The sequence below is a fragment of the Lissotriton helveticus genome, chromosome 5_1 (genome assembly GCF_964261635.1).
Source record: "Lissotriton helveticus chromosome 5_1, aLisHel1.1, whole genome shotgun sequence".
Taxonomy (NCBI): Eukaryota; Metazoa; Chordata; class Amphibia; order Caudata; family Salamandridae; genus Lissotriton; species Lissotriton helveticus.
Genome location: NC_136065.1, coordinates 1,991,317,417 through 1,991,894,132, shown reverse-complemented (window position 1 = coordinate 1,991,894,132; position 576,716 = coordinate 1,991,317,417). Strand labels below are relative to the sequence as shown.

Here is a 576,716-nt window from a genome sequence, read left to right as displayed (position 1 = left end):
ATCCCACAGAGAGAAATGGTTCTACTCCTGGTTCTTTTTGGTACAGAAGGCTTTCAAGAAGTGGGGCCTATCTTAGACCTGAGGTCGCTCAACACCTATCTCAAGAAACAGTCCTGCACGGTCTCCTTGCAAGACATACTACTGCTTCTAAATTCAGGAGATTTCATGGCCACTCTAGACCTACAGGACGCTTATTTCCATATTCCCATTCATTCATCGCACAGGAAGTTTCTTCACTGTAGCCAAGAGCCACTATCAATACAAAGTTCTGCCTTTCGGCCTAAGATCGGCTTTCCTCAGAAGGCAACATCACCAGGTGTTTCATTACTTGGACGATTGGCTGATAAAAGCTCCTTCCATGGCGGTAGCCCAAGCTTCCGCGACAGCCTGCACATGTCTTTTCGAAAGTCTGGGGCTTGCCCTAAAAAAGGAGAAATCAAACGTACACCTTTTCAAAAGCACTACTTTTCTGGGAGCCATATTGGACACGTCTCCCAACAAAGCCTTTCCATCACTAGAAAGACAAACCAAACTAATGTCTATGGCTCAACCCTTCCTAAGAAAAAAGTAACTTTCAGTTTGCTGTTGCAAGTCCCTCCTGGGGTCAAAGTCATCCTGCATCCCCCTGATTCCCTTCTGCTGATGCACCCCCTTCAGGAACAACTGGACTTGCAGTGGCACCAGGTGAATGGGTCCTTCGAGGATATCGTCAAGGTAACTCCGCATATGCTACAAGCCATTTCTTGGTCGCCCCACCAGAGAAACATTTCAGAAGTTCTCTGTTTTCTGGCATTCCGGGCTCCGCGAGCAATAACGACAGATGCATCTCGGAGGGATGGTGAGCATTCCTACTAGAACTTCAGACCAGTGGTCATTGGCAGCAGGATCATCGTCTTCTCCACATCAATTTGTAGGAACTATGAGCAATTTGTTTCACCCCACAAGCATTTCTTCCAAGGATAAGAAACTCATCAGTACTCATTAGGACGTACAATACAACTGCAATGCATTGTGTCAACATGTAGGGGGGCACAAGGTCCCCTCTGTTGTCACTGGAAGCTCAAGGCATCTGGGAGTGGGCGATCAAGAATGGGGTTTTCTAAACGCAGAACATATTTCTGGGAATCTCAACGCAACAGCAGATACTCAGCAGGCTCAAGTCTATGTACCACACATTTGAGCTGCATCAGGAAAAACTGGACAGCATTTTTTGGCTGTGGGGTAAGCCATCCATAGACCTATTCGCAACGCCGGAGAACAGGAAATGCCGGTACTTCGCAAGTTGGCATCACCATCCGGGATTCTGGGGGAATGTGTTTTTGATGGCAGGGTCAGGCGCCTTTGCCTACGCCTTTCCTGCCATCCCTCTCCTGCCAAGACTTCTTATGAAGATGACGACAGAGCCCTGCAGGCTGATCCTCATAGCTCCATCTTGGCCACGCCAGTAGTGGTACACAGAGCTCCTTCTACTCTCGGAGAGACAGCCGATTCTCTTGGATCCCATACCATCGCTACTGACAATTTCCCGGGGTCAAGTGCTGCATCAGGATCTGGATCTCTAATCGCTTTGATTAGCTGCATGGCTCCTCAACACAGAGAGTTCGATCACCGGAGTCTATCCACAGAGTGTAAGGACTTTCTTTCTCTCGCCCGGGCTCAGAGTACTAACACAACATATCAAATTAAATGGAAGAGGTTTTCGTCCCTGGTGCCAGGAATTGGGCGTTCACCTTTTCTCTTCTTCAGCTCATGAGATTTTTCCTTACATTCTTTCATTGGCTAAAGCTGGTCTGGCTCATGCATCTATTAAGGTTCATCTTGCAGCTATTTTACGTTTCAGAAGAACATCTTCAGGCTCTTCTTTATCATCAGCGAGAATAATCAAACAATTTATGAAGGAACTTTTTAGAGTTTTTCCTCCGGTCACACCGCCTCCACCACTCTGGCACCTCAATGTGGTCTTGCCTAACCTCATGAAGCATCCCTTCGAACCTATCCATCAAGCGGAGTTAACATTTTTGTCATGGAAAGTGGCACTTCTTCTGGCGTTGACCTCTGCTAGAAGGGTTGGCTAAACGCAGGCCCTCACTATCCAGGAGCCTTTTCTTCAATTCAAAGATAACAGAGTAATGTTAGGTACCAACCCCAAGTTCAATCGGACTTTCATTTGAACAAATCTCTGGTTCTTAAGACTTTTTATCCCGCAACCTACACCACCAGCGGAGAGAGCCCTTCATTCTCTAGACGTTCAGTACTGTTTGAAAATCTATCGCCACAGAACTAAATCCTTCCGAAAGTCACCACAAATCTTTGTGGCATATAGTACTCCTCGTAAGGGCTGTCCCCTCTCTAAACTAGGCATTGCACGTTGGATTTCTAGTACCATCCAATACTGTCACCAGGCGGCTGGAAAGCCCATCCAGGGGAGAGTCCGTTCATATTCCAGTAGAGCAGTCTCTGCCTCAACAGCCCTTTTTGCTTGGGAACCTATCCAGGGCAGCAAACTGGAAGAGTATCCAAACCTTTACCAAGCACTACTGCATGGATTCTTCGGTTCGCAGTGATATGGCAGTGGGCCAAGCGGTCCTGAGGAGCCTGTTTCAATGACGGCTAGCTTTCTGTCTCATCCCTCCTTCCTTTCCTTTTTAGGAACCTTGCACATTCTTTTGCATTATTTTTTCTTACTCTATTCTTTTCATTTCTAATATCCACATTATGTATATTCGAATATGCATTTTTATATAGTTATGGATATTCTTATGTATATTTCGATGCCCATCGTTAAATGCTTTGTTTTAACAGGAATTCAAAGTTTGACTGTTAGTTTGCATTCTCTTTTATTTTTTTTATCATGTATATTTTATTCAGAGAAAATTAGAACAAAAATGTGCTCCTAACTGCTAACTACTCTGATTTAAGCATGTGAATCTATGAAAGTTCTAATACTGGAGTAAGAAAATAAGTTACTTACCTGTAACTTTAGTTCTCTAGTATTGGAACCTTTCATGGATTCACTTGCGACCCACCCTCTTCCCCTGAGAAAGCTCACCCTCTGACACCTTTATGGTTAAAATGTATTGCACTAGTGCTGCGAAAATATGAAGGTCTGAGGTTCTCTCTGGAGGGTTCTAGAAGGTGGCGTTGTTCTGATTGTCTAGGAACTTCTTTTGCTCTCTTTTACATAAAGAGAGGGATATGTTACAAAACTGAAATGGGCCTAGGCTTATTTTTCTAGTTTGTACTAGCTTTGCATGGCTGTTTTAATATACCGGGGACTCACATCTCAACGACACAGAATGATTCGAGCATGTGAATCTATGAAAGATTCCAATATTAGAGAACTAAGGTTACAGGTAAGTACCTTATTTTCTTCTGTGGTGAAAGTTCAAGGGGGTATGAAACCTCCATTGAGATGGCAGATTAGGTGTTGATTTTCACTGCCCACTAGTTCTATGCATGCAGCTTTCGGAAGGGTAACTTACATGATCTAACACCTGTGGGGGGCATGGATCTCCAGAGGATAGACGGGGCATATTCCTGGACAGCACTTCATTCAAATCCTGTAGTGCTGCGGAGGGCACAAAAACATTGATTAGGGCAAAATCCATGCCATCACTGAGAAACACTATGTTGGGCACACAACACTAAGGCCAAGAGTTCCAAACCTGTCGCATAACACAGCGCAGCATCCAAAGATGCGTGGGAGGAAGAGAGCAGGAAAGTGCCATGTCTACAGAGAAATGACACTTTCTTACTCTCTTCCTAGCGCTGGCGCACAATCAGGTTGCCGAGAGCTATGCAGACTCCTTTACACTACAGTGCCAAGCTGTTTGCTTGTGTCTATTATAGGTTTTGTACTGGAAAGGTACACTTTAAAACGTTCCCCACTTTGGATGTGTGCTGCACATTCAGCTCACAGGCAAAGTGGGAAACGTTAGGAGAAATAAAAGCATTTCTCCTTTTTAAAGCCTGCTTTCAAGTTGTTAGTTTTTGCCACAAAACCTCTTTCTACTATTTGTTAGTAAAGAATGAAGGATTTACCAATCTAACCCCACGTAATCTGGGCAATAAATATTGAAAACAAACTAGGTGGAATTCTGTAGATATCTCTAGTAGGAGAATCAATTTCCCCTACTCAGCCTGGCCGGGAGACCTAGGGCGTCCCACCTGGCTCCGATTTTTATGCGATTGTAGACTTTTTGTGACCCTCCCCCAGCTTTTAAGATAGTCCCTTCATGTTCTGGGTTTCTGGTATTGGGGCCCTGGCAGACCGGTCATCCACTCTGCTCCCACTGGCCCAGTGCTCGCTTCCTTCTTGTCTCCCTTGAATCTGCCCAACACTCTCCTCCATTATTGGCTTCGGAATTCACAGCAACAAAGAGAGGACAAGCCCCCCGAAATAGCACATCCTGACATCTCCTAGGTTTTCTGGACGACCAGACCTTTTATTTTTCTCTATGCCCCCCCATCCTTCAACACTGCACTAGAGAGATATGGCCCTAACTCATGGAGCATCAGGTATCCTAAAAATCTCTTTAATAATGCAAAAAGAATTGAAACGCAGCCTACTTAAACAACTACCGGAAAAACTAATAGCTGATACCGACTACAGCGGGGTCAATGGCAACAAGAACACCAACTTTGTCTTAAACTTGCGCCCTGCTAAGTGGAGAAACGTCTTCCTTCTCCTTCTATAGATTACCAAATCAATCAAAATCCCCTATGGAACTGAACTCACCACATCCCCCTCCCTAACCTTTAGAGGGGAATTCGCCATTTCTATGTATTTTCAGGATACGGAACATACTTCTACAAGCTACAGACCATAATCTCACCATCTTTGACCGACACTCTCCAGCCCTTCTTGCTACATTAAAACATCCTGACCGTGTGCCATAATCTCCCCTCCCTACCACCAAACCTGAAACTTCATACTCTACGGACTCATTACAAATCTTTTTTGAACCCTCTGGCACAACAAGCTACCTTGCTACCCCCCTCGAGACCTGCTTTAGCCAAGTAATCACTAGAAAGACTTCAAGGGCACTCAACCTAACCAACGATCATACGGTAACAAAACTCACTGACGAACACCTAAAGCACAACCACACCAGCCCTAACTCAAGACCAATTGTCACGGGGTCCCATATGGACTCACCCCTCTCAACTAATGCAGACCCTCCTCAGCCCACACAAAATGTCCGCCTCCCCAACCTCAATGGCACCGGCCCACCCTATAATGAAGCTCACTCACTCCCTTAACTACGAGACCTGACGCGTTTACACCCTCCATTAGAGTTCGAAACCTCATCGACAGACTGCCCCAGCTCCTGAATCGAATAGAACAAAATCATGATTCACTAGCTAAATTCATCTCGCATGTAAAAAAAAGGAGTTTCTGATCCAGGCTAAGTTAACATGCTTGGATAAGGGACCTCAAAACACACAAGATGATGGACAGAATGTTGCACGTCTGCGCCCGTCCGCGCCGGGACCGGGCCAAGGTCCATGCCCCCTGGTCCTTTAATGACAGGAGTCGTGATCTCTTACACCAGAGGCGAATTGATCCAGCTCCGCCCAGCTCTAGGTAGTAATTGCAAACGGGTGGAACCAGAGAACGTATTCAAGCTCAAGGTAACTAGATGCCCCCATTTGCAAGTCTAATTTGCCTCTTATTAAACACACCACCAATTCTAGCGAAGCAAACGCCAACAAAAGCTTTAACATAGTAACAGCACTCATCAACGCCCGCTCACTGGGCAAACACAGACAGGACATAGCAGACTTAATTGTTGATAGAAATATCGATATATTGTTTGTCACGGACACGTTGATGGACAATGCGTCTGAACCGGATCTGGTGGTTGCAGTACCAGAAGGTTACATGGTTCAAAGGCAGGACAGACCGAATAAAAAAGGCAGTGGTCTGGCGATCATCTCCCGGAGCCATCTTTCTGTAAGAACATCCCAAATTCCTTCCCTCATATGCGAAGCTGTTCACTTTTCTATTATGCTAACGCCCTCGTACAACTTTAAAGGAATACTCCTTTACAGGCCCCCAGGAGCACGTACAGAATTCTTGTCCCCTTTTAATACATTGTTAGAATCTTTAGTGATAGATGACTCTTTCACTGTCTTAGGCAATTTTAATTTCCATCTGGAAAAAACAGTAAATAATGAAACGCTGGCCCTATTGACCGACATGGAGACTTTAGCGCTCTCCCAGTTGGTCTCTTCACCGACGCATGAAGCCGGCCATACGCTGGATGGTATATTCTCCAATTCAAAGGAAATTCATGTTCAGGACATCCTTCCTCTTCCATGGTCAGACCATCACGCCATCATTTTTAATATATTAATTAACAGCGCACCACCAAAGAAGGCGGTGGAAATTAATCAATGGACATTTAAGATCTGGAAAGACATAAACAATACACATGCAGCACTCCTAAATAATACATCCCCGATCCGAACATTGCCATCAAGCAATACACGGGCTGGATAAGCAATGCCATGAACCTATTAGTGCCTAAGAAAACCATCTCTAATAATTGGTCCTCTCCTTCTGCCCCATGGTTCTCGGATTCCCTCAGAGAACAGAAACAGAAATGTAGGAATTCTGAAAGACACTGGCGCAAAACCTACACCATAGAACAAAAAAAGCGCTATAAAGAGGAACTTAAGTATAAAAAGATGATTATGGAGGAAAAAAGAAAATTTTACAGTGAGCAAATTGAAACTGCGAAAAATTCAAATAAACAACTGTACCAAGTAGTGAAGAAATTAGCGGGAAAAGCACCGGATGCTGCCCCTCCCCCCTCACAAGCACTGTGTGATGCCTTGGCCACCTATTTTCACGAAAAAGTTAATAACATCTACTCAGAATTCTCTACCATAGTTAAAACCAACACACAGTTAACCAGCTTAAGACCCTCCGATCACTGTTTGTCGCAATTCAAAGAAGTCAATGAACACCTTATAGCTGACATTATTAAAAGGATAAAATCAGGATCAGCTCTGGACCCCTGCCCTCCTAAAGTGTTCTCCCCTGTTATTGACTCAATAGCGCCAGTGATAACTCACATTTGCAATTCCATGTTTATGGCTGGGATTTACCCAAACACTTTAAAAAATACACTACATAAACCGCTCCTAAAAAAACCTCTTCCGGATTCGGAGGAACTGAAAAACTATAGACCCATAGCCAGCCTACCTTTTCTGGCCAAGGTGGCAGAGAGAGCGATGAACACACAACTCTCCGAATTTATCGAGGAATATCATCTGCTGGATGATACGCAGTTCGGGTTCCGCAAGCTTCATGGCACCGAACCTGCCCTCATTAAAGCGACCGAAGATCTAAGACTCATCAGAGACCAGGGAGGCACAGCAGTGCTCATACTGCTGGATTTATCAGCGGCTTTTGACACGGTCGATCAATCCATCCTGATCGACCGTGTCTCAGCTATGGGCATTCAATTTAGAGCAAAAAATCTTCTCGCCTCCTTTCTGTTGGATAGAACACAGGCAGTCACCTTGGGACCCTTTCAGTCGGATGAGTTAGCCTTACCGTGTGGAGTTCCTCAAGGCTCATCCCTAAGTCCGACACTTTTTAACATCTATGTGTCGGACTTAGCCAGAGTTATAAAAGCGTACGGGATGAGCCTTACTTCTTACGCAGACGACACACAGCTGGTGTTGGCAATAAACAATGACGGAGAGAAGGTAGCTGACCGCTTTCAAGAAGCCATGCTGGCCATCAAGGACTGGATGGCTAGCAACTGCCTCAAATTGAACTCCGAGAAGATGTAGGTTTTTTTTTTTTGGAAAACTATCCCCTGCCTGGTCAAGTTCCTGGTGGCCACCCTCACTGGGATCACTGCCCAATCCGGTCTCGAGGGTCAGGAACCTGGGAATCATGTTCAATGATAATCTGAATTTTGTTTCCCATGATAACCAAGTCGTGTCAACAGCTTTCTATAAGCTCAGACTGATTAAGATAATAATTCCCTACTTACCAGAAAGTGCAGGAAAAACATTGGTCAGCACACTGGTAATGTCATCATTGGACTATTGCAATGGACTGTTTGCTAATGCACAATGCAGAGTCATCAAAAAAATGCAAACGGTCCAAAAATGCAGCCGCCAGAATGCTTTCGGGGACAACAAAATTTAAACCCATCTCACAGGTTATCCAAAACTACCATTGGCTGGCGATCAAGAACGGTATAAAATTTAAGGCTCTCTGCCTTACCTTCAAAGCCGTACACTAACAAGGCCCCCTATTTCTGATAAAACAGCTAGCCTCCGACTGCCCTAACAGACAACTTAGATCTGCGAAGGCTCCTCAGTTGGTGGTACCACGCACAAAGACTGTGTCCTGGGGAGACAAACGCTTCGTGGTGACAGCAGCTAGACTCTGGAACGCTTTACCATTGCATATCCGTTCATGTCAATCCCTACTCCAGTTCCGCAAAATGATAAAAACATGGTTGTTCAATCAGTAAAATCAATCCTGAATCCGGCATGGAATCCTTAGCGCCGAGACACCTAAGGGCATTTGTTTGCGCTTTACAAATGTTAAAAATAAATGGCAAAACGTTCATACCCAGTCACAGATCTGGGTTTAATCCATCGTTATTTTGCTCACTAAGCCACCCCAGTTCAGACATGGCCATATGCAAATAAGGCTTGACCCTGTGCCTCATGGGAACAGTCCAACCCGAACTGCCAAGCCATGTCTTCCCAATATTCAATGGAATAACTCCGAAGACACCACTGCCCATTTCCTTACTAACCTTCCTGAAATCAATGACCTCAAACAATTCTGCAATGAACCAACCCATTGCAAAGGCTCCACTCTAGATGCTATAATCCGCAAAAATGAGCTGGTCTCACTTCAACCCATCACATCTATCAACTGGTCAGACCACCATCTCATTCTGTTTAAGTTTAAGACCCACCTTAGATTTCACACAGCCCCTTCCAACAAACATATGCATTGGGCTAGGAACATCAAACAAATCTCTATAACGGAATTGAAATCCAGTGTCCGGGGTCCAATTACAGTATCAACCTCTCAATCACCGCTGAGGACCTCACCGGCCACTAAAATACAGCGATGATTGATGTTCTTGACCAAATGGCAATGCTTAAACAATGAGAGGAGACAATTAAGACAGTCAGAAAGGATATGGAGACAGTACCCCTCTACAACGCACCTCTCACTCCTATTTAAGCAGAAGAGATGCACGCGTGCGGTCCGTAACGATTACCTTGCCGCGCTTTTCTATTTTGTCATTGTTGGCAGCAGCGTACATAGTTTTGTTTAGTAGAAGGGGAGAGAGTCTTAGGGTTTTAGGCTTTTAAAACTGGGCTAATGTTTTAACCTTATTTTAAACTAACGTTTAACCGCACTTGCATTTACGGCTATCAGACTGACCAGGGTGAGCCGGTGTACTCCGCCTGTAAGAGCGGGTCACCAAGCACACGCCATCCTGGTCAGCATACTAGTGTTTCACCCAGCACGCTCCTCCCTATTTAAGCACAGGAGATGCAAGCGCACAGCCGGCGCGTCGTAGGCACACCTAAGGCAAGCCCGTCCACGCACCGGGCGAGCTTAGCGCTAGCCATAACGCCAGCCGAAATCGGCTCCCCGCTAAGGATACCACCGTTTGCTGTTCGGGGGACTACCTCATGGCAATAGGTGGGCACAGCAGTGCGAGTAATGTAAGCACGGTGCGCGGGAAGGAGGGGCTTACACTTTTAGACCGCATGCAAAACAATTTAAAGTGTGGCCTTATCAATGTGAGATCGCTGGTACAACATTATCAGGATATCTTTGTCCTGTTAGAGGGCTATAACTTGGACGCACTGTTTCTTACAGGAACATGCACCTGACCAGGCTATAAGGTTTGCCACAAGCCTCGGTAAACCGGGAAAGGAGGGGGTGTGAGAGTGATGTACAATGAAAAATTGAATTTTTCCCCTTTTATGATGGACGAAGTGGAGGGTATTGAAATACTAGGCTTTTCCCTTAGGGAAGTTAAAGGACATCTGGTCTCTGGCATAGTCTGTTACAGACCACCTGAGGGAATAGCCCTTAGTGTCAAGTACTAATTGATACTCTTTTTAATATTGCCGTCACCCACTCCAAATTACTTATCTCAGGGGACTTTAATTTATGGAACAATGGGACCCTAGATTCAGCCCTGAGAGACTTATTTCAAGCCTGTAAGACCTGGAATCTCCAGCAATTATAGCAGCAACCCACGCAAAGGGAGGTCATACGTTAGCCTAATATTTGCCAACCATAATGAGGTAGAAATCACAGAATACTGCCTCTAGACTGGACAGACCACTTCTTAATACAATTCCAGCTAACACTTCACACAGCAAATAAAGGGGGTAACAAAGCTCACCAGTCTGGCTCCTGTCGTTATGTCAGGGAATGGAATAAATTGTTTGAAAATAAACACAGTTATTTTATCGATGGAAATAGCTTTGTTGACACCAGTAAATCAATGGGGGAAAACTACTCTAGTCTTTGTAGACCGATAAATCTCTCTTTGGACAAATGGGTCCCCATGAAAAAGATTAAGTGCAGGGACAAACCATCAGCTCCATGGTATAGTGAAGAGTTAAGAAGACTGAGGAAGGAGGGTAAACAGGCTGAGAGAAAGTGGAGAAGGGGGTACGGAGAGCAGGACAAAATCATTATGGAAAAGGCACTGAGTGCCTATAAAGTAGCTATTGCTAAAGCGGCATACTATGCTAAAACAATTCTACCATCACCCAATAGCACAAAGGCGTTATTTAATGTAGTAAATAGCCTTTCCAAAACGGAGTGCGTAAAAAGTAAAGTTGTGCCCACACGAGTTATGCAACAAGCTAGAAATGCATTTCGAAGAGAAGGTCAATAAAATCAGTGGCAGTCTCAATAGCAGCAAAGATGTTGAAATGAGCAGTCTCAAGAGCAGCAAAGATGTTGAAATGACCCATGGACATGATCCACTAGCCCTAAGCACAAAGGAAAAGGAGCTGTAAGAATGTAGAGTGGTTAATGGAGCTCAGGCCATCATGGATCACTTGCCGATCCCGACGGAGGGGAGTTTTAACAAACTTGCACTGAGTGTGTCCTCTGAATCCCCTCTTGACCCTCTTCCGCACAGGATATGGAGGGAATTTAACCAAGAGCTCTACCCCCAACTCCAACTGATATGCGGTCAATCGTTAAGTAGTGGTATAGTCCCTGAGTGTTGGAAGCAGGCTATTAAAAGGCCACTCTTGATCCCCTGTGTTTGTCCAACTATAGACCCATCTCCTTGCTGCCTTACCCGGTAAAGATCAGCTAGTCCGTCAAACCATATCCCTATTCTTGGAGGTAAACCGTCTGCTGGACTTCTGGCAATTCGGTTTCTGTCCGGCTCACGGAACTGAAACAGCTCTAGTGACAGTCCTTGATGGACTCTGAATGCGGGCTGACAATGGACATCCAGTAATATTAGTATTGCTGGACATGTCAGCCGGATTCGACACAGTCAATCACACTATCTTGCTGGAAAGGTTGACCGATGTAGGTATCGGGTACAGCACTGGAATGGTTTCGGTCTTATCTCTCTGGTAGAAAGCAAGCAGTGTCTATGCCACCTTTTTCCTCCAGTTATAGTTCCATCTTGAACGGGGTCCCTCAAGGCTCAGCAATAAGTCCCATCTTATTCAACATCTACTTGCGACCACTAATCTATATCATTAGATCTTATGGACGAGAACTTGTAAACTATGCAGACGACACTCAGCTCGTTTTCTCGTTGGAAGGGAATCAAGCGGTGTCACTGGAGAGATTTCATGAGTGCATGCTGAAAACTGCTGAGTGGCTTTGGGAAAACTTATAATTGAACGGGGAAAAACAGAGATACCACACTGAGCTGCTAGCAAGCCTCTGCATCCACTCTCAGCTGATTTCTGGCCTGTTCCCTCTGAAAAACCTGCGACGCCATCCCAATCTGTACGCAGTCAGGGGGTGATGTTTGATAACACACTACAGCTGGAATCTCAAGTAAACAAATTAGCTGGCTTGTGCTTATCGCTTCTTATAGCACTTCGGAAAATTATACCGCTTCTTCCGATCACAGCAAGGACACAGGTGGTGAGAAGCACCATTCTGAGCAGATTCGATTTCTGCAATGCCCTGATGCTTGAGGCTCCTATTACCTTGATAAAGAAACTACAGAGAGTTCAAACTTTGGAGGCAAAGCTCACCTTAAATAGACATCGTAAATCCTCTGCCTCTTCCGCTTTGAGGGAGCTTCACAGGCTGCCAATTCAGCAGAGAGTACAGTTTAAGTCACTGTGCCTGGTCTTTAGGGCAACATATGGATTGGGACCAAGGCCATTAAGGAGCAAGTTCACATGGAATACCCCATCTAGAAATCTTTACTCTGCTTTAACAAATGTGGGGTGTATCCCCAAAGTTAGAAGAACCAGGATGGGAGGTCGAGCCTACAGGTCCGCAGACTTGTGGCTGTGGAATGAATTGCCGACCGACCTTAGACAGACTAAGAATCTGCTATTTTTCAGGAAAAAACTGAAAACCTGGTTGTTCCCTAGGGGTTAGGACAGTAATAGATCACACTTTTTTCTTCCAGTAATGATCAGGTATAGAATTGTCCAATGCTGGTAATCGCAGCTCCAGGATACCCGTAGGGTGACAGTGCGCTATAAAAGTACTACCTATAATACAATACAATACTCCTAAGATCTGCACAGCCTTCATATAAGAAACATATCTTTAGAGAAAAGCCACCTTCTTTCGCAAAAAACTTGACTGCGCTAAGAACAGACCTAGGGAACCCTTCTTAGTATCAACCCATCTAATCACTTCAGCGACCCGCTGCCGCCGAACGTCCTCAAAGAAATCAAGGATGTCTTCATCCTCCTTTGGACAAAGATTGTCAACGCTTCATTATCACAAGGCACGAACCCCTCAATGCCTAAAAAGCTCAGGTCCCACCCATTCTTAAAAAAACCTAATGCAGACAGAACTGATCTCAACAACTTTCGCCCCATCTCCAACATCCCGCTCTGGCCAAGCTCCTAGAAAAATGCATGTAAAATCGCAACTTTGCATTCACAGATAATTTCCAACTCCTGGATCAACATCAATCTGGTTTTTGGAGTGGTCACAACACGGAATCGGCGCTCACTCGCATTATGGCTGACATTTTAAAAATGCTAGATCAAAATGAATCCTGCCTCCTAATCCTCCTTGACCTCTCTTCTGCGTTCAACACTGTTAATCACGACAATCTCGTCCATTTTTTAACCCAGTCTGGTATTGCAATAGATTTGGGCCTTGCTTCATAGTAGATCCCAAAGAGTCAAGGTGAATTAATCCCCGTCCCAGCCCTCTACAGTCTCCATGGGGGTCCCACAAGAGTCTGCCCTATCTCCCATACTCTTTAACATATTCTTGGAACCATTAGCAAATACACTGAACTCCATTAACATTCTTTTTCATATGTATGTGGTTGACACACAACTTTACTTGATATTCACCTCCCTCAACTCTACCCTGACGAATACCCAAAACTGGCTGACTGAGCACCACCTCCTGCTCAACACCACCAAAACAGAATTCCTTCTCATATCTCCTCCTAATCACAACCCAAAGATAGACCTCTGGATGAAACACTAACTGCCTTCAACTGCTCTCCTCGCATCATTGATTCAGCGAAATCTCTCAGAATCACCCTGGACGTACACTTGAACATAAAGAATCACATTAGTAAGGTGTGCAAAGGTGCTAACCTCAGATGAGGATGATTCTTAGAAATCTCAAACCATTCCTTCCACAAGATGACTTCAAGCAGGTGGTTCAAGCACTTGTCTTGCTGAGTCTAGACTATGGCAGCGCTACGCTCTGTGGCTCCACCAAATATACCTTCGCCCCACTAGGGCTTCCTTGAATGCCGTTGCCAGATTGATTACGTGTACAAAAAGAAATGCTCACATATCCCCAGCCCCAAGATCTCTAAATTGATTGCCCGACGAAGCAAGAATGCATTTAAAGATTGTGTGCTTGACTCACAAAGCACTCCATTTCAAAACCCCTGGTTACCTGGCTCAAAAGCTAGAATTATCTGGAGGCGGTGAACTATCAAGAAGTGCAAAGTCTCTCGTCCTAAAACCGCAGATATTTTGCAAAAAGAGAACGAGGCACAGAGCTTTCTCTGGCTCGGTGCCGAAGATCTGGAACTCTTTCCCACCCGAAGTCCGCAGAATCTCCTCTACGCTGCCTTCAAACAGGAAGTAAAAATAATCCTAATGAATAAGTTCTTGACTTAAATGGTCATGGCTCATCTGTTTTTCTCAATGCCCCTCTGACTTCGTTCTTTATTGGTATAACAACTGTGAAGCTCAGGGTCGTTTGATATACCTTATTAACTAATGTTTGTTGTCCCAGTACGATATGGTAATAGCTAAATATGAGGTTCTTTGTTAACCCCGTTGCCATTTTCCCTTTACTATTTCTTACTCTTCCAAAATGTGTAGCGCTGTGATACCCATCTGGGTTATGTTCGCACTATACAAAACTTAATAAATAAATAAAATAAGGGAGCTCTTCAACATCATCAAACAACAAACTTTCCTTACCTCCCCTCACGAAACAACAGCCACCAAGGAATGCTGTGAAGAAATTGCCAACTTCTTCACTGATGAAGTATCAAAACTTGAGCAATACATCTTCCAAGTCGAAAATCCGTCTTCCATACCAACCCACCGCACTGACTCATATTCCCCCACGATTGCCCCCACCCCAGATTTAACTATTGACCCAACGGCCCCAAGAACAAGCATTGAAAATGCAATAGGTCTCGCCTTTGATTAAGTTGATTAAGTTAAAGCCATTTGCGTTGTATAGCAAAGCAAATGGCTTTAACTTAATGAAAGGCAAGACCAGTTGCTTTTTTAATGCTTGTTCTCCCTTGTTTTCTCTTCTCCTCCCTCCTTTCTGCCACCCTCTCCACCATGGCATTGTACTTTGTTTTGTTGATAAAAAGGAGATGTGTTATGTTTTAATTGACTCATACTCCTTGTATGGGCCTCGCGCTGTCTTCCTGGTCGTGACCACTTGCCCAAGGTTCTATGATGTGCCGTGCATGCACCCTGGATTACTGTGCAGTATTCACTTACACAGAAATAGGTTGACCAGGGAGGGACGGTACGTGAAAGAGACCACTAGAGGCCAGAAGGCAGGCCCTTTTTATGGTTTCCGTCAACCTACACCTTATGTCTACCATCTCCGTACTATAAATGTATAACAGAATGTAGAGTTTGCAGGGTTTCACAGCACAGCCTTGCCCCTTTAAAGTCCACATCTAAATTCTGGTCAGTGTGTGCAATAGGACACAGCAAAATCTCAAAACGCTAACATTATATGAAAAACTTGGAATTCTAAACGGAGGCCGATGCAGGCGCTTGTCTTTCCAGATCAAGGCAGTGGCAGCTTCAGTTCGGTGTAAGCATGAGGGCACCTTCCTTCAGTAAATAAGAGGTGATGCATCCCTCCGCCCCACTGTCCACCCTTTGGCCGCACTGCCCACATTTGCACTCACTCGCCATCACTCATCACAAGCCAGAAGAACTAGGGTTCAAAGGATACTAGAAATGGCCAGGGGGTGGGCACGGCGCCTAGAAGTATGAGATGAGACGCACGCAATACAATAAGGGCTGTGACACAGGCGGTACCCGGCCGCGCCTAGTACACATGGATATATAAACACACACTTTACATTTGTCGTGCTCTAAGCGCTAGCTGTTTAATAATGTAAACACTATTTACATCACACAACTCAAGGAGGTCCAGCCCACCTGTTCTGGTATCACAGAATGATCGTCGGGCAAAATCCAGCGGCCCACACACTTGTAAAGCTAAGCAGGCGAGATTGCACCGGCGCGTACAAGGTATGTGTAAACCCGGCCCCTGCCGCCCTGGGGCATCCTAGGGGGCTGACTTTGAAGCTGGGGAACCGGGTCGGAGTTCGGCGGGAGGCTGGAGCATCCTGTGATTCTGGGCAAACCACTTCATCTCCCCGCACCTGGAAATTAATGTGTCCGTTTGTAACACGACTGGTGCTCGTGTAAAGCGCTCGGATACCTTCGGTTTGATTTAGCGCTACATAAGACTGGAGAGAAAAAATCCGTGGTTTAAATGTTGGGGTGTTGGGGCTCCCACTGCCCGCCTTTCGGGCACGGTGGTAGGGCTGGCAGTAAAGAGTGGAGAGAGAGACAGGGAAGGACAGGCGGGAGTCAGGAGGGTTGGGGTCTTCGCACACTTCGAGGATCTCAGAGATGGGTAATACGAGAGCGGGGGCTGAGCCGTGTCGGTGCGTGCACCGTGCACACTTCAACAGACCGCCCTCATCGCAGCCACCGATGACATCCGAGCCCTGCTCGACAACGGAGAAACTGCGGCCCTCATCCTCCTGGACCTCTCCGCAGCATTCGACACTGTCTGCCACCACACCCTGGTGCAGCGCCTCAGCAACGTCGGAATCCAAGAGAAGGCACTAGATTGGATCATCACCTTCCTCGCCGGAAGGACACAGAGTCCCCCACCCCCCGTTCAGATCAGAAGCCACTGAAGTCATCTGTGGCGTTCCTCAAGGCTCCTCGCTCAGCCCCACCCTCTTCAACGTCTACATGAGCCCCCTCGCGGCCATCGCATGCCAACACAACCTCAAGATCATCTCTTACGCCGACGACACCCAGCTGATCCTCTCCCTCACCAGCGACCCCGCCACCGCCAGAGCCAACCTACGCGAAGGGATGACAGACGTAGCCGAGTGGATGATGAACAGCCGCCTGAAACTGAACTCAGACAAGACGAAAGTTCTCATCCTAGGCCCGTCACCCTCCGCCTGGGACGACTCATGGTGGCCCACCGCCCTGGGCAGCGCACCCAAACCCACAGACCACGCACGCAACCTGGGCTTCATCCTGGACTCCTCCCTCTCCATGACCAGACAAGTCAACGTGGTCTCCTCGTCATGCTTCAACATCCTGCGCATGCTACGTAAGATCTTCAGGTGGATCCCCACCGAGACCAGGAAGACGGTCACCCAGGCCCTCGTCACCAGCCGACTGGACTACGGCAACTCCCTCTACGCCGGAACCACCGCCAAACTCCAGAAGAGACTCCAGCGGATCCAGAACGCCTCAGCAAGACTCATCCTCGACATCCCCCGACACAGCCACATTTCCGGACACCTAAGAGACCTGCACTGGCTTCCGGTCAACAAGAGAATCACCTTCCGTCTCCTCACCCACGCACACAAAGCTCTCCACAACCAAGGCCCAAGATACCTCAACAGCCGCCTCAACTTCTACACTCCCACACGCCAGCTTCGATCGACCAACCATGCCCTCGCCGCCGTCCCCCGCATCCGAAGAGCCACCACAGGAGGAAGGTCCTTCTCCTACCTGGCCGCCAAGACCTGGAACACCCTCCCGACCCACCTCCGCCTGACCCAAGACCACCTCGCCTTCAGGAAGCAGCTCAAGACCTGGCTGTTCGAGCAGTAGCGGACCCCCCCCTACCCAAGCGCCTTGAGACCCTCCGGGTGAGTAGTGCGCTATACAAATGCTTGATTGATTGATTGATGAATGTGTCCGTTTGAAACTCGACTAGTGCTCATGTGAGGCGCTCGGATACCTTCGGGTCGACTTAGCACTACATAAAACTGGAGAAAATAAAATCTGTGGTAAATGTTGAGGTGTTGGGTCTCCCACGGGCCGCCTTTTGGGCGCGGCGGTAGGGCTGGTAGTAAAGAGTGGAAAGAGAGACAGGGAAGGGCAGGCAGGAGGGTTGGAGTCAGCGTACTTCGAGGGTCTCAGAGAAGGGTAGTGCGAGAGCAAGGGCTGGGCCGTGTCGGTGCGTGCACCGCGCACACTGCAACAATGAATGTGTCCGATGCAGGCACTTCGAATCGCTTGTCTTTCCAGATCAGGGCAGTGGCAGCTTGAGTTTGGTGTAAGCATGAGGGCACCTTCCTTCAGTAAACAAGAGGTGGTGCACCCCTCTGCCCCACTGTCCACCCCTCCGCCGCACTGCCCACATCTGCACTCGCTCTCCATCGGTGACATGAGACTGGCCAAGCGGGGCGGATACCTTCGTAAAGAGTGGAGAGAGAGATACAGGGAAGGACAGGCGGTAGTCAGAAGGGTTGGGGTCTCAGTGCACTTCGAGGGTCTCGGAGAAGGGTAGTGCGAGAGCAGGGGCTGAGCCGTGTCAATGCGTGCACCGCGCACACTTCAACAATGAATATGTCCGTTTGTAACGCGACTGGTGCTCGTGTAAAGCGCTCGGATACCTTTGGGTCAACTTAGCGCTACATAAAACTGGAGAAAATAAAATCTGTGGTTTAAATGTTGGGGTGTTGGGTCTCCCACGGGCCGCCTTTTGGGCGCGGTGGTAGGGCTGGCAGTAAAGAGTGGAGACAGAGAGACAGGGAAGGACAGGCTGGAGTCAGGAGTCTCAGCGTACTTCGAGGGTCTCAGAGAAGGGTAGTGCGAGAGCGGGGGCTGAGCCGTGTCGGTGCGTGCACCGCGCACACTGCAACAATGAGTGTGTCCGATGCAGGCGCTTCTAATCGCTTGTCTTTCCAGATCAGGGCAGTGGCAGCTTGAGGGCACCTTCCATCAGTAGACAAGAGGTGGTGCACCCCTCCGCCCCACTGTCCACCCCTCCGCTGCACTGCCCACTTCTGCACTTGCTCTCCATCGCTGACGTGTGACAGGCCAAGTTGGGTGGGGATGATCATCAAGCAAAAGCAGCTGGCGCTGCGTGATGCCCAGGGATGCGGCGCTGTATGGAGTCCAGGCGCTGCTGCTGTATGGAGTCGAGGCGCTGCGCCGAGCGGCTGCGGGGTTGGATGAGCTGCCAGGAGAAAGCGGTCCTCGGAGATGTTGCCACACACTTCTATAGTGCAGAAGGCCAAGGAGAGGCGATGGCGGAGCCTGTTCCCAGAGGCTTCAAGGAACCCGCCCCGCACAGATACCGTGTGGGCGGCAGCAGAGGCGACGTAGAGTTTTCTGTTTTTGTCTGCCGTCCCACTTGGACGGACTGCCCTGCTGGCGTTAAAAGTTCCTTATCTTCTTTGTGGAGCCATCTGTTTCGCCCCATAAAAAAAGATAAGAAACTTTTTACCACAGCAGTAAGTCAAGGAAGCCAGTCTAAAAAGGACGGGGCTTAAAGAGAAAGAAATACATCACTGGGACCTCTTTTCCAATGGCTGGCCACCGTTTAGCATGGACGGTGAGGCCAGCCAATGGAAAAGAGGGGCGGGGCTGAACCCTCACTAGTGAAACTACCTCTATCTCATTAAATCTCGCAAGCTCCACTGCGCATGGGCGCAGCCGATGCCAGCACGACTTAAAAACTAATGTCAACTCTGATCTCCGTCAACTAAAACATGATGCTAATTGGTCTGACTTCAAACCCATGACAAAGTGAAATCTTCAATATAATTGCAAACTTGATGCCCACATCAATGATGCCCTCCCAGCCACATTAGTACAAAACATCAACCATATCATTGCCCCATTCTGGACAAAAATCGACACATCTTTCTCCTCAGGACATGTATCTGACTCCCTCCAACTAGGTCAAATCACACCATGCGTAAAAAAAAACAGAGCTGACCCTAAGAACTTCAAAAACCTCAGACCTATCACCAACCTCCCATACCTAGCTAAAACAATGGAGAAATACGGCCTTCTACAACTCAACCAACATATAGAGCAATTCCATCTCAATGACACCTTCCAGTCAGGATTCAGGAAAGGCTATAGCACAGAAACTGCTATGCTCAATATCGCAGATGACATTCGCAGATCCCTGGATGTAGGTGACATATGCCTCATAATCCTACTTGATTTATTTGCAGCTTTTGATACTGTTAATCACCCAGCATTAATTGAGACACTCGAGAACCGCAGTGGTATCAACGGCACAGTCCAACATTGCTCACAACAAATAAAAATCAACAACTTTCTCTCAAAACCAACACTAGTTCCTCATGGTGTACCCCCAAGGCTCAATTCTCTCCCCATCTCTTTTCAATCTCTTCATGGAACCCCTTACTGTTATCCTGAACCAAGCTGGGGTAAAATATCACCGTTATGCCAATGACACACAAGTTTAGTATAATATTAAATCACAGAGTGACATCATACATCTGAACAATACACTAATCAAGGTACAAACTTGGCTTAACATCAACCACTTAAAGTTGAAACTCAACAAAATTGAAATACTACTTTTCTCCCAAAACAACAACCCTCTACCAATCCATGATTGACTCACTAACTTGGAGGCCCTAAACTGTTCTCAACTCTGTAAAGTTCTTGGGCTTCACTCTGGACAAAAATCTGACAACTCAGCCAAAAGAGCGATGTAAACTCTTATAAATATCAAGAAAATCAAACCTTTCATTCCGCCTGGAGATTTTAAGTGCAGTCTCTTGTCCTCTCAAAACTGAAATATGGCAATGCCATCCTCACAGGAACTTTGAAAAAACACCTTTTTTCCCCTTGCAACAGTAATTAACAATGACTGCCCGGCTACTAACATGTGTTAAACGATTTGAGCAAATTTCACCGGCCCTCAATTGGCTGCCCATCGAAGGAAGATGCATCTACAAGACTGTATCACCCACAAAGCCCTTCACACTCATAACCCAAACTACCTAGGTTCAAACTTTCCAAAGCAGGAGGAGCCTGGGCTCTGAGAAGCTCCAACTCACTTCTCATTCCTCCCAAACTCAATTGGCTTCCATTCGAAGGAAGATGCATCTACAAGACTGCTTGCATCACCCACAAAGCCTTTCACAGTCATAACCCAAACTACCTATGTTCCAAACTTTCCAAAGCAGGAAGAGCCTGGGCTCTGAGAAGCTCTAACTCACTTCTCATTCCTCTCAAACTGAAAAAGAAATCCTCACAGACTCGCTCATTCTTTGGGAATGCCCATATGATCTGGAACTCACTCCATAGAGATCTCCGCTGTAACTCATCCTTTCCATGCTTCAAACGGGACCTTAAATACCTTCTGCTCAACAAATACTATAATACGCAAATAAACTAGGCTATGCACCCAATGATCACACCCAATCCTTTTAGACCCTTTAAGGTGAGTATTTGATTATTTATGCTTCTTCTTTGCCATTCATGCCATTAACTTGTCCTGTTCCAGTATCCTCTTTGTTTGTAACTACCGTGAATGCACAACATTTTCTTGGTCTGTATATATATATATATATATATGTATTTCTATGGAACAATCTGTTTATATGTATGTACTTTATGGAATGATCCTGCGGTACGTGTTAAGCGCTCTGATATGTTTGGGTCTAGTTAGCGCTATATAAAACCTATAAATCTAAAATAAATAAATAGGGATACATTCAGACAAAAAGTTCTTATACCACAGTGAAACAATTAATTTCCACTTGGATTTAAATTGTAATCAATCATAAGGTTTCTTATATAAATTCATTACATGTTCATCTGTAAACATTCCCAATTAAACGGTATTTATAGATCTCTGGAAATATGTCAAGAAAGAACATTCACAAATCTATAAACACAACAAATTGAATTTCAATATGTAACACAAATGGCCGCAAAGTAGCTCAAAGTCCACCTGTTCCTTTTACTTCCTTCTTGTTCTTAAAGATGTAAGGTGGTCATAGACTCTACTCCAGTATTCAATCCACCTGGAGGTAGTCACAATTTCAAAAGGAGACCTGGAAGTACAACCACTTACTTTCTCATATGACTAATCAAATTGAAGGACGATGTATGTTGTTGGACATCTCCCAACAAAAGGTCGAAGCTTTTCTAGCATAATTTTTTAAGGCCTCCTCAGGACTAAAGAAGACAAGAGAACTCGAGTCGTGCCGCATGTAAAAAACCTAATATTCTGCAGGTTCAATCAATCAATCAATCAGGTGTTTCAAAAGCGCTACTACTCACCTCTGAGGGTCTCAAGGCGCTAGTGGTGGGGGGATGCAGGTTCCAGTCCATCAAGGAGGGGGTCTGTCGAAGAGCCAGATTTTGAGGTTTCTTGTGAAGATGGGAAGCAATGTTGTCTGTCTGAGGTGGAGCGGAAGGTCGTTCCAGCCCTTGGCCGCGAGGCAGTAGGAGGATCCTCCCGATTTGGATGTGCGCGTGGGTGAGTATCTTGAAGGTGACTCTAGGCTCGATGGGGAGCCAGTGGAGTGTGCACAGGTGCTGGGAGATGTGGAAGTGTCTTGGCAGGTTGAGAACCAGTCTTGCAGCGGCGTTCTGGATGTTTTCTAGCTTGCGGTGAGGTTTGTATTTATTCCGGCGTAGAGTGCGTTGCCATAGTCGAATCGGCTGGTGACCAGGGCATGAGTGACGGTCTTTCTGTGTTTGAGGGGGATCCATTTGAAGGTCTTGGGTAGGAGGCGGAGGGTGTGGAAGCAGGAGGACGAGACGGAGTTGATCTGGCGGTCCATTTTGAGCTCAGAGTCCAGGATGATTCCTAGGTTGCGTGCGTGGTCCGTGCGGGTGGGCGGGTTTCCGAGGGCGGGGGGCCACCAGGTGTTGTTCCAGGCATCGGGGTTTGGGCCCATGTTGAGTACTAATGTCTTGTTCAGTGTTTAGTTGTAGGCAGCTGTTTTTCATCCATTTGGCGATGGCTTCCATGCCTTCTCGAAAGTTGTGTTGGGTTCGTTGGATAGGAAGAGGATGAGTTGGGTGTCGTCTTGTAGAAAAGTCAGCCCATAACGCCCCGGATGCCCAGGCTGCTGGCGCAGGGCGACTCTTCGTTTCCATCTTGAATAATTACCAAATAAAGAGACGGGCACTGGAAGTAGGAAAACAAGAACAGAGTTTATTACTCATGAGGAGAGCCTGTCCTTTGGGACACTCGCATAGTGTCTTCGGGAGGTGCTCTAACACGTTTCTCTGGGGCTTTGTCTTTTATACACAGGTTCAAGACATGTGTACGCCTTTTATTACAATAAGGGCATTTATGGAGCATGAGAATGACATCAGAACGATATCCCCGTCACCCCCCAGTTCCAGTTCATTCCAACACATGATAACAGTAGAGACTCTTTCCCCTCATATGATTGGGAGGGGCTACCACGCAGCTGAGTGTTGTGCCGATCTCTTTGGAATGTGTGCCTGATCGAATCTCCGGGGGTGGGGATGTCATGATCAATAGTGGCCTCTTTCAGGAGGGACGAGTGCATACAGTAGTGGGCAATAAACTGTATCCTCGGGCTAAAGGATGACCAGCGGTCAGTGCTGACGTGCAGGCTCAGAGGAAGGGTCATCAAAGGAGGGGTATTCATGGACGGAAAGGTGGTGTTGGTCAGGCGCGGGGTGCGATTCTTAGGGACAGAGTCATGCGGGAGGGGAGGGCTCCTGACTTGTGCATGAGAGAGCGGGGGCAGTCAGGGTGCATGGGGGAATGCTCGCAGGGTCAGGGAAGTGCGCTGATGAGCGATCGTGAACAGGGAGACCATGGTACCTAAAATGGCTGTCGTGTACGTGTGTGCATGGGTCTATGCTAGTGGGACAACACAGTCAGAGTCTTAGCGATATCCGTTCTGTTTACACCAAGGGGGTACTGTGAACACAAATGAACGCTGCTTATGTACATACACATTGCTATCTTTAACAGTTGTCCCCTTTTACATAAGCACGTTCAATTTCTACACAGTCGATGTGATAGGCAGAATACAATACATGTTAATTTACATCTGTTTGTTTTTCATACAAGCCTGGAAATCGGCATATTGTCTAGTCGGTGTAGGGTCAAGGAAAAATGTTCCGATACATAAAAATCAGTTTCACATTCTCTCTCTAGCGACATCAACATACAGGGAGAACGCTCAGATACCTTCCGGGTCTTGTCAATACTATAGGGGACTTTGAAAAAACTAACCACGTGAGTGACCGATGAAACATTTCTTAAAAGGCAATACAAAAATGGCTGAGGGAGGTATCCAATTCGATACAAGTTATTTAGTCAAGGGGCGAAATAGAAAGTTCTGGAAAGGGGGGAGGGTCTTCGTCGCAATGTCTTTTAACAGAGTCCGTCTTTTTTTTGGTGGCGCTGCTGAGCACCGGCGGCGGAGCTATAGGTCCAGCTCGGATTCGTCCTTACACGTTGCAGGGTGCAATCAGTCCTCTGCTATTAGATCACAGTCCTGTTTCCTAACTGATTTTCTTATGGGTGCCTTGTGCTGGGCACCTGCGTGTCTTTCTTTTCATATGACAAAGGGCGAGTCTGTTGGTTAATCGAGGGAGGAGAGGGCGGAGTGGGGCCAGATCTTCGAACACACCAAGGGACCAAGGGAGCAAAGGACAAATGAGCAGGCAGGCCCATCAGTCGGACTCAAAAAGGGACGGGGACTTCAGGCACGAGTGGGTCAGCAAGTCGAGGGCTTCAAGGCAGCCCCTTATTTCTTCTTCAGCTGAACTTGAAAGTTGTGCCTCGTCCCGCGTCTCGTTGCTCTGCGGCTCCACCTTTGGTCGTCACACGTGCTCCATGATCTGTGGTCAGGCTGTGCGCTACGTCCAGCTCCTCTCCTCCGGTAATTATATCTTTGAATGGGTAGAAAACAAGTTTTAGAAAAACTGGTCGAGAGAACAGATATACATCGCAATCCATCCCCATTCTTGAGTAGGTGGGGAATAGGTTCATCGGTCACAGTCAAAGGTCGTCACTAATGGAGTCTGGAGAAGGGCATTGCATATTGACTTTATAGGCTGGCTTGGCATTCATTCGTGACATAAGATAAGAGAAATTTGGCTTTTGTACACAAGGTATTATGTTACAAAAAATCGAGTTGTTATGTAGTGACTCGTTCTTCCCTTTAACCCAAGTATCGACAATACTACATCTTCCTTCGGGGTCGGCTAATTCTTGCAAGCGGGGGAGTTCTCGTCATGAAGAAGGGGGAAGGGGCGGATGTAAAATATGGCTTTCCTGGGGAATGACCGTTAATCGAGGTCTTCAAATTACATTTCGTGGGTAGCTGCATGGGTCTAGGGTTGATCGGGGGTGCGTGGGTGCTTTGGGCAGGGAGCTTAGGTGCAAGGGGGTGGGGCAATCGGGGCATTGGGGATCGTATTTCTAAAACAGAAGACCATTGACGTTATAGCTCCCTTTATAAACGGCCAGATTAGGGGACATCCGTCGTCTTACCTGTCCTTTCCTTTATTACCAACTTGGGTTCTATCGATTGCAGAAAGGAGAGGTAGTAATATGGCAAGTCACAATCGTTTTGGTTTTGGTCAATTTTGCTGAACACCTTTGCATTCGAAGAAACCCAATTATGTTTGTGCCGGAGGGGCACAACGTCACTATACGAGAAGAGGAAAACAGGGGGGGGGGTTTGGAGAGAGAGAGAGAGAGAGAGAGAGAAAGAGAGAGAGAGAGAGAGAGGGAGAGAGGGAGTTTGCACCCTAAACGGTCCACTCAGTACACGTATGACATAGAGAGAGAGAGAGAGAGACGTGTACAAATAATGGGCCGTTCAGTGCGCGCACAACACAGAACAACAGGGGTTAAGTAACACAAAAACACAGGCAGAGGGATGTCGTATATTCATGCATCACGTACACACAACTTCGGACGGGGGAGACAGTACATGTGTTACATACAGAAATGCAAGACAAAACAAAAAACAGTTATTAGCCAAAATTATCTTTTCCTGTACGCTGTGCGTTTTTAACATCCTAAGCTCTTTTTACCTGTTTCTTATCTTTTATTCGTTTGCTGCCTTTTACTGGTGGCTTTGATTGTACACCCTTACGCTTTTTGGCAACTGGTCATAAACTAACCTGGTCGGGCTAATGCTCACGGAGGTTTATTCGAGTCATTTTAGCAAGTGCGTTTCCAGGCTGAGACAACCGTTGGTGTCAATTGGAGGGCAATGGGGCAGCTTTTAGTTATATGTCTATGAGGATGTGAAAAAGGAGGTAGTAGGTTTTCAAATATTGGTAATATCCCTAGTCCTCTCGGCGGAGGATACTTGTGTAACCCTTACCTCGAAATACCCTAAACTTTTTCCTACTTAGTTAAACATAAGTATGCTCAATCATGTGTGCACATTATTTCCTATTTGCTTTATTCGGGGTTTGACGCGGCTAGGTACTATACTCAGACCCTTTTTCCTGTCTCGCCGTCCGCAGGATCATCATCTTCGTATATTTAGTCGGCATTCCGAGGTGACCTGCAGAGAGAGGGAAAAGAAGGGAGGGGAGAGCAGGAGGCTACATTGATACGCATTCGCGCGCACAAACCCAGAAAGACTTTTTACTTACTGCGTACTCGGTCTATTTCCACAGGATGCAGTCACTGCCAACTGGGGCGTTTAAGCCCAGGTGGACCCTTAGCATGACTTTTCTTATGTAGGTAGCATATAAAGTATAGGCGAAATACCAGGATCTTTAGCGGTTGCCTATGGCTGTATAAAAAGAAAAATACACAACTAAAATTTGACCCTTCCTATTTGCAATATTTCTACGTACTATACTTTTCAACTCTTTATCTAATCGGACTTTAGTCATTCCGCCTATATTTTAGTTATTTCGAAAAATAGAGATCATTCATTCAAGACTTTATCAATTTACACGGACAACTATAATTGCTTTCTCAAAAAATCTTTAATAAGAATGTCGGTGCATAAATACGGGCCTACAACCCCGTGGACCAGCCACGGAGCAGGCTGAAACTGTAGATGTGAGGACACTTTATTAGTAAAAGTGTTAATGGAGTCGGTGGTCGTTTATTTCATACATAATGGTGCGAAAGGCGCAATGAAATCATATTGAATCTTTTAGCGTGAGCGAATATCATAAACATCGAATTTCGAACTTTCAATAATCATGATGCGCCAAACTCAACAACAATTCATTGTCCGAATGTTCAGTCGGTACCCATCTTACGCAAATTCATTGTCCTTCGTTGTCCGAACACCAAATCAGTACCCATCTCATATCAATTCATTGCTCGAGCTGACAGTATACATCCTATATCAATCCATTGTTCGAACTCATAATCAGTACACATCCTATATCAATCTAGATGTTTAAAAACTTTATACATATCCTATGACACCAAGGCTGAGCAATCGGGGTACAATGAAGAGTCGAGGGTTTCATTTGCTTCAGCGCCATTTTGGGTGCAGTCAGGCAGAACCAGGCATAGTCTAAATGTCTGCAAACTCGTGGTTGGGCCCAGAGCTTCCTTTGGTAGTCCAAAGTTCCGTTAAAGGGCAGAAGAAAGGATCGGAGGTTTGAACCATCAGTCAAAAAGGGGAGGGAGGCAACAATGTTCCTACCGGGTCATACTGTGCTTTCACCGGAACTGATCCGAACTGTGGTCTGCAGGATTCTAGTCATTCAAACTGAGGCTGGCGCCAGTATGGGAGCGCCGACGACCTGCGGCTACATTTCCATCGTTCCGTGGGCAGTCATGGCAGTCATTCCCCATCGGGGGTATTTGCGGGAGTCGGGGACTCCCGCGGCTCCTCTAGAATCTTCAAGGTTGTGGAGAACTATGATGGTGGAGTCAACAAGGGACCAGGCCATACCTGCATGCTGGGCCCACTCTTGCCGGGCCGACCGCCATCTTGGGGGTTCGGCAGCCGCCAGCAATCGCGGGGTCAAACGAGCGGATGGGCTCCAACCTGCTGGATGAGGCGTCGCGGCATCGCCATAGTGGACGAACCCTTTTCCGGGCGCCTGGAGCGTTGAGGGTGCAACTGGGAGGCCTCCACCTGAGGAGGCGGGAGAGGCCTGTTCGCACCGTCTCTCCCTCCCAGTGCACCCCACGGCGCCTCGCTTGACATTTGTTATGGCCGGCGGCGATGAGGACGGGGGGGGGGTCGGAGGCATGTGCAAGACATCCCCCTCAGTGTTGTCGAGGCCATTTTTGAAGAAAGAAGTGGCGCCTGGCGTGTTGTTGCTGCTATTACGAAGGAGAAAAGAAAAAATGTCCCGTCCGTCTTTGGGCCGGGCTTCCGGTGGATGTCGGCCGGACGCCCCTTGCTCTGGCCCCATGAACGGGTTCCTTGGTTTATCGGCTGCAGCCGGATCCCATCGGCCTCGGCCCCCGGCCATTGGTGGCCGGACCGGGAGAGCATGTGGCGGGACTACCTGAAACTCTCAAGGGCCACCGCGGCCGGACTGGGGGAGAGAGAGAGGAGGGTCGAGGAGACATTCCCCCCCCTGCAACTCTTCAGCGTTGTAAAGGCAATCCCCTGGCCGGGTCCCGCTGGGCCCTGTCTCTCCTCCGGCTCCACCCTATGTTACGATTTCCTGGCCGACTGTTGGCAGCAGGACCCGTCTTATATGGGTTGCTTTCGGCTGGGCGTGGCCGCAGCCCTGCCCTACTTTGGAAGTTTCCAGAGTGGGGGCGGATGTTCTGCTGACTTGCTTTTTCTACAGTTTTACCGTTCTTATTTCTAACGTTTTATTGTTTCTAGGGCATTAATAGGTTTTATTATTACGTATTGTTACCGTTTCTAGTTCGTTATTTTTAAATAAAAGTTCGTGTTCATCAGTGGCCTACTGATTTCGTTTTCCTATTCCTTTCTTTCCAGGTTGTTTCATGCTAAAGCTTCTGTTAACAGGTTACAGTGATCACTTAGTTATTAGTTTATGTGTCCTTTTCACTAGGGGTGTTCTCTGGTCGGGCCGGATGATCTTCCTCTAGAAAATGGTCCGGGTAAAACTGGCGTATCAACCAGTGGGGAGTAGATAGGCATGGCAGATTACAACGGGGGACAAAGGTCCGCATTACCTACCCTTCACTACTTGCAAAGACTAGAGTATGGCGACTTCTGTGCTTGTTTGCAAAATAGAGAATACCTCCAAAAAGAACCAATTCCCAAACAGTCAATGTTTGGACAAACAATCAATCAATGAGGAACGAAATAGGTACGACGCGTTAAAGGTTTGCGTTACCCACCCTTCACTCTCTGCAAAGGGAGAGAGAATGTTGCTATTCTTCCCCGTTTGCAGGCCGAGAAGATCCTTTAAGAGAACCAACTTCGAACAATTCAATGCTCGATTCAATCAATCAATCAATGGGGAGAAAAAGAATAGGCACGACGTGTTAAAGTTTTGCGTTGCCTACCCTTCACTATCTGTAAAGACTAAACAGAGTATGGTGATTCTGTGTTTGTTTGCAAATAGAGAATCTCCCAGAAGCTATCAATAGGTAATACTAGTATTATCAAACAATCAATCAATCAATCAATGTCGCAATTTGTCGTGTGTCACGACCTTACTCGGACCGGACCATGTGGACAGTTCTTCGCCTTCCTTTTTCCAGCGCCCAATCGGTCTCTTTTCCCCATGTTTTTACCGCAGCATTCCTGTGGGATCCCAGTCAGGACAACAGGTCACTTGAGAGAGGTCCGTTCGGAATCGGTGAAGTTCATTCAATCGGCAGCCGGACGAGGGCCCTCAAGGCAGGTATACTCCAATCATTTAGATGTTCACCCCATCGTCTGGACCTCTCTTACCGGACCTTATGTCGCTGATGGGCCCCGCGTTTAGGGCGCCAATTGTAGAAAAGTCAGCCCATAACGCCCCGGATGCCCAGGCTGCTGGCGCAGGGCGACTCTTCGTTTCCATCTTGAATAATTACCAAATAAAGAGACGGGCACTGGAAGTAGGAAAACAAGAACAGAGTTTATTACTCATGAGGAGAGCCTGTCCTTTGGGACACTCGCATAGTGTCTTCGGGAGGTGCTCTAACACGTTTCTCTGGGGCTTCGTCTTTTATACACAGGTTCAAGACATGTGGACGCCTTTTATTACAATAAGGGCATTTATGGAGCATGAGAATGACATCAGAACGATATCCCCGTCACCCCCCAGTTCCAGTTCATTCCAACACATGATAACAGTAGAGACTCTTTCCCCTCATATGATTGGGAGGGGCTACCACGCAGCTGAGTGTTCTGCCGATCTCTTTGGAATGTGTGCCTGATCGAATCTCCGGGGGTGGGGATGTCATGATCAATAGTGGCCTCTTTCAGGAGGGACGAGTGCATACAGTAGTGGGCAATAAACTGTATCCTCGGGCTAAAGGATGACCAGCGGTCAGTGCTGACGTGCAGGCTCAGAGGAAGGGTCATCAAAGGAGGGGTATTCATGGACGGAAAGGTGGTGTTGGTCAGGCGCGGGGTGCGATTCTTAGGGACAGGGTCATGCGGGAGGGGAGGGCTCCTGACTTGTGCATGAGAGAGCGGGGGCAGTCAGGGTGCATGGGGGAATGCTCGCAGGGTCAGGGAAGTGCGCTGATGAGCGATCGTGAACAGGGAGACCATGGTACCTAAAATGGCTGTCGTGTACGTGTGTGCATGGGTCTATGCTAGTGGGACAACACAGTCAGAGTCTTAGCGATATCCGTTCTGTTTACACCAAGGGGGTACTGTGAACACAAATGAACGCTGCTTATGTACATACACATTGCTATCTTTAGCAGTCTGCGTATGACACAATGTTGAGTCCATAGGTTCTGACGATGGGGACGAGCGGAGTCATGTAGACGTTGAAGAGCATTGGGCTGAGGGAGGACCCCTGAGCGACACCGCTAGTGGTTGGTGTAGGTTCTGAGAGGAAATGGGGAAGTCTGACCCGCTGCGTTCTGCCGGAGAGGAAGGAGCGGATCCAGTTGTGGGCCTTGTCCTGGATCCCTGTGTCGTGGAATCTGCATATTAGGGTGTGGTGGGAGACTGTGCACTCTATAAAACGAACTCTATAAAGCTTGACCTGTTCCTGTACCATGCAGTACACCTGAAAACTATGAGATCTCAACCAATGACCTTACTTATCATATCGGAGGGGAAAAGTATCAATCTCTTTAAGGTGAGACCTATTGGCATTACCATTGCTTGTTTTTTATTGTATTTTATTGTATATATTTATTTATTTTGACAGAAGCGTGTATGCATTTATATTATACACATAATGTGATGGACTATAATACAAAAATCATACATAATTTGATATAACAATAAAGATGTGTAGTTACATTTGATAAGCTTACACGTATTCAGCACCCAATACGTTATGAGTATTTTTAGGGTATCCTGGTGCTATATCATTAATGAAGGACCATGACTCAATGGTCTCCATTTATTTATAAATGTTTTCTTTTCATGTTCTACTTTTAAAACGTGCACAACAGCTTTGATTTAGTATGTTTGGTAAATTAAGTTCCACCATTGCTCAATAGTCGGTGCACTGGGGTCAATTCATGCTAAAGTAATGCATAGTCCAGCAATTGCAGGTGAATAAAATGCGACTTCCAATATAATTGTTTTCAAAGCCAAATATAATCCATTTGGTAGTTAAGGTACAATCTATCTTCAACAAGTCAGATATCGCCCCAGCAATTTGAGTCCAGGATTTCACCAGGGCTGTAAGCTTGTCCGAGTCCACCATACTGCAGCGTGGATACTTAGGGGGATATTCTCAAGGACGTGTGATAACCATCGCAAAAGTAACTTAACGCAACTCTCAACATCGCAGTCTATCGAGGGAAAATTGCGTTGTGTCAACTAAGCATTCTCAACACGGCGGTACCATGCGGTATTCTCCAGATAACACGTCAACTGACCGCGTTAAAAGCAACGCCAAGCCGCAAAAATGTGAAATGCGAACGCAAAAAAAGCTGCGATGAGGCCAATCGCGATACAAAAATCCGCAAAAACTAGCTACAGGCCTGCAATCCACACGCGTCAGGCGGGAACAATCACCATAAAAGTAGAAAAAAGCATACAAAGAAATGCCAAACAACAGCGAAGAACCATGGATGTTGCCGGAAAAAGTACGGAGGAGAACCAGAACCCCACAAGCCCCCAGGAGGACCAGCCTGGGACCTCAGGGTCAGGGAAGGACAAGGACAAGAAGAGTAGGGAGATACGGTTCAGTCCGCAGGAAAACAGGATCCTGATAACGTAGGTGGTAGAACACTATCAACAACTGCCCGTCACCTACACTGTGTCATTGGCAACAAAAAATGGACTATGGCAGTCCATCGTGGACAAGGTGAATGCAGTCGGAGTGCTGAAGAGGACAATGGAAGAGGCCAAGAGGCGCTGAAATGACGTCAAGCGCAAAACCAAGCTGAAATTCACCAACAACCGGAAGGCAGCAATGCAGACTGGAGGTGGGATTCCTGCACCACAGGAGGATCTGGACGACATGGTGGAAATGGTGTCCACAGTCATCAATGGGGAGACGGTGGCTGGATTCGGGGGACTGGACACTGCTCAACAGGACCGGACACAACAGCACCAGGGTGAGTAACGACCGGGGGATGGGGAGAGATGGGCACAATGGCACACATGCACAATTGAGCTGAGCACATCTGCGGACAAACCATGCCCCTAGACCCACCTCCCACCAAGAGAACAATGTACCCAAGTATGCAACATCTCAGAACTGTATAAGCACAGAAGTCAGAGGCACATGTAAGGGATAAGGGGCAGCCAAATCAGAGCTGCAGGGGCGACTCCCCCAAAATGCAGCACACACACATCACATGCAGAGCACATCAATACTGACAACAATTTGGGACAAACTGCAACACGTCCTCAGCAGAACACAGGACACAACAGGTGCCAACTGGGTGTAGACCCTGGCCAATCACAAGTGGCATTGCAGGGAAATTTGAGTTGATATTGATGTACAAGTACGAACACACATCTGTGATGTTGTCGAAATGTCCACTGTCCCACAGCAAATGGGAAACCCCTCCGAAACAGCCACGATGTACACAGTCATGCAATCTGTATGTAAACATGTTCAATGCGACAACACACACGTGAACACATTGTTAAACTGCATCTCCCCTTCACATTGCAGAGGGACAATCAACACCTCCTGCAGAGCAGTCCCAACCTCTCTTCTCTGATGACGAAGAGGACCACCTCAGCTTCGACTCAGATGCACTCCAAGAGTTCATTGACAGGCTCCACAGCCCACCTCCAGGAGCTGGGCAGCCCAGCTGCAATGAGGACACCCCACCTCCTGCACAAACGGCACAGCAGACAGCACCCACCACCACAGCTGCCTCCCATGACCCCCACGAAGAACACTTGGCCATCGAACGCCGTGTGTTGGGATGCCAGGAGCAGCTGGCTGAACAGGTGCGGGTGGGCTTTGACCCCATGGCAGACAAACTAGATGCCATACGTGGGTGTCTAAGTCCCATCATGGACCACACACAGTCCCTAATGGACACCCACAGTCTGCTCCATGCACTCCAATGAACCATGGCTGACATCGCCAGAGTCCTGACTCTGAGACAAGAACGACTGTGTAGTCAGAGTGGCTCCAGCGAGCTCCTCTGGGAGTTGGGACTCGTGCGGAGGGTCATGGAGAACATGGAGTGGGCCGATGAGGAAAGAGCGGCTGCCACGGCTGCACACCAGCAGGTGGTAGCTTGATTCCACAATGACAACAAAACCATCCTCGTGGCATTGCTGCCACAAGACCGTTGCGCTGATGCATGCTGCTGCTAGCACTACATCCACATCACCGCTCCCTGAATGCTCAGTGCCACACAGTGCGGCAGACATGCCACCTCCGCCCCTGAGGTGTCACTGCCACACAGTGCTGGAGGAAGGCCAGCACCACCCACACATGAGGCACATGAAACAGCAGAGGACGAAGATGCGGATGAAACCACCCTACTGGTATGGAGAAAACTGTAGCATTCATCTCCGCCTCATGGCCGGTTTCAGCTTGGTTCTGCCCTTTGCATCATCACCTTCCACTGTCCCCCACTGTGCGACACTCACCATGCACCTCGCATGGGACTGCCATATTCTGTTTGATCGCCAATGACACAGCTATCAGACTGCGGACTAAACTCTTCCTCTTCCTTTGGACTTGTCATTCCCTGAAGGACTCTGGCTGGCCCTCCACAGGCCAACATTTTAAAGTGGGGTTTGCATGGCCCTGTACTGCTCCAGATGCAACACTCCACTGAATGTGCATTAAACATTCCGAATCACACAGATGTCGTCTCTATGGTCTTTCAAGTGTGGTAGTATGGATGACTGTAGGGTCAGTGAATTCCTCTTACGTCCACGTGGCTCATATTGTTGGACTTGGGTCACAGCGTCACACATTGCGGATTGTGGTCCAGGTGGCACCGACGCAACAACAGCGACACATGCAATTGTTACTTCCTTGTCCAGCCCCGTACGGAACGATGCACAGAGTCCCGGGGTCATTGCTCAAACCCTTGCACTAGACTGGCATACGCCAGGCCAGCCCACTCTGCTTACGCTCATAGGGGGGACGCCAAAGCTACATTTCCCAGGTCTTCCCTGTAGGGATCTACTACTCACAGGTCAGCATGCCACAACCACGCCCTCACGGCTGTGTACACCCACACCACACCCATCCAGCACACGCGTCACAGCAAATGTGACCCTGCCAATAAAAAGGGCTGGGCACACGTGCTCTACGCCATTTCCAACCTCTCTCTGGGTGTATCCATGTATTGTGCATGTATGCAAGAGGGCCCAGGACCTGCGACATCACATTCCGCTGGCACGGAGGTCACATGATGCACTGCGGCCAGCACTGGCACACTGCCACGGGACGGTGACTATCCGTGCACTGAGGTAGGGGCATTGTAAGTTCTGAGCGGGTGTGCAGCCTGCAATAATGCCCCGTCCCGGCGGTCCGGACTGCTCAGGCTTTGTGTGCCCTGCTGGACCTGAGTGTAGGGCTGAGCCAGCGGACAGCGGGGGCCTACCGCCACGTGGGGTGGCCTCGCGGGTCACAGAGTTAGTGGCACCTCAAGGGATGAGCGGGTGTGCAGCCTGAGATGAGGCCGGGTGCACTGGTATGTCCTCTGCCATGGCGAAATCAAGACCCAGCACCAAAAGTGAGACCTGGTGGCCTGCGGAGCGGGGCTGCATGATGTGGAGGGTGCCATGTCCGTGGACCCCGGGCTTGTGGCTTGCAGCGGCAAGTGGTGAGCCCTCATTGCTACACGCCAAGGGTGGAAGGTGAGCAGTGAGGCCTGGGTGCGCAGGGGCGGGCATGCACCGCTGGCCGGCGAGAGGGGCTGGGGTGCAGCTGCTTGGGTGCGCAGGGGCAGACAGACAATGATGTGTGCAATTGTATGTACTGTGCCATTCATGTATCAGGACTCTGTTACAGATGACTGGTCTGTCTCAGATGTGGGACCTGGTGAACTGCACTACATACCGTCATGTGGTTGGAGACACACAAGCGTCAGCAGGTGAGCATTGAGGTCTGGGTGCGAAGTGTTGGCACTCTCTCTCCTGCACCCTCTCTTCTTTTCTCTGTGTCTCTCCCCCTCTCTGTCCATCTATCTCTCTTGCCCCCTCTCTGTCCGTCTATCTCTCTCCCCATCTCTGTCCGTCTATCTATCTCTTCCCCTCTCTGTCCGTCTATCTCTCTCTACCCCTCTCTGTCCGTCTATTGCTCTCTCCCCCTTTCTGTCCGTCTATCTCTCTCTCCCCCTCTCTGTCCATCTATCTCTCTCTCTCTCCCTTTCTTTCTCTCTCTCCTTTGCTCTCTCTCTGTCCCTTGATGTGCCCAGGGCACACCTTCTCATCATGATTTTTGTCTTGCAGGCAGTGACCTACGGATTGTCCCGAGGGGAGCCACCATATTTCTTCTGTTCTGTTTATTTGAATACATTTTTGTTTGGTAATTCGAAGGTGAATGTGTGATGCTCATTTTTGTGACGACACATGCATGTCACCAGATGTGATTGTGCGACATCACGCGGAATATCGAAGGCAGATATGCCTACAAAACTGCCTGTATTACTCATAAAGTCCTCCACCAAAACACTCCGCAGTACCTCTCAAAGAAACTCCTCATTGCGGGTACCACATGACCTCTGAGAAGCACCAACACCCTTTTCCTAATCCCGCCACTACATAAAAAGAAATCCACACAATCACGCTCCTTCTCTGGTAATGCCCCCATCCTCTGGAATGCCCTCCCAATAAACCTGCACTGTAACCCCTCCTATTTCAGCTTAAAAAAGACCTAAAAATCCACCTCCTCAATTATTATTGGGGATCATAACCTGTGACCTGCACCTGATCTCCAATTCACCATGTTATATTAGTCCAGTAATATCTGTCCATTTCCTGAACATCACCTCCCTAATTACTTGATATGTATAGCTCTTGCCCCTGTTTATCTATTTGATTTTGTAAATTTCACATGTTGTATTCATTATCTTTTATCTAATTGTATGCCATGCTTGACCCTATTATTATTAGGGTCCTTAACCTGTAACCTGCACCTGATCTCCAATCACCATATTATATTTGTCCAGTAATATTTTGTCCATTTCCCGAACATCATCTACCTAATTACTTGAAGTGTGTAGCTCTTGCACCTGTATAACTATTTTGATTTGTATATTTCACATGTTGCTTCATTATCTTTTTATCTACTTGTATGCCATGTTTGCTTTATATTATCTTCTCATATAAGCGCTCTGATACCTCTGGGTCTAGCCAGCGCTATATAAAACTTTAAAAATAAAATAAATAAAAATACATGATTCTGTGTAGTTGATGTGGCATGTCTTTGGCCGGAGGGGTGCCGGGGAGGGGGGGTCCTCGGGGTGGGTGTTGTGGCCCTCTTGGGTGTCCAGCACACATGTTCAGTGGCTCCATTGCATCTGTTGTTCTTCAGGTGTGGCTCTGGGCTGGGCTCTCTTCTCTGGTGCAGGTTGTAGTCCGACTTTGCACCAGGTCGGAGTTAGTTTCCTGGTGCTAACACACCTAATCTCATGTTTTGTTTTCTTATCGCAGATCAGGCTGGTCGTTGAGGTGTGGTGTTGTCGGGGCTTTTTGCACTGGACGCCTACTCTGAATCTCATTAGCGATAGTTGCCGGGGTCATCTGTACTTTTTTTTTTGAGGATGCTATTGCTGGAAAACTGGTGATAGCAGGTGTTTGCACCAGCTTGTGAATGGGGCGGTAAATTTGTTGCAACTTTGGCTGCGGTAAAGTGCTGATAACTCGGCGATAGCTCCTTGAGAATATGTCCCTTAGAATCTTCACGGCATTCCCTTTTGAACAATTTGTATAGTGTATATAATACGTTCTGTTTAATATCTTAAATTAATGAAGTCGAAGACCTGCAAATTTGAATGTACTGTATCCATTATGAAAGTTTTCTACATCCATACGAAAAATGGCAAGCCTAAAATTCAAGAGTTTGATCAGTTTGATCATTTTTCACCGCACAAAAAAGGCCATATGTATTTGGCCACACTGCTCGTTAATATATATGATTAATAATAATGTAGTTGCCCTGCTTCCCTCTGAACCTCGGTATACAATTTAAAAAAAATTATAGTGAGTTCTGTAGGGAGACTCAATTGCTTTGCGTGTAACAATTGTTGACATAATGTACCTCTGTATAGGGACCAATGAGTGATCCGTAAAAACGGTTTATAAATATGGGCTCCTGACAACCAACATCAGGCACACCCAAAATCACTTAATGAATCAAACAACACACACCAACAACTGTATATTCTTAGTCATATGCTTAAATTATACAATTATCTTCTTGTTTTTAATACGACTGTTACATAAACAATGTACAAATAAAAAGTGACATTAGTGATAAAGTGACAAAGTGTGGACATATAAGTCTGACCATACAAAATAGTCTGAACAAAAAACACAAGAAAATTTAATGGAGAAAGGTCCGTTATCTCATTCAAAATTAGTTAAAAACGTAGGGCAGATATACAAGCCCCTTGCGCCTCTTTTACGCCGTCGTTGCATCACTTTTGTGACGCAGCGGCGGCGCAAAATATGCGCAATGGTGCGGTGTATGTACAACGTGATGCATCTGGGAAGTGCGTCAAGTTATAAAGCCCTACGCCAGAAGTAGGCGTTCCTGTGCAGGGGGAAGAGGGGGATGTTCCCGGCGCAAGAACGCCTCCTAAAAGTGGCTGACTGAAATCTACAAGATTTCATTAGTCACTTTTGGGCCCATGCTGCGTCAAAACCCTGCGCCTGCTTGAAGCAGGCGTAAGGATTGACGCAGCATTGTACAAATAGGGCCCCCCAGAGCATTGCTGGAGCTGCGTTGCGCTTGCGCCACCTTTACGGCACAGATGCATCACACATCTGTGCCAATTTTGCTCCATGGTGCACCGCATTCTAAATGCAGCGCATCCATGGTCGCGGAGCCGCGGCGCACAATAACTCACGCATCCCTGCTGATTTGCAGGGACGCGCCAGTTATTGTAAATCTAATCCCCCGTAGCCTATATTATTACTGGCAATTTTAGGTCTCGGCCTGATCCAGCCGAGACATTTAGTAGGTGCTCTGGAAATGCTACTTTGCTGGCGATCAGCTTGCTAAAACGCGCACAAAAGCTCGTGCGCGCATGCGCGTCATAGCAAGCTGATTGCCAGCAAAGTAGCACTTGCGGTGACGCGCGTGCGCAACACACGCGTCACCACTCGCGGTTTTTAATATATTTTTTTTCATTTTGCGGCCGCCAATGCTTGTTCACCCATGTGTCTCCCCTTCCCCTTTCCCCGTCAACCCTGTTTTGCTCCTTTTGGCCCCCTTTACGAATTTCGCCTTTCCTGCCCCGTGTAGCCGCACGCGCACACGCCGAACTCAGTGCTCTACTCAAGAAACCAACAGCGGACCCCACCGAACTCAAGAACTACCGCCCCATCTCGCTCCTCCCGTTTCCAGCCAAAGTCATCGAGAAGACCGTCAACAAGCAGATGGCCGCCTTCCTCGAGACGAATGGATCCCTCGACCCCTCACAGTCCGGCTTCCGAGCCAATCACAGCACCGAGACCGCCCTCATCGCCGCCACCGATGACATCCGAGCCCTGATGGACAACGGAGAAACAGCGGCCCTCATCCTCCTAGACCTCTCCGCGGCATTCGACACTGTCTGCCACCGCACCCTAGTACAGCGCCTCAGCAACGTCGGAATCCAGGACAAGGCGCTGGAATGGATCATCTCCTTCCTCGACGGAAGAACACAGAGAGTCCGCCTACCACCGTACAAGTCAGAGGCCTCCGAAGTCATCTGCGGCGTCCCTCAAGGATCCTCTCTGAGCCCCACCCTCTTCAACGTCTACATGAGCCCCCTCGCGGCCATCGCACGCCAACACAACCTCAGCATAATCTCCTACGCCGACGACACCCAGCTGATCCTCTCCCTGACCAACGACCCCGCCACCGCCAGAGCCAACCTACACGAAGGGATGAAAGAGGTAGCCGAGTGGATGACGACCAGCCGCCTGAAACTGAACTCGGACAAGACGGAGGTCCTCATCCTGGGCTCTTCACCCTCCGCCTGGGACGACTCCTGGTGGCCTCCCGCCCTGGGCACCGCACCCAAACCGACAGACCATGCACGCAACCTGGGCTTCATCCTGGACTCCTCCCTCTCCATGACCAGGCAAGTCAACAACGTCTCCTCGGCGTGCTTCAACATCCTACGCATGCTACGGAAGATCTTCTGGTGGATCCCCACCGAGACCAGGAAGACCGTCACCCAGGCCCTCGTCACTAGCCGACTGGACTACGGCAATGCCCTCTACGCCGGTACCACCGCCAAGCTCCAGAAGAGACTCCAGCGGATCCAGAACGCCTCAGCCAGACTCATCCTCGACATCCCACGACACAGCCACATCTCCGGACATCTGAGAGACCTTCACTGGCTCCCCGTCAACAAAAGAATCACCTTCCGCCTCCTCACCCACGCACACAAAGCCCTACACGACCAAGGCCCGAGCTACCTCAACAGCCGGATCAACTTCTACACTCCCAAACGCCACCTCCGTTCAGCCAACCACGCCCTCGCCGCCGTCCCCCGCATCCGAAGAGCAACTACAGGAGGAAGGTCCTTCTCCTACCTGGCCGCCAAGACCTGGAACTCCCTCCCGACCGACCTGCGCCTGACCCAAGACCACCTCTCCTTCAGGAAGAAGCTGAAGACCTGGCTGTTCGAGCAGTAGCGGCACCCCCCCCTCCCCTAAGCGCCTTGAGACCCTACGGGTATGTAGCGCGCTCTATAAGTGTCATTGATTGATTGATTGATTATTTCCTGTGATGTTTTATGCAGCCGCGGTGCGTCCAATGGGGCGTAGGGGCGGAGCCCCACCAGCCACATGGACCCGCATCGCGGCCGCCGGCCGCAATCCATTCCTATCTACATAAATTACTGTGACAGACAGACTCACTGTACATCACAAAACATAATACCAGCGGCAGCCGCCGGGAATTGCGCTGGGGGGGTGGCCTGCTGCAGCTTGAGTGACAGACAGTCCACACACTCAGGCTGCAGCAGACCGTAGTGCGCAAGTGCAAGTTGGTTTGCAACTTGCACAAGCATGCGCACTCTCCGCACTGTAAGGTCCCCAGCGGGACCTTGTTTGCCTGACACAGCCCGGGTTTACAAGGGGCGACAGGGCGAGCAGCAAATGTGCCACCCTAGCCAATCCTGGCACTGCATGCAGCGACAGGATTGGCTGGTCCACCGGCGCAGCATCCCATTGGATGCCGCGCTCGTGGGGGGAGACATCCTGTCCAGCAAAGAGCTCTGTCGCGGCCGGGGTTGGCGTCTCTTTCGTGTCGTGTGCTCCAGATTTCGGCCTTAAGATGCTGAGGAACTCAGGCTCGCACCGAGTGGAAGGAGACGAAGAGCTCCTTGGAATATGGTGAATCACTCTGTCGGCTAGCGAGGGTCACAGGGTGAGTGGTGAGGCACGGTGTTGAGAGGTACATAAAGATATGGGCACTGTTTGTTTGTGATGTGGACCGGGGTCATTAAAGCATGGGGGGGAGACGGGCACAGCATTGGTGGTGGGGACAGCGGCCATCTGGAAATTAAACTGCAGTAGTGTTTATAAAAGTGACATGGCGCCCCCCAGACGCCCGTCCCACCCCGGGCCCTGACCTCCCACGCGAATCTGGCAGTGATTACTGCGAGCCTGGCCGAACTCGGCGCCCGGCAGCTCCACGCTGAGAGCCGCTCAGAGTCAGGACATGTGCACTTCTCGTTAGCAGGCCTGCAAATGTCACCGGCTCCTGCTCTTAGTTGTCTGCTTTTTTTTTCTGTTAACTTAAAAAAGTTCAAACAGACCACCGATAAATTCCTAGCTGTGGCCTGAGGAAGTCAAGTCAAGTCAAGTCATAACATTTGTATAGCGCACTACATACCCAGAGGGTTTCAAGGCGCTTAGGAAGGGGAGGAGGATTATTTGTCAAATATCCACGTTTTAAGCTGCTTTCTGAACGCTAGGTGGTTCTGGGTGAGGCGAAGGTAAGCGGGGAGTGAGTTCCAGGTTTTACCAGCCAGGTATGAAAAGGATCTGCCTCCCATGGTGGTCTTGTTGATGCGAGGTACAGTGGCGAGGGCTTGGTTGGAAGAACGTAGTTGGCGGGAGGGGGTGTAGAAGGACAGTCGAGAGTTGAGGCAATCTGGTCCGATGTCGTAGAGTGATTTGTGTGCGTGGGTGAGCAGTCGGAAAGTGATCCTCTTATTGACGGGTAGCCAGTGGAGGGCTTTAAGGTGACCAGAGATGTGTTCGTTGCGTGGGATGTCTAATATGAGCCTGGCTGAGGCGTTTTGGATTTGTTGGAGTTTCTTCTGGAGTTTAGCGGTGGTACCTGCGTAGAGGGTGTTTCCGTAGTCCAGTCGGCTCGTGACCAGGGCGTGGGTGACTGTTTTCCTTGTTTCGGAGGGGATCCAGCGAAATGTTTTTCTGAGCATGCGAAGAATGTTGAAGCAGGAAGAGGATACGGCGCTGACTTGTTTGCTCATTGAGAGTGAAGAATCCAGGATGACGCCAAGGTTCCGTGCGTGGTCTGTCGGGATGGGTGCTTTTCCGAGGGCTTCCGGCCACCAGGAGTCGTCCCAAGCAGAGGGGGATGTGCCTAAGATGAGGACTTCTGTTTTGTCTGAGTTCAGTTTCAGACGGCTTTGTTTCATCCATTCGGCAACTTCTTTCATTCCTTCGTGTAGGTTAGTTTTGGCGGTGTTGGGGTCATTGGTGAGAGAAAGGATCAGTTGAGTGTCGTCCGCGTAAGAGATGATGTTGAGGTTGTGTTGGCGTGCGATGGCCGCGAGGGGGCTCATGTATACGTTGAAGAGGGTGGGACTGAGTGAGGATCCTTGTGGTACGCCGCAGATGACTTCAGAGGCCTCGGACTTGAATGGAGGAAGGCGGACTCTCTGGGTTCTTCCGGTGAGGAACGATGTGATCCATTCAAGTGCTTTTCCTTGGATTCCGATGTTATTGAGGCGTTGTAGAAGGGTGCTGTGGCAGACTGTATCGAATGCTGCAGAGAGGTCGAGGAGGATGAGGGCGACTGTGTCTCCATTGTCCAGTAGAGTTCGAATGTCGTCTGTTGCTGCGATGAGGGCGGTCTCAGTGCTGTGTTTTGCTCGGAAGCCAGATTGTGAGGGGTCGAGGGATTTGTTGGCTTCGAGGAAGGCGGCGAGCTGGTTGTTGACGGTTTTCTCAATGACTTTGGCCGGGAATGGAAGAAGCGAGATGGGGCGGTAATTTTTGAGTTCGGTGGGGTCCGCTGTTGGTTTTTTCAGAAGGGCGGTGAGTTCAGCGTGTTTCCAGTCTTCTGGGAAGGTAGCGGAGTTGAAGGAGCAGTTGATGACGTCACGGAGGTGCGGTGCTATGACGGAGTCTGCTTTGTTGAAGATGTGGTGAGGGCATGGGTCTGTGGGGGATCCTGAGTGGATGGAATTCATCAGGCGGATGGTGTCCTCAGTGGAGATTGGGTTCCAGGCGTTAAGTGTGTTCACGGGGGGAAGATGGTCAGCAGATGGTAGGGTGGGTTGGTTTCCGGGTTGGTTGTCGAAGCTGTTGTGGATGTCTGCAATCTTGTTGTGGAAAAAAGAGGCAAGTGAGTCGCAGAGGGTTTGAGAGGGGGTGATGTCGTTGGAGTTGGCCGAGGGATTGGAAAATTCCTTGACGATGTTGAAAAGTTCCTTGCTGTTGTGGGCGTTGTTGTCAAGTCGATCCTTGAATGCAGTTTTCTTGGCTTTACGGATCAGTTGGTGGTGAGTGCGGGTGGCGCTTTTGAAGGCGTCCTTGGTGCTGGTGGTTGGGTCTTTTTTCCAGGCCTTTTCAAGGGAGCGGCAGAGTTTCTTGGACTTCTTGAGATCATCGTTGAACCATGAGGCTTTCTTGCTGCCAGGTTTACTTTGACGTTTTTTCAGTGGAGCTAAGGTGTCGGCGGTGTTGGATAACCATAGGGTGAGGTTGGCGGCGGCTTCGTTGGCGTTAGAAGAGAGGGCTGGGGAGTTTCGAAGGAGCGATGCGGAGATTTGGTCCGTGGTGATTTTGTTCCAGTTTCTTTGCAGGGTAGGTTGGGAGTGGTTGATGGGTTTCGGCTTGTTGTAGGTGAAGTGAACGCAGCTGTGGTCGGTCCATAGGAGCTCCGTAGTGTGGCTGAAGGAGACATGTTTGCTGGAGGTGAAGATAGGGTCGAGTGTGTGACCTGCGATGTGGGTGGGGGAAGTGACTAGTTGTTTAAGTCCGAGGTTGGCGAGGTTGTCCACGAGGGTGGCGGTGTTGTGGTCGTTTATCTTTTCAAGGTGAAAGTTGAGGTCTCCCAGAAGGAAGCACATTTTTGGAAAGCAAATGTAAAAATGAAAGTCGGCACAAGACTCGTGAATGAGGATTGTTTTCCTCTCCACTGCCAGCCCGCCCCCATCCCAAATTTTCCAGTAAGCCTTGAACCGCTTTCCTGTAATAGAAAACTGCATAATGCACGTGTTGTTCTGCTGTGGTGAGTGACGGATGACTGTCATTTCAGTGGGTCATTTTCCCATTTAATAGCTAGACCTCGGATCACGTATTCCTGCGCTGTTAAACCGTTAGCATTGTTAATCTGATTTGGGCATTTAAGGCTGCAGCTGTCTCAAGTTCTCCCTTATCAGGCCTGTGTAGCTCCTTCAGATCGGTGTTGTTTTTTCTTTACATTCCTGCACCTGTCAGAATGCAAAGAAAACAAAATTGCTGTTACCGGGAGGAGGAGCTACGCGCGGACCCAAGATGGACGCGTGAGCAGAGGGTTCCCGAGACCCCTTCCGCCACCCTCATCTATCCTGCAACAAATCCTGATTTGGACGACGGGTATTTCTTGTTGATGCCCTGCTGATATTGAAAGCTTTTTCCAGAATTTGATTTGGCCGCCGGGAACTGGACTTGCTGCGCTATCCTGCAGGCCTCCCGCACTAATGGTCCCACTAAGTTTGAAAATGTATCGATTAGCTTCTATCCGGACTTCACTCAGGCAGTGCAGAAGCAGCGTATGGCCATTACGGGGATGAAACGACGCCTCAGGGACATGGAACTGAAATATGCCATGCTTTTTCCGGCTCGCCTGCGGATTGAGCATAACGAACGTGCATTTTTCTGTGATCGCCCTGAGGTAGCCAGTGACTGGCTGGACAGCTTGCCGACACAGCATGCCAACCCCTATAGTTCGAGAGGTGCCGAAGGCGGGCTGGAAGAACAGGAATAGTGAGTCGGTGCCGATGAGCCATTATTGGACGCTTTGCAGTGGCTCTGTGACTGCGATGTTTATATGCTGTGGATACCCGGGGGTGGGGGGGATTCGGGACTCTTCCTCCTCAGGGGACATTTTTCTCTCTCTTTTTGTAGGTTAGTGTAATGGGGCGACAGGCACACTGCAAGTTGGGGTGGATTTCTGGTCTACCGCAGGGGTGCAGGGTGGGGGGTTGCGTGTTGAGGGTTCATTGGGGGGAGGAGGGGGGGTCTTTTTTTGTTTGTTTGTTTCGAGGCTCTGATTTGGTCGCTATTTTATCCTTTGTGCCTGCTTTGTGGCGGGGGGGCTGTTGGTTTTTGTCTGGGATGGGGGGTAGGGGGCTGAGGGTGTTGAGCTGGAACGTTAATGGTCTCGGGGATAGAATAAAACGGGGGATAGTTTTACAGTATTTGAAGCGGCATATGGGTTATTCTGTGGATGGGTTATGTCGGCGTGGATGTGGTTTGCTTGCTACTTTCCTCCATATTATATGGGAATGCCCGGCGGTGGTGGTTTTTTGGAATCGAGTCCATGCGGTGATGAGAGAAGTGACGGGAGTCGGGCTACTTCCTGAGGCCCGACGCGGTTTGCTGAATGTTTGGGAACCGAATGACTGTACCGTTGCTCAGACTCAATGGGTCACGCTGGGCAACATTATCGCAAAAAGAGACATTGCTCAACTCTGGGGGTCTCATAGGGCACAGCTGGTCTCAGCCTGGGAGGAGAACATGGACTGGTGCATGTTTAGAGAAAAAATTGTATACATCTCCCGAGGTAGGCCCAGGAAGTGGGATAGGATTTGCGGTCAGTGGAACTCGTATCGTGGTGAGATTTGTGTTCCTCCCCTTGCAGAACCCCCTGACACTACAAGATCTCCTTGACTGTACGTTCCAGTATTTTGACTTTCTATTCTCTGTGAAATATTGCTCGCTCTTGGTCCCCGCTCCCCATTTCCATGATTTCCTGATGCTTGCTTTTTGTTGTCTCCTTCATGCCACACGTAGCGGCCCCTATATTGATAATTTTGCCTCGATTCTTTTTCTTGTGGGGTTTCTTGTTTGTTGTTTGTATGTTAAAAAATATAAAAACCTTTAGTTTATCCTCATCTGCCAGACGTTCCGAACCACATCATGCTTCTACGCTGCCGAACCCTCGGGTTGTCGGCTAATGAGCTGTGTACTGATTTCTTCTTTTTGCTTCGCATTACTGACCGGCCTTGGTGGTTGTAGGTCTGTATTTGTCTTCATTTTATACAATAAAGGTTTTTCAACAAAAAAATAAAAATAAATTGCTGTTACCAATCGTGACAACGTGAGGTCTCGGTGAGTAGTGCCCATGGTGCTGATTAAAGAACCTCCAGACCCCAGTTTATTTTTATTTATTTTTTTGTATAGCGCCGAAGTTAGCCCAAAGGCTGTCTGAGAGCTTTGCTTTTAAAAAGTGCGAAGAGAAAAACCATTTGAAAATCAAAACCACAATTTGCTTCAGTTATATAAAATAATGTCACAGAACTGAAATAAAGACAAATTATTGTCAATCAAGAATGAGCTGTTACAGTTACATTTATGAAATATATCCAGTGAGTTTTCGATTGATAGTTAGAAAAAATAGGAAGGTGGCAATGGAATATAAATGTAGAGCATGTAGTTCTGGCTTACCTGCCTGATCATATGTGAAGTTATGCAAATTCTCGTTGTATTACAATAGAATTAGATTAACATGCTGCTTGACAAGAACCACAATGTTTCTAAATCTGATCCCAGCTTTGGTATTTGGTATTTGGTATTTTGGTATGAACTGGATAAATGCAACACAATAGATTTGCGAGCACATTAAAAACCAAGGAAAGGCTGTTTACTTCACTTTGCATTTTGAAACACTTGAATGTAATTTTAGTTATCTTACATTTATAAGTGCAAGGTTACAACTACTAAAACTCAAATCAAGGCAAGGTCTACTCACTGACATGGGGCAAGCTGATATCTCTAAATGTAGGCTGTGATCTGTGTTTGCCGGATGTATGACATCACAACGCATACTTTCACAACGCATACCATTTCGACGCAACTTTTACAACGCATACCATTACAACGCATAGTGCTTTGGGGTGCTGGATAGTGAATAGTTTAATTTACAATTCCAACTCCAGACCCCGTGGATAGTAGGGAAGGTGTTGGATAGTAAATTAAACCTATTCCCTATCCTAGAGCGCCCCCCAGCGCAATGCGTTGTAATGGTATGCATTGTAAAAGTTGCGTCGTAATGGCACTGCGTAGTAAAAGTTGCGTTGTAAAGGTTGTCTCCCGTGTTGACCAGAATCTGGAATTGTGAATTTAGAGAATGGGATAATGGGAAATGTATTTTTACAAATTAACTTTCACTGACATGAAGAAAGTTTTAAGACAGTAAAATCTAGACTATCATTATTTTTTGCCAAACAAAACCACGGGTCTCCAATTAATGTTGACATGTTGCCTGTACATCTTGATATTTACCACGTCCACAACAGTCCTTTGCAATTTCGCTGTACTGAATGATCACATCATATTAGTAACATGTATAAATTCCTTTGAGGTGGCCCTGGAGAGAATATCCATACGTTCAATAATTACTCTTTGATGTCATTGACAGCTGTACCTGTTTTCTAACATAGTTCCAGAATTAATCAGTTTGTGAGAAAAATGCTAAGACTGAAATTGGAAGGGAGCCTAGTTTTTGAAAGTCTGACTACTTCAGTGTGTAAAATGTTAGCTGTTGTGATAAAAGTCAGTGTAAGGCAATAACTGTGCAGGATGCCGCTTGCAATCACTCAACTCTACGTTTCATAGGCCTGAGATCTGAGTGGAGAGCCAGACTGCCTCTTGGACTTGTTAGAGTCCCATAGGGGCATAGGAAGTAAAGCAGGTGACTCAGTAATAAAACATCAACCAGCAGGTTTAAGAATATTTCTGAGGCCCACAGCTGGAAGTGATATTTTAGCACCACTGCAGTCTAGGAGAGTATTTCAGGACTTTGATCTTGCTTTTGAAAGTTGTTGGCTATTTTTGAGAGTAAGACGATCCAAAGGAGGCAAAACACAATCATGTGTATATTGAAAATTACAGGTCTCTTGAAATTAGTAGCCATCTGCAGCCCAGTCACATTCTTTAAGAAAGTACACCTCCCATGTCTTTCTGGTAATGTGAGTTATGAAAAAACAGGACATACATCTAAAGGTAGTTTGTGCAACACAGGTTCCATGTGAACATTAAATTGTGAGTGTTTTGTATTTAAAAAATGCTTCCCTTCATTTATGAAGAAAAACCAAAGGTGGTGATGGACGGAGCGTTGACAATACAAACACTCACCCCCAGTCAACTGATCTGGGTTTAATCCATCACAGTTTTTTAGCTCACTCCGCCACCCCAGTTCAGACATGGCCATATGCAAATCAGTCTGACCCTGTGCCTCATGGGAACAGTCCAGCCCGAACTGCCAAGCCATGTCTTCCCTGGACTGGAATCAAGTTTCCCAGGACCGGTTTCTGGCATTACAGCCGTCTTCAGCCGGGCTTGCTTGACTCCAGTGGCAAAGTGAGCAAGGGACTCACGTCTGAGCATACCCTGCCAACTTTGCCTCAAGTTTGCCTCATTAGTATTGAACGACCACTGATCTCTCACTGGCTTGTGTGACAAGCATCAGTTCCCAAAGTGGATGTGGTTTTTAATGGGATGGATGGATGTATGCTTTTAATGGGATATGCTAAAGTATTACCAAAGTATTCCTAAGTGCCCCCGGCTCCTGGTTGTGCAAGCACACCCGTACACAGCAACCTCGAAATGGAAATAAAAAAATTTAAAAACTCAGAGATTGTGCAGGAGGCACTGAAAGGTTTGAAAAAAAAATGAAGAGGAGTGTTGGGAAAGGGTTAGAAGGCATGGGAAGGTGTGCCAGGCAACAAATGGCTAGGGGCTAATGGGGAAAAGGTGAAATATTTTATAATAAGTTGAGCTCGATGGGGACGAGCGGAGGAAGCTATGGACGAGTAGAGGGAAGCAACAATGAAAGTGACGAGGTGGGGGAAACTAAAGGGGAAGCAGCACACAGAGGAGAGAGCAAGAGAACACACACAAGAGCAAGAGACGGCAGCAACAAAATCTCTCAAAAGCCAGTGCTTCTCTCAGACCCAGAGCATTTCTGCTGCAGATACATGGTGGTGAATGCATTAAAACCACATAATCTTAGGGTCTCCCCCAGATTTGTGCACTGGTTCTTCCGGAGAGCCGTCCAACTGTGTTCATGGCTCTGTAGCCAGCCCTTGTAGTTCTTCTACCCTCTCTAGGAGGGAGAGCAGCCTACTGCTGGGTTGCTATTACATGCATATCTGATATTTTATTAATTTTACTGGTTTATCACAGCGTGATGAACCAGTAAAATAATAAAATATCAGATTTTGCTCTGTCATTTCGCTTTTTTGCCCATGTATGTTTCCTATTCCTCCCCTGTTTTTTGTTATTTGACTAGTTCATTCATCCCCTTTTGTATGCTTTAAGGGAGGGGTAGTTCCACTTGTTTTGTTCTGCTTTAGAATATGCTGTAGAACCGTGCATGGTCATTCTGTGGTTATACTGAATAAGCAGCTACCTATGTTATGCCATCTATTAATGTAATAACTGCACTTTCACAATTGCTTTATTAACCTTCTTCCTGCTTTCTCAAATTTGCTTGAAAATGCACGATTTTTCTTCTTTTTTTTTCCAAAATTTTCTTGGGGGGGTAATCCCCCAAACCCCACTTTTGGGGTTCGGGCTCGCTCGATGAGCTCGCTCGCTACGGTGCTGTATGTAAAGTAAAGTAAAGTTTATTTTGTTGATTAATTAAAACCATTACAAACAGCATAGAGCTAATTCAGTTTACAACCTGGTTTAAGAAAAAGCAATATAAACACAGACCCAAATTATCCAGCACTCATATACATACTTAGTTCAGCTGTAGTAGGATGATCAATAAGCAATTTAGCAGCAAATGTGAAATAAAGTGCAACAAGTTGTTAATGAATGAATTAGCAGCAGAAGTTAAATAAAGTGCAAAAGTGCACTCTAGTTCCATAAACAATACTTTAGATGCTAATCAAAGAATTCTGATAAAACCATTTTAATCTAGAATAATAATTAATATACTATCTCTCCACTAATTTGATGTACTTTAAGGTAACAAATTAGATGATCATGTACTTACAGCAAATATTATCTAGGAAATGACATAATACATGTATAACAATTAAATTTTAAAATTTCTATAAAATGTCCTCATGATCCCTAAAAACATTTACTATTATAGAGTCATTGACATTTTAGATAGCATTCATTACATGGATTTCATCGATTACAGTGTCTTCCTTACTTAATTTTGTTTCCACTGTAAGGATATATTTAACAAACTGATGAACTAATCTAGGTGTAATACCACTTAGACATACAATGATTGCAGTTCTACACGTTCTTACTCCCATTTCCTTAAAAAGCGGTTTTAAAAACATCTTTCATTCAACAAGCAATCTTGGGCACAAAGTTACAATATGTTGTAGAGTTTCTTCGTTTTTACCACATAATCTACAGACATTAGACGGCCAATTTTTTTCCCATTTTGGGATTCCATCTTTGGTTGGGTATCTCCCAAACCGTAGCAGCATAAATTTATTTTTGATATAAGGTTTTAGATAAAATTTCAAATAGGGCTGGGGATACAAATTGTTAAAAGAGTTTGCTATTGTCCAAAGATGTTTTTTTTCCCTTAAATCGTCTTTATCCGTTATACAAGACAACAGTGCTGCTGATTGATTGATTGTTTTTTTAAAGACCATTTTACACCTTGTTTCATCCTCTAAGTTCGGGCAATCAAAGGCAAGCAAGCACTCGTTTAGATAAAATCGCCAACTTCCCGAATAGGCCCCTCTTTGAATCTCTAGCCAACAAAGGTTGGCCAGCGAGCCTTCCTCTGATCTGGATAATAAAAGTAAAGATTTTAAAAATGTAGATTGCCTAACGAGACACTGTTTCTTCAATCCAAATTCTAGTCTGACATTCGCTCGACTGATGTTTTTTGGGATTCCAAATACCGACTTATATGATCTTATTTCAATATCATCTAAAAGTTTCGCATCTTTGCCCCGAAAAATAACAGAACCATAGTCCAATGAAGGAATTAACTTCACTTTCATGGCCTTCATGAAATGGTCATGATTTGGGCATAATAGCTTATCCCTCAATTGTCTAAAGGCAAATGTGAGTGAAGAGCCTTTAGCTTCTAGGTTATTAAAATGTTTCCTAAAAGATAAATTGTGATCAAATGTTATACACAAATATTTATAGGTTTTTACACAGTCAACAACCATACCGTTGATATTCCATTCTTTAACACCTAATTTACCTTTTCCCATGGTCATTATTTTTGTTTTTTTAATATTTATTTTTAGACCATTCCTTGCGACATAGACGTTAAAAGAGTCTATTAATCTTTTAAGGCCAATAACAGTCTGACTTAATAAAATAGTATTGTCAGCGTATTGTAAATAATTGATCTCTTGGCCCATCACAAAAGGGGAATGAGCATTAATATCCTTAAAATGGGCAGGGAGATCGGACATAAAAAGATTAAAAAGGCAAGGGGCCAAAACGCAACCTTGTTTCAAGCCAATGTTTGTTTCCAGGCGTCGGGTTATATGACTACCGTCGCCTACTTTAATCTGGACCCAAGTATCAGAATATAGCAGTTTAATCATTTTTAAAAGTGCGTCGGATATTCCCCAATTATCTAATTTTTACCATAATATGTTACGGGGCACAGAGTCGAAGGCGGCTTTTAAATCAATAAAACATATATACAAATTTTGTTTCCTAATTTCGGCTCTTTCGCCTAATAAAGTTAATAAAACTAAATTTGAGTAGGTTGATTCTCCCTTTCTGAAGCCAGTTTGTGAATTTGGTATCAGTTTTTCTTTTGAGGCCCATGATTCCAATTCCTCTAACAAGCAGGTTGCAAATATTTTAGCGTCAACATCAGTTAGAGCTATTAATCTATAGTTTGCTGTATGCTAATCACTTTGCGCCTCACCACTTTGAAATGTCACCCACCGCCCCTGGTTTTATGCCCCAGAATTTTTGTGTTCTCGCTGTGAAATAGCGGGGGTGCTCTGGGGGATTATAGCGGAGGCTTTGGATGGACATCTGTGTCTTGTGCGGTTTATCCATTTCTCTCCCATACCTGATACCCTGGCTGCCGGAGTGACTCGGCCTGAAAGGAAAGTGTCCCCTAAGCAGAGACAGTGGTTCCACTTCCCTGTGGCTCCTCCTCCTTCAGTGCGCACGTGACCCCTGGCGAGGGTGCGCTTGCTCCCAGATTGTTAGGGTGCTCGCGCCCCTAACCTCTAAGGCAGTGGTTCCCAAACTTTTGACTCCTGAGGACCCCCATTGAGTCACCACTGGAAGCCGGGGACCCTCAAGCAATTTTGTATGAGTTAAATTTTAAACATTGAAAAAGTAATTCAAAACAAATACTCAAAGTACTAAGGGTTTTGGGGCCAGATGTACGACCATTTCATTTAGCGCCTCGCAATTGGCGACACATTGCGAGTGGCAAATTGCGAGTTGCTAAATGAAAGGTACAATAGTGTATTTAACACTGTTTGGGATTCCCAATGGGGTCGCAAATTGCGAGGTTCATTAATATTAATGAGCCTCTCGCAATTTGCGAGCCCATTGGGAATGCCAGACTTCCCAGCGATGGTGGCCTGCTGGGCTCTGCAGGCCACCATGTCTCGGACTGCTTTTAAATAAAGCAGTTTTTTTGAAAAAAATGGAGCCTGTTTACCATGCATTTAAAAAAAAAAGAAAATGAAACGTTTTCGTTTCATTTTCTAAGGGCAGGCAGAGGCCCCTGGGAACACTGCCTGCCCTTAAAAAATAATTTTGCATGCATTTTCAAAGGGGAAGGGGTCCCCTAGGGACCCCTTCCCATTTGCGAATGCATTACCATCTACTTGAAGTAGGTGGTAATTGTGACTGTTTTGCGACTGCAAAACATTTGTACATGGCTTTGAGACTCACTATTTGGAAGGGGGTGCCCCTTCCAAATAGCAAGTTGCAAAACCTATTTAGAGAGTCGCAAACAAATTGCGACTCGCGAAATAGGCTATGTACATGGCTCAATAGGTTTTTGCATGCGCAAACGGGTTCGCGAACCTGTGCACGCATATAAAAACAGATCGTATATCTGGCCCTTAGTATTTTATATTGAAGTAATAGCCCCTGTGCCACATGTATTTCATTTGTTTTATAGCATCTCTCATACCATTGTAGGATGTCACGGCACTTTACATCACACACATATAGAGACATTGAATCATACATGTAAATCAGTGTGTATATAAAATGTTTAAAGAATGCTTGGTCTGGATTCAGAACATAACACAGTGGCTAGCATTGACTTTAACATTAAAAATGTATTTCCACCCAAATATATAATTTTAGCAGCATCAGGTTAATAAATAACTGGGACAAAATATAAGTTACTAACTGGTACCATGCAGTTTGCAAGCAGCTCTTTGATGACAGTTAATAGGTCCCTCTGCTAGATTACGATTGTCACTTATGAAGTGCACAGTAACAAAAGAAACTGTGACAAAAGCAGTAACCACGAACCTAGGCACATAAAATACTGCTTTTTAAAATGCATGCTACACGTTCTTTGCAGTAGGCACATTAACCCTCTGTGCTACATTAGTTATATTAAAGCTGCCACTGAACAAAACTCTCCTGCTCTCCAGCAGGTACATTAATCACTGGCATTCTCTTGACACTTTTATTGTTGCTGGAAAGCTGCTAATTATACAAGAAATGTTTCTGTGCTTTTAAAACTGTTGCCTACGGACCCCCTGGGAATGTTTCACGGACCCCTGGGGGTCCCCGGACCACAGTTTGGGAAACACTGCTCTAAGGCAGTGAGTCTGTCCGTGCTAGCCCACTACTGCAGTCTCATCAAGCACAGGAGGAGCTCAGAGCCCGAGGGGAACAGGGCATGTCAACACTGCAGGCCTGCTCCGGCTTTCTGTTCTGGTCAGACTCAGTTTGGCTCTCAAATTGCACGAATCACATGATATTGACACCCATTGCAGGCACCGCTGGAGTGGTCCAAGATGAGGCCTTGTGGTGTCAGCGCGTGTAATGGTCCCTTGCTTACAAAGGGGCACGAGCCGATCGTGTACAATCGGCTCAACGTTGTACAGCTATTGAGTGAACTTATTTTTTAGATTAATTTGAAAGTCAGCCCGGCTTTGTTGTTGATCTGCCACCACTCGCCTTCCCTAGATCGACTCCCACCATTCCGTAGGCGTCCCCTCCAATGTTTTTTTTGCCTATCCATAAAAAGCCTCAGTGTGTTCCGCAAATGAAGGCCACTCACTTTGCTTTGGCTGTTTCCTGTTTGCCAGTTGTTGCTGGTGCCGCGGGAGGACGGACCAACTCCCTCTCCGTGTTCCTAGGTGCTGCCTCCCCGAGGACTCGCTGGTGTGAGCGAGACCTGCAGTCGGCAGGCTCAGTCCAGCGCTCCCAGCTGGAGTCCTCAGGGTGAGAGGCCAGGGAAAGACCACACGCGCAGCCCGGGGGACTGCGAGGACCAGCGGCCCCTGCACCGACCAGCTGGTTCCTCTTCCCCCAGGCGCCACGCCCACCGGCGATTTGGTTAATAATTCGTGACACCCGCTTCGCGGGCGCCACTCACTTTGTTTGGCTGTTTCCTGTTTGCCAGTTGTTGCTGGTGCCGCGGGAGGACGGACCAACTCCCTCTCCGTGTTCCTAGGTGCTGCCTCCCCGAGGACTCGCTGGTGTGAGCGAGACCTGCAGTCGGCAGGCTCAGTCCAGCGCTCCCAGCTGGAGTCCTCAGGGTGAGAGGCCAGGGAAAGACCACACGCGCAGCCCGGGGGACTGCGAGGACCAGCGGCCCCTGCACTGACCAGCTGGTTCCTCTTTCCCCAGGCGCCACGCCCACGGACACGCCCACCGGCGATTTGGTTAATAATTCGTGACACCCGCTTCGCGGGCGCCACTCACTTTGCTTTGGCTGTTTCCTGTTTGCCAGTTGTTGCTGGTGCCGCGGGAGGACGGACCAACTCCCTCTCCGTGTTCCTAGGTGCTGCCTCCCGAGGACTCGCTGGTGTGAGCGAGACCTGCAGTCGGCAGGCTCAGTCCAGCGCTCCCAGCTGGAGTCCTCAGGGTGAGAGGCCAGGGAAAGACCACACGCGCAGCCCGGGGGACTGCGAGGACCAGTGGCCCCTGCACCGACCAGCTGGTTCCTCTTCCCCCAGGCGCCACGCCCACGGACACGCCCACCGGCGATTTGGTTAATAATTCGTGACACCCGCTTCGCGGGCGCCACTCACTTTGCTTTGGCTGTTTCCTGTTTGCCAGTTGTTGCTGGTGCCGCGGGAGGACGGACCAACTCCCTCTCCGTGTTCCTAGGTGCTGCCTCCCCGAGGACTCGCTGGTGTGAGCGAGACCTGCAGTCGGCAGGCTCAGTCCAGCGCTCCCAGCTGGAGTCCTCAGGGTGAGAGGCCAGGGAAAGACCACACGCGCAGCCCGGGGGACTGCGAGGACCAGCGGCCCCTGCACTGACCAGCTGGTTCCTCTTCCCCCAGGCGCCACGCCCACGGACACGCCCACCGGCGATTTGGTTAATAATTCGTGACACCCGCTTCGCGGGCGCCACTCACTTTGCTTTGGCTGTTTCCTGTTTGCCAGTTGTTGCTGGTGCCGCGGGAGGACGGACCAACTCCCTCTCCGTGTTCCTAGGTGCTGCCTCCCCGAGGACTCGCTGGTGTGAGCGAGACCTGCAGTCGGCAGGCTCAGTCCAGCGCTCCCAGCTGGAGTCCTCAGGGTGAGAGGCCAGGGAAAGACCACACGCGCTGCCCGGGGGACTGCGAGGACCAGCGGCCCCTGCACCGACCAGCTGGTTCCTCTTCCCCCAGGCACCACGCCCACGGACACGCCCACCGGCGATACGTATATAAACACCATCAACCCTTCCGCGACGCGGGACGCGCGCGGGGGCGGAGCACGGGGCGAAGCCCGGGCAAAGGGCGGGCCCTCTACGGCCCTCCAAGGCCAGACAAGGCTTGGCTTGGCCAACCCCCCCAACGTGAGTAGCAGCATACTTTTTTTCTCAACCACGATCATCTGAACGCCAGTATATTTTCATTTACTCATGGCTAAGCGTGCCACAGATGGTCATACTCCAACAGATGGGGGTTCCATCTTGGGCCCTCTGGACAAATTCTTTTTTAAAGCCACTGTTGAAGTAGACAAAGATCTGGCATTGGCTGAGCGTCGCATTGCTCGCCGATTATCCATTGAGCACCTTAAGAACACCATCTGTGAGCCTTGCCTCATAGTTACGCCTGAGGACTATTCTTTAAACCCTACCCAGGATAACATAGACATTGATACATTAAACACGGACAATATTCCCTTACTCTTTCAATCTTATTCGTCTCCAAAAAATGATAAAACTGGCTCACCTCAATTGGATTTCCCTACCAATACTAATATCTCAAGTATTGACCTAATAGATTTGCGTACTCCCAATTCACCGAAGGTTGCTGAGGATCTTACCCCAGAAATTGCAGAAGTGTCACCATCTGTGGGGGCCAACCAGCAAACACTGGTTCTTCCAGTGCCCCCTATACAAACACCAGACAAACCAGTAGACAAACCCGTGTCTAACAAAAACCAACCAAAAAAGAAACAGGTCATTATCCGATCACCTCCAAAAAAGCGCAGAAAAAGAGGCCCGGCCAAGGTAAACTCCTTAGCACAAAAACCTGCTAAGGATTTATTTACCAAAGACTTGCCATAAACATCAGAAGGGTCACTCTCTTTACCTAGAGATATACTGACCTCCAGTGTTCCACCCTCTATTAAAGACTTTATAGATGCTATGGAACATTTAATGAAAGCTCTTCTAACACCAATAGTTGAGAGATTGAGGAGTATAGGAAGTCAGTTGGATACCCTTATAGGAAGCTCGACCCAAACCCATCTTTCTAGCAACAATGTCCTAGCAAAGCCACCCAGCTCTAAAGAGGGAGAGAAAAAGTCAGACTCAGGAGAAATAATCATGGACCCAAACACTAGGAAGAACCCGAGTAGTTCAATTCAGCAAACTAGTACTACTACGTTAAGGCCATCAAATAAAGCTCTAGTACCTCCACCCAAAGCACCGTCTATAACACGGGTATACTCCCCACAAATAAACTCCCTCATGGCCTCCGCAAGAATGGGCACTACAAAAACCAAAACAGACATGATCAAAACTGTTTCTACATCTGGAAAACGCCCACTTGAAAGAAATGTAGACTTACCCCCAGCGGCATCTCAGAACGTTATTGTTCTAACGGGGGTACCATCATTACCGGCTACAGGGGGCTCTGAAAACCACTCCAGTCTTAAAAATAAGGCGATTTTCTGGTTTAAAAATAACAGGCCTTTACCTTCCCATATAAATGGTGAAATAATTACGGTGAGAAGAACAAATTGGGTGGGCATTCGCCCCAAAGATATAGAGGGCGATGTAATAATTGTCACATTTAAAGACCCTAGAGTTATCACGCATATAACTGATTGGTTCTCAGACCCAAACAGGGGATCCATAATACCTAAACCAGTCTCATACTTTTACCCTGAAGCTTTAATGCCCTTGAAGTCACACCAACCAAAACCCTATGCTGATAAGCTCCATTACCAACAGCCTAGAAGACCAGCCCAAAATAATTACCCCTTAGGGGACATAGCAAAGCCCTATACATTTCCTTCCTTTTCTTCTCATAACAGTTATCAAAATGGTAAATATATTCAGGAAAGTAGATATCCTATGACCTATAGATATGACCCTGTGGGTTATGGCCATCTTTTTCCACCTTCAACCCCACAATGGAACTATCCCTGTTACAATTACTATGAGCCACTCTACGGACTAGACGACGTAGAATGACTCACTCCAAAGAAAGTAGATTATCGGGGTAGCGAGAAATCATCTAGTATAAACACTAAGTTACCCCCAATACAGGGCAATCCTGACAAAAAGACTATTAAAAAGGGCTTAGAAAACGGGGCAGAAAAAACTGATAGCATGAATATTAGGAATACAACACTCCCCTTGAAGTCACATTCCACCTTAAATACAATTTCCACCCAGGTGGAAAACATGAACACCTCAGCCAACTTGCAGATTCTTACCTGGAACTTAGCAGGCCTTTCCTCGAAAGTGACACAACAGGACTGGTTAGACGTGATAAACAACTACTCAGTCCTGTGCTTCCAGGAAACGTGGGTGACTTCTCCTATTCACCTGCTTGGTTACCAGACCTTTCACTCACCGGCGATAGTGAGCAAGCAGGGCAGACACAAGGGGGGGCTTTGTACTTATATCAGTGTTTCTGTTGGGCATAGGATTATAAAAACGGTACTTAGGGTTTCATATCAAATAATTGTTATGAAGATTGGCCCTTCCCTGCTATTATTAATCATAATTTTTTACAACAATATGCCCCTAGAGCAGTTGGAAAAGATCATGGACGACCTACACCATGCTCTGATAACTATCAAAGAAACATCTGGGAGCGAGTGCGCTTTAGCATTCATGGGCGATTTCAACTGTCATATCTGCCCAAACTCACCGAAGGATAAGTGTGATATTTTCCACACACAGGAGTTTGATTGTGGTGAAGCTATACCCAACCACTTTTAACACTCGAAAACAGGGGAGTTACTAAATAATTTCATGGCTTCTTTCAACTTACACTATGCAAATGATTTACTCACCACCTTAAAAACTTTTAAACCGACTTTTCATGGTAGAGAAATAAATTCCATCATAGACTTTATACTCTTCACAAAGAACCATGCCACGCTAATATCCTCGTGGGACACTCTTGATCATCTATACGGAGACCATTATCCCTTGTCTTTATCTTTAATGTTTCCGCCCTCAACAACCTTTCAAAATAACCTTAAAGTCAAGTACGAACAACCCATCAAAGTGGGGGCTACAAACGGTTATACCATCAAATGGGACAAAATCAATCCAACCACTCTCCTCAAAAATCTACTGAAGCTGAGGGGAAAGGAGGTAAACATCTGTTTGTCCATGACCGAACGGCCCCATGCCATTCGTGAAGCTTTTTTGAAAATACAGGCCAGTTTGAAAAAACTTTTAACATGTCAGTTTAAGACAAGACCTATGGCCGCCAAAGGGTGGTTTGATAAAAACTGTTCCAGGGCTTTAAAGTCTCTAAAGAACCTGTTGCACATGACACCAAAACCTCTCACGGAGATACGCCAGGCTAGACTCCGTTATCGTTTAGCTACCAAAAACAGGAAAAAAGCACTAAAAGTGGAAGCTTGGCAGAATTTGGTGATAACGTCCGAAAAACGGGACCTCTCAGCGTTTTGGAAATTTATTAATACCCCGCTTCCTTGGGTAAAAATCCCTGAGAGGAGATTGGACCTTGCGATTGATGGTGAGACCTGGGCTGCTCACTTTCAACAGCTTTATAGCAAACCAACATCTTCAAAAAACCTTTTATCAGAGCGAATCCCTCCACCAAGTATAAGATCTCTCGACGATAGTCATTTTAACATCGTTTTCTCCTATGAGGAGGTCGAGTTGGCCATTAGGGAGAGTCCTACTGGAAAGGCACCGGGCCCGGATGCCATCCCAGCGGATGTTTACAAAGCAGAGATAGCCTTATGGGCCCCTTTATTGACTTCCGCTCTAAACTCTGTAAATATCTCTGGCCATATTCCATCTTGGGCCGAGGCAATAGTAATACCCATCTACAAAAAGGGAGATAGGCAATCTCCATCATGCTATAGGCCTATCTCCCTGCTTGACACTTTAATGAAGATCGCCGGCCGCATCATTTTGAAACGATTAACTCAGTGGATCGAAGAAGAGGACATTCTCTCAAACCTCCAATATGGTTTCCGATCCGGGAGAGGTACAGTAGAACAAACCCTGAACCTGTATCTTATTATGACCAAATATGTGGACATGAAGAAGGGCAGCCTGTACGTCACGTACATAGACTTAACCTCAGCTTTTGACTGTGTCCTCCATGATCAGCTTTGGGACATTCTTGAACATCTGGGGATAGATCCATCAATCCTCCTTTTCATCAAGTCTCTGTACAAAGATGCTGGAGCCAGAGTTAGATTTGGCCCAAAGGGTGAATGCTCCCCTAGATTTACCATCAACAAAGGAGTCAGGCAGGGGTGTATCTTAGCCCCTTTGCTTTTTTCGCTCTATATAAATGCTATAGGCGAGCACCTGAAAAACACTGAATGCGATTATCCAAAGGTAGGAGGTAAATCCATCCCGATCCTGCTATATGCAGATGATGCGGCTATCCTCTCCCAAACAAGAGTGGGGCTTCAAAAAGCTGTTACGGCATTCACTGCCTTCATGAACGAAAGGGGCCTTAAAATGAACATAGGGAAAACGTACTCAATGGTATGTAGTAAAAAGAACAAAAGAACCCCCTGCCCTATATTTATTGAGGACAAAAGACTGGAGACAGTGGAGAACTTTACCTATCTAGGTATATGTCTGCATCGGAAAATGTCCTGGCAGTCGGCAGTTGAAAAGAGGAAACTCACCTTTGTCAGAGCAACTGGTGGCCTTCGGGACTTTGCTGGAAAAATAGGGGGGAGGCCGGTAAAACAGCTTATCACAATATATAAAGCTAAATGCACCTCAACAGCTATCTATGGAGCCGGGCTGTGGGGTATCGATAATAATATCTCTTTGATACAAAAAGTGGAAAACAGCTTCCTAAGGTACCTACTGGCTACATCCAAAGCAACCTCTGTATATATGATGCATATTGAATTAGATCTACCATTCATATCAGATCTGATCAAAGTGGAGCCTCCGCTTCTCTGGCATAAAATCTGGACCACCCCCGAGACTGGTTTAAACAGGGAAGTATTATCAGATATTTTAAATAAGGAGGGGTCAAAACCTCTGAAAAATTTAAAATGGATGACCTATGTCAAAAACTTCTTAGACGACATTGGTCGTCCGGAGCTGTTCACAGATCCATCGCTACTGGAACACATCTCGAGGAAAAATCTGAGAAAGCTCCTAATGGATCACCTGGAACTTAAAAGATGGAATAAACAAAAATCAAATAAAACAATCCAGGCATATCAAAGGGTGACACCCCACAAAGGTCTTCAACTATATCTTTCAACAGACTTCTCCTGTTATACTAGAATGATGCTCACCAAACTTAGATTGGGCTCCTTCTTTCGTTTAGTTACATTTCCCAATTGTAATGACTGGTCCCGGAACTTGTCTACTTGTCCATGTAATGAAATTTCAGCACAATCTAATATACATATTATTTTATTCTGTAGATACTATGAGTCTCCTAGGAAATCTCTATTGAGACCCTTACTTAAGAGATGGGGTGTAAGGGTCTGTAAAGACGCTTTTGAACGTTTACTAGAGCTAGAAGACAGAGATGTGATATGCATCATGGAACATTTTTTAAAACTGCTGCTTAAACTTAGAAAATTGTTTTAATGATCTAGGCGACACCGAAGTTTAATCTGTTTTTCTTTCTTTGTTTGTGATTGTGCGAAAAATTTCTCTTATTATTTTTTAAAAAAATTACTGACTTTTCTTGGTTTTTATAATTATTGTAATGTATGCTTATATGATACTTCTTTTGGAATATCGAATAAAGCTTATTTTGAACCTTTGAACCTTTGATAATGCAATAATAATTCTGTTGTCGAAATGTGCTGCAGAGGAAGGGATTTTAAAACAAATGAGGTGTAATCTCTAATCTGCCCACTTTAATTGGAGGGTGACAATCAAAAAAGCTTACAAAGGGGCACGAGCCGATCGTGTACAACCGGCTCCACGTTGTGCAGCTATCGAGTGAACCTATTTTTTAGATTAATTTGAAAGGTAGCCCGGCTTTGTTGATGATCTGCTACAAACAGACGTAGCATTTTGTTCACAACGCCAGCAGTGATATTCAGGAAGCCACTGAAATGTGAAATGCCTTTAAAATGGCAGGGCACGCGATGGCTACACGGTTGCTTTTCTTCTCATTCTATCCAGCTGCTGAGTTTAATTCTGAACTTAAAAAATGCCATTCAACGAACGCCTCATCAGGGGTAGTAAGCGCTATATAAATGCAATTACAATACATTTTAACACAAAAAGTGTTTGTATTGTGATCCGTTCCGCTGCTAATAGATTCAGTGTGTTTGTTGAAGACGTCAATGCTTCTTTTGTTGAATGCAAAATGACCATTACTGGGGTGCTGGGAGTATCGAGACGGATGGTACCAATAGAACAAGTAATGAGCGCTGTGAATGGATGGCAACATGATGGTCGTCAGAAAAAAGACTTGTTTCTTCCGTGAGAAAAGGAGATGTGATTTTGCTCTGAATGATGATAGAACAATCCATACAAATGAACCAACGCCTCCGAAATAAATCACATGGAAATGCCAGGTAGTTGGAAACCCTGTGGAATGAAAACACCATCAAAATAAGATGTTTAAAAAAACATGTTTCTCTTCTGAATATTTATTTACATACATTGGATATGTCTATTACTGGGACTGCATAGAATTTGTAAGCCATCTAATCTTCAGTTTCTCCACGGAGTCATGCATTGTATACCTCACCTTACACCAACGCAAAAACTTGGAAATGCTCCTGAAAATATAACATTATGAGTTCAGCTACTGGCTGTGGGACTCAGCAAGGGTGTGAAATGGAATGTAAACAAGCAAGCCTGTGATCTGTTGTAGTTTAAAATATATCTTGTCGGTGTTCTTGATCAAGTAATTATTGATTGTCCCTGCTAAGAGATGTGCCCGATAAATGTTTAATTAGAATCTGTCTATCTGAAGAATGGCATTATTTGTGGTAGATGCTCCATCCTGAGCATGAGTACCAATTACAATACTTACTATTCCATCATTGTGCATTCTCCTCACCGACTACCTTTGGCCGCTTCGATAGTACCACCACCCACTCGCCTCCCACCCATCGGTAGGAATCCCCTCTACTGCTTCTTTTGCCTATGCATAGAAAGCCTCAGTGTGTTCTGCAAAGGATAATACCTCAATAATTCTGTTGTCGAAATTTCCTGCAGAGGAAGGGACTTTTAAACAAATGAGGTGTAATCTGCCCACTTTAACTGGAGGGTGACAAGCAAAAAGGGGACTAAGTGATGGGGCAGGGTTACAATGGGGTGTGTTGGACTTGGCCTTTTCCCCCCAAATTTTTCGCTTTTGCCCCCCCAATTTGAAATGTCTCCCCCATGGGATTAAACCTGTATAGGCCATGAGTGGTGTGAGACACCTTGTTAAAAATGTAATGTCATGTAATGGTGTGAGCACTTGTAAATTTCCCCATTTTAAAAATGCACCTGACTAAAATGTACTGTGTTTAAAATGGATGCCATGGGTTTTGCCACTGTACTGCCATAAGTCAGCAGTCTAGCTATTATTACCCAGCTACCCCTAGCATTTGGAGGGAAAGCCTGGCACCCAGGGTGCTCACCCGCTCCCCTTGAGCCAGTTTAGGCTAGTTTTGCCAACATTCTAGAAGGTTCTGGCACTGCCTGGGAGGAGGGTATAAGTAAGGGGGATGTGCCACCAGAGAGTCAGTCAGAGCTGGGACAAGAAAGAGAGGGGACCTGCTGCGTGGAGCTACCGCCACATGGGCCTGTGAGCTGGGCCCTGCACCCCTAAAACCCCCCTACTCTGCTGTCCCCTGGGCCCCTGAATTATGAGGGCCCACCCAGGTCCCTGTCACTATTAAGGGACCGTGAATTATGCCAGCACAGCGCGAAAGGAGCACCCAGGAGGTGAGGAAGGGGCCCCTGAGGATCTGTACTGGGACTGTCCGCCCCCCCTTGGGAAGTTGTGGCCCCTGTGGAAGCGCTGGACTGGGAGGAGCTGCCCGGGGAGGATTGTGCCCCCTAGGAACTGTGTCTCTTAATCTGCCCCTGGACTGCCTACCAAGCGCTGTGGGGAGAGAAGCGCTGGGGCTGGTGTGGCCCCCGGAGTGCTGCTGGCCCTGGAAGTTGTGTGGGCCGAGGGAGGAGCGGAGCGCTGTGAATAGCGCCGTTTTCTGAGGAGACTGTGGCAGCCTGTGAATAGCGCCGTTTGTGGAGGCGCGCTTCTGCCGATATAAGTAATTAAATAGAAGGGAGCCTACCCCCTATTGTTGCCATCGTCACCGCCGCGGCCCGGCGCCGCCAAGGAAACCCCCGCCGTGTTCGGCATCGTTGCGGCGGCCCCCGGTACCAGGAGTGGGCCGCCGAAGTGAAGAAGGGGCCGCGCTAGGCCCTGAGGCCGCGGCACTCGCGTCACGTGATGGGGGCGCCTGGCCGCGTCATCGGCCCGCCCCCGCCAACGCCGCGCAGGGATTGGCTATCGGCCCGGGCGGCCGGGAAGGCAGGAAGAAGCCAAGTCGAAGCCCCGGGTCCCCGTGAGGTAGGAGGGGGACCCGGGTGAAGCTTCGGTGCGGGGCTCCCGTGGTCGTGAGGGAGCCCCATGAAGAACGACCGGAGCGGGAGTCCACCCCGCCGGTCTGTGGCCCGGATTGAGGAGGCCGCGAGAAGAGACGCAAAGCCCTGGGTCCCCGTGAGGGAGGGGAGACCCAGGTGAAGCGCCGTTGAGGGGCCCCCGTGCCAAGGAGGGAGCCCCGAGAGAAGCGACCGGAGCGGGAGGCCACCCCGCCGGTCTGTCCCTCCACGCGACAGGCCGGTGAGGTAGGCGGGGCCGGGGCACACTGTCGGTGCCAGCCCCGCCTCCCGACCTGAGGCAGCCAGAGCAGAGTGCCGGCGGGGCTCCCGTGAAGGATGAGGGAGCCCCACTTGGATCGCCCAGAGGTGTAGTGATCCCCCCCGGGCCCCCGAGAGGAGGAGGGGCCCGAGTGACGCCGCGGGAAGGGAGGGGCCTCGAGGTACATTGCCAGTGCCTGCCCCCTCCCCCGGAAAGGAGCCCTGCGTCCTACGGTGGAGAGCCCCGGGACCTTGAGAAAGGGAAGGAGTCTAGAGGAGGCCCGAAGCCAGCAGGAGTTGTGTAGCAGGGCCCCCATAGTGAAGAGGGAGCCCCGGTTGCGACGCTGAGGCCTGAGTGAGGCCTTGTGGGCCCGAGTGACCACGAGTGACCACTCAGATCACCGGAGAGTCCCGCGACTCGAGGCACATTGTCGGTGCCTGGTCCCCCCCTGCAGAGGAGACCCCAGAGGACGCCTGCAGAACCTACTGAGCCCCTGCAGGAGCCATCGAGGAGAGCCCGGTGAGTGGGGCCTACGCTTAACTGTGTGGGGGACGGAGAGGGCAACGGGGTACATTGCCGGTGCCCGCCCCGGGGACTGTGTTGCCTTATCAGGTGCCCGTATGGCAGAGGGCACCTGTGACGTGGGCTCCAGATTTGTTGAACTGTCCTGACTTTCCTGCAACTAACTGCCCTACGAGACAACTCGGGAGCAGGCCGGTTGCCCTTGTTGCATATTTTGGGGTAGAGAGTCTTATTCCCCCTCATTGCAAATATGGGTCCCTACTGTATCGATTGCCCTGAGGTCCCCAGTTATTAAGGGATCCTAGAAGTAAAGAGGGTTGGCTGCTGTGTACACCCTGATGTTTGATACCCCTAGTTTGATGGTAGAGGGAGCCTAGCTGTTTCCTTACAGGTGTTCCTGGACTATGAGGAGGGCCCCTACCTGATATTACTGCTTGGTGAGGTATGTTCTGCCTAATGTTGGTCAATAGGTTGGCCTGACGTGTTATTCCAGGCCCTTGGTTATGCCCCAGGTTAATGGGCCAGCCGTGCTGATTTATTACAGGTGCTCCTATTTATGATGTACTGTGAAGCCCTGATGTTTTTCCCTTACAGGGGTTGGGTTGGCGTTATTGTGCATGATGTATATCTATGCTAATGTGGTATTTTGCAATTACAGCCCTCCCCTAAGGATGAGAGTCTGAGTTGGCCCCACCAGATTGGCCCCAGATCTAATGTAATTTTGATCCCATCCTTTTTCCTTTCAGCATGGACTTATAGACTCAGCCCTTACTTCCCATGTAAATAATCCCCCCTTTATACACTTGGCTCTGGCGCCATTTGGCGCCCTGGTGTGAGTCTACTGTTTTGCATTTTTTTTTTTTGCCTTGCAGGTTGGAAACACTTCTAAACTACTTATCTTTTTCCAACTCAAACTGGTGTCCTGCCTCTTTTGTGGTGTGCCTAGTGTGTCGTCTGTGGGTACTGCGTGAGTGCTTCACATGTCCTCGAAGTTTGGCCTGCCCGCTTGGTTCCATGCTACCCCCTTGGAGATTTGGGTAACCCCATTTCTTACAGGGAGGTTGTACTGATAGTGCAGCAGGATTAGCTGCCGCCAGGTCACAGTGGCGCCCAAGTGTTAAGTGGCGAGCAGGTTTATTAGGACAGCTTTAGAGACAATGAAACCTACATGTTGTACTAGTACAACCCAAGTCAACTCAAGTTTATTAGTTAATTGATTTAAACCTGGACTGTGGTCAAATATATAAAAGAGTAATACAACATATATCCTATATAAATAAAATCTATTGAACTCTGTAGGAATTCTTGCTATGAATATATAATTTTATATTGTGAATGTATTCTTCTGATGCTACTAATTTTATGACTATAATATAAACCCTCAGGCAACCAGTCTCTCTACTTTACAAATACAATATTACATGATTACCAGAACTCAACAACACATAACTATTAGAAACACTACAAACATATTTTATTATCAATATATAACAAACATGACAAATACATAAATATATAAAATACAGCCTAATATCATTGATGATATTAGGATATTGGAATTTCTGCCATGCGCCATATCTTGATCCATGCAAGACAATATATGTTTGAAGGGTTATCTTCCAGATCAGTAAGTGTATATCGACATGAGAATGATTTATAAACAATTTGGTAGTTCATTATTTGTCTATTTAGTGAAATCTATGACTGTGTATGAGTTATGACAGGTGTGGATGATTGTATTGGTTAGTCTTAGAGCTGCATTTTATATATTTATGTATTTGTTATGTGTATTGAATATCGATTTGTCAGTTATTCCTGGACAAACCATTGCCAATATCTTTGGTTACACACTTATAAGGTGCCAAAAAAACAAGACATTATAGCAATGCCAGTAGCTCAAAAATAAAATTAAAACTACCAAGCTCTAATTGGGTGTTTTATGTATGCAAAAAAAATATTACTGCACATTGCTCAAAAGGTACATTTTGTATTTTTAGACTTCCGGCTACTTTAGCATTAAAACTAATTGTAAAGGTGTTCCACATTTGCTTTTTTTTTTTTAATTCTTTTTTATTGAACATAAACAACAAAAAACAAACTGAAAATGACCATCGTGCCATAGGTATCTGCAAATCACAATCAGAGAATTTAGATTCCAACATTACAAAGATTATTAAGGAGTGTGAAAAGTGGACTCAGGTACCATCCAATTCCTCAAGAACTGGATCTATTTCTGGCGGTGTACATATATCCCCACGGTATGCATTCCAAACATCCCATATCTTCCCCCATTTGCGGGGGTCCCCCCTGGCCACATACACGGACCTCTCCCGAAACATGCACCAATCAAGGTCCTCCATCCATTTCCCAAGCTGAGGAGCTCGACCAGCACCCCATAATTGCGCAATGTTTCGCTTGGCAACCATACATGCAAGAGTGACCCACAGTTTACCATGGCTCGAGAGGTCGGAAGGTTCCCATACGTTAAGTAGGCAACGGCGTGCCTCAAGTGCAATCTGTACATCTCACTCATTTTCTCATGGATCTTGATCCAGTAGCCATGGATCTCTGGGCACTCCCACAAGATATGCAAAAATGTTCCAACCATACCACAACCCCTACGACAATCTGCGCTCGAAGCAAGCCTCATCCGACACAACCCTGGGCCCATGGTGTAGGACCGGTGAAGAATCCTAAGCTGCACCAGACGGAGTCTCATAGGAACCGCCACTACCCGAGGGGAAGACACAGCCTCCCCCCAGTCTTCGTCATCCAGGACCAAGCCATCTGCAACCCATTGTTCCCTAATTTTTACTAGGGGATTCTCAGTATGGTTGACCAATTTCTTGTAAACCAGGGAAATCGCCTTGGTAGGGAGGTACCCATCCAACAGTCGATCCTCCAACGGAGAGGCCACCGGCGGCTTCACATCACGTGGAATAGCCGCCGCCAGTGCATGCTTAATTTGTAAATAACTAAACCACTCACTCTCATTCAGTTGGTGTCTGGCTTGCAGTTCCTCAAAAGTTAATATCCCATTCTTACCCCACATTTCTCGGACCTGCGAGATACCGATCAGATCCCAGCGATCGAAACCCTTCGATTTCCACAAACCACCCAATGCTTCCGAGTTCCACAATGGCGTGGCCAATGTTATCTTACCCTCCCATTTAAGAGTACTGTTAGCCTCATGCCACACCCGCGTCGATACCGACGTCTGACCCAACAGAGGAAACATACCACGTCTAGCGTATAGGACCCTAGTGTACTCACCCCCCGGCAGCTGGCCATGATCCATGGCAAACCCGGGGTCAGCCGGAGAGCCGTAGATTGCATGGTTAATTGGAGCTAATTGGGAAGCCCAGTAGTATTTCCTGATATTAGGCAAACCAATCTCTCCGTCGTACCAGGGTAACATCAATTTAGATAGCGCAATCCGCGGTTTTCCGCCCCGGAGAAGTTGATGCTGCAACGACTCAATCTCATTGAAGTATGAAGGGGGTACGGGATCGAAGGAATTCTGTAAGACATATAATAGCCAGGGTAGTCCCATCATTTTAAACAAAACCGCCCGACCCAACAGGGAGAGCAGCAGCTCCCTCCATTTTGCAATATCGCAGCGCAGTCTGGCCAAGGGGGGAGCCAAATTAGCATTGAATTGTACTTTAGGATATTTGGAAATGTGAATTCCGAGGTAGCGGAAACTCACTAGTTCGACTTTTACCTGACAATTCGCTGGCATCCTAGGCGGATCACCGCTCAACACGAAGAGGACCGACTTAGCCCAGTTAATGGCAAAGCCCGAGTATCTCCCATAGATTTCTAAGATGTCCAGGAAAACAACCAGGGACTGTCGGGGGGAGGTCAGATACATAAGGATATCATCCGCATAAAGCGAAATGTTATTCTCCCACTCCGGTGACCATTGCAGCCCTTTAATTGATCTGTCCCAATGTACCCAAGCCGCAAGCGGCTCCAGGGCCAAGGCAAACAAAAGTGGTGAGAGGGGACAGCCTTGGCGGGTGCCCCTCCCCAGCTGGAAATCCCGGGACCTATGATTATTTACCACCACTCGAGCCAACGGAGCAGAGTAAAGAAGACGAATCCAACGTATAAATTCAGGTCCAAACTTTAGCTTCTCTAACACCGCAAAAAGGCAAGACCATTCCACCCTGTCAAAAGCCATAGTGGCGTCCAGCGACAGTAGCACCGCTGGTTCATGAATGCGGGAAGCACCCGCCACCACTCCATGGAGTCTACAAAGATTTAGAGCAGTATTACGGTGCGGCATGAAGCCGGACTGATCCGGGTGCACCAGCGCTGCAACAACCTTCACCAACCGATTAGCGAGTAACTGGCCAGGACCTTGGGCTCCGCATTCAGAAGGGAAATCGGTCGATAGGAGGAACACTCCAACCGGGGCTTACCCTCCTTATAAATTACAATGATATTGGCGATGCGCTGGTCATATGGCAGAACACTACTATCCCTACTCTCGACATACATGTCTTTTAGAAACGGAGCCAGACGGTCTGCGTGCAGTTTATACAGTTCTATGGGGATACCATTCGGGCCTGAGGCTTTTCCGGAGGGAACCCCCCGGATAGCCGTCGCGACCTCATCATTCGTGATGGCGGAGTCCAGAAACTCCCTATGCTCAACTGACAGGACAGGCATCGGAATATCCCGTATGACCTCCGCGTTATCTTCCACTGTATAGTCCCCCATCGAAGTATAGACCTCCTCGTAGTATCGGGCAAACTCATCCACTATAGTCTGTGGATCCGTCGTGACACCCGAGCCCGCAGTCTGCAGCTCAGGCACCAGACGTGACCCCCAATCTCCCTTCTCCAACCACGCTATCAATTTTCCGGCCTTATCACCGTGTTCGTAAATTCTACTCTGTGAGTTGGCATGCTGCTCCCTCGCCCTATCACGCGCCAGGTTTTTGTATTCATCTCTGAGGAGACTGAGGTGGTGTACCGCCCCCGGGTCCCCATCAGTAGACACCTCCCTCTCCACAAGGCCGACAGCTCGCCTCAATCCGTTCGATTTCCGCCCTACTCTTCTTTTTCTGCCCAGAGATCGGGGAGAGCGCCTCCCCCCTGACAACAGTTTTATAGGCCTCCCGAAGGGAACATTCAGAGTCGACTGTCCCTGCATTCTCTCGGAAGTAGCTATCCGTAACACATACTAGCTCCTTTTTTAGTAGCTGGGTCTCTCAAACGACAAGCGCTAATTGGGGCTATCCTAGCCACATCACCTTGTCCTATTTTCAGTTGAAGCCAAATCGGCGAATGATCAGACACACCTCTAGCCAGATGATTCTCTTCCTGAACAAACCTCGCCTGCGACGCAGGCACCAATACATGATCAATCTTGGAGAAAGAGTGGTGTGCTGCAGACACATGTGTGTATTCCGAGTCACCGGGGTGCCGTAGTCTCCACCCGTCAACCATGCCAGTTGCGGAGACAAAATCCGCCAACCACCTACGAGAGGGCAACAACACACGGGAGGGGTACCTGTCCAGCTCACCATCTATCACAGCATTAAAGTATCCTCCTAACACCATGATACCTATGGGCAATGACAAAAACACCCTACTCAGATCGCGAAAGGTGTCTACCTGCAACGCGGGAGGAACATAGATAGAAAGGAATGTAACAGTCTTATTCTCCCAGAGCCCCGAGATGCCGATATAGCGGCCCCGGTTATCAGACCAAGTCGCCTGCATAGTAAACGGAAAGGAGTTCTTCACTAGTATCCCCACCCCTCTAGAACCCGAGGTGAAACCTGCATTAGCCACCAATTTATAACCCCCCGGTGTAGCGCCATACATCGTTTACCCATAAGGTGGGTCTCCTGTAACAAAACCACATCTGGCGATCGTCGTCTGATTAGCTGTCCCACCATAGCACGCTTGAATCTGTCTCCCAAGCCATTCACATTCCAACTGAGGACGGATATAACCAAGCCCAATCTAACGGAAGCCATACTCATCTCCCGAGAATTCTGATGCATTCCGTGACACCCACAGCAGACACAGGTCATAAACAAAACACAAACCAACAATCAAAAAACCCCTAAACCCAACTCTCCAACCCCCCTCCCTGCACCCCTGCATTTAACATATGCACATCCCCAACTAGCAGTGTGCCGGTCTCCCCAAATCTAACTACAAATATCTAAACGTAGAAATCTGAGGAGGACCTTACAACAGGCCACCAGCCTCCACTATCCCCAACCCGATAGCGAACCCTCCATCAAAAATGTTCAATTAGAGTCCAAAAATGACAAAAATATCGGTGGGGGGAAAAAACGTCCCAGTCAAACCAGCACCAGCACCACCACCACCATTATCAAGTCGGCACAAACAGGATAAGAGTCACTGTTCCTCATTCTCCACCTGGGTGTCTCCCTCCATATCCGGCACCTGGACACTGTCCAGCCAGTCCACTGCTGCCGCAGGATTGTAAAAAAAACAAGTTTTTCCTTCGTGCTCGATCTGAAGGCGGGCCGGGAACAGCATGGAGTACTTGATTTCCAAGGCCCGCAGCCTCCGTTTAATTGCCATAAAGCCCTGCCGCTGTTTCTGGGCTGTCTGGGTGAAATCAGGGAAAAGGAGCAAGGAATCGATCTCAAATGCCAGCGGTCCGGAGGATCTTGCCGTCTGTAGGGTAGCGTCCCGATCTCGAAAATTCAATATCTGTGCGATAATGGGACGAGGGAGCGCCCCAGGCTTCGGGCGTCTGCCGGGAACTCTGTGGGCTCTTTCCACCGTGAAAAAGTTGCTAAGACCCTTGGACTTTAGGTGGTTAAGGATGAGATCCTCCACAAAGAGATCCGGGGCCTGTCCCTCCGACTTCTCCGGTACTCCTAGGATGCGAATGTTATTGTGCCTCGCTCGTCCCTCATACTCATCCAGCTTTCGGTCGCATTGAGACCGAGACGCCTTTAGGTCTCTCACTTACCGCTGAAGTTCCGACACATCATCTGTGAGGCTCGACGTTTTAATCTCAAGCGTCTTGACCTTCTCCGTGGTTTTGGTTAGGTCCGCTCTGATAAAGCCCACCTCATTAGACACTGTATCCAATTTGGAGTCCATCCTGCCCAGGGAAGACTGGACCCCGGTGATCGCTGCCATTAGATCCTTCATCGTCGGGTCCTCTCCGGAGGGGTCACTCTCCTGGCCTCCCATCTGAGCGCGCTTCTCATCCACCGGGGAACCCTTAGAAAAACTGTACTTTTCCAGTCTGTTGGACTGAACCAGTCTGGTAGTCACCGATGTTTTCGGCGGTGGCTTTTCGGGGTCCCCTCTCGCCGCCATTCTCGACCCCTATCCGGACACCACCTCAGCCGATCGAACAAGGCCGAGCCAAAGTGTCTCCAATGTCAATCAAAGCCTGTCGATCGCGGGGTGTTCCGTCCCGGCAGGAGAGTACAGTAAGCGCGAGTATTAGGGGGGGAATCGGAGGCACCTCAGATGCAACACTACTTCCGTGGACCGGGTTCTGACCGAGCACTTCCGGTCCAACTCGCCGATGTTATCGAACTCCAGAGCGGGCAGTGCCACATGCAGGGTCCCGGTGTCATTTCTAAAAGGCACCAAAGTTACAGACGACGGTATTATGTCATCGGAGCGCCCAAATCCATCAGAATTTCACCTGGTGGTTCAGGTGCTGGTCCCCCACCCGATGGTAGGGATGGGGCTCAGGATAATTTGCCGGATGGCAAGTCAGGATGTGGCGGCCGGTGGAGCCGATGCTCAAGTGGCCATCTTGGTCGCTGGCGCGGCTCCTCCCCACATTTGCTTTTTAAGCTAAAAAGCTAGAACTAAATTGTTCAGTAGCACACAATTCATTACTTTGTAGTAGTGTTTAGAAACATGGGGGCATATTACCAACGTTAAGCGATATTTATCGCTAACGATGCTTAGCAACAAATTTTTTAACGCTAAGCATCGTCAGAAATTATCGCAGATAAACCTTGCTATTATCAAGGTTTATCGCAAATGCGATAAAAAACGGCCGCAATCCATGAATATCGCTGAAAAGTCAGCAATTTTCATGCATTACAGATGCTAATGCTCTTAGCCATGTTATCCACCTCCCATTGGATAACATGGCTAAGAACTGCTCAGGGCAGGTGTTAGCTTTTGGAGATATTCGCGCTTAGCGCGAATATCTCCATAAGTTGGTAATAGGAGATAGCGATGCATGTCATTAGTGATAAATATCACTAACATGCAAAGTGGGGCCCAAGATGGTCGCTATCTCCTACTAGCTGTCGCTAACTGGTGTTAGCGACAGCTAGGTAATAGGGAGATAATTTTATCTCCGCTTTCTTGGCTTTTATAGCCAAAAAAGCGGATATAAACCCCCTTGATAATATGCCCCATAATTATGCTATAATAACATTGTCATAACCAAACGCCTCGCCTTTCAGAACATACAAATATTTAGTTATGCAGCACAATATCCTTGGAACAACAACATCAACTGTTGCATGGCTAAACACTTATAAGGTACCAAAGGCGAGACCTATTGGCTATGCCAATGCTTGTTTTCTAAGCTGGTTGACTGACAAAACAAATCAACAGTATTATCGTTGACGTTTCAACACCGTGGGTATCTGCTTCTGGTAGGACATCATGGTGGGTCTTCCTCAGGACTAAACAAGCACCAAAAACCTAGAGATAGGATGGCATTGGATTGGTCCTTAGCAACAAACAAGCTCCTCTAGGTCGGGATGGAGCTCAAAGCAACGATTAAAAGTATCTATCAATGTCACATATCCTAAAAGAATCACAGACCGCCTAACTCATAATGTTGTCTTCCCGCAGCACATGGAGAGTTCTTCCCACATTGCGGGAAGACAACTTCTTGAGTTTAGTCTGTGGAACAACCACTCGTTCCCAGAGGTTCGGGTGCAGGTCACTGTATAAAAGATGGGCATGCTCCCTGGCTAATTCCTGTGACTAAAGCTAGGGATGGATCTACACCACCAGATTAGGCACAAGCCCCAAACGGCCCATGTCTACCATACCTACTGGTCTGTCTGCGAACAGTCCCACAGGGCCTCACAAGCAGGAACCAGGTAGAACCTGTGCAGGATTGCCTAGCTTCAAAAGCTTAAGGAGCACATGCCAGGGTACCCATGTACCTGTTGCGTCTTTTGCACAACTTTCATTTATTTTCCACAACATTCCTTGAGAGAGAATTTGAAATGCGCCTTGAAAAACACAACCTAAATTCCTGTGGAAAAGTCCAGGGGTGTGATCAACATCTCATATAGCATTCTGTCCAGTTTTGACAATTTTGCTAGTTTTACTGTACTTCAGATCACTGTATTTTCTATTAATTCCAAACATACCTGGTGGTAGATTGATCTGATATGATGAAATATTAATAGAATGCACTGCATTATTAGCATTTTTAGACTATCTTATACCGTTATTTCAAACCCTGCTCAGAGAGGAGAACTCTGTGACCCTCTTCCAAGTTCCTCTTTTATAACGTTGTTGTTGGGAGCCATGCTCTCAGGCACACATACTTCTGGCTGCAGTTTCAGTGTGCAACACAGTAGCCCAGTTTTTCCTAACTGGGTTGGTCATCTATGAGTAAGGGAATCTGAACAGGAATTATAAATATGTCTGTAAATTAGTAGCAGATGCCACGGGTTAGACAACAGAGAAACTGGCCACTTCAAATCCATTGTCTTTGTGGGAACCCTTTCGACAGGAATGTAAACTACTGTAAATCAAAGCAGTCTAGATGAAAATAAAGTTCAAGAAATGAAAGCTTGGTCAAGCCTGCCTTCACCTCTGGTTTACAAGAAATGGATGAAGGAATCTCTAGCTTAGGTGCCAAGGACAACCTAACCTTGGGTCCAAATGAACCATTGAACTGGGCTTCGATTTTAAAAATGTTTATTTGATTATTGTTTAACTTCAGCTTAGAATGCCCTCCTTGGAAAGGAAGCTTCAGTATAACCATTTCTAAAACAGGAATAAAGGAAGACCTAAGACGCCACAGCGCGAGTGCTCTTTTGGATACTTTCTGTAAATTATTTACTTGACATCTTTGAAAACGTTAAAAATATTGGGCGGAGGAAAAGCTATAATTTTGGCATATTAGGCAACTTTCTAGAAGGACTGTGCAGGTATAGACAATTTTCCCGTCCACATTTTTTTCCCCTGAAAAATATACTGTTTGCAAGTATCAAATATTACATCGTATTTCAATCGACCAAGGTCATCTGTCCTTGATATGGTAGACAGACAGATGCTTTGGAAAAAACACTCTCAAGCTTTGGTGTAGCCCAAATTCTATGTTAATTGTTTTGCATCCAGATTCATCAGTGTGAGAACTTCAAAATGATGGACTCATTTGAGGAAAATTGCTGTGAACAATAGTCCTAAGCAGAGGTCTTGTAACTTTAGGCGTCCCCATTGTGGGCCTGAACTGATCACAATGGGAGTGCCAGACATGGGCCAAGTGGAGCATCATAGGGAAGGAAGGCTGTGCTGTGATTGTATTGAAGAAAAAAACAGAGTGGCAGGGAGTCGCCCTGTACTGGGCCATGTCACTTGTGTCCTTGCTGGGAGTAGGTGTCAAAGGGGCAGGGACTCCAACTGGCCCTTTTTGTAGTATTGTAGCTTTAAACCAAGCTGGGATACCCCTGCTTTGAGGGTTCACGCATGGTCACTCTGTGGTATTCTACTGCTGGATGCTGGCACAGGGATCTTACTGAGTAAAGTATCTTCATTCTCTAATCCTGGCTCATGGGGGGATTATTAATACATTTTTGGCAGCTTCAGAAGGCCATCCTCGTTGTGGGTAAGACCCTGATGGTGGTAGGAAGGAACCCAATTAAAATGACAGGACCTAGGCTAGCCCAGAACTGGCCCACCTAAGCAAAAAAAAAAAAAAAGGTTCTTCCACAACACGTGACAACTCCTTTAGGTGAGTTTTAGCTTTGATGACTAATCTGTGACTTCTTATTTTTATTCAGCCAATGTACATTGCCAACCAGTACAGAACCTACTTGTGTTCCAGAGCAGGGTTTGCGCTACAGTGATGATTATACCCTTGTTGTTTAGGTGGAGCATTATCTGCAAAAAAGGAACAGATTCTTCATACCCTGTAAGTGCACACAAACCATGTGATTGGGTGTTACACTTCTGTGCATCATGACGTTGACGAACCACTCGTCTTGAAATTGAATTGTTTCCTTCTTAATTCCGCCACTTGCTGGTTGCACACTCACTACTATGTGTGTTTAGTGCATCACCAAGTCTGGAATGAGTGTGTGAAATTAAAAATATATATATATTTTTTTTGTGTGTGTGCTGTGATCTCCAAAACTTAGACACTCTCGCTCAATCCTTGGAGCAGTAGCGATTGTTTTTTATATATCTTTGCAATCATGTGTGCACATACATTGTATTGTGATATCACCATGGATTCGGCTCAACTAGTCATTACAACTCCCAATTTTCTTCCCGAAGGAGGATCTCCAGTCACAGAGCGGGAGGAATGGATTGATCTTTGAAAATTATTTGGAAACAATGGATTGTCTCAACTTCCCTTCTAGCCATAAAATGCCATTGTTGCTTAGTGCTTTGGGAAAAGAAGGGCAGCATGTTTTTAAAATATTTGCCTGTTGCAGTTGATGGCTAAGATGAGGTTGGATGCAAGGTTTGCCACGTCAGTCGACGTTGCTATGACCAGACAAATTTTAAACACCCCCACAGAGGCATGGTGAGGTTGTTGATGAATTTGTGGCAAGACCAGTTGGGCGTGCCATAATGTGTCAGTTTGGTCCAATGACCGATGAACTTGTCAAGGACTAGATCATTATTCACTGTGCACATAGGTAAATGCAAGAACCATCGCAGGTAGCGAGCAACCCATCACTCAGAGACCTTTTTTTAATGCAAACGTCATAGAGAAATCTGAGAGCTGTGTGAAGGAGATGCAGCACCCGGAAGGAAGGAAGTGTCAGGAAATAGCATTTCTGAGCAAGAGTGGAAGTTGGCAGTTCAAGTGGATGAATCCATGCAACATGTTATTGGAATGTTAGGTAATGTTTGGATACCCAAGGGTGGTCAAGTGAATTCATTCAAACATGTTTTTCCGGAGTTAAGTTTGCATTCAGGCATTTTGAGAAGAACAGATTGGTTGGTTGTACCTATTTCTTTACAGAACAAGGTTTTGGCCTACGAGGGTCATGTGGGCATGAGGGCCATGAAAAGAAGAATTAGAGAGGTGTTTTGATGGCCTGGGATGGATTGTGCAGTTGAACATTTTGTCAGAGACTGTCTTGCATGTGCCATTAGTGACAAAACTCAAGTTACGTTTCCCAGTACAATTGAGGCTGTTCCTGTTCCTGACAAACCGTGGTTCAAATTACGATTAGACATTATTGGGCCATGTATGTTTTGGATGAATGGAATAGGTATGGTTTAGTGGTTGTGGATTATGGTTCTATGTGGCCGGAAATGAGATTTGAGAAGGTCTACGAACACTGAAGGAGTTATGGGTTTTCTCCAATCTTTATTTTTGAGGGAGGTTTAAATCCTGTCAAAAGAATTTCAAGTTTTTTTGTGTCATTGGGGCATCAAACACATCACTACTTCGCTATATCATCCCCACAGCAATGACCTAGTGGAATACTTCAACAGAGTCATAAAAGACTGCATTCATTTGTCCATGGCCAATGGATTGGATTGGAAACAGGAACTGGTGGATCAACTCTGGGCTTTGCGTACCACTACTAATGCTATTGTTAAATTATCGCCCTTTGCACTATTAAAGGGTAAATTCGCAGCCCCAAATTGGTTAGACCTTGGATGTGAAATCTGAACGTTCCCGATGTCAATCAGATTTGGTGAAAGCCAATTTTGAAAAAGCTCAGAGCAAGTATACTACCAGTGAGCCAATCAAGGGAAGGAAACAAGCTGTTTTCAAAGCAGGGGATTGGGTTAAGTGAAACTTCCTGTTTTTATTGTCAAAGGCCATTCCAAGTTTTCGTGTCCATTGCAGATCATTGCTTTGAGAGGGAGTTCTGTCAAACTCAATGATGGGAAGTGGTGGAACATGGAGAGGTTGTCAAAGCAGAGACTTGTTACTGTCCCAGTTCCAATCCTTCTGCAAGGGAAAGGAGACCTCCTGTTTGGCTCAAGGACTATGTTGAATTTTGATGTGTCATTATTGTTTTTAACTATATTTAATTCGATGTTCTTTTACTGTTCTCTTTTCTTGTTATTGTAAGGGGAGAGACGTGTTGGGTCTTGTTTCTTTAATGCCACCATTCTACCACAGAACCCGTGGTCATGGTGACATGTGGAATGGTCAGTCAGGCAGTTGGTGTTGGTCACTGCCCTCACCGGTTGTGTACTCCGCAGCTAAATAAAGGAAGTTTACTTACTTGGTGATTCCTGCCCTTCCTTTCATCTGTGTGAGGAGAATTTGCATGGATGGGAAATGGCATCTGGTATCATGTAGTTTGGTGGTAAACAAATTAGGTAAGTCACAACCTAGCCTATATTTGAAGAACATGCAAAACAAAATGCTATCACAGATGTAGCAGTTATCATGATCTGGAACCCAGGAACCGTTGTTACATCAGTAGGGAGTACAGGAGAAGTGGAAAAAGAAGACCCTTTACACATATGTGTTGTGATGGGAAAAACAGTCGCCTCTATGGAGAACGGGGGTTCTACTCAAAGGGTGTTGTGCATGGATGCACCTGAGGATGTACATGATAGATTGAATAAATCAGAGACCAAATTCTTTGCCAGGGGTGTGACGTTGTACTAATGTAGATGCAGGCTCACTATATACTATTGTTCCAAAGGATGTATTTGATGTGCCATGTCCTGTAGTCAATTTAAACCATGAAGTAATATACCCTACAAATGGGGGTGGGGTCGCACACTACTCACACACCAGCGGGATCGCCCTTAAGGACTGTGGTAAGTGTAGTTCGTGTTCCGCGATGCATCTTCTTTCGATTCTCTACTATCTTCGCTTTCTTCGCCATCCCTGGACACGTGTTTCGGGGTATTTACCCTTAGGGATTAGGCCATGTTCTGGGGTTGCCAGTGGCTGCCAAATATTGCCAGGTTTAGTACCACTCAGGCGTGCAGGTGCGGGGTCCCAGGCTCGTCAGCCAACTGCTCGAGGGAGCTTTAACATTACAAATGGGGGTGGGGTCGCACACTTCTCACACACCAGCGGGATTGCCCTTAAGGACTGTGGTAAGTGTAGTTCGTGTTCCGCGATGCATCTTCTTTTGATTCTCTGCTATCTTTGATTTCTTCGCCATCCCTGGACACGTGTTTCGGGGTATTTACCCCACATCAGCAGGGATTAGGCCATGTTCTGGGGTTGCCGGTGGCTGCCAAATATTGCCAGGTTTAGTACCACTCAGGCGCGCAGGTGTGGGGTCCCAGGCTCGTCTGCCAAGTGCTCGAGCGAGCTTTAACATTACAAAAGGACTGTGGTAAGTGTAGTTCGTGTTCCGCGATGCATCTTGTGGTCGCACACTAATCAGAATAGAGTTATGGATTACGTCCCTCTTACAAACATTAATGAAAGGGCGCAGGTGTTAAGCACTTCCTGAAGTTAGACTTGAGTATTTACCACCAAATTAAGCTGCACTGATTCCAAGGCATTCACATCATTCATAACTTCTGATGTGAAGTTTCAGCTTACCCTGCTTGTCGTTGGCTTGGTATCTGCAGTTAGTGTCTTTCAACGTACGATGACTCGAGTTGAAGAGTTTGCGTAATGTGGTTTTCATTCAAGACAACATTTTAGCCCTTTGTAGACTCTGTTGATTAACAGTGTGGGTTTGAGGGAAGTCTTTAGAAGATTAACAGAGGCAGGAGTAACATTAAAAAAGTAGTTTTCTTGAAGAACAGGTGCAGAACAAGAGTTAATCAATCTCGGCAGCAAGTGTCAGGGCAAAGGTTGATCTGGTGAGTGCCATTGCGCATGCTGATGTGCTTTCAGATAAGGAACAGCTTAGGTCCTTTATGAGCTTAATTGAATATTATGCCAAATTTATAAAAACTTTTTCTGAAAAGGCTGAGGATTTGAGACTTCTGATGAGAAAAGGAGCAGGCTTTGAGTGGCAAGAGCCACAGCAAAAAGCTTTTGATTTAGTAAAGCAGGCTGTAACTCAAGTGGGAATTTTGACACCGCTGATATCAACAAGCAGAACATCATGACACTGAATGCTAGGGACTTTGGGGAAGATTTACAAGCTTCTCACGCCACCAGTGCATCACTTTTTGTGAAGCACTGGCAGTGAATTTTACTGCCTCATATTTACAAGGACATGAAAAGCCACTGTGCGTGGATTTTCCTGTCCGTGTAAATAGGGCCCCTTTACACGTAGCACTTTCCGTGAAAGGGGTGTTCCATGGGTGTTGTTGTGGGTGTTCCCACGCAACACTAATGGAACCGGACACGTTTCCAGATTTACGAAAAATCGTAAACCTGGAAATGTGTCTGAATGCTACGCCTGCCTGGTGGAGGTGCATAGAGGAGAAATGTATTCATTTCTCCTCGGTTTTTTCCTTTTCTATACGTGCTGCATTCTTCAGTAGACATAGAAAGAGGAAATCACCTCTGGTGATAGTTTGTGTACTGGAAAGTGTCCCTTCCCGCACATAAACAATCATTAAAAAAAATTACGTTTTACAAGTTGTGTGTGTGCTAATGCAGCCCACATACAAGTTGAAAAAGACCATTTCAGATTGTTTATGTGCAGGAAGGGAACCCTCTCTTCATCCTATACTTTGTATGTACCTATATTGCTCACTCATTTTCACTAAATTAGGGATGAGGGAAGTACTGACATTATGTATGGAGAAGATATCGCCTAAATATGACTTTTATTAATACATGACTGAAAGCAAGCTTATCATCAAAGTAAAAATAATATTTTAATGTTGAGACCTCCATTGAAGACAATGGAGCAGCAGTGGTCTATATAAGCTGGTACAGGCCTGCTGCTTTCAACATCTTATTGTCCTAAAACATAGCCTCTGCCTTTCTCCTTCCTCTGCCTCTTGAATATACATTTTTTTTCCTGCCCGATTCAGTGTTGGCATGAAAACAGATGAAAAGTCCATTACCAGTGGGTAGGAGCATTTTTATGCTCCCGCTCACTGGGAGCGGACTTGGTGTTTGCTCCCTTTTGGCAGAAGTTTTGAAATTTCTCCCGCTAAGTGAGATGGAGGATGGCGTTTCCAGGGCTAAAACTGCCCTGGTGAGGGAGGCCATGTGCAGCCCCCCAAATATATATATGAATATTCCTCCCGGAACCAAGGTCCATCTGCGGGGCTTTAAAAAATAAAAAAATAAGGCCTGGTAGAACATGCTTTTTAAACATTATTATTTTGCCCACCACCAGGCCTAGGGGTCAGGGTATTCCTACCCGGCCCCCTTAGTGTTTTTTTGTCTTTTTCAGGCCAAGTCCTAAGATGCCTGCCACCACTTCCTGGAGCCAGACAATCAGATCTCAGTATGAGACCCAAGGACCCTCCGTGTCTATAGATATAAATACATCTTTTTTTTGTATTTACTCCAAAACTACAAAAAACACTTTCTGGACAAAGATCTAACTTTTTGCCAAATTTGGTGCAATTTCATTCAGCGATTTGGCTGTAGTTGTGTCTAAAATCACCTATGGGAAATTACGTGGGGAAAACAGGTTTTGGGACGCCCCGTCACCCCCGTTTTCTCAGTCCCCTCTTGACAGATCACCTCAAAAGTTTCCTAACAACATCTGAACTGACAGGCAAATTAGTTTTTAAAATATTGTGAAGATTTGTTAAATGGCGCCAAAGTTATTAGTTAAACAAAAAATGCTTTTTCTACGGAAACTTGATCCTAACTAAGTATATCTGGACGGTTGGCTCCGCGAGAGTGTAGATAGACACTTACTGGATCGCAATTTAAAAATAGAGTGTTCTAATTGCCTAAGGAGCTTTATTTCCCTTAGGCCATCTCACTTCTGCGGAAGTCGGACTCCTGTGGGAGCGAGCGCTCGGATTGGCAGCCAGCAACATGAGTAATAGTAATAGTTGCGGGCCGCCATTACAAAACTCTGGGACTTAATCCCCTGTCCTGAAGTAAAAAAAAAAAAAAGTAAGTGGGGGAGGTACGGATACCCTGAAAACCTAGGTCACATTGGAGGGTGGCCCAGAGGGCCCTCCTCCCCAGGGGCCAAAGAAAAGTCTACAAAAAATGCAGGACATTTGAGGATCAAATTGAGCCGAACCGCATTTATTAAGCTTCAGCACCGTGGAGCCCACCTTAGGGGCTGTATTTATAAAGAGGAGGGAGGCACTCCCTCTCCGAGCCATTAACCCGTTGGCTGCGCCGCCCGTTTTGCGGAAGTGCGGCACTTCCGCAAAATGGGCGGGCCGTGTCAGCCATTGGCCGACGGCAGCATCAGCGAGGTAGTGCTGCCGACGGCAGCATGGATAGGGTTAAAGGCCCTGGAGAGCCCACCCCCAAGGCCAAAATTACTTTATATCGGGAGAAGGGCATAAAATGGCAGCGAGATGTTCAGATTTATAGAAAACACCGTAATCAATTAGAAAAAACATGAATTTGAGTTAGAAGCCCTGACCAAGCTAATTTTTTTTATGTCAATACTGAATTCATTTTTAACTAAGACTTTTTTGATCATTGATTTGTTGTTAAACGTATCTCAGGGTCTCTCATGCTCGGTAGCATCGGGGTAATTGATATGCGCGTTTGGCAAATTCATTCTGTCTGTGATATGATTAAGGAGATGAAGTTTGTTCTTACTGTGATTATCGATCCTATATTGCCACCTAGTGGCTTTTGAGAAAACTTGTTTAATAGTAGAAAAAGATAGAATATGTATAGTTACATCCAATGCATCTAATGTCACCAGAGGTCACTAACACATTTATGCAGAAATCGGTATGTTCAATGCGTGGGTTCAAGGTTAAACAAATGGTGAAGTTTGTGTGTGCTACATACTTTATACCCTTCCAAAGGGTTTATCCATGTGTTTTATGCCTCTCACACACAGGAAAGGCATGCGAGTGTGTTGTAATTAAATATGCTTGTTTAAGGTTCTTACTAGAACCTTCATGTGTTGTCATAGTACCCTTGTGTAGGGTATTCCACAAATGTCAGTTGGTACCTCTCGCCTGTCCAGAGAGGAGCGGTGGCTCGCTAATCCCACAAATAAATCACAAGAAAACTTACCTGCTGTGTCCAGTGGTGTTATCCTGTGTCACTACATCATTTTTGGCAACGAGTGGGTGAGGCACCGCAACATTTTGAAGTAAGCAGTGTCCTGTCAGACCTCCGCATATAAAGAATCAGATTTGAGGCTCTCAAAAGGTTAAATTCCTGGCATCCCTGCTCGAACATCTTCCAAATAAATTACAAGAAAACTTTCCAGCTATTTTTTTAGGAAGAGACATACACTCTTAGATCTCCATCCCTTCCCTTAACCCCTCTGCTGCGGGGGTTATTCCCCCGCTGTGCTCGGGGGTAGGAGGGCGCGCACAGCGCCCGCATGCTCATGACGAGCTCAGCTCGTCATGAGCTACGGCGCTCCGGTGCAGGTGTATTGGCTCCCGTGGAACGCTCAGCACAGCGGGGGAATTCTCCCCACACCTGAGCGTTCCACGGCTCATGACGAGCTGAGCTCGTCATGAGCACCAGAGCGCCGTGGCTCATGACGAGCTCAGCTCGTCATGAGCACCGAAGGTGTTAAACTTGCTGACGTCTACGTCTGATCACCAGATCCCCTAACCTTTAAACTAGCAAGCTATCTCTCCCCCACTAGGATTACAACTTCCTGCCGGTGTATCACTCTCCACACTACCGGGGATTTACTTGCCTTGTCTCTCACACTTCACCTTACTCCTTCAGCACATACTGGACACATTCGCACCCAACTCATCCTCATGTCTCTCACCACTGACGTTGACTGTCCCCTTAAACTCTCTATGTTCAACACCCCTTATTACTCCGGGTCTCTTACCCCAACAACCCTCATTAATCCAGGTCTCATACCCCAACACTCCTTAATATTCCAGGTCTCTTACCATAACACCCCTTATTTCCCCAGCTCTCTTATCCCCTAACACCCTTATTAATCCAGGTCTCAGACCCCAATACTCCTTACTATTGCAGGTCTCCTACCCTTACACGCCTTATTACTCCTGGTCTCCTACCCCCCTAACACCCCTTATTACTCCAGGTCTCTTACCCCAACACCCCTAATTACTCCAGGTCTCATACCCCAACACCCCTAATTACTCCAGGTCTCTTACCCTAACACCCCTTATTACTCCAAGTCTCTTACCCCCAACACCCCTTATTACTCCAGGTCTCTTACCCTAACACCCCTTATAATTCCAGCCTCTTACACCAACTCTCCTTACTATTATAAGTCACTTACTCCAATACTCATTATTCCAGGTCTCTTACCCTAACACTCATTATTACCTCAGGTCTCTTACCCCAACACCCGATATTACACAAGGTCTTCTACCCCAACACCCCTTATTACTCCAGGTCTCATACCCGAACAACCCTTATTACTGCAGGTATCTTGTCGAACAACCCTTATTACTCCAGGTCTCTTAACCGAACAACCCATATTACTCCAGGTGTCTTACCCCAACACTCCTTACTATTCCAGGTCTCTTACCCCCAACACCCCTTATTACTCCAGTTCTCTTACCCGAACAACCCTTATTACTGCAGGTATCTTGTCGAACAACCCTTATTACTCCAGGTCTCTTAACCGAACAACCCATATTACTCCAGGTGTCTTACCCCAACACTCCTTACTATTCCAGGTCTCTTACCCCCAACATCCCTTATTACTCCAAGTCTCTTACCACCAACACCCCTTATGACTCCAAGTCTCTTACCCTAACACCCCTTACAATTCCAGTTTCTTAACCCAACACTCCTTACTATTCCAGGTATCTTACCCGAACAACTCCTATTACTCCAGGTCTCTTACCCCAACACCCCTTATTACTCCAGGTCTCTTACCCCAACCCCCCTTATTACTCCAGGTCTCTTACCCCAAAACCCCTTATTACTCCAGGTCTGTTAGAAGAGGCGATCCCAGAGGGCCAGGTTATGCTCACCCGACCACCCCGTGACCCACCTCTCCCACAAGTAATGCCGAGTCTTAACGTGAGATCCTCACCGGGGAGGACTTCGAGTCTAGGATCGTACACACTGAGCTCACACCACACTTACGAACGGGCACCACACCGTAGGTTTTCAGTAACAAGTTCTTTATGAACAGTAAAAAAGAATCAGCACTCTTATTTACAAGCGATCGAGGGATCGTAAAGTCTCAGGAATTCGGGAAGAGGGAATCGGGACCGTCTCAGTCTTTAGGTCAGTACGAAGCGTACCCTGCGCACAGCTCTCAATCCTCGAGCCGGGGGATACGGAAGGTGATGGTCGTACTGGCTGCTTCACTCACTTCGAGTCGACTCAGGTCGTGTTGGTAGCGTCGATGGTCCAGCCGGACCAGAGTACTCCTCGAGCCGCGACGAGGTCAGCAGGGCTCGATCTGGAGGTGTTGTTGGGGAGCCGGGACAGCGTCAGCAGGGCTCAGGAGGTTTCACGAAGATCTCTTTAGAGTTCAAGCTCGAGCTGCGACGAGGTCAGCAGGGCTCTGATGTTCTAGTTCCGTTCTTATGAGGACGAGCCACGACAGCGTCAGCAGGGCTCCAATGGTTCAGTTCCGTCGTTACGAGGAAGAGTCGCGACAGCGTCAGCAGGGCTCCAAGAGTTTGAAGGTTCAGTTTTTCCCCAAGGGTCAGCCGCGATCAGATCAGCAGGGCTTTCTTGTCCAGGATACAACTGCCCGCTAGTTGTTGGGCGAGCCTTGATATAGTCCAGTGGCCCTTTGATGTCCGGACCCTCGCCGGCGGAGGTCTCAGGCCTTGGGGGCTGGTCGTTGGAGAGGTCCGGCGGTTGGCTCTTCGATCCTTTTGAAGATGCGTCCGGGAATTCCCAGACGCCCAGCAGGGTCTGGAGCCAGCACTCGGGGAGGCCAGAGGTGCGATCGAAACCGGCCCGAGGGGGGAGGCCAGAGGTGTGAGAGAAACCAGTCTCTCAGGGGAGGCCGGAGGTGCCATCGAAACTCCCTGTCTTATCTCACTCGGGGAGCCCTTTACCCCCCAGCCGGTACTGGCGCGTCTGGAGCCTAGGTTTCGCTGGGGCCGGGGTGATGCAAGGCCCAAGGAGTCCGGGACCTCGGGAAGGTAAAATGGCTGCTGGGGCCCTGTGGGGGGGATGCAGGTTCTGGGCGCTCGGAGCCGGGAAGGGGACGCGGGCATGCGGGGCTGGTCGTTGGTTGTGGGGCGGTGCAGGGGGTTTGGGCGTACAGGAACAGGACGACCAGGGGATTCAGGGTGCAGGGCTACGCTAACGGGGTGCTGAGGAACGGGGGAAACCACACCACGAGGCCAGGTCCAACACGCGTCCCCCCCAGCTGAAAGGCGGAGAGAACTACCCATCCCCTTGGGGGTTCTCTTCACTGAGGCGGAAGAATCGGGACAGGCCGTCTGTGTTGGCGTGGTCAACACCAGGCCGGTGCTCAACAGTGAAATCCATCCCCTGGAGGGAGATGGACCATCGCAACAGTTTGGGGTTCTCCCCTCTCATTTGCATTAGCCACCGGAGGGGTCGGTGGTCAGTTTGGACCCGGAAGTGAGTACCGAACAGGTAGGGCCTCAGCTTCTTCAGGGCCCAAACCACCGTGAAGGCCTCCCGCTCGATGGTGCTCCACCTTTGCTCTCGAGGGAGTAACATCTGGCTAATGAATGCCACTGGCTGGTCTAGGCCTGTGTCATTCATCTGGGATAGGACTGCTCCGATGCCGTGCTCGGACGCGTCCGTTTGGACCACGAACTCTCGAGAGTAGTCGGGGGCCTGTAGTACAGGGGCAGTGCACATGGCGTCTTTCAACGCTTCGAACGCCTCTTGGCAGGCGGGGGTCCAGCTAACTTTCTTCGGCTGGTTTTTGGAGGTCAATTCCATGAGGGGGACTACGATGCTGCCATACCCTTTTATGAATCTTCGGTAGTACCCCGTGAGCCCTAGGAACACCCGCACTTCCGTCTGGGTTGTGGGGGCCTCCCAGGCCACGATCGCATCGATCTTGGGCTGAAGGGGTGCCACTAGGCCGCTTCCGACCTGGTGCCCTAGGTAGACCACGGACCCTTGTCCGATTTGGCACTTGCTGGCCTTAATGGTGAGACCCGCCCTCTGCAGGGCCCTCAACACGTCCCAGTGGTGCTGGAGTGCTCGGTCCAGTGGGAGCTGAACACCGCGATATCATCTAGATACGCGGCGCTGAATTCTTCCAACCCAGCCAGTACCTGGTTAACCAGCCTCTGGAAGGTGGCGGGGGCATTTTTCATTCCGCAGGGCATCACCTGGAAATAGTAGTGACCATCCGGGGTGGAGAAAGCGGATCTCTCTCTGGCCCCTTCTGTGAGGGCGATCTGCCAGTATCCGCTGGTCAAGTCGAACGTGCTGAGATAGCGAGCAGACCCTAGGCGGTCAATGAGCTTGTCTGCTCGGGGAATGGGGTGGGCGTCGGTTCTGGTGACTGCGTTGAGCCCGCGGTAGTCTACGCAGAACCTCAGCTCGGGAACAGCGCCGGGGCGGCCGCCTTCGGAACCAGAACCACGGGGCTAGCCCATGGGCTGTCAGAGGCTTCGACCACTCCCAGGGCTAGCATCTTGGAGACTTCGGCCTTTATGCAGGCCCGGACTCTGTCAGGGACGCGGTAGGCTCTGTGCCGTACTGGAGGGCTATCCCCGGTGTCCACATCGTGGACGCACCAACTGGTGACGCCGGGGACGAGGAAAAAAAAAAGGTCCGAGAATTGTGCCAGTAAATGGCGACAATCCTCGGGCTGTTCGGGGGTGAGGGAGGAGGAGAGACTCACTCCCTCTACGGAGCCATCTTTTTCCTTTGCACACAGGAGATCGGGGAGAGGCTCCGTGTCCTCTTCCGCTCCGTCGTCGGTGGCGAGGAGCAAACTCAACTCGGACCGCATGAAGTGGGGTTTGAGGTGGTTCACATGGAGGACCCGTAAAGGGTTCCGGGGGGACTGCACATCGATGAGATAGGTCACTTGGCTCTTGCGTTCCACCACCTTGAAGGGCCCGGTCCACTTGTCCTGAAGGGCACAAGGTTCCACTGGGGCCATCACCCAAACCTGCTGTCCGGGTTGAAACTCGACCAGAGTGGCATTCTGATCATACCAACGTTTCATCTCTTCTTGACTGGCCTCGAGGTTTGCCTCGGCCAGCTCTCGGAACTTCCGAGTCTGGTTTCGGAGGGCCAGGATGTATCGAAACACATCTGGAGGGGGAGCCGGGTCTGCCGTTTCCCAACCTTCCTTGACCAGGCTGAGGGGCCCCCGGACGGGGTGCCCGTAGAGCAGCTCGAAGGGGCTAAACCCCAAGGATTTCTGGGGGAATTCGCGGAACGCGAACAGGAGACAGGGAAGGAGAACGTCCCACTAACGCCTCAGGGGCTCCTCGAGACCCATGATCATTCCCTTGAGGGTCCGGTTGAATCGCTCAACCAGGCCGTTACCTTGGGGGTGAACTTGTACGTCACCCCACACTGCTGCCAGAGAGACTTCATGTACTTGGAGATGAAGTTTGTCCCTCGGTCGCTCACCACTTCTCGCAGGAATCCTACCCAGGAGAAGATCCCCAGGAGGGCCCGCCCCACTACGGGAGCCGTCACCGTTCGGAGGGGAATGGCCTCGGGGTACCGGGTGGCATGGTCCACCAGGACGAGGATAAACCGGTGGCCTAAGGAGGTCCGGGGGTCTAGAGGTCCCACGATATCTATTCCCACCTGTTCAAAGGGGGTACTGACCACGGGGAAGGGTTGGAGAGGAGCCTTGCGCCTCCCTCCGCTCTTCCCGCTGGCCTGACACGTGGGGCAGGACTTGCAGTGGGCCTCCACATCGGAGCGCATGCCGGGCCAGTAAAAGTGAGTGACCAGGCGGTGGTAGGTTTTGTCTTGTCCCAGGTGTCCCGCCAGGGGCACATCATGGGCCAGGTTCAGAAGGAAGCCGCGGAAGCGTAGGGGTACCACCAGCACCCGGGCTGACCCTAGCTCGGCGGACTTCTGTGCACTATACAACAGGCTGTTTTCCCAATAGACAAGGTGGGAGCCGGACGGGACACCAGCGGCCTGGGCAGCGGCCTGCTGCCGCGGCCCGACCAGGGAAGGACAGGAGGTCTGTTCCAGGCAGAATTCTTCTCGGGACGGTCCGCCTTCCTGGCGCCACTGGGCTAGCTCAGGAAGGTCGTCCAAGTTTGTGGTCTGTTCGACGACAGGGCCTAGGGGATCTGCGTCTGGGTCAATGCTCTCACTGGGGGGAACCTCGGGGACTTCGGATTGCCCGCTGTCCTCCGGGTTGTCAGAGACCGGGCGAGGGTTCTCGGGTTCCACCCCCCCGGGGGTGGATAGTCGGGCGGTCATGGGTCGGGTGCTCACGCAGGCCCACTCGGGCAGGCCCACCATCTCCAGGTGAGTTCTTCGCTCTACCTGCTTCCACGGGAAGCTCTCTAGGTCGGTACCCAGTAGGCAGTCCACAGGCATGTCGGTGCGGACTGCTACTCGTAACTCCCCGGAGAAGCCCTCCCACTCGAATGGAACCTGAGCTATCCGGCAGGTGCGGACGGAATTGTCAGCTGAGATCACCCTGCAGGAGGCGTGGGGTATAATCTGGTCTTCTGTGACTAGGTGACACTTGACCGCAGTAATGCTGGCCCCTGTGTCTCGGAGGGCCCCTATGCGGTGCCCGTTGACGGTCACCTGCTGTCGGTACTTCTCAGTATTGTCTGGCAGGGGGGCTCCGGGGACCATTTCTCTATCCCCCAGGGAGACTAATGTCATGGCTACTTGTTCCCACCCCTCTGGGTCCTCTAGCTCTTCCTCTTCTAGGGCTACTGTGGCTAGCTGGCGCGCAGGGGGGCTCGCAGCGGCTGGTTTCTTGAACAGGGGGCACTGGGAGTCACTGGCATAATGCCCTGGTTGCTGGCACCTGTAGCAGGCAGTGTTGATTCTGGGTCCTTGTCTAGCTGGGGGGAACCCTGCTCTCGCTGCGGGAGGAGAGGTTCCGGACTGATTTCTGGGGGGGCTTCGTGGGGGCCCTGCCTGGGACTCCCTCTGTCTACCCTGACCTCCCCCTCCCCTCTGGCGGGAATGGCCATAGTCTCCCACGGGACCCCGTGGGACTCTGGTGCTCACCCAGCGATCTGCTTCGACAGCCAGCTTCCGGAGATCGGCCAACTTGCTGTCCAGAAGGTGCTGTCTCAGCTCCACAAAGCAGTTGGTGGATAAATGTTCATAGGCGATGAGATCAATGAGTCCTTCATAAGTGGTCACCTTGCTGCCCTTGATCCAACCTTCCAAGGATCGGCTGTAAAAGTTCACGTACTCCACCCACGTGGTGCCAGGGATCTTCTTGCAGTCTCGGAACCACTGGCGATGCATTTCGGGGGTGAGTCCGTATCTCGCGAGGAGGGCCTCTTTCATGTGATTGTAGGAGGTCTGCACTGCGGACGGCAGATCGAGTAGGGTGTCTCTCCCCTCGCTCAGGGCATCGACCCCACAACCCGGCTCCAGAAATCCTTCTGCGGAACGCGGTGGGAGGTCATGGCGACTTCGTAGGCCTTGAACCATTGCTGGATATCGTCGTTCTTGTAGTACTCTTTGACCACATCCTTGGGGATGTGGACTTTTGGTTCCGCCGGGGGAACGGCTTCTCGGTTCTCCGAGGTTCGGTTGTCTTCGCTCCGGGCCTTGAGTTCGATCTCTTTCAGGCCGCGCTCATGCTCCAGCTGGAGTCTCTTGCCTTCATGTTCCCTCTGGAGCTTCTTCTCCTCCAGTTCTCCTTGCAGCCTTAACTGCTCGATGGCCAGTTTCTTTTCAGCCAACTTGAGCTCTCCTTCTATTTTAAGGCGTGCCAGCTCTAGCTCGTGGCTTCGATTGCGTTCTCGGTCTGTCATCTCTTCTGGTGACAGACCTCTCTCCATGCTGGGACTCCGTGTCAGGGGATCGGTTCCCTCACCCTCTTGAGCACGGGTTTCGGTCTGTGGCCCTCCCTCTCCACCGTCTTCTTCTGGCGGGGGAAGATGGGCTTCGGCCTCTACCCATGCTGTCAGGGCCTTTTGGAAATCTTCTTTGGTACTTAAACCAGTGGTAGCGATATGGAAGTCTTTGCAGAATTGCTTCCGTTCTCGGTGGGTATACTCTTCAAGAAGGTCCTTCTGGAATGTGGTCTTTTCGCTTGTTGCTGTGAGTCTCATGGTTGTTCTACGTTCAGGTAGTGTGTCAGTCGCTTTACTGTACGATCTCTAGACGTAGGCTCTTATCCCGTCGCTTTCCACCAATGTTAGAAGAGACGATCCCAGAGGGCCAGGTTATGCTCACCCGACCACCCCGTGACCCACCTCTCCCACAAGTAATGCAGAGTCTTAACGTGAGGTTCTCACCGCGGAGGACCCTAACACCCCTTACAATTCCAGTTTCTTAACCCAACACTCCTTACTATTCCAGGTATCTTACCCGAACAACTCTTATTACTCCAGGTCTCTTACCCCAACACCCCTTATTACTCCAGGTCTCTTACCCCAACCCCCCTTATTACTCCAGGTCTCTTACCCCAAAACCCCTTATTACTCCAGGTCTGTTAGAAGAGGCGATCCCAGAGGGCCAGGTTATGCTTACCCGACCACCCCGTGACCCACCTCTCCCACAAGTAATGTCTTAACGTGAGATCCTCACCGGGGAGGACTTCGAGTCTAGGATCGTACACACTGAGCTCACACCACACTTACGAACGGACACCACACCGTAGGTTTTCAGTAACAAGTTCTTTATGAACAGTAAAAAGGAATCAGCACTCTTATTTACAAGCGATCGAGGGATCGTAAAGTCTCAGGAATTCGGGAAGAGGAAAGCGGGACCGTCTCAGTCTTTAGGCCAGTACGAAGCGTACCCTGCGCACAGTTCTCAATCCTCGAGCCCGGGGATACGGAAGATGATGGTCGTACTGGCTGCTTCACTCACTTCGAGTCGACTCAGGTCGTGTTGGTAGCGTCGATGGTCCAGCCGGACCAGAGTACTCCTCGAGCCGCGACGAGGTCAGCAGGGCTCGATCCGGAGGTGTTCTTGGGGAGCCGCGACAGCGTCAGCAGGGCTCAGGAGGTTTCACGAAGATCTCTTTAGAGTTCAAGCTCGAGTCGCGACGAGGTCAGCAGGGCTCCGATGTTCTAGTTCCGTTCTTATGAGGACGAGCCGCGACAGCGTCAGCAGGGCTCCGATGGTTCAGTTCCGTCGATACGAGGAAGAGCCGCGACAGCGTCAGCAGGGCTCGAAGAGTTTGAAGGTTCAGTTTTTCCCCAAGGGTCAGCCGCGATCAGATCAGCAGGGCTTTCTTGTCCAGGATACAACTGCCCGCTAGTTGTTGGGCGAGCCTTGATAAAGTCCAGTGGCCCTTTGATGTCCGGACCCTCGCAGGTGGAGGTCTCAGGCCTTGGGGGCTGGTCGTTGGAGAGGTCCGGCGGTTGGCTCTTTGATCCTTTTGAAGATGCGTCCGGGAATTCCCAGACGCCCAGCAGTGTCTGGAGCCAGCACTCGGGGAGGCCAGAGGTGCGATCGAAACCAGCCCCGAGGGGGAGGCCAGAGGTGTGAGAGAAACCAGTCTCTCAGGGGAGGCCGGAGGTGCCATCGAAACTCCCTGTCTTATCTCACTCGGGGAGTCCTTTACCCCCCAGCCGGGACTGGCGCGTCTGGAGCCTAGGTTTCGCTGGAGCCGGGGTGATGCAAGGCCCAAGGAGACAGGGACCTCGGGAAGGGAAAATGGCTGCCGGGGCCCTGTGGGGGGATGCAGGTTCTGGGCGCTCGGAGCCGGGAAGGACGGGGGCATGCGGGGCTGGTCGTCGGTTGCGGGGTCGTGCAGGGGGTTTGGGCGTACAGGAACAGGACGACCAGGGGATTCGGGGTGCAGGGCTACGCTAACGGGGTGCTGAGGAACGGGGGGAACCATGCCACAAGGCCAGGTCCAACAAGGTCTCTTACCCCAACCCCCCTTATTACTCCAGGTCTCTTACCCCAACACCCCTTATTACTCCTGGTCTCTTACTCCAACACCCCTTATTATTACGGGTCTCTTACCTCAACACCCCTTATTACTCCAGGTATCTTACCCCAACACCCATTATTACTCCAGGTCTCTGACCCCAACATCCCTTATTATTCCAAGTCTCTTACCCCAACACCCATTATTCAAGGGCACTTATCCCAACACTCAATTCAATTTCAAAAGTGCTTTATTCGGTATGTATGAGTACAACCATATAGCAATAGTTCAGAATAAAATTGCATATACATCATAAAATTGGATCAGGCTCTGATTAGTCAAATACCAGCAATACTATATAAAATAATCGTTTACCGGCGCATGTGCAAATAGCAATGTTAAAGTGCATGTTGATGCATTCATCTAATAATACATGTGCAAACTAGCAGTAATAAAGTGCATATAAAATATGCTATTATATAATGCATTTCCAGCACATGTGCAAATTAGTGCATTATTGTTAGTTTGCACATGTATTATTAGACGATGTACCAATATGCACTTGCATATTGGTACATCGTCTAATAATACATGTGCAAACTAACAATAATAAAGTGCATCTAAGTCTGAACCATGTATTTAGTTCATACAGTAATTGATTTCCGTGCAAAAATAAATTTTAAAATATATGTGGCCACATAGAAACATATATCAGGGCTCTTTAAGTTAAACATCAATTGCATTGCTATTTTAGTACTGCGCGTGTTATATTTTAAAAGATGGGTTTCAGATAAAATTTTCTACAAGAAGTGTAAAATTTGCAAAACAACATAAAATGACAGCTACTCTGTTTAGACATACCATCACAGGGGCATAAACATGTTCCAGGTTTCTTAATTAATGGGAATGCCACTAAATGGTGCACAATGCCTAGGCGTAAACGGGATAATACAAAGCGGTGAGAGCTTTTAGTAACAACAGTGAGATATGATTGAAAACCTTCGTTAGCGCTATATTCTAGGTAAGAGTTGAAAGTGCTTTGTTTTGCATATTTGATCATTCTGGTACTTCTTGTATATTTCAGGAAAGTGACTTTAAGCTCCTTTTTGGATAGACCTATCCCCACTATAGGTTCTTCAAATATATCATGTTCATAAAGTGTCTTATACCAGGATTGAATATGGCGTAACCATGGTATATTTGAGCGATGATCGAGCTTTAAACAGTCATTAATCACATCCTGAGTAAATTTTGTTTCTTCTTTTGACCAGATTGATCGCCATAGGGCCAGAGGGTGTAGGGCAATTAGGTCCTTAACATGATTTAAGCCCACTTCCCTATGTACTAACTCGTTTGAGGCCGCAGCCGGGGCGCAAAGCAGTCTTTTCAAGAAGGCATTCTCCTCATGCTGAATTTGGTTGCCACTCTGGGTATGGTATCTCCATATCCCTGCCCCGTACAGGGCTGATGTTATACACCTCGAGTTGTATATGGACACCATCTCTTGAATTCTTCGGCCCCCTAATTTCGCCGCAAATCTAAAAATGCCACTAGTATTCCTTACCATTTTAAAACGGACACTCTCTTGTTCATTAACCCACCTACCATCTCCTGAGAATGTGATACCCAAATAACAGAATTTCCTTACGGTTTCCAATTTCTCCCCGTCCAAATGAAAGGTCCTGCTCTTTCTTGTCTTCCTACCACAAGACATTATAAAGGTTTTACCTTTATTAATTATCAACTTTCTGCTTTCGGTGAAAGTATTGAACTTATTAATTAAAAGTTGCAGGCCGTTTTGGGTCCGGGATAAAAGAACCGCGTCATCCGTGTATAATAAGATTGGAATGGGATTACCATTTATAATAGGGGCATCAACTTGGATTGTTCTTAGAATTTGATCTATCTGATTTATAAATAAAGAAAATAAAAGTGGGGCAAGAACATATCCTTGTCGAATGCCTCTATTAATTCTAAAAAGGGGTGTACATTCTCCAGCAGATCCAAATCTAACTCTGCTAGACAAGTTTTCGTACAATCTAGCCAAGAAGTGGATGATTTTGGTCGGGGCACCCATTTCTAGCAGGACTGGCCATAGGCGCGAGTGTTCCACCAGATCAAATGCCGAACTTAGATCGGCAAAACACAAATAGATTTCCCTCTTTGGCTTTTGTGTATTTGCCGATAATAAGTTCCAGGTTCACGCACTGCTCCATTGTCCCCATCCCCCTTCTAAACCCGTACTGCACTGGGGTTAAGATGTTATTTTCCTCAACCTAGGCTTCCAGTCTCTCTAAAAGGACTCGACTCAGGATTTTAATTGACGAGTCCAGAAGGGAGATGGGACGGTAATTACGTGCCTCTGACCTGGAGCCTTTCTTGTAGAGGGGTACAATAATGGACTGACCCCATGTTGGTGGGAGCCCATCTTCTATAGCTGCATTAAAATATCGTGTCAGTATGGGTGCCCATAAGTTCATTTCGTGTTTATAAAAATCCATGGGCACCCCATCTGGGCCTGGGGCTTTACCACCTTTACTATTTCTTATTGCCTCGGTAACCTCAGTTAGGGTCACAGATAACTGCTTTCTTTGCCATTTCGAACTGTGCACTATATCTATGGTTACAATTGGCCCATCTAAGTTAAAATCTGAGTTAAAAATCCCAGTAAAATGGGCAATCCAGGCGCGACAGCTTACATGAGAGGTAATATGAGGAATGTTATCGTTCTTGAGGAGTGGGCTATTTACAGTTTCCCAGAATAGTTTGTGGTTTTTTGTTTCCGCTGCCATATCCAAGTTAGACCAAACCTCGTTTTGGAGTTCTTTTTCCTGATAGCCAGGCAGGTCTTGTAATTATGACGCTCCTCTCTAATTTTAACTAAATCTCTGGGTTTAGTGTCAAGAGCTAACGTAAGTTTGTTTAATGACTGGGCACAATGCTTATCAAACCACACAACTTTCGACTCCTCACTGTAAGTGTGTCATCAACCACTTTAGTTATTTTTAAAAAGTTAGCGAGTAAATTACCTGGAGTCACTTCGGTTGCCAGACCGTAGCCAATTTCCCCTCTACATTTTGAGAGAACATCCATCATAAATTGGGCGGGATTTATTCTGATCCACTTTATTCTCATGCCGTTTGGTCTTTCGGCTGTGATCCCTTGGACAGGTCTCCCATAAATTTGGGTTTCTGGCCCCCAGCCTGATAGTAGCAGCGATATGCTGTTATGGTCGCTCACTGGCTGCTCAACTACCCATACATTGGAGTAAACTGATCCATTGGACACCAGAATGTGATCGATGTTAGAGTGGGCATCCCTCCCTCTAAATGATGGGCACTCCTCATTATCTTTGTTCTTTGTGCAATCTAGTAACTCGAGATCTAGTTTTGCTACTAAATTATTCAGGGCGCTTCCATAATTAGAGTGCGGGAAATGATTGTGAACAGTACTACCTCCGCTATGGTACTCCCCTCGATGACCACAAATCCCCTTCCGTGCATGACTACATGCTTGGATGTTAAAGTCTCCCACCCATATTATTACTGGGGGTTCGCTTAATAGCCCTAATACTCTCTCTATAGCCCGCTCTATGTCTGATACGATCATGCCCCGGTTGGTTCCAATAATATTGTTATAAAAATTTACTATGACTAGGTCCCTACCTTTACCATGTACTAGGCGCAGAATCAATGCATGCGCGGCCACCTCCACATAACTTCCAAAACTAAACTCAGTTAGTGTGGTTGATATCAGAGTCAATAGACCACCTTTTGCTCTTCCTGCTGAGGAAGCTGTTGCATCCACACTGTATGATGTATACCCCTCAACTTGTATTTAGGCTCTATGCCACGTCTTCTGGAGACAAATTATATCGTATCCATATTTATTGAAGCTGTTCCAGAAGGGCGTAGTTGTTTTAGCAGCAATTCCAGCTACATTCCAGGTAATAACCGAGAGGCCTTCAGCAGTATTGTCATGTATGGTATCATAAAGTGCAGCCGTTTCAGGTCTCTGTAAACTCTCACCTAGTGTTATATCTATAACAGGGGTTGCGTCTGACTGTACTATTTTGTCAATTATGTGCTGGTCGTTACTTACTGACCTTACTACGGTATCCCCTGCTACCCTATTTATGCCTGGCGATCCTTGATTGGTTTCGACCATTCCCCTAAGTACAGTTGCTTCAGAGTGAGGTAGTGTAGTCTGTTCCCTCAGTCAGTCATTCTCATCTAGTGAGCCAAACACCTGGAATCTGTTATAAGTCGGGATTGCAAAGTTGTCCCATGGGTTGTAAAGTGGAGCAGCATCATAAGCTATGTTATATTGATTAAAATAAGTAGCTCTATGATGGTCAGCAATCCGAGCTATGGCGTATTTTCCTGACTGACCCCTATAGAAGTAATCTAAAGGGAGCAAAGTTGTATTGAATTCTCGTTTAGAGGGTACGGGTGCATTTAGAATTGAATCTCTAGCCCAATCAGGGGTCCTTAAATTTATGACTATACAGTCTCCATTTATCTCCTTTTTGCTGGGTCCCAACCATCCTACTCTCTGTGTTGAAATAATCTGATTTGCCCCACACATTGGAAACCCACAGTTTTGGGCAAGCCAATGCAGTGTTTTATTCTTAAGGGTTTGCCGATTTTCGAATTGAGTGGGCTTAAGCTTTGGTACGTTAGCGAGAATGGCTACGTACGCACTACTTTCCGGTGGTAGGTTTATCGTTGCGGGAATTATGTTGTCAGTGTTCCGGACAGGTGCTGCCCTGTCCATGCTGTTAGGGACTAAACTCCCTTTCTCCCTTTGCCCCACGTCAGCTTTATGCCTCGTTGTTGTGTTAGAGGTATTAGTAGGTAATTTTATCGGAGCGGTAGTTGCATTTACCGTGGCCGAATGATTGGCTATTCTCGTTTCGCTGCCAGTCAAGATGTTATTAGGTTAAACCTTTGGGGCGTTGGTTGTGGGTTGCTTAGTTTGTGTACCAAGATGTTCTAACAGATCTAAGTTAGCTAATCCCAGCTTTTCTAAGTTCTCTACCTTATGCGTTAAGACCCTCAGTCTTTCAGCCATTGGTGTAATGTGAGATTTTACCAAGTGCTCTAGCTGTGATATAAGGCCCTCCATGTTAATGGGGAGTACATTTTGTTGGACAGTACCCTGATTTTCATTTGGTTGTAAATTGCTACTCTGCTGCAATGTGTCTCCCTCTCCCCTGGTTTCAGGGTAGTTTGAATTAACCTCTTCCTTTTCCTTCTGTATATCCTCCCATGTCTATGTGTAATTACCAGTTTCCTACTGGATGCTGATTTATGTTTGGACCGACCGGATCCATGATCACTCATACCATGTGATGGGCTCGTGTTGACTGTCTCATCTATTAAGTTGATATCATTATTAACATTATCACAGTCGTCTAACTCGACTCTAGCGTTAGATGCATCGATCACTGTGGGAGGGGAAAGGCAAGAGATCTCATTGGGCTGTAAGTTGGGAGTTAGTAACAGCCTACTTTCCCGATCGATAAACACAGTTGGTGGTGACTGTTGTAATACATCATGCTTCTGGCCATTCCCCGGTAAGTCCACATAAGAGTGCAATAAAATTGAGTCCTGTGACATAGCTGTTATTATAGATGTATTTACAGGTATATTGGCTCCTTGCGTGGAATTTATCAGGCACATGCTCGGTGGTAATGAGAGGCGTCTTTCGGTGTTTTCTATAGCAGTGACAACAACCCCAATAGTTTGTTGTAACATTCTGTCAATTGCAGTTAAGCTTGGGAGTGGGGTTGTTGCCTGAGCTAATTTCCTTGTCGTGGATCGGGTAGACATTGGTGTCTTTTTAACCATGATTCCACTTGGTGCCTTAATAGGTGCAATATTGGGCCGCAATTTAATCACACACAGTTCAGCAGGGGTAAGTTACCTTGGACGATGTCTTGCTGGTAAAACCAAGGACGTGGCCCAGACCAGACTCCTCAGGCCTAAGAGGGCCCGCCCTTTGCCCGAGCTTCGCCCGGCGTCCCGCGAGGCGGGGCGTACTCCGCTTTTATGCGCCTCCTGGCGCGGTCTGGTGATGCGTGAGCCACAGGGGTTGCTGGGAGTTGTGGTCCCCAGCCCGCACTCCACTCGGCGGTCGCACTGGCAAGGTGGTGGGACCAGCGAGACGGCGGGAGGCAGGCAGGGGGTTCCGATGGCAAGGAAATCGGCAGCAAACACCCAGAAGGCGCGTGGGCAGGTCAGTAGAGGTTCCCCACTCGGCAGGGGCTTACTCCGCTTTTATGCGCCTCCTGGCGCGGTCTGGTGATGCGTGAGCCACAGGGGTTGCTGGGAGTTGTGGTCCCCAGCCCGCACTCCACTCGGCGGTCGCGCTGGCAAGGTGGTGGGACCAGCGAGACGGCGGGAGGCAGGGGGTTCCGATGGCAAGGAAATCGGCAGCAAACACCCAGAAGGAGCGTGGGCAGGTCAGTAGAGGTTCCCCACTCGGCAGGGGCTTACTCCGCTTTTATGCGCCTCCTGGCGCGGTCTGGTGATGCGTGAGCCACAGGGGTTGCTGGGAGTTGTGGTCCCCAGCCCGCACTTCACTCGGCGGTCGCGCTGGCAAGGTGGTGGGACCAGCGAGACGGCGGGAGGCAGGCAGGGGGTTCCGATGGCAAGGAAATCGGCAGCAAACACCCAGAAGGAGCGTGGGCAGGTCAGTAGAGGTTCCCCACTCGGCAGGGGCTTACTCCGCTTTTATGCGCCTCCTGGCGCGGTCTGGTGATGCGTGAGCCACAGGGGTTGCTGGGAGTTGTGGTCCCCAGTCCGCACTCCACTCGGCGGTCGCGCTGGCAAGGTGGTGGGACCAGCGAGACGGCGGGAGGCAGGCAGGGGGTTCCGATGGCAAGGAAATCGGCAGCAAACACCCAGAAGGAGCGTGGGCAGGTCAGTAGAGGTTCCCCACTCGGCAGGGGCTTACTCCGCTTTTATGCGCCTCCTGGCGCGGTCTGGTGATGCGTGAGCCACAGGGGTTGCTGGGTGTTGTGGTCCCCAGCCCGCACTCCACTCGGCGGTCACGCTGGCAAGGTGGTGGGACCAGCGAGACGGCGGGAGGCAGGGGGTTCCGATGGCAAGGAAATCGGCAGCAAACACCCAGAAGGAGCGTGGGCAGGTCAGTAGAGGTTCCCCACTCGGCAGGGGCTTACTCCGCTTTTATGCGCCTCCTGGCGCGGTCTGGTGATGCGTGAGCCACAGGGGTTGCTGGGAGTGGTGGTCCCCAGCCCGCACTCCACTTGGCGGTCGCGCTGGCAAGGTGGTGGGACCAGCGAGACGGCGAGAGGCAGGCAGGGGGTTCCGATGGCAAGGAAATCGGCAGCAAACACCCAGAAGGAGCGTGGGCAGGTCAGTAGAGGTTCCCAACACTCATTATTCAAGGTCACTTATCCCAACACATTATTCAAGGTCACTTACCCCCAACACCCATTACTGTTCCAGGTCTCTTACCCCTACACCCCTTATTATTCAAGGTCTCTTACCCCAACACACCTTATAAATCCAGTTTCTTACCCCCAATACTCCTTACTATTCCAGGTCCCTTAGCCCAACATCCATTATTACTCCAGGTCCCTGACCCCCAACACCCCTTATCATTCTGTGTCTCTTACCCCAACACCCCTTATTATTCCAGGTCTCTTACCCCATCACCCCTTATTATTCCGGGTCTCTTACCCCAACATCCCTTATTACTCCGGGTCTCTTACCTGCAACACTCCTTATTACTCCGGGTCTCTTACCCCCAACACCCCTTACTATTCCAGGTCTATTACCACAACACTCCTTATTCCAGGTCTCTTACCCCAACACCCATTACTAATCCAGGTCTCTTACCGCAAAACCCCTTATTTTTCCAGGTCTCTTATCCCAACACCCATTACTAATCCAGGTCTCTTACCGCAAAACCCCTTATTATTCCAAGTCTCTTATCCCAACACCCAATATTACCCACCCGAACAAGCCTTATTACTCCAGGTCTCTTACTCGAACAACACTTATTACTCCAGGTCTCTCACCCGAACAACTCTTACTATTCCTGGTCTCTTACCCCAACAAGGGCCGGACTGGTACGTCCGGGCACCGGGCAATCCCCCGGTAGGCTGGATGGGGTGGGGGCCAGTTTTGGGACAGGGGGCCGGTTCTGTTGTGGACGATTTGGCAGTGTCGGACCGACTGCGTGAGACAGTGACATTAAGCACAACCAGGCACAGCGGGGATGGTTGGGCCTGATTGTGCTTAATGTCAATGTCTCGGACTCATGCAGTCGGTCCGACACGGGCAAATCGAGCCCAGGCCTGCCCTGACTACAACGATTCTCAATCTCTCCGCATAATGCTCCCCTCTCTTCCTATTATTCCATCTCTTTCTGTCTTGCTCCTCACTTACTGAAAACCGTGACTTGAAGAAACGGGTCACAACCTCTCTTTCCTTCGTTCATTTAGTTGCTTCCGTGTGAAATGGATCCAAAAAAGAAAAATTCTCTTGCGGGAAATGCCCTTTTTCTGACATTTTTTTATTCCACAGTGCAGCCTCGGGATAGAGAGAAATAAAAGGTTTTAAATATGAAAAATAAATACATAACTAAATAAAGCAAGACAGAGTAGTTGCGAAGTGGCCAGTTGGTTTTATTCACATCCAAACGCATCAGCCTCACTTCACAGACTTTGCAGTGAAACGCTACTTTTGTTTTCTTGTCTTTCTTTGAACAGCATTGTTGTCCCCAGGTGGGGAAGTGCACCATTCCTGGATGTATTGCAATACCTGGTTGATTGGAAAACAAAATGTGTACCATGGCTCTGTGTTTACGGATGTGGTATTTTTAAACCATACTGCTTACCTTTTGTAAGGATATAAGCAAAGGACATTGTAATGGTTCCCTTCAGGACCCTGTAGTCATGTCCTTAACTTTTCAGGTAAAACCACTCGCTGATTTCTGAATAGTGAGTGAGAGATCGTTAAGGTAACCATGTTTCTGCTTACGTTTCACATGCTTTACTTAATCTTGCATTCCCTATGAGAGTTTGCTTTCCCCCCTTTTTTTTTAGGAAGCATATTACTCTTATCAAGTGCATAATTTGAATTGAGCCACATCCAAGTGTTTATAGCAGGCACAATTAAGTTGTAGCTGAAGGCAGTGCGAGTTTCTCTCAGTGGGGCTGTAAGGTGTTCAGTGGGGGAGAGGATGTGGCACTTTGGCCAGAGCTGTCGAATTTGGAACTGGTGAACCGGGTTCATCCTTCATGACCAGTCCACCAGATCCCTCTCCTGAGGGAGCATATTCCTATGCTAGACCTTAGAATGCCCCACTAGACCTTAGAAGGCCTGATGTCTAAGCACAAGCAGGTGTACCCTAGTGGTGTTAATTGTGGGTTAACCTTGAAGGCCTGGCCACCACAATCCATACTAAAGTTCATCTCCAGTCTTGCAGGCATGCCTACGAAGCAGCACACCCTAGAGCAACTGTGACTGTGTCACTGAGATCACATGAACCTTGAGCAGGTTAGGGTGGTGCGTACGGTGTGACCGAACTGGGTACCTATTTCAGGTGCGTGCGTAGTGTTGCAAGTATATTATGGTTTTAAAAATACTTGCAGCCTCCTTCCTGGCTTCCAGCAATTTTCAGCATCAATAAAAATGTTATGATAATGTCAGTGATTAATGTTCTTCCTAGAGAGAGATCAGAGTTTTGTCTAGTGGAAGGGTTGACTCCTGGAAAGGCAGCACAGAGGGTTAACGTGCCTGCTGCAAAGAACATGTACCATACAGATCACAAAGTGCACATAATGTAACTAGGTTAGTAGGTTACTGCTTTTGTCAGAAAGATCCTTTTGTTACTTGCTGTTTATAAGTTAAAATCCTAACAGAACAGTGAGCTATTACACTATACTGCCTGCTAGTATGGTTGTCATGTGGCGTCTACACCTTGTAGTCCTTTGTCTTATGTAACATTTCATATACAGTGATTTACACACGTATAAATGATTGTCTCTGTGTAGTGTGTGTAATGTAAAGTGCTCTGACACTGTACACTGGTATGAGTGACCCTGGAAATCAAGTGAAATGCATCAGAGAAAGAGTGTGGTTATGGAGACTTGAGGGGGACTGTTAAAGGGTGGTAGTGAGGGAGTCAGAGGCATAGGTGATCATTGGGGGCACCAGCAAACATTGTTGCACAGGGCGCCACCAGCACTAAAGTCGACCCTACCATCGAGGCCAGTCCACCTCACCCATTGGTACCTCCATAGGCCTTGTTTCAGCAGTAGTAGCTGCAATTCACCAAGGATCGGCAATGCAGGATTTGCAGGCACACCAACCTAAGTTTGCAAACTTCACAGTCTCTTCATGCACAAGCACTTTTAACATGTGCTGCCTGCTCTGGAGCCACTGGAATTATGCAGCAATGGGGGACAAAATGATGCTGCAGCGTGACTAAATTATGCAACAAAATAAAGGCTGCAGTGTATTGTAATATATTTTCTTATACTTAATTATTTAGACATTTTTACACGTTAAGTCTCTGCAAAGATTCTGCTTCATTCGTATCAGTATAACATACAAATGCAGCAGTAAGAAAGGTGATCAGTCAACCTTTGCAAAGGGCCGTCCACTTTGCAGCAACTCAAGTCACGTTTTAGTAACCTTTTATCCGTTTGAGCTACAAAAATGATTAGTTAAAAACTGTAAGATTATACAGTGGATGATGTATTATGTGGCAAATATGGCAGAGCCATAATTATATAGAAAACATTTGCAAACTAGGATATTTTGCCATTCATGTTTGAACTTCTCTTGTGTAAGAAGGGAGGGGAAGTGCTAATAAGAGAAATGGCATGGCTTGGAGACAAATGGCTTATGATTCCACTTTTAAGCGTATTTGGGACATTGTGTGATTGGAAATATATCCCACTTTATGATGCATTTAAATGCCAACAACTCCAATTAAACCATAAATAATCAAGTGAATTCATTGGTTGAATTAAATAACACAATACGCTGTAACCGGTCGGTGAAATGCCAAAGACATCCCAAAAATTGGGATGTTTGGCAAATTCTGGCCACAAATTTGACTCCGCCCACTGATCGAATCCTTGAGTTAGCTCTGCCCTCGGAGTCTCTGCCCACAGTTCTCCTACTTTTTTCCCCCACTTCGACCACAGAGTATAGCGTTTATGCCGCGCCAAGCCATGCTGGAGGCGATGAGACCGGCACAGGCATCCGGTTGAGACAAACAGCGTCATTATTGTGGCTTGCCGTGTTTTGTTATGCTGACTTTAACACGTCAGCATGGCCCTACCTTCAAAGCATAATGAAAGGACTGCTTGGCAAAGAGGTGTGCAGTTATAAAGGGATGTGCGTCACATCAATATATTCAATGTATGCAAAATTTCATGCATATTCATGAATTTAAAAAGTTTTTGTATATGTTTTCATTTATTTTAATGATTTGCATAGCGCTGGCATGGCGCCTTTATGTTTCTCTGCAGCTAGGGAACCAGCGCAGGCCCTTGCGGTGATGTCGTTCCATCTTTAAGGGCCCCTAGTTCAGCCTCCATACTGCGAATGTGTGTGAGGTATGAGAGTTTGTGGCCCCTCAGCTTATTTTGCTGGGGGAGGGAGGTTTACGTCACACCACTATCTGCAGCTAGGTCTGTGTGATGAGTATCTATAGCGCTACCAAGAACAACGTGATGCCTCCTAGGCACTTGGCTAGTGAGGAGCTTAGGTCCTGGGGTATGAGGGAGTGCTGAGTGAGTGAGATAGCATCCCTCCTTTTTTAGCAGGTCAGTGTGTGACTAGAGATTTGCGATTTACCACCTCAGTTGTTTTACAACAACTTATCTTGCCCTGTTTTGCAGTTTATGTGCTTATACTTGTAGCCTGCATTCATAGGAAAATCTAAACTATACAAGCAGCTTGTGTTCTTCTTGTCTATTCGATATTGCATTCTGGTAGCTGAAGTCCTGCATTTGGAAAAAGAAAATCAAAATAACAGTGTGCATTGTTTTATATCATGCATGTACATTGAATATTGTATTCTGGTACATGGAGTCCTGCGTTTGGAAAATTAAAATAACATGTACAGTGTGTTTTATGCTATAATTGGCCTAGGATGCATTTTGATACTTGTAGACCTTCATTTGTAAATTGAAAACCAGCAGAACATGTACTCGGTGTGTACTATATAATACACGTAGGAGGAATATTGCATTCTGGTACTTGTACTCCTGAATTTATCAAATGAAAATCAAAGCAACATGTACAGTTTGTATTTTTGTAGGATATCTGTGCATGATAGATTTCACTCTGGTACTTACAGAACCAGAATGAAACTCAAAATTACATGAATTTTGTATATCATACCTTCTCATGGGATATTTCTTTATGGAACTTGAATTCCTGCGTTTATAAAATGAAAATCAAAACTGCATGTACAGTACGCATTGTTGTATATAGGACTTCTGCAAAGCAGAGTGCATTCTGGTACTTGCAGTCCTGTATTTATTTTTATATTGGTGTTTTGTTATGGTATTTTAAAGCAAAGCATTTATAATGAGAATTCAAACCACAGATGACGCTTGTATTGTGTCCTCCCACGTCTGTGTGTGGAAAGCTGTTTTCCTTGGTATGTTTAGCACGGATAGGGTGCTGGCCATGATTGACTTGCATGTAGTCTGAGCAGTTTAGGTGCTGGGGGTAATGTGCGTCTCAGTGGTTTAACATACTAGGCACCCTGCATGCTACATGCCCCACGAAGAAGAGAAGGTGGCATTGGGTTTGTGCGCACACACTGCCAGGCCAGCAAACCTTGTGACGGCAGATGCTTGGAGTGAGTGCTGCGAGAGGTGTACCCACATCTTAAGGGGTGCTCACACATGCAAGGGCAGTCTGATGTGTGTACCACAATGGGATGCCAGCTGGTTCAGGGGCACACTGCTGCTGGAGGGAGATAGGAAAGAAAGTTGGTGGCACCAGGAAAAGCCACTTGGTACCTGGCATCATGTCAGCAGTACCCTGTAGACTCAAGTATGTGGGCACACATACAGAGACTAGGTGTAGTGAGTGGTAGCTAATGAGGAGGCCAAAACACTGTCAAAAACATTTATTGTCTTCATTGTTCTCACCACTGGTTGATAAAATTGTGATTCGCTTTGAAAACCGACTGTAAAATGACTCTTGACGAGCGTGATGCTTTCACCCCATCTTGACCTTTTAGCCTCAGCACTTTGCATGAAAATTTAGACCCAGGCCCATAACTGGAAAAACAAAACTACATGTCCCAGAATGCAAGGTAATGTCTGGGAAACAAGAGTAGCGCCTCGCCTATTGTCATGGCATGTGGTCTTATGGTAGCACTGCAGTGACCACAAGCACCCAGCCCAGGAGAGACCATGGCACAAAGATGACGTTTTTAATTATTCTCTGGCTCAAGGGCATTGTGATGGAATCGTCCATTATACCTATGAACTGGCTCAGTTGTACATGGATGGCGTGATCAATTATTGGAATTGCCTCATTCGTTACAGACCTGGTGATGTCATCAGTGCGGTTTAGGAGAGAAAATGTGTTGAAAAATGCTTTGTTTTGGCCTTTCTGTCTCCAAACTTTTCTTGGGGGGGTGGTTGCTCACTGTGCTAGCTCGCTACACACCATGTGGTGGCTGGTCTCACTTTTACTTTGTTCTCTCTAATTCACTACTTGTCTATTTTTGGTGCTCCCTGAAAGAATGTCTATGGGTACATATGACTGGGTGGGTAACCTGGTGCTCTTTAAGGTCGTCTACTATTTACTGTGCTACGAAAGTTAATACAATTGAATATGTAATGAAAAATGCGCTGTAAAGTTTACCATTTTGGTCGGTCTTTTTTCCAAATTTTCTTGGTGGGAGAACGCCACCAAACTCCCCTAGTAGCGGTTGGGCTCGCTCGCTATGCCCTAGACAGGTGCTGGTCTGGCAAAATTTGCCAGGGCTGCTTTCAGTTCCCAGTCCGGCCCAGACACCAACACCACGTACTATTTCAGGTCTCTTACTCCCAACACCCCTTATTACTCCAGGTGTCTTACCCCAATACTCCTTACTATTCCAGGTCTCTTACCCAAACACCACTTACTAGTCTAGGTCTCTTACCCCTAACCCCCTTATTACTCCAGGTCTCTTAAACCAAAATCCTATATTACTCCAGGTCTCTTACCCCAAAACTCTTTACAATTCCAGTCTTTTCAACATACTTACTCCAGGTTTCTTACCCCTAACACCACTTATTACTCCAGGTCTTTTTCCCCAACACCCCTTATTAGTCCAGATCTCTTACCCCAACACCCGTTCTTATTCTAGGTCTTGTACCACAACAGGCGTTATTATTCCAGATCTCTTAGCCCATGACCCCTTATTATTTTGGATTTCTTACCCCAGAACTCCTTATTAATCAAGGTCTCTTACCCCAACACCCCTCATGACACTTGGTCTTTTACCCCAACTCCCCTTATTACTCCATGTCCCCTACCCTAACACCCCTCATGACCCTTAGTCTCTTACCCCAACACCCCTCATGACCCTTAGTCTCTTACCCCAACACCCCTCATGACCCTTAGTCTCTTACCCCAACACCCCTTATTACTCCATGTCTCCTACCCCAACACCCCTGATTACTCCCGGTCTCTTACCTCAACACCCCTTATTATTCCAGGTCTTTTAATCAACACCCCTTATTATTCCAAGCTTCCTACCCCACCACACCTTAATATACCAGGTCTCTTTACTCCAACACCTCTTACTATTCCAAGTCTCTTCCATCCAAACCAGAGTCCCACTTAGTTTTCTCATCACTCACTTTCTGGGCTTTCACCCCTAACTTTGTACTCCCTCCTTACACGTGTATTTTGTCCTCTCACATTCTGGCATCTCCGACTTTACTCTCAGATCTAACCCATCATGCTACTATGAGGGACATGTCTGCCTATGCCTAAAAATCCTGTAAAACAGAATGAGCAAAGTGACTGTCCCTCCTCACTTAAGAGTATAAACAATAGTGCTAAAGAAGAGGAAGACGATTTAGCTTTAGTGGAATGAGCACAAATACCGTCTAGAGGTTCTTTGTGTGCCATGGCATAGCAGATCTAAATACAAAGGATGACCATCGTGACATGAACTGCTTTTCCTTTCATTTTGGCAACGTATCCCACAAACAGTTGGTCATCCAGCCTGAAATCAAGGTTTCCTGTCCACCTAAAAATTAACAACCCTTTTGGGGTGCAATCGAAGAAGACTTTCCTCCTCTTTGGATGGATGTGGAAGAGGATAGAAAGTAGGAAGGGTGATGGACTGACCTAAATGGAAGGGAGTAAATACTTTTGGCAGGAAAGTAGCCCTGGCTCAGAGATTTACCTTATCAGGGAAGAAAGTCATGAAGGGAGGCTTCACACTTAGGGCCTGCAACTAACTCATCTAGCGGATGTTATGGCAACAAGATGAATTGTCTTAAAAGGAAGAAATCCCCAGGGACAACTATGAAAAGATTCAAATGGAGAACACATTAGATAAGTAAGAACTAAATCAAGATCCCACTGAGGCATGATGAACGGAGTGGGAGGGTATTGATTTTTAAGTCCCTTAATGAACCTTTAAGCTATAAGTGACTTAAAAAGCGAAGTTGAAAGAAACTCTGAAAGGGCAGCCAAATAACCCTTAATCGTGGCAACTGCATAGCCTTGCAGCACCGAAGAAAGAGCAATACATTAAATATTTGACAAATGTGCCTTTAAAGGGTATATAGAATTATCACTACAAGTTTAGGCCATCTGCCAGCATTAACCAATTCGGTGTAGTGCCTTCTGGACAATAAAATAACATTCACCACATCAGGCGGAAGTGAATAAGAACTCGGTTTGCCCCGTTCATTCTCAAGGCATATAGGTGCTGGCTATGGAGGTGGGGGTGTAGAACCTGTGACTGCGAGAGGAGGTCTGCCCTGTGAGGGAGAAGGAGGGCACAGGGAGAAGTGTAGGTCTGTGTACCGCGCCGTTTGAGGCCAATCTGAGGCTATTAATATGACTTGGGCCCAGTCGAGGCAAATTATCTTCTGAATCAGGGGTATGAGGTGGGGGGGAATGTGTAAAACAGCTGGGACTCCCAGTCAAATTGAAATGCATGCCCCCTGAACCGGATACTCCAGGCTGCAGAATGACGGGCAGTCTGTGTTCTCTTGAGTGGTAAAAGGTCTATCCATGGAGACCCCCATAAACAGAATATGTCTAGAACCACTTCCGGGTGGAGAAGCCACTTGTGGTCGGCTGAAAAACGCAGACAGGCTGTCTGCACACACGTTGAGAACTCCTGCCAAGTAATTTGCTATGACACACATTTCGGCAGAGAGGATGCCACCATACTCCCCCGTGCTTGTTGATATACCACATGGTAGTAGTATTGTCTGTTAAGACCTGTACCCTCAATTCCAACAGGCTGATATAACCCAATTGTTCCTCTGTAGACAAGAGTCCTTTGATATTCAGATTCCCCAAATGAGCTCCCCACCCTAGGTTGGAAGCATCCGTTAGAACTGTGGCCACTGGAGGTGGAGTGTGAAATGGCTTCCCTTGAGACAGATTGCAGAACACACACCACCATTGAAGATCCACTGCAGGGTCTGGAAATCTTGATCGACTCCTGGGGAATACCGCTGTGCTGAACCCACTGCTAGTGGAGGCACCACCTCATGTGTAAGAGTGCATGTGTGACCAGCAGAATGCAGGAGGCTAACAGACTGAAAAGGCGTAAGATCTTCAGGACTGGAACCATAGCTCCATTCTGAAACACCGGAAACATAGCCTGAATGTCCAGAATCCCTTGAAGATCAGAGAAGGCTCGATTTACTGTAGTGGCTCGAATTACTGCGGTGTCCAGTCGTTCCCCTATTAAGCAGGGTGCACTGAGAGAGCTCTAGGTGAGATTTGGGGTTGTTGATAGAAAAATCCAGGTTGACCAACTACTGAGTAATCAACTGCAAGTGCTGCAACACCAACTGCAGAGACTTGGCTTTGGTCAGCTAATTATCTAGGTAATGGAATACTGATATTCCCCACCTTCTGAGATGTGCTGCGACCACTGCCATCACCTTCGTGAAGAAGAAGTGTGGAAGTAAGACCAAATGGGATTACCGCAAACTGATAATATTAAGATCCCCAGCGTGAATCGGCGATACTGCCTGTGCAACTGTAGAATGTGGATGTGAAAATAAGCATCCAGCAAATCAATTGAAACCATCCAGTGCTTCCTTCTCCACTGTAAGAAGCACCTATACTAGGGTCAGCATTTTGAACTTTTCATGCTTGAGAAACCAATCGAAAATCCTGATGTCTAGGATCGGATGTAAACTACCGTTCTTTTTGGGATTCAGGACATAACGGGGATAGCATCCCTGACCCCGTTCCTGCTCTAGAACCAACCCCACTGCACCCTTTTGAAGCAAGCATTGCCCCTCCTGTCCTTGACATCCATCATCCGAAGCCAGTCGCAGAGACACCGACCTCGGCAACTCCTCTTTGGAAGGACAACATCGAGAAGCATGATGCAGCTTCTTCTTATGCTTCTTCCTTGCTGACCTCGATAAATCGGGGAAACTGAAGCTTGGATCGAGGACAAGACTCCGAATGATCTGTCTTCTCCTGCCTCGCTCTAGCCATGAACATCTTTGTCTCCCTTCCCTTCAAGGATTTAGGATTCAGGATTCATCTTCTGGTACAAAGAGGTGTCAACCTCATGATCCATCCCTAAACACCAAAAGCAAATATCATGAAGGTCAGTAATAGACATCCGACCCTCACAGTCTCTACAAGGCTTAAAAGTTGACTATTGCGGTGGAGACATTGTTACAAGAAATGCAACAATAAAAAAAAGGTCAAAAGACTACCACTCTTCTCTATTGGAGAGCCAAAGGAAACCGCTAGATGTCGAAGGCGTGGATAAAAGGGAACTGATGTCTGCATGCGAACGGGGGCTTCTTTTGGCTTCAGGGACGACCCTTGGTGCTGCGTTGCGGGACCATAGGCATTATGGCACCCTTGTCGACATGGGAGAGCTTTCAAGGAAGTTTCAGTGGAATGCTGGCACTTAGGATATTCAGAAGTGAGGGTTTCGCAGGTAGATGCACCCATCAAAAACGTATTTTCACTCTGGCATGCCTAGCTTTCCTATGTAGAAAACCAGAACACAGATTAAAATACCAACATTGTACCTCAGAAACAGGACCAGCTAGTAAAATAATTTAGCTACTTTTAGTAGTTTTAAAAAATCAAATTCAACAGTGATTTTTAGCAAATATTTAGGAAAAGTAAATATTAGAATGTAACCTATTCCCCGCCTGAAATTTCTGGAGGCTTAATTGCATTTGCTCTTCAGATCTTTCAAGCAGATAAATAACTTTCAATAGGTTTGAAATAACTCCAAGGAGCAGACACTAGGCTGATCTAAAAGTGCAGAGATGACTCCACAGATTACAGAGTGTGGGCTGTGCGCATCCTTTTTGACACTTCAGTGTAAAATCCTGCTTAACAAGTCTGTTAGATTCACATATAACACTTGGGACACACTTGCAAAGGGGTGGGAGTACAGAATGCCAATAAAGTTATTAAGATTCCAATAAGTGGTTGCTGAAGGGCTCTGCTTTTACCCTACATGACGTCTGTCTCTGGGTTTTTAAGAATGTAGTGGCTGCCTCAAACTGGATTATAGTATTAGATGTGGAAGGATACTAGGATTACCCTAGTGCACATCCAACACACACCCTAAACCCCCAGAGCCAAGGTCTGGTGTGGCCAAAGACTTTTGCCAACTTGAAAATTCCCAAATTGGGTAGGGTCGACATGGGAAATTTGACCCCATTGGTTAGGGCATGCCCATGAGTCATTTCCGTCACCTAGCTATTGGGAGGCATAAATGTGGCACCGCCAGGCACCCATTTCAGAACACTTCCTAGACCTGTGGAAGACCAGAAGAGGACTGGACTTGCTACTTGTGACCTGTAAGAAGCCCTGAAGGACTGATCTTGTGTACCCACGACAAAGAAGCAGACTCATAGGGTCATCTGGCTGAATGTCCTGGGCTCAAGCTACAGGGATTCAACAAGCTACAGTGAGGCCTTTTTTCCGGTAGTAACCAGATGACCAGCCGCAACTGAACTAGACTCTACTAATGGCCTCTGTCTGAGAACCTGTGAGTCTCAAAGTGCCTCCGCTGAGGTCCTGGGAGGGCTTTAGACGTGTAACCTTGTAGTGGATCTGGACTTAAGGACTAAGTCAGAAGATAAAATCTTTGATCAGAACGAACCTGACTGGTGTATCAGACCCACGCGCCCCATCCTGGGCAGGTTCAAATTTCACCTAGGTCATTGTCTATTGTGATCACTAACGATCATTGGCGCTTTGTGGAGCTATTTCTATTTAAAACTTTAAAAATCATATCCCTCATAAGATGTAATTTTTTATTTAAACTTGTGTACTAAATTTTACTCTACTTTTCTAATTTGGGATTTTTTTTGTTTTGTATTTTAACTATTACTGTTTTGGTACTACATGAATCCATATAGCCCTAAGTTAAGCCTGTCTGTTTTATGTCATAGCTACCATGCTGTTGCGCACACGTTATTTAATACTTTGTGGGTTCACTCTGACAAGGGTTCTGATTGCTCCTGGAGGTGGGTAGCCCCCCAACCTAGATAATAATCCAGTTTCTAAAATTACCTTCCACTGCAAACCTTAGGTGGTTCATTATAACAGCCACCTGACATTCTACTCTTCGTTCACTTGCCACCTCAAAATCTGGCAAAAGCAATCTGGACATGCAATCCGCATGAATGTTTTTCTCTCTTTGAAAGTGCTCCATTTTGTATTGAAAAGCTTGAAATGTTGTATAAGCCTGCCAAACCTTATTGTTCAGTATAGGTAAAACAAGGTGGATAACATACTGAAAAGATGTTCCTAATATATTCTTTAAATACAGTTGGTACACAATAAAACATTCTGACATGTTTAACTGCTCAAACACCAGCAAATGTTTTTGCCAGAAGGAATGATTCCACTAAGCTGGTAAATACCTATATCAAGATGCTTGAGAAGCACCCGGATCGCAAAATTACTTGTATTAGTGCCAACTGTACTTTATTTTCCAATGACAAACGCATTTCATGAGATATGGTTTCCCAGAGACAGCCAATAGGAGCACACACCAACCACTTCTCTTGCTACCTCCAACTGACTACACTCTTGAATGCTAACATTCTTTCACAACTATGTTCTGCTCTGACATACAGTCTACTTTTAACTCGACCACACCTAGGCCTCACCAATTGGTGCAACTTAAAACACAGAACATATATAAAATAGGAAAGCAATATTTATTTTAAAACTTACTATTTTGTACAATATTACAGAACCCCTCTAGTCTTCTTTGAAGAGTCTGTCAGGCAGAAGGTATGAGCAGAGGAATAAAATAATTTTACTGCCTCCACTGTCCTAAAACATTTATTGACAAATGTATATAGAGTATAATATTATTCAGATTTGGGAGGAAAAAGGCCCTCCCCCGATGAAAACATAGTGATGCTGTCCTTTGCATTTTATCACCGGATCAAATGGATCTTCACTCACGTCCACCAGGTCTATCATTTCATCAAGAAGCGAACGAAGTGAGGTAAATCCATGATGGCAGAGTTTTAACTGGTAGCCATGAGTTCGGTGAAAGAGACCAGCAAATTCCCCAAAATAAACCCCACGTGGCTGTTGCAACAAGACCACCAGGATCTCATCTTTGAGTATGGGATCAAGGTCTTTGACAGTGCAGTGGTCTTCAGAGGAGGCAGACGCCATTAGTTGGATGGGGGTAGTTGTCTCCTTAGAAGGCTTATTAAACGCATATTGAACAGCTGGACTCTTTGTCGGTGGACCACTCTGTATTACTTCTGCAGAAGCTGGGGGTTTTGAGGCACGGAAGACCAGGGTCATGCCTGGTTTATGGCTTTGTTGTGGTGGTCCTGGCTTTTGGTGGTTCTTTGAAAAGTAGACTGCCGCATTTGTGGTCTTTTGTGAAGGGAACCATGGAGCGGTTGAAGGAAAATGTTTAAATTCATTGTTTGTCCTATATTGATTTTGTTTCTGAGGGAATTGGTGAGGCACAGGATAGAGAAACGCATGTGATGTGGAACTATATGGCGTGTTTGGCAACTCTGTCCTTAACCAATGATTCGAAGGGTAGATCGGTGACTGGCCCACCGGGTTTGGAAGCAATGGTCCTCTCTTGCGCACAGAACCTTAACAAAAAAAAGACAGCACACATCATATGAAATATGAAAACAAACAAAACATAATTGAGAGACAAATGCGTGGAAAGGAAGTGTGGAATAGAGGATAGATGGGAATGAGAAAGTAGGAAAAAAACAAAGGCAAGACTAAAAGAATAAGACTGTAAGAATGGAGACAAACAAAAGAAGGAAAGAAGAATTGGAAAATCAGAAAGGAAAGTTGAGAGAAGAAAGCTGGTTAGAAGAATAGACCAGAAAAAAACAACTAGTATTAAAAGAGAAAGAAGCAAATGAGGGATTGGGAAAGAAGATAATAAAGCAAAGGCGAAAAGGGCAAGGAAATGTGCAAAAAGAGCCGGTCAGATAAGGATTGATTAAGAAAGGAGGAAGCAGGACAGATAAAATTAAGTTAACTTCAAGACAGCTAAAAACAGAATGTCAGAAGAGTTAAATGTAAAAAAGAATGGCAGCAAGGATTGAAAGAAAAATTAATAAAAAGTCAGAAGAAAGAATGAAAGCAAAATCAAAGAAAGAATGTGATGTGACGCATAACAAAATGAGATGGAAGACATTGAAATTAAGATTTTTAAAAACAGACAAGATTATTTTAGAAAATGACAAACAGATTGAAAAATAAAATAAAAGGGGGAACAGATTAGGAGCTCCAGAACCAACGAGAAGCGTTGCTAGAAAAAGAAAAAAAATTAATAGAGAACATGGCATAAGAAAAGGTTAGACGAATAGAGTAGATAGATTAAAAAGATGGTGAACTAGAACAGGAGAGCTAAAAACGTGGGGCATATAACAGCAAAATGAACATTAAACAAGCATTGGCATAGCCAATAGGTCCAGCCTTTGGGACGTTATAAGTGTTTAGCCATGCCGCACATTATCCTGGGTGCTGTGCCGCCAGGGATTGAAGAGCTAAACAATGACTACACACTGGGTCATGAAGTCTGATTCAGGAATACATGCTTGCCTCAGCAAACATTTATGGAAACATTTTTGGACACAGAAATAAGAGCACTATAACATTCTGTGTGCAACTGCATCAGTGGAAGAGGTGTGGCGCAGCGGCCAGGGTGACTGACTCATGACCAGAGGGTTCACGGTTCGTACCCCGGCTCTGGCAGCAGGTTAACCCAACACCATGTGACTCTGGGCAATAGCTTGCTTAATCTTCCGACGGCCCCCAGCGCCAGGACACCTCTCCGGAAGTGGATGTGCTCTTTACAAATGCTGGCATTTGCATTTTACTAGAGTATTGAACAGCATAACAAACAAGAATTTGCAATGCAAAAGGTCTCGCATTTACGTGAGTTTAAGCTATTGGCGTTGTAAATGACAATGCCTTTAATATATTTGTTAAAAACGAAAACAAAAATCAAAGGCATTGTCATTTGCAATGTCAATAGCTCTAATTCACGCACATGCGAGTCTTATTGCATTGCAAATTCTTGTTTAGGTAAAAGTGCCTGCCTTCACCACAACAGAACCAAGCTTCGCATGACGTGCCTGGCTCTAGCCCCGCCTGTACCCCTCGCGCAGAAGAAAACAGCAATTTAGTTAAATAACCAAGCGCAGCCGCTAAAGTGAGCAGACCTTGCTGCAAAATAATTAAATAAACAAGTGCAGCCGCAAAAATGAAAGCGGCCTGCTCTGCAAATTAATGAAATAAACAAGCGCAGCCTCCAAAAAGAAATCGGCCCGCGCTGCAAATAAAAAAATAAAAATAGTGCTCTTAGCCATGATAAAGCAGACCGTGTAGCATGACCAGTAAAAGGTCCAGTCCTTATGGGCGTTAACAAATGGAGACAAGGCGGTACCAAGGAGGGACTAAAAAGCCCATTTACCAATCAGAATACAGCATTTAAGAAGGACAATGACACAAAGCGAATGGCAAATAGGGGCAGAGAATGGAAAAGGATTCCAGAGCTTACCCTACTAGAGCGTGCCTTGCAGAGCATCTGCTGATCTGAAGTCAGAAGAGGCCCATAAAGAGACCCACTCCCTGTGTAGCTGCCAAAACGGAGGGTCCAGGATGCCTCTGGCATCACAGGTTGGGCTTCCAGTGCACTGGATCACAAGACGTCCTATGGTTCTGCACTTCGATTTCCTGGGTTTGGATACATCCGCACGCATTTTACCAACCAGAAATGCTGGCTGGTAAAATGGAGTGTGGATTAGGCAGGGGCTGAAGTACAAATAAAGGCCGGCCCTCAACCACCAACCCCTACGCACAGGGGGGCTGCGATGACTTCCCTCAGACTGGTACTAGCCTGTCCTGCCCCAGACATTTTCCCAGCCCACCGCCTTGACCTGCAGTGATTCCCCCATATTCTTATTTTGCACCTAGGAGAAGAAAAGATCCGCTTTTGGATTTTTGTCCAAGAATACCCTGTCTGCTTGCTATTTACCATAGATTGCAGAATAACTCGTAATTATTGGGTGCAGGGGAGGAACAGCCAACCATAATTTGTAATTCTGTCCTTCATGGACTGACGATCACTTACTGAGAGCGCCCAACACTGAAGGCTGAGATGTTTGCATCAATGCAAGATGATACCACACATCTCTTAGAAGATTCAATGTTCATCAACATGCCTAACAGATATACTAACAACACATCTATGTTAGACATTGATTTAACTGCTTAAATCATTCTGGAAACCCATCTTGTTTAGCCACGCACAGCACTCAGATGACCACCTCTAACGTTTCTCACATCATAGGTGCACTATCCACTGGGCCCACATTTAGTTAAAAGTATTCCACTTTGTCTGCCTTAAGTGTGTCGCAGAACAGTTTGTCTAACTGTGTATTTGCTCTTAATCTCTATTGACTAGCAGTCTGGCTTAACCCAGGAAAGATAGATAGATGTTATCTCTATTTATAATCTGTTTATGCACCCTCACATTTTATTGGTACTTTTAACATATCCTTTTGTGGATTTCATTACCTAAAGTCAACAAACTATGTCAGTTGATACTTATAGAGACAGACACAGTTTACCAGATGAAACATCCTGAAATAGTTAAACTATTCAATACACGATTTAGAGAGTTACAATACTCAAATTGAGATCTCAAGCACTGAACATACTATTCGTGATGAGCCGTCCAGAACTGGGCACATTATTTGGGATTGAATCTCCAGACTAGACCAAACCCTCTAGATGTGAACTTCAGAACTGGTCACAATATTCAAAATGTGCACCCCAATACTGAATCCAATGCTCCCAACAACACTACCATAACTAGGTAAAATACTCCACAATTTGACACCGTGCTAGAAATGGCTGCTTCAAAGCAGGGTATTGAACTACACAGTAAGGTCAGCACCACAATCCAGATTCCATATCAGCCGTGAAATTACATCTTTTAATATTTTTACGGCAGCTAATGTAATATTTCGTTTTTGCATTGTGTACTGCACTGTGCTCCGGCATTATGTACTGCGATGGGGCAGGTGGGATCTGAAGGCATTAGAACAGGGCACTCTTCAACACTTGTGCCTGTCCATGCGAGCACTGTTTGTACCCGGAGGGCTGCTTCAGGTGGTCAACAGGGGCCGGGCGTTGTTGCTGCCCATAATTCATTACCTGCAGCAACTTCTACAGACCCAATGGCTCCAGAAGCAGAAATATCCAGTCTGTAATTTTTGAACCTGATCATATTTTAAATGGAGTAATCGCTCCAAGTACAAACACCAGCTTGTAATGAGGGCCTTAGTGGGCAGTTTGCTCTAATTTCGCTTTCAGAGATTTTCTGGGGTGGCGTAAAAATTGTTATTGATGGAGAAGTTACTTTCTCGTCTGATGGAAGTCTCACCGTTCCAAGTCATGATTTGCAACATCCAAGTCCCCGTGGTATGGCGCGCAAACAGCACGGTATTAAGAAGAAAAAATGAAAAACAAGATCACTAAATTCTGTTTAGAGGATCTCGGAGTGCCCCCCACACTGTGTGTGGATTTATTACTCCCATCCCGGAAATGAAGATAGATTTTATCTCTATAATCTGTTTTATGCAACCTCACATTGTACTGGTACCTTGAACATATCCTTTTGTGGATTTCATTACCTAAAGTCAACAAACTATGTCAGATGATACCTAGAGAGACAGACACAGTTTACCAGATGAAACATCCAAAAATAGGCCTCCATTATCCCACCTCAAGCGGCAGGCTGCTGAAATGAACAAGCGCTCAGCAAAATAATTAAACAAGCTGTCGGCTGTCGACATCTCTCGGGCCCCCTGAATTTATATAGTACGGCTCATACTGGAGATGTTGGTGTGCTTCGAGGACAGGGCTAGCGCTGTGCATAATGGTGATGTGAGGGGCTGTGAAGTGGTGCTGCGCGGCACTCCGACAGCGCTCCAGCGCTCGGAAGCAGCAGAAGGAGTTGTGGTCTGCATTGGTGTGCCTCATTTACCGGACCCGCATTAAAAGTCACCCTGCAGCTGCGCCGTGGAAAATAAAAGAATGGATGGGCCACAATAATTTTTAAAAAGCGTGGCATTGTGAATGCCGTGCTTCAAGTGCTCTATATCCGTCTCACTGTGAGCGCGTCTTGCCTGCAACAGCGTTTGGCAAAGTGAAAGTCACCATGCGAGCCTGCCGTGGAGTTATTTAACAATGGAAACTGCAGATTACAACGGCTTGGTGGGAAGACAGCTTCGCAGAGTGGCGGGCCTAAAGGAGACAGGGCGTGAACCAACCCCACTACCAAAGAAGCCCGACAAAAAAACAACGACTATAGATCTCGCAAGCGAGCAGCTGCGCTGCATCGAAGGCGAGACCTAAAAAAGCAGTGTAGTACTTTCCAATGACAGACCTCACATCCCTCCTCCCGCAGACCTCTATTCGCCAGGCACCCTTCTCCAGAGTTTTCCATTCAAAACCCTGCTTGCATCATCTGTTTACCAGTAGGCCCCGGCACAGCCCACTGGGTCTAGGAGTACTGGACGTAGCAACAACAAAATGCTCCCATTCGTCAGGTGGAGGGGAAATAATGAATAAACATGGACGCGTTGGAATCACTTAATCTCCACGCTCCTAAAAACAAAAAAATTAACCTGACCTCATGTAATGTAACTGCCACTTTTGTAAAGCGCTTCAATACCTTTGGGCCAGTCGAGCTCGCGCTTTATAAAAATGCCCCCAAAAATTAATCTGACAATGTATTGTAACTAGTGCTCATGTAAAGCGCTCCAACAATTAAATCTAACAAAGCGAACATGCATAAATACTGAAACACATTACAATTTGACCAGTCCTTATTTCAAAACATGCACTAGGCGGACACTCTCGTTTTACACCAAGGTATGTGCCTATTGTCCTGCTAGTGTCATGAGTAATAGGGTTATCAACACTTCACACGCCCCACCTTCAGGCTTGGTGTGAAGTCTTGTCATGATGTGCACCTGGGCCCGAAGGTGAAGGTGGTACCAAAGCCTTTGGATGGGGGTGGGTCGACATCAGTACTTACGACTCTTTGCCCCGGGGTGATGTCTTCGATGTCAGATTCATCGGCCTCGGAGACGCTGAAGGTTCCTTTTTCCATCCGCTCCTGCTCTGGTGCATCAACGCCCTCCTGGAAGATGTTGTCCTGTATCTATGTCCATCGAGCCATGCTTCTTCGAGCTCGACGATCTCTGATGGTTTTCTTGGAGCGGAAAGAGGCACAAGTCGGGACAGTCTTTGGCCTTGTGTTCAGGTGAAAGGCCGAGATAACACACCTCATGCAGATCGGCGTGTGGAAACTTGGATCCACACTGAGTATACTTTCTAAATGGAGTCCTTTCCATGAGCCACGAAGGCCTAATGGCGCAGCTAGGCCGGAAGGCCTGCTTGGACGACCGGAACTGAAGTAGAAGTTTGTAGAGATGCGCGTAGAAAGGGAAAACGCGACCAGGACAATACCAAAGAATTGGGTAAGGATTACACGTCGAAAGTTAACTCGGTAACTATACCGAACTGGAACGCTTGGAACACAGCCGAGCCCTATGGCGGAAAAAAACAATCTGAAGATGGAGTCGATACCCATGCGCATTATTGTCCAGAGGAGTCGTCACCTATCTCGTGACTTCCAAAGACTTTTCCTAGACAATAACATACTGCAAACATCCGGGCCCAACAGCAGATGGCGATCTATGCATAGTGTGTGATCTGCAGCTCATATGCCTCGAACACAAAGTTTTCAAACAGTGACATTATCCAAAGCATTTTTGTAACGCAGGTACTGCCCAGTCTGCCCTAGGGCTCTTTTCACAAAAGTTCAAAGGGTGAAAATTTGAGCTGACCTACCAAGATTTGAACCTATGACTTGCATGTCATACACATATCCCAGCAACGAGATCTTATCTTGTTTGGTTACCTTTATCACAACTTAAGTATTAGCTTAAAGTGCTACGACCTAAGCAATATAATATATATTGTATTTTTGTTTATTCTTGGTCTGTTACATTTATATAAGTAGGCTTGTCTGAAGTCTTTGCAAGGTCTGGGCAAAAACATTATGGGAAGGCATCTGGGTGAGTATTATAGAAGATGTAATCCAGGGAAAGAGAAAACGTGGCACCTGGTGCCATTTAGTGGTGTGCCACATAAGCAGTCTCTTTATTAATGAAGACAGGCTAGATTTCATTTAATAGAAATCCATAAACAAATTTGCTGGAACAGCTCAGGCCCTGATAAGTGCAGTACCAGAGCATAATCCCCGCTGTGCCACCTGCTTCTGATGGCCCCGCAGACATTCCCTGCGAGAGCTCCCCGGCCGTCCTCAGGCTAGTAGCACGGCGTTTTCGCAATCACAGGTGTCAGGTGGACAAACATGAGGTTTTCCAAAAGGATGTCTGTGATGTCTTAGATTCTTTAGGATTGACTTTCTATCTGCAAACAAATCCATCAGAGCCAAAATTGGCTTATCCCACCTGAAAGACAGAATCGTGCGGCCAGTTAGCTAGACAAGCTTCCAATGCTCGACTACCCAGTTGAACTATACAAAGGTCTCTCAAAGCCACGCTCAACAAATGTCGAGCAATGGCCTCTGTTTAGGCAAAACTGTGCAAACGACAGATTCACTACCGATGTATGTTCCCTTCACCGAATGGTTCCAGACAGACTTAAAAACATACACTATCTGCACACCATTAGAAGCGCAGGATATTCTAGGACCCAGCAATCCCGCCTAGTAGCGACACGGAACAATAACTGAGTCCAAAGAGAGATGAGAGAAACCCAAATTGTCACGCGTGACCACATGTAAATGACCTATATCCAGATTGCTAACTGCTATGTGAGAGCCTCAATAGGGTTCCCTTCACTTGGAGCGCTACTTCATGCAGTGTCTCAAGTCATCAACACAGAGGCAACAGATATTCAACGACAAAGATTCACCCCCACAAGTATGACTGGAGTGAGATGTGGGTGGGAGGTCCGGGGGGCCTGGGAGGGGGCAGCAGCCACTGCGCGCCTATGAGTGTGCCGGGAGCACTTGAAATCCTTTCCTCGTCCCATCTGGATTATCGGGGGGTGCGGGGGGGGGGTGTAGGGGGGGGGGAGTGAGGGGGGTGGACACTCTGTCCCATATACATATAGTGTCGCCTAGACCCACACAAGGCATTAGTTCCCACAACCAACCTACCACAACTTTAAAATACAACTTTGATAAGAGATGTAGTCGAGGGCTCACGTTACAGCACCAGAAACTATTAAATCCAATAGATGGTCAAGGTAGTAACATGGAATGTTAATGCCTTAAACACCCCCGCTAAACACCACAGAGTGTGAAGAGAAGTTAAAAAGGCAGCACCGGATATTGTGTACCTTCAGGAGACGACTCTTAAGATCCCAGATACGCAACTGATGAGAAGCATATGAAGTAATACAAATGAGCAAACAACATCGAGGGCCACTATTTTACCTTGACGGTCTTCATCAAGGGAAACCATGCAATGAACTCAATGTCTATGCCCTCAATCATGGTTAGGACATTTACCTGGCTCAGAGCATCAAATTATTGGGAGAACGGCACCCACCTCATTACTGTGGGCTGGAGATTTCAATACAATACCAGGCTCCCAACTAGACAGACACCCACATGATCAGTATTTACAGGGCGCTATGTCACCAGCCATCCTGCAATGCCTAAGATTTCGGAATGGTAAACCTTTGAGACAAACACACAGACATGCGGAAATACACATTTGTCGCCCATGTTCATAGATCATACTCTCATATTGACCTATGACCTAATGTGGGGAACTCCAGTTCTTGTGGGAAATACAGGGACTGTCACACACAAAGGGATAGCAGTAGTATACCACGTAATGGTACTGTGGGAGTAGCACAGATAGGAAAAACAGCAAAACTGGAAATTCGATAGACCTTTACTCAGATATTGACTGACCGGACAATCTCTAAGGGACATAATGACGCACTACCGTGGGGGAGGTACGACTCAAAATGATAAGGGATGCTTTAAAAAAAATTCTTCAACGTCAGAGTATAGCAGAGAGAGCAAAATCTATGGGGACCACAAAGCCTCTCTGGGGGCAGATTACAGAGCCGCCTTGGAACGCTACAGAGACACGGGCTCCTTAAAGTATGTGCCTGTGGCCATCACCACTAAGGGGAAAGTAGACGTATTTACCATGGAAAAATCGGAAAAGGGATGTTATGCCTCAGACAAACATTTTACAAGCATAACAGGAGGGGCAAGTTGTTAGCGTGGAGGCTCAGAAGCAAAACTCTTTCCAGGTAAATCCATGCCATACAGTGACTGGGGAACACTGTGCTAGATAACACCCAGGATAAACTCAAAGCCGTTGAGGATTTACATGCGGAGTTATATCGGGATGAACCCATTGACCCCACCAGGTAAGTTGCTTCCCCTCCGCACAGCACCCGCCTGTGCCTCCCTGCCCCAGCTGCCGCTGCTGAGGAAGTTCGAGGCCCTTCAACACCCGCAGGCTACCACCTAAGCCTCATCCCTGGTGGCCAGTGGTAGGCCATAGGTAGGTTTGTTCATCCTCCGCTTTATTGCTTTTATTGTATTGCCTGTATTCTCGTTGTTGTGTCTGTGACTGCTGTTATCTGTCTTCCCCCGCTGCCTGTACGTGGTTCGTGCCCCATTTTCTTCCCTCTGTTCCCCTCGCTGTCCCCGTGTCTCTGTCCGGTTTTCCCTGCTGTTCCCCTCGTTGCTCCGTGCTTCTCTGCCCGTTCTGCCTTCTGTTCTTAACTGCCCCTGTATTTCTGTATTTTGCTTCTGTGCCACTCTTCTTTCCGGTATTTGTGCCCTTTTTGCCTTCTGTGACACTCGTTTTCCCCTTGTTTTTGTGCCCCTTTTGCCTTCTATTCCACTCGTTTACCCCTTGTTTTTGTGCCCCTTTTGCCTTCTGTTCCACTCGTTTTTTTGTGCCCTTCTGCCCTCTGTGCCACTCGTTTTCCCCTTGTTTTTGTGCCCCTTTTTACCTTCTGTTGCACTCGTTTTTTGTGCCCTTCTGCCCTGTTCCACTCGTTTTTTGTGCCCTTCTGCCCTCTCACACTTGTTTTTCCCTCGTTTCTGTGCCCCTTTTACCTTCTGTTCCACTCGTTTTTTGCCCTCTGCCCTCTGTGCCACTCGTTTTCCCCTTGTTTTTGTGCCTCTTTTGCCTTCTGTTGCACTCGTTTTTTGTGCCCTTTTGCCTTCTGTGCCACTCGTCTTTCCCTCGATTTTGTGCCCCTTTTTCCATCTGTTACCTTCGTTGTCCCTCACCGCCCTCGCCGCTGCGTCCCCGCCCCCTGACGGCCCACTGCCCATTCGCTGCCCCCGTCTCCCAGCTGCTCTTCCCTCCCACCTCCCCATATATGCCGGCCGCGCCGCTGGCGCACCTAAGGCAAGCCCGTCTGCATCCATCCGCGCCTGGACCGCGTCCAGTGCCGGAACCCATGGTCCCCGCACCCGCAATGATGACCGCCGCCACTACGACGCCAGCACTCTGCACACTCTCAACTCTGGACAGTCTCACACCTGCTTCAAGGCCGCCCCGAAACGCACACACGGCCCCTTCACCTGCCCGTACTGCTGCCACACCAGCCTCATAGTCGACGAACCACCCGCCAAGAAAGACCCCAACCACCTCCGATGCATACTACTGAATACCCGCTCCGCACGCAAGCATGCCGTTGAGCTCTGGGAGCTGCTCGACACAACATTCCCGGACGTCGCCTTCCTGACAGAGACCTGGTTTAACGACTCCTCCGCACCCGACATCGCCATAGCCATCCCAGACGGTTACAAGATCACCCGCAGAGACTGCACCAACGGAGTCGGAGGAGGAATCGCCATCGTCCACAAGAACAGCATCAGGGTCTCGACTAGCACCGACGACGCGCTCAGCACCGCCGAACACATGCATTTCCAGATCCACACAGACCCTAACTCCACCCTCAGAGGCACCCTCGTCTACCGACCCCCCCGACCCTGCCCCCAGTTCAGCGACTCCATCACTGACTTGTTCAGCACGCACGCCCTGACCTCCACTGACTACATCCTCCTTGGAGACCTGAACTTTCAACTTGATAACAACAACGACAACAACTGATCGATAACCTCGCCAACCTCGGACTGAAGCAACTCGTCACAACGCCCACCCACTCTGCCGGCCACACGCTCGACCCAGTCTTCTCTTCAAGCCGGCACATCTCAGCCAGCCACACAACCGAACTCCTCTGGACTGACCACCGCTGCATCCACTTGCCTTCCAGAAACCCACCACACACCAACACCCTCGCCCGGCTGAAGAAACCCCCCCACAGAGACACCAGCAAAAGGGCCAGCTGGTTCACCCCAGAACTCCTAGCCTCCAAGCAAGCCTGCCGGAAACTAGAGAAGAAATGGGAAGTGAACAAACTCCGGACAGCAGGAAGCACACAAGGACGCCATCCACAAACGCCACCACCTCATCAGGGCGGCCAAGAGAACCGCCTTCAAAGACCGCCTCGACGACAACGCACACAATATCCAGGAGCTCTTCAACATCATGAAGGAACTCTCCAACCCCATCTCCAACACCAACGGCATCCCGCCGTCGCAAGCCCTGTGTGACTCCCTCGCCACCTTCTTCCACAGCAAGATAGCAGACATCCAAGACAGCTTTAACACCCAGACAGCCCCAACAGACAGCAACACAACAGACACCATCGACCATGACCCCCTGCTAGCCTGGGCCAGCGTGAGCATCGATGACACCATCAAGACCATGCGCACAATCCACTCCGGCTCTCCGTCAGACCCATTCCTGCACCACGTCTTCAATAGAGCAAGCAGCTCCATCGCACCCCACCTGCGCAACGTCATCAACCTCTCCCTCGAGACCTTCCCAGAGATCTGGAAACACGCCGAGATCAAAGCCCTACTCAAAAAACCTAAGGCAGACTCAAGAGACCTCAAGAACCTACGGCCCATCTCTCTGCTCCCCTTCCCGGCCAAGGTCATCGAGAAAACCGTTAACAGACAGCTAACCCAATACCTCGAAGAAAACAGAATCCTGGACCCTTCCCAGTCAGGGTACCGCAGCAACCACAGCACCGAGCCTGCCCTCATCGACGCCACTGACATCAGGACCCTGCTGGGCAACGGCGAGACTGCAGCACTCATCCTCCTAGACCTCTCTGACGCCTTCGACACCGTCTGCCACCGCACACTACGCGCACGCCTCCACGCCGCAAGGATCCGAGTCAAGGCTCTGGATTGGACCACCTCCTTCCTCTCCGGCAGAACCCAGAGCGTCCGCCTCCCCCCATTCCGTTCCAAAGGCTTCGACGTCTGCGGCGTACCCCAGGGATCCTCCCTCAGGCCAACGCTGTTCAACATTTACATAGCCCCACTCGTAAACGTAGCCCGACAGCACAACCTCAACATAATCTCCTATGCCGACGACACTCAGCTGATCCTCTCCCTCACCAAGGACCCCATAACCGCCAAAATCCAACCTCCACGAAGGAATGACGGCCATCGCCGACTGGATGAAGACCAGCCGTCTGAAGCTGAACTTGGACAAGACAGAGGTCCTCATCCTCTGCTCCAACCCTTCAGCCTGGGACGACTCCTGGTGGCCGACGGCACTGGGGGCAGCCCCGACACCCACCGATCACGCACACAACCTGGGAATCATCCTCGACTCAATGCTCTCAATGACCAAGCAAGTCAACGCCGTCTCCTCCTCCTGCTTCAACCCCCTCTGCATGCTCCGCAAGATCTACAGATGGATCCCGACAGATACAAGAAAGACAGTCATCCAGGCCCTTGTCAGCAGCAGACTCGATTACAGAAACGCCCTCAACGCAGGAGCCCCGACCAAGCACATCAAACGACTACAATGCATCCAAAACGCCTCGGCACGACTGATCCTCGACGTACCATGCCACGGCCACATCACCCCCCACCTGAGAAACCTGCACTGGCTCCCCGACAACAAGAGGATATCCTTCAAGCTCCTCACCCACGCAGACAAGGCACTCCACAAGACCGGCCCAGCCTACCTCAACAGACGGCTCTCCTTCTACACCCCCCAACCGCCAGCTACGCTCCGCCGACCTCTCACTCGCCACCGTCCCATGCATCCGAAGAACAACCACCGGTGGAAGATCCTTCTCCCATCTCGCCGTCAAGACATGGAACACCCTCCCACTGAGCCTACGACAGACCCAAGACCTGCTGACCTTCAGGAGGATACTCAAGACCTGGCTGTTCGATCAGTAGCACCATCTCCCCCTCTCCCCCCTCCCCCAGCGCCTTGAGACACTCGCGGGTATGTAGTGCGCTTTGCAAATGATTGTTTGATAGATAGATTCCACAGCAGAGCAGACCTTCATTAAAGAGGCACCGTTTCCATGCCTCAACAAAACTAATAGCTTTAGGCTAGATGAATTATTTACTGATAAGGAGTTCGCAGCTGAAATTCTTCCTTTCTACCCTAATAAGCCCCCGGCCCAGATGACCTCACAAACCAACTCTATAACTATATTAAGGGGACCCTGTTGCAGCATTTAACTGCCCTTGTTAACTCTTTTCTTTCGCCCCAATCAGTGACACCGTCTATGGCTGAGGCTCACATAACCCTAGTGCCAAAACCTACCATTCCAAGGTATTGGAGGCTATAGGACTAGGACCTTACATGATAACCTAGATATCTCGGGGCAGCGGGCACGCAGTCCACACAACAAAACCATAGCATACTTAACATGGCTCCTCCAAGTCACCTGATGGTGTAAAAACTTGTCCTAGCTTAGGTCGGATCTGGAACAAAACACACACACAGTAGGTAGCACCCAGGGGCACCAACACAGTGTGGAGTAGTTTGTCCACCTTATATGCTTTTTTGCCCTGATGAAGCGCCACGGATCCCTATGACCAGTTTAGGCGCGAAACATGTTGCCTCTTTTTTTTTCTTTTTTTTAAGGAGTGACCGTAGGTCCCTCCCCTGAGACAGTAGGAGACTTTCCCTATCCAGTCTCACTTTCCCTATCCAGTCTCAGCACCCTGACTACCACGGTTCCTTTCAAACCCTAAGGTAGCACCCACGTGCCATAGGTTTTTATCCCTGAGAGGGCAATCAGCTAATTAAAGTATAGTGCAGGATCTCCCTTACCAGTTTTAATCCTTCGTTTCACACCCCACCACTTCATGTCATGTACCACCTCACCCACACATCATACGGCAGCCTCTTTTAAGATCTCAGTCAAAGTGACCCTTCGGGGGACCAGCAGGGCATTGCAGTTCCGGCCCGACGAGGAGCACCACTCTATGATGAAGCATGATATCCTCTAGGGGATCTGTGAGAGCACCATAAACAGTCCCACTGACTATTCCTATTCAGTACTCTGACCCAGGCACTCTCTACCTTCTGAGAGACCATACATCCCTCTCTATCTTTTTCAGGGACATTAGCCCCTTGTTGGAATTTGAACTTGGATATCAACCAGCGATAGATCTTCTAGTGCCCGAGTTTTGGTTAACGAACAAAAACTGAGAGGGATCCCTAAAACAACAGGGATGTCTGCTCACTGTTACTATTTGTACTTGCTGTCAAACCGCTGGCTATAACAATTCGAAGGAGGCAAAGATAGAAGGAATGTTCTTTGGAGAGGAGAGAAATATCATACACTTGTTCGCAGATGAATGGAGGTCTTGAACACATACCACCAAAATGTATGGGTTTAAGGTGAACGTAGAGAGTTATAAAATAATGAAGTGTAGTCTTGTCATCAGAAACGAGAATGGAGCTAGCAACACCACTCACAATTCGCTGTGCTGCAGGCAAGAAGCTCAAATATTTGGAAGTGTTCATTATCATGCACCATCACCAACTGTCTGCAACAAATTACCCGCATCCCTTCAATGCCGAAGCAGACTTGTCCCGATGGAAGGCTATATGCATGTCCTGATTGTGGAGGTTGGCAGTCATTAAGCAGAACATCCTACCCTAACTGCACTACTTCTTTCAGGCCCTGCCAGTCAAGATACTGAGAGTGAATTAAAACTCCTACAGAAATCCATAAACCACTTTATCTGGGGGAAGGTGAAAGCAAGCATATCAAGGACTGTCCTATTAGCTGATAAAAGGCAGGGGAAACTAGCATTTCCGGATATCTGGAAATATCAAGCAGCTCCGCCCCTAATATTCTTTTAACGGTCTCTCAACAAAACAGAGCGCCACTGGGTCCACATGGATGCAGCGGTAATGGGACGGGCACCATGACCTCTGGCTCCAGAAACGAGTGAGGCTGGCAATTTGCTCCATTTCTGAAATACTTAAAACCTTGTTTGAGATTTTCAGACTTCCTAACCAAAATCCCTAAATTAACAATGTTACCATCCCCCTTTAAACTCTTTCAAGGGGACATAGATTTTACCACGGGGGACGAAGAGAGGATTTCTTATGGTGGTCTGAGGGGGGTTGTAAGATGTTATGAGACTTGTTCCAAGGGGGCTCGATTAAGGGTTTCCAGCAGTGCAAAATAGACTTTGGCGTGCAGGAGACTGTGCGACTGTCATATTTCCAGCTGTATCACGGAGTCCTTTCTTACTAATACGCCATAATCATTTACGACATACACAGGCCTCAAGAGTCTTATTTCAAATATCTATGCCCTCCTCATGGAGGAGAATGCACACCCAGAATGGTCATAACATGAAGCGATGGTCACAAAATTTCAACCAATCAATTGACTGAGACAATGGCAAAAACTATGGGAAGATATTCTGCAGTGTGTGAAAGTGTGCAACAAAGGGAATCCCAATACAAAATAATGATTCAGTGACACATCATGCTGAAACACTTAAAGCGCATTTATCGTCAGCCCGACGGTCTGTGCTGGAGACAGTGTCGTCATGAGGGAGATGTGATCCATATGTGGTGGGTGTACCCCGAATTAGCTTTTTGGGGGAAGGAAGTCCTAAGCTGCATTAGAGGAGTGATGGGCTAGCCCTTACGGCCAGACCCCACAACCATAATACTAATCAAATCAAATCATAGAATATTTATTAAGCACGCATATCACACGAAAGTCTCATGGCGCTGGTAGATGACTGAGATGAACTTGATTTGGTGCATTAGATATCAAACAGCCATATCTTTAAGTTCTTACGAAAACAGGTATGGTCACTAGTAGTGCGAAGAGATAAGGGCAGTTTGTTCCAAAGGGACGGAGCAAGGAACAAGAAAGATTTCCCTCCACAAGTGGTGGTGCGAATTCTGGGAGATGAGAGGAGTGCTTGGTTGCAGGATCTCAAGGTTCTACCTGGTTGATACCAGCTTAACTTTTTGGCCCAAAAATCAGGACCTTTTACCTACATATTCTTATGCGTCAAGCAAAGAATCTTAAAGCGTATACGTTTTCTTACAGGCAGCCAATGTAAAAACTTCAAACTAGGTGTCGATGGAGATCTTGGTGGGAGATTAAGTACCAGCCTTGCAGCTGTGTTCTGCAAAACGTGCGTTCTTGAGAGAAGGTTTTCATTGGTAGAAGCTAGCAGGGCATTCCCATAGTCCATGCAACTAATAATTCATCCCTGGACTAGGGGTTTTCTTGCCTCAGTCAGAATCCACTTAAAACCTTGCGCAGGCTACGCATAACAACAAAGCAGGAGCCAACTGTCTTAACATGGTATTTCATTGACAGTTTATTGTCCATTTGAAAGCCCAGATTACGCACCGACTGAGTTGGAATAGGACAAAGGCCAAGGCTTGAAGGCCAATCGGGAGACCAATGCTCATGAGCCTTGCCATAGATCATTATCTCGGTTTTTCCTCCATTCAACTGTAAGTGGTTGGTGCACATCCACTTATCAATTTGGGACATGCAATCTTTAAACCGGGACTTGGTTTCCGATGGGTCTGCACCAAGAGTGACCCGGATCTGAGTGTCGTCAGCATACAGCACGACATCAAAACCATATGACCTAATCACTTTGGCCAGAGGGGTCACATAAAGGTTAAAGAGTGTGGGACCCAAGATAGAACCTTGTGGTACTCCCATCCTGACTAATCGGGACTTGGTTTCCGATGGGTCTGGACCAAGAGTGACCAGGATCTGAGTGTCGTCAGCATACGACACGACATCAAAACCATATGACCTAATCACTTTGGCCAGAGGGGTCACATAAAGGTTAAAGAGTGTGGGACCCAAGATAGAACCCTGTGGTACTCCCCTCCAGACTAATCTACTACAGGAGCTGGTATTTCCTACCTGTACTATCGTAGTTCTAGCAGTTAGATAATTTTTGAGCCACTGTAAAGCCTTACCTCTGACACCAATCTCCCAAAGCCGATGTTCAAGAATGCTATGGGAGATGGTGTTGAACACTGCAGATAAGTCTAGCAGAATGAGGATAGATGACTGTCCCCTATCTAGTGCAAGCTTGATATTATCAGATACCTCCAGCAAAGCTATTTTGGTACTGTGGGCTGCCCTAAAGCCAGATTGTGAGGGGTCAAGCAATCCATAGCTCTCAAGATGGAACACAAACTGTTTGTTAACCAGTGACTCAAGCATCTTACCGAAATGAGGAAGCAAAGATATAGGACGATAGTTAGAGAGAAGTTTTGGGTCTGCAGTAGATTTTTTAAATATAGGCCTAACTCTGGCAGTTTTCCATATTTTGGGAAATTCTGATTCCAACAGTGATTTATTGAATAGATCAGTGAGGCAGTCCAAGAGGGCTGGAGCTACAGTAGGAAAATACTTTTGTGGCAAAGGGTCAGTAGGCGAACCAGATTTAACTTTTATAAATGCTTTAATCACTTCTTCCGAGCTACATTGAGTAAATTCTTCCAAAATTTGAGGGGGATCAAAAATAGTTACAGAACGATTTCCCATATCATTATTAAAGTCTTGTACGGAGAAAGAAATATGGATGGCCATGATCTTATCAAAGAATTTTGAAAGAGAGTCCACCCAGTCCTGAGAGGTAGAAGGTTGTGTCTGAACAGGCGGGGTAGAGAATTCCTTCAAAATTTGATAAAGCTCCTTGTTTGAATTTGCTGCCCCCTCAATATGGCTAAGGAGAAATAATTTTCTTGTTTGTCTTATGTTTTCCATATACTTATGGTGAACATCTTTATATGATTTACGATCGATTGGGTCTTTAGTTTTCCTCCATTTTCGCTCCGCAGTCCTGCAGGAGAGCTTCACTAGCTTTAGTTGTTCAGTAAACCATGGAGTGGCTCGGGCCCGCATTGATAGTACGATCTAGAACAGCACATTTTAATAAAAAATTATCCGTCCACACTAGTGGTAGTGGTGACTCAACCTTGACCACTGTAGAATTTGTTAACAATATGTCAAGCGTATGACCCGCAATATGCGTAGGCCCATTTACCAATTGGGCTAGTTCCAAGGTGCTGAGACTTGTGATTAACTGATCCGTGTCAGGGTCATGTAATAATTCTGCATGATAGTTAAAATCACCTAACAGAAGGAAAGAGTCGAAGGCTAATACATGTGGAGCAATAAGCTCCAATAACTTGTATGGGAAGTCATTTTTGGGACCTGGAGGTCTGTACGCTAATGCTCCTCTCCATGTTCCTCCCAACAGACCTTCCATCTTAAAGATACATAATTCCATTATGTTTGTGCAATGGACTCTAGGGAGGTGATATTTACTTCCGGAGTTGTGGCTATGAGTAGGCCACCTCCCCTATTCTTTTCCCTGTCCCCTCTTATCATGTTATATTGTGGAGGAAACACAATGGCCACATCTGAAGAGGCATGCTCATGTAACCAAGTTTCCGTTATAAAACAGATATCTGGTGATTCAGAGTCAATAAGACTTTTGGTTGAATATCTAGAAGTCACCAGTACGGGATGCCCCAGATCATTAAGCTCACTTCGGCTATCGACTTGGTGGGACCCTGGTAAGTAAGTCACCATGACTTGCTGGAGAAGCGTAAGATAATGGAACTACACCTTGTGAGTAGTGTGGATTGGGTAGCTATGGGGAATGACTAGACTAGATGTTGGAGGGGCATGTGGGTGGGGGATAGATTGGGTTTGGGGGGTACACCTATATATTTTTTTAAAAATTGAATATCTGGTTTTGCATGTCCGATCAAAGCTTATTACTGTATTTAGTGTTTTTATTATTGGACTCTGCTCCGATTGTTATGCTTCGTGATATTTCAATAAAAATATCCTTGGGGGAAAACAGAAAAGGATATACATAAAAGGGTCACTCACAAAACAGCTGAAAATAGTATGGCTATTAAAAAAGGAAGGAAAGTAAGATTAAAAAGTAGAGAAGAAAGCAGCATTTGAAATTAGGGAAGAAAAGAGGAGATCAAAAAAAGGAGAGAAAGATTAGAAAATTAGGGAAGAAATGATACAGACAGACTGTACAGTTGGTAGTGGGGAGTAAGGAATAGTTTGGTCTTTAAGATGCAAGGCTCCAAAAATCCACTTGCATTGTCCAGCAAGATGTATTCAGGCGGAGCTATTTTTAGGGACTTCTTGCCGTTTCTGGCAAGTTGAAAATCCTCTAACTTCAGGGAAGACAAACTGACTTTTGACCTCTGTCTCTGAAAGCAAAGAAAATGTGACAAGATAACAAGATTGAAAGGCATCTTTATTGCTTACAAAGTGAAAGAGCAATAATCTTGCTATTTTGTCACATTTGCTGGCTTTCAGAGACAGAAGTCAAAACTCAGCTTATCTTATTACATTTAGTTTTCTTCCTGTGACTTAAGTTGGAAGAGTTTGTAAGGTGAACTGTATTACAATTGAACTGTGCAGAGCATGTTTAATGAACGTTTGTAAGATGCCAGGCTTTTTTTCTAACACAACACTGAAATAGCTAAGTGAACTGTTCAAACATTTCAAATATATTTCACTAGTTATGAAGACCCATTTTTGTAATTCTGTGGTGAAAAAATATTTTTATAAGAGCATAACAAATTAGAACACTTTATTAGGTGATGTGCATATTTTAAATATTTTTGCTGATACCCAATTTCCAAAAACTGTTTATGCGCGGTCAATAAAACTACATGTTAGTGGGAAGGTTTTGTGGCCATTTCAATGGAAACTATGCTATCTGTAAATGACAATACACTACCACATCATGCTTTGGTAATATATTTATGAAAAGTGAGTTTTTAAACATGAACTGGGAACATGAACTGGGAATTATTACCGCTACTGCCAAGATGACAATGTTATTAACGAACTAAGAGGCAAGCCAGGACTCATGTGTACCCTATAGATGGGCTTGATTCTCGTTATACATGGAGCAAACATTTAGTCTAGTAAACAAAAAGAGTTTTTTTGTAAAGCAGAAACAGTGAACTTGCATATTTGAAGGTGCTCTCTTATGTGATGATAAAGCAAAAGGCAGCCCCATAAACAAATATTTGCCCAGGATCACACAATTTGAGACCAGTCACGGGTCAAATGCATTACAGTTAGGTCGAGTAGATTATTAAAGTTACTAGAACTGCAGGTCTAGTACACTTTTTATGATTTTTCGAGCCCTGAGATGGCATCTGACACTTACACAACTGAGTAATATCAGTTATTTTTGTATGTAACATATTCCACAAATCACAAAATCTATGAGTTTACGGTGTATAATTTAGATATGTAAGGGTGTTAGGGTGTGGTATAAGTGCCTCAAGGATTGAGAAATGAATGCGGTTTATATGAGAAAGGAAACAAGGAATTATTACTAAAGAGAGCGATAAGAGGTAAGCATTTAAAGGGACGGGAGAAAAAGAGGGCAGCAGAAAAGAGGAATGATTATAGAAGACGACAGTGATGGAAAGGTGATGGTAGCAAAAAGGAAAACACGTAGTCATTTAGTCTTCCAAGATCAATAAAATGATTACTTTTGATGCAGGTGAAAATAAATATTTATTGTACTATGTGAAAATAACATCTAGGCTGAATTTGTGCTAGATAATTCATGTTGCATAATGTATAACAGTGAAAAAAGAAAACAGGTTGGCGACGGAAAAAAGAAATAGAGATTAGGAAAGAAAAGTCAAAGAAAGTGAATTAACATAACTACAGGAAAAGTAGGGAGATTAGGAAAAGAGAACAAAAAGAGGAGTCAAAAGGCATGGGTTTGGTGGGTGAGAAGAGAAGAATGACCAGGAACAAGTGGTAAAGAAGAGCAGAGAATAGAAAAAAGCAAGGTTGGAGCCGAATAAATCGGAAACAAAGATTAGAAAAATTGAGACAAGAAAAAAGATTATAGGGTGGGCTATTAAAAAGGCAAAGATAATAAGAGATGAAGAAAGTGAGACTGAAGAATTAGCAAAAGCCCATGATGAGATGAAAATAGATAATTTTTTTTAAACAGTACGAACAACTTAGACAGGAGACCGTGAGAAATTAGAAGCCAGCACTAGAGAGGAGACCCTCCAAGAAGGAATATGAGTGAAGATGTGTATGGATTACAAAAACAGGTAAAAAGCTATAAAAGGACAACGATTTCAGAAACAGGCAGAAGAGTAAGAGAGGTTAGATATGAAGTTAAACCCACCAAATAGTCCAAAATGAACCAATAAAGTAGAATGAAAGATATGGAATGAGAGATGAGAAAAAGAGAAACTGTATATTGAGTGTGGCATGTTAGAGAGTATTAGATTAAGAAGGCTGGAACGAAGGAAAAGGAAACCTGCAAGAAGAAACAAAGAGGGCAGAAATGGGTTTGTCAAAAGATGTGCATGTACCACACCTGGCTGGAATTTGATGACGCAGTCCTCCCCTTTAGAGGGATCCAGAAGCTTGATGTTGGGAACCTGCTGCAGAAGGCCAAGTACATCGTGGTACCCCAATCCCCAACTGAGATCATCCAGGTCAATGCCACGCTCATGACTGAGAAGCTCAATCAGCTTCAACACCCTCAGACCGCTAGCAAACGTCGGCCGAGTGATCACATTCAGAATTTCTTCATCTAACCCTGTGGGACAGAAAAGTTCAGAAAGACTGTTAGCGCCATCAGATGAGAGGCAGTCAACTCTTTCTAGTGCAGTACTGCCCTCCCAAAAAATGGACGTTTAAAACTTGAACGACGAGTTGCATTGTGGTAGTTTAAGTGCGTTTGTATTGGTTCTCATCAGGGCCCTAAGGCTGAAGAGACATCTGAAATAATGTTATGTAATGTGCCAACATTTCAGATGTCCCTGTGTCCTTAAGGCCAAAACATTCATACCAAGCAATAGGGTAGACATTACGTAGACTGAAAAAGTAACAAACTATATGGTATTAAGGGCTAAACACTACTGTAAAAAGTTGCTTGTTACAAACACACAAAACGTTTGTTTTACTGTTTAATTGTCTGTCAACGTCTTTATTTTGGTTTCCTCTTCACTTGGGTCATAATGCACTTGACTTTATGTAGCTATTTCATGCGTATTATAAATTTTATTTTTAAGGAACGAGTGCGATGGTCACTTGTAATAGGTTTATACGGCATTGATTGCATGAAGTGACTCAATCAACCAATATACTTGCAGGGGCAACTTGTCACCCATGAGGGTATCCAGGCGGTAGCAGGGTCCATAGTCTCAGTCGAAGAGCTTGACTTCACTTTTTATTTAAATGAGTGACATAAATGATACTAATGAGAACCAATGTTGCAAAAGAATTACTATACACCCAGGTTCCCATGGATTCAAGGGTTGCTCTTGTTGCACATTTTTTTTATACCGCCTATAAGCAGAAGTTGCTTCAAATGGAGGCTCCTGTTCTCTTGCAAAAACACACACCCCATTGTTCACAATGTATAGAACCACTCACTATTTTCACATACAAATTGCTGAATACACTTGCTGTTGCAATTAAACACAACACAACCTCCCCTACAAACACTCCTTTTTTAGGTATCACCTTGGCAACACATGCGTTGCCTCAGTGAAAACTAAAGTAATCTGTATGTTGGCTTCAACTCAATGTAATTAGTTTTTCTGCTTTACATTGGTTTACCTTTGGCATTGCTGTTGTTATCTTGCTTTCTGTTGGCTCATGATTGTATGGTTACTTCCGTGTAGTCCTGCTGCAGCGGCGCTTAACTACAGTTTTCATCCTCTCTGCTCGCACCAGGGCCGGACTGGCCATAGCGGGCACCGGGCATTTCCCCGGTGGGCCTCTAGGGTGGGGCCGATTTTATCCTCCTGGGGGCCGTTTTTGTTACAGGGACGTTTTTGCTGCATAGCTGCAAAATCGGCCCCTGTAACAAAATCGTCAGAAACATGCCCAGGCAAATAAGCTCGGCTGCTCCTGAGGGGGGCCGGCGGCCGAGCTCTGTGCCAGGGCTAGTTTTGGTTCCCAGTCCGGCCCTGGCTCGCACTTGTTACCGAGCTATTTGGCCAATGCCCGTTGGAGCTACCTGATAGCTATAGAGGAGATGGGTTTTGGGACTTCCCCTCGACCGTCACCTACCCAGCCGGACTCTGGACAGACTCGCCTTTCGCCTCTTGGCCGTATCTCCCTCCTATCCCTTTACCCTTACCCCTTCCCCTCTACACTTCAATCATCTCGTCTTCTATGCTCTTGCATTTGTTTGTCTAGCAACTGATGTAAATTGGAATTGATGTAATTTTGTAATGTAATTTTCGTGGAACCTCATGTAAAGCGCTCTGATACCTCCGGGTCTAGCCAGCGCTATATAAAACTCTTGAATAAATAAATAAATTGCGTGTAGTGTGCCATCTAGTCCTGCAGTGGGCCGCTAGGTGTCGCCCTTGCTCCAGCTAAAATACGTTTCCTGACACCTGTTGTACGATGGAACAGGCTTCGAGATAAACGTAATTGAGTATTGTTTGCCCGTTGAGAATAAAAACAGTTCTTCAAAGAGCCCATAAGAGAGTCCTACATTACAAGGTCAGTGCTTTCACTTGTTGAAAGCATCAACATTTTACTGACAGGATTCCGGTTCAAGTGCACTGAACAATACATAGTCTTCTTGCAAATGTCAGATATGATTTGCGCTTCTGTTGAGGCCCAAGCAGATAATAAACTACAGCCAGCTTTCACAAGGCCTGTAAATCCATCAATTAAACAACGAAAAGTATTACAGTGATATTGAGATGTACATTGCGCAATGATTTACGAAAGCACTGCAGCAGAAAACCGAAAACTGGCAGGAACACAGTTCCGAGCATAAATCTGCAAACAGTGCAGGCTTTATGAATTCACCGAGATTTTTAGAGCATTCTTTCAATCTGAGAGAGTTAGCCTTCATAAATTCGGATTTCATTTAACCGCAAGGCTGCGCAGTTGTAAATACATTAAAGCTTTTAGAAATGTTGATTTGGAATGTAGGTTATTGTACATTTCGACTACGTTTACTATATGGCGGCACCAGAACTTGTATAGAGCTTGTGTCTGGGATTTTCCTTGAAGCAGAGTCCATGAGACCTGGTGTAGCAGTTTAGAGTTGATCACGATGCTTGGTGTATTACTCCGTGATGTGCACTATGCACATGGTTGCAAGCTACTTGTAGGATTAGCACATCGGGGTTGAGTTGTCGTTCACAGTGCTGATGAACGGTAATTATTTTTCTGAAGGGGTGTGCGTCACTTGTGGGTATGTTACGGTTCTGAGGCAGGCACGCAAGAGCCGCTGGGCAGAGAGGGCTTTAGCCCCCACCCCTCCATGGGCTGAGCCCGGAGACTGGGATGCCAGGAACCATGGCGCTGCTCTGACCTGCTCCTTTACAGCACATCAGGCCTTAGTGGCCTCTCCGTTTACCCTGATGCTCGTGGCCTTTCTGCCTAATCGTGAAAACTGGATTACAGAAAAAAAAAACGAAGTGAGGTGTTACAGATACCCCTACCGACAGCCAGAGCGGCTGACTTAGGAGCTGCGGAACATGTTAGTTGGCTGGACATCCTAGGATTCAGGGAACTCTAGAAACTTTCTCCAAGCCTAAACAAGCATTGACATAGCCAATAGGTCTCGCCTTTGGGACCTTATAAGTGTTTAGCCATGCAACACTTGATACTGTTGCACCAACGAGATTGTACTGCATAACTAAATACTTATAAGGTTCCAAAGGCGAGACCTATTGGCTATGACATTGCTCGTTTGTGGATGCACACAGAATGTATAGTTTCTTACCTGTTGGTGCAGTTCTGCAGCTTAAAGACTTTCTGGATTCACTATGCTGTGCATTATTCCGCCATCTAGTGGTTGGGTCCGGAATTGTAGTCTTTTTTTTGTGGCCAAGGTGGGCGTCAATATACCAACATTTGGTGATCTATGTGACGTTGACGTGCTTTCTCCGGAAGCTCCCACCTTTGTTCGCCATCTTCGGATTCTTTTTTTCTCTTTGCTTGTGTTATTCTTGTTTTTCCCGTTATTTGTAAGTCTTGTTCATCTTTAATCCCCTTCCTCCCATCTCATCTTTCTGGCGGAGGAGGGTGGGTTCGCTAGTGAATCCAGAAAGTCTTCAAGCTGCAAAACTACACCGACAGGTAACAAACGTACGTTTTGCAGCGTGAATCTTTCTGGATTCACTATGCTGTGCATAGACTTTGTAGCGATTTGTCCTTATTGTGGTGGCTGGGTGGAAGATGAGCGAGCACTGGTTACTGAATATGTGTTGTAAGACCTTCTGTCCCACTTGCGCTTCTTTGTTCATTTGGATATCCACACAGTAGTGCTTAGTGAAAGTGTGCACTGAAGACTATGTTGCAGCTTGGCAAATGTCTTGAATCGTTGTGTTAGCTAGAAACGCAATTGTAGCTCCTTTCTTCCTTGTTGAGTGAGCATGAGCTGCTCCTTGTAACTGTTACCCAGCTTGCTTATGGCATAGTTGAATGGTTTGTGCAATCCATCGTGCAACGGTATTTTTGGTAACTGGTCGTCCCAAAAAACTGCTTGCGAAGGAAACAGAGTTGCTTTGTCTTTCTGCACTCCTTTGTCCTTTCTATATAGTGATTCACCGCCCTCCTGGCATCCAGTGTGTGCAGAACTCTCTCCGTGCTTGTGGTTGGTTTTTGGAAGAAAATAGGTATTTGGATTGTTTGATTGATGTGGAACCGAGACACCACCTTTGGCATGAAGTGTGGGTCTGTTCTCATTACAATCCTATCACTGTGTATTTGCAGGTAGGGCTCTTGAAGTGCCTGCAACTCACTCACTCTCCGTAGAGATGTGATTGCTACTAAAAAAGCTGTATTTAGTGAGAGCATGTGCAGTGTAACCTTGGGCATGGGTTCAAATGGTGCCTTCATCAATTGGGTCAGCACTACGTTGAGGTTCCATACGGGTGCTGGCATTGTTTGGGGGTGCAATCCTCTTCGCCCCTTCTAGAAATATTGTTACGACCTGGGAAGTGAAGAAACTTTTCCCTGTTTCTTCTCTAGTGTAAGCCACAATTGCCGCTAAGTGTACCCTTAGGGACGTGTAGCTTTGTTTGCTTCGCAGTATGAGTGTTAAGTATTTTAGCACTGTTGACTCCCTTGTGATTTTATTTAGCAATTTTTCCCTAATGCACCATTCTGAGAATCTCCTCCACTTTGCTAAGTAGCATTTCCTCGTGGTAGGCCTCCTTGCCTCCCAGAGCACTGCCATTGTGCTCGCCGGTAGTTTGAGGTGTGCAAACTCTAGGTCTTCAGGAGCCATGCTGCCAGGCTGAGGTTCTCTGGCTCTGGGTGTAGCACCCTTCCGTTCTGCATTGTTAACAGGTCTCTTCTGTTTGTGAATTTGTGTGCTTGTGCCTGCGCCATCGCCACAATTTGTGAAAACCATGACTGTCTGGCCCACTGAGGTGCTTTTAGTATCAGTGACATGTTGCTGATCCTGCATTTGCTGAGTACCCTGTGTATCAGTGGGATCGGGGGAAAAGCGTATGCAAATGTCTTTGACCAACTTATCCATAGCGCATGCCCTTGTGACCAATGGTCTGGTTGAGAAGTGTTGGCATTTTGCATTTTGGTGTGTTGCAAATAGGTCTATTTGCGGTGTACCCCACTTTCAGAATACTCTCTATAATTCCTGTTGGTTGATCTCCCATTCATGGGAAGCGGACGTCTGCCTGCTGAGCCTGTCTGCCTCCACGTTGTCCTTCCCTGGGAGATATATTGCTAGTAGGTCTATCCTTAGTGGGATGGTCCATGTCCATATCTCCTGTGCTAGCATCGATAGCGCTACTGACTGCGTTCCTCCCTGCTTGTTGATGTAGAACATGTTCGTGGTGTTGTCTGTTTGGATCAACACCCTGTTTCCGTACAGCTGCTTCTGAAAAGCTTTCAGGGCTAGGAACACTGTTTTTAGTTCCTGGTAATTGATGCGTTTGACCGCATCCTGTTGCGACCATAGTCCTCTCACCTGGAGCTTGTGCATATGCGCGCCCCACCCCATCTGGGAGGCGTCCGTAATGATGGTCACTGTTGGAGTTGGTTGTGTGAATGGTTAGCCCTATGATATGTTTTAATTGTTCCACCACGCTATTTCCTGAGGCACTGCGTGTGTGACAACCACTAGATCCTCCCAACTCCCAGTTGCCTGTGACCATTGCTGCTGTATCCTTTCCTGGAATGGCCTCATGTGAAGTCGAATATTTTGGACTATGTGAATGCATGATGCCATCATTCCCATTAGCTTGCTCACCGTCCTCACTGTCAGAACTTGCCCCTTGCGGTAATGACGTGTTTCCTTCAGTATCGCCAATGGTCTTTTCCTGCTGGGGAACACTTTGGCTTGTATGGTGTCTATCTCCACCCCTAAGAATATCTTGATTTGTTCTGGTTCTGATGACGATTTCTCCCAATAAATCGAGAAGCCCAATCCTGTCAGTGTTAGTATGACCCACTGGATGTGCAGTCTGCATTGTTGTACGAACTTGCCTTTACAAGCCAGTCGTCTAGATAGGGGTATACGTGTATCCCTTGCCTTCGTAGGTGGGCTGCGACAGCTGACAGGCATTTTGTAAACACCCTTGGTGCGGATTTCAGGCCGAATGCCAGTACTGTGAACTGGTAGTGGCTTTGGTTGATCACAAACCTTAGTAGGCGCTGGTGTTTGTGGTTGATGGGGATGTGTAAGTATGCGTCCTTTAAATTTATAGTAGCCATAAAGTCTCCTTTCTGTATTTGTGGTATTACCTCTTATAGGGAGGTCATCTTGAATATTTGAGTCCTTATGAATTTGTTCAGGAACCTTAGATCTAAGATAGGTCTTAGCATTTCGTCCACCTCTGGCACCAGGAAGTAAGTTGAGTAAACCCCCTTGTTCCTTTGGTTCTGCGGTACCACTGCTATTGCCTCCTTGCTGAGCAATTCCTGAGCTGATAGCTGCGAGAGCTCCGTTGCTGAGTGTGCCTTCCTTCTTGGTTTTCTGTTTGGAGGTTGTCTTTCTAACTCTATACAGTATGATTATTGTATGAGGTTTAGTATCCATTTGTCCGATGTGATCTGCCTCGATTCCTGGATGAAGTCTCTTATTCTTCCCACCACCGGTGTTGAGTGTTCGAGGTACTGTTGGTTGTTGAACGTTTGGCTGCATTTTTTTCTTGTCTTTCCACCCACCCCGAGGTGTTGCTAGTGTGGGGACCTGATGCATGGTGAAGTCACTTGGTTGAGGGCTGTTGTACTCCCCTTCGTGTTTGTCCAAGCCTGTTTCCGCGCCCTCGAAAGGACTGTCCCCGGGGTTTATTTATTTATTCAAGAGTTTTATATAGCGCTGGCTAGACCCGGAGGTATCAGAGCGCTTTACATGAGATTCCACAAAAATTACATTACAAGATTATATCAGTTCTAATTTACATCAGATGCTAGACAAACAAATGCAAGAGCATAGAAGACGAGATGATTGAAGTGTAGAGGAGAAGGGGGTAAGGGTAAAGGGATAGTAGGGAGATACGGCAGAAAGACAAAAGGAAAGTCTGTCCAAAGTCCGGCTGGGTAGGTGACGGTCGAGGGGAAGTCCCAAAACCCATCTCCTCTATAGCTATCAGGTAGCTCCACCGGGCATTGGCTAAATAGCTCGGTCTCAATGGGAAAAACAATTAAAGAAACATGAAGGGCAAAATAAATGCAGCGTAGAGGGGAGGGGGCATGGGAGGAGAGAAAGGGGGGGATGGGGGAAGGGACAACAGGGAGAGACAAAATGAAGTCTGTCTAACGGCCGACTGGGTAGGTGACGACCAAGGAGGGAGTCCACGGCCCATCTCCCCTATAGATAAACCAGGTAGCTCAATCGGGCATTCGACGAAATAGTTCAGTCTCAATACATTGAGAGAGGAGAGAAGGAGAGACAAAAATAGAGGGAGGATGCGGGAAGAGACGACAGGAGAGACGAAAGGAAGTCTGGCTGAAGACCGGCTGGGTAGGTCACGTCCAAGGAGGGAATCCCCGACCTGTCTCCCCTATAGCTAAACCAGGTAGCTCCATGGGCATCAGACAAAATAGCTAGATCTCAAAGGACAAGGGAAAATTCACAGATAGACAGGGTGAGGACTAAGGGCCATGACAGGTGAAGGCAGAGGTCAGCAGCAGGAATGTGGAGAGGAGTAGAGCGAGGAGATAAACAGGGTGGGAACTAGGGCCAGGACAGGTGAAGGTAGAGGTCAAAAGCAGGAAAGTGGAGAGGAGTAGAGCGAGGAGGGGTAGGGGGTAGGTAGTTCGGCAAGCAGTTCCCATGGATCTGGTGGGTTATAGTTGCCAGCTTAGCCAATGTGCGGGTACTCGGCTGATTCTCCGGAGCAATCTCTGGTACAGTCAGGTTCAGCGTGATTTTTGGTTTCCCCATTGTGCAGGCTGGAGTGGATCTTTGCATGCGCAAATAATGCAGGGCAGGCTGCTCTAGTAGATGTTTTCTTTCAAGAGAAGTCCCTCCACTGTGGCTGGGGCATACACTGAGGCACCCTCACTTAGAGCAGGAGCAATCGCTCTCTCATAGTGCCATGCCGTTGCGTCCAAGCGAGAGTTAAAATCGTGGACTATCCTGGGCAGTCTTATGGTCTATTTGCACAGTCTGTGGGCACCCCAGGGAGTATCATGGGTCGGGCCAGCAAGCAATGTGGGTAGAGATGCTTTGGAACGTGGGCGCAGGGGGGGCCTTGTTGTATGCACCAATACCTGGTACCTTGTCTCGCTCTGCACCGCCGGTCTCAGCCCACGTCCGCCCGCCTCAAAATGGCCCCTGGAGCTCAGGATTGCAGCCAGTAGGTCCGGATGTAACTGCGTGGGGGCGCCGCATGCGGTCTCTCCCAAAGTCAGTGCGGGTGAATAAGGGAAGTTCGCGATCACAGTCTGCAGCAGAGATGGCGGGTTCCCGCTTCGGTGGCGAGCACTACTGGCAAGGTAAGATGGCGGCTGATCCTCTCCGCCGCCGCAAGGTCTACCCAGGAGATCCGGACAGGGGACAAGGTCACTATGTTCGGACCATGCGGGCCAGTTTTGCTGCTGCTGTCCCTGCTGCTCCTGGCCTTGGTTGTTCCCCTGGTAGCTTTGCTGGACCGTTTGGTGCGATGTGGTCGGCACGTTGCCTCCAACTCTACCACCTGGCCTCCTTGTGGGTGTGCCTCTTCTCATCCCCCTGAATTGCAGCGCTACCATGGACCTTGCGGTTTCATAGTCCATTTTTACCTCCGCACGTTTTTCGTCAACCGGAGTGCCAAACAGTTGTTCTCCATTGAAGGGTGTGTTCAGGATGTTATTTTGGACTTCTGGCTTGAAGCCCGAGATCCTCAGCCAAGCATGCCTTCTCTCCCAATCATCATCTGCCTACTGGATGTTTCCGCTGCGTCCAGTGCCGATTTGAGGCGTGTGTTGGCCATGTTCCTGCCTTCTTCCACGATGTGGTGTGCCTCTGATGGTACTGCTCTGGGAGACGTTTGAGCAGTTGGCAGACTTCCTCCCAATGCTGGTAGGCATGTCTGTTATTTAAGGCATTTGAGTTGGCGATGCGCCATTGAAACGCCACACTCCTCTCCATATTCCTTCCTGTGAGATCCATCCTCCTGCTCTCTTTGTCTGGAGGGGGTACAGAGTTAGTGGGTACTTTGGCCCTCTTCCTAGCTGTTAATGCTATTATTGAGTCGGCAGGTACTGACCCCTGAATATATGCTTGGTCTTGTGAGGAATGTTTAGATTTCTTTTCTGTCCTTCGAGTCACTGACTTACATACAGCTGGCTCCATGAAGGCCTCCCTGGCCTGGTCCAGCACACTTGGGAGCATGGGTAGGAATTGGCTTCTGGTCTGTGTAGGAAGCAGAGTTTCCAGGAGAAAACAAGCTTTGGGCTTTTCCTCCTCTAGCTTCACTGCAAAAGTGGCTGCGGTATTCTTTATGACCATATTGTATATGCCAATGTCGTCTGGCGGCACAGGCCTCAACGGATAGGATTCTTCACCCTCTTCTGGGTTTTCGGCGTTGAGATCCTGCCACTCCAGGTCTTGCGCCTCTGAGGATGTAGAGTCCTGGTAGGTCTGTTGATCCTCGTTGCCTTTTGCCTCGAAGTAATCTAGGCACTCTTCCTCCTGTTTTTTGGCTGGTTCCTGCGTTTTCGGCAGATATGGGTCCTCGACCCCCTCTTCGAGCTCTGCTTCGGCTGCGAGCCTCGAAGGGATGGTGTACTGGCTCATCCAGTCGTCGAAATCCTTCTTTCACTGGAGGATGTTTACCATTTTGGCCTCGAGCTTTCTACTCTTTTTCTCCATCTCGGCCGCCTGTTCGGCGTCGAGTGCTCCGGCGCTTCATTTCGTGGTCCTCAAAGCCGCCTTGAACTCTTTTTCCCCCGGCGTCGAGCGGTCTTTTCAAGACTGGGATTCGACGACCTAGATTTCTCCTGAGTTTTCGCTGGGAGTCCTTTTCGAATGATCCGCTGGGCTTTTTGTCCCTGGGTGCAGCTGTGGGCATCGAGAGTTTCGAAGGCAGCGCCCCTGTCGAGGAAGCGCCACCTCCGATCAGCCAGTCACGCCCTCGCCGCCGTCCCCCGCATCCGAAGAACGACAACAGGAGGAAGGTCCTTCTCCTACCTGGCCGTCAAGACCTGGAACTCCCTCCCGACCGACCTGCGCCTGACCCAAGACCACCTCTCCTTCAGGAAGAAGCTCAAGACCTGGCTGTTCGAGCAGTAGCAGCACCCCCCCCCTCCCAAGCGCCTTGAGACCCTCCGGGTGAGTAGTGCACTCTACAAATGTCCTTGATTGATTGATTGATTTGCATCACTCTTTCGAGCATCGGGCGGAGGTCTTTGGATCGACGACTCTCTTACCTCCTTCGCCGACTTCTTCTCGGTCTGAACGACCGTGCAGTCTTCTGGTCCCTCTGCAATGTTGTCCTCTTTCCCACAGGAGAGGCCCAAGTCTTGGAGCGATGGGGGTAGTCCTTGCCCCTGCATGTTGAAGTTCGGCCTTCGCTGCCTCTCCCGAACTCTGAGGGTCTTGGGTGTGAACGCCGAGCAGGCATTTCAGTCTTTGCTTCGATGGTCGAGCGGCAGGCAGAGGTTGCAAACTGGGTGCTGGTACTTCTGAGCGTATTTGTGGTGGCAATTGTTGCAGAATTTGAATGGAGTTGTGTCCATCTCCACGCTCAGGGGCCCCCTGTGTGCGCATTCTCTGTTGGACGTTGAAGTTCTTGGTGTTTGCCCTCTTCTTCATCGTCCCGGTTGTCCGGCCTGCAGTCGGTGCTGAATTCTCCAATCTTCACTGGTTTTTGCAGATTATTGTTGATTCCTTCTTCAAAAGTTTCTGGAACTCTTCCGTGACGATCCACCCTACGGCGGAAAAAAGAATCTGAAGATGGCGACCAATGGTGGGAGCTTCCGGAGGAAGCATGTCGACGTCATGAAGAGCACCAAATTGTGGTATGTCGACGCCCACCTGGGCCACAAAAAAACAAACAAAAAAAACCCCCTACAATTCCGGACCCAACCACTAGATGGCGGAATAATGCACCGCATAGTGAATCCAGAAAGATTCACGCTGCAAAACCTTTGTTCTTGTGTTTGTTCCGCATAATGAAAAGCTACTTACCGGTTACATTAGTTTTGCAGATAAATATCGGATTTTGAGTCACACAATCCACACTCTACATGCAAGAGCAAGACTTGGAACAGGCAATGCATGTTTTAAGTATAACGATGTGGGAGCTGACTCGAGGGCATGTGCGTAACCATGATGCAGCCTTATGGTGTTGTTCAGAATCCAAGGATGAGAATCACTATTCACATCATTCATACATTTTTAGGGTTAAGCATATGTGAATCTATGGTATACATGAAACTGCAAAATAAGTGTTACAGGCAAGTCAATTTCCATTTGTTGCATAAATTGGTTACACGTGTGCCTCCTTTGCACGGAGTATCTCTACTTATGAGGATGGATTTGGCCCATCTCACATTATGTATGGATCAAGAGTTAAGTACTTGGTAGATGAAAGTACCAGGAGTAACTATTTTTATAGCCATTACCTACATACGGAGCCGGTGCAAATTCTCCTCTTGTAGAATGACTTATTTTCATTTTTGGTGGATTGCTGACTGCCAGCTGATGAGACAAATGGCTGTCACAATTCATATTAGTAAAGTTACCTTCATACGCGCTTTTCACCCTAACTACAGGCCTGAATTCCTACCCACAAGTGAGAAAAAAAAACAGTAGGCTCAATTACAAAAACAGAACAAAATAGATTACAATCAGAAATTAGAAGGAAAGATTAGGGAGGAGGCTTGCAAAGGTGAAGTGAAGAGAATAAGGGATCAAGAAAGCAAAGATTTAAAAGTGAGGAGTCGAAAAATAAGTAATGAAAATAAATTACATTATAAAGAAGAGAGATTAGGAAATGCAAGAAAATATAAGAAATACGTAAATATTAGAAAGGTAGGGGAATATGGAGGAGAAAAGCTGCAAATGGAGAATAGATAGTGGGCTAGAAAATTAGAGAAATTAGAAAGGGGACATGTTAATGAGATAAAAATACACAGTGGAATGAATGGGGAGGAAGGAATGATAGTCAAAAGGAAAAGGAGAATGCGGAGTACAGAAGAAGGAAATACAATAAGCGGAAAATGAATTGAAGGAATGCACCACACCTGGCTGAAATTAGATGACATAATTCTCCCACTTGGAGTTATTGTCATATATCCCATGCAGGCCCATTGTCGTTTTCCCTTAAGTTAGCCTGAACACATAGTAAGCTGCTCTCTGCTTTGCACACGTTACTATACAAGCTTATCTGGTTTCGTGCCATGATGTACTTGAACCTGCTGTTTTTGCGTTCTGTTCTTTCCTCGGATTCAGTCAGAACACCGTAGACAAGGCCAAACAACAATGCCTCTTATTATTCTGTTCAGGTCAGGCCTTGGCACCTAGACACAACACACAAGTGCAACTGTTGTATGGGAACACGTACTTCTTTGTCATATAGGTATGCACAGACATGAAGGAACACAGACAAGATTACGACTGCACCGGAGATGTAGAACCTTCATCTGTGCATGCCAAGGGACGGGATCAGCTACAAACATCCAGAGATGATCTGATATATAATCACTGTGCTTCTGTAGAACGGAAGAGGGGTTTGTCTACCTTGTCTAATATCATGACAGCTTTGTTTATGATTCATGGATTGCTTACTACGTTGACTGTATTTGTGTGAGGCATCCTCTTACTTGTTGTGGCACGTATACTGCATAGTAGAGCACGAAAGTTAAAATTAATATTTTACACTTTTCTTGTGTCTCTGTCAGATCTTATTGCTATCAAGTACGAGTGTGGGAGCGAAAGGGTGTGTTCCTGTCACCGCGATTCTTGAGAGAGTCGTGAGTGTTGTGTTCTGGGGTGTCTAATCACTTGTTCCTCTGAGTGAGCAGGATGGCAAGCGAGACACTATAGCTTGTCGGTCGCAGGCTCATTGGTACTAAGGTGGTAGGATAACTCAGTCCATGCCTACTAAGGTTCTATTGTCCCAAGTATATTTCTGTGACTCCGCAGAATCCTTGCAACAGTATCCAGCAGCTTGACATTGGGAAACAGCTGCAGAAGGGGCAACAGCACATCATGATGTAAAAATCCTATGGTGGGGCCATCTAGGTCAATGTTCCGCTAAAGGTTCAGAAACTGCCACCTTCAGCACCCTCGGACTGCTTGTTAACATCAGCTTCTGAGCAGGTAGAGCATTTCAAAATCTAGTCCAATACGACAGTAGAGAACATCTTTAGTGTCAGCTCCCTCAAACAATAAAGGTGCTTTCAAGATGGAGCAAGATCTGATAATGAGATATTAATCTTAAAAGGGCTTCGCATTATTTAAATGGCTGTTTAACTATGCAGAGACACAATTCCTCCACCTCCTCACATCTACTGCACCCAAACCACACCTCCCATCTATACACCCTAACCCCTTTACCCTGTCAATTAATGTTTTTTTCTTCCACAGTGAGTGACATTTGACACTTTCACCTGCTATCACCCTATTAATCTACCCTATTTCATCTGCTAGGACCCTGACTAAGCACCAGTCTAACAAACAGTGTGACTGCAACAGCCGTCTCCAATACTTTTTTCAAGTCCTTAAAAAGGACTACATGTTGCCACTGCACCCTCTTCAACCATTGCAGATCTACCTACATCTGAAGCCCAAAACAGGCGACATCACTGTGCACCACAAAAGCTTCTAAATAGTGATTGTTTTTATTTTGAAATTACCCCATGGCCTGGCTGGCTCTTGCCTTCTCTAAACATAGCCTCACCACTCTAGTCACTAAAGCAACCCAATCTCAATAACCCAAGACCTCATTTTAAAAAGTTTTTTAGTTAGAAATAGGATTTTATTCCCTTAGGTAGTAGTGTCGAGCAGTTAAGATTACTCATTCCTCATAAGCACAATCACATGCGCGTTATCTGGCAGTCATAGCTATAATTATTATTACTAAAATAGAATAATTATTGTAATCTGCTTGGCCACCCTTTCTCTCACATCACTATTTTGTTACCATCCACCTTTGCATTCTTATTTGTTGTACAGCATCTAAATAAATATAAATACACCTGTGAAAGATAGCATATTTTTTAAAGGAAGCTCTTATGGGCTATGGTGTACACTTACCTTACACATAATGAAATCCGATTTTACAAGCCATGATAATAAGAAAAGGGAACTATTAATTTATCATCCTGAGACAAATTAACTAGCGGGGAAAATAAATCGATCTGTTGGGATACTCATAAGCACAGATTACTCACCTTTAGAATAGATACCATTTGGTCGCACTACGCATCCTAATGACTGATTCCGCCCCTTTAATAGTTTGTGGTGTCTCTAAATTTTTAAAACATTCATGGTTGATTCGCTGCAAGAGACTCTCAGTTTCAATTTAATTCATTTTTAGCTAATTTATCTTGGGTTATTCCCATTTTTATTTGTCTTAGTCTATATATGATTGATTGAAACACGCTTTATTTCGATATATTGCACATATCTTAAAAAGCATTACAAAAAGACATATATATGTTAAAAAAAGTGAATACAGTATAAAAACATTTCATTTCATGGATTACATGCAACCGATGTGGGCATTGGTACGAGATATACAACTGGCTAATGAGGTACTGCAATTAGCCTAAGAGATCGAATCCGCCATGCCCAGGCCAAGAATTTAGCTAGACAGAAAACAAACAAGGGGCGGGGGTCAGATCTTAAGATACGTAGGGCCTCAAGGTGTGATCTGGTTCTGAGACTCCTACACAAAGGCTTTAGCCAGGTGCGGCGCGGGGCAATATAAGCTGAACCTAAAAGTAGGTGGGGCACAGACTCTGGCCTGCTGTTGCAAAAAGGACAAAATAAAGATGAATACGATGATGCCCTCCAGCTGGCAATCAGTCTACCCACTGGCAATAAACCCAACCTGAATTTGATATAAAGTGCCCTGTCCCAAGATTTGCTAATCAGGTCTAGATATGGTTCGTAGTAAGGGACATCCTTAAGCAAAAGAAATTCGACAGAGGTTCTGCAGAGGGTGGGATTACAATTCCTGGCATTCGTCACCCATGACCAATATAGCGTCTTTAGTGTCTGTTTAGGCGGGGCAGATCTATTAGCCCAAGCATCCTCAAGGCCCAATTCAATAAGAAGACGCGTAACTTCCTTAAGCCAGCGGATTTTGGACCAGCCTGGTGTTAGAAGCAGTTCCTTTAGCCCATCAGCATAGCTAGACAATTCAGGTACACTCCAGATGCGTGCCCAGAGGAGAAGGGGGCGCAACCTCGCCTGATCTCCTATAGGACGAGTACCTGCGTCTAGGAGGATTGGGAGGGCAGGAGTACTAAGCGGCAGTCCCATAAGGTCTCTGTGAAATTTGTTTTCCACTCTGGTCAAAAGGTCTGTGTTCTGAATGCCCCATAGTTCGGATCCATAAAGAGATGCACTCACCCCCCTTGCCCTGTAGATGTCCAATACAGGACAAATGGGTTTGAGAACTGAGGCCCGTTGTTCTTTCATAAGTGCCCCTACCACCTTCTTATGGGCCAGCGATGCCTTTTGTTGGTGGGGTTGCCAGCTCATTGAATCACTGAGGCGAATGCCCAAATAGTCAAACTCCTTTACCCTTTCAAGTGAGACAGAATCCAGAGACGGTGGAATAACAGATTTCTTCCGGGCATTCAGGACCAGGAACTTGGTTTTGTTGACATTTATAGATAGACCCCTTGCGTCACAGAAGTCCTTAAAGCCGGTCAATAGGCGTTGCAGACCTGCTGGTGTTTTTGAGATCAGGAGGGTGTCGTCTGCGAAGAGGAGAGTAGGAATTTTCCTACCAGCCAGGGAAGGTGCGTCAGCAGGATGTTTAAGAAGATGCTCCACCACTCCATTAACGTATAAAGAGAATAGAGTGGGGGCAAGCACACAACCCTGGCAGACTCCCCTATTCACAGGGATACAAGGTGTTTTTTGGCCCTGGTCAGCCCACCTGATCTGAGCAAAATTGTCCTCATGTAGTTGAATAATAATAATAATAATAATAAAGGGGTTTATAAAGCGCACTGGTGACGCCATCCCGGCGTGAGCATATTTAATAAGTACTGGGGGATGCCCATTGTATCCAGTATGCGCCACAGTTGGTCTCGTGGGACTAAGTCAAACGCGGTGCGTAGATCTATAAAAGCAAGGTACAGGCTGCTCTTTCCCAGGACGACCACTTTCCAAAGGATCATTAAGAGCCGGAATGTTTGCTCAATGGTGCCAGTGCCTGATCTAAACCCCGCCTGATAGTCCGAAAGGATATTCTCATCTTCCATCCACTGCTGAATCCTTCCTAGGACTACTTTGCCCGCTATCTCCTGCGTGGAATCAAGCAAACTGATTGGGCGATAGTTTGCGGGGTCGTCCCGGGTCCCTTTTTTAAAAATAGGGCCGACCTCCGCTCCCTTCCATGAGTCCGGGAGTGATCCACCCATCAGAGCAGCATTCAGAAGTGCGGCAATTAGACTGCTCCATTCTCGTATGTTGACCCTTAATATGTCACCTGGGATTCCGTCGGGCCCCGCAGCCTTATTCGGGACCAGGCATTTAATTGCCCCCTCAACTTCCTTGGTAGTAAAAAGATCAGCCTCGATGTGAACTGTGCTGTAGGGGAGGGAGCGAACGCCGGGCAGTTGGATCGTGGGGCTGGACGTGGAACCCCCAGTTAGGGAATAGAGCTGGGAAAATGAGCAAACCACACCTCCCCAGTAATATTACAAGTCAAAAGGGAGTCATCGGGTTTATTCTTCAATCTCACCAGATCCCAAAAGCCCTTCGAGTCTTTCCTGGAACTCGCCTCTTTTAGATCAATCCAGAATTGCGTTTCGTGCTCAACCCTAGCCGTAGATAATGCCTTCCGATAACTTTTCCTGGCAAATTTTATGAGGTTAGCATCCTTGGATTTCACTGATCTGATAAGTTCACATTTTGCAGAGCGACAGGCAGGGGTAAACCAGGATGCTCCACTTTTTGGAATGCTTTTTCCCTTCCGTCTCCCATCTGCTGGGGCGATAGTGAACAAATCTCCCAGAGCTTTGGTTGTTTCAACGAAGAGTAGTAAAGGATCCGCATTACCGGGGCTCATGGCGTCAAGCCCTGCTTTGACTTTGGACATTATGGAGTTTGCTAAGGACATTTTCCTTTCGTCTGCAGCAACTTTACTCCATTTAAGCCTCCTTCCACAGTTTGAAGGGTACACTTCATGAGTTGACTTCCATAAGTGAGGGGGAGGGTTTGGCTTTGAGCCCCTCCAGGGAGAAGACAGTGACAATGCTAATAGGTTATGGTCACTATCAGTCGTTGTTAAAACCTCCATATCGAGCAGGTAAGCCCAAAGCTTTTAATTGAGGAGAATGTAATCGATCCGAGAAGTGTAGCCGACCCTATTGTAGGTGTGTGCCCCATTGGGATCGGATTTGGATCTGCCATTAGTTGCCCTTAAGCCAAATTCCACGCAGAGGGCATTAAGATCTATGGCCCCCTGTGACCATTTATTGAAAGGGTTGAGTGTTAATAAGGGGATACCTCTCCTAGTGTCTTCCTCCCAGGTGTCTAAAATGTCCTCGCTGGAAAGAGGCTCAAAGGAACAGTTGAAATCCCCTGCGAGTAGGACAAGAGAGTTGGCATTACAAGTTCCAAGTTGTTCTTCTATGCCTGTCTGTGGCAACATGGAAACACCACCCCTTGCCCCCCTAAGATAGACGTTAAATATTTCCAGATTATTCCCCCCCAGACCTTTAACTAATAGTCTCTGTAGATCGGGGGATTTTGTGGGTAAGTGTCTGATGGAGAGGCCCAGAGAAATTCTAACCCAGATTAAAAGGCCGCCTGAGGGGCGCCCTTTAGATCCAGATGGTTGTAGAGCAGGGACAAAGTAGGTGGTATAACCCACCTTATGGCGAGGTTAAACGCACCAAGTTTCCTGCAATAAACAGATCCCGAAGGATTCAACAAGGAGATTCCAATCGGGGATATTAAGATTACGTACAAGGCCTGCTACGTTCCAACTCAGGATCCGGAGCACAGTACCCGGTACAGTGTTTCCAGTAGCCCTCGTTCCCGAAGATGGATCATTTACAAGGGGATTAGACTCAGGGTTCCTGTCTGCAGGTGGCGACATAACATCCACTATAAGATTATCCACTTTAGGGTGTGACCCCACCCCAACTATAGGTTTGCCTACCGTGGGAGCTAATACAAGAACTGCCTTATCACAGTAAATAGATGTGAATGGGGGTAACCATGATGGGAAGTTAGACTGGGACGAGATAGCTAGTTGCTGGGCTACCTCGTGAGTGGCATTACTCGTCAGCCCCGTGTCAGCTTCGGCATGTAGGATAGGGTAGTCAGATGGATGACTAATGGGAAGGTGGAAAATTGGAATGCTGGGCAATGACCCAACGGGCTTCTCCAGTTCGCGCGAGACAGAGCTACACCCAAATAGGCTGTTCTCAGGAAATGGTAAAGCCAAGGTTACTGGTGGCAGTTTGATCTTGGCGTCATGGACTAAAGTGAGAGGCAGAGAGAGTCAGTCTACCTCTTCTAAACAGCCAAATCTATTTGCGATTGTTGCTCCAGGCCACCTCCTACTGGGACATTGCCAATCTCCACTCTCCCCTCCACGAGCCGGGTAGCGGGGGTGTGACCAATCACCCCCATAATTACGAGCAGGACGCAGGGGGTAAGAGAAAGTTAAGGGTCTTACAGCAATGGATGAATTGTCCTCTCCAGTGTTCCAAGAACAAATATATTGTGCTGTCTGTGGATCCTCAAAAGAGACTACAATGCAGTCACCTTGGGTAGTTTTGCGTGAGGGTCCTATCCAGGGAACTCTGCGCACCATTAGGACTTTGCTTCTCAGGTGCCCTGGGATCTGCCTATTAGTGTTCAACCAGTGGATAACCTTGTTTTTGAGGGACCAGTAATTTTCTTGGTTGGAACTCCCCAATACGGGAACACCCGTTAATACTACCACAAAGGGCCTTGCGTCCGGGGGTAGATCTATATATCCCCCGCGAAAATTTTCGGCATTCCGTGGGCCCCGCTTGGTAGATTGATTATAATTGGTGGCGTTCACCCTTTGGGCAACTGCCTCTTTAGTAGGTTTGGTTGACTGTTGTAAAGACTGCGAAGGTGGCTTGACAGGGTAAATGGTGGATTTAAGTTCAAAGCCCTTTGTACGTGGTTTGGGTAATGGCTTACTGAGGGGCGGTGCAATTGGCATAATGATGGGTGTGTCCTCTTTGGCTATGACAGGCCCTTTGATATTTTGGAGACTAAGGCTTGCTAGATTTAGAATGCTTTTTTCCACCTCTAAAAGGTGGTTTTCAATACGGGAAAGTCTAAGGTCTAGCGGGGTTAGGAGTTTTTTTAAGGAGTTCCAAACTATTTTTAGGAACTCCTCATCACTTCCCCCGACTACACTTGATTCCACCCCAATATTCGCCTGTATGGTGGCAATATCAGTAGGGCCCAGGCTTGGGCAGTTCTCAACAACGCTTGGAAGGACCAAGTCTTGGGCAACAGAACTTACTACTACTCCCTAATTAGGTGGATTGACATTGGTTGAGCAGTGTGCCCTAGCAATTTTGGCCTTCTTCCGCGAGTAAGCAGACTTTACAGTGCGTTTCCTTTTGTGAACTGTACCCTTTTGATGGGAACCCTGGGAATTAACATGCTCCTCAATGATGCTAGGAGAGATCGAGGTAGGGGCTTGGACAGTATGAGTGGCAAGACCCGGGTCACTAGCATGCAAAGGGGAGATATAACTATTTTGCGTTTGGGAGGAACTTGAGGTCATAGACAGCCCGGGCGATAGGGGTGGAGTTTGGTGGACCTCAGCCTGGGTTGTGATTAGTCGAGGAATAAATTGGTGCTCGGGGCTCTTAACTGTTGCTATGTGACCTAAGGAAGATTTCTTAGACGTTGCAATGGTTTGGGACAGTCTTCTAGCAGCTTCTTGATCCAGAGATACACGTTTATGCATTTTGGAAATTTCGTGATCGATAGCTATATTTGTTCTAGTGATAAAGTCATCCAGGGTTCCATTAACCATCTTCCCACCCTTAACGGCTTTACTACGGGTAGTCCGTGTGCACATAGTGCTAGGTTAGTTCTGGTGTGGCTTGCTAAACAAAGGAAAGATGTGGATGGAAGGTGTACTAACTGGAGGACTGGAGAACCAGGGGGATAGGGTCCAGTCCAGTCTCTCTGGTCCTCGAACGGCCTCAAACGGCCCGCTCTTTGCCCGGTCTTCGCCCGAGCGCGTCCCGCGGGCCGGTGATGGTTATTCAGCTATGTAGTTCCTGTAGGTGTAACTACGCCCCTAGTTCCAGGGGCCAGGGAGGAGTCGGCGGGAAGAGGACCAGCTGTGGCAGGTTAGCGCACTGCCCGCTGGTCCTCGCAGTCCCGCAACAAGCCTTGGTGGAGTACGGCTTCACTCCCTGGTCCGCCGTTCGTGCAGGTCCCCACAGTTGGTGAGTCACAGGCTCACGAGCGGCTCCCGCAAAGCGGGGGCCGCGAGGCGTGGGGTCAGGGTCCAAAGGAAAGGCAGCAGGTAGGTTGATCCGTCCGTGCAGCAGCCCGTTTTCTCAAAGCAGGGACACACAAAGCCCAAGTCCAGCCTCAATTTCAATGGCCAGGGAGGAGTCGGCGGGAAGAGGACCAGCTGTAGCAGGTTAGCGCACTGCCCGCTGGTCCTGGCAGTCCCGCAACAAGCCTTGGTGGAGTACGGCTTCCCTCCCTGGTCCGCCGTTCGTGCAGGTCCCCACAGTTGGTGAGTCACAGGCTCACGAGCCGCGCCCGCGAAGCGGGGGCCGCGAGGCGTGGGGTCAGGGTCCAAAGGAAAGGCAGCAGGTAGGTTGATCCGTCCGTGCAGCAGCCCGTTTTCTCAAAGCAGGGATATAAATGTGACGTATATATCACTGTTTTTAAAAAAAATATGTTTTACTTGTATGTATGCTTTCAAGATATCTTGCTTATCGAATAAAAGCTTTCAATCAATCAATCGATACCAAAGCAGTACATTCCCTGGTGGTGGGTCTGTGCAATGTTTCAGACTAAACAGACCTATTGTGCTGAACAGCCAAATTGACCTTCCTGTTGGACCAGACTGTGAAGGCAATAATGCTTTCCGAATGTGTCCACTGATGCCCATGTAGCAACCTGCAAAATATCCAAGAAAGACTGCATGCCAACACAGAGGTCGCAGCCTTGGTCATGGTGGAGTGGGCTCTCAATGCTTCAGGATCGGTATCTAACATTAAGGGAACACTGGGAGAACCAAGCCCCAGTCCACTGACCTCTTGTAGGTCCAGATAAAAATTGTCGTTATATTCTGGGGGAAATTCATCCCCATCATCTCCAGAGGCGGAGAAAGCTTAGGTCAAAATCCAGTCCAAAAGGTTGTTGGGGCCTATAGAGGGCAGCTCCTAGTGAAAGGTAATGTTGTTATGAATGCTGTCTCTTTTCTATTTTGGGTATTCCCCTGCTTATGTTATGTTACTTAGTGCCAGCGAATCAAGCAAGATGGTGAATACATATGATTAGTATAACACACGTTCAGTTTATATTATTGTGTTCTGCAATGTGATAAGCTTACGCAAATATGTCTGCTGTATTAAATCTAAATGCAGACTGCTTCATTTTACATTTGCTTGTTATTGATTTTGTAGGAGGTTGACAACTACGTGTCTTGTTTATTGATTTTTATTAAAAACAACTAAAGCTTGTACATTCAAAGTGTCAAGGGTATCAGGCCACTTTCTGGAAGTTGTTTTTGCTAACAGTTTCTAGCAACAATGAGATTAGGTTATAAAAGTCAAGTACAAGGAGGGAAAGTTAGAGAAGATCTTTATGGCAGGTGACACTGGGACAGGCAGTACTTATATTGCAGCTGGCCTCTTGATATGAGAATAGCAGACCTTGCTATTGCACTGAACGTAAAACTTCATATTTCAAACAGGCATGCGAGTGTGTGCCATCTCTGAAACTGGAAATAGGCTTTATTGTCTGCTGTGTTTAAATCGGATACAGCGCTCAGAAAGGCAAAAGATTTATTTGGTATGAAAAGAAACCAGAGTATAGATTAAGGGCTTAGAAGTAGAGGAATGAGGGTTGGATTGCTTTAATCTTCTCACAAGCAATCATGGTAGAATGCTTCCTTCGGTTCATTCCTTTTGTAAATGGTGCAGCTGCCAATTTTATTTGTTTTCATTGTGGTTACAATTCATATTCAGATTCTGATTTAATAAATAAACCCTTAAAATGCAACCTCGTGTTCTAGTGTTGAGGTGCCATTACTTAATGAAAGAGGGTTTGGGAGTTCCACTAATTATCCCTGTAAAGCCCCTTGGGATTGATCGTTATCTGAAACAAGTCTTGCATAAATATTGCTCATTGGTTGTAGAATGGTTGCAGTACAACAGTTTTTCTTATTTGGTTTGGTACATTGGCTAAGTCCTTAGTGCCAGGGAATCTAGAAAACCGAACACTGTTGTGGGAAACATCTGGAAAACGTGTCACTGTTGTGTGTGAGTTAGAGTGAACAGGAGCCGGGAGCGTCAAACCTATTTCCAGATACAACTTTTTTGAAGTGGAGACTGATTCGGTACGGAGTCAGACAGGACAATAGGCTCAAAGGCCTGCTCTGGCCTCTGTACCATCGTCGTCATGGCAGGAACAGGTGTCAATCGTGATGCTGGACATGGAGTCGACTCCACAGTCTAGGCTGCACCTGAAGCAGGTTGAGGAGGCACAGACAGTACTGAGGGCAGACACACCAGCGGTAACCCAACTGGTGGCATCTGTGGAGCCTTGGGGCACGAAGAGCATCAGAGGAAGCCAGTAGGTATGGCAAAGATCTCATAAAGAGGCTGGGGTGAGGTGTGCGTGAACTTCTTTTGCTTATTTGACTTATCTAAGGTCTTGGACTGTGATAAGGATCAGTCCAGGAGCAGCAAATGGGCTGCAGTGTTTTGGATGGTTTGGAGTTTGTGTAGGAGAGTTCTGTTGATTCCAGCATAGAGGGTGTTGCCGCAGTCCAGTCTGCTGGTAATGAGTGTGTGGGTGACAGTCCTTCTGCATTCAGGGGGTATTTGAAGATCTTGTGCAGGGTGCGCAGGCAGTTGAAACTGGTGGAAGTGACGGCGTTGATCTGGCGGGTCCTGGAGAGGGAGGAGTCGAGGATGAGGCTGAGGCTTCGTGCGTGGTCTGTAGGGATGGGTGGACTCCCGAGGGCGTAGGGCCACTAGGTGTTTTCCCAGGCAGAGGAGGAGGATCTGAGGATGAGGACATTGGTTTTCTCCAAGTTGTGCTTCAAGGAACTGTGCTTCATCCATTCTGCGTCGTCATTCATTCCTTCCTGGAAGCAGAGTCTGGTGTTTTCGGGATCCCTTGTGATTTAGAGGATGAGCTGGGTGTCCTTGGCGTAGGATACTATGCTGAGCCTATGCTGTCTGACGATGGGGGTTAGGAAGGCCATGTTGAAAAGCGTGGGACTGAGCGATGATCCTTTGGATACTCCGCAGATGATCTCTGTGGCTCAGAGAGGAAAGAAGGGGTCTGATCCTCTGGGTTCTGCCAGAGAGAAAGGATTGGATCCAGTTGAGGGCGGCTCCTTGTATCCCAGTGTTGTGAAGTCTGGCTGCGAGTGTGCAATGTGGGACGGTGTTGAAGGTTGCGGAGACAGCCAAATGCCTTAAGCAGTGGAGGTGCTTTTGGTAGACTTAAATAAGGTCATTTTAACTTTGTGAGAGCATGGATGAGTGAATAAGCCACAGGGATGCTCTATCGTGAGTTCAGATAAACAGACTGAACAGAGAAGTGTGGAAGAAACAGAAGAGCCATTGGAGACATTTGGACTCCAGAGAAGAATCCAAGAAAGCCTAAGTTCAGCAGGAGTAAAGTGAGAATACTGACTGTGTGCCTTTTGCAGGAGGCTTGTGTACCTGAACTCCAAGGAACATAATGAGCTTGAATCCAGGAATTTTCCTGGATAAAGAGGCTAAAACAGATGTTTACAAATGGGTTGAGTAACCACTGTATGCCATGAAGCTGCAATGAGTACCAGGTTACTCACGTCTGTTCCATTTAGAGAAATAAAGCTCCGTGGTTTGTCTATCCATTCTCAAGAGTCCATCACTTTCTTACTCTGATTTCAAAGGTGGATTTTAGGGTACTCTCACCTACTGCCAGGTCATCACAATCATCAACTTTTTCCAGTAGGTCCTTGAATCCCTTCGCTCCCATGCCTTACTCCATTGGAAGAAAAATACCCTTTGTCCTTAAGAAAGCATTTGTATGGTGTATTGAGACACTTCGTTGCAGGGAAAAACAAGTAGAGTCAGTTTACTTCAGAAAGTTCTGCTACTTTATTAGCAAAAAAATAACCCATTGTGTAAATTAGGCTGTTTTTGAGAAATAAGCACTCTCTCTAAACACAAATGGAAGCATTCTGATCCTCTGTCACAAAATGCATGTTAGCAAATATTTTCTGTGTTTGGGCAGTTGTACTTTACCACTGTGTGTGTATACTCCTGCTTTAACTGCTCACTGATTGATGGGAACCATGCAGAATGGCACTGAGCAAATGGGCATGGATGAAACTCTTTTTTCCAACAGGTTATCCCTGCAGCATTGATCCCTAGACAGACAGCTTCACACAACGCCATATCATAAAACTCAGTACCTGGAGGTCGTCTTTGGTGATTTGCTCCAGACAGTGCTGTGGCAGAATTCCTTTGCGGGAGTACTGCAGGTTTGCTGATGAAGGTTGAGTCAGGGGCAGATGCAGAGAGAGGCAGAATTTGGCCAGGAAGCACTCCCTTAGGGCCATCTTGGGAACCTGCAAGGTATGTCACAGAAAACTAAGATGAAAAGAAACTGACCTTGTGCAGTAGCCTTAAGCTTTGTATGGACTCTGTTACAGTTCTAAGCAAAGATACTGCAGAATGAAAATGTGTGCTCCAAAACATCAATGTGTTGTCATTAGCTGCTCAAATTTCACTCGCAATTTTTTTTAACCTCACTCCACCACTTTTGTTACCGTTCAGCATGTAGTAGGCTGTCTATATAGTGGACCAAAACAAGGTAAACTGCGTAGAGAATCCAGGCAAACACCCATTGGTTTACAGAGGCAAAAATGATAACACTAAAGGCTCTCTTCTGTAGTAGTGTGGGCAAGCAGTTAGGCTCATCAGTTAGGCTATGCATTTGTTCCACTCAGAGGCAATAAATGAGGCACACACAAGAATAAATATGAAACCAATTTAGAAAAATAACTCATATTTCTATATAAATTTCAATACCAAGAACTTCGTTATCAAGTAAATAGTTTTTTAAATATTGATTTTTACAGGGAAGTATAATGTTCACTTAAATTCGTATTTACGCAGCAATGCTTTCCTATGGGGAATAAAGGCATATGTTGCATACAGTTACTTGCGTTCGGTGTCTGGGGATCTACTTAGGGGGCCAAGGTAAAAATTAACACCAGCAGTTACTCGCTAACTGCCATGGGGCGTCCTGGTGCAGAGGTGCTGGTCGGATTGGTAGCTTTGTGCGCTATGCCGGTGGAAAGAAGAGTCACCTGGAACAGGCTGCAAAGAGGAACTTGGGGACAAGTCTGAAAGCTCCAAAAGGGGTGGGAGGAGGGGGGTTGGGTCACAAGAGTCCTGGGAGCAAGCGGTCACAGCCAGTTCTCTAGGTCCTGAGAGCAAGGGGCCACAGCTGGTTCTCAGGAACCTGGGCCAGGACGCTCAGGTGCAAAGTAAATAGGATGGGCTCTGTGTGTCAAAGGCCCTTGTCGTTGTTGGTCTCGCTGGCTGAGGGTGCAAAGATCTTGGCACTCAGTTAGTGGGTCTCTGCAGTGCTGACGTCCCTTGACGGCTGCTCGGTCTCTGGGCTGTTAGAGTCAAGACTGGACTTAAACAGGCCTTAGATGCTGCAAGGGGTTTGGTACCCTCGGTATTGGTTCTGTGTGGTCCAGATGTCCTCCCACTTCGTGGAGACACAGATCTGACCTTCAAGAGCACAGGTACCTCTTCATGGGTGGCTGCTGCGTCTGGCTGGCCAAGGAGGGACAACATGGTGTACCAGACTCTGCTTCTTCGGTGCCTGGGGACTGCAGGGTATTAGCTCCTCTTCTCCAACGGAGATTGCTGGCAATTTGCGAAGGGGTGGCAGTCTACCAGGGTTTGTGACAGAGGCTCAGCTGCAGCATGCGTCACGATTGTCCAGACCGGTGCAAGCAGACAGGGTTTGGCGCTAAATGTCCATAGCAGGTTTCAGTTCTTGTTACTCACTGCTCTTCTTTGTCCTCTTCTTTTGGATCCATCAAATTTAATTCCCTGGCAACAAGGGTGCCTCCTAAATAATCAATTTAGGGACGATAAGGGGAGTGAAAGGTAGTAGCCAAAGGCCCATGTACTTTTAAGGTGACTACACCCCCTATATTACCACTTCCTGCGGGAAGTGGGCATAACCCTGACCCAGTGAGCCTAATTCCACCAAAACCAAGATGGTGGGATTCTAAGTTTTGCGCTCACATCAGGCAGCCCACCTCAGGGGAGGGTCTAGCCTGATAGGGAAGAAAATTAGTTACTTACCTGTCTAATAATCTATGTTTGTTTTACATAGCCTACGTCGATTTTATAAAAGGTCCAAAACTTAAAACTTTAGCCAATCAGGTGATAGTACCCTCAACACTCCAAAATGAGGCTGAATCCCTCAGATTTTCAAGCACAAGTGGGAATAAAATAATCCAGAGCTTTAACGGGAGTGCTCATGGGAGGAGGGTGTTCCGCATGTGCATGTATGAAACATACCAATACTGAAGAACTACAGTTACAGGTAAGTAACTTATTTTTTTCTCCAGTATTGGATTTTTCGTCGATTCACATGGTTGCATCAATATAACAAGCAGTTACTGTATTTGTATACCTTATAGTATTAGCACAACTAGCAGATGGTGGGTAGAAAAAATATACATGCAACATATTACATACAGTAAAAATATATATATATATCATATATTAAAATTTGCATAAAGATATAAGCCAACACAAATAAGAGGTTCCCCTTATTGAAATAAGTGGTGTAGTTAAACCTGTCCAACTGCTGCATCACTGCGCTGTACTGATTCCAGGCAATAATGCTGTGTGAATGCATGCAAACTCTTCCAAGTCACATCACAACATGATTCTTGCATTGGCACTCCTGCAAACAGCCCCCCTCAGCCCAGGAGCTCTGCTGTGTTAGACCCAAGTTCCTGGGGCTCAGTTCCCTCTGGGACTGGCAGGTCTTCTCCCTGAGGAGAGGGGACCTGTGTTTGTGACTGTTCAGAAGTTGGTTTCCCAGACTTGTTACCTTTTTTCTTAAAGGGTTGGGCCATTATTCCAAACTCCAACTCCTCTTTTTTACCCTAGGCTTTGTTCTGTGCGCTGGTTTTTATGCACACCCTATCAGGGATTCCCAGCACGGCTGCATGGGATCTTAGCTCTACCTCAGCCCATGCTGAGGACTCCACATCATTCCCTAGCTCACATTTAGCAGGAATTGCAGAGGACACACACATCTTCTTTTGGCCAGTAACCCCTCCCCACTGTTAGGACACCATAGCCATGGAATGAACCTTCCTCACATTATCAGCACTGGTTACTTGATAAGTTTGTCCAGCCAGGTACTGTTCTGGTGATTCCAAAACAAAGTGGAGCAAGCAATTCTACCAAATATCTCAAGGATATCCCTTACACAGTGTGAAAAAAACGCCTTTAGGTTTTCTTAAAAGACCCCTCACCAACCAACCTAGTTATGGCATGCTTCAATACTGGGGTCCCACCTGAGATACCTAGTGCATCACAGGTATGCGTCAAAGCCTGATTTTTTGGGAGTGATTCTTTTCTTCAGAAGAGATGAAGGGGTGAATTAAAATGGTCTTCTGGGTTACCAACTGTATGAACCTGGCTCTGTATATGTTATTGCCACTAGGCAGTAATACCATGCACAGAGTGCAGGGGTTCCCCAAAAGTGGATTGGGCTCAATGTAAAATCCAAAGTGCTCTATTAGTGGTAGTGTGGGCGAGTAGCCTTAGGCCTAACAGACATTTATTGCACAACAGTGATCACTTATGGACACACAACTCACTGAGGAGACCCAGACCAATTTAGAATTACACTTTCTTTGTACTTTATTTTAAGACCAAGATCTTTGCAATAAGGTAAGTACGTTTTTAATTAAAAATACTTTGCACTTTGAAAAATCAACACACAAATATTTTCAGAATAGTTCAATGTTATCCTATGGGGAAAACAGTTTTGTAGTTAGTCAGGTAACTATGCAACTTACTATTCCAGTCTTCGGGATCAAAGGGCAGCAGTGGGCAAGGAATAGGTAAGTACCAATACTGCAACTCCAGTAGCACTGGGGCGGCCGGGTACAGAGGTCAAAATGGGAATTCGGCCTAATGGGAAAGTTGAACAGTTGCAGGGGTCAAACTTTGGCTGTTAGGACCAGAACTGGGGGGGGGGGGGGGGGGGGGGGGGGGGCACAAAGCAGCACCAAACATACACCACAGCGGCACAGGGCAGCCAGGTGCAGGGTGCAAACACAGCGTTGGGTAATCCTATGGAGTTTCTTCTTTTTGGAAAAAGGCCCAGGGACTGCGGTGCAGGGGTGCCTTTAGACGTCAGAAATCTTCTTACCGGGCAGGTCGCGGTTGGAGGGGCTGCTCAGATTCACACTGCAGGTGCTGTCGTGGGGGGGTCAGGAGAGGTCCGCCAACGCTGGATTCGGAATCCTGGTCACTGCGGAGACTTCACTGGGCAGTAGTGCCACTCAGACTCTGGCAGTAGACAAGGTTGTGATACAAAAGGGGATGATGAACGGAGCGTTTGACCAAATCAAACACTCACCCCCAGTCAACTGATCTGGGTTAAATCCATTACCATTCTTTAGCTCACTCCGGCACTCCAGTTCAGACATGGCCATAAGCAAATCAGTCTGACCCTGTGCCTCATGGGAACAGTCCAGCCCGAACTGCCAAAGCCATGTCTTCCCTGGACCGGAAACAAGCATCCTGGGACCGGTTTCTGGCATTTCAGCCGTCATCAGCCAGTGGACAAGGCTGGACTGAGCATCGGGCGTTTCCACGGGAGGCTGGAATCGTGGAGGCCTATTTTGTTACTGGGGGGCATGTTTTGCAGTGCTGCACTTTCGGGGCCCAGTAACAAAATCAGTAGACCAGCATAAACCACACAGCACTCACTTTAGTTTCCAGCCTCCCTGTGTATTGAAATGTGGCATAGTTTTAAAAGAACTGGCTGCAGAGTTCTTTGAATATCAAGTGACAATAAATGTGTCAAGATTTATGTGGTGATTAATCTTCATGCTGGAGTTTTGTCTAGTGGCAGTTTTAACTCCTCTAAGGTAGCGCAGAGTGTTAATATGCCTGCAGCATAGAATGTGTACCACACAGATCAAATAAATGTATGTTATGTGCATAGCTCTGTGGGTTACTTCTTTTGTCACAGAGATCCTTTTGTTACTGTGCAGTTCATAAGTTACAATACTAATCAGGCAGAGTGAGCTATAAATTGTCATTAAAGAGCGGCATGCAAACTGCATGGTACCGGTTAGTAAGTTATGTTTTTTCCAGTCTTTCGTTGTCTAATGTTTCTAAAAAGGGTTTGTTTGTGTGGAAACAAATTCTTAATAGTAAATGTAACCCTGAGTTACGTTTTGAATCCTGATTTTGTGCAACACTAGTCCAAGCACTCTTAAAAAAAATGCCTGCACCTCGTAGTGCTCTTGATCTTATGTAACATTTTCTATACACCGACTTACACATTTATTATTCATTATCTCTATGTGGGTTTGATGTAAAGTGGTTCACCACCATAATGTGGTACGAGAAGCGCTGTAAAACAAAAGAAATACACGAGAGAGGTGCTATGAACAGATGAGTGGCACTGTTGGCGGGTGATAGTGAGGAAATCATTGAAGCGCCCCAATGAAGATTTTCATATCCGGGTCCACTGTAAGCCTGTCATTTACTATGCTTTAAAAGCTAACACCATTGAATATATGATGAAAAATGTGTTGTAGAATGCACATATTTTCTTGGCAGGAGAATCCCCCAAACTATTTCTAGTAGTCGGGGCTCGCTTGCTGTACTCACTCGCTACATAACATACAACATACGGGGGCTGGTCTGACAAAATTTGCCAGGGCTGCTTTGGGTTCCCAGTCCGGCCCTGGCATCGGGTGCAGAGTGGGCCCCAATTGCTTGTCTCTTGAATAGTTTAACATATGAACTAGTATCCTAGAACATGGAACGCCTAATAAAGTTGACGATACATTTGATGTGAGAGGTACAATGAACGACCAATTTTAAAAGATGTGTGATGTATTTTCATCCTTTTTGATATATGTATTTATATGTCTTTATTTCACAGATATTTTGTCCCCCACTCCGTATTACATCACCGCCCTGACGAAGTTGTGGCCCCGAACGGGCCGGACACCGAAACGCGCGTTGGCGTTTATTTTGTGGGCAAAAGGATTGTTTTCTTCCATCTCCTATCCAACCTGTGTTCCCTGCCCCCATCTTTGCCCTGTTGGATGAGTTAATTTGTCATCTTGTCATCTACACATCCACTGCCGCTAATGTAATATTGTGATGATATGTTGATCTGCGATCGAGATATGTCGTATGGGAGTGAATGAAGAATGTGTCGTTATGAGTGTGAGATTGAGTGCTACTTGTGGGACTAAATATGTTGAGTATCTAATGTGTATATTTTAGATTGATTCTAATGTCCATTTGAATGAAATGATCTCTGAATCTTTGTATCACCTTCGAACCCTAAGAAAAAAAAGGGGGGGGAGGGGGAAAGAAAAATAAAAATAAAAATAAATAATAAAATAATTTTTTACGCATCATGGTTTCTGCTCCTTGATTATCTTTTGGGTTGTTCCATGCTCATAATCAATATCTAGGACCCTTGATAGGGAAATATAAAAATATTTAGGCAGGGTTCTTCTTTACTTAATTGCCTGTGTATTTTTCCCCCCGTGAACCTGCCTACATTCTATACCTGGGGGGCCCCCTTCTGTTTGGACAAGTCGTGGATCCACCTGGATCCAGAGTCTTTGCTGTTGGTTTCATCTGGACAGGTCTGCTGTCCACGTGAGATTGGAGTCTTTGTTCAAGGCAGCAGTCCTCCCAGGGGTGTCAGAGGTCACTGGCTGCAACACAAGTTGCAGGTTCGTTGGAGCTGGAGCCAGACTGATGGGGCTGAGGCAAAAGCAGAAGTCATCTACAGGCTTCCTCTGCAGGGATGTCTTCTTTCTTCATAGTTCATCGCAGATCTAGTTTCCAGGTCTGGGGGAGCCACGTAAATACTATATTTATGGTTGTTTTAGGGGGTAGCATGTAGGGCCAATGGGCACCTTACCTGGGGTAACCACACCCTCTATTATGCCACCCTCCTGTGGGAGGGGGGCCTAGACCTAGCCCTGATTGGAGGGATCTCCCCCTCTTCAAGATGGCGGGAACTGAAAGATGTGCTTCACCTTGCCTCTTCCACCTTAGGGGTATAGTTGCAGAGGTAGGCACACCTCCAAATGTTCCCGCTGGGTTTTCGCCCAAAGTGGGGTTGTAAACCGGGGGCTGCCATCTGCTACTAGCAGCAGAGGCTGGGGTTGCATTATAAAGGCAGCAGACCTTTGAAGTTTCCCCCTTCGAGCACTGGCCCATCCTGGGGAATTAGGTGTGATACCTCTGCCCAGGATGTGCATGGTTTCTGGTCCCAGAGAGCAGGGCTCTCTCCCCAGGGGTACAGAAACATGTCTGGTGGTGGCTGGCTTCCTACAGTCGGTGATAGACCACAAACAGGGTTGGGAGGTTTTCAGGGGGCACCCCTGAGGTGCCCTCTGGGTACGTGGTACAATGCATTCCACACTGGAATCAGTGTGGATTAATTGAGAGAAGTAGTGTGGCACCAAACACTCCTGTGTTTAGGGGAGCCATCATGATGCTGTGTAACAGAGTTGTCAAGTTTCCAGCCCATGTACTCTCTATGGCTTCCCTAGCACTTACAATATTAAGCAATAGACCTCAATATTGTAGGGGCATATCTAACCCTGCAGAGTTACACGCAGGCTCTCGAGAAAACGTGAAGGAGTTCCGAGCGGAGGCAGCAGTCAAACGAACACCGCACCCACGCCTCTGGCACTGTGCACCATACGCCATGATGGGTTCTGGGAAAGTATATGTGAGGAAACCCGGAGCTGTCGAAACTGGTGAACGTTGGCTTACTCTGGAGCAATATCACTTAACCTGCCATTTCAGTGTAGAAACACCGGATATTACGTTCTGGACCCCGAAATTCTTCACTGCTCCTCACTGCAGAACAAAGGACGTACGGTGGTTGGATAGCGCGGTAGCACACCTCCAGTATTATTACCCCTATCAGGACTTGAGACCAATTAAATTCCTAAATTCGCTAAGCTGTGAACACCTGACCACAAACAGCGCTCTGAGCAGGGGTGGGATCCCAAAACTTCATGAACAATGTTTTCTCTCAAAATAATGTACATGCACTGTGAGAAAAGTCATCGACTCTGGGCACAGCAGTCACCAAATTAATAAATATCGCTCTTTTCCACAAACAAAGTAAAGATGTGCCGCCCAAAGTCAACCAAACCTTCGCAATGCTGAAATAAAGGATAAAAACCAGAGGAAGGAAGAAACGGAGCCCGAGATGGTAGTAGACCAGAGGAATGAACAACAAGGCATCAGCGGATTTGTTTTTGCCAGAGCAGCATAACAAGCACCTACGGGCACACGGACAGCGGGAGGGGGGGCGGGAAGACGAACAGCGGGAGGGGGGGCAGAACGGGCACACGGACAGCGGGAGGGGGGGCAGGAACGGGCACACGGACAGCGGGAGGGGGGCGGGAACGGACAGTGGGACATCGCGCAACCCACCCCTACAAAGGACACTTCCGAAATGGTGGAAAACAAAGCTGTAAAAAAATAAAAATAAAACACAGCCGCATGACGATCGCAAGGGGGTGGGATGAGTAAAAATGGCCGGAACGCCCACGAATCTGCTCCGGCCATGACGGACAGATCTCTGTTCCAATGGCTAGCCTCCATTTATGGAGCTAGCCAATGGAACAGAGGGGCGGGACATGAGTACACATCTCTAGACATAAGATTTCGCCCTGCGCGAAAGTCTGCTTGCGCAGCTTTCGGCGAGGCGAAACCTAAAAATGAGGTAGACTTTGTAGGGAGCCCAGGCAAACCCCTATTGTCTTATAGAGGCAAAAATGATAACACAATGCTCTCTTTGTGGTTGTGAGGGCAAGCAGTTTAGGCTCATCAGAGGGTAGTGCTAAGCCAGAGGTCTTCAATCTGAGGGCGCGACACCCGGGAGGGCCCTGGAACCCTGGCAAGGGGGTCGCGCATTCCCCAGCTTCACTTAACCCTGCAATTCAAAACATGTACTTTCTTTTGAAAAAAAAGACAGCATTCCTGGGATGGCTAATTTAGATCGTTATCAGCTGCTTCTCTGAATGAAATGCAAATGTAAAAGTGTTAGCGATACTTGGGAGCAGTTCTGGCTTTAATTAATCAAATGACTCCAAGCTTTGTGATGACAAAGATTTGGTTTATGAGTGGAAGTGCAAAGCATTAACAACTGTGCTGGGAAGTGCTTGCTTTTAAATTTAGTTGCATTCACACACCCCTTAGTACCCCTAAAAAGGTGTTGAAGGGACAGCTATGGAAAACAAGTTTGCATTACATACACTCCGGTATTACTAAAAATCTACGTTTTGGCAGCACCATTTTATCGTAAAACTATTTCCACCTTTTGCAGCATTCTATCTTACACTGTGGGTAATGTAAGTATAAAATAATGACTTGCATATTCACAGTGCTTTCGGTCACAGGCTGTGAACTCGCAGCACTAAAAATACACATCGCTATTCTCCACTGAACCAACCAAGATGTAATTCTGTGGCTCTCTGGTTACACGCAGAACACGCAGACCTCTGCAGTACATTAACTAATAGAGGTTACATAATGTACTACAGTGCATTTCCCACTGAGTAACAACTTTGTAATTTATTTTTCATTTACGCTGCCCATTATATTTTATGTAGACACCTGATGGTGAAAGACCTAATAAACGTACAGTGCCTCCTTTATGAAAATGGTTGCATCGCTGCGACAAAGCGATACAACAGTTTTCACTGTGCCCTCCTTGTGACAATGGATGTGCTGCATTTAATTTACGGCGCACCATGTTGTAAGGAATTACAGATACGTCAGTATTTCTAACGTATCTCTAGGAGCAAATTAACAAATTGCTTGGGGGTGTGTCTGAAAACAGACGCAACTCCAGCAATGTGTCCTTTCACATGGGGCAAGCATTATGTGAAAGGGCCTGTGTAAGTCTCACGCCTGCTGTGAGCCAGGTGAGAGATATGGAGACAGTAGCGTCCTAGAAGTGTTGCAGTGAAATCTCAGATTTCACTGCATCACTTCTACGACCCTGCAAATATTATACCTGAGGAGCTCAGGGATTTTAAACGTAGGTGCAAAAGGCTAGAGAGGAAATGGCGTTTGGGATACACCGACCCAGATACAATTTTGTATAGGAAATCTATCAGAGACTACAAGACAGAAATCAAGAAAGTACAAACTCAATAGTATACACAAAAGATCTCCGAAGCCAGCTCCAATTCCAAGGAGATCTATCCGATTGTAAAAAGCCTCACTAAACTCCCCCAGCCCCCTGTAAATAGTGATGATTTACAAGTCCGATGTAATGAGCTAGCCGACTTTTTTTTATAACAAAGTGGACCTCATTTACTCCTCCTTTCCAACCACTCTCTTAAATGCCTCAGCGGACATCCTGGAGCACTCCAAGCAAAATATAACAAACAATCTGTCATCTGTGTTGGATGAGTTCCCTCTGCTACACCTGGACCGACTGGCCACTCTAATGGCGCAGGTTAAATCGGGTTCTGCTAGTGACCCCGCCCCCCCCCCCCCCCGAGTGCCTTAAAGGCTGTTAGCCACATTATCCTCCCTGCTATGCTGGAGGTACTCAATGCCTCAATTGCCACCAACATGGTTCCACCAGCATGGAAAGAAGCTAGGGTGAGGGCACTTGTGAAGAAACCCAATATGGACACTAACAACTTTAACAACTACCGCCCCATTTCCCTGCTCCCCTGGGTCAGCAAGATTCTGGAAAAATATATCAACAATCTTCTGACTAATTTCCTAGAAAATAATAAACTGCTTGACCCCTCACAAACCGGTTTTCGCCCCAAACATGGGACAGAATCTGCATTGTTATCAGTTATGGAGTAAACAAGAGGCATCTTGGATCGGGGAGGATCGGTGGCAGTCATCCTCCTCGATCTGAGTGCCGCTTTTGACACTGTGAATCATGAAATCTTACTGCAGCGTCTCCATGACATCGGGATTCAAGGGGGAGCGCTGAAATGGCTCAGGTCATTCCTGTCTAATAGAACTTTCCAGGTCTTTGAGGGAAACACCATCTCCACCAGTAGACCACTGGGCTGTGGAGTCCCACAGGGCTCCTCGCTCAGCCCGACGTTGTTTAACGTCTACATGAGACCGCTGGCAGGTATCGTCCGTCCGTATGGTATTAAGATCGTAACCTACGCGGACGATACCCAGTTGGTGGTCTCTTTGACGCGAGCTGAGGGCCCGGCGGCCATGGTAGATCTGGCTGGTTGCCTGAGCGAAGTGAACAGCTGGATGACCCTGTCCTGTCTCAAACTCAACGGGGACAAGACAGAGGTCATGATGCTAGGACGTCCGGCTCCGTCCTCGCTGGGCTCCATCTGGCCAGCCTGCCTAGGCCCCCCCCCCCCCAGTCCCAAAGGATGCCATTAAGAGCTTGGGCATCTGGCTGGACAGATCTTTAATGCTAGACTACCAGGCTGTCAAGTTGTCTGCCACCTGTTTTGGCCTTATCAGAATGTTGAGGAGGATTCTGCCCCTACTACCATTTCAATCCAAACAAATTGTTGTACAGGGATTGATCCACTCTAGGTTGGACTTCGGAAACGCACTGTATCTTGGAGCCGCTGATTTCACACTGCGGAAACTGCAAGTGATTCAAAATTGTGCAGTCCGCACTCTGCTTCAAATTCCTAGTAGGTCTTCTGCTAAACCTGGATTAATAAAATTGCATTGGCTCCCCGTTAGGGACAGGATTAGTTTCAAGTCCCTTTGTATTGCCCATTGATCAATGGGCCAGTTGCCCAAAATGACTAATCGTCCTTTAATTACCCCTTACCTCCCCAGCAGAAAGTTACGCTCTGCTAGCACGTTCCTTGCCATCGTGCCCAAAGTTAACCGTGCCAGAGCAGGAGGCCGCTCTTTTGCTCTTAATGCTGCTAAGCTGTGGAACAGCCTACCCCTTCAATTAAGGTCTAATCCAGACTTGCCCTCCTTCAGGAGGCATCTTAAAACTTTTTTGTTTAATAAATAGGTTTACTTTATTTCCATATCACTCGCCCTGCTGGTCAGAACTCCTCGCAATCTCAGCGCTTGGACGCCTCCGGGCAACTAATCTGCGCTCTATAAAACGCATTTTCATTTCATTTAATTTAATTTAATTTCATTTCATACCTGACACAGGTATAATGTAGCGCAGGCACATCTGCTTAGATGCGTCACTTTGTAAATATTGCGCAACATGCCGCATTATTGACACCGTCACAGAGTCACAAAAAGGTGACGAAATGGTGGCGTAAAAGTGTGGCAAGCCTTCATAAGTACAACCCAGAATAGTTTGGGGCTTATTTATTAGAGCATCACTTTTCTTGACCCTCCAGTGGCGCAAGCCTCTCAACCATACCTATGAGCACTGTTCCCAGTAAGTAAGTCTCTTCCTGCGAGCGCGCACTGCCCTTTGGAGCACGCTCACTCACAGGATATCCAGAAGAGTTGGCGCCGCCGCTTTAAAAAAGCAAGAGGCGCGAAAAAGGGACACTTCCGATGTGGCGTGGACAGAGGAAGAGTCAGGACTCGGCCCGGAGTGCAGGTAAGCCTGGCTGTCTGGCTGGGGGCTTCGTGCTTTTAATAAAGTGCGGTGCGGGGCATATTGTGTGCTTTAGTTTAAGTATTCATGTTAATCACAGCCCCTTCACAAGCTGTGATTAACATGAATACTTAAGTTTGGGGGCGTGGCTTGGACGCCGAGGAAGATGGCGGTTTAAGGCGTCTCTCCTCCCGCAACGAGTTCCCAAACCGGACATTGGAACGCGTTCCTCCGATCACATCTGCAATGTGAAAGCAGAATTAGTGATCGGAATATCCCTGGAATGCGGTGAGCCGACTTTCGTGATTGGAGCTGCTCCGAAACCGGAGAATCGTCGAGCGGGACTTTGGAAGCTCTCTGCCGCGTGTCCAATGAGAGAGTGAGAGCGGTATGCAGCGCGCGATCACCGAGGAGCTGTGGGTGGCTGCGGATACACGGCGCTCTTGAAACGCGGGGGACGCGGAGGTCTGGAAGAGATTTGATCGGCAGAATCTGCCCTGAACCCGGTGAACTACGGACAAGTGAGTGCAGCCCAGCCCGGCCCGCCATGTGGGGACTCTGTATGTACTGCACCTTTACCAAGATGGCGGCCGCCATCTTCATAAATACACAGATCGAGTGTGACTAGCTCCTATTATATCGACTACATGAATGAGAGGCAACATTGCAACACCATTGGCAGTATTATTATCTGTGGAAAATCGGGGGCACACAATCCTGACCCACAATGAAGGCCTAACAAATGTGCACCGTCTGAAAGTGGCGCAAATACCCCTAATAGCGTGACTTCTCCCATGAAGCCATGTGTGAGTCTGAGTGAACCTAGAAGGGCGTCCTACGGCAACTCCTTGATCTTCACTGTGGCGCTTCGTGACTGATGTGTGTCCTATGTGTCCTGTAAGCTGGATGATCATATGCGAAATATCCTCAGATCCATGTGTTATTGAGGCTTGGCATTAGCTGACACTGTATTGGACGAGTGGCAATCTTCAGGGCGGATCTCTCTGGAACATACCAGGCCTTAAATCCCACGCAACAATCCAATCTCTTTGCTAGTGGGAGCCTCTATGCCTCAGCCAGTCTGCTGAACTGGTCCTCATCTAATCCACAACCTTCTACCTACGCTAACGTGTCTGCGTCAGTCCTATAAATATCGACCGCCTCTGCTTTACACACCTGGGGCAAAAGCTTTCGAAGCTTCCGAAGCACCACTCAGGATGGATATCAAAGATCAGAACTCCCTGAAAAGACTCAAATCAGACCATTCGAACCCGGGATCACCGAACAAGACGAAGAAAGTTACTACAGAAGCTCTTGATATGATCTTAAACAGGCTGGACGAGGTAAAAGATTTGGCTAAGACCACCAAGGAGGAAGTGGTGGCGATACGTCAAGACATTAGGGACACTAATGCTCGTCTAACGGAAACGGAATCCAGGATTAGTCGCTTGGAGGATATCGAGGTCAAGACTTGTGCTGCTCTAAAACACCTACATATCTCCTCTGATCAAACCGCTCGACGACTGGCTGAATTGGAAGATAGAAATAGGAGAGGAAACCTACGCATTTTCGGGATTCCGGAAGGATCAGAGGATTCAGAAGGGTCGTGCATCCAGTTCTTGGAGTCGTGGTTTGCTCAGGCCACTAATTTGACTTTCACTAACCCCCTAGAGTTTGACAGAGCACACAGGGTTCCTGGAAGAATTAATAAGACGCAAAAAGGTCCCAGGCCCATCATCTGTAAGCCATTACGATACCAGCATGTGGAGCAAATACTCGCCTTTGTTCGAAAACAGAATCATATCTTATGGAGAGACGCAAAGATCTATATCTCTCAAGATTATAGTAAAGAGACGGTAGAAGTAAGAAAGGCATTCTTGGCCCTACGACCACAGCTGAAGTCTAGGGGATATCTATTTGGTTTTGTGGGTCCGGCGAAATATAGAGTAACGATACGGGGAACGTCTCACATCTTTACGGATCCCATGAAACTCAAACGCATGCTCGGAGAACTTGATGAAAGCGACATGGACACCAATAACCCGGATAATATGATGGCCTCGGCTTCAGGATATAAATGATCGCTATGGAGTAGACGCATACAACGGACCGTCACCACTCGTATGGACTCACTCACTGACTTTATGACCCTAACAACTAACAAGCTGGGTCTTGCATTCGAGTCATCTCCCTATAACGGGGAGTTGTATCGTGAGTTGCATTAGATTACAACGTACTACCTACTATTTTGGCTAACGATGATAAATGATGGCACACTATTTTGCCCTGATTCCTTGATATAGTTCCCCTTAACGAACTAATTCTCTGCTTGGAACTGTGTTTAGTCATTTTTCATAGATAAAATTGTGTTACATGGACAAACTGACTAAGTGCTTGCTCACTGGTACTTTATTGCTTTTGCTAGACTACTTTGCTAGGTTACTTATCATTATTGTATAGGCCCAGAATTTAATTGTGCTAGGCTACTTTGCTAGGCTACTTATCATTACTGAATAGACCCGGAGTCTACTAGCCCTTAAGGCAATTGATGAAGGATAGGAAGCTGTAATACCTTCCAGTGGGCCGTGTTGTGCTTTATACTGCTTTTACTCACAGTTTACTTACAGTTCTTTTGTTATAAAGCTAAGGAAGTATTCTAGATTATCTCTGGCTAGCAGGAATGTACCTGGGAAGTCTTTTTGGCCTCATGTGGGTTCACCACACTATGTCAATGTTTTTCTGCTTACGTAAGTGTTAATAAGTATTATGCACTGTGCATAACTATTCCAATGTCTACACAAGACTAGTTTAGGCGGGAGGGCTACTGCGATTTTCCTCACGTCGCCATGCTTCTGCACTACAGTTGGGGAGGGTGGGGAGGGGGGATGTGGGGGAGAGGGGGGGATGTGTATTGTATGTTATGGTTTGTATTTTTTCTTTTTCTTTTGCTTTCTCTTCTCATTCTTCTTCCCCTTTCTTCGCTATTCCTTTCTCCTCTAACCTATCCCTTTTCTCTTGACTGGACAAGTTGTATCATGCACGAGCTGTATCTACATACCCATAATCAGACCATTCGTGTTCTATCACTGGGCGCCCGAACGTCTGCTCATGGGTTCTGTCTGTCTTGCCCCATAAGGGTCAAAGCAGGATACTCCTCACATGAAGCGCCAACAGGAGCGTCACTTTTTAGATATCATAAAGCATTTATGATACATACATTAGTATAAATGTCATATCCAACGCTCTCCACCCCGCTTGGGACGGCCTCACTTAACCAACTAAAGATTCTGTCTATGAATGTTAAAGGTTTGAATCAACCCGTAAAAAAACAGAAGATATTAGACTATGTGCGCAGGCAGAAGGGGGACATTGTTATGCTGCAAGAGACCAAACTAGACGTTAAACAGTTCTATACTCTGCGCAACAAGTTTTATCCGGAGGTTGTGGGGTCAAGTGCACTTGGTAAAAAGAATGGGGTCCTGATACTATTATCAAAAAGATCAAAGATAGAATTACTGTCTTCCTCATCAGACGAAAAGGGACGCTGGGTCACAGTAAAGCTTGCCAAGGACAACACGGAATTTTTTATCACAAAGAATGAGACGATACCTGATACGGCAATACATGTGCTAGGGGGGGGACTTTAATCTTCCGTTTGACCCTGCCCTAGACAGGGATTCGAAGTGTGTGTTTAAACCGAACAAATCACATAATGCATTCATCAAATTATGTCAACGGTTCAATCTGATTGATACGTGGAGAATACAAAACCCTACTGACAGGGACTACACATTTTACTCTTCTCCTCATGATTCGTACTCCCGCATCGACTATATTTTCATTACACAAAATGGCGTTGCAAGAATAGAGGATACGTCAATTGAGCCAAGAGTACTGTCAGACCACTCATGTATATCTCTATCCCTTAGTAATATCACACCGTCCCCAAAACAAACGTCATGGAGACTCAATGAGGAAATCTTACACAAGGAACAAAATATAACTGACATCCAAACAGCTATTCGGTCATATTTGGAGATTAACAGGAGGGGGGACACCTCAGATCTAGTGCGATGGGAGGCTTTGAAAAGTACCCTGAGGGGGGTGTGCATCAAAATCCGTTCAGCAATGAACAGAGATTGCAATGCAAAATTGGAAGCGTTAGAAATAGAGATAGCTAATCTGGAAAACAGACACCAACTGACAAGGAATCGGGAGACACTTAATACCATGACTAACAGAAAATACGAATATAACAAGCTGGTGAGCGAAAGAGCGGGGGGTATGGCTGGACAGAAGGCGAAGATTTAATCTCTGTGAATCCAATAAGGCTGGTAAGAGCCTGGCGGCATACCTGAATTTCAAAGTGCAAAAAAATACTATTAATGTCATAAGGGACTCTGCGGGAGTAGGCCATTCGGACCCTCAAAAAATAACAGAGGTCTTTAAAGACTTCTATGAAGACCTGTATGCTAAAAATAAATCGGTTGAGGAGGGCAAGATTCAGGAATATTTACAGGAGTGTGACCTCCCAATACTAGGGCTAGAAGACCAACACAGCCTTAATGAACCGATTTCGGCTTCTGAGGTGGAAAAAGCAATCAGGGGATTGAAATGTGGGAAAGCACCAGGCCCTGATGGCTTTACGGCTAAATTCTACAAAAGCTTTGCCACAGATTTGGTCACCCCCCTTCTGAACCTCTTCCACGAATTCACGGAATCAGGTGCAGTGAGGGGCACGTTGGCAGAGGCAACTATCGCAGTTCTACCAAAAGATGGCAAGGACCCGTCGCTACCAAAAAACTATAGGCCGATCTCCCTGATTAATTTAGATTGTAAATTATTAGCCATGATCTTATCAGCCCGCTTACAAAAAGTTCTTCCTGCCCTCATACACCCATCTCAGTCTGGTTTCTTAAAACATAGACTGTCTAGCGATAACACCAGAGTATTAGCCCATGCCCTAGAAAAAGCAAAACTGTTGAATACCCCCACCGTAGCAGTCACACTAGACGCTGAAAAAGCCTTTGACAAGGTAGATTGGACCTTCCTTGAGGCAGTTCTACGCAAATTTAATCTAGGGAAGACAATCATTAAACTTGTAATGGCTCTGTATGCCGGCCCTACTGCTAAGATTAGGGCGGGTGGCTCCTTCTCCTCTTCCTTCTGCTTGAAACAGGGAACAAGGCAAGGCTGCCCACTATCTCCATCTTTGTTCTTGCTAGCTATAGAACCCTTTCTATGCCATATCCGAACTAATGAAGCCATTGCTGGTATTTCATTTGATGACTGTAATGTAAAGCTAACCGCATATGCCGATGATGTGCTGATTCTGACGGAAAAGGCTGATGAGGCTATCCCGGCTTTAATGGACACAATTGATGGGTTCTCTAAAGTTTCAGGGTACAAACTGAATAAGGACAAAACAGAAGTCAAGCTACTCAACAACATCGGGGGTAAAGAAATACTGGGCTCATCTGGCCTTACATGGCAACCAAAAGCTTTTAAATATCTGGGCTTAGACTTTGAGAAAGACTTAATAACGACGCTGAAAGTGAATGAAGAATTAAAGTTAAAAAAGATATCTACACTATTAGATAGCTGGTCACCCAAATTTCTGTCCTGGTGGGGTAGGGTTGAAACTCTTAAAATGATGTGCACACCTCTAGTTAATTACCTGGCCTGCATGCTCCCAATGACTTTCTCGGACGAATTCATCAAAAAAGTGGACAGGTTGTTTGGAGAGTTCCTGTGGCGGGGGAAAAAAGCCAGGATATCACTAAAAAAGTTACAATTGGCAAAAGAAAAAGGCGGCCTGGGCCTGCCCTAGTTCAAGAACTACCAGACGGCCTTCCTCTGTAAGCAGGGGGCCCTTTGGCTGGTTGACTCTACATCTTATACCCCAGTTTGGCTATCTATCGAGCGGTCGTTAATGGCACATGCACCCCTCTCAGCTCTCCTCAGCATGGATTTGACCCACGTACCCCACTCCAAATACATCCTACTAAACACTAGAAGAGCACTCCTCAGGCTTGACCAATCACATAAAACTGCATCGGTGATTAAGAAATCCACCCTAGTCTCGTTATGGTATAACCCTATGTTTCGGATAGAGGGAAAGACCCTTTGTTGGGAGGTGTGGGCTACACGTGGTATCCACATGGTGAATGACCTCTATGAACATGGTAGGCCCCTACCCTTCTCAACACTACAAAAGAAATGTAATTTGCCACCCATAGAATTCTACCAGTTCTTGAAATTGAAAGCCGCTATCTCTAAGCGTGCCCTCACCACGGACTTACCATGGTTGCTGACCCGTCTCCGACTATTGTACCATGCTGACCATTTTGTATCTAGAATATATAAACTGCTACTCCCCCTGCCCAAGAAACCACACAAGTTAATGGAAAGTAAGTGGGATTCGGAACCTAATTCGACAGGTATACCAATAGACTGGGAGGTACTACACAATACTGCATTAACAAACAAGGTATCCCCGATTCTATGTCAAACGAAATACATGTTGCTGAACAGAGTGTTCTGGACACCTCAGAAATTGTTTACATGTAAACTGAGGGATACGCCTAATTGTTGGAACTGCCAGGAAGCACCTGGAGACTTGGCACACATGCTTTTTGATTGTCCCCTGTTAAAGTCATTTTGGGAAAAAATATTTGCATACATCCATAAGGTATTCGGAATCTCACCTGTGCAGGAATTTATATATGTCATCTTAGGCCCTTTCGAAACACAATTACCGGACATCCATGACAGACAATTGCTTGATATCATGTTAACACTGGCGTGTAAGGTCATTCTATATAAGTGGAAAAATTTTACTGAAGTCAACTTTAAATTGTGGCTGGAATGGCTTTCCTTCTTGAGAGGGGCGGACAACCCGGCACTACAGTCGACCAAGTGGAAGCCTTCGAACAACAAACTGTGGGCCTCCCTAGATGCATCATCCTCCCACTTTGAGCCCCCATGATGCACGCCTCAACGGATGCACACTCCAAAGGACTGCCTGTCTATATAGAATTTAATTTGTTTTAATGTATATGCTTTGCTATGTACTTAGTGTCGCCTACACCGCGACCCAAGCTCCTGTGAACCAATCGCTAGTGATATATGGGTACATCTGTCCTCTCTCTTATCTCTCTCTTCTTTCCTCCTTTCATCTATCCTCTTTTTTCCTCCTTCTTTGATTTGATTATTGTAGGTATCTTTTGCCAATGCTATATCCATCTATATTCTGGAAGATTTATTGTACTGTCTTTATTTTCAATTTTATCTAATCTTCAATAAAATAGATTTGAAATAAAAAAAAAAACATGAATACTTAAATAAAAGTACACAATCTACTCTACACCGCGCTTTACTCACAAAAGAGTACAGCAAGTTTAATAACACAGCATGTACTTTCAATTTATTCTGAAAGTGCACTCTGTGTTTTTAAACTTGCTGTACTCTGTTAGTAAAGTGTGGTGCGGGGCATATTGTGTGCTTTAATGTAGTATTCATGTTAATTACAGCCCCTTCACAAGCAGCGATTAACAAATACTTAAATAAAAGCACACAATCTTCACTTACTAATGTATGCAAACTTCATTTGTTCAGGCCTGTATTTTATGCTCAAGCTCCTTAAAGCCACAATCATTAGCTTTGCTCAATACTCATTAATGTCCACCTTCTCACTACTTCCTACTGCTTTTGATCTTGGCAAGCAGTATGCATAAATCTGCAAGTTGAGTACAATATCTCTTGGAGGATTAACTCCATCTTGACAGCTTCTATGTTTATCCAGAGCTAAACGTTTTCTGCAGCAAACCGAGGAAGCTTTTTCTGGGATTGCTAGTGGAGGTGGTGGCTTTGGGTTTAGGGAGAGGTGGTTTTAACTAGGCTTGCAATTGGAGGTGATGGTTTGAGTTAGGTAGGGGAGGTGTCCAGACCTACAAGTGGAGGTGATGGTTTGAGCTAGGGAGAGGCAGGTGTCCAGATATGCAAGTGGAGGTGATGGTTTGAGCTAGGGAGAGGGGGTGTACATAGTTGCAAGTGGAGGTGATGGTTTGAGGTAGGAGGTGTCCAGACTTTCAAGTGGAGGTGATATTTTGAACAGAGTAGAGGAGGTGTCTAGACTTGCAAGTGTAGGTGATGGTTTGAGCCAAGTAGAGGGGGTGTCCAGACCTGCAGGTGGCGGTGATAGTTGGAGTTAGATGATGTGTCCAGGCCTGCAAGTGAAGGGGATGGTTTGAGGTAGGAGGGGGGTGTTCAGACTTTTAAGTGGAGGTGATGGTTTGAGCTAGGTAGAGTAGGTGGCCAGGCAAGCAGTTGGAGGTGATGCTTTGAGATTAGTAGAGGAGGTGGCCAGACTAGTAAGTTGAAAGATATTTTGAACAAAGGAGAGGAGGTAGCTAGTCTGGGGATGGTTTGAGTTAGGTAGAAAGGTTGTGCATACTTGCAAGTGGAGGTGATGGTTTGAGCTAGACAGAGGGGGGTGTCCAAACTTGCAAATGAAGGTGATGATTTGAGGTAGGTAGGGACGTGGAGTGGTGTCCAGACTTGCTAATGGAGGTGGTGACTTGGGGTGTAGGGGAGACAGTTATAGCTTTTATTTATTTGAGTTTTTTGTAGCACGTACTAGACCCAAGCGGATCCGAGCACTTTACAAGAATTACATAAAGATTGATTACATGAGCTATAACCACAGGGTACGGCTTTACAAGAATTACATGTACATCGTTTACCTGGTTTTCAGTAGGCACAGCAAAGAGTCATACAATATAGCGAGAGAAAAGCCATACAATTTAGGGCAGGAAGAATGAAAACAGGGTTTGTTTACCGGGCTTAGATAAAGGGGGGAAGCGAACATTAGTACAATATATGGCGGTGTGATCAGAGAAGAGGTTGAGTTCAGAGTGATCAATGAGTTCGTTAAACGGCGTACTTAGTAGGTCAAGCAGGGTAGTGGGCTATTAAGAGGGGGTATCTAGGCCACCGGCCCTATGGACATTAAGGTGATGAATATGTACAGGGTCTGATTTGCACTGTGATCTGGTTGCTGTGCTCACCATGCCACTGGCTTCAAGCTAGCTTGGCTATTGATAGGTGATGCCCCCTCCCCACCCCCCAAAAAACCACCCATCTATTGTTTTTAGGTTTCGCCTATTATCATTCGCTTGCGAATGTAATAGGCGAAAATTCAAGGGCTTGATCGACTAGTGAAACCACTTCGGTTTCTTCCCAGTGCATGGTGAGGTCACGTGACCACAAAAGCGGGTCACGTTGATAGAGCGAGATAGAAAACAGAAATCTGTTTAAACTCGTGAAGTCACACTTCCATAAATAAATTAATAATGCTAACAATTTGTGCTGTGTGTGTACTAATTCAATCTAGTTTAAAGTTGCATTTTCACAGAACACGCGGGAAACTAACATGTGTGCTCATAAATGTGCATTATGTTGCATTCTCATGTATGTGGAAAATAATAAATTAATCTTGTATATTGTTATGTCATAACTAATAGCAGCTGTTTTTAAAATAATGGCATGTGCTTATTTTGCTTCCCTTGTCTATGTGGTGTCAATATATTCTCTATAGGTGCATAAAGAACCCTGCTGGATTCAATGAAGAATGGTAGATATAAAATGCTGCTTTATTTGTGCTTTACTGCTAGGTAATTTAGACTAATGGGTTAATTTTTAGCAATGATGGGAGGCAACAGAACAAACTGTATTTCTTTCATTAATTATTCTTTGTGTTTGTTTATATAATAGTTTTACAAATGAAGCTTAGAGATGGCTGCAGAAAAATAGTACACTTTTAAAAGTGGCGCAGGAGAAGTGGCGCAGAAAATTGACGCTCTTTGAAAAGAGGCCTATTGATGAAAATGGCTCAAGTGAAAATAATTCTGAAAGGATGGAAAAAGACTCTGAGCTTTTATTTTGAAAGGTTTTGGAAAGAACTGCTAAAAAGATGACTCTTTGGAGAAATTTGCTAACGTTTGCTAACGTGCCACGGGAGTTCAGAGCGGACAGGCTCAAGGTTGAAAGGAAGAATCGTGCTTTCGCTACAAAATGTAGCAGCCTAAGGAAGAGCTGCCAAGATTTCTACATGAACAATGAACTAGTGAATTTGCCCGGGCATGTAAGAAGGAGGTGTCACAGTTTACTGTGGTACGAGGTGGCTCAGCCAATGGAGAACTAGAATTCGTCTGCTGGAATGTGAAAAATAGTTAGCTCAGCTTAATTTAGGGTATAAGAATGGGTTCAGAGAACATATAGTTGGCTTACGCTCGAGAAATTCTGGAGGACGTGTTATGCTGATGGACTTTACACGTGAGGAAAGGTGTTTTTTTATTAATTACTTTATTACTAGGTGATGAGGGTAGAGACAGAGAGATAGTTAGGATTTTGGAAAAGCTTAATTTTACTTATTTCTGCTAATGAATAATAATTCTTGATTTATGCTCTTTTTATTAATACTGAATAAATCTTTCTTTATGACATTTTCTAATGCTTGCTTAATAAAATACCAAAACCTAAGTTTTTCTAGATGTGTTTAAAATAAACTTTCTAAAATGACAAGCTGGTCTTGATTATTGTGGATAGTTTAAACAACATATTTAGATCTTATCGCCTCATGATTCAGTCGCTCTAATGTTGATATGGGCCTAGTGTTGTATTGTAAGTTTGGTAGTAGTAGATAGTGTCATTTGTGCAATATTTTAGTGAGAGCGCTGGATCAATTTATGGTAGCATTCGTACGGTTACATGTTGTTTTTGACATACATGTTACATATATGTAGGTATAGACATAGGATTGATGTTTAACAAATGTTGAGTTTTGATTTTGTCAGATTGTTATGTGTAGTATGTAATCTTTAAGGGTTTTTCCAGCTGTGAAAAACTCCTGGTTTGCCATGGCAAGAGTAGTGTAGCTAGAAGAGTTACACAGTGCATTTGTCTGTTTCAAAATTGTGGTATAGAATATATCACGTGTTGTGGACGTACAACACAAGTTTAGGGACTATAGATATACATGGTTGAATGTATAGTGAGGATTGCCTATGAAATTGTAGCATTAAGTATAGGGACTTGTTGCCTGTTTTAAAACTTTCTGTGAAAAGAGTAGTAGGATTTATTCAAGCTTGAGAGAAGGGTAAAATAGCGTTGTCTATTCTTATCAACGCCTGACGTTTTTTGTGGTTGGTTCAAGTCCTACCAAGAATTCGTGTGTGCATGATCAGGGTTTTCTGTCTGGAAGTGCGTGAATGATTGATATTTGTTAGAAGGGTAGGGTAAGAATTACTCTATTAGCAAATGAAACTATTCTGTGAGAATAGCGTCGTCTATTCCACGTATCCTTGAATGTATGTATAAAACTATCTCTTTGTTAGAGAAGCAGACAAATGGTTTCCTTTATGTAGTTATTAATTGTGTCCAAAAAGTAATAGGAAAGCGTTTTTGAGCCCTCATGGTAAAGAATGTGCTGTTTTAAAATATTGTAGAGCGCTCTGAAGTTTTTGGGTAAAGTCTGTACTATTCTAAGACTTTGTAAAGTATTGTGCGTTGTTTAAATGCACTTAAAAGCACTGCACGCTATTTTAAACCATTGAAAACTGCCCGATCGAAAATTGTACGGGAGGGGCTGGTTTTGCGAGTGAGAGCGTGTGGGGAGAGACTGAAGCTGCAGCAGCTGCATGCGTCAGAGTTGCCGCGCTCTGATTGGGTAAGGCGTCCGGAGCGTCATACTAAAGCTAGGCTCCGATTGGTTAAAAGCCTAAAGCCTCACAACAAAGAAGTGAGAGCATTATATTAATCTAAGTGGTCTTGCAATGATTGGTTGTGCTAACACAATTATCCAAATTGCTTATAAATTAAAATGTCCCCGTTTTTAAAATTGTAAATTGAAAGCAAATACACAAGTAAAAATGCCCGTATTGTAGTTAAATAAATTATTTCAATTTAAAAGTGCCCGATTTGTTCTTTCCTTCGTTTTGACAGTGTTAAAACAATTGAACACGAAGGAAAAAGATTAAACTAAAAACGGAGTTGAGAGCGAAGGAGCCGCCTTTCTATTGGCTCAGGCCCCGACTCGTCATAGAATAGCCGCGCACCCATTGGTTGGTGACGCGCAGCGTCATAAGGGAGCCGCGACCGGATTGGTTGTGGCTCGATGGTTGATTAAAATCATCACTGTCTGCCGAGAAAGTGTCCCACTACTCCCAATTTCCCTCGCTACAATAGCTCTGTTGTTTAGAACAGGGCTGATGTGTGTGACAAGAAAATGTAATAACATTCTGTAGAGGAAGGGCTGTTTACCGAGCGAGAGGCGAAGGGGAGAGCTGCGAGCTGCAGCTGCTGTCCACGTCATAGCCGCCGCGCTCCCATTGGTCCAAACACCGACGCGTCATAGACAGGGCCGCGCTCTGATTGGGCGAGGCTCCGTGAGCTGCGCTTCTATTGGGCGAGGCTCCGTGAGCCCCGCTCTGGTTGGGCAAGACTCTCCCAATTGATAATATTGGTCAGAGTGTCATATTAATGTTTGGAATGGTTGCTTGTCGAGAATTTTTTCAAAATTTGCATTAATAAACTTTAAAACAAAGTTAAATGCCCGTTTGATTCCCTTCCTTATAGTACTATTTGCATATATCATTTTATAGAAAGGAAAGGCAAGGTGCGAGGTGCTAAGAGTAACAGCGAGGAGCTGAGAGGCGCAATGGTTGTGTGGGCGGCCGCACTCTAGCTAATGATATCTGGCGCGTCATTGTAGAGCCGTGCTAAAAAAAATTGACTAAAGAGTTTAGAGCATTAGGGCAAGGTAAGGCTCTGATTGGCTGAAGAGGCCTGGCGAATCACAGCAAGGCCGTGCTGTGATTGGTTGGAGTATCGCTACCAACACTGTGATTGGTTGAAGCGCGTTGTTGCGTCAAAATTATTGTTGAGTGAATAGTAAAAAGTATAAATTGCCACTTTGAATTTCCTTCCTTGCCGCGCTATTGTTTGCATGTCACAGCTAATGCGAACATTATAAAAATTGAATAAATAAAATAACTTGAAAGCGATTGCACGCTGTGTTCGGATTTCACTTTCTAGAAGAGAGACAGGGCGCTGAGAATTGACAGACGCGATAGTCGTGTATCTTGGAGCCGACGTGTTCTGATTAGTGGAGTTTGACTGGAGAAGAGAGAGGCCTGTAGTGGCAGAGTGTGTTACTGAGGGTTGTGGCTGCCGTGCACTGATTGGTCAAAGTGTCTGGAGCAACACGACCACCCAGAGTTCTGATTGGCCGAGGCATTTAGGATGCTGTGATTGTTTAAAACACTACAAAAATTTTGCTGTAAATGTCCTGTTTTTGATTCCTGTTAATCACACTGTTAAAAGTAAAAAGAAGTGTGAGGCAAACATTTGAGTGTAATTTTTTTAAGGAAAAGAACCTCAGTGTTTTGAATTTAGATTAAAAGTGCTTTAGTGTAGATGCTCAGAGCTGACATAAAACAATAAATTTAAGCCAGCAAATATATTATAAAATTAGGGACAATGGGAACTGGTCCATAGTGTTAGGGAGGATTTGATGTACTATCAGGTTACCACAGCAATCACATTAGTGTAAACAAAAGCATTAGAATCAACTAAAGCAGGGACAACAGTGATAACTGCTAATAAATAGTGGCAACAATAATTTGTATAATAGTAAAAACCATCTCAGTTGTGAAAATTTAAGTTGTTTAACTGAGAGGAAAAGTAAAGGGTTGTACAGCATAATTAAATAAATTAACATCACTGAACTTTTTGTTGGCTGCTGTATTATAAAAGTGATTACTGTATCAAAATAAATTACATATAATTTATTGACAGCAGAATAGGAGCTATTGATTATCAAATTAGACAGAGTATATTAAGAGGATTATCTGTGTTTAAAGTGGTCAGACACGCAGAAGAATTAATTTAAAAAATATCAAGTTCTGTCCTTATTTTGATTGATTAATTGGATTATTTCCATTGATGTTTTTAGTTAATTTACATTTTTACTGTCTAAATTTAAAAGCAAATAGATTAGGTTTTCTTTTTCCACAGGTATATGTTGCAGAAGGTGTGTAAGTGAAAAATAAGTACATAAAAAACATGTGATTATATGTTGGTATTTATTGTTATAAATAAATATTTTGCGTTGCTATTGTTTTTGCAAATTCATGTTTTCCTTTTCAGGTTTATAAAAATTAGTGATACAGATAAATTAGGAGAAAAATTAATTTGACCAAATTATAAGGTTTTCTACACCTGATAGTGTTAAATTAATTAATTAATTGATCAGCAAACGCTACAAAACAAATTTAAAGAGTACATTTACCAAATTAATTAAAGAAAATGTCTTCCTTGTATAAGAAAATGAAAAAGGTTGTTACTAAATGTGAGAGTAAATTAAAGATTCCGAAATTTGCGAATGTAAATAATAAAAGTGTCAGAGTAGAAAGTATTGATCAGTGTAAAATTAATGTTGTAAATATGGATCAGAACAGAAATTCAAGAAGACCCCTAGAGCAGATTGGTGTAACGCCAAAATTCCAAGATCAGATTGACATAATGTCAGCTCAGATTTCTTTTAAAAATAATGCAACCGAAAAACATGATGAGATGCTTGGTACATCTGGAATTAATATTTTTGATCATGTAAATTCAATAAATAATTTAAAGGAGTCCATGAAAATTATGGAAATAGAGACAGTCCATGTGCTTAGAAAAGATGAAACTAGACCCGCAGTTTTAAAGGTCCCATTGACTGAAAAAGTTTATTCTATTATACTTGAGATTGAACTAGTAGGGATTACAACTCAGCAAGAAACAGAGATGACTTCAGTTCTGGTAAGTGAGAAGTCTGATACTGATCTGATTGATTTCACACAGCCTGATGAGTCAAGATTATGGTCAAATGAAAAGGAAACTGAAATAAATGAGCTGAATGAACAGCTACAAATACAGCGACAGGTAATGATTCAAGAGATTGAGATGGCTTCATTGCCATTGCAAATTTTTGTTAATGAACAGAAAAACAATACAGATACAGGATTAATTAAAGAACAAGAAAACAGTCCCAAAAGATTAAATGCACTTCCAGAATCTTGGAATAAAATTGATGATCTTTTGAGTGAAGACATCCAAGTAACAGATACAATTTATCAACAGATTGAAACATTGACTTCTGCAGGTTCACTTATCAGAAATGCAAATTTGATTAAAGGGTTGATTGATGATATTCAATTTGCAGAAAGGTTTGCTGTCGTGATATGCGCAGCATACAAAATGAATGATGAACATGCTTTGAGTTCACTAATACTAACATCTGTAGTTGAAACATGGCAGGTAGTCAAAGATTTTCAAGAAGAAGCAACTCATGAGGAGAAAAACACATGGTTGAGAAACACATGGTTGAGTACAGATTTTAAACAGCGAGATGAGGATGAGATTTGGATACACGAAGATGACAGAGTAGTTTTACCAAATAGCATGATTACTGACATGGACAGAATGTACCATAAAATTGCAGAATTTCTTTACCAGAGGTGTCTGACTTGTCAGCAAGTGAACACAATTAAGAGAACAGTTGTGGGAATGGGAACAGAATTACAGGAGAGTGGTTCATTGACCAGATTACAAATTAATTTCTGTGAGATGGCACTGAATGACAAACTGTGCTACATTTTTGTGATTTACTGTTTGTTTTCAAAATGGGTTGAAACATTTCAGATGCGACATGATGAAATTACTGTTGCAAAGTTATCAGATAACCGAAAACATATTGAAAACAGATTGCTCCATTGTACAGATAGAATAGAAATTTCAGGTGTTGAGGAGCATGAGAATGTTACTATAAAAGTCAGAGATGTAAAAATGTACCTAGCTGCAGGTACAAAGTGGACAGATGTCCTTCCACTTGTTTTGATGTTTCTGAGAAACGCTACTGATAAAAAGACAGATTTAAGTCCACGTGAGATTATGATGGACAAGGTCATGAGACAGACATTCATACCAGAGAAAAGAATGATGACTATCAATGATAGCATCAATTTGGAAAACTGCAGGAATGTATCAGATGAAATGATCTCTGTGTTTGATGAAGATGAAACTGAAGTACAAACAAGAGAAAAAGAGCAAGTATTTGATCTGTTACCAGGTAAAAGGATCAGGAAAAAGGTTCGTCTAAAAAGAAATTGTCTAGTGCCAAGGTGGCAGAAAGGGAGGCAGTCAGTCTTGTCACAACAAATGCAGAGAAGTGCAAAAGACTGAAGAGGTGGATTGACACTGGCCATACTTTTCGTGTATCTACACCTGAAAATCTTGATGAGAATAGTGTCACAACTGCTGATTCAGATTCTGAAGAAGAGCCTGAAGAGAATCCAGATCTTGAAGATCGACAGGTTGGTCGACATCTGGAGAGTTTGATTGAAAAACAAGCCTTGAATGAAGAAGACTTAAAGTTGTGACTGAAGACTCAGAAAATGATGGAAATCTGCCAGGAAAAGAAGCAGAAGAAGAATGTGATCAGATTGTGATTCAAGACCAGGAGAGTATTGAAAAGCAAAAAAGTAGCTCTGAATGCAGGAACAGGAATTCTGAAACTGGGAAGTTGAAGGTAATTAAAGAAAAAGAAGATGAATTGCCAAGTACCAGCTACAAAGATGATGTTCCTAACGGAGTGAAGCTGCTGAGTAAAGAAGTACCTGAGTCCAGAATGAAAATTTCTGACACTGAAACTGATGAGAGTGATGAAGATTCTCAAATAAGAAAATTCAGAAAAGGAGTTCGGAGAACAGAATGTAATGTGACCAAGCAAAAGAAGAAATTACCAAGAAAAAGTGATGAATGGTCAGGAGAAAATGAAGGCCTAAAATTCAAATTGAGATACAGATCAAAGGAACAGATTGATGAGATATCAAGTCAAAAAGATTCTGAAAAGAAAAGTGAGGCAGGAAAGAAAATAGAAGTGATACCTGTAATGGAGGTAAATGATGAAAGTCAGAAAGAGATTGAAAAAGAATAGTGACAATGATTGAAGTACATACCTGTTAAATTTTTTTAGGTTTCTGTTTTTGGCATAAGGCTGAAGAAAATGTGTTAGGTGACACAAGGTTGAAGAAATTCTGTTAGCTGAAAAATTAATTTGTGACATTAGGTCGAAGAAAAACTGTTAGAAGGTTTAAAGAGTATATATAAAAAAAATAAATAAAAAAAAACAATTGAAAAAGGGGGGTGTTAGAATTTTTTAGAAAATTTCGGTAAAATTTTTGTTTTATTTTTCTTCGCAAGCTTAATGAAATTACTTTCATGTTTTTGTAAAGGCAATTCAAGATGCCTAATTTTACAGAGATATTGTAAGATGTCTCTGATATATATGCTCTTAATAATTCTGCTTTGGTTAATTTAGGTTATTGTTCTTTTAGAAATTAACAAGGAGAAGTTTAAGGTTAATATGACAAGCAAGATACTGACACTTTATTAGTTATAGTTTTTGCAACACATTTATTGAAGCTCAGTTGTATGTTACACAAGAGAAAGAAATAGAACTAGAGGGGTTTCTTAAAACTCAATATGAGAATTGAAGATAAACTGATGAGATAAGTCTTTAGAAATACTAACACAGGTGAAATTGAATCATGTTCATCTTAGATAAAAAAATTTGCTAAATTTTGGGTGGTGGTGTGGTGATTTGTTAATCACCAGATGAGGGAGTTGATGGAGCGAGATAGAAAACAGAAATCTGTTTAAACTCGTGAAGTCACACTTCCATAAATAAATTAATAATGCTAACAATTTGTGCTGTGTGTGTACTAATTCAATCTAGTTTAAAGTTGCATTTTCACAGAACACGCGGGAAACTAACATGTGTGCTCATAAATGTGCATTATGTTGCATTCTCATGTATGTGGAAAATAATAAATTAATCTTGTATATTGTTATGTCATAACTAATAGCAGCTGTTTTTAAAATAATGGCATGTGCTTATTTTGCTTCCCTTGTCTATGTGGTGTCAATATATTCTCTATAGGTGCATAAAGAACCCTGCTGGATTCAATGAAGAATGGTAGATATAAAATGCTGCTTTATTTGTGCTTTACTGCTAGGTAATTTAGACTAATGGGTTAATTATTAGCAATGATGGGAGGCAACAGAACAAACTGTATTTCTTTCATTAATTATTCTTTGTGTTTGTTTATATAATAGTTTTACAAATGAAGCTTAGAGATGGCTGCAGAAAAATAGTACACTTTTAAAAGTGGCGCAGGAGAAGTGGCGCAGAAAATTGACGCTCTTTGAAAAGAGGCCTATTGATGAAAATGGCTCAAGTGAAAAAAATTCTGAAAGGATGGAAAAAGACTCTGAGCTTTTATTTTGAAAGGTTTTGGAAAGAACTGCTAAAAAGATGACTCTTTGGAGAAATTTGCTAACGTTTGCTAACGTGCCACGGGAGTTCAGAGCGGACAGGCTCAAGGTTGAAAGGAAGAATCGTGCTTTCGCTACAAAATGTAGCAGCCTAAGGAAGAGCTGCCAAGATTTCTACATGAACAATGAACTAGTGAATTTGCCCGGGCATGTAAGAAGGAGGTGTCAAAGTTTACTGTGGTACGAGGTGGCTCAGCCAATGGAGAACTAGAATTCGTCTGCTGGAATGTGAAAAATAGTTAGCTCAGCTTAATTTAGGGTATAAGAATGGGTTCAGAGAACATATAGTTGGCTTACGCTCGAGAAATTCTGGAGGACGTGTTATGCTGATGGACTTTACACGTGAGGAAAGGTGTTTTTTTATTAATTACTTTATTACTAGGTGATGAGGGTAGAGACAGAGAGATAGTTAGGATTTTGGAAATGCTTAATTTTACTTATTTCTGCTAATGAATAATAATTCTTGATTTATGCTCTTTTTATTAATACTGAATAAATCTTTCTTTATGACATTTTCTAATGCTTGCTTAATAAAATACCAAAACCTAAGTTTTTCTAGATGTGTTTAAAATAAACTTTCTAAAATGACAAGCTGGTCTTGATTATTGTGGATAGTTTAAACAACATATTTAGATCTTATCGCCTCATGATTCAGTCGCTCTAATGTTGATATGGGCCTAGTGTTGTATTGTAAGTTTGGTAGTAGTAGATAGTGTCATTTGTGCAATATTTTAGTGAGAGCGCTGGATCAACGTGACCACACACGCACGAGCATCTCCCTAATCCGCCTGCCCCCACCAGGCTCGCATTCCCGCCCCCCCACCAGGCCGCGCATCTGCCTGCCACACTTCTCCTCCCCTCGCACACATTCCCGCCCCCCCACCAGGCTCTCCCGCCCCCATCCGGCTTCCCTCCGGCCATTTGCCAGTATACATTCTCCGATTCCCACCGATTGGCATGGTCCTGCTCTAGCACCCCAGCCAAGACTCTTTCTTTTCCTCTCTCCATTGTTTACTCTCCACTTTACTTTCCTCCTACCATTTCCTCTCTGCACCTTTTTCCACACTTCACTCTTTCATTCCCTATTTCCCTTTCTCTCTCCTTTCTTGTTTCAAATTCCTATTTCCTGCTTTCCTCTTCCCACTCTTTCCTCTCTTCAACCTCTCGATTCCCCTTTTTTCCTCTTTCCTCAGTCCATTCATTACTCTGCCATTATTTACTCTCTCCACTGTCACATCCTCTATCCACTACTCCTTTCCTCTATTACACTTTTTCTCTCCTCTTTCCACTCGTTCTTTTCCTCTCTCCACTATTTCATTTCCTGTCTTCACTCATTCCGTTCCACTTCCTTGCCCTCATGTGCTTTTCTACTTCTTACCTTACCTCTTTCTCTTTTCTTTCCTCTGTTTACTCATTCCTGCTGAACTGAGTTTCCTCTCACCCCATCCCCCACGTCCCGTCAAACCAGCCACTGCTGGGCTGCTGATGTCAACGAGCTCAGCAGTATCACCTCCATTCAGGCAGAGCGAGCAAAGAAACCCCCTCCAGCAACCCATTCACGGGAACTAATGAGAAATGTGAGGTCCGCTCCTCTGGGGAGGCCGGGCCCCTCGGGAAATCTGGAGCTATCGTTACAGGCCGGTCTCTTTCGAAGGCGCCCGGGTGAGGATCGGTGAGCTATACTCAAGTACGGCTGACTCAGCCTTCAATCATTCCAGGTCGAGAGTAGCACCGTTGAAGTGGGTCATGATTGAACCCAGAGGTTGTTGGCCTCCCTGTTCCTCTGAAAGGCTAGTAGAGTTGGGAAGGGGTTGTATAAAACAAGCACTGGCGTTGCCAATAGGTTTCGCATTTGAAAAGTTGGAGCTATTGGTTTTGTAAATGACATTTTATATTTATATATCGTTATTGGCATTGTCAATAACAATATATAAATATAAAATGTCATTTACAAAACCAATAGCTCCAACTTTCCAAATGCGAAACCTATTGGCAACGCCAGTGCTTGTTATATTTGTCACCCTAAGTGGGATAGGTATGCCCAGACGTGGGCGCCATGCTCGCCATGCCACTGGCGTCAAGCTAGCCTGGCTGATATGGGGTGATACCTCTAAACCTGTCTCAGAATGCTTGTTTCCGGTCCAGGGAGGACCTGGCCTGGCAGTTCGGGCTGGACTGCTTCCATACTCAGTGGCTGATATGTATCTGCGCACCATCAAACACTTTTAGCTCTGAACAAGTTAATGTTAATGGCCTTCTATTAGTTATCTCTCGAGACTTAAAGGTACCATTCTGCCTCCCTTTAAACTGTGAACTCTGTAATTCCTTTTTTGAACACTGAGGATTTGCTTCCTCCTCACTACACAACCCATTGCCGTAACTCACCCCTCATGCCTTTATTTACTTCAAATTTCTCCCCACGAGTTTTAGCAGAAGAGTCTCCTTATAGTAAGGAATTTGATGCAAAGTAATCTCTCAAAAACTTTGTGTTGCATGAAACTTCGCGAAATCCAGCAATGGGTGCTTTATGCATTAAATACTAAAGCGTTATTTGTCAGGTAAAGTTCAAATAGTTTGCAATTGTCATCCCCGTGTGTTGTAGGTGTCCACACATCCCTTCGTCACCGCTCTCTCTTACAGTCTTTCAGTCTCTTGTTCTCTCCTCCTTTCTCACACATCCAGGTGTTAGCTGTGGTTTCAGATCAAATGTTCTGAGAACAATTTCCCCACAAAAGGGCTGATGCAAACTGTGCGGCTTATGACCTTTCAAGACTTTACAACTTTGAAAATGATGTTATTTGTATAGCACTAACAGCTGTTACTGTTGCGTTGTTGCGCTTTCTCTATCTGAGAAGCACTGGAAAGGCCATTCATAGAAATGGTGGTTTGTGAGGCTCAGCTGTGGACTACTTCTTGGGCCCAGCTGTGGCCAGGTGTGCTTGTGCGGGTGTGTTTTTCCCCATCTGTGAAATAGTATTCATAAGCCCGAGTTTGTGGCCAAGCGTTTGTGGCCAGCTGTGGGCAGGTGTTTCTGTGGCCGGGTGTTTTCCTCTTCAGCTGTGAAACAGTGTTTGTGGGCCCGAGGTTTGAAACTAGAGTTTATGGCCAGCTGTGGCCAGGTGTTTATGTACAGGTGTGTTTCTCTCCAGCCGTGAAATGATGTTCATGAGCCTAAGGCTGTGAAAAGGAGTTTGTGGAAAGCTGTGAACAGGTGTATGTGTCCAGGTGTGTTTGTTTCCAGCCGTGAAACTGTGCTCATGAGCCAAAGCTGTAAACTGGAGTTTGTGGCCAGCTGTGGAAGGTGTTCATGTGTGTGTGGGTTTCTCTCCAACTGTGAAATAGTGCCATGTCTGACCCCTAACGTGGCACTGTATGTGTGAAAATGCACAATCTTTTCACTTTAAGTGAATGTTGGTAGTGACATTTGGCGCTGCAAACACGCGCGGTGTGGTTCCTGGCGCACATAGCCATGGTTGCAGCACACAGACCCTCCACTGCCGCACACAGAGGAAAATAGTTAGAGGGGACATTGCCTATGAGGCAGTGTAAAGTCACCCTGCATGGCTTTGCATGGCCTCATAGATATGGAGTAAGACACAGCAGTACAAGTCAATGCTTTGAAATACTCTGCATCAAGGAGGTGTTCCATGGGCTTTGTGCGGGAGTCCCACACAACACCCGTGAATTTCGATGCTGCCCCATATTTATAAAATAACATAAACCTGGGGAGCTTCAAAACAGATACCTGCTCAGTGGAAGTGTAATGAGGAGAGATGTTTTCAGTGCTCCTAGTTTTTTCCTCTTTCCATTTATGCCGCATTCTGCAGCTCACATAGAAAGAGAAAAACGCCTCTCTGGATTGTTTTCATGAAGGAAGGTGCCCCTTTCTGTACAAAAACAGTCCTGTCTGTGTTGGTGCTAGGCAGCAATTTGTGCGCGAACGCAAGGAAAAGGACATAAATACGCCAATTCCTCAAAAATTAGGCCAGTTGTTTTAGCTACACCTTTGACTATACCCCCATGCTCACTGACCTTTGGTTTGCTAAAGACTGTTTAATATTATTTCCTCATGGTAAAAATTATTTGCTGTAGGAATTGGGGGTGTTTATTGTTATCGATGGCTGTCGATGATGAAGAGTACAAGTTCTAGACATTTTTGTCAGAGGGGTCCTTATTGTAACATCCAATAATTGAAAGTTGAATCCTTATTTGCTGTGTCAGGAGGTATATTTATTCTTGGTAATCAAAAAAATCAAGTACAGCATTTAGATAAGGTAGTAATCCATGTTCCAGTAAAGGTTAAGGTAAATGCCCCACTTGGAGGCCGAGCTGCCCTGCTGCTCAGCCTCCAAGGTAACTGACAGTACACTTAAAGATACACAGATGGAACTAAGGATGACATCATGGAGACAGGCTGAGCAACAGAGTACAAGAGTTGAAGAAGATAAAACGGAGAGCAGAGGAGTAGAATAAAGGAACAACATAAAAACGCACAAAAATAAACACCCTCTTCAGAATGGTGGAGAGAAGAGGTAAGTGTGAGGGTACCAACATTGTACCAACACCATGAGCTAACAAGAATAAAAGTAGTTATGGTAAACCACTTGACAAAATCAACATTAGAATGAAAATGGAATTGAACACCTCAATGAAAATTTGAGCAATAAAGGTTCAGTACCCTCAATCATAAATGAAATCTGAACAGCTCTAAAAAACATAGAGCACCGAAGTGGTTCAGCATACATAAGCACTAACAGAATTGAACCCTAGGCTCATCACCAGTAATAATAAATAGAACTGTGAATCTCAATATAAATAAAACACCTCTAGCAAAGTAGAGCACCAAAGTGGTTCACAAAATGTAAGCATAAATATAACTGAGCACATCTACGGCTCCTCACAAACACTGAACATGAAAATGTAATATTAACCCCTTTAAACAAAATAGAGTTAAGCATAGATAACACTGAGCACCTCAACATAAGTCGAGTAAAAAAATGGCTCAGTAGCAATACGAATAAAACTGAGCACCGTTATGGCTCATCAAAAACACTGAGCCCTCTATGGCCCATCACCAATAAGCATAACAAGAATGGAGCACCTCAATAGATATTGAGCCGGCATTACTATATGCAGATGATACTGTGCTGATAGCCAGGACGGCCAGAGGGTTGCAATCACTTCTAGACTGTTTTAATAATTTTATGGATTCCTTGGATTTGAAAACCAATTTAAAAAAATCGCAGGTTATGCCACTAGGTGGTGGGCAGGCGAAAAGGGCACCTTTTTTCTGTAAAGGGCATTTCCTCACGAAAGTCCCTACCTTCCCCTACTTGGGTATTGTATTTGATGATAATAGATCGTGGGTAACGCAACGATCCCTGAAAAAGAACACACTGGCAAGGGCGACAGGGGCCTTGTTAGGCTTTGCAAAACGCTTAGGCTGTAAGCCTTTACTGGCCATTATGAAGATCTATAATGCCAAATGTTTGCCCATGGTGTTATATGGGAGTGAGGTGTGGGGCTCCACTGATTCAAGTGAGATCCAAAGGTCAGAAAATGTCTTTTTTAGAAAAAAATTATCGTTACCACAATCCACAGCTACTTTTAATGTGCATAAAGACTTGGGGGCAGTTTATATTTCTGACCAAATAGCTGTTGCGCCGCTACTAGGGTGGTTAAGAATTTGGGCGCAGGAAGCCCCTAACTTAAATCAACTAATCATTCAGGATTGTCTGACCCTAGATAAGGCCATGGCTATACCATGGATCCATTACATTAAAACACAAATGGAGAAAATGGGTAGTTTGGATCTATTTACAAAACCCAGTGCCCTAAGTAAAATTGCTATAAAGAATATAAAACATCAATTTTTAAGCAGAGTGATGGCTCAGAGGGAAGAGGAGGAATTGGCGAAACCATCTGTTAGAAAGTTTATTATGTTAAGTACGGGAAGAGAGATTCAACCATATCTTACATTTATAAGCAAGCCGTTCCATCTGTTTGTCTTGCAAAGGTTTAAACACAACATGTTACCATGGTTGTTGTCTTTTCCCTTGGGCTTCGCCATAAGTGGGACCTTGGGCCCATGTCCATGTGACAGTAAATCGGAGCAAAATGTTCTGCACATGATCTTTTTTTGTAAGTTCTATAAATTACAGCGAAAGAAATTTATCCTGCCGTTGTTTAAAGGCTGTAACTTTAAGCAGGCAAGACCAGCGTTGGCCTACTTACAAATGCTCGGGTCCGCTGTGGTCTGTTTTGGGTGGCAAGTTATATTATAGGGGCGGTGAGATGCCGCACGAAAATACTGCTACCATAACCATTTTTTTGTGCCATAATTTTGATATTGTACATGTCTTTGTTAATTGGCAAGCACTTTTTTATTCTTGTAAACGGTTGTGTTATTTGTGATATGAATTCTGACAATCTATGATGAAATTCTGTATGTGCTTTGATGGTTTTAAACTTTTTTAACCGAATAAAGCGTATTTGAACTTGAACTTGGCTCAGTAGCAATACGAATAAAACTGAGCACCGATATGGCTCATCAAAAACACTGAGCCCTCTATGGCCCATCACCAATAAGCATAACAAGAATGGAGCACCTCAATAGATATTGAGCAAATAAATGGCTCCAACAAACGTGGCAAAATTAAAATCCCTACAACTAACCTCCAGAAGATACAAATGGAACATGAAATTGAACACCTCTAAATAATTAGAGCACTAACGTGGTTCATCAAAATCTTAGCACAAATAAGTGAGTACACCACGGCTCTTCAACTTGAAACTTAACAGGAATGGAGCTCCTCAAAGAAGTTGAGCACAGATATGGCTCCTCCCAGCAACACTTGAAGAATTCATCAGCATGTATAGTTTCTTCATTTCGTTCTTTCTTTCATTTGAAACAAACACCTCAACAAATAAAACCCCCAAAATATCCAGAATCCAGTTAACTAATAAAAAAACAGAATGGAACACCTCAATATGTACATATTCAGCATCAAATATGGCTCCCCACCTCGAAGAAAGAATTGTACTGACATGTATGAAATGACTTGCGTAAAATATCACATAATAGGTAATTAATCTCAATGAACTTTAAATGATCAGATCAACAGCACAGTTCATAAATTAATTAAAATGCAAGGTGCAGCTGACAACATTTTAAACAAAACAAATTAAAATAATAAATGTAGTCACCGTTGTCAGATTTTTGGACCTTCCTGACTTGTAAACTGAAGTGAGAATGAAAAAGTCAACACTCTTTTCCTTTACAGACAGTCGCCAAAAGCAAATAAATTGGAAGCACGGAGGACGTCATGGAGAATCTCAATAAGGGGTCTCTTCGAACATCAGAGCTACTTGAAGGATGCGCCGGTAGTATTTCCAAATAAAATGATGTCCTTCTGAAGCTGTAGTTGTGTTAAGATGCCCTGGCGCACATTATCAAACTGCAAACGTGTAAGTGTTATTCCTTGCACCAAACAAAAATATCTAAACACAGCAATGCACGTCGGGCACAAGAAGGCAAGAACACTTTTAAATAGAAAGGCTGTGTTGCAACAAATGACGCAGGCGGAAACAGGCAGGAACAGTACAAGGTGAACTGACTTTAGATAGGACGAAATGCCAACCCTAAAATGGCGGTACGCAACGCACGCTGCACCAGGTGGTTCTCGACAAGTAGGTGCTGGATAATCCATTGTGATGCATTTAAGCAGCAAAGCTTTTGTGGACGTCAGACAATACCAGGTAAGCCTTATGCGCATTTTCCAGCTCCAGCACAGTTTTTAAATGGCAATATAACAGTTAAACTGTCCGCAATGGCATCGGGAAAAGGAGCAGTCCCTGAAAGCACAGATTTATGCTTTAACTTTCACTCGAATGCAGTACATTGACAGTCACTCCAAACCGGGACCCAATCCTTCACCCTGATTAAAGTATGAAATCATAAAACTCCACCACATGTATATGGGCTGACATCCTCGTGGCAAGGGCTCCAACGATGCAGACTCTCCAGCTCCCCTCAGGTGCACTAGGCAACTGTTCACAGCACCCCAACTCAGGATTATTTCACAGATCTGATGACAGCACTTTCAAACACGAGTAGATTGTGCAAACTTCAGATATCCACATACCTTTTTAGACACGTAGCAGGCAGATTCCAAGTTAATCAAATCAAATCACCTCCTTCTGTAAGATGCGCGTGAGGCGGAGAGTCTCAACATCAAGGTGCAAATTCCAGGTAATAGCACATTTAAAGAAGCAGATGACAACATAAACATCCAACGTTTAGGTGTACTTTAACATGTCCTAAACCCAACTTACTTCTGGCTGTCAGTTGCTGTAGACAACAGTGGGGCAATCAAGAGGTTGGGCATGAGGTTCAGTTAGTTTCTTCTGTTGCAGTATCTTTTTGATAAGGCGTGGTTTCTTTCCTTAAATCGTCGCCAGTGTAACATCCAATAATTGAAAGTTAAATCCTTATTTGCTGTGTCAGGAGGTATGTTTATTCTTGGTAATCAAATAATCAAGTACAGCATTCAGATAAGGTAGTAATCCATGTTCCAGTAAAGGTTAAGGTAAATGGCCCACCAGGAGCAGCTGCCCTGCTGCTCAGCCTCCAAGGTAACTGACAGTACACTTAACGATACACAGATAGAACTAAGGATGACATCATAGAGACAGGCTGAGCAACAGAGTACAAGAGACTAAGAAAGGACAAGAAAGAGAGAAGAGCAGGGAGAAGCAGGATACAACACATGCCTAAAAAGGTTTGACAAGGGGTTCTCGGCATCAAAAAGTTTGAAGACCTTTGTGCTAAGCATTTGCTGTATGTGGTACACAAACAATGATGCATAGTCCAGGTGTAGTAGAAGATCTCTCTTTATTTGTAGATTGTTAGGTGGCAAGTTACAAGATAGGAAGTTACAAGGAGAAAACCCCACCAGGAGCGAGCTACCAGCTCCTCAGCCTGAGATGACTAACTGACTCTCTAGCCACAGTCAGGCACTTTAACATTCTATGATGTCACAGGACATTCTGATGCAGTGGTAGAGAGGAAAAGATTTAGAAAGTATTTACCACACATCCTCTTCCGTTAGTGAACAACAGCAATCAAGAAGATAAGACGGAGCAGAAGAATCTAGAGGAGACTGTATACATGAGAGTAAGTCAAAGAGACAGTTTGAAAAGTAGGAAACACAAGCGTGGAAGCAGAAACAAAAGAAAATTAAAAGAGGCATGTAAAGATATTCATAAGATGCACAAAAGGTCATGGTTGAACAAAACACAATAATGCAAATTAAATAACATGCCCATCCACCCTCCTTAATAAAACAAGGTAGCGATCCCGGTAAACTAAGTAGGGTGTAACAACTAAATGACAAAATGTGTGCAGATGGAAGTAAGCACAATAAGCCTTCACAAAAAAAACAACTTTGCAATAAGGACTAGTGCATGACGTGCACTAATAACTTGCTCTTCAAGGGTACACCAAGAAAGGCAACTTTTAAACTGTGGAACAACAACTCCCCAGGAAAGGGTACACCAGAGGAAACTAACATCCTTGGAACAAAGTACACAGTAGTTACTCACTGACAATAGTGGTGCAACTACACTATGAGGTAGCGCTGACAACGCACTTCGAATTTCCACATAGAGTGATGCAACTTAGACCAACACAGACATCCTCCCCTAACAAAAGGGTACACCATTGAATAATGTAGAAATTGTTCAACGCAACATCACTTAATGGCGGCGCTGACTACGCACACCACTTTCCCCAGAAAGGGTACACAAAGAATACTAATCTTTGAAAATTTTCGAACAAATAGTTACATGTAGACAACCTCCCCTAATGAAAGGGTACACCACGTTAAAAGTGTGCAACGTAACTTCTTCAAAGGATAACAACAAGACTCTAAGAAACAAAATGTAGGCACTGACTGGCACTACAACGTCCTCACAACCTCCCCTAACAAAAGGGTACACCATAGGGTACTAACTCTGATTAGATATAAACACCCTAGCTGCCCAAGCAGGGTGAAATACAGGATGCACAGCTTGTGAGACCAAAACTACAACAACCCTAAATAGGGTACATTATAAGGTACACCATCGCCCTAGTTTCAAAATATGGCATTGATTGGTCACATATCCTCCCCTAAATAAGGGTACACCGTAGGGTTAAGAAGAGAGTAAAACACACAGTATCATTGAACACATACTGTAATTTGACATAAACACAACAGACGTTTTCTTTTGAACCACCACTAATAATTCTTTAAAACACAGGTGAATAGAAGCTTGGCTTGACTACAAAAATATATAATACGCCCCAAACAGTTGTCTATGATAAAGCAAACAATATAAGGGACTATGCCAAGTTTCAAAATATGGCATTGACTGGCCACACACCCTCCCCTAAATTAGGGTACACTGTAGGGTTAAAATGTTGCCTTAGGAACTCAACCTAAACTCCCAATGGTAGGGTACAGTATAATACAATCACTGACAAAAAAAATACAATAGGAAAACATACTGGCAACTTCCCAAAGGTATTTAGAACCATCTATTATGTTCAACACATAAACCAACCTACAACATACACTGATATACAAATGAGTTGAAGTATAAGAAATTGATAAAAACAAAAGACATTAGCTCCGGTGAGCGATTTCTCACCCGGGTTTGCCGTTAATAGCTCTTCCTGGTAGGACAAGTAGAGAATGCAGAGAGTAACGTAGTGGAGACTTGAAGCGAACGGAAAGTTTGTAGTACAATGAAAATTGCCAATGGGTGAAAAGTCACATATTTCGTGTGAAACAAATGCCAAATCTGGCTGTAAAATAAAAAGTCACGACATACGAATTATTCTCCGTTGAGACACAACTTACACTTTCCGCTTGTCTTCTTATGCATTCTTCACCTTCCACTTGTCGATTAACACATTTTTCACCATCCACTTGCCGGTGAAATTGTTAAAAAGAAACTGGCACTGTAGCGCAAGTTGCTGCGGACCAAGAGGCAATAAACTTGTTTTCAGTCGAGTGACAGCAGCAGACGCACATATGCGTAAAGGGAAGATCTGCGCACTGAGTTCATAGAAAATGGCGAGACGCTGTCACGTTTGCACCGGATGGTTCACGGTGAGTACGTGCAGTCTGAAGTCTCACAGTAGAGGACAGCAGCAGAGTGGTAGACGTCATAAAGGAAAAGATGCCAGAGTCACGAGGTGGGTAAGATTGTAAGTGCGCCATGGCATGAGACTCGTTTAAAATGTAGTGCTTAACTGTCACGAAACAAATTGGATGGCGGATCTCCACAACATTTTTTAATTGTTACGAACTCATTACGAAGGAACAATCTGGATCACACAAAGGTTATCGTGGTTTCATACTGAGAAGCACATCTCGAAATTCAGTATGATTACAGGAAGGCAGTGAAAGTCTCACACTGTGGGAGTACACAGATCGTAACAGTTCGTAATAGTGCTTGTCAAAACAGATGGTGGTTGGTTGTTGTGAAATAGAAAAGACGTGACTTTACAAATGATGGTTGCTGTTATTGAGAGTGAACTGCTAGCGCCAGGGCACCTCCAAAGTCCATACTGTGTAAAAACACCTTATACACACAGTGATTATATTCATAGCGAACTGTCATTGCACTTAAAGAAACCAAAATGCACAACAGGGTGATCAGGCCTGCTGAGGCAGTGGCTCTTGTAGCTGGAAATAGATATACTCTAGATGACAGTGAAAAAGCAGTTAGTTCACTCACAACACAGACGCCCAGGTTGCAGGCTGTCCAAGTTGAAAAGGACACTGGTGGGGTTTTCTGGGCGTTTCTTTGATAACTAGATAATAGACTTACTTGAATCTAGGACAGTCTGTGTTTTCTTTATAGTTGAGTTCCAGTATTCTTTCTTTGCTGCGTAGGTTAGTCCAAAAAACGTCGCCAAATTGTGGTACACAAACAATGATGCATAGTCCAGGTGTAGTAGAAGATCTCTCTTTATTTGTAGATTGTTAGGTGGCGAATTACAAGATAGGAAGTTACAAGGAGAAAACCCCACCAGGAGCGAGCTACCAGCTCCTCAGCCTGAGATGACTAACTGACTCTCTAGCCACAGTCAGGCACTTTAACATTCTATGATGTCACAGGACATTCTGATGCAGTGGTAGAGAGGAAAAGATTTAGAAAGTATTTACCACACTGTACTCACAGAGGCAATAAATGAGATACACACTCAAGAACAAATCAGAGACCAATTTAGAAAAATAACTCATTTTTATAAAAAAAAAGTGATACCAAAAAGTTTGTTATCAAGTAAGTCCTTTTTTAAATATTGAATTTTACTGGTAAGTAAAATGTTCATTTAAATGTGTCTTTATGCTGCAATGCTTTCCTTTGGGGAAAAAGGCATATGTTGCAAAGTTAATTGAGGTCGGTTTTCTGGGGTCTCAGCAGTTACTTGGCCACCTGCAAAGAGTTTGCAGAGGGGGGACTGCAGAGTAGAAAGGACGGCTGGGCTCGGAGCGTAAAAGGCCCCCGAGGTTGTCCATGTCGCCAGCCAACGGTGTAAAAATCAGGGTAGCGTAGCCACTCTGGAAGTGTGTCTCTGTCTTCCTTGATTGCTATTCGGTCTCAGTGCTATTAGACTGGAATTAAACAGGCCTTGGTTGCTGCAAGGAGTCCAGTACCCAGGGTACTAGTACTGTGCGGCTTCGGTCGGTCCTGGTGTCCTCTCACCCAGGGGGTGGCGGGGGGCAGACAGATCTGACCTTCAGGAGCACAGGTACCTCTTCACCGGTAGCTGCTGCATGGGGTTGGCCAGGTAGCGGCAACAAAGTGAACAGGACTCTGCTTCCTTGGTGCCTGGGGACTGCAGGGCAGTAGCTTCTCTGACTCAAAGGGAGATTGCTGGCAATATACAAAGGGCTGGTGCAGGCGTTGGAGCCAAAAGTACACAGCATTCTTTAGTTCTCGTTTTCTCACTGCTCTTCTTTGGTCTCTTCTTCTGGATTTGTCGAATCCAAGTTCCTGGAATCAGGGGTGCCTCCTAAATACTCAAATTAGGGTTATTAACGGAAGCGACATGTAGTAGCCAATGGGCTACTTACCTTTGGGGTGACTCACCCCTTATATCCGTGGTTCCCAAACTGTGGACCGCGGCTCCCTGGTGCGCCATTATGAGCTGCCAAGGGCTCCGCGGCACAATGTGGGCAACATGCAGAGTGGAGCTGCAGGGGCGCTTAGAAAGGGTGAAACAACAGCAAGGCCTCATCGACATGTAAATGGTCTTTAAAAGACCTGTGAAGTGCTCGGGTGCGGCTGTGTGTGCACCCGGGATTCTGTCTCATCCTGGGCTGCCACACACGAAGGGGGGGCGGAGGGGGGGGCGTGGTCGGGGGCTGAATCCCTTTGAGTCCAATGGGAGTTGCGAGACGCGACTGTATTTTATTTGTGGATTATGTGCTCTGTTCTTGCTCACTAATCACTACTGCGTGTGCGTGAAATGAAAAGGGGTTTCCGGTTTCTTCTGGGCACGCGCTTTGTGCATCTGTGAACTTTTCGGACCTTTACTGGTTGCACAGGCTGTGTCTGGAATACTGCACTTTACTTAATTTATTGATGCCATTGAAACTCTCAACCTCGCTCAGTTTAGGTGACCTTGGTATTCTGGCGAGCATTAATTAACAGAACAACAATTGGGTAAAAAAATTCGATTCACACAGAAATTATGTTCCCAGAGTCTGTAGTTTTGCTACACTCTCAGGCGTATTCAGACAGAGTCCTACCTTGGCATCAGGACTCATGAACTGTACGTACTTCCAAGTACAATGGTCATTTGTTTTCCCACACGCAGTGTATTGCTGTATGTTTTATTGGCAGGTCTGTTGTGCACAGGGTGCCTGTCTCTTCTACGTTAGTTGGTTTTGATAGTGCTGAGGGTTCGTAGTTTGGCGCTGTAAATGGATGCAATAGTCTGCAGTTTTTATAAGCAAACGATGTAAAAAATGGCTCCCAAAAAACACTAACCGCCAGTGTGGAATAAAAGATCGTACCCCGTTTCAGGTCTGATCTGCACATGCCACTCGCCTTTTTAGGCCTCGCGACCTGTCAATGCGCATGCGCATTGAGCGGAGCGAGACTATAGGGGCTTAAACAGACTTTAACTAACTGGCGATTTGATGCTGTGCCCGTGCGCTTTTAGGTCAATGCGCAAGCGCATTGACCTAAAATGCGCGTGCACAGCATCAAATCGCCAGCCATCTGTTCCCCAGCAGCTCTTCCCGCTCCGCCCCACAAGCTTCCCCCAGCGTGCACTCTGCCTGAGCCGCACTCCTCCCACACCTTTGAAGTGAAGCTTAGCTTCACTTCAAAGGCCCCTGCTGCTTCACACTATTCACTCTCCCTCATCGCCGCTCTCCCTGCTCCGCCCCCTGCTGCGGCCGTGTCGCATTTCTCCTCCCCCCTACCCACAGCAATGCCCTCCGTCTTGTTTTTAATTGCACGCTTTCACTTTTAACAATAGCGGCCGTCTCCATATCACCCAGTCCCGCCCTCCAAAGCTTCCATGTTGCTTCCGGACTATAGCGTTAACTGAGCAATGCTTGTTTTCATTCTGTGTTCTCATCTGCCCCCTTACATCCCCTGTACTCATACCGCTCCTTGCCCTGTTTTTGTTATCAATCCTGTGTGCTCATTTGCCACTAATTGCCGCTCTACATCCCTGTTCTAAGCCCTCTCCTTACCCGTGTTCCACTCCTATGTGCACACATCTGCCTCCACAGCATCCTTCTGTTCTTATCCCCTCCTTGCCCTGTATTATAATCACTCCTTCCTGTGTTCTACTCTGAGCTCATCTGCCCACCTGTAGTCATCCCTCTTTTTGCCCTGTGTTTTCTTCACCCCTTCCTGTCCCCTGTGTTAGACTCTGTTTTCATCTGCACCTCCTCGACTCCCCTGCTACCCTCTGTTCTCCTTTCCTGGTGTTTTTATCGCCCTTTGTTGCCCCATGTGTTCCACTTCTCTTTGCACACATCTGCCACCCTCGGTTTTCGCCCTCTGTCCGGTGTTTTCATCACCACTTCCTGTCCCATGTTTTCCACTCTTTGTGATCTTCTGCCACTACTCGCTGCACCCCCACCCCCACCCCCGCCCCGTTCTCATTGCCGGTCCTTGCCCTGTGTTATCATCAGCCCTCTCCTTGTCCTGCGTTTTCGTCACTCCTTCCTTTCCCCAGTTTTCCATTGTGTGCTCATCTGCCACTCCTTGGTGCTCCTGCACCCCTCGGATTTCACCCCTCTCTTTTTCCTGTATTTTCATAACCCCTTCTTGTCCCGTGTGCTCATCTGCCGCTCTAGTCATCCTTCTTCTTGTCCAGTGTTTATCACCCCTTCTTGTCCCGTTTTCCACTTTGTGTGCTTGTCTACCACTCCTCGCTGCCCCTGCACCCGTTATCAATCCTCTCCTTGCCATGTATTTTCATCACCCCTTCCTGCCTTCCTGTGCCCCTGCACCCCTCTGTTCTCATTCCTCTCCTTGCCATGTATTTTCATCACCCCTTCCTGACCCGTTTTCCACTCTGTGTGTTAGACTACCTATCCAAACGTCGTAGGCAGCACCTCTCCGAGACCTACTCCATTCATTATTACCTCTACTATCTTCTTATGCACTCAGTCACTCACCCTCTTTCTCGGCCTCCCTGACTATCTAGTCCAGCGCCTGCAGGTGGCACAAAACTCTGCTGCCCGTGCCATCTTTGGCCTGCATAGGCGAGCACGAGCATCTGGGCTGCTGCAAACGCTACACTGGTTGCCAATCCGGAAGCGGATTATGTTTAAATCCCTGACACTGATGCACAAAGCATTGTTTGGCTCAGGGGCCGGGTACCTACGGCGCAGGTTGGCCTTCTATCGCCCAGTCCGCTCACTACGGTCTGAATCTCTTTTTACTGCCGTGGTTCCGCGTGTGAGGAAGGCCCGCACTGGGGGCCGCTCCTTCAGCTGCAAGGCACCCCAGTTGTGGAATTCTCTTCCACTGGCGCTACGCAGCACCCCCAATCTGCTTCAGTTCAGGAAGAGCTTGAAGACTTGGCTTTTTAATCTCTAGTTTCTTTCTGGTGGGTCTTTTCTGTTTCTTGTATTTGTTTTTCCCTGTTATGTTATTCTACATTGTGCTGCCTGTGGAAAGCGCCGGGACACTCTTTTAGAGTAGCCGTGCGCTATATAAACTTATTTTTAACATAACATAACATAACCTCAGAGCACTTGTCAATAACAGATCTTGCACTATCCTAGGACATTGCATATTGCTCAGAGAAATTAGCTGATACCTCCACATCCAACAAGCATTAAAAACACAATAGGTTTCGCCTTTCATTAAGTTAAAGTCATTTGCTTTGCTATACAATACCATTAGCAAGGCAAATGGCTTTAACTTATTTAAAGGCGAGACCTATTGCATTTTCAAAGCTTGTTCCCAGGAGGGGTTGTTTTTAGCTGCTGCATATCACAGCTCTCTGCTGCGCCCGCGGTGCCCATTTTTCCCCATGCTAGGAATTTACCAACAGTGGTTTTTTTTTCAGCCGGGTCAAAGCTCAATCAAAGCACACAAGGTGTTTTTTCACCCTACCTCTCTCGATGCAATGTGCACACAGTGATTTATTGTCTCCTTTCCAGCCACTTTACTGCCACTTATGACAGCTGTCAAAGTGTCTTTCTTTTCGCCCTAGTTCTTACTTCCTACAGCTTCCATCATACTGTATCTCTTGCTTTCTTTCTTCAAAGTGTATTTAGATTGTGTTCTTTTTCCTTTCGTTAGTTGTCCACTAAACCCAACTGCATAACATGTGTGTGCCTCCTTTCTCTCTCTCTATTAATCAAATAGTCACTCACAATTGGCTCTATTTCACCACGTCCCACACATGTGCAATTTGCACACACAACACAGAAGCTGTTGACTCTTCTTTTCTCCTCTTGTTCGTGTTTCTCTTTGTCACTGCCTGGCTCCTCTGTGTTCATTCCATGGAGAGAGACACATTTCCTGGCCCGCCTCTCGCTCTCCTGTCGCAGATGTCCTTTCCAGTTAAAACTCAGAGGTCATTGCAGTCTGAGTTCCAGGACGCTCCCACCGGTGGAGCCTCAGCGGGGAGCATTAGCAGAGATGGTAGTGCCCGGGATACAAGTGCCACAAATGCAGGGAGCCGGTCTGATGCCAGGACTCCTCCACCTGGGGCTGTGCCAATCTTCTTTGAAAGAAGCACTAATATTAAACCGAGCCCTGGGAATGCTGATCGGTTTAAGTATGCAAGTCAGTGGAGTCTGGCCTTCCATTGCGATTCCGGACTGCACTTGGCTGCAGATGTGACTGAGCACAGACTGCAGATGTGACTGAGCACAGGCTGACAGTCTGGAGAATTGACCTTATTTCACTACTTCACTTCGAGGCGCTTATTAACTGAGAATGTGTTTTGAGTTTAGTGCATCATTTGCCTGTTATGAGCAATTTATTAGCGCAGCAAAAATTCACTGATAACATTATTTTTCTATTTCTAACCATTTTGATTTTTAGATATTAATTTAATTATTTTCTCTAGACCTTCATAAACAGACTTTTTTGAATACCGTTTTCCTGACATTTGTTTTTAATGTGGGTGATGTGGGAGACTAGTCTATTTCAGAGTGACATTTTGCAGAGAAATGTTAGTTTACGTTTCATGCAACATCCTTAAAGTTACTTTTAGAACAAAATAGTACCTCACACACACATGAGAACTGGAAGGGAGTCACAGAGATTATTTGCATTAATATTAGTGAGCTGCTGTTCTGTTGCAAATATTGAAAACACGTCATCACTATCAATGAATATTATAGATGGAAACACATTTAGAATTTTGGAGAAATGGCTGTGCTCTGTCAGTGACCTAGTCAAAGAGGGCAAGAAACAGCTGAAACTGAACCATATATTCAAAGCGGTTACTAAAAGGGGCCAGGGACCCCCTGAATATGTTAGGCCCAGGGCCCCCCAAATCCTTAATGTGTCCCAGTTTGCCCACTCTTTTTTTAAAAAGAGATCACCCTTAGGTTGTTCAGGCTGGCTCGCTAGCTGCGCTCGCTTGCCGTGGTGGACTCCCAAACAAATTTTACACCGCACCACTTTCAAATGTCATCAGCCTGTGGAAAAGTAAATTTTGCCATGTCATATGTGCCTACGTGTTCCCCATCTTATGTTATATGTGCATGATCGATATGCATGTATTCCCCTCTGATCGATTAAAGACGCAATTACAGTTGTGTCCATCTCTAGTATGCCAGTTTCCAGTTTTCGTAAATATAACGAATATCAGGCCTATGTAAAGCTACGTTGCCACGTTTTACAGTGTGCACGTTAATTCATTGAATTGTCCCCGTTTCTAGGCCTCAAAAGGGCCCAGACTCAGATTCAGCTCCTGTTTCCTGAACTCTCCGAGGAGCGATACAGCCCCCACCTGTATCCCTGACCCTTCACTTACTTTCATGCCTCGCAGTGCCCGGCTAGGCCTGGCTCTGCCTCCCAGTCTGCCAAGAGTATGTTATGTTTCTAGTTATCAGTCCAGCCCTCCTTCTCTGCATTCCTAAGCTACTGAATCGCATCAATAGTTTCCGTCATGGTCTAGCCTTTATGTCTCCATGTAAGAGAAATACTGTATTCATATTCATAGAATATTCCTTGCACACGTAATACATGTAGAATAATGTATGCACCAGCCTTAGTGTCAAGTAGCCTTTGCCCTGATAACTTTTGGATTCTATCAACATGTTCTCTAAACATCAGATACTAGATATGGTTAGGTACATGTCGCTCTGACCCTCCAGACTTTCGTCTCCTCTTCTAGTGCAGAAGTCATAGCCCCCAGTTCTCCCTGGTAACACGTCATTGCCAGTTTACGCGCACCACTAGGTTAGAGGTCCCAGCTGCTCAGGTAGCCCCCTCCATGTTTCCGCCCCGTTTATGACATATTCTGTTACGTTTGCATCACATGTCTATGTATACGCCCTGTACACACCTCTTGATACACCCACTTTATGCCTTATCTTTCGCGACTGCTACAAACTCCGCCTACTGCTACGCCTACTGTATTGAATGCAATGTAATTGTTTTAGTATATAAATATTGTGCACTGTTATTAAAGTTATTCCTTTTCCAGACCCTGCCCCCGGCAGCTGCCATCCTATTCCCGTGCAGGTGGTCCTGTTCCTGTCCCTTATGCTTTATTAAACCTGCAAAACTCAAGATACCTCGAATCCTGACTCTTATTTATTGAGCTACCTGTTTATTGATTATTCCGAAAAATAGAACCGGTATTTAATTATTTATTTACCACATAATGGCGCCCGAATAGGGACTTGCCCTTTCCCCACGCACCGGCGAAGCCACGCAAGCCCCCTGACCCTCTGCAGCCGTGACGGAACCATCCTGCGCAGCGGCAGATATTTCTGCTTCAAGTATCCCTCAGGTCCACGGAGGAGACGGAGGTTGCGGTCCAGCATCCAGACGAGGCGGTGGAGGAACGCGGCGAGTCCCGACCAGAGCCCAAGCCGAGAGTTCAAGGTCCGAGGTATCCGGAGGCCCACCTGTAACTAAAGTCCGAAGTTCGTCGTCCGTCGTCGTAGCAGTCCAGTCCAGTCCGAGGCCTTCCGTTCTTGCTGCCTGGTGAGTACCGTTGCTGGGGTAGTATCTAGACAGGGTCAATTAATTTGTCTCTGGTCCGTGGGTTTGGATACGTAAATCCAACACGAAGTGTCCACCTAGGTGGATGCGGGTCCTGACGTCTCTCTTTATGAGACCGGTATGTTTCGTACTGTTTCAGCAGTGCATCTAAGTAATTCTAGTAAGTTCTATTCTCGAGAAATTCATGTGTTTCTGTTCTCAGTATTCCAGGTAATATTCTGTCCGAACTGTTATTTTAGATGTTATTTCAATGTGTATTCAATGTCGTGGTATGAGTGATTTGTTTCTTCAAGTTATTATTGTGTTTATCGTGTATTGTATTGTGTTCAGATTCAGCCTAAAGTATGCCTCTGTTCTCTAAGTTACGTCAGTTAAAAACTAGAAAAGGGCTGCTCGAGGAAGCAGTCCCTGTCCCGCCTAGGGACAGTCCAGGACATTTTATGTATCATAAGCATGGCTTGAGTGCCATAATATATCTAGATTTATGGTCTGATTATACCAGACATCTCGAAGAGAAATATAGATGGCCTGTATCAGGCACATGGGATGCCGAGTGCATCATGCGAGTAGAAGAAGTATTATGGAAAAAGAAAGCCAGACAGTCACAGAAAGATGCCATCGAGTTATGGCGCAAGGAATCTCATAAAAGAACCGAAAAAGAAATCAGAAAAGCAGAATTAAGTAGAGAATCCTCAGAAAGAGCCCAAGAAAAAGAATTAATCGAAGTAGGTGAACGAGTTAAAACCGAACAGTCAGACAGACAGAGGAATGCCCTTATTAAGGGTATGTACCCTCTTCTTGCCGAGGGTTTGCCAAAGGCAACCCCGGAGGCATCCAGTAATTTCCCGCCACCATTAGTTCCGACCAAGCTACGTCACAAACCGACCGCAGCTGATATTTTTCTCTCGTCCTATTTGGACGACACAGTCCCAGAATATGCAAATCCTGTTCCGCCAGCTCCTGTAAATAATGTAATTCCTGTTCCTCCAGCCACCGGGGCACCTGTTACAGCACCTGTTACGGTACCCCCGGTCCAGCCTACAGTACAAGTACCCGCTACATCAGTCACTCTCCCAGCCCGTACAGTACACACCGACGATTCCAGTCTAGGAGCCGCGGGGGGAGGTTCTCCTCGTACCCCGCCTCAACACAAACGTCTAACGTTACTCGAGTTACATGAACGAGCGTTACAGCGCTCGCCCAAATTTCAGTCAGTTGCAGATATCAAGCGAGCCCTTACAGAATGCCGTTATGATCCAGTCCCAGGCGATGATGATATGGTCTTGTATTCATTGCGGGTAAGAAGGGTGACCGAGTATTTGGACACCCTGCCGAATATGAAAAGTTATCTAGACAGAATATATCATTTCATCCGTACAGGAAGAGATCCAGAAAGTATTGGCGACACCATGGTCCAAAGAAAAGTCGAAATTCAGCTCATGATTTTAAAGTTTCTAATTAACTGTTTAATAAGAGAACAAGATTATCCAGGAAAAGATCCAGAAGAAATGAAAATTCTGACAAAGTGGAGTGATCATATAGCCGAGGGAAGACACAAGACACAGAACAGTATAGAGAGTATGTACAAGAAAATCCGTAAAGAAATAATAAAGTTACACGAGAAACGAGAAGCAACACAAGCAACCGAGAAAGAAAATGACTCTTCTACTGAAGAGGTAGACGACGAGAATCCTTCCAGAATAGCGTATGTAGGTAGAACTAGACTCTCCGACCGACATTCACGTCTAGACTACAAGAAAACTGTTCCTTCTCCAGTACCAGAACAGTGTTCCCTCGAACAAGTATTCCAAGCTACCGATAAAATCCTGAAATCACGAATAGGTTATAGTGAACTTAGTACTATGCATGAACAAGAACTAGCCCGATCAGCAGTCCGATGGACTACTGATTCTACCACTTTTCCAGACGAAATAGTGGCACAAATGCTTCTGAAACTATCCCCAGCCGAGCAGCGACTGGTGGGTATGTATATGATCCAGCACCTCATCACTCTGTATGAGGGTCAACATTCCGATCCAGGTCCGTTACATGATGTATTAAACGAGTTACTACAGTATAGATGGAAAGGTCTAGGTACCGATCTAATTAGTGTCATTCTAGAACAGCGCCACAAATACCGAACGTTTCTGAATCCGCATTTTGTTCATGTCTCACCTCCAGACAGTAAACCATTCTATATAGACAGACAGCATCCGTTACGAGAAGTCCACCCAGTTAGAGGAACGGGTGGCGATCTAGAACGAGTATTTGTTTACACCCCGATTACCAAGATGGAACTCTTAGAGATGAAGAAGTTAATTCCCTGTCACGACAAAGATCCAGCAGGGTTCCACCGTGAATTAAAAGACATGCTCCGTATGGGAGAATACACGTATCCAGATATCATTAAAATGTTAAAGGTCCTGTTGCCTGCGGGCATATATGAAAAACTCAAGGAAAAAGAATGGGAGGTGGGAGAGAAAAAGATAGATTGGACAGCTCTAGAAGCTGAAGATAATGCACGTGTACCAGGTACCGGTCTTGGAGATAAATGTAAAGAATTACCTGAGTTATTGATACAAGTTTTGCCAAGATTACTAGCCACGAAAAAGGAAGACTGGGATGCCATCTCAGCCTGTAAACAGAAACCAGACGAAGATACTAGTGATTTTTATTCTAGATTCGAGAAATGTTTTATTATTAATAGTGGTCTGAAGACAAGTAGCGAGTCATACCCTCATCTTTTTGTTACTAAACTAGTCGAGAATTCAAGCCCACAAGTCAAAAATCGAGTTTTGAAAGTCGAAAGTACCTGGCAAGCTAATACTCCGTCACAAATGCTTCAAATGCTCCAGTATCACCAGAATAGAATCAGAGAAGAGCAAGAACACGAAAGGAAACGTATGAAAGATACGAAAATGAAAGTATTAGTTGCACAATCTGTTCCCCAAGACAGTCAGAAGAGGGGTCCGAATCAAGCCAGTCATACTGCAGTTCCCGTTAAAGGGACCTGCAATTATTGTAAACAGCCAGGTCATTTTATAAACGAGTGTGCAGTTCTGAAACACAACATAGCTACTGGTAAGACTAAAGAAAGACCACGTCCGCCTAGACAAGAACAAGTTACACAGACTTCTCAGTCACCACAGAATGCACAACAGACAGTTACAGTACCGCAGCCTATAGCTGCAACACAGCATGTTACACAACAGATGTACCAGTACGCACAGTCCGAGTATCCAGAGTACCAGCAGTATTCATGAAACAGCCTAGAGAGGGAGGTAGGCCTGCCTCTCATCGAGATACCTGTAGATCAAGAGGGTCCCTATGTTCACAGTCAAGTATTAGGGAAAGACAGAAAGTTTCTGATTGATACAGGGGCAAGTAGGACTACTATCAGTCATGACGAGGTTCCAGGGGCTCCGCTCTCAGGCTCAAGAAATGTTTCCCTTGGATTTTCAGGAAAGCCAATTGTTAACGAGATTTCGAAACCAGTTTCTCTAGAAGTAGGTCCATTGTCCCGAACTACTGATTTGTTACTTACAAAGTCATGTCCAGAAAATTTGTTAGGCATCAAGACATTAAAAGAATTAGGTGCAGTAATTTGTTGCTCCCCAGAGGGAGTTCGTTTGTTTTTAAGGGACTATAAAGGTCATTATGTATTACGTGATTTTGATCCAAGATTACTGAATGTCCCCCAGCATCTATGGGCACAAGGTCCAACTGATGTTGGTTGTATGCAAATCACACCCCATCGTGTGACTCTGAAACAAGGTGTTGTCCTGCCACGAATCAGACAGTACAAATTGCCACCTGAGGCTGTAGCAGCCTTATCCAAAATTATTGACGAGCTCATTGTTCAAGGAGTGGTTGTAGAAACTGACTCCAATGTATGTAATTCTCCTATCATTCCAGTCATGAAACGTACTGATCCAAATGCACCTCCAGTATATCGATTAGTGATTGACCTTCGAGAACTTAATAAATGTATCATTCCCCAGTACCCAGTAGTTCCAGATATTTCTTCCCTATTGACAGCCATTGATTCTGAAGCTACGTTCTTCACAGTTATAGACCTCAAGAACGCATTTTTCAGTGTCCCCATTCATCCAGACAGCCAGTACCTTTTCGGATTCTGTTTAAATGGAAGGAGCTATAAATTCACACGAGCTCCTCAAGGTTTCACAGAAAGTCCTAGTATTTACAGTCAAGCACTTAAGAGACAACTAGACAATATTCACATGCCAACTGACACTGCCCTGCTCCAGTATGTCGATGATCTACTGATCACAGCCCGTTCTGAACGTGACTGCGAGCGTGCGTCACTTACAGTTCTGTATTTCCTAGCCGAGATGGGGCACAAGGTGTCCCCTTCGAAGCTCCAGTTCTGTGTCCAGCAAGTGGTCTACTTAGGACACTTACTGTCCAAGAGGGGTAGGCAGTTGACACCTGACCGTATCCAGTTAATAGCGAGTCTTCCTCAGCCCAAGACCCAGAAGGAGGTACGAGCTTTTATCGGCCTCACTTCCTATTGCAGACAATGGATTCCTCAGTATGCATATCTAGCCAAGCCACTGATACAGTTAACGACACAGGAGGCAGCCGTATCGACTGTCCTCTCTTGGACATCCGAACATACACTTGCTTTTAATGAATTAAAGAAAGCTTTATGCCAAGCTCCTGTTCTAGCTACACCGAACTACAGTAAGCCTTTTACACTTTTTGTCACAGAACGTGAAGGTACAGCATTATCTGTTCTCACACAAGATCAAGCAGGACAATACAAGCCTTGTGCTTATTTTTCGAGCACATTAGATCCAGTAGCCCAGGCTCTGCCTGCGTGCCTCAAGTCAGTTGCAGCCACAGCTCTAGCTATCAGACAAAGTGATTCCATAGTGTTAGGACACTCCCTGACAGTACAAGTTCCACACTCCGTGGAAGTTCTTTTAAACCGAACACAGACCCAGCACTTGACTATTGCACGTTTAACAGGTTATGAACTGACACTGTTCCAGCCACACATAGAAATCAGACGCTGCAACGTTCTGAATCCCGCTACACTGTTACCGTCAGTTACTTCCAATCCTGCCACACATGACTGTGTGGAAGTTGTTAACACCATTGCCCCATGTGTTCCACTTCTCTTTGCACACATCTGCCACCCTCGGTTTTCGCCCTCTGTCCGGTGTTTTCATCACCACTTCCTGTCCCATGTTTTCCACTCTTTGTGATCTTCTGCCACTACTCGCTGCACCCCCACCCCCACCCCCACCCCGTTCTCATTGCCGGTCCTTGCCCTGTGTTATCATCAGCCCTCTCCTTGTCCTGCGTTTTCGTCACTCCTTCCTTTCCCCAGTTTTCCATTGTGTGCTCATCTGCCACTCCTTGGTGCTCCTGCACCCCTCGGATTTCACCCCTCTCTTTTTCCTGTATTTTCATAACCCCTTCTTGTCCCGTGTGCTCATCTGCCGCTCTAGTCATCCTTCTTCTTGTCCAGTGTTTATCACCCCTTCTTGTCCCGTTTTCCACTTTGTGTGCTTGTCTACCACTCCTCGCTGCCCCTGCACCCGTTATCAATCCTCTCCTTGCCATGTATTTTCATCACCCCTTCCTGCCTTCCTGTGCCCCTGCACCCCTCTGTTCTCATTCCTCTCCTTGCCATGTATTTTCATCACCCCTTCCTGACCCGTTTTCCACTCTGTGTGTTAGACTACCTATCCAAACGTCGTAGGCAGCACCTCTCCGAGACCTACTCCATTAATTATTACCTCTACTATCTTCTTATGCACTCAGTCACTCACCCTCTTTCTCGGCCTCCCTGACTATCTAGTCCAGCGCCTGCAGGTGGCACAAAACTCTGCTGCCCGTGCCATCTTTGGCCTGCATAGGCGAGCACGAGCATCTGGGCTGCTGCAAACGCTACACTGGTTGCCAATCCGGAAGCGGATTATGTTTAAATCCCTGACACTGATGCACAAAGCATTGTTTGGCTCAGGGGCCGGGTACCTACGGCGCAGGTTGGCCTTCTATCGCCCAGTCCGCTCACTGCGGTCTGAATCTCTTTTTACTGCCGTGGTTCCGCGTGTGAGGAAGGCCCGCACTGGGGGCCGCTCCTTCAGCTGCAAGGCACCCCAGTTGTGGAATTCTCTTCCACTGGCGCTACGCAGCACCCCCAATCTGCTTCAGTTCAGGAAGAGCTTGAAGACTTGGCTTTTTAATCTCTAGTTTCTTTCTGGTGGGTCTTTTCTGTTTCTTGTATTTGTTTTTCCCTGTTATGTTATTCTACATTGTGCTGCCTGTGGAAAGCGCCGGGACACTCTTTTAGAGTAGCCGTGCGCTATATAAACTTATTTTTAACATAACATAACATAACCTCAGAGCACTTGTCAATAACAGATCTTGCACTATCCTAGGACATTGCATATTGCTCAGAGAAATTAGCTGATACCTCCACATCCAACAAGCATTAAAAACACAATAGGTTTCGCCTTTCATTAAGTTAAAGTCATTTGCTTTGCTATACAATACCATTAGCAAGGCAAATGGCTTTAACTTATTTAAAGGCGAGACCTATTGCATTTTCAAAGCTTGTTCCCAGGAGGGGTTGTTTTTAGCTGCTGCATATCACAGCTCTCTGCTGCGCCCGCGGTGCCCATTTTTCCCCATGCTAGGAATTTACCAACAGTGGTTTTTTTTTCAGCCGGGTCAAAGCTCAATCAAAGCACACAAGGTGTTTTTTCACCCTACCTCTCTCGATGCAATGTGCACACAGTGATTTATTGTCTCCTTTCCAGCCACTTTACTGCCACTTATGACAGCTGTCAAAGTGTCTTTCTTTTCGCCCTAGTTCTTACTTCCTACAGCTTCCATCATACTTTATCTCTTGCTTTCTTTCTTCAAAGTGTATTTAGATTGTGTTCTTTTTCCTTTCGTTATTTGTCCACTAAACCCAACTGCATAACATGTGTGTGCCTCCTTTCTCTCTCTCTATTAATCAAATAGTCACTCACAATTGGCTCTATTTCACCACGTCCCACACATGTGCAATTTGCACACACAACACAGAAGCTGTTGACTCTTCTTTTCTCCTCTTGTTCGTGTTTCTCTTTGTCACTGCCTGGCTCCTCTGTGTTCATTCCATGGAGAGAGACACATTTCCTGGCCCGCCTCTCGCTCTCCTGTCGCAGATGTCCTTTCCAGTTAAAACTCAGAGGTCATTGCAGTCTGAGTTCCAGGACGCTCCCACCGGTGGAGCCTCAGCAGGGAGCATTAGCAGAGATGGTAGTGCCCGGGATACAAGTGCCACAAATGCAGGGAGCCGGTCTGATGCCAGGACTCCTCCACCTGGGGCTGTGCCAATCTTCTTTGAAAGAAGCACTAATATTAAACCGAGCCCTGGGAATGCTGATCGGTTTAAGTATGCAAGTCAGTGGAGTCTGGCCTTCCATTGCGATTCCGGACTGCACTTGGCTGCAGATGTGACTGAGCACAGACTGCAGATGTGACTGAGCACAGGCTGACAGTCTGGAGAATTGACCTTATTTCACTACTTCACTTCGAGGCGCTTATTAACTGAGAATGTGTTTTGAGTTTAGTGCATCATTTGCCTGTTATGAGCAATTTATTAGCGCAGCAAAAATTCACTGATAACATTATTTTTCTATTTCTAACCATTTTGATTTTTAGATATTAATTTAATTATTTTCTCTAGACCTTCATAAACAGACTTTTTTGAATACCGTTTTCCTGACATTTGTTTTTAATGTGGGTGATGTGGGAGACTAGTCTATTTCAGAGTGACATTTTGCAGAGAAATGTTAGTTTACGTTTCATGCAACATCCTTAAAGTTACTTTTAGAACAAAATAGTACCTCACACACACATGAGAACTGGAAGGGAGTCACAGAGATTATTTGCATTAATATTAGTGAGCTGCTGTTCTGTTGCAAATATTGAAAACACGTCATCACTATCAATGAATATTATAGATGGAAACACATTTAGAATTTTGGAGAAATGGCTGTGCTCTGTCAGTGACCTAGTCAAAGAGGGCAAGAAACAGCTGAAACTGAACCATATATTCAAAGCGGTTACTAAAAGGGGCCAGGGACCCCCTGAATATGTTAGGCCCAGGGCCCCCCAAATCCTTAATGTGTCCCAGTTTGCCCACTCTTTTTTTAAAAAGAGATCACCCTTAGGTTGTTCAGGCTGGCTCGCTAGCTGCGCTCGCTTGCCGTGGTGGACTCCCAAACAAATTTTACACCGCACCACTTTCAAATGTCATCAGCCTGTGGAAAAGTAAATTTTGCCATGTCATATGTGCCTACGTGTTCCCCATCTTATGTTGTATGTGCATGATCGATATGCATGTATTCCCCTCTGATCGATTAAAGACGCAATTACAGTTGTGTCCATCTCTAGTATGCCAGTTTCCAGTTTTCGTAAATATAACGAATATCAGGCCTATGTAAAGCTACGTTGCCACGTTTTACAGTGTGCACGTTAATTCATTGAATTGTCCCCGTTTCTAGGCCTCAAAAGGGCCCAGACTCAGATTCAGCTCCTGTTTCCTGAACTCTCCGAGGAGCGATACAGCCCCCACCTGTATCCCTGACCCTTCACTTACTTTCATGCCTCGCAGTGCCCGGCTAGGCCTGGCTCTGCCTCCCAGTCTGCCAAGAGTATGTTATGTTTCTAGTTATCAGTCCAGCCCTCCTTCTCTGCATTCCTAAGCTACTGAATCGCATCAATAGTTTCCGTCATGGTCTAGCCTTTATGTCTCCATGTAAGAGAAATACTGTATTCATATTCATAGAATATTCCTTGCACACGTAATACATGTAGAATAATGTATGCACCAGCCTTAGTGTCAAGTAGCCTTTGCCCTGATAACTTTTGGATTCTATCAACATGTTCTCTAAACATCAGATACTAGATATGGTTAGGTACATGTCGCTCTGACCCTCCAGACTTTCGTCTCCTCTTCTAGTGCAGAAGTCATAGCCCCCAGTTCTCCCTGGTAACACGTCATTGCCAGTTTACGCGCACCACTAGGTTAGAGGTCCCAGCTGCTCAGGTAGCCCCCTCCATGTTTCCGCCCCGTTTATGACATATTCTGTTACGTTTGCATCACATGTCTATGTATACGCCCTGTACACACCTCTTGATACACCCACTTTATGCCTTATCTTTCGCGACTGCTACAAACTCCGCCTACTGCTACGCCTACTGTATTGAATGCAATGTAATTGTTTTAGTATATAAATATTGTGCACTGTTATTAAAGTTATTCCTTTTCCAGACCCTGCCCCCGGCAGCTGCCATCCTATTCCCGTGCAGGTGGTCCTGTTCCTGTCCCTTATGCTTTATTAAACCTGCAAAACTCAAGATACCTCGAATCCTGACTCTTATTTATTGAGCTACCTGTTTATTGATTATTCCGAAAAATAGAACCGGTATTTAATTATTTATTTACCACATAATGGCGCCCGAATAGGGACTTGCCCTTTCCCCACGCGCCGGCGAAGCCACGCAAGCCCCCTGACCCTCTGCAGCCGTGACGGAACCATCCTGCGCAGCGGCAGATATTTCTGCTTCAAGTATCCCTCAGGTCCACGGAGGAGACGGAGGTTGCGGTCCAGCATCCAGACGAGGCGGTGGAGGAACGCGGCGAGTCCCGACCAGAGCCCAAGCCGAGAGTTCAAGGTCCGAGGTATCCGGAGGCCCACCTGTAACTAAAGTCCGAAGTTCGTCGTCCGTCGTCGTAGCAGTCCAGTCCAGTCCGAGGCCTTCCGTTCTTGCTGCCTGGTGAGTACCGTTGCTGGGGTAGTATCTAGACAGGGTCAATTAATTTGTCTCTGGTCCGTGGGTTTGGATACGTAAATCCAACACGAAGTGTCCACCTAGGTGGATGCGGGTCCTGACGTCTCTCTTTATGAGACCGGTATGTTTCGTACTGTTTCAGCAGTGCATCTAAGTAATTCTAGTAAGTTCTGTTCTCGAGAAATTCATGTGTTTCTGTTCTCAGTATTCCAGGTAATATTCTGTCCGAACTGTTATTTTAGATGTTATTTCAATGTGTATTCAATGTCGTGGTATGAGTGATTTGTTTCTTCAAGTTATTATTGTGTTTATCGTGTATTGTATTGTGTTCAGATTCAGCCTAAAGTATGCCTCTGTTCTCTAAGTTACGTCAGTTAAAAACTAGAAAAGGGCTGCTCGAGGAAGCAGTCCCTGTCCCGCCTAGGGACAGTCCAGGACATTTTATGTATCATAAGCATGGCTTGAGTGCCATAATATATCTAGATTTATGGTCTGATTATACCAGACATCTCGAAGAGAAATATAGATGGCCTGTATCAGGCACATGGGATGCCGAGTGCATCATGCGAGTAGAAGAAGTATTATGGAAAAAAAAAAAAGCCAGACAGTCACAGAAAGATGCCATCGAGTTATGGCGCAAGGAATCTCATAAAAGAACCGAAAAAGAAATCAGAAAAGCAGAATTAAGTAGAGAATCCTCAGAAAGAGCCCAAGAAAAAGAATTAATCGAAGTAGGTGAACGAGTTAAAACCGAACAGACAGACAGAGGAATGCCCTTATTAAGGGTATGTACCCTCTTCTTGCCGAGGGTTTGCCAAAGGCAACCCCGGAGGCATCCAGTAATTTCCCGCCACCATTAGTTCCGACCAAGCTACGTCACAAACCGACCGCAGCTGATATTTTTCTCTCGTCCTATTTGGACGACACAGTCCCAGAATATGCAAATCCTGTTCCGCCAGCTCCTGTAAATAATGTAATTCCTGTTCCTCCAGCCACCGGGGCACCTGTTACAGCACCTGTTACGGTACCCCCGGTCCAGCCTACAGTACAAGTACCCGCTACATCAGTCACTCTCCCAGCCCGTACAGTACACACCGACGATTCCAGTCTAGGAGCCGCGGGGGGAGGTTCTCCTCGTACCCCGCCTCAACACAAAAGTCTAACGTTACTCGAGTTACATGAACGAGCGTTACAGCGCTCGCCCAAATTTCAGTCAGTTGCAGATATCAAGCGAGCCCTTACAGAATGCCGTTATGATCCAGTCCCAGGCGATGATGATATGGTCTTGTATTCATTGCGGGTAAGAAGGGTGACCGAGTATTTGGACACCCTGCCGAATATGAAAAGTTATCTAGACAGAATATATCATTTCATCCGTACAGGAAGAGATCCAGAAAGTATTGGCGACACCATGGTCCAAAGAAAAGTCGAAATTCAGCTCATGATTTTAAAGTTTCTAATTAACTGTTTAATAAGAGAACAAGATTATCCAGGAAAAGATCCAGAAGAAATGAAAATTCTGACAAAGTGGAGTGATCATATAGCCGAGGGAAGACACAAGACACAGAACAGTATAGAGAGTATGTACAAGAAAATCCGTAAAGAAATAATAAAGTTACACGAGAAACGAGAAGCAACACAAGCAACCGAGAAAGAAAATGACTCTTCTACTGAAGAGGTAGACGACGAGAATCCTTCCAGAATAGCGTATGTAGGTAGAACTAGACTCTCCGACCGACATTCACGTCTAGACTACAAGAAAACTGTTCCTTCTCCAGTACCAGAACAGTGTTCCCTCGAACAAGTATTCCAAGCTACCGATAAAATCCTGAAATCACGAATAGGTTATAGTGAACTTAGTACTATGCATGAACAAGAACTAGCCCGATCAGCAGTCCGATGGACTACTGATTCTACCACTTTTCCAGACGAAATAGTGGCACAAATGCTTCTGAAACTATCCCCAGCCGAGCAGCGACTGGTGGGTATGTATATGATCCAGCACCTCATCACTCTGTATGAGGGTCAACATTCCGATCCAGGTCCGTTACATGATGTATTAAACGAGTTACTACAGTATAGATGGAAAGGTCTAGGTACCGATCTAATTAGTGTCATTCTAGAACAGCGCCACAAATACCGAACGTTTCTGAATCCGCATTTTGTTCATGTCTCACCTCCAGACAGTAAACCATTCTATATAGACAGACAGCATCCGTTACGAGAAGTCCACCCAGTTAGAGGAACGGGTGGCGATCTAGAACGAGTATTTGTTTACACCCCGATTACCAAGATGGAACTCTTAGAGATGAAGAAGTTAATTCCCTGTCACGACAAAGATCCAGCAGGGTTCCACCGTGAATTAAAAGACATGCTCCGTATGGGAGAATACACGTATCCAGATATCATTAAAATGTTAAAGGTCCTGTTGCCTGCGGGCATATATGAAAAACTCAAGGAAAAAGAATGGGAGGTGGGAGAGAAAAAGATAGATTGGACAGCTCTAGAAGCTGAAGATAATGCACGTGTACCAGGTACCGGTCTTGGAGATAAATGTAAAGAATTACCTGAGTTATTGATACAAGTTTTGCCAAGATTACTAGCCACGAAAAAGGAAGACTGGGATGCCATCTCAGCCTGTAAACAGAAACCAGACGAAGATACTAGTGATTTTTATTCTAGATTCGAGAAATGTTTTATTATTAATAGTGGTCTGAAGACAAGTAGCGAGTCATACCCTCATCTTTTTGTTACTAAACTAGTCGAGAATTCAAGCCCACAAGTCAAAAATCGAGTTTTGAAAGTCGAAAGTACCTGGCAAGCTAATACTCCGTCACAAATGCTTCAAATGCTCCAGTATCACCAGAATAGAATCAGAGAAGAGCAAGAACACGAAAGGAAACGTATGAAAGATACGAAAATGAAAGTATTAGTTGCACAATCTATTCCCCAAGACAGTCAGAAGAGGGGTCCGAATCAAGCCAGTCATACTGCAGTTCCCGTTAAAGGGACCTGCAATTATTGTAAACAGCCAGGTCATTTTATAAACGAGTGTGCAGTTCTGAAACACAACATAGCTACTGGTAAGACTAAAGAAAGACCACGTCCGCCTAGACAAGAACAAGTTACACAGACTTCTCAGTCACCACAGAATGCACAACAGACAGTTACAGTACCGCAGCCTATAGCTGCAACACAGCATGTTACACAACAGATGTACCAGTACGCACAGTCCGAGTATCCAGAGTACCAGCAGTATTCATGAAACAGCCTAGAGAGGGAGGTAGGCCTGCCTCTCATCGAGATACCTGTAGATCAAGAGGGTCCCTATGTTCACAGTCAAGTATTAGGGAAAGACAGAAAGTTTCTGATTGATACAGGGGCAAGTAGGACTACTATCAGTCATGACGAGGTTCCAGGGGCTCCGCTCTCAGGCTCAAGAAATGTTTCCCTTGGATTTTCAGGAAAGCCAATTGTTAAAGAGATTTCGAAACCAGTTTCTCTAGAAGTAGGTCCATTGTCCCGAACTACTGATTTGTTACTTACAAAGTCATGTCCAGAAAATTTGTTAGGCATCAAGACATTAAAAGAATTAGGTGCAGTAATTTGTTGCTCCCCAGAGGGAGTTCGTTTGTTTTTAAGGGACTATAAAGGTCATTATGTATTACGTGATTTTGATCCAAGATTACTGAATGTCCCCCAGCATCTATGGGCACAAGGTCCAACTGATGTTGGTTGTATGCAAATCACACCCCATCGTGTGACTCTGAAACAAGGTGTTGTCCTGCCACGAATCAGACAGTACAAATTGCCACCTGAGGCTGTAGCAGCCTTATCCAAAATTATTGACGAGCTCATTGTTCAAGGAGTGGTTGTAGAAACTGACTCCAATGTATGTAATTCTCCTATCATTCCAGTCATGAAACGTACTGATCCAAATGCACCTCCAGTATATCGATTAGTGATTGACCTTCGAGAACTTAATAAATGTATCATTCCCCAGTACCCAGTAGTTCCAGATATTTCTTCCCTATTGACAGCCATTGATTCTGAAGCTACGTTCTTCACAGTTATAGACCTCAAGAACGCATTTTTCAGTGTCCCCATTCATCCAGACAGCCAGTACCTTTTCGGATTCTGTTTAAATGGAAGGAGCTATAAATTCACACGAGCTCCTCAAGGTTTCACAGAAAGTTCTAGTATTTACAGTCAAGCACTTAAGAGACAACTAGACAATATTCACATGAAAACTGACACTGCCCTGCTCCAGTATGTCGATGATCTACTGATCACAGCCCGTTCTGAACGTGACTGCGAGCGTGCGTCACTTACAGTTCTGTATTTCCTAGCCGAGATGGGGCACAAGGTGTCCCCTTCGAAGCTCCAGTTCTGTGTCCAGCAAGTGGTCTACTTAGGACACTTACTGTCCAAGAGGGGTAGGCAGTTGACACCTGACCGTATCCAGTTAATAGCGAGTCTTCCTCAGCCCAAGACCCAGAAGGAGGTACGAGCTTTTATCGGCCTCACTTCCTATTGCAGACAATGGATTCCTCAGTATGCATATCTAGCCAAGCCACTGATACAGTTAACGACACAGGAGGCAGCCGTATCGACTGTCCTCTCTTGGACATCCGAACATACACTTGCTTTTAATGAATTAAAGAAAGCTTTATGCCAAGCTCCTGTTCTAGCTACACCGAACTACAGTAAGCCTTTTACACTTTTTGTCACAGAACGTGAAGGTACAGCATTATCTGTTCTCACACAAGATCAAGCAGGACAATACAAGCCTTGTGCTTATTTTTCGAGCACATTAGATCCAGTAGCCCAGGCTCTGCCTGCGTGCCTCAAGTCAGTTGCAGCCACAGCTCTAGCTATCAGACAAAGTGATTCCATAGTGTTAGGACACTCCCTGACAGTACAAGTTCCACACTCCGTGGAAGTTCATTTAAACCGAACACAGACCCAGCACTTGACTATTGCGCGTTTAACAGGTTATGAACTGACACTGTTCCAGCCACACATAGAAATCAGACGCTGCAACGTTCTGAATCCCGCTACACTGTTACCGTCAGTTACTTCCAATCCTGCCACACATGACTGTGTGGAAGTTGTTAACACCATGACAAAGCCAAGACAAGATTTGACAGATATTGCATTACCAGATCCCGACCTGACACTTTATGTGGATGGTTCATGTATGAGAACAAGTACAGGAGAACTAGTAGCCGCGTATGCAGTGACTACTGAAACTGAAGTTATAGAGACACACCGTATTGACATCCTGTCTGCTCAAGCAGCAGAGCTAGTTGCTCTGACCCAAGCCTGCATACGTGCCAAGAACCTGAAAGTAAACATATATACAGATTCACGTTACGCATTCGGAGTTGTACACGACTTCGGAGTACTCTGGCAGGAGAGAGGTTTCATGACTTCTCATGGAACCAAGATTCAGCATGGTCTCCTCATTCAAGCTCTGTTAGATGCAATACATTTACCGACAGCTATCGCTATCATGAAGTGCAAGGCACATACGAAAGTTACTGACATCATTTCCCAAGGTAACGATCTAGCAGATCGAACAGCCAAGCTTACAGCTCAGACACCAGACATTCCAGTTAACAAGACACAGACATCCACTCCAGAACAGACTACCTGTATGACAGTTAAGGACCCTACACAAGATGTCATAGACATACAGTTACATGCTACTCCTGAAGAAATCAAGAAATGGTCCGAACAAGGAGGGGTCCAGACAGATCAGGGATGGGTGACGAAGGGAAAAGCCACATGGTTTCTCCCCGACTCTATGGTTCAAGTCATTATTAATACCGCACATAGTCCAGCACACCTAGGAGAAAAAGCCATGTTAGACAGTATTCAGAACCTTTGGTTCAACAAGCATTTACGAGCTGCAGCCAAGCAGAAAGTCCGTACCTGTATGATATGTTGCCAGTTCAATCCAGGTAAAAGTGTCCCGGTGGAACAAGGTGGATTCCAACCTCCTGACCACCCTTTTGAAGTCCTCCAGATGGATTATATTCAGATGGAGCGATGCCGAGGTTTCAAGTATGTCCTTGTAGTTGTATGCGCTTTGTCCAGGTGGACAGAAGCATATCCAGTTCCAGATTACACAGCAGCGACCACTGCCAAGCAGTTGGTTCGTGAATTTTTTCCCCGTTATGGACTCCCTAGGGTCGTGTATTCTGATAACGGCCAGCCATTCTCATCCGAGTTAATGAAACATGTTTCCCTTCTGTTAGGGTACCAGTGGAAGTTCCATTGTGTGCGCCATCCTGAAGCAGCCGGTCTCGTAGAGAGACATAATCAAACCCTGAAAATCCGTATTGCTAAGACATGTAAAGAGAAAGGTGTAGACTGGCTAGTTGCCCTGCCAGTTGCTTTATTCTACATGAGAATGGTCGCACATTCCAGATCAGGTCTGTCCCCTTATGAGGTCGTATTCGGCCGCCCCCCAAACATGTGGGGTACACCTAGACCCCGCAGTATTACAGATGTTTCCAGCAATATGTTGACAGATTACCTAGCTTCCTTGATGTCTGCCCTACACTCTTGTCGTTCACAGGTTGCCGCTGCATTTCCAGACAATACTGAAGTGAAACCGCATGAGGTCATTCCAGGCGACCTCGTATTGGTCAGGAACTTTGATCGTTCAAGTCCGCTGGAGCCCCGCTGGAGGGAGCCACGCCTAGTCTTACTTACCACAAGGACCGCGGCCAAGTTGGAGGGCCGCAAAGGCTGGGTACATATGTCCCATATCAAGAAATTCCATGGATTGCGTATAAAAACATTTGCCAAGAACATTTCAAAGGACTACCTTTTTCCGAAAGACTGCCTAAAAATTGACACTGAACTCAAGCCTCCCCTGTTAGAGGAAACTCCGCAACAGGAGTATAAAAAGAAACTCAGGTCTAGTAAAATAAGTCAGCCAGTTTAATTGTCCAAGTCCCCCTCGGGTGAAACGGTTAGACAGGTTTCTGACATGTATGAGATAGACCCCCATAGTGAGAGAGTTAGTCAAAACTATCAAATGTATCATTGTTCTAAGTTTTCTTCTATTTTTGAGTTTAATGGTTACCTGCACAAGTTATGCATTACATTTATGTTTTCCAATTTCTCATGTAAATATGTTTTCTAATGCTACAGTAGAGCACACATTTAGTGATCTGCCTCCTCACGAGCTATCCTATCGTCTTGCTATGCGAAATAATACATTTATCAGAATGTTACACTATTCACACCAGACCAGCAATGCCACTAATTGTTGGGTGTGTGGTCGACTCCCTCCTTTCCAGACACCGAAGGGAGTTCTGCCACTCTTTCCTTATCCGTTTTCACATAATGGTTCATGTGGAGCATGGTCCACGTTAACGTCATCCTCAACTGATATGTCCCTTCTGAATAGTACATGTTTCCCAGACAAGCAAGGTCTCACCCATAGAACAGGGTTAGATCTAGAAAATGAAGTATATGATTTAGGCAATTATTCCTCGAATTTTATGGTCCTGAATGTTCAATCCGATACTACTCCAGACTTACCTGCTATTTCAGTACTACCAGTCAAAGGCGAATTATGTGTCAGAAAGAATGGTTCCGCACATGTAGGACATAGTGATTGTACTACTACTGTCAAGTATAGTGACAGTGGGAAATCTATTTTCAAAGCATCACGTCATTCTTATTTTGTTTGTGGTCAGACCGCATATGTTCGTCTGCCCCTCGATTGGGATGGAACATGTTACATTGCCTTCCTACTGCCACCAGTTTTTCTAGCCCCATCTGATTATCATAGAAACACACATCTAGTACACATTAGACATAGAAGGGAGATTGAGTCCCCGATTGTCGATCAAACTGAAACTACTCTAGAGCAGTATCAAGATTTTAATAAAGGTTTCTTCTTCTTTATAGGACCTGTCCAGAATAGTAAGTTAATACGTAGGTTAACCAGAACCCTTGAAGCAGTAGTGAATGAGACTACTTCTGCTCTAGGTAATTTAACCGAAGAGCAATCTGCTATGAGATTTGTCGTGCTCCAAAATCGTCTCGTTCTTGACGTCATACTGGCCGATAGAGGAGGAGCATGTAGAGTCATCGGATCTAGTTGCTGCATTTTCATTCCTAATAACGCGCCGTCTGTTTATTCAGCTATAACCAGACTTCATAAAATTGCCCATCAGTTACACCAGAATCCAGGCACCTGGACATGGTCCGGTTGGCTCTGGAGTATTATATCTGCCTGGGGATGGAAAGTATTGTCATTCCTAGGTATTGCAGTAATGATCCTATTCAGTTGCTGCCTCTGTATACAATGTGGCCCTGCGATTTGCGGCATTTGTGCTACCTCTTGTATTCCTAGTCCTAAGTCCCGTTCCAAGACAATTCGAGACGAACAAATGATACTGTATGAAATGATAGATGGTATCATGAATATTGATGTTTCCTGATGGAAACGTAGGGCACAAGGAGGGAATGTGGAAAAGTAAATTTTGCCATGTCATATGTGCCTACGTGTTCCCCATCTTATGTTATATGTGCATGATCGATATGCATGTATTCCCCTCTGATCGATTAAAGACGCAATTACAGTTGTGTCCATCTCTAGTATGCCAGTTTCCAGTTTTCGTAAATATAACGAATATCAGGCCTATGTAAAGCTACGTTGCCACGTTTTACAGTGTGCACGTTAATTCATTGAATTGTCCCTGTTTCTAGGCCTCAAAAGGGCCCGGACTCAGATTCAGCTCCTGTTTCCTGAACTCTCCGAGGAGCGATACAGCCCCCACCTGTATCCCTGACCCTTCACTTACTTTCATGCCTCGCAGTGCCCGGCTAGGCCTGGCTCTGCCTCCCAGTCTGCCAAGAGTATGTTATGTTTCTAGTTATCAGTCCAGCCCTCCTTCTCTGCATTCCTAAGCTACTGAATCGCATCAATAGTTTCCGTCATGGTCTAGCCTTTATGTCTCCATGTAAGAGAAATACTGTATTCATATTCATAGAATATTCCTTGCACACGTAATACATGTAGAATAATGTATGCACCAGCCTTAGTGTCAAGTAGCCTTTGCCCTGATAACTTTTGGATTCTATCAACATGTTCTCTAAACATCAGATACTAGATATGGTTAGGTACATGTCGCTCTGACCCTCCAGACTTTCGTCTCCTCTTCTAGTGCAGAAGTCATAGCCCCCAGTTCTCCCTGGTAACACGTCATTGCCAGTTTACGCGCACCACTAGGTTAGAGGTCCCAGCTGCTCAGGTAGCCCCCTCCATGTTTCCGCCCCGTTTATGACATATTCTGTTACGTTTGCATCACATGTCTATGTATACGCCCTGTACACACCTCTTGTTACACCCACTTTATGCCTTATCTTTCGCGACTGCTACAAACTCCGCCTACTGCTACGCCTACTGTATTGAATGCAATGTAATTGTTTTAGTATATAAATATTGTGCACTGTTATTAAAGTTATTCCTTTTCCAGACCCTGCCCCCGGCAGCTGCCATCCTATTCCCGTGCAGGTGGTCCTGTTCCTGTCCCTTATGCTTTATTAAACCTGCAAAACTCAAGATACCTCGAATCCTGACTCTTATTTATTGAGCTACCGGTTTATTGATTATTCCGAAAAATAGAACCGGTATTTAATTATTTATTTACCACAAGCCGCCACTGGAAAGGGCCAGTCTCAGGGCACGAAGGGAGCAGGCATGGAGGAAAGAGGCAGTCTCAGGTCACGAAGGGAGAATGCCTGGAGGAAAGGGGCAGTCTCAGGGCACAAAGGGAGAATGCCTGGAGAAAAGGGGCAGTCTTAGGGCATGAAGGGAGAAGGCATGGAGGAAAGGCATGGACAGATGAGGTAGTCTGAGAGCATGAAGGGGGCTGGGATGGACAGAAGGGGAAGTCTGAAAGCACAGTGGGAGCAAGCATTGCCAGATGGGTCAATCAGGGGGCACAAATGGAGCAGTCATGGACACAAGGAGCAGACTGAGTGCACGAAGAAAGGAGGCATGCACAGAAGGGGTAGTCTAAGGGCGCGGGGCAGGTATGGACAGAAGGGGTAGTCAGGGGTAGGGGTGCAGGCACGGACAGAAGGGTAGTCTGAGGGCACGACGGAAGCAGGCATGAACACTAGCAGACTAACGCTGAAAATGTATTTTGTTTAAAAAACATCTTAAAATGTGCGTTTACAGACAGGGCCATCGTCATTTTTCCAAACTATTCTAGACCAAACCCAGTAGAACTCTCGGATGGTCCTTGAAAGGGGAAGCCATTCAAATATGACTGAAAAATCAGTATGGTCACTGGCTTCAATAAAGCCTCCCACGCCTGAGTTCACAACGCATTTACATTCCCGATGAGAGAAAACGTATCAGCACATAAAATAAAAGTATGTTTTTCCCCTTTTACAACTGTTATCTTTTTATTTTGTTTCAGATATGATTAAATACCTTCATTGCATCCCAATTAATTTAAGGAAAACAACAGGAAGTACTCCCGAGGCCGGGCTTACATCCCCACCCACCCATAAAAAAATAGGGGGGAGCCACGGCCAACTGCCAATTAGATGAAGGGAGCCAGAGCCACGGGTCAAAAAAGTTCGGGAACCACTGCCTTATATGACCAACCCTCACCCACTGAGCCTAATTCCAGCAAAACCAAGATGGTAGAACTTTAAGTTTTGTGTTCACATCGGGTATTGCCCTTAGGAGTGGGACTCGGCTCATAGGGAACACGCCTCCTGACTATCTATTTTTCCTGTCTGTCCTGGTCTCAACTGGGCCCAGGGCAGGGGCTGGCATTTCCCGTCTGGGGAAGCCTGGGTCATATATCAAAGGCAGCAGAGGCCTTTGAAGCCTCCTGCCTTGATATGCTGATCACTTAGCCATCCTGCTTGGAGGAGGTTACAACACCTCCGGCCGGAGCAGGCAGGTTCACACCTGCAGGGGGTCAGAAACCGGTCTGTGGTGACAGGCTGGTCTACACTAGTCAGCCAGTACACTAGTAGTCTGTAGGTTTTCAGGGGGTACCTCTAGGTGCATGCATTAATAAATCAATCATGGAATTAGTGTGCTTTAATACAAGATGTTTTTTTTAAAAATAATTTTATTTATAGAACTTTCAGATACAAGATACAGTTTTACTGACATACCCCTCCCCCCTCCGCCAATTGTGCATTGCAACCATTTAGTGTCAGACACCTGTCCTCACAGTTCCCAATGATTACACAGCCATTTAGCCAACAACCCATTCATCAGGGCAGGCGGCGTTAAAGGTACGTATGTATGGAGACATATATCATTCAGACAGCGCCAGGAAGTTCCAGCGCCAGAACCCACAGCCCCTAGTCCCTATATCCGAGGAGTGCTCAACATTCCAGGCATGTCAGACATAGCGTCCATCTTTAGTAGACCCCCTAAGGGTCCGCCGCAGCTCTATCGTCATCTCGGGCCGCCAAGTAGGTGTGGTAAAGTCCCCAGAAGTTCTTGGGTCTACTGGTTGGGGGAAGAAGGTCGCTATAGTTCTCGGATTGTGTACAGCAGTACATCATGTCATGTGCCCATCTCTTAGGTGTCGGCTTTGGACCCCTCATCCAACAGCATGCCACTACTCTACGTGCTATTAAAAACCCCATGTCCGCCAGCCTGCGGACCGCCCTCGGATGTCGTTTGGTATAGCCCAGTAGAGCTATCATAGGGTCCGGGGGTATGACAACCTCTGTAATTGTGCTGATTTCCTCAAAAATCTTCCTCTAGTAATCACTTATCCCCGGGCAGAGCCACGCTAGGTGCAAAAAATCAGCGTTAGGCGCACGACACCTCTCACACTCCGCTGTGGCCCGGAGACCATATCTGAAAAGCCTGGCCGGTGTGTAATATATCCTATTGAGGAATTTGAAGTGTACCAATCTATGCCGGCCATTCAGCGAGATTTTCCTGGTGTTAGTGCAGCAATATGCCCAAGTGTCATCATCCAATATCTTATCTAAGTCTGACTGCCAAGCCAAACGCGCTTTAGTGTATGTGTGTTCCCTGTGGGATTGTGATAGATTGTATAAGTGAGATAGCAGCTTCTGCGGTGACGTCGCCTTAATAACATATGTGAGTTCTGGGACCTCTGGTGGTTCTGGCATGTCCCCCCCTAGAAGGTCCGAAAGAGCATGTCGAACCCTGAAGTATTGGAAACGTGTCAAGAGGGAAGGCCTGTCAATACTAGCTTCAACCTGTTCCCAAGTCTTTACCACTCCATCCCGAAATAAGTCTCCGGCCTTCACTATTTTGAGTTTCAACATGTCAACTACTACTCCCTTCTCTCTTAATGGAGGTACCCATCTTGTCCAGTCAATGGGCATAATAGGGGAGTACAGCAGAACTCCGTTCTGCCTCTGAAGAAGGCTGTGCCAAGCATGATTTGTAGCCGCTAGGGAGTCTAGGTTCCCCGTCCTGCGATCAGTTGGTTAAAAAATCGTGTATGGGAGGGAAAAAGGGCCAGCAAACAGGGTTTCCATTTTAACGTGTGGTATGTCTCGATTTCCATGTACCCATGTGTGTAAATGTGCGGCCTGTGCCACTCGGTAGTATAGCTCCAGGTCTGGTGCACCCAGACCCCCCATTCTGTACGGCAGTGTGAGAAGTGACCACTTCGCACGAGGTTGCCCGCCCGCCCATGCCAGCTTTGTCATCACCTGCTGGAGCCGTTGGAAAAAGATCTTAGGAAGCACCATCGGGATGGTCGTAAATAAAAATAAAAATCTGGGGAGGACAACCATTTTCATTATGGCAATCCGCCCCAAGAGAGAGAGCGGAAGTTTGCACCAGGCAGTTACATCATCTTCCAATTTACTGAAAGCTGTCCTATAGTTTGCTCTGAAAATGGTCTCTGGGTCCGTATGCAGGTGAACCCCCAGATATCTAATTGAGTCCATGGTCCAAGTAAGTGGGTACTCCATGTCAGTAGGCTGCGTGATCGGGGTCAAGGGAAACGCAAGCGACTTCGACCAGTTGACTCGGAGTACCGACAACACGCCAAAGCGGACCACTTCTCTCAGGACCGAAGACAGGTTGCTATCCGGGTCACGGACGTATAGCAATGTACCGTCGGCGTACATTGAAACCACTATCTTGTAGTTCGGGAAGCACACACCTTCGTTGCCATGGTATTCCCTTAGAGCACAAGCCAGAGGCTCTGCTACCAGTGCATACAGAAGTGGCGAGAGTGGGCACCCCTGCCTGGTGCCTCTAGTGATCGGAAATGAGTCTGTCACTATATCATTTATTCTAATTCGTGCCCGAGGTCCGCAGTATAAAGCCCCAATCATCTGTAGAAAAGGCTGTCCGAGTCCCATGCGCCGCAAGACCATCCTCATAAATGTCCACTCCACCGAATCAAAGGCCTTTTCCATATCTAGGAAAACCGCGAGCGCCTTCCTGTCTTGCCGCACATGTTGCAATGTGCCCAATACAGTTCGGATGTTATATGTGAGGTTCCTATTTGGAATGAAGCCAGCTTGTTCCGGGGCTACAAGTCTAGGCGCCAAGAGAGCTAGTCTTGTGGCCAACACCTTAGCAAACAATTTTGCATCAACATTTAGCAAGGACAGGGGTCTATACGAACTACAATCCTCCCTGGGCTTACCCGGCTTGGGGATGGTAACTATGAGAGCCTCTCTCATTGATTCTGGCATACATCCCTCAACACATAAGTCGTCAAAAAGAGCTGACAAATGAGGCATCAGCTGTTCTTTGAATGTTTTATAGAATCTTGCCGTCAGACCATCCGCACCCGGGGCGCTTCCAGATTTCATGCTCGCCAAGGCGTCTGATATTTCGTCTTTGTCAATTGGGTGCATGAGGAATTCCCTGTGTGCATCTTTTAGTGCAGGGATGTCAATATGCCCTAGGTAATCCTCAATGTCGTCTTTGAGGTTCCCTCCCCTTAGTCGTATACAGTTTCTCATAATAGGTTTTAAAGGCAGTAGCTATGTCAGCCGGGTCAGTAAGTGCTTCCCCGGTGTCGGATTGTAATTCTGTTATTTGTTGATATTTTCTCCCGCCCCCCTATGACTCTGGCTAAAAGCGCACCAGGTCGATCACGCTCTCCATTCACCCTGGTTGTGGCATATTTTCCCATATGTTTGACTTCCCGTGTCCGCTTCGTCGTGGAATTCCGCTAGAAGCGTTTTGATTTCCTCGCTCACATCGCTATCAGCACTCTCTCCATGTCTCTTCTCCAGGGCCTCTAGCTGTCGCTCAATTCCTGCCAATCGTGCCCGAATGGCTTTCAACACTCCTGAGTGTTTGGACATCACCACTCCTCGTATATATACACCTTGAAAGTCTCCCAGACAGTCTGAAAACTGTCCACAGAGCCTATGTTAGTTTCAAAGAATGTCTCAATAGCTTCAGCAATTTCCCCCCTGAACACCAAATCTAGTAAAGAATAGGGAGGGAACCGCCATGTGAATGGCGGGATAAACTTTCCCCCAGTTGTCCGCTCTAAAAGTACAGGCGAGTGGTCTGAGAGCGTCCTAGGGAGTTCGCTGCATTTATCTATCATGCCTAATTTGGAGGCAGGGACCCGCCAATAGTCAATCCTGGTGTGTATGTCATGATAAGCATAGTAGTGGGTTTAGCCCCCTTGTTGTGGATTGCGGGAGCGCCAAGCGTCCTCCAGGCCAAGGCACGTCATCACACCTAGCAGTTCGACGGCAGCAGCCGCAGGTCTCCGACTCGTGCCCGCAGATCTACCAAGGGCAGGGTCAAGGTTGAGGTTCATGTCTCCCCCCCACCAGAGGTCGCTAGAGTCGTAGCGTCGAAGTTTGCTCGCCAGGGCTTGATAGAAGTCTGGGGAGTCAAAGTTGGGACCATATATATTAACAATTACCAGTGACATGCCTAGGCCAGTACATCTAGTGATTACAAATCTGCCCTCTGTGTCTGCTTCTAGGAGTTGTTGTGTTAATTTCGACTTTGGGTTAATCCAGGTCATGACACCCCTGGCGTGTGTTGTGAATCCCGCTACTGCCACATTGCCCTCCAAGCCTCTACATTTCAGCATCGTACTATCATTTGGTAGGTGTGTCTCCTGAATCAAGGCTAGGTCTACATGATGCCGCTGTAGGTAGCTAAGCACTTTACGTACTTTCCTGTGGTCATTGAGGCCTCGCACATTCCACGTGAGCGCTCTAAGCCTAACAGGATTTGTGTTTCCTATGCGATCAGTCATATCCCTAACATATCGTCAAGTGGGTGCACAGTGAGGGTATGTGGCATCTGGACGTGCAGTGTGGCGCTTTCACCGCAAACGTGAGCTGTATTTCGATAAGCTGTGTCTGAACCTGGTTTCGAGGATCTCGGTGTGTTCGCACTGGTACAATAACTTTTTCCCCTTCTCAGGAACCTTCGTCCCCCCCACCCACAGCAGACCAACCCCAACTCGGCCTAGCAGGACAAAACATCCCCCCACAAATATTCCCAAATACCCCAAACAGGCCCCGATCGGAACCATTGGTGCTTACAGCGCTAGGGCAGAGGTCGCCAGGGAAGCAAATAACAATTCTACACCAAGGTGTACCCCAGTGTCGCCCCTAGCGCCATCACCCCAGTCGTGTCAGTCGGCGTGAGCCTATAGCGCGCCACAGTGTGCCCCCAAAAATCCCCCCCATCTCGGTCCTTTCTCTCCCCTCAAAAGCATTCGGGTATGCCAACAATACAGATTGCGCTGTTTGTGGGTGCCATCACAGCCCCCGGCAATTTGAAGTCTCTGGCTGGCTGACTGACAAATATAAAAAGGAATGATCTCACCAAGTCAGAAGTCCACTCATCGATCCCCTTAGTCCTCGTAGCTCGTTGTTGTACAGCGAGCAAAGGCCTCTGTTGAGTTGGCTGCAGCATTTACGCAAATATCCAACCTCACCTTCGTGCTGCCAGGTGAAAAAGCCCAAAATGGAAACGGCCAGCCTATTCCTGTTCGTCTAGATGGCTGTTATCATCCTGTTCTCCATGTTGGCTCCTGGGGCTGCTCCGTCTTTCTTTAGTCCATACCTTCAGAGACTTTTGAAGCTCTTTAGGGTCCGTGAAGAAGTGTGAATGTCCTTGTCTGCTGATCCGCAGTTTTGCCGGGTACATCATGGCATAATCAAGCCCCAGGTCGCGAAGTTGCTGTTTATATGGAGCGAAGCGCCGCCGTTCCTCCTGTACTTTCGCAGTGAAGTCAGGGTATAGGGCGATATCCGCTCCTTCAAACTGCAGCTTCCCTTTCTCTCGGGCAACCCGCATCGCAGTCTCTCTGTCCCGATAATTCAAAAGTTTTGCAATAATTGGTCTCGGGGGAGCCCCCGGGCATGGGAGAGGGCCCAACGTACGATGCGCTCTCTCCACAATGAACATGGGCGAGAAGATGTTGTCTCCCAGCAGGGTGGTCAGTAATTTTTCAACAAATAGCTCCATTTTCCCAGTGTGCGTAGTTTCCGCAACCCCCGTGATGCGTATGTTCGAGCGTCTCGAGCGGGCTTCCAAGTCTTCTGACTTATATTGTATGACCTGGAGGAGTCTGCCGAGTTGCTTTCGGTCTTTATCAAGCTCCGTCTGTGCTTCTTCTACTTCAGTCAGGCGCCTCTCCGTCATGTCGAGACGCTCCGCATGTTTGTCCACCCTCTCTGACATGCGATCCATGCGGTATGTGAGGGCGTCAATCTTAGTCCCTATCGACGCCATGCTGTCCTGGAGGCCCTTCTCCATTGTCACCAGCAGATCCTTAATATCTGAGTAGATAGAGCCCTCCTGGTTCTTATTCTGCTGCGTGGGCTCGAGCTCTGGAGGGTCCGTAGCTCTCGATCGCCGTTGTTCGAAAGCTAGCTTCGTCTGAGTCCTGTCGCTTTTTCCCATGTTTGCCAGCTAGGCCGCAGAGACGTCGGGCCTCACAGCTCGTGGTTTAGGGGTAGACTACAGTGTTGTAGTCCGGCCAATGCACTCGCGTCGGGCTGCACTTGCGGTTCCAATGGGGTCACCACTCCTCCAGCTCCTCAGAGTCTATTGCCCCACCTCGCAGAGTGTCGCAGATGTCAGTGTGTGTCCAGTCAGCCCGGTATTCACCTTAGCTGCTGGGCTTTGCCCCTCCGCACCCTGCTGCCCCAAGGAGAAAGCTACAAAATAGGGAGAGGCAATCTACAGAGTTTTTCAAGTGGGCGCCTTGAATGGCCGTGTGGTATGCAGAGGCAGCGGTGGCGAACCGCGGGTGTGCCTAGCCTTATGACTCCCCGCCGCGCTCTTCTGCGCTCCCCTGTATATATAGATCCCGAGCAGGCTGGTGTCGGGGCCCGCAGGATGTCAGCAGTAGTGTGGGGCTTCGTTGCTGGTGTAGGCACAGCCCCTTCTGTCTGCAACGTCCGGGCCGTAGGTCAGCAGTTCCGAGGCCCTCAGATTCTCACCGCCGTATCGACCGCAGCTGCCCTGCACACGTCTGGCTTATGGGACCCAGCCGGCACTCCGGGCTCCAATCACCAGTCAGCGGCCCGAGTCTCAGCCACAGTGAGTCTTTCCCCTCGGGGCAATGTCCGTCTGCCGGGCCCGCCGGGACCAAGGCTTCAGGTCCGGCCGCACGTCGGGTGACGCACGCCGGGGAGCTGTTTACGTAAGCTCGCGACGTCGCGGCCCAGTCCGACGAAGTTTCTGCTGTTTGTACGCTCCGTTCCAGCAGTCCGACGCCGCCGAGACTCCCCACACTTGTGTCGGCTGTCTCAGGGATGTTCGAGACACCTTCCGCTACGCCAAGGCTCCGCCAATGTCAGGATTATTGTCAAGGATCGTGGGTGACAGCGCAGAGCTCCTCTTCTAGGCGTCCGCCATCGTTGTTGGCAAGCTCCGCTCCCCTAATACAAGATGTTTGATACCAAACATCTGTAGTGTCAGTGAACCATCATGTAGCTGGGGAACCAGTGTCCAGCATGTGTATTTAAAATGGCTATTATGTTCACTTGTAATATCTAAGATTCGACTCAGACATCACAACAGAGCTCTGCAGTGGGATCCTGTCAGCAACATCCAACCTAGCCCAGACACCATGCGCAGTGCTCAGAAAACTGTGGTCCTTCCTGTGTGGGTTTGTCCTCTGTGGCTTGTAAACAGAGATTTATTGAAAGAAAACTAATTTCTTTTACAAAGTTATACTATATTCCATACAAAGCATTTGTTTCTAGCTGCGGCACTAAAACATATCCGAATTGACATCAAATCCTCGGTTAGGTTTCTTTCCTGTGAAGGAAACAAACCAGCAGAAATCCACCGGGACTCCGAAGAACTGCGGGACAGTACAAAGGACACCTGGAAGTGGTGAGATTTTATTTCAGATTTTTCTGGTTCTCCCACATGAACAGTGAACCCTGAAGAGTTCCTAGGGAGCCTGGGGTGCGGCTGGGCTCGCAGCAGGAGGTGAGCACCCGATCTCGGCTGCTGGTCCTGCGGCAGCTGTCCGAACTCTCCCGACAAGCAGCACCTTGGAGGAGCTAGAGGCAGAGACAGGTGTGTGGTGCCTGCGGGGGGCAAGTCTACAGCAAGGCCTCGGAGCCCTGCTGTACAGCACCTGCCACCTGGACCACCAGAAGGTGCCCGTCCATGAGTGATGCACATTTCGGCTTTGTTCAAAGTCGACACGTTATCTTTGTGTGTGAAAACCTCCAAATGTAGAAACACATGTTGAGACTCAGAAGAACTACTTGCAGTATTAAAGCTTCCAGACAGCACTTCTAATGACACTCTTTAATATTTCATTATTTTGCATAGTGCGGACAACATCAGTGAGACGTTAAGAGCGTTTATGGACAGTAAAATATGCTTGGCAGTTGTAGCATCTCATATACGTTTATATTCAAATGCACAACATCCCCCTAAGTGGGGTGAAGAAGCACGTTTTGGGACGGGTCACGTTACGCAGTTGTGGAGTGCATGGTAGGCATAGTTTTGCATGTGTTAGGCTACTGTATGAGAAGCCTTTTTGGTGTTGTGCCAAGCGACCAGAGATATGCTCTTGTCTTTTGGTGCAGTGCTTAGTAGCATTATGGTCAGGGCAATACCACTGTATTTATATGATGCCACATATTCCATAATTTGATCAAACAGGTCTATAATTTTGTCTTCCCCTGTTGTATAGTGGCACTGGTCATAGACGTATTCAAGAAAGGAAAGGGAATACAGTAGAGGAAAATGTGATGTAAATCAGTTACCTGGAAAACATCGCCACTTGCTTAGCTAAGAGGGGCTTTTATCATTAAACTGTAGCCTGGGCCATTCTTGGTTCCAAAGCGATGTTATAACGATTTGTGTACTGCACTAATCACCTCTGAGGATATTCATGCGCTTGAGTAGGTGTATAAAAAAACACAAGGAGTTAGGCCCAGTGGGACGAGGGCTAGGAAGGGCCGTTAAACTATAATCACTCAAAGAATAGCCTACACCTCGATTTGCTGAAAAATACGCAATCTATTCCTGCTTAAAGATAAACACATTTCTTCTGTTCATCTCGGTATTTAATTTTGACCTTTTTACTTATGACCTTAATTTGTAGGTTTCATACATTGATACAATGAGAAAGAACATCATCGTTTCATGGCTACATCGCGAAACTTATAAACGTTTTTGAAAAAACAATTCGAAAAATGATAAATCGTGCTCCTCATTCATTAATTGTGAACAAATATTGTCAAAAACAAAGATACAGTTTTATATCACCGCAGTTTTCTTTCAATATTCCACTTCTTATATGATCAACAAGGATGAAAAAATCCTAAACCTTCCTTTGATACCTCTATTTGATGACTATCACATACAGTCACTAGATCATAGAAGTTAACAACAAGAAAAAAAAACTTAGTTGAAACAAAAATTCCTTTGTTGTAGCGTGAAAATAGACCACAACGCCTCTATTTGTTTTGAGACTATGCCGACGCATTTCGAGTAATGGTGTATCATTCACAGGACTCTCCTCCGGGCTGTCTTATTCCTGTCTGTAATGAATTGTTTGTGAAAAAAAAAATACTAAAATAGCTCACTTCACATCTACTCTTACTTAGATCAGGACTATTATACCTGAATGGCGTGAACACACTATCTCATATTGTCGGTGTTGGCTTGCTGAATTCCTTTGTGAGCATCTTAAACCCAATTGTGCCTTTGCAAAAAAAACGGGTACTTCATTTTGTTTCTATCTGTTTAAAACTACAGTGAACACTTGTGCCACTGTGGGAAAATTACCTGCTTAGATGTTTGCTCAAACCAGCCGGATTAGTTTTTTAAAATTCAATCGGAACTTCGTGTCCTTTCTGTAAGAAAAGGGTTGTTGCGTTTTACTGACCTGGATTACAACATTGTATCTGTTAGCAATAACAATGTTTTGAACAGTTACCTTGTCGGTTCGGTTTCTTTGACGAAGCCGCCTTCAAGTTCAATCGGAGCCTCGTATCCCTTCTGCAAGAGAAGGATTATGGCTCTTTATTCCCCGGGGCTGCGACATTGTGTCTACTGACAATCCCAATATTTCAACTAATTACCTTGCGGGTTCAGTTTCTCAAACGAAGCCACCTTGTCAGTCGTTGGAGTATAATTCTTTATGGCGCATTCATCTAAAAGTAAAAGTGTGGGGGTGTTTAGTTATCAATAGCACACCACGTATTATTCATCAAACACTCGTTGTGCCTAGTACTCACCAGCAAGTGCCTCCCAAACAGTTTTTCTCATGTTCCGTTAAACGCTATCCGCCATTACGCGGTCCCGGTTCCATTCGAAACAAAGTTCGTGGGTGTTTACATATTGCCTCTAATCACTTACGAATTGCTGCCTCTGAGTAACCTATCTTGGGAAATGTAGTTTCACTTAAAGACTTGATACTAGTATATTCTATGATTTATAGTATCGTCGATCTTCCTGAGACCATGGGCCACTGCACTCGGTAATCTCTCTTTTGTGACATTACACTTCGCCAATCATTACGTTAGTGTAAAAAAAGTCTCCAGTGCCGAGCATAAACATTTGTGGCTCATAGACGGTGCATTCTGGGATATGTAGTATCATATCCTGTTCAGCTCACTCATGCTGTTCAATCCGGTGCTAATGCTGTTAAATTTCATCATCAGATAGGCTTCCTTTTTCAACAAGACTTTTTCTAAATCTATGGATCTGTTTGTGGCATTTATTGCAGCCAAAATTGTCCATTGACAGTCATTCTCACCGTGGGATTTTTTTAGAAAATGTTACACCATCGGAGCAAAAATGACCTCCTTCTTGATTCTGGATCTGTGCGTGTGATTCTGGCATTTATCTGTTGACTTGTTTTTCCTATATACATTTTTTGCAAGGGCACAATACGGCGTAAATTACATTTCTGGTTCTACAATTAGTAAAGTTGGCATGTTTCTACTTTATTCCATTATAATCAAATTCAGTGCCCTCAATGGTGTTATTGCAAGCCACGCAATTGCCACACTTATGGTGGCCCTGCATTGGTTTCAAATTCCATTGCAAAATTAAATCGCTTTTTGGTTTTGGAACTGAGATGTCAGCACGAATGATCTGTTGGCCAATGCTTGGATTTTTTCTCATGGCAAATATTGGTTTCTGAAAAGGATATTCAAGATTTTCAAGAAGATGCCAATTTTCAAGAATAATCTGTCGGAATTTATTCTTTGAGGCCAATTGTAGTGACACACACTAATCTTTCCAGTTCTTTCTTTTCTTTAATCTGTAGCAGGTTCTCTCTTGGTGTAAACCTGGCATGTTTTTTGGAGTGCTTAAGTAGTTTCTAAGGATAACCTTGCTTGATCACTTCACTACAAAAAGATGTTGCATGATTTTCATAGTCTGATAGCTCCGTACAGTTTCTCCTAATGCGCAATAGTTGCCCATATGGGAGATTTTCCTTAAGACTGTGGGTGTGCACTCTTGTAGTATAAGATTGTATTCTTATCAGTTTCTTTCTTGTACAATGATGTTCTTAGCCTTTGTTTGCCTATACTGATTTCAACATCAAGAAAAGTCATTTTGGTTTTGCTGGACTGGATCGAGAATTTAATGTCACTATGTCGGGCATTAAGCCAATCATAAAACAGATTTAACTCCATCTGGCTCCCCTGCCACAGGAGCCAGATATCATCAATATATCTTAGCCATTGGCTTATTTTGCTCTTGTAAGGGTTATTTTCAATTAATCTTTCTTTGTATTGGGTCATGTACAACACGGCCATCTCCAGTGCATATGGACAGCCCATGGCCGTACCCTTAACTTGTACAAAAAATTGGTCCTCGAACTAAAAATAATTACTCTTAAGGGCCACCTCAGCCAATTGTACAATAAAGGAAGTAGGGACGTTATGTGGTCGTTCTCTTTGGTCCAAATAAAGTTCCATCACTTCTAGGGCTTCGTCTTGCGGAATATGTGTATAAAGTGATGTGACATCAAGTGTCACCATCACTTGTGTTTCCTCATCAAACAGTGTGCCTTCAATCTTTGTAATAAAATCAGTTGTGTCTCGTAGATATGACTTGACTTCCTTTAAATACAATACCGCTGAAGGGAGGTATAGAAAGCGCATTACATCACACCACCTCACAAAGAACAAAGAGAGAAATTTGCCAACTTTGTTTGTAGAAGGACATGGTCTTGAATGAAAGAATTGCCATTTTCTAGTTTCTTGTCTGTCAGGACACCCCAACAGCAATGAGAATATATCATTATGTTTCCTCCCTTGAAACCCCCTCCCCCCACTTTTCTTTATAATTACAGGTACAACTAAGGAATCAGGTTAATATACTGTAATCCAAAAAGATTTTCAGACCTCATTGGTCTATAACCACAGAGACACACCGATCTCTCGCACCTTTTCCCTTACATCCCTTTGCACTCTAGGTCCTGAAGAAAGCACACCTGACCCACATGGGCAAACACTGGGGCTGAAACATGTCGACCTTTTTATGGACAAATTTAAGTTCGGGTGATTCCTAATGAATCCCCCTACGCACGGAACAGATTTTAAAACCAACTCTAAACCCAGAACTATTAAAGGAATTTTTTCAATCTGGCTATACAAGTTTTTTACAAAGAAACCCCTTCTGTGAGACCCACTACGAAACCCCCTGAATTACTGATCACTACAGCTCTAACCAGAGGATACCACCTGGTCGAGGAAGCAGAACCACTAACCCTATGATGATGCGGTCACGTTCCTAAGGAGTAAGTCGGAGAATCAAGATATACCGCCACCACTGACCTCCGTACCTGAACGAGGGTTTTTTATCGGTACAGTGCAAACAATATTGCTAAAAACCTTAGTTACGCCGGACAAGTGATCCACCCCCCAGTTGATTTTTTTGATATATAAACAAGGAACCCGTGTGGATCACTTTTTCTTCCTTCTCCCTCTTATTGATTAAAGATATTGCCAATTGGAGGAGCATTGTACCATTTTAGGGAAAGATCTGGCACTGGTGACATGGATAGCAGGAACCCAGTGCATTTCTGTAAAAATTGCATCAAATAGCAGGAAAAAGTGGGCACTTTCCTACACTTACCAATGTCTTTTTGCACCAGTAGACCTGTGTCAGACTCCACGCACTCGATTCTCTGCCTCCTAGTCCACTAACGGTGTGCCAAAATATGCCTGTTTTACTTCAAAAAAGAACATTGCCAATGGAAACATCGTTCAATGCTTTTTTTGTGTTACTGTATTCGTTCACATTGCTTTTCCAAGCATTATTTTCACTAGGTGTGTGTACCAGAAGAAGGCATCTGGCCAGCCCACAACTACTCTGAATGCTCAGCAGTGGGCTCCAGTGTCCAGGCAATTCGATATCTTGTCAAAACTTCACGCAATAGCTTAAAACAGGTCCATCACCAGTAAGGTAACGTTTATGTAATCTCATCTGGTATGGAGTCTTGTATATACCAACCACGGTCATCAGAGGATCTCCGAGCTATGCTGTGTCCTCGATCACATGTACTCCTAGCGGTCTGTCAATTATGAGACACTACTAGCAACAATTCTCATCCATAAGGAAACAAAAGAGTCTTTGTTCAGAGGCAGGGTGGCAAAACTCACCAGAATGTCGACCTTCAGGAGACATAGATGCAGCTGGTTGCGCTGAAGTATTGTGCATCTCAGTGGTGGTCGATGCCTGGTGGAGTTGTGTCCGAGGAGTTGTTGACCTTTGTGGCTGGCCTGTGTCCAGAATCTCTGGGGTGGGTTTATGCTGCGAGGCGGGAGAGGAACTGGGCAGGAAAGAATCAGGGAAGGTGTCCTCAAACCAACACTTCTCTTCATAACTGTTGGTGGCATCAGAAATATTGGCATGCCCTGTGTGCAAAAAACCAGATGATAAACTCTGGCCAAAAGAGAAACATTGACATGGAATGGTAAACTAGAGTCAGGATGAGAAAAGGATAGGATAGCATGAAGGAAAATCGATAACAAGGTCAAGAAGTGTTTGCCCAAGACAACAGTAGAGGATACCACAGGGATGAGTTGCTGCCCTGCACCAGCGCAATGCCACTTCCAAATATCAGGACTCTAGCTCGCGGGCATGGACAATTCTCAAAGTTACTAAAAGCTTGCCCGCCCATGTACAGCATCAGCTCCTCTCAAGTTCCCAATAGCCCCTGCATTAGTGCAGTGGAACTTCTTCCTGAATCACTAATATCTGTTCCTCCTGCATTCCTAGAAGCCAGCTGCTCCAGTGCAGTACTGATTCTCACTCGGTCCCTGCTGACAGTACCACTTTCTCTAGCACTCCCAATACCTGATCCTCTACATGCAGCACTAGTTCCTCCTGAGGTCCCAAATTCGGGTCTTCCACCACCCTGTTCCCAATACACATGGACAAACCAGTTATTAAGAACTCACAAGGGATTTGCATGACAGAGTGGTGTAGCAGTCAGAAGGAATAGGAGCTTTAAGAATTCAAGCTGACTAGCACTACAAAGAGGAAGAGTGTGTTAAGAATTCTGGAGACACCGGTGCTGCTATGTCAGAACCTGGTAATTCTGCAGGGCGTTCGGGATACAGAAGGAAATGCACCATATGTGTGCAGGGTAAACAGGCTTGCCACATAGGCAGATCAACTTATTTAAAAGAAAGTAGAAGTAAAGACAAAAGAAGAGATTACAACAGAAGAGAAACTATAGAACGGGAAGACAAGGGCACTGTGAAAAGAAATACAATGAAGAGCCATCAGGTTAGAAAGTGGAATGTTTAAGGTAAGAGGAGGGGAAGTAAATAACAATGTAAAAGAGTGAGAAGGCTACATACAACAAGAGCACAGGAATACCAGAAGGTGGGGAAAAACAAGAGGGTATGGCTGGGCTTGTAGACATATGCATGTACCACACCTGGCTGGAACTGGATGACACAGTCCACCCCTTTAGAGGGACCCCGAAGCTTGCTGTTGGGAACCTGCTGCAAAAGGTCAAAGACATCGTGGTAGCCCAACTCCCAGCTGAGGTTTTCTAGGTCAATGCCCCGCTGATGCATGAGAACCTCTATCAGCTTCAGCACCCTGATCCCGCCAGCAAACATTGGCCGTGTGAGCACACTTAGAATTTCTTCATCTAGCCCTGTGGGACACAAACAAAAAGCTTAGAAATAATGTTAGCTCCATCGGATGACAGGGATGGTCAACTCTTTCTTGTACAGAGCTGCCCTCCCAAAAAAAAGCTGGTGAAAACTTGAGCATTATGTTGCGTCACAGGAGCGTTCAAAAGCTGAGAGCAGCTCGAAGGCTATCGCACAAGTTACTACTTGTGTAACGATATATCTGTAAGAGACATTAGTTAGTGATAGATTCCTTACCTTAGAATATTCCCAGGCGTCAGACTGGATCCGGAAACGTTTGCGTAGCATTACCCCTGCGCGTCGGTAGGCTTCGTCCGCGGCTCAACGTCCGTCGTTCGCACCGGAATGACGTCGCCGGAGTACTTAGACGCCGCCCTCGCGCGCTGACGTCAGTTCTTATACACAGCTTTTCCACGCCAGATACGCAGAGCCATGATAGAACCAACACTGGTGCCATGAAACTAAGGCCCTGAAAGGGGATGCCCTTAACCCTAGATATCGGTTCGCAGAACGGGGAGGATGGGTGGGTCGGTAAGGAATCTATCACTAACTAATGTCTCTTACAGATATATCGTTACACAAGTAGTAACTTGTGCATCTGAAAGAGACACATTAGTGATAGATTCCTTACCTTAGAATAGATACCCCAGCAATACCAACCCCAGTGGTGGGTCTGCGAACCAACAATCACACCAGAAAGTCCTGGAGGACGGAATGGCCAAAGAAGCCATCTCTCCAGACTGGACTGTCCAGGCAGTAGTGTCACGTGAATGTGTGCAGCGAGGCCCACGTAGCTGCCTGACAAATGTCCTGCAAGGGGACTCCTCAGCTCAGGGCAGTAGTAGTCGCCGTGGCACGAGTGGAGTGGGCCCTCAGCCCAACAGGAGGTTCCTTTTTAGCCAAAGAGTAACACGCCTGGATGCACAATACGATCCACCGAGAAATGGTCCGCTTGTGCACCGCCCGTCCCGTCTTAGCGCCCACGTAACCAACAAAGAGTTGGTCATCCACCCGGAACTGGCGTGTGCGATCCAGATAGTAAGAGAGCGCATGTTTTGGGTCTAGACTGTGGAGCCTCTCTTCCTCTTTCGAGGGATGTGGAGGCGGAAAGAAGGTGGGCACGGTGATGGACTGCCCGATGTGGAAGGCTGTGACTACCTTGGGCAGGAAAGAGGGTCTTGTCCGCAACACAACCTTGGCCAGATGGACAGAAAGGAAAGGAGGTTTGGAATAAAGAGTCTGGAGCTCACTCACTCTCCTGGCAGAGGTGATGGCAACCAGGAAAGCAGTCTTCAGAGTAAGAAGACGGAGAGGACAGTTATGAAGTGGCTCAAAGGGAGCGCACATCAGATAAGTAAGTACAAGGTTCAAGTCCCACTGAGGCATCACGAATGGAACAGGAGGGAACATGTGTGTGATGCCCTTCAAAAACCTATTTACAATTGGGGACTTGAACAAAGATGGCTGATCAGGTAGCCTTAAGAAGGCGGAGAGGACAGAAAGGTAGCTCTTGATGGTGCCCAGAGCAGAGCCCTGCTGGGCAAGAGAAAGAAGGAAGAGGAGAAACTCAGAAAGGGGGACAGAGAGTGGATCCACAGCCTTTACTGTGCACCATGCCACAAATCTGTTCCACCTGCAGGCGTATACTGACTTTGTGGCGGGACGCCTGGCTGCCAGAATGACATTACAGACTTCAGGAGGCAATTCAAATGGCCTCAACTGTCGCCGCTCAATCTCCAAGCTTGTAGGTGGAGACTGGACAGGTTTGGGTGGAGGACCGTCCCCTGCTGCTGCGAAAGAAGGTCCTCCCGAAGAGGCAGACGAATCGGGGGATCGACAGACATGCTGAGTAGCTCTGGATACCAATATCTTCGTGCCCAGTCCGGAGCCACAAGGATAACCTGGGCCCAGTCGCGCCAGATCTTCTTCAGCACTCCGGGCAGAAGGGATGTATGACGGTACAACGCGTGGTATTACCGCGCGTACCGTTACAACGCGTCTTTTACAACACAAGTCGTTACCACGACTTGCGCTGTAGGGGTGCGGACTTAGGAATAGTTAAATTTACTATTCCAACACCAGCCTACGTACAGTAGGGAAGGTGTTGGAATAGTGAATCTACTATTCCTTATCCTTGAGCGCCCTCCAGCGCAAGTCGTGGTTACGACTTGCGTTGTAAAAGACGCGTTATAACGGTACTGCGTTGTAAAGAATGTTCCCCGGGCAGAAGTGGTATAGGCGGAAAGGCGTACAATAGACCGCAACTCCACTCGCGACGAAAAGCGTCTCCGAGCGAGTGCCGCCTTGGAAATTCCAACGTGCAGAACTGATGACATTGCGCGTTTTCTTCTGTGGCGAATAGATCTAACCAAGGCTCTCCCCACTGCTGAAAGAGACCTTGTGCCACGTCAGAGTTCAGACGCCATTCGTGATCCATCATGCACCGACGGCTGAGTTTGTCCGCCCTGGCGTTCAGAGAACCTGCCAGGTGTTGAACCACCAGGGCCACGCCCTGATGTTCCAGCCACTGCCAGAGGCGCAGAGCCTCCTGGCATAGGGTCCACGACCCCACCCCGCCCTGTTTGTTGCAGTACCACATGGCGTGGTGTTGTCTGTGAACACCTGCACTACACTCCCCCGGACAGAGGGGAGGAATGCCTTCAGTGCAAGACGGATCACCCGCAGCTCCAGAAGGTTGTTGTGGAGCTGGGACTCCGCCGGAGACCAGACGCCTCTGATCTCCGCCTCTCCCATATGGCCCTCCCAGCCCTGGAGGGACGCGTCCATCAAAACTACATGCTCCGGTTGGGGTAGGGAGAGGGATCTGCCGCTGACCCAATCGCGGTCCGTGAGCCACCACTGCAACTGTCTTTCAGTGCCCTCCGAGATCAAGACATGGTCGGACAAGTTGCCCTGAGGCTGGGCCCACTGAAACTTCAGGTCCCACTGCAGAGCCCGCATCCGCCACCATGCGTGATGCACCAGAAGGATGCAGGAGGCCATCAGCCCCAGAAGCCGCAGCATCAACCTGACCGAGACTCGGGATAAAGGCTGAAAGATCGGAATCAGAACCTAAATATCCCGAACCCGCTGTTCGGGAGGATAAACCCGAAACTGCGCCGAGTCTAGAACTGCCCTGATGAAGAGGAGCTTCTGAGAGGGACACAGGTGTGACTTCGGCACATTGATGGAGAACCCCAGCAGGTACAGGAGGTCGGCCGTAGTCTGGAGGTGGCTGACGACTGTCTGGGGCGAGCCCGCCCTCAACAACCAGTCGTCAAGGTAGGGGAAGACAAACCCCTAACCTGCGCAGATGAGCTGCGACCACCGCCATCACTTTCGTGAACACCTGTGGGGCGTTGGAAGGCCGAAGGGGCGCACGGTAAACTGAAAGTGCTCGTGGCCTACCGTGAACCGCAGGTAACGCCGGCAGGACGGGGATGTGAAAATAAGTGTCCTGCAAGTCCAACGCTACCATCCAGTCTCCAGGGTCTAGGGCAGCTAAAACTTGAGCCAATGTCAGCATCTTGAACCTCTCCTTCCGGAGGAAGCCGTTGACGTTCCGTAGGTCCAAGATAGGGCGCAGGCCCCCTTTGCCCTTCTTGGGTACCAGAAAGTAGTGGGAGTAACAACCACCCCCTACTTCTGGCCCAGGGACGTGCTCGATGGCCCCCTTGGCCAAGAGGGCCGTAACTTCCTCTTGCAGAAGTTGCAAGTGATCCCCCGACACGCAGTGGTATTGCGGTAGCATGGCTGGAGGGGTCGACCCAAAGGGGAGGAAGTAGCCCCTTCGGACGATTTGCAGCACCCACATGTCCGACGTGACAGTGCGCCAGTAGAAGTGGTGATGGCGAACCCTGCCCCCCACTGGGCCTGAAAGCACGGACTAGGAGGGTTTTAAGGCGGATGCTGCGGGGGAGGTGTGGACTGGCCTTGCCGTTGTCCCCGACTGCCGCCACGGCGGTTTCCACGGCCCCCACCGCGCTGTGTATTAGTCTGCGGTGCGTGGCTGGCAGCATGTGTGGGGGCGCCCCTTCCTTGGCCACGAAAGGAGAGAAAGGCACCCATTTGCTGGCGTGGGGCCAAGAGGCCCAAGGACTTGGCCGTAGCCATGGAGTCCTTAAAACGCTCAAGCGCATGGTCTGCCTTGTCACCAAAGAGGCGAGGATTATGAATCCGAAACCGGTCCCAGGATGCTTGTTTCCGGTCCAGGGAAGACATGGCTTGGCAGTTCGGGCTGGACTGTTCCCATAAGGCACAGGGTCAGACTGATTTGCATATAGCCATGTCTGAACTGGGGTGGCTGAGTGAACTAAAGAATGGTGATGGATTAAACCCAGATCAGTTGACTGGGGGTGAGTGTTTGATTTGTTCGAACACTCCGTCCATCATCCCCTTTTGTATCGCTTTGTTCGCCCTAAGTGTGGCAGGGTATACTCAGACGTGAGTCCCTTGTTCACTTGGCCACTGGATTCAAGATAGCCTGGCTGATGAGGATTATGAATCCGAAACCGGTCCCAGGATGCTTGTTTCCGGTCCAGGGAAGACATGGCTTGGCAGTTCGGGCTGGACTGTTCCCATAAGGCACAGGGTCAGACTGATTTGCATATAGCCATGTCTGAACTGGGGTGGCTGAGTGAACTAAAGAATGGTGATGGATTAAACCCAGATCAGTTGACTGGGGGTGAGTGTTTGATTTGTTCGAACACTCCGTCCATCATCCCCTTTTGTATCGCTTTGTTCGCCCTAAGTGTGGCAGGGTATACTCAGACGTGAGTCCCTTGTTCACTTGGCCACTGGATTCAAGATAGCCTGGCTGATGAGGATTATGAATCCGAAACCGGTCCCAGGATGCTTGTTTCCGGTCCAGGGAAGACATGGCTTGGCAGTTCGGGCTGGACTGTTCCCATAAGGCACAGGGTCAGACTGATTTGCATATAGCCATGTCTGAACTGGGGTGGCTGAGTGAACTAAAGAATGGTGATGGATTAAACCCAGATCAGTTGACTGGGGGTGAGGGTTTGATTTGTTCAAACACTCCGTCCATCATCCCCTTTTGTATCACCAAAGAGGCGACGGCCAATAAACGGCATGGCCATAAGGGTGGCCTGGACATCAGCCGAAAAGTTGGCGGTCCTCAACCAGGCGTGGCGTCGAACCGCCACTGTCGTTGCCATCGCTCTGCCCAGTGAGTCCGTGGTATCCAGCCCACACCGGATGTAATAGAGCGCCGCATCTCGACCCTCCGCAAGGGCTTGGGCGAGTTTAGTTCGGGCCTCCTCCGGACATTGTGGCAGCACGTCCGCGACCGTGTCCCACAGAGTGTGGGTGTAGCGGCCCAAGAGGCATGCGGTATTGACTGACCACAGTCCCAAACTCAGGGACGAGAACACCTTCTTACCGAATTGTTCGTACCTCTTGGATTCCCGATCGGGCGGAGCCGTCGGGAATGCGGTCTGGGAAGTAAAGGCCTGATAACCAGGCTCTCGGGGGTGGGGTGGGTGGACAAGAAGCAAGGGTCGCCCGGAGCCGGGCGGTAGCGTCTGGCCACGTTCCTATCTACAGGTGGACCTGTAGCGGGCTTGGACCAAGTGCCCAAAAGAACATCACACAAGGCCTCATTAAACGGCAGCAGAGGCTCAGTCGAGCTTGCCTACAGTTTAAGGACCTCAGTGAGGAGGTTAGTCCTCACGGCAGCGATGGGGAGCTCTTGGCCCAATGCCCTGGCCGCCCGCGTTAACACTACACTGTAGGCAGCCCCCTCCTCCGTAGCCACGGTTGGAGGGGAGACAAAACCAGTGTCTGGCGAAGTGTCCAGTCCACTGGCATCCCCAAGCTCATATGTCCAGTCCTGTTGAGACTGGCACTTCTGTGCCAGAGGGCCCACAGACCCCTCCCAATCTCCCTCGTCACCCATCTCCTGAAATTCAGGTTCAACGGATGGTGCCGGTTCGTGGAAGTAAAAGTCTCCATACGACGTCGAGAGCGGCGCCCAGCGGCGCTGCTCCGGCGCTGGAACCGAATCAAGGGTAGGATTGGGGACGGCGTCGCCGGGGGCGTCACCCTAGGGGCCGGTGTCGGTGAGGTCGACCGGCGACGACCCGGATCCAGTGGGGGCCTGCGGCGCTGGGACCGAAGTCGCCGGCGGCGCCGGGGCCGAAGCACCTGACTGCGTCGGAGCCGAAGCACCCGACCCGCTAGGCCCCCCAGCCGGAACCGCCGGGCCCGAAGGCGCCACGGAGCCCAGCGGAGGAGGGAGAGACCTCATGGCCATGAGGTACTGCTCGACCTCCTCTGGCGTCGCATCGTGCCCAGGGACCGGAAGGTATTGGGCAGGTTGCGACGCCCGCGACTCCGACTGAGCCGCGTGTGTGGTGTCACCCGAACCCCCCCCGGTCACATCGCGCGAGCGTCGGGGTGGGTCGGAAGAACGATGACGCCTTTCCGATCTCTCATGCTTACCTGAGGACCTTGATCCTGAAGACCGATACAGACTCTCGGAACTACGAGGGCTCCGACCCCGCGACCGGTCCCTCGACCTCCTATGGGACCGGGACCTTGAACGGTGCGGGGCCGACTTCCGGAGCTCAAGCCGCTTGCGGGACCGCTCCCGCCTAGCCTTAGACGTCAGGGCCCGGCAGTCGGAGCAGGTTCGGTCGTCGTGATCGAGGCCTAGACACTGAAGACACCGGTGGTGGGGGTCGGTAACCGACATCGGTCGGTTGCACTTGGAGCAGGGTTTGAACCCGGGCATCCCTACCGGCACCGTAGGAGTCGAGCGGCTCAAGAAAAACAGATCAAAAGATCAAAAAAGTTTAGTCAAAAAGTGACTAAGGGGTTGAGCTTCTCCGGATCTGCGCTAGCTGGCACGGAAAAATGAAGAACTGACGTCAGCGCGCGAGGGCGGCGTCTAAGTACTCCGGCGACGTCATTCCGGCGTTAACGACACCGAACGGGGAGCCGCGGACAACGCCTACAGACGCGCAGGGGTATTGCGACGCAAAAGTTTCCAGATCCAGTCTGACTGGGGATATTCTAAGGTAAGGAATCTTTCACTAACGTGTCTCTTTCAGATATGAAGTGCAGCAGATAGATTCCACTGTTTTTGCTTGCTTTCATGGTCTTTAGACAACATGCCAATCAGGTGTTAATGACATTTCGTTCATCATTTCTCTTACAGCTTTCATAACCCTTATTAGTAAATGTTGCATTTTTTCGGCATTTCAACAGAGCTGCTTCAAGTAAATGGCAGCCCCTGACCTCTCACAAAATGCTTCTGTATCCTACAAAACTCTCACCTTTCCGATCTTTGGAATGTAGGCAACAACTAGCTATATTTACATACATTTGCAGCTTGATACATTTTCTGTATTCACATGCTGTGCATTATTCCGCCATCTAGTGGTTGCGTCCGGAATTGTTGTATTTCTTTTCTATTTTCTTTTGGTGGAAGGCGTCTACATACCACCATTTGGTGTCCTCCGGTGATGTCAACGTGTTTCCTCCGGAAGCTCCAACCTTTTGTCGCCATTTTCGGATTCTTTCCTTATTTTTTTCTCTTCCTCTTGTCTCATCTTTCTGGTAGAGGAGGGTGGGTTTGCTAGTGCTAGTGAATCCAGAAAATTCTTCAAATGGCTGCAAAACTACACCGACAGGTAAGAAACTATACGTTTTGCAGCGTGAATCTTTTCTGGATTCAAAATGCTGTGCATAGATTTTGTAGCGGTTTGCTGGTCTTTTAGTGGCTGTGTGGAAGAGGAGCACTGGTTTGTAAATATATGTGGTTATATCTATTGTCTTACTTTTGCTTCTTTCTTCATCTGAATGTCCACACAATAATGTTTTTTGAACGTGTGCACTGAAGACGATGCTGCAGCCAAGCAAATGTCTTGAATTGGAGTATTTGCTAGGAATGCGATTGTTGCTCCTTTCTTCCTTGTTGAGTGACCCCTTGGTGCTCCTTGTAAAATCAGTCCTGCTTGTTTTTGGCATAAATGGCTTGAGCAATCCATCTTACAATGGTGTTCTTGGGAACAGGTCGTCCTAGGAAACTGTTAGGAAAAGATATAAAGAATTGCTTTATTTTCCTCTATTCCTTTGTCTTTTCAATGTAATACATGACTGCGTCAAGAGTGTGCAAAGCTTTTTCTGCTTGTGTTTTTTGATTTTGGAAGAAACTTGGAATCTGTATAATTTGGTTTATGTAGAATCTTGATACCACCTTTGGCATAAAGTGTGGATATGTTTTCATGACAATGCTGTCATTATGTATTTGGAAGTAGGGTTCCTGTAGTGTTAGTGCTTGTAATTCACCAACTCAATGTAGAGATGTAATTGCTTTTAAAAATGCTGTGTTTAGTGTGAGCATTTGTGGCGTTGCCATGTGAAGCGGTTCGAATTGTGCCTTCATTATCTGAGCCAGTACTATATTCAAGTTTCATGTGGGTGCTGGTACCCTTTTGGGAGGTGCTATTCTTTTTGCTCCTTCTAGGAACCTTTTGACTACGTGAGAAGTGAAAAAACTCTTTCCAGTTTCTCCTCATGTATAGGCTACAATTGCTGCTACATGTACCCTTAATGACATTCAGCTTACATTACTTTGTGGAAAATGTGTCCGGTATTTTAGAACTGTCCTTTCCCTTGTGATCTTTGAGAGGTTTTTTTTAAGGCACCTTTGGGAGTATCTCTTCCATTTTGCTGTGTAGAATTTTATAGTTGCTGATTTTCTTGCTTCTCTTAGTACTGCCACTGTACTTCCTGGCAGTTTAAGGTGTGCAAATTCTATGTCCTCAGGAGCCATGCAGGCGTAGGCTCTCGGGCTCTGGGTGAAGTACCCTTCCGTTTTGCATTGTTAATAGGTCTTTTCTGTGCACTGTTCCCTGTGTTATCTCCATTATCTCTGAGAACCATGTTTGTCTGGCCCACTGTGGTACAATGAGAATCATTGTCATGTGGCTGATCTTGCATTTGTACATCACTTTGTGGAGACGTGGTATTAGGGGAAAGCGTAAGCAAATATCCCTGACCAGTCTATCCATAGTGCATTCCTTAGGGACTGTTTGCAAGGTTGCCTGGATGCGAAGTGTTGGCATTTTGCATTATGGTGAGTTGCAAATAGGTCTATTTGCGGAGTTCCCCATTTCCTGAATATTTTGTGTAGTTTTGATTGATTCAGTTCCCATTCGTGGGATGCAGACGTCTGTCTGCTCAGTCTGTCTGCCTCTACATTGTCCTTTCCTGGCAAGTGTCCTGAGATTAAGTCTAAACTCTTTGGGATTGCCCATTTCCATAGTTGTTGAGCTAGCGTTGAGAGTGCCAAGGACTGTGTCCCTCCTTGCTTATTTATGTAAAACATGGTGGTTGTTTTGTCTGTTTGTATTAACACTTTCTTTCCGTAAAGCTCCTTTTGAAAGGCTTTTAAGGCTAGGAACACCGTTTTAGCTCCAGGAAATTGATGTGTTTTACCACATCTCCCTGTTTCCACAATCCTCTTACTTTGAGGCTGTTTCGATATGCTACCCATCCTATCTGGGAAGCATCTGTTGTTATGGTTACTGCTGGAGTTGGTTGTGTGACGTTTTTCCCCTGTGCTATGTTTGTTTTGGTCCACCATGCCATCACCTGATGAACTGTTTGTGTGACAACCACTAGATCCTCCCAACTCTTTGTTGCTTGTGAACATTGCTCTTGAAGCCATTCCTGGAATGGACTCATTTGCAAGTGAATGTTGGGGATTAAATGAATGCATGAAACCATCGTTCCTAGAATCTTCCCCACTGTCCTCACTGTCAGAGCTTGCCCCCTGTGGTACAAATGTGTCTCCTGCAGCAGTGCCAATGTTCTCTTCTCGCTTAGGAACACCTTCCCTAGTATAGTATTGATCTGTACTCCTAAGAACACCTACGTTTGTTCTGGCTCCGGCGACGACTTGTCCCAGTGTATTGAAAATCCGAGTTGAACCAGTGGCTCTATCACTTGTTGTATATGCTATTTGCAGAGACTGTATGAGCTTGCTCTTATTAACCAGTCGTCCAGGTACGGGTATACATAAATCCCCCGCCTTCTTAGATGCGCGGCTACTGAAGTTAGGCATTTTGTGAAAACGTTTGGTGCTGATTTTAGGCCGAAAGCTAGCACTTTGAATTAGTGGTATGTTTTGTGGACCACAAACCTTAACAGATTTTTGTGTTTTCTGTTCATTGGAATGTGCAAGTATGCATTCTTTAAGTCTATGGTTGCCATGTAGTCTCCTTTTTGCAACTGAGGTATTACCACTTACAACGTTCTCATTTTGAATCTTAGTGTTTAATTTGTTGAGAAACCTTAGGTCTAGTTTTGACGCAATGTTCCGTCTACTTTTGGAATTAGGAAGTACGTTGAGTAGATGCCGTAGTTACTTTCCTTTTGTGGTACCTGTTCTATGGCCTCTGTGGATTGAAGTTCTAGCACCTCCTGGAGTAATTGGGTAATTATTTTTCCGAATGTTTCTTTTTGTTTGGTCTTTTGTTTGGAGGTTGCTTTGCCAGTTCTATGCAGTAATCGTACTGTATTATGTTTAATATCTATTTGTCTGTAGTGATATCTCTCCATTTGTGGAGGAAGTATTTTAACCTACCACCTACTGGTGTAGTATGTTGGAGGAACTGTTTGTTCAAAGGATAAAGTCTTTATTTTGATAGTGTCTTTGGGGGCTCACTCAGTGATGTTTTGGTGAGTGGCCCACTTTTGGAATGCAGTCACGTTGCTGTGGTTTGCGGTCCTTGTCGTTGTGTTTGCCCTCTTCCCCGAGGGCGCCCTTGAAAGGATTGTCTTACATGTTGGAACTGCCAATTCTGCTGCTGCCCTGGTTGGTAAGTTTGTCAGCATGTTTTGTGTGAGGCTGTGGGTTGATGGTTACCTCTGCCTGCTGGTCTCCTTGAGGATGTGGCTCTACACATGCCTCTAAATTGTAGTGCGCCCATAGACCTTGCTGTTTCATTGTCTTTTTTCAGTTGATTCAGCTTTTCATCTACAATGCTACCAAACAGCTGTTCCCCATAGAAAGGAGAGTTTAGTAGGTTGTTCTGCATTTCTGGCTTGAAACCTGATATTCTCAGCCATGCAGGTCTTCTCTCAGTAATGCCGATCATCATCTGTCTAGATGTGTCTGCAGCTTCTGGGGCAGATTTTAAACATGTGTTTCCCATGTTCTTTCCCTGTTCCACTAAGTGGTTTGCCCTTCTTTGGGACTGTTCAGGCAGGTGCTTGAGTAGTTCTCCTACCTCTTCCCGATGCTATTATGATTGCCTGTTTATCAATGCATTTGAGTTAGCAATGCGCCACTGAATTGCTGCACTCCTCTCGACCTTTCTCCCCATAAGGTCCATCCTTTTGCGCTGCTTGTCTTGCGTTGGTCCAACATTGGTTGGTACATTGGCTCTTTTCCTAGCTGTAGACGTAATAATTGAGTCAGCTGGCACTGACCCTTTGATGTACAGTGGGTCCTTTGAAAAATGTTTGTATTTCTTGTCACCTCTTGGTGTGACTGCCTTGCAAGTGGCAGGCTCTTTAAATGCCTCTTTTCCTTGATTCAGTACACTTGGTAGCATGGGTAGAAATTGGCTCCTTGATTGTGTAGGCAGTAACGTTTCTAGTAGAAAGGATGATTGTGGCTTTTCCTCTTCAAGTTGCACTCCATATGTGTCTGCTGCCCTTTTTGCGACTTGGTTGTACATCCCAATGTCATCTAGTGGTGAAGGCCTCGGATATGTGTCTACCACCTTTTCTGGTGATTCGGCATCAAGATCCTGCCATTGTATGTCTTGAGCCTCCGAGGTTGCCGAGCTCACATACGTAAGTGCCTCATCGTCTTCTTCATCCTCGAAGAATTCCGCTTCTTTGTCCTCGTCGAGCAGTTCGGGCGGCAGCTGCAATTCCTTGGCTGATTTTTCTGCTTCAGTCATTGTTTTTGGCAATAATCATGAATTGCTTCAAGCTTTCGTCGAATTCCTTTTTGCGTTGTAAAATATTCGTCCTCTCAGCCTCTAGTCTTTTCCTTTTCTTGATCTCCGAAGTGTGTGTTTCGGCGTCGAGACCCTCAGCCTCTCTCTTCGTGCTTGATGACACCCACATTGTCGTCAAAGGCTGTTTCGACCTCTCTCGTTTTGACGTCGAGGCGTCTTTTTCATCACCGTCTTCGAATTTTTCGAGAGTTTTTGCCGTCACAGAGTTCTTTTCTAAGGATCCGACAGATTGTTTCTCTTTAGAGGGGGCTGTGATTGTCGACTGTTTCAACGCTGAGGATCCTTTTGAGGTCTTTGAGACCTTTTTTCATGTCTCATCCTGTCTTTTCGAGGTCAACGGCTCTCTTTCCTCCTTTGAAGTTTTCTTCTTAACCTCTACGATTGTGACGTCTGTGTCCTCGTAGACCTCAGGGCCTTCGGCGACGTTGTACTCCTCTTTGCTGGAAAGGCCCAGATCTCAAAGCAACGGTGCTGGCACCTGGCCTTGCATGTTGTAGTTGGCCCTTCTCTGTCTCTCTCTTACCCTCAAGGTTTGTTTTTGGGGTGAAGGCCGAGCACGCATTGCAATCTTCACTTCAGTAATCCAGCGTCAAGCAAAGGTTTTGCAGAATTTGAAAGGTGTCTTGTCGATTGCCGCACACAGGAAGCTCCCTGCATGCGCATTCTCGTTGAAGTTCCATACTTTCCCCTTTTCAGTGCACTCCAGTTTGTAGGATAGTAGTCTGGTATGTCGAAAAGCCTTTTATCGCTGTTTTGTATAAGTATCATCTATTTCCGTTGATTCTTCTCTCCAAAACCCTGGAGCTCCGTCTGTATTGATCCAGACCTAACAGCGGAAACAAAGAATCTGAAGATGGCTACCAAAGATTGGGGCTTGCGGAGAAAGCAAGTCGACGTCACAGGACACCAAATGGTGGTATGTCGACACCCACCACCCAAAAAAAAAAAAGAAGAAATACAACAATTCCGGGCTTAAACACTAGATGGCAGAATAATGCACAGCATGAGAATCCAAAAAAGATTCACGCTACCACACACACCTCCACTGAGGCTGTAAAGAGAATCTTTCTTCTCAAGTTTGTTCTCCAGAGTAAAAAGCAACCTAACAGTAATATTAGCTTTGCAGTTTCATATGTCATCTAGATTAATTTACTGCACACTCATCATACAGGAATAAGATTCAGAACAGTCTAAACATGTTTTCAGAATAACACTCTATGCGCTGACTCAAGGGCATATCTGAAGCTAGATGACTTGTGCTGTTTAGATACCCACAATCATTTATTATCACCTACAGTCTCAGTTGTCACTATGTTACAAGAAACCAGCACTGTTTCGCTTTTTTTGCAGTTTTATATACCATAAACTCGACCCGAAGATTTGGACCGAATTACATGAGCACCAATTACATTGCACAAGGACACATACATTTTTTTAAATTTAGGCACCAGAGATTAAGTGATTTGCCCAGAATCGCAGGATGTTGAGTCGGAGTCAGGTTTGAACCTGATTACCCAGTTGCAAAGTCGGCAGCTCTGACTGTTACCCCACATACTCTCCCCTTCATATCAGTCTTATTTTTTGACTGTTAAGCCTACGTCAGCATACACCATTACAAGAGCCAGGAGTTTAGTCCTTCGTAGATGCAGATAGTGAACCAATTATCTCAGTTATACAGAGGTAACCTACATATGGTGCAGTTGAGGCATCTCTTCTCAAAGAATGACTTAATTTCATAAATATTACCTGTAGAATATAAAATTATTATTAAGGTATAATAAACACTATGCTCTGCTTTCTCAACCTCTCTCGCTCTCTCTCCCACAATCACTCTTATCACCAGCCACCTTTACATATATAGGTACCATTTGATGTTCTGTTTGTACGGCATTTCAGGTCTAGATGCACACCATCTAAATAAATGGTTTTTTTTATGGTGTGGAAGACTACATTCTCTTAATACAAGATGTTCTTATGGACAATGATATTCAGCTTGTCTAACAAGTAAGGGAAGCAGATGACCTGATAATAAGTGAAGGGAATAACCCCAATAATCATTTATCATCCTGAGCCAAATTAACTTTTGGAGGGACTAAATTGAATTACAAGAAAGCATAGTAGAATAGTGGTCATTGCAACACAAAGAAGCAGTTGAGAGGAGGATTGGTGTAGATGGATTGCTGCCAGAAGCAACAACAGGTCTTGCATGGACGAAAACTAAACTTCAAGATCAACTGTCAAAATCCTATTGCTGTAGAAATTATTTGTCCTAAGGTGCAAGTATGCAGAGTTTAGCACATTGTTTTTTTATGACTAAGGCATAGGTCTAACAAAGCAAAAACAAGGAGATGATGGACGGAGCGCTGAAACTTTCAAGACATTCACCCCCAATCACAGATCTGGGTTAAATCCATCATCATTCTTTAGCTCACTTCGCCACCCCAGTTCAGTCATAGCTATATGCAAATCAGTCTTGACCCTGTGCCTCATGGGAACAGTCCAGCTCGAACTGCCAAGCCATATCTTGCCTGGACCGGAAACAAGCATCCTGGCACCAGTTTCGGGCTAATATCCCTCATCAGCCAGGCTAGCCTGAATCCAGTGGCAAAGTGACCAAAGGACACACATCTGGAAATACCCTGCCAACTAAGGGCGAACAAAGCAAACACAAGGAGATGATGAAAGGATCGCTGAAACTTTTCAGACATTCACCCCCAGCCACAGATCTGGGTTGAATCCATGATCGTTCTTTAGCTCACTTCGCCACCCCAGTTCGGACACAGCTATATGCATTCAATCTATTTCCAGTACAGAGAGTAAAATACTGAGAATTATTGGAGATAGATTGTTCTGCCCCTTATTGCCCGAAGTTCCACTGCAATAAACGTCTGACCTTGGGTTTAGCACTTTTCATTATTGTGCATTTAAGTCATCAATGTCTAACTTGAAAAAGATTAGAACATTTGAAAGACTTGAGAAAGATAATACTCAAAGGGAGCCAACTATTGTTTTTGTGTCACATAAACCAATGTTGGTGAAAAAGAAAGGAGACTACCCTCTTTTATAGGAAATGTTGGTCACATAAATTTGAAAACGAAAAAAAAAGGAAAGGGAAATAGAAGCAGGAATGGTCCCAACGTAAGATTCGGAAGGAAGGAAGAATCAAAAGAAAGGAACGATATCCCTGGTACAAGTAGAGAAATGCTCTAGAGCGATGTTGGAGCTCTATAAGAGAAAGGACCACAGAAAAAGAACTTATTAGCAGAGGGTGAGCAGAAGAGTACACATTCCTTGCAAAACACCACAATTATAAGTGATAATGGGGATGAAAATCAGGTATGTGGGAATTGAAATCAAAGGGGCCTGTAGAATTAAGGGAAACAAAATCAGTCAGTGAATCTCAAACAGCCAATAACCCCAGAAAAATCGCCCAAAACAGGAGGTGGGGGATCGCGCTCTTTTTTATAAATGCATTAAAAAAAAAGGAGAAATGGGCTTAACAAACTTAACTAGAAGCAGCCTTCTAGGGCTATTCAGTGTAGAAATTTCTAAACAATCTCATCCGAAGATATAAGCAGAGTTGGTTGTGTGAAAAGAAAAGACATAAAGGAAATCACAAAAATGGTGTGTCGCTCTAAATTGATAAAAGACCTAATATTTAAAGGGGAACATGGATTGAAACAGAAGGGTATTCAAATTATCTCATATGAAGAAAGCGAAATGTCACAACAAGGAACTTTCCTCTGGTGCAATGTGGGATTGACTTTAAAGTTTAAGAAAGAATATTGGAAAGATAAAAGGTTATCCATAAGGATACACAACAGAAACAAGCAAATAAGGTATACAAGTAGTACAAACTAAATTCTCCCAGTATGAATCAAATGAACACGGGAGAGTTAACTTGAGTGACAGACTTGGAGAAGGTGCCATCTCTCCATAAGACCTAAAAGTAAGCTGGATTTGGATTAAATCAGTTCAGGAACACAGGAAAATTACATATGATATTAGAACGGAATGAAGTGATCTACATGCATGAAACATGGTTGCATAGGGAGGAGTTATAGTATGAGAATCTTTTACAAATCTCCTCCGTGGCTAAAGAAAATGTGCGTAGGAGTCCAACTCGGCTACTAACTTCAGCTGTTATAAAGATAGCAAAAAAACACGTGAATGCTACCAGCAAAAATGGGAATGGGTGCAAATAAGTAAAATTGATTTATACCAACATTCTGTGGATATTGACTAATTAATTGTGGTGAATGTCTATGTGCGAATGGCAGATATGATGTACAATAAAAACCAGCAAATAAACATCATAGAGGATATTTAGGAATGCATGTATGTCCACGAAGGGATTATTAATAATTATGGGTGAGTTTAAAACAAGAATTAAGCCGAACAACAAGAAGCAGCACAGGTATAAGTTGGTCAATGTATATAATAAAACCTGAGGCAATTTTTCCTGATGGAACATGTTAGAATGTGGATAAGAACTGGTCCGATATGATGTAAAATTTGGACTTTAATTGAATGACTGTTTTTTGAGAGATGTTCCTGCCCGCCAAACATTCTGCATAGGAACAACAAAATCTCCAATTGATTATCTATTTATCCCAGTCTGGTATTTCTACGTAATCAAAGATTTCAGGGTGCTAAGTGTAGGAGAGTGGGGTCTGCAATCCTATGGTCACCCCAGATTTTTTCTTTTTGCTTCACTGGTTTACGACTTTCCCTGGCTGTGGGCCTGCTAATCAGACCCACAGCCTAGCTGTTCTCTCTCTAAATTGACAACCATGTACTTTAGGTGCATTTACCAATTGGTACTGGGCCACCTTATCAGTCCCTGTACAGTGTACCTTAGGTGCCCAGGGCATAGGTGTACCCAGGGCCTACCAGGGGCTGAAGCATGTATTATGCCACTCCTGGCTGGCCATCTAAAACTGACACAACTGGCTGCACGACAGCTGGGGTAAGGTGGTGTAATCACCCTTTGCTGTAGATATAGTATACCTATATCTAACCCTAAAATGGACACATATACTCCTATAAGTCACTCCTATGGCAGGCCTTATCAATCCTGAAGGCAGAGTGCTTGGAATTATGTGAGATGGTGCTCTGGCATGAGCTGAGCCCGTCTGCAGCTTGCGGAATCAAGTCCTAATAGCTGTTCCATGATAACGCTATACCATATACTCTTAAGTGCATTATCAACCTCGCGGTTAAATGCTAACTCTGGTATAACATTATCAAAACATGTCGAGTAAGGTGTCATACGAATTGGAATACTACCCCCTCGCCAATTCTGCCGACGGGGGTAGCATTCCACCCTTCTAGAGGGACACGACATGTATGTAACTGGGAACCCCGGTTAAAGTTAACTCGAGCCTTGGCATCACAAAATGGATGCTGCCACCACAGACACAAGTCTGACCTCCTGCTGCTGGGAGTCCTTCCAGCGAGGGAGGCTTGGACAAAGGGTTTCCTGCCTGGGGAGGTGCTAACACCACCCCAGACAGGATTTTGTGTATTGGGTAGGACAGGCCTGAAAGGAATGAGACATGCCTGGGGCACACAAGGTGCCCTGTGCATACACCGGTTCAAACCCTTCCTGGTCCCACCCAGGGGAGGGACCTAGTCAGTAGTGCAGCCCCCTTTAGGAGAATAAAGGTAGGAGCTGGTCCCATTCCAAATTAGATTATCCTGAACAATTCTACAAGAAGAAACTCTGGACTTCGACGTTCTGCTCCACAGAAGACTGAAGAATCTCCCTTGTGGGCAAGGAGTGTCCACCCTGCAACTGCAGGCACCATCAGCGTCCAGCGGCTTCACTTTGTCGTCTTCCCTTGAGGATCCAGACTTCAGAGCCCGACGAGACCTGGATTCCCAGACCTCTCCGACCTCAACCTACATCTGCAGCACAGCTGAGATCCGTGGGTGCGACGAGACACGTGGGACCGGCCATCTTGAAAGAAGCTGCACTTCGCTTTCAGCACGACTCCCGAGGTAAACTCGACCAAGTGCTTTGGGGACTGAGAAGCCCCAGCCCCGAGCCGCCCCTGCACCGAAGATCAGCCCTCCAGCATCCACAAGATCTGCGTGGGACCCTTCTGCTTGTTTGTTGCTCGACGCGTTGTCTGGTCACTTGCCGGCTGGCTAGTGGCCTCCTAGACGACGAACTTTGAAATCTTCACTGCTGGTCTGGTTGCTCCAGACTGGCCCTTGCTCCCTTTCCAAAAGAGGAGCACCCCGGACTCTCCTAGTCCGCACCAGACGCTTTTTCTACTCACCGCGTGGGTTGCCTTTGCCAAGGCCTGTTGATGCCGATTCCGGATCCAACACCGCCGACAGCGAGAGCCTGCGTGGGACAGCTCGTGCCTCCATCCTGGTCGTCGAAGACACTCCTGGTCCACGTGGCTGCAGAGTCAAGCGTCCACTCTTCACCTGATCGCGACGAAGACATCTGGTTCCTTCCTGGTTCCACTCCAGTCACTGGCTAGTGACTTTGAACATTGTCCCCTCTGCTTTCAGGTCCTCTTCTTCACCGATCCACCCTTGGATCGCACCGGACATCTTCCTCCTGGTCGCCTGCAGCATCTTTTCTTTCCGGTTCCATTGACTTCAATGCAGAAACCGGACACGACTTCGCACCTATGTACCCGCAGCCCGTGGGTGAGGTAACGAGAGCATTTCGGTGCTCAAGGGTAGCTTGACTCTCCTAGTGTCCAGATTCACAGTCGTTTTAGTCCCAACTAGTCAGGATTGTCCGTACTCACCTTTTTCTTGAACTGTACTGTCCATAGACGTTGTTACGCATCCCGCATGTGAGTTCACACTCTGCACCCGCGTCCCGTGGGCCTCCTATTACTTACCTAAGGTTAGGATAGCGTAGTCCCAGCGGTCCTACAGCTCCATTTCTTCTATCGACTTTCACATTCCATTTACTTAGTATATGGTTTGCAGTGCCCCATGGGCACCATTGTAATTTTGTGCAACTTATCGTATTTTTCCTAAGATATTGTCATGTGCTTAGCCCTCTGACCTCATAAAGAGTTCAGCGGTGTTTGTTATTAATAAATATATTGTTTATTTTCATAACAACCTGTGTGGTGTCCTTTCATCTGGTATTCAAGGGGTTATATTGTGGTAAAACAGCTGGCTTCACATGCCAAAAGAGTTTAGCCTAAGACTGCTTCGTCCATGCTACCACTAGGATAGCTGGTCTATAAGGTTGACTTACAACCAATCACCATAAGGGTTGTTTGGACTGATACAGGGTGATCACTAGAACTAGTGAACATCATATATCGGGCCAACTTCTCACACTAAATTTAAACAGAAGTGATTGTTTTCCCTTGGTAGCTCATTGTCAGTTGCAGATTGTAAGAAACAAGGCAGCAGTGGTGATCACAGATATTACACATCCAAAATGATTAAAAACTAGGTTAGAAGAGAATGAAATGGATATGCTAATGAAAATTCAACTAGATCTTGTTGACGTTCACGAGTGCCAGAATACTCGGAGCTCTTAAACTGGTATTCTGAAATAATAAGGAAAACTATCCACTGCATAAAAGTGGAATACTGTAAAAGTGAGAAGAAGGGAACCTTAGATGGGAAGCAACTTTCCAATCAGAATTGGTGGTTTGATGCAGAATGCCAGAATTTGAAGAGGAAATTAAGTTACAACAGTCTGCGAGGAAAAGGACAGATGGTGTGATATATGGGATGGTACATAATATGGTACAAAAATATGTTAAAAAACTATCAAAGAGAAAAAAGGTTTTTTTCTTCTAATTCATTTATTGGGGCATCAGAATGTGCCACGTGCGTTAGTTAAATACATAAAAATATATCACTCATTGAGAGAGATAATCCATAGAATAATACACTATAAAACTGACAGGTCCTGGAGAACCAACACCACTGACATCCACACTCTTATAGAATTCCAACTACGATGTAATCTAGTTCTACACCTACTATTATTATTATCTAAAACAGACATTTCAAATGAACAAACATTTAAAAATTCTTGCCACCAAATCTTGGGGTCAGGAGCTCTAGTTAATAGCCAATGTTGGACCAGGAAGATAGCAAAAATAAAAATACCCCCTTTACAGCAGGTGGAATCTGAGGGGAGTGCCAAGTACTATTAACTTATGGTCCCATCTATAATCAATGCGAAATACACTAGTTTCTTAAAGATAAAGTCCAACATATACAAATACAAGCAACAAAATCTCGACAGAATTTGCTCTGTTAACCCCACATCACAAGCACTGTCTGTCCTGCCTTACCTTCATTCTTTATGGCCGATAAGGTGTATAGAACAAATCAATGAGGAACTTAAAATGATGAGCCTCACACATTCAATACTGTCTGTGCCAGAATATTACTGCTTTCAATATCTTTGGGTGTCACCTTATAACCCCCAAGAAAGCTCTCCATTTCTCAGCCATGAGGTCGAAATATGTTGTTTCTCCCCTCAAATCCAGCTGCAAAGATCACTTTACAGGACAGACGTATATTCCCTTTATAAGCCAGATCCATAAGGAACTCAATAAATGTATTCCAAGCACAGTTAATCTCTCCCGCCTCAAAGCCCAACAAAAAAGTACGAAGTTGGATATATCTAAAAAAGCCCCGACAGGGAAGAGGTAGCTGCTGTTGTAGTGCCTCGAAGGGAAGCAAGCTAGTATCCACAAAAAGTTGTCCAATGTGTGCAGTCCTATATTCCTCCAACAACTGAGAAAGCTATGATAAATAGATAAGGGAAGGTTTGAGTTATTTCTCCATAACGTATAGTGGTTGTAAGGGCAGTAGTTTTCTTTTTTTTCAACAGGCCTTTATTTGAAGATAGACCCGTAAGGGTGGTTTGAAGTATGCCCCCCAAGAGAGATAATCAGAGAAAATGTATTCCAATGGCCACATTTTCCTATCAAGGTCTTAGTAAGATGAAAGACCAAAATTGCTAAATAGTATTTCAAGTAATACCTCTATTCTAAGGAAACTGGAAATACTGTATCTTACATCTCTGCTTTTTGTAGTTTCATAAGAACGGTTGCCAGAGGGATTCAATTTTATGAAAAAAAACTTTAGGGAGATATAATAGTATACATCTGAATAGATACAAATATCGGCGTAAAATAATCATTTTAATAAGATTACACTACCCAATAAACCTCAGATGCAATTGTTTCCATTTATTAAAAGTCTCAATAGAGGGGTTATAAACTTTACAATAGTTTAGAATGATAATCACATTCTGCTGTCAGTTTAACAACCAAGTACGTTGCAGACTGAACCTTTCTCTTATCAGACTCAAGCGCAAGGACATTTAAAATAACTAGCTTGTATCCAGGCACCCGGTTGAATTCTGTCTCCAATGACTCAACAGCCCTCAAGGCAGTCACAGGAGAAGATGTCAAAACGGAGACATAGTCAGCATGCGCAAAAGCATCTGAAAGAGACACGTTAGTGATAGATTCCTTACCTTAGAATATTCCCAGTCGTCAGCTTCCGACTGGATCCGGAAAGTCTTTCGTCAGCAGTACCCTTGCGTGTCAGTAGGTGGCGTTGTGCTGCTCTGTGTCCGTCGCTGGTGTCGTGAGCTCCAAGATGGCGTCATGGAAACTACTTAGGGGCCACCCAGGCGTGCCAACGTCAGTTCTTTCTTTTCCGCGCCAGCAAGCGCAGGTCCAAGTAGAGCACGTACCCTAGTCCCTGTTTGACTAACTTTTTTGACACTTTTGTCTCTCCTGTTTTTGAGTCTTTGACTCCTGGTGCCAAGTAGGGATGTCTGGATTTAAATCCTGTGGGTCCCACCGCCGTACGATGTCAGTTGCTGCCCCCCATAGCGTTTGCCTCTACTGTCTGGAGCACGACCATGACTCTCGGTCATGTCCCAACTGTCTGGCCGTGGCTCCGAAGACTTTGCAGGAGCGGCCCCGAAAGCTGCTGGAGGCCCGGCAGTTGTCTCTGCACTGTTCGAGGTCCAGGGGTCAGTCAATGGACCGTCCGCGGAGCCATTTTTATCGCTCCTCGGGGTCTAAGTCTTCGTCTTCGCCCTCGCAATCGGGTAAGAGACATCAAAGAAAGAGGTCAAAGAAGCGTGTTTCGCTCTCCAACGTCCCCCTGTTGATCTCTGGTTGTGGACGAGGGGGCCAAGGGTTCTTCCCCTGTGACTCTGTTGCAGCCTAGGAGTCCCGTGGCCTACCCACCTTATCCGGGTCCGCCGGCGACTCCAGCCCAGGTGCAAGAGTTTCTTGCCACCATGCACAGCCATTTCAGGCCTAGGACTCCCGCTGGTGCGCTTTCAGGCCCCATGGTCCCTATAGCGGGCCCTTGCTCGCCTTTGGCCCCGGTGCTGAAAAGTCCTCAGCCGGTGGCTCCAGCCCCAGCACCCCAGGGCCCTCTGTCAGTGGTTCTGGCCCCAGCGCCCTCTGCAGCTCCGTTCCGGGTGCCAGCGTGGACTCGGTTTGTTCCGCCTCCACCCTTGCCAGAGTTTCCGGATAATTTTGCCCCTACTTGGGACCCAAATTGGGACATGGAGCCCGGATCGGCGCCACCCGGCGCCGTTCCCGGAGCCGTTTCCGATGCCTCTGGACCCTTTGCTGTGCCTTCCCCGCCGCTACCTCTGATGCCTCGGGCCGTGGAGGAGGTGGATGACTGGGAGGGGTCGGAGGACCCTCTTGCACGGCAGTGCGAGTCCGAAAATGAGTGGGCAGAGGAATCTGAGGATGCAGGTGGCCTTGACCGCTCCTCTGAGCCGGGTTTGATGTCTCCTCCCGCTGCCATGGCGGAAGGCGCCACTTATTCTTCGGTGCTCCGTAGAGCTGATGAGGCCCTTGACCTCGATCTGCCTACTCTCTCTCATAAAACAAACCTTCTTACCGAAGTGCTTCAGCAGACAGCAAGTTCCATGGAACCTCTGCTCCCATTCAACGAGGCCTTAACGGATGTTTTGATGGGCACCTGGTCCAGACCAGCAAGGGCGTTTCGGGGGACAAGAGCGTGGCCCGGCGTCATCGCCCGGCACCGGGTGACCCTGCCTTTTTAACTAATCATCTGACTCCGGAGAGTCTGGTCATTCAGGCCTCCACCTCACAAGGAAAGTGCTACTTACCAGTATGCATCTGTTCTTGGCATGTAGAGCTGCAGAGTTACACACTGTGCATTGACGGCCACCTAGTGTTGGGCCGGATGTTTCTTTTGTTGTAGAAAAGTCTTTGGAAGTCACGGGATAGGTGACTCCTCCTTTGGATGATACTGCGAATGGGCATTGGCTCCATCCCCAGATTGTTTTTCGCCATTAGGGAAGTGATGGAGCTGTACAAGATGTAGTGATGTCCATGTGATTTGTATCTAATTAAGATAATACTGGAACAGATACAGGTAGCCGGGGAGGCGGGTGGGCGTGTGTATCTCTGAAGCTCTACATGCCAAGAACAAATGCAAACTGGTAAGTAGCATTTTCCGTTCGAGGCATATGAGCTGCAGATTACACACTGTGCATAGATTGTATAGCAGTACCCACACCTAACGGCGACCACCAGTATGTGTTGCAGTAGTTAGAAACAGAGTTTTTAGTACAGCCTGGCCCACAGTGGCTTGTTGTTTAGTTTCCACATCTACACAATAATGTTTTGTGAATGTGTGGGGTGTAGACCATGTAGTTTCTTTGCATATATCATCTAAGGGAATGTTCCCTAAGAATGCCATTGAAGCCCCCATTTTCCTTGTAGAACGGGCTTTTGGAGGAATTGTTAACGTACGTTTGGCTTTCTGGTAACCTATTTGTATGCATTTAACAATCCACCTAGCTATCCCCGATTTTGATATGGGGTTGCCTTTATGTGGTGGTACGAAAAGTTTGTGTCCTTTCGATGTAGTACAGTAATGCTCTTTTGACGTCTAAGGTGTTTAGAGCTCTTTCTGCGACTGTTTGTGGCTGTGCGATGAAATGGTGAAATGACTTTTGGAAAGAATTTAGGATTAGTGTGTAGCACCACTTTGTTATGATGTATTTGCAAAAAGGGTTCTTGAATGGTAAATGCTTGTAGTTCACCAACTCTTCTGAGAGAAGCAATAGCTACTAAGAAAGCTACTTTCCAAGTTAGGAATTGTAATTCGCATTTATGTAACGGTTCAAAGGGAGGTCCCATTAACCGTGTAAGAATAATGTTTCAGTTCCACACAGGTGAAGGTGGTGTTCTGGGAGGGATTATTCTTTTGAGTCCTTCCCTGAAAGCTTTTATAGCAGGTACTCTAAACAGAGATAGATGTTGTCTATTTTGTAAATATGCTGCAATGGCAGCAAGGTGTAGTCTGATAGACGTGTAAGCCAAATTACACTGTTGAAGGTGTAATAGGTATCCTATGATGTGTTGAATAGACACATCTAAAGGATTTATGTGGTTGTTTTGACAGTATATTACAAATCGTTTCCACTTAGCAGCATAACATGCTCTCGTAGTGGGACGTCTGGCTTCTTTAATAAAGTTCATGCATTCTGGAGGAAGGTTGAGGTAACCAAACTCTATGACTTCAGGAGCCAGATCGCTAGGTTGAGCTGAGCTGGGTCCGGGTGTCTGATCTCTCCATGGTTCTGTGTCAAGAGACGTGGAGATAGGCATCGTTTTTGGTGTGGTACCACAGATAGTTGCAGCAGTGTGGTGTACCACGGTTGTCAGGCCCAAGTTGGAGCTACTAGAATGAGTGTTAGGGAATGTTGCTGTAGCTTGCGTATCACTAACAGAAGTATTGGGAGAGGAGGAAAAGCGTACACAAATTTTCCGGACCAGTTCATCCATATCGCATTGCCTTTGGACAGCGGGTGTGGATATCTGGCAGCGAAGTTTGGGCATTTTACGTTTTCGTGGGTTGCGAAGAGGTCTATCGGAGGTTGTCCCCACATTTGAAAGAACGGTTGAAGAACTTGTGGATGAAGTTCCCACTCGTGGATCCGCTGTGTCTGTCGACTTAGCAGATCTGCCAAGGTGTTTTGTACTCCTGGAACGTGTTGGGCTAAGAGGAAGATTTCTAGTGGTATAGCCCATCTCCATATCTGCTGAGCTAACAGAGAGCTGCAGAGAGTGTGTTCCCCCTTGTTTGATTATTTAGTACATGGCGGTCATATTGTCTGTGCGGACTAAGACAGCTTTGCCCCATACTTGTTTTTGGAATGCTTTTAGGGATAGGAAAACAGTTAGTAACTCCAAGTGGTTGATGTGGAGTAACTTTTGTTGCGGTGTCCACCTGCCTTGCATGGTGTGATGTAGTAGGTGAGCTCCCCAGCCGGAGAGCGATGCGTTCGCTGTCAGGATTATCTGAGGAACTGGCTCTAGGAACGGTCGGCCCTTTGAAAGGTTTTTGGTGCTACACCATTGCAGAGAGCGATGAGTCAGACTGTCTACCAACACGAGGTCTGTTAATTGACCACGAGCCTGGTTCCATTGGCGTGCTAGGCACTCTTAAAGTGGACGCATTTGCAGTCTTGCGTGAGGGACTATAAATATGCAAGATGCCATCATTCCCATGAGCTGCATCAACACTCTAGCTGGAAGCGAGTGTTGCAGTTTACATTTTGTTAGGAGAGTTTGTACACTTGTTATCCTGTTTGGAGAGGGATAGGCTGGTGTTAGTTGGGTGTTTATTGTAGCGCCGAGATATTGTTGTATGTGTGAAGGTTGCAGATGTGACTTGGTGTGATTTACTGTGAATCCCAAGTCGTGAAGCAGTTGAATAGTAGCCTGAGTGTGTTGTACACACTGGCTGTAGGAGCTGGCTTTTATGAGCCAATCGTCTAGGTATGGGAAGACGTGAATATGTTGTCTTCTTAAGTGTGGTGCTACTACTGCTAGGCATTTGGTAAACACCCTTGGCGCTGCTGTGACTCCGAATGGGAGCACTTTGAATTGGTAGTGCTGCCCGTCTAGCACAAATCTGAGATATTTTCTGTGCACTGTGTGGATGGAAATGTGGAAGTAGGCGTCCTTGAGATCTAGAGTGACAAGGAAGTCGTTTTGCAACAGGAGTGGAAGGACTTGTTGGAGTGTGACCATATGAAAATGATCAGACTATGTAAATGTTTAGAGGTATGAGGTCTAGGATTGGTCTTAGAGATCCGTCCTTCTTTGGGTTTAGAAAATATAGGGAGTTTACTCTGCTGATGCTTTGGGACTATTTCTATTGCATTTTTCTGCAGGAGGGATATTACTTCCTGTCTGAGCAGTGTTAAATGTTCTTGTGACATTGGACGCTGCTTGGGTGGTATGTTTGGGGGGTGGGGGGGGGGGGATGTTAGCTCTAGGCAGTAGCCTGATTGAATTATTTGAAGCACCCACCTGTCTGATGTGATGTTTTCCCAGGCTGGTAGGTATTGTTGTAGTCTTCCCCCAACAGGAGTGGAATGGGACGGGGGAAGGGAAGTCATTGGGCAGAGGCAGAGCAGGAGTTGTTGTTTTTACCTCTGCCTTTGTTATTGTTACCCCAGTAACCTCCCCTTTGGTAGCCCTTACTATATGCGAATTGTGCAGGGGCTTTGTATGAGGTAGAAGGTGTGTCTGAGGAGTATCCCCTGGTTGCGCCTCGATAAGATGAGCGGCAAAATGAACGTCTGGGAGCCTGTGACTGCAGGGCTCCCATAGATTTGGTTGTATCTGTATCCTTTTTCATTTTTTCAAGTGATACATCTTGCTCATCGAAGGGTTGATTAAGTATAACACTTTGGACTTCAGGTTTGAACCCTGATATGCGTAGCCAGGCATGTCTACGTAATAAACCACTGGTGTTAACTGCCCTGGAAGCGGTGTCCGCTGCATCAAGTGCACACCGAATAGAGGTGTTTGTAATATGTTTCCCTTCTTGAATAAGCTCATTTGCTCTTTCTTTGTATTTATCAGGGAGGTGTCGCATTAGTGATTCTAATTCGTCATAATGAGCCCTGTCATATCTGGCAAATAATGCTTGTGTATTGGCAATACGCCACATGTTTGCTGCTTGAGACTTAGTTCTTTTCCCCGATGCGTCAAGTAGCTTAGACTATCTGGTGGTGCAGCTTCACCTGATGTTTGTGAGTTTGCTCTCTTGCGTGCGTTGGAAACTACAAGTGAGTCTAGTGGTACTGGACCTTTAATATAGGCTGGGTGTGAAGGGGCAGCTTTATACTATTTCTCTATTCGAGAGTTAATGAACCCGAGTTCTGACTGGGTCCTTGAAGACTTCAGGAGCATGCTTAATCACTCCTTTAAGCATTGGTAAAAGGGATGAGGACCTTTGTGCATTATCAAAGGTATCCATTAGAAAGTCTTCATCATGTATGCATATCTACTCCATGATATTGCGCAGCTCTGTGTATCAGCTGATTAAAACCCAGTGTCTTCTGGTGGGGAAGGCCTTGAGGGGTATATGTCATCTTGAGGGACATTTGGGACGTCTGGGATGTTATAATCATCCCACGGGTCAGTTGAGCCAGGAGGAATAGATGGATCATCTATGTTAGCCCCTATATCATCAGAGCTATCATCCCTATTGTCATCGTGTGGTATGTTAGAGGATGCAGGGGAATGTTGTGGTCGGGGAGCAGGTGGTGATGGTATATGTGGAGGAGGGGAAGGAAGTCTTAAAGGCGAGGTAGCCATGTCCTTTTTCTTTGAATGAGGAGCTGGCGCTGGTGTATCCAGTGATCGCTTTTTTGAAGCTAAAGTTAGCTGTCCAGTGATTGGGTCTTTAGCTAGAGTCTTTTGTACAGGGTCTGGATGAAATAAGTCCTCTGCAGGAGGCTGATCTTTCGGTGCGGAGGGAGGCTTCGGAACCAAAGCGGCTTCTTTTGTTTTTTTGGCAATGTCCTTAACCGGAAAAGCAAGATTCTTTGTCGGCTCTGAAGATTTTTCCAGCTCCAATGATTTTTTCGGCTCCAGTATATTTTTTGGATCCGATGTTTTTTTTGGTTCCGGTGGTCTTTTTGAATCCGAAGCGGGTTTCCTTGGTTCCGAACTGGGTTTCGGCGCTGAAGAAGTAGAGGTAGGCTTCGGCGCCAGTGGTTTGGATGTCGACGGGGCCGGTGATGTTGTCTTTTTCGGTGTCGGTAGGTGTGTGCCAGCACCGTGGGAAGGCCGACTCGAGCCCGAGTCGATTGAAGGCTTAGCTTCTTAGCCGGGCCAGAAGGTTGGGCAGTAGAAGCACTGTGTCGGTGTGCACCCGAGCCTGAGGACGTGACCGGGGCCTTCTTTGGATGTGTCGAGGAGGGGTCGGGTTGACGGTCTTACTTACGACCCGCTGTGCTGGAGTGATGTCCTCGACGTCTGAATCTTCTGCCTCGGAGTTGCTGTCGACGTCGTGTTGTTCTGGGACGTCGACGCCTTCTTCAAAGATGTCGTCTGGAATCGGAGCTGAAGATCGAGCCATTGTTCTCCTAGCTCTTCGGCCCCGGATAGTCTTTTTGGAGCGGAAAGAGGCACAAGCGGAACAGTCTCTGGCCTCGTGCTCCGGGGAGAGGCAAAGGTTACACACTTCATGAAGGTCGGTGTGGGGAAACTTAGACTCACATTGAGGACATTTTCTAAATGGCGTCCTTTCCATGAGCTGGAGTTGAGGCCTAGTTAAGGCCGAAGGCCGTCGACGATGACCGGAATCGAAATCTTCGGTGTTGAAGAGTAGTGTCAATTGGGAAAGCTTTTGAAACTGATTTTCTGTAAGTTGGTGAGGATTGCGCGCCGAAGGAAATCGGTTCCAACACGGAGCGCTGGAAACACATCCGAGCCCGGTGGCGGAAAAAAACATTCTAGTGATGGAGCCGATGCCCATGCGCAGCATTATCCAATGGAGGAGTCACCTATACTGTGACTTCCAAAGACTTTTCCAAAACAAAAAAAACTGCAAACATCCGGGCACAACACTAGGTGGCCATCTATGTACAGTGTGTAATCTGCAGCTCATATGCCTCGAACACTGCGTTCCCTACCGCCCCACTGGATGAGGAATCGAAAAAGTTAGAGCAATTTGGAAAACGGTTATTTTCTTCTGGCAGCCTGGGGCTGCGGTCAGTCAACACTGCATGCCTTTTGGGCAGCTACTCTCACAGGGTGTGGGACACAGTGGTGCACACGCTGCCCCAGTGCCCTGAAGAGGTTAGGGCAGTACTTTCCCAAGCTGTTGCCGAGAGTAAGGATGTCGGTAAGTTTGCCATTCGGTGTGGGCTGGACACCGCAGACTCTTTAGGGAGAGCGACCTCCACAACAGTGGCCCTGCGTCGCAATGCCTGGCTGCGGTCCACTGGATTTTCGGGAGATGGCCAGAGCTCCCTCATGGACATGCCCTTTGATGGTACTCGCCTGTTTGGCGATAAGGCTGACAGTGCGCTGGAGCGTTTCAAGGACTCTCGGGCTAAGGCCAAGTCCTTAGGTCTCTCCACCAAACGCCCGGCTACGTCTACCTTTCATTCCTTTCGTGGCCACGGAAGGGGTGCCCCTGCACGTTTGTTCAGCCAGAAGCCTGCGCAGAATCAAAATCAGCCCGTGTGCCGTGGCAGCACAGGGGGCCAACGTGCGGGTCCGTCTACCTCCACTCCCGCAGGATCCGCCTCAAAGCCTTCCTAGTCCGAGCTTTGGGGTGCACCCCACGCCAGTGGGCAGCAGGATCCGACATCACCCCCCCGACTGGCCTTCTGTCACTTCAGACAGATGGGTGCTGCAAATCATTCGAGGGGTTACTCCCTCCCCTTCGAGTCTATCCCCCCAGCCATGCCACCTCAGTTCCCTGTTGGAGAAGCGCAAAGTGATCCCCCGACCACTTTGCGCTTCTCCAACAGGAAGTCATGGCCCTCTTGGCCAAGGGGGCCATCAAGCGCGTTCCTGTGCCAGAAGTAGGACGTGGTTGTTATTCCCACTACTTTCTGGTCCTCAAGAAGGACAAAGGGGGCTTGCGCCCCATCTTGGACCTCAGGAACGTCAATCGCTTCCTCCGGAAGGAGAAGTTCAAGAGGTTGACTCTGGCTCAGGTCTTGGCTGCCCTTGACCCTGGATGGTAGCATATTTTCACAACCCCGTCCTGCCGGCGTTACCTGCGGTTCACGGTAGGCCAGGAGCATTTTCAGTTTGCCGTGCTCCCCTTCAGCCTTACCAGTGCCTCTCGGGTGTGCACGAAAGTGATGGCGGTGAACGCAGCTCACCTGCCCAGGTCAGGGGTGTCAGTCTTCCCCCTACCTCGACGACTGGTTGTTGAAGGCGGGCTCGCCCCAGGCAGTTGTCACCCACCTTCAGACTACGGCTAACCTCCTGCATTTGCTGGGGTTCTTCATCAACGTGCCAAAGTCACACCTGTGCCCCTCTCAGAAGCACCCAGTGGTAACGGATGCGTCCCTCCTGGGATGTAGAGGCCACTTGGGAGCGGCAGAGATCAGAGGCCTCTGGTGTCCGGCGGAGTCCCTGCTCCATATAAACCTTTTGGAGCTTCGCACTGAAGGCATTCCTTCCCTCTGTCCGGGGAAGTGTGGTGCAGGTGTTCACGGAAAACACCACCACCAAGTGGTATTTGCAACAAACAGAGTGGGTGGGGTCCTTGACCGTATCTCAGGAGGCTCTGCGCCTCTGGACATGGCTGGAACATCAAGGCATTACCTTGGTGGTACAACACGTGGCATGTTCTCTGAACGCCAAGGCGAACAAACTCAGCCGCCGGTGCTTGATGGATCACGAATGGCGTATGAACTCGGACGTGGCGCAAGGTCTCTTTCAGTTGTGGGTAGAGCCTTGGTTACATCTATTCGCCACCAAAGAGAACACGCAATATCATCAGTTCTGCGTGTTGGAATTTCCAAGGCAGCACTCGCTCGGCGATGCTTTTCGTCGCGAGTGGAGTAGCGGTTTATTGTATGTCTTTCCGCCTATACCACTTCTGCCCAGAGTGCTGAAGAAGATTCGGCGCGACCGGGCCCAAGTCATTCTTGTAGCTCCGGATTGGGCACAAAGATACTGGTATCCCGAGCTACTCAACATGGCGATCGATGACGGTCCTCCACCCGAACCTGTCCAGCCTCCACCTCCGTGCATGGAGATTATGCGGCGACAGTTGCCAGCTTTCGATCTTCCTCCCGAAGTCTGTGATGTCATTCTGGCAGCCAGGCGTCCCTCCACTAAAACGGTATACGCTTGCAGGTGGAACAAGTTTGTGGCATGGTGCACAGCTAAGGCTGTGGATCCCCTTTCTGCCCCTCTTTCTGAGGTTCTTCTGTTCTCCCTATCCTTGGCCCAGCAGGGCTCTGCTCTGGGTACTATCAAAGGTTATCTTTCGGCCATCTCCGTCTTTCTGCGGCTTTCAGATCAGCCTTCTCTTTTTAAGTCTCCGGTTGTTAACCGTTTCCTGAAAGGCATTAGGCACATGTTTCCTGCTGTGCCATTCATTATACCTCAATGGGACTTAAATCTAGTCTTGATATATCGGATGTGCGCTCCCTTCGAGCCCCTTCATAACTGTCCTTTGCGACTTCTTACTCTCAAGACGGCTTTCCTGGTAGCTATCACCTCTGCCAGAAGAGTGAGTGAGCTCCAGGCTCTTTAATTCAAACCTCCTTTCCCTTCTGTTCATCCGGACAAGGTGGGTTTAAGGACCTGTCCTTCTTTCTTGCCAAAGGTTGTCACGCCCTTCCACATCGGGCAGACCATCACTTTGCCCAACTTCTTTACCCCTCCGCATCCTTCAAAAGAGGAAGAGAGGCTCCACCGTCTGGACCCAAAACGTGCACTTTAATTCTATCGGAAGCGCACACAACCGTTCCGGGTGGATGACCAGCTCTTTATTGGCTACGTGGGTGCCAAAAAAGGCCAGGCCGTGCACAAACGGACCATCACTTGGTGGGTGGTTCTCTGCATCAAGGCCTGTTACACGTTGGCTAAGAAGGAGACTCCTGTGGAGCTGCATGCCCATTCCACCAGGGCAATGGCAGCCACTACTGCCTTTGGACGCGGCGTTCCTTTGCAGGACATTTGTCAGGCAGCTACATGGGCCTCGCTGCACACATTTACCAAGCATTACTGCCTTGACAGTCAAGTCTGGAGAGACGGCTTCTTTGGCTGTTCTGCTCTCTGTGACTTTCTGGTCTAAAATTATTCCCAGACCCGGGGTTGGTATTGCTGGGGTATCTATTCTATGGTAAGGAATCTATCTCCAACGTGTTTCTTTCAGATGCACAAGTTACTACTTGTGTTACAATATATCTGTAAGAGACATTAGTCAGTGATAGATTCCTTACCCCCCACCCTTCCTTCCTGTTCTGCGAACTGAGTTCTAGGCTTAAGGTAATCCCTTTCAGGGCCCTAGTTTCATGGCACCAGTAGTCAGTTTCTTGCATGGCTCTGCGTTCCTGGTGCGGAAAGTCGTGTACAGAACTGACGTCAGCGCGCATGGGTGGCACCTAAGTAGTCTCCGTGACATCATCTCGGCGCTTACTTTTGGATCTGGCAGCAGTCCTTCCTGAGGCGAAATGCCGGGAAGTCTGCGGCGCATTCTTTTAAAAATTGTTACTTCTTTTAAAAATTGTTTATTTGCCTTATGCATATTGCATTTTATTTTGTACTCACTTGCTGACATTTGGTAGAGTTGCACTCCTCCCCTAGACACCGCGCAGCCGATTAGGCGCTGTCGCAGAAGTCTTGTTACACCGAGCCGCCATCTTGGGGGAACTGGAGGGTTGACTGTCCAGTAGCCTGGCCCCTCCACCCTCCCCTTCTAGATATGGCCATTCCCTCTCGACTGCGAAGCGGGCGCGCCGGCGGCACGCCAAAGGTAAGCCCGTCTGCGCCCGTCCGCGACCAAGACGCGGCCGATGCCGGTCACCCTGCCCGTTTGCATGGCGATGTAGGTATGATCTACAAACGGTCAGAGATACTTGCACTTAGACCACCACGGTGCCCTCATGCCCCTTTGCTCTCTCCGGACTCCTGGAGCCCATACTATGTTTGTAAGGGCTGCGATTTCCATCTTACTCATTATGAAATTAGGAATGGACACTCCCATACCCAGAGCTTTGCCTCCTCTCAGGGATCAGGACCTTCCGTGACCCTGAGAGCGGCATTGGTCAATTGCAGATCATTGGTCAGACATGCCATTGATATCTGGCAGTCTCTCCAGGACAACAATTGGGATCTCCTTTTTCTTACCGAAACATGGCTCAATGACGCTACTAACCCTGCTGTTACAGTAGACATACCGGAAGGCTATAATATCATCTGTATCAATAGACTTAATGGCAAACATGGGGGTGGGGTAGCACTCATTCATAAGTCAGAATGGACTGTTACAATTCCCCCATATGATCAAATCGACGGCATTGAGGGACTGCCTTTCTGCATTAAGCTTACCGCATCCATTTCTCGTTCAGGACTCCTGATTTATCGCCCCCCCCCAGTCCAGTATTTCACATCTGCCTGTCCTGGCAGATATCATCCAGGCCAGCACTCGATATGCTAATTTTACAGCTTTAGGGGACCATGTGGATGAGGAGTGCTGTCTTTACAGCAAAAGCTTTAGATCGACACTAGCGGCCTGCAGCCTAGTTCAAAGGGTGGAGTCACCCACGCACAAAGCAGGCCACATACTGGATTTCATCTGTTCCAACCTGGCGAATATCCAGGTGGCTAATCCCACACCAGTGATTTGGGCAGATCATTTTCTTATTTCCTTTGTGATCGATTTATCTAACGTAGATAGGCCCCTTTTGATCCCTAAGGTATCAGGAAGAAACTGGAGCCGAATCACATTGGAATCGCTCCAAGAACATTTAAAAAATTCACAGCCAAATCCAGTTTCAGATTTGGACACTAGTATTACCAATCTGGACGTCTGGATTGGCCAGGCTATGGAGTCATTGGCTCCTTTGAAGCCTATTAAAACTTACAGATCAGCACCATCAGCCCCTTGGTACTCAGACGATCTTCGTCAGAAAAAAATCCTCGTGTAAAGTCCTCAAGCGAGCCTGGAGGCAAAAGTATTCTGCGGAAAGCAAAGCCAATTACAGGACAGCCCTTAAGGAATATCGTAGATTGATTGTGGAACATAAAAGGGCCTATTTGGCTATCCGAATTAACAAAGCAAGTAATGGTGCAAGAGAGATCTTCAGCATTGTGAGATCCTTTACGGACCCCCAAGCGCTGAATCGTAGGCAGCCGGCCTCTCAGTCTCTCTGCAATAAACTATCGGAAATTTTTGAGGAACAAATTGAGACTATATACGCCTCCTTTCCCACAACCAATAGCCTAGGATTGGAGGAGGAACTGACTACCCAGATTCTGCTGTCCCCCGCCTTTCTAGAATTTGCAGATATCTCAGAACAAGACACCCTTGTAGAACTACTTGTATGTAAATCTGGATCTCCTAATTATCCTTGGCCGGCGAAGCAATATAAGGCATTGGCAGCTCTTCTCAACCCCTTCCTCAACCCCATTTGGAATGACTCACTGAGAACGGGTAGGTTTCCTGATAAATGGAAACATGCCTCCCTAGTTCCTATTCTGAAAAAGCCCAATGCGGATCCGGACAATCCGAGCAACTACAGGCCGATATCCCTCTTGCCGTCCCCAGCAAAGATCTTGGAAAAACTGGCACACTCACAACTTGCCAGTTATATAGAACACGAAAACGAGGGTAATGATTGCTAGGACAGCCATGGACAAAGAGAGGGAGTTGTTTTAGTTCCAGTAGATCAGAATGGACCTTATGTCGAGGTGATCGCCTCAGGAGTGTCAGAGCCATTTCTGCTGGATACTGGTGCTACAAAAAGTTCTATCATGCACTCAAAACTTCTTGGCGCACCTTTGTCTGGCGAAATAAATGTTTCAGTAGGTTTCTCTGGCGCCCCTGTTAGAAACCCGATCTCCAGTCCTGTATCTCTTTCTATTGGCCCATGCGAATTAGAGGCACCCCTCATTCTTACCACAGGTTGCGGTGAAAATTTGTTAGGTTTGGATTTACTAAAAAGGTTATATGCGACTTTGTACTGTTCACCATTGGGAGTACAGCTTACTTTAGGTAAGAAAATAGTTTCTCCAATGTATGTGTCGAAAGAAAATATTGCAACTGAATTGTCGTGCCTTCCTGATGTACTCTGGGCAAACGGTTCTAATGATGTAGGTCGTTTGGAAATAGCACCATATGTCATCACGTTGAAAGCCAACGTTAGGTTGCCACGTATTCCCCAATACAAAATATCTAGCGGATGATAAAAGGCGTTATTGACGATTGTCTATGACCTGATTGATAAAGACGTCATCGAAGAAACAACAGGAAATGTTTGTAACAGTCCAGTCTTACCGGTTCTAAAACGTACCAATCCTTCACAGCCCCCTGTGTATAGGTTCGTGATCGACCTCAGAGAAGTGAACAAGATAGTTATCCCACAGTTTCCAGTTGTCCCCGATATTACTGCCTTATTGACAATGGTTCCAGCTTCAGCAAATTGGTTCACGGTGATCGACCTGAAGAACGCTTTCTTCAGCATCCCGATTGCGGAGGAGAGTAGAGATATTTTCGGATTTAATTTAGGAGGACGAAGCTTCCGCTTCAAGTGCGCTCCTCAGGGCTACTGCGAAAGCCCTTCAATATTCAGTCAGGCCCTGAAAACACAACTAGACACGATTGTTCTACCGAATGGTTCAACTCTGATTCAGTACGTAGACGATCTGCTGATCGCTGCAGACACTGAAGAGATTTGCAAGAAAGCTACGTTATCATTATTGCATCACTTATGTGATATGAAGCACAAAGTCTCTCTCTCCAAACTACAATTTTGCCGACAAGAAGTAACCTACTTAGGTCACATCTTGTCGAAGGAGGGAAGGAGACTGACACCAGAAAGAATACAGGCAATCGCAGAACTGAGTGTCCCAAGGACACAGAGAGAGGTTCGAGCTTTCTTGGGCATTACATCGTACTGTAGACAATGGATACCGAATTTCTCACTACTAGCTAAACCCTTGCTGGCACTACTCTGCAAAGACACGCCAAATCCTATGCCTTGGTCTGAAGATTGCCAGACGAGTTTCCACGAGTTGCGTGATGCATTGTGTTCGGCTCCTGTGTTGGGAAACCCCAACTACAGCAAGCCGTTTACATTATATGTCCATGAGAAGGAAGGTTGTGCCTTATCAGTTTTAACACAACATTTTGGGGACAGACAGCGCCCATGCGCGTATTTTTCGGCAACTCTAGACCCTGTGGCTAAAGCCCTACCAAGTTGTCTGAGGGCTACCGCCGCAGCAGCTGTCTGCATCCGACAATCCGCTGGATTAGTCCTGAATAATACTCTGATCGTTATGGTTCCGCATGCAGTAGACATTTTACTAAACAGGACAAAGACACAACACCTTACCAGCGCTCGACTATCCAGTTACGAACTTACACTGCTAGCAAGTCACATCCACATAAAGAGGTGTGATACACTGAACCCCACAACGTTATTACCCATTCCGACAGGAACAGACGAGATTGATAGGCATGACTGCTGTTTTAGGACAGAAGAAGAGACAAAAGGGAGAGTAGACTTACAGGACACTCCCCTTCCTGAATGCAACAATACTTTATGGGTTGATGGTTCATGCTTCAAGTTGCCGAATGGTGATACGACTGCAGCATATGCTGTAACGACATTACACACCATTATAGAGACTGCGCGCATTTCCCATAATTCTGCACAAGCTGCAGAGCTAATTGCGCTTACCAGAGCATGTGTGCTAGCGAAAGGAAAGCGAGTGAATGTGTACACTGACAGCCAATACGCCTTTGGTGTGGCTCACAGTTTTGGGAGATTGTGGCGTGAACGTGGATTTCTTACGTCACATGGTGCAAATATACAACACGGTCAGCTAGTTAATGAGCTCCTCCAGTCACTGACCTTGCCACTACAAGTTGCCATTATAAAATGCAGTGCACACAAAAAGATTCAGGATGATGTTGGCCGCGGAAATGCATTTGCAGACGAGGTTGCAAAAGAGACTGCAAGGAACACAATGAGTCGGATGTATGTTGTAGGTCCCGCTAGGTGGATTACTGATGTGGGAATGTGTGAGGACACCATTGAGAGCGTGAAATCTATACAAGCCGAGGCAACTGAGAAAGAGGTGAATGAATGGAGAGAAAGTAAGGGTAGGTTAGATGCGAATGGTTGTTGGGTCGAATTGTCAGAACACCAGCGATGGCTATTACCTAACGCATATGTACTCGCAGTAGTAACAATGGCTCACGGATTTGCACACATCAGTTCGAGAGGAATTTGTAAAGTATTGGCCCCAGTATGGCAAAATAGCAATATCCCGAAATATGCAGAGAATGTGGTCAGAAACTGTATGGTGTGTTTGAAGTACAATCCCGGTAGGGGAACCCCAACTCCAGCTGGTCATTTTGCGCCTCCAACGTATCCGTTCGAGGTTTTGCAGCTTGATTTCATTCACATGGAGAGATGCAACAATCTGAAGTATGTGCTCGTTGTTGTTTGCGCTTTCTCCAGGTGGGTGGAAGCGTACCCCCTTAAGGACAATACAGCCTTGTCAACTGCCAAAGCCTTTGTCAAAGAGTTCTTCCCGAGATTTGGCATGCCTAGAATCGTCTGGAGTGATAATGGAAGTGAATTCGTAGGACGCGTGATGAAGAGAGTGTGTGAGTGTTTGGGCATCCAACAAAAATTCCACTCTGCGAATCACCCCCAATCAGCTGGATTAGTAGAGTGCTACAATGGCACTTTGAAGCTCAAATTAGCCAAAATCCAAGCCAGTACAGGTCTTAAATGGCCTGACGCCTTGCCCCTAGCACTCTTGTCAACGAGAAGGACAGTCCATTCCAGATTAGGACTTAGCCCCCATGAGATAGTGTTTGGCCGCCCAGCCAACGTCTGGGGCGTGCCAAGGCCAAACAAACTTAGCGAAATAGAGCACCCCGTACTGCTTGACTATTTGTGCGAATTGACAACTAAATTGCGTGTTTTACACCAACAGGTTCACAGTTCCTCTTCGCCAGCCTCTGACGATCCAGGTCACTCCATCGCACCCGGCACGTGGGTCTTGGTGCGGAATTTTCAGCGCACAAACAACGGACAGCCGAGGTGGACCGGACCTTACCTGGTACTTCTTTCCACGAGATCAGCGGTTCGGGTGGAAGGCAAAAAGAACTGGGTGCACGGGACCCATTGTAAACGGGTCCCTCTGCCTCTTCCATACGACCGGTGGGTCAACGAAGGAATTGCCGACTCCGAGACAGAATCCATACCTCGTTTCATCCCTTTCAGCGATGCACGTCTAGAAGAAACTGGTACCGAAAAGGAGAGTGATCATACTTTACAAGGATTTGTGCCACAGTCTATGCAGTTGGACACTACCGAACCTGAGACATTGTTTGAAGACACTTCCGTACCTGGGAAACGACGGTACAACTTGAGATCTAACCCCAGAGACTAATACAAGAGCAAACTAATGTGATTTCTTTTCCCCTAAGAACTATTTTTGATTCTTCAGCTCTCTCGTCCCAGGGAACTAGCTCATTTTTGATTTTCGAACCGCCATCCGGTTCTGCTGCTAGGGTCGCGGTTGAAGTCTGGGGAGTGCAACTGGGGACGTTTAGGTCAACGGTTCTGGTTGGTCCAAGGGAGTTACCCCGGACTGAACAGAGCGCACTCCCTGGGAGAACCAACCTACCACCGCGGGCAGCAAGTAGAGGATGGAGTTTCCTAGGGTAAAGAGACCTACCACACTCACGAACGTTGAAAGACAACTATGCACTGTACTGGCCAAAAGGAAGTTTTTGATAACATGTATTTTAATGTTGTGTAGCATAACGATGTTTTTGACTGGCTATACTCTATTCGTATTCCAAGTTACGTTTTCAAATGACACCCGGCCACAGCCTCCGCCTACTATCTCTCCACACTACTTTCACCCTCTACCTGAACACGAATCTGCCAGAAGACTCGAATTTGTAAATAACTCATTCATTCAACTCCTACACCAACACCAGTCCATCATGAACACATCGAACTGTTGGATATGTGGACTCATGCCACACACAACGGATAAGGGTATCCCATACTTCATCCTGCCTTTCAGTTATTATGGTTCTCTGTGGGCTTTCCAGACCATGTTCCTATTCGCCCTAGAACCATACCCGACACGGTCTACTGAAAGTGACTCGTGGAGAAAGACTCACCGCCTGATATTGCTTAGACTCCCTTTCCTGCTGCTGATCCCTGCTACAGGAGTAGCATAGCTGTTTCCTCAAGAGCGCCGCTGAGTGACTGTGAGCGCGAGGCCGCAGAGGAGGACGAGGCGCCGGCCCCAGGACTGCGAGGACCAGCATTCACCACCTTCAGCTGGTCCTCTTCCTGTGAGAGCCGCGCCCCCTTCCAGTGCCCCGCCCCCAGCGAAGCGCTACAACACCTCGCGGCACCCGCTGCGCGGGTGCCACTCGTGGAGAAAGACTCACCGCCTGATATTGCTTAGACTCCCTTTCCTGCTGCTGATCCCTGCTACAGGAGTAGCATAGCTGTTTCCTCAAGAGCGCCGCTGAGTGACTGTGAGCGCGAGGCCGCAGAGGAGGACGAGGCGCCGGCCCCAGGACTGCGAGGACCAGCATTCACCACCTTCAGCTGGTCCTCTTCCTGTGAGAGCCGCGCCCCCTTCCAGTGCCCCGCCCCCAGCGAAGCGCTACAACACCTCGCGGCATCCGCTGCGCGGGACGCAGCCTGGGGCGAAGCCCGGGCCAAGGGCGGGCCCGTTGTTGCCCGTTAGTGCCCGATAGAGTCCGGACCGGGCCACTCCTCGTTCATCAACGACCCAGTAACAAACAAACATGCCACCCAAAACAAGAAGTACCTCCAAACCAAAATCCAAACATGCGCAGGAGGTAGCACAGGTAACAGGCCCTATTGACTTATTTATATCGCGGGTCCATGAGACGATAAACCAAAGCATAGCTTTGATGGAGAGGAGAGTATCATTAGATCTCATGAGTGCAAACGCGAAGCGCTCTTCACTAGGCGCTATAGCCAATGCCACCTCTCCAATTAATCTTAACACTCAAAACAGCTCTCTTCCAGTGACTTTGTCAGTACCAGACTTAAATACTGTCCCGTCGGTAGTAGACCTGTCAGTCACGCACTCTGAACTGGATCTTTCCATAACATCTGATGACCTGGAAGCAACTCCCGATCTAGCTGGTTGTCAAACCCAGGGAGACGCTCAACCCTCTGAAATCGCGTTTCAGCAAGGCGAGAGAGAAGGAGCAATTCCGAAAACTCGTCCTGCAAACAGTGAAGAAATACTTAGACCATCGTGTCAGGAACATACAACAACTCATTCAAACTCCTCAACGACCCACAGTATACTACAGTTCCCCGAAACCACCCTTCCACTCAAGGCAATCCCCAATGACACTATCACTAACCAATGCAAGACTTGCAGAATCACCTCGCAAGTTCTTACTACAACCAAAGACCTATTATACCAATATCTAAAGCCTATTCAGTTGAGCATCAGAAATCTTGAAGCTCAACTAACTATAATTTCGGCCACCCTCCTAGATTCAAACACTCGTATAGACATAAAGGGGCAGCGCAACATCTCGCACCCATCCAAAAAAGAATATCAAGCACACACGCAGAAAACAGCAAATCATACAAACTCAACATCTTCAGTACAGAAAAACTTAAAACAAAACATTACATTACCCAAATCCACAGCAAACACGCTTCATCCCCAGAAAGAGAAACCACCTCCCAAAATAGTACAGCAAACTGTAACCACAGATAAAGATACGGTAGATACCCCAGGTCCAGCAACAAACAGACTCCAGCAGAATCTGTTCAGAAAATAAGTCTGAATCTCTTTCATCGAAACCTCCGCCCCCTCAAAAAACACCTAAAAATACACCTAAAAAACCTCCTTCAGTTAGACGTCCTGCCCATTTGCCCCCGGAAGCTACTCCCTATACAATAGTCCTTACAGGAGTACCCGAGTTAACAGATGATACATCAGAAACTGCATGGTCACTTAAAAACAAAGCCATGCAGTGGCTAAGCATTAATAGACCCCTTGAATCCCATCTCTCGGGTGGGATCACTACAGCCCGCAGGGTAGCCTGGATAGGCAAAACGAAAAAATCAATACGCGGTGATTGTATCATCGTAACATGCAGAGATCCCTCAACCGTAGATCACATTTGTGCTTGGCCTCAACTCGACAAAAAAGGGGGGATTGACGCCCGACACCTCTCCTTCTTCTACCCCCCAGTGAACCAATATCGTAACCCACCACCCTGGGCATGGCACCATCACCCCAAAGATTCGCGTAATCAGGAGCCATGGTATCAAGCGCCATGGAATCAGATGGAATACCCACACGAATACATAGCCAGGGGCGGATCGAGAGAAGGGTACTTAGAACGTCAAATGCCCTACCGGCAGGACAGATCCTATCAAGCACATGAAGGTTGGCAGGGCTTCCCAACCCATAATCGCTTTGATTGCCTCGAAATGGTCGACTGACCATCCCTGGATAAATCTAGCTACCATAAATCTGACATTATACAACACTCTGCATCCGATAAACAGTACACAGCATCTCTAGAGTCTTCCTACATCTTTGAGATATCATCGACATACCCAAATAATCTCTTGATTAGTACTTCTCCAGCAGCAGCGGATACCAACTTGGGACCAAGCATCCAGCAAGATGCAATCAATACAGTTAATATTAACAACTGGATAACATCTGCCAACGTGAAAGAAACACAGTCCATGGGTATAGGTATTGCCTATTGGAACGTAGCAGGCCTACCCGCAAAAATAACATGCCCCTTATGGCTGAACACAGCAAGGAGCAAACAAATCTTGTGTCTGCAAGAGACCTGGCGTATAACCCCTCTCCATCTAGTGGGTTACAAAACAATCTTTACCAAAGCAACACCTAGTACAATGGGAAGGCCAAAAGGTGGACTCACGATCTACTTCTCCAACACCGTTCCACTTACTGTAAAACTACTAAAGGAAACATGCATCTACCAAATTATTCAAGTTACGCACGAGATGGCAACAAAGAGAAATTTACTCATACTCATAAACTATTACAATAACACTGGTACCCTGGAACGCTGCTCACACTTAGATGAAATGGTAGCATATATATCTTCACTACAAACAATAACCCAAAACGCAACACTTAATTATATCTGGGGAGGTGACTTCAACCAGACACTATGTCCAAATCACAAAAATGGGATCTGTGGACTACAGAATGAACTTGGAAACCCCATCCCTCACTTTGCACATACCCCGGGTGGCAATAAGCTAAACGAAATCCTCTTTACCCTGGATCTCGATTTCGCTAACGAACTAGTCAATCCTGTGCAGGAATTTCAACCCACCTTCCATGGGCGAGGTTGTCTGACAACCATTGACTACATCCTAGCCTCAAACACCTGCAAAGGACTATTAAAAAACTACAAAGTAGGGTCTAGTCCAATTAGTGATCATTATCCCCTTAGCGTGGAATTCCTCATGGATAAAACAGGTCCACCTTCAATAAAAGCCAGCTCCCTCGATCAACACTCGCTGGCCATAAAGAAGAAAAATGGCTATGCGATTAAATGGTCAAAAATCGACCCTGAAGAGACAACACAAAGAGTATTTGAAAAAACAAGCCTATGGCTAGCGGACTGTCTGTCTGCAGAGGCATCCCCATAATCAATCATTATCTCCTTTAATAACATCCAAGGAGCAATAAGGGAAGAGCTATTTAAAAACACAGCAAACAAACCCAGACTCCCTATGACGAGATGGTTCGACACTGATTGTCGAAAGGCCCTTACATGTCTCAAAGAAGCTCTTCGACAGAAACCAAGAGACGTCCAAATAATTTCACAACGGAGGAAAACATACAACAACGCCCAGAAAAATCGCAAGCAGCAGATAAAGCAAGATCTATGGCATCAATTACATGACAGCGCATTAAGGAAAGACAGTACTGCATTTTGGCAGACTATAAGATCACCCTTCCTGGATAACATCGTTGACCCATATCATCTAGACGTGGCAATAACTGAGAATGACTGGGTCCACCACTTCACAAAAATCTTTGGTATACCAACGGACCTTCCCCAAACAAAAGACCAGGAACAAGCAAAGAATAACATATACCCCATTAACTTGCGTTTCACCCTTAATGAGGTCAGAAAGGCTATCAAAGCCTCAAAAACTGGCAAGGCCCCCGGCCCAGATGGGGTACCTATGGACTTGTTCTTATATAACATTGATTATTGGTCACTAATAATTACCCGGGTAATGGCTGCAGTCACTGAAACTGGACTCCTCCCATCATGGTCAACATCTACCCTATTGCCAATATTCAAGAAAGGGGACCGCAACGACCCTGCGTGCTACCGACCGATCTCCCTTCTGGACTCCACGGGCAAGATTGCAGGTCGACTACTCTTGGACCGACTACAATCTTGGGCCCGAGAGAATAATACCATCACAGACCTGCAATATGGTTTCCAGAAGGGGCTTGGAACGGTGGAACAGGCCCTAAACCTGACCCTCCTGGCTGGGAAGTATACATGTGCGAAAGGAGGTAACATCTATTTGGTCTACGTAGACCTGAGCGCGGCATTCGACTGCGTACAGCATGCAAAGCTGTGGCAGATTATGACAAACCTTGGAGTGGATCCACCCATATTAGCTTTCCTGAGGGAGCTATATACCAACGCGGAAGGCCGAGTTCGCTACGGCATTGGCGGCGAACTATCACGTCCCTTCAAAATATCACGGGGAGTAAGGCAAGGGTGTGTACTGGCTCCCTTCCTGTTTCATCTATATACCAACGGCCTTGAACAGGCTATGCTGGAAGGGAGCCAGGATCTCCCACAGATAGCACACCGTCCGATACCCATCCTCCTGTATGCCGACGACTCGGTCATCCTGGCCCGGACACCTAACCAACTTCAGCGGCAGTTGAACAAATACGTGTCATTCATGGACTCCCTGGGGCTAAAAGTAAATATTAAAAAAACCTTCACAATGACTACTGGACCAAAACGTGGAGTTTCAAAGCCCATATTCATTAGTAACAGCAGATTGGAAAAAACATCGGTATATCCATACCTGGGCATATTAGTGGAAGACAAAATGACCTGGCACAAGGCAATTGAAGCCAGAAATCTCAACTTTCGCCGAGCAGTGTCAGCACTAAGTGCTTTCTCTAGGAAACTAGGTAAACCGGCCCCAGCGGAACTGCTAACTATATACTATGCAAAATGCCACAGTGTGGCTACATATGGAGCAGGTATCTGGGGTTATGGATGTATCGACCAACTCCAGATCACGGAGAATGCTTTCATCAAATACATCTTAGCCCTCCCTCAAAGCTCCCCGATCTTGGCCTCACATCGGGAGCTGGGTATGGAATACGTGACCGATACCATACGATGCCAGCCTCTGATACTCTGGCACCGTATATGGTGTAACCCCGAAAGCCACATAACACGTTCCCTCATTACCGAATGTCTTGGCCTGGCGTACTGGAGGAAAATACCGTGGCTCAATTACATCCATAAATTTTTCCAAGACCTTGACCGTGAGCAATACTTTTTAGAACCACCTTCAATAGAAGACATTTCAAAGAAACAGTTGAAGGAATTATGCATGGGCCATTTAAGAGAGCTCCGCAATCAAGTCGAGATTGTCAAAACACATAATGAAAAAATCTGCACATTGCAAACGGAGAAACTCATACAGCCCTACCTGACGTACTTCCTTTCGAATTATGAAAAATTTCTATTGACAAGACTACGGTTCGATCTATTCTATCGCATAGTCTCATTTCCTGAAATGAAGAACTGGTCTCGAAACCTGATGCGATGCCCCTGCGACGGAGTTTCCAAACAATCAACGATACACGCCATCCTGTTTTGTAAATACTACAGATTAGCAAGGAAAAAATGGATTTTGCCTCTCCTCCGTTTAAGCGGACTCAGACAATCATACCCAGCACTTGCTTACCTTCAATTGCCGAAATCCCCGCATGAAGCAAAATTGATAGCGACCTTTTTAAAAATAGTAACATCAACTCGTCGTAAAATCGTCTTTTAATATTGTATGTGTTCAAATATCATTGACCTCTTTTTGATTTCGTATTATTCTTGTGTTTTTTAAAACTGTACTTTTTATGATTATACAAATTTTATAATCGAATAAAAGTTGATGAAACTGAAACTGAAACTGACTCCAGTAACAAGGCACTAATAGCAGGGATAAGAAATATGAGTAGAGAGTTCGACACCTGTATTACGATTCCCAAAGATGAACTCACTCCGTACACTCGTTGGAACGTAACTAAATATGGGGTTTACCTGAGTAAGAGCCAGACAGCAAAGAAATCCCGCCCAGTTTGGATAGTACCCAACCGAGGTCACTTATGTTTACAAGGTATCGGCAGGGATCCCAAAGCACAATTAGGAAAGAGTATATGCACGGAAACCTATGTATTCGCTTCTCGAACTTCCCCTATACTCTTAGCAGCCAAAGGCACGTATTTCGTCTGCCATGACCAAGCCCACACCTGGTTGCCCCCTGACTTCTCAGGTACATGCTTTATCGCATTTCTGCTGCCTCCCACCTACACGGCCAGAGCAGATTACCATCGGACAAGGACAGCTAGAGGTGTCGTAAGTAAAGACGACACCGCGGGTCAGGAATTCGCTGACTTCGCAAAGGGTTTTCTGCCATTTTGGGGGCCTATGGTGAACAGCAGGAATATTCGCCAGTTATCGAGGATAGTTGAATCCGCCGTGAGTACAACGGCCGGAGCTCTTGGCAACTTGACGACCGAACTTCAGTCGGATCGACTTATGACCCTTCAGAACCGAGTTGCCCTAGATATCATACTCGCCGATCGTGGTGGTGTGTGTAGAGTGATCCAATCCAGTTGTTGCATTTTCATCCCTGATAACGCACCGACAGTGTACCAGGCCATCTCTAAGTTACACGAGATATCTGGTTCCCTTCACGTAGAAAAAGGGGACTGGTCCTTATTAGGGTGGTTCTGGGGACTGATCGCCACCTGGGGATGGAAAACACTGATCTTCATTGGGATGATCTTAGCACTTCTGTTTATGTTTTGCCTATGTGTACAGTGCGCTCCGGCACTATGTGGCCTCTGTGCTACCTCATGTGTACGGAAGCCTGTGTCAAGGGACGAACTGAGCAACAGAATGATGCTACAGCAGCATCTCCACGAATTCCTTCATACAGATTTAGACTCGGATTAACATGAATCATTGCCTTATATGAGGGCAAAAGGAGGGTCTGTGGTTCTGAAATTCTGGACCCTACTGTTGTCCCGGTATCGAGACCCGATATCCGTGTCCCGAAACATCAACGTACCATGACGAATTTGGTGTCGACGAACCGATAATGATTAGGACATCATTCCTATGTATTTGCGTCATGATCGAGGCATGCTAACACCCCTGAACCGTAGTTTCCGTCCCAACCCCCAGACTCCATTTTGTAAACGGTATCCATCTTGTGCCTTGCCCTCATGATAAGTCAATTAAAGGTCGAGCTTGATCTAAAAGGACACGTCCTTCTTCCCTGACTTCCCCCTGACCTGTCCCAACTGACTCCATTGCCTTTAGCCAAACCTGTTTTGGCAGCCCCTCGCCCAGTGGCCAAATGCGATAGCATCGATACATAACATTCCTCAAACCATTCACTACATACAAACCATGCTTTCTACAAACACACACCTGTCCTGTTCCCTGTTTATGGCCAGTTTTATGACTAGGAGGTGCCTTCCTTTATTGGGGCTTCACCGATATCTGATGGGAGTTCCGGGCTTAGCTGAGTAATCTATCACGAATTGGACATCTAAAATACGGGCTTGCCTACATGACTTCGCTCTTTTGCATTATTGTAGAAATATGTGTATAGCCATATCATAAACTTAAGAATTCTTGCCTGCAGCTATTATTTTTGTATATAAGGAGAAGGCTGGTTCTGTAAAAACGAACAGTCTCCTGAGAACACATGACCCGTGTTTGTCGTGCTTTTAGGACACCTGTTACTTGGTAGCTATCAATAAAACTTGATCTCTGACTCGACTAGAAGACTCCGTGTTTCTGTGGTCCGGAACAGGGAGAACTCCGAGGTCTTCGGGTGTTATCCCCTGGCACCAAACGGGTTCCTAAAAACCCGTTACCTCACTACACTGATGATATTCAGCTTTTTGTCACCTTTGATGAGCCCACTGCCACGGCATTTGATCTTTTGAAATCTTGCCTTAGGGATATATCGCAATGGATGGACTCAAACTCTCTGAGACTCAATGCAGGAAAAACGGAAGTGCTGTTTTTTAACTCCCCGACCCCTCTGGAATCCAGCCTATGGTGGCCGGAAAACTTGAGTCAAGCTCCCATACCTAAAGACTCAGTTAAGAACCTAGGGGTCCGCTGGGACAACCATCTCACCTTCGGTGCCCAGGTGAAAACCGTTGCAGCATCCTGCTTTGCTAAGATCAAAACAATAAAAAGGCTTATTAACTATTTGCCTACTGACTGCCGAAAGACTGTGGTTCACGCCCTGATAACTGCCCATCTCGATTACGCCAATGCGCTTTACCTGGGCCTCTCGGCAGGTCTGTGTCACAATCTACAGACTGTCCAAAATGCTGCGGAACGTCTGGTGGAGGGAATACCTCCCAGACACCACATATCCCCGTACCTCCGCAAACTACACTGGCTTCCCATCGCTAAGAGATGTGAGTTCAAAGCTATGACACTGGTCTATAGAGCCACGAAAGGTAAAGGGCCAGTTCATCTTAAAACCAGCTTACTTCCCTACTGTAACTTTAGAACACTGCGCTCGAATTCCAAACTTCTTCTGGTTACCCCCAGATTCAAAAGAACCCGAACGGGAGGGAAAAAATTTGAAGTCTGCGCATCACTGCGCTGGAATAAACTCCCGATATCCCTTCGCTCCTGTCAGTCAGAACCTGCGTTTCGCAAATCCCTCAAGACCTACCTCTTTGGCTCATAATCCCTCATTCTCCGCCCCGTTGGGGCAGCTGTGCGCTTTACAAAACACACAAATAAATAAAATAAATAAATGCCAGAGATGGACGCAGACCCGCACGATGCCACATACCGACACGCAGGGGTACTGCTGACAAAAAACTTTCCGGATCCAGTCTGACACCTGGAGATATTCGAAGGTAAGGAATCTATCACTAACTAATGTCTCTTACAGATATATCGTTACACAAGTAGTAATTTGTGCTTCAAGTTCAAAGCCATGCAGACATAATGCACTAATAGGGCTGCAGATACAGTGCAAAAAGTTGTGGTGATAAAAGACACCCCTGCCAAGTGCCACTACTAATATCAATAGGTGCCGATAATTTACCACTACAGGAGACCCTCGCTGTTAGCCTCCTCTATAGTTGTTTAATCAGAGTAATGAACTCGAGATCAAACCATGACCTGGTCATAACCGCCCAGAGAAACGTCCAGAAGACCCGGTCGAATGCCGTTTCAGCATCCAACATGATCATTCCTAAGGGGGCCTTTTCCATTATGCGACCACCAAGGCGCTTACAGCCATGCTCACATGAGAAGTCGTCCAAAACCAACACAAAATGCCAATACTGATCACAACTTAACCTACTAATCCAGCATAGGACTGACTAAACTGAATCAAAGGTATCAAACCAACGTATTTGAATTCTCAATTTTATTTGCCAAATTCTTTCAAATTATTTCCGAATAATGCAGAAACTTTAACTGTATTCACTCAAATTTGAAGTTTAGAAAAACACTTAATACAACTACACCCAATCACCATAGAGACACTACAATCACTACATCAAATTAGTCCGCACTCATTCATAACCCAATCAACAGTCCAGGCAAACTACAAAAAGTTACCCAACCGGTTAGGCCACCATAATTCGTTTTTTTGGGGGGCGGTGAAACCAAGGAGGGAAAACAGCGCTATAAGCCAAACAACTGAAACATTATGCAACAGTTTTAGGAAGGCACACAAAATAATATCAATAATGTTGGTTGAAGCTTTTATTCGATATGCAAGATATCTTGAAAGCATACATGCACATAAAAACAGCGTTTCAAGCAATAAATAAGTATGTCAACATTTAGATATTAAAACAATAAAATAGGATTTAACCCTAAATAAAATAGCTACAAAATGGATTAAATTGAAATTGACAATCTCTTGGTGCGAATCAACCATGAACGTTGTAATAATTTGGAGACACCACAAACAGTTAGAGGGGAGGTATCGGACAATAAAATTCGTAATGCGACCAAATGCCTACGTGTTCCCAGGGATCTAAATAGAGGTTTAAGCCAATATCTCCTAGGGTTAATATAGTCCGGACACTCAATAATAGCTTCCACAGTGAACAAGGAATTATTTACAGTGCACCAACAATCAACTTATTTTCAAAACGTTTGTTTGACATAAAACAACACTAGGTGTTGTAAGAGCCCGTGGATGCACGTTCATTTTAACCGCAGCCAGTCTCCCAAACCAAGTCAAAGGAAGGCGGCGCCAACGAGTCATATCTGCGCTAATCCGTTTCAAGAGGGTCGAGTAATTCCGCTCTGCGCCAAGCTTCTGTGGAGGACCAGCCCCAAGTAGGTAATGCCTTCTGTCACCCACTCAAATATAAAGCTATTGCGGAGTGTCCTCACCGTGTGCAGAGTGGCAGTGAGATTGAGTACTTATGACTTCATCATGTTGATTTTAAAGCCGGGGAACTGACTAAATGTCTGAAAGTCGTCCACAATAGCCGGCAGAGAGGTCAGCGGGTGTGCCACCAAGAAAATTAGGCCATCTGCTAATAAGGTGGTGGTCGAGGCAAAAGGGGATGCCAAGTGGGTTATCACAGAGTCGTTGGGCTAATGGCTCCATATAGAGGGCGATAAGTAGGGGCGAGAGGGGGCAACCCTGCCTTGTACCGCGCCCTACGTTTAAGTGGTCACAGAGGACTCCATTGACCCGTACCGATGCATGGGGCGCACTATAGATACTCCCAATCCAGTTCCGGAACTGCAGCCCCAGCCCAAAATGCTCTAGTGTTGGGAAGAGATATGGCCAAGGCACACAGCCAAGGCAAATGCCTTCTCTGCGTCAATTGCCAACAGAAGGGCTTCCTCTTTTGATCGGTGCTCTTTATCGATCTGGTGACATATACGTTTGGTATTGTCCCCACACTGCCATGCCAGGATGAAACCGGATTGGTCCGGGTCTACAGGACCTCGCATGTGGGGGTTAAGTCTGTAAGCTTAGATGCTAGAAAAAAGTTTGGCATCTATGTTTAATAGTGAAATTGAACGATAGGAACTGCAAAGTTCTGGATCTTTGACCGGCTTGAGGATGACCGAAATAGAAGCTTGCAGCATGGATGGGGTGAGGGACCCAGTGTCCGCGAACAACTTAAAAAACGGGTTAGCAACGGGGCGAGTTCGATGCAATAAGTCTTGTAAAAAAAAGGGCACTAAAGCCATCAGGCCCTGGGGCCTTCTGTAACTTCAGCCGCGCAATTGTAGAAATCACTTTTTCTATGCGGATTGGCGAGTCCAAAGCAGCGGACTCGTCCACCGGCAGAGGTGTCACCGCAGCACTGCCGAGGTAGAGAGAGCGATCAGGGCGTAGGGAAGGATCAACTGCGTAGAGGGATCTATAAAAAGATCGGAAAGTTGAGACTATATCGGCGTTACCGGAGATAGATCGACCGCAACCGTAGCGGAGCGTCGTCACTGCGTGGGCTTCCTGGTGGCTACGAAGGCAATGCAGTAGCATGCAGCCACCTTTGTTGGAGCCCACAAAGTATTTGTACTTTGGATAAAACAACCGCATGTTCTGCTCGGTCTAGGTCTAGGCGTCGCAGCTGGAGTCTCTCCTTCTCCAATTGCCGCCAAACTTGGGGGGCGCCTGTGTTCTTGGGTATGGCCTAAAGTTCCTTTACTGACGCCTCTAGATCAGTGCATTTCGTTTGTCTAGTTTTAGGCCTTTGCTATGAGAACCCCTCGCACCACCAGTTTAGGCGCCTCCCAGACCGCGTAGGGCTGTGTATCTTCTTAATCATTAATCGCTATATAGTCCAAGATGGTTCGCCTAATGTCCGCAACTACTTCGGGTGATCTAAGCAGTGAGTCTCGCAGGTGCCATCTTGGTGTAGCGGCAGAACGTTCAGAAGGGAAGCGTAGGGATAGGGTGATATGCGCGTGGTCAGAGAGAGCCCTAGCTTTGATAGTAGAAGCTGTAACTAGGGGCAAGGCAGATCGAGTAACTAGGAACTGGTCAAGCCGAGCATATGTCTTATGCGCAGCCGAATAGTAAGAAAAGTCCCTTTCAGCTGGGTGTAAGCAACACCAGGCATCCCTAATCCCCGGATCTCGCAACCAGTCCGTGCCCGTCGCAGAGAGGGCGCCCGCGCCCCCTGACCGAGAACCAGAACGGTCTAACTCCCCATTCATCACCAGGTTGAGGTCACCGACTATTATCACTACAGCATCAGGGGATTGCAAAACCTCGGCACAGGAGTCTATCAGGAACTTCTCTGGGCGTTCACTGGGGGAGTAGAAGGAGGCAATCGTGCATGTGGAGGTGCCACTTGGAGCCGCAGAGCCAAGAGGCGGCCTTTTATCTCCACAACGGTCCCCAATATTGAGCCCTTAAAATGCCTAGCAATTTGCATGGCAACCCCACCCCGTTTGTTATTGGTCGAGGACCAGTGCTGGTGAGGGACATGGCCATGGCGCATACAGTGAATGTCAGTCTGTAGCAGGTGGGTTTCTTGAATAAGGCAGATGTCACCCCCGGTGTTTTCTAACAGAGATAATATCGCCCTAGGTTTAACTGGGTTGTTAAGGCCCAGAGCATTGAGACTAGCGATTTTAAGCTCCAGGTGGGGGAGTGTAAGTTAGAGAAGCGCGAGGGGGGAGCAATCCATCCCACTGGGAGAGACAGCATCAAGGACATGGTAGAGGAGAATAGACAAACGTGCAGAGCCACCCTGCGCGTAACTGACAAAGGAACTCACTGAGGAGACGACTCCCCATACCCCAAAACAGGTAACAACCCCAAAAAACAGCTGCAATAACAGTCTGTATCCGGCCGCACCGGGGTCGGCCGATCACTGTTGAAAAAGGAAAAAGACCGCAACAGTGCGGGAGTGATGCATGTCCGTCAAAAGGGTACAATTTGAGGGTGTGGTGACGAACCAAGTCCATGTGAGTGGAGAGGTGCCGAACCTCCGGCCAGCTCGAGAGGAGGGTCCCATCAACGTGTTACAGCAAAGAGTCAAGCAGTGGAGGTATTAGCTGGGCTATTTGTCAGCGAGGCCAGACCATTTTCCCTTTCCTTTGCTCGACGGTAAGGAAGGCTTGCCCACGGTGTGCCAATGATCCGGCCTGTCGCTGCGGGGCGTAGAAGATTTCTGTGGGCGAGGCGTGGCGGGAGGCGGGAGACCCAAAATATCTGCGGCTTCCTGGAGAGAACGCAGCTGACGCAGTTTCTCATCGAATTTAAAGATGATACGGAAGGGATGCCCCCAAGCATAAGGGATCCCTTTCTACCTCAGGTGTTGTGTAATGGGCCTTAATTCCCGCTGTTTAAACAGGGTGACTGCAGAGAAGTCCTGATGAAGTGTTGGAGCAAGGCCGCGGAATTGCAGAGGGTGTGAGTTTCTAGCTTTGTGGAGGATAAGCTCCTTCAATTTGAAGTTGTGGACACAAGCCAGAATGTCCGGGGGCGGCGCCGCGGCTCTGCGGGGGAGGATCACTCGATGCACTCTGTCAATTTGGTTCTCGGTGGTGTGTTCCGGGCCTAGAATGTGACGAAACAGGGCTTGCACAAATCCACCAATGTCGCCTTCTTCCGCTCCCTGTTTCACTCCACGGATGCGAACATTGTTGCGGCGGGAGCGGTTCTCAAGGTCCTTCGCCTGCCCCTGTAGTTCGAGGTGCTGTTCCTTGAGGAGAATAATTTCCTTTTGCAACACCTCAATTTCCTCATCTCGCCCATTTTCGTGCTCCTCCAGGGTCGCAACTCTGTCGCCTATCTCCAAGACGTCTCGACGGACCTCTGGGAGGTCCACTGCCAGCTGGTCCTTGAGCTCCGTCAGGTCCTCCTTGAGTGCTGAAAAAAGCGAGGTCATAAAGGCCTTTGTGGCCGGCACATCCGCTCCCTCCGCCGCCCCCATAGCAAACTCCGAGCCCTGACTAACAATCTTAGGTTGTAGCATGTCTCTGACCGATCGGTCCTTTCTTGGTCGTCCCGCCGCCATGAAGGCCCGCTGCCCATAAGGCCTGATGTGAGAGGTCTCTGTCACCGAGTGACGTAGCAGGCCGTACAGAGATGCCAGTAGCGGGTGGCCGTTGGACCGGAGTTAGCGTGGCAAGGCCTGGACCGTTACAAGTGTGAGTTCCCCGATACTGGGGTCAATCTTGCAGGGGGGCTTGTGGGACGGACCCGTATGCTTATGGGATGTATAGTGGAGTGCAGCAGCCAGGCATGCAATTGGGTAGGGCCCGGCTCTTCTGTTGTATCAGCAGTGCTGATAGAGCCTAGTGCGGTGTTCAATACCCGGAAAGTCGCGACAGAATCGCGGCTCAGAGTGGGGCTTACCTCACCCCCCAGTGGGATCAATAACGCCTGAGTAGCCGGGGGGGGGCAAGAGCCCCACCTGTGTATCCTGGGTGTAGATAGTGGGTTTTGTAGTGTTAAAGGCTCAAGGCCGCCGCCAGGGGCTATGTCCGGGCAGAGGCGGTCGGGACGCGCAAGAGCGCGGCCACCAGCGGGACAAGGATGCGCCGTCGAGTAGTGGGCACCAGGGTAAGTTCCTCCTGTGGTACTGTCACGCTGAAATGGCGGGCGCCCCCACCACTTCACAATTAGGCAGGCCGCGGGCTCTGAACTGGCCCCCAAGTGGGCCCGCAACAGGGAAAGCACACCACTGGAGAGGAAAGAAAGCGACTGTGCGCCGAACGGGCAGGACTCGTCCCAGGTAGAGCCACAGTAAGATGACGGGCGCTCCCGCTTCCCAAAGCAGTCGCAAGGCGCAGGCCTCCAGCGCCAATCCCCGCCCCAATGCGGACCCGCGTCGGCAAACCCAAATGACGGCAGGAGGGCTCTACTCAGTCCCCGGGGCCACGGAGGACGCCTCCCGCGCTAATCCCACTCCGGTGGGGCTCACATTCAGTCAAAACTCCCCGGGGGGGCGAAAGGCGGCGGGATGCCACGTCCGGGTGGCCATTGGGGGGAGTACCCTGGGGAGGTAGTGCAGCGGCGGGTACCTGGAGCCCACGAGGGGCGGAAGGCCTGTCAGCAAGGTTCCGGTCTGTCTGCTGGGCTCAGCAAAGTGATCCGATGCAGGACTGAAGCCGCACCGCTACAGGCCTCGGCCGTTGGTCTCCGGGACGCACCTCATCGTCAGCAGGACCGCGGCAAAGCACAGCGTGCAGCAGGAATGTAGCGGCCAGTCAGATCCACCAAAGGCAAGCACCAGAGGTCAGCCATTCGTTACATAAGTCTGCCGCCCACCAAAGCTCTGGATGGAATGCTGAAGTAAGGCTTTAGTTCTCGGCGGGCCGGAGCAATCGCTAGGCACGTCCTATGCTGTCACTTTCTTGGCCACGCCCCCCTGGTAATATTATTTAGAGTAATAATAATGACAGGCTTAGCACCAGAAAGTTGTAAGGTGACCAATACAAAACAAGGGCCCTGTCCTAGACCTTAAAATGTATAGATTGAGGCATGTGAATGCGAGGTATGCGATTGATTTGAAATCTAACCTCTTTTGTTACATTGTAGGCTTTTGGGCAGCCTTTGATTTGGTGAACCGTGAGATTGTTTGGGCTGATCTGGATAAGTTAGGAATCTCTTGTGGCATGTTAAGCATACTCAAGAAACTCCACCAGGGGAATTGGGCACAGATGGAATTAGAGAAGGATGGAGCCCTAGCTCATAAGATCAATATAAGGATTGATCTACGGCAGAAATGCATGTTGGCTCCCGACTCTGTCCGGATTATATTTAAGGCACCTCGCATAAACCCTAAAGGGATCCGTCTCGTTTTTCCTACCCAAGTTAGGGAGGCAAGTGACTTTTCAGAGATCATAATAGTAAGAGGAGATCTGGGATGAGTAAAAGAACGATGGAGCAGGGGAGAGTGTCCAGAAAGGAATTAGGTAGATCATAGTAGTAAAATTAGGTTTGGGATGAGTCACAGGGATACATGAGCGAAGAATTTAGAAAGGGTTGTTTAGGAGATCAGAGGAGTAGAATGAGGTTTCAGGTGAAGTCAGAGGGGAGGTAGAAGATTTATTGAGAGAAGTAGAGGGTGTAACAGAGTGGTGCATTGGAGAGAGTCAAAGTCATGACTCAAATTGGGATCCAGCGGAAGTTAGATGCCTTTTATAAGTACTGTAAGACTAAAACTTGTGGTCATTATGGAAAAAACTAAAATATTAGTATTTGGCCAGAAGAAGAAAAAGTACACTTTTTTTGGGAGAGGTTGTGGATAGAAGAGGTGGAAACATATCGCCATTTGGGCATGCATTTCTCTTCCAATTTAAATGGAAAAAGCATTGTGAAGCAGTGAAAAGAAATGCTATGCCTACCATAATGAGGATAAGGAAAATGCTACTTACCAATATGCATCAGTTCTTGGCATGTAGAGCTGCAAAGTTACACACTGTGCATAGATCGCCACCTAGTGTTGGGCCCAGATGTTTGCAGTTTGTTATTGTCCTGAAAAGTTCTTTGGAAGTCACGAGATAGGTGACTCCTCCTTTGGATTACATTGTGCATGGGCATCGGCTCCATCCTCGGATTGTTTTTCGCCATTAGGGAAATGATGGTGCTTTGCAAGAAAAGGAAGGATGTCCATGTAAGTTGTATCTAATTAAGATAATACTGGAACAGACAAGGGTAGCCGGGGAGGCGGGTGGCCGTGTGTAACTCTGCAGCTCTACATGCGAAGTACAGATGCATACTGGTAAGTAGCATTTTACGTTCTAGGCATATGAGCTGCAAATTACACACTGTGCATAGACTGTATAGCAGTACCCACTCTTAGCGGCTACCACCCCTATCTGTTGCAGTAGTTTGAAATAATGTTTTGAGAACAGCCTGGCCCACATTAGCTTGTTGCTTAGTTTGCACATCTACACAGTAGTATTTTGTGAATGTGTGCGATGTAGACCATGTAGCTGCTCTGCAGATGTCATCTAGGGGAATGTTCCCTAAAAATGCCATTGAAGCCCCTATTTGTCTTGTAGAGTGGGCTTTAGGGGGAACAGATAGCGTACGTTTAGCTTTGTGGTAACAAATCTGTATGCATTTAACAATCCATCTAGCTATCCCAGATTTTGAAATGGGATTACCCTTATGTGGTGGTGAGAAAGACACAAAAAGTTGTTTGGTCTTATGAAAGGATTGTGTTCTCTCGATGTAGTAAAGCAATGCTCTTTTGACATCTAGGGTATGAAGAGCTCTTTCTGCTACTGTCTGTGGCTACTAGAAGAAAACGGGCAGTTCCACAGATTGATTGAGGTGGAAGGGAGAAATGACTTTGGGCAGGAATTTTGGATTAGTACGGAGAACGACCTTATTATGATGCATTTGCAAGAAGGGTTCTTGAATGATTAGTGCTTGTAGTTCACTAACTCTCCGCAGAGAAGTAATAGCTATTAGGAAAGCAACCTTCCATGTTAAAAATTGTAGTTCACAATAATGTAAGGGTTCGAAGGGAGGTCCCATTAGCCGTGTGAGAACAAAGTTTAAATTTCACACAGGTGAAGGTGGTACTCTGGGAGGAATTATTCTCCTACGGCCTTCCATAAAGGCTTTAATAGCAGGCACCCTGAACAGAGATAGATGCTGTCTGTTTTACAGATATGCTGCTATTGCAGCAAGGTGCAGTCTAATAGATGTGTAAGCTAAGTTACATCTTTGGAAGTGTAGTAAGTATCCTATGTGTTGAATAGACACGTCTAGAGGATTAATATTGTTGTTGTGACAATATATTACAAAGCGTTTCCACTTAGCTGCATAACATGCTCTAGTGGTTGGACGTCTAGCTTCTTTTATGACTTTCATGCAGTCTTGAGGAAGGTTAAGATATCCAAATTCTAGGATTTCAGGAGCCAGATCGCAAGGTTGAGCTGAGCTGGGCCCGGATGTCTGATCTCTCCACGGTTCTGTGTTAAAAGGCGTGGAGACAGGTATAGTTTTTGGTGTGGTACTACAGACAGTTGTAGCAGTGTGGTGTACCACGGTTGTCTGGCCCACGTTGTAGCAACTAGGACGAGGGTCAGAGAATGCTGCTGTAGTTTGCGTACTACTAGTGGCGTGAGTGGTAGAGGTGGAAAAGCGTACGCAAATTTGTTTGACCAGTTCATCCATATCGCATTGCCTTTGGACAGTGGGTGTGAATATCTGGCGGCGAAGCTTGGGCATTTGGCGTTTTCGTGGGTGGCAAAGAGGTCTATCTGAGGTTGTCCCCACATCTGAAAGAATGGTTGAAGAACTTGCGGATGAAGTTCCCACTCTTGGATCTGTTGTGTCTGCCAACTTAACAGATCTGCTACGGTATTTTGTACCCCTGGGACATGCTGGGCTAAGAGGAATATGTTTTGAGGTATAGCCCACCTCCATATGTTTTGTGCTAGATGAGAGTTGCAGGGAGTGTGTTCCGCCCTGTTTCTGTATGTAATACATGGCTGTCATGTTGACCGTGCGGACTAACACAGCTTTGTTTGATGCTTGTTGTTGGAAAGCTTTCAGTGCTAGGAACATAGCTAGTAACTCCAGATGATTGATGTGGAGTAACTTTTGTTGCGGTGTCCACCTGCCTTGCATGGTGTGTTGCAATAGGTGGGCTCCCCGGCCGGAGAGCTGTTATCAAGATTATCTGAGGAACTGGCTCTAGGAACGGTCGCCCCTTGGAAAGAATTTTGGTGTTCCACCACTGCAGAGAGCAATGAGTTCGACCGTCTACCAACACTAGGTCTGTTAATTGACCTTGAGCCTGGTTCAATTGACGTGATAGGCACTCTTGTAGAGGACACATTTGAAGTCTTGCATGGGGGACTATGAAAATGCAAGATGCCATCATCCCCATGAGCTGCATGAACACTCGTGCTGGAAGGGAGTGTTGTGGCTGAAACTTTGTGAGAAGAGTTTGCATGCTGGCTATCCTTGCTGGAGTGGGATAAGCTAGCGCTGTTGAGGTGTTTATTGTAGCACTGAGGTATTGTTGTACTTAGGACGGTTGCAGATGAGACTTGGCGTGGTTTATTGTGAACCCCAAGTTGTGGAGCAGTTGGATCGTGGTATGAGTGTAGTTGTATGAGCTGGCTTTTATGAGCCAGTCGTCGAGGTACGGGAAGACGTGGATGTGCTGTCTTCGTATATGTGCTGCTGCTACTGCTAGGCACTTGGTGAATACTCTTGGTGCTGTTGTGACTCCCAGACGTTCTTTTCGTCGGTCATCATATAGAGGCAACGCAAGAGGCTACTCCTCCGAAAGCCCTTCCACTTCCTACAAGACCCCTAGCCAATCCACATTCACTAGGGGCTACCAGAGAGGGGGCTACAGGGGTAATAACAAAGGCAGAGGCAAAACCAACAATTCCCACTCTGCCTCCACCCCTACCCAATGACTTTCCTCCCCTTCCCCCCCAACATTCCACTCCTGTGGGGTACTTTGAATTGATAGTGCTGCCCGTCTATTACAAATCTGAGATACTTCCTGTGAGCTTTGTGAATGTGGAAGTATGCGTCCTTGAGATCTAGAGTAGCAAGGAAGTCATTTTGTAACAAGAGAGGAAGGACTTGTTGAGAGTGTGACCATGTAAAAATGGTCTGACTGTATGTATATATTTAGCGGTCTGAGGTCTAGAATAGGCCTTAGCGAGCCATCCTTCTTTGGGATAAGAAAGTATAGGGAGTAAACCCCCTAGTTTTGTTGGTGCAGAGGAACTGGTTCTATTGCACTTTTTTCTAGCAAAGATATTACTTCTTGCTTTAACTGTGATAGATGTTCTTGTGACATTGGATGCTGTTTGGGTGGTATGTTTGGGGGGGGGGGTAAATGTTAGTTCTACACAGTAACCTGACTGAATAATTTGTCGCACCCACCTGTCTGATGTGATGTTGGTCCAGGCAGGAAGGAATTGCTGCAGTCTTCCCCCCACAGGAGTGGAATGTTGGGGGGGAAGGGGAGGAAAGTCATTGGGTAGGGGTGGAGGCAGAGTGGGAATTGTTGGTTTTGCCTCTGCCTTTGTTATTACCCCTGTAGCCCCCTCTCTGGTAGCCCCTAGTGAATGTGGATTGGCTAGGGGTCTTGTAGGAAGTGGAAGGGCTTTCGGAGGAGTAGCCTCTTGCGTTGCCTCTATATGATGACCGACGAAAAGAACGTCTGGGAGCTTGCAGCTGCAAGGCTCCCATAGATTTTGCTGTGTCGGTGTCTTTCTTCATTTTCTTTAAAGACACATCGACATTAGGGCCAAATAAATGTTTTTCATCAAATGGCTGAGTGAGGATGGAATTTTGTACCTCAGGTTTAAAACCTGAAATACGTAGCCATGCATGTCTACACAAAAGGTTACTGGTATTGATTGCCCTTGAGGCAGTGTCTGCAGTATCTAGGGCACAACAAATTGAACTATTAGTAATATTTTTACCTTCTTGTATGAGTTCATTGGTCCTATTTTCATACTTGTCTGGTAGATGCTACATTATGGACTCTAGTTCATCATAATGTGCCCTGTCGTATCTTGCCAACAACGCTTGGGTATTGGCAATGCGCCATATCGTAGCTGCCTGCGACGCCGTGCGATTACCAGAGGCGTCAAGGAGTTTAGATTCCTTATCTGGTGGTGAGGCCTCACCTGATGTCTGTGAATTAGCACGTTTACATGCATTGGATACTACTAAAGAATTTAATGGTGCTGGACCTCTAATGTAAACTGGGTCTGTAGGGGCAGCTTTGTATTTTTTCTCAATGCGAGGGTTGAGGACCCGAGCCCGGACAGGAACTTTAAATACCTCGGTTGCGTGCTTGATGACCCCTTTAAGCATTAGCAAAATGGCAGTGGACCTTTGTGTATTATCAAAAGTGTCCAATAGGAAATCTTCCTCCGAAGTATCCGTGTGTAAGTCAACCCCATAGTACTGGGCAGCTCTTTGGACTAGTAGGTTAAAACCTATAGCGTCCTCTGGTGGGGAAGGCCTGGAAGGGCAGACATCGTCTTGGGGGACGTAAGGCACATCAGGGGTGTTATAATCATCCCATGGGTTAGGTGACTGAGGGGGACTTTTGGTCCCTGCTGGGTCATGTGCACCCCCACCTGTGTCATCAGAGTCTGTATCTACATCATCATCTGGGTTAGTGGATGGTGTAGGCGAATGATGTGGTGTAGGAGGAGAAACAGTATGGTGAGGTGGTGGAGAAGGGACCCTTAATGGAGAGGTTGCAATGTCTCTCTTCTTTGGGGGAGGAGGAAGTGCAGGCGCCTCTAGTGGTCTTTTCTTGGAGCTAAGAGCTAGTTGTCCAGTCTTAGGATCCTTTACAAGAGTCTTGAGTAGGATCTGGTGTGAAAAGCTCTTCTTTGTCTGGCAGATCCTTCGGCGAAGTGTTCGGTTCCGGAGGTTTCTTCGGCACCGCCTCGGTAGCTGGTCTAGAGTCTTTTGGCTTAGAAGTATGACCTTTTCAAATGTCTTATCGTAGCGTGTTTTTTCGGTTACGGCTGAGAGTCGGGACCTTTAGGTGTTTTTTTTACTTGGCTCAGAGTGCGGTTTCGGCATCGATGAGCCGGTGCCAGTCTTCAGCGCCGAGTGCTTAGCTGTTGGGAGCAGTGGTCGGCGTGGTTGAGGAAGATGGCTTCTTTTTCGGTATCGGTATGGGATCGGCACAGGGAATAGGCCGACTCGAGCCCGAGCCGCATGAAGGCTTAATAGGCTTCTTTGCCGAGCCGGAATGCAGGGCGTGGGAAGCAGTCTCTCGGTGTGCACCCGGGCCCAAAGGTGAGGGTGTGACCGAAGCCTTTTTTGAGGGTGTCGAGGAAGGGTTGGGGTCGACAGTCTTACTTCCGATCCGTTGAGCTGTAGTGATGTCCTCGACATCGTGAATCTTCGGCATCAGAGGAGCTGGCACTTTCTTCAGCATGCTGGTGTTCGGGCACGTCGACGCCTTCTTCGAAGATGTCGTCGGGAATCGACAATGACGAGCGAGCCATTGTTCTTCGAGCTCGTCGGTCCCGAATCGTCTTTTTGGAGCGGAAAGGGGCACAGGCCGAACAGGCTTTGGCCTCGTGCTCCGGTGAGAGGCAAAGGTTACACACCTCATGTAAATCTGTGTGGGGAAACTTCGACGCACATTGAGGACACTTCTTGAATGGCGTCCTTTCCATGAGCCAGAGAGTAAGGCCTAGGTAGGCCCGAAGGCCTTATTCAACGACCGTAATCGAAGACTTCGTAGTGGTGAAGAATCGTGTCGATATGGAGTGCGATCTAAACAATACCGTCGAACTGGGCGAGGATTGTGCGCCGAAGGAAATTCGGTTCCAAACCGGAGCGCAGGAAACACATCCGAGCCCGATGGCGGAAAAAAACTATCTGAGGATGGAGCCGCTGCCCATGCGCAATTCGGTCCAAAGGAGGAGTCACCTATCTCGTGAATTCCAAAGAACTTTTCAGGACAACAACAAACTGCAAACATCTGGGCCCAACACTAGGTGGCGATCTATGCACAGTGTGTAATTTGCAGCTCATATGCCTCGAACATATATTTAGGAAGGAGTATGACCGGCCTGGTTTGACGGTACTTATAACTGAATTTAAAGCCATGGTGCAGACAAAATGACTATACAACACTGAAATACTATTCTTGGGAAGGAACTGAAGAGCTGTGCTTATAAAGGGCTTTGAATAAGCCCAAGTTGGTAATGGTACAGGCAGTAAGGCTGGAATTAGAAATAACTTTATGGTCTTGCCTATCAGAGCGGGATGTCTTGAGTATTGGAATAAGTTGCTAGAATCGAGTGAGCTCAAGATATCCCAGTTGTGCAAAGATGAGGTCTTAAGGAGTGAGTGGAATCCAGAAAATTTTTCAAGCTGCAAAACTGCGCCCATAGATCAGATACTATTTCGTTTTGCAGCATGAATCTATTCTGCATTCAAATGCTGTGCATAGATTTTGTAGCAGTGGTTGGGATGAAGATGACCTTAGATTGGTAAACAGCTGTTCGAGCACTTTTTTGTCATACTTGAGCTTCCTAGTGGATTTGAATGCCTATGCAATAGTGTTTTGTAAACATGTAGAATGATGACCAAGTAGCTGCCATACAAATGTCCTGTAAGGGTAGATTTGCTAGAAAGGCAATGGTTGCTCCTTTTTTCCTTGTTGAAAGCACTTTCAGTTCAGAATTTAGTTATATACCTGCCTTTATATGGCAAAGTTGAATAGATTGTGAGATCCATCTGGCAATAGGGCCCTTCCTTACTGGTTTCCCACATTGTTGTATGCAAAGGAAACAAATAGTTTTGTAATGGTCTTTATCCTGTTTAGGCATTAAATAGGCATTTAACTGTCCCTGATTTTTTTAAACAATGCAAATGCCGCTATGTTGCCCAAAGTTCTGCATAAGCACTTTATCAAATTTTATACTTATAGTTGAGTGATGCTGGCTTTCTGTAAAGGCCATCTTACCAGTCATGCACATGCACTTTATTGAACCCAACCGTCTGATTAATGTAAAGGCCATCATGCTGCCCATTTATTACATAAGTACTTTATGGCTCACACACCTATGGGTCAGTTTTTGGTATTTCGAGGCTGGCGAGTGGGAGTGACCAGTACGCTATCTAATATGATTACAAGTCTATGTTAACACCAGAATGTTGCCCTGCACAATTTCTATTAGTTCTGAAGAACAAGTTACTTACCTTTGGTAACGATATATCTGTAAGAGGCATAGATTAGTTATGGATTCCTCACCTTAGAATTACTCCCAGGCGTCAGACTGGATCCGGATCATTTTTTCTTCAGCAGTATCAATGCGTGTAGGTGGGTGGCGTGGGTCAACTCTACATTCGTCGCTGGTGTTGTGGTCGCCTGAATGACGTTGCGTTATGACGCCGCCCCTGCGCGATGACGTGTTCTTTACACAACATTCCACGCCAAAAGCATAGAGCCATGCAATACACTGACCACTGGTGCACAAAACTAGGGCCCTGAAAGGGAGTCCCTTACCCTACAAGTCAGTTTGCAGAAAGGGGAGGATGGGTGGGGCGGTGAGGAAACCATAACTAATCTAGGTCTCTTACAGATATATTGTTACCGAAGTAACTTGTTCATCTGAAAGAGACAATTAGTTACGGATTCCTCACCTTAGAATAGATACCCCAGCAATACCAACCAACCAAGTTCACACCAGAAAGTCCTGGAGAACTGAACGGCTAAAGAAGCCGTCTCTCCGGACTTGGCTGTCCAAGCAGTAGTGTTTTGTAGACTTGTGCAATTAAGGCCACGTAGCTGCCTGCAGAAGTCATGAAGGGGGATTCCATGTCCCAAAGCAGCAGTCGCTGCGGTCGTCCTGGTGGAATGGGCACGCAACCTCACTAGAGTTTCCTTTTTCACGAGGGAAGAGCAGATTTTAATGCAAAGAAGAACCCATCGAGAAATGATAAATTTTTGCACAGCCGACTTTGCTTGGCGCCCATGTAGCCAACAAAGAGCTGGTCATCCACCCGGAATTGTTTTGAGCAATCCAAATAGAATGAAAGCGCACATTTGGATCCAGACTGTGGAACCTCTCCTCCTCTTTAGAAGAATGCGGAGGCGGAAAGAAGGTGGACAAAGTGATGGTATGTCTTATGTGGAAAGAGGTAAACACTTTGGAAAGAATAGAAAGCCTAGTGCGAAGGACAACTTTGTCCGGATGACCAGCCAGGAAAGGAGGTTTGGAAGAAAGAGCCTGAAGCTCACTCGCCCTGCGAGCAGAGATGATGGCAAACAAAAAGGCAGTTTTAAGTGTCAGAAGTCTGAGAGGATAGTTATGTAGCTGCTCATAAGGAGCACACATAAGGTAGGTCAGAACCAAGTTCAAGTCTCGCTGAGGTATTACGAAAGGAATTGGAGGAACCAAGTGAGTAATGCCCTTAAGGAAGTGATTTACAATGGTGGACTTAAAAAGAGAAGGCTGATCAGAAAGCTGAAGGAAGGCCAAAATGGCCGAAAGATAGCCTTTTTAAGTGCCCAGAGCAGAGCCTGCTGGCCAAAGAAAAAATGAAGAGGACAACCTCTGAAAGGGGTGCAGAAAGGGGATCCAAAGCCTTTGCTGCGCACCATGCCACAAATTTGGCTGCCAAGATAACATTGCAGACTTCGGGAAGAGGGTTGAAAGTTGTCAACTGTCGCCGTACAATCTCCACGCAAGGAGATGGAGGCTGGAAAGGTTCGGGCGGAGGACCGTCCCCTACTGCTGCGGCAGAAGATCCTCCCGAAGGGGCAGTCTGATTGGCGGATCGATGGCCATGTGCAGAAGCTCGGGATACCAGACTCTTTGTGCCCAGTCCTGAGCCACAAGAATGACTTGGGCCCGGTCGCTCTTGATCTTCTTCAGTATTCTGGACAGAAGTGGCATAGGCAGAAAGGCATATAGAAGACCACAACTCCACTCACGACAAAAGGCGTCGCCTAGCAAGTGCCGCCTTGGAAATTCCAACGTGCAGAATTGCTGACATTGCGTGTTCTCTTCGGTGGCGAATAGATCTAACCATGGCTCTCCCCACCGCTGAAAGAGACCTTGCACCACCTCCAAGTGCAGACGGCATTCGTGATCCATCATGCACCGGCGGCTGAGTTTATCTGCCCTGGCATTCAGGGAACCTGCAAGGTGTTGAACCACCAATGACATGCCCTGATGAAGTGCCTCCTGACATAGGGTCCACGACCCACCCCCGCCCTGTTTGTTGCAGTACCACATGGCAGTGTTGTTGTCCGTGAACAACTGCACTACTCTCCCTTTGACAGAAGGAAGGAATGCCTTCAGTACAAGACAGATCGCCCAAAACTCTAGAAGGTTAATGTGGAGCCCGGACTCCGCCGGAGGCCAGAGCTCTCTGATCCCAGCCTCTCCCATGTTGCCGCCCCACCTGAGAAGTGATGCATCTGTCACCACTGTGAACTATGGTTGGGGAAGGGAGAGGGATCTGCCGCTGACCGCAAGCGGAAAGTTTACCCTGATGCTGTGCCCACTGGAACAGGATGCAGGAGGCCATGAGACCAAGTAGCCTGAGGGTCAGTCTGACCAAAACCCAGGATAGAGGCTGAAAGATTGGAATCAGTCTGAATATCCCAACTCGCTGCTCGGGAGGATAAACCCAACAAGCATTAGAAATGCAATAGGTCTCGCAGCATTAGAGTTAGTGCTTTTAGAATTGTTAATGGGTTTTTTTGTAAATCTTTAGCATGAGGTTGAGGGTGAGTGAGGGTGAGGGGTTGAGGGTGAGTGAGGGTGAGGCTGAGGGTGAGGGTGAGTGAGGGTGGGTGAGGGGTTGAGGGTGAGGGGTTGAGGGTGGGTGAGGGGTTGAGGGTGAGTGAGGGTGAGGGGTTGAGGGTGAGTGAGGGTGAGGGTGAGTGAGGGTGAGGGGTTGAGGGTGAATGAGGGTGAGGGAGGGTGAGGGGTTGAGGGTGAGTGGGGGTGAGTGAGGGTGACACAAAAGGTACGAGAAAAAGAACGACGACAGGCTGCTATGGTATTAGGCGCACATACATATAAGACCATGAGCACACAAAACACGCCCATTGTGGGAGAAGACGTGCAGTAACACTTCCAGCCCACATAACTAACAGCATGAAACCATGTGCTGCCTTGCAGCACACTGCTCAATGTCAATCTTTTATGTATGCGTCTACATGCGACTCAGTCATGATACCAAGAACGAAGGAACTTCAAAATTCTGATGTCACGATACTGTTCAAAATAGTATGAAGGCGAAAAGTTTGTTCAAATCTGCAATCATAGAACAGAGCACTCTAAATGTAAAATGCTGTTGCATGTTGTACACAACGCGTTTCTCACTTGCATCTACGTGAAATTTCAGTACACAACTCATCGAAGGTGTAGGGCACAGGCGAATCCCTTTAAAAACGCTGTATGTTCATTCTTAAACCAGTTCCGTAAAAAGACCGTAATACTGTGAGTGTGTCTGCTGTAAGACTTGGTGATATCAACATCTGTTCTCGAATGCGTTTCTCAATTAGAGTTACCAAAAATCGTAAAACAGACTCACCAAAGATGAAAGGTAGCGTGGGGTTCCTTTCAACACGATCTTTATTCATTGAGTAACACGCTCTGTAAAAAGACCGTAAATGCGATAAGTTTACCCGCACTAAAACTTGGAGATGCCTGCCGAGTTCCCAGTCAAGAGTAAGCACTTCTAGAATCCTCTACTCACCAGTCGAAAGCAGCCTGTGGTGTTGTCTCCTGAACACGAAAAACGCGAAAAGCACGGAAACGAAAATCCGCGGGTGACTGAATTTAATTAGCCTGTACCTCCTGAATGCGCTTCCTGCATGCGCATGAAAAGAGGACTAAGCTTATGCGCCATATTGAATGGGTAACTAGACCGTAATCTACGCTAAAAAGCGGTCCATATAAGAAAACTGCATACAGCCGAGACACAATTAAACAACTCAATGCAATGGTCTGAATGTAAAAAGAATCCAGCTAGAGGGTGCCCAGATCTCCACAACAAGGCGAAATGCTTATGAAATTCGGTGGTTTGAGCAGTTTAAAAAGTGCCTGGACTATCCGCTAGATACTGTGATTTAAATTCATAATGAAATGTAAACGTCAGGAACAATATACTCGTTGCTTATTTAAAAAGTTCCTGGAAGTTTGTGTGTTTGAATGCTAATTCATGAAGTGAACGGACGGAGGAGAGGGGAGGGGGGAGGAGAAATGCGACACGGCGGGAAGGGGAGGGCTTTGCATTGGACTTACCGGAGGACTTCGACTGCGAGGAAGACCGCTCACAAGACTGCTCAGCAAGTAGGGATGTGCAACCTTTTCCCCTTTCGACCTTTGTGTAATTTGAACTAATGCGGTTAGCACCCGCAAACTGAAGTTTACGCGCTTTCACGTTAAAAGTAGATCTCCACAACAAGGCGAAATGCTTATGAAATTCGGTGGTTTGAGCAGTTTAAAAAGTGCCTGGACTATCCGCTAGATACTGTGATTTAAATTCATAATGAAATGTAAACGTCAGGAACAATATACTCGTTGCTTATTTAAAAAGTTCCTGGAAGTTTGTGTGTTTGAATGCTAATTCATGAAGTGAACGGACGGAGGAGAGGGGAGGGGGGAGGAGAAATGCGACACGGCGGGAAGGGGAGGGCTTTGCATTGGACTTACCGGAGGACTTCGACTGCGAGGAAGACCGCTCACAAGACTGCTCAGCAAGTAGGGATGTGCAACCTTTTCCCCTTTCGACCTTCGTGTAATTTGAACTAATGCGGTTAGCACCCGCAAACTGAAGTTTACGCGCTTTCACGTTAAAAGTAGATCTCCACAACAAGGCGAAATGCTTATGAAATTCGGTGGTTTGAGCAGTTTAAAAAGTGCCTGGACTATCCGCTAGATACTGTGATTTAAATTCATAATGAAATGTAAACGTCAGGAACAATATACTCGTTGCTTATTTAAAAAGTTCCTGGAAGTTTGTGTGTTTGAATGCTAATTCATGAAGTGAACGGACGGAGGAGAGGGGAGGGGGGAGGAGAAATGCGACACGGCGGGAAGGGGAGGGCTTTGCATTGGACTTACCGGAGGACTTCGACTGCGAGGAAGACCGCTCACAAGACTGCTCAGCAAGTAGGGATGTGCAACCTTTTCCCCTTTCGACCTTCGTGTAATTTGAACTAATGCGGTTAGCACCCGCAAACTGAAGTTTACGCGCTTTCACGTTAAAAGTAGGAATTTCATGTCCCTCTGAATTTTGGTTTGAGAAAAAGATCACCAATATCGACCCACTTCCAACGTTGCAAGGAAAATGGTTTCAAAGTGTCTTTTTTATTATTGGCGGAGCGGGGGTGTGGGAGAAGTGCGGCTGGCTGCCTGATGGAGTGGAGAGCGGGCGGGCAGAGAGAGTGAGGGGGCGGAGCGGGGGTGTGGGAGGATTGCGGGAACAGACGGGAGGGGAGGAGAGTAGGAGGAGGAGTAGGGGAGGCACGGCCTAGCGGCCGTGCAATCAAGAAGTGAGGGGGCGGGAGAGTAGGCAAGGCAGGCGGCTGGGGCCATGTGCACGCGCTTTTAAGCTCAATGCGCATGCGCATTGAGCTTAAAAGTCACGGGCACTGCAAGGAATCGCCACGATTCCTTGCAAGTTAGATAAAGAGTCGATGAGCCCCTATAGTCTCGCTTGCTCGATGCGCATGCGCATCGACAGGCGAGACCTAAAAATGCACTGTGTCCAGAACCGCTCCGATGAAAAGAAGCTTCCGATTAGGAATCAGGTGTGACTTCGGCACGTTCATGATGAACCCCAGCGAATGCAGGAGGTCTAATGTAGTCTGGAGGTAGGAAACGACAGCGTGGGGCTAGCCTGCCTTCAACAGCCAGTCATCGAGATAGGGGAAGACTGGAACCCCTGATCTGCGCAGATGAGCTGCGACCACCAGCATCACTTTCGTGAACACCCGAGGGGCACTGGCTAGGCCAAAGGGGAGCACGGTAAACTGAAAGTGCTCGTGGCCTACCGTGAGCCATAGGTAACGCCGATGGGCTGGCAGGACGAGAATGTGAAAATAAGCATTCTGCAAGTCCAACGCTACCATCTAGTCTCCATGGTTGAAGGCAGACAGGACCTGAGCCTGTGTCAACATCTTGAACTTCTCCTTACGGAGGGAGCAGTTGGCGTGTCTGAGATCCAAGATAGGATGCAGGCCCTTGTCCTTCTTGGTTACCAGAAAGTAGTGGGAATAACAAAATACTTCTGGGACAGGAACGCGCTTGAGGGCTCCCTTGGACTAGAAGCCGTAACTCCTTGTTGGAGAAGGGCCAGGTGATCCTCCTACACGCAATGGAATGGAGGTGGCATGGATGGAGGGGTAGTCTCGAAGGGGAGGGAGTAGCCCCTTCGGACTATCTGTAAAACCCACCTGTCAAACGTGATGTTGAACCAGTGGGGGAGGTGATGGCGAATCCTACCACCCACTGGCAAATGGTGGCCCTGAAAGGTCAGACTAGGAGGGCTTGAAGGCTGCTGCAGAGGGGGCGCTGGTGGACTGGCCTGCCTGCTGGCTCCCAGACCCACGAGGGTAGGTCCCACAACCATGGCCGCGCAGAGGCAGGACAGCTTGCGCAGGCCTGTGGCTCTGGGTGGAACGTGGCAGGGCACACCTTCCCTCGCAACGAAAGGGGCGAAAAGCAGACTGCACTGGGCGGGAGGTGGAAGCGAGGCCCAAGGATCTGTACGTAACCCTGGAATCCTTAAAGCGCTCAAGCGTGTTGTCTGCCTTGTCGCCAGCAAACGACAGCCATCAAAGGGTATGTCCAAAAGGGTTGCTTGGACAACACACGAAAAGCCAGTGGGCCTCAGCCAGGCATAGCGGGTCTGTGCTACTGACGTGGAAATCGTCCTGCCTAGTGAGTTGGCAATGTCCAGTCCCCATCTTATGGCAAATTTCGCTGCATCTGTCCCTTAGGCAACTGCACGGGAGAGCATGGCCCGGGCCTCCTCTGGACACTGAGCAGCACCTGCACAACCGAGTCCTACACAGAGTGAGAGTAACAGCCCAAGAGACATGCAGTGTTCACTGACCGCAGTCCTAAGCTGGAGGAAGAAAACATGATCTTCCCAAGGTGGTCCAGCTTCTTGGTTTCCCCATCAGTTGGTAGCACGGGATAAAATTCTACCTACAATCACCTATGTTAGTGAAGCACTGCGTGGGAGAGATACCAATCTTCTGGATAAAACGCTTGTAAAAGCATACAGAACTATGTTTAGCCTACCGAACTATACCTCCCCGGTGCAACTCAGACTGGAGTTTGGCCTGATAAAGCAAACCTGGGCAAGTATGGAGCATACATCAACTGTTGGAATGAAATCAGAACATCAACCATCAACCCCTAACTCATTAAACCACCTGCAGTGGCAAGATCTCAAACAGAGCGAGAATATGCCCGCAAGACCATATCTTCAGGAGGCACTGGCAAACACAGGCTTATCGCCCTTATGGGATACACGGTGTCACCACTCATTTCTAAAAAAATTAGTGTGGAAGTCGTTGAAAAAACAGTCACTGGTGGAGGATAAAGCAGCTTTTTCTGTCAGAGCGCATGCTTGGATGAACGACGGGCGGGTAGAACCGTCTACAAAGGAAAACTGCTTGTGTACGAAGAATGTTCCTTATTTCCAAAAGAAATAAGGAACATTCTTCATACTGCACAAGCAGTTTTCCTTTGTAGACGTTGTACCCGTCCGTCGTTCGCTGCTCCTGGTATATGGGAGCTTCCTTGCCTTTGTTTACGCCACTACTGGCTTTTCTCCTGCATCAATACCCGCTCAAACCGGGTTGGAATTATCACTAGTTCCCCGATCCCGTTAATTTTGACATTTTTCAGCCCTGAAGAGTCACGGGTTACTACCCGATTGACGGAACACGTGTCGGCTGGTTTCTGGCTGGTTTCTTCTTGGTGTTTCCTCTTGCAGGAGGTCCACAATATATTAATCCAAAAATCAACAATTGTTTGTTGATCCGGTCTTCAGTTTTTGCTTAAACATAAGATATTTGTTGATATACGTTGTTTTGAATCAACTTACTTGACATGGGCACAGGACCTTTGTCGGCAAAATAATCACTACAGATGAAAAAAAGGAAAAGAATTACAGAAATGAGAATTACAGGGCACAAAGCAGGGGAGAGCGAAAATTATACCGGCAACAGGTCTCGAACCCTGCCTGGGTGGAACCGCAGGCAGACGACAGCAGGACGGATCTGAAGAGGAAGAGGAGATCTCTGGGAGGTTGGGAATGGAAAATGGGGTTCCCCGGGCAGGGCGTCGGGCAATCATCCTGTCCACAGGAGCCCCTGTGTTGGGCTCGGACCAAGTGCCCAAAAGGATGTCTGTAAGGGCCTCATTGAATGGCAGCAGGGGCACCGAAGAGGCCGCTGCCGGCTGAAGAACCTCGATCAGGAGGTTAGTCCTGACCGCCACCGTAGGAAGCTCGAGGTTTAGGGTCTCGTCCGCCCTACACAACACCACTGCGTAAGATGCACCCTCCTCCGTAGCCAGGATAGGGGGAGATAGCATGCCAAGGTCTGGGGAGGTGTTCAGACGACTGGCTTCACTCAACTCCACTCTCCAGTCTGGTTCCTCTAACTGGTCTGCCAAAGGGTCCACAGACCCCTCCCAGTCCTCCTCACCCTCCTCTGGTCGCCACTAGGGGAGATAGGGAACACCAGGGGAGAACAGTGGTACAAAAGTACCGGTCAGCGCTGGTTCCAACGTCAGTCGACGCCGGTCTGGCTCCGTGTCCATATCGAGGTGGAGGCCGGGTCGACGTCGGCTGAGGACACAACCGGCGTGGGAGGGGGCAGAGGTGTTGCCACTGGATGCGGCGCCGTAGGAGGTGTCACAAGGTCAACCGGCACAGGTCTGAATCCAGGCCTGGATCCCTGGTGGGTCTGGAGCACCAAACCCGTCGGCATCGAAGGCCTAGAGCCCCCAGCCGAGTCCGCAGGTCCCGGAGGCATGCTGGCAGAGTAAGGTTGCCCAAAGATTGAATGGAGGGTTTCGTAAAAACTACGAAGTTGGGCAGGGGTCGCTCCGGCTCCAGAGAACGCTGGATTCGACCCAACAGGTTCCGCAGGCAGAGCCAGACGACTACCTACCGCTTTCCGCGTCGGCCGAAGGACGGGGAGAACGCAAAGAGCTGCATGCTTCTCTGCCTTCTTCTTGTGCTTCGACTTACCCGAAGGCTTTGACGAAGAGTGGTGGTGATGACTCGGTGACCGGTCCGAGACAGGTCCAAGACCTCCCTTTCGACCGGGACCTCGAACGGCACAGAGCAGACTGCTTGGCCTCGAGAAACCTTCAGGACCGCTCCCATAAAGACTTCGGGTTAATGGCCCGTCAGTCGGAGCACGACTTCAGGTCGTGGTCGTGCTCCAAAGACCAAAGGTACACAAGGTGCGGATCTGTAACCGACATCAGTTTGTGACATGAGTCACAAGCCTTGAAGCCGGTTCGAGGACGGGACTTCCCTGCTTGCACCAGGAGTCGAACGATTCGAAAAGATGTCAACAAAAGTCTCAAAAATACTCAAAAAGTGACTTGAGGTACCGCTCTCTTCGGGTCTGCGCTGGCTGGCGCGGAAAAAGAAAGAACTGATGTCAGCGCGCAGGGGCGGCGTCTAAGTAGATACTGAGATGTCATTCCGGCGACCACAACGCCAATGACGACCGACGCCACCCACCGACTTGCAGGGGTGCTGCTGAAGAAAAAATTCTCCGGATCCAGTCTAACGCCTGGGGTAATTTTAAGGTGAGGAATCCATAACTACCTGTCTCCTTCAGATAAACACGATTGCCTCATCCACTACAGGGCAATCAGTGTTAGTGTAATTTTGTCCTTTTTGCATTGGTTGATCACTCTGTGTAACAGTGGTATCGGGAGGGGGACGTATGCAAATATCTCTGACATGTTTATTGATAGAGCATTCCCCAGGGATTGGCGGTGTGGCTGTCTGGACACAAAGTATTGGCATGTTGTGTTTCTTGGAGTTGCGAATAGATCTACATCTCCTGAATATTTGTTTGAGTACTGCTTGATTGAGTTTCCATTCGTGGGAGCTTGTTACTTGTCTGCTCAATTTGTCCACTGCTACATTGTCTTTCCCTGGTAGATGAAGAAAACAAGTTACTTACCTGTAACTTTGGGTCCCCAGTATTGGTAACTTTCATAGATTCCCATGCTTTTGTATCATTCCCAGTCAACGGAATGGGAGTCTCGGTAACAAAAATACCACAGCAGTAGGTACAAAAGAGAAAGAAAAAAGGCCTAGGCCTCATTTCCTTTTGTAGCATATCACCCTCTTTTTGTAAAAGAGACCAAACTTGGGCATCAGCCAATCAGAAGAGCCTCACCCCATAGAACCCTCCTGAAGGAACCTCAGAGCCTCAGATTTTCGTAGCCGTTGTGTAACAGTCACCAAATCTGCTGTAGGCTGAGCTTTCCTCGGGGAGGTGGGTGGGAGCATGGGAATCTATGAAAGTTACCAATACTGGGGAACCAAAGTTACAGGTAACTTGTTTTCTTGCCCCAGTATTGGAACTTTCATAGATTCCCATGCTTTTGTATCAGAGTAGCAAGCAGTTAGAAATAAAAAAACACATTTTGTGTCATAAATACATTGCAATAGCCAACATGACAAGATACAAAATGTGTAATCACGGAAGGTGGGATAGGAAAGGAAAGCTCACCAATTATTGGAAAAGGTTCCTCAGGACAGCCTGGCCCACTGCCGCATCCTCTTGCTGTAAGGACTCCAAGCAGTAATGCTTAGTAAAGGTGTGAACGCTGCTCCAGGTAGCAGCTCTGCAAATGTCTTTAATCTGTACCCCCGCAAAGAGGGCCGTTGACGATGCCACTGATCTTGTGGAATGTGCACGAATCCTGCCAGTCAGAGGTTTCCCTGCCGCAGTGTGGCAATGCAGAATGGCACTTGTGATCCATCTTGATATCCCCTGTTTGGATAGCGGGAGACCTTTGCTTGGACCACCAAAGGCAATAAACAATTGAGAGGACCTCCGAAATCCCTTAGTGCGATCTAAGTAGAATTTTAAGCACCGTAGTGAGCCCTGTTGTAGCGTGAGAGTAAAGCTTGTGTGTTTGCTATGCGCCATATGTTTGTTGCTTGTGCAGCAATCCGTTTACCTGATGCATCAATTATCTTTGATTCTTTGTCAGGCGGGGGGGTGTCACCAGAAGTCTGGGAATTGGCTCTTTTACGTGCGTTTGACACTACCAAAGAGTCAAATGGCATATGTCCCTTAATGTAGACTGGATCAGCTGGTGCTGCTCTATACTTTTTCTCTATTCTGGGATTTAGTACCCTACACCTTACTGGATCTTTAAAAATCTCTGGAGCATGTTTAATGACCCCTTTGATCATAGGTAGTATCTGAGTAGACCTTTGTGACTGCTCAAAAGTGTCTAATAAGAAATCCTCCTCAATGGCATCAGAGTGCATTGGAACTCTATGGTAAAGTGCACCTCTGTTTAGTAGATGATTGAACCCAATACTATCCTCTGGAGGGGAAGATTTTGTTGGGTAGTACTGAGGATCAGGGATGTCTGGTGCATTATTTGGTTGAAAAATATATGCATCATCCTCTTTGGGATATTCTGGATTGACAACTTCATCCTCATCTAAAGGATATGTATGTGGCTCTGGTACATCATCCACCCCACTTAAGTCATACTCTTCGTCAGTGTGGTGTGATGATGCAGGAGATTGAGCAGGAGAAGTTATAGGCTCAATATATGGAGTGATAGGAGAGGAAGAAGGAGAGGGAGGGTGCATTAGAGAAGTTGCACAATCCTTTTTGGCAGGAACCACAGTTGGAAGTGGTGTGTCTGCTGGTCTTTTCTTATGAGGAATTGCTTCCACATGTCCGGTTTTTGGATTAATATAGACTTTTTTCTGTTTTGGATCTGGTCTAAAGAGATCTTCCTCTTCTATAATCTTCCTCGGCGTCGATTCCTTCGGTGCCGATAGTGGTTGTTTAGTGTCTTTTGCCTTAGGAGGAGTGATTGAGTCCTGTGGCAATTTCTTCGGTGCCGAAGGTGGTTTAGGCTTGTCTGTATCAGGCCTTGGAGTCTTTGGTACCGTTCATGAAGATTTTGGCATGGAGACAGGTTTTGCTGGGCCTGCAGCGCCGGAATCTAGCTTCCCTTCTTTATTTTTAGAACCGGATGGTTTCGGAGTCGAAGCTTTCAGGTCCGTTACGGTTCTTGGCTACGGCACCGATGCCTGTTTAGGTTTGGGTGCCGAAGAGTCTTTGGGCGCCGAAGGGCGTGTTAGCTTCGGTGTCGAAGGATGTTTCGGTGCCAAAGGAGGAGGTGGAATTGGCACATGTGTTTTTTTCGGTGCCGAGGCACCGGAAGGCGTAGTCTTTTTCCTCGGAGCCGAGCCGGAAGGCGGGGTGTCGGAGGGTAAATTTCGGTCTCGACTGGGCCCCACGGGCGGAGTGCTGACGGATGCCTTTGGTTTGGGCAATGTTTGTTGTGCAGGGGCAGAGGTACTCACGGGTTGTCGAGATGGAATCGAATCGTCCGAGTCCTCTGCTGGAGATCAGGCGAGTCTTCCTCGGCGACGAGTGGAGCCTCGTCCTTGGAGATATCTTCGAGTGGGTTCTCGTCCTCGGAGACGTCTTCTTCGACAATCTCCTCCTCAAAGATGGCCTCCGGTGCTGGCGCTGATCTCCTCATCTCGTGTCGACGGGCCCTCCGATCCCGAATGGTCTTTTTCGTTCGGAAGGAGGCACAGGCTGTGCAGGTCGACTCGTTGTGTTCTGGCGATAGATAGAGGTTGCAAACCTCGTGATGATCGCTATGAGGGAATTTTGCTCGACATACCGGGCATCTCTTGAATGGAGTTCTGTCCATGAGGCGTAGGCCGTACGGCGCCGATAGGCCCAACGGCCCGCGTCGACGCACCGGGATGTAGCTGGTGATGTCGAAAAGTTTCTTCGATGTCGAGAGTTGTTTGTCTAAAGTTTCACGCTTCGAAAATACCGAAAAGAGTCTTTACTAGTCGGAGCGGAAAACTTTCATCCGAACCCAGTGGCGGAAAAAAACAATCTGAGGATGGAGTCGATGACCATGCGCAGTATTGTCCAAGGGAGGAGTCACCGATCTCGTGACTACACAGACTTCTTCCAAGAAGACAACAACCTGCAATCATCCAAGCCCAACACCAGGTGGCGATCTATTGCTAAGTGTACAGTCTGCAGCTCATTTGCCTCGAACAGAACGCTTTCAAAATAACCGGCTCGTTCAAGTGGAAGTCCGAGGGTACCTTAGGTATAAACCTAGGGTTAGTTTTCAAGATTACAGTGATCCTTTTAAATTGTAGCAAAGGCTCTTGGATAGTAAGGGCCTGCAACTCTCCAACATGTCTAGCCGATGTGAGAGCGAGGAGGAGAGCCAATTTCCATGAAAGGAACTTTATGTCAGAACGATGAATTGGTTCGAATGGGCCTTTCATGAGCTGAGAAAGGACTAGATTTAGATGCCAAGTAGGAGGTGGAGGCCTCACTGGTGGATAGACTCTGAACAAGCCCTTAAGAAACTGTTTGACAATCCTGGAAGACCATAAGGAAGGTCCAGACCCAGACCTTCTGTATCTCGAAATGGCCGCCAAATGAACCTTAATTGACGAATGGGCTAGTCCCGACTTAGCCAGGGACAGCAGATAAGGTAGGAGCTGATGAGGCTTGTAAGCAAAGGGGTACATTTTTTCTCTCCTACACCAGAAACCAAATCTTTTCCATTTAAGACGGTAAGTCCTGTTCGTTGAAGGAGCCCTTGCCTGGGAGAGGACCTCCTTAATTTAGCATGAGATGGGGAGATTCATAAACTCTCGCTGCTCAGGAGCCATGCTGTCAGGTGTAATGACTGTGGATCTGGGTGCCAAACTTGTCCGTGGGACATTGTGAGAAGATCTGGTATAGTCCTCAATGGAAGAGGAGGAACTTGCGACAACAGATGGAGGTCCGTGTACCAGAACTGTCTCGGCCAAGCACAGGGGCTATCAAGATCATCCTGCACGGCTCCACTTTGATCTTCCTGATGAGCCGCGGGATCAAAGGGATGGGGGGGGGAAAGGTGTAGACAAATGTCCTTGACCAGGCTATCGAAAGCGCATTCCCCAGCGACCCTCGGTGGTGAAATCTTCTTGCGTAAGACCGGCATTTCTTGTTGGTCGGTGTGATAAAGAGATCCACCTCCGGTCTGCCCCACTGGCTGAAGTCCTCTTCCAGAACTCGCTGGTTCAATTCCCACTCGTGGCTGACTGAGGATGACCTGCTCAGTCAGTCGGCGTTCTCGTTTAAAACTCCTGGCAAGTGTTCCGCCTTTAGCGATATTCCGTGAAGTATCGCCCATTCCCAGATCTGTTGAGCTTCCTGCGACAACGGACAAGATCTGGTTCCTCCTTCCTTGGTCACGTAGTGCATGGCCGTGGTGTTGTCCGTCCTGATAAGCACTTGCGAACCTCCTAAGCGGGGAAGAAAAGCTTGCAGAACCAGTCTTATTGCTCTTAGCTCCAAAAGGTTGATGTGGAGCCGTGGCTCCTGAGGAGACCAATGACCGCTGACATGTAGGTCTTGCATCACTGCTCCCCAACCCTCCAATGACGCGTCTGTTGTTACTACTTGAGGAGACGGGTCGTTTACGAAGGATAGACCTTGGGACAAGTTGTCTTGATCTGCCCACCATAAGGCCGCTTGCCTCATCATTGGAGTGACGGTCACCTTGTCCTCGAACGATCCGTGAACCTGTTTCCATTGGTTGTCTAGTTGCTCCTGTAGAGGACGCATCCTCAGTCTGCAGTGAGGAATCAGGGGAATACATGATGAAATTACTCCCAGCAGAGATTTGTAGCGGTGTACTGAAAGACACCTTCTTTCTTGTAAGTCCCGAGCTAAGGTTTGTAGTTTCTCCCTCCTTTCCAGGGTCGGAAAGGCTTTCGAGAGCTTTGAATCCAGGATGGCTCCCAAGAAACGCGCTTTTCTGGACGGGACTAGGGATGACTTTTCCTTGTTTAAAGTGAGTCCCAGATTTCGAAACAAGTTTGTACAGGCCCGAACAGCGTCCCGCGCTGTGTCCCTGGACGGGGCCTTCAGCAACAAATCGTCCAGGTAGGGGAAGTCTTGAAAATGGTTTCTTCATAGGAAAGCCGCTACAGGCGCCAGCACCTTTGTGAAAATCCTCGGGCTGAGCGAAGACCAAAGGGTAAAACCCTGAATTGAAAGTGGCTCTTGGCTACTGTGAATCGTAGAAACCTTCTGTGTGCTGGGTGAATCGGGACATGGAAGTACGCGTCCTTGAGATCGAGCGTGGCCATGAAATCCCCCGGGCTGATGAGCCGCAAGATGTCCTGGAGAGAGACCATCCGGAAGGACAGGGAGATGAGATAGGTGTTGAGCTCCCTGAGATCTAAAATGGGGCGCCATTTCTCCAGCGTCGTCTTTACCAGGAAGAACCTGGAATCGAATCCTTGTCCCTTTTGATTGGAGGGAACCGGCTCTATCGCTCCCTTCCGGAGCATCTGTTGGACTTCGAGCCGCAGGAGACGCAGGTGTTTCGATGGAATGGCTGCAGGGGGCTTGGGTGGAGGGAGTTGCGTAAATTCCAAGGTATGTCCTTTCCGAATGATGTTGAGCACCCAACGGTCCGATGTTATTTTGGACCAGTTCTGAAGGTATTTGGTTACCCTGCCTCCAACTGATGACTTCTTGGAGGAGGGTCCAGTAGGAAGAGCCAGGAGGCCGCTATTGGCGATTGGACGTATCCCGTCCCCGGCCAACCTGTTTGCCCTTAGTGTAAGGCCTGGAGTAGTTAGAAGATTGGCCTTGTCTCTGTTGATAAGGCTGGCGGTACTGTTGGGAACCTGAGCCAGTGGATGAATAACGCTGCTGTTGATAGGATCCCCTGTAGTTATTACCCCTGCCTCTGGAACCCTTAAAAGGAGACTTGCGGTACTGAAGGGTACCCAAGGATCTGGCAGTTTCCGTGTCCTTTTTGATCCCCTGAAGAGAGTCATCGATTAGTTTTCCAAACAGTACTTCCCCATCAAAGGGAAGATCCAGGACTTTATTTTGAATCTTCGGTCGAAACCAGGTAGCCTTCAGCCACCCCTGGCGACGGAGGACTGCAGCCCCAGCCAAGGAACGAAACGCTGTCGTTGCAATGTCCATGGCACAGTCAAAGATCTCCATTGACGTCGCCTCTCCCTCCTGCAAGATCTTTTTTGCCTCTGATGTTGCTTCTGGGGGTAGCTGGTCCAGGAACGGAGCAACATCACACCAAAGTTGGTGGTCTTATCTGCCCAATATCGCCAGGGCATTGGCAGCTTGCACCAGAAGACTCGCCATTGACGAGAATCTTTTCCCAGCATTATCCAATCTCCGCCCTTCCTTGTCCGAAGGAGTTGTTAAGGGAGCAGAGGGGTTGCGGGATTTCCTCTGCGCTACCTGCGAAATAACTGAGTCTGGTTTAGGATGGCCCGTTAAGGCCGCCGGCCCATCATCCAGTGCTCTGTATTTCTTATCCAGACGCGGTAGCACAGGAACCACCGTCGCTGGGTTCTTTATAGCCTTCAGGCCTTCCTTCCACAGATGATCCACTATAGGTATGGATCTTGTCTTCCTGTAGGGTTCCTTGAAGTCGTACAAGAAACAATCCTCGGCCACCGCAGGCATAGCCAATTTGAACCTGCCAGCTGCTCTTTTCATCAGCCGATGGAAACCTCCTATGTCCGCTGGCGGGGAATCTACTGGATCCGGTACTGGAGATGCAGGATCTGGAATGACATTCATCCCATTCCGTCGTATGTACAGAGTCATGATCCGAATTTTGATCCTCATCCGAGGAATCATCTTGGGCATCTGCCGGCCTGGAAGGATCTTGCGGAAAGGATGTCTGAGGTTGAGGGGACACCTAAGCAGGTAATCCAGGAGTAGCCGTTGAGGCAGAAGCCAAGACAGGTGATGCAGGCGCTTCCGGAACCAGAATTGGCCTTGTAGCTTTAGATTTATAGTCCTGCAGCATCTTATGCAGGTCCTGTAGGAATGAAGAAGGTACTGTAACCATATCCTGCCGAGAATAATATTGTGACTGGGCCGCTTGATGATGGCCACCATCCTCCTGGTCATATCCCCCTTCAGAGTCTGTCTTGACATTTGACCAGAAGTTGAGAGGGACTATTGGCATAGCCATATGAGTCCTGGTCATCCTCATCCGACTCCCCTTCCTCAAGGTGCAAAGCTGGTGGCAAGGGGGTCACTCTCCTAGGAGAGGTCATCTCCGGCGTTATTCTTGTCACCGAAATTGTAATCCTTTTTTCAGATGACAATATCGTCGACGGTTCTGTCGACGATGGTTGCACACTCGTTGACGAGATTGGTGTCGTCGATGTCGCCGACGATTAAACTGTCGACGATCCAGCTGTAGTCGTTGTTAAAGTCGTCGATGCTCTCGTCGACGTCACTGTCGTCGACGCCTTCGTCGACGGCAAACCTCCCGTCGACGCTGATGAACCTGCCGTCGACGCTGCCTTCTTCGATGACGATCCCTTCGCCGACTAATCCCCCGTCGACGAGCTCGTCGGCGAAACCAATTTTAATTTTGTCTTCAATTTCTCCGTCGACGGAAACTCCGCCGTCGACGCCTTCGTCGTCGAGGACTTGGAACTCCTCTCAGAAGACTGGGAAGAGAGTTTCTTGAAGGCTGGGTCAGTCTTCGCACCCTTGGAAGGCGTAGATGGTCCTACCCTCTCCTTTACACCGTGGTGAGGAGATTCGCTTGGACCCAGGCTCTCAGACTCTCTGGGGGTCTTTTTTGAGGCCTTAGAGGGATGTTCCTTAGAAGGAGAAGGGGAACCCCTACCCCTTTTGACTGACCTTCTTGATGACACAGCTGATGATGACCCCTCACTGTCACTGGAAACTCCATGTTTCCTCTTCTTCTGTTTCTGAAGCCAGGTCAAAAGTCTACCAGCACGATCCCGGAGGGTCTTGGTAGAGAAAGTGCGGCAAATTTTCCAGTCCTCCGCTTTATGATCTGGGTAAAGGCAATAGATACAATCCTTATGCCTATCTTCCACAAACAACCTTTTCTTGTCACAGGTGGAGCAGGGCTTGAAAAGGGTCTTCTTCTTATCTTTGTCAGCCATCCATAAACAATCCTGTTGAGAAATCCTGAAGATAGTTTGAAGAAAATCCTTTGAATAGAGAAGAAATGAGCAGAGCTCAAAGGAGACTCCCTAAGCGCAACGTGCGGTAGAAAATCTGAGGCTCTGAGGTTCCTTCAGGAGAGTTGTATGGGGTGAGGCTCTTCTGATTGGCTGATGCCTAAGTTTGGTCTCTTTTACAAAAAGAGGGTGATATGCTACAAAAGGAAATGAGGCCTAGGCCTTTTTTCTTTCTCTTTTGTACCTACTGCTATGGTATTTTTGTTACTGAGACTCCCATTCCGACGACGGGGAATGATACAAAAGCATGGGAATCTATGAAAGTTCCAATACTGGGGCAACTGATTTTAGATCTATTTGTCTCTGAACTGCCCACTTTCAGATTTCTTGGGCTAGCTTTGTTAGGGCTAAGGATTGGGTCACTCAGTTTGTGTATGTAGAACATTGCAGTGTTACTGTCTGATTGAAATAACATTGTTCTTCCCCACAGGTCTTTCTGAAAGGCTTTTAAGTCTAGGAACATTGTCTTTAGTTCTAGGATATTGATACGCTGGACCGTATCTTATTCCTTCCAAACACCCCTGAGCTTGAACGAGCCCATGTGAGCTCCCCAACCCATATGCGTGGTACCTGTAGTTATGGTTACTGTTGGAGCGGTTGTGCAAATTGCCTTCCTTCTGATATATGTGATATGTCCCACCACATCAATTCCTTCTTTCGTTTTTGTGTGACAAACACCAGATCTCTCCACCTCCCTGTAACTTGTGACCATTGGCCCTGAAGCCATTCCTGAATTGGTCTCACATGTTACCTTGCATATGGAATCAAAGGGATGCAAGACGCTATCTTCCCCAACATTTTCCCAACAGTCCTCACTGTCAGACCTTGCCACTTCTGGTAAAGGCAAGTTTCTTGAAGTAGTGACACTATTCTCTTTTCGCTGGGATATACTTTCCCTATTATTGAATTGATTTTTGCACTTAGGAACAGTTTTTCTAGTTCTGGATTTGGCAATGATTCTTCTATATTCATAGAGCATCCCAGTGTGAACCCAGTTCTCATCACCTCTTGCTATTTGCTGACGGAGTTCGCCCCTACTAAACAATCGTCTATGTAGGGATAAACATGTATCCCCTGTCTACTGAAGTGTGCCCCTACTACTGCTAGACACTTTGTAAACACTCTTGGAGCTGATTTTATCCCAAAGGCCAGCACACTGAACAATTTTGAGTCTTAGTCACTACGAATTCAGGCATTTCTTGAGTCTGAGATACATTGAGTTGTGCAAGTAAGCGTCTTGTGGTATGACCTCCTGTAATGTTGTCATCTTGAACCTTTGTGTCTTATTAAACTTGTTTATAAATTTGACGTCTAGAATAGGGCGTAGAGATCCACATACTTTTGGGATTAGAAAATATCTTGAGTAAGTTTCTTTCTTGATCTCTTCTCTGGGCACCCTTTCTATTGCCTTTTTTCTGAAATTCCTCTTCTTCCTTGATTAGATGTGAGGTTTCCTCGTTTGAATGGCCCTTTTACTTTGATCCCCTTGCTGGTGGTGTCTTGGCAAGTTCTATGCAATATCTAAATTTTACTATGCTTAATATCCAATTGTCTGACGTTATCTTCCTCCACTCCTGAAGGAATCCTTTTATTCTGCCTCCCACTGGTGAAGTGTGTAAAATGTTTCCTCTGTTGGTCAAGTCACTTATATGGGGGGTTGTACCTCCCCTGTAAGGCTATCCCCTTTCACGTTATCATCCCTAAAAGGACTGGTGCCCTTGCGCCCGATATTGCCAGATGTGCCCGATATTGCCAGGGCTTTTTGAGCTGTTGCAGAGATTCGTCCCCTGTGCCTCCAAAAAGCTGATCACCATTGAGAGGTGTATTTTAATGTTTGCCTGCACCTCTGGTTCTAATCCTGAGATTCGTAGCCAAGAGTGGCAATCTAAGGTTGTTCCCGCCATCATTTGGCGACTTGCACTGGAGTGTAGTGGAGAAGTGTGGCTCAATGGTTAGAGACCCTGATGCAGAAGTCTGGCCCGGGACCAGGGTTCAATCCCCCGCCTCGGCGGGTCTTGGGCTCAAAAATTCCACGGACCTGATAATTCTCGCCTCGGTGCCTATTCCAATCATGGAGTCCCACTCTGCAACTCTGGGCAATAGCTTTCTTAATCTCCACAACGGCCCGCACAACGCTAAGGATGCCTGGCCTCCACCTTGGGGGTGCCCAGGAGTGGACATCTCACAGGGAAAGCCAGGATGGGTTCCACAGCGGTATTCGTACAAGCGCCTTGAGACCCTTGCGGGTGAGTAGTGCGCTATACAAGTATCAATTTACATTTACATTACATTTACATTACATTGTCTGCCGTGCTTAATGCCGATTTGAGGCATGTGTTAGCAATGTTTTGTGTCTTCTTCAGCTAGGCTTGCTGCTCTTTGCTTGTATTGGTCTGGTAGATGCCTCATGAGTTCCGCCATTTCCTCTCAATATTTGTACACATATCTGTTAAGGAGGGCGTTGGAGTTCACTATTTGCCATCGATTGGCTTCACTCCTCTCAAATTTCCTGCTCATCAGATCCATTTTCTTACTTTCCTTGTCTGGGGGTAGCCCAGACGTTGATGAGATATTGGCTCTCTTCTTTGCTGCGGAAGTAATTATTGAGTGTGCAGGCACTGTTCCCTTTATGCATGGAGGGTCTTTTGACAAATGTTTTTATTTTTTCTCAGTCCTCTGTGAAACCATTCTGCACGTCGCAGGCTCCTTGAAAGCTTCCCTTCCCAGATCCTGCCACTAGGTAGCACTAGAAGAAACTGGTTCGTTGTTTGTGATGGAATTAGAGTCTCTAGGAGGAAGCATGACTGAGTCTTCTCTTCAAACTAAACTCCATTTTTGTCTACAGCCATCTGATGATCTGGCTGTATATAGCAATGTCATCCAGAGGTGAAGGCTTAAACAGATAACTATCAATCCCTTCCTCAAGGAAATCAGATTAAAATTCATGCCACTGTATCTCAGCATATTCACAATCCTCTGATCCCTGAAACACTCCCAAGCCTTCTCACTCCTCCTCCTCCTCATAGAAGGATTCCTCCCCTCTTTCCTGAGCTTCCGGTGTCATTGGGTTGTCCAGTTCCTCAATCTACTTTTTACATTGCACTTTTGGCGTCAAAGTCTCTTCAGGAATCCAGAATTCCCTATGGAAAGTATCAAAATCCTCCTGAATCAAAGCTGCCATCTCTAGCACAAGTCGCGTCTCCTTCCTCATGATTTCGTCCGCGAGCTCCTTGGGATCTCCTCTTTGGTCTTGAGCGATTCTCCTTCGACCGCGACGATTCTTAGGTCCACGTCTGAAGCTTCTCCTTTGGCACCTTCTGCAATATTTCTGTCATCGTCGCTCAACAGACTCAGATCTCTTAAGGATGGGGCATGCATCTGTCCTTGCATGGTGTAGTGTGCCCGTCTCTGCTTCTCTCTTGCCTTCAACGTCTTCGGTTTGAACACCGCAAAGTCTTCACAGTTGTTGTTCAGATGTTCAAGTGGTAGACAGAGGTTATACACCTGATGTTGGTCTTGCAGCACCAATTTATGATACCATTACAAACTAATGGGGTTTTCCCAGAAGACGTCAGAGGACCTGGCAATAGATTCTGTTGAAGCAAGATTTGGTCCCAACGTTTCTTTATTTTTATACCAACATAACGGTGAAAAGAAATACGGTCAGATGTTAGACTGTATTAGGGCGACCTGTGTCATCCTCTAACTAAACTGTTTCTTAAACCCCAAAATAGGGTCCTAATTGCCCATGGTAAGAGGCTAATAGGGACCCCTGAGGTCACAATTGCCTAAAGGTGCGTCCCATTGCCGTCGTCCTAGAGCTGTCCACTCCTCCCCAGTCGATCTGTAAAATCTGGCCATATTTGGTAAGAAAGGAGCCCTATTTTTTCGCCCTGATGAATGCCATGGACCCTTTTGGGCCAACAGTAATAACATGTTGACAATAATGGTGGTGATGGAGTACTAGCTCCCCCAATCCCAACACATCATTTTTTAATACCAAGTAGCACCCAGTGAATAAATGTCTTTGGGTTCTTACATTGGGTTTTAAAAGCACTCACTCACGGGCCCCCACTTTGATTTCTAGAAGTGCCTCCTGTCTCCAGGTGTGGACCCGCTCTCTATCAAACGCGGTTTAGAGAGTGAGGACTGCCAATGATGAAGCATGACACCTGGTGGTGTGCAAGGACAATCCTTTACATTTTTTGGGATACCTAGCACTCTACTGACTTAGTGCTCAGTGCTTTGTAAGGATTTGATCGCATTTCCAACGATTAATCATTCAGGGTAGCTTCTTTTTGTATGTGCATGATAGGTTTGGAGGCCAGCTTACCCTGAAAGCCCCGTAGTCTCTAGTTCCCTACCTTGGAGAATTCCAAGGAATTGTGTGTGTATATAATGTAGAGATATATGTGGTCATTGGGAAATTACAGTCTGATATGAGTGGAATTGGGCGTTTTATGCTAGTCTACAGTTGTTGTATCCGAAGTGCACTTGTCCTTTTGTTCTACCGTACAATATTTTATCATGGATATGAAGGGTTAAGTTATAAATGTAGATGAATTTTCTTTAGTTTTTGGTTTCCGGCCGGGCTTCTCGACAGAACCCACCCATTTAGGTGTTACTGAAAACCTACGGTCTCTGATCGACAATGGTGAAACGGCCGCGCTGATACTACTCGATCTCAGCGCGGCGTTCGATACCATCTCCCACAAAATCCTTCTCGACGCCTTAGCCACCATGGGCGTGGTAGGACTAGCTTTGGACTGGTTGGCTTCCTTTCTCTCCCAACGCACTTTTCAAATTTTCTCCCAGTCTGCTACTTCAAATATTTATTCACAGCTCCATGGTGTCTCTCAGGGTTCTATCCTTAGTCCTTTACTTTTTAATCTTTATGTCTCCCCTTTAGCCCACATAGCTGATGATGTCAGCCTTACGCTATTCACATATGCCGACGACTCCCAGGTTATCTTCTCGCTTACGAATAGTGGCGAGGCCTCCTCCTCCCGCCTTCAGTTTGGTCTTTGGAGAAATAGCAAAATGGATGAATCGTAACCTCCTCAAACTGAATGGCGAGAAGACGGAGGTCCTCGTCCTAGGACAGAAGCCAAACTTGTGGACTTCCAGACATTGGCCTGCAAATCTGGGTCCCCTCCCTGTACCGGTGGAGTACGTACGGAATTTGGGCGTCGTCATGGATAAAGGCCTGACAATGCAATGTCAAGTTAGCAAAGTATCTGCCATATGCTTCACCATCATACGTTGGCTTCGCAAGATCCTGTGGATGCTGCCTGTTGACACAAGAAGGACGGTGGTGGGCGCCTTGGTCACCTTCAGGTTGGACTACGGCAACGTGCTCTATCTGGGGGCGGCCAAGGCTGTCACCCGTCGCCTGCAACTAGTCCAAAATGCCGCAGCGCGCCTTCTTAGCGGTTGCCGCAAAACTGACCATATATCTAATCGCCTCCAGGATTTACACTGGTTAAGGGTCGAGAACCGAGTGAAGTTCAAGGCCCTTACTTACATGCACAGGATCAGGCACAAGGTGGCTCTGAGTTACCTACAGACCCTAGTAAAACCTTACTTTCCTTCCCGTCCCCTTCGCTCCTCCGCTCAATACCTCTTTTCTGTCCCCAGGATCAAGCTCTCCAGAATGGGAGGTCGCTCCTTTTCGTATTTGGGGCCCAAGTTGTGGAATTCTCTTCCTCTGGCCATTCGGTCCGAGGACAGCATCATATGTTTTCGTAAAGCCGTCAAGACCTGGCTTTTCGATTTATAACTATTTGGTCAACCATCTTTTTAGCTGCAGTATCTTAGCGCCGGGAGACCCTCACGGGTAGTCGTCGCGCTCTACAAGATTAAATAATAAATAAATAAATAAATTAGTTGATTTTAATAACTGATTGACATTTATAATATAGTATAAATTGAATGAATTTTAATCTATTATGTATTTTTAACTGAATAAAGAATATTACTTACTTGTACAGTATTTTAGAACTATGTTTTATGGACTATGGTCTAAAATAAATGTAATGATGATGACAGACTTGAGAAACATGTTTTGTTTGTAAAAATATATTCCTTCTGTGAGTCAGCAGAAAAAACAACTTTCCGATCACATCTCTGCACTTCCTAAAGACGAACCTATTAGCTTTGTGAATGGGCTTAGTCAAGATAGAGCTGGCTATCAAAGCACTAGGCAACAGAATGTAAAAAAAACCACAGGAATTAAAATAGACACAGAAGAGGAGCAATAAAGCTTTACCATGGCTTAGTACTACAAAACCGGCCCGGAAGAGTCCATATTTCTGTAGATAGAAATAGGGAAATCCCAGTGTAAATAACCTTTGAACAACAGAAGTCTCTTTTCTGGTAGAAAATAAAAAAGTTAATTAGCCGAAGGCAAGCAGCTGAAGGCTTGAGAAGAGCAAAGCTCGTTTCAAGATCCCCTAGAAAATCTGAGGTGAAAGTGCTGCAGAGGGAGTGGATTTCTTAACATCTTTGAAACTCAATCGGTGTCTTGCTCGGACAAAAATAAAGACGGGTTGGCCACATACACCTTTGAGTTCATGGGTGTTTTATACTATTTACTGAATTTTACTGAGGTGTCTCATCCTAATAATTCACAATACGTGACTTTATGACAACAATCTATTGCTCAGTTGCAGCTTGAAATCCTAATGACAACTTTCTTCATTTATTTTGGATGCTTTAGGTTGTAGGTGTGATCATCCATTGAATTTTACTTCAATACAAACAGCACTTATACTCTACCCTCTCCTCTAACCCTGGAGACAGGCCACCTTCAGTAGCGGGCTAGCAGATGGTAGATTTAAATAAGGGCATGGGTAGGTGATCTCTCTTTGGGGAATGTTGGGGGGGGGGGGGAGATTCATTTATAAAGGTTTGTCTACAAATGAAAAAGCGGACACAAGATCTTCCATATAGGTGGCTGCGCATGACCATTGTATTAGGTCCTTTGATTTCTCAGGGTTGCCGCCCCCCAGCCTCCGGGATGTGGGCAGAAGGGCCGTGTAACAGGACAATGGGTACTGGACACGTGGCAGTCATTGGGTATGGAAAGGTAAAATGTATTTGCAAGTGATATTATACTGTCTGCAATAAAAACATATTAAAAATAAATAAATGGGTAGGTGATCTCTTATCGCCGCTTGTGACTTTAAGAGAACACGAATGAGTGCATTTGAGTCACCTTTTTCCAAACGCCTGCAATCGCCAAAAGTCGACGGACTTCAGCAGCGGGAGCCCTTCACAGCTGACATCAGGGGCAGCGCCTGCAACTCGCCGGACCCGCTTCGCGTGTCCCGCAGCGCGGCTGCCTAGGAGGGGGCTGTTGCTCTTCAAGGGGCTGGTGCTTCACGACCGGCAGGGCTGCGAGCACAGGCAGGGACTCCGTGGACCAGGAGTCCCTGCTCGCCCAATCGCCACCAGCTGGGCTGCTCTCCCTGCCGGCCACGCCCACCCGCCCACGGATAAAGGAGTGTATCGCCTCCTACCTGGTGGGACCTTTTTCCAAACGCCTGCAATCGCCAAAAGTCGACGGACTTCAGCAGCGGGAGCCCTTCACAGCTGACATCAGGGGCAGCGCCTGCAAATGCCGGACCCGCTTCGCGGGTCCCGCAGCGCGGCTGCCTAGGAGGGGGCTGTTGCTCTTCAAGGGGCTGGTGCTTCACGACCGGCAGGGCTGCGAACACAGGCAGGGACTCCGTGGACCAGGAGTCCCTGCTCGCCCAATCGCCACCAGCTGGGCTGCTCTCCCTGCCGGCCACGCCCACCCGCCCACGGATAAAGGAGTGTATCGCCTCCTACCTGGTGGGACCTTTTTCCAAACACCTGCAATCGCCAAAAGTCGATGGACTTCCGCAGCGGGAGCCCTTCACAGCTGACATCAGGGGCAGCGCCTGCAACTCGCCGGACCCGCTTCGCGGGTCCCGCATCGCGGCTGCCTAGGAGGGGGCTGTTGCTCTTCAAGGGGCTGGTGCTTCACGACCGGCAGGGCTGCGAGCACAGGCAGGGACTCCGTGGACCAGGAGTCCCTGCTCGCCCAATCGCCACCAGCTGGGCTGCTCTCCCTGCCGGCCACGCCCACCCGCCAATCACGCCCCTAGTCATAAAAGAACGTTGGGTACCAGCAGCGCGGGAGCACGCCGGGAGAAGCCCGGGACAAGGGCGGGACCGTCTAAGGCCGTCCAAGGACGATCAAGGTCGGGTCGGGCCCACTCTCTTCCATTGGTGATTTTAGGACTTTCTTTCATTAACTGGTATTAAGACTTTGTTTTAACTTTTATCTGTTTTAAAAAAAAAAAAATTATATATTAAATTCACATGATGTCCTTGCGTTCAGGGAAGGGTAGGCAGGTAACTGTAAAGACGAACAATGGGAAAGCCACTGGAACTTTAGACGATTTTATAACCCGGGCAACGGGGATTTTAGAAAAAGAAATTGCCCTTACTGAAAAGCGTTTGTCTTTAGACTTAATAACAGGGAAACGTTCCTCTCTGGGACGTATCGGTTCAACAATGACCCCCAATAAGACAACACTCACCCCTGACAAGAGCCCAGATAGTAATCTGGAAGCTAGCCCAAATCTTGTCGTAATTTCCGACTCCCTGCCAATTATGGCTGAAGACTTAGGGGGCTCCCAATATCAAGCACCTACACCCACTCCTGTACCTATATCATCAGGTATTATGGGGGATAGCACCCAAGACTGTAATCTGAGCAATAATGGCTCTATCCCTACACAAGCCCGAGCCTTAGACTGTGAGCATGAACCTAAGCAACCTAACAAACGGAAAAGAGGGGGGAATCACGGAAAGGGAAGTAGAACCAAGCTAGCTAAGACAGTTGCACCTAGATTTTCTGCAAATGTGCCTAAGCAAAAGGGAACCCATGTAGGTGATGTGGGCCAGAAAATCTTCTCCTTCAACACCAATAATAATGACGATCTATTGGGGAAAATTGAGAAAGTGGTTCAGAACCTTCTGTTGCCCCTCCTAGAGAGAACCCAAACTGTTAACTTAAAGTTAGATCAATTAGAACATCTTATCTCACTTAATACTCACTCTCTTGAATCACTGGTAAATAAGAGTAATACATCTGAGATGGGGGGCACTAACAATAAAAATAAAAATAACAACACCAATAGTACCTCAAGAAAAGGGGGAGAGAAGAAAAATGTAAGTAAAGCACCCCCTACACCCGCAACCTTTGACCCTAAGGTAGCACCCGTCCCTTTAGTACGGTCTAAACCTGTACCATTGCCACGTACTAAACCTGCAGCAGCGGTCACCGTGGGGTCCAAAAGTCAAGATGTGGCCGGCACAGTGCTAACATCTGAAGCAACTACATCCAAGCAGGGAGCTACCTCTGGCCCTAAACCAAAACCAACATCATCACAGGGAACTGTAGCCGATAGTGACAGAATACATAAAAAGAAACTACCATCCGTAAATTTGCCCCCAGACTCTGTCCCTTTTATGGTAATCCTTACAGGAGTCCCCCCAGTTTTGCCTAATAAAACGGAATCAAATCAGGAGCTAAAAAATAAAGTAACATTTTGGCTTAATAATAATAGGCCACTTCCTCCTGATTCTAAAACAAAAATACTCAGTGTGCGCAGAGTCCCCTGGGTGGGCCCAAGTGAGAAGGACTTAGAGGGAGACTGTACCCTGATTAATTTCAGGGACACTTGGGTAAAAGATATGATCTGCAGTAAACCAAGGTTTGCCAGAGCTGGAGATATCCAATGCTTAGGTTTGGAGTATTTTTATCCAAATTTGAATTTTGTTCCTCCGACTTTGTACCATAAGAATTCCGGCCAGAGCTTTTATAGCGATACATATCCTGTGTGGACCCGGAGAAATATGGCCGTATGGCCGAATCAAAACAACTGGGGAACATGGCACCAGGGTGATGGCTTTTCCAGGGGACCAACATGTAACAATAACGTTTTGCAACCACTGTATAATGACCCAAGACCAAGATTTCAGGGAGATGATTATCTAGGGTGGCTGCCAAGCAACATCCCCCTAAGAAATCGTTTTGATCCACTTGTGGGTATGGAGGAGTTGGACTGACCATTACAAAACCTTTCTGGCAATGTCTTGTTATTAGGAGAGCCTAGTCAGTGGGAGAATGGGGAAAGTTGTAATGATAGCTTGATGGAGGATGTTTCCGTATGTGAGGACCATACTACTAAACTTCAAGAACCAGAGGTTGGCTGTACCAAAGAAAGTGAACCATATTTAATTACCCTAGGGCAAGACTTGGCAGCAATACCAGAATCAGTTAGAGACAAACAATGTGAATCAAGGTTGTGTCTAATTTCTTGGAATATCGCTGGGCTTGCTACTAGATTAGAGGATGAGGCCTGGTTAGACTATGTGGGAGATCGTGACATTCTGTGTCTTCAGGAGACATGGAGCCGAACCCCTCAGAATGTTGATGGTTTCCAATCATTTAATGTCCTAGCGGTGCCCTCACAAGCGGGTAGGGCAAAAGGTGGAATAATGACAGCAATTTCACTAAAATTATGTAAACCTGTAATATCTAAGATAGCGGACACCCCATGGTTTCAATTGCTAATGCTGGACAACTTGTTTCCTGAACCACTGTTATTGATAAACTGGTATTATAATATCTTTGATGATAATGAGACAACTGTAATATCGAAACTGGAGGAGGCTATAGCCAGGGCGCGTCACGAACAACCCCTACTTTTGATCATCTGGGTGGGAGATTTCAATTGCTCATTATGCAGCCATGGGGACTCAAATGTGTGTGGTTTGAAAGATTCACATGAACATCCTCTAATACACTTCAAACACACACCCCAGGGGGATGCCTTAAATAATATTATTATCTTAAATGATTTATGTATAGTGGAGCCCTGGGTTGGTCCAAATTCGGCCCCAATACCAACCTTTCAGGGAAGTAGAGGCACGATGAGTTTTATTGATTTTGCAATTGTGTCTAGTGGGTATTTTCATTATGTTGACAAGTTGGAGGTAATTGCAAATGCTGCCAGTGATCATAACCCTCTAATGTTATCCCTGTTCTGTCCTGTTAAACCCAAACATCCTGTCTGGGAGCAATCTATAAAGCATAACAGGAATCAAGCATTACTCTCAAATGGGGTAAAATAGGTGCTGTTGGTCTTGAGGCGGAGATCCTAAATGGACATACAGCGGAATATGAGGCATGTCTCTCACCTACAGCTAACCCTGAAAAGGTCATAGGGAACTTTGAATCTTTATGTGGGCATGTAGCTGAGCGTCTCAAAAAACCAATTGGGAAAAATAAACCGATGGGCCCCAGATGGTTTGATACCGTGTGCTCTGCATCACACAGATTCTTGAAAAAAGCATTAAAACAAAAGCCAAGGGATAAAGAGCTGGTTAGAACGACCAGATTGGCCTATAAAGAGGCCATTAGAACAAGGAAGCAGGATTTAAAAAACCTAGCCTGGGAGGATCTAGAGAAGGCCTCGGAATTAAAAGATAGTAGGCTTTTCTGGGAAGTTATTAACCGTCCCCTTTTTTCGAGTAAAGGCAAGGATAACATCTTAATGCAGATTACAGGTGAATTGTGGGAATCTCACTTTGGGAACATTTTCAACCCAAATGGAACCCTAACCCAGGAACCATCAGAAGACGCCAGGGAGCTGGTGGACTCACAAACATCGTTGTCCCTGTGCTCCTCGTTTACCTTACAAGAGGTGGAGGATGCCTTGAGGAAAGGCACATTACTAAAAGCCCCCGGACCTGACTCAGTACCCCTGGATTTCTTCAGGCATAATGTCAAGGTTTGGGCCCCTTTACTGTTAAATGTGTTTAGGGCAGTTGTTATTGGCAGCATTCCGGCATCATGGAAGGAGGCAGTGGTGGTGCCGATTTTTAAGAAGGGCGATAGATCTGACCCCCGATGTTATCGACCAATTTCTCTAATTGATGCATCATGTAAATTATTGGGCAGGGTCATTTTAGCCAGATTGGAAACATGGGCAGACTCGGTGGGCCTCATTGTGAACTCCCAATACGGTTTCAGAAAAGGTAAAGGGACGGTCGAACAGTGTCTGAACTTGGCTTTAATTATAGGAAAGTACATGAAGGCAAGGAATTCCTCCATCCACCTTGCCTTCATGGATCTTTCAAGTGCATTTGACACTGTGTGTCGGAGCAAGCTCTGGCAAATGATGGGGGATATGGGCTTTGAGGAACCCTTGGTCACCTTGCTTCGCAGACTGCATGAATCAACAACTGTAGCCATAAGGTTTGGGCCAGGGGGGGAAAAAACTAAATCTATCCTCTCAACTGAGGGTGGTCGACAAGGATGCATATTAGCCCCTTTTTTGTTCCTTGTGTACACAAATGGTCTGGAAAAGTATCTGTTGGACCATTGTCATGACTTCCCAAAGCTTAACGGCAGGAGCATACCAATGCTTTCATATGCCGACGACACGGTACTTATAACACTCACAGGAAATAGCATGCAGATCTGTCTTGACGCTTTTAACACCTTCATGTTGGACCTAGACCTAAAGGTAAATTTCACCAAATCCTTTGCTATGGTCTGTGGCCCAAAGGGGACTAAAACCAGAAAGTTTGTGGTAAATAACTTTACCATTGAAAAGGTTGAAAATTTTAACTATCTGGGAAACCTTTTTAATAATAAATTAAGTTGGGCCCCGTTAATGAAGATTCGAGTTCAGAGCGCTAGTCGCTCTATAGAAGGTCTGTTTCGCTTCTGTGGCAAACTAGGTCAAAAACCTATTACACATTTAAAAACCCTGTACAAATCAAAATGTTTGTCGGTGGCTACCTATGGGGCTGGGGTTTGGGAGATTGAAAGCCCTGCCACGATACAAGTCATGGAGAATAAATTTATAAAGCGTGTATTGGCAATCCCATCAGGTTCATCAAACAAATTTGCTCATGATGAAATAGGTTTGAGCTATGTGAGTGATACCATTCGTCTTTCACCCTTACTATTATGGGGCAAAATATGGTTAACAGAGGACCTTCAGCTCTCTAGAGACATTCTCCAGGACTGTCTAAAACTGGAAAATGGGAAACAGATTCCTTGGTTATCATATGTTAACGAAATGCTCCATAAAATAGGTCTGGGTGACATCTTTGATAACCCTGAAAAAATACAGGGAGACATTAAAACTGTTATTAAATCAAGTTATTGGAAATCCTCACATGTGCATTCCTTAGCCAGGCCATCTGGTCCTATGGTCAATTTACAGCATCAGTTTTATCTAACCTTTACAACTCATGTACAATGGCGATTTTATCTGACAAGGTTCAGGCTAAACATCTTGCATTTTCTTTTTGCGTTTCCTAAACAAGGGGGTTGGTGTGAGAGGCTGCCCCCTTGTCCTTGTAATAACAAAGTTAATCAAAGTACCATGCATGTTGTTCTTTTCTGCCCCTTATATAAGGATCCGAGAATCAGGTTTATTAAGCCTATTTTGAAGGGGAAGCAACCATGTAATTACAATGAAGGTTATGACTACTTGTTATCTTTCCCATCCTCTGGAGTATGTTGTGCAATGTTAAAATTTATACGAGTGTCTCTCCTGATCAGAAAACGGTACGGTTAATTTAGCCTTAAGAACCTTTGTCTTTGCTCATGTAGAATGTTGTATTGTGACTCTTTTCCCTTGCTCCCCCTGATGGACATCCTAGTGTGAACAATTTATGTATTAACATGTATTGCTTGAAAGAATATATTAATTAATGTCCTTTTACCAGTTTAATGTTTAATTTTAAGATTGTCTTTTTTAACAATATCTCTAAATCATGTTCTGTAAAATGTCTTACTTTTATGATTCTTTTTTGAATCGAATAAAGTGTTTGAACCGAAAAACCGAGTGCATTTGAGTCACGAGTGCTCTATCTTCAGTTCACAAGCCCAGCCTGAGCAGGAGAGTGTGGGAGATGCAAAAGAGCCACTGAAGAGGTAGTGAAGTTAGCAGAAGAGGAGACAATAGGACATTTAGACCCCAGAGAGGATCCCAAGAAAGCAGCCACTGAGCAGGAGTAAATGAAAGTACTGAAGGTGTGATTATGCTGCCTGTCTTCTGTGTGGTGCCGTCTGGGAGGAAGACATGGACAAAGCCTCCTCACCCTAATTACCTCCTCGTCAGCCCTCGCTGTCCCAGTCCTAACTACATGAGCACCTGCCACTAATTGTCTGCTATTGTCAGCTCCTCCCCCCTCCCTCGAGGTTGACGATGGCGGCGGTCGGCGTTTCGCTGGCGTTCTGTGGCTCCTGCTGTGGTTTTTGCTACGGCTCTCGCTGCCCTGGATCCTGATTTCCGATTCTGACTTTCAACTCGGAAAACAAAACGGAGGGGGATGCAGCAGTGCCAATTTTTGTGATCCCGTTTACGAATGTCCTTGAGGGAGCACACTACTGCGCATCGATATACACTAAGGCAAGGTGAGGTGAGCTTGGGAGCGCGGATATTGTAGCAGCTGTGCGTTATTCCGAGACTCCGAGACTTTTCAGAGGCTGGAGGCACTGAGTCCTGATGTGTTTAAAGCGTGAAGCGTGAGTTAAAAACGCTGTCACATTTTCTTAAGGCAAGGAAAGTCAGCCTCTTTCACCTACACCTATACATGCTACATGCTTTACTCAGTGGAAAGTTGAACAGCGTTATACCTGTGCCAGCCGTAACTCTGCTATTTAGACTCGAATCTTCAAAAAAAAAAAAAACTCTGAAAAAAGCTAAAGTATCTGAAACCGGTGAAAACCTTCGGTGTTTTGAACCTTGGCACAATTATATGGATTTGTGGGAGCTACGTGGTTTGTGGCTGGGGCTTGAGGCGAGCTGGGGGTTGAGGCGAGCTGGTGACTCTCCCGCTGCTGCCGTCGCGGCCGGGCTTTGCTCCGCCCCCCCTCCCGCATCCTACCTCAGACTTGCTGCTGGTGTCCGGCCGGGCTTGGCTCCGCCAGCACCCTTGGGGACTGCATCACCCAGGATCCTTTGCGCCAGGACAACCCTTCATCGCGCGCCTGGAGGCGCATATAACCACGCCTGGTCCCTCGCCTCGCGAGGTCGCGCGCGGGTCGCGCCGGGAGAAGCCCGGGACAAGGGCGGGCCCTCTGTGGCCCTCAGAGGCAGGGCAGGGCCACCTCACTTGTTTCTCGCCTGTCTACCGCTGGAAAAAGGAGGTACACCTTTCAGACCCATAACAGTGACTGCCTGGAACACTTTTGACTAACATTTAAAAATTACCGAGGTTACCACGTAAAACGTTGGCCCAGCGTAGGTGTCTGCTTTTACTATATTAGTAATCCGCACTATGACTGGGAAAGAAGTATCAAAAAACGCTATCTCTCAGGGGGGCCTCGGAAGGGGACTTTGGACAATTACCTAACTAGGGTAACATCGGACATTGAATGTGTTATAGAGAGAGTTGAACAAAGTCCTTTTTTAGAAGCTACATATAGTTGCCAATCCCCTTTTGCGGTAGCAGACCAATGCCAAAATTTAACCTTATTGGAGGAACTTAATCTGCTCTGTCATACGGTATATGTCAATGTTGAAGAGGGAAACAAACAATTAGGTGCCCCATCCAAACCTAAAGTAAGTCATCCGGGAACCCCCTCTTACCTCCAGCAAAAGCCAACATTCATCCGATAACGAACCCTCAGACTCCCTCTGTTAAAAGAAAGCGCAGAGGTGCCAAACAAAGGGGAAGACTATTAAAAACGATTAAAAAAACAAAAATTGTACTCTAGTCCCCCCTCAGTCATTAGCAATACCCTGAATACATCCAGGGCATGCTCAACTCCTAATTCCCCTCTATCTACCATATCATCTGAACTACTGGCCCAGTTTGAACCTCTTGTCAAATCTATAATATCCCCACTGGTAAAAAGAATCATGGTAATAGGGGAAAAGATCACTAGTATAGAAGAGACAATGAAGGAAAACGCGATACTTTTAAAAAGATTGGTAGGATCTAAGCAGGTAGAGTCTCTAGTCGCTACAGATGTTCCCAAAATCTTGGTACAAAGCACTACTGCCCCTGTCCAGTTAGTTGCCCCAAAACCGTCATTAATATCAAATACTCGGTACCCAACACCAAACTTGGTAGTACCACAGAGCACAGTTAATAGATTAGGGCCGACAAATGTTCCCACACCCTTAGAGGGGACTCTTCCCAACCATGGCTATATGCATAGAAAGTTTACCCAAATTGACCTACCGCCGGAGGCCGCTCCATTTGTGTGCATTCTCTCAGGAGTGCCCGAACTAACTAATGGTAAGATGGAAGGACAAGCTGAATTGGCAAATAAGGTATCTTTCTGGCTAACTAAGAACAGGCCCCTCCCACCAAACATCGATGGGAACATTTTAAAGGTTAGAAGGGTGGAATGGTTGGGACCTTTACCTAAAGATATAGTGGGTGACCTGATTATTGTAAACTTTAGGGACTCACATGTCGTCCCATATCTGCAAGGCTGGCAGCCACAAATGGGAGACGGCCCTATAGTTACTAGGGAACTGAGAGACTTCTACCCTAGAACCATATACTTGCCCCCTGTAAGTCTGAATGTAGAAAAGAACCATCGCAGAGGCAATAGAGGCCATACACTCAGCAACTTCAACATACCCATTCGTAATCGTTTTACTTTACTTACCGGTATAAATCCGGTGTACTGACCTGTTAAACCGATCTCCGATTGGTCAGCTAATAATGATTCGAAGCCTGGGGTTGGTCTTTACTTGAATACGTTTTTACGCTTTTTGCACTCTCGCTTATTCTGTAGCCCATTTGTAACACTATGGTGAATGTATTGTCTACACTAGGAGAACTGCAGTGGAGACAGTATTAAGTGTGGAAAGCTACTATGAATAGATTCTTTTTATCAAGAGACATTGAGGGTTGCATCTCTCTTACAAACAAACAAGGTTTTCTTTTTTACTATGTATTGTAACGAATGTATTTTAAATTTTGTACTGTGCTTTTATGGTTGCTCTGTTTCAACCGAATAAAGCTTATTACTTCAGATTATGCATGCTACCAGGGGACATGAAGTTTAAGAAAGGAAATGAGTTTGAATGCAGGAAACCTTCTTGAATGAGGAACCCAAGACAGAAGTTTGGAAATGGGTTGGCTCGCCACTTTCTGCAATGAGGTCTGACTGGGCATCAGCTTAATTGCACCTATTGAGGATCTTTGCAATTTCTGTTTGATTTTTAGAAATAAAACATGGGTATTTGCCTTAAAGTTTTGAAAGCCCTTCACTTTCTTCATCCGAGTTCAACGGTGGATTTTAGGACCTTTTGCCTGGTGCAGAATGCCTGTATCTAACCATTTCTCGCCTACTTTCAGATCACCACGGTCTACAGCTTTCTTTCAGTATGTGCCATATCCTTCTGTCCATTCTGCTCCACCTCTCCCTCCATTGAAAGAAGCAGACCCTCTGTCTTTAAAAAAGCGTATGTAGTGTGCACTGAGCCGTTTGAAGCCAGGACAAGAAACTCTAGTCAATTTTCTTCAGACAGTTCAGCTACATTATTAGCAAAAATAATGTATAAAGCTATATTAATCAAACTAGTCAGGTTTTGAAAAGTTGGCATATCTCTAAACACCGTATGTGATGGTGGCACTCTGATAACCTGTCAACAAGTTGTGCCAGGCGTTGCAGGTGCTTGGCACCAGCATCTAATTATTAACATCGGTACTTACAACAATTTATCACATGGCGGCGCTGTCTGTTTATTTTTCAGGGGAGGACACTATTTTAACAGTTACATTCACATTTAAACAATGATTCTAGCCCATCCAGGCCATTCTTACAGCTTAATGCAGCAGAGAGAAACGAGGCGGAGCAGAGAGAAATGAAGCGTAGCAGAAAGAAAGTACTCAAAAAGCTTTTGGAGGTGTTATACAGGGGCTGTAGAGTGTTTAACGTATTTCAGAGATTTGCAGAGAATACTGATAGGAGTGTTGACCCCATAAGTCGTGGAAAGACCCCGCAATGAGCATCCAGCACTAAATATTTTGTTGCCAGAAATGGATAAAGCACTCAAATGTATGAAAAGGAATAAGCCACCCATCCCTGACGTTGTCCCTATGGAAATATACAGGGCACATTCTGGGTCCACGTCCTCACAAGAGATAGCAATGCCACCTTAGCTAATAATAATGCACCATCGCCTTGGCGGTCAGCAACAATACAACCTTTATGTAAGAGAAGATGGCATGTAATCCATCAAACTGTCGGTCGGTCAATATCACTTTTAGACGAAGCAGAAAAGGTCCTAGGGATAGTTTTGTTCAATAGAATTCAAGGTTGAGCAGATGCCACATTGGATCAACCCGACGGTTGTATTTGACAGCACAAAGTCCTCATTGTACCATATCTTTATTGACCTAAAGTCAGAATTTAACTTTGTCACCCAAGAGAAACGCTGGCTTTTTGTTAGCTTGGGGGTTGATAATGCAGTCCTCCAGCCACAGTGAGTCTGCAATCCAGTAATATGGCTAGAGTCCCCTATGGGCCCTTTGGTGAGTGCATCAAATGGTTTCCAATTGAAAAAGGAGTAAGACAGGGCTACATGTAAGATCTACATCTGGTTAGTCCCTTTCTAAATGATGTGCTAGATTGCCTGCCAGAAACTGCCTTGAATGTCCCCATTATTGCCAGCCAAAAGGCCTCTATTATCTTGTTTGCAGAAGATGTGGTTTTGTTGGCGAGGAATGGAAATGCAATGCACAAACTGCTACACAGATGTGCCTACTATTGTAGAATGAAGGTTTTGACTATAAATATTTAAAAACACAAAGGTATGTCAATGAAGTCTTTGCTCCCTCTGAAAAGAAAACTGAAGACTGAACACAGAGTAGTGAATGTTTATGGCTCACACTATGATTACTTGGGTGTACGCTTTGAGAAACAACGTAATTGGAAAGAATTGATAAACAAAGCTAGCAGTACTTTACTTCAAATTTCAAGCAGAAAGAGGGCTGTCAATCTAGAAGCATAACACTTAAAGTCTACAATCAGGAAGTATTGCCTGCAGCTCTGTATGCAGCTGAACTCCAATGCCAATATAACCTTAGAGAGATGCTAGTAATAGAAAACATTTCGATAAGGTCTCAGCCAGGGCACAAGTCCTAAAAAAAGAAGTGATGGGACGCTGTCACCGGAAGTGACGTCACAACATGAAGTGACGTCATGTAAGGTGGCTTGCACCATCGGGCTAATTGCCTCCCGCTCACCCCTTAGATGTAATTGCATCTGAGAAGTCAGCGCGTGAGCAGCGTGCTCTGAGCTCCTCGTCCCAAAGAGAGGCCAAAGAGGGCAGTCCAGCTGTTTGGCAGGGGGGACAGCGTCCACCCGGTAAAATAAGTTGGGGGACGCTGTCCACCCGCGTGGTACCCCGACTCAAGCCCTGGTCTCAGCTAAGGCTAGGCCAAGTAACACCACTAGTGGCACTTTATTTGGAGCTGGGAGTCATCCCGGTCGTGAACTTGGCTGCATTAAGACCAGGTTGTATAGGCTAGGATTGCAAAGAAAACCAAATGCAGTATGGGCAAAACCTGTGCTAGAATTGAGATCTCATGGCGGGCTCGGTCGAGCCAGCTGGTTGTAATGCATAAAAAACTAACACTACTGCAATTTGGCCATCTTTGGGAGAATCCAAGCTTAGTTGGACCAAATAGTGCAGAACTAGTGAAATATCATTTCCACTCTCACAAGTTAGAGGAGAGGATTTTTAAAAAACCTGCCCAAGTAACCTGTTAGAAAGTTGTCTTGCATTTAAGAATGTTGCAGGGTTTGAAAACTATCTGGATTATATATAACCAGAATTGAAATTTAGTTTAGGGTTTTTCCTCACCATGGAGAACCTAGTCAGGTGCTGTATGCTTGAGCAGGGGGATGAATCTTATGACTAACAATGATGTTAAAGATAGCATTATGCACTTTATGTTACTATGTACAAAAATGATCTCAGCTCATATGTGTTGGCTTTCTCACCCTGTTCTCTAATTAGAGTATTAAATCAAGATTGGCTGCTCTAGCACTTTGTTACAGGAAGGATGGTCTAACAATCTTTTATTCGGTGTCTTCCTATGTATGGGCTGTATGGTAACTCGTTAAAAATAATGGGCCTGGGAGAAAACCAAAAGGCAGTATCATCATGGAGTTCTTCAAACATATTCCTGTGCTTGTTTGTAAACATTGGACTCAAATTAAATCTTATAGAGCCAAGAATTGTTGGTCCTTGTCCCTGAATAAACAGTATTTGAGGCCGGGCGCATTAGCCCTTTACCAAGGGCGCGCCGACGTGGTGTCACTTGGGATGGGAGGCGAATACTCTACGCAACCACGACTCAGGAACAAGTTAGATCGCTACTTCCCTACTTGAGCATGTGACCAAGTATTTATCTACGTTGGTTAGGTGATAAATATAATTGTATAACTGTTTTGTGATTGGAAGTTTTATTGTATTTTTGTATGTGTATATATTTATTTTGAATGGCACTGCGGAAACAAATTAATTGATCGATTGTTATTTCTTCGGGTGGCCTGAAATTGTACAAATTGTTCAAACTGTCATAGGAGTGTGATGCTTAATATGGAGCGTTTATTCTGGCATGTGGCAGTGATGGCAATGCAGTTCAGTAGCGCAAGCTGCAGTGACCTCCGGAGCAATGCTTTGGGCTCTGGCACGTATTTATGTATAAATTAGGCACTGCCTGTCATTAAATGCCTTTTGCCAAATGGTTTCCGTTTTATTGACCACTCACTTGAACTGCTCACTCCTTAGATGGGAACAATGCAGAAAGGCACAGAGCAAATTCGTATGGCTAAACTTTCCTCCCACCCCCAAGTTCGAGGGGATCATTTCAGCAGTGGCCCCTAGACAGATAGCTTCACATAACACAATATTGTAAAAGTCAGTACCTGGGGGTAGCCTTTGATGAATTATTCCAGATGGTGCTGTGGCAGAAGTCCTTTGCTGGGGTGACGCTAGTTTGCTGATGCAGGTTGTGTCAGGTGCAGACGTAGAGACAGACAGACTTTGCCCAGGATGCACACCCGTGGGACCATCTGGGGCACCTGCAAGGTATGTTAAGGTAAACCTAGGTGAGTGGAAACTGACTTTGTGAAGTAGCCCAGAGCTACGCGTAGAACGGGCTACTGCCCCATGCAATCAAATTGTAGAATGAACAATTGCGCTCAAAACATCAACTTTTTGACATTGGCTGCTCACATTTCATATGCAATTCTTTTGTTAAATCCCCCACCACTTTTATTTGATCTCTGGAGGAAGATTTGTGAGAAAAGATCATAACGAAAACAATCCGATAAGGGGAACCTGAGTTATGAATTTTGAAAATAGAGTCAAAAAACATAAAGCGCCAATGATAGCTTATGGAGGTAGTAAAACATGACCTGGGCACGATTTGAGGCCAACTGCGACTGAGCCCTGGTCGGATACCAGTGGATTGGTTAAGGTGACAGTCTGAAAATGCCAAAATGTTTAAAAAGGTTTCTAAATTCCATTGCTGAAAGAATCTTTGCCGCATTTTGAGAAGGAAAATCCTCCTTGAGTGAGCCGCCGCTAAAACTGTAGCCACCGCTGTGGAACCCAAGGCCACATACTTGAAGCAGGTTCTTTGGAGAGTTCTTGCTGAATTCTTTTCAAATCCCACCGCATAATGGGACTTAGTTGTTTTTACAAGAAGTGCTGGACGCCTTTACAGTGACAATGCTGAAATTCAATTCGATGTAGTGGAACTACTAGTCGGATACTTTTTACCCACAGATGCCCCTGAGGCTCTGAACAAGTTTTTCCAAGCTTTAAAAGAAACATTCTTCTTGTGCCTAAGCAACCAAAGCAGCGCACTTCTAAGGCCTCTAAGACACCCAGGGAGGGCATCTGGAGGCAATCAGGGTGGGAGGCAGAGGGCATCAGCAAAGTCCAGTCTAGGTAAAGTTGCCACTAGTAAGATGGGTATTTCCAGAAGAAGCCTCTTTCAGCTTGTTGTGTCCCTTTTGCCACACAGAAGCATTTCTTTGTCCTGGTGCAAGAGGGAGAAGGCTCAGTCCTTCGGGGCACTGACAGCAGGTCCAGTCCTCTCCTGGTCTTCTGCAGGTTCAGAAACAGTTCAGTGGAGGTCCCACATTTATGCTTGGCACCGGATATTGGGTGGGGTGACTCCTATGTTATCAATTGGGTAAAAGTTCCTGGAGGCAACCCTTCTCACTTTTTCAGCAGACGCAGTTTGCCCTACTTCAAAGAATCCCAGACTGCCCCTCACTTTCAAAATCCAAGATAGAGAAACCCTTTTTCCCATGTGCACAGCCTGTGAGCCCACCACAGCTGTGACCAGGGTCATAAGCAGTCCCCTCAGCAGTCGTCATTCAGTTAAGTTCAGTTCAAGTTTATTTGTTTGATTAATTAAAATCTTACAAAAAAGTACACTTTAAAATATCTTCAACAATAAAAAGTTTACGAACATCAAGCAAATAATTTTACTAATCTTCTAAAAAGCGGAACTCTAAATAAAATTTGCCTTAAGGCCTTTTGCAATCACAGATAAAAATTTTACAAAAGCGGAATTCATTAATAGATCGTTCGAATTTAGGCACGCCATTAGTGCTTGTCTACAAGTTCTTACACCTCGAGCATTGAATAACCACCTGAGGATTACTTTCCTTTCTGCTTCTATTGTAGGACACAAACATAAAAGATGCAACATATCTTCTTGTCCCCCTTTACACAACCTACATATCGTATTGTTCTCAGTTAACTTCCACGGTGGCAGATGACACAAACCTGGCCATAGACCAAAGCGCACTCTAATAAATGTTCGCTTACTTTGGACAGACCAGGGAGTTTCTAGGTATTTTTGGACTTGTTTTTTCTTATAGTCGTTTACAATTGGCCAAGAGTGTTTTCTTTTTACCAGTAGCTCTTTATCTTTTAGTAGCGATAGATGAATAACCAGTTTATTAATTGTCTTTTTAAAACTTTCCTGGGTGATAGTATTTTCCCAAATTGGTGTTAATCCAAGTTCTTCTTTTGCTTTCTTAAGTATGCCCAGGCTTGAAGTTTCCTATTGTCTCTTACTTCTTTCCATAATATTTGAGACAATTGATTGACCTGGTCGTTTTTTACACGATTCCACACTTTTAGAATTTGGCCTTGCCGGGCATAAAGCTGATTATTTATCCCAAACTCCAGCCTTATTTGTGCCTGTGAGGCATTACACAGTCGTCATTCAAAATCAGTTGTGGGGATATCTTTCCTCTCCCTAGGTTTGGTGCCAGGCTGGCTTTGGGGACAAAAGCTGACTCTTTCTAGGTGTCTCATAACATTTGCTTCTGGACACGGCAAGCCCCATTAATGTCAATTAAGTTTCCATGCCCTGCCAAACCGGTTTTCCTGCCTGGGGAAGGAAACTACCAGGCCATGTTCTCAGCTCTAACATTTTTCAGACACCTTTCACACCTAATTCAGGCCAAGTACAGTCTGGGCAGTGGCTGGTAAGCTAGTGTAAACTAGCCTCGAGCAGGTCCAGGAAGGGTAAAGGTAACTTTCTAAAATGTACATTTCCTATATATTTAATAGAAATCCGACTTTATCATTCGATTGGATGTGTATAAAACATAAAAATAAGTATTTCAATGAAGTCCGGAGTTGTTCAGTTCAAATATTATAAAGTCTATAATCTTTACTTTGACTTTTCCTATACCAGGGACAGCCTGACCAGTAACAATGTAATTTTTAGGTCGAGCCTAGCGCAGCACGCATGCACTGCTCTGCTCGACTTTATGTAAGGGCTTTTGAAATCTCACCACACGCTCGCACACGCTCGTGCGTGTGCTTTTGGTTTTGTCCTAGGCTATTGGGCTTTTTGTGTGTCTTTTTAACAAAGACAGCACGCAATTGGGCAGAGGTGGGCGCATGTCCCGCCTTTGCTTCTCCCACGGCCTATTGTGTGCAGTTACCCGAACAGGCACCATCTGGTTTGAATTATCGTGACCAGATGCTCCCAGATGAGGGCGAGGCAGCTCACGCTCACTAGGCTTCTTGCTATTCAACTATGAGGCAGTGCATTATTCAGCAAGCGCAATTCCCGAGGGGGAGGCGGGTGATGCAAGCCTCCCTGGACTCTGTTGAAATTTAACATTTAAACAAACCGCGTCACATGATGGCCCTGTTTACACTGCGCCAGAAGCCGGGCTGGGCCGATAGGGCTTGGTTACCTTCACACATCTGCCGCGTGCGCTAACTGTTGGCAAATGCAGAGCACAAAATGACCATATATGGGCTAGGCAAGCGAGGGCTTGCATGCGGACGGCACTGGCACAACCCGCACCTGCTTCGCAAACCAGACTCTGAAGCCTGTGAGTAGACCACACACACACACACACACACACAGCCGTGATACCACAGTATTGGTGGTTGGTTGAGTTGTGCTACGCTGTATATTGCACACGTCAAGCTATGCCGTGTATTCGTTACAGAAGAAAAGCGGATGCATAAAAGACAGCAGAGCGCGAAGGGGCGAAGCCATAACCCTCGTTCATAGTAAAACTCAACCATGCGTCAAGTATTGTCAATAAACTAATTCATAGTGATGTGTGGTCGCCACAAAACTGCTACTAAGCGAGGAAATGAATGGAGGATCTAATTATCAAAAATAATCCAACTAAAACCTAAAGATGACTCCTCTCCGTGTAAATACAATTCAGGTAGACCATCATTGCAAATATAGATTTTAATTTTAAACCACGTAGCCTAGACATTGCAGCTGCACCTAGCATAAAGATATCAGTTTTTCAACTTAAACACCCTTATGTGAGGTACCACTAAAGTAAAGCAGCCTTTTGAGACAAGTCACTACTGACGTCACTGACCTGTATGTATAATTGATCTCCCCTTTGGGAACTTGTAAGTAAAAAAAAAACGGAGGTATAAAACTTCACGTTTACATTCACTTCGTATTTAGGATGCAGTAAATGTAAATGTTAAGTCTTACACTTCAGGTTTTTTTTTTACTTACAAGGTCCCAAAGGCGAGATCAGTTGTACATACAGGTCAGTGACGTCAGTAGTGACCTGTCTCAAAAGGCTGCTTTACTTTAGTGGTACTATGCCAATGCTTGTTGATCTAGTCACTAGTGGAGCATGCCACTTCTAAGGTCACACAGGTTTTCCTACTTGTCAAAAGGGTGATTGAGAAGTCTAGGGCACAGGGTCCAAGCTGCTGCTGCTGTCTTACTACACAGGGTAGTATTGAATCCATGCCTCCATTGACAGTTTAGTGGATGCCACAATAGGTGCATAAGACCAATAATGGCATTTAGCTTTCCATGCCAGGGGGGTATTTCTGCAACATGCACCATGGACTTATAGGAAAGTTAAACGTGCCAATCAGGTTCCAAGACAATCTCAAACATTTTAAGGGGTCAGAGTACATACAGTGGAGCCTGGATAGCACAGCCCAAGTGTTACAGTTCAAGATTACCAAAAGATGTCCCAAAAAATGTAAAACTGGGGGTGACCACACAAAAAGCATGTCACTTAGCAAAAGTCTCTGTACCTTTGTCTTTTTGCCACAGTAGCACTGTCAGACTCCATGCACTGGACCCTCAACTCCCTAGTCCACCTACTGCGTTTCAGCAGCAAAACGTTCAATATTACATTCCTACAGTCAAAAAATACCTATTTTCCATCCAAAAATACGAACACTGCCGATAGAAACAATAATCAATGCTTTATGTCTGTCTTCATTTGCATTGCTTTTCCAAGTTATATTTACATTGGTCATGTGTATAGAAATTAGAGAGAGAGGGACCCCTTTAACCAAAGGAATCGGGTTCAAGTAACAAAAAAAGTGAATACTTCCTGTGGTGTTGTACTATTTCTTGTTTTCTCACTCTGGCAATCCTGCTACTCTCACACTTATACAGGAAGGAGTCTGGTCATTGACCCAAAACTTGAACAACAAAAGTGTAAAAAAATATATATGTGTCTGATTTATTTTAGTATATTAAAAACATTTCATAATAAAACATGAATTAAAAAACATTAACAATACATATTTAGTATATGTTCTAAAAACAATATTTCAAATAGGCATTCTATACACAGATGAAAGGACCTCCAAGACATACAACACTACCAGAAAGGGTACAATAGAGAGTACAAAACAAGACAGTACAGTTTGTCAGACAATACATATCCGTGTTAGAAGAGAGGTTTAACTGGAACTCGATAGATTGTATCTCCTTTTCTATCTGTGGTTCCAGCTACTACACAGATTATGAAAACACAGCAACGACGTGTTTCGATGGTAGCCAGTTCCTTTAAACCATCTTTTTCAAGACCAAAAAATGTGACTCTCTTGGTCTTCTATGGTGCCCAAGATTTGGTCCTAAACCTTGGGTAAACGTTATCATCCAAACCTCTGATTGTGTTGCTGCAACAGTGCTATGCACAGGGTCCTAGAAGGGGAGTCTGCCACTCTAGTCAGTTTAGCCCTATCCAGTACGGAATCCTCAAACTAGAGAAGAATGCCTTCAAATAGTCCTAACTTCTGTTCATAAAGTCGATGGTCCTTTGGCTTCAATTTTAAAGTCTGTGAGGTACGATTATTTGAGATCACACCTTTAATCAATTAGGCCTACAATTCTTCCATCCGGCGTTTCCTCGCGTCACCGTGTGCACTCTGGGACCTGATTGAAACCTAATTGATTAAAGGCGTGATCTCAAATAAATGATTTATTAGAGGAAAAAGCTCTAGAATGCTGCAGGATGGACTTACACTCTGGGCTGGTGAAATGTCTAAACTCAGTCATGAGGTTCCAAGCCGATAAACTCAGAGACTTTATCTGAGGATGAAGGATTTGACCGTTGTCCATGGACAGTAGATTGGGCAGAAGTTGAAAGAGAATGGCCAGGGTTATTGACAGCAATAGGAGCTCAGAGTATCACGACAGCCTTGGCCGTGCCGGGCTTATGTGAATGAGAAGGCATTGCTCCGTCTTCATTTTGCACACCATCCTTGGGATGAGTGGGAACGGCGGAAAAGCATAAGCGAACATCCTTTTCCACTGCATTGTAGAGCGCTCCCCCAAGATTTGGTCTGAGGAAACGTGCTGGCAAACTTTTCGCACTTTTTGTTGTTTACGGTTGCAAAGAGATCCATACTTTGAGTGCCCCACAGTTGATAAACTCGCTCCAGCTGCTCCCAATTCAGTTCCTATTCGTGACATTGGGCGCTGGTTCTGCATAATAATCAGCCCACTCGTTATCTACGTCTGGAACATGTTCTATTTGCATAGTTATCTTGGGCTCTAGCAACCATTTCCAGATTTCTTAAGATTGAGTCGATAACGTGTGAGATCTGGTGCCACCTTGCTTGGCCAGGTAGAACATCGTTGTGGTGTTGTCTGTTCTTACCAGAAAAGAACAGCCTTGAATCCTTGGAAGGAAAGTCTGCACCCTAGAATCCAAGAGATTGATGTGCATTTATGCCTCTTGGACAGACCATCTTCCATTAATTTTTTTTGTCTTGGAGATGTGCTTCCCAGCTGTCCATCAAGGTGTCCGTTGTGATAATGTAACTGGGACGTGTTGCCTGGAAGGATAGGCCTGTAGATGTTGTGTTCTTTCTCCCACCATGACGTGCCTGTTTCATTGACTGAGAGATAAGAATGACATCTTCGAAAGAGCCAGAACCTGAATCCAATGCATATTCAGTTGTTCCTGAAGTGCTATATCATATGCAAACGACAATTTAGAATCAATGGGATGCATGATGATAGCATTCCGAGCATGGACTTATTAACTCTTACTGAAGTGAACTCTTTTGCTCGCAGTTGAGCTGCCATCTGTATTATCTTGTGCTTTCGCTCTGGCGTGGAAAACACTTTCATTATTCTTGTGTTTAAGACAGCTCCAAGGAATATCCGTGTCTGGCTTGGAATAAGACATGACTTTTCTACATTGAGTTGCAAAGCCAGAGATTTGAAAATCTGACGACAGGCCCATGTATATCTTTTTGCAGAGTGGAACATGGATCCTTTTACCAGCCAATCATCCAGGTAGGGAAAACCTGGTGGCCAGGTCTTCTCAGAAAAGCCTCTACCGGGGCCATGCACTTTGTGAATACTCTGGGGGCTGAACGGAGGCCGAAAGGGAGAATTTTGAACTGATAGTGGTACCCTGCCACCTTGAACCTCAGGGACGGACGGTGTTTGGCGTGAATGGGAATGTGGAAATATGCATCTTCTAAATTGAGTGACCCTAAAAATTCCCCTTGTACATCAACAAGAGAATCTCTTGCAGAGACAGCATTCTGAATGGTTGTTTCTTGATGTATTGGTTCAGCTGTCTGAGATCCATGACTGGTCTCCATTTTCCGCATTTCTTCTTTATGAGGAAGAAATTGGAATAGATTCCCTTTCCACGCTGGTAAAAAGGAACTCTTTCTATTGCCCCCTTTAACAGTAGAGTCGAAATCTCTTGCTTTAAGAGAGGAAGATGTTGATGTGTCCTCCTCGAAGGTGGATAGCCCGGAGGCTTTTGGAAAAGATCCAGGGTGTGGCCTAGATCGATGATATCCAGCACCCATTTGTCTTTCGTGATAGCGTCCCATTGATGGAAAAATGCGGACAAGTGATGGATCCCTGAGGCTGGTGACAAGAAGAGTTTGCCAGTGGGAGAAAAACTTCACTGTCATCTGGAGGTATCTTGGGATTTTCCTAGTGCTGAAGATCTGTGTCTACCAAACTGCTGGGTGTACGGCGCATTGGAACCACGATACTGCTGCTACTGTGGACCACCGTACTGTGGCCTATAACTCTGTTGGGAATAAGGCTGAAACCTGTGCGACTGAAAGGACGGTCTCTGCTGAAACTGACCCCGTCCTCTTCCTCCACGAAAGGACTGATAACGCCTTTATTGGAGTGTACCTAGGGAACCACCAACTCCATATCCATGTTGGTGCCCTGTAACGCCTCATCCACGTGCTTGCCAAACAGATTGTCTCTATCAAAGGGCATGTCCAGGATTTTTCATTGGATCTCCGGGCGGAAAGACATAGCGTTCAACCAGCCCTGCCTATGGAGGATAGCGGCACCAGCCATCTGCCTGAATGCGATGGAAGACAGATCTATAGCCGTGTCAATAACTTCAGAAGATACTCAAGCACCTTCAATTAATCAATCAATCAAGAATTTGTATAGCGCGCTACTCACCCGGAGGGTCTCAAGGCACTTGGGGGTGGGGGGTAAGGGGGGGCGAAGGGTCGCCTACTGCTCCAACAGCCAGGTCTTGAGTTGCTTCCTGAAGGAGAGGTGGTCTTGGGTAAGACGGAGGTGGATGGGGAGTGAATTCCAGGTCTTGGCTGCCAGGTAGGAGAAGGATCTTCCTCCCATGGTGGCTCTTCGGATGCGTGGAACGGCGGCGAGTGCGTGGCTGGTCGATCGTAGTTGGCGGGTGGGAGTGTAGAAGGTCAGGCGGTCGTTGAGGTACCTGGGTCCTAGGTTGTGGAGGGCTTTGTGTGCGTTGCTGAGGAGGCCGAAAGTGATTCTTTTGCTGACGGGGAGCCAGTGCAGGTCTTTCAGGTGTCCGGAGATGTGGCTGTGGCGTGTCCAGGATGAGTCGTGCGGAGGCGTTCTGGATGCGTTGGAGTCTTTTCTGCAGTTTGGCTGTGGTTCCGGTGTAGTGGATGTTTCCTGCACAATGTCATTTGACTCCTTTTTCTTGTCTTGAAGTTGGTGTTCTAGAAGCGGTGCAAGATCTGACCACATCTGGCGGTTGTAACGCCCAGAATCTCTAAGGCATTGGAGGCCTTAACGGAAGTAGCCGCTATAGTGGCAAAGCGCCTGCCAATGTTGTTTTCCCTCCCTGTCGGGAGGCACTGAGCAAGGGGCTGCTGGATTTTTGTAGCGCCTCTACGCTGTCTGCATTATCACCAAATCTAGTAGAGGATGCCCAATCCAGCACACAGGAGCAGAATCATGGGCTTTGTATTTCTTCTCCATTCTTGGTAACCCGGCCATAACTAAGGCCGAGTTTCTCATCAACTTCAGCCCTTCCCCCCAGATGTAATAGACTATTGGTATGGATTGTACCTATTTCCTGCCAGGATCCTTATAATCATAAAGGAAATATTCGGTCTGGGTTAAGGGTAGTAGTAAATCAAATCTTTTTGAAGCTCTTTCCAACAACTCATGGAAACCTCCAATTTCCCCTGGAGGACAACTAACTGGAGGGGGAGATGGTGACTGTGAGGACGGAGCAATGTAGTCATACAATTCCCGACCAGACATGTCTGGATCCTGAAAGAACTCACCCTCCTCAGGCTGATCATCGGCATCGCTTTAAATGTAGTAGTCCCTAATTGCAATACTACGTGGAGCTGGTCTTTCCTCCTGTGTCTTGGAAGTGGCGGAGGAGTCTCTGGTAGTGGTAATGAAACCTGTATGCCAGGCCTTCCTGGCAGGAGCGGAACTGGGGCTTGAGTGTCTGGAAAAATGTATAGTAATCACGAAGCACGTGCCTAAGGTCGGTGACTAGAGAAGTTGGCACTAACATGGCATCCTCTCTTACATCCTGATGTTCCTTGTATGCTTCATACGGATAATGCTCCTGAAAGGAAAATGCTACTTACCAGTATGCATCTGTTCTTGGCACGTAGAGCTGCATATTCATACACTGTGCATAGATCGCCATCTGGTGTTGGGTCCGTATGTTTGCACTTTGTTGTTGTCCTGGAAAAGTCTTTGGAAGTCACGAGATAGGTGACTCCTCCTTTGGACCATAGCGCGTATGGGCATCGGCTCCATCTTCAGATTGTGTTTTTCGCCAGTTAGGGAAATGATGGAGTTTTGTGAGAAACAGAAAGGATGCCCATGTATGCTGTATCTAATTAAGATAATACTGGAACAGATAAAGGTAGCCGGGGAGGCGGGTGGGCGTGTGTGAATCTGCAGCTCTAGATGCAAAGAACAGATGCATACTGGTAAGTAGCATTTTCCGTTCGAGGCATATGAGCTGCAGATCACACACAGTGCATAGATTGTATAGCAGTACTCCACCTTAGCGGCGACCACCAGTATCTGTTGCAGTTGTTTGAAATTGTGTTTTAGGTACAGCCTGGCCAACACTAGCTTGTTGCTTTGCTTGCACATCTACACAATAGTGTTTTGTGAATGTGTGTGGTGTAGACCATGTAGCTGCTCTGCAGATGTAATCTAAGAGAATGTTCCCTAAGAAAGTCATTGAAGCCCCTATTTTTCTGGTAGAGTGTGGGGGAATAGATCATGTACGTTTTGCTTTTTGATAGCAAATTTGTATGCATTTCACAATCCACCTTGCAATCCAGCTTTTGATATAGGATTGCTTTTATGTGGTGGTGAGAAGGATACAAAAAGTTGTTGAGTTTTGCGAAAAGGTTTTGTTCTGTCAATATAATAAAGGAGTGCTCTTTTTACGTCTAGCGTATGAAGAGCTCTTTCTGCGACTGTGGTTGCGAGAAAAATATTAGCAACTCTACAGACTGGTTGAGATGAAAGGGAGAAATAACTTTAGGAAGGAATTGTGGGTTTGTCCTGAGAACCACCTTGTTATGATGGAGTTGTAAAAATGGTTCTTGAATAGTAAGTGCTTGAAGCTCACTGACTCTTCTAAGGGAAGTAATGGCCACTAGGAAACCGACTTTCCATGTGAGAAACTGCAATTCGCATTTGTGCAGGGGTTCGAATGAAGGACCCATTAGTCTTGTGAGAACAATATTTAGGTTCCACACAGGTGAGGGTGGTACTCTGGGGGGAATTATTCTTTTGAGTCCTTCCATAAAGGCTTTGATGGCAGGTACTCTGAATAGTGACAAATGTTGTCTGATTTGTAAGTAGGATGCTATAGTATCAAGGTGTAACCTAATAGATGTGTATGCTAGGTTAGACCTTTAGAGATGTAGCAGGTAACCTATAATGTGTTGGATTGACACATCTAAGAGTTTGATGTTGTTATTGTTGCAGTATATAATGAATCGTTCCCACTTGGCTGCATAGCAAGCTCTAGTGGTGGGGTGTCTAGCTTCTCTGATAACATTCATGCAATCAGGGGGGAAGGTTCAGGTAACCAAACTCTAGTACTTCCGGAGCCAGATCACTAGGTTGAGCTATGCCGGATCTGATCTCTCCATGGCTCTGGGTTAGGAGGTGTGGAGAGAAGTGTAGTTTTTGGTGCGGGACTACAGATAGTTCCAGTAATGTGGTGTACCACGGTTGCCTGGCCCATGTTGGAGCAACTAGGATGAGAGTCAGTGAGTGTTGCTGCAGTTTGCGCACCACTCTAGTGTTTTGAGTGGGAGAGGCAGAAAAGCGCACGCAAATCTGCCTGGCCAATTCAGCCATATTGCATTGCCTTTGGACAATGGGTGTGGATACCTGACGGCGAAGCTTGGGCATTTGGCGTTTTTGTGTGTGGCGAAGAGATCTATCTCTGGGTGCCCCAACAACTGGAAAAATGGTTGAAGAACTTGCGGATGAAGTTCCCACTCGTAAGTCTGTTGCGTTTGACGACTTAACAGATCTGCTATACTGATCTGGGCTCCTGGAACATGTTGGGCTGGGAGAAAAATGTTTTGATGAATAGCCTATCTCCATATGCTTTGTGCTAGTTTGGAGAGTTGCAGGTAGTGTGTCCCGCCTTGTTTTTGTAAGTAATACATTGTTGTCATATTGTCCGTGCGGACTAGGACAGCTTTGCCCAGAATGTTTTTCTGGAACAACTTCAATGCTACGAATATGGTTAGTAACTCTAGGTGATTGATGTGGGGTAGCCTTTCTTGGGGTGTCCACCTGCCCTGCATGGTATGCTGTAAAAGATGAGCTCCCCAGCCGGAGAGCGATGCGTCTGCTGTTAGCAAAATCTGTGGAACTGGCGCACAAGTTACTTATATCTGTAAGAAACAGTAGTTAGTATTAGATTCCTTACCTTAGAATATCCCCAGGCGTCAGACTGGATCTGGAAACATTTGCGTAGCAGTACCCCTGCGCGCAGGTAGGCGTCATCTGCAGCTCCGCGTCCGTCGTCGGCGTCGGGTTGACGTCGCCGGAGTACTTAGACACCGCCCTCGCGCGCTGACGTCATATACACAGCTTTTCCGCGCCAGAAACGCAGAGCCATGATAAAAACCAACACTGGTGCCATGAAACTAGGGACCTGAAAGGGGATGACCTTAACCCTAGATATCGGTTCGCAGAAAGGGGAGGATGGGTGGGGCGGTAAGGAATCGAATACTAACTACTGTTTCTTACAGATATATCGTTACCGAAGGTAAGTAACTTGTGCATCTGAAAGAAGCAAGTTAGTATTAGATTCCTTAAAGAGGGTCTTGTCCGCAACACAACTTTGTCCGAATGGACAGAAAGGAAGGGAGGCTTGGATGAAAGAGCCTGGAGCTCACTCACTCTCCTGGCAGAGGTGATGGCAACCAGGAAAGCAGTCTTAAGGGTAAGAAGACGGAGAGGACAGTTATGAAGTGGCTCAAAGGGAGCGCACATCAGAAAAGTAAGTACAAGGTTCAAGTCCCACTGAGGCATCACGAAAGGAACAGGGGGAAAGACATGAGTGATGCCCTTTAACCCCTTCCATGCGTCGGACGGCCGGCAGCCGTCCGACGTCACGGTGGGCGTGTGCGGAGGACGGCCGGGGGCCGTCCGAACCACGCCCACATCGTAAATCACCCGCACCGCGGCGGAATTTTCGCCGCGGTCAAGGGGTTAAGAATCGATTAACAACCGGGGACTTGAACAAAGAAGGCTGATCAGGTAGCCTTAAGAAGGCGGAAAGGGCAGAAAGGTAGCCCTTGATAGTGCCCAGAGCAGAGCCCTGCTGGGCAAGAGAAAGAAGGAAGAGGAGAACCTCAGAAAGAGGGGCAGAAAGGGGATCCACAGCCTTTGCTGTGCACCATGCCACAAACTTGTTCCACTTGCAGGCGTATACCGACTTTGTGGAGGGACGCCTGGCTGCCAGAATCACTTCACAAACTACAGGAGGCAAGTCAAATGGCCTCAACTGTCGCCGCTCAATCTACAAGCATGGAGGTGGAGACTGGACAGGTTCGGGTGGAGGACCGTCCCCTGCTGCTGCGACAGAAGGTCCTCCTGAAGAGGCAGACGAATCGGGGGATCGACAGACATACTGAGTAGCTCGGGATACCAGTATCTTAGTGCCCAGTCCGGAGCCACAAGGATAACTTGGACCCGGTCGCGTCAGATCTTCTTCAGCACTCTGGGCAGAAGTGGTATAGGCGGAAAGGTGTACAACAGACAGCAGCTCCACTCGCGACGAAAAGCATCTCCGAGCGAGTGCCGCCTTGGAAATTCCAACGCGCAGAACTGATGACATTGCGCGTTCTCTTCTGTGGCGAATAGATCTAACCAAGGCTCTCCCCACTGCTGAAAGAGACCTTGCGCCACGTCCGAGTTCAGACGCCATTCGTGATCCATCATGCACCGACGGCTGAGTTCGTCCGCCTGGCGTTGAGGACGAAGAGAACCCCCCAGAAGGATGCAGGAGGCCATCAGCCCCAGAAGCTGCAGCGTCAACCTGACCGAGACTCGGGATAATGGCTGAAAGATCAGAATCAGAGCCTGAATATCCAGAACCCGCTGCTTGGGAGGATAAACCCGAAACTGCGCAGAGTCCAGAACCGCTCCGATGAAGAGGAGCTTTTGAAAGGGACACAGGTGTGACTTCGGCACATTGATGGAGAACCCCAGCAGGTGCAGGAGGTCGGCCGTAGTCTGGAGGTGGCTGACGACTGTCTGGGGCGAGCCCACCTTCAACAACCAGTCGTCGAGGTAGGGGAAGACTGAAACCCCAAACTGCGCAGATGAGCTGCGACCACCGCCATCCCTTTCGTGAACACCCGTGGGGCGCTGGTAAGGCCGAAAGGGATCACGGTAAACTGATAGTGCTCGTGGCCTACCGTAAACCGCAGGTAACGCCGGTGGGCCGGCAGGACGGGGATATGAAAATAAGCGTCCTGCAAGTCCAACGCTACCATCCAGTCTCCTGGGTCCAGGGCAGCTAGGACCTGAGCAGAACTTCTCCTGCCGGAGGAAGCCGTTGACGTTCCGCAGGTCCAAGTTAGGGTGTAGGCCCCCTTTGCCCATCTTGGGTACCAGAAAGTAGTGGGAGTAACAACCACACCCTACTTCTGGCCCAGGAACGCGCTAGATGGCCCCCTTGGCCAAGAGGGCCGTAACTTCCTCTCGAAGAGCTGCCAAGTGATCCCCCGACACACGGTGGTACTGCGGTGGCATGGCTGGAGGGGTCGCCTCGAAGGGGAGGGAGTAGCCCCTTCGGACGATTTGCAGCACCCACCTGTCCAATGTGACAGTGCGCCAGTGGAGGTGGTGATGGCAAACCCTGCCCCCCACTGGCGTCACATGGGCTTGAAAGCTCAGACTAGGAAGATTTTGAGGCGGATGCTGCAGGGGCAGGTGTGGACTGGCCTCGCCGTTGTCCCCGACCGCTGCCACGGCGGTTTCCACGTCCGCCACAGCGCTGGACGGTAGTCTGCAGCCCGTGGCTGGCCGGACGTGTGGGGGCGCCCCTACCTTGGCCACGAAAAGGAGCAAAAGGCAGCCGTTGGCTGGCGCGGGCCGAGAGGCACAAGGACTTGGCCGTAGCCCTGGAGTCCTTAAAGCGCTCAAGCGCATGGTCTGCCTTGTCGCCAAAGAGGCGACGGCCATCAAACGGCATGTCCATAAGGGAGTTCTGGACATCAGCTGAAAAGTTGTCGGACCTCAACTAGGCGTGGCGACGAATCGCCACCGTCGTCGCCATCGCTCTGCCCAGTGAGTCCGTGGTATCCAGCCCACATCGGATGGAGTACCGTGCCGCAACTCTACCCTCCGCAAGGGTTTGGGTGAGTTTAGTCTGGACCTCCCCCGGACATTGTGGCAGCACGTCCGCGACCGTGTCCCACAGAGAGTGGGTATAACGGCCCAAGAAGAACGCGGTGTTGACTGACCGCAGCCCTAAACTCAGGGAGAATACCTTTTTCCCGTATTGCTCGTACCGCTTGGATTCCCGATCGGGGGGAGCCGTCGGGAATGCGGTCTGGGAGTTAGAGGCAGAGGCCTGGATGACCAGGCTCTCGGGAGTGGGGTGGGTGGACAGGAAGCAAAGGTCGCCCGGAGCCGGGTGATGGCGTCTGGCCACGTTCCTATCTACAGGCTGACCTGTAGCGGGCTTGGACCAAGTGCCCAGAAGAACGTCAGACAAGGCCTCATTAAACGGCAGCAGAGGCTCGGCCAAGCTTGCCTGCGGTTTAAGGACCTCAGTGAGGAGGTTAGTCCTAATGGCCGCGACGGGGAGCTCCAGGCCCAAGGCCTTGGCCGCCCGCACCACACTGTAGGCAGCCCCTCCTCCGTATCCACGGTAGGAGGGGAGACAAAACCAGTGTCCGGCGGCGAGGTGTCCAGACCACTGGCCTCCCCTAGCTCACCTGTCCAGTCCTGATAAGACTGGCACTCCTGTGCCAGAGGGTCCTCAGACCCCTCCCAATCCCCCTCGCCACCCATCTCCTGAGGCTCAGGACCAAAGGACGGGGCCGGGTCATAGAAGTAGAAATCTCCTAGCGGCGGGGGGCGCTAGAGGGCGCACAGCGGGATGGTTGACTCGTGAGTCAGCTCCGCCGGACGGGTGCCTTAACTGCGGCAAAAACCCATGACCATCACCGAGAAACCTCCGAAAATGATACCGAGGAGGTAGGAGAGCCACAACTACGTACTGGTGCGGAGTAATCAGTTGTAGGAGCGACGGCTGCACATTTATGCCGCGAAACGACTCCGGATAGAGCGAGAGGCCAAGATGGCGGTCGCGTGAAAGCTGAACGCTGGGACTACTAGCTCGATGGGGACACGAAGGTGCGACTGTTATCGCCCCGCAGGCTGCTCCGAGATGGAGAGGCAATTCCAGAGTGGCACTCGAGCATAGCGCTAGCCCAGGAGCGCCAAGGAGTCGGAAAGCTAGCGTGCGTTCCAGCGGAGGTAAGATGGCGGCCGCAGTGGAACGCATAATTGCGAGCATTCACGGAGCCCGGTCTGAAGCCTACCAGTGGACGAGAAACGGTGTCCGCAGCCTGTAGGGGGAAATAATCGAGGCTGAAGGTACATTGGGGACGCATAGCGGGCATTGACACTGAGACGTCGGGACACACAGATAACGAGGCTGAGCTGCCAGGAGTGCGGGGGGAGGGGCGCCAGTCTGCCATTGAATGGAGGATAAACCATACGCAGGTCACCAGGCACAATCACATAGACGGCCAGCGACCGCCACAACAAGAGCTACAGCCACAGTTACAACCGCGCTGACCCTTCGCCTGGCACAGAGGGGGTAGGCATGCAGGGCAGACCCCAGTAACACTCCCTATTACAAATCAGGTGCTCATCCAGGGAAACTCGACCACACAAAGGCTGCTCAAGAGACTTGAACGCCAGAGAGACGTCTTACCAGACTGGTGTGCAACCAATGAACAACGCAGGCCCTCCAAGGTCAAATACACCCAAGAACCGGCAGCAGCAGTCACCTAACGGGTTTACCAGTGGCACCACTGAACAAACGCGACGCAACGCTCCACCTCGATCCTGCGCTATGGGAAAGACAGAGAAACAACAGACGAAACTGCAATTCGAGGCCAAAAAGCAAAAGGGCGGCGCCACAAGGATGTCAGACGTGGAGGGAGAAGGCGAGTCTGGAGAGGGGACAGGCATGGAGAAGATTCTGCGAGCTATCCAACAAAGCCTTCACGACATGAACAACAAGTTAGATAATGTGGTGCTGCGGGTGGATAACATGGCCGCCAAACTCGACAAGCACGGCGAGAGATTGGTGGAAGCGGAACAACGCATATCAGGAGTGGAGGATACCGCGGCACACACTTCGAAGGTATGTGGAGGACTGGAAAAGACAGTGGAGGTACTACGCGCAAAGGTGGAAGACCAGGAAGCCAGGTCCAGGCGCAACAACGTACGGATAGCGGGCCTGCCGGAGACCACCAACACGGGGAAAATGGAGGATTACGTAGAGACACTGTTGAAGGAATTGTTCGGGGCGGAAAAGCTATCGTCTGTCTTTCTTGTGGAAAGAGCTCATCGCTCTCTTGCGCCTGTTCCCAAACCGGGTGCGCCGCCTCGTATGATCATAGCCCGAATGTTAAACTACAGAGATAGAGACACTGTCCTACGGCTGGCGAGAGAAAAAGGAATCATCAACCATCAGGGCAACACCCTGCAATTTTATCCAGATCACACCATGGCGGTGCAACTGGCCAGGAAAGAATTCGCACCGATAAAGAAAAAATTGCGAGACATGGGTGTTGAATATGCGATGCTCTACCCAGCAAAACTCAGAGTTGTCTCAGCGGGTAAGCCCACTGTCTTACTCACAGTACAGGCAGCAAACGAATATGTCAAGAAACTGGGCAAACGGCAAAAAACGCAGGAACGGGAGACTCATGGAAGCGACGATGAATAGCAGCAGTACGGCGGCAACATGAGACATTGGACTAAGAGGCATGCTGCTTACATCTGGCCGACTTCACGTGAGACGAAAACTACGTATACCTCGAACTCCCACAGCGACAGGACGGAGGCAGTGAGCGGGACAAGATATGGGACTTGCAAGGCCTATGGTCCATGGAAAGCAGTAAGCAGACTTGTGCAATGATTCGTTGTCGCTCAAACGCTTGGAGCAGGGTGACACTAAATCGATGCTCTCAGGTAACGGAGAACTGGGGGGAGGGGGTGAGCGGGAAGTGGCTCAAGACTGCGATCACTGGAATGCATAAGATGTACCATGTACTGAAAGACACCAGAGCTGGTGGCACTACACTCAGAGGACATGGAGGGAGGCGGAGAGTGATCCCACGGGTTTACCAAGCAAAAGTATTCATATTGTCATAGGCACCTGTCCACATCCACCATGTGGATGGAGAAGTGTGCACCTGGCGACACCCCCAAGCGGGTGCGCCCCTATTACAGTTCTACAGGTTATATAGTTGTATTAAAGGGATGGCTTTGGCACAGTTTGGGCGCTGAAGTGGGTGGGGGGAGAGATGGGAAATTAAGAGTTGTTCGACAGTTGTCACTGTGTCTGAGAAGCATTGTGACCTCCGTAAATAGCAGGGAACATGATGTGCATGGTACGCCACACTCCGAAATGGAGCGATCCCAAATGTATACACCCGAAGAGCTAGATGTCTCGCCACACTGAGATGACTTCCACTAGCACTAACAAGACACCGTTCAATGCCACTCTTAAATGCATGACATGGAACATTCGGGGACTGGGGAATCCAAAAAAGATACGACGAGTATTTGCCTACTTGGATAGATTGCATATGGACATAGTGTTCTTACAAGAGACGCACCAGGCGGCTGGCACAGACAGCAGGATAGGGGCAAGGTGGGCGGAGTCGATCTCTAGCTCAAACTATTCCTCATATTCTGGAGGGGTCAGCATTCTCATACGCAAAGGAGTACACTTTGAGATTTCGACAATACACCGGGATGCAGAGGGGAGGAGCATAATAGTAGTCGGGCTGGTGAGACGCCAACGATTAGCGCTGGTGAACACATATGGGCCCAACATAGATGACCCTGGATTCTACACAAAAATATGGCAGGAGATAACACAACTCCGAGTGGACCACGTACTATGGGGTGGGGACTTTAACATAGCATTGCAAGACGGATTAGACAGATCACACACCACAATAGAACCTCACAAGCGCGCGAGAATGAAACTGACAGATGCAATGACTGATTTACAGATGTCGGATATCTGGAGAAAGTGGAACCCGGGGGTGATGGCGGCAACACATATCACTGCAACGCACAACAGTTGGTCCAGGTTGGACTATTGGTTAGGCACGAGTGAACTACTGTCGTGGACAGTCGGGATCAGTCACTTGCCTAGGACGCTATCGGACCATAGTCCGGTACTCTTGGAGCTACAGATACCACACTACACGCCTCCGCCGTATACGTGGAGATTTAATGCCGGAGCCCTGAAAGACCCAGTATACACGGACACATTACATAAAGCCATTGTGGAATATTTTGAAATAAACTGCCCAACTTCGGATGATCCCTGTCTAATATGGGAAGCATTCAAGGCCACAATACGGGGGGTATGTATCAGCACCACAGCGGGAATTTTGAGGGACATACGACAACAACTGGCATCGCGAGAAAAAGCAATACAAATGCTTGAACAAGAATACGCACAATCGGGGGACGTCTCATTATTAGCACGCGTCAAAACATTATTGCAGGAACACCAACAATTCGCGACAGATGAGCTAAACCATCTTTCCAAACGCGCCAGGGCGAGAGCATATGGAGAAGGGGGGAGGCCCGGCAAAACACTTGCGGAGAAAATATGCCAGGGCAGACCACAACACAACATAACAGAGATTGAGACCCAAGAGGGAGCACTCGTCAGGGACGTAAATGGAATTCTGGGGGAATTCATGTCCACATATGGTACTCTATATGAAGCGAGACTCACACCAACACAGGCAGACATGCAAACGTATATGGCTGACATTGAAGTTGCATGGCTATCAAATGCTCATAGGGATTATTTAGCCCGCCCTGTGACAGTGGAGGATGTTCTAGATACGTTAAAACTGTTACCAAACAACAAGGCGCCGGGGCCAGATGGCTATACGGCGGAATTCTACAAAACTTTCGCAGACACACTGGCACCACATCTGGTCAGGCTATATGGGGCGGCCCACGAAGCACACACCTTACCAACATCCATGAGGGAAGCAATGCTTATAGCCCTGCTTAAACCGGGAAAGGACGAAAAGCACTGTGACTCATACCGCCCCCTGTCCTTAATTAACGTAGACACGAAAATCATAGCAAGTCTACTGGCCGCGAGGCTTAAGCCATTAATGCCATTACTAATCAGGCCAGACCAGTCAGGTTTTATTCCGGACAGATCCACGGCGCACAACACCAGGACGCTATTTGCCCTGGCACATTATCTAGCACCTAACATCAAAGCTGTGGCGGTGCTATTAGACGCGGCTAAAGCATTTGACACAATAGCCTGGCCTTTTCTACACGCGGTACTAGTGAGGATGGGGTTCCCGACCATATTCACGCAATGGATAGGAATGCTATATACGAACCTGTCGGCCCGTATTCGGGTAAACAGATACGTCTCAGACCCAATTGCAATATGTCGGGGAACAAGACAAGGTTGCCCGCTATCTCCCATGTTATTCGCGTTGGTGTTGGAGCCACTAGCTTGCAAAATTAGACAACACCATCATGAATCTGCAATTCAACTCCCATCCCGTCCGATTCACATATCCCTATATGCGGACGACATGGTGGTGTATGTAAAGAACCCCGCGCAACATCTCAACCCACTTATACGCGAATACATTAAATTCGGACAACACTCTGGACTACAAATAAACTGGTCGAAGTCCCTGGTTTTGGCTTTGACGGATAGCACTGCCCCATTTACACTAGATTACCCACTGGAATTGCAAGAAGAACCCACTAAATATCTAGGGGTGTGGTTCCACAGGGACCCAGAACAAGTAATAAGAACTAATTACGGCAGAGTGATATCATCGCTAGATGACAAAATTAAACGCTGGAACAGGCTACCTTTATCATTAGCAGATAGAGCTGCAATAGTGAAGATGGTCATACTGCCCAAACTTCTGTACCTATTTACAAACATCCCCATTAGGCCTCCAACAGAGGTGTTCCGGAATATCACTAAACTGATTTTGAGCTTACTCTGGGCAGGTAAACATGCTAGAATGCAATTGCAAACAATGACACTACCATACGAAAAGGGGGGTTTTAAGATCCCGAATATGTATTTGTATTACCTCTGCGCTCAAGCTCAATTTGCACATCACTGGTTTCATGAAATACCATTTCTGTCTCATGTAGCAGTGGAGTCGGGGGATGCTGATCCAATACCCTTGACTAGCATACTGACACACAGGCGGCCTAGAATACATGCTCGAGACATCAATCCAGTGAACACTACAGTTGAGGCCTGGAGACTGATGGGTAGGGCTTCCGGAAAGCTGCCGATATATGCGCCGAAACTTCCTCTGGCTAATCACCCAGCTCTATCGGTCACACAGGAACAGGTGGGGATGGATCTCTTGCGACATGCAGGCATTGACACATTGGGGGATCTATACGAAGATGGGGTTTTCCGAACGCTGAACAGCCTACATTACATAAGCCACCCGACATTACTATTCAGCTTCACATATTATAGATTACAGAGAGCGGTCAAAGATCATTTTCCTGCGTTCCCGGAAGAGCCTACAACACTAGACACGCTACAACTGCTGCTGGCGGCCCCGGCGGCCACACACCTGGTGTCCAGACTATACACGAGTTTACAGAGAGAAGTGGGGGGTAACACTGAACATATGAGAAGTAAATGGAACGCGCAACTGAATGAGGCAATATCGGAGGAAGATTGGGAGACAACATGCTCTCTTACCAGTATGCTGACACCCAACGGGAACCTCAGGATCATACACTATAAATACATACACCAGGTGTACTATACACCTGAGAGGCTCCACAGATATGGGTTGCGGGACGATTCGAATTGTGTGCGATGCAGGCAGGAACACGCGGATTTCCTACACCTAGCCTGGTGCTGCCCCTTAGTTGGAGAGTACTGGGAGAAGGTGGTGCGAGAGGTTGGTAAGATGATTGGGGAGCCACTGGACTGCACGATACTGGTCTGTCTATTGGGACTAGTACCGCAGCTCAGAGCGACAAAGAGAAAGTTTTGCGTGATTGCGTTATTAATGGCTAAGAGGAGGGTGGCAATGCATTGGAATGTAAAACAGGGACCAAGAGTGAAAGACTGGCTAACAGATTTGACTTACTGTCAAGATACACTAACTACTTACGGGGAGGAATTGCCGACTGGATCTCGCCCCAAAGACTTCTGGATGTATTTAAAGGACTATTTGCAGGAGCAGGCATTGACAGGTACTGATTGATGGTAATGATGCAATTGGCGATCTTATTGGATGTGAGGGTGTGGTTGTATTGGAAAGGCTGGTACACGGAGAGAAGAATGCTGTGACACAGGGACTACAATTGTAGGGTTACTTGGTTTAGTTAAGGTCCTTACAGTTCTGCATAAGGATAAGAAAAAGTAAAATGTAAGTGTAAATATCTGATATGGGAAACGTGCCGCACTGTGTGAACATTTAATCATGTCTGCTGCTAATGTGCCGCCGGTCCAGAGGATGTCGGCTAAATGGCTGTGTACACCACAAGGAAACTCCTACTGGGACACTGTAAGGCCGGCCCACAGAGGTTGTAGGCATACTACCTGTAATGTTAACAGCTGAATGTGCAATAAACGACTTACACAAAAAAAAAAAAAAAAAAAGAAATCTCCTAGCGGCGTCGAATACGGCGCCGGACCCGAATCGAGGGAGGGATCGGGGACGGCGCCGCCGGGAGGCGGCGCCAGGGGCGACACCCTGGGGGCTGGCGCCGGCGAGGTCGTAAGATCGACCGGCAGTGACCCGGATCCAGCAGGGGCCTGCGGCGCCGGAACTGAAGTCACCGGCGGCGTCGGGACCGAAGCACCCGACAGCGTCGGGCCCGAAACGCCCGACCCGCTGGGACCCCCAGTCAAGGCCGCTTGGCCCGAAGGCGCCGCGGAGCCCGACGGAGGAGTAAGCGACCTCATGGCCGTGAGGAAGGCCTTGATATCCTCCGGCGTCGCGTTCTGCCCAGGGACCGACGGGTATGAAGCAGGCCGCGGGCGAAGCCGCAAGGGCGGTGTAGCCCGAACCCCCGGCCGCGTCACATGAGCGTTGGGGGGAGTCGGAAAAACGATGACGTCTCTTCGACTTCTTGTGCTTACCCGAGGACTTCGAGCCCGAAGACGACTCCCGGAGCTATGGTGGCTCCGACCCCGCGACCGGTCCCTTTACCTCCTCGCAGACTGGGACCTTGAGAGGCGCGGGGCCGACTGCCGGAGCTCGAGTCGCTTGCGGGACCGCTCCCGCCTAGCTTTAGACATCAGGGCCCGACAGTCGGAGCAGGCCTTGTCGTCGTGGTCGAGGCCCAGGCAATGAAGACACCGGCGGTGGGGGTCAGTAACCGACATCAGTCGGTGCAGGGTTTAAACCCGGGCATCCCTACCGGCACCATCGGAGTCGTTAGACTTCGAAAAGGATCAAAAATAATCGAAAAAGTTTAGTCAAAAATTGACTAAGGGGTACCACTTTTTCCGGATCTGCGCTTGCTGGCGCGGAAAAAAGATGAACTGACGTCAGCGTGCGAGGGCGGCGTCTAAGTACTCCGGCGACGTCATCCCGGCGCCAACAACGCCGACCACGGATGCGGAGCCGCAGACGATGCCTACCAACGCGCAGGGGTACTGCTACGCAAAGGTTTCCGGATCCAGTCTGACGCCTGGGCATATTCTAAGGTAAGGAATCTAATACTAACCGGTTTCTTTCAGATTTGATGAACGGTTGCCCCTTGGAAAGGTTTTTGGTGTTCCACCACTGCAGAGAGCGATGCGTGTGACTGTCCACCAACACCAAATTTGTGATGAGGCGTTCTATGCTTGCTATCCTGGCTGGACTGAGATACGCAAGTGCCTTTGAGGTATTTATTGTAGCCCCGAGGTATTGTTGCATGTGTGACAGTTGTAGGTGAGACTTTGGGTGGTTTATGGTAAACCCTAAGACGTGCAGCAGTTGGATTGTGGCGTGAGTGTGGTCTACACACTGGTTGCATTACTTGGCTTTTATGAGTCAGTCGTCTAGGTAGGGGTAGACATGTATATGCTGCCTTCTTAGGAGAGCCGCCACTACTGCTAGACACTTGGTGAAGACTCTGGGTGCTGTGGTGACTCTGAATGAGAGAGCCTTGAATGATAATGCTGACCGTCAACTACAAACCAGAGATATTTCCAGTGTGAAAAGGAATATAAAAATAGGCGTCCTTGAGATCTAGAGTGGTAAGGAAATCGCCTTGTGCGAGCAAAGGAAGGACCTGTTGAAGCATGACCATGTGAAAGTGGTCTGATTGTATGTACAGGTTTAGGGGTCTGAGGTCCAGGATGGGCCTGAGAGAGCCATCCTTCTTTGGAATGAGGAAGTATAGGGAGTAAACCCCTGTGGTTTGCTGATGCAGGGGTACCGGTTCTATTGCATGTTTTTTGCAGGAGGGGAAAGACCTCCTGTTTTAACAGTGATAAGTGTTCTAGTGACATTGGGTGCTGCCTGAGTGGTATGTTTGGGGGGTAGAAGTGAGTTCTAGACAGTAACCTGTTTGAACGATTTGTCTCACCCACCTGTCTGTGGTGATGTTGCTCCAAACAGGAAGAAACTGTTGTATTTTCCCCCCGATAAAAGTGGAATGGTCCGGGGAGAGCGGAGTGAAGTCATTGGGTAGGGGTGGAGGCAGATCGGGTATTGTTGGTCTTGCCCCTAACCTTTGTTATTGTTGCCTCGGTAGCCTCCTCTTTGGTAACCTCTGGTGAATGTAGACTGGGTGGGAGCCTTGTAAGAGGTGGAGGGGTTGTTAGAGGAGTAACCTCTGGAGGTGCCTTGGTAAAAGGAGCAACGAAAAAAAATGTCTGGGAGCTTGCGATTGCAAGGCTCCCATAGACTTTGCTGTGTCTGTCTTTTTTCATCTTTTCAAGTGATGAATCTACATTTGGTCCAAAAGTATTCATGATCAAATGCCTGGTTTAAAATGGAACTTTGTACTTCAGGTTTAAAACCTGAAAACCGTAGTTAAGTATTTCTACGCAGAAGGACACTTGTGTTGACTGCTCTGGAGGCGGTGTCTGCTACGTCCAGAGCTCAACGAATGGAGGCGTTAGTGATGATTTTTTCCTCCTGTGTGAGGTAATTGGCTCTGTTTTTATATGTGTCTGGTAGGTGCTGCAATAAGGTCTCTAGTTCATCGTAATATGCCCTATCATACCTGGCTAACAGACCTGTGGCGATACGCCATATAATAGCTGCTTGTGATGCTGTTCTTTTGCCAGAGGCGTCTAAGAGTTTGGACTCTTTATTAGGGGTGGAGCGTCCCTGGAAGTCAGAGTTGGCCCTTTTCCTAGCTTTGGAGACTACTAGTGAATCTAAAGGTACGTGGCCTTTAATGTAGGCTGTGTCCGCAGGGGCAGCTTTGTACATTTTGTTGATCCTTGGGTTAATAACTCTAGCCCTCACAGGATCTTTAAACACTTCAGGTGCATGCTTGATGACCCCTTTTAGCATCTTGTTTAATCTGTGCTGCTGACTGCTAGCAGCTTCGCTGTTCTTTCTATCACCGTCCCGCTGATGACAAGCGGGGAACGGCTACCTGCATTTTTAAAACTCCCGACGCCCACCCCGCCCTCCTGACCCCTCCCCCACCGCGTCACCATCTATTTAGTTCTGTTTGCTCCCCCTCGCGCGTCGTCTAAAAGCCCTGTGGCAGAGGGCTGAGGGCTTCGCGCTGAGCGCTGGGAATAGATATTTGGTATTTTAAAACTTGTTTAATCTGTGCTGCTGACTGCTAGCAGCTTCGCTGTTCTTTCTATCACCGTCCCGCTGATGACAAGCGGGGAACGGCTACCTGCATTTTTAAAACTCCCGACGCCCACCCCGCCCTCCTGACCCCTCCCCCACCGCGTCACCATCTATTTAGTTCTGTTTGCTCCCCCTCGCGGGTCGTCTAAAAGCCCTGTGGCAGAGGGCTGAGGGCTTCGCGCTGAGCGCTGGGAATAGATATTTGGTATTTTAAAACTTGTTTAATCTGTGCTGCTGACTGCTAGCAGCTTCGCTGTTCTTTCTATCACCGTCCCGCTGATGACAAGCGGGGAACGGCTACCTGCATTTTTAAAACTCCCTCCTGACCCCGCCCTCCTGACCCCTCCCCCACCGCGTCACCATCTATTTAGTTCTGTTTGCTCCCCCTCGGGCGTCGTCTAAAAGCCCTGTGGCAGAGGGCTGAGGGCTTCGCGCTGAGCGCTGGGAATAGATATTTGGTATTTTAAAACTTGTTTAATCTGTGCTGCTGACTGCTAGCAGCTTCGCTGTTCTTTCTATCACCGTCCCGCTGATGACAAGCGGGGAACGGCTACCTGCATTTTTAAAACTCCCAACGCCCACCCCGCCCTCCTGACCCCTACCCCACCGCGTCACCGCCTATATAGACGCCCATTATGTGTCAGCGCAGCGGACGAGCGCAGCGGGCGCGACGTAGGTGCGCCGGAGTTGCGCCAGAGTTAAGCCCGTCTGCGCCCGTCCGCGGCCGGCCGGGGCTAGGGGCGCTCCACTCTGTCCCTCTTGTTTCGTATACCCGTGCATCACTTGTTGCATGTCACAATCCTGCGCTTCCGCCACCTGGGTCTGTTCCTAGGTTGGTTTCTTTAGGCCTGCTTACCACCCGTAGCTCTTTTCCCGAAATAACACGGCCATTCACCATCTCGAGACCCCCGGTCTCTGACCCCAGATCTGATCCTCACCTGCTGACAAAACCTCCCTATCACTCCCTCTCAGTTTTTTATCTCAATACCCGTTCTCTGGTCAGTCACCAACTTGACATTTTTCATCTTTTGGAGTCAGAACAACCTGACATCCTATTTTTGACCGAGACTTGGTTGACTGACGATTCCGCCCCCGATATTCTGGCCGCCACTCCCCCCGGTTATCATATACTACAAGTTAATCGTGCCTCCGGCAAAGTCGGAGGGGGAGTTGCCGCCCTTTTTAAGCACCCGATTCGCTTCTCTACAGTGCCCACCACCAGCATTCTCTTAGTAGACTGTCTGGTAATCCGGTTGGAACTGCCAGGATCTTCCCTTATATGCGTTCTGACTTATCGTCCTCCCTCTTCCATGCCTAATTTTCCTGCCCAGTTTGGGGACCTCATTGCCCAGCTCTCCATTAATAATTCTAATATATTAGTCTTAGGCGACTTTAACTATTGGCCCTCGGACCCCCATGAATCCCCCAGTTCATTAGCTTTTACGGACCTCATGTCAGGTCTGAATTGCACTCAGCACATTTTCTCGCCTACGCACTCAAAAGGGCACATCCTGGACCAGGTGTGGTCATCGGGCGTGGACATTTCAGCTCCCCTTATTCTGCCATGCCTGTGGTCAGACCACTCGTTAATTACATTTACGCTAGGGATTCTCTGCCCTACCGTCAAGCCTCAAGAGATGAACTTTTTTGCCCGCAATTGGAATAGGTCTGACTCTAACACTTTTCATTCCATTCTTGGTTCCTCTGCTCCTTCCACTTCCGACCCATCCGTCCCTATTGATACCCAGTCACTAAACCTCAACCGCTGGCTCACCTCCGCCGCTGACGCAGTAGCCCCATTAAAATTAGTCAGAGCCAGACGTGGCCACGATGCTCAAAGGTGGTTCACCGAGGATCTGAGAGCCCTTAAACTAGGCCTCCGCCAAGCAGAACGACGCTGGCGTCGAGGTTATTCCCCTCAGAATAAGGAGGTATTTTCCTCTCTTCTGAAAAAGTATAAAATCGCTATAGCTCTTGCTAAATCCTCCTATTTTTCTACCAAAATCATGGATTCTACAAATAAGTCGAAAGACATATTTGCCATCGTGGAGGAACTATCTAACCCAGCCAGACTCACACCAGGGCCACTTCCCTCCCAAATTCTGTGCGATTCCCTGAATGCTTTCTTTATCGGAAAAATAGCTAAAATTAAAGCTACTATTGCTGCTCAAACTTTACCCGTTCACTCCCTAACCCCTGAGTTCTCTAAATACTCTAACTCTCACACTCTCACCTCCATTCCCCCCATCTCGATGACTACCTTTCTTTCGCTTCTGCACAAAATTTCTTCTGGTTCTCCTCGTGATTGCTGCCCTCCCTTGGTTCTTCGAGCAGCTTTCACTTCCTGTCCTGAGCCCCCCTTGGCCCTCATTAATAGCTCTTTGGTCACTGGGGCTGTCCCCTGCTCTTTTAAACAAGCGGAGGTGGTTGCCATTTTAAAAAAATCTTCAGCAGACCCCTCTATCTTGACCAACTACCGCCCTATATCCCTTCTCCCTTTCCTCAGCAAAGTTCTGGAATCGCACGTGACTTCCATACTCAGTTCCTTCATTGAGGACTCGTGTGTCCTGGACCCCAAGCAAGCAGGGTTTAGGCCTGCGCACTCAACGGAGGCTGTCATTCTCTCCGTGATGGATGAACTGCGCAGAGGGGCTGATGTTAACATCCGACAAGCCCTGGTCCTTCTGGATCTATCGGCCGCTTTCGACACGGTCGACCATGGGATCCTGGTCGACCGTGTCGAGGAGGCCGGCATCCGAGGGACCGCCCTTGACTGGGTCCAGTCCTTTCTGACGGGACGACAACAAGCTGTCAGGCTGTCTCAGTTCTCCGCCACTCAGGTTGAGCTGTCCTGTGGTGTCCCTCAGGGCTCTTCAATATCCCCTCTTCTTTTTAATTTGTATTTGGCCCCGTTACTCCGTGCCCTCCGCGGGTTGAACGTTATTGCGTTCAACTACGCGGATGATATTCAACTGATTTTTAACATTGATTCTTCTGAGGATTCCATCTCCACTTTTCAAAATACACTCTGTCTTATCAGTGACTGGATGAGCTTAAATCATCTGAAGCTCAACCCCGACAAGACTGAACTAATTCTTGTCGGGGGAGCCTCCAACCCATGGCAACAGTCCATCTGGCCTGCCTGTCTTGGTAGCCCACCCTCTCCAGTCCACTCTGCCAAAAGTCTGGGTGTCATTATCAGCAATGATCTTTCAATGACTCCCCAGATCAGCGCAGTGGTGTCCGCCAGCCACTTCCAACTCAGGAAACTCCGGAAAATATCTCGCCTTCTTACCACCGAAGCGCTTACGTTGGCTCTCTTGGCATTAGTGATCAGTCGTCTCGACTATGCCAACGTGCTATACGTCGGTATTCCTGAGTACCAACAGAGAAGACTCCAGCTGATACAAAATCAGGCTGCTCGCCTGATCTTTCACCAGCCCAGAGATCAGCACGTTCGCCCACTCTTAAAGAGTCTTCATTGGCTGCCGGTTTCTGCCCGCTCCCAATTCAAGCTAGGCTGCACCATCTATAAGTCTCTCTCTGGTTCAGGTCCCTCCTTTATCTCTTCTCTCCTTTACTCTTATACTCCGTCCCGCACCTTACGTTCTTCCCAAATGGCCCTGCTATCCACCCCCAGGTTCAAGAGGAAAAAACACGGGGGCTTAAGGTTCTCTCTTTTAGCCCCATCCTTCTGGAACTCTCTTCCTCTTTCTCTTAGACTAGCACCCTCATACTCTGGCTTTAGATCACTTCTCAAAACTTTCCTCTTTACTATTTCGTATCCTTAGATCTTGTTTCCTTTCTATCTATTTCCACCACGCCCCAGCACAGCGCCAAGAAACCTAATGGTGTTAGCCGCGCTTAACAAATTCTTTTCAAATCAAAATCAAATCAAATCAAATAGGCAAAATAGAAGTGAACCTTTGTGAGGTATCAAAAGTGTCCATTAGGAAATCCTCTTCCACCGGGTCTGGTTGAAAGTTAACTCCGTGGTATTGGACAGCTCTGTGAAGTAGCTGAGTAAAGCCCGTTGTGTCCTCTGGAGGGGAACGCCTAGAGGGGTAGATGTCCTCCTGTGGAACATTAGGGACATCTGGCGTGTTGTAATCGTCCCAGGGATCAGGGGAAGAAGGTGGGCCAAGGTCCCCTAGTGGCTCCTCATCCGCGCCCCCCACCCCCTTCATGAGAGGTGTCGTCATCGTTCCCTGGTGGAGAAGATTGTGTAGGAGAATGGTGTGGTGGGGGAGAAGGGATCCTGAGGGGATATGAAGCAATGTCCCTCTTTTTAGGTGGTGGAGCCGGTGCAGGCGTATCCAATGGTCTCTTCTTTGAACTTAGGGTGAGCTGACCAGTTTTAGGGTCTTTTAGAAGGGTTTTCTGTCTAGGTTCTGGTGTAAAGAGCTCTTCTGATGGAGACATCTTTCGGTACTGACTTTCGCTTCGGTAGACTTATGCGGCACCGACTCCGGAACAGTTTTGTGGTCTTTTGGCTTGGAACCGTGATGTTTTACAGTCTCTGTGGCTGTCTGTGGAACCGGTTGTTTCTTCGGTTTTGAGGCTTTTTTCGGCTCCGAAGGGTGTGGATCCGAACTTTTAGGGAGCGGCTTTTTGCTCGGCTCTGACTGTTTTTTCGAAGTGAATGGGTCGGTGATTGTAGATTTCGGTGCCGAGTGCTTGGATGTGGAAGCAGCGATCGGCACGGAGGAGGAGGGTGGTTTCTTTTTCGGTGGCGGTGACCGGGTTCCAGTACCGATGGCAGACTGACTCAAGGCAGAGTCGCCTGAAGGCTTAATAGGCTTCTTTGCCGAGCCCGAGGGCGGGGCATGGGAAGCAGTCTCTCGGTGTGCACCTGGGCCCGAAGGTGAAGGTGTGACTGAAGCCTTTTTCAATGGTGTATGGAGGGGGTCAGAGTCGATGTCTTTACTTACGACCCCCTGTGCAGGAGTGAATTCTTCGACGTCGGAGTCCTCTGCGTCAGAGGAGCTGAGGAGTTCTTCGACCCGCTCCTGTTCTGGTACGTCGACGCCCTCTTGGAAGATGTCGTCGGGAATGGATGTCGACGAACGAGCCATTGTTCTTCCAGCTAGACGATCCCGAATGGTCTTCTTTGAGCAGAAAGAGGCACAAGCTGCACAGTCTCTGGCCTCGTGCTCCAGTGAAAGGCAGAGGTTACACATCTCATGCAGATCGGTGTGGAGAAACTTCGACCCACATTGAGGATACTTCTTGAATGAAGTTCTTTCATGAGCCAGATGCCAAGGCCCAAGTAGGCCCGAAGGCCCTCGTCGACGATCGGAATCGAGGACTTCGAAATTGGAGAGATGCACGTCGAATGGGGATCGCGATCAAAACCAATACTGCAGAAAGGGTGAAGGATAGCGCGTCGAAAGTGGAATCGATGAAGTTTTCGAACTGGAGCGTGAGAAACACATCCGAGCCCGATGGCGGAAAAAAACAATCTGAAGATGGAGCCGAGGCCCATGCGCACTACGGTCCAAAGGAGGAGTCACCTATCTTGTGACTTCCAAAGACTTTTCCAGGACAACAACAAAGTGCAAACATCCGGGCCCAACACCAGATGGCGATCTATGCACAGTGTGTGATCTGCAGCTCATATGCCTCGAACCGAGACAATCCGTTCGATGACGAGCTGTGAAAGAATAGTCCCCTTCCATGTACTCTGTGGTATCCTGGATAGGATTCTCATCCTCATGATCAGTGTCTTGACATTTAACCTTAAGCTGTGATGGGCTGTATGATGGGCCAAACAAGCTCTCGTCCCCCGATTCCTCTATATCCAGAAGATGAGATGGGGTAGAGGTGATACCTTGCTTAGAGCTGTCAGGCCTGGAGACTTCAGGACCAACTGTAACATTTGAAGGCCGTCAACACTGCCGCCTTTGAAGCGGCCATAGCCAACACAGTAGAAACCACAAACGTCAAGTGTGATTTGCCCATCGTTCTTGACGATGGGTCCGTCTACTGAGCCTTTTTCGTCGACGAAGCCTGCTTCTGAAGCGTGACAGGCACAGATGCAGAAGAGGAGGGGGATTTCTTCTGGTCAGAACCTCTGGATGGTTTCACGGCTGCTTTTTCAGAAGAAGATGGTTTATCTGCCTTTAATGAGGTGGAGACCTCATTTTTACATTTTCTCTCAGCTGTGGAGCAACTAGAACTTTCCTCCACATCAGATCCAGAATCAGATCTGGACATCTTCTGAAGCCATAATAATAATCTGGCCTCTCGGTCTTTCAGAGTTTTGGCCGAAAAGGTTCTGCAAAATTTGCAATCCATGGCAGTATGCTTGGGATATAAGCAGTAAAGACAGTCATTCCTTGTGGGGGTCCTCAGAGAACAGTCTTGCCTTTTCTTAGATCCCTCCGACATCCTTCAAAGGTAGAAAAGGTATAAAACAATATCTTAAACTGAATTCAGCATGGTCAAAAGTTCACTAGCTGACAAACTGAGCAAAGCTCAGGGAGACTCCCTGACGACGTGCGGTTAGAAATCTGAGGTGTGGTGGTTCTGCAGGGGAGAAGGGGTCTTGGGCTTGTCTCTGATTGGTCAAAGTTTCAATCTAACACAATGATGCAGATTGGTTTTTAACTTCCTTTCTCTCTGAATGGTTTCTAATGTACTTCTATAGTTCTGTTTGTCTATGTACGGTGGGACTCCCACCATGACGACGGGGAAGATTCAAGCATGTGAATCTATGAAAGATTCAATATTGGAGAACTTCCCATCAACAGGCAAGCTAGAGTCTCTTTGGTCTACAGAGGCTCAGCTGAGCAAGGTGATAAGACTCACCGCACTGGTGGCAACCGGTGCAACTGTCTTTTCTTTTGGTACCTCCCATGACCACCTTCTTCCCGAATTCCCTCACTATCACTCTCCAACAGTGCCCCTCATCTACACACAACCTTTCTCTGATGTACATTTAATTTTTTATAGCATTACTCATAGTTCATTCACACACAGGTCTGTGCTCTGCATTGTACACGTTTGTTGCAGCAGGCACATTAACCCTCTGCCCCACTTTATGATGATACAAAACTGCCACTTCACCAAATACCGATCGCCTGAAAACTGCTGAACACACAAGGAAGTTCACCTGTATGTAAAACCATACGCTTTTTTTTAACTCACTGCCCCCCCCCCCTCAAAAAGTCAGCGCCTAGTGCAGCTGCACCGGTCGCACTGCCCTAAAGCCAGCCCTGGACTCACCTGTCTTTTGGCCTGCAGGAGGCATAGTAGCAGCCGGATGTGCTGAAGTGGAGTGAGGATGACCAGATCCACTCGAGTTCGCAATAGCTCCTGCCTTAGTGCAGTCAAAGTCCTTCCTGAAACACTCAGAGCTGATCTATATAACATCTGCTTCTCTTGTACTCTTAAAAGCTGACAGCCCCTGTGTAGTACTGATTCCTATGTAGCTCCAAGTAGCAGGCCTGCCAGCTGGTAATACCACTTTCTCTGATCATCTACATGCAGCACCAATTCTTCCTGATGTCCCAAATGTTGGTCTTACTTATATCCACCCACCACCCCAGTTCCCAATAACATGGACAAACCATCTATTAAGCACTCACAAGGAACTTGCATGAGAGAGTGATGCAGCAGTCAGAAGGAACACAGGATGAATTGGAGCTTTAAGAACTCGTGCTGACTAGCACTACATGGGGGAAGAGTATGTTAAGAACTCTGGAGGCACTGAGGCTACAGTGTCAAAACCTGGTAATTCAGCAGGGCGTTAGGGATATAGAAGGCAATGTGCCATATGTGTGCAGAGAAAACAGGCTTAGCACAGAGACAGATCAACTTATTTAAAAGAGAGTAGAAGTAAAGATATAAAAGCAGAGATTACAAAAGGAGAGAAACTATAGAACAGGGTGACAAGGACAGTCTGAAAAGAAATACAATGAAGGAGTGTTCAGGACAGAAAGTGGAATGTTTAAGTTAAGAGGAGGGGAAGTGAAAAACAATGTAAAAGAACAAGAAGGTTGGAACAAGAGCAAAGGGGGAAAAACAAGAAGGTAAGGCTGGGCTTGTCAGACAAATGCATGTACCACACCTGGCTGGAATTGGATGACGCATTCCACCCCTTTAGAGGGATCCCGAAGCTTGCTGTTGGGAACCTGCTCCAAAAGGTCAAGGACATCTTGGTACCCCAACTTCCAACTGAGGTTTTCTAGGTCAATGCCCCGCTGATGCCTGATGACCTCAATCAGCTTCAGCACCCTCAGGCCGCTAGCAAACATTGGCTGAGTGAGCACACATAGAATTTCTTCATCTAGCCCTGTGCGACAGAAAACAAAAGAATAAAAAGGATATTAGGTCCTTCAGATTAAGGGGGGGGGGGGTTCAACTCTTTCTAGTACAGCACTACCCTCCCAAAAAAACCACTGATAAAAATGTTGCATTATGTTGCATGGCAGGGAAGTTCAAACCTGAGGTCAGCTACAAGGCTGCCATGATCTGCAGTACCTAGATTCCTCTGTTTTTGCTTCTCCTTATGGTCTTCAGATAATAAGCCTGTCAGATGTCAATGACAATTCTTCCATCTTCTTTTAATTGAGCTTTCATATTTTAGCATAAGTAAATGTTAAACTTCTGTTGAACTATTCATTATTAGATGAGGTAGGGGTACAGAATTCACACCCTGCCTTCTGCCTGAAATAATCAGTCTTCACCCAACTGAGGTGAGATAGGACTAAAGTAATTTAAATCTGCCTACAAATTCTGCAGTGATGTGGTTCTGGGTGCTCTCCACACCCGAAACTCAGTATGAGTCCGGGTGGACTCTACCACCCGGTGTGGGAGTGAGGGTTTAAAAAAATCTTTTATAGCACACTGAAGTGCCAGAGAGCTAGATGTTAAAACCGTCTAGGGCTATTTATCCAGAGTTTATTCAGTGATGCTCTGCTGGGTTAAAAGTGCCTGCCGCTAGATGGCCGGAAGTGGAATATTATACAGCTATCCTACACTGTCGACATTTGAATTCGGCATTTAGATAGGAATTGTTTCAAGTAACTGACAGCCTGTGACCTCTCTTACAAAATGTGTCTGCCTCCTACAAAATGCTCATTTTTCCACTCTGCAATGTATGAAACAAGTCACAATTTTTACATAAAAAAATATAGCAAGTCGTGTTGAAAACTGTTGCAATTGTGCAATTAAACTGAAGATAACACAAGCTGTTCCAAAGACAGTTTCACTTTGGATGTACAGAACTTACCAGTATACATCTGTTCTTGGCATGTAGGGCTGCTGACATTCATATCTGTGCATAGATCGCCGCCTAGTGTTGGGTCCGGATGATTGCACTTTGTTGTATGGAAGAGTCTTCGAAGTATCACGAGATAGGTGACTTCTCCCCTGGACTACAGTGCACATGGGCATCTTCTCCATCCTCAGATTGTTTTTCGCCATTGTGGAAGAGATGGAGATAGTAAAGCAAGAGATGGCCATGCCAGAGAAAATGCTGCAGCTGTGACAGGCACGGGGAGGAGGGTGGGCGATATGAATGTCAGCAGCCCTACATGCCAAGAACAGATGCATACTGGTAAGTAGCATATTCCGTTTGAGGCATGTGGGCTGCTGAATTCATATCTGTGCATAGACTGTATAGCAGTATCTCCTCTAGCGGTGGTTACCTGTGCCAGCTGCAGCAGTTTGAAAAAGAGTTTTGAGGACAGCCTGGCCTACAGCTGCTTGCTATTTTGCTTGCACGTCTACACAGTAGTGTTTTGTGAAAGTGTGTATGGTGGTCCATGTAGCGGTCTTACAAATGTCTTCAAGAGGAATATTCCCTAGGAAAGCCATGGATGCCCCCATTTTTCTTGTAGAGTGTGCTCTTGGGGGGAAGGTTAAAGTGCCTTTTGCCTTTTGATAACATATTTGAATGCATTTAACTATCCATCTGGCTATTCCTGACTTTGATATAGGATTTCCCTTGTGTTGTGGTGCAAAAGCAACAAATAGTTGCTTTGTCTTTCTAAATGATTTAGTTCTGTCCACATAATAAAGTAGAGCTCTTTTTACATTTAATGTGTGTAGGGCTCTCTCAGCTACTGACTGTGGATTTTGAAAGAATACTGGCAGTTCTATTGATTGATTAATATGGAAATTGGATACGACCTTTGGCATGAACTTAGGGTTTGTTCTAAGAACCACCCTGTTGACATGTACTTGCATGAAAGGTTCTTGGATTGTTAGTGCTTGTAATTCGCTTACTCTTTTGAGTGAGGTATGGCAACCAAGAATGCTACCTTCCACGTTAAAAATTGTAATTCGCATGAGTGTAGAGGTTCGAAGGGAGGTCCCATAATTCTGGTAAGCACTATATTTAGATTCCAGACTGGGGACGGGCGGTGCCTTGGAGGGATCACCCTTTTCAGACCCTCCATGAAGGCTTTGATTGCTGGTACTCTAAACAGTGAAAGGTGTTGCCTGTTTTGAAGGTATGCTGCTATGGCAGCGAGGTGTAGTCGTATCGAAGAGTATGCTAAGTTGCATCTTTGTAGATGCAGCAGGTAACATATAATGTTTTGTATGGAAGCGTCTAATGGGTTGATTTGGTTATTGTTGCAGTAAATAACAAATCTCTTCCATTTAGCTGCATAGCACGCTTCTGTAGTTGGTCGTCTTGCCTCCCTAATGATGTTCATGCAGTCTGGAGGCAAGTTAAGGTATCCAAACTCTAAGACTTCAGGAGCCAGATCGCTAGGTTCATCTGATTGGGATCTGGGTGTCTGATTTCTCCATGGTTCTGAGTTAGAAGATGGGGTGCGAGGCACAGTCTTTGATGGGGAACTACCGAAAGTCCCAGGATCGCTGTGTACCAAGGTTGTCTCGCCCATGTGGGAGCAACTAGGATTAGTGTGAGTGAGTGTTGCCGCAGTTTGCGCGCCACCAGCGGAATCAGCGGTGCTGGGGAAAAGCGTACGCAAATCTGCCTGACCAGTTCATCCATATCGCATTGCCCTGTGACAACGGATGTGGGAACCTGGCGGCAAAGTACTGGCATTTGGAGTTTTCTTTTGTGGCAAACAGGTCTATCTCTGGATGACCCCACTGTTCGAAGAATGGCTGGAGAACTTGGGGGTGAATCTCCCATTCGTGTAGTTGTTGGGTGTGCCTGCTGAGCAGGTCTGCTATTTGATTGTCCTTTCCTGGAAGATGTTTTGCTAGGAGAAAAATGTTTTTGGGAATCGCCCACTTCCATATGCTTTGTGCCAGGTGGGACAGCTCTGGAGAGTGCGTTCCTCCCTGTTTCTGTATATAGTACATTGAGGACATGTTGTCCGTCCGGATCAACACAGTCTTGCTGTACAAGTATTTCTGGAATGTTTTCAGGGCTAGGAATATCGCTAGCAACTCTAGTTGGTTGATATGTAGTTTCTTTTGTTTGGTTGTCCATAGCCCTTGTACTGTGTATTGAAGGAGATGGGCTCCCCAGCCTGTCAGTGATGCGTCCGCTGTTAGTACTAGTTGTGGAACCGGCTCTTGGAACAGTCGCCCCTTGGAAAGGTTTTGTGGGTTCCACCACTGCAGAAAGTTGTGAGCGTGACTGTCTACCAACACTAGGTCTTTTAGTTGTCCTCGAGCCTGGTTCCATTGCCGTGCTAGGCATTCTTGTAAGGGACGCATTTGAAGTCTGGCATGGGGGACAATGAATATGCAGGAGGCCATCATGCCTATGAGCTGCATAAAGACTCGAGCTGGCAGAGAGTGTTGTGGCAGAAATTTGCGAATAAGTATCTGTATGCTGGCTATTCTTGCTGAGTTTGGGTATGCCTTTGCCACGGAGGTGTCTATAGTGACTCCCAGATATTGTTGTGTGTGGGATGGTTGCAGATGCGATTTTGGGTAGTTTATTGAAAACCCTAGGCTGTGTAGCAACTGGAGTGTTTGAGACGTGTGTGTTGCACACTGTTGGTACGATTTTGCTTGTATTAGCCAATCGTCTAGATAAGGGAACACATGGATGTGTTGGCTCCTGAGATGTGCTGCCACTGTCGCTAAGCATTTTGTAAACACTCTTGGAGCCGTGGTAACCCCGAAAGGCAAAACCTTGAATTGGTAGTGTTGACCTTCTATTGTGAACCTGAGATATTTTCTGTGGGCTGGATGGATAGGTATGTGAAAATACGCATCCTTGAGGTCCAGTGTTGCTAGGAAGTCTCCTTGTTGTAGCAACGGGAGCACATGCTGTAGTGTGATAATATGGAAGTGCTCCGACAGTATGTATTGATTTAGGGGTCTGAGGTCCAATATTGGTCTGAGGGAACCGTCCTTCTTGGGAATAAGGAAGTATAGAGAGTATACTCCTGTCCTATGCTGTTGGAAAGGGACTGGCTCTATGGCCCCCTTTTCCAGCATGCATTTCACCTCTTGTTGGAGCAGGGTGATGTGTTCTGTGGATATAGGACGGTGTCTGGGTGGTATGTTTGGTGGTGTAGAAGTGAGTTCTAGGCAATAACCATACTGGATAATTTCTCTCACCCACCTGTCCGTGGTAATTGCGTGCCAGACAGGAACTGTTGGAGTCTGTCTCTGACCGGTGTTAGGTGGTCTGGAGGTAGCGTGATGAAGTCACTGTTTTGTGGGAGTGGAGGCTCTGGTGTTATTGCCTCCACGTCCTCTTCCCTTAGTATTGTTGCCCCTATAACCTCCTCTGTTTGAGTTTTTGGTGAAGGAACCTTGTGTGTTGCTTTTGTATGAGGATGACATCTGCGAAGTATTTCCTCGTGAAGTTGCCCTGTATGAGGAGCGTCAAAAGGAGCCTCTATGTTGCTGAAACTGTAATGCCCCCATTGATTTTGCGGTTTCTGTGTCTTTTTTCATTTTATCTAAAATGGTGTCGACAGCAGGTCCAAATAGAAAGTCCTGATTGACTGGCTGTTAAGAATGGTGGACTGCACCTCGTTCTTAAAGCCGGAAATGCGCAGCCATGCATGTCTGCGTAGTAAGACGCTAGTGTTAATTGACCTGGCTGCGGTGTCTGCTGCGTCAAGCGCACATTTGATGGAGGCGTTTGTAATGAATTTTCCCTCCTGTATGAGGTCATCACTTTGTGCTTTAAAAGGCTCAGGCAGGTGTTGTATTAGGCTTTCGAGTTGGTCATAATGTGCCCTGTCGTAACGAGCCAGTAGGGCTTGTGTATTAGCAATCCTCCATGAGTTGGAGGCTTGTGCTGCTACCCTTTTACCTGACGCCTCTAGTATCTTTGATTCCTTATCGGGGGGAGGTGCTTCCCCCGTTGTTTGGGAGTTGGCCCTTTTACGTGCATTAGCCACTACCAGTGAGTCTAATGGTAATTGTCCTTTGATGTAGGTAGGGTCTGTAGGGGCTGCTCTATACTTCTTCTCTATCCTGGGATTGATTACTCGTGTCCTGGCTGTATCCTTAAATATGTCAGGTGCGTGTTTTAGCACTCCCTTTAACATAGGAAGTGTTCTGACACTCTTTTCTGAAATAGGAAAGGTGTCAAATAAAAAGTCTTCTTCGACAGGGTCATTATGCATGTCTACGTTGTGGTACTGCGCTGCCCTGTCTATGAGTTGGTTGAAGACAATGGTGTCATCAGTAGGTGACGGCTTAGTTGGATAAGAGGGTATATCAGGGATGGGATGGGTGTTGTCAGGGTCTGTTGGCTCCTCCCATGGTTCCTCTTGTGGTTGAGGATCTTGTGGAAAATCATAGTCAGGCTGTGGGTTTTCCCCTGTGTTCCCCTCATCGATCCCCCCGTGAGAAGGAGAGTAAGGAGCAAAAGGTGTAGTAGGCATTATAGGATAGAAAGGGATGAAGGGCCTAGAGGGAGAAGTCCCAAAGTCCTTCTTCAATGGAATAGGGGAATGAGAGCCAGTGTCCAGTGGCCGCTTCTTCCTGTGCAGGATTGTGACTTTACCAGTGTCTGGATTGATATATATTTTTGCTTGGTCGTCTGATGGATCTGGATGGAAGAGTTCTTCCTCTACAGTCCTCGGTTGAGTGTTAGAATTTTTTGGCTCTTTAACACCTTCTTTTTCAACGACTTTTGGTGTTTTATTGGCTTTCTTCGACTCGTGCCTTTTTTTCGGGTCGACGAGTGATTTGGGGTCGACCGGATCTTTCGGCTCGACACGTTTTTTGTGCTCGACAGGCTTTTTTGGTTGACTGTCCTTTTCCGAGTAGATGGTCTTCTTTGGATCGACTAGTGTCTTCGGAGCACTTATTTTCAGGTCGATAGCCTTCTCCGGCCGTGCTATGGGCTTCGGTACGGCACCCTTCTTGTCGGCGACCTTTGCCGGGTCGACTGTTTTCGGCACAGCGGGCTTGTTTGGGTCGGCGACCTCTTTTGGTTCGGCGCCCTTTGGCTGTGTGTCCTTGTTCGGTTCGACTACCCTTTTGGGGTCGACGCTTTTTGGCTGAGCGGCCTTTTTCTGGTCGACAGTCTTCTTTGGCTCGACGCTTTTGGGCTGTACGGCCTTTTTTGGGTTGACGCCCTTCGGGTCGACGACCTTCTTTGGCTCTAGAACCTTCTTAGGGACGATGGTACTTGGCCCTGGGGTCTCGGAAGGTTTTGGTTTAGATTTCGGAGCCGAGCCGGATGGCGACATTTTTTTCTGATCTTGGCTAAGGCCTTTTGGCGATGCCTCGACCGGAGCCTTTAGTAACGGGGTAATTGGTGTCGGGGGCAGTGTACTCACGATTTGCCCTGGTGGGATTTCGTCATCGGAGTCAGAGTAGTCCTCGATGGCGACGATCTCTAGGTCCGAACCAGGAGCTTCCGGTAGTTCTTGGTTATCTTCGAAGATGTTGTCCGGTTCCGGTGCCTATCGCTGCATCTCTTGCCTAGCGGCCCGTCGGATCCGTATGGTTTTCTTTGACCGAAATTGGGCGCAGGCTGGGCAGGTTTCTTCCCTATGGTCTGGGGGAAGGCACTTGCTGCATACTGAGTGTTTGTCAGTATGTGGGAACTTGGAGTGGCATTGTGGGCACCTTTTGAATGGGCTTCTTTCCATCGACGGCAGGCTCACATGGCGTCGAAAAGGCCCAACGGCCCGCGTCGATGACCGAGTCGAGATGGAAAGCGTGATCGAGTAGAGAGGTACTGAACGAGAACAATACCGTCGAAGGCCTTTTGGCCTTTAGAAAAGTTTTGTTTCGATTCCGAAGTTGGAGTTTTGGAGTAACATCCGAACCCAATGGCGGAAAAAAACAATCTGAGGATGGAGAAGATGCCCATGAGCACTGTAGTCCAGGGGAGGAGTCACCTATCTCGTGATACTTCGTAGACTCTTCCAAGACAACAAAGGCTATGGTGGAAATTCAGCTGTAAGTATGCATTATTATAGAAAAGTACATTTCCATTTGTTGCATGAATTGGTTACAGGTTAAGTATTAAGCATTAAGTATCTAGTAATGAGGATGGGTGTGGGCCTGGCACCAAAGAAGCATCGCTTAGCAAGAGATTAGTTCTTAGTAGATGTAGGTACCGAAAGCAACTACCTAAGTTGGGAAACATCCTTTACAACGCAACTTTTACCACGCAGTGCCTTTACGACGCAACTTTTACAACGCAAATCATTACAACGCATTGCGCTGGGGGGGCGCTCTAGGATAGGGAATACGTTTAATTTACTATCCAACACCTTCCCTAGTGTCCACGGGGACTGGAGTTGGAATAGTAAATTAAACTATTCACTATGCAGCACCCTAAAGCGCTATGCATTGTAAAGGTTTGCATTGTAAAAACCGCGTTGTAAAGGCATGCGTGGTAAAAGCATGCGTTGTAATGTCATACATCCACCTCAGTTATATAGGTTACCTATACATGACGCAGATGAATCAGGTCCTCTTGTACAGTGACTGTAAAATGTCTTATTTTGTTAATCAAACATATATCTTTATTTCGGTTTCACTCAGTAGTCCAATGAGGAACATAACATTCCACTCAACTTCACACATAACAGTAGACAAAAATCAAAAGAATAAAAACCAGCCCTCTTAGTAAAATTGTACCTCAAGGAACATCCAATATTATGGCTTATCTTAATAGTTTCTTTTTTTTAAATGTACATTACCAAAACACGTCAATTCATCTATAACAATTGTGATTACTACCAGTAGGAAATGCAAGACAGGATTCCACATAAGGTGTTGTCTTTACATATGCCTTGATTGGACATGTGCGTAATTCTACCCATTCGTGGACTGCTTCTCTGCGGGAAATAAAAACCTTCTTGGTCAAAGCAATGTCTTTCTTTTAAGTGCTCAGTTCAAGAAAACACATTGGGGGTGCATTATCAGCAAAAGTAGTCATAACGTAATTGTTCAATGGGATAGACAGATCCCAGAATAAGCTCAAATAGTCCCTCAAAAAAGCCCAACTGAATTCCAATTCCTATTTCATCTAGATGGAAATCCATCTGACCAACAGCCAACGAGCAAGGATTTTATATATTTATTTTATAGAGCTTATAAAGCGCACTATCGCCTGGCAGGCATCCTGGCGCTGAAACAACTCAAGGAGTAGGAGTGTGTAGACTGTGGCGGCAACTAAAATAAAGGAAATAGCCAGGTCTTAATGGCTTTTCTAAAAGGGAATAGTTCCTGAATTTGTCTGATTTCGCGGGGCAGACTATTCCAAAGCTTGGCCGCAGCCACTTCAAACAGTCTACCTCCCATTCTGACTCTTCTATATTTAGGTATCCTCACCAGTCTTGCCAGAGAGGATAAAGATTTCTAGAAGGAGTGAACCATTCAAATATTTTACGCAAGGAAATTGGACCGATCTCATGAAGAGCTTTAAATACCAGGCATAGAGACTTAAATTGTACTCTCTGTCTCAAGGGAAGCCAATGAAGTGTTGCTAGGGCTGCAGATGCTGAGGCTCTTCTAGGAAGACCAAGTGCTAGTTTGGCAGCTGCTGACTGGATTCTCTGCAGTCTATCCAATACAAATTCCGGGGAGTTTAGCAAAAGGGCATTGCAGTAAACGAGCCTGCTAAGTATTGTTCATCATGCCACTTGAGCCCAAGCATGAAGAGGGAGTAAAGGAAACCTTTTTCGAAGAGACCTGATAATTGCAAAACAAGAAGCCGTCGTTTTATTTACCTGAGCTTCCAGCGAAAGTCTATTGTCAAATATAAAGCCCAGGTTCCGAGCTGCTTGCACTGGCTGTATTGTCATTGGCGTTTCAGGAGGCCAGAATTTGTCAGGGAAGGGGGGAGGAATCTTCGATGCTGCACAGTAGATCACCTCTGTCTTCCCAGCATTGAATTGTAAGGAGTTTTTTCGTAGCCAGGAGGCTGTGTCCCGAAGACACTCATGAAATACCTCCCCAGAGGTCGCGTTTTCGCCATCAAAAGATAGAATCAGCTGAGTGTCATCAGCATAGTTTACCATACTAATGTTGTGTGCTTTAATATCATCAATTAAAGGTCTTAGGTACACGTTAAACAAAATAGGGCTGATCGCTGGGCCCGGAGGCACACCATGCTGTATGTCAAAGAAGGAGGACTGAAATGGGGGAAGAGACACCACCTGCTGTATGTCTTGCAGAAAGGAGCAGAACCACTGCCAGGCGCAGCCACTCACTGAGACCCCACTCAGTCTATCCAGCAGGAGCTTATGATCTACCGTATCGAAGGCGGCAGACAGGTCCAGCAGGACCAATGCCACTGCCTGACCCCCGTCTGTCCGCCTCCAAATCTCATCCATGACCGTCACCAATGCTGACTCAGTCCCGTGCGCTGGTCGAAAACCGAATTGTGCCTCCTCCAGTACATTGGCTTGTTCCAAATATGCAGAGAGAGCAGAGCTAACCGTGCGTTCTACAATTTTTTTTTTTTTTTTAAATTGTTTTATTATTGCTTAAACAGGTCATGTATACTTCAGTTACTTTTCGACCGTGTGGCTTCAACATTCAGCCACAGACAGTCAATTATGCAAATTTTCAAATTAACATTTTTCATTTTTATAACTACAAACCAAAGGGTCTCGACACTTTACTATTGGCAATACGTTGATTATGTCATTTGCGCGAGTATGAGTTTCCAAAGCATTGTGCAATTTTTGTCTCAACTATGGATTTATCAACATATACATTCATTAGGCTCCTGCCTCCCGCCGTCCCACATGTCCCCCCCCCACCCCTCACTCCTCCCTCTCATTCTAGTCCCTCATCCTCCTCTTCACTATCCATGTCTTCATCTTCAGGTAGTGGCTCACAGATTTCCCCCCTATATACATTCCATGGAGACCATATCTTATTCCATTTACGTGGGTTATTCCTCTGTTGATAAACTGCTCTTTCAGTCATCATTAACATATCCATATTTCTACACCATTGGGTCAGGGTCGGGGTGTTGCTCGCCCCCCAGTTCATTGCTATGTCACGTTTAGCCAGCATCATACCAATTATCACCCATCTCCTCCCATGCGGTGTCAGGTCCGTCGGGTCCCACACATTCAGTAGGCAAACCCGGGGTGCAGGTGTGAACGTGTTTTGCAAGGTCTGGCCCACCGTGCGTGACACACGCCTCCAATAGTCCTGAATATAGGGACAGGACCACAACGTGTGGAACAGCGTACCTTCCTCCCCACAGTTCCTCAGACAGCATGGGTGCTCGGCCCTCTGGATTCTGTGTAGTGTTGTGCGGGTATAGTAGACCCTGTGTAGTATTTTATACTGCACTAATCTAAAACGTGTGGATATACCCGCCTCCCTGGGTGAAGCCAAGGCTGCATTCCAGTTTGCCTCATCCATTTCCCCGATCTCGTCTTCCCAGCGTTCTTTCAATCTTACCAGTGGGTCCGGTAGGTTATTTAACAGTTTACGGTAGGTGAGGGAGGTAGCACTCGCTTCCATGTAGTCTGTCAGCAACCGGTCCTCTAACGGAGCCGATTCTGGGATCGGTGTGCCTGGAGTTCTACAATTTTTGAAGGGAAAGGTAACAAAGAGATGGGCCTATCATTTTTTGCAAATTCCGGGTCTAAGGATGGTTTTTTCAACAGAGGAGACACCAAGGCTTGTTTCCATTTGGTGGGAACCACACCGGTCGTTAAAGGCGGAGGGTGGGAAACAATTCCTTCCCATATTCTTTCCAAATCCTATGTGGGAGGGGATCTAACGGTGATCCAGAGGAGATACCCTGTGCCAATTTACTAAACTCCTCTGAGGATAAAGGCTGAAACTCCGATAAACAGTTTGCATCCTGATTCAGCGATCCCTTCCCAATAGTCTTTGCTTCACTCAGCAGGCAGCCAGCTATGCTGGTATCCTCCACTGAGAAATTCCCAGCCTCAGTTTGACCGACTTTAAGGTCGTCAATAATCCACTGGATTTTCTCATAAAAGAATTCTGCCAGGTTCTCACAGAGGGCCAGAGAGGGAGTTATCACCTTCCTACAACACTCCGGTTTGGTGATGCTATTCAGGATGGTAAAAATGCTTCTAGTGTATTGGAACTTTTACAATTAACTGAGAGAAGTATTGTGCCTTAGAACTTCTGATCTCAGACTTGTATTAAGCCATTTTTTTGTTTCCATAACAGAAAGACACGCAAGCCCTAAGTTCTATAAGAAGAATGGCACAGATAGGCTCAACAAACTTCTAGCAATTTGATTTTTCACCTGTTGTAGAGTGGAAAGATCCTTTTACCCCCATATAGCACTGCCGTAGGCAGTAGAAGACACACACTTAGCCTTATATACCTGCAGCATACCACTAACCGGTTTACTTCCTAATGTAAAAGCAGAGTCAAAAACCAAGACAGAAGCCCTCAACAGATGATTTATTTTTGCAGACAAAAGGGGTAGCCATGAACCTGCATCGTCAAACTGGACACCCAAATAAGTAGAATAATCTACTCTAAAAATAACATTACCTTGGACATAGAACAATTTGATTTTTGCGGACCTAGGGCCAGCTACCATAACACAAGCTTTAGACTAATGGTAGAAAGCTCCAACAAGTCAATAAGGCTAACAAAGTTATCGAACTACCTTTGAAGCTCTGATGCGGTTCTTACCAAAAGAATAACGTCAGCTTCAAACAACATTGCAGGTATAAAACAGCTCCCAAAATGCGGGAAATCAATACTGTCAGCCAGTAAGAGATTCCAGGTTATTGATATACAGAATGAATAAAACCGGCTATTATACAGCCTTGTCTCATACCATGCTTAATCAAACAGGATTCAGAACAAGAGCCATCATATTGTATCTCACACAAGCAGACATTTTAGTATGAAGGTCTCATAAGAAATAATGTGTTTCAACTCCTATGTTCAATAAAAGCTTCCATAATTTCACCCTATCCGCTCGATCAAACACAGAAGTGAGATTAATGAAACCCAAACGGATGGAACACAATTTTACTACTGTATGCTTATTGATAAAAAGACACAGATTTAAGCACTGGTCCCTGGTGCCCAACCCTGACCGAAAACCATACTGCAGGTCTGAAAGAATAATATTTTCCTCAGCCCAGGTAGTTTACCTGTTCAAGACACCAAGACGCCCAAGGGCATTCGCGCGCTTTATAAAATTATAAATCAAATCAATATGACCCGTCCAATGACGGACTCCTGAGTCAATAAGGTAGATGGGTCTGTACCAACAGGGTTTGCTCTTATCACCCTTCTTGGAAACAAAACGGTTACTTCCCAGTAGGAGTAGTTTTGCAGCTTGAAGAATTTTCTGGATCCACATGCTATGCATTATTCCGCCATTTAATGGTTGGGTCTGGAATCGTCCTTGTTGGGAGTAGTCGCCCACCATTTGATGGTAAGTCCATCCCCTGTGTGATGTCACGCAGCTCCCCGGAATTTCCTGTGCGTGGTCGCCATGTTCCGATTCTTTTTCTTTTTTTACCCCAATATAGTTTTTGCCAACTGTTTACTTCATCTCCCATTTCTTGGTATGCAGGTGGGTAGCATGTGAATCTAGAAAATTCTTCAAGCTGCAAAACTACTCCCACTGGTAAATAACCATTTTGTTTTGCAGCACAAATCATTTTCTGGATTCACATATTGGGCATTAGATTATGTTGCGGTATTCTGTTCCCTGGGTTGGTTGGGATGAAACGTGGTTGTGTTGGCAAATCGGTTTTGTAGTACCTTCTGTCCTACCTGTGCCTCTTTGTTCTTTTGTATGTCCACGCATTAGTGTTTTGTGAAGGTGTGTGCCAAGGACCAGGTGTGAGAAGTTGGCCTGATATATAATGTTCACTATTCTAGTGAGCACTCTGTATCAGTCCAAACAACCCTTATTGATGATTGGTTGTAAGTCAACCTTATAGACCAGCTATCCTAGTAGCATGGATACGAGCAGTCTAAGGCTAAGACTCTAGAGGGCGTGTTAAGCAAGCTGTTTTACCATCACATTACCCCTTGAACACCAAGTGAAAGGACACCACACAAGTTGTTATCAAAAATAAAGTATATTTATTTATAACAGGACTACCCTGGCTCTTTATGAGACAGGGAGCTAAGCACACAACAAAACTCTTAAAGAATTACTGAAAGTCGCACAATTTACACAAATGCCCGAGGGGCACGAAAAACCATATACACAAGAAGTGGAATGCGAAGTTACTAGCAGGTAAGTAATACTTTTCTAGACTGTAGAAACGCTAGGCCTACAATGCTGAACCCTTAGATTAGAATCAGGAGGCCTAGGGACGCCGTGTGCAGAGTGGGAACTCTCACGCGTAATGCGGGAACAAGTCTATGGATACTAGTACTTCACAAAGTTACTGTTCTCGGGCGAACCCGACTAGGTGGGTCGAAAACAAGGGTGGATCCGAACACTTAGGGTGTTGGACTATGCTGGAGAACCGGAGTACTCAGTTTACCTAGCCCAGGGGCTGCGGCTGCATAGGGTTCAAGTTGCGTCGGAAACCCTCGTTGAAGATCCAGGAGCCTGAAGAAAGAAGTTGCTGGCAGGCGGCCAGTGAAGGAGTTCGTGGTGATCCAAGCCTGGATCAGGGAAGGAGAAACCTGTAAGCAGAGGGGACCAAGTTCTGAATCACTAGCCAGTGATTTAGGTGGGCACCAGGATGGCACCGGACGAAGTCACCTCAGCCAGGTGAGTGGGCGCTGCTGGGCTCTGCAGTCTCTCGGACTAGGAGGCGTTGTCGGCGACCAGGATGGAGGTGCGAGCTGTCCCACGAAGGTACTTGCTGTCGACGTCGCTGGACCCAGGATTGGGCAACAAGTCTTGGCAAATGCAAGGCCCACGCGGTGGACCTAAAATGGCGTCTTGAATGGACCAGGAGGGTCCAGGGTACTTCTCTGAAGGAGGGAAGCAAGGGCCAGTCTGGAGCAACCAGACCAGCGGTGGTTGTCGTTAGAGTTCGTCGTCCGAGGGTCACTAGCCAATGGGCAAGTGACCTGGACAACGCGGTGAGCAGCAAAAAGCAGAAGGGCCCCACGCAGATCTCGTGGATGCAGGGGAGCTGAACTTCGGTGCTGGAGCTGCTCAGGGTCGGGGCTTCTCTTACCCCAAAGCACTCAGTCGAGGGTCACTCGGTGGTCGTGCTGGACAAGCGTCGTGCAGTTCTGAAGATGGCCGGTCCCTCGAGGTCTCGTCGCACCCACGGATCACAGCTGGGCGGATGATGTAGGTTGAGGTCAGAGGTGCCAGGGAAACCGGTTCTCGTCGTGCTGGAGCAGTCTTGATCCGGAGGAGAGACTGGCAACAAACCGCGATGCTTGGTTGGTGCCTGCTGCTGCAGGGTGACTACTCCTTAGTCACAAGGGAGAATCTTGGGAAGAAGTCTTGAGTTCCTTTCGTGGAAAGTAGTTTCAGGATTCAAAGATGATCTGATTTGGAAGGGGGCCAGTTCCTACCTTTATCCTGCAAAAAGGGGCTGGCACGCGACTAAGTCCTGCCCTATGGGTGGGACTAGGAGGGGGGTGGTTACACCCCTCTCCTTTGGCGGGCTTTCCCCAGATCAGGGGCTGGAGTGCCCCTGGAACTGGTTCCAGCCGGCCTATGCACAGGGAGCACCGGGGTGCCACTTGCAGTCACCTTCCTCTAAAGCCCTGCCTACCTAGGATACACAAAATCCTGTCTGGGACGGTGCTGGCACCGCCCCTGGCAGGAAACTCTTTGTCCTTGCCTCCTGGGCTGGGAGGACTCCCAGCAGCAGGAGGGCAGACTTGTGTCTCGGTGGCAGCATCCATTTTGTGGAGCTAAGGCTCTGTCTGACTTTAACCGGGGTTACAGGTTACATACATGTCGTGTCCCTCTAGAAGGGTGGAATGCTAACCCCGTCGCCAGAATTGGCGAGGGGTTGGGGCGTGGTTTCAGCGCCGACCGGGATGGCTGCGTGAGCGAGTTGCAACCTTCGCCCCGTGTCGCCTGGCGGCTACAATCGTGGTCCGGAGGGGCCGCTGACCCATTGGGGAACATCTGACCCCAGTCGGAACCCTGGGTGCCGAATGCGGGAGGACCTGGCGACCGGCTCGACCTGGCGAGCGAACAAAGGAAAGATGGCGGCGCCGCCTCTGTGAGAGCTCCGTGGACGGAGCGGCGAGGGGTGTGGGCCCTGCTGCGGGCGCCTGGAGGACCCTCGTGAGGCAGTGTGCAGAGCGGTAGTCCGTGGGGGCAAGCCCTGAGCAGCGGAGGAGGTCGGCGGGGGATTACCGGTGAGAGCGGCACCCCTCCCCCACCTGATCACTCGGCCGGCTGGAGGGCTGGGCCTGGACCTGTGTTGCGCTGGTGAAGGCGCTGCTGGACTGTGAGGCCGCCCGACCGCTGGCTGTATCGCGGCTGGGCCTGATTACCCACGGAGGGCAGCGAGTTGCCGAGGCACTGGGGGGGCGGCCGCCCGCGGCACTTGTGCACCCCGGGACACGGGAAGACGAGGCGGCGGCCGACAGATCGGTCCATGGAGGTGGGCCCACTCGGTGGAGGACAGTGTTACGCCGGGCCGATTACACAGTGCTAGCACCCCGACGTGCGCGGTGCTCCGCGAGGGCAAGTGCTGCAGGGGACAGTGAGCTCAGACTACCCAGAGACCCGAACGCTTCACTGACCGCCTTTCATTAGAGTTTGCCCCCCCTGGCCCTGGCGAGCTTTGCAGGAGCTCTGAGTGTGACGGTGGGGCAGCGCGGAGCGCACTCCTGGACTGGTGGTGGACGGCTGGCCGTGGAGGGGGAACGGTTGGCACCGCGTGTCCCCGCTTGACCTGGGGATTGGAAGCCGCACTCTTTGAGTCATTCCGCTGGGAGATCCCTGGTGGACCGGGCCATAGTCAGAAGGGGCTGCTCGAGTGGCTGATTTCCTGCATTCAAGATGGCCGCGCAGGGAAATGGCGACGCCACGCCGCCTGAGCGGGGTGGCCGGGGGCCGGAGGACATGGATGGCGGTCTCCCGACGGAGCCCTCCACACAAGAACAGAGGCTGAACCTCCGCCTGGATGCAATCTTGGCCGCGATCACGGCTACGAAGGATGAGCTGCACCAGGAGATTGAGCAGGTGGCGACGGGGCTTGGCCTGCTGAGAGCTGACCACGCCAAGCTCTCTGACAAAGTGAAGTCTAACGAACAACTGCTCCAGGAGCTGAAACCGGCGGTGGTCACCGCGGAACGCAAGCTTGAAGACGTTATTCACCGACTGGCGATACTGGAGCGGCGAGCGGAGGACGCGGAAGGCCGCAACCGGCGGAACAACGTGCGGGTGGTGGGTCTGCCGGAGAAGATCGAGAAGGATGACGCGGTGGCCTACATGGAGGACTGGTTCAGAACAGTGGTGGCGCCGGAGGGCCTGTCCCCCTTCTTCTCTCTGGAAAGGGCGCACCGGGTGCCCGCCAGGCCGCCCCTGGAGGGCCGTCCGCCCCGACCGATGGTGGTCAAACTGCTGCACTATAAGGATCTGGATCTGCTGATCCAAAGGGCGAGATCCGAAGGGCCCTTCCAGGTGGATAACAGTAAGGTGACAATTTTTCCGGACTACACGCAGGAGGTGCAGCGGAGTAGAGCTTCTTTCCTGTCGGTGAAGAAAGAGCTGCGAGAAGAGGGGATCCAATATTCCTTGCTTTTCCCGGCCAAGCTGCGGGTCATCGTGGATGACAGGACTCACTTCTTCCTAACGTCCGATGAAGCTTGGTCCTGGCTGGAGCTGTACCGTGCGGGGACGGATCGTGCGCATAGGCCCACCAGGGATCGGCAACCGCCGGTCAAGATCAGGAAATCGCAGCGCATCCGCTCCCGGAATAGGCGCCAACGGGCCGAGCGAGAGGCGCGAATGCTGGCCGACAGACAGAGCGCATTGGAAGCCACGGCGAGCATCACGGGGTCGCAGCGGGAGGAAGCTTCCAGAGGCTCGGCTTCGGAAGAGGACGGGGAGAAGACCGGTGATGATGACTCGGAGGTGGGAGGTGCGCAGGGGCCGGAGGTCACCCCACAGACATCAGATGGTATATTTAATGGATGAGGCTGCTGGCAACTGAACATTTGTGGGAGACCTGGAGGTGCGGACACTACTAACTTCTATTGGACTGCCAGGTATGGGGCTGCATTTGCAGTGTGGGGCTATGGGCGCGGGGTGGCGGCTCTGTCGTCCTGGTTTGGGGCTCCACAGCCCTCTTCAGACCCTTAAGGTCTTCTGTGGTGACGACCACAGGTTAGCATGGTGTGTTGGGTGTTTACAGTTTGGAACGGGGCTGAAGCTGGGTTATTAGGCCCTGTCCTGGGGAGGGGGTTGGTGGGAGTTCAGGGGGATGTTTTGAAGGGGTTACACAATTGCTGCAATGCGGGTCACATTTGTTGGCGTGCACCGCTGTTGGGATTGATGCTTTATGGGGACGTTACCTAATCTGAAATGTGTCACATGGAATGTCCGAGGCATTCGAACTATGGTAAAGCGCCACAGGGTACATGCATACTTAGTGAGGCGGGGCGTCCAAATAGCGATGCTTCAGGAAACTCACCTGACGCAGCAGGAGTGCAGGGCCCTACAGAAGAGGTGGCGGGGACAGGTGTTTGGAACGACGTACTCGGCATTCGCCAGAGGGGTGCTGATATGGATTAGGGCGGGCACGCCATTCCAAGTTACGAATCAGAGGATCGATTCAGAGGGCCGATATGTAGTAGTGGAGGGGCGGCTATATGGTAGGGAGGTGGTGCTGTGTAACATCTACGCCCCCAACGCTGATCAAGCGTGTTTCTTTGAGGGTTTATCGCGCTCATTGGCGCACTATTTGGCAGGCCCTGTATTGCTGGCGGGGGATTTTAACTCCATTACTGATGTGCTGTTAGACAGGTCGCACCCGCCCCTAGTGGACTCCCCGGTGCGCCGCCATGCGACCCATAGGCGGGATTGGCAGGACAAGTGGGGCCTGGTAGATGTGTGGAAGGCGCAACACCCCGAAACTAGAGATTATTCATACTTCTCCGCGCTGCACGATCTGCATGTTAGACTGGACTCAGTGCTGTGCAGCGCCTCACTGGCGAGTGCGGTGACCCACTCAGAATATCTATCCAGGACCATCTCTGACCATAACCCCCTGTTGCTCTCTATGCAGTGGCAGCTGGAGAGGTCTGAGTTCCCCACGTGGCGACTTCGTCCGGAGACACTGGAGGATCCGGTGTTCTGCGACGCGGTCCGCCAGGGAATAGATAGCTATTTTACGGACAATGTTGAGTCGACGGCGTCCAGAGCGATTGAATGGGATGCGATGAAAGTGGTGGTGAGAGGGGTGTGTATGGGGCGGTTTCTGACCGTGAGAGGAACAGTGCTGAATGATCTTGAGAAGGCGGAGGAAGTGCTGAGAGGGGTGGAACGACTGAGACCCGAAAGGCCGGAGTTACAGGAACGATTGTTGCAAGCTAAGGAGGGAGTGGCGACTGAGACGGAGAGATTGAGGTGTTTTGATTATAAACTGTATGCTGTCAAAGTGCATGAGGAGCGGGACAAAGTGGGCACGCTCCTTGCGAAGCTGGCTGATCCGAGCCCTAGAGGATGCCCGATCATGAGTGTGCGACGAGAGGACGGGGAAGTGGTCTACTCGCAGTCGGCGGTCCTGGGGCGCTTTCAGTCCTACTATACGGGACTGTATGCCAGCCACCTCGAGGCAGCTGCTACGGAGATAGAGGATTACTTGGATCTGATCCCTTTGCCGTTACTAGATGCGGAGGATGCTCGGGACCTGGGAGGCCCCATCACCCTAGCGGAAATAAAAGGGGCAATTGGTCATATGGCACGGAATAAGACCCCAGGGGTAGATGGACTACCGATAGAGTTCTACGCTAAATTTGCGGAAGAGTTAGCGCCCAGGCTGCAGATTGTCTACGCGGAAGCGAGCCGGGTGGGGCGGTTGCCTGACTCTATGAGGGAAGCGCTGGTAGTGCCGCTGCTGAAGCCGGGCAGGGATGTGTTAGATGTCTCTTCTTACCGCCCATTGTCTATGCTAACCGTAGACTACAAGATCTTGAGTCGTATTCTAGCTACCAGGCTCCTGCCACTGATGACCTCCCTGGTGCATGGGGATCAGGCGGGATTCATCCCCTCTAGGAGCACATCGATGAATATCCGTCGGTTGATCGGGGTCATTGATGATGCTGCTACGGCGGAACAGGACCCGGTAGTGCTAACGGTCGATATCGAAAAGGCGTTTGACAGTTTAGAGTGGAGTTATCTAGACAGCGTGCTGCAGAAATTCGGAGTTGGGGAAGAGTTCCGAGGTTGGACGAGAGTGCTTTATTCCTCGGCTACGGCGCGGGTGCGGCTGGGGACCATGATCTCTCCGGCCTATCCAGTTTGCAGAGGCACGAGGCAGGGCTGTTCATTGTCCCCTCTGCTATTTGCCTTAGCGATGGAGCCGCTAGCGGCGCAGGCAAGGTCGGGAATCGTCTACGACGGGATTGCACAGGGACCCGACCCGCACTATATATCGTTGTATGCCGACGACCTGTTATACCTAGCGGATTCTGGGAGGGCACTGGAAGGCGCGGTGGACATGTTGGGCAGGTTCGGCAGGTTGTCAGGCCTCAGGGTGAACTGGTCCAAGACATGTGTGTTTCCGTTGCAAAAGTCTACGCTCTGCCCGCAACTCACGAGACCGGTAGTGTGGGAACCCTCTTGTTTTGTTTACCTAGGTGTGCGCATCTACCACAACGCAGCGGACCTCCTCGAGGGGAACGTGGGGCGCTGCATCCGAGCGCTGAGGGGCAGTACGGACTTCTGGGCCTCTCTCCCACTGTCCGTGCTCGGTCGAGTAGCACTGTTGAAAATGGTGGCACTCCCGAGGCTCCTTTATTATTTTAGAACGCTACCGGTGTGGATCCCGCAGGGAATCTTTAGGGAGCTGAGGACATTGGTGACTGGCTTTCTCTGGGGCCAGGGTCGCCGGAGGGTGGCTTTAGCCACCTTGATAAGACCCAAGTGCGAGGGAGGGATGGCAGTCCCCGACTTTGAATTATATTATCTAGCGGCGCAGTTACAGGTCCTGACACAGAACGTGGCCAGAGAATTTAGGGGGCCTGGTGATGCCCGAGGGGTAGGCGTTCAGAGGCATGTCCTATCCTCTATCGTGATGCAACAGAGATTGGCGGGAAGTGATCTCACGATGGAGGAACGGACGCTGAGATTGTGTTGGAATAGGAACCTGAGGAAGGCTGGGAAGCGCCGGCCGTATGCGCCGGAGATTCCGCTGGGAATGCTGACCGCCTTGCCGCACGGGGGAGACTGGTCCCCTTTATTAACGTGGGAGGAACTGGGTTTGCAGATGGTGGGAGACCTCTATGTGGATGGGACGCTGGCCCCCTTCCAGACTTTACAGGAACAATTCAGCCTGCCGGGTGGCACCTTCCTGTTGCATGCGGCGGTCGTATCGGCGATGCAGCGGCATTGGGGGGGTGGACTGGTGGAACCGGAGGTGACGATGGTGTGCCAATATGTGGTGATGGCAGCGAGGACCGTCAAGGCGGTAACGTGCCTCCACAGCAGAATGTTAAATGAAGGACTAGTGCCTTTGGTTGAGTTGAAGTCTCGATGGGAGGCCAGTATCGGCAAACAAATCCCGGATACCGTGTGGAGCCAGGTGTTACGCAGGACCTGGAAGGAGACGAGGAATGCGAGGTTCCAGCAGGTGCATTTTTTCGTTCTCCATAGGGCGTATTTGACCCCGGAGAGATTACGTCGACACTTCCAGGTGCTTGACGCCATGTGCCCGAGATGTCTAGAACCTGAGGTAGATCTGGACCACATGCTGTGGGGATGCCCGAAACTAGGGGAATACTGGCCGGAGGTGGGGGATCTCCTGAACGCTGTCACAGATAGGGAGGTGGACTTTGACATGGCTGCCTGTCTACTTCTTTGGTTCCCGCATACTAAGAAGACCAAAGTGACGAGCAAGTTCATTGGGATGGGCTTGATTCTGGCACAGCGCGAAATCACTTGGCATTGGAAGTCTAAAGAGGGGCCGTCTGTGCGGAGATGGAGGAATGAATTGTTGAAGTGGTCGGGCTGTGAGAGTGTGCTCAGGATGCGTCAAGCGGCTAGAACTGGCAACGAGAAAAGTTTAGATCTAGCGCGGTCCTGGGAGCTGGTAGTACAGGCGTTAAGGAACTGCATGATTGAAGGCGAGGAGCCTGACCAGGTATAGGAAGGGATTCCATGGGGATTACTTGTTTGTCTGTTTCTCCTGGTAGATGTCCGTCATTAGAGCAGGAAAGGAATATTGGAACCCGCATTAGCAGCAGTTGGTGGGGGGGGGGGGGGGGGTTAAGGAAGACACCGAGAGAGGGGGTGGCTGCCGCTTGCCGGCAGCCTCCCGGAACTGGGTAGCCCTGGGAGGTTGACACGGCGATGGGTGGGAAGTGACAATGGAATGGCCTGGGGCTAGATGGGAAAGGTTGGGTTGGTTGTTGTGGGGTAAAAGCGGATATGATATGTTATAACTGATCTATGGCCCGGACAGGGCAGGCACTGAGGTACCTACAGCGAACTGGTTAATTGCTGCGTCGCCCAGCCTCCGGGATGTGGGCTAATCGGCTGTGTATTGATTTGCTGTTATACTGCGTGCTGGGGGCCATCAGTGTATAGGTTGGCCTATTGAACGGGTTATTTTTGTTTCTGCAATAAAAATATATTTCAAAAAAAATAAAAGAATTGGCGAGGGGTTAGTATTCCAATTCGTATGACACCTTACTCGACATGTTTTGATAAAGCGATACCAGAGTTGGCATATAACCGCGAGGATTATAATGCACTTAAGAGTATATGGTATGCGTTATCATGGAACAGCTATTAGGACTTGGTTCCGCAAGCTGCAAACGGGCTCAGCTCATGCCAGAGCACCATTTCACATTATTCCAAGCACTCTGCCTTCAGGATTGTTAAGGCCTGCCATAGGAGTGACTGATAGGAATATATGTGTCCATTTTAGGGTTAGATATAGGAATACTATATCTAAAGCAAAGGGTGATTACACCACCTTGCCCCAGCTGTCGTGCAGCCAGTTGTGTCAGATTTGGATGGCCAGCCAGGGGTGGCATAATACATGCTGCAGCCCCTGGTAGGCCCTGGGTACACCTATGCCCTGGGCACCTAAGGTACTCTGTACAGGGACTGATAAGGTGATTCAGTATCCAATTAGATATGTACCTAAGGTACATGGAATCCATTTTACAGAGAGAGCAGTAGGCCTGGGGTCCTGAATAGCAGGGCCCCAGGTCAACTAAGTCAGAAAACCAGCAAAACACCAGGCAAAAAGTTGGGGGCAACCATAGTCAGGGATCTACCTTCCTACACCAGGTTGCTGCCATGCATATTTCTACAATGGGTACGTTTGCTAGGAATACAAGTGCTGTGCCCTTCTTTCTGGTACAGTGTGCTCTGGGACCAAAGGGTAATGTTTTTCCCGCTCTGGTGTAGCAGGTTTGTATAGTCTCCACTATCCATCGTGTAATTGTTCCCTTGGTCACAGGTGATCCCTTACTTGCCCTATCAAAGAAGACGAATAAATGGTTTCCTTTATGAAAACCTTATATCTAGAGGCCACAACTGCAGAGAAATCCATTTGGTAGTAACAAATATTCTACTATTCTGTTTTCCCCACAACTCCTAAAATAAACGGTACCTCACTCGTGTGGCTAGGCATAGCTCCTGCAACACAGACGGCATAACATGCATCCTTGAGATGCTACATTTCACCAAGCAAAATCAATGCTATTTTTATAATGTGGGTAGCTCTGGATTTTAGACCCTAGCTGAGAAGCCACACAAGGAAACCTACCACACCCAGGCAGTTCTGAAAAAGTAGATACCCTGAAGAGTCTCTGGTGGGGTAACTTGTGTAGATCTCAAAAGGTTTTCTTACCCAGAGGCACTTGCAAACCTAAAATGTTTGGAAAAAAGATTCTTTTGCCTCACATTTCTGAGAAGGAAAGCTCTAGAATCTGCAGGGATCCAAAAATGTCCTACCACCCAGCATTCTCTCCTTTTAAAAATGGTACCCCATTTGTATGGGTGGGCCTAGGATCCACAACTCAAAAGGCCCGAGACGCAATGTGGAGACATAGGCAATGGTGATAACTGAGGCAATTGGGTACGGGCTTGGCAGCCACCTACTAAAACCAGACATTTCTGACAACTAGATACCTGGGGAGCCCAGCGTTCAGACTACCACTGACCCTAGTTTGATCTGTTCCTGTAACAGCACCAGGCCAAGCCACGCAACAGGGGTATTGTTTTTATCAAAACACATGGGGGGTGGGGGGGATACTGGGTGGTAGGAATTTTGTGGATCCCTGCGGATTTCAGAAGTTTATGTCACAGAAATGCAAGGAAAATACGTGATGTTAGCCAGAGCTTGAGGTTTGCTGAGCACTGTGGGTAAGAAAACGTCATGGGATCCAAGTGAGGCATAGCAGCTTGGACTCCCCTCAGAAATATCTTGATCGGTTAGGATCCCCTAAGTGGCAGCAACCAAAGCCTGAAAAGTGACAATTCAGCACTGCAAATGGAACATTATTGGACCTTAGCCCCACTGTCCTAGTCCATATGTAAAACCACCACTGTGAGAAAGTGTATTCTTGGTTGGGGTGGATGGCCGTCCACTACAAGTAATGATGTCAGTATTCTTGTTAGGGCCAGCAAAGGTTTCAATAACTTAAACCTGAGGGCAACCCCAGGTAGCTATGGCAAAGAGCTGCCAGGCTAAAATTAAGAAACTGTGTAAAACATTTAGAAGTAGTAAAACAGTTCAAAATACAACACAATAAAAATCCCACTCCAGTATATATATGTCAAATCGAGAAAAATCGAATAAGGGGAACAGGAGAATTGTTTTTGAAAGTTTGCACTAAATTTCCGAACCAAAAAGCACAAAGACAACCATGGGAAACTTGTTGTGCTATACCATGCCTGGGGTAAAGTTTGGTCAACAATGATAGAGAGGGGGGGGTTGGATCCAAGGCCCAGGTAGGTCCCAGTCAAAGAGTTACCTTCTGACATAGGAATTTTGTTTGAGAAAATGTGGTCATCGACGAGTCATTGCAGGACAAGCTGGATCAGAGTCTAGGGTTTGGCGACGGCGGGTTCATGGCAAGCGTGGTCCCAATGTGGTTGTTAACGATGGCAGGAAAGCTCCAAGCAGGTGGAATCCGCAAGGAAGGTCTCAACATCTGCCAACTTTGGATCAGCATCACTCTCAGTGTAGCCCTCTATGTACACACTAGGACATTTTTCTGGAAGTCAACTCTCCTTCAGCAGGGCAAACCAGCAAGTTGGATTAAATCGGAGATTCGAAATCGGCGGTGGTCCCGGTCTTCCACAGGTTCTTCAGAGAAAAAGTTGGCGAAAAGATTCTAAGTCCTAACTTTTGCAGTTTGGGCAGGAGCACCACACTCAGACGCTTATCGAAGGGCACCAGGACCTTAGGGATACCTCCTAGGGGTAGCGGCAGTAGAAGCCATCAGCACGGGCGAGGGCAGGTCCAGTTGGAACAAGTGAGCTGGCTCTACAGAAAAATGGGTTTCTTGCATCACTGTGTCCCTGCAGCTTAAAAGGAGGTCAGCTAACTGACTCTTTGAGTCTACTTCTTGGTTCATGTTCAAATAAGCAGGTCGAGCCCTAAGGGTTCTCACAATAGGTCACAACAGTAGGTGCAATCCTTCTTTTCTCTTCCACAAGTCCAACAGTTTTCTGAGGAGGGTACTGGGGGTGCCAAATGTATGCCCAGTGTCAGCATGTGGGTGGGATAATCTCCTAGCAACTCCCTAACCAATGGGGAAATGTGTTCCAGTGAGCAACTCTACCAATTATTGCAGCACTTCTGTAGTGAGTGTGGGGTTCTACTTGCACACATTGCTCGGTTAGCATAAACGTTTTAAAAGTTAAACGCCATTTTGTCACTTTTGCCACTTTTTGCACACGACACTGTAGGTAGCTGTTGTTGCAAGTTAGAATACTTTATTTTTCTTCACATGAGAACGGTTTGTTTTCCACATCCCTAGACTTACACCACGACCTTAGACAGTACACTGTGTGCAGAAGTCTTCAAGGTCAGAATAACAATGTATGCTGTGATTCAGGGTGATCGGCCCACGCTCTAGACAATACACAATTCGTGGATTCCGGGTTGGTGGTAGCTGCCCGGCGCCATTTGCTGAGAGACTGCATAGCGGCAGACCTGACTAAAACTGCTCTACAATTGCGCTTATCTTAAACCTGTATTTTTATTATTGGGCCATATTGTGTTTTTAACCATTATCTTGTCACTCTGTGCAAAGCGGTGATTATTACTGCCACTTGCACGCGCGAGTGTTTTTAAACTTGTATGTGCGTAGGGCGGCTGAATAATAGCGCCACTCGCACTCTCACCTGAACTGCGGCCCCTCTGCCTCGTTCCATCGCGGCTTCTGCCGATTGTGTGGAGGGCGGCTCATTTACCGCGGCTCCTAGTGCCGGTCCGGTGGTGGGAACGGGCGCCATATTGGGAGGAGTCCGAGAGCGCAGGGACCTGTGGCAGCGGTCCAGTCGCTCGAGGCTCCCTCACATAAAACGTAATGTGTTGGAGGGAGCGCAGCGGACGAGCGCAGCGGGCGCGACGGAGGCGCGCCGGAGTCGCGATAGAGTCAAGCTCGTCTGCGCTCGTCCGCGAGCGTCCGGGGCTAGGGGCTAAGGACCCTGCTGGTCCAGTAGTGTACACTTCCGCTGACTTACTAGCGTTACGACCCACTATCACCACATGCCCCCCCGTACCCCTTAATACGGTGAAACGGACATTTCGTTTAGGCATTACTAATCCCATTAATACAGCCGTGGACCTTGTCTCTAATTATGCGGTGTTGGAAAGTGCGGCTGGCACCATTTGCAATTTTAAATGTGTTTATTTAAACACTCGTTCGATGCCCAAACATCAGATGGATATCTTTCTGCTGCTATCTGATATTAAACCGGATTTGCTTTTGTTGTCTGAGACATGGCTTACTCCGGATTCCTTACCGGACATCTTGGCTGCCTTGCCTGCCGAGTACTACATCATGTCTGTGTCACGACCGGCAGGTAAAATTGGGGGCGGGGTGGCCATTATTGCCAATAGGAAATATCAACTGAGACAACTCTCCTCCTTGGATTTACCTAATGTGGAGAATATTGTTGCTAAACTGGACACTGTTAATGGGACTCTTGTGGTGGTTTTGCTATACCGCCCGCCCCAAAATATGGCTATGTTTCCTGCTACTTTTGCTGAGCAACTGGCCATGCTGACTACTAATAATTCTAAACTACTTTTGATCGGGGATCTTAATCTCTGGTTTGATGATATACTATTAGACCCCCAAGCAGCTGAAATGAAGGATCTCTTGAGTGACCTGAACTTAATACAACATATAGACACTCAAACTCATCAAAAGGGTCATAGTCTCGATCAAATTTGGTCATTGAACTTACCTATTGATTTTATTGATATTAAACCATGCAGTTGGTCTGATCATTTTATTATTAGTTTCTCTTTTTGTGTTGCGAAAGCTCCTCAATTTAAATTGAAGGCTACCAGTTTGACCCGGAAATGGTCCTCTTTGGACATTTCAACTTTTTTAAACTTGTTAAAATCTACCTTGCCAGAACAGAGCCTGGAAGTGGAAATCGCCGATTGTAGGCTTCAAGAATGGCTTAACTCGGCCATCAATGCATCTGTTCCCCTCACCCGCTTCGATAACTCTCGCGGTGCGGCCGCACATAAGTGGTACACACCGGAGTTGAGGAAACTAAAACTTGAAGTGAGGCAACATGAGAGGATTTGGCGTACTAATTATTGCCCTCAAGCAAAGATTGCATACTGTCTAATTCGTAAAGCCTACCAAAAGACACTGCACACTCACAAGACTGGTTATTTCTCCTCTAAAATACTCAATGCGACTAATAAGTCGAAAGAAATATTCAGGATTGTGACTGAGCTGTGCAATGATGAAAGGACTTCTCCCCCAGTTGTCCCTTCACAATGTCTCTGCAATTCCTTGAATGATTATTTCTATGACAAAATAGTATTGATCAAGGATACCCTATCCAGGCTTCCAGTCTGCATGCCGATAGATGACACCTTTTTTAATCCTCTTACTTTGCATTCTTTCCCTTTAATCACAGACCAGATCCTTCCAGACTTGCTTACCAGAGTTAAATCTGGATCTCCTCAGGATGTCTGTCCTCCTCATATAATGAGGGAGATTGGTCGGGCAATCCCTAATAGCCTGCTTCCTCTGCTTAATAACTCCCTGAAGTCAGGGATTGTTCCGGACAGTTTCAAACAGGCTTTGCTGATCCCTTTGAAAAAGAAACCTGGCATTGACTCTTCAGACCTCTCAAATTATAGACCAATATCGTTACTGCCTTACCTATCCAAAATATTGGAGGCCCATGTGACCAATTGTCTATCAAGCTTTGTGGAAACCTCTGGTTATTTACAATCTAACCAGGCAGGTTTCCGGCCTGGTCATTCCACCGAGGCAGTGATATTGGCCGTTCAGAACACCTTGAGGTCTAATGCTGACGGGGACCTGCACCAGGCCTTGGTGCTATTAGATCTGTCCGCCGCGTTCGACACGGTTGACTATACCATCTTGGTCAACCGTGTCGAACAGGCTGGACTTCGAGACTCGGCTCTGGCCTGGATCAGGTCCTTTATTTCAGAACGCACTCAGTCGGTTCGTCTGGGTTCTTTTACAGCTCCTAAAAATATTTCCTTCTGTGGGGTTCCCCAAGGATCCTCTTTGTCCCCCTTATTATTTAATTTGTATATGCGGCCTCTTTTGTTTTCCTTACAACAGTTTAATGTTGAGGTTTACAACTATGCCGACGATCTGCAGTTGGTCTTTGTTTTAAACTCAGACAATGCGGCTGAGGATTTTCGAGCAACCATGTCTTTTATTCAAAGGTGGATGTCCTTAAACCACCTTAAGCTAAACCCGGGAAAAACGGAGCTCATTCTACCTGGGAAGAGTGAGGTCAGTTGGAACCCTTGTTTTTGGCCATCGGACATGGGCTCGCCTCCTAAAAAATCCCGTACAACTAAAAGTTTGGGAGTGACTCTCAGTCAGGATCTCTCCTTGGAAACCCAAGTTGGAACAGTGGTCTCTACGGGGTTTTTCCAACTGAGGAAGATCAAGAAAATAGCACATCTCCTCACAGGTTTGGCTTTAATTCAAACAGTCAGTGCTCTCGTCCTTTCCCACATTGACTTTTCAAATGGCCTCTATTTGGGGGCTCCTGTTGGCCAGTTGAAAAGATTGCAATATTTGCAAAATCAAGCAGCGAGACTTATCTGTAAAGTCCCGAAGTGGGAATCGATCAGGCATGGACTGCAGACCTTGCACTGGCTGCCTGTGGAGCAGAGAGTAATGTTTAAGGTGGGTTGCATTGTGTTTAAGGCTTTGGAGGGCAAGGGTCCCATGTTTCTTAGACAACTGCTGCGTAGATATCAACCTTCACGCTGCCTGAGATCTGCCCACAAAGACCTACTTGAGGTCCCCCGTTTCAAAAGGAAACGGCAGGGAGGCAGCAGTTTTCAATTTTTAGCTGCCTCGCTGTGGAATTCACTCCCCCTGACTTTGCGACACAGCAGGGACCTCCTTACCTTTAGGAAGACATTTAAAACTCTTCTTTTTTCTCAGGTTTACTGTAAGTAGCGACTTGTGTCTTTTATATACTGTTATGTTTGACTCTCTCCAGCGCCAAGAAGCCCTCGGGCGTATGCGCGCTTAACAAATAAAAAATAACATAACATAACATAACACACACAGCTGCACCCAACTGAAATCCTAGTGCTTTAGTATTTCATTGCATGCATGATTCGAGCACTTGGAAGAATATCTTTTCCAGAGACAGAGAGCTTTGCTGATCCAGAGATGTGATTCACCTCTGCTGATCTTGGAGGGATGGGTTCCCCATTTAAGCCTAAGAGACCTTCTATTATTATAAAACCTAGCTCCTAGCAGGGGAGGGTGGTACACAAGGCTCTACAGGACCTGTTTCCACTATCATTGTAATATGATTTCTCCCTTTGTGTTTTGTGGAATTGTAACAATGCTGACTGTTTTATTTCTGATCATATGCCTGCTTATGTTAGCCAAAATACTGCATCTTAGAGCACGTAGTTCAAAATAAACATTTTAAACTTTTTCGTGTCCCTGATTACTCACAATGTGGACTGTTATGAGAATAAAGCGAAAGAGTGTTCTTGATTTCCACCATTCCTGAGAGTACCCCAAGTCGCATGTTCTGGGTTGTCTAATCATTGGTAGCTTCGCTCTAGGACGGAGAGCTAATGAGCTAATGAGAGCTGATGCTAGTCGGCTAGGGGTTCTAGGTTCTGAGGTGAGTTTTTGGTCCACCACAATTCACGGAGGTCCTGGTTTCCTGCGCATAGTGCTGTGCATAAGCCGAATCCCTGCAACATGGCGCACCAAATGTTTGGCCTTATATTTGATACACTTGTGTAGTGCTTAACTCAGTCCACGACACCCTCACTCCTGTTTCCGGTTAACAGTTGTGACGAATTAACCTACCTAGATGGATACATTATAGGTTCATTCAAGCTTGCAATTTTAAAAAGGTTCGTACTTTGAATTCCTACCTGTGTGTGCTAAAACCTATATAGATTTTTCTCTACTGTGTCCTCATGGGTGATGTTGATATTGCCCAGCATAGTCGGGTGCCCCTTCGCAATCATTTGCGAGCATTTGTGGTACCCGTTGAAGGCTTGGCAGTCCTTTTCGTGGTGAGTGCAGACGCTACACACCCATTTCAACTTTTCTACTCATGGGTTACCTTTCCTGCAGTAAATGCGGCAACCAGTTGGACCAGCCAGGATGAAGATTAGTCCCGTCATGGTTAATTCGGTTATGGGGAAGCACCCCACCCCCCCCCCAAGATAAGGACGAGATGCCTTTTTGGCTTGCCGAGAAATTTGACCAACTGGAAGCTGTATTTCCTAGTACGACTCTTGTGGAAAAGCACAGGATTCTGATCATCAGTTTGCAGAAAGACTTAGTACCAGAGGTGACAGATTGTGAGAACTGGGGTAAAGTATTTGCAGCAGTCTATGCAAAGTGCTTCGGCACACCATCTATGACTGTTCTGCCTTCCGTGATCAAATATGTTCAGGATCAACACGGTCCGGAGGCGGCTGTTGAGTTGGGAATGAGACTTGTCGCAGTGTTTGACGTAGTTTCCGATCTCAACCATGCGAACGTAAAGGGAGATGCAGTTAACTTTCAGGTGTCTAATGCTTTGTGCGATGTCCCCAATGCCAATAAGCCCAGGCAGTTACCGAAAATTATTGCGGAGGCTTATAAGACTATTGGCCGCAATAGTTTGGGTGTTAAGCCTTTTGCTAAAACAGCAGCACAACCGCAAACTCAGACGGCTAAGTCTACTAAAGACGACCGTCCTGTTTTTCCTAAACAGAATTGCAAAAAGCAGGGGATAAAGCAACAGAAACAAGGGTAGCGTCCTGCGTCACCGATACCAGTGTCTACTGAGCGCACAAATGATTTGCGCGACCGCCCGAGCATTAGGTCTCTGTGAGCCGGCATCCCGCCAACCCCGACCTGAACTCCGCCCTACCGCACCCTTACCTCTCCCGCTACCCCCGGGACTGTGTCCCCGACCTCAGAACGCCAGCATGGGGACCTGACTCGGCACGCCAACGGAAGCCCAGAGAGTCACGCCCTTCTTTTCCCCACAGGGACCAACCAGAACATCGGGCCGGACAACCTTAAATCTTCCGGACCCCGGAAGCCCCGCCCATATGGCAGCGACAGCACAGGATAAAAGAGGGAACCAGGAAGTGGAAGTGGTCGGAGATTTGTGGCAGGAACCTCGGACTGGCGGACGTGAAGGAGAAGGAGCAGGGGACGGAGAGCAGCTGGCTGAAGCAGACGAGTGGAGCGAAGAGTGGTGGAGTCCACAGGAGGTGGCTGTAGAGCGGCCGTAACTCAACGGGAGAGTTACGGCGGACCGCGTGAGTGCCTTTAACCTCACTATTTCCCCACTCGTTAGGAGCCCCCTGTATAGTCCTTGTAAAGTATTCCCCTTCTCTTTAGTATCACGTCCCCTGCACTGTGTAATAATTGTATAGCACTGCACTGTGTGCCCCGCCGTTTCCCTCACGCCCCGACCGACCACTCTTTCTTCTCCTCGCCCCGTACTCCCTCCTCCCGGGACCTTCCTTTCCTCACTGTCTCTTTTCCGCTCCTTCCCCACACGCCCCGGGTGACGGTTGCTGAGATCCTGAACTAGGATAGGACTAACGGTCCCTTGTTTTCTCTTTTGCTCCCTGCCCTCCGTGGATACACCACGTCACCGGAACCGCCGTTGGAGCCGCGGAAGACCACAAGCTGCAACGCAGACCCGGCGTGGATCCAGTACCCTGACGCCCTCCTTTGTTTTTCCTGTGTTCTACTTCTGTGACTCTGAAATAAATCCCTACTATAGCACACCATATACGGCCTCCTCGCTTGCTTTTCCGGCCCGCTGCACACCCCCTCCCACAGTCTCCTGATAGATTTCAGGTTCCTGATCAACGTTCTCCTCGTTCTTCACAGGAAACATTGGTCTCACAAGCCGATGGAGAAGAACGCATTGACAAACCACAAGGGCTGTCCAACACCCCTGAACCAGGGACAACTAGTTATAACAACAAATGGTTCAGGTGAACAATTTATAACGTAAATGAATTACAAAAAAGAGGGAGAAAAAAGGAAAAAGTGAGAAGAAGCCTAAAGATGCATATACAAATTTACAAACTAACAAGGAACAACAAAAACCAAAATAATGTGTCCTTCTCAAATTATGGCCACAAGGTTTCGACTGCGTTGACCACATAGAACATTCAGACAGTCCATAAATGTGTGAATGTCACGGACTACTTTTTAACACCAGGAGGTTGGGTAACACCAGATAAAGTTATGAGTAACCCTCCCATCCTATTTTATTATCACTTATTCTTCTAATTTTATTTTTCTAATTTTCACACACTTTTTTGAGCACTGCAGCATCAGTCCCTCCGTTTTGATACTAAAATCCTCAGAACATGAGTAGCGAGACCACATTTAGACCTTACTGACCGGCGGTGGAGTTACTTTCTAACATCTGGACCCCCGACCGTGATAGTTGACTGGCTATCCTATAGGTGGTCTTGACAGAATCCCAAATGATGAAGGGCGGTTCCGTGTGGTGACTGATGGGCATCCTTCTCTGACAATCAAAACCAAAAGAGAGAGCAAGGGATGGTGTTCGCCTGGGGTGAACGGGAAGTACTCCTGATCTCCTGATCAAGGACTAATTTAAACAAACCGAGGAGTACCCCCAGAATAAGTTTTTCCTAATGGGGTATTCTGACTGGCAAAAGGAAAGGGTTCATCCTTTTGTAAAAAAACCCTCACTCACCAGCCTAGTGGTGACCTGCTTCATCATCGGGGTCCACCCTGGTGGCCTAGCGTCACCAGGGTGTGCTTCAACACCTGAGGTACAGTGGAGCAGGTTGTGGGTGTAAGTGCAAAAAAAAAAAGATGTTAAAAATTGTCCTGGTTTAGCTTATAGAAAATGTGATTTTTATTAAAAAGCAACTGGACAATATTAAAAGTAAGGGAGATACTGAGAGGGGAGTTACGGCCAAAGTATCTCTATATGTGTATTGGTGTGTAGGTCAACATGTTTCTACCATAAGTTGGAATTACCCGGGATTCATTAGGACCATAAACAAGGAGATGGACGGTATGCGCCCCCTAAAAGGCGCACCCTATCCTAAATCCTCGTGTACCAATAATAATAATCCACATTTGTATAGCGCACAATCACCCGTTAGGGTCTCTAGGCGCTGGGGGCCGTCGGGAAGATTAAGCAAGCTATTGCCCAGAGTTACATGGTGCTGGGCTAACCTGCCGCCGGGGATCGAACCCTGATCCCCAGATTCCAGCGTCAGTCGCCCTGGCCGCGGCGCCACACCTCTCCCAAATGGCAGTGTCGCCAAAGGTAAGATGCTCAGTCCAAAACATTTTTGGGGAGCATTTATTGTGAAAAGCAAAAAGACTTATGTTGTGCCGTAAATTGCTTCGGTGGGCAGGGGGTAGTCACGTCACATAGCGGCCGAGCAGCGGATGGTAGATGTAGGTAACTGGCCTTATGCTTCACTACAGAACTAATATGTCTAACTATGTGACGTGACTGCCCCCTGCCTGCCGAAGCAATTTTAGGCACAACATAAGTCTTTTTGCTTTTCACAATCAATGCTCCCAAAAATGTTTTGGGACTGAGCATCTTACCTTTGGCGACACTGCCATTTGGTACACGAGGATTTAGGATAGGGTGCGCCTTTTAGGGGGTGCATACCGTCCATCTCCTTGTTTATGGTCCTGATGAATACCGGGTAATCCCAACTTATGGTAGAAACATGTTGACCTACACACCAATACACATATAGAGATACTTTGGCCGTAACTCCCCTCTCAGTATCTCCCTTACTTTTAATATTATCCAGTTGCTTTTTAATAAAAATCACATTTTCTATAAGCTAAACCAGGACAATTTTTAACACTTTTTTTTTGCACTTACATCCACAACCTGCTCCACTGTACCTCAGGTGTTGAAGCACACCCTGGTGACGCTAGGCCACCAGGGTGGACCCCGATGATGAAGCAGGTCACCACTAGGCTGGTGAGTGAGGGTTTTTTTTACAAAAGGATGAACCCTTTCCTTTTGCCAGTCAGAATACCCCATTTGGAAACTCTTCTTCTGGGGGCATCCTTCCCTGACCCCTTTGGGGATGACCCTTGTTAGATACACATAGTTTGAGGTTGTCTTAGGGGACTCTTTTAGGATATATTGTGCGTAGATTTTGTTTTAGACCCTCCGATATACATGTTGTTATAAGTCTATAGGGAACATATTGTAGCTTGGTCTTTAAAATTCCCCTGGGTCCTTATTACTTGTTTATTGCTTGAGGAGGTAATCCTCCCTAGTTTCGCACACACAGTGCCCAAGGAGCAGGCGCAGAATTTTGCAGAAGAGTGGGCTCTGGCGCTTGCACCAGTGTTGTACCGTACTCAAGTAGGGTGTGATAAACTTTCGCCCGACAAGCGATTCCATTGCGTTCGATGCCCCAGCCACAACCCCAATATCCCATGCGGCGTGAAGCGAAAGCTCCCGTTGCGGAAATCCTTGAACAATTGGAATATCAAGGTGTCATTGAAACATGTGTGTCTCTCATGAATAATCCTTTATTCACTGTGACCAAGCCTGATAGGTCGTACTGCCTAATTTTGGATTACTGGCATTTAAACTCTCATTGTCGGACCAGTGCTGTACAGAATACCCACGGCTCTGCCCTGATCGATAGGCTCGTGAGAAAAAGGTTTAAACCACAATTGACATTTCCAATGGCTTTTTTAGCCATAACCTGTCCTCGATTAGTAGTCTATGGACAGCCTTTTCCTCGGGTGGCAAACAAAGACATTTCAAAAGGTTAGCCATGGCTACAAAAATAGTGCAGAATTCTTTGCCGCTCGTGTTGTCTCTCTGTTAGAGGGACTCAACCCTGAAGCTTACTCACACATTGATGATATATATATCTCACTGATGAAAAATTATAGCCGCATCTGTGTCGCGTTGAGCGCATCATTGTTATGTTTGCGAACTTCGGTTACAAATTTAACTTTGCAAAATCACACATTGCAGAGTACACAGTGTTGTTTTTGGGCTATGAGCTCAACAATGAAGGTCGAGGTTTAGATCCTCACTTTCTGGAGAAATGTGCATGTTAGCGTGCTACGTCAACTCTGAAAAAGCTACAAACTTTGCTGGGTTTTCTGAATTTTGGCCATACTTCTATTCCCGAATATGTCCAGCGTATCAAGCTGCTTTATGCCTTGATACAACCTACTTTTACCAAATCTTGCTGGCTACCTGAGCATTCAGCTATACTGCAATCTTTGCAGGCTGATCTTCTTGATTCTAAATTCTTGCTGACACATGACAACCCACCAAACCTGGTGATAAGAATAGTGCTGGGCGATGTGGGTTTCACGTACTTAACGTTTAATGAAGGAGACACTGTCTTTATTGCTTACAAGTCACACTTGTACACTTTGGCTGAAATGCGATTTTCTACTGTTGGGAAACTTTTGACAGTACAAAAGGGGGTGGTGATGGACGGAGCATCTGAACCAATCAAACACTCACACCCAGTCAACAGATCTGGGTTTAATCCATCACCGTTCTTTAGCCCACTCTGCCACCCCAGTTCTGACACTGTGCCTCATGGGAACAGTCCAACCCGAACCGCCAAGCCATGCCGTCCCTGGAACGGAAACAAGCTTCCTAGGACGGTTTCTGGCATTTTAGCCGTCTTCAGCCAGACATGCTTGAATCCAGTGGCAAAGTGAGCGAGGGACTCGCGTCTGAGCATACCCTGCCAACTTATGGAGAACAAAGCGGTACAAAAGGGGTGGTGATGGACGGAGCATCTGAACCAATCAAACACTCACACCCAGTCAACAGATCTGGGTTTAATCCATCACCGTTCTTTAGCCCACTCTGCCACCCCAGTTCAGACATGGCCATATGCAAATCAAATCAGTCTGATCCTGTGCCTCATGGGAACAGTCCAGCCCGAACTGCCAAGACATGCCTTCCCTGGACCAGAAACAAGCTTCCTAGGACCAGTTTCTGGCATTTCAGCCGTCTACAGCCAGGCTTGCTTGAATCCAGTGGCAAAGTGAGCAAGGGACTCACGTCTGAGCATACCCTGCCAACTTATGGCGAACAAAGCGGTGCAAAAGGGGGTGGTGATGGACGGAGCATCTGAACCAATCAAACACTCACACCCAGTCAACAGATCTGGGTTTAATCCATCACCGTTCTTTAGCCCACTCTGCCACCCCAGTTCAGACATGGCCATATGCAAATCAGTCTGACCCTGTGCCTCATGGGAACAGTCCAGCCCGAACTGCCAAGCCATGCCTTCCCTGGACCGGAAACAAGCTTCCTAGGACCGGTTTCTGGCATTTCAGCCGAAACTTTTGACAGCAGTGCAGATGGCAATTCTTAAAGAGAGGGCGCGGTCGCAAAGTAAACGCATGTTAGTTGTTACCCCGTATCCTGCCTTGATGGCAGTGACGAAAGCCAGTGAACCCATTTCTAAAGCTTTGCATCCCCGTTGAATACAGTGGGCCACTTCACTGACGTCTCCGGATGTCACGTTTATTTTTCACCCCTCATTGCAGACACAGGAGTTCTTACAGTATGAATGTGTTCATCCTGCTCCTCTGTCCTTGCGCCCGCTTGAGGATTACCATTGTATCATTTATACTGACGGTTCAGGGCAACCGGCGACGTTATCTAAGCATGCTTATTCAGCAGCCTGCGCAATAGTACCAAGGTGAATGGAGAATTCATGTCCAATGTCGTACACACGCAGTCATTAGGGGACTGTACCACCCAATTGGCAGAGTTACGTGCTCTGGTGCTTGCACTGGAGTATGCTGATCACCGTGTGACTACACTCATTGTAAGTGACTCTTACTACTGTGTTCAGTCTTTCAACGACAATTTATTCTTTTGGACTCAAAATTACTATTATGATTCCAAAGGTAGCACAATCAAACACAAAATGCTTTGGGTTAGAGTTGCAGAACTTAAAGAGCGTCTGCCTCTCGTAAATGTAATTCATACTCTTGATCACCAGAGCGTAGGAGTACACGCTGTTGGTAACAGTCTTGCTGACGAAGCAGCAAAGACAGCAATGGCAACATATTTAGTGGCAGCAGTTACAAGATCCAAAAGTAAGATTGATGATAACATCTTGGCAGCTATTGCTGCAACAGAGAAGGAAAGTGATTACCCTAGAGGTTTCCCTTCTAAATACTCTCATCATTTAAGTCCTGATAAAGTTCCCTATGTGAGAATTAACAACGTTGGTGACAGATTGATTCCCAACGCGGACCGCAGGCTTTCCTTGATAACAGCCGCTCTCGAGGGCATGGCCTCAGTGCATGCTGGCGTTTCAGCAACTGTCTCTATCTTGCAGCAACGTTACTGGTGGCGCGGATTGTATAAACAGACTCGCGATTATGTCCTTACTTGTGACATATGCCAGCAGATTAAACCTTCGACTGCTGCGCGCCCAGCACAGACACAGTTGTACATGTCTAATAAACCGTTTGGGTGTGTTTATTTAGATCACTGCAGTCCTTTCTCCTCTGATACTGCGAATAAGTTTATCTTAGTAGCAGTGGATTCGTGCACACGCTTCCTATGGGTCTGGCCTCAACGCAGCGCTGATGCTCGAACTGTCATCAGGGATTTGCGTGTCTTTGTGGGAATTTTTGCATGTGGCACCCTTCATTTTGACCAGGGCCCGGCGTTCGCCTCGAAGGCGTACAAAGAAGCCATGAGGCCTTTGGGGGTGCAGGTCAAATTTTCTTCTCCATATAGGCCTAAGGGAAATTCTGTTGTGGAGCGGATGAACCGTGACTTCAAGCAATCCTTGACAACTAGGGTTTTAGGCACTGGCAGGAACTGGATCGCCCATTTGTATAGGGTACATCGTGCACTTAATCATCTCCCTAGAAGGTCTCTGGATGGGCGGACCCCATACAAAATGCTTTTTGGCATAAAAATGTTTGTCCCGAACCTTGAGGGTCTAGACATGGCAGCGTCAGCCACACCCTTTGACATAGATGATCATTCTGCTGTATTACAGAACCTACAAGAGACTCGAGATAGTCTTGCAAAGGAACATTTGCCCTCCACAACTGATGCTGCACTTCAGATTCCGGTAGTTGGCTGGCTAACTCGAGTTGGTGACCTGGTCCGTGAGAAGGTAGAGTACAAGGAGGAGTTTGGCCCCTCTTATCGTGCACCTGTTCCAGTGCTTCGCGTGCAGGGTACAAGAACAGTCATTTTACCTCCACTTCCTGGTCGCAAGGAAAACAGGTACATCTCCATTGACAATGTCAAATTGCACCTAGAGGCCGATTCTTCTTAGTAGGACTCTAGCGGTCTCTTGTCCAGCAATGCTGAGAAATTATGTTTTGGCCCCAGCTAACACCAACAGGCCTGACATTGCCTTCGAGATGACTACAGTTACTAATCCTTTATTGAATCCACCGGCTGGTGATCCCCAAGAAGATACTGAGTATACCTATCCCACATATGTGTCATTGCCTGGTGTGCAGACAACTGCTTTTGATCAGTCACGTTTTTCATTTGACTCAGACTCAGCAACATCAATAGCCCCATCGAAAATTTATATTTTTTCAGTTTGGTTTAAAAAACATTTTTTAATTCCCCCTTGGACTTTCATCTGGCTGGTGCTTTTGTCCATTTTTTTGTTCATGTCGATTGGATTTGTAGTAATGTTTTCTCGTCTTGGTAATGGACATTATCTTAAAGAAAGGTCTTCAATTAGATTAATTGATGGAACTTTGGCATCCCACTCCTCATCACACATCATGAAGAGGGACCAGACTTTTGTTAACATCACTGCATGGCCATTGTTAGATGGGATTGTTTGGGATGCTGTTAAATTTCAAATACACTGCCCAACAGAGGTGATCAATGTCCCCTATGTACTTCGTGTTTCAATGGGGGGGATGTAGTAAAACAAAATATACGCTCCGATGATTGGGATGTCCAGGCCGTCGAGGCCCTTTTTTCTGATTTGGAGTATTATGCTGCATTTGATACTGAAGATTTATATTTAGATTCTGCTAATTGTGCAGACCTATTCTGCTATCAGCACTATGGCAATCTTTCCTGCATAAAGCAAATACTTTTAGAAATGTGGTTAATTTTACACAATGGGAACATTGTCCAGCTCCCATTGAAGGAAGTTCTAAAACTTTTTGGAGCAAGTTTACATATTTTACTGATTTTAGTTGAACTAATCCAGAAGCCTTTTATTTTAAAATGACTGCAAAGTCCTCTTTCAAAGTTAGACTCGCCCACACTAAATTACTTTATTTGTAGTCCTTTATGGATCCATTAGCTATAGGGGGCTATGAGCTGTGGAAAGATACTGTTGATCTTAAATCTGTTTGGGGTTCTAAAAGCTGGTAGGTACAAGGCACAGAAGCTTTGCATCATGCATGTCTCATCCTGCACCACATGTTTTTGAACTCTACGATTTCTCAAACTACTGGCTTTGGATTGGCTACTTAAAAAAAAAAAATGAATGCTCCTACCATTCCTGATCTAGGTGCTTATCCCGGATGGGAAATCACACAGACATGTCTATGGAGGAATTACAGTCTCTAGTTACTAACACCTCCTTCAATATTTCCGTCTTGAATTCCCAGGGTTGGTTTACTATGGCAAAAAAGTTCAGATTCCTGCCAACATCGTTTTCTGGGTCTGGGTCTGGTTTCCGGCTACACACAGGTTAAGGTGGTCCTCCGTTTTGAAAGCTCACATTCTGTTACTACCTATTCTGTAGGTAAATTGTGTCAAAATTGGTTTAAACATTCCACCTTAGCGCCAGTTCAAAATCATTTATCACAATTGACTAACGATATTGATTTGAATGACTTTGTTAAAGGCCCTGTAGGAGGCAGGTCTAAAAGATGGATATATGCTATTTACAACGAAGTATGGAAATTGTCTCAAGTTGAGGCCGCTTCTAGACTAAGGGCTATTGATCAAGCTAATTTAGAAAAAGTGCTTGCTGTCGTTGATAATAGCATTAATACTCTTTCTTCCCGAAATTTACACATTAGATAACATTGTGTCATCTGTTGTTGATATTGTGCAAGATAAAGTATTTGTTTTGTACCATGGACAAAATCAATTGCTTTCTATTATGCAGTTTGCATGGACTTTACAAACTTTAAAATCTGGGAACGGTCCTTGGGAATACAGGAATATCTATTTTTAACTTTTAATTTGACTGAAAAACAACAGTTCATGTCCATGAAGGATAGAAAAGCAAAATGCGGCTGACCTCGATTCAGCACCTCAGTTTCTAAATTTGAAAAAAAGCAATTAAAGATTCTGTGCAACACTTCCGAAATCTAAAATATATAGATCCTTTATTGTGGTAGTAGTTTAAAATTGGACATCAGCCAACGCGTTTCGTTCCTGATTGGAACTTCGTCACGGCTGAAAGAATACACAAATAAAACCAAACTAAGTCACACCTAATACACAAAACCCCAAATAGAATTTTTTTGTGTTACACACACAATATATATGTATATATATATATATATATATATATGATGCTCAAGGTTTCAACAGGATTTGTAGGAACCACGCACTCCAGGGTCGTTTTCTTCAAACAATTTTATTTCGTCGTTTGAAACAGACGCGTTTCGGCGCTCCGCCTTCCTCAATGTTACTGACATGAAAGTCAGCGGGGATATATATATATATATATATATATATATATATATATATCTACAAATTAACACATATCAATAACATTTATAGATCGGCACAAAAAACCAAGATACATAACATAATGGAGTATATCCACAGGACTGTCATAAATGAGGAAAAACACAATATTTGTATACGGAGCTTGCATTTTAAAAGGTAATCCAGTGCCAGCTATTACACCAACTTTCACACTGCTAGCTAACGGTAGTTATTCACTTTTAAATAATGAAGATTGCTGCAGTATGCTGACAGGGATTCCGTACATTGTGACTGTCTCCCACCTGTAGTTTGCTGCAAAAATGTGCTTTTCCTGCCCCGCATGGGACTCGAAATATCAATCTGGCCTTCGCTTCCGACCTTGAAAGCAGAGTTCAACAAGATGAGCACAATAAGGGCTTTATTGTCCCAGAGAGAAGTCGCCCTTACTTCTTCCCGTGAAACATTTGTCCTTCACGTGGCAAATACTCGCACCAAGGTGCATGCGCTTTTAAATACTGATCTCCCATTTTGTTTTGGCGCTTTGATTCACACTATATTATATATATATATATAGTGGAGAAGTGTGGCTCAATGGTTAGAGCGGCAGACCCTGATGCAGAGGTCTGGCCCGGGACCAGGGTTCGATTCCCGCCACGGCGGGTCTTGGGCTCAATTTCCCCGGACCTGATAATTCTCGCCTCAGTGTCTAGTCTAATCATGGGTCCCACTCTGTGACTCTGGGCAATAGCTTGCTTAATCTCCACTACGGCCCCAGCAGCGCTGTGGATGCCTGGCTTCACCTTGGGGGTGCCCAGGAGTGGACATTTCACAGGAAAGCCAGGATGGGTTCCGCAGCGGTATGAATACAGCGCTACGAGGCCTCCGGGTAGAAGTGCGCTATATAAAATACAAACATTTACATTTATATTCAATGCCTCATCCACAAGTGGCCTGGCTCATTTTTTTAAAGTTGTGAGCTCCGGCCTTGTGCCCTCATTCCAAACTTTATTTGGTGTGATACCGGCATTTTTTCAATCTTTTTTCTCCAGCATCTTCGGTGGTTTACCGTTACTTCTCGCCTTGGCTGCCAGTGTCCTGCTGTTGATTTGCTTGCTAAAAAATGGCTGCACAATCTGTGTCACAAGACGGCCTTCCCCAGCTGCTCCAGTTATGCAACCGGATGCTTGAGTTCTATGGAACGCTACCTCTGGCCACCTCGAGTGTAGCCTATGGACTATCCTTCCAATTCTCCATTGCCTGGATTGTCATTTTGAATGGGCTTTGGATTTGTGCCTCACGAATACGGTGTCTCCTGCCCCGGGTTATGATCGACTGATGAGTCCCTTCATGGCCCATGAGTTGGACTGTTCTGGTATCGGGATTACGGCCTTTGCAGCTGCGCAGGGAGTTCTAGGTAATTAGGACATATGTGCAGCGGCCCATGACTTCCTGGCGCAAAGTTATCTTGAAGAACATGCAAGTTATCCTATGATGGTGCTAGAGGCTCCTGTTATCGGAGAACATGTATGTTCATTCACTTTATTAAATTGGATGGCTGACTCGTTTGCTGATGATAACAATGACTTCCTCTTGGAGGTTGTTGCAACATACTGTGCCTAAACGCTGATGGATTGAATTGGCACTTGTTCTTCTACAACGGGTACTGAACTCGAAAAAAAAATTGCGATTTTTTTCCATTACATTTAATAAGCAGAATACCACCTTTTATCGTTTTTTGGTTTTTACTGAACTATTTCGAACTTATCAATTCCTTCAGTTTTGCAAATTTTGAACTTGGTTCTGTCTCACTCGAACTTAAACTCTGCGTTCCTAAATTGCTTCCCTTTTGGTTCGTGTTCCGATCAGAGGAGTGTAGTGAGGGCGGGGTTCTACTCGCACACATTGCTAGGTTAGTATTAGCGTTTTAGAAGTTAAACGCCATTTTGTCACTAATGCCACTTTTTGCACACGACACTGTAGGTAGCTGTTGTTGCAAGTTAGAATGCTTTATTTATCTTCACATCAGAACGGTTTGTTTTCCACATCCCTAGACTTACACCACATCCTAAGTCAGTACACTGCCAGCAGAAGTCTTTAAGGTCAGATTAACAATGTATGCTGTGATTTAGGCTGATCGGCCCACGCTCTAGACATAACACGCGCACAGCTGCACCCAACTGAAATCCTAGTGCTTTAGTATTGCATTGCATGCATCATCCAAGCACTTGGAAGAATATCTTTTCCAGAGACAGAGAGCTTTGCTGATCCTGAGATGTGATTCACCTCTGCTGATGTAGGAGGGATGGGGTTCCACATTTAAGCCTAAGAGACCTTCTATTATTATAAAACCTGGTTCCTAGCATGGGAGGGTGGTACACAATGCGCTATAGGACCTGTTTCCACTATCATTGTAATATGATTTCTCCCTTTGTGTTTTATAGAATTGTAACAATGCTGACTGTTATTTCTGATCATATGCCTGCTTATGTTAGCCAAAATACTGCATCTTAGAGCACGTAGTTCAAAATAAACATTTTAAACTTTTTCGTGTCTGATTACTCGCGTTGTGGACTGGTATGAGAATAAAACAAAAGAGTGTTCTTGATTTCTACCATTCCTGAGAGTACCCTAAGTCGCATGTTCTGGGTTGTCTAATCATTGGTAGCTTCGCTCTAGGACGGAGAGTTAATGAGACACTGATGTTAGTCGGATAGAGGTTCTGGATTCTGAGGCGAGTTTTTGGTCCGCCACAATTCATTGAGGTCTTGGTTTCCTGCGCATGGTTCTGTGCATAAGCAGAATCCCTGCAACACTTCCTGTGTTTTGTACTGTACCCTATTCCATAAAACCCCTCTTTCCCGAACACAAACATGGGAAAATCTACCTTCCGCTGTGCTGAGCTCCCTCTGCCCACCCAGAGGTGTGGCTATGGTTATGGACAAATCCTCCCTTGCGGTTACTTCAAAACAGTTCTGGGGTTGCTCCCCCTCCAACTGGGTTTGAAAACAAGCTCGCTAATAAAACAAAAGGGCGCTAGGCCTAGGTGTCAGCTACATCTGCCAGTGACATGGTAGGCATTCTTTAAAGCTCAGGAAGAGGCTGGACACAGCCCCCCAGGACATCCTGCTCAGGATGAAAAACATCTCCCCACACTCAAGCACATTGTCCACTGTCTGAGAGCAATACACATCTCACCACAGAGTAGCCATCAACAATAAGGTGTCACTGAACACTGGCAGAGAGGCATCTTTCTAAAATAGTCATTTTCAAACAAATAATATAAAATCTGATTTAAATTATTATTAAAATGAGTCCTTGAATCATTTTCTAACTATTCCTAAACTAATGTTATGCATTATAAGATGTTGTAATGTAACCCAGTGTTTTCCCATGTGAAAGCCAGCCTTGCCACGTTGAAAAACGAGTTGAAAGGTTTTTCACTGCCAGGACATGTACAACGTAAGTACACATGACCTACATTTTAAATACCATGCACCTTCACTGCCTTAGGGGTGACTTATAAGTATTAACAAGCATTTACAATGCAATAGGTCTCGCAGCATTAAAGTTTGAGTTATTGGCATTGTGTATGACAATGCCATAGTTTCTCCTTGATGCAAAAGTCAGGGGAACAGGGCAAGGACCTACATTAATGTCATGGGGCCACATCACCCTGAACACTATTACTGCATCATTGCAGAAACAGTTCCCATGCCTGCACTCCCTAACTGCATACAACAGCCCTGGCTAAGCATACCACCAAGCCCTGGCTAAGCATACCACCAACATGTAATTGTGCACACACTTATATCCATTAAATTCTGGCTGAAAGGCATGCGCTTGGGTGTAAGGAAGAAAAACACCCTCCAGGCTGCAGTCCCCGGGCTGCTCTGGGATGCACACTCCTATGCTCACAGCACCCTACATGCAACATAAAAACAACACTTTGTGCATTAAAATCACAGTCTCACAAAAAAGCATAAGTCCAACATTATAATACACACGTGGTTGGCGCCGCGCTCTGGAAAAGTAAACACAGACCACTTACCTTGTTCAACAGACCAGCTGGCGGAGAGTGGACAGCGCCGCCCCTCAGCCCGGGGAGGGTCAGCCAGCGCCCAGGTCCGCGCGCCCCAGGTCGAGGAGCAACAGAAGGAAGGGAAATTTGGCGTTATCTGCCCAGTACCTTAACGCGGTCTTTGTGCAGCGCCTCAGAGGGCTCCAAAGCGCTGTAAATTCAACATGAAACAGAGGGAGTACTGTGGAGAGGCAACCAACAAACAGGAGAAAGGAACAATCGGCTGCAGGCTGAGGAAAGACTGGATAAGATCCTCGATGGGGAATATACACAAACGCATACACACACACATAAACCAACTGGGACACACAGTCCGAATGCACTCCCTCAGACAGGCACACAACTAGGCAGACAGAAAGAAATACACAAACGCACGTAGAGGTATGTACAGTCGAACACACGGACAAACACACACGAGACACCCGCAATACCTCACACCCAATGTGGCTGGCTAGAACTGTCTCCTCTTAATGGTCCCCACGAACTTTGGTAAGAATCAGTCAATGGGGGGGGGGGTGGGGGGGCAGGATGAGGGGGGCAAGGGCACAAGCCTGGGGCAGTGTCGATCACACTGAGGAACACATGCCACAGGGGGTGTGAGGGTTCATCACACTTACTCACACATGCCAGCAGGGGGTGTTAGGCCAGTGAAAGGGGGGGAGGGCAGGGTCCATCAGGCTAGATCACGTACACAGGTCGGGGGGGGGTCCAGCTGGCGGAGAGTGGACAGCGCCGCCCCTCGGCCCGGGGAGGGTCAGCCAGCGCCCAGGTCCGCGCGCCCCAGGTCGAGGAGCAACAGAAGGAAGGGAAATTTGGCATAATCTGCTCAGTACCATAACGCGGTCTTTGTGCAGCGCCTCAGAGGGCTCCAAAGCGCTGTAAATTCTACATGAAACAGAGGGAGTACTGTGGAGAGGCAACCAACAAACAGGAGAAAGAAACAATCGGCTGCAGGCTGAGGAAAGACTGGATAAGATCCTCGATGGGGAATATACACAAACGCACACACACACACACATAAACAAATGGGGACACACAGTCCGAATGCACTCCCGCAGACAGGCACACAACTAGGCAGACAGAAAGAAATACACAAACGCACGTAGAGACATGTACAGTCGAACACACGGACAAACACACACGAGACACCCGCAATACCTCACACCCAATGTGACCGGCTAGAACTGTCTCCTCTTAATGGTCCCCTCGAACTTTGGTAAGAATCAGTCAATGGGGGGGTGGGGGTGGGCAGGATGAGGGGGGCAAGGGCACAAGCCTGGGGCAGTGTCGATCACACTGAGGAACACATGCCACAAGGGGTGTGCGGTTCCATCACACTTACTCACACATGCCAGCAGGGAGTGTTAGGCCAGTGATGGGGGGGGGGGGGGGGGGGAGGGTCCATCAGGCTAGATCACGTGCACAGGTCAGGGGGGGTCACCAGGGCCGACGAGTAGAAGGCGGAAAAGCAGAACACCCTGTTCTCCATTATCGTGGCTGTGCGAGGACTGCTCTCTATTGAGGATCACAGAGGAGTGTGGGGCTAGCCGGGAAGAGGCGGCTAGTTAAACAAGCGCTCTGACACCTTCGGGTAAAGTCTGCGCTCATCACTGAGCTCGCGCAGCAGAGGCCACCAACGTCATCAGCTATGCCAAGAAAAGAAACAAGAAAGGGTGGAGGGGGCAGGGGAGGAGGGGGCAGGGGAGGAGGGGTCCGGGGAGGAGGGAAGGGCCAGAGGGACTTGATGGGAGTGGTGGGGGGGAGGGGGAGGGTATAGAGAGGGAGAGGAGGAGAGACAGGACAGGGGGAAGCAGCAGAGACACGGCGGGTAAAATAAACAAACAAGCCTTTCACCGTAACACGGCTGGCAGGGGAGGGGGCGGAGAGGGGAGAGGTGCGACACGGCAGTAGGAGGAGGAGGGGGGAGGAGAGTAGGGGAGGCACGGCCTAGCGGCAGGCAGGCAGGGGAGGAGAGGAGGAGGGGGGAGGAGAGTAGGGGAGGCACGGCCTAGCGGCCGTGCAATCAAGTAGTGAGGGGGCGGAGCTGGGGGAGGCTGTGAGAGAGAGTAGGCAAGGCAGGCGGCTGGGGGCATGTGCACGCGCTTTTAAGCTCAATGCACATGCGCATTGAGCTTAAAAGTCACGGGCACTGCAAGGAATCGCCACGATTCCTTGCAAGTTAGATAAAGTCTGGATGAGCCCCTATAGTCTCGCTTGCTCGATGCGCATGCGCATCGACAGGCGAGACCTAAAAAGGATGGTTTAAGTCTGGTGAAAAATGTATTTTGCCAGGTCGAATTGGCAGTTTTAAAACTGCACACCTGGTCTTTAGCAAAAAGAACAATTGATGGACGGAATGCTTAACAATGTCCAACATTCGCACGCAGCACAGAGATCTGGGTCTGAATCCATTGGTTTTTTGCACGCCACGCCATTCCAGTTTGAACCCAGCCATTTGCAAATCAGTCTTGACCCTGCTCCCCATGGGAACAGTCCAGCCCGAACTGCCTGGCCAGGTTCTCTACAAATAGTAAACAAGCATCCTCGGGTCGGTTTTGGGGTATCACCCCTTATCAGCCAGGATAGCTTAAATCCCGTGGCAGTAACAAGGCTGAAATCGGTCCTAGATTGCTTGTGTTCCAGTTCCGGGAGGGCCTAGCTTGGCAGTTTGGGCTGGACGGTTTCAATTGGAACAGGGTCAAGACTGATTTGCACATAGCTGGGTATAAACAGAGGTGGCATGGTGTGCAAAATAACAATGGACTGGGATGCGGCCCGAGTCATTCACAGTGGATGAGATTAATTCAAGCATTCCATCCATCAACTTTCGTACACTTTAATATGTCACCTAGTCTTTAAAGCAGGCCTGGAGACATTCTTTGCATTGTCACTTTAGTGGTGGCACAATATGTGCTGCGGTTCACTAGCGTAATTTAACTTACAGACCGCAGGGTACACTTTGCTACCATATACTAGAGACTTATAGGTAACTTAAAGATGCCAATCAGTAGTGTAGCCAATTCCAACATTCTTTAGGGGTCTGAGCACATGCCCTGGGGCCTGGCTAGCAGTGCGCCAGGGTGCAGAGTAAAAAAACAGCAGTACAAGAGGGGAAAAAAAGTGGGGTGACAATGCTAAAAATTGCTAAACAAAAACATTCAAAAAGACCTTGGGGAAGTGGGGTGGGGGGGAGGGGGGAAAGGTATAGCCAATGCCAGGGTGGGACACCCACACCCCCTTATTTCCCCCCAGCTGCAAACTCCCTGGCGTCTAGTGGACTTTCTGCCCCCTTCTCATTCTGGTGGGCAGGTATAGGTAAACACCATAATCTGCCTGCAGGAGGAGCAGCAGCCTGTAGTGCCTTTTCTTGAGTGTGGGGCATAGTCCTATGCATGGTGGGTTGCCCCAAACCTTAATTTAATTTTTTTCATTCATCCCTTCTGGTCTCTATGGGAAGCACCAGATAATCACATCCTCCTGTGATCACCTGCACTAAGAAATTAAAGGGAGGTGTTGTTTGAAAAGCTGACTTTTTCGGCTTTAAAACATCACCTCTCGGGGTGAGATGGTGGACAAGTAGGACGGACAAGTAGGACGCTTTAGCTCGGTTCTCAGCGAAACCCGCCTAGGCCGCGCTGAATTTGTTCCCTATAGCCTCCGGGAAGCTGCATAGCACCTGCGCTACCCCCGACTCCTGCCACCGAAACGTCGATTGGGACGGAGAAGACGGCGGACTGCGGTCCCGGTAGTGGGAGGAGCCGACGGCTTCACGGGAGGCTGAGAGGCCAGAGTCGTAGCTATCACCATCGGGTGATCCACCGAGACTGAAGTTGTCGGGCTGGACCTGGCCAGGTCCGGAGTCAGACGGTCTCCCCCCGTGGCCCTCGCGGTGGAGGAGGGGGCAGCTGGAGAGGGAGCCCCCCTCAGAACGCCGTGATCGGCTGACGGAGCGGACTGCAGTGCGGACCTCTAGACCTTGCGGGAGAGCCCGCCCCTCCCCGCCCCCCCATGGTCAGCTGACAAGCGGAGAGGCCTGAGTGGCAGAGTCCGTCAAGTGACGCCTGGGAGAGATGAGCAGGACCCTTGTGCCTTTCTCCCCCACTCCCCACTACACGAGCCAAGCTGCGGCTGGGGAACTAACACGCCGGGCACCTCCTGGGCCTGGAACGGGTGAGCGCAGCCCAGTCTGATCCTTGAGGGAGAGGGTTGGGCCCCGGGGGCACGCTTGAGGAACTGAGCCTTCAGTCCAGAGCCGGCGGGGGACTTGAGGCAGAGAAAATACCGCTGCGAGCTGTAGAGCGGTATTAAGAAAACTGGAAACTAGTAAGTTGTTAACTAGTTTATTATCAACCAACACGCATGCTCCAGACATAGAGCGAAGCTGCAGCCGGCTCGGCGATCAGCTGGTAACTGTCATCTCTGACAGTTATCAGCTGATGACCTCACTGCTGAGACGGTGTCCTCGCAGGGACACTAACGAGAGCGCATTCAGTAAGGTGTCCTGTGAGAGACACGTATAATAAACATAACACATCCCCCTCCTTTAGGGAGTGATGGAACCAATGGAACTAGAATGGAGCGGTAGAGCTCCGCTACCCACATATATAGTCTTTAAGTTTAACCGGCGGTCCCAACAGTCTACCAGCCCTGCTGGTGTCCACAGGTTGCGCCTGGTCACAGGTTGGTATGGCAGGTAGTCTGCGCCTTGCGCCTGCTGGTCTAGATGAGGAAGCTGAACGGTCCGCTGGTTGGGTGTCTTCATGCATACCATCTTCACTTCTCATCCCTGTGGTTGCAGGAAATTCAATGTCAGATTCAGTGTCAGAAAAATATAGTCTTGCAGTACTCGCCAACTGCTTCCTGAATTGCTCTGCATTGGCATCTGAAGGTGTGTTGTCCATTCTATCATTTACGGGATGTTTGAGGGCCGACAGTGCTGAAAAGTGCCAGACCTTACCATCACTCAGGCGTGCGGAATTACAGTACACTTCACGAACGGTAAGGGGTTTGGTGTATCTCTCTTGACCCTTGCCGACATGTCCACTCCTCCTTACCTTCACCACATCGCCTGCCTTAAATTCCACCTCCTTGCACCCATGTTTTTTGTCATAGTAAAACTTGCTCCTGGTTTGTGCTAGGGCCAGCTTTTCCTTCACCATCTCTGAAGACCAGTGTACTCTGCGGGCAGCCTTAACCCAACCCACATTGTCCTTTGTAAGCGGGGTCCGTCCGCGCATAAGTTCGAAAGGGCTGTGGCCAGTAGACTCACATGGTGTAATTCTGTAGGCCCACACTGTCTTCATTATTTCTTTCTTCCAGTCCAGTTGGTTTGAGGTGGCAATCTGTATGATACCTTTAAGTACTCTGTTAAATCTCTCAACAGCACCATTGCCTGCTGGGTGGTAAATTGACGTTGTCTTGTGTTCAATGTGATGCCTTACCATGTAGTCTTTGAACAGGTCTGAAGTGAACTGTGCGCCATTGTCGCTTACAACTTTTTTTGGTAAACCTTCGCGCGTGAAAGTGTCTTCCAAGAATTGGACCACGTGTTGAGAGTCTGCCTTTCTGGTGATACTCGCTTCAGGCCATTTAGTGTAGTGGTCAATTATGACAATTATGTATTGTAGTTCATTCACATCAGACACCGGCCCCATTATGTCAATGCCAATTCTTTCCCAAGGCATCGATGGGCTCTGTAATGGCTGAAGGGGAGGTCTGTAAGTTACTTGAGTTTTGTCAGCCTCCACACATAACTTGCAGTTCCCTCACATTTCTTTCAACGTCACGGCTGATGCCCGGCCACCAATACGTGTTTTTCATCCTGTTCTTACTTTTCGTGATGCCCAGATGTCCCTCGTGGCATACTTCCAGAATTTTCTCCCGTATATTCATCGGTGGTACATATTTTCCGCTTCTCAAAAGTAGTCCATCTTCCAAGGACAGTTCATCTTTCACTTCCCGGAAGGGTTTCAATTCATCTTTAAGTTTATTCTTGCTGGTCCACCCTTCTTTGACCATCTGGATAACCATACATATGACCTTGTCCTTCATCTGTTCCTCCAACCATTCATTTTTTGTTAACCTGCTGGAATTTTCACATACATTGGCTATGCATGAGTCATCTAATTCGTTTGTTCCTGTGGGACCGTTGGTTTTGGTAGGCAACCTACTTAAAAAATCTGCAACCATGTTCCTTACGCCAGGGACATATTGTATGTCGTACATGTAATCAAATAGTCGCATAGAGATTCTCGCTAGGCGAGGCGAGGCTGTGTGTAGGCCTTTTGTTGTAAGCACTTTTGTTAATGGTTTGTGGTCTGTGCACAGGTGTAACTTCCTACCCCACACGTACTGTCTAAAATGTTCAAGGGCCCAAACACAGGCCAGTGCTTCTCGTTCTATTACTGAATATTTATCTTCAGCTGGAGTAAGGGAACGTGAAGCAAATGCAATAGTATATTCTGTACCCTTGGCATCTTTCTGTGTTAGGACTGCACCAATGCCCTTGTTGCTGGCGTCAGTCGTAACAAAGTTATCCAGGGTAGGGTCAAATCCCTGCAAAGGTAATGCTTTGCACATGTTGCATTTCAAGTCTTGGAATGCTTGCTCACATTCGTCCGTCCACTCAAATTTGTTCTTCATTTTAAGCAGTTGCCTTAAGGCGTACGTTTTTGTGGAGAAGTTCTTGATAAACTTGGAGTAGTATTCTACTAGTCCGAGGAATGACCTCACTTCTTCTCTGTTGGTGGGTACAGGTGCTTCCTTGATAGCTTGGATTAGTTCATCTTTGGGACTGATGCCAACGCCTGTTATCTGATGTCCCAGATAGTTGACAGATTTGCACGCAAATTTGCATTTGGAATGCTCAGCCGTTAGACCCTTTTTGTTCAATAAGTCCAGGACTTGCTCAACCCGACTGTCATGTTCCTCTTTAGACTTACCCATTACCAGTATGTCGTCCTGGAATATCAGTATCCCAGTGACGTCCTTAAAAATGTTAGTCATCAGTCTTTGAAACATTGCAGCGGCTGAAGCTAACCCTAAAGGAACGCGAGTGAACCTGAAACAACCGAATGGTGTTACAAAAGTAGCTAAAGATTTGCTGTCCCGGTGTAGCTGGACCTGATGGTACGCTGATTTTAGGTCGATGGTGGTAAACCACTTTACTCCCTTGGTGGTGGACAACATCTCGTTTATTTTAGGGAGTGGGTACTGCTCTACAATGATGTTTTGATTAAGATCGCGGAGATCAATGCAAAGTCTCAGTTTTCCGTTGGGGCGTTTCGCTACTACAAGTGGTGCAACCCACTCAGATGCCTCCACCCTTTCTATTATTCCATCAGTTAGCAGTTTCTCAAGTTGATTTTTAACTTCTTCCTTTATAGCAAAAGGTATGTTCCGCGCTTTATGCACTGTGGGCGTGGTGATAGGTTTCAATTGTATCTTATGCTGATATCCCTTGAGTACTCCGATATTTCCACTGAACACCTTAGGAAATTTCGCCAGTATTTGTCCTGCGTAGTCGTCGGTGTCTGACATGCTGAGCACAGGTTCATGGCTGTTAGGATCCAGCTTGATTCCCAGACTACCTTGGTCCATCCATCCAAGCACAGAAGGACCTACTTTTGATATATAAAGTTTGCATTGTGCTTCTCTGCTCTTGAAAATGAACCTGAGACTCCTGTACCCCAATATCTCAATGGGTTTCTCGTTGAATGATTTAATGATGATGTCTGGTTTATTGAGTCTCCGACCGATTACTTCCTTAAATTTTGCTTCCCAGACCTTTTCATTCACAATAGTGTAAGGTGAGCCAGAATCCGCTGTTATGTTTATTTCCACTCCCCCAATGGTCATGGTACACATAGGTTTTTTGGTCTTAGCCCCTTTTCCAGTTCCCTTTACCTCCACTTCATCGTCGTCTATGTTAAGGATGTACATGTTGATGTCTTCATCCGTGTCTTCATCGAACTTGTCCTCCTCTTCTACCACTGCCTTTACATGTCATGGTTTTCTCCTATTACACGCCTTGTTAAAATGTCCAATTAGGCCACAGAATGTGCATTTAGCTTCGCGGGCCGGGCATCTGAAATCATACGCCATGTGTGCAGTGCTTAGGCATCGGTAACAATATCCTTTACCCCGTTTCTCTTGCCTTCTTTCGGGTTGCATGGTGTCTTTCTTTCTTACAGCTTGCTTGTTGTCTTTCCAACTCTTATGATCAGACACCTTGCTGACATGGTCACTTTCTTTTTTAATTTTATCATCCTTCAACACAGCTTTCGCACAACGTCCAGTGAGTTCAGCTTTCCTAGCTATGTCTATTATGTTCTGCAATGGGTACTCACCCTTTGCCCAAAGGTTGTCTTGAATGTTTTCGTTTGACCCTTGCATTACTATTTGATCCCTTATTCGTTCATCATGGAGACCTCCGAAACGACAGTTAATAGCAAGGTCTTTTAGCGCAGATACATAATCGTCTATTGTTTCATCCTTCCCTTGTTTCCTATGGAAAAATTTGTATCTGTCTACCCCAACACAAACTGTGGGTTTATAGTAAGCGTTCAAGTCGTCGATAGCATTGGAGAACACATCAACATCATCTACACCCCTTGTTTTCTTGTTTATGGAATTATATACTTTTATTCCTCCTGCACCCAAGTTGTGCATTAACATCTTGTACTTCTTTTCAGGTTTTAATTCAGCATCTTCTTCAATTGTGGAAATATAATTGAGGAAATAGTCCCTCCATTCCTCCCACTTCAAAGCTGGTACACTACCTGCACGCAGGAATGACTCAGGGGGTGACAGATTCCAAATGCAACCGGTGGCTAAGTCACTCATTGTAATTATATAGTGTAATGCCTGCTGAAAATAATTGTAAATGTAATGCACTACAACACCTTAATAACCTATATTATGCTTTAGCTAGGTGGATTGTGCTAAAGTCCAATGCACGTTTTGTTTTCACTGAAAGAAGTCACTGTGTGCTGCTTTAATATTCAAAGTTTTTAGTTTGATCGAAATTTACCGTTATTCACTTAAACCAGTGGTTGCTCCGATGCACAACTGCTCCTCCGGTTTCTGAAGAGAAATGATTTGATCGCGTAGGCTTGCTCCCTGAGCTCACTTCCTCGTTTTCGTTTTTTTTTTTTTAGAGCTAGACCAGAGAATACATCAATTTCATATTGACTCCTAAAATGGCCGCCAACGTCGACTTCGTGAAGACGTGATGACGTGGTGCACGGCTCCGATTCACCTCAGCAACTCGCTGATGGTTCACAGCTGCGGCCGTCAGTTTTTACCGTTGGTTTACAGTTGAAGATTACTTAACAGCGTGCAGTTCTTTTATTTCTAAAATGACTGGTTACCTAAGCATCAAAATAATTAGCGCCGCTTGTTTTCGCCTTTAAATTTTCCTTTTCGCATCATTAAAACATACTTGGCCAGAGCGTCAGTACACTCACTGTGTTTGTTGTCTGATTATTTCTTCATTTCCATCAAAATATTACTTCATGTGGCCACTCTTGAATGCGCTTTCAGGTTATTTTTCGTCAGCTTGCTTCCTCCTCACTTTGTCAATGGAGACGATTTACATAGAATGCTTTTCTTTTTATCTCCTCAGTGGGTTCGTACGTGTTGGTCCTCGTCGCCAGTATTATTAAGAAAACTGGAAACTAGTAAGTTGTTAACTAGTTTATTATCAACCAACACGCATGCTCCAGACATAGAGCGAAGCTGCAGCCGGCTTGGCGATCAGCTGGTAACTGTCATCTCTGACAGTTATCAGCTGGTGACCTCACTGCTGAGACGGTGTCCTCGCAGGGACACTAACGAGAGCGTATTCAGTAAGGTGTCCTGTGAGGGACACGTATAATAAACATAACAAGCGGGCCCTGGTGTGACTTTGACAGTGCCCTTCTCCCCCGCACTGGAAGGGATCTAGTCTGTGCCGGTTCTGGAGCATATCATTGGTCTCATTGGAACAGAGCGCCCTGCCGGGAGAAGCCCGAGGATAACGACGCCCGCTTGTTAGGGGAACTGGGCAAAATGTTTGCGCTGGAGGCCTGCTAGCAAAATCAGTCGGGGGGGGGGGACCCTTGGACCTAGCGCGGGACTGGGGCTGCTGTGCCGGGTCCATAAGAGCTCCCCAAGGGGAGTGTCTGTGGGGCCAGGGCAGAAAAGTGGTCTTCCTTGTAGTGGGATTATAGACCTGCCCGTAGGATTAGAGACATGCCCTTCCTGAACGGGACAGAGGGGCACCAGTGGCCACCGGACAAGAGGCTTGTAACGGCTGTCACCTGGTTGAACTGGGCTGTTTTCCACACTGCGACGGAGAGGAATGTAGACCTGTTGCCATGGCGTCCAATAAGCCCAAGAAGGAACGGACAGTCAAGTAACTTCTTCTCAAATCTGGTACAGGAGGCGCTGGGACTCTTCCATCCTCTACGGGTAGCGCCGCAAACAATGAGGCAGCAGTCACCGATAGCCTGATAAGACGTGCTTTTCTGGAGTCCCTATTTTCTTCCCTTAAGAACGATTTTCACACCATGAAAAAAGAGATAACCCAAGAGCTGCGGGAAGTGCGGAGAGATCTGGACTCAGAGGGGAAGAGGGTTGATGCGCTCAAGGCACAGGCGACAACGAGAGACGAGGAGCTGGAGCAGCTTCAACAAGAGATCAGCAGTTGGACCTCCAAACCCATGCGGAGGTACAACATTTGGATCCGGACTGACCCACAGGGGTCGGAGGGGCAAGTCATCGAAGCCTTCCTGGAGGTGCTCTTCCGCTTCATCCTTGGAGTCACGCCGGAGCTGCGGATCAAGCTAGACAGAACCCACTGGGTGGGTCCTAGGAGATCTGCTGTGGTTCCCAGACAGACATATGCGTACACGACTTTCAGCTCAAAGAGACGACCCTCCGAGAGGCTTGGGCCGAGCACCCGGTCGAATTTCGATCAGTTAAGCCCCTTCTTTTCCAGGACTTAGCAGCTTCCACCCTACAAAAAGAACAAGCATTTACAATGAAATGGTCTCTGCATCATTAAAGGTAGAGCTATTGGCATTGCTCATGACATTTCTTTTTTTTTCTTTAAATCATAAATAAATGGCATTGTCATTTACATTGCCAGCACACACCACTCTGCACTCAACAGCACACACCACTCTGCACTCAACAGCACACACCACTCTGAACTCAACAGCACACACCACTCTGCACCTGCACTCACTGCTCTGCACACTCATTCTGCACTCACTGCTCTGCACTCACTACTCTGCATTCTGCACACTCATTCTGCACTCACTGCTCTGCACACTCATTCTGCACACTCATTCTGCACTCACTGCTCTGCACACTCATTCTGCACACTCATTCTGCACTCACTGCTCTGCACACTCATTCTGCACACTCATTCTGCACTCACTGCTCTGCACACTCATTCTGCACTCACTACTCGGCACTCACTGCTCTGCATTCGGCACTCACTACTCGGCACTCACTACTCGGCACTCGGCACTCACTACTCGGCACTCACTACTCGGCACTCACTACTCGGCACTCACTACTCGGCACTCACTACTCGGCACTCACTACTCGGCACTCACTACACTTCCCCATTTTACCTCTGAGTGGTGACCATCCTCACCAATTATGTCGTGTGCCCGTCCTCTTCTCTGCCTCTCCTCATTTTACCATATTCATTCATTCACCATTCATCCACAACCTTCTTCTCAACCATGTGTCAACAACTGCCATTGTCAGCATTTATCTGCAACAACCTACTATTAACCACTGACAGATATTCAACAAGTCCACCCCGAGTCTGTTTCACCCCTTTTAGCAAAGAATCTACGGGACGGAGGAGAGCTGCGGGCGGAGGGGGGGGAGCGGGACGGAGGAGAGTTGCGGGCGGAGAGAGGGGGGGAGCGGGACGGAGGAGAGCTGCGGGCGGTGAGAGGGGGGGAGCGGGACGGAGGAGAGTTGCGGGCGGAGAGAGGGGGGAGCGGGACAGAGGAGAGCTGCGGGCGGAGGGAGGGGGGAGCGGGACAGAGGAGAGCTGCGGGCGGAGGGGGGGAGCGGGACGGAGGAGAGCTGCGGGCGGAGGGAGGGGGGAGCGGGACGGAGGAGAGCTGCGGGCGGAGGGAGGGGGGGAGCGGGACGGAGGAGAGCTGCGGGCGGAGGGACGAGCAGAGCAGCTCTGGAAACCACCACCGTCTTTCTCCGAGGCAAAGCAAAAATGCCTCGGAGAAAGCATGGTAATTTTCGCATTCGGGGGCGTGTGTTTTGTTGTTCTGAGTGACAGGTGACGTCACTGGCGAAAGAACAGCAAAATGTACGCCCCCAAATCCGCAAAAGACGGAGCCTATTTGGAGGGACAGCTCTCTCCAATGGCTGGCCTCCGTTTAGGAAGCCAGCCAATGGGAGAAAGGCAAAAACAGAGGCGGGACAAATAGTCCACACTAAGAAACATTAAATCACGGTACTTCCGGTTCTGCCTTCGGCAGACCGGATATTACCTCGACCTAAAAAGGAGTTCAGGCCGATCACCTCCCTCCTGTGTGCTAAGGACATATCCTACTCCTGGGGCCACCCTTTCCGGCTGATCTTTAAATGGGACGGCCCAGACATGTTCACTGCAAGATGCCAAGAAGGTGCTCGGTCTCGCAGACGGGGACCTGAACGAGCCTTCACAAAAGGGTCTGGATGACGCACACCTGGCCTTGATGGATGGAGGAGAGTGGGCCGCTATGCACTGCGCCTCTGACCAGATCCAGAGACTATTGCGAAAGAAAGGCAAGTGGTTATTGCCTCCTTGGGAGATGGCTCTGCTAGTGCAGACTAGACTCAGATAGGTGACAATGCATTGAAGGGGGAGGCAGAGCAGAAACTCATATTAGTTTGTTCCCAGGTTTTTATTGCATGGGTCCTGGGCGGTGCGGGAGGTGGGTCGGAACCTGCTGACATCTCATGCCTTACCATGGATTTGAAAACCCTGGACTTTGCCGAAACTCAGGGGTTCAGGTTTTTTGTTTGTGTTTTTTCTATTTTGGGGTGTTATGGACTTTCTCCTCCCTCCCGTACAGGTTGCCTGAAACTGTACTATCTCAAGATAAATGATTCACAGTTCTCTTATAGGTTTTTGGATACCTGTGAGTCCAGCCTTAGAGTGGATTACAGTATTCAGGATTTGCTGGGCGCTACCCCGACCTTTCCCTATGACTGAGAACCTTAAGATAATTTCACTTAATGTTAAAGGCCTTAATAGCCCGATCAAACGAAAGACTACACTATCCTACCTAGAAAACTCAGGTGTGCATATCTGTCTCTTACAAGAGACACACCTGCTAAATGGAGACACTCAGACACCAGAGTATTCCCTCACCAGCTTTTTCAGTTAACAGCTCCAAAACAGCAGGGGTGACAATCTTAGTTACAGCGTCATTCCCAGGTAAAATAGGCCCCAAGAGATCTTAAATAAAGGGGCGGTTGCTGGCGCAAATGTTCACCTTAGGCCACCATATTGTCACTCTGGCCTCTGTTAATGCCCCTAAAGCCGGGCAGGAAGAGTTACTCCGCGAGGCAGTAACAGCAGTTGCCGAATCTCTGGACAGATCACTGATCCTAGGGGGAGACCTCAATCTTGTCCTTGATAATGAGATGGACCGATCGACTCAGCGGTACGAGCAGACGGGGGCCCTATCTAAAAGATGGAGACAGTTATTAGCGGAAGCCGGGTTTTCGGACAGCTGGAGGTCTCGGCACCAGTTATCTAGACAATATATACATTCTACCCCCACCCCATAAGACATACGCCAGAATTGGTTATATAGGGACTAGTGATATAATGTCCCAACAAACTCAGCAGACAGAGATTCTCCCTTGCTCTCTTTCAGATCTCTTGTCAGTACATATATCGCTCGCCCTCCCCCACCTGCCGGCTGTGGAGGTTGAGGGAGACATTACTACAGCGCCTCACGATGGTACAGCGTATTACGAAAGCTATCGAGGATTATCTTGCTATCAACGATATACCAGATACTCCTATTGCTATTCTATGGGATACCTTGAAGGCACAAGACAGAAGGGTATGGAGTTCCTTGTAGTGGTGTATTAGGCCGCTAAATGTCATGCTTCATCATATGGGTCTGCTCCTCGTCTTTGTGATACATTTTATTCTGTTAGGATCCCACCCTGGTTAAAAGGATTAGAGGGGGGTGACTATTTTGTTATAAGGTGACAAACATTTCGCTCAACCCCCAGACGGTCCTAAAAATGTATCACAAAGGGTTCCCTTACCTGTTTTACATTCAAATCCTACATCTACACATTACTAGGCCCCTCAAACCCACAGCACCAATACTGCGAGGAACAAAAGATCTCCGATAAAGAGCCCCTTTATGGGTGCCCGTCTAGCATTGCAGCGCCAGCCCGACGAGGAGAAGACCCATATGATAAAGCAAGACACCTAGCTTGCTGGGTGTGTGAGTGTCCTAGTTCCGAAAGGAGGTATTCCCCACCTCCTTACCACCAAGAGTACACATTTAGTGGCTTAATACACCACTACAAGGAACTCTGTAACCTTCTTTCTTGTGGCTTAAGTTTGGGCATGTACGTTGGACCTATATCAAGCCATCCCTGTCCCCTCTTTTGTTGACATACCTTGAAGGCAGTTATTAGGGGGGAATTGCTAGCCATCTCTGCGAACGATAACAAAATTCGGAGGGAAAAGAAGGATCAGCTCTCTGCTGAGTTGGCGGAATTGGAGCGCATACATGAAAGGATGGGAGCCCCCAGGGTCTGGAGGCAGCTGACAGCAGTGAGGGCACAATTAGCGGGTCTCAACATCGATAGGGCAGAACATGCGGCCCTGCATGTCCGACACGCATTCTACACCAAGGGTGACAGATGTGGGAGACTCCAAGCAAATAAGTTGCAGGCTCAGCAACAATCGTCCTCTGTATCCTTGATTTTAGATCATACGGGGCAGGAGCAAACCACTGACCATGGCATCGTAGATAGTTTTTGACAATACTACGAATCCCTCTACAAAGCACAGGATCTCTCTGTAGAGGCTCTAGCGCAATACTTACAGGGAGTGCGGACCTCCAGGCTGGTTCTTAGTCAAGTGGAAGACCTTGAGGTCCCCAATTCGGTTAGCGGAAGTTCTCGCTGCAATATCTAAACTAAACCCACTTAAATCCCCAGGCCCAAATGCTTTTCTTCCAATTTTTACAAAACCTCCCGTGCCACGGAGTCCCCTCTACTCGTGAGAGTCTTCAACTCGATCGGGTCAATATGTCCCATGCCACATACGATGCTAGAAGCTCTGGTCACGGTTATACCCAAACCAGGGAAAGATAAACTGAATTGTGCCTCTTATCGTCCCATCTCTCTCAATGTGGATCTCAAAATATTCACAGGTATCCTAGCTCGGAGACTCTCTCCCTGCCTCCCTGGGTTAATTGACCTGGACCAATCTGGTTTTATATCTGGTCGCCAGTGCTCCGATAATACCAAACGCCTCCTGCAGATCATAGATAATTCCGAACGCTTCCAAGAAGAGCGCATGATCGTATCGGTGGACGCCGAGAAGGCGTTTGATAGGGTGCATTGGTCCCATCTCAAAGCAACCCTACACCATTTTTGAATTCCAGACCGATTTACTAACTGGGTTTTTAGTAGCTATAACAAGCCGGTCGCTTTGGTCCGGGTAATGGAATGCTCTCGACCGCTTTCCCCATCCAACAGAGGACAAGGCAGGGATGTCCTTTCTGGCCACTCTTATTTGCTCTTGACATGGAGCCAACGGCTCAAAGAATGTGCGCTGACCCTTTAATCAATGGAATTTGTTTTCAAGGAGATGTTCACAAGGTTAGTCTCTACGCTGACGATGTAGTGACCAGCCGAGAAGTCACTCCCCGCCTTGTTGGCCGAGCTGGAGCGTTTTGCAAAAGCATTAGATTTTAAGATCAATGTCGGCAAGTGCCAGGCCCCAGAAACACTAGAGCTACTCCAGCGGTCGCACCGTCTACAATGGGATAAGGATCGTATCCCCTACCAAGGTTTACAACTTACAGCCAGTATACAGTCCACAGTTTCCCTAAACTACACAGCGCTGCTGAGACAGATCCGTAACTGTCTACGCAGATGGCGACCGTACTCCCTCTCCTGGCTGTGCAGGATTGCAGCAATTAAAATGACGATCTTGTCCAAAATCATATATATATTTCAAACCCTCCCCGTGGCCCTTCCCTCAGGAGTGCTACACTCCCTACAGAGAGACCTAGCATGCTTCATACGGAGGGATAAGCGCCCCCGATTACATAAATAACTATGCTACAGGGCTCCCTCTGACGAAGGTGTGGCGTTTCTGAATCTACAGGAATATTATTGGGCAGTCCAGCTTTGTGCTTTCGTCGAATGGTCCAGGTCGGAATCTGAGAAGCACTGGCTGTTCATGGACAGGGCATTAGCTGAACAACCATTATGGGGAATCCCTTTCCTCACTAAAGCAGACAGACATCGTAATTTAGATCTTTCAAAGGTCCCTCATTCCACTTTAGGGTCCTGGGATAGGGTTGCTACCACACAGGGTTTCACGACATTCCAGTCATCGATTACACCCATAGTCACCAATCCTGATTTTACCCTGGGGATGGATATTTATACCTTTTCAAGCGGGTGGAAAGAAGACTGCTGATCAATAGGCCATTTCTTTGACCTGGAAGGCCCAATACCTTATAGGGATCTGAAGAAACTCCATGGTCTTCCAGAGCAAGAGCGTTTCCTCTATCACCAGATTAGACATTGGGTGTTTCAGCCTGGGATCACGGGGGGAGCAGAAAGAGCGCTCACATCCTTTGAAAAGTGGTTACTAACTAGAGTGTCGGATGTCCGACTGACAACTGACCTTTACATGTTCTTTCGGAGTAGTCCCAGCAACGAGAAATCTCCCGGGCAGCGAAGGTGGGAGCTGGGTAGAGTGTTATCACAGAAGGAATGGCAGGATATCTATTACAGGGCCCGCCACTCAGCGTGTAGTGTAGTTAGCATAGAAACTGCGACGAAAATAGCAAGATATTGGTACTTAACCCCCCAATGATTGCATGGAGGCAACCCTGCGCGTAGCCCCTTTTGCTGGAGGGCCTGCGGGTCCCTGGGCACCTTAACTCACCTCTTGTGGGATTGCCCACACATCACACTATTGGCAACAGGTTATGGATGATATTGACACCCATGTTAACACCCAATTACCTCACTTCCTGTCCTACATCCTCCTACGTCTGCCCAATCCTATCACCTTCCCACTTAGATCACGGCTGGGTAAGCAGATGGCACTGGCATTGGGAGCAGCCTATCACACTGGGAGAGGACGACAATTTCGACACGTTGCATGGCTACACAGACTGTGGGGAATTCTTGGGATGTAAAAAATCTTGCTATCACTTCCTAGCCCTGGGGCCTCTTTCCAGGTTATTTGGGAACCCTTCTTATCGTTGTTAACCTCCGAATTCAGGGAACTCACTTGTCCTAAATACTTAAGACTGTTGCGTCTACCCGACCCACCTCAGACTAAACCCATGGACGGCAGGGTAACACAGGATACCCAGCAACAGAGATCCCGGACTGAGGTGCAATAGGGTCATTCTATTTCCGTGAGTTTTCTTAAGCGGGGGGGGGGGGAGATTGTCGGAGGGGGTGGAATTGTTCTTATGTGTGTACGATTCCGTCCTTCCTGTAGCTACGTCAGCTCATTGACAGGTAGCACACACAGGGGGAAGTGCTCATTGTATTCTTTTTGCATGTTACATGAGTAAATGGCAGGCAAGTCACAGTCTCTTGGGCCCGAGCAAGAGGCTTCTGCTATGAACCAGTGGGGTTTCACAAGGCAGGGGCACAAAACATCAGCTGCTGCTGCTCTGGTGGTTGGGATATGGACGTGACCTCCATGTCCATAGCATCTGACTGTGAGTGTTATAGACAGGGAGGTCATGTGGATAATTGGCTGCTGCTTCAGAGGAGGGAGGACTACCGCGTTGGGGGAAGCCTGGAGGAAGGCCTCCAGGAGAAAAAAATGTGATAAATTAGTCAAAAACCTCTTCTGCAGAGCTAACACTCTGAATAGTCCCAGGCTATTAAGAAAGCTGTGACATGGAACTTAATGCCAGCAGCGACTCAGAATCACAAGCCGACTCGCTGATTACCCTGTAAAATAAATGTAAATTAACATTTTACCCTGTTACAAGACAATTGCTGGAAATCCTCTTCAGGGGACTGAGGGAAGACTTTGCGATCCTGCGTGAGGACTTTAAGCAAGAACAAGACGAGAAGAGAGACACCCCAACCCCATGCTAGAGTGACCCCTGCAGCAGAAGACCCCGGACCAATAAGTTCACATAACACCATATCGTAAAATTCAGTACCTGGGGGTCGCCTTTGGTGATTTGATCCTGATGGTGCTGTGGCAGAATTACTATGTTGGAGTGCTGCTGGTTTGCTGATGCAGATAGAGTCAGCTGCAGACTTAGGGACAGGTAGGCTTCGGCCAGGATCAACACCCTTGGGGTCATCTTGGGAACCTGCAAAGTATGTTACAGTAAACTTAGATGAGGGGAAACTGAGCATGTGCAGTAGGACTGAGCTATGTGTGCAGTACATTCAAAAAATGGTTGTGGTAGTTCTTTCAAGTTAGAACATGTAAAGACAGACAATTCACCACAAACAATTCTGATTCTGTTCAACCGAAAAAAGGAATTATTTAATTTCCATAAGTGATACATTCATTAGTTGCTCTTAAGATTCAAAGCATTAATATTACTCCATGTATCAACTTAGATATAATCCTAGTGCATGTAATATTTACAGTGCTCACAATATGGTAGAAAAGAGGAAGGTATTTGGGTAATGGGGGTGAGTAGGTGAGTGAGGGACAGGGTAAAGGTAAAGTGACATAGGCACAATCGCAATTATATACAATAAAACCTTTACAGCCTAATATCGGTCCATAGTTCCCCTATAGTCATAACACATAGGTACATATTAATTGGCTTTTTATATTCTATGGGTTTGAGGGTATGTGGTAGTCTACGTGTTGACCCCTATTGGAAAGAGGGTAGTTTGTTCCTCCATGTGGGGTCTTCATCAGGACAGGGGTGAGTAGAGAGCACCTGAAAATAACAACAAGCATTGGCATTGCCAATAGGTCTCGCTTGTGGGACCTTAGAAGTATTTAGTTTTGCAGCACAATATCCTTGTTGCATAATCGGATATTGTGCTGCAAAACTAAATACTTATAAGGTCCCACAAGCGAGACCTATTGGCAATGCCAATGCTTGTTTTCTTTTCTGTCCTGCGTGTATCCAGTGTGACACGGAGCAGGGGGCGCACATTTCAGAAATGACAGAGTCAGAAACACCTATCCAAGCCCCGGAGAATGACATCGTAGTTAATCTATCTAGCTACACACTCACGACTACTGAAAAGAGAGCACTAAATAAAGGACTCGGCTTTGTGCCTACACCCCAGCACGATCCTTTTCTTTGTAGAACTGAGTTGTCTGAAATGATGCGGAAGATCAAATTGCATAAATTCTTCCATGATAAAGAGAAGATCCCGGTATCATTGTTTGACACTAATTTACACCGCCCTTCTATGTTCTGTCCCCCAGTATCAGCTTTGGGCCCTGAGGTTGCGGTTTTTGAGCAACGAGTTTTACATGAGGTGGAGGCCCTTGAACAACAAACAAATTTTCATCAGGGCCATAATATGACCAGAGAAGATTGGCAAGCCGTAAGGGCATTACAACTGAACGCGGCGATCACCATCAAGCCAGCGGACAAGGGTGGGGCAGTGGTCGTGCTCAACACCGCCGACTACGAGACGGAGGTACTCAGACTTCTATCCGTCCGCACCAATTACAGCCCCCTTATGCGTGACCCCTCCCAAGAACTCGCCAGTACCATTAAAAACCTGGTGGCGGATGCGGTATCCAAGAAATGGGTAACCAGCAAGGAGGCGGATTTCATTATTAATGTAAACCCACGCGTCCCGGCCTTCTACATCTTGCCCAAGATTCATAAGCCACAGCGCCCCCCACCAGGACGCCCAATCGTATCTGGTATACAATCTATCCTCGAACCCCTGTCTCAATTTTCCGATTTTTTTCTCAGAGAAGCAGTCATCACCCAAAAATCATATGTGCAGGACACCACAGATATACTAAACATCTTGAAGGACATGACTTTTGACCCTTCAAATCAACTATTGGTTACGATTGATATCGAATCATTGTATACCAGCATCCCCCAGGGCGCGACGCTGGTGGCAGCAGCTAGAGCCCTGGAGGTGATGGAATGGTTCTATGACACACCTGTGTCATTTGTTCTCCAGTGTATAGAATTAGCTCTCACGAGGAATTTTTTTGAGTACAAAGGACAATTGTACTTACAGACGTCTGGGACATCTATGGGGGCTACATTTGCCCCGAGCCTGGCCTGCATTTATGTGGGCCAGTTCGAGGAGAATATGATTTACCACCCCTCCAATCCGTTCCTGAGCAACATCCAGGAATGGAGACGTTACATAGATGATGTCCTCTGTATCTGGACAGGTACAGAGGACCGATTACATCTATTCCTCGACTGGCTGAATCAAGCTGATGAAAGCCTACGCTTTACATGGTCAATCAGTAACTGTAAAGCAGTATACCTTGATGTGGATATATCAGTGGAGGATAATAAATTGGCAACCACAGTCCACCAGAAAGACACGGATAGAAACTCTCTTCTACATTACCACTCGTTCCATCCGCGCTCTCTCAGAGACAATCTGCCGGTGGGTCAGTTTCTGCGATACCGCAGGAACTGCTCCACAACTGCGGCATATGTAGATCAGTCCGCTGGCCTTGTCGACAGACTTAAGCAGAGGCAGTACCCAAGCAGGGTTATTAAACATGCACGCAAGAGGGCTTTAAATACCCCCCGCGATGCCCTGCTTGAACGCAATGTAAAAACCAATCAGCCTTGCCTACCTGTGGTGACCACTTTCGACCCCCTGTCTACAAAAATCAGACAGATTATCCGTAAACATTGGACCTTACTGGACACTCCTAATGACAAGATGCCAGTCCCTCGTTTCGCATTCAAAAGGGCAGCCAACCTGCGTGACAAGTTGGTACATACGAGGATCATGACTATCAATCCAGAAATCAGGTCCATTCCGGCGGGTCATTACCCTTGTGGTGGGTGCTCTGTGTGCCCACTGACCACCGCCACCAAAGAAGTCACACTACACAATGGCAAGACATGGTACCTGACCAAATTCAGTAACTGCAACACCACACATGTTATCTATAGAATCACTTGCAGTTGCGGGTTACAGTATATAGGTCTCACAACACGTAAGGTGAAAGTGCGCATTCAGGAACACCTAAGCACCATTCGAGCAAGGAAACTGACAACCCGGCTGGTTCAGCACTTTATTGAAAAAAATCATGGGCAGAGTGATCTACAATGGACAGTATTGGAGAAGGTTGTGGGCAACACGCACAACCTAGATGCAATACTTGCGAGAAAAGAAGCACGATGGATCTATCTAGAGAAGGCAGATAAAGAGGGTCTTAACGACTCCATTGAGTGGAACAAAGTGAGCCGACGGTAGATACCTGAGCTACCCTGCCGAAGGCCTCTTTGTGGCCACTCGTGACAAGTTTTCCAACAGTCTGTGAGTTGAGATCTGGCAATGATATGCTGTTTTGGGCAATCATCCCCAAGAAATCTGCATTGTAACTAAGCTAGCTGTCAGCGGTAGCCACTGTAGGATCTAGATATATAGCCTCGATTCAGGCCTCGCCATGATCTTAGTTTGCTCCGACACCTCTCCTTCTTGGTTTTTATGCCGGCTCATCCGGTGCGTGTCGTACTTATTGCTGGCACACCCGATTGGCTTGAATACATCAGGACTTCTCACAATACTTGCATATAAGGTCCCGTGCTGATAGCTTTCATTTTCATGTAAACAAAATCACGGGAATATAAAAGAGGGCCGTTACGCTACTACACATATGACCCTGTGTCCAGTGTTTAGCCCCCGACTGAATAAAGTTCTTTGGTTACTGAGCCTGACTTCACTCCTTTCTCAAGATGGCCGCCACGTTTCGCGGTGGGCGGAGTCCCTGCCGGGGTACTTCCGCGTCCCAATCCAGGCTTGGATTGTGAGACGTCGGACGCGCCGGAGGGACTCGGCAGCGGTATGTTGTAACCGGGCGCGGTTGCACTCGGTCCCGGCCCAGTTGTGAATACTCTACATCGTTACCGGTAGGAACTCCGGCCTGGGCATTTCCCAGAGCGGCGAGTTTTTCTCTCCTTGTAATCACTGCATACATTTGGCAGGCATGCGGCACCCCCGTGTGAGCATTGGTTATAGGAGCAGTTAAAGACTTTAGTTGAGTCATCTCCCTACCGAGTTGTACATTTTTACATTTACATTTTATTGTTCATCGACTTGATGACGCTAGCAACGCCCCGTCATCTGTTGAACTTATTTGTGACAATCGTTACCGTTGGGTAACCTGGTGGCAGACTTTAGGTGTCCCCTGGGCACCACGAATGTCTTGTAAAGAGCGAACAATACAGTGGCCATCATGATGCATGAAATCGGTGTGTTATATGTTTTTTTATATAGGTGACTCACATTGAGGAGTCTCCAAGACGGATCCGTGATCTTTTGACACGCCGTCCTTGTGATGCTCGACGGTATACTGAGTAATTGCGAGCACAAGGTAATAGCGGCGAGTTGTTGCCTCTGGCTTGAGTGTGCTGCATTTATTGACCTTGACTGACTCACTATATAACCACTGCTGTGTTCTGTTGTTTTAATTGTATGTGTGTGCACAGGTTCCCATATGAATTATGGAGGATAAAGAATAAGAGACCCAACCATTTGCCCTGATGAAATTGCCAATGGAAAGGCAATGAAACATGTTGGTCCAGTTACAACATTGAATGGTATCAATTTAACCATTTTTTTAAAAAAGTGAAGTTTGGCAGCACCAGAATAAAATCGATTCAGCCAGCCAAACCTTACTATTTTACATTTATGTTTGTTGGTGTTGGGTGTAGGTACTTGTCAATCTTTTTTTGAACACTTTTTCTATCCTACTAGGTAGTGTAAATGTACACTCCCTCTTTCATCTCTTTATTCTGTTTTGTGCACTTGTTTCTTGCACACTTCTTTTCATCCTCCTAGCAAGGAAAGTAACCGATGATGAGAAGTGGGTAGACCGATCATTTATAGACCGGGAACCCCCTCGGGTGTCACGTCCGTGAGGTACTTTCCTTGCTCTCACACATATTTTCTTTATGTGTTGTACTCTGTGCACATCATTGTTTTTATGTCTTAAGGCATGTCCGGACCTGTAACGCAGCATCGGCTTGATCTGGCCATTTGGTGATCCAATATAAGGTATGGCCCCTCGAGTTACGGAGTCTGAGATCCATAGCATGCAGGCTGAATAGGGCTTCTTGTTTGAGATTCGTTGAGTGGGGGACTGCCCTACATAGCCTCCTTTTCCCCTTGTATCCCTTTTGACTGACTGCGTGTATCCACGCCTACCAGCACCGCAGCAGTGGCGGGAGTTTACCCTTTAATTTATGGGGTGATGCTTCCCGGGGCCATTGAGAGTGCAGAGCACCCGAGCGCGCGCTATATGTGCCCTTAAATGAGTGACGGCGGCGACTTCCTCTTTGCCCTGCATTTATGTTGCAGAGTCAGTAGCCCGCTGCAGGGCCCTGCGTGCTACAGCACACACACACACACACACACACACACATACCTTGCATTCTTCCTGTTCCGCTCTCCCGGCTGTTTGTTTTTTTTAAACTCCACTCGCAAAGCTCTAGTTTTGCAACAAATCTTGCCTGACCCCTTCCACTGTCCTTGTGGCTGTTAGAGAAATGTGTTTCACTTTATGCTCAGATCAGAAATCGGAGATTTCTTGTTTGCGATTACAAGGCCTTGTGATGTTTGCACTTGCTTAGCCATGGGCCATTAATGTGCGGCAGGAATGCATTGTTTACCAGGGGGTAACCGGCGGATGGATGAACACGCAGAGCAGCATGGATTTTTATTACATGCATCTTTATAATCTGCGTACGTATACTTGATGTTAAGTAGCAGAGCATGCCAGAACCGAGACAAGACTTTAATTCCAATTGTAAAAGTCTGTGTGTTGATTGTGTGTGTGCTAAACTGTAACCCCTACTCTGATCCACGAATGCAGGCTGCTCAGCCTTTCAGAGCAACCTGCAGGGTGAGAGCCATGTCCAATGACGTCACTCGACTTGTTTTAATCGACAAACAGATGATTCCCTGCCCTGGGGTAACAAGCATTAGATTCCCTTCATCGCCGCATGGAAAACTCGACCTAAGGCAAAGTTTACCTACATTTGGTAATATTTGTGATGTGTCTTGGGTTGACACTGCTACATACGAATTGCGGCTTAGCTGTAGCGTTTCTTTTTCTTCACATGTTGTTGCTGCGTGGATGTAAAAGAAGGTTCGCGCATTGTGTAAACACCGTATTCTACGCAGAGGCCTGTCTATGCCAGGGCTGAGTGGTGGAAGGAAGTAGTGGTGTGGCCCAGAGGGACGGACGGTTGTTTGGCACGGCCCGGACAATAGATTAATCAGTGAAGTGTGAAGGAGGAGGGGGTGCGAGGGATGAGGGAAGACGGCCTGGGGGAAGCTGGCTGGGGAGGGGGAGGAGAAATGCAAGGAAGGCTGTGTGCGACGTAATTAGGGGAGGAGAAGCCACAGAGCGCACGCTGGGCGAAGCCCTTTGATGTGCTGTGCGGCAAATGGAGGGAGGCTGATGCGCGTTCATGTTTGAACACGTGGTTCACATGAACTGCATGAAAACGCCAGCAAAAAGCTGGTGGTTTCACGAGAATTTTCGCCACTTGAATTCTCGCTCCGCTCGAAGCGCATGCGCGCATCGATAGGTCGCGAGACCTAAAAATGATTCAGTGCATGAAGTAAAATGTGGTGAAAAAATCAAGTAGGTAACCATGTTGGAACCTACTTGTGGTAGGATGAAACAATCAATGAAAGATCCTAGTGGGCATTCCGTGGCTCCTTAGCATCTGTAGTGAGATATAAGGTCTCAGTGTTACAATGAGGTAGAGACAATCAGGAAACCTCATGTACTAAGTAAGCGGTACAAAGACTCACTCTGCTGCAAAACAGTCATCCGGGGTAGTGAATCTCCCAAGGTAAGTTGCAATCAGTCAAAAGGACAGGGTCTGTAGAGAAGAGACAGGGGTATGTATCAGGGACAAAGTAGACCTAAATGTGGAAAAAATGGGGCGCGGTGCTCATTGGATTATTTAATCAAGGCTTAACATAAAACTGCCCCTTGACGAGTGGGGTGCAGATGCGAATGAGCACCCATGCTGCAGTATTTTAAAAGATTAGAGAGTGTTTGCAGCATTGGTGAGGTAAGGAATGATCTCAAATGAGATGCCTCATTAAACCGTGCTCTTAATTAGCAAAAAACTTTAGAATCGCTTAAACTTCGGGTTGGCCAAAATAACATCCAAAATCGCTCGAAAATCGGGTTAGGAGTGTGGTTAACAAGCATTTGCAATGCAATAGGTCTCGCATTAATTACGTTTGAGCTATTGGCATTGCTAAATATTGCAACACCAATTGCAACAAAAGTCTATAAATTGCAGGCCAAAAAAATGTGTATTTATTTTTGTAGCAATTGTGGCATACTACGCTTTAGATGAATATGTTTAAAAGTAAAGTGTGCCATACTGCGATTGCTACAATAGTTAATTGTGGATGCGTTAACAATTGATGTGTGCACTGATGGCTGGTGGTGTGTGTGCCTGTAGAAATTGTGCACTGATAGCTGGTGATGTGTGTGCCTGGTGGAAGCGTGCACTTACGGCTGGTGGTGTGTGTGCCTGGTGAAAGCGTGCACTGGCGGCTGGTGGTTTGTGTCTGGTGAAAGCGTGCACTGGCGGCTGGTGGTGTGTGTCTGGTGGAAGCGTGCACTGACGACTGGTGGTGTTTGTGCCTGGTGAAAGCGTGCACTGACGACTGATGGTGTCTGTGCCTGGTGAAAGTGTGCACTGACGTCTGGTGGTGTGTATGTGCCTGTAGAAAGCATGCACTGACGGTTGGTGGTGGGTGTGCCTGGTGGCTAAGCGTGCACTGATGGCTGGTGGTGTGTGTGTCTGGAAGCGTGCACTGAAGGCTGGTGGTGTGTGTGCCTGGTGGAAAAGCGTGCACTGACATCTGTTGGTAGGCGGATATGTAGACAAAAACGATGGCCAACTGAGTCTCGAGGTAAGCGCATTTTATGAAGGAAACCGAGCCGAGGCTCCAATTAAAGTCAGTTGCGATGGTGCTTTCAGTGATGTGAACTTTGGTGTGCTGGTAACTGAGCTGAGACCAGTATTCAGCACAGGACAGTGCACAGAGGTCTGCTTGGGAATGGCTTCGGGTTATGAACAATCCGAGTTTGGCTCCTTTTTCTTTAGGAACCTTTATAAAAAGTTGCAACTAAGCCATGATTTGGAACACTCTGCCTCAGAGGTCATGTGCCAAAATTCGCACATGCAAAACATCTTGTGATGTGAAGTAAATAGAGCAGCAGTTGCATAGAAATATTTCGATGACAGAAATTAAAAACAGCATTTCCTTAATCACGGAATGTTTTACCTTATGTTAAGGATCATGCAGGCGCATCCACGGAGAGTGCATGATTTGAAGTGTTAGGCAACATTGTGGGGATGCTGTGGAACCTGAGCACAGAGAACATGTTTACTGGAAACAAAAAATATATAAATTGAGGCCCTTAAAACTTTAAGGCAGCCAGCGCTGTTGATGGTGCAGACGAGACCTTAATGATGCTCTCTCCGGGCTCTCAGAGATAACAAAGGCATGGATTCCAGTGAAGTTAACAAATGCACCGACCCCGTGGCATTTGGCGCTGGAAGTTTTTTAGGTCTCGTCCTTTTCCATTGCGAAGCAATGGGAAATGGGGGAGAATTCAAGTGCTCCATCGGATAGTCAAACCACCGCTTTTTTCCGTGGCGTTTTCTTCGAGTGCACGTACATGCACGCGCATTTGGCCCATACACTTTCATGGCCATCTGTTCCTGTTCCTAATGGCCCTCCCTCCTCCCCCAGCACAGAGCGCGCATCGCGGCCGCACAGCACATCAAAGGGCTTCTCCCAGCGTGTGCTGTGCGGCTTCTCCTCCCCTAATTATGTGGCCGGCCGTACTTGTGTTTCCTGGCCGCTTCCCGGCCGATCAACTTGTATCAGTTTGCTTACATTACCATGGTTTAAGGCACACATAATTTCCTGTATCATGCCTTGCACTCCCTACCTTCTCGGGACATTCTTTGCACTTGTAATCATAGCAAACAAGGCAACTTTCGGATCAGCTACGGTCAGACAGCTATCTTGTTCGCTGTCCTTGTTTTCGACGTTTTATGTTCTCTTCCTAAGCCTTACATCAGTGACGGCCCTTCGCTAGCCTTGCACGCCTGTGATGTCACTTATATCACAGTTGCTTGAACTAGATTACCTACCCATGCCACCTGAATTTGGCACACATTTTATATTCTCTTGCTGGACATCTCATGCCGTATCGTTATTTTTACTCCTCAATTTCCACACCTGGCATTAGTTTCTTTTCATGCCTTGCACCATTTTGTCATGCTTTACTCTACTCATGCCTTGCAAGCCCTGAACCTATTATCTTCCCTACCCAATCTTTCCACCTGATATCTTCACATGCCATATACCTGTATTCTCCTCCTATGCATATGCACCCGTTATCGTCTCTCACATCAGGAAGGTTTTGTTTCCCATGCCTGCTCCTTGCATCAATCTCATGCTCTGCACCTGAAATGTCACATCAAAGGCTCTGTGCCACTTTCACCCACACAGCAACACTTACAGACACACAACGCCACTCACACCCACGCAAGCCCACTATCACCCACGCAAGCCCACTATCACCCACGCAACGCCACTCACCCATGCAACGCCACTCACACACGCAACGCCACTCATCCACGCAACCCCACTCATACTCATCCACGCAACGCCACTCATCCACGCAACGCCACTCACCCACGCAACGCCACTCACCCAAGCAACGCCACTCACACACGCAACGCCACTCACACACGCAACGCCACTCACACAACGCCACTCACACAACGCCACTCACACACGCAACGCCACTCACACACGCAACGCCACTCACACACGCAACGCCACTCACACACGCAACGCCACTCACACACGCAACGCCACTCACACACGCAACGCCACTCACACACGCAACGCCACTCACACACGCAACGCCACTCAGCCACGCAACGCCACTCAGCCACGCAACGCCACTCAGCCACGCAACGCCACTCACACACGCAACACCACTCACACACGCAACACCACTCACACACGCAACGCTACTCACACACGCAACTCACACATGCAACGCCACTCACACGCGCAACGCCACTCACACGCGCAACGCCACTCACGCGCAACGCCACTCACGCGCAACGCCACTCACACGCGCAACGCCACTGACACACGCAACGCCACTGACACACGCAACGCCACTGACACACGGAACGCCACTGACACACGGAACGCCACTGACACACGGAACGCCACTGACACACGCAACGCCACTGACACACGCAACGCCACTGACACACGCAACGCCACTGACACACGCAACGCCACTGACACACGCAACGCCACTGACACACGCAACGCCACTCACACACGCAACGCCACTCACACACGCAACGCCACTCACACACGCAACGCCACTCACACACGCAACGCCACTCACACACGCAACGCCACTCACACACGCAACGCCACTCACACACGCAACGCCACTCACACACGGGTGCAGATTGTGGGTGCAGATTCAGAGAAAACTCAGCAGCACCACCACCATTGCAATGCAATAGGTCTCGTTTTAACGCAAATTTAAGCTATAGGCCTTGTAAATGGCAAAGCCTTTTATTTATGTTCCAAAAACCAGAACGCAAAAATAAAGGGCATAATCATTTACAATGCTAATAGTTCAGACTCGCGTTATTGCGAGACCTATTGCATTTTCAATGCTTGTCTCTTTAATTTGGCCTCCTAATAGCCCTTAAAGTGCTTGCCTGGGTCATGTACACGCAGGGAACCTTTGAACGAGAACATCAAAGGGGCGCCGCGAAAGTGATGCTTCCAATGGTGCAGGACCTCTTCCGTAAAGAGCTGCTCCTTCTATGAAACCATGCCCACACTTGCAGGGAATTGTCAACCTTATACGGAGTCTCAGTAGAGAGGCCAAGGAAGGTGTGAGCATCGTATCTAAATCAATTTCTCATGCAACGAGGGGGATCGCTCCGAGTCTATGTTAGGTGATTAGGGGGGCAAGGAGGCGGTGAATGTGGTGAGCCATTGGGGGAAGGGCCGCGCTGGTATGCCGAACCAAACAGAAGCGGACGGCTACCACATTTATGCAAGGACGGGGTGGGAATGTAATGAGCTCAGCATTGCAGCATGTCTGAGCCCTTGGAGTGGCGCAGACTGCTGTTAAAACAAGCATTTAACACCAGCGTTCCGTAACGTGAATCAGGATTTAGTGTGTACTTTTATAGCACTTATGGGACACAATGGGCGCTTCAAAAGGTGGTAGCAGGTGGTAGCAGGAAGATGTTTCCAGACGTGAACTGCAAATCATTTTTCTTTTGATAAAACTTCAGAATGTTGTGTCTGACCCAGCTGACGGACACACTCCCCTTGGCAAGTGAAAGCATTAGGTGGCGGGAGGGAGTGCTTTCAGTCGATGAGGAGCTCACAGACCTAGTTAGTGTTAGGTCAGGGCGGAGCTAGCGCGCAACCATGATTCTACCCCTCCTTGTTAAATGCAACAAAAAGTATATCATAACAAATCAGATAGGCATTATGGGGAAAAGGCACACGTGGTACACAAAGCGATACTGTATCCCATACAAACTGGTAGCTCGCTGTGAAAGCCCGTTTTACACCAGTAGCTTTAACCCTGTCTGAGTACACACAGGAATGCTCTAATGTAGAGACAGGAGACAACAGATTCGTCTGCCAATGAGGGGCCGTGGAGTGAAGGCTCGGGGGCGGCGGACGGGGGAAGCCGCATGACACTCCGTACAAGCCAAAGCAAACTCGAACAGAGGCAAGAGGAACTAGTCAATGACACAGCAGTGCTAAATAGAATATAACAGATATATGAAGTGTGCTGTGATCGGTCTGTTTTTCCTATTTTCTAGCACGTAGGGGGCTGCAGATAAGGGGGTGGGGGTGCTGTGGGGCTCAAGGGGCGCATTTCGGCAACAGGCCTGAGTCGATTTACAGTTTTTAAGGGGAGGCTTTGGGTTGCGGTCACGGTGCCTGGCACTGGTGGGTGTGGCGTCCATAAGGAGGAGTTGTAAACTGGGGTCCGGAATATGGGGGGGGAGTCGGATCCGATCCTCATACAGGACTCTGGGAACTGCTGGAGTCCTTGGTAGGTGGTCCGGGTACAGTGGGCGATGGAAGGTGGGGGAGGGCTCAGAGTGACGTCACCTGCAAAGGACGCGGGGGCAACTATGATGCTCCTGAGGTGTTGATTCTGGGTTTGGAAAGAAGAGTTGCGATAGGTGGCATGCCGGGCTCGAGAGGCGGACAGGGGTGACCAGGTCTATGGGGGGAGAGCGTGTGCTTTCATTAGCAGCCTACAATAATCTGAGTACTGAAGGTTACAAACATATGTAAAACACGGGTGGAATACAGTTTTAGATATGGACATAGCTGCTGAGGTCTCGGATAGTTATTGTGTAATAGTTTGCATTTTAGGCAGGGTTGTTGTGAGTGACGTTGAAGCCGCAGTGAGGGAAGCTGTCCTGGGGGCAGGGGGTCGGGCACGGAAGACGTGGGAGCCGATGGGAGGGCAGCATCTCGGAGGTTTTGGCCGGGGAAGCTTCAAAGTATGGGGTGGTGGGATTTGTGGCCTCTCGGGCGTCCTTTGGGCATCGCTCCCGTGCAGAGCCCAGGAGGGGAGTCGCGTCCATCCAGCCTCGGGGGATCTGGCGCTGGCTGGGTAGGGGTGTTATTGCACAATACGGGGGTAATGTGTTAAGTCACAGCACTGAAAGGGGGCAATAAGGTTGGGTGCAGGGGCAAGAATTGTGAAGGGAGACTTTTTTCGGATGGCTGGAGGCTCACTTTGGGAGGGTGCTGGTTATAAAGGGGTATCAGGAGCACATGCGTTATTAAAGAAGGCAATAGTGGGGTGAGACTGGGATCCCAGGGGGAGGCGACGGGCCGGTGGTCTTGGGCAACTTGTTTGATGTCTTCGGAGGAGGACTGGCAGGTGGGGACGTGGGCACAAGTTACGCAGTCTGGGAGCCTTCAGCATTTTAGGCCGGTCGTTGATGGCGATTACTACGGGGGCTACGGACACATTGGGGGGGGGGGGGTGGTAGTCTGAGGAGGTGGTAATTGTGGTAAGAAAGGCGGGGAGGCCTTGGGGTTGTTGGCGAGGGGGTAGCCTTCAAGGGGGTAGGGCAGGGGAGCTGGCACAAGTGGGATGCAGCTCAGGGCTTGGGCAAATGCTAGTCAGCGGGTGTGGTGAAAGTGCCAGACTCCGCACTACAAAGTGTGCAGGAGGCCTCCTTCAGCAAACTACAAGCATGCTTCAATCGTAAAGTGTGGCTGTGGCCTTCGTGCACCGCCATGGGTGCGAGCTTTGTGCAGGGTGCTGGGTGGACACGTTGTGTAGAGGTGAGCCCTCGCACGGACTTTGCATGCTACAATTTGCACAAAAGTGCCGACTGAGTCCTTTATTAAAAGTGCTGGATGTGCTCTTTGTGCAAGGTGTGAGCCCTTTGTAAAACAAGCAACGTTTTAGAACATGAAAATGGGATAAAAAAACAAGCATTGGAAATGCAATAGGTCTCGCATTAGAAAAGTTGTAGTTATTGGTCTTGTAAATGACATTTTATTTATTTGTTGGTTTTTAAAATTGCTAAATTGATGGCTTTGTCATTTACAATGCCAATAGTTATAACTTTCGCGAATGTGACACCTATAGCATTTGGAATGCAACATGTTTTGTATTTACGTCACTTAGATGGCAGCTCTGGTCGTTAGGCCACATCTCTAGAGAGCAGGAGAGTGCAGCAGGGGAGAGAAGCACAGCAATGCAATAGGTCTCGCATTAGGAAAGTTTGAGCTATTGGTATTGTAAAGGACACATTTTTAGGGCTCGGGCCTCCGCCTCCACGAAGTGGGGAGGCGGAGCTTCCCGAGATCTTATGCTATCAAAAGAAGAAGGAATTCAGAAAGGGCTCTTGCCAGGCACATTCCTTAGATTTTTATGGCATCTGCCTAGTGATTCGTCTTCGCTGTTCTGTTTTTTTTGTAGCGTTGACCTGATAGGCTATAAGTAATTTACGGGTGGCCGATGTGGCATATTGTGTGTGCGAACGAGCACGGCTGAGTGATTAATCTTAATTAGGAGCTGTCAGAGTGGCCGTGTAATGCAATCCAGATGGTGCCGCTTTTAACATTTAAGTTCCCGTGTATGTTGGTTTCCCAGAGCCGCTCCTGACAGACACTGGACTGCGCGCGCCCTCACTACATTAGCATAAAAAAGCACAAGTGTTCCTTCAACAGCAGAACACACTAAGCAATCCAGCACATATAAGAGAACGGATGTAAACATACAATTCAGGTCAGATTTATTCGCATGGAGTGATGTTTTCAGTATGACATACATGCAGTGCATAGAAGACCCTAAGATGCTGCAAAGACTAATCAATCGGGTGCCGTAGACCAGTGTTACATTTTCTCAAAGTCACATTTTAAAATCGATTTTCTAAGTTACATTGCAAGCCTGAATAGCAATATAAACGCCTTCAAGAGAGCACATAGATCATAAGGCATGCCCCGCGCTTTAAATCACACTTGATGGCACCAAGTGCCTCAACTACTTGGTCATCTGTCAATTGGAGATTCCATGGACAACTTTATGATCATATGCAGTATTACAGAAACCAATTTTACAGCAAAGATAATCGCTCTAATATTTTGTTTTGAATGCAACAGTGGAAACCAGGTACAAAAGGATTCGATGTGTGAGACAAGAATAGTAGGACCTTGCAGGAAACTGTCACATGTAAGCTGGCAATGGGGAAAAGTTTGCGCATTTCAAACTCCCACAGTACTGGTTTGAAAACAAAACAAAAACAACAACAAAAAAGAGCCAGAAGGGAAAAAAATTATAGATTTCTGACCAAAGGTGAAACAAGCAATATCCGATACCATCTAGTGCATAGTGGCGGTGCAGAGTGCAGAGTGGTGGTGCAGAGTGGTGGTGCAGAGTGGCGGTGCAGAGTGACAGTGCGGTGGTGCAGAGTGGCAGTGCAGAGTGGCAGTGAGTTGGTGCAGAGTGGCAGTGCAGAGTGGCGGTGCAGTGCAGAGTGGCGGTGCAGTGCAGAGTGGCGGTGCAGTGCAGAGTGGCGGTGCAGTGCAGAGTGGCGGTGCAGTGGTGCAGAGTGGCAGTGCAGAGTGCAGAGTGGCAGTGCAGAGTGCAGAGTGGCAGTGCAGAGTGCAGAGTGGCAGTGCAGAGTGCAGAGTGCAGAGTGGCAGTGCAGAGTGCAGAGTGCAGAGTGGCAGTGCAGAGTGCAGAGTGCAGAGTGGCAGTGCAGAGTGCAGGGTGCAGAGTGGCGGTGCAGAGTGGCGGTGCAGAGTGGGGGTGCAGAGTGGGGGTGCAGAGTGGGGGTGCAGAGTGGGGGTGCAGAGTGGGGGTGCAGAGTGGGGGTGCAGAGTGGCGGTGCAGAGTGGCGGTGCAGAGTGGCGGTGCAGAGTGGCGGTGCAGAGTGGCGGTGCAGAGTGGCGGTGCAGAGTGGCGGTGCAGAGTGGCGGTGCAGAGTGGCGGTGCAGAGTGGCGGTGCAGAGTGGCGGTGCAGAGTGGCGGTGCAGGGTGGCGGTGCAGGGTGGCGGTGCAGAGTGGCGGTGCAGAGTGGCGGTGCAGGGTGGCGGTGCAGGGTGGCGGTGCAGGGTGGCGGTGCAGGGTGGCGGTGCAGGGTGGCGGTGCAGAGTGGCGGTGCAGAGTGGCGGTGCAGAGTGGCGGTGCAGAGTGGCGGTGCAGAGTGGCGGTGCAGAGTGGCGGTGCAGAGGTGCAGAGTGGCAGTGCGGTGGTGCAGAGTGGCGGTGCAGAGTGGCAGTGTGGTGGTGCAGAGTGGCGGTGCAGAGTGGCGGTGCAGAGTGGCGGTGCAGAGTGGCGGTGCAGAGTGGCGGTGCAGAGTGGCGGTGCAGAGTGGCGGTGCAGAGTGGCAGTGCAGAGTGGCAGTGCAGAGTGGCAGTGCAGAGTGGCAGTGCAGAGTGGCAGTGCAGAGTGGCAGTGCAGAGTGGCAGTGCAGAGTGGCGGTGCAGAGTGGCGGTGCAGTGGTGCAGAGTGGCGGTGCAGAGTGGCGGTGCAGAGTGGCGGTGCAGAGTGCAGAGTGGCGGTGCAGAGTGCAGAGTGGCGGTGCAGAGTGGCGGTGCAGAGTGGCGGTGCAGAGTGGCGGTGTGGCGGTGCAGAGTGGCGGTGCAGAGTGGCAGTGCAGAGTGGCAGTGCAGAGTGGCAGTGCAGAGTGCGGTGTGGCGGTGCAGAGTGGCGGTGCAGAGTGGCGGTGCAGAGTGGCGGTGCAGAGTGGCGGTGCAGAGTGGCGGTGCAGAGTGGCGGTGCAGAGTGGCGGTGCAGAGTGGCGGTGCAGAGTGGCGGTGCAGTGCAGAGTGGCGGTGCAGTGGTGCAGAGTGGCGGTGCAGTGCAGAGTGGCGGTGCAGTGGTGCAGAGTGGCGGTGCAGTGGTGCAGAGTGGCGGTGCAGAGTGGCGGTGCAGAGTGGCAGTGCAGAGTGGCAGTGCAGAGTGGCAGTGCAGAGTGGCAGTGCAGAGTGGCAGTGCAGAGTGGCAGTGCGGTGGCGCAGAGTGGCGGTGCAGGGTGGCGGTGCAGGGTGGCGGTGCAGGGTGGCGGTGCAGAGTGGCGGTGCAGAGTGGTGGTGCAGAGTGGCGGTGCAGAGTGGCGGTGCAGAGTGGCGGTGCAGAGTGGCGGTGCAGAGTGGCGGTGCAGAGTGGCGGTGCAGAGTGGCGGTGCGGTGGTGCAGAGTGGCAGTGCAGAGTGGCGGTGCGGTGGTGCAGAGTGGCAGTGCAGAGTGCAGAGTGGTGGTGCAGAGTGGCGGTGCAGAGTGGCGGTGCAGAGTGGCGGTGAAGAGTGGCGGTGCAGTGCAGAGTGGCGGTGCAGGGTGGCGGTGCAGAGTGGCGGTGCAGAGTGGCGGTGCAGGGTGGCGGTGCAGGGTGGCGGTGCAGGGTGGCGGTGCAGGGTGGCGGTGCAGCGGTGCAGAGTGGCGGTGCAGCGGTGCAGAGTGGCGGTGCAGGGTGGCGGTGCAGGGTGGCGGTGCAGGGTGGCGGTGCAGGGTGGCGGTGCAGGGTGGCGGTGCAGGGTGGCGGTGCAGAGTGGCGGTGCAGAGGTGCAGAGTGGCGGTACAGAGGTGCAGAGTGGCGGTGCAGAGTGGCGGTGCGGTGGTGCAGAGTGGCGGTGCAGAGTGGCAGTGCGGTGGTGCAGAGTGGTGGTGCAGAGTGGCGGTGCAGAGTGGCGGTGCAGAGTGGCGGTGCAGAGTGGCGGTGCAGAGTGGCGGTGCAGAGTGGCGGTGCAGAGTGGCGGTGCAGAGTGCAGAGTGGCGGTGCAGAGTGCAGAGTGGCGGTGCAGAGTGCAGAGTGGCGGTGCAGAGTGCAGAGTGGCGGTGCAGAGTGCAGAGTGGCGGTGCAGAGTGGCGGTGCAGAGTGGCGGTGCAGAGTGGCGGTGCAGAGTGGCGGTGCAGAGTGGCGGTGCAGAGTGGCGGTGCAGAGTGGCGGTGCAGAGTGGCGGTGCAGAGTGGCGGTGCAGCGTGCAGAGTGGCGGTGCAGAGTGGCGGTGCAGCGTGCAGAGTGGCAGTGCAGAGTGGCGGTGCAGTGGTGCAGAGTGGCGGTGCAGAGTGGCGGTGCAGAGTGGCAGTGCAGAGTGGCGGTGCAGAGTGGCGGTGCAGAGTGGCGGTGCAGTGGTGCAGAGTGGCGGTGCAGAGTGGCGGTGCAGAGTGGCAGTGCGGTGGTGCAGTGTGGCGGTGCAGAGTGGCAGTGCGGTGGTGCAGTGCGGTGGTGCAGAGTGGCGGTGCAGAGTGGCGGTGCAGAGTGGCGGTGCAGAGTGGCGGTGCAGAGTGCAGAGTGGCGGTGCAGAGTGGCAGTGCAGAGTGGCAGTGCAGAGTGGCAGTGCAGAGTGGCAGTGCAGTGGTGCAGAGTGGCGGTGCAGAGTGGCGGTGCAGAGTGGCGGTGCAGAGTGGCGGTGCAGAGTGGCGGTGCAGAGTGGCGGTGCAGAGTGGCGGTGCAGAGTGGCGGTGCAGAGTGGCAGTGCGGTGGCGCAGAGTGGCAGTGCGGTGGTGCAGAGTGGCAGTGCGGTGGTGCAGAGTGGCAGTGCGGTGGTGCAGAGTGGCGGTGCAGAGTGGCGGTGCAGAGTGGCGGTGCAGAGTGGCGGTGCAGAGTGGCGGTGCAGAGTGCAGAGTGGCGGTGCAGAGTGCAGAGTGGCGGTGCAGAGTGCAGAGTGGCGGTGCAGAGTGCAGAGTGGCGGTGCAGAGTGCAGAGTGGCGGTGCAGAGTGCAGAGTGGCGGTGCAGAGTGGCGGTGCAGAGTGCAGAGTGGCGGTGCAGAGTGGCAGTGCAGAGTGGCGGTGCAGAGTGGCGGTGCAGAGTGGCGGTGCAGAGTGGCGGTGCAGAGTGGCGGTGCAGAGTGGCGGTGCAGAGTGGCGGTGCAGAGTGGCGGTGCAGAGTGGCGGTGCAGTGGTGCAGAGTGGCGGTGCAGTGGTGCAGAGTGGCGGTGCAGTGGTGCAGAGTGGCGGTGCAGAGTGGCGGTGCAGAGTGGCGGTGCAGAGTGCAGAGTGGCGGTGCAGAGTGGCAGTGCGGTGGTGCAGAGTGGCAGTGCAGAGTGGCGGTGCAGAGTGGCGGTGCAGAGTGGCGGTGCAGAGTGGCGGTGCAGAGTGGCGGTGCAGAGTGGCGGTGCAGAGTGGCGGTGCAGAGTGGCGGTGCAGAGTGCAGAGTGGCGGTGCAGAGTGGCGGTGCAGAGTGGCGGTGCAGAGTGGCGGTGCAGAGTGGCAGTGCAGAGTGGCAGTGCAGAGTGGCAGTGCAGAGTGGCAGTGCAGAGTGGCAGTGCAGAGTGGCAGTGCAGAGTGGCAGTGCAGAGTGGCGGTGCAGAGTGGCGGTGCAGTGGTGCAGAGTGGCGGTGCAGTGGTGCAGAGTGGTGGTGCAGAGTGGCGGTGCAGAGTGGCGGTGCAGAGTGGCGGTGCAGAGTGGCGGTGCAGAGTGGCGGTGCAGAGTGGCGGTGCAGAGTGGCGGTGCAGAGTGGCGGTGCAGAGTGGCGGTGCAGAGTGGCGGTGCAGAGTGGCGGTGCAGAGTGGCGGTGCAGAGTGGCGGTGCAGAGTGGCGGTGCATAGTGCCGGTGCATAGTGCCGGTGCATAGTGCCGGTGCAGATGACAGTGCATATCTACAGGCTAGTGAAGCCAATGCATATCTACAGGCTAGCAACGACAGCGCATATCTACAGGATAGTAACGACAGCGCATATCTACAGGCTAGCGACGACAGTGCATATCTACAGGCTAGCGATGACAGTGCATATCTACAGGCTAGCGATGACAGTGCATATCTACAGGCTAGCGATGACAGAGCATATCTACAGGCTAGCGATGACAGAGCATATCTACAGGCTAGTGAAGCCAATGCATATCTACAGGTTAGCGATGACAGTGCATATCTACAGGCTAGCGATGACGGTGCATATCTACAGGCTAGCGATGACGGTGCATATCTACAGGCTAGTGAAGCCAATGCATATCTACAGGCTAGTGATGACAGTGCATATCTACAGGCTAGCGATGACAAAGCATATCTACAGGCTAGCGATGACAGTGCATACCTACAAGCTAGCGATGATAATGCATATCTACAGGCTAGCTACGACAGCGCATATCTACAGGATAGCAATGACAGCGCATATCTACAGGCTAGCGATGACAGTGCATATCTACAGGCTAGCGATGACGGTGCATACCTACAGGCTAGTGAAGCCAATGCATATCTACAGGCTAGCGATGATAGTGCATATCTACAGGCTAGCAATGACAGTGCATACACTCACAAGGAGACCACAGCCAGCTGAGGTGCAATCTTCACCCACTCACAAGAACGACATCACAGGCAGCAGCAGTGCAAGCTTCTTACACTCACAAGGAGACCACAGGCAGCAGAGGTGCAAGCTTCTCACACATAAGAAGGACATCACAGGCAAGTGGTGTAATATTGGCACATTCACAAGGAGATCCCTAGCAGTACACACCACATGAACACACTCCATAACACATAGCAACAATACATTGGCATTTACAATGCCATTAGCTCAAACTCAAATAAATCCGAGCCCGATTGCATTTCTAATGCTTGTTTATTTATGTGCTTGTTTTGAAAATAGCGAAATTAATAGCTTTGTTATTTACAATGGCAATAGTTTTATCTTTCGCAAATGTGACACCTATTGTAACACAATATGTGTTGTGAGGGTGGGTGAGGGGTTGAGGGTGAGTGAGGGTGAGGGGTTGAGGGTGGGTGAGGGTGAGTGAGGGTGAGGGGTTGAGGGTGAGGGGTTGAGGGTGAGTGAGGGTGAGGGTGAGTGAGGGTGAGGGTGAGTGAGGGTGAGGGTGAGTGAGGGTGAGAGTGAGGGTGAGGGGTTGAGGGTGAGGGTGAGGGTGAGGGGTTGAGGGTGAGGGTGAGGGTGAGGGGTTGAGGGTGAGTGAGGGCGAGGGGTTGAGGGTGAGGGTGAGTGAGGGTGAGGGGTTGAGGGTGAGAGGGTGAGGGTGAGTGAGGGGTTGAGGGTGAGTGAGGGTGAGGGTGAGTGAGGGTGAGGGGTTGAGGGTGAGTGAGGGTGAGTGAGGGTGAGTGAGGGGTTGAGGGTGAGTGAGGGGTTGAGGGTGAGTGGGGGTTGAGGGTGAGTGGGGGTTGAGGGTGAGTGGGGGTTGAGGGTGAGTGAGGGTGAGGGGTTGAGGGTGGGTGAGGGTGAGGGGTTGAGGGTGAGGGTGGGTGAGGGGTTGAGAGTGAGTGAGGGTGGGTGAGGGTGAGTGAGGGTGAGTGAGGGTGGGTGAGGGTGAGTGAGGGTGAGTGAGGGTGAGTGAGGGTGAGTGAGGGTGAGTGAGGGTGAGTGAGGGTGAGTGAGGGTGAGTGAGGGTGAGTGAGGGAGGGTGAGTGAGGGTGAGTGAGAGTGAGGGTGAGTGAGAGTGAGGGTGAGTGAGAGTGAGGGTGAGTGAGAGTGAGGGTGAGTGAGAGTGAGGGTGAGTGAGAGTGAGGGTGAGTGAGGGGTTGAGGGTGAGTGGGGGTTGAGGGTGAGTGAGGGTGAGGGGTTGAGGGTGAGTGAGGGTGAGGGTGAGGGGTTGAGGGTGAGGGTGGGTGAGGGGTTGAGGGTGAGTGAGGGTGAGTGAGGGTGGGTGAGGGTGAGTGAGGGTGGGTGAGGGTGAGTGAGGGTGAGTGAGGGTGAGTGAGGGTGAGTGAGGGTGAGTGAGGGTGAGTGAGGGTGAGTGAGGGTGAGTGAGGGAGGGTGAGTGAGGGTGAGTGAGGGTGAGTGAGGGTGGGTGAGGGGTTGAGGGTGAGTGAGGGTGAGGGGTTGAGGGTGAGTGAGGGTGAGGGTGAGTGAGGGTGAGGGGTTGAGGGTGAGTGAGGGTGAGGGGTTGAGGGTGAGTGAGGGTGAGGGTGAGTGAGGGTGAGTGAGGGTGAGGGGTTGAGGGTGAGTGAGGGTGAGGGTGAGTGAGGGTGAGGGTGAGGGGTTGAGGGTGAGTGAGGGTGAGTGAGGGTGAGGGGTTGAGGGTGAGTGAGGGTGAGGGTGAGTGAGGGTGAGTGAGGGGTTGAGGGTGAGTGAGGGTGAGGGGTTGAGGGTGAGTGAGGGTGAGGGGTTGAGGGTGAGTGAGGGTGAGTGAGAGTGAGAGTGAGGGTGAGTGAGGGTGAGTGAGGGGTTGAGGGTGAGGGGTTGAGGGTGAGGGGTTGAGGGTGAGTGAGGGTGAGGGTGAGTGAGGGTGAGGGTGAGGGGTTGAGGGTGAGTGAGGGTGAGGGGTTGAGGGTGAGTGAGGGTGAGGGGTTGAGGGTGAGTGAGGGTAAAGGTGAGGGGTTGAGGGTGAGTGAGGGTGAATGAGGGTGAGTGAGGGTGAGGGTGAGTGAGGGTGAGGGTGAGTGAGGGTGAGTGAGGGTGAGGGTGAGGGGTTGAGGGTAAGTGAGGGTGAGTGAGGGTGAGTGAGGGTGAGTGAGGGTGAGTGAGGGTGAGTGAGGGTGAGTGAGGGTGAGTGAGGGTGAGTGAGGGTGAGGGTGAGTGAGGGTGAGTGAGGGTGAGGGTGAGTGAGGGTGGGTGAGGGTGGGTGAGGGTGAGGGTGAGTGAGGGTGAGTGAGGGTGAGTGAGGGTGAGTGAGGGTGAGTGAGGGTGAGTGAGGGTGAGTGAGGGTGAGTGAGGGTGAGGGGTTGAGGGTGAGACAGAGAGCAGACGGCGCAAACACACACAGGAGGCTGCACGTACGGCAATCGCAGAAGGCTCACGCACACAGCGTGCATAAGGTATACCTACATAGCAGATGACGAAGTGAATGTACACACAAGCTGTGCCTACAACAGTAAATGCATTCCTTTAGAGAACACACACTTAGAGTATACAAAACATGGCGCACGCCTGCGGGCATAGTCACAAATAGGCACCCATACAGTCTGCGAGTACAGCAGACGCATGCACACAGCAGAAGGCAGCCTGCATAGAAAGACACGAGTGGAGCGCACACGCAGGGACATTCACAGCGTCCACATGCACAGAGCGGGGTCACAGCTGACGCGGCGCTCGTGCAGGATACAACACACATGATTGAAGAGAGAGACAACTTGGAGGAATGCTTGTAGGTGTGTGTGTAGACGATGAGGGTGTGAAGCAGCAGGAATTTAATCTCCTATTTTTTATATGAAATGTTGAGTTGCCCATAAAACCGTGTCTTGTTAAAAGGGTTATAAAAATAGTTATGATTAAAATCCGTGACTCGCTCAGTTTTCTGATTGACATTGTATCAGCTGGGATAGATAGTCAAAGCTGTCTAGTAGAAACTTCCAGTAAATTAGTATCGGGAGAGGCGGCATAACATGATTATTCGCTCTGCATAGGAGCTCTTTAGATGATGCAGTCTAATAAAAAAAAATAGAGGTTTGCCAATGACATTTTGCTCCAAATTCAAAGATACAGCTAACTGCTGATTTACCTTAATCAGTGACACGGTGAAGCATGAACGCATGCAGTAATGACGGAGATGCAGTTCTTGACCCGAGTTACAGTTTCACGTTTCTTACTGGGGGTTGTTTTGCAACTTTACAGATTGGAATAATAATAATCCACTTTGCTGAACAATATAACATGTGAATTCACCACGAACCTATTGCAACTCGGTGTAAAAAGATAAAATCCCAAATCAAGACACAAGTATTGTTGCAAAAGGTGGTGTGAAGCAGCAGGAAAAGACAGCACCAACCCTAACGAAAACGAGTCAAAAGAAACACGAGAGACGGCGGAGGGCATTGCTGTGGGGAGCGGGGAGGAGAAATGCGACACGGCGGGCAGGGGAGGGGGCGGAGCGGGTAGAGCGGCATGTGGGTGTGAAGCAGCCGGGGCCTTTGAAGTGAAGCTAAGCTTCACTTCAAAAGGTGTGGGAGGAATGCGGCTGAGGGAACAGACGGCGATTTGGTGATGTGCACGCGCATTTTAGGTCAATGCGCAAGCGCATTGACCTAAAAGCCACGGGCACAGCACCAAATCGCCGCAGTTAGGTAAACTTTGTTTAAAGCCCTATAGTCTCGCTCTGCTCAATGCGCATGCGCATTGACAGGCGAGACCTAAAAACGGGAAATGTATTTTCTGCATTGATTTATTTAAAAGCGGAGGCAATTTTGGACTGGGGACAGCTGAAATAAAGCAGTTTGGGCTTGAAAAGTCATCAGCCACACTATCAAGAAACCTAAATAACAAGTGATTACAGTATAAGCAGGAGAAGGGCAGGGGGTTTCAACTGCAATAGCAGTGTCACGCACGCTGTAAAAAACAAGCAGCACAGGGAAATCTGCTGGCGACGGCCCCAATGTAAGAGAAGGAGGGGGAAGCCTGCTGCCGATGGCTGCTTTACCTGAAGGTGGGAAGTGCAGGGCTGGTCGAGGTCGCACAATCATGGGAGGCCCCTGGGTGACCAGTGATGAAAGAGAGGGGGGGAAGGAGAAATCCGAGTAAGGCTGTGTGCGGGGAGAGAGGAACAGATGGCCGTGAAGCAGGGGGCGGGGCAGCGGAACCCTTTGATGGGCTGCCAGGGGGAAGGCGCGTGCATGAGAGCAGGTCATGTGATTGTGATTCACGTGAACTGTCCAAAATCCTCTGGAGGAGAGCCCTTGGCCTGAAGAATTGGTTTAGCTGCATTAGGGCTCTTTTTCCTATTCCTGCGGAATAGGAAGGGGGCAAGCCCTAAAAAGGCACGCTGCTCTGCTCAACAACGGAAGGACCCAGTGTTAAACGTGTCCATCCCATTTCTAGATACACTATGAATGCCAGCATCTGGCCAGAGGCACGTAGAGTCCGCTGCTCGTGGAATCGAGCTGGTAACAATGAAATTACAAAAGCGCTTGAACTCAAGATTTCGAGTCACGTAATAGCAGATTACTATTCTACTCAACAAAGGGAGGACCAGGTAACAAACGTCTCTCCCTTAGGTGCGAAAGCGCGTTGTGAAGTAAAAAAACGAATGGTGACCTCGGTGCTTATTGTTAAAACGCAATCGCGCCCGACATTATTTAAAACATATTGTGGTATCTCCCTTACATGAAAAGCAATGTGCGCAAGCAACACGGGTAGCTCAGTGATGCTGTCGGGCTCTTACCTCGCTCGTGTCTCGACTTAGACTGGCAAGCAGTCTGCCCGTAGAACTCACGAAAGCTAGAGGAAGGGGGGCGTGTCTACATCAAGCGGTGCCACCGCTAGGTGCTAGTTGAAGGCTCGTCTCTCATCTAACCAAGGCACTAAGGAGGAATTTTGCTTGGCTTGAAACGGGTTACCCTGGTAAGATGTTTTTTTTTTTTTTTGTGAAGTGTCATGCCGGCGAAACTAAGCAGTATTTGAAAAAGGGAAGCGATGTAGTCTGGCAGTACCTGCCGGGTCAATCCAGCAGTTAGTGTAAAGTAAAGTAAAGTAAAGTCCACATTTGTAAAGCGCACAATCACCCGTAAGGGTCTCTAGGCGCTGAGGGCCGTCGGGAAGATTAAGCAAGCTATTGCCCAGAGTCACATGGTGCTGGGCTAACCTGCCGCCGGAGCCGGGGATCGAACCGTGGTCCCCAGATTCCAGCGTCAGTCGCCCTGGCCGCGGCGCCACAGTGTCTATACAGATTATTACAGACATTGAAAATGTGCGTTGGTTACCCCTCAGGGTTATAAACATATCAGTGAATACGTACTACATTAACTGTGTTAAAACAAAATAAGTAATGTGGCTATGCATATGTAGCTAGTAGCGGGCAAATTATGGATATGCTAAGAAACATTAGAACCTGGACTTCATTGTGTTTGACCTATAATCCTAGATTAGGGATGCATCTCTGGTGTTAACTCTCATGTGCCATGTAAATCTATACACATATTGTTGTGCGGTACAAGAATGCCCTACTACAAAGAAGTATAGGCCATAGTAAAATAACAAAACTAGACATGCTTATGCATACATCACTGTAATAAGAGGTATCGTGTCTCGTTATGTTACATGTCATAACAACCTTACAGATATAGTAGTGCTGGATCTGCTGCATTAATCTGCCTAAACCATACAGCCATGGAGTTGCACCTACTGTGCTACATCAATCTAGACACATATTATCGTGCGGCATAAGATGGCCTGGGACAAATAGATCTAGGTCATGGTAAACCAAAAGCATTGGACATAGTTGTGCGTGCAACATTTTGACAAGAGTTATCATGTATCGTTATGTAGCATGTCCAAAAAAGCACATCCGACAGAACGGGGAGTGACAAGGAACAGGCAGGACCCAGCAGTGGCTACCAGTACCAGGATCAATGGTACCAACCACCACAAGACCGACAAATGGGCCCACAACAACCTTTTTTAGAGGATACCAACTGGAGACCACCGAGGGGTAGAGGCGGCCCTTGGAACAGGCGCCCTCGACGAGGCCAGAACCAACAAAATTGGGACAGAGGCAGACAACAGGGGCAGAACCCCAAGCAAGTGAGATTCCAGCAAGAGAACCATGGGGAAATCAACACCAGGAGAAGAACATACAGATGGTGAACCAGAAGAACCCCATCATTAACCTATCAACCCATGAACTCTCTACGGAGGAGATGAGCGTGCTGAGCAAAGGACTGTCATTTGTACCGACCTCTCATGTGAACCGCTTTAACATAAAGGCAGAACTATTCAGCTTCTTCCGCAAGATACGACAGATACTACTTCAAACCCACATTACCGATATCCTCATCATCATTCACCGGAACGCGCCGACCATCAACATTTATGCCACCTGCACATTCCAACTCTCACAGGATTCTGACATATGAGAGCGTCTTACTACGGGACATGATGAAGATCTGCGCCATGAGGCCATACGTGAAACACAATATCACCAAAGGGGAACGAGAAGCCCTCAACACCTTGAAGAATAACAAATTAATTGTTATCAAACCAGCGGACAAAAGGGGAGCAATTGTGATGCTATACGTCCAGGAGCAGCATGAGTGACAGCAGAGTGAGAGTGACAGCATGAGTGACTGCAGAGTGAGAGTGACAGCAGAGTGAGAGTGACTGCAGAGTGAGAGTGACTGCAGAGTGAGAGTGACTGCAGAGTGAGAATGACTGCAGAGTGACAGCAGAGTGAGAGTGACTGCAGAGTGACAGCAGATTGAGAGACTGCAGAGCGACAGCACAGTGACAGTGACTGCAGAGTGAGAGTGACAGCATGAGTGACAGCGGAACGAGAGTGACAGCATGAGTGACAGCGGAACGAGAGTGACAGGATGAGTGACAGCAGAACTAGAGTGACAGCATGAGTGACTGCAGAGTGAGAGTGACTGCAGAGTGAGAGTGACTGCAGAGTGAGAGTGACTGCAGAGTGAGAGTGACTGCAGAGTGAGAGTGACAGCATGAGGGACAGCAGAGAGTGACAGCATGAGTGAGAGTGACAGCACGAGTAACAGCAGAGTGAGAGTGGCAGCATGAGTGACAGCAGAGTGAGAGTGACAGCAGAGTGAGAGTGACTGCAGAGTGACAGCAGAGTGAGAGTGACTGCAGAGTGACAGCAGAGTGAGAGTGACAGCATAGTGAGTGACTGCAGAGTGACAGAGTGAGAGTGACTGCAGAGTGACTGCAGTGAGAGTGACTGCAGAGTGAGAGTGACTGCAGAGTGAGAGTGACTACAGAGAGAGTGACTACAGAGTGAGAGTGACTACAGAGTGGCAGCGGAGTGTGAGTGACAGCAGAGTGTGAGTGACAGCAGAGTGTGAGTGACAGCAGAGTGTGAGTGACAGCAGAGTGAGAGTGACTGCGTGAGTGACAGCAGTGACTGCAGAGTGAGTGTGACTGCGGAGTGACAGCATGAGTGACAGCAGAGTGACAGCATGAGTGACAGCAGAGTGACAGCAGAGTGACAGCAGAGTGACAGCAGAGTGACTGCAGAGTGACTGCATGAGTGACTGCAGAGTGACAGCATGAGTGACAGCATGAGTGACAGCATGAGTGACAGCATGAGTGACAGCATGAGTGACAGCATGAGTGACAGCAGAGTGAGAGTGACAGCAGAGTGAGAGTGACAGCAGAGTGAGAGTGACAGCATGAGTGACAGCAGAGTGAGAGTGACAGCATGAGTGACAGCAGAGTGAGAGTGACAGCATGAGTGACAGCAGAGTGAGAGTGACAGCATGAGTGACAGCAGAGTGAGAGTGACAGCATGAGTGACAGCAGAGTGACAGCATGAGTGACAGCATGAGTGACAGCATGAGTGACAGCATGAGTGACAGCATGAGTGACAGCATGAGTGACAGCATGAGTGACAGCATGAGTGACAGCATGAGTGACAGCATGAGTGACAGCATGAGTGACAGCATGAGTGACAGCATGAGTGACAGCATGAGTGACAGCATGAGTGACAGCATGAGTGACTGCAGAGTGAGAGTGAGCATGAGTGACTGCAGAGTGAGAGTGACAGCAGAGTGAGAGTGACAGCAGAGTGAGAGTGACAGCAGAGTGAGAGTGACAGCAGAGTGAGAGTGACAGCAGAGTGAGAGTGACAGCAGAGTGAGAGTGACAGCAGAGTGAGAGTGACAGCAGAGTGAGAGTGACAGCAGAGTGAGAGTGACAGCAGAGTGAGAGTGACAGCAGAGTGAGACAGACTCAGCAGTGTGTGTGTTCCAGAGAGAGCAGGGTATGCTTGTGCGCTTACACAGTGCACTGACACACAGGAGTTAAAACAAAGAACAGCTGAACACGTGTCTTGGGAGCTTCATGGAGGCAGCCAGCCCTCTGTGAGGGGAGCAGCAAGGAGGGGACGCCCCAACTCATCAAGCGCAACTACTCACAACTTACTGTACGTTTACAACACAGGCCAAAGGGCAGAGCTAGGTCTTTTCGCATTACGTAGGGTGAGCAGTGTGTGAGTGTGTAGGGTGAGCTTTGTGTGAGTGTGCAGGGTGAGCAGTGTGTGAGCGTGCAGGGTGAGCAGTGTGTGAGTGTGCAGGGTGAGCAGTGTGTGAGTGTGTAGGGTGAGCAGTGTGTGTGCGTAGGGTGAGCAGTGTGTGAGTGTGTAGGGTGAGCAGTGTGTGTGTGTGTGTGTGTGTGTGTATGTGTTGGGTGAGCAGTGTGTGAGTGTGCAGGGTGAACAGTGTGTGAGTGTGCAGGGTGAGCAGTGTGTGAGTGTGCAGGGTGAACATTGTGTCAGTGTGCAGGGTAAGCAGTGTGTGAGGTTGTAGGGCCAGTGTGTGTGTGTGTGTGTGTGTGTGTGCAGGGTACGAAAACTCAAACTAAGTCCACCACACACAAGACCACACACACAAGACCGCACACGACCACACCACACACACGACCACACACACACACACACCACCACACACACATACACACCACCACACCGCACACACCACCGCACACTCCCCACCGCACACTCACCACCGCGCACGCAACCACACACACAACTACACACACACACCACCAGCCGTCAGTGCACGCTTTCACCGGGCACAAACACCGCCAGCCGTCAGTGCACGCTTTCACCGGGCACAAACACCGCCAGCCGTCAGTGCACGCTTTCCCCGGGCACAAACACCACCAGCCGTCAGTGCAGGCTTCCACCAGGCACACACAACACCAGCCGTCAGTGCACGCTTCCACCAGGCCCACACACCACCAGCCATCAATGCACAATTTCTACAGGCGCACACACACCACCAGCCATCAGTGCACACATCAATTGTTAACGCATCCACAATTAACTATTGTAGCAATTTTAGTATGGTGCACTTTACTTTTAAACATATTCATCTAAAGCGCAGCATGCCACCATTGCTACAATTCCAATCCAACCCACATAATTCCACTACACACCACATGCATACACTCCATAACACATGGCTAAAAGACATTGCCATTTACAATGCCATTAGCTCTAACTCAAATAAATCCGACACCTATTGCATTTCCAATGCTTGTTGTTATTTCCAGGTGCTCTCTACACACCCCTGTCCTGATGAAGATCCCACATGGAGGAACAAACTACCCTCTTTCCAATAGGGGTCGAAACGTAGACTACCAGATAACCTCAAACCCATAGGAATAGAAAAAGCCAATTAATATGTACCTATGTGTTATGAATATAGGGGAACTATGGACCAATATTAGGCTGTAAAAGTTTTATTGTATATTATTGTGATTATGCCTATGTCACTATACCTTTACCCTGTCCCTCACTCACCTACTCACCCCATTACCCAAATACCTTCCTCTTTTCTACCACATTGTGAGCACTGTAAATATTACATGCACTAGGATTATATCTAAATTGATACATGGAGTAATATTAATGCTTTGAATTTTAAGAGCAACTAATGAATGTATCACTTATGGACGTTAAATAATTCCTTTTTTCGGTTGAACAGAATCAGAATTGTTTGTGGTGAATTGTCTGCCTTTACATGTTCTAACTTGAAAGAACTACCACGACCATTTCTTGAACGTACTGTAATCTTGACCCAGGTCGGGTAGTTTTATGGGTTAACCCCGTTAAAACTCAACACTCTCTAAGCTATGTGTGGACTCTGCTTGAGCCCCATACTCAAATTTCATTTTCAATGTTTTTGTTACCTCTGACCATCCCTTTTATTTTGTTTCTGTAGGAAAGTAGATAATTTGGGGTGAACAAGTATCTAGCTCAAAGGATAAGTCAACAACCTGCTAGATGTCACATATATTAAATAAAATATACTGCTGCTCAAACCCTGGCAATGTGAAACAACCCAGTCAGTCGTAACTCAAAGGCGATGTGTAAAGTAATTAAACACTGCTGACAGTAGAAAAAGTTACACAAAGCATAATAAAATTCCACAACCAATATTAAAATAAAGAGGAAGCGTTTTTAAATTAAATTAAGTACATGCCAACAAAAGTCCAATATTACGGACATTAAAGACTTGAGTAAAATGGAGCTAAAAAGCACAAAGCAACAAATGATAGTCTATGGACGTGGTAGACCTGGACCTAGGCACGATTTGAGGTCGACCATGATGTAGCTCTAGTCGGATACAAGAAGTCTACTGGTCCCAGTGAAAGTGTGGAAGTCCAATAGTTTCCAAGTCCCTACGCTGAAAAGGACTTTGTCACTTTTTGAGAAGAAAAATCCTCCTTGAGCGGGCCACCACTAAAGTTTTAACTGTTGTCATGGTACTGAAAGTGGGATACTTCAGGCAGGTTGTTCCTGCTGGAGCTTTGGAGAGTTCTCACTGAAAACTGTCCAAGTCCTATAAGCAGAGTGGGTTTTTCCAGAGGTGCTGGAGCCTTGACTGATTCGCAGCATAAATCCAATCCAACTCTATGGAAATACAGGTCAGATACATTTTTCCGCAGGGCTCCCTGAAGCTCTTGAGGAAATGTTTTTCAACGTTTACACACTTTCTTCTGGTGCCTGTGGTATTCTATGACTTGATGTCATATGGAATCTTTCTATGTTATTTGGAATACTCTGTGTAACTTAGAATGTTTTCCCTTGATATTATTACTGTTACTGTATTGCTGATGCTGTGAGGACTTCTCCTGCTACCTGTGGTTGTTAAGCTTTTCTTCATATGAATAAATCCACTTGGACCTACTTCCTGTGTAATTTGAATTACTACATAATTACTACTTCCTGTGTAGTCTGAAATACTACATAATTACTGGCGACGTTGGGAGCAGTGGATTTCTGAAGACAGCGTTCACCTGTTTTCTTCATTTTAAATGCAAAGGACATTAAAGGAAAGTTCTTCCTTTTCAGCGCTAAGAAGCTCCTTCACGCATTTTTCAGCCATAAAGAACTTATTGGGCAGTACTTCTCAAACGTAAGTGAGCCTCTTTCAGACGGTGAGCCTTTTTTCAGACTGTTACTACGCTACGCTTCCTCTATCCTCACCCAATTTCTGGCTTTCATTACTGATACTCGACCGCATTTATCGAGCGGTTTTCACTCTTAAAATCCGAAGTTTTGTCTACTTGCACGCTTTTCTCTGGCTTGTTTATTTTCAAAAGTATACTCAAGAACTCACCTTGAGCCTCGAGCGTCCCTGAGTTCGTTTGCTTCACCGACCATTTGCGCTGCATTCTGGGATACCAGCGTCACCATGCACGTCATCGCGCACAATTAGACGCTCACGGCGGCCATTTTGGTGCAGTTTGAAGCAAAAGCTTCGTGTTTTCTTGAATTTAAAGTGTAAATTGGAAATTGTTTTCACGAATCTTCAAAACGCTTTGCTGCAACTCTCCACGGTGATTTGCACACCCTCTTGAAACACTTTCCTGCAAATCTCCACGGTGATTTGCACACCTTTTAAAAAAAAAAAAAAAAGAAGTATAAAAACTTTTCTGTTTCTACATTCATTTACTTAGTTATTTATACTGCTTTAATAGTATTCTATTGTATCTTGTTATTGATTGTTATTGCCAAGATGTCTAATATTGCAGCACCACCCCATTTTCTTCAAGTTGCAGGTGATCCTCCTATAGAATGGGACCTTTGGTTTCGTATGTTTATTGCATATGTGGATGTCTTAGAAAAAGAGGATTGCTCTGCAAAAAGGAAACTTGCTCTTTTAAGGCATTGTCTCGGTGGTGCAGGAATAAAGGAATTTGATAATCTACCACCTTTGGAGGATGCTGGCGACTTAGATGTATTTAATAAAGCTTCTAAACAGATGAAGATTCGGTTTGGTAGAAGGATAAACACTGTGATGGAAAGGTTTAAATTCTATTCTCGTGAACAAAAATCTGATGAAACAATCGAAGATTATGACGCAGCGTTACGTTCACTTGCTTGCACCTGTTCCTTCGAAACCATATCATATGAGCAAGTCCTCAGGGATCAAATCATGATGAGGACGAAAAGTAAAAAGATCCAAGAAAGACTCTGGTTAGGGACTGAGACTACATTAGCTGCAGTAGTAAATATAGCCAAAGGTATAGAACATTCTGAAATATTTGTTTCTGAAATTAGAGGGAAAAATCAGAAAACACATGTTCCTGAAGTTGAAGTAGCTATTGTTAAAAATCAAACCAGTTATCCCACTTCGAGTGCTTTCAACACTAAACCCAGCTTCAAAAAAGAATATGCAAGAAATGCGAATGACAATAGGAGTTTTGTTAAGAGAGGTATGATATTATGCTATAGATGTGGTAGTTCCAACCATGTTGGCAATTACAAGGATTGTCCTGCTTGGGACAAAGTGTGCATCAAATGCAAGAAAAAAGGGCATTTTGGTAATGTGTGTAAGTCTGGTCAAAAAATTAATTACATTTCACCTGAAGAAGAAGAAGTTCTTAATAGCTTGAATTGCATTCTTTCTGTTGATGAGAGTTTTCAAGAGAGTTTTCCTTCTTGTACAATTTTTGTGGATGACAAACCTATTGAGATTTTTGTTGACTCTTGTGCGTGGTACACCATTATTGGTAAGAATATTTTCGAACAATTGTGGCATCAGAGGGAATTATTGAGTCCAGACATATATCCTGGTGGGTACACGGGACAAAAGATTGCTCTAGAGGGTTTTTTTTGGGCCAAGTTATCTTTTAAGAACTGGGACATCAGAGCAAAAGTTTATGTAGCTACCAAGGGTGTGTCCATTCTTGGTTGGCCTCACCAACATGACTTAGGAATCAAATTAGATCCCAATGCCAATCCACCAGTTTATGTTGATGAACCCCGACTTGAAAAGTCTATTACCAATTCATTGGTAAACTTAACCTTAGATGCATCTAGCGATGTTAGTTTCACTAAGAGTGTGTTAGAAAAGTTTCCTGAGATTTTCAATGACAATTTGGGGAAATGTGTTGATTTCAAGCACAAAATTATTCTAAATGATAATGCGGTTCCTGTCAGGCACAGGGTAAGGAATGTTCCTTTAGCGTATAGACCCAAATTAAATGTAATTCTGGATGACCTAGTCAAAAGAAACATAATTGAGCCAATTGAATCCTCTCCTTGGGTTTCGCCCATTGTGATATCACTTAAGAGCTCAGGCGAACTTCGCTTATGTGCGGATCTTCGCAGTCTCAATAAGGAAATATGGGTAGATAAACATCCCTTGCCAAACATACATGAGTTAATTGCAACATTATCAGGTGCTACTGTATTTTCTTCTATTGACTTGGCTAGTGCCTACCACCAAGTAGAATTACATGAAGACTCGAGAAAACTAACTGCTTTTGTTACCCCTGAAGGTATGTTCCAATATTTGCACATGCCTTTTGGGTTGGCAAGTGCAGCCTCTGTCTTCCAGCGTCTAATGAAAGAGTTACTGACAGATTGCAAGGGAGCAGTAGCTTTCCAGGATGACATTTTGATTTTTGGGAAAGATTATATGGAACACGATGAGAACTTAACTTTGGTTTTGGAGAAAGTTCGATCTAGGGGCCTTACCCTGAAATATACCAAATGCAAGTTCAGACAACAGAAAGTTGAGTACCTAGGACATGAAATCTCAAAGTATGGTATTAAACCCAAAATTAACCATGTTCACAATATTGTCAATGCATCTTCCCCCAATTCAAAAGAACAATTACTTTCTTTTTTAGGACTGACTGAATTTTATGGTAAATTTGTAAAAAATTATTCAGATATTGTTCACCCTTTGAGAATTTTATTGAAAAAAAATGCAAAGTTTGAGTGGGGCAAAGAACAACAGGATTCTTTTGAAATTTTGAAACGCAAAATTGTTGAAGCACCATTTTTGAAACCTTATTCTGTGGGCAAGGAGTGTATAGTTTATGTTGACGCTAGCAATGTTGGCCTAGGTGCTGTTCTGATGCAAAAAGACAAATCTGGTGAGTTTGTTGTATCATATGCTTCTCGAGCCCTACGTGATGCTGAGAAGAATTACTCAACTATTGAGAGAGAATTACTCGCTTGTACTTGGGCTTCCCAGCACTTTAGACAATTTTTGTGGGGAACAAAATTCTCTTTGAGAACCGATCACAAACCTTTGATCACTATGTTAGCTGCAGGAGGTGGAAGAGTTCTTACTGCTCGCTTAGCGAGATTAGCAGCCAAATTACAGGAATATCGTTGTGAGGTTGTATATATTCAAGGACGTTTGAATGTCCATGCAGATTGCATGTCACGTTTTCCAGCAAGTGTAGATGTAGGGAACAAGGTTGATTGTGACGTTGCATATTCGTTTGCAGACGTTAATATAATTTCAAATCAAGAGAACTCTTTGGTTCTTTCTGAAAAAGTTTGGTCAGAAGCTATGGAAAATGATGCTGTTTTGAATCAAGTCAAACGGTTCTTAATTAAAGGATGGCCTGAGGAAAGGAAACTTTCCGGTGATTTGGCATCATTTTTTAAAGTCAAAGACGATTTGATGTTATGTCAGGACATCATTGTTAGATCTGATAAAATTGTCCCTCCTATGAATTTGAGAGAAACAATTTGTAAATTAGCACATGAAGGGCACATGGACATGTCCACCACTAAAAGGAGGATTAGGGAACATTACTGGTGGCCTGGTGTTGATGCCATGGTGGATAGTTGGGTCAGGAACTGTTCTCCTTGCTCCTTGAGCGACAAATCTGTAAAGGGTTTGTCTGTCGACATCACTCCCATTGAGTATGCTGATGGCCCGTGGCGGAGATTAGCCATTGACATTATTGGACCTTTCAGTTACCAATCTGGTAAAGAAATGTATGCATTAGTTCTTGTTGACTACTTCTCAAAATGGCCCGAATTGAAAATTGTTGAGAAAACTTCTTCAGGGCAGGTAATTGATTTTCTTGATGAAATATTTGCTAGGGAAGGTTTACCAGAGGAACTAATCTCAGACAATGGTCCACAGTTTATAAGTGATGAATTTGAAGATTTTCTAAGGAATTGTGGAATTACGCATAAAAGAACCTCGAATTATTTTCCACAGGCCAACGGCCAAGTTGAGAGGTTCAACAGGGTTATCAAGGAATCTTGTCAATTAGCCGTAAGGATTGGTTTGAAATGGAAAAAAGCTCTTCAGGCCACTTTGTTAACCTATCGGTTGGCTCCCAATTCAGTGACTGGTCTGTCTCCTTTTGAGTTGTTACGAGGGAGGAAACCAGGTTCTCGACTTTTACCCTGGTGGTTAAAAGGTAATTCTCCTCATGAGGTAGATTTTAAAGAGTTAAAGGATAAAATTGGGAAGTACCAGGAGAAAATGGTTCAACATTCGGCCAAAAAGAAGTATAATACTTGCAGTGTAAAGATTGGTGATCTAGTTCGTGTAAAAATGGGTGGATTATTTCACAAGAGGGTTTCCAGATGGTCTGATCCGGTCAAGGTCACTGAAATCTTTAGCAAAGCTATCAGAGTGGAAGGAGGTAAAATATGGAATTTGAGAAGAGTCTCCTTATGCAAGTCTTCTGTTGCTCCTTTTGTTGCTTCTTCCACTCAGAAAACTACCGTTCCGGGAAAATTAATGACATACCATAATTCAGGAGGTTTTTCTGGTACGCATGAGGCTTATGATAATTTAGAGAATGAGGTTGTAAGTAATTCTGATGATGTGATTAATTCTGATGTTCGACCTGATCCGTGTGTTGAAATTGATAATCAATCAAATATAGAGAATGAAGAAATTCCCTTGAGACGCAGTGAGCGCGTGAAATGTGCTCCTTCGAAGTATAAAGATTACATTAGAATTTAACTTATTGTAGTATTATTGTTCTTTGGGGTTTTGTTTTGTTTTTATTTGTTGTTTTTGGGGTTTTGTTATTTATGCATTTTTTTAAATTTTATTTATTTATTTTTTTTATTTTTTTAAAGGGGGGGAGGTGTGTGGTATTCCATGACTTGATGTCATATGGAATCTTTCTATGTCATTTGGAATACTCTGTGTAACTTAGAATGTTTTCCCTTGATATTATTACTGTTACTGTATTGCTGATGCTGTGAGGACTTCTCCTGCTACCTGTGGTTGTTAAGCTTTTCTTCATATGAATAAATCCACTTGGACCTACTTCCTGTGTAATTTGAATTACTACATAATTACTACTTCCTGTGTAGTCTGAAATACTACAGTGCCCAACCAATCAAAAGAGTACACTTATAAGGCCGCTATGACCTCAGAGGAGGGCACTTAGAGACTCTCAGGGTGTTCAGAAGCGGCCAACTGAAAAGCCCTATCTATGACCAGTGGCATCTAGTCAGTCAAGTACTTCCAGGAAAAGGCCTCCTGTAGCTTGTTGTGTGAACCTGTGCCCACAAAGGTAAGCTACATGACTCCTGGAGTCCACGTCTTCGTCCTAGATACAAAAGTGAGCAGGTTCAGTCCTTCAGGGCTCCTCTCAGGTCATAGACAGCAGATCCAGCCCTCTTCTTATCTCTCCCAAACCAATGTGGTAAAAGTTGCCAGAGAAACGCCCAAGTTTTCAGCAATTCTTGCAGCAATCCCGTATAGCTCCCCCCCCCCGCCATCCCCCAAAGATGGGGAAACCCTTCTCCCCTTGTGCAGAGCCTGTGTGCCCACCTGAAGATGTGGCCAAGGTAATAAGTAGTTCCCTCCTCTGTGGCCACTCAAAACTGGTTCTGGGGGCAGCGTTCCTCCCACTGGGTTTGATGCCAGCCTGACTATGGGGAAAAACTGGAGCTTCTGAAGTGCAAACTAACATGTGCTTGTGACGGGAGCAAGTGCCTTTGAATTTAATTAACTTCCTGGGCCCACCCAAACTGGTCTTCCTGCCAGGAAACAAACCCTCACCAATTTCAGGTCATTGTCTCTGCTGTGGGAGCAGTTTTAACAACTCTATCTCACACTTAACTCAGACCATGTACAGACTGGGCAGTTGCTGGAGAGCTAATTTAGATTACTCTTCAGCAGCTTCAGGCTATTGCTCCAACTGACAATGAAGGACAGCCTACTCCTGCTGTTATTGAGAAATTTGCTAAGGTTTATGCAAAGCAGGTGTCTGATTTAATCAAGGCCACTAAATCTAGATCTCCATCAGACCCCTAACCCCTAAAAATTGCCCATCTTGTTCCAGACATTTTAAGTACACAAATGACTACGATTTTTTATGAAATAATCAACACTGGCTATTTTTCCCTTGATTGAAAGAAAGCTTCCATTTTACCTTGAATTTAAAAACAAGCATTTGCAATGCAAAAGTTCTCGCAATTACGCAAGTTTGAGCAATTGACATTGTAAATGACGATGCCTTTTATTTTCGTTTTTAACACATAAATAAATGCATTGTCATTTGCAATGCCAATAGCTTAAACTCACGTAAATGCGAGACCTATTGCATTGCAAATGCTTGTTTTATTAGCAGTGGCTGCCAGGAGCTGGAGGCAACATTGTTATGCAACACCATAAGCGAGATATCTTGATTTCACAATGTAAAATAAATAATACACTTGTTTCATTTATGTTCAATTAAATACAACCTTGAGTCATGAAAGATTACATAATGGTTTTAGGCTAGGGTTCTAGGAACCCATGAAGTTTAGATAAAATAATAAAATAGACTTGAGGTCAGGCCATATCTTCTGGCTTCCCAATAGGCATGTGCATATATGCTGTCATGACTACTATTTATTTTACAACCTAAAGTAAAGAACATAAGGCCAGATAGCACAAGTTCAGAAGTAACTTTTTTAACAGAAACAAGGATGGTTGCACGGTACAATTGCAAGGAACAGTGAATCTTTTTTTTGGTACACTGGGTGGAAAGAAGTTGACCGCCTACCAGAGTCACCAGATTACACCTGAAAAAGCCCCTTAACACAACTTGTCTGTGAACATAGACTGGGCAAAGTCCGTTTCTCAGACTGCAAACCAGAGGAATAATGGGAAAGTATTCAAGGTTTTTACCGCCACTCTTTCATTTTCAAACTGTCATTATTAAAATGTCATTGTGCGCCTCTATCTGTGGTATTTCATCCCATATTACTTTTAAATATTTCTAAAGTTTCAGTATTTATCTAGTCCAAGAATAACTTATTCTGTAAGGATAGTGTTTTTCCAAAGATTGGAAAGAAGAGATGGGCTCTTTGAGCAGGTTACATTCTCTACACAATCAGGCTGCAATTCCTTCTGGAATGAAAAAATCCAATCATGCACGAACTCATGTTACACCAGAGTCAGTAGCAAATTGCTCAGACCAGGGATTTTGCAAGGCCCATTTTAGCCAAGTGAAACCCGACACATATCGGATAAGCATACAGAGCAAATACGCAATTTTCAAACCTAGGAATGGAGAAATATGTACAGCATTAATGTCTTATTTCCTATTCCGACTTGTAACAAGTTTGAAAATGAAAAAAATAATTAAGTAATACAATTACAAAATAAGTCACATGATGCAGTTTTATTTTATTTTCTTGTCGCATAATTTACTCACCCCTGCCGCATAATTTAGCCTTCTCCTGCCGCATAATTGCAGTGGCCCTGGCAATAACAAATGTAAATGATACTGGGACCCAACTCATGTTAGCAGGCGCTTGCTTCGGTACTGCAACTTCTTCCAGTGTAATTACAATCCACGCTTGGAGGTCTGCAGCCCCGACACTCAGGGCTGGGGCTGACACATGGCTCATCTGGGAGTTTGGATGTGTAGATATGGATCACTGCCCGCGGATGCAACACAAGGAAGCAGCCGCGGGGGAGGAAAGAAATACATAGTTTTCTGTTGGTGACGAAAGGCCGCTTCATGTTTTTAAGGGCAGGGATGAGGAAGAACTTTAAAATAAATTAATTGGACAATGCTAGATCAGGATTATCTGTTAGTTTTCCACCTGCAAGTTTGAAAATATTCATACCCTCTACTAAAGAATGCCTGCGCCTACAACAACACTGGACGTCTTACTGCAAGCACAAATCTGATCTTATAAAATGCTGTTGTTTACTCTGTGGAATGCGTGAAGCAGGCTTAGAGTAATCAGTTTAATGCCTTGGCATCAAACCCTTCAAAAGGCTGCTGTAGTTTTTATCTTTCTCGGGTAGCAGACAATTTGCTTTTCCAGGCTCCTTTTATTTGCATTTTACAACTTTTACATGCTCTTTAATGACACCTAGCCATCTCCACACCATCTCCTTGCACTCCCCTTACATTGCGTATTCATGTTTTATTACTCCTAAAAGATAGCTATCTTGTGTTCCTGCTCCTCTACTTAAACTCTGCAACGAAAAGCATTTTGAAACTTCTTTACGAACAGAGCTGTTGCTATACATTTTGGGAGCCTGACACATCACTATTTACTACACCTTAAATACGTTAAGTTCTAAACAATAGTGTGATTAAACTTTTACTCATAATAACGCTCTCTGCACAGTATGCTTTTTACAGTAAAATAAAATTAAGGTGGGTGCGTGGCTGCTGCGCTCTGTGCTCCTCTACTGTGGCCCAGGGGGCTACATTGACGCCACTTGCCTTGGCTGTTAGTCCGGGTCAGCTGTGGGTGTGTGTGTGTGGGTGGCGTGAGTCAATGAACTATCAAGACCAGCTATGGTGTGAGGCAGAGAGGAGACACCATGCGGGCGCACATCGCCTGTCCGTGCGCGCACATGGTTTGTCTCCCTTCCAGCACCAAAGCGACAACAATAGAGTCTCGCCAAGAGAAGCAGCGCATGCGCTGCATTCGCTAGCGAGACCAAACAATGGGTCTTGGTCTTCTAGAGCCCAGCAGTTATTGGCCCAGCTCTAGGTTACCTTTTCCAGAGAAGTTATTGGAGAAAGCCCGGGATTCGGAACTCAAGTCTTTCATTTATACCAATGGCCTGCTGTACTCCACCAAATATGGTATCTGAATTGCACATATACGGAGATGGCATTGGTAGCAGCCTCGGAGGAGATGAGATCAAACACAGAGTGCAGCGGCAAGACTGCACTGATACCTTTAAACCTCTGAGCAGCTTTTGATACGGTCAAACATACCATCTTGACTGACCAGCTCGCCAAGCTAGGGATAAGAGGCCTTGCACTGCCTTATAAAATCCTTTCTTTCAGAGAGAGTGCAGCATGTTGCATTAGGACAGTTCACCTCTGATCAATTCTGCCTGCCATGTGGGATGCCCGAGGGCTCTTCAGTGAGCCCTACATTGTTCTATCATTATATCACCCCCACTGGCCAGGCTGATCACATCATTTAGGTTCTCTGTGGTACCCAAATTGTGGTATGAATATTCAGCAACCCTGAAGACACTACTACAGTATTCAATGCTTGCATGTCTCAAATAAGTAATTGGATGACATCAAATTGTCTAAAGCTCAACTCTGAGAAAACAGAGGTTCTTCTCTTGGGAACAGACGTTTCATTTTGGTCTCCTATTTGGTCGCCTCATGAAATGAGCGCTCTTCCCTTGCCAGTTAGGAAAGTGAAGACACTGGGTTTTGTTTTTGATAAACTCAATTTTGAAGATCAGGGCAATAATCTTGCGTCATCAGTATTTTTCTCACTGAAAATAATTTAGAAAATTTGAGCTTTTATTTACATAGATCTTCAGAAAATAGTGGTTACCTCTCTAGTGCTACCCAAATTAGATTATGGTAACACCCTATTCACAGGAATCTAGAAAAGATTCCTTCATAACCTGTAGAAGCTACAGGCTGCATCGGCTTGACTTCTATCAGGAATCTCAAAATATCAGTTTGTCTCAGGCCCTGTCAAATTACACTGGCTGCCAATGGCAAAGAGGATAGAGTTTAAGGCCCTCTGCTTGGCCTTTAAGACCCTGCACAATAGTGACCCAGTTTATTTTTAGGATAGATTTATCTGGTATGTTCCATTTAGAAACCTTAGATCCTTGTAAGCCAAGTGTTTAGTGCTACCAAGGTTCAAACGTGCATCATGGGATGGCAGAAGCTTTCTGCAAGGATAGAAAAGCTGTGGAACTCACTCTTCATCACCCTAAAGAATTGTACAGACCTCCTATCCTTTAGGAAATCACTAAAGACCTGGCTTTTTAAATCAATGAGCAGATCCAGTTAATGGTTTCCATCTATGTGTGCGGCAGCGCCAAGACGCCTAAGGGCATTCGAGCGCTATATAAAATTACAAATCAAATCAAATTCAGGCAGGGTGTAGGTAACTTTCTAGACCTCACATTTCTTATATATATACATTTTTTTTAATGTGACTTTACCACTAGATAGAATTTTTATGAAATATAAAAATAAGCCTTTAAATGGAGTCCATATCTGGTACAGGTTGCCAGTTCTAGATCAAAGTGCATAATGTATGTTGGATGAAGCCCCACCCCATTGCTTACTGGTCAATACGATGATACCCATGCAGTATCCCTCATGTAATATTGCACTTAAACAAAAAGTTGACCTTGGAAGTGCATAATCTATACTTAGACTTTTCCTATGTATCAGTTACACCCTGACCAGTGACAACGGGTTTTGGGAGTAGTCACTGGGGAAACATGTCACAAATGTCCAACTCTTACAAATTAAGCACCCTACTTTGTGGGCAGCAAGGTGTGTACTTAAGGTTAACCTATTTAATATTTAAAATCAGGTTTTCCTCCTTGTCAAAAGAGTGATTTCTACAGGTGTGCGCAGCAGGGTTCAAGCTCCTGCTGTCAGGCTACAAAGGGTAGGTCTGAAACCATGCTTTTACTGCAACTATAGTAGATGGCACAATAGGTGCTACAGTTCACAAGTGACATTTAGCTTTTGATATATTTGAAAAAAACATTGGTTCTTGTGGTCAATACAAAATACTTGATAATGACCATGCATGCATGCATGCATGGTCGATAATACTGGAAAAGGATGTTGTAGAATAGACACTCGTACAGAACGCAATCATGAGACCAAATATTGTTTACACAATATCGTATCTGTATGAACACCATTGGAAGGAGTAGTTGTTCTGCACCAAAGTAATCTAAGTTCCAAATGGCTTATCAAAAGAGTTTTGCCCACGTAAGCTGACAATTCTCCAAGTTATTAACAGCTTGTCCATCCATGTACAGCAGCAGCTCCTCTTGAGTTCCCAAATGCTCCTGCGTTAATGCAGCAAACGTTCTGCCAGAATCACAAAGAGCTGATATACATATTATCTGTTCCTCCTGAGTTCCTAAAAGCTGACAGCCCTGTGCAGTACTGATTCCCACTTAGTTGCTAGTAGCAGGCATGCCAGCTGACAATGCCACTTTCTCTAGCACTCTCATACCTGAGCCTCCACATGCAGCACCAGTTTCTCCTGAATTCCCAAATTATTTTCTTCCTACACTCACCCACACCCCTATTTCCAATGCACACTGGGCAAACCTGCTATTAAGAACTCAGGAGGAAGTGGCACAGCAGAATGGTGGAGCAGTCAGAAAGACAGAAGGAAGGAAGAGGAGTTCTATGAACACAGTTACTAGGTGCTCAGGAAGAACAGCATAGAATACAGGTAGAGCAGGTAATGGAGCCCACAAGGAACACCCTGTGTTTCTTACAGCAGCATCTTCCACCCCAAAATAAATTCTTAATCTTGTGTCTGAAACAGCAAGTCTCTTCCTGTGAAATACCAGTTCTTGTCAACTTTCCAACAGCTGGTCCAACAGTGGGGAATTGCAGTTTCCAATAAGTAGTCTGTCACAGTGTAATTTCTGCTCTCTTACATGTCTAGGTCCAAAGGATAAAACTGCAGAAACAAATGTCACTATATAGCGATCAAAATGTTTAAAATCAACATACTAATCTATTAACATATGGAAGCTGTCTAAGCCCTTGCTGGGTGCGCTATAAGAAAAAAAAACAGTTGAGAAGACTTGGGGAAAGGCTTTGTCTTTTGCAAGTAGAACTTCAGACTGCGCTGAACATCCAGTGAGTGAAGAGCTTTTTCCGCCGCCGTCGACGGTTGAGGGAAAAATATCTTAAGAATCAACGGTTCATTCAGATGAAAAGTCTGACTGCACTTTTGGAATGAATTTAGGATTAGTCCTGAGAACAATCCTGTCCTCTTTAAACTGTTAGAACGGTTCCTTTATAGTGAGAGCTTGTATCTCCCCAACTCTCCTGGCTGATGTGAGAGCTATGAGAAGAGCTACCTTCCACAATAGGAATTTTAGGTCCGCCCCTATGAATTGGTTCGAAGGGCTGCTTTATCAATTGAGATAGTACAATGTTCAACTACCAGAGACGAGGAGGAGGTTTAATGGGAGGAAAAGAGTGAAATAATCCTTTCATGAATTGTTTGCTGATTCTCTCGGACCACAACGATGGTCCTGAAGAAGTTCTTCTATATCGAGATATAGTGGCAAGATGCACTTTAATAGAAGCATGATCTAAACCAGATTTTGCCAACTGCAGAATATATGGGATAATTTCATGAGCTGCTGAGTTCAAAGGATGAATCTTATACTCTTGGCACCACAACAGAACCACTTCCATTTCATCCTATATGTCCTGTTTGTACTTTCCGCTCTGGCATTTGACAATATATTTCTGCATTCTGATGAAATATCTAGATATTGAAATTCGCAGTGTTCAGGAGCCAGGCAGCTAAGCGTAGTGATTTCGGATCTGGATGAAGCACTTGTCCCTGGGACATCGTCAAGAGTGACGGTATTGATTGAAGGCGAATCGGGTGAACCTCCGACAGTAGGAGCAGCTCCGTGAACCAGTGTTGTCTGGGCTACCACGGGGCTATCAGTATTATTTTGCACGGTTCCTTCTTTATCTTTGTAAGAACGCGTGGCAAGAGGGGAATCGGAGGAAAGGCATAGGCAAAGACGCCTGCCCATGCCATCAAAAACGCATTCCCCAAGATCCCCGTTGGTGACACCAACTTGCGAAGAACCATCATTTTTTGTTCTGAGCTGTCGCGAAGAGGTCCACTGTCTTTACCCCCCATCTTAGGAAGATGCTTTGTAGGATATCCTGGTTGATCTCCCACTCATTGCAGGTTGATTTTAGTCTGTTCATAGTGTCTGCTTTGATATTCTGATCCCTTGGAAGATGTTCCGCTCTTAAAGTCACTCCATTTTAGCCCACTCCCATATTTTCTGTGCTTCCTTAGATAGGGAGAGTGATCTTGTACTCCCCCCCCCCGTTTGTTGAGAGCATCACTGTTGAGTTGTCTGTTATGATTAGTACAGCAGATCTTTGTATCCTCGGCAGGAAAGCCAGCAATGCTAAGCCCACTGCGCTGAGCTATAGCAAGTTCATGTGAAGGTGTTGTTCTTGTAACTTCCAACGACTGCTGACCTGCAGGTCCTGAAGAAACGCTCCCCACCCTTTCAGGGAAGCATCGGTGGTAATCACCAGTGGAGTTGGTTCAGTAAGGAAGGAAAGGCCCACTGAAATGTTTTGTTTTAGGGTCCACTATGCTACCGCTCAGACCAGGGCCGGTGTGATCTTCACCCTGTCGTCAAAGGATCCCTCTGTCTGACACCATTGCTGGTCTAGCTGTTCCTGTAAATGACGCATTTTTAATCGGCAGAAAGGAACGAGGAGGATGCAAGAGGACATTGTTCCTAGTAGAGACTTGTAACGGCGTACTGAAAAATACTTTCTTCTTGCAAACGCCTGGAAAAGAGATATTAGCCCCAGTTGCCTCTCTATGGAGGAAAATGCCTTGTTTACTGTGGTGTCCAGAATCGCTCCCAAGAACATGATGTTCCTCGAAGGTTGAAGGGATGACTTTTCCGAATTCAGAGTCAGATCCAGCTTGGCAAAAAATTCCACGCATTCCGCTGCCGACGACAGAGCTGATGTTTTTGAAGGCGCTTTGACTAAGCAGTCGCCCAGGTATGGAAACACCTGGTGTGTCTGTTTCCTTAAAAAATCCGTCACTGGCGCCAGACATTTTGTAAAAATTCTTGGGGCTGATTTGAGGCCAAATGGCAGTACCTTACACTGGTAATAGTCTCCTGATACTGCAAACCGAAGACACTGCCTGTGGGAAGGATAAATGGGGATGTGAAAATATGCATCCTGTAAGCTTAAGGTTGTCATATGATCCCCTGGGTTCAAGAGCAGCAGAATGTCTTGGAGGGACACCATCTGGAAAGATTGCTTCTTGAGAAGTATTTAGAGATCTCAGGTCCAGAATAGGACGCCATTGGAGAACATTCTTTCGGACTAGGAAAAAACGGGAATAAAACCCCCTTCCTCTCTGGGAGATTGGCACCGGTTCTATTGCTCCCTTTTGGAGCATTGCCCGAATCTCTCGACACATCTGATGTAGATGCTTGACCTCTTGACGTGCCGGAGGAGTACAAGGGGAAAACTGAAGGAACTCTAGAGTATGTCTGAATTGTATTATATTAAGTACCCACCAGTTTGTCGTTATTTTTTGCCAATGATGAAAATGGGAAGCAATTCTTCCACCCAGGGGAACTTGTGGAGTGGAAGGAATACATGTAGCCAGATCCTGAAGGTCGTCATTGTCTTCTGGAATTGTCCTTTCCTTGATGACCTGCTTTTTCTCTAGGGGCAGATTTTGTATAGCCCCCTGCCTGTCTTTGACCATATTGCTGACGGTATGGCTGAGAAGATGTGGATTAAGAGGGTATTTGCCCTGTTGGTATCCTCCTCTATATGATGTTTGGCCACTACCTTGGGTCCCGAAAGGGCACCTTGCGGTACTGTAGTGTTCCTAGGGCCTTTGCGGTGTCTGTATCCTTCTTGATACTTTGAAGCGCATCATCCACATGTTTTCCAAACAAATCTTCCCCATCGAAGGGATGATCCAGAATTTTATTTTGGACCTCTGGTCTAAAAGCTGTAGCTCTCAACCATCCCTGACGGCGTAGTACAGCCGCTCCTCCAAGCGATCTGAAGGCCGTGGTCGTGATATCCATCGCTCAATCAATGATTTCAGCCGAAGCCCTTTCTCCCTCTTGAAGGATCTTTTTGACCTCTTGTCTACTATCCTCAAGGATGAGGTCTTTGTAAGGTGTCAGGTCACACCACATATGCCTATCGTTACTGCCCACAATGGCAGGGCATTAGCAGCTTTAACTAGAAGAGCAGACATGGACGAAAATCTTTTTCTTGCATTATCCAAACGCTTACCCATTTTGTCGGGAGGCACTGTAAATGGAGCGGAGGGATTTTTTGATTTCTGTTGTGCCGCTTGGGATATATTCGAATCCGGCATGGGATGGCCCAGTAAACAAGCTGGAGCGTCTAAAAGCGCTTTATATTTCTTTTCCAGTCTGGCAAGCACAGTTGTGACTGTAGCCGGTGTCTTCATGACTTTCAAGCCCTCTTCCCGCACATGGCTAACAATAGGAATAGCCCGGACTGACTTCCGGTATGGTTCCTTAAAATCATATAAGAAACACTCAGTTTGTGTCATTGACATCGGAAGCTCAAACCTCTTCGCAGTTCTCTGCATCAAATTATGAAATCCGCTGATATCCTCCGGTGGAGAATCAATAGGTAATGGTGAGGGAGACGAAGGTGCTGGAATAAGGTAATTATCCTATTCTTTGTTAGGGTCTATTATCTCTCCCGCCTCTTGGTCATCATCAGTGGTGACAGGATTCTGTTGATGCACTGGTTGAGGTGATCTAGGTGCAGGATCTGGCAGTAACTCTCTGCTTCTAATCGGAGTAGTAGGGATGGAGCGTGGGTGCGGAGCAGGTATTTCTTGAGAGGCTTGAGTTGGTGGAAACCTCTTTCTCTAGTCCGCCAGCATAAACTGCAGATCCATAATTAGGAAAGATTGCATCCTAACCATCTCTTCATGGTAGCCCTGGCCATAATAATGTTGTGGAGGATATTGATACTCTCTGCATCCCTCCTCAAAGTCATCCTCTTGGCACTTAACATGTAATTGCGAGGGACTACTGGCATAGCCAAAGGGTCCTTCATCTTCTTCATCTTCTGAATCCTGCTCTTCTAGCAGGTGTGATGGCCCAAGAGGAGTAATTTTGCGTGGAGACGTGATTTCTGGCGTTATCCTCCTCTTCCTGGTAATTTCAAGCTTTTCTGAAGTTTTTCCCCTCGTCGACGAACTCGTCGTCGAGATCGCAGACGACACCATAGTCGCCAATGCAGCCGTCGACACCAATCGTACTGCTTTATCAGCCGTCGACTAAATAGTTACCGTCATCGTTGTAAACTTCCACGATCCTGTCATCGTCGACGATTCCATCGTCGACATGATCGTCGTCTCTGTAGAAGTCGTCGTCCATACCGTCGATGTTACCGGCGTGAAAACCATTGTCGACGATGACGCCATCGACGGAGAACTAACTGTCACAGGCAACGAAGAATACTTGGAAACTAACTTTACCTCGATCTTCGTCGTCGACGAAGATTTTTTCATTGACTATACCGTCGACGATGCAGGTTTTTTTAGATTTTACCTCAAGAGGCATAAATGACGGCTTCCTTCCAGATGGGTTGCTTGACATGAGGGGGTGATTTTGACGGATCAGAACTCGTCTTTTTTTGGGGCTCCCTTACTCTTTTCTATATGCCGAGGAGATTTTGAGGGACTGCGCCCAGAAGACCCTTGGGTGGTCATTTTTAGGGCCTTCTCAGGACGTTCCTCTGAGGAATGAGCATGAGGAGATCTCTTCTGAGATCTCCTGGATGTAGAGGAGGATGCCGCATCACTATCACTGGACATAACCTCCTTTCTGGCCTTTAGCTTTTGAAGCCATATCAAAAGGCGCCCTTCACTATCCCTCAGGGTATTACTTGAAAAGGCACGACATACCTTACAGTCTTAAGCTTGATGATCCGGATAAAGACAGTAAATAAAATCAGCATGAGGGTCATCTGTGTAGAGCCTCTTCCTGAAGCAGGTGGCACAGGCTCTAAATAAACCTTTTTTCTCCTTTCCAGATATTCTCAGAAGAATAAACTAGTAGACAGCAAAGAAGAGTATATATTCAGATGAAATTCACAGAAACAAAATTCTCAAATCAAGTTGAAAAAGTAGAGCAGAGCTCAAAGGAGACTCCCTAGCACAGCGTGCGGTAGAAAATCTGAGGGGCAAAAGGCTCTCTCAGGAGTGTTCTAGAGGGTGAGAGGTTCTGATTGGTTCAGGGACAAACGTGGTCTCTTTTACATAACGAAAGTTATGGGTTGCAAAAGGGAAATGGGCCTAGGCCTCTTTTCAGTTTGCTACCTAACTAAGCATTACTTTTTTATATACTGGAGACTCCCGTCTCGACGGAGGGGAATGATTCAGGCATGTGAATCTATGAAAGCTCCAATACTGGAGTAAGATGTCTAAGGCCGTGAATGGCATGGGGTTTGGCCTAGTGCATGGCCTCCAGTAACACTGTGGACCCAGCCTTCCAAGGGCGCCCAACCCCCGCCCCCAAAGACACCTAATCACTGCGGCACATACAACCTTCAGCTGTCAACATCGTGGATTTAGCCGCAGGGCCTGGCATGTGCTAAACTCCCCACAGGCACCCAACCACCCGGTTTACCTTTTTTAGCAACACTGAGATTCTGAAGGGTGCCACACTCCATGGTGAATCCGTGTCCCTAGATATACATACATTTTGAACCTTCATTTCTCAAAAATTAATAAACAGATTTACATAAGAAGCACACATTCTGGATCAAGATCTAGCATTCTGCCATATTTGGTGTAATTCTGTTCAGTCGTTTTTGTGGTATTGCTCTTCAATTTTGCTATTGAAAATCGCTAAAGGAAAATTTGTTTTGGGCCCCCCTTTTCTCTGCCCCTGCTTGTTAAACCCCCCGAAACTTTCCAAGAAGGAGATGAGGTGGATGAGACTTTTTTTGGGAAGGTTTTGTGAAGATTCCTCAAACTGTGCCAAAGTTATTGCCAAAACAAAAAACACTTTTCCTAAGGAAACATGGACCTTACCACCACTGGGTAATGTAATGAGTGAAGACGTCATGAGTGATTTAATGTGTGCGGTTATAAGCAGTACATGGTGAGGATGCTAATTATAGTTAGTTCAATGAAGTACAAGTAGCGAATTTCAGTGGTTTTCTTTGCTTAAAATGTCACAAAATAATTATATTTTTACCTAAATATAACATCCATTTATTCACACAAGGAGCTGCACAAAATCTGCAATGAGAAGAACATTATAAGTGCGCCCATCAAATCTTTTTTTTGTTGTTCTAAACAATTTATTGATTTTGCAGACAGAAAACATGACAGAGTACAAACAACACAACTGGTTTAGCGCCTACATATCATTACCGTAGTATATAAAACAGTATGTAGGCATCATGTGTTCTAAACATACCCAATATGAAAGGGGTCTGGTCTAGCAACAGCCATTATCAAAAATGGGGTGACCCAAAAGGTCCTGGACCTGGGTACAGTACGTTATCAAAAACAATGGTCCTTGACCTTAATCAAACTTATGAATTTATCACACTTATAATCCTTGTTTGCTTAGTCTGAGCCTGCAACCAGTTGCTCCTGTTGTCTAATTCAAAATATTACTATACAAAATTGCAACAACCCAATATAATCATTCGGTGAATAAATTCAATTTAATTCTACCAAACATATATATTCCTTTTATAATTCAAAAGGTACAAATAAAACATTTTATATTTTTACAATTTCAAGTACGGATAGCGAGGGTGCCCAAAGGATGTGCATAGAAGTAGTGCTCAGAAATTAGCGCGTGTGGTTTAAGGAAAGAAAAAGAAGTTGGTGCCAGTTTTTAAAAAAGGGGTGGAGATTCTGGTACAATAATTTAAACCGTTTTGACTTGTCCACATTTAATATTCACAACCTAGTGTATAGAGATTTAATCCATCTATTTTTTTGCACGTTTACACTGTAGGTTTTTAGTGGTCCAAGGGAATCAAAAATAAGGATGTCGACGTTTCGACCCGACTTATTGCTTATGGGTAAATAATTGCCTCTGCCTGCGGGTCTTCTTCAGGACAGGAGAGCACCCTCCGTACCAAGGAAGTGTCGTTCCTAAGTATATAAAATATATTACTATAAGGGTTGTGCCAGAGGGAATATGACTCTCAGTAGTTAATTAATTAAGAGCCGGACTCACCCTGCCGTGGATTCAGGTGGTCAAGGTATTCAATGTCCAATCAAAGGTATCTTGAGGCACCAAGAAGGTGAATCTGTGTATGATAATTAAAATTAAATTCTAATATTTACAGGATGCATCCGCATCAGAGTGGGTCAAGTAAATGAGTGCCACTTACCCAACTTATTGGATTAGTCGGTGTATTCATCTGATATTCGCTTCATATTTGAGTCCCATTTCGAGAGGGGGTCAGGAAACTATTCTAGAATGGAACAGTTACTAAATCACCCAGATGTTACCAACAGTATACACCAAAACCTTAGCTGTGTATCAATTCCACTTACCCCGATTTATAATGTCTACATGGGTTGTGCCGGTGAGGTCACTACAATTGAAAATAAAAGGAGAGGCCAGTCTGTTAGTCTTCCCTATTAAAGCCCACAGTATCTAAAAGCGAGCTTTTTAGATTATAACTCGCCTAATATTTTAGAATTCCCATTTGTAGTGGCCCTCCCGACTGCGGAGCCCCGTCTCAGCCGAGTCGTTTACTACGGGCGCCCAATCCGGATATATCGACGTGCACCGGAACCTGTTACGTGCAGTCGTATTGTTGACAGCGTTTCTATGGGCATTGAAGAAAGACTACAGGCTCCCGTATCTTCTAGGGTCTGAGAACGTTATTTCAAAACCCTACCAGATACTGCATAATTAGGCACTTAATAAACTTGCGTGATCGGAAAGGACCCGGAGTTGTCCACATCGATAACCGTTTCAACAATCCCATAATTAGGAACAATGTTGGTCGTCATATCAGCCATCGCATAATTTAAACAAAAGCATACATTGCCAGCCATTTCTCAAACTAAATTATGTGATACATTACAAATTATGTGCAGTTTTACATATTCAGAAAAAACACGTGCAGTTGTACATATTTAGAAAGACATAATTAGATTATATTGCCAAATCGATCTTGATGTTTAATATTAAACACAGTTATCCATTTCAAGTGAGATTATACATAATGTTTTGGGATATAATATACATAGTTACACTGTTAGCTATGTCGGGTGAAATTATACCCTATATAGTAAGCAGGGAGATAATTAGTCTCCTTCTGTTATGTCATTTCCAAACTTAACGAACGAACCATACAGTAATTAGAGAAGGTACAGTCTACCCTCCATCATGTTGTTAACAGGCTAAAAAATCTTACAGTGCAGTGTGTATCATCCTCTATACATTATTCAGAGCAGAGATATGTCTGCCAAGTTCCTCATATTCATTCAGGCCATGTACGATGGTATCAAATAAATGGATGAAGCGACATTCGCGGATGTTTAAGATATTACTGAAATCACCACCTCTCGGATTAGGTTTCACCCTCTCTATCACCCACCATTTGAAATCATCAGGTTTATGTCCAAATTTAGTGAAATGATCCACCAAGGGTGCTCCCGGTGTCTGACATTTAATCAGACTACAATGCTGTAAAATACGGCATTTGACTTTTTGGATAGTCTGCCCTATATACATGAAATTGCATGGACACATTATGGCATATATAACTCCCGTGCTATTACAATTAGTGTGTTCTTGTAGCTCGTGTGTATGCTCATTATATGTAAATCGAGTGGTATCCTGTACTAGTGGGCATGCTTTGCACTGCCCACATTTGGTATGTCCTTTAACCGGTGACGCCCCCCATAAGGTGGTGTGGCCTGCCCTAGGGTTTGTGGGTAACAATGATTTAACTACGTGATCTCTCACGTTTTTTGCCTTTTTGAAAGCGTGTAGGGGCCTTTCAACCATCCCCACTACATCTGATACCAAGTGCCAGTGGGCATTGATGATTTTTTAAATTTCCGTACTCTTCGTTGAGAAGGTCGTAACGCAGACCAGCCGGTCTTCGCTACCTCTTACTCAAGTTTTTGGCTCTAGCAGTTGTTCCCTATGGTTATGCCAGGCGCGTTTCCGTGCCTGTTTCAACAACCGAATGGGATAGCCCCTTTCTGTTAATCGTGCCAGTAGACCTGCTGACTCAGAGAAGAAATCCTCCTTTTTTGAACAATTCCTACGCAACCTCAGGAACTGCCCAAAGGGCAAATTGTCCCTGAGGTTGCGTGGATGGTGGCTTGAATAACGTAGGAGCGTGTTGCGCTCACTCGACTTCCTATAAAGACTAGTATATAAGCCATCCTCCTGTGAGTTAATGGTTATGTCAAGGAAGTGTATACTATGTCTATCATGTTCAAGAGTGAACTGAATACCCATAGAGTGATCATTCAACCAAGCATGGAATCCTTTCAAAATGTCCTCATCCCCTTTCCATACGATTAAAACGTCGTCAATATACAGACGCCATAATTCAAAATGTTCAACAAAGGGATTGGAATTATTCAGGACATGAGTATTCTCAAAGGCATCCATAAAAAGTATAGCTAAGTGTGGCGCAAAATTTGCGCCCATTGCTACGCCCTTGGTTGGACGTAGTAATGGCCTTGGAAACAGAAATAGTTCCTAGTCATAGCAATTGTTAATAGCTCGATAATGAAGTCAGTCGGTACATAATGTGGAGCCGGGCGTTGATTTAATACTGCTTCCATACATCTCAGAGCCTCAATTTGAGGAATGTTTGTGTACAACGCGACAATATCCATTGTCGCCAATAATTGGTAAGTAGGATCATACGCCCGCTGATCCACCAGTTGTATCACTTGCATGGTATCCTTAATGTATGTGTTGGTCCTCTCAGCCAAAGGTCTTAAAAAGGTATCTATATATTTACAGATAGGCTCCAGAAGGGACCCACACCCTGATATGATGGGCCTCCCAGGTGGGTCTCTTAACCTCTTATGTATTTTTGGGAGCGTATATATCGTAGCCATTCTCGGATGCTTGTTATTCAGATATTCAAATTCATTTTTATTGATGAATCCGGAAGTTAAACCTTTCTGTGTCACGGATTCTATCAATTTGCTAAGTTCCTTAGTAGGGTCAGATCTTAATCTCTCATAGTTTCCGGGTACTCCTAATTGGAGACTGATCTCATTTACATAGTCCTCTGGACCACTATCGCCCCACCCTTGTCCGCTGGTTTTATCACAATAGACATGTTCTCCCTGAGGGATACAAGAGCCTGCCGTTCAGCTTTGGATACATTATATTTAACATATTGTCTTTTTTGAAGAGTTTTCTCAACATCACGCATCACAACCTGTTCAAAGGCCAATATCCTGGCCGGCATGAGATGTGATGGAGGGTTGAATTTAGAGGGCGGTCTTAGGCCACTGCCTGAAAATGTGGGATTGAAGGGAACTTTTTTGAAAGTAATGTTTTAGTCTTATTTTTCGAAAAAATTGGTGTAGTTCAAGTTTTAAATTGAACTTGTTTGGCATCGATGTCGGGACAAATAAGAGTCCTTTACTTAGAATGTTCTGCTCATCGGGAGTTAAGATGTATTTTGACAGGTTAATCACAGGATTTTCTTGGGTGTACTCTACCATCTGTAGTGTTGTTTCCTGGTCCGTATTTCCCCATGTGCCTCCTGTTGGAACTGCACTTGTCCCCTGGCCCGGCCCCTGCCTCTGTTCCATGTTTGTGCTCTTGCACCCCTGGGTCGCCCCCAGGGTCGTCCTCTCCCCCTCTGGCCCCACCATGGGTCCTCCTCTAAAAAAGGGGGTTGTTGGTCACAGTATGAGTAATCAGTATTTGGTGTGCCTGTACTCGTGTTGGAGCTGGTATTGGGACGTTCTCCGTCGTTACTTGGATTACTATCCACAGATGATCCCGAGAAGGTGGTATACCTCCTATATCCCCCTCTTCCTCTACTCAAGTATGTCCCTGATTGTTCTCTTTGGTAGTACCCTTCTTGTAGGTAAGGATATGTTTGGCTTTTATCATAAGAGGTAATGTCTCTTGCCACTTTGTCAAGTTTTGTGGTTTGAGTATAAATATCAAATTCGCGGAGTGTTCTTTCTAATCTCTCAAGTGCCTCTTTGGCATTGGCTCCCGTATCTTCTAGGGTCTGAGAACGTCATTTCAAAACCCTACCAGATACTGCATAATTCCTAAGGAACGAACCCGCCATATTTGTTGATAATCCTAAATTTAAGGAAGGTTTTAGTTTTGTATCAAATAACTGTTCCAGGCACTGGATGGTGCTTGGCATCGAAACAGCAGTAGAAGAGGTCCAGCGCCTGACAAAAGAGATAGGTGAACTTAGAAAGGAAATCATCGAGGATAAAGCCTTAACCAATGCCAAAGAGGCACTTGAGAGATTAGAAAGAACACTCCGCGAATTTGATATTTATACTCAAACCACAAAACTTGACAAAGTGGCAAGAGACATTACCTCTTATGATAAAAGCCAAACATATCCTTACCTACAAGAAGGGTACTACCAAAGAGAACAATCAGGGACATACTCGAGTAGAGGAAGAGGGGGATATAGGAGGTATACCACCTTCTCGGGATCATCTGTGGATAGTAATCCAAGTAACGACGGAGAACGTCCCAATACCAGCTCCAACACGAGTACAGGCACACCAAATACTGATTAGTCATACTCTGACCAACAACCCCCTTTTTAGGTTTCGCCTGGCGTCGGAGCTCCTAGCTCCGCACAGGAGAAATCTTATGTCCCTACAGTGTAGGGCTTAGTCCCGCCCTCTGTTCCATTGGCTAGCTCTATAAATGGAGGCTAGCCATTGGAACAGAGATCTGTCCGTCAATTGCGGAGCAGATTTGGGGGCGTTTTGGCCATTTTTACTCATCCCGCCCATTTTCGTGCGTCATTGCGGCGGTGGGCGGATGTTATTTATTTTTTTTGGTCTCACCATGTTTTGGTCTTTTTCGAAGTGTCCTTTGCAGGAGTGGGCTGCGCGATTGAAGTTGCCAGGAAGTACTTTCACATTGCGATTAGGTAAGCAGCATTGTTTTCCGTTTCCGTCTTCGTCTGTCTGTCGTGTCTGTCGTCTTTGTTTTCCGTCTTTGCGCCAGAAGCGTACGCAATCGCACCAGCTTTTGTTTGTGCCCCCTACGAGACGTACCGCCTTGCCTTGGGGCCGTACGCCTCGCATCTGCCTGCAATCTCAATTGTGCCCCCTACGAGAGCGCACCCTCTCCTGTGCGCCGCGGCTCACGACAAAGAAGCATTTCACCGCTTTCATCGAGCACCCCCCGGAGTGTTTGTGGCGTACGCCAGAAGCGTACGCAATCGCACCAGCTTTTGTTTGTGCCCCCTACGAGACGTACCGCCTTGCCTTGGGCCGTACGCCTCGCATCTGCCTGCAATCGTTAAGGAACAATCACCCCTGATCCTGCGATCCGTTCCGGCCTGTGGTTCTCTGCCGGGTACGACTCGCATTAGCCTGCTGTAGTGGAGTTCGCCTCGTACGCTGAAGCGTACCAACTGTGCCCCTGTATGCCGCAAACGTACGCCTGAAGCGTACGCCGGCGCCCTGTCCCTGACTGCGGCGTAGAGCCTGGAAGATACGGCTCGCACGCCGCCCTTGTGACCTGGCATTGTTTCCCCTTGAGGCCGCGCCACACTAGAGAGCCCTTGAAGTGTACAGCCCGCTCGGTGCCGCATTGCCGCCTCGGGGGTCCCTGACACCACAAAGGATCACAGACGACCCAGACCTTTCCCAGAGCCCCTCAGAGAGACGCCCCCGCCCTGCGGCCCTCCACCCCAGCCGGATCCCCGCACGGACCAGGAACGTCTTCGCTTTGGCCCTACAGCTGCTGCAACACAATCACTGTATATTGTGCTTCTAATCCCCGGGCCCCGCAGTGGACCAGAAGGTCAGTTTTTGTGACTGACAAGCCTCCTGCCTGTTAATTAGTAGAGGCCCCCACCCGGGAATCAGAACTGCGCAGAGCGCTATTCACAAGAGCACTGTACAGTGCCTTACAAATGACAATCTGGCACCACGTGTGGAGCCGGAGTGTATTGTATTTATTGGTAACAGTATATAGCTGTTAATGTTTTGTGTTCGCCCTGTCTTCAGTACTACCGGAGCCTTTGCTTGTCAGCAGGAAGGTTGCCGTGATGATAGTAGTGGCCACAGCTGCCATGGGACCGGCTCGCTTATGGCTGCAATGTGTGTTTACTCTGGCTTTTATGTTAAGACAGTTTGAGTGCATAATCTGGGTGCATTACTATTTGCGCACAAGCATGCTTGCAGTCTGGTTCTCCAGGGAGCATGGCTGTGGCCCCAAGGTTAATGGGGACGTGCCTCTTCTCCATCGGAGGGTCCTAGGGCTGGAGTTGATTCCTCTTTTCACCGCCGACTCCTGTATCTCATATGAGTATTCCTCTTCTCCGGTACTTGGGACCCTCACCTGTTGATTAGATGAAAGCAGACATCATCCCCAGTGGTGTTCAGGGAGTGCATTCCTGTAATGTGTTTTGTTTGTGACCTGAGGAGTGGCTGCTGTGAGGCCTGAGCCTATTATTGCTCCTCTTCCCCAAAAACAATCTAAAAAAAGAAATTGGTGTTTAAAAAAGAAATCAATTGTACAAATGAAGACTGTGTGTGCAAATGCAATAGTTCTCGCATTTGTGAGAGAGTAAGCTATTGGCATTGTAAATGACTGCCATTTATTTATCTGTTTTCAAAACCAACACATAAATACAAAATTTGTCATTTACAATGCTAATAGCTCTAACTTTTACAAAGGCGAAACCGTTGCATTGTAAATGCTTGTTTAGAGGAGGACCCATGGTGGGGCCAGAGGGGGAGAGGACGACCCTGGGGGCGACCCAGGGGTGCAAGAGCACAAACATGGAACAGAGGCAGGGGCCGGGCCAGGGGACAAGTGCAGTTCCAACAGGAGGCACATGGGGAAATACGGACCAGGAAACAACACTACAGATGGTAGAGTACACCCAAGAAAATCCTGTGATTAACCTGTCAAAATACATCTTAACTCCCGATGAGCAGAACATTCTAAGTAAAGGACTCTCATTTGTCCCGACATCGATGCCAAACAAGTTCAATTTAAAACTTGAACTACACCAATTTTTTTGAAAAATAAGACTAAAACATTACTTTCAAAAAGTTCCCTTCAATCCCACATTTTCAGGCAGTGGCCTAAGACCGCCCTCTAAATTCAACCCTCCATCACATCTCATGCCGGCCAGGATATTGGCCTTTGAACAGGTTGTGATGCGTGATGTTGAGAAAACTCTTCAAAAAAGACAATATGTTAAATATAATGTATCCAAAGCTGAACGGCAGGCTCTTGTATCCCTCAGGGAGAACATGTCTATTGTGATAAAACCAGCAGACAAGGGTGGGGCGATAGTGGTCCAGAACCGGGAGGACTATGTAAATGAGATCAGATGAGTACCCGGAAACTATGAGAGATTAAGATCTGACCCTACTAAGGAACTTAGCAAATTGATAGAATCCGTGACACAGAAAGGTTTAACTTCCGGATTCATCAATATAAATGAATTTGAATATCTGAATAACAAGCATCCGAGAATGGCTATGATATATACGCTCCCAAAAATACATAAGAGGTTAAGAGACCCACCTGGGAGGCCCATCATATCAGGGTGTGGGTCCCTTCTGGAGCCTATCTGTAAATATATAGATACCTTTTTAAGACCTTTGGCTGAGAGGACCAACACATACATAAAGGATACCATGCAAGTGATACAACTGGTGGATCAGCGGCTGTATGATCCTACTTACCAATTATTGGCGACAATGGATATTGTCGCGTTGTACATAAACATTCCTCAAATTGAGGCTCTGAGATGTATGGAAGCAGTATTAAATCAATGCCCGGCTCCACATTATGTACCGACTGACTTCATTATCGAGCTATTAACAATTGCTATGACTAGGAACTATTTCTGTTTCCAAGGCCATTACTACGTCCAAACCAAGGGCGTAGCAATGGGCGCAAGTTTTGCACCAAACTTAGCGATACTTTTTATGGATGCCTTTGAGAATACTCATGTCCTGAATAATTCCAATCCCTTTGTTGAACATTTGGAATTATGGCGTCGGTATATTGACGACATTTTAATCGTATGGAAAGGGGATGAGGACACTTTGAAAGGATTCCATGCTTGGTTGAATGATCGCTCAATGGATATTCAGTTCGCTCTTGAACATGATAGACATAGTATACACTTCCTTGACATAACCATTAACTCACAGGATGATGGCTTATATACTAGTCTTTATAGGAAGTCGAGTGAGCGCAACACGCTCCTACGTTATTCAAGCCACCATCCATGCAACCTCAGGGACAATTTGCCCTTTGGGCAGTTCCTGAGGTTGCGTAGGAATTGTTCAAAAAAGGAGGATTACTTCTCTGAGTCAGCAGGTCTACTGGCACGATTAACAGAAAGGGGCTATCCCATTCGGTTGTTGAAACAGGCACGGAAACGCGCCTGGCATAACCATAGGGAACAACTGCTAGAGCCAAAAACTCGAGTAAGAGGTAGCGAAGACCAGCTGGTCTGCGTTACGACCTTCTCAACGAAGAGTACGGAAATTAAAAAAATCATCAATGCCCACTGGCACTAGGTATCAGATGTAGTGGGGATGGTTTAAAGGCCCCTACACGCTTTCAAAAAGGCAAAAAACGTGAGAGATCACGTAGTTAAATCATTGTTACCCACAAACCCTAGGGCAGGCCAGACCACCTTATGGGGGGCGTCACCGGTTAAAGGACATACCAAATGTGGGCAGTGCAAAGCATGCCCACTAGTACAGGATACCACTCGATATACATATAATGAGCATACACACGAGCTACAAGAACACACTAATAAATAGCACTGGAGTTATATATGCCATAATGTGTCCATGCAATTTCATGTATATAGGGCAGACTATCCAAAAAGTCAAATGCCGTATTTTACAGCATTGTAGTCTGATTAAATGTCAGACACCGGGAGCACTCTTGGTGGATCATTTCACTAAATTTGGACATAAACCTGATGATTTCAAATGGTGGGTGATAGGAGGGTGAAATCTAATCCGAGAGGTGGTGATTTAAGTAATATCTTAAACATCCGCGAATGTCGCTTCATCCATTTATTTGATACCATCGTACATGGCCTGAATGAATATGAGGAACTTGGCAGACATTTCTCTGCTCTGAATAATGTATAGAGGATGATACACTCTGCACTGTAAGATTTTTTAGCCTGTTAACATGATGGAGGGTAGATTGTACCTTCTCTAATTACTGTATGGTTCGTTCGTTAAGTTTGGAAATGACATAACAGAAGGAGACTAATTATCTCCCTGCTTACTATATAGGGTATAATTTCACCCGACATAGCTAACAGTGTAACTATGTATATTATATCCCAAAACATTATGTATAATCTCACTTGAAATGGATAACTGTGTTTAATATTAAACATCAAGATCGATTTGGCAATATAATCTAATTATGTCTTTCTAAATATGTACAACTGCACGTGTTTTTTCTGAATATGTAAAACTGCACATAATTTGTAATGTATCACATAATTTAGTTTGAGAAATGGCTGGCAATGTATGCTTTTGTTTAAATTATGCGATGGCTGATATGACGACCAACATTGTTCCTAATTATGGGATTGTTGAAACGGTTATCGATGTGGACAACTCCGGGTCCTTTCCGATCACGCAAGTTTATTAAGTGCCTAATTATGCAGTATCTGGTAGGGTTTTGAAATAACGTTCTCAGACCCTAGAAGATACGGGAGCCTGTAGTCTTTCTTCAATGCACATAGAAACGCTGTCAACAATACGACTGCACGTAACAGGTTCGTAACAGGTTCCGGGGCACGTCGATATATCCGGATTGGGCGCCCGTAGTAAACGACTCGGCTGAGACGGGGCTCCGCAGTCAGGAGGGCCACTACAAATAGGAATTCTAAAATATTAGGTGAGTTATAATCTAAAAAGCTCGCTTTTAGATACTGTGGGCTTTAATAGGGAAGACTAACAGACTGGCCTCTCCTTTTATTTTCAATTGTAGTGACCTCACCGGCACAACCCATGTAGACATTATAAATCGGGGTAAGTGGAATTGATACACAGCTAAGGTTTTGGTGTATACTGTTGGTAACATCTGGGTGATTTAGTAATTGTTCCATTCTAGAATAGTTTCCTGACCCCCTCTCGAAATGGGACTCAAATATGAAGCGAATATCAGATGAATACACCGACTAATCCAATAAGTTGGGTAAGTGGCACTCATTTACTTGACCCACTCTGATGCGGATGCATCCTGTAAATATTAGAATTTAATTTTAATTATCATACACAGATTCACCTTCTTGGTGCCTCCAATCTCTGTGACACGAATCAAGATACCTTTGATTGGACATTGAATACCTTGACCACCTGAATCCACGGCAGGGTGAGTCCGGCTCTTAATTAATTAACTACTGAGAGTCATATTCCCTCTGGCACAACCCTTATAGTAATATCTTTTATATACTTAGGAACGACACTTCCTTGGTACGGAGGGTGCTCTCCTGTCCTGAAGAAGACCCGCAGGCAGAGGCAATTATTTACCCATAAGCAATAAGTCGGGTCGAAACGTCGACATCCTTATTTTTGATTCCCTTGGACCACTAAAAACCTACAGTGTAAACGTGCAAAAAATAGATGGATTAAATCTCTATACACTAGGTTGTGAATATTAAATGTGGACAAGTCAAAACGGTTTAAATTATTGTACCAGAATCTCCACCCCATTTTTTAAAACTGGCACTTACTTCTTTTTCTTTCCTTAAACCACACGCGCTAATTTCTGAGCACTACTTCTATGAACGTCCTTTGGGCACCCTCGCTATCCGTACTTGAAATTGTAAAAATATCAAATGTTTTATTTGTACTTTTTGAATTATAAAAGGAATATATATGTTTGGTAGAATTAAATTGAATTTATTCACCGAATGATTATATTGGGTTGTTGCAATTTTGTATAGTAATATTTTGAATTAGACAACAGGAGCAACTGGTTGCAGGCTCAGACTAAGCAAACCAGGATTAGAAGTGTGATAAATTCATAAGTTTGATTAAGGTCAAGGACCATTGTTTTTGGTCTAGCAACAGCAGCCGCGCCAAAAACCGGTGAAAGTACGTGATGTACTCAAGTATGTGAGGGCTTTTCCCCCCAATTTTAACAGTGTTTGAGACTACTGCGTCTTTCTGTGGCTGGGGCAATGTATGCTTGCCTAATGCTTCTTCATACATTACAACAGGTAAAGAGGGAATATGTTCTTTATACAATTCTGATGGCAGGTCACCAATTCCTGGCACCTGCCTATCTATGACGCCCTTGACTACCAGTTGTATTTAAGCTCTCCACTCAAGAGGACACCCAATGTTCCCGATCAACATTTGATCACCATGTTAGGGAGGCTCTATCCAGATAGGCTTCCATGACGTGGGAGTCGGGTGTAGTTTGTGACATGTGTAACAATATATAGTATTGCATGAATTCAGAGAGGATGCCTTCCGTCATGTGTTGCTTTACCCTCAGCGTCTGGCGGAACAATGTTTGCTGATGGCCACTACGGGCCAGCCAGTCAGGCTCATGTGCAGCTTGAACGTTTGCCCTGGACATATACCTGTGCTGTGGCATACTTGCCCATACATTTGATTTCACTATCCACTGTCTCTTGGCGGTCAACCAGAGTATGTTGTATTTCGGCAAGTGTTTGGGCACCCCCAGTGGGTCAAGGTGTGGCTCTAACTCTCCGAGAGTACTCTTTAATGTGTCTAGAATGAAACAGATCCAGTGTTTTGGAAGTGTACCCCCATCAATTATGACCTTGAAAGCCTCCCAGAGTGTGGAGTTTGCATGCTTTGTCCCCCTGTTGTATTGAAAGTATTCCTTTGTCATCCCTCAAGGTTCTACCCTAAAGACCGCATCCAGCAGGGCCTCTGGCTGAAATCTACATGGCTGCCCCCGGTGCTGCTCCCCAGCCGTTGCCAATTCTAAAACTGCGGGCAAGTGATCAGACAACGTTGGGGCAGGTGTGCTAACGCCCTTGCCCAACTACACAGGCCCCTTGCCAAAAGTCGATTCTAGAGGCTGAACCACATACTCAAACAGTACATGTAGGTGTTAAATAATCACTGGAACAGCTTGTAGGTTGAAGTGGTTTAATATGCAGCACAGCAACATATAAAGCAGTCTCTTGGTCAACAGGAACAGTGCAACTGACCTGAAGCTTGGAAGACAGTGGTGTTCTAAGAACACTCAAAGAATAACATGTACGAATTAAAGGTACAGTAAAAATCAAGAAAGTAAAATGTAACACATCTCCCTTCAATATAAAAGAAAGAACAAAAAGGATTATGAAAAATAATCATTACATTTTGCAGGAACAATCTAGAACGATCAGAAGACTTGACTCTTGAGGCAATGGAACTACTGGTAGCTTTTTGGGAAGATGGAGAAGAGGTTAATTGCATGGTGGGGCACTTTGCAACACGCCTCATGTTCCAGAGTCTGCCATCTTGGGTAATAACACTGTTGCTAAATACCTTAACTAGTTTCATGGGTTTACCAAACTTATCAGAACATTTTGAAATAAAACCAGGTTTTTTAATCCTAACAACATCTCCCACAGCAAAATTAGGAGACTTAACATTCCACTTTTTGTCATACCACATTTTGGTTTTGGTTTGCTTATCCTCAACTTTCTGGGCAGCTTGTTCAACTAATTCCCTTGAGAAAGATTTATTGGCACACTTTTCCCTGAACCACCAAGGACAAATGGTGGAAGCAGGATCACGTCCTTTGAGCAAACGGAAAGGACTAACTTCTGTAGTCGAATGGGGGGGGTGATCCTGTAGAACCAAAGTTTTTCTCTCAAGAGTGTTTTCCAATTTGAACCAGCCTTTGAAACATCAGAAACAAACCCTTTCAAAACTCTATTAAAACGTTCTACCAAACCATTTTCATGTGGTTCAAATTGGTTCATAATAGGAAACAGTATGGTGTTTGATGGAATGTAATTTAAGAAACTCCTCCATTTCTAATGATGTGAGTTGAACACCATTGTCAGTGACCATGACAGAGGGACAAACTTCTCTAGAAAATAGTTCCTTAAAAAATTCTACTACTATGTTAGTAGAGGCAGAAGAAACAAACTTAACTTCTGGCCATTTCGAATGGTAATCTACTAGGACAAGGGCAAAACGAGAATCAGAAGGAAGACACATAAACGGACCAGAAATATCAAAAGCAATCTTTTTCCATGGTGACGTAGGCCAAGAGGTTGTTCTCAAAGGGGGAATATTGACTTTCAACATTTTATCATTTCCCATACAAACAGCACATTCTCTAACTTTGTGTTCAACCAAACAATCCAAAGATAGCCACCAGAAATAGTTCCTTATCAATCTTTTCATGGCTGACATTCCTGGATGAGATTTATGTGCTATATCTAAAATTAAATTTTGTACAGTAAATGGTGGGACACTTACCAGATTTGAACACCAAATTATTTTCTAACTCTAATTCAGTTGAAACATTGAAAAATGGCATGAAATCCTCTTTTAACAGTTTCTTATCGGGCCATCCTTCTACAATAAACTTCTTAATAGACTGTAAAGTACTATCTTGGTTATCAGATGTTTCCCACATTTCTTCAGAAATCTCAGCAAAAGAAGTAGATAACACATCTTGTAAGCAAGTAACAACCTCTGAATCACTTAGATTCTCGTAATCAGAAACTACACATGGATGACGAGACATAAAATCTGCAACAACATTTTTTTTTCCTGGGACATATTCTGGAGTGAAGGAATATTCCTGCAGTCTGGAAGTTAACCTGGAAATGCGAGCCGTGGAATTCCATCCCCCAACAGGAGAAAGAATGTTAACTAACGGCTTGTGATCAGTTCTTAGTACAAATTTACTTCCCCATATAAAATTTCTGAAGTGCTCAATCGCCCACACACAAGCCAAAAGTTCCTTTTCAATGACAGCATATCTGCGTTCCGTTTCATTGAGAGTGCGAGATGCAAAACACACATTCCACTCTTCTTGGCCTGACCTTTGAGACAATACTGATCCAACACCATACATACTTGCATCAACAGTGATGACACACATCTTATTCAAACAGAAAGGTTTAAGAGTAGGGGCATGTAAAATATCATATTTGATGAGATCAAATGCCACTTGTTGTTTTTTTTCCCAAACAAAAGCATTTCCATGTCTCAAAAGCCTTCTTAGTGGCTCCTTTTCAGTGGCAAAGTTGTTGACAAATTTGCTATAATATTCGCACATGCCTGCAAAGGATAATAACTGGTCTCTATTAGTAGGTGGGGGAGCCTTAATAATGCCATCCACATTAGACCTTTTGGGTACGACACCATTCCCAGATAATGTGTGACCCAGATACTCAACTGAAGATTAAAATAACTTACACTTGTTTGCTTTCAAGGTCAAACCACTCTTTCTCAACTTTTCACACACACAGCGTAAATGAACAAGATGTTCCTCATCCGTACTAGAAAAGATTAAAATGTCATCTTGGAAACACTTCACAAAATGATCTACATCTCTACAAAATATTATACATGACCCTCTGAAAAACTGAGGCTGCTGAAGCCAAACCGAACGGCATTCTTGTGTACTGAAAGAGACCTTGAGGGGTGATGAATGCCGTGAGACATTTAGACTCATCTGTAAGGGTAATTTGGTGATAAGCCGATCTTAAATCAAGAGTGGAAAATACCTTAGCACCTTCTAACATGGAGACAACCTCATTGATATTAGGAAGGGGATGACAGTCCACAATAATAGCCAAATTAAGGTCCACACACATTCTCAAAGATTTGTCGGGCTTCCTGACCAAAACAATGGGAGAAACCCATTCAGCAGATTCAATGGGTTCAATAATCTTCTCTAAAACCAAATCATCTAACGTTTTCTTAAGATCCTCCCTAACATTAATAGGCACTCCTCTCAACCTCTGCTTAACAGGAACAACTCCAGATTTTAGTTTAATTTTATGTGAAAAGTTCTGAAGCATACCCAATTTGTAAGAAAAAACATCTTTATACTCAGATTTAATTAAGTCAGTTCCTCTTTCATTGGAAACAGAAGAGATATTTTCATCCTCAAAAATCTCACCAAGCATAACAGGATCTTTGGCACGGGGATTAAGTATTATGCCAAATCTCCATTGATCCATCCAACCAATAACATTCACGCCTTTAACTGCAATATACAATTTGACTTGAACACACCTGGATCTGAAAGTAATCTTGACCAGAAAATGGCCTAAAATTTCTACACTTGAACCATTGAAACTAACTGCACGAATTTCAGATGGAAGAATTTCTGTGAAGTTTAATACATGTCTTAAACGTTCATCAAAATATTCCTTGGTAATAATGGTCCAAGGTGATCCTGAATCAGCCATTAAGTTAAGGCTAACTCCCAAAACGAACATTTCACAAATAGGTTTCCTAATAGTTTGACCATCAGCTTCAATCAAAGAAATCTCTTCAGCCAGATAGACTACAAAACCTTTATTGGATGTAGCACAATTCTCTGTACTCTCACAAACACAACTACAGGTTTTTGATATATCCTCTGTAACAACAGCTACTTTACTATTAGGATTTTGAACAAATTTTCTTGAATCTCTACAAACATTTGAGAAGTGTCCTAACCTTCCACACTTCCTGTATTCTTTATTAATGGCAGGACATCCAGCATATGAAGCAACATGCATTCTATTACCACATTTATAACATACTACAGATTTGTCAAACCTCTTAAAACTTCCTGTGTTATTGAATCTGTTGGTGTTTGTATTGGAATGTGGATTTTCATTATGTCTTTCATTATGTTTGATCAAACAAACCTCATCATGGGAATCTGACTTATTAACAGAATGTTTTTGTACAGTAAGCATCCATTTCTCAGACTGTTCTAGAGATTTTGCAATGGCAATTGCTTCTGATAATTTAGGATCACCCAATTCCATAAACGTTCCTGTGTTTTCTTATTCTTTACATGAACAATAATCTGATCTCTCAGCATCTCGTCACATATGGCACCAAAATTACAATGAATAGCTAAAGATCTCAAAGCAGTCATAAATTCATCAAATGATTCTGAATCTTGTTGTGCACGAGTGTAAAACTTATATTTATTTAGAGCTATATTAGAAACCGGTTTAAATCTTCTCTCAATTCTAATAAGTGCTTCTTTATATACATTGGTAGATTCTCCTTCACCCAACTCAGGTGGAATAGGTGGTAAAGCTCTAAAAACCATTTGTCCCTCTGAACCCAAACAGTGTAAAAGAATACTTCTTTTTCTCTCCGCCCCCATGCGTTCGCCATCTATAGCTTTCATGTAGTTAAAAAACTCTTCTTTCCAGCGAGTCCAAGTAATAGGCGGATCTCCTTTATTCTGCAGAAATTTCTCAGGTGGGTCAAACTGCATTTCTTGAATTTTAGTGTTATTAGGAATTTAACAAAAAATAAAATAGAGTATAAACAGAAACTCTGTCTGAAAACGTATATTTCTGTAAAATGTGGTAGATAATGTAACTCCTCCACGTTTTGAACTAAACACCAAGCTTGTTTCTTGTAAATAGACTACATCAATAAAGTTCCTCAGTTCAAAATCCTCCAGCGATGTAAAATAAAGTTAAACAAAATGCAAATGCCTACTTCAGTTCTCTCTCTTTGTCTCCGTTATAAGTATTTTCATGAATTCAGTTTCAATCTTTTTTTTTTCTTTCGATGTTGCAGAGACGGCTTGTAAAGTGAAAACGCTGTTCCGCGGTGAATCGTTGTTATGGTAACCAAGTACACAAAAATAAAATGGCCGCCACGCTGGATAACGTTGTGGGGTTACGTTATCAGGTACCGGTCGTCATCACGCTGTTGCTCTCCATGTTACGCTGTTTTCCAATGACGTTTGAGCAAATAAGCAAGAAAGCGTTCTTCCTGCTTTGACGTATGACAACAGACGCGCCGGTCTCGTGGAGGTCGCGCATTCAGTTCACGATCAGAAGTTAGAGTGTGAATTTTGAAGGTAAACACACATTAATTACCTTGAAATGCTTTAAAATCAATAGTTTCTTGTTGGTAGGAGTACTTGAACGCGGATTTTCTTCTTCTTTGAGACCAAGTTCTGCCCAGAATATTAACGATCTTTCAATAATGCAGTCCTTGTTTCAGAAGTTTTCCAATAAATTTGGAAATTGAAAATATACTCCACCTCTGTGCTGCAATCTTCAATCTGAATAAGGTCACCCTCGTCGCCAATTTTGTTAAATTATCACTGGAACAGCTTGTAGGTTGAAGTGGTTTAATATGCAGCACAGCAACATATAAAGCAGTCTCTTGGTCAACAGGAACAGTGCAACTGGCCTGAAGCTTGGAAGACAGTGGTGTTCTAAGGACACTCAAAGAATAACATGTAAGAATTAAAGGTACAGTAAAAATCAAGAAAGTAAAATGTAACAGTAGGCCCTATCTGCCCATAGACCCAGTATTCTGGGGTGCCGTATTAATCTCTGTAGAGTTTCCCTTTCCTTGGATGTAGACCTGGCTTCATTCCCTCACCTATCCAGGCAGCACATCTAAAGTCAAATTAAAGGCAAGACCGCAGACAACCGAGTGGGGGATTCATTTAAAGACATTTCGACATTATGTCGATGGGTCGCCAAATTAGGCATCAGCATATTGACCAGTGTGTTGTAGATACATCCGATTATGGCCTTCAGAATTCTGTAACGGCCCTCTTCCTCCAACAATCTATAGAAAGAGGCAAAATGCATTAACACTGTATATTTCTGGGTAAAGCCACATCCCCTGACCCTGGAAAGCTGGGTCTCCTGGAGGAATGAGATGTCTAGCACGTGTCTGACTAAATATGCCACAAACTGCCCTGCTTTCCTAGGGTTATTTAATCCCCGAGGTACCATGTCATGGATTAGGTGGCTGTGCTATCTCCAATTCTTCCAACTATATAAAGTGCCTGCATCTCCACCGTGTCGATTAGATGCAAGTCATGCCTCAGCTTTCCAGCTACATACCTTTTACTGCCCAGAGTGACCCCCAACACGTCAGCAAATCCTCCTCCTTGGAGAGCAGACACAATATAACATCCTGCGATACAGTAACAGCAATTCCCAAAGACAACAGTTCTATACTGAGCATGTAGAATGGGACGTCCAGGGACCAGGCCTGTCACCAAACCTGCACGCAACACCTTCCAATCACAGCAGCAATGCCTTATGTGCAGCAAGTCTTCTTTTTGTTATAGGGGAGCGGTCTGTCCGTTATCACAGGGGGGTGTTCCGCTCCACACTCTCTGTTGTAGTGCGGGTAAAGTAATAACTATTCTGTGGGTACAGAGGGTCGTAGTGTGCAATCAGAATGCATCCAAGCCAGCTTGATAATTTTTTACACTCGACATAGGCTACGCTGCCCCTCAGCCCGGCACTTTCTAGGGAGGCTGTCTGTACATCTTACAGTACACTTAACAGGCAGCGAACTACAAACCTGGGACACTGATCATGTCCATTACATGCCACTCAAGTGCTGCCCACTCTCTCTTCCCATGTTGGATGCCACACCACTTTTCATTCTGTTAAGGAAAGTCACAGCCTGCTGGGGGTCTCTGAAGGTCTGTACTTTTCCCTACAGAGCACATCTATTGAAGTTGCTTCTTACCCTTCTCACTTCTGCTAAAGGACTGGATCTTTCCTAGAGCTCTACGATATTTGCATTTTTTATTACTAGTCAATTGTAACATACACTTGGAAGGAGTGACACACATGATTTACTGGAGATACTACATGAGACCCAGCAACATGTTACTGCCCGACTCATTGCGGGGGAAACACGATCGATGTCATCTGCTCCAATCTCCCTTTGATGGTGCCCCCCCCCCTTGCAAGTTCGGGCTGGACTGTTCCCATGAGGCACAGGGTCAGACTGATTTGCATATAGCCATGTCTGAACTGGGGTGGCAGAGTGGGCTAAAGAACGGTGATGGATTAAACCCAGATCTTTTGACTCGGTGTGAGTGTTTGATTGGTTCAGATGCTCCGTCCATTACCACCCCCTTTTGTACCGCTTTTGGTCACCATAAGTGTGGCAGGGTATGCTCAGACGTGAGTCCCTTGCTCACTTTGCCACTGGATTCAAGCAAGCCGGGCTGAAGACCGCTGTAATGCCAGAAACCGGTCCTCGGAAGCTTGTTTCCGGTCCAGGGAAGGCATGGCTTGGCAGTTCGGTCTGGACTGTTCCCATGAGGCACAGGGTCAGACTGATTTGCATATAGCCATGTCTGAACTGGGGTGGCAGAGTGGGCTAAAGAACGGTGATGGATTAAACCCAGATCTTTTGACTCGGTGTGAGTGTTTGATTGGTTCAGATGCTCCGTCCATTACCACCCCCTTTTGTACCGCTTTTGGCCACCATAAGTGTGGCAGGGTATGCTCAGACGTGAGTCCCTTGCTCACTTTGCCACTGGATTCAAGCAAGCCGGGCTGAAGACGGCTGGAATGCCAGAAACCGGTCCTCGGAAGCTTGTTTCCGGTCCAGGGAAGGCATGGCTTGGCAGTTCGGGCTGGACTGTTCCCATGAGGCACAGGGTCAGACTGATTTGCATATAGCCATGTCTGAACTGGGGTGGCAGAGTGGGCTAAAGACCGGTGATGGATTAAACTCAGATCTTTTGACTGGGTGTGAGTGTTTGATTGGTTCAGATGCTCCGTCCATTACCACCCCCTTTTGTACCCCCCTTGCAAGTAACCTGGTCTGATCATTATTTGATCCCGTTTTCTTGGTATACGACTAGGGGGACTCATTCATCTAGGCCACGAGGCACTGGCCCGGGTAAGACGACCCACAAAATAGAACCAGATGTCTTTTATCAAGCCTTGGCTGATTGTCACCCTCAGCTCTCTGCTGATTTTGGTTTTGCTCTCTCTCAATTCAATAGCTGGATTGAGACGGTGGTTAATGACCTTACTCCCCAAACCAGACTTATAGCCCGTAACAGGCCATTGTCCAATCCATTGTTCTCACATGAGCTAAAAATCCAGAAAAAAACACTGGAAAAAACTGGGAAGGATGTGGAGGCAGAATTGTAGCACAGAGGCCAAAATTGCTTTGAAGGCAGCTCAAACATCATACTATGCTGCTATCATACTAGCAAAGCGCTCATACTATACTGACTGTATTGCCCGGTCTGGCAATAATGTTAAAGAACTGTTTAACATTGTGAAGAACTATGTGACTCTTAAAGCTATGAGCAACGCCCATGATGCTTCTCCCGCTTGGTGTGAAGAGCTCTCTCAGTTTTTCATCAATAAAGTCGGGGCTCTCCAACTGTCATTCGGTAGCCAGGACACCCAGGTTTCCTCGGAGCCCCCTGACCGACGTATCCCTTCTCCTGCTAAAGTCACCTTTTCCACCTTAGAAGCCATATCGCTAAAGAACTCCCTGAGAGCGTTATCCTCCCTTAAATCGTGTTCCCCTAGTGACCTTCCAAACTCATTTCCAGTCCGGCTGCAGCTATTAACCCTTTTCTCAATCAGCTGATTAACGCGTCACTGACAATGGCCTATGTCCCCACTGAGTGGAAACAGCCACTGCTTATCCCTCTGATCAAAAAGCTGACTTTGGATTCTAACCACCCGACTAGCTATCACCCAATTTCTTTGCTCCCTGCTATTGCCAAAGTATGCAAAAGATGGTCAATAAGCAGTTGACAGCCTTCATTGAACAGCATGGCCTCCTTCATCCAGCCCAATCCGGTTTCAGGGCCGCCTATAGCACGGAATCTGCTTATGTGGAAATCACAGAAGCTATTCACAATACTGTGGATGCGGGGCAGGGCAGTTTTGGTCCTGTTGGACCTCTCTGCCACTTTTGATACTGTCCCCCATTCACTTCTTCTGGCCCGCCTCAAGGAATTAGACATTATTGGTGCCGCCAGAGAATGGCTGAAATCCTTCTTGGAATGTAGCACCCAACAAGTGTGGATCCCTCCCTTCACGTCTACTTCCCAAGTTCTTTTGATAGGGGTTCCGCAGGGGTCGGTACTTAGCCCACTTTTGTTCAACTTATATACGACTCCTCTCATTCAGTTGGCAGAGGAACTAGGAGCCAAGGTTGTTGCCTATGCCGACGACACCCAGCTCCTGTTCCTTGGAAAAAATCAGAGTCATCTACTGCCCATGTTAAAACGTGTTTAGCTGCAGTGTTTAAATTGGCTGTACCGGAAATCGGAGCTGCTGGGGGAGAGGAGGTCCCGACTAAACGTGAGGAGGACCTGCGTACTTTAATGCTGGATGTGCGCTCCAGTTTACGGAATATTGATGCAAAACTGGATACATTAACCACCCAACTTGATCAAGTTAAAACACAGGTCTCTACACATGAAACCAGGCTAGATGGGTTGGAAAATAGACACACTGAGTGCATAGAATTTCAACAAGACACGAAGGAACAACTCCTGCACATGGACAAGCTGCTGATGGTCATCAAGGCAAAGAATGATGATTTGGAGGCGTGTTCTCGAAAGAACAACCTCAGGATTACATGTATTCCGGAGACGACAAACATAGGGAAGATGGAGACTTATGTGACTGCCCTGCTGCATGACCTCTTTGACCCGAATTTGTCTCCAGTGTTCGTGGTGGAGCGGGCGCACAGAGCTCTGGGCCCGAAACCGCAGGTGGGCGGCACGCCACGGCCCATCCTAGCTAAATTACTCAACTATCATGACAGGGACCTTATTTTGAAGCTAACACGTGAAAAGGGTCAAATAACTCACAAGGGTAATCGCATCTCCTTCTACCCAGACTTTACGCCGATGGTGCAGGCCGCAAGAAGAGAGTTTTTGCCCGCTAAACGGCTGTTACTGCAAGCACAAGTGCCATACGCGCTATTATACCCAGCTAAATTGAAGGTGACTCACGATGGGTTGGCACATTTTTTCCACAGACGCCAAATCTGCCCTCAAATTTGCTAAACACATTTGCGGTACGCAAAAGAAGTCCCGGCGCGGGCTGTAGGGTCAAGATGATGATCGCCTCAGTGATAATGATTGAACTGTTATTCTGCTAATGTTTGTTTCTGGGGGGATTGGTCAACTATTGTCCGAGGAGGGGGAGGGTGCCTATGTTTGCCACACGATAACTCTGTGTTCCTTGGGGAGAATGACTGAATTTCTTGTGGGTTGTTGGGCTGCGGCCTGACATATCAGGTTGAACTTGAGATCACTACACACTACGAGTATAATGGGCGCTGGCCGAGACTCCTGGAGCTGCATCAGATTTCCCCATGGCCACCCAGGGGCATCTAGACAGTTACACCCTCACGCCAGCCAGGCACTCCGGGATGTTATGCTGGAAGAGAATCTGCTGGATATCTGGAGAGTGCGCCACCCAGATACCCGAGAGGGCACATGCATTTCCAGTCAACACGCGGCCTGGTCCAGGCTAGACTTCTGGCTCATATCCTCGGATGTTGCCACTTGGACTACGGAAGTTAAGCACCTTGCCAGGTCATTGTCTGACCATGCACCGTGCCTCCTTGAGTTGGCCCCACCGAATATGAACACGAAGGCATTTCGCCGGAGACTCCCCCCATGCCCTGATGGACGAGGCATTTAAAGAGGAAATTAGAAATGACATTATAGAATACTTCGCTATAAACACGGGCTCGGTGTCCACAGAATCAGCGCTCTGGGAAGCGTTTAAGGTAGTGGCCAGAGGGCAATGCATAGCGAGACAGGCAGGCATGTTGAAAGCCATTAGAGGCACGTTGAGTGCGTTAGAAGGGCAAATAAAAGAACTCGAGCGCACGTTTTGCACGGCTCCCAGCCCCGAAACTGCGGCGGCAATCAAGGAGAAGCTGTTGGAATTTGCGGAGGAGGCGCAACGCAAGATAAAATTCCTGGGTAAACATGCGGAAGCTAGACGATACGGAGAAGGGGATAGGCCGAGCCGTACGTTGGCTGGCCTTATTAGGAAAACAAGAACCACTCCCTTTATCCACACGATCAACAACGCTGACGGCGTGGCCATAACGGGGCAAGAGGCGATCCTGAACGAGTTTACAGCCTTTTATTCTACTCTCTACACTACCACAAAACCCGAGACTCCTGAGCATTTAGAAGATTTCCTGTACTCCATAGTGTTAGTGTGGTTTAATGACACACATCGCAAATATATGGATCTCCCGGTAACGGTAGAAGATATTAGAAAAGTGATAAATGGCCTGCCTCTGAACAAAGTCCCCGGGCCCGATGGCCTCACGACAGCATTCTATAAAGCCTACTCTGAGGAGCTGGCGCCGCGACTACATGCAGTGTATGCGGAGTCGCTAGAGACGGGTGTTCTACCAGCGTCCATGAGAGAAGCATTGATAATGACTTTGCTCAAGCCGGACAAAGATGAACACTCTCTTTATTCCTACAGGCCACTGTCCTTAATAAATTTTGACGTTAAAATATATGCTAAACTCACAGCTGAACGCCTTCAACCCCTCCTCCCGATGGTGGCCCTACCTGACCAATCAGGATTCATACCAGGACGTTCAACGTCACACAACCTTAGGACGCTGTTCTCAGTGCTTCACTATCTTCACCCATCGGTACATGCGGCTGCCATCTTTTTGGACGCCACAAAGGCGTTTGATTCCCTCGAGTGGCCAGATATGTTCCAAATATTGGAGCGCATGGGCTTTAGCCCGCTATTTATAGCCCAGATACGGCTGCTATACACCAGCCCTATGGCGCGAGTGGGGGTGAACGGCATGCTTTCCGAGCCATTTGCGGTGAAGAGAGGCACGAGGCAGGGCTGCCCATTATCTCCCCTACTCTTTGCTATTGCAATGGAGCCTCTTGCAGCAAGGGTACGGCAACACCACACTGCCAGAGGATAGGGTTCAGCTCCCGCAGCTTGCTGATATCTATATACGCAGATGACGTCACCCTCTACGTGTTGAACCCCTCAGATAACCTAGATCCCTTACTGAGAGAATTTGTTAAATTTGGCAGGTTGTCGGGCATTTCGATTAATTGGGCCAAATCTGTGATTTCCCCCCTGACGGACGGTACCCCGGAGGTGCGATCGGAGTTTCCTTTGCGCTGGATAGGCCGACGAGGTCAAGTACCTGGGGATCTGGCTCAGCCGAAATCTTCAGGATATTTGGGCTTTGAATTTCATTTGAGCACTCAATTGGCTGGAGAGTAAGGTGGCGATTTGGTCCAAACTACCGCTATCAATCCCAGGGAAGGTGCCGCTATCCAAAGTGGAGATGTGTGGCTCACTGGTTAGAGGCGGCAGACCCGTAAGCAGAGAACGGCCCGGGACCAGGGTTCGATTCCCGACGCGGCAGGGTCGTGGACCAGGGTCAGCGGACTCGATAATTCTCGCCTTGGTGCCTACTCTAGTCAGAAACCACACTCGGCAACTCTGGGCATCAGCTTGCCTCATCTTCACAACGGCCCCCCCCAGACCGCCGGGGATGCTTGGTCGCACCTTAGAGATACCCATCAGGGACCATCTCTCAGGGTGAGCCAGGACGGGTTCCCCAGCGGTCGAAGCGTGGAGATACTCCTCCGGGAGTCGATTCCTAGCGCTATATAAACCCACAATTAAATTCAATTAAATTAAATCTTGCCAACATTTTTATATTTATTTGCGAATATCCCGATTCCGCTAACCAGACAATTTTTCACTGCCTCCGCTCCCATTTACTCTCTCTGGTATGGGCAGGGGGGCAAGCTCGAGTCTCTTGGGCCCTGCTGACATTGCCCCTGAAGCAGGGCGGATTGGGAGCTCCAGATATGCATCTGTATGCCTTGTGTGCACAGGCTCAATATCTGCACTTCTGGACATATCCCACCCCGTATCAACCGCATGTTGCGGTAGAGCAGGACTCGTTAGCACCCTTGCCTCTGACGGTAGCGCTCTATCAGAAGAGCACTCGGCCTGCTACTAATGTTGACTCCGCTAACAACTTACGCTGGGCATGGCGAGACTGCAAAAACGTGCTAGACTCCCACTCCTCTATGCGCCTGCCATCCCCTTAAAAAACAACCCGATGCTGGCCTGCTTGGAAAACTGCGGAGGCCAGGTAACTCTGAGAGACACCCAGCTCTGCACATTCACTGATCTTTACCCAGATGGTGTATTCCGTGGTCCACAGTCGGCTGGGGAGGGGAAGGTAATCCAGTTTAGAGAGGTATTCGTTTATCAACAGTTGAAAGCGGCATGTAGATCGCTATGGGAGGAGTTCCCGGCCGCGCCGCCTACGCTGAAAGCTCTGCAAAATATACTAGTCCGCACCTCCCCAAAGAAACTGGTGACGAGACTTTACAACGAGATGCAGGACCAAGCTCCGATAGTACGGCCGAAGTCTATGCTACTATGGAATGAGGAGCTAGACCCCCCCCCATATCCGACGACCAGTGGCCGTTTTGTTGTAAACAACTTTTAGAACTCTCCCCCAACTACAAGTTGCGCCTCGTCCATTTCAAATTTTTGCACCGTTACTACCGCACCCCGATCAGTCTCCATCGCATGCACCTGCGTGATGATGCTAGATGTTGGAGATGCGGCTTTGACAACAAAACCTTTTTCCATATGGCTTGGAGCTGCCCTAGGCTCACCGGCTATTGGCACGAAATATTTGACGCAGTGAACCAAATCGTTGGCAGGTCGGATGACCCAATACCACATTTGGGCCTGTTAGGCTTGGTAGGCGATACTATCCCCAAGAGCAGGAAATTGAATTTTCTTGTCTACAATGAAACAAGTGTCGGTTGGCTGTATAGACTGATACCTGATGACCCATTAAAAAGGGAGAACATTAACTCCAGAAAATACCACAGACGTTTGGATGGTTTTTCATCTGCAGAACCTTTTTTGACTTACACATTGTTGTTTCTTCCGTTTGAGTGCGAGGACTTTGTTTCATTTGTAATTGTGTGGCGTGTACCACACAGATAGAGGGGTTAGAGGGTCTCCTCCCCTTTCAGCAGCATCCTTAACACTGATACTTAGCATAGACCATACCTGAATTTGTGTGAGCGCCACTACTTCCTGCCTACTAAAACCCATTTCTGTTTGCCTAAAAACCTTCCTTTTTCAATGATCTGTTTTTTTTTGCTCCTATTTTTTTTTCCTTTCCTTCTGCTGTCTCTTGGGCTCGCGCTAGGACACTTGAGTTGCTGTGCGCGTTACAAAACCATAAACAAACTTCATGCAATGTTTGTGTGAAGTCTGGGTAAAATGAAATGCTGGTTTCACTGTACTTTCTTTCCTTTCAGGTACCATCCTTCATATCAAGTATCAATGTCTGCAATTCATCAGTCTTGCTATGAAGGGACACTCGGTACTAGCCTTGCTGCCAAACACAGATTAATCCTCCCCACCACAAACACCTGTGAGGAGCATGACCTGTCAAATCATTCCAATAACGTGTTTGCAATGTATTTATAATAAGATACCTGCTATAGCCATCAATTCAGGCAGTCCCGACTAGATACATGTATGTTATTTCTTCTCAATCTGGCTTCCAAATCTTAAACTTCAGCTATGACCCCTATAAGTTCTCCATCTTTATTTGCTTTTCAATCCTCGCTACAGCGTCATCTCCCAACTTGGATGGTGACTATTCTGCGAAGTCTATGCAGGCTCCTCGTTTGTTGGGCCATTCTTTCATTGCATCTGTGTTGAACATCAACGAATGAATCTTCCCAACTATGGTGGATACACTTTTTCTCATATCATGGACCAAAGAGCAAGCCGCTGGCTGTTCATTCATTGCCGCTGGCTGTTCATCCATTGCCTCTGCAGTGGAGCCAGAATCATAAATAGGAATTCTCCAGGGCAGAAACATTTCCCTAAATCTTTAAGTAGGGAATGTAAGACTATACAGTGCTAAATAACATATACATTATTTACACGACTAAGAATGAAGAGCTGTAAATGGTGGTCCAGCCTATGTAGCACTAACAGCACTGGGGTGCCTGCGGGCAGCTGTGCGTTTAAATGCCGCATGGATAGAATGTCCTTTTCCACAGTCTCGGATTACCGGACAACGGCCTAAAGCACTCAGCACAGAAGACACAGACAGAAACTGTGACTGCCACAGGTTAGATTATCAGACACAATTTTATGTGTGCTTGTTTACAAGACATGTATAACACACAGCTACTGTGCAGAAAGGTGCAGCAGTAGGAGAAGCAGCTACTAAGGGCAGCAGCCAGCCAGTTGAAAACATTAAACAGTTCAAGAGTGTGGAATTCCTGTAGACCAAGGACCAGGACATATTGTTTGGGGTCAAGGACAACAAGTTTATTTTGTCCTTGGGACAAGTAGGCCCAACCCCCTGCAGCACAAACCCTTTGGCTACCAATTTACAGTCCCACATTATGAAGCAGGGATGGGATGCATATATTTGCAGAAGCTTGAAAGCAAGATTGATGATTCTTTGCTTTCAAAATAAAACGTTCACAAAAAATGCAACTAGGAAAAAAAATGTTTACTTAATTACTGTGACATTTTAGGTACCATTTATTTGAAGCATCATTTAATAAAATGTGTGGTGTATGCTAGTATTTCCAAACAATATTTATAATGGAAAGTCAACGCAACCAGTTTCAACAAGATAATAAGAAACATGCCAATAAACAAGCATTGGCAAAGCCAATAGGTAGACACTGGTGGTCAGTCTTTTGTTTTGTCAATGTGTGTCTTGTTTTGAGCACACACTGCCATAGAAGTTCCTGGCACTGAACAGAACAAATTTGTGTGCGTATACGCTCCTTGTGAAAGAGCAGATTGCGATCATTCACAATCAAGCTAGCCGGTAGATGGATAGAGCTAGAAACAGAACTTTAATAAAAACAAAAGATCTTGGTTAATGCCAGACCTAATTAGGGGCCCAATTCTTAAAGAAAGTTACAAAAGTGCACCCAAGGTAAATCTTTCCATTAGTGCAGATTTATGTATTTCATTAATTCACAAGAATTTCAGAAGTTCACCAGGAAATCGTACTCCTAGAAAATATTAGTGAACTATATTTTATCACAAGCAAATATCCATGTGCAGATTTGCTCATGTAAAAATCGGTTGATCGTTTACAAGTTCACCCCTCCCACCTCTATTTTTCCAAGCCCTGAAAGTATTTTTTCTTCTGACCCTTGTCGGGAGTAAATTTCCATCCTTTCACAGTATGGTAAAAGATTAGAGAAGAACTGGTGAAAAACCTTAAAGCCTGCAAGTTAGTAGGTTTGCACAGACTCAAAAGGGCTATCTAACACTGGAACTATTGCTTATCGCTACCTCCAGCCCCAGTATGTAGATCAGAAAAAGGTGGGAAAACAAAGAAATTATTAGAATTCAAGCATTACTATAGAATTTGCCCTGACATAAACAGAGAGGCTATATCAGTGCTCTTATATCATGAGATTGCTGCCATAATTTGCCGCTGCACTACATGGCACCAAAGGGACAAGGAGATTTTTTTTAAAGGACAAGTAGATTTCTGAAGCAATTTGTCCAATCGACAAGTAGTTGTTTTACTTATTCCACAGCCCTGCTCTTTTTGCAAAAATATTGAAAATCACCCTTTTACTTCATAGAGTGTGCCCATTGGACCTGAAATGCCCTACACTTCACTGCACTGAGAAGAACAAAATAAAGTGATAGGTAGCGTGCTTGAATTACTCTCAACAACTGGTAATTATCTAGGGCCGCAATCCGGTACATAGTTTTTTCACACCCCTTGCCACCTCTGACAAGTCCCCCACACAGTGTCAGGCTAGGTCCTCTCTGAACGGGGGAAGAGGGTACACTTAGGGCAGGCTTGAGATTAGAAATCTTTGGCACACTAAAAGAACATTCAACGTTTTTTAGGTATTTTGCATGTGCAAATGATATTTTCGCTCTTAGTTTAAATCCCGTTTCTCCTATGTCTAAATTTGGTTTGAAACAGATCTTAAAGAAATTTAGATCCCCTATCAGTTTGGCGAGAGATGCTGCTTTAAGCAAGTCCAGGCCCAGTAACGTGGCGGTCAGCTATCCGACTGTTTTATCTATTCATAGCACTATTTGCACATCTCTTAGTATGTTTGATATAAGAATTTTTTATCGGTCGGTTATGTGATTGTTTTATGTATTATAGCATTATCTGTACATTTCTCAGTATGTCTGATATAATTTTATAGTAATGTATAAGGAATAAGTTTGTATTGTATGTAAAGTTTGTCCATTGAATTGTTGGTGTGCTTTTGTGGACCTCCGTAGGAGTTCCAAAACAAAATAAATAAATAAATTGGGAACCCAATCAATCAATCCATTTATAAAGCGCACCATTTACCCGTGAGGGTCTCAAGGCGCGGGAGGGTGGAGGGAGGGTTCGGGGGGTGGGCGGTGCTGCTGCTTGGCGGCGAGGAAATAGAAGGATCTGCCGCCACCGGTCGTTCGTTGGATGCGGGGGGCGGTGGCGAGGCTGGCGTATCGGAGCTGGCGGGTGGGGTTGTAGAAGCTGAGTCGGCCGTTGAGGTAGGCTGGTCCGGTGTTGTGCAGGGCTTTGTGTGCGTGGGTGAGTAGCTTGAAGGTGATCCTCTGTTTGACGGGGAGCCAGTGTAGGTCTCTCAGGTGAGGGGTGATGTGGCTGCGGCGAGGGACGTTCCGGATGAGTCCGGCGGAGACATTTTGAATGCGTCGTCGCAGGTGTTTGGTCGGGAGGCCTGCCTAGAGCGCGTTGCCGTAGTCCAACCTGCTGCGGACGAGGGCCTGAGTCACCGTTCTTCTTGTTTCGATGGGGATCCACTTGTAGATCCTGCGAAGCATGCGGAGGGTGTTGTAGCAGGAGGAGGAGACGGCGTTGACCTGCTTCGACATGGAGTGAGGAGTCGAGGATGATTCCCAGGTTGCGTGCGTGGTCGGTGCGTGGTCAGCCCCAGACCAGTTTCAGCCTAGTTAGTCGTCGTCACTGAGCTCCTGCTGGATTCCTGTGGCACAGTGAGTGCGTGCCCCACCTTTGGGCGAGCCCTATTGGAGCAGAACCAAGACTGATTTACATATGGCTGGTCTCCATTTTGAGGGAGAAAACGATGGTCCTGAATGTGTCTACAGGCGATCGGCCATGACTGAGATTAATTCCAGCATTCCTTCCAACACTACTATGTTTGTTACAGTAGAGGCACGTAGTGCCCAGATGTGAGTGCCATGCTCACTGTGCCACAGGACACAAGGATGACCTCTAGATTAAGATACATAATGGGTGAAAAACATGCCCCGAGCTACGGTCAGCGACTGGTATAATTCAAGCATTACTTCCAGTTTGTGTGTAGCAGAACTGCACAGTGTCCGTGCTTTGCTGAGGAGCAGTGCACTGCCTGTGTGCTATAATGATGTGCTGTGCAGTGCTATACAGTATCAAAATCATTATGGGGCACAGTATAACCTGTTCGATCCTGCAACGTGCAGCAGGGGCTAAGAAAAAAATCTTTATTGTGCTACAATGTACTACCAACAAATTGTGGCACTGCGGTGCACGCAGTCATGAATACATTATTATGTTCCTCAATCAGAGTTAATCATTTGTGTCCTTTGGAGAACTTGCTGCTGCACGTTTCGCCATTTCACACTGCTATGCAGGCTGGGAAATTAATGACAACCTCAAACGAGTACTGAAAAGCCGAGTCACGCCAGTTGACGTGCAGGTGACTCACAGATCTCCGCAGCTGATGCGTAATTCACTGAGCTAGCTTACCTACTCTGTAATTAGTGCAATATCATTTGTAAATGAGAAGCTTCCATATCTCGGAGACCGCCCACACAGCAGTCAATATTCCTATAGGTGTGCCTCCTCGCTCAGGTCCTGTCAGTGCACGTGTGACGATGACTGTGCTATGGCGAGTAGCACGTGCAATCACACTTTCACTGGCAAGTAAGGCAAGATATGGGGGATGGGTGGGGGCAGTGTTTACCAATATTAGGGAGGGGCACTTTTATTTAAAATGATACAAAATTCAGACTTTCATCGTTCTAAACCTCTCAAGCTCCATCTGCAATCCCCTCACAATCCACCATTTATAACACTGCTATGCGCAACATGCCATTACACAACTGCACAACTTGGAAACACTTCCCCCCCAATCCCCCATACGATCACAAAATAAAGACCACGCGCTTCCAACCGTAAAACCCTACAGTGTGTATGTAACATGCTACCCATGTAGGCAAGCGCTTAAGAACCCAACATAGGGGTATACGCGCTATATGAGTTGTGCAATATAATATTCACACAGAGAGGCCCTAGAAAAAGTTACTACTGTACCTTCCCGGCTGCCGTAGGGAAAGACGTCCATCAGCGGCTGCTGGCGGGGCACGGATCTGTTCACGAAGGCCTCACCAGTCTCTCTTGGCCGAGGTGGCACCCGGGCCCAGCAGAGCCTCGGGAACCTAGTGGGAGAAACAACTAATTAGCCGCCTTCATTAAAAAAATATGTGACAATACACATTATTAAAACGTTTCGAGGAAACTCAGACAGGAAACAGACCCTCTGGTGCGGAGAGTGTTGCAGGCTCGACATTGTAAACCGTCCGAGGCTACGACACACACTGCTGAACCAGAAATAGCAGAACTGCGAGAGAACAGAGTTCACCGCTCGCAAACCAGAAAGGAGCAGTGTTACACACACGATTACACCACAGGAAGCATTGCAGGAACGAGAGAGAAGCGCACTCGAACTCGTACACACGGGACCGTACCCAAAGTCCCAGAGGTACCAAGCCAAACCGATTCAAAGCCCTGCAGCAGAGGCGGTAGTATGCGAAGGGAAACTAGGGTAAAGGGAATGACAGTCCGGGGACAAGTGTCGGGGAGTACTATTCGGAAACCAGGAAGGGTCAGAGAGCAGCGTGCATGCGAACCTTTAGCCCTAAATCCACAGCCAAAGAAAGCAGAGTAGTCGCTCGGCTCATACGCCACCTGGTGGCACATTTGAACCATTACACAAGAACACTCACTAGCGCCGTAGTAAACCCGCCACGCAGGGGGTGGGTTACAGTTTCCTGGAAGACTTGAGAGACGCATGATCCGAAGACCCCCCTACCCACAAATTAAGCAGGGATTGATTACCCACCTACCACCCTCACACTGAGGTGGATGCCAGATCACCAAGCCCATCAAACTGTGCAACTGGCCCAGAGTTAGAAATCTATGGCCGTTCCCACACTACTTTACTTTACTAGTCCCGAGCAGGCCCAACAGTATCCCTCCACAGAGCTCGTAGACAAGCACTGCACCAAAACACGGAGAGCAAGTAATTGGCGAAGCACGACTTTACTGGAGCTGTCTTACATTACAACACATTGCCAAGGAATCCTTGCCAGGATCCGAGAAATAGTTCAAACTTTTCCCCTCTCCTGCCAAACATCTATACTGCTATTCATGACCAGTCGATCCCTTTGTTCTGAGGAAACCATTTGCTGTTCCCAACTGTGGTAAATGCTTTGGCACCAGACTTGTGAATGCATTCTTGGCTTCGGGGCGCGTCCTCCATCAAAAGGAAAACCAGACAAAGCAATGTAGCAACTCGTTCCTCCATGTTTTATACACATTTGTTGCATCTGTAACTTCTTTAATGGGTTTGTATTTCTTTATTGTGTAGAATGTTGGGGATGGAAAGTTGATGGTGGAATGTGAACGATTGGATGTGGGCAGTTAGAGTTCAGCTTGGTGGGTGTGAAGCTGCTCTTCTTAAATTTGGAATAAACCTGCTTTCTTATTTCTACACAATTTCGCGATGAGCACCACCACGTCCACCATTAGAACCATGTCCATCATTACCACCACCACCACCACCACCACCACCACCACCACCACCACGTCCACCACCACCACCACCACCACGTCCACCGCCACCACCACGTCCACCACCATGTCCACCACCAACTCCACCATTACCACCACGTCCACACCATCACATCCATGTCTCCACCACCACCACGTCCACCACCACCATGTCCACCACCAACACGTCCCCCACCACCACATCCACCACCACCACATCCACCACAACCACCAAGTCCACCACCACCAAGTCCACCACCACCACCAAGTCCACCACCACCACCAAGTCCACCACCACCACCACCACCAAGTCCACCACCAAGTCCACCACCAAGTCCACCACCACCAAGTCCACCACCACCACCAAGTCCACCACCACCAAGTCCACCACCACCACCAAGTCCACCACCACCACCAAGTCCACCACCACCACCAAGTCCACCACCACCACCAAGTCCACCACCACCAAGTCCACCACCACCACCAAGTCCACCACCACCACCAAGTCCACCACCACCACCAAGTCCACCACCACCAAGTCCACCACCACCACGTCCACCACCACCACGTCCACCACCACCACCAAGTCCACCACCACGTCCACCACCACCACCAAGTCCACAACCACCACCAAGTCCACAACCACCACCAAGTCCACAACCACCACCAAGTCCACAACCACCACCAAGTCCACCACCACCAGGTCCACCACCATGTCCACCACCACCAGGTCCACCACCATGTCCACCACCACCACCTCCACCACCACCACGTCCACCACCACCACGTCCACCACCACCACATCCACCACCACCACATCCACCACCACCACGTCCACCACCACCACGTCCACCACCACCACGTCCACCACCACCACCACAACGTCCACCACCACGTCCACCACCACGTCCACCACCACCACCACATCCACCACCACCACCACCACGTCCACCACCACCACCACCATGTCCACCACCACCACCACCACGTCCACCACCACCACGGCCACCACCAGGGCCACCACCACGTCCACCACCACGGCCACCACCACGTCCACCAGCACCACCACGTCCACCAGCACCACCACGTCCACCAGCACCACCACGTCCACCAGCACCACCACGTCCACCAGCACCACCACGTCCACCAGCACCACCACGTCCACCAGCACCACCACGTCCACCACCACCACGTCCACCACCACCACCACGTCCACCACCACCACCACGTCCACCACAACCACCACGTCCACCACAACCACCACGTCCACCACAACCACCACGTCCACCACAACCACCACGTCCACCACAACCACCACGTCCACCACAACCACCACGTCCACCACAACCACCACGTCCACCACAACCACCACGTCCACCACAACCACCACGTCCACCACAACCACCACGTCCACCACAACCACCACGTCCACCACAACCACCACGTCCACCACAACCACCACGTCCACCACAACCACCACGTCCACCACGTCCACCACAACCACCACGTCCACCACAACAACCACCACAACCACCACAACAACCACCACGTCCACCACAACCACCACCACGTCCACCACAACCACCACAACCACCACGTCCACCACAACCATCACGTCCACCACAACCATCACGTCCACCACAACCATCACGTCCACCACAACCATCACGTCCACCACAACCATCACGTCCACCACAACCATCACGTCCACCACAACCATCACGTCCACCACAACCATCACGTCCACCACAACCATCACGTCCACCACAACCATCACGTCCACCACAACCATCACGTCCACTACAACCATCACAACCACCACAACCATCACGTCCACCACAACCATCACGTCCACCACAACCATCACGTCCACCACAACCATCACGTCCACCACAACCATCACGTCCACCACAACCATCACGTCCACCACAACCATCACGTCCACCACAACCATCACGTCCACCACACCCATCACGTCCACCACACCCATCACGTCCACCACACCCATCACGTCCACCACACCCATCACGTCCACCATCACCACCACGTCCACCATCACCACCACGTCCACCATCACCACCACGTCCACCATCACCACCACCACCACATCCACCACCACCACCACGTCCACCACCACCACCACGTCCACCACCACCACCACGTCGTCCACCACCACCACCACGTCCACCACCACGTCCACCACCACCACGTCCACCACCACCACGTCCACCACCACGTCCACCACCACATCCACCACCACATCCACCACCACCACGTCCACCACCACCACGTCCACCACATCCACCACCACCACGTCCACCACTACCACGTCCACCACCACCACGTCCACCACCACCACGTCCACCACCACCACCACGTCCACCACCACCACGTCCACCACCACCACGTCCACCACCACCACATCCATCACCACCACCACGTCCACCACCACCACGTCCACCACCACCACGTCCACCACCACCACGTCCACCACGTCCACCACGTCCACCACCACCACGTCCACCACCACCACCACGTCCACCAACACGTCCATCACCACCACCACGTCCAACCCCACCACAACGTCCAACACCACCACAACGTCCACCATCACTACATCCACGTCCACCATCACTACATCCACGTCCACCATCACTACATCCACGTCCACCACCACCATGACCACCACCACCACGTCCACCACCACCACGTCCACCACCACCACGTCCACCACGTCCACCACCATGTCCACATCCATGACCACCACGTCCACCACCACATCCACCACCACCACGTCCACCACAACCACGTCCACCACAACCACGTCCACCACCACCACGTCCACCACCACCACGTCCACCACCACCACGTCCACCACCACCACGTCCACCACCACCACGTCCACCACCACCACGTCCACCACCACCACGTCCACCACCACCACGTCCACCACCACCACGTCCACCACTTCTTCCACCACCACCACTACATCCACCACCACGTCCACCACCACCACCACGTCCACCACCACCACCACGTCCACCACCACCACCACCACGTCCACCACCACCACCACGTCCACCACCACCACCACGTCCACCACCACCATCACGTCCACCACAACCATCACGTCCACCACAACCATCACGTCCACCACAACCATCACGTCCACCACAACCATCACGTCCATCACGTCCACCACACCCATCACGTCCACCACACCCATCACGTCCACCACACCCATCACGTCCACCACACCCATCACGTCCACCACACCCATCACGTCCACCACACCCATCACGTCCACCACACCCATCACGTCCACCACCACCACCACGTCCACCATCACCACCACGTCCACCATCACCACCACGTCCACCATCACCACCACCACCACGTCCACCACCACGTCCACCACCATGTCCACCACCACGTCCACCACCACGTCCACCACCAACACCAACACGTCCATCACCACCACCACGTCCAACCCCACCACAACGTCCAACACCACAACGTCCACCATCACTACATCCACGTCCACCATCACTACATCCACGTCCACCATCACTACATCCACGTCCACCATCACTACATCCACGTCCACCACCACGTCCACCACCACCACGTCCACCACCACGTCCACCACCACCACGTCCACCACAACCACGTCCACCACCACCACGTCCACCACCACCACATCCACCACCACCACGTCCACCACCACCACGTCCACCACCACCACGTCCACCACCACCACGTCCACCACCACCACGTCCACCACCACCACGTCCACCACCACCACCACGTCCATCACCACCACCACGTCCAACCCCACCACCACGTCCAACCCCACCACAACGTCCAACCCCACCACAACGTCCAACCCCACCACAACGTCCAACCCCACCACAACGTCCAACCCCACCACAACGTCCAACACCACCACAACGTCCAACACCACCACAACGTCCAACACCACCACAACGTCCACCATCACTACATCCACGTCCACCATCACTACATCCACGTCCACCATCACTACATCCACGTCCACCATCACTACATCCACGTCCACCATCACTACATCCACGTCCACCACCACGTCCACCACCACGTCCACCACCACCACATCCACCACCACGTCCACCACCACGTCCACCACCACGTCCACCACCACGTCCACCACCACGTCCACCACCACCACGTCCACCACCACCACGTCACCACCACCACGTCCGTCACCACCACCACGTCCGTCACCACCACCACGTCCGTCACCACCACCACGTCCGTCACCACCACCACGTCCGTCACCACCACCACGTCCGTCACCACCACCACGTCCGTCACCACCACCACGTCCGTCACCACCACCACGTCCGTCACCACCACCACGTCCGTCACCACCACCACGTCCGTCACCACCACCACGTCCGTCACCACCACCACGTCCGTCACCACCACCACGTCCGTCACCACCACCACGTCCTTCACCACCACCACGTCCTTCACCACCACCACGTCCTTCACCACCACCACGTCCTTCCCCACCACCACGTCCTTCCCCACCACCACGTCCTTCCCCACCACCACGTCCTTCCCCACCACCACGTCCTTCACCACCACCACGTCCTTCACCACCACCACGTCCTTCACCACCACCACGTCCTTCACCACCACCACGTCCTTCACCACCACCACGTCCTTCACCACCACCACGTCCTTCACCACCACCACGTTCTTCACCACCACCACATCCACCACCACCACCACGTCCACCACCACCACGTCCACCACCACCACGTTCACCACTACATCCACCATCACCACCACATCCACCACGTCCACCACCACCACCACCACGTCCACCACCACCACCACCACGTCCACCACCACCACCACCACGTCCACCACCACCACCACGTCCACCACCACCACCACGTCCACCACCACCACCACGTCCACCACCACCACGTCCACCACCACCACGTCCACCACCACGTCCTCCATCACCACCACCCCAACGTCCACCACCACCACGTCCACCACTACATCCACCACCACGTCCACCACTACATCCACCACCACCACCACGTCCACCACGTCCACCACCACCACGTCCACCACTACATCCACCATCACCACCACATCCACCACATCCACCATCATCACCACATCCACCACCACCACCACCACCACGTCCACCACCACCACCACCACGTCCACGTCCACCACCACCACCACGTCCACCACCACCACGTACACCACCACCACCACCACGTCCACCACCACGTCCACCACGTCCACCACCACATCCTCCATCACCACCACGCCCACCACCACCCCAATGTCCACCTGCACCACGTCCACCAGCACCACGTCCGCCACCACCACGTCCGCCACCACCACGTCCGCCACCACCACGTCCGCCACCACCACGTCCGCCACCACCACGTCCGCCACCACCACGTCCGCCACCACCACGTCCGCCGCCACCACGTCCGCCGCCACCACGTCCGCCGCCACCACGTCCGCCGCCACCACGTCCGCCGCCACCACGTCCGCCGCCACCACGTCCGCCGCCACCACGTCCACCAGCACCACGTCCACCAGCACCACGTCCACCAGCACCACGTCCACCAGCACCACGTCCACCAGCACCACGTCCACCAGTACCACGTCCACCAGCACCACGTCCACCAACACCACCTCCATCACCAACACCACCACCTCCAGCTCCATCACCACCACGTCCACCACCACCACCACGTCCACCACCACCACCACGTCCACCACCACCACCACGTCCACCACCAGCACCACGTCCACCACCAGCACCACGTCCACCACCACGTCCACCAGCACCACGTCCACCAGCACCACGTCCACCAGCACCACGTCCACCAGCACCACGTCCACCAGCACCACGTCCACCAGCACCACGTCCACCAGCACCACGTCCACCAGCACCACGTCCACCAGCACCACGTCCACCAGCACCACGTCCACCAGCACCACGTCCACCAGCACCACGTCGTCCACCACCACCACGTCGTCCACCACCACCACGTCGTCCACCACCACCACGTCGTCCACCACCACCACCACGTCGTCCACCACCACCACCACGTCGTCCACCACCACCACGTCGTCCACCACCACCACGTCGTCCACCACCACCACGTCGTCCACCACCACCACGTCGTCCACCACCACCACGTCGTCCACCACCACCACCACGTCGTCCACCACGTCATCCACCGTCACCACGTCATCCACCGTCACCACGTCCACGTCCACCGCCACAACGTCCGCCGCCACCAGGTCCACCGCCACCACATCCACCATCACCACCACGTCCGCCACCACGTCATCACCACGTCCTCCACCACCACCACGTACACCACCAAGTCCACCACCCACCACTACATCCACCACGTCCTCCACCACGTCCAGCACCACGTCCAGCACCACCACGTCCACCATCACCACGTCCACCATCACCACGTCCACCATCACCACGTCCACCATCACAACGTTCACCATCACCATGTCCACCACCACCACGTCCACCACGCCCATCACCACCACGTCCACCACCACCATGTCCACCACCACCATGTCCATCACCACCACCACGTCCATCACCACCACCACCACCACCACGTCCATCACCACCACCATGTCCACCACCACCACCATCACAACATCCACCACCACCACTTCCACCACGTCCACCCCCACCACGTCGTCCACCACCACGTCGTCCACCACCACCACAACATCGTCCACCACCACCACCACGTCGTCCACCACCACCACCATGTCGTCCACCACCACCACCACGTCGTCCACCACCACCACCACGTCGTCCACCACCACCACCACGTCGTCCACCACCACCACGTCGTCCACCGTCACCACCACGTCATGCACCGTCACCACGTCCACCGCCACCACGTCCACCGCCACCACGTCCACCGCCACCACGTCCACGGCCACCACGTCCACGGCCACCACGTCCACGGCCACCACGTCCACCACCGCCACGTCCACCGCCGCCACCACGTCCGCCACCACGCCCGCCACCACGTCCGCCACCACGTCCGCCACCACCACCACGTCCGCCACCACCACCACGTCCGCCACCACCACCACGTCCGCCACCACATCCGCCATCACCACCACGTCAGCCATCACCACCACGTCCGCCATCACCACCACGTCCGCCACCACCACCACGTCCGCCACCACCACCACGTCCGCCACCACCACCACGTCCGCCACCACCACCACGTCCGCCACCACCACCACGTCCGCCACCACCACCACGTCCGCCACCACCACCACGTCCGCCACCACCACCACGTCCGCCACCACCACTACGTCCGCCACCACCACTACGTCCGCCACCACCACCACGTCTGCCACCACCACCACGTCCGCCACCACCACCACGTCCGCCACCACCACCACGTCCGCCACCACCACCACGTCCGCCAGAAGAATGCCAGGAGAATGCAAACAGTGTGCATGTAATGATAAGGCAGCTAAGGCTTGTGTGGTGGATATGAGTCCCATTGAGTATGCTAAAGGACCTTGGAGGTGGCTAGGAATTGAGGTTATAGGTCTGTTTGGGATTTTGCCAAATACGGAGGCGTGTACTATTGTGATAACTGACAATTTTACAAAATGGCTGCAACTGAAAATGGTGATGGATAACTACCAATCATGTTATAGTTTCTGGATGATGTTTTTTGTTGAGAAGGGATACCAGAGGAGTTAGTGACGGACAATGGGCCCCAATTTGTGAGCAAATAATTGGACATATTTTGACAAGGTGGGGTATTTCACATAAAGTGTGTTAAATTATCACCCTCAAGCCAGTGGTCAAGTGGAACGGGTCAATAGAGTTATTAAGGAATCTCTTCAACTGGCTATGAAAAGTGGATTGCCTTGGATGAAAGCTTTACAGGCTACTTTGGTGACATACAGGACGTCACCTAATCTGGTTTTTGGGTTATCTTTGTATGAGAGGAAAGAAACCTGGTTTAAAGTTGATGCCTTGGTGGTTGAGAGGGAAGAATGTTGATGAAGGATGAAAAAAAAAAATCAAGATCAGGAAGCGAGTGGAGATTTATCAGAAGAAAATGAGAGCTAGGAGCTCTAAGTCAACATTTGTAAACTCTAGATTGAAAATTGATGATTTTGTGAGAGTGAAAATAGCCGCTAAGTCAAATACAAGGTTTGCTAAGAGGTCTTGATTCCATAAGAGTAGTGAAAGTGTTCAGGAAAGCAGTAAGAGTGGCAGGTGGCACAATATGGAACCTCAGGAGAATTTCTTTGTTTAGAGGGGAGTTGAAGACTAGCCAAAAGTCATATGGTGGTAGTGTAGATGGTTCATATTTTGATGTGAGTGAAGAATGTGATGATAATTCTATGGAGAATTTTGAAAATATGAATGGATCTCAAGTGTCTAGTGATGTCATTCATGGGACAAGTAGGCATGTGAAGGGAATATTACCATCTACGTGCTAGAGAGGTGTTGGTAGCTAGTAAAAATAGCAATGAAGTTCATAGGAGTGGGAGAGCAAAGAGTTACAGTGAAATTAAGGGATTTTGTACAGTATTGATTGTGGTTATTTTTCACTTCGGGGACAGGTGCAAAACGTTATGGCCTTGAATTTTCATAGTTGTAAATTATTTATATGAGCTTCTTATACACAACGTTATATTCATTGCTCAAAGCATTCATTTTATTGTAGTAGTACTTTTAGGCTTTTTGTTTGTATTTGCGGGGAAAGGTATGCTGCGTCAGTTACAGCTATAATGGGCTTGGATTTCTTCATTGTGTAGAATGTTGGGGGTGGAATGTTGGTGGTAGAATGTGAATGGTTGGATGTGGGCATTTAGAGTTCAGTTTGGTGGATGTTAAGCTGCTCTGCTTAAGCTTAGAATAAACTGCTTTCTTTTACGTCTAAACAGTTCTACAGTACAATATTCCTTGATTGGGCCATTCTAATTCTGATCTAATTGGTCCATTCTAATTCTAATGGACAGAATAAAAGAGGCAGGTTAAAGAGGAAAAGCCGTGGAAGGGTTTCCTGCCCTTCAGCTGTTCATTGGTCTCACCAGCTTCATACACATCTCACTTCCTTCCTACAACATGCAGCTCCATCTCTTTTATCTACTTTCTTTGTTCAAGTGTATTGTCATCTGATACGAAACTCTTAGTCTGACTGATCTCTAGCTATATCATTCAAGAAGCCTGGAATCTGGTAATAGAACAATTTTCTCCTATTTGTGTTTAGATTGCTCAAAACGTAATCCTTCTAAAATAGAGCTTTACACGTCTGGTCCCAAACGAATTCTTTGAAAATCCGTACTCAGCCATCTTCCCTCGGCAACAGGTCTAGCTCGCCATCTCGGCCAAAAACGTAGGTGCTTCATTTAATCAAGAGCGTTATGCGAACCACATCATTTGGCATTCACTAAAGAGGGCTATTTACATCTCTGAACATTCAGAAATTATTTCCTAATTTTCAATGGGTGTGGGGATTCTCGTTTTAAAGCTTGAAGTAAACAAAGTATATTTGGACTACATTGACTTTGGAGAGTGACAACTTCTGCGCCCCATCTTCTCCTTGACCTACCTTCTCCCAAACACATCTGGCACATCAATGGCTGCCAGTGTCTAAATTTACTTAAAAACCAATTTTGCACTACCGGATAAGGAATTGAAGATAAAATGTTCCTTTGTCAAAACCTCAGCACAATCTCCACTCCATTATTGTGATGTCATCCAACATATTACAACTAAATACCCACAAAACTAGAAAAGCCAATTCATAGCCAGGATTCTTCCATGCACTGATCTCTCACTTGTGAAATTATTCCTTTACCCAATGTGGTAACAGTGGACAAGTGCTCCTTCCAAAACACACCAAGATCAGGCTATTTCCTTTCATGTTTGAGGCTCACTACTGAGCCCTACGCACACTGATTGCACCATGATAATTTATGATAAACACATGCTTGGTAAATTCATATACCATTATATACCTATATTGAATGAAGCCTTGCCACTATGTACACAAAGCATTTCTCTCTAGGCTGATTCTGCAGAGATGAGGCAATAATCCTGCTACACATGACAAAGACACATCATAACTGGCTTGATATGTATAGAGTGAAGTGATGAAAGTTGAATGACAATGTGCATAAATAGCAAGGCTGGCGCGAGTGCGCAGCGGGAGCGCCGCCGGCGTGCCAAAGGCAAGCCCGTCTGCGCCCGGCCAGCGCTCAGCGCCAGGAACCCTGCAAGTACTTGCCAGTTAAAACCTTCATCATCAAATACTCCAAAACAGTGTTGCTTGATCTAAACACGGGGGTCAAAGGTTCAAATTGTATGTGCCTTGATCTTAACATTAAGCCTATATTGTTTTCAATGACCTGTCCGCATTGCAATGTGATCTTCCCAAAGGTCCATTACCAAGCCATCAAGCATAAGATGGACACCCAGGGAGTGTCTGTGGGGCATGAAATGCTGGCTTTCACTGCACCCTGCTGAATTCTAGATCATTGGTCAAGCACAGCATGGAACGTGCTAGGCTTCTTGAGGACAGGGATATAAAACTGGTTTTTGTTACAGAAACCTTGACTGACGAAGCGTCAGGGCCAGACCTGGTGAAAGTCACTCCTACCAAGTTTTCATGCCAGACCATGAACAGGCCTCATAGGAAAGGGGGTGGACCGGCAGTCATCTACCCTAGCTCAATGAAGACGGTCTTTTGGTCCGCCTCAAACTCAGCTTGTGATGCCCTATCCTTTAATCTCACCCTATCACACCACCACACCTTTAAAGGTATCTTACTTTATAGACCACCAGGAGCCAGGAATACCTTTAATACATCTATTAGTAATCTGCTGGAAGATAGAATCTGTAAAGACGCTTACACTATCCTCGGGGATTTCAACTATCATCTGGAGGTTCCCTTGGAACCAGACACAGTGATCCTCATGGACATGATGAAGAGTGTAGACCTCCAGCAGCATGTAACTGGCCCAACTCATGTGATGGGACATACCCTGGATGGGATCTTCTCAAACCACTTGGGTCTCCGATTTACTGAGGTACTGTCTCTTGTTTGGACAGACCACGCTGCTGTTCTATCTGAGATCTCTCTAAGGGACCAGCACGTAAGTGGGGCACGCTTTAAGAGGCAGGTAGAAGTCAGAGCTTGGAACAAAGTGGATGGTAATGCTTTTCAGACTCTCCTTAAATCTACCTCAGACCAAAGGTTTGGGGGGGCCGGAGGTAGGGACTATTGCATATACAGAATGGTTGGAGAAAGCTTGCGGCAAAATAGCTCCAGTAAAAACCTTCTTTCCCAGAAGAGCACTCCCCTCCGCCCCATGGTTCACGGCTGAACTAACATATTAAAAACTCAAACGTAAACGAGTCGAACGGAGATGAAGGAAAGAATATATGGCAACAGAGAAGATGGCCTATAAAAATAGCCTTGTGAACTATAAACAACTCCTGTTCAAAACCGAACAAAGGTTCTTCAACAACCAAATTGACTTGGCAAAAAACTCGACAAAAGATATTTTTAGCACTGTTTCCAGTTTGGCTTCACCACACCCAGCTACGGTTCAGTCGAGTCAGGAGCTCTGTGAGGACTTAGCTAAATTCTTCCTGAACAATGTAGAGACCATCTTTTCTGCGTTTAACAAGCCAGACGCAGTGGGGTGGGGTGGGACACAGCTAAAGAGAAACAGAATCCTTTGACGGTGTTCCCCTATACTTTTGATACGTTTGAGCCACTATTATTGGACAAAACTCGCAGCCTGCTCATAGCAGTTAGTTTGGGGTCACCTTATGACCCATGCCCGGCTGAAGTGGCCAAACTAGCCATGGAACCAGTAACCCTTACACTTCAGCCGATCTTTGATGCAATGATGGAAACAGGATACTTTCTCAAACTATGGAAGGTGGCTTCGATTCTGCCCCTCCTGAAAAAGCCCAGTCTGGATTCCGAGGACCTTAATAGCTTCTGTCCGATCTCAAGGCTCCCTTTAACGGCCAAAATTATGGAGAAAGCTATGAACATACAACTTAGTGCTTTTCTTCGTGAATCACAAACCTTTGATCCCACCCAGAATGGTTTTAGAAAGGGACTTTTTACGGAGTCAGCCCTCATCAAGGCCACGGATGAGATCAGGAGGGCAGTGGATCAAGGTGGGAAGGCCGCCTTGATCCTACTGGATCTCTCTGCAGCCTTTGATACGGTCCATCATGATCTACTGATGGACTGGTTAGGGGCATGTGGAGTCCAAGGGAAAGCATGGAAACTCCAGTCATTTTTACCAGACAGAGTACAAATTGTATCCCTGGGAGGCTTTCAATCAAAACCCTTCGTATTAACATGTGGTGTCCCTCAAGTGTCATCGTTGAGCCCCACATTGTCTAATTAATATGGCTCATCTCTGGCTCCCATCATTAGCACGTTTGGTTTTGGTCTCACCTCCTATGCGGATGACACCCAAATTGTTGTGTCTCTGCTTCCAGGACAGGAGGCTGGCATAGATAGGCATTTCCAGGACTGTATGGGATCTGTGGGCAGCTGGATGGTGAAGAATTGCCTACAACTGAATGCAGGCAAGACGGAAGTCAAGCTATTTGGGAATGACGCCAGTTTTTGGACCCCAAATTGGTGGCAGTCTTCTATGGGCCCTCCCCCCATACCCGTGGAAAAAGTGAAGAACCTGGGAGTAATAGTAGACCAGAGACTGAATTTTGGGGACCAAGTAAATGCAGTTTCTTCCTCAACTGCTTATGTTCTTAAAACAGTGAAAAAAATACTTCTGTTTTTGCCAGCTGACAGCAGGCAGATGGTGGTTACTGCACTAGTCCTGACAAAGCTGGATTATTGCAACGGTCTCTATTTAAACATTCAGGAACGCTTTATGAACAAACTTCAAAGGCTACAAAATGCGGCGGCAAGGCTACTCACGGGAACACCTAAGTTTGCCCCAATCTCTAAAGGAATTTAAAAATTACATTGGCTCCTGGCGAGGAACAGAGTACGTTTTAAATCCCTGTGCATTGTTTTTAAAGCACTTCAAGGAGTAGGACCTGACTACTTACAAAAACAGTTTAATTGGTACATACCGAAAATAAATTTACGTTCGCTTGGAGCTAAGCTTGTTAGTGTCCCAGCCACAAAATAGGCGTTGTGGGGTGACCGAGGCTTCATTTTTGGGGCAGCCAAAGCATGGAACGACCTCCCGGTTCATCTTAGAAACGCAACAGACTTGTTGGCCTTGAGGAAGGGTCTGAAAACATGGTCTTTTGATAAGTAACTGTGCCACTCTTGTACGACGGATAGGTAACTAGCGCCAGGACACCCCTGGGTAATCGCGTGCTTAATAAATATCCGTAACATAACATAACCACCTGCAGGAGATCCTTCTCCCACCTCGCCGCCAAGACATGGAACATCCTACCAGTGAGCCTACGACAGACCCAAGACCTGCTGATCTTCAGGAGGATGCTCAAGACCTGGCTGTTCGATCAGTAGCGTCTTGAGACCCTCGCGGGTATGTAGTATGCTTTACAAATGATTGATTGACATAACAGGAGAATTACGATTAGGAAGCGACGCTAAAGTAAACTGAAAATTGTTAGATCCGAGGTTGTGCGATATATGTAGAGAAGATCAACCCTCACAAGAGAGTTTTATAAAACGTTAGTTGGAAATGTTACAGTACAAAAGATATAAAAGTAGGGGCTAAGTTATGACAAGCAGAGACAATGTGAGTAAACCTTTGTAGGAGTTGTTATAGAGGTTATAAACCACAGAACTAACAATCAGCTGCAGTTGAGTTGCATGCGCTTTTCTCACTTTTAAACTATAGAAGATGGCTCTAAACCAGAGTCTCACATAAATGAGAGGGTCCCCTTTAACACCAAAGGAGTAGGGCACCAAATAGACCTCAGTCAAAAGAAGTAATCCCCCTTGGGTAACTTAAAACACCATAGCACAAACACTCAAGCACAAACATATCACCACCACCAAAGGGCCAAGTGTGAAGCAATTAAGATAACAAATATATTAAAAATAACCACACAAGTGGTCACACACAGAAGATATTTTCCATCAAGTATTAAAAAATGTTTATCAAAATAAAACATCATACTTAACATATAATGCAAGAAAAAGGTAAAAACTGACAAATCAGTGCAATATCGGGAGAATCTGCAAGAAAAATATTGCTAATCATACAAAAGGCAAAATCATCAGATCAAGATCATTTGTCAAATATTTGATTTTTGTGCACATAATTTAGTAATTACAACAAATGTTTCAACAATCTCGAATGTGCCTTTTTTCCCATTGAGCATCGAAGCGTTTCGGTGGATGTTATTGTTTAAACGCCACCTTCTTCAGGACAAAAGTGATATCTCGCACCCTCAAACAACACATACCCGCTTTCATACGGAGAACATACTATTAGCTTATATCAATAAATAACCACAATTAGAAACCTTTTAGAAAACTGAATTAGAAAGGCAGGATTAACCTTACAGTGGACATAGTCTATGCATACCTCACTTGGATTCTGGACATTATCTATGCCCTGGTACTGCATACACACACATATACACAGGCACAGTCATGCATAAATCCCAATGTTGGCCCCAATAATGAATGCCAGCATACAAGTACCTTTTCTATATCCAAGGTGTTCTTTAAAAAAATGCACATTCGAGACTGTTGAGACATTTGTTGTAATTACTAAATTATGTGCGCAAAAATCAAATGTTTGACAAATGATCTTGATCTGATGATATTGCCTTTTCCATGATTAGGAATATTTTTCTTGCCGATTCTCTGATTTGTCAGTTTTTAACTTTTTCTTGCATTATAGTTATGTATATTTTATTTTGATTTATAAAAAATATATTTGATGAAAAATATCTTCTGTTTGGTTATTTTTAATAAAATATTTGTAATCGTAATTGTTTAACACTTTGCCCTTTGATGGTGGTCGTATTATGTTATGGTGATATGTTTTATGTACTTGAGTGTATGTGCTATGGTGTTTTAAGTTACCCAAGGGGGATTACTTCTTTTGACTGAGGTCCAAACCAGAGTCCACAGTATCCATCTGTAGACTATAGAGTTGTTCTCGCAAACCTTTTCTACAATGCTGTAACAAAACAGTTCAGAAAGAATTGCTTATGGTATCAAGTTGAATGAAAGGAAATGGTGTTATTGTTATCAAATGTGACAAGCCATATGGGACTTATTTGAGCAATACTGAAGTTACACCAATCACAACTTATTGGTAACTATCTTGGAGAGTGCAGGAAGGAAAAACTTGAGAAATAATCCAGGCATGCTAGTGGTTGAGATGGCAGTTCTTTTAAAAGTGTTTTTTTGGTGAGGTTTTATTTGCACCATTGGCAATTAGGTTGAATTTGGCTGAGAGGCCACCTGAAAGACATTTACGAGTTCCAAAACATGATATGCAAGGCAAAGGAATATATTTCGGTGAGAACAATATTAAGACCAGAAAGGAAGACTATGCATCTTATGCACAAGGTACTAGGGATTCAACACAAGGCTATCTGCCAAAGATACAGTCTGCTAGCCAGATGCAACAGAGCAAATTGATTCTTTTATTAAACATTATTGTGAGTACCAAGTGATGATTCAACTTAAGGATGACGTTTTGCCTCACACTGATAATGAATGCAGCCATTTTTAAGAAGATCACGCCCCCTAAACTCCTGTATGCCATGCAAAACACCGATCATCTGCTCTCCGAGGTGGTGTTCACCGAGTTGGAAACGGATATCCGCTCCCTGCTGTGGATTGGCAAGCACTCGAGAACAGCCCTCTTCACTCTTTAACGTAATCCGTACAATGGGGGTTTTGCTCTTCTGGGCGTTCTGTCCTATTACTGGGCGACTCATCTAGTGGCGGTGAACAACTGGCTGTTCACACCCCAGGATCATTCCCCCCATAGGCTGGAATGTAGCCAATCAATTGCTTGCTCTTGTCTTCACTTCCTCTATGGGGGGGAAGGGAGTGTGGCGACTGCTGCCAGCGATGCAAGTGGCGATAGAGGTCTGGCGGAAAGCTACTGGATGAATAGGATGGGCAGGCAAGTTGACCAGAGAGAAGCCACTCTGGGAGGGAATGTGGTCGAAGAGATTGAAAAAAGGGTTTGGAGCCTAGGACCTCTTGGGGATCTCAAGAGTGGGGGGACCTCCTTGAAAATGGTGAGTGAGTACCGTTTGCATCACTACGACGGGAATACTCTGTGTACACCAACCAATTTCTGAAATATTCCCAGCGGTGCCATGCCTGGAGGGTGGAGGACATAGCGCCATAGGATCTGCTAGAATCCTCCCTATTCGAGGGGCGACTTCTAAGAGAGAAGTTGTCTTCCAAAGGCATATCTGCTACATATAAAACACTTAATAACCATAAGCATGATAGGTAGCTCGAGCTCAGGGAGAGATGGGGTCTGGAGGAGGAAGACCTAAAAGATGTTGACTTGAAGGCGGCTTTGATGCACCCGTGGGTGGTGGGAATAAAATCTCGCCTTTGTGTAATACAATTGAAAATTCTGCATTTAGTGTATTATGATAGAGTAAGACTACATCACGTGGGTCGGGCATCCTCCCTGAGCTGCCCCCGATGTGGGGGTGGAAGGGAGCGACATTCACACACATTGGAGCTGCCCGGTTGTCCATGGATACTGGGCGCAGGTGGTGAGAGAACAGACTTCAGTGATTGGTGAAGCCATCCTCCTTGACACCAAGTATGTTCTGTTGTAAATACCAGGACATGTCGAGATTCCTAGGGCTTAGCTCTTGTTCGGCAATTTGGGGTTGGTGGTGGCTAAGCGCAATGTGGCAAGACACTGGGGTGTACCCAAGGCCCCGACATTGACGGAGTGGAAAAGAGGGATGGATCTGTACATGGCATCCGAGAGGGTCACATATACGAGTAGGGGATGCCCACACAAGTTCCACAAGGTGGGGAGTGGATGATTAAGACACTAGGATATTCCTCTTTAGAAGGGGGCTGCGACTCCCTGGCACAGATGATGACATTGTGAAAGATCCAACAGCATCATTGTAACCATAACAGTGATCTTTTCGATATGTGGTGCGTATGGGAGAGGATGTAGCCTTATGGCTAGAGCGGTCGACCTCAAAGCGGGGAACCAGGTTCGAGTCTCGCCAACAACACTCAACATCCTGTGATTCTTGGCAAATCACTTAATCTCCCCGTGCCTAACAAAACTGAATGTGTCCTTGTTTAACGAAACTGGTGCTCATGTTAAGCGCTCTGATACCCGATATCTTCGGGTCTAGTTTGCGCTATATAAAACTCAACAAAAAAAATTGCCCTTCTGTGACAGTTTGGGGTGTGGGTGAGGGCCTACTCTTTTGCTTATTTGTTGTCAGGAGAATGTTTGGCACCTTAAGTTAAGTTTGCTGCACTTTCTATGAAAGGTGTTTAAAAAAAAGATGATATTTTACCACTAGAGGTGGCATGGGATAATTCCATCAATTCTGTATACAGCCAGAATTGCTATGACGATTTGGTTTATTAATTCCTTGGCTGACATAATTTTATTTATTTATTTTTATGTTATTGTTTTATAGAGCGCAAACTTGACCTGTAATGGTAAAACATCCTCGTCGCCAGCTGCAACAGAGCATCTTTTAAACCATCTGAAAGAGTATGGCAGAGCTAAATAGTAGAAGGATGGAATATCATGAAATGTATGCAGATATAAACAATCCAAGCCACACAGAGATAATAAACTCTTTGCTCCTATGCAAACCCAATAGCACTTGACCAAAACTACGGAAAAAACAGGCAGTTAATCCATATACCACATCCGTGTGGAGAATATGCATATTTGTCACAGGGTGGAATACACATAAGAGAAACACCAGCCTCACTAGAACTTGCTGAAGGAGAAAATGATGCATAGCTGGAGCTGTGAACCCAGCATGTCCTGAGGATAGCACAAAACCCACCAGTGGCTGGTCAGGTGTGACCACCTTTCATGCATTTAGTTCATAGAATGATTCTCTGCCCACACGAATAAAACAGGCACTGGCAAAGTCAGAAAATCTGCTTTAATGTACTAACGAGCAAACACAGACAAGTGCTGTTCGCATGTTTTACCACATTAAGAACAAAGCTAATGGCTTTGCTAAAGTTTTTATAGCATATTGACGCTCTAAGACTACATAGTGAAAGGACTAGTACTACATTTGTATACCACACATCAGATTTACGAGAGCACTGCATGCCGATCTAAGCACCAAACGACATTCTTTGAAAAGCAGTGCTAGGGCACACTGTTATTCAAGTATGACAAGGAAAAGACAGCATTAGGGTAGTGGTGATCAAATATTGCAAGCATTTTATGCTGCATGAGGCGTAGTGTTGCATTCTATGAGCACTGAAAACTGCAACTTCGAAAGCCTGTAAAATCCGCAGCCAGAGGGGTGAGAGCAGAACATGTAAAGTGACATGTTTTGTCTCTAGTCATTAAGTAGCATGGGCACCACTACTGGCCACTCACTAGGAACCATATGGGGAAATGTGGTGACTAGCAGAGAACTGTTGCCTGCCATAGCCTACTATATAAAATTAAAACAATTAACAGCTGAAGGCGAGGACATTTTTCTCTAAGGTCTTAGATGTTTTCTGTAACTGTACCAGTGAAAGCAAGAACATATCGAACATTGGCAAAGCCAATAGGGCTCGCCTATGGGACCTATTGACTTGACCAATGTTTTTTAGCAATCCTGCACAGCAGACTGGACTGCTGTGCAACATGGCTTTAAAAACAAGCATTTGCAATGCAATTGGTCTCGCATTTCTGAAAGCTAGAGCTGCTTTTCGTGTTGAAAATGAAAACGAATCCCGGGGGCACCAGCATGTCCATGTTGGGGTACGAGAGATTGTTGAGCCATGTAAGATTTACAGTCTTCGGGTACTGTTTCACTGGAATCACACCCACTCTCATCAAAGCTGGGGTGCAAGGGGCCTGTCACACAACGGATTGAGGTAAACGGCACACAGCAGCCTCCTCACTCAAAAGCACATAGATCGGATTGAACACTGCGGTGCCTTTGTGCTCTGAAGTAATAAAACATGTTGACAGAACATGTGGTGTGCAACAACTGCTGAAACTCTACACAACTGTAAGGACTGTTTTAGGCTTATGCTTTTTACCTCACGCAACGTGTTTAAAGTTCCAAGTGAAAAGCATTTTAAACAAACTAAAAATCTGTGCTTAACACAGTGTGCCGCCCGACTTGTATTTTGCTGTTTCTGTCATTGCATCCAGATATAATACAACAAGTAACATCATACCTACAACAAGGCCGGACTATTGGCTTGTTGTACATTGTAATGAATATAACCTAGTCTGGAAGACCCCACGAGCGTTTCACAATCCGATCATGAAATGTACAGTATAATGTACCGTTCAAATTAGAGCAGCGGTTTAACGTCAGGCGGAAAACTCCCCTCTAGAACTTTTTAAGGCTCAGGCTCGTGTGGTGCACCTATGCATTTAAGGGTCATGAAATTTTGAGTCCGTGTGTCTTTCTAAAAAGTTATTTTCGTAGCCTTCTAGGGTGTGTAACATTATGGGTGGGGTCCTACTCTTGAACGCGAGGGTAACTTGCCTTACCTTGGGCTCTCGCCCGAGGGGGTACCACCAGAGCCACTTTTCCTGCGGTAACGAAATGGTGCACAGGCACAGCCAGCCCCGCGGCAACACCACCAAAGGTGGGTTTGGGGAACTGTGCTTTACTGGGCGGGGCGGGACATGCCGGGGCGCTAAAGCGGAAAGAGCAACCATGCGTGAATGTAAGAAGCCGCCTTTCTGTATAGTGCGAAAACGAGAATCTCGTAATGTGTTAGCGCTTTGAAACCGTAGTTGTGGCAGAATTCGGTTACAAAGTACAGCCTAACAGTAGGAATAATGTAGACAGCGTGTGTACTACAAAGTATGTTTTATTATTGGAATGCGTTATTTATATTATAATTTCACATCCAGAAAATAAGGTACAAAGTAAATCAGTAAAGCATTTTGATTTTGCCTCATGTCGCAAGTCTTTCCTTAGGATTCAACGAATATTTACCATTATTAAAATGGACAACTCATTCGCCTGCCCGTAGCCGAGGTACCTCGTCCTTTCTTTATGTCTGGTCCCGCTTCTTAGCGAGTCGCTCAGACTATCGGTGTCGATTCTGTCCCAATCTGCTCCGGAAACGCTCTCTCTGTGACTGTCTCGCAGTGTTTCTTGTGCGTCCGCCATCTTCGAACGTGGTGTCGCGTATTGTCATTTGCCACAAGTGGCTGCGAAAATGAAAAGAGCGGCGAGCTCGCTATGTGTCATCCGTATTAGGATTGCTTCTCGTTGATGTTTTTGCTAAAAAATTATTTCTTGTGTTCTTACTTCTGCTGGGGCCGATCAGTTTGTAATTTGGTAGTAACAGTGTCCCGGTCCAATACATTTAACCGGATGTTTTTTCTCTTTGACGACTAAATACGAACCAATAGTTGTAGGACTCTAAAACTAAGCACAGATATCGATACGTAATTTGTAGCATTTTACCCCCACGGGCAGAGACCGGTCGTGCGTTTAATTAGTATTTTTATATTTTATGACTTTGTATCTCATCGGGGAGTTTTGCGAAGGACGTGTAGGATTATGGGAATATACGAGTGGATATGGGAAGAAGTGTGTTCTTAATTGAGCTATAAAACATCCACTTCAGATAACCATTGTACAATCGTTGGCATTGTAGGTTCGTAAGGCAAACGCGGACTCCTCCCCTCACATGTCAGGATGGCCGAGCGGTCTAAGGCGCCAGACTCAAGAGCTGACTCTTCCCACCAGCTGGGTGTTCTGGTCTCCGATTGGAGGCGTGGGTTCAAATCCCACTTCTGACAATAACTTTTTGTGTCATATTTATATTTCGATACCTCCAGTTTACTTACCATTCGAATGGACTGTGAGAGTACATTTCAGGGAGCAGACAGATGGCAGACTAAAGAGATTTATTTCCTTGATACTCCACCCCGACATCCAGGGTTCAATCAACGGACACATCGCAGAAGTTGGAACTAAACTCGAGGCTCTGATTGGTGGGTTCCACTGTTCCAGTGGCGCTTAGAAGCTAAATATATAGTGTTCTGGGCTGTTCTGCTCCAGGCGAGCTGTGGACCGGAGGGGCTTTAGAATGATAAAATTCAAGTCCATGAGCTATGTGTTTTTGTGAATGCCCCATACACCTTATCTAAGTGTAAGCAGTACAAAAAAAAAAGAAAATCTATCGCCCAACGTGGGGCTCGAACCCACGACCCTGAGATTAAGAGTCTCATGCTCTACCGACTGAGCTAGCCGGGCTGATGGGAGTGGAGAAACATATCTTTTTAATTGAGTAAGTATTCTGTGGTGTTGCTCCTGTTACGGTTGTTATCCATGTTTATTATTTAGCGATTTATAGAGCGCCTGGTGACCCGTTACATATAAACATAAACATGTGTTTATGTATTTACCCTCATATAGGTTTCTATTTCTGTCCTCAAGTTAACACCATTGTAACACCATTGTATCTGTTTGCTTGCAAATATTCAACTGGCAATTTATCTATGCATGTCTGCGTGAACTCAGAAAAAAAACATTTTGTTTTCTAGACAGATTTATTGTGCTGATAGAGCGCGCGGGTCACCCGACCAATAATTTCGCCACTTCTGGCTTCGGGCCCATATATTTCAAATCACCATATACATTGATGAGATGACCCACGCTCTGCTATCAGGTATTTGTGAGTTCCTTTCGTTATTCTTCAGCGTACCCGACTTACCATCCACCGACACGGGCACCTATGACCACAATGGATCAGGGAGCTAGCTGTAAAGGAAAAGGCAGCAAAATACAAACCCAACGAATAATATTCAATACCTTTTGTAAAATGACCACGGACAACTGGAAGTTTTAAAGTCTTTATCTAATTTAGTAAATTTCAGAAATAATCAAATTCACAGTAATTAAGCAATCGATAATCAGAATAACAGAAAGTACATAGCTGAATAGCAAATAAGTCAGAGCAACCATTTATAGATTAATGGAATCAGGACACACTTAAATGAAGGATCAGAAATTAGAACGTTTAAGATGAATCACTAAAGATAAGATAGGCTTTGATTAGGACTAGTATTCTTGAATTATTTCAAGGAAATGGGACATGAGTTCGGGACATTTATCTCTATAGGAGAGTCTATGGAGAGGGAGAGACACTATACTTTAAGGCAAAAGTTCTTTAGACAGTTTAAGTAAGGAGGTTCTAGACCATATCATGAAATGACAAACTGCAATGCAAAATATAATTTCTAACAGATAGGGCAACATAGGAACACGTTTGTGAAATAAAAATGCAAATGACTTTATGATTCAATGGTTGCGGAAAAGCATGGAAAATTAACATATGCAAAGTATGTCTTTATTAAAGCAAAAGACAGAAATATAGGAAGGTGCAGTTTCAGGAGATTTAGAGCAATATTTACCTAGACTGGTGTGGAAACCAAACCCTGGCCACGGGTCAGTTAAGGACAGGAAACCCTCAAGGAAGGATACCCCTCAAAGGACAGCAGGTGCAGAATGGACACCCAGGACAGGACAGGAAACCCTCAGATTAGGAATCAGGACAGGACCTCTCGGACAGGACCCTCAGGACAGGACCAGCACCCGCAGTTCGGAAGCAACGCCTGCGCTCCACCCTCTCTGCAGCTATCGATCAAGACCCCGATTGGGTCAGCGAACTCCCAGCAAAATACTCCGCCAGCACTTTAAGGTTTAGTAAAACCTTAGTCTATGGTCAATTTCGGACAGAGTGCTCCGCAGTACTCTGTATCTTCAGTCACCTATTGAGTGCGTTGGGTCAGTGACAGGTCAGCTAAACCAGACAAGTCGGACAATTTCCCTAGGTGAACCCAGGGTAGATATACTGTTTTGGGACGGTGTACCACCCCCCAATGTTGCAAAGTGTCAGAATCCCTCAATTTGGATTGGTCCTAAGGTAGGATTTGGGTAACACACAAATCAGAATAGACTATTTGGAGGCCTACTTTGCATCTCTGGGTACCGCCTAGCAAGATTGGGGTTCCCATGAGAAAGACCAGTGGAATACAATGAAGAGAATACAATTGTTTCAATATGGGCACACATGACTCCGTCCTGCTGGGTCGCAGGTCGTTTTCTCAGGAGCATCTTGCCCATCTCTGCCAGCTGGCTGAGTTCCACTGTCCAATGTTGCCACCTTTCAGCGCACCACGAGTCTGCGCAGAAGAGACCTTCAATATGGCTCCCAACCGGTTCGGACCCCCATTTCCCGCAGTACATGAAAAGTAAGCGAGAACAAATTAATACATAGAAATAAATGGATGTAAACACATCATTGGTCTTGTACTTCAAACTTATCACTATAAAAATATACTATGCAGTTTAAATGTTAGCAACATATACACACTCACAAGAGCATTACCACGTTATTCACGAAAGCTGTGTATTACGCATGCGCACCCTTTCCCTCCAAACTTATAACTACGTCAGGTCACGTGAGTGTGACTGACGCATGCGCAGAAGCCATTTACTAAGCGGCGGCCATTTTTAAAGACATGGATTAATCGTATTAGAAAACACATAGACAAGCTTCATCTACCTCGTTCAAATATAAAAAAATAAAGATTAGTAAGACGTATAATTTATTAATTGATTACACACGGGCGAGGTTCTTGACTCGAGCAAGTCGCGATGCGATGCTTGCTCTATCAGTGCCAATCATGGAAAATAGAAGTACAGACCATGTATAATTAATGTGCATAGCTACTGAAGTTTCAGATTGCTATGTGTGACATTTTCTTAATTTCAGTGTAATTATGAGTGACATGTCAATGACTATGGCTAGGGCCTCAGACAAGAACTAGAATTTAACGTTAACGCATTAACCGCGGCGGTTTTTCCGCCGTGTTGCGGGCGTTCTATTGATTGGGCGGGGCTCCGTTGGCCATTGGCTGACGGCAGCACTGGGGAGGTAGTGCTCCCGTCAGCCAACGGCCGACGGGAGCACGGAAGGGGTTAATAAGGGTGATAAGTGGTATTTGTGTTGAGATAAGACACAATGGTGCATGCTTTCTCACTCTATCCGGTAACTAAGGGAGGGCTATGCTGTTATTCTTTATTGGGCGAAAGAAGAACAGGAGTAAAACCCATAAACCAAGTCGGAACTGGGTAATGTATGCATAAAGAGAAACAATGTTCCAACAGGTTTCACTTATAAAGACAATTGAACATGCATGCAAACTGCATTACATAAGCAAGAAGCAAGGAGACTCAATGTAGGTGTAAGAAGGCTGTTAATCGCCAAAATTACATCAAACAAGATTGCACAAGGGTATACAGTTGAGGCAGCACTGTACAGAAAGAATCTGATGACAGCCCGAGGGCACTTGGCGTAAAGTTATATATACAAGTGAAAAGTGACGGCGCAAGTGAACAGGGTGAACAGCGTGAACGGCGCAAGGTGAACAATGGTGACAATATATACAGGTAACAAATATCTACATTAGCGATAATTTTTTGTCATTTTCATTAAGAACAGAGAAATTGCGCTCATCAGTTGCGCTGTGGTGTTGACGACGTTTCGACCCTCGTTACTTGGGGTCGTCTTCAGGACTGGGCTGTCAATTCATGGGTCTGCTGTGGGCGAAGTGAATCATAAGCTCGGCTGGAGAGGTCTGCAAGGGTCAATCCAGGGGCGACCGTAAGAGAAGCACCTGAGCGCAGTGTAGAAAATCACAATTGCGTTAGATCAAGATGATCCTGTCCGGTAAGGGCGGGTCTGATTAAATCGTGACTGCTTGCAAAGGGAAAGAAGCGCAGGTCCGGAAAAGCGGCAGGCAGCGACCTCAGCTCGGAACGCAGGTTACAGAGTTATAATTCGATTTAGATGGATTATTAGGTCTTTTAGATGTAGACCAGGTGGACAGCTCGGAACGCGGGTTACAGAGTTACTCTGGATAAATGTTTTTGTATGAAAGTATTAAGAATGTTGTGCGTCTGTGCTAATTTGTGTAGCTACGGTCTGTCACATTAGTTTGCCAATATATGTGTATGATTATATATAAAAAATATATCCGATAACTAACTGATATGAAAAAAAAGAATAAATATTTTGTACTTTTCTAAAATATTGTTGTTTGGAGTGTCACTGTTGTGTGTTTCCCTTAATTAATAAATAGGGAATTGCTAAAGGATTTGAAGTAGCCCTAGAAACTTTACATATTTGTACCTTCCCTGTCTAGGTGTACTTCTCACTAGTTCCAGGGGTCCCCTTTTCTTTGCAATTACTTCACAGAATGTGTCCATACGGGTACTGCTATTTTGGTGAGCAAGGCTCTGGATTGTATAATTCTTAAGAGCATAGCTGATAAAAGAGGGAGGTGGGCTTGGCGCAATTTGAAATTAAAGCTTTGAAATATGTTTTTGTGCATTATATGGCCCTAATATTGATGACACCGCTATGTTTGATTTTAGATGCTTGGAGTTGGAACATGTAATTATGGGTGACTTTAATTGTGTAGTCGAATATGCTATTGACTCCACTAGCCGACGGTCTACTTCCAGAATGGCGAAGTTGAGAGCTTCAATCCTGGAATTAGGGCGGCAGCATATGGATGGCGTTTCCTATTCCCAGCTAACCCGGGATATACATACTACTTGGCCCCACCCCGACAGTACTCCAGGATTGACACAGCATGGGTCTCAGATAGCATACTGACTATTTCGGGACTTTCAAGCGGGAACATCTGGAGGGGCGCGATGTGAATGCCCTAAATGTGGGATGCATGTAGCCGACATGGTGCATATGTTCGTTACCTGCCTTGAGCTAGTAACATTCTGGCAGAAGATATCATTCTCTATTAACCCCTTGCATGCTTGTGATGGAACCGTTCCGTCACAAGCCTCGGGTGTGCTGTACTTGTGACGGAACGGCTCCGTCACGGCCCGCTCGCCGCGACTGGGCGGCGCGAATTCCGCGCCTGCGCTGAGCGTTCTTTTGGGCAGGCGGGGCCGTGACGGAACCGTTCCGTCACAAGCACAGCGCGCCCGAGGCTCGTGATGGAGCAGTTCCGTCACGAGCACGGGAGCGCCGTGCGCCCCCTCCCCCTCCCCCTTAGCACTGCGGCGGAATAGCCACCGCAGTGAAGGGGTTAACACCTTGCATGCTTCGAACGTTTCGCGCCAGTGCGGAACGTTTGAAAAACGGGTGGGGCTGCGTCGGCCAACGGCCGTTCGCAGCACCAGCCAGGTAGTGCTCGGAGCACGGAACGGGTTAAGCTCCGACTAGGGTGTGAATAAACTTTCTCGACAACTGAAAAGATGCTGGGCTATAAAGAGGACAGTCGTGGCTATAGATCCATCATTGCAATAATGTTAGTAGTAGCCCGACTTGCAATGGATCCGCAGGGGGAGCGGCGCGAGACGTCTCCCCCTGCGGCTTTCGCGCATAATGGAACAGTCCAGGCGCGAGGTAGAGAGGGAGCGTCAGGGCAGGCTTTTAGCGCGTAGGTTGTGAGGAGATTAGGCGCAGGCAGGTTAAGGTCAGGGATTTTGCTCTCCTAGCGAACTCGAGTGTCAGGCAGGGTTATTTACGAGTGTTTAGTTTAGAGAGAGGTTATTTTTAGCAGAGCAGTGTTTTCAACATGGAAATGAGTGAGCAGCTGGTGGCAGCTTTGAGAGTCATTCAGCAAGAAGGGAGAGAAGACATGCTGACGCAGTCGGCCCTCCAAGAGATGCTTCCACCTAAGCGCCCCCCACAGAGAAAAGCGGCGAAAGGGGTGAAGTATGCCATAGAAGCTTGTCAGCCGGCTTCTGTCAAGAAGGGCAGCAGGAGAGCTCGCTCGTTGAGTGCAAGTGCGGAGCTGTCATCAGGACATGGCGTGACAGAAAAATTTGCGGTTCGCAGACCTACTTCCCTCACGCGTCAACATGCGGTGAGTGAGTTTGAGGGCAGACAGACAATTTCTGAGGTGAATGCTCAGAGTGTAGGCGCACCCTTTGGGCCCCTAAGGGTATGGCACAGGTAGCCCTCAAGAGAAAAGGGAAAGAAAAAGTTGTCAAGAAGTTGGCAGTTACACATGACAGGGAGAGGGGCCCGGGTCTACAGTTGCCACCCCCGCGGGTGAGCTCCTTGCCCGCTGGTGAGGACCCTGGTATGGACATTGGACGAATTAATGTCAGTCAGAAATTTATCGTGCGGGGGCGGGCTGGCTCTCTGGTGGCCTACTCCAGTGACAGCGACGATGATGAAGAGTTTTCAGAGCAGATCCTTCAGGAGAACCCAACACCCGCGATTCCTAGCCATTTACCTCAGGGTGGTAGGGGTTTGGCGGGCGCAGCAGATTTTAGTTTAGGAGGCCCACCTTCGTCAAAAGAGGGGGGTGTCCGTGCCCGCCAACAAGTGGCTGTACCTCAGGAGCTGCAGGATTTGAGTGATTCGGAGTGCGACACAGATTCTGACGGTGAAGAGGAAAGAGAAGACGACGGCGAGCATGAGCGGAGTCATGACGCATTCTCTTCAGGCCGGCAACTTAAGAGATGGGATACGGAGTACTTATTTCCGCGTGCTCGCCCTTCACCGTATACTGTACAGAGCATGAGGAGTACGCAAAACAAGAGCGGCAACGGTCAGTGGGTCTGGGTAGAGCACCCAAGCTCCGTTGACCACGACGTGGAGAGACACCGTCCTGAAGAAGGTTTCGCCTTTTCGCGAGGCGAGCGCGACATTGATGGTGCGCAGATGGTTGGTTTCAGGAATGCGCCATCTGTTCCCGCGGCCGACTCTAATGTATCCACGTACATTGAGGGGCTTGGTAATGTATATCTTAGCGAATCCAGAGCGGATTTTCCGCGGTCAGACACAAATCTAGAGCGGAGTTCTGATCTGGTTTGGTCGACATTTGATGGCGGAGTAGGGGATGGAGCTTGTCCTAGTACTAGTGGGGGGTTAGAGGTGAGGGAGGAGTTTAGTCAGGCCAAAAAAGGAAAGCAAGGAAAATCGATGAATGGCAAGAGCATGGTGCATAATAAACAAAGCGTATTGAGTAAGGCTGGTAAAACGAAAAAGGGGGCGGGGCAACAACTTCTTCTTTATCGTTTCAGAGGTCAAGTGCGGACTCTTCTGCGGTGAGGTTGACGCCTAGAGACTATCAAGAGCGGATGTCTCCGACAGAGCTACAGCAACGAGCTGTACAACTACCATGCGGTAAGCATCGTTGGTGGGCAGTGTGGGACGATGGACGGGATGGGGGGGCGAATGTCCGACCTTTACCTGTGTTGAAAATAGTAGGGGAGAGGGAGGGTAGGAAGAATGTGTAATTGGAGAATTCAATATCATCTGGGGTATTGACACCGCTTAGTGTGTTAGGGAGCGGAGAGTCTCCTCAGGGGTTGGCCACTATGGAGGGAGGGCATACCCAGGACGCAGAGTCAGATCAGATAGTCCCTATTAATGTTCGACAGAGGCTTCCTTACATGGGCCTCGTGATGCCCTTGGGGTCACATTTGTCGGATAAGACCAAGCAACGTATATGGAACCATGAGTTTGTTGACATCTTTAAATTACTCCATCGTGACGTGTAAGCCAAAGAAGGGTCCAAGGAGGAGGAATGGGAGTTAGCGCGACGTCCCAGGGTGCCTCGTACCATCGAGAATTGGACCTCCGCCTTCCTGATATATGCAAGTATTTACTGCGAAAAATATCCGGAGAGGTCGGTTGCCTTGTATAAGTACATGGATATTGTCAGGAAGGCGCAGCTCCACTTTGGGGGATACTCATGGTTAAACTATGACGAGGAATTTCGAGCACGTATCAGCATATGTGCTGAAAAGCCGTGGGGGGACATGGATTCTGAATTGTGGCTCCAATGGATGTCCACGTCTCACCCGTCAGCTACGACGCACACGGCGAGTGGCTTGCCGGTGCCATACCGGCCCTTTCTGTGGCGTCCCGCTCATTCTGGAGCGGGTGCATGGGGAAGGAGTGTCACCTCAGGTACAGGAGCTTGCTGGAATTACAACCGGGGAATGTGTACTAGACCAATGTGCCGGTTTAGGCACGATCGTTCCCAGTGTGGGGGGCGTCATCCGCTCACCCAATGTGGTTCCTCAGCGGGTGCTTTTGGCGGCCACAGATTCAACGAACAAACACGACTCCCAGACCAGAGCGGCTGGGCAGCTAGAGGTCGGGGCGCATCGTTCCCTACTTTTCCAAAAGGCGCCTACACCGGTTAGGTTATCCAGACTGACACCTTGGTTAGAGAAATATCCTGACACTGAGGCAGCAGCTCGTTTGTTTTGGGGTTTTAAGGAGGGTTTTCAGCTGGGATATCAAGGCCCACGTCACCAGCGGTGGGCTGATAACTTGCGTTCGGCTAAGGCATTGCCGGAAGTGGTCCGTAAAAAATTAGATGCAGAGATCAGGTTAGGCAGGATAGCGGGCCCCTTTCAGCAATGTCCTTTACCGAATTTGATAGTGTCCCCTCTTGGAGTCATTCCCAAAAAGGCTACTGGCGAATATAGGATGATACAACATCTCTCCTGGCCGGAAGGGGGTTCCCTCAATGATTTTATATCAGCCTCAGACACATCAGTGTCTTACACTACAGTTGATGAAGCGATGGACCTAGTCACAAAAATGGGTGAGGCAGCGGAAATGGCGAAATGCGATATCCAATCTGCTTTCCGTTTGTTACCCATTCACCCTTCTGATTTCGAGTTATTGGGTATGTTTTTCCAAGGACATTACTACGTCGACAAAGTCTTACCCATGGGGTGTGCGGCCTCGTGTGCACTGTTTGAGATGTTTAGCACATTCATACAGTGGGTTTTTTCTCAGGTATGTACAGAAGGTCTCAGTTGTCATTATTTGGACGACTTCCTTTTCATAGGACAGGCCGGGACAGGACACTGTATAACAGCGCTTACACAATTTCAGATGCTCGCTGATTCTTTGGGTGTTCCTTTAGCGCCTGATAAAACTGAAGGGCCTACTACAAGTCTGACTTTCCTAGGCATTGAGATAGATACCATACAGATGACAGCACGCCTTCCGCAGAGCAAGATTAGTGAGATCAGGGCATTTTTACTCTTGGTTTTGGATGCACGCAAGATTGAATTAAGGCAGGTACAACGTTTGTTAGGTTACTTGAACTTTGCCTGTCGGGGGGTAAGAGCGGGGAGGACTTTTTGTAGACGTCTAGGCATGTCTTTATCGGGTGCCTGTCTTCCGCACCACAGAGTTCGTGTGACGAAAGGTATAAAAGAGGATTTGAGAGTGTGGTTGTGTTTTTTGGACAGTTTTAATGGCATACCTTTGCAATTCTTGGATGAGAATGTTGTGTGGCAAGTCCAGATTTATTCAGATGCTGCTGGTTCGAGTGGTTTTGGAATTTTTTGGGAGGGAAGGTGGTGCGCTGAGAGTTGGCCAGAACATTGGAAAAATAAGGGCCGTAGCATTGCCTTTTTAGAGCTGTTTCCCCTAATTGTGGCTTTGTTGGTGTGGGGTCATGAGTTCCAAAACAGGTCGGTGTTGTTTCACGTGGATAACACAGCTGTGGTAAATTTGGTGAACAATCAGAAGGCCAAGGACGTTAGAGTATTGCAACTACTGAGAATGTTTATGCTTTTGAGTTTGCGTTTTAACATGATATTTAAAGCTAAGCATGTCCCAGGGGTTAATAATTCCATTGCTGATGCTCTTTCACGCTTTCATTGGCAGAGGTTTCGCTAGCTGGCGCCAGGGGCGGCTGTCCACAAAACGAATGTACCACTCAACCTTTGGGCCCTAGGGGAATGAGGATCGTACAGCTAGTTGAGCAGTTGATTGCCCCTTCAACTAGAAGAAGTTATGTACAAGCCTGGCAGGAGTTTGTACACTACACACAGGTGGTAGGCGGGTCAGGACAATTGGGGCAGGGCAAGGGTAACATTTGTGACTTTGTTCTTTCGTTGATAGATAAGGGGCTATCTCACACAACCATTGCTGGAAAGTTGTCTGGGTTATCTTTTTATGGTCAACTGTTGTGGGGTTATGACCCAGTTGATAATAGTTTGGTTACAAGAATGTTGAAGGGCCTCCAGAGGGGGGCAGTCACGTTTCAGCAGCCGCGAGCGCCCATTACTTTTGAACTTTTACAAGGCTTATTGGGGCAGTTAGAGCTGTTTTTTATGATCATTGGGAGATTGGGCGCTTTCGATTGATAATGATTTAGATGTTCTTTGGGGCGTTCAGGGTTTCTGAGGTACTGGGTGCGGGAAAAGACAGAGGTTTATGCAGCACAGAAATTTCTGTTCTGGAAGGCAGGATAGGCATATGGGTTAGGAAGTCCAAAACTGATCAGTTGGGCCGGGGTACGTGGGTCTTTTTAAATAACAGTGGTGCTTCATACTGCTGTCCTGTGCAAGAATGGCTTCAATTTTCTTCCTCGCCTATTTTCCAACAAGGGCACATTTTCATTCACGAGTCTGGAGCTAAAATAACGAGTTCACAAATTTTAGCAGTATGAAGGAGAGCATTAACATTTCTGGGAGAGGACCCGAAGGGTTTTGCCACGCATTAATTTCGGATAGGGGCGGCAACGGAGACGGCTAGGTTGGGAATGGGTTTGGATGTTTTGAAGCGTATTGGCAGATGGAAGTCTAGCAGTTACAAGCGATATGTGCGAAAATAAAAATGGTTGGAGAGGTGACTCGTTGGTTTCAGCCACACTAATTTCTATTTTCTTTCAGGTTCTGTTCGGGGAGTGAATTCGAGATTTAAAAAGCAGACGTGGATGGTAGGCCATTCATTCGTGAAATGGGCGGCCTTGTTTGCCGAACAACAGATTTATGGACGCTCATTGGGAATTCCTAGTGCCCGGCACGAATTGGTGTGGAAAGGAAAAGGTGGAATGAAATGGACTGAACTGTTCCCCACTTTGACGCAGATGTTCCACGTGAGAGGTTGCCCAGATTATCTTGTTATCCATTTAGGGGAGAACGATTTAGGGAAATTATCGAGCCTCACACTTATCAAACAAATGCAGCTGGACTTGGCGGTCCTCAAGTCGAATTGGCCGACCACTCGCTTAATATGGACCGAATTCATTTATAGGCAATCTTGGCAACAGGCCAGGTGTCATGCTGCTATTGAAAAGGCTCGGCATACGTTGAACAAAGCCATGAGAGTGTTTTGCAAAGTCATGCAGATTGGGGTTATTGGGCATGAGAACATCACAAGCAGCGAAGGACATCTCTTTAGAGATGACGGGGTTCATCTCTCAGATTTGGGCATGGCTTACTATTTGGTGGAGATTCGAGATATGCTGGCTAAAGAACTGCAGGTTGATTTGTGGTGCACTTCAAAGTTGTAGGAGGGGTTTAGTTTAGGTATTTAGGTGGGGCCAGGAAAACTCCTGGGTTTTCCTGGGTGGCAGAAAAACCTCGGGGAGGAAAAGTCTAGAGCGGGCTTCTCCAGTTATTAGTTAGCTAGGGGGACTTTTAGAGAACAATTGAGGGGAAAGATGGAAAGAAAATGTTGGGGAAGTTATGGTAAGTTTTGAAGAAAAGAAAATATATATATTTGATGATTTCGGCATAAATTCAGATTTTAATAAAATAAAATGGTTTCGAGTTCAATTGCCAAATTTTCATGTTATATTATCAATGAGCGGTTATCTGATGGGGAATTCATATATCCTGAATAAAGTGGCCTTTTATGCTATATGAAAGCGAGTGGTCTTAATTTGTGGGCGATGGATCCGCAGGGGGAGCGGCGCGAGACGTCTTCCCCTGCGGCTTTCGCGCATAATGGAACAGTCCAGGCGCGAGGTAGAGAGGGAGCGTCAGGGCAGGCTTTTAGCGCGTAGGTTGTGAGGAGATTAGGCGCAGGCAGGTTAAGGTCAGGGATTTTGCTCTCCTAGCGAACTAACACCCACCCACCCTTTAAAAAAAAAAGAGAGAAATATAAATAAATAAATAAATAAAATGGGTGTTAAGTGTTATGTATATATATATATATTCACTGAAAAAACCATAGGTTATAGACCATATATAGTTAGGAATTAGCATTTACAAAACCTTGAAAATTCACTGAAAAAACCATAGGTTATAGACCATATATAGTAAGGAATTAGCATTTACAAAACCTTATTTTACTCACACAAAACCATTGAAATTCGCATATATAGTTATTTTTACTAACTATATATCGCGCACCCGCAATCCACTGCTGATCATGTCACATATTACATCATTCATGACATGGTCAGTGACATCACTGATGACATCACTGATGACATCTCAAATGACATCACTGATGACATCACTGATGACATCTCAAATGACATCACTGATGACATCACTGATGACAACATCCAGTGACTGTGTATTTCTGTAAAGTTAAAATATGTCTTACATATTGAAGAATGAGTGGATGTATAAGTGTTTGGATGAAGGATTTAGTAGGTGCATGACTGACTGTATGAGTGAGTGATTAAATGTGTCTCACTGAGTGCATGGGTTAGTGACTAAACTGTCTTAATTTATGCATCATTATGTCTGTTGTTCTGTAAACTGCTGCATGTGTTGATCAGTAGCTATATGAGTAACTATATGGGTTATTGATTGGTTGCCCAAGTATTTGTATGGGAGACTGAGTGTGTGTGGGTGGCTGGGAGGTGTATGACTCTGTGCATAGATGTGTGAGCAGTTGATTCACTAGATGTATGGGTTCTAAAGTGCATGTGGAAACAGCTGTATGGGCGGTTGACTGTGTGCATGAGTGTATTGGTGAGTGAATGGATATCTCAGTGCTAAATGTCAAAGTAAGTACATATGTAAAACACAGTACATGTGAGAGTTGACATATATAAATAACTGTGCATAAGAGCTAGTGAATGTGTGAGTGGCTGTATGGATCATTGTGAACTTGTATCAGTGATTGTATAAGAGAGTAAATATGTGTTAGTATATGTTTGAATAAGTAAGGTGTGTATAACTGTATAGTTGAGAAAATGGAGGTGTGATTGATTCTTTGCATGACTGAGTAGGTGTGTGAGTAACTCCATGGATGAGTGACAGTCTGTGAGTGTCTGTTTACACTGAGTTTATCTAAGGTTATATTAGAGTCTGAAGAGGTTCATCGTATTATCACATGAATAATGTCATCAATGATGTGCTCAGTAATGTCATCAGTGATGTCATCAGTGATGTCATTTGAGATGTCATCAGTGATGTCATCAGTGATGTCATTTGAGATGTCATCAGTGATGTCACTGACCATGTCATGAATGATGTAATATGTGACATGATCAGCAGTGGATTGCGGGTGCGCGATATATAGTTAGTAAAAATAACTATATATGCGAATTTCAATGGTTTTTTGTGAGTAAAATAAGGTTTTGTAAATGCTAATTCCTAACTATATATGGTCTATAACCTATGGTTTTTTCAGTGAATTTTCAAGGTTTTGTAAATGCTAATTCCTAACTATATATGGTCTATAACCTATGGTTTTTTCAGTGAATTTCAATGGTTTTGTAAATGCTAATTCCTAACTATATATGGTCTATAACCTATGGTTTTTTCAGTGAATTTTCAAGGTTTTGTAAATGCTAATTCCTAACTATATATGGTCTATAACCTATGGTTTTTTCAGTGAATTTCATAGGTTTTTTAATAGCAAATATCTATATGTATGAAAGTAATAATTTTTATTAGAAATTTTAAAATGTGTAAATATTTTTTTTTTATTATGTGCCCCGGTACGCGCCCCGGGGCGCTCCCGGGGCACGTACCGGTGAACGTACCGGGGAGCGTTCCGTGAGCGCTGCTCCCGCGAACGAAAACAACATGATGACGTTTCGCGTAGTCGCGTGATGCGCCGCGTAAACATGAAGCATCGCGTAACCGCGTGATGCGTTTCTTCTGCGCGCTCCGTAAACGTACCTGGAAGCGCTCCGTGGCGTAACCCGGAGCACGAAACGTAAGCGCACCGGGGCGCGTAGCGTAAGCGCGTCGGGACATGTGACCTGAAAATAACACTTTTCATTGGTTCTCAACTTTTTTTTTCTACAAATGATGAAAGCCCCCTCCTCTTTTCCTCATTCTTACTTTTTTCTTTGAGAAAGCAAGAGCTATCTGTGAGACATGGCTTCAGTAGTAGCTGCAGCTAGTGCACCCCCACCACCACCACCACCACCCAGAAAGGAAGGTCCACCACCACAGATCCTTCCAGGAGTTGAAGAAGAGGAGGAAGAAGATGATGAGGACCAACAAACCATAACATACTTGCCTGAAGAACCAAGACAAAGCCATGTCAAAGTTCATTATATAGGGCAGTATTTTTCCATTCCTGCTGGGCAAAAAAAAGTGAATGCCCCGAAGGTGACATGCTTAATTTGCAAAGAGGTCATGTCCAGGGGCAACCCAAATAAAAAATATTCATTTGGGAACTACACAATGATCCGCCACATGCAGAGGTGGCACCCTAACAATCTGGCACAAGCTGAGGTACGGGATCTGGCTCAGAAAAAAAGAGACCATCAGGCCAGCACCTCCTCAGGTGAATCTTCATTTGCAGCACCAGAAGGGCGCGAAACAGTACCAAATATACAAAAAAAAATTGGTGTAATAAAAATGGTCTGCATTTTTTGCGGAAAGACCCTCTGCTACGGGGAACTAAGCATTCACCTTATTAATGCTTCCATCGACAACCACAACTGCAGCAAGAGAAGAAAGCAGTAGTTTTTTTTTTTTTCTCCTCTCGAGCCACTGTTAATTCCCAGTTTTTTGTTTCTTGTTTTTTGTTGAGCCCTTTATAATGGCTGTTTTTCGTTGTTTCCCCCCCAAAAAAACAAAAAAAACATAAAATTGTTCAAAAAATACAAACAAAACAAAAAATGTTCAGAAAAATAAAAAAAAAATATAAAACAACAAAAACATAAAAAAAAGTTCTTTTCAGAACTACCTCCCATTTAAAAAAAATTACTAACATTTTAAGCACTCTTGACTTCATTTTTCTCATTGGTGCGCTTCCCGGTGCGCGCACCGGAGAGCGCCCCGTTAGCGCAATAAAAAAAAAAAACAAAACAAGAGAAGGAGAGCAAAATAAGAAGAAAAATAGTAAAGGATGTGGAATGAGAGGTAGGGATAGAACCGGACTAAAAGAACAATCCTGAGGGAAAGTGTTAAGAAAACAGTGAGCAAAAGTAAATAGGAATAAAACAAGATGTATGATAGTGACTAAGGTTAAAACATGTGGAATAACAGTGAGAAAAAACAGACAGCAGAAAAGAAGAAGTGACAGAAAAGGAATGATTGAAACAGCAAAGAAATGTAAATAACATAGGGGCATATTATCAACACAGACGATAACATTTTCGCTGCTTTTATCGGCAGAAAACTGCCGCTAAAGCCGCTTTTGCAGCAGTTTTCTGCCAATAAAAGCAGCGATAATTTTATTGCCTGTGTTGATAATATGCCCCTTAGTGTGCTTGAACTACAGGGAGAAAGCATAATGAACAAGTAGTGAAAGAGTGATCAGTCAGAGACAGTGAGAGTAATAGAACAGGAGTGAGGAACTATGAGAACAGAGGGACTGAGAAAAGGAGTGGAAGGAGTAGAGTAAGTAAGTAATAGAGAAAGGAATGAGGGAAATAGCAAAGGCAGGAAACTGAGGGTTAAAGAAATGAAGCAGTGGAACTAATTGAAGTTAAATGTGATAGAAATGTAACGAAAAGAGTACAAAACATTTACCTTATAATTGTCGTTAACTTAGTCACTTGTTATTTTTATACTTTCAATCTGTGAAAGAAAGAACAAAAATTTGAAAAATATTAAAACATGTATTTAAAAATTAGAAAAGACAAGGGAAAAGATTGACAATCATCCAATTTTACAAAGAAATAAAGGTAGAGATAAACATTCAGAAAAAAAGAGAAAGAAACGTTGATAGACAGTCAGACACAAAAAGAAATTGAAATAGAGTAAATTACTAAGAGAAAAAAAAGAAGATACTTTCAGTGACAGAAAAGAAGTATAGAAGAGAAAACTAAATTGAAGTTGTGAAAGCTACTAAAAGAAACTGAGTAAGGTAAACTATATAAGGAAAGGGTGAATAAGGAAAAGAGAGTGAGGGAGAGAGGAGACAGAGGAAGTGAAGGAAAGAGTGTCAGATACAGACTGAGTGAGGCATCTACACAATGTGATTCATAATGTTAGGAAACACAGGTAATGTAATTGAAAAACGTTCAATTTTTTTTGTTTATTCCACAATCACATCACTTGTGTTTCCTTTGCTTAGGTATCTCATTGTGCAGATGTAGTCTAGCATATGAAAGACTACGCAGAAGGTGACCACTGTATGCAACAACTTTGACACTTACAGAAGCCTCTGCTTCTCCATGCCCCCTACACAGTCCTAAATATATACATTTTAAACTAACAGTATCTTGTTGCAGATGAAATGAGGCCTATCTTGCAACGTGGTGCATCTTTTGCACTGCTGCTGTGTCACAAAAGTGACACAACGGCAGCGCAAAAGAGGAGCACGGTCATCATAAAACTGCCCCTAACATTTTGAATGATTGTTTCAGGATAAGGTGTGGCCTATCCAGAGATTTGTTTGAGGTGAGGTCTACTCAGAGTTACAGATTAAATTTAGGCTTGTTGAAGAGTACAGAGGAGATAATACATGTGCAAGCCTACCAACGAAGTGAGTCATGTCCACTGCACTCTTGAACAAAGGCCAGACCTCCTCTGTCTCCCTGGACAGGCCTAAACCTCATCTGCACAATGTGATTCGTAATGTTAGGAAACACAGCTGATATAATTGAAAAACGTGCAAATATTTTTGCTCATTTAACAATCACATCACCTGTATTTCCTCAGCTTAGCTATCTCATTGTACAGATGTAGTCTAGCATATCCAAGAGTACGCAGAAGGTGAGGACTGTATGCAACAGAGCAATGCACATTACTCACCTCCCTTGACACTTACAGAAGCCTCAGTTTCTCCATGCCTCCTACACAGTTCTAAATGTATATCATAAATACAAAAAGTACAGAATTAATTATACATGTTAAATGGTTTATTTTTGCTGTTCTCAGAATATATCAAATTTCACTAAAAACAGTGACTTGAAGGTATTCATCATATAACAGCGGGGAAAAAAAACACAATCAAAATGATTGTGTTTAAAAAACCCATATAACATAACCAATCAGAAATCAGTACTCCTCAAAAGTAACTTACTTTCCATGACGTCGAAGGATGTCCTATGAACAGCTTATACTCTGTTGTGCTGTTATTACTTTCAGCCCGCCACTTTCTGAAAGAAAAGCTCAATCGTTTTGACAAATATGTTACATACAATAAATGACTTCTCGCTCTCTACCGCACTTCTCCTCAAGGCCAAATCGTGTAAGAGCCATTTATAACTCTTGGAATTCTTCTAAGCAAATCCCGTCATTTTCTTTTTCCGCAACTTTCAGAAAGAAAACGTTCAAGATCACTTTCACAATCCTGTACTAGTAATATCTCACCCTTCTTGCTCACTCATGTTCCACATTTCCTATGACACTGATACTGCTTACTATGAAGCAGACTTACACTACCTCTATGACTACTACAATTATTTAATTCTCTACATCACTTTTAATCACAAAGCAATTTAAAACAGTACATAAAATTATATCAACTCCTAAAATCATTATAGGCCAGTTACCTACCCTAAATTCTTTCTTCTGAAAACAGAAAGTAAGAATATTTTTAAATAAAAAGGCAACATTGTTTCATAGTGCAATGTGAATTATTTCCGGAACATCATTTTTTTTTACATTTTGAATAAGATGTGTAATAAATGGATGTTGTCAAAGGACCATCATGTCTTATAATAGCTGCAGTTAGAAATGTTCTTCCTAAAATCAACGACTGTGTAGCCATAACATTTGTAATTAAAGTTGAAAACTTATTTTCATCAGGTTTATATAGTTGGAATTTTTAAATGACATTATAACCAAAAGTTTGTTCAAAATATGTCGACAGCATTGCAGACTTACATTACCTCTACTCCATGTTTTGATTGGCTGCTTGAATTAGCTTATTAAAAGAAACAGTTTTTCTGAACTCATTCAAAGTGCAGTTATTTTTCCATGACGTCAAGTGTTATGGTAAGAACACCGTTTGCTTTGGGAAATACTCTGTTGTTCTTTAACTAATCCGTGCCCACCACTTTCTGTAAGAAAACCTTCTTTTTTTTCAGGAACTACTTAAAACTGAAAAATAACTTTTGACTCTGTACTACACTTATCCTCAAGGCCAAATAGTGTAGGAGCCATTAGAACCTCTTGAAATTCCTCAGAGCAAATCCCGAGATTCTTTCCCTAAAATTTTGGTTGTAAAAACACCAGGTAAGAATTTATTATTTTTTTATTTTTTTTTAAACCTTTATTGAGTTAATCAAAGTATGACAAGCGCAGGCCTACAACCACAGAGGCCGGCCGCAAACACAGGAATCAGATCAGGAGTCATGCACGTATATACGACCAAAGAATATCGACAATACAGATACAGCATGTGATTGTATATGCCTCAACGCAGAAGGATATCAAAGGTTTAATTTTAAAGTTATAAAGAAGCAGAAGTGGCTGTACCATCGGTGGCGTCACACCATAACATGAAGTTAAGAAGAGATGGGGGGGAGGTACCCCACAGTGCAAACAAGTCCAGGTGATGAGCAATATGAACATTGGGCACACTATGCCCGCCGAGGCTGACGAGGAATAAAGACAATGTAATAGCAAGCGATTAGCGAGCACACCCTCCCGAAAACCCACCCTCCGGAGACAGTAAGGTATAGGCAAGTATAGACGCCAAACAGAGAAAGAAAAAAGATAAGGGGAGACAGCCAACCCTACTGTAAGGGAGGAAAAACCCTACCCAAAGAAAGAGGAAAGAAAGAAAGGGGACCATAGAACAAAACAAACTAAAATAACAAACCCCCCCAACACCCGCCACCCTGCACCCCTGTAATGGCTACGGCCTACCCCACTAACAGCGTGCCTGTCGCCCCGGAACACCCCAAAGAAGGGAAATAAAGAAAGCGGAGGAGGAGAAGAACAAACATACTCCCGGCCACCTATACCCCCCGCCATTAGCGACCTCCCCAAAACATATTGTCCATTATTAAAAGCAAGTATTAAGCACCAATATGGGGAGGACCTCAACCGAAAACCACCCGACTCCCAGTGAGACACACAGTACAATCCCGGCATAGATCACAAAGCGTAGCTAACCCCAAAAGTCAAAGACAACCATAACAGTTCGGTTCTTCACGATAATCTACGTCGCCAAAGCCAGCAATCTCGCAGAAAGCGAAGCGTCCCAGATAGTAAAAAGCAGTGGCATCGGATCTAGAGCAGGATACAAGATGAAGTCAGCCCTGACCAGTGCGATTCTTTATGAAACCCCATGCCACCCAAGCCACAGTATTCATGTGGTAATCGAAACGTCCATAGCAGTTCGAAGCAGCTGAATCGGACCGGGGACAGGATACAAGATGGCGGCATCCACAGGACCAACGGGGAAAGATGAAGGAGATAAGCAGACCTCTCCGACGGTCACTAAAGAGCCGTTCTTGGCGATCAAAACTTCGGCAACGATGTTTCGCCGAGCAGGAGTCATACCGGGAAAGCTAACTACGGTATTAGGTGCAACATTCACGAGGCCAAAATCATCGACGTGAGCTGAGTCAGGCTGCCGTGCGGGACCCTCAGAACAGTAGGCCAAATCTTCCACTGGAACCACAGAATGCTGATCGTGTGTCGCAGCATCATCGTCCGGTCGCAAGCAGATATTTCCCAGCGTTTCTGACACTCGGTCATACGTGACTGTGAATTGGGAGTGGAGCGCCCCAATGGCGGCCATCACGGACCTCAACGATGGTGCGCCATCTGTCCTCTCCATCTCCCCCCCCCAAAGAGACGAAGCAGGACTCGAGCCCCAGACTCACTTCCGAGGCTCCAGGCACACACGAAGCCGATGGCAACAGCAGGCGCTCCCTCAGCTGGTGATCACGACACCTTCGCCGACCGCGGGGGCCCCCCCTACAACACCGCCGTCCCCAGCAAGGTCTCCGGGCAAGCGGCCCCGACCGCGGCGCACGATGCACACCCTGTGTCATGAGACCGAGTCCTCAGTGCCAGCTGGTAACTGGATTGCAGATCGGAGATGCAGAAAAAGATCCGGGGATGGAAGACCGGACGAAACACTGGTTCCACAGCCGCCGTTGATCAATTCCAGCCCGGATGGGCTAGAAATCGAGGTCCCGACTTCAGCCCTGGAGTAGGCCGAAAATGGAACACGACATAACTCAACCACCCAGTATGTTAGGGAGTCCGGGACTGCACCACCGGTATCAGGCGAGCTTCATACACACGGGAGTCCGGCGTAGGTAAAGGATAAATGACAGGATATGCGAGCTGCCGGCGGAGGTCAACGGAGCCGGGAGCTTAAGCAGCCATCTTAGATCGTAGCGTAGCTCCTCCTCCCAGGTAAGAATTTTTAAGGTCAAAAGGCAATTTTTTTTTTAAAGTTAAAACAGAATCATTGCAGAATGACCAGCCGTTTCTAGACTTCAAATAAGCTGTGTAATGTCCTGATGTTGTTGAAGGACCGTCATGATATATAATTGCTGCAGTTACAAAAGTCCTTCCTGATATTGACAACTGCGAAGCCACAAAATTTTTAATTAAAGTTGTCAATTTTGTTCCATCAGGCCTACATCGTTGGAACATTAAAATGACATACTGGCCATATGTTCGTATAAATAATGTGGACAACATTTCAGACTTACATTGGCTACACTCCATGTTGTGATCGGCTGCTTTTACTAGCTTATTAAAGGACACTGATTTACTGTCTGGCAAAGTTAAATATATAAATTTTTCTGAGTCTACACTAGTAGTACTTGATACCCTACAGTTCTCGCAGTCATGCTGCCATTGATAAGAAAGGCCAAACAGGTGATCTACATCTACACCTTCATCTTGCAATACATCAAGCATATACATTAAAAACTCCTGACAATCTTGCTGAATATTTTGAGAGAATTGCGTTTGACCTGAACATTTGTCTAACAGATTTCGAATTTCAGACACACTTTCTATTTTTGTTCTATCAGTGCTACATTTCTCTAACACAGAATTCAACAAACTGCAAAATCTTTGATCCGAATTGACCACAATCTCTTCTTTTAAATTTTCTAGAGAAAACAAAACATTAACCACTACATTAGCATAGCAGTTGACACCAGAACTGTTTTCAAATTGAAAACCAACAACATCTTCAACAAAATCCTTTTTCTTTCTGCTTATAATTTCTGGTTCATCGACTTTTCGTCTTTTTGCTACAACCTCTCTACTATTGGTCACATTTCTTCGTTTCCGGCCTACCACACGTTTCTCAAACAAAGGATATTGAGGCAAATGTGGCGCATACTCTCTTCTTAACCTATTGTATTCCTTAACACAATCTAGATCCGCACAAATGTTTGTAACATCACACTCAATCAAGTACAATCCCGATAAAGTTCTGACTCGTGACAATGCCACATATGCCATACCCTCCTTGAACACAGAACTGCCAATATTCACCAATGCACTGTCTACACTTAAACCTTGCGATTTATGGATTGTCACCGCATATGCCAAGCAAACAGGAAACTGCTTACGGCGAACATATAAGTCTTTTACAAGCAAAAACCTAGCAGAGCAATGACCAATTAGCTGTACTTCCTCAATGCCATCAAATTTAATTTTAAAAAATTCAATTCCATCTCTATTTCTGTATTTCTCAAAATCAACAACATTACCAATTGATCCATTTACCAGACCTCTTTCAACATGTAAATTCCTTCTTAAAATTATACGGCAATTTAAGCACACATTCAGAGTCTTTTCAAAACCAGCAGTTTTAGATATAGTCTTCTCTAATGAATCCAATTTTGATTTCAAATTCTCAGACAAAATAATTGTTGCTCCCATATGCTCTACTCTGTCAATAGCTTCCAGTTTCACAATCTCTTGGTTTTCTAAATGCAACATTTTGTTGTTGAAGATGGCACATTCTGCAAGAGTTGGCATCAAACATATTCCAGATTTCTTCTCAGTAATTTTCTGAAAAATATTCTCAGGCACAACGTCTTCTTCTGGATACAAATTTGACAGTAATCGTGCATGTAAAGCTTCTTTCCCATGCTCGGTCACTTTTTCGATTCTAACATCTTGTAGAATATTCTTATAATCTTCATCCTTCGCTTGACGCATATTTTCACGCAGTTCAGCATAATTGAAGTTTAACCATATATTGACGTTGCCAATACTCCCTAGGCACTTCATGGTATCTTCATGCGTGAGCATTTTGAACACAGGTTGTCCTTTCACTGGTGTCAGCTGCAGAAGATCACCGAAAACAATGATGTGTTTGCCACCAAATAACACATCATACTCTGTTTTGAGAACTTCTTGCATTCTCAAATGCACAAAGGCAAGCATGACATTGGAAACCATGCTTACTTCGTCAATGATAAGAAGTTTCATTTTCCTCAAGACTCTTGAAACTTCACAACAAGCATCTCCAGATAACTTGTGGTATTGTAATTTGTTATCATGCTCCACTGGCAGCATCAGTAGACGATGCAAAGTAATACCTTTAATGTTATGTGCTGCCAGTCCAGTTGGAGCGGTGACAACACAAGACAGCGATGACTCAGTCCTTTTCTGCAAATAACATGAAATTGCTTTAATGAGGAAACTTTTTCCAGTTCCCGCTTCTCCACTCACGTACAGTCGGACAGGCTTCAACGACGTACATGAGCACTCTTTCTTCTCATGACTTAATCCATGATCTATTTGGTTGGTAACTTCGTCATATATTTTCCTCTGCTCAACGTTGAGTTGTCTTTCCAAGTCTTCTAAGTTAACCGCATCCTCCTGAGCATGGGCTCTTTCCACTTCAATCATGGCAGTGGCAGCTTCATTTTCGATAACTGGTCCTCCTAGTGGATCCTGACTCAATGAAACAGAACTCTGACTGTCCTGAGAACTGTCTCTAGCAATCTCGTCTGCAATCGTTGCTTCCTGCTCGATTTCCGCATTCAACATTTCTAGATATTTGGGAAAAACAGGACATTCTATGGTCTCCTTGGCGGCATTGAAAGAGTCTTCGTAACAGAGGAAATCTCCAAGCAGTTCCTCTTCTGCACGCCAAGGCTTGAAAAGTTGCAAAAGTGCTAAATAGAAAAACTCTTTTCTTTCAGGAGATTCGCCACTCAATTTTCGATGGTTTACCAAGTGGCATTTTCTTTGCTTGACCAGACATCCCTCACTTCCAATTACAGCATACACTCCTTTATCAGTATCTTCTTTGATGTTCCTCTTGAATATGTAATTTTGTAGAACCTCATACAGACAAACATTCTCGAGGTGACTGGTTCTATTTGGATAATATGTATCCAACATGTTGGTCTTCAAAATATCTGTACTGTTTGGCTCCTTTTCCGCCAAATACTAAATTTCCCGTACAGGTTTCAGAACTCGATTACGCGTTGCAGCAAGACCAAGACTCGCCCAAATGATACTCCTGGATTTGGCATAGAGACTTGCTGAAGACAACCGGTCAGAACATTCGTAAGCTCCGATTTCTCGATGCGACAACATCTTCAGACTGAAACTGTACAACTTCTTACTGAGGCTCTTTTCATGGGAAATGTCCTCCCACATATCCTTCAATTCTGTCTTTTCTTTTTTGGTGATGTAAGATGTCACACACCGAGCCACAGCCATACAGTTATCAGCCACAAACTGTATATCCATGTTAGCATTCCACATGGACAAAATCACTGGGTTGTAGTCGTTGATGTACTTGGACTCTTCGTTCCTTTTCAAATTGTACGTATTTTTGGGTGATTTCTTCATCATTTGGGAAAGGTGTACGATGTTTTAGAACGCGCGTCAGCACTAGCGTGTAACCAGGTGTGCAGCGCTATCGCATTTTTAATTAATCCCGTTTTTGGCATCTTTGTTATATTTGTGTTTGTTAGCCCCTGTTTTTAACATTCACCATCGCGCCCTCATACCTGCATTCTAATTGTGCCCCCCACCGCTTGTAGAGCGGATTACTTCCCTATCTTACAGCCACTCGAGGCGCCTCGCCGCCATCTTGGGGGTGCTTGAGATTTTGATCCTGTTACTTGCCTGAGCGCTCTAGTGCTCTGTTTCCACATCAGGTGAGCCTCTATTTAAGGCTCACACTACCCGCGCAGCGGTTGACGCGCAGCGGAAGCGCCTGACTCGCGCCTGAGTCAAGCCAGAGTCTGCCCGTCTGCGCCCGTCCGCGCAAGGGAGATGCAGGACGCGGCAGGACACTATCGTGCCGCAAGTATGATCTATCAGTATTCCAGTCAGGTTCTTCATTTGATCAGACGATGTTTGCCCTCTTGTTCGCACTCGGCTCAGCATCCCTTGTGCAGCCCTCATACTTGTCCATGTGGATGGTGGGAACTATCGGCACCGACAATGGCCCCTAGCCAGGTAATACCGCATCGTAAGAAGGAACCTTCACCCCCTAGTGCCGTTAAATTTTGGCACCACAATGTCAGATCCCTGTCAAAACATCATCGAGATATTTATGAACTTATCTCCTTAGAAAGCCCTGATGTCTTCTGCATGACGGAGACCTGGCTAGGTGATGAGGATACGGCCATTATTAATCTGGCCCTCCCTCCAGGCTACGCAATCCATACACTAAATCGCAAGGGGAGAGGCGGAGGCATAGCCGTGGCTTTTAAAACTTGCTTCACTTGCACCTGGAAGCCTATGGACTTGGCTGGCGCAGAGTGTGCCCATTTTTCCACCAGCTTTAGTCAGCATCAAACATTGTCAGGTGTTTTGATCTACCGCCCTCCAGGGAGTGACAGTGCTTTCAGGAAAGCCCTTCCTGAGCTGGTAAGCTCTCTTTCTCTGTTCTCCTCCAACATAACCATCATCGGCGATCTTAACATACACTTCGATGCCATGGAGATACCAGTGGTTAGAGGTCTGCTGGACGACCTTGAAGCAGTACAGCTACTCCAACTGGTCCGTCATCCGACCCATGAGGGAGGTCATATCCTCGATCCGGTCTTTACAAACCTTCAACTGGTCGAGGTCTCACCCCCTAGACCCATGGGATGGAGTGATCATTACCTCATTGAGCTTTCTGTCACAATGGTGACACAATCTATTGGGAAGCCTGATAAAACATCTTTCAGGCGGCCCTGGAAAAAGCTCAAATTGGAGGATTTCCATCGTCTCCTGATCACCTCACCTCTGGCTCACACGGATGACGTTGCAACTGGCTATACCATCTTTTGCGCTTGGATTGTTAAAGTCCTTGACGTATTAATCCCAGCCGGCTGGAGTAGGAATCGACATTCTCAGCCCAATCCCTGGTACACGGAGGCACTCAAGTGTATTAAAGCTACCTGCCGACAAGCCGAAAGAGCATGGAGGAAGAATTATGATAAAGACCTGAAAGTATGCTACCTGGCCAAGGTAAAGACATACCACAGAGCTGTCTGCCGGGCCCGAGCTGACTACTATGCACAGGAGTTCCAGGCGAGTTCTAACCCGTCCAAACTGGTTTTTAAAGTCTTGAAGGAGCTCACAGTGAACAGACTTCCTTTTACGGAGATCTGTTCCCTTGCCCACTGTGAGTCGTTAGCCAGCTTCTTTGTGGAAAAAGTAAATGCCATCTACCGCTCTTTTCCCAAAGCTGACCCTGACAGTACGACCATGACATTGCGTACTTCTTAGTGCTTGGCCTCTCTCTCTATACCATCGGAGCAGGAGTTTAATCTCCTAGCGGCCAAGGTCAAGTCTGGCTCACCGGATGACCCTTTGAGACCTGCCCAATTTATGGACTCGGCATCCGTTTGCCTTCCTCCTATCCGCCATCTGGTGGAGCAATCCCTTGCCATCGGTTCAGTTCCACCTAGTTGGAAGGCTGCCTGTGTCATGCCCATCATAAAGAAGCCTGGATTGGATCCGTTGAAGCCGGAGAGTTATCGACCCATCTCCCTTCTTCCCTGGGTGGCAAAGATTACAGAGGCCCATGTGAATAACATCTTAACAAACCATCTGGCATCTGCACATCTACTAGATCCTACACAGAATGGTTTTAGACCTGGACATAGTACAGAGTCGGCACTTCTATTTATGGTTGAACACCTCCGCTCTGTACTAGATGCAGGTCAAACGGCGGCACTGGTCCTCTTGGACCTTAGTGCCGCCTTTGACACTGTATCTCACACCATTCTTATTCGAAGGCTTAGTGAGGCAGGTATTTCAGGCAGGGTGTTGGATTGGTTTAAATCGTTCCTTTCGGAACGATCCTTTCAGGTTGTAGTGCCACCGTTCAGATCCAAGCCCCACGCTATCACTCAATTAGTCCCGCAAGGTTC

The 576,716-nt window shown here is 46.9% G+C and overlaps 1 protein-coding gene and 2 non-coding genes across 12 annotated transcripts; 1 reads left to right on the top strand and 2 right to left on the bottom strand.

Annotated features, from left to right (window-relative positions):
• Positions 1 to 113,585: 113,585 nt before the first annotated feature.
• Positions 113,586 to 548,976, bottom strand: LOC144756143 (uncharacterized). 10 transcript variants are annotated; one of them, XM_078645710.1, is made up of 11 exons: positions 548,796 to 548,911; positions 527,529 to 527,653; positions 477,322 to 477,599; positions 445,785 to 445,940; positions 382,503 to 382,727; positions 348,724 to 348,879; positions 246,428 to 246,652; positions 245,142 to 245,396; positions 160,648 to 160,803; positions 135,729 to 135,953; positions 113,586 to 114,516 (listed from the first exon to the last, which is right to left on the bottom strand). In XM_078645710.1, exons 3-11 carry the CDS (start codon positions 477,374 to 477,376, stop codon positions 113,765 to 113,767), a joined length of 2,205 nt encoding a protein of 734 aa, XP_078501836.1. In that variant the 5' UTR covers positions 477,377 to 477,599; positions 527,529 to 527,653; positions 548,796 to 548,911; the 3' UTR covers positions 113,586 to 113,764. The 10 variants fall into 10 exon arrangements, with proteins under 10 accessions (XP_078501836.1, XP_078501838.1, XP_078501839.1 ...); XM_078645712.1 differs by lacking the exon at positions 548,796 to 548,911 and adding an exon at positions 527,752 to 527,796; XM_078645713.1 differs by lacking the exon at positions 477,322 to 477,599 and having other exon boundaries at positions 548,796 to 548,976.
• A 978-nt stretch (positions 548,977 to 549,954) lies between these two features.
• Positions 549,955 to 550,064, top strand: TRNAL-CAA (transfer RNA leucine (anticodon CAA)). Its single transcript has 2 exons — positions 549,955 to 549,992; positions 550,019 to 550,064. It is a non-coding gene; the product is annotated as a tRNA-Leu (tRNA).
• Positions 550,065 to 550,448: 384 nt separating this feature from the next.
• TRNAK-CUU (transfer RNA lysine (anticodon CUU)) lies at positions 550,449 to 550,521 on the bottom strand. The gene has a single exon. It is a non-coding gene; the product is annotated as a tRNA-Lys (tRNA).
• Positions 550,522 to 576,716: the final 26,195 nt, after the last annotated feature.

What these genes read in the sequence shown, in the direction of transcription:
- LOC144756143 (XM_078645710.1), bottom strand. Translation starts at nt 477,376, where the DNA reads ATGCAGCGCAAATGGTCGGTGAAGCAAACGAACTCAGGGACGCTCGAG. An exon ending in TGTCATCCAGTTCCAGCCAG is followed by an intron (nt 245,397 to 246,427) that starts GTGTGGTACATG and finishes TTTTGCACACAG; the next exon opens with GGCATGCCAATATTTCTGAT. An exon ending in TCCTGAAGGTCGACATTCTG is followed by an intron (nt 160,804 to 245,141) that starts GTGAGTTTTGCC and finishes CATACCTTGCAG; the next exon opens with GTTCCCAAGATGGCCCTAAG.